Below are 462,060 nucleotides of genomic sequence, written 5' to 3'. Positions count from 1 at the left end.
CCCCCCTATCCACAAGGCTTGTTACCCTGTCAGAGGATATTAGGTTGCTTTGATATTTGTTCTTGACAAATCCATGATGATTGTTACTTATGTCCTTATTATCTTCTAGCTGCTTACAAAATGATTGTTTGATTATTTGTTCCATTATCTTTCCAGTTACAAAAGTTAATTTGATTGGTCTGTAATTCCCTAAGTTGTCCGTATTCGCCTTTTTAAAGACAGGCACTATATTTGCCCTTTTCCAGTCCTCTGAGATCACTCCTGTCCTCCACTAGTTCTCAAAGATAATTGCTAATAGCACAGAGATCTCTTCAGATAGTTCCTACTAGGATGTATTTTGTCAGGCCCTGTTGAGTTGAAGATATCAAACTTGTCTAAGTAATTCTTAACTTGTTCTTTCCCTATTTTAGCTTCAGATCTTACCCCATTTACACTGATGTTCACTATGTTAGTTGTCCAATTGCTGCCTGCTAGCCTTTTGGGTGAAAACTGAAACAAAAAAGGCATTCAACACTTCGGCCATTGCTGTGTTTTCTGTTACTGTCTTTTCCTCTTCCATTGAGTAATGGGCCTACCTTATCCTTGGTCTTTCTCTTGCTTTTAATGTATTTGTAAAATGTTTTCTTGTTACCCTTTATGTCCCTAGCTTGTTTAATCTCATTTTGTGCCTTGGTCTTTCCAATTTTGTCCCTACATACTTGTGTTATTTCTTTATATTCATCCTTTGTAATTTGACCTAGTTTCCACTTTTTGTAGGACTCTTTTTGAGTTTCAGATCATTGAAGACGATCTCTGGTCTCTTGCCATACTTCCTATCTTTCCTATGTATTGGGATAGTTTGCTCTTGTGCCCTTAATAATGTCTCTTTGAAAAACACCAACTGTCTTGAACAATTTTTTTTCACTTAGACTTGCTTCCCACAGGATCTTACCTACCAATTCTCTGAGTTTGCTAACGTCTGCCTTGTTGAAGTCCATTGTCTTTATTCTGCTGTTTTACCAACAAATCTGAATAACTCTTTCCTTTACCTGGATGTATTTGTTTCTTAAAGGTGTTTAACAGGATAGCCCCAGATATTAAGCCCAACAGCTTGCTTAAGTGGGATCCTTCCCAATGGTGTCTTACAGACATTGCAGTAAGATATTAAAATTATGGTGTAAAATATGAGTACATGGTAAGCTATGACAATGCAAATGTGGGTAACTCTTTAAAGGGATGAATCTGATGTTGCAAAATCTTTCAAGATCTTTGACTTAAGTCTTAGGCAGAGGGACTGCAGACTGAATATCCAGTGGAAGTGAGTTACATTATGTTTTGTGGTGACTAGTGAGATAGATGACCCGGAAAATGGGACTTGGCACTGCTGCCTGAGATTGTTTAGTGAGTTGCCTACATGCACAGGTAATGGGATTCCTTGCAGCTACAAAGTGTCTGTTTGGGTCCAGGTTTGTTTTTTCCTCTCCCTTAAAAATTGAAAGTGAACTCCTCATTCAAACCTGACCTAGATCGAAGGATTGTCCTATTGCAATTAAATTAGTAATACCGTGTTTACTATACAAAATAATATTTCATGCTTTGCAAGGGAAGATAATCCTAAACTAAATAGCAACCAAAAGCTTGAATGAAAAATATTGTGTTATGATGGTTTGAGGAGGCTTTTGTATTTTAGAGTCAGGTTTTAGGGTGGAAAAAAATTCAAACCAACTGAAGATCTGGCTCTGAGTCCTTCTTCTTCTGACAGAGTCTGATCCTTCCCTTTTATCTCCTTCTGAACTCCTCCCTCCCATTCAACCCCCTTTTTGGAGGATTTAGCTAAAACAAACCTGAGTTGTATACTAGCTCAAGACTCTCCAAATGCATATATGATTATGGGCCTGAGCCTAATCTTTCTTAGGGGACATTGGTTTTACACCATTGTAACTCTGCTGATTTCAGTGGTGTCACTCCTGATCTATACTGCTGTTAAGTGAGAACAGAATCAAACCTTTAATATATGATCTTAACATGTGCTGGAAGAATCAGAGTAACTCCAGCAAAAAGCTGCTTAGATAAAATCAGTAATTGTATATATTATGCATCATTTCACATCAAGGCACTCAGGATGCTGTGCAATGTTTCATTATAAAAGCACAATACAAATATCAATTCTTAAAAACCAGAGAAACAAGATGGGCTGCAAGGAAAAAGCAGAGTTCTGTAAAAGATCTAACTTTTCTTTTCCCCTCAGGCACTAAGAAACTATTTCTATGACTTTTCCCAGTTATTTCTCCACAGAACAGAGACCTGGACCATTATACAACGCACATCCAAAATACTCAAAATGTACAATTTTTGAAGAATTGAAAACTCTTTGTGGAGGGCAGTTTGGCAGGTTCCAATAATCCTTCATGCTTGTCGAGAGCTCATCCTTGGCGGCATGGGGCTTTAGAGAAGGCCAATTTTTACATTACAGGAAAACAGTTTTTAAAAAACACTAATAAAAGTGATTTTTTCATCTAAAAACAGCCATAATTGGCCAAAAAGTAAATGACAATCAGAAGGATAAAACCTAAAGATGGGAAACATAATTCTGACGTACAGAGAGAGCCACCTCCTGAAGAAAGCCATTGTCAGAGTATTACTGAAACCTGGTGAAAGAAGTGATTTAAACAAGCCATAGGAGTCATTCATAAAGCCCAACCTAAGTTGTCTTCTGAAAGAGAAACCAGGGGCTCTAGAAGTTAGCTCATTGTGGCAGATAACACTAAAGGGAAAACCACAAAGGAGGGGCATGGGATGGCAGTAGTTTTGATTAAGAAATGGAGAGAGAACTTTTGAAGTTAAAAGGTGAGGATGACCTAGGCCATGATCCTGTATAATGCATCTACATTTATTCGCATGACTAGTTCAACTGACTTTGGTGGGGCTACTCATGTAAGCAAAGCTATGTGCATACGTAAATGTTTGCAGGATCAGGGCCCCTGTCTTGATTTCTGGAGTGCACTGGTAAAGTAGATTTCTGCAGAATGCTCTGGCAGTGACAATCTGTGTCATCTAATGTTCAACAAATAGGTTTTTCTGGGAAATCATAAAGAGAAATTAAAATGATGAAGACAGGAAGTGATTAAAGCATGAATAAGGCAGCTGCTTCAAGGTCTATGTAAAGATGAATTATAAGTATTTTCCAAAGGCAGACTCACAGTTAAAAGATGTTGAAACATTTAATTTATGGTAAAATGTAACGCCATCTTCTCCACTTTAAATAGATTATAAAGCCAGAAGGGACCATTGTGATCATCTAACCTGACTTTCTATATAACACAGGCCACATGACTTCCCTAAATTAATTCCTGTTTGAACTAGAGCATATATTTTAAAAAATCCGACCTTAATGAAAACATTTCCAGAGGTGGAGAATCCACTACAATGCTTCATAAATTGTTCCCGTGTTAATTACTCTCACCTTATTTCTAGTCTAAATTTGTCTAGCTTCAACTTCCAGCCACTAGATCCAATTATACCTTTCTCTGCTAGACTGAAGAGTCCTCTATTATCAGATTTTCTCTTCCCCGCGTAGGAACTTATAGACGGTGATGAAGTCACTGGTTAGCCTTCTCTTTGACAAGATAAGTAGATTGACTCAAGGAGCTCAATCACTGTAATACAGGTTTTCCAAACCTTTAATCAATCTCAGGGCTCTTTTCTGAATCCTCTCCAATTTATCAACATCCTTCTTGAATTGTGGCCACCAGAACTGGACACAATATTCTATTAGTGGTCACTGCAGTGCCAAATGTAGAGGTAACAGGAACTCTGTTCTCCTCCTTGATATTCTTCTGTTTATACACCCAAGGACTGCATGAGCCCTTTTGGCCACAGCATCACACTGGAGCTCATGTTCAGCTGATTATCCACCAGGACTCCCACATCTCTTTGGATGCAAGTTGTCCAGCCCTGGTGTCATAGAATCATAGAATATCAGGATTGGAAGGGACCTCAAGAGGTCATCTAGTCCAACCCCCTGCTCAAAGCAGGACCAATCCCCAATTTTTGCCCCACATCCCTAAATGGCCCCCTCAAGGACTGAACTCACAACCCTGAGTTTAGCAAACCAGTGCTCCAACCACTGAGCTATCCCTCCCCCGCCAATTAAAAATTGGTGATTAAATTTAAAATTTGGTGATTTTAAAATGTTTAACTTTAGTAGCTGCTGTTTAACATCTTCCTGAGTTACTGTTGGAATGGCAAGTGTTTCATCATCACCATGTGATATGACTACATTATCTGGCTTTTTCCCAAATACAGAACAAAAATATTTATTGAGAACTTCTGCCTTTTCTGTCTCTCTATTGACAATTCTACCATTCCCATCTCGTACTGGACTGATACCATTGTTATGATTCCTTTTGTCCCTGATTGGCAAACAGCCAATCAGCGCAAGGTAGAGAAAATCCAATAAAAACTATAGAAAAGTGTCTGAATGTCCAAAGGTCCCTGCTTTGACTGCTTCTGCCTCTGATGCCTGGAGTCTCTGGCTGGCTCCTCTCTGCAGTTTTCTCCCAAGCCCACATGGTGGCCTAACCAGCCTGTCCCTGGGAGATTGGTTCCACTTCTTGTGAAATGGAGGTTATCCAAACTGTATAGCCCACCTTTCCTGTAAAAGTTGTGGACCAATGTTCCACCAACCCACAGCCTGTACACAGGTGAGTATTTCTCAGTGTTCTCCATGTGCTACACTGATATCTGAATGCAGTAAACAGTTCTTCTCAGTGCTGTGGGGTTTTGTTTGATTGGGGTTTTCGATTTGTTTGTGTCGCAGAACTACCAAACTTGAACATTATCACCCTATATCTGTGTGGGTTACAAGGGATTAAGTCTCATCCGCTCAGACTTGGGTTGAAATAGCTAGCAGCACCCATGGATAGGGAAATGCTGGCAGATGGAATGGTGTCTCCAGTCTGTCACTGTTACTCATGCCAAGTATGAGCATGATGTAGGTTAGATCTGATGATATAAACAAAAATAGCTAGATAGCAATTGTACTGGCATTCTCCACACTTGCATTAAAATGTTCTTTATTGTGTCTGTGTTTTAGTCTGGTATAATTCTTGCATGTACTGTGGTGAGTTACCATGCAGTGTTTGCATTTTGCTCTGTTGTGTTGCTCACACATTTCTCTGAATTATGTAATGTTTGGTGTCACAGTTTCCAAGTGCACAGATAAGGTTTGGGGTCAGATGCTGATTTCCGTCACCCCATTGTAAATCTGGAGTGACTCCACTGGGCACAGTTCACCATTGCCCTGCAGCTGGGTAGTCACTTACACCAGTGTGGGTATAAAACATTACCATTGCGCAATGGTAGCATTCCACATCTACTTTGCATGGGTCTACACAAGATGCAGGGCAACAGTGAATTAGGCTCATTGACTTCAGTGGACCTATTCTAGATTTACACTGGTGTAACTGAGAGCATAACTGGCTCAGTTTGACTCCAGGAATAGGTTGCTTCATTGTTGGGATAGAAATCAGTTGACACAGAAAACTGTATTCTCAATCTAATTTATTGACAAGAATCTAATTCTTTAGCAGCTATATTAGATAGCAAAAACAAATTCAGGGTGTAACCCAGGCAAATTCCAGCAAGCAGTTGTGTTAAACAGAGGATTAAGCATCAGTGTCTCTCACACACAACTCATTCTGGGCTAAATCTTCAGAAGTATGCCGGCAAAATACATGCACGTTTTTGAGCACTTCAATCCCTAGAGGTGTGCAAGTAAATCAGGACTTATCCTTGCACAAACATCAATGTGCTTGAACATGCTGGGGTACATGCACACCTAAGTTGTCATGTGCTCTTCTGAAGCTTCATCCTTCTATATCTTAACTTGTCCCCAAATTAGGGATGCAAAAGGTTAACTGGTTAACCAACAAGCATTAGGTTTACTGTTAACCTGCCTTAACCATTAACCCCCTGCACGCTGGCCAAAGAAGCCCCAGTGCTGGTTTGCTCCCGCGCTGGCCAGAGGGACCCCAACCCCGGCAGCCTCAGTTAACTGGTTAAACGATATCATTTTAATCATTTAACCAGTTAACTTTTTAGAATTTTTAAACGATATTTACACCCCTACCGCAAATGCCTGAAAATCCTTTGAGAATCTGCATGAGCTGTCACTCACAGTCCAGCCACTCTTGGAGGCAAAGCAGCTGGGTATGTCCAGAATTTGGGAAGATCCAGAGATTTTAAAGCCAAAGGGATCTTTGTGTCCATCTATTAACATAGCACATGGAGGCCATTCAGCTGTGTAAGGCAGAGGGTTTGGGTTTTGCAGAATACTGGTCTACCATCTGTGGGGAGAGTGGGCTGTACAGTTTGGATGGTCTACATTTCAAGAGGAGAGGAACAAGTCTTCTAGGGGACGTTCTGCATAACACAGTCCATAGAATTTCAGCCAGTAATTCCTGCATCAATAGTTCAATATCTTATGGTTGAAGTAAAGCATATCTTGTAGAAAAACTTCTAGTCTTGATTTCAAGTGGTGGCGAATCCACCACCTATCTCTGTCGGTTGTTCCAGTGGTCAGCTGCCCTCTGTTAAACTGTGCACTTTATTTCACGTCTGAATTTGTCAAGCTTTAACTTACAGACATTGGATCTTGTTATGCATTTTGTCTGCTAGATTCAAAAGGATTCTAGTATCTACTAGCTTCTCCCCTTGTGAATACTTATAGGCCATAAGCAAGTCAACTCTTAACCTTCTCTTCAATAAACTACACAGATTGGGCTCCTTAAGTGTGTCGTAAGATATGTTTTCCAGGCCTTGAATCATTCCTGTAGCTCTTCTGAACCCTTTCCGATTTTAAATCTTTTTGAAGCAGGTGTTCTTTCTCTCTGTCTCCACTGTTGTGTAGCAAGAGGAAAAGTATTTGAACTTGGTGATCTTCCTTCTTAAATATAAAGGTTGAATTTAAAAAACACTTGGCTCAAAGTTTGTTTTTATTTTTTTAAATTATTCTACTCAGTATTGAAATACAAAAAGTCTATCCACAGTGGCTCTTAACCCATTCTGTGGGTTCCCTACCCTACCACTAGGGCCCTACTAAATTCACGGACCATGAAATCTGGTCTCCCCCCATGAAATCTAGTCTTTTGTGTGCTTTTACCCTATACTATACAGATTTCATGGGGGAAATCAGTGTTTCTCAAATTGGGGGTCCTGCTCAAAAGGGAGTTGCAGGGGTGTTGCAAGGTTATTTTAGGGAGGGCCACGGTATTGCCACCCTTACTTCTGCACTGCCTTCAGAGTTGGGTGGCCAGAGAGTGGCAGCTGTTGGCTGGACGCCCAGCATTGAAGGCAATGCCCCAAAGCAGCAGCGCAGAAGTAAAGGTGGCAATCCCATGCCATGCCACCCTTATTTCTGTGCTGCTTCCTTCAGAGCGGGGTGGCTGGAGAGTGGCGGCTGCTGATTGAGGGACCAGCACTGCAGGCAGCAGCGCAGAAGTAAGCGTGGCCATACCGTACGACGCCATCCTTCCTTCTGTGCTTCTGCGGGCAGCGGCTCTGCCTTCAGAGCTGGGATCCTGAAGCCAGTGCCGCTGCCAGCAGCAGCACAGAAGTAAGGGTAGCAGTACTGCAACCCGCCCTACAATAACCTGGCGACACCCCCCCACACACACACACACACAGACACAACTCCTTTTTGGGTCAGGACCCCTACAATTACAACATCGTGAAATTTCAGATTTAAATAGCTGAAATCATGAAATTTATTTTTAAAATCCTATATCCATGACATTGACCAAAATGGACCGTGAATTTGATAGGGCCCTACCTAGCACAGACATAGATTTCACATTCTGCAGCGTATTGTGAGTTTGGATTTTCCAGTACTGTAACAATCACAAGTTCTGTTGTGGGTTGTATTTGTCTAAAAAACCTAATAAAATTGTAAGAATTCATTTGAGAGGAAGAAGTTGCTCATTTTATTTTCACTCTTTATGGATACATGTCATGTGGTTGTATTTAGAAATGGCACGAGATTCCTTGTTTCCTCTGTTTCAGTAGTTTTCAACCAGGGGTACATGTACCCTTTGGGGTATGCAGAGGTTTTCCAGAAGGTACATCAATTAATCTAGATATTTCCCTGGTTTTAGCACAGGCCACAAAAAAAGCACTAGTGACATCAGTACAAACTAAAATTTCAGACAAACAAAATGAGAAAGTACGCAATTGTTTAATAATGTGCTGACACTTTTTTTGTATTTTGATGTCTGATTTTGCAAGTAGTTTTTAAATGATGTGAAACTTGGGGTACACAAAACAAATCACACTCCTGAAAGGGGTACAGTAGTCTGGAAAGGTTGGGAACCACTGCTCTATTTATATTGCCTGTGTATATCCCACAGAGAAGATGAAATTTAGCGATTTCTTTTTACTTCTCCTTTTTCTTCACTAGTCTTTTGGGAAATCACTGCAGAAAACACAGGCACGCATAGAATAAGTCTTGCAATGCAGAGGAAGCCAGCACTAGCCGTAGGCATATAGGGAGCATGAACATACAGAATCATAATGCTTAGGAGACCCCTGTGATTCAGGAACCAATTCTCTGAGTACATGCCTAGGACCACCCTTCCCCCCCATAGACAAAGTTCACATACAGAGGGATTCTTAGAGTCTTTGGATCATTTTATTATGGAGGATGGGTTCAGCTATAACATTCAAAGCTACATTCTGATTCTGAACCGTCCCAGATTTGAGGGGTCTCCTGATCAAGGGTTTTGGTTCCAGTCCATTGCAATAAAAGATCCGCATATTAAAGAAGGATGAAGAGGGGATGATTTTAAACCACACAGGAAGGAAAATATAGAAACAAGGCTAGGGCTCTGTTTTGTCCAGGCACTTCTGACGCCAAATCCTGCAGGAGGAGCCAAACAGCAAGTTCCCATAGGTACAATGTAAGATATGCTGTGTATTTAGGCCCAGCAGGCATGTTAAGGATTATTGTAACCTTACCCTTATTAGTGGGGTTACTCTGTACCCCAAACCTAGGGTGCCAGTAGCATGCTTGGTGTACTGCATCTTGAAGGTAAGCTCGACAGGTGCTTCAGCAGCTAGGCCTTGTAGGCGCTAGTCCTGGTGAGACCCAATAATCACTCAGACATGGCTCACAAAAGGGTTTTTACTAGGCTGGCAGGAAAGGGGAAACATGGCAAACGCCTTAGGTGCAGAGGCTTACACGGTTACTGTCTAAAGTGAGCCATAGCAGTTCCTAATTGCGTCCCTGGGGCAGTCCACTCAAGAGTCGGGGCTCTTCTGGCCTAGCACCTGCGGCGCCCTCTCCTCTCCGGTCTCTATGCAAGCAAATAAGCATTTGCAGGTTTCCAAGCTAGGCTCAATTAATGTCTCTCTTTGGGGCCCCCTTCACTGGCTCCCTGCCCTGTCACTGCTGCTCCCACAAGTCCCACTCAGACCTGCACCCAGCTGTAACGTCCACCATTAAAAGTCCAGTCCGTGGCGCAGCAGGGCTAAGGCAGGTTCTCTGCCTGCCCTGGCTCCATGCAGTTCCTGGAAGCAGCCAGCATGTACGACACCTAGGCGCAGGGATGGCCAGGGAAACTCAACGCCCTGCCCCTGTGCCGCCTCTGCAGCACCTGTTGGCCAGGAACCATGGCCAATGTGAGCTGCGGGGGCAGCACCTGCGGGTGCCAGCAGTGCACACCGCCCACAGCCGTCTGGCTGCGCCTCCGCCTAAGGGCCTGACATGCCGGCCACTTCTGGGAGCAGCGTGGAGCCATGGCAGATAGGGAGCCTGCCTTAGCCCCACTGCACCGCTGACAGGGTGCCATCTGAGGTAAGCACCCCCAGGCCAGAACCCACACCCCGAACCCCCTCCTGCCCCCAAACTCCATCCTGTATCCCATACCCTGAACCCTCTCCTGCACTCCAAACCCCTTGGCCCCAGCCTGGAGCCCCCTCCTGCATCCCAAACCCCTCATCTCCAGCCCTACCCCAGAGCCCACACCCCCTTTCCCAGCCCTGAGCCCGCTCCTGCACCCCAACCCCCTGAAGGCAGGGGCAGGACAAGAGTGTTCGGTTTTGTGCAATTAGAAACTTGACAACTTTAGTCACAGCCTGTTTCACACACAGCCCGGCCCACCCTCCTGGGGCTTCTCTCCAACTCCCTGGTGTCGCCTACCTCCCACTCCCCAAACAGGATCTTGCCAGGCCACTTCCTCCTGGTGCAATGGGGAGGAGGCTGATGAGAAATGTAGTCCCTGTTTAGCCAGGTGGAAAGGGATATACAGAGGGGAGGGGGATGATGGGAGTTGTAGTCCATTACTTTGCAGATCCATCACAGCCTTCCGAGTCCCGCCTTTTAATTTACATGTAGTTGTAGATTGCTGGTTGATTTCTGTGGCCAGATGTGCTTTTTCCCCAGACCACGCTGCATCTCTTGCTTTCAGTCATGTGCCCTCTAACCCAATTCCTCCTTCATGGGAGAAGAGAGGAGACAAAGAGATTCTTCTACCTTTACTCAATTTACACTTGGAGAGATCAATTTTGGTCTTTCCTGCCACTCAGTGCTGTCTTATTCTAGAAGCAAGTAAATTTCTTGTGCTGTGCAGCGTCTAAGAGGGTATCGGAGACAGCTAAACACTATTGAAACTTTCATCAGCTCCTGAGAGAAAGTTGACTGCCACACAGGGCACTCTGACTTTCAGACAATAAGATAACTTACGTCATCAGCTATTCAGTCTCCTTAGTAACAGATCTCCTAAATTTCCCAGCTGTATTTGCATGTTCATAAGCATGGGGAAATAAGGAGGGGGGTAATGGGGGAAAGGCTTTGCAGGGTACACAGTCTGATCGTAGCTGGAAGTCACCTGTAATATTGTTTACGAGTCAGTCTGTGCTTTATTTACTCATCTCTGTTATTTCTGTAGCCCCCTCACTGACGTAGCAGCATTCGTTGTAAGCACAATCTGTGGAGGTAAGTCTGGAAAATTACTAACATCCTCTTTGGCTGATGTGCTGACACACAGTATAATTGATTATGGACTAATCTTTGTATTTGGAACATGCCTCACTACATTAACCTTGACTGAGATTAGATATTGCCAATTGACCAGGGTGAGGTAAAGCAGAGGAGAGCACCAAAACCTTCATGTAGAAGATTTGTTATGCACTGTTTTTAGAATTTCTCTTAAGACACAGACATGGTTATCTTACAACAGACTGTGGGGATTCTGCATCTATGCAGGTCTGAATAAACAGCTACAAACTCCTCCTAAACTATTGAGAATTGAAAGGAAATTGTCATATATCAAAGGAAAGGTCATTTCCCTGAGATTTGTAATGAAGTCTCCAAATTGACCTATGACTCCTTTAATCCATAACGGCAAAAGGTCACACTTGAACTGATCGATTAGGAGTTGAAGATCATGCCATGTGTCATTCTAAAGACATTGTTTCTGAAAGATAATTTGCAGCAAAGTCCCAGCTTTTCCCAACAACCTCAAGAACTTTAACTATGAACCTGCATGGGCAAACTTGAACTTTTACTAGAAAATGAAAATTGTGCTGTTTGTAATTGGGAAGGCCGCCTTCCTTCGATTTGCAGCTAAGTCCTGTATTTAGCCTATGGCCTCAATGGCAGAGTAATTTGTTGATCTAGCCTGCCCTAGGATAGGTACTTGTGTGGTTTAGAAATATTTTGAGACATTGACAATGGGACAAAACCAAGGTGGGTGAGTGTGGTTCCTGGACTGAGGGCCAGATTGTGGCATTTTGCCATTTGCCTGCATTGAGAGCAATGTGGGGTCATGTTGCTTCAGTAGGATGGTGCCTGAGTAGGCACAGACCTCCTGGAGCTGCAAGGAGCACAGAGGGAGGGTTTACCCTGCCTCATCAGCATGATGCTTCTCTGTCTACAGCCAGCCAGCTCTGCAGGCCAGGGCAAAGGGAGAGCAGGGCCATGGCTGTCCCTACTCCTGATGGAGAGTACAGTCCCTGCAATTCCCCCAAACACAATGACTGCATTGGTCCCTAGTACTTGCATGAGGATGGAGGAAGAATCCTTGTGTCCTCCCTTCTGTGCACTCATTCAAGGGTCAGGGATAACTTGTCTCTAAACAAGTAAACAGCTAGTAGCACTGTCTAGAGCCAAATATAACACAATATTGTGCCTTGCAAGTTCCCCTACTTTGACAAGCATTGCCAATTGACAAGCATTGCCTACAGCAACAGTCAATCAACCAGTTCTGAGTCTGACTGAGAGCAGAGAACTTGTAACAAACAGTGAAGTATTTTTGTCAGGTAGACGCGTTTGCAAAGGACTAGGCTAAGACCACTAAATTCGTTTAATAGGTGAGCAGGTCCAGAACTCTAGAAAAGAAATAACAGTGCACTGCTAACCATACATTGTTTCCCATGTACTATAAGGAGCAAAATCATATATAATATGTGCAGGAAAAATGAGGAGGAGGAGAAATAATGTTAATGTGTTATGATTTTTGTCTTATGATTTTTTAAATCTCTGTATATAGTCTTACTTATAGAATCGACTAATGTAAATGTCAGACTAAAGCATCTCTTGCTAAAATGGGTATATTAAGTATCAGCATTAAGAAAGTATAGGCTATTTTGAGGGCAGTACAATTATATCATCAGGGAATATCATGAATATTAATTAAATGTTGTGAATTGTGATATTGCAAGTAAATGATAAGAGATTAAAATGTTCTTGGTCCTCACTGGTAAGATAGAGTTTAAGGTTATACATGTGAAAATTAAGATGGAAGCATTTTATTTCAAGGCTGAGTCACAGAAAGACCCACTGAATCAGAAAGGAGGGCCCTATTGGTAGAGCTGTGCACCAAGCGCATGAACTAGAGATCTGTCACTCTTTCTCCAGGACTTTAGGAGATAGAAATATTGCAGAAGTGGTTAACTTGTTTTTCTGGGATATAAGCTCCATGTATCTAGTTGATCGATATCCTACCACTCACTCATACAGTGGCAAAAATGGCAAGTGCTAGCAGATTCTCCATGCAGCCCTTCTGGTACGAAAGTTGCCATGATCCAGAGTAGGAAGGGATGGGGAGAATATGGGGTAAATGTTAATATGATTGATATTTTTCATGTACCAACAGTTTTTTGTGCCCTTGCTTTTGAAAAAGTTCTGTAGAATTTAGAGATGAAACCAACCGTTCTTTGAAATCTCTTGAATTTAATAGAAAATACTATATAGTGCACTCCTTTTATAAGATTCACATCTGTCCCAGATTTATTGGATTCTTATAAGTGGTTGATTCTTACAAGTGGGGTCTTGTTTGGTTATAGGAATGATTTTGTCCCAGTGGTTTTGATCACTATGTGCGGTTGATTCTTATAGCAGTGATTCTTAAGAGTGCACTGTATAAGAATTAACCTTATATAGTGATCAAAACCACTGGACAAAATCATTCCTATACTAATTAAAAGACTCAGCTTATAAGAATCAGTGGCTTATAAGAATCAAATCATCTGGGACAGGTGTGATTCTCATAAAAGGAGTGAACTATATTTCTATAGAATTGTTAAACCATTCTAAACAATACAATAGAGAATTATATCTGTGCAGTTATACCTAATCCCTCTCTCCCCTGAACCGCCAGCTTGCTGAGGCACAACCACAGACCTATGATCGGCAGGGGCTCTTGTGCCTAAATCCTCCCACTCTCTCATGCTTTTAGAAGCAGAAACATTCCAGCCCTCCTGGGTATGGGCCTCCCCAGGCATAGAGAAGGGAGCAGGCTTTAGGTCTTAGGGATGAAAAAGTTATTCGAAACAAGTCTCTTTGTCTTTTCTTGCTATGTGCCTAGCACCAATTTCCTGACTGGGGTCTCTAAGCTCTCCGGTGTTAATTTTGATGGAACAAATGGCCCCAGAAAGTCAAAGGTCACTTTATTAAACTAAAGGCCAGTTGTTAAACAAAGCTTGAGGTTTTTCACACAGAGACCTCAGCCTGCTTAGTCCCATGGCAAACACATTGGAAAATTCACGCCAAAGTGTGAAAATTTATTGGTCGGGATACACAGGAGAAAAAGAATATGAATAAGCAATACAGCGCTTTGGAATTGAATCGTTATACAGAGCAGATGTAATCAAAACTTGTCAAAGTTCCATTTTCAGAGAAAGGATATTGGTTAGAATCCCTTATTTTGTCAGATGCCTTTTCCTGGTGGGGGAGAAAGATTAGTTTGGTTGTTCAATTCAGAGTTATGAATGATGCTCACTTTCTCTTCTTTTGACAAAACCGACAGACACAATGAGGAAAAGGAGATAGGACAGTAAAGGTGGAGGAAATATGGCTTTTATTGATGTTTTCAGGGTACCAGGCGGCTGGTCAGACACAAAGGATGCTCCGGGTTGGCAGGTCAGCCACAACAGCTGTTTCTCTGAGTTCTGTCTCATTTCCCTGATCTGGGAAATCTATCTAGCTGATCTGCTCAGGTCCCTCTCCTTTACTGATCTGCTCAGGTCCTCTCCTTTACTGGTCTGTCACAGGCTCACTGGCCCTCTAAGACAAGCTTGGCTCAGCCCGGCCCATGACTTAGCAGTTATCCCTCAGCCTTGCTCCAGAGCTAGCCATGAAGGGGAATTAATGATCCCAGCTAGATGTAGTGGAGTTAGAGTGTCTGTCCCCAGCTGCAGAGGACTACTTAAACAGAGCTGAGCTCAACTGAGGGGAGAAGACCCAGGAGAGAAGAGGTAAGGAGTGTCTTCTCTCTCTGGGAAGGGCCAGTGGTGGGTAGACTGAAGAAGGCCACAGGGACAGGATTGATCCCTGTGATGGGCCCTGGAAAAGGGGCAAGATTCAAGGAGAGACTGCAGAGGAGGCAGGACTCTTCTATGGAGACAAACCCCCAGGGAGCACAGGAGGTCCCTGTGGGAGCGAGCACTGAGATAGGGTTTGTAAGTGGAAACAGAAGACTTGAGTGGCCCAAAGGGGGCAGATGAATTATTTGGGTTTGTTTGGAATTTCATTTGGATCATTCAGTTACCCAGGAAGGGTTTTAAACTTTGTGACATGCTCAAAGGGCTGAGCCACAGAAGAACTGGTGAGAGGCAGACATCCTGCAGGAGGTGCTGGAGCCAAGGATACCGGTGACATTACACATGGACACAAAGAGATGCATCAGAGATGAGTGTGCCCACCACATGGTCTTTCTCAGGATGGGCAGAGCTGGATGGGGCATCTCATCTCATTATGTTGGTGCCCTGCAGTACCATTGGTCCCTGGATCAGATGAAAAGCCAAGAAAGGGGGGCAGAGATAGGACAGGAGGAGGAAGGTAGTTGGGGACAGAAAAGACCAGATGAGGGAACAGGGAAGGGGAGACAGAGCAGTGTCTTGTGTGTATCAGGCTGGAGTCTCCACTGGCACTGTGGCATTGGCTGGATGTTGTCTGCTGGTGCACTGATGTCTGGGACTCATGATGACGCAATGACTCTTGAGGCTCATGATGGGAGGACAGAGCCCCTGGAACAAAGCAGATGCTGGACAGTCTTTCCCCTTCCTCTGAGAATACCTCAGCCATCCTTCCCCCCACCCCTCAAAGTATTATTATAGGACCCCGGAAAGGGGTGATGTGTGGAATAGCCCCATCTCCCATTATTTTGTCCATCAGTTTGGCCTAACTTCTGACATGCCAGTTTTGGTCTAGTAATTTCTGGCCCCTTGTTTCTCTTGTTTATTAGACATGATCTCAACACCGTCCTTGTGTTATATCAGCAGGCCTTTTTGTTTGGACTAATTCAGACTGTTTTTAACTTTTTTTGCTGACTTTTATAAGCAACTTGCTGTAACAGGCTGAGTGGGACTTCTTCCTTTTCCCATCAACATTTATTGTTAAAGGTGATTGGATCATTTTATAAACTTTTATCCACTTTCTCACAGTTAAGATTGCAATTGGGGTAGGCCCACTAAGCCCTAATTATTACAAAGAACCATCACAATACAAATAAATAAATAGCAACAATAACTGTATGCCTAAATGCACAGACCTACAGTAGTTGGGCTAAATGGTGTCCTTTCATTCTGGATTAACATCAGTTTAAAAACGTTGACTAGTTAATCTGTACAAACTCCCTGTGCGTGTGGGAAGCAGCTTGACAAATCTGCTAATTCCCATTTTACAGACAGTGACTTCCCAAAGCCATACAGCAAGTCAGTGCCAGAGCTAGGATTAAAAATCAGGAGTTCCTGGCTCCCAGTTCCATGATCAATCCACTTGACCATTCTACCTCTGTTAAGGTAACTGTTGCTGGAGTGTGCAGACCTGTGTCTCAAAGCAAAGTGATGCTAATTCATGTCTGAGTATATTTTTAATGCTGCTCAAAACAAATAGTAGTTTTCCTCAGATGCATGTGAGGATATCCCTTTAAGAAGAGAGTTGTCATGTCTGAGTTGTTGCTTAGGTTACTGAGCACATCTGCTGGAAAGCCTGTAATATGAAAGGGCTACAGGAGGGAAAGAGCAATTGAGGTTTTATGGTGTTGACAAGGTAACCTGAATTTACTTATCTCTGCCCTCCCTAGTAATTGGGAGTTAAGGTTCATTGCAATGATCCACACATAAATTTACCCTCTAAAAATCAAAATACATGTACAAAAATAAACCCCCAGAAGGCTGAGACTTGATGTGTAGTACAGGATTATCCTATACATTAAGCTAACAGAGGGAGTTTTTTTGCTTTTAGGTTCCTGATGAATTCCTGATTCAAGACCAGAAATACATGTGACTGTACACCAGGGTGCTATTAGTAACACTGAGAGAACTAGGGTTGCCACCTCTGAGATGCAGAAAAACTGGCCACTGTCCCCTTCCCTCCACACCCCCCCCCGCCCTCACTAGCGTAACCCTCCCCTTCTCCTCTCAGGTGCCCCCCCCCACACACACACACCAGCCTGCCTCCCTCTGCCCCCCTCACACAAGCAGCAGTGCAGGTAGGGAGCTGTTCAAGGGTGGGGGTCCAGCCAGTGGGGGAGGCTGGTCCAGGCCCCTTGTCAAATCCACAAGCAGCCAGCAGGAAATGTGGCCCCACAACAAACCCACTTGCCCCCTTCATTCTATCAAGGTGTCAGCTAGAGAGTCCAGCCAACTCCAGAGCATGCCAGGAAGGAGTGGAAAGCAGGGAGTCCTCAAAGGGAGACCTGGCTCTTAAAGGAACAGGCCCATGGAAAGTCTCTGCTGAGGGTGGGGCAGCGGGAGAGGGCAAAAAAAGCCCCAGCACATCTTCACCGGCAACAAGCAAGGCAATACAAAAAGTGGCCAGGCCAGTTAAAAACCCTAGAGAGAACTCCATAAGATTTCATTTGCATCTGAATTTTCATAACTTCTTTCATAATTATGGAGTAAAATTCAGCTTTATACTCTGTTCATATTGTCCCTATTGTAATGTGACAATGGGAAAAAAGAGATTGGGTGGGTATTTTGCAGATGTACATTACCTGCTACAGAGTTATTAAGGGTTAGCCAATCCATCAGGTCCAGGAACACAGCACTACTAATAATGTGGCAGGGTGCCAGTTCAGTAACCTGCTGGTAAAAATACCAAAATGTGGAGTCATAGAAGAGAAGTTGGCTCCTCCTCTATCCTCATGCCTGGATGGTGGTGCGCAGCCCTGGTGATGGTGGAACAATGCTGGGGACGGGATGGTGAGGAGAGCAAGATACCAAGGGGGCCCTATCTACAAAGGTTACCTAAATCCATATTTATGCACCTAAATAAAAATGATCTGATTCTCAGAGGTGCTGAGCACCCACAACTCCCCTGTGTTTTCATGGGGCCTCTTAAAATCAGGCCACTTATTTAGTGGCCTAAATATGGAGTTAGATGCTTAAGGTGAGACACCCAAGTGTGAAAATATTTGCCCAAGTGACTTGCTCAAGATTGCAGAGTATTTCAATGACAACTGGAAATAGAACACAGGACTCCCTCTCCTATGCTAAGGCCAAATGCAAAGCCCATGGAAGTCAGTGGAAAGATTCCCATTGACTTCAAAAAGCTTTGATCAGGCTCCACATCACTGGACAAGCTGCTTCTCTAAACAACTTTCAGCAGGATCATCCATAGACCTAAATCCGGTTTCTGAAGAGTCATCAGCTCCACCTGAGGTGAGAGAAGAAAGGCAGTGCGTCCAAAATCTTTGTACCTTCAATGGATGGTGTAAATTTACACACCAAAAAGGGTATCTAGAGTTCTCTGAAGTCAATATCCTAGGAGTATACTGTATGAGAATCAGCTTCAAGGTCTATCATCTCCCCACAACAGTCTTTGAGCCTGCATCTGTGGTGTCCCGTATTGTTAGCATGAGTGACAGAGTCTTTGAGTCTGTGAAGCGACTAACTTACAATATGCTTACAACTGTAAGTGATGTATCCATCCTAATTGGTTACAGAATTCCGGCAGCATGGATATCAGAGGTTGCTTGAATTCTGAAGTGGCCCAGAGGGAATCCTCAAACATGGTCTCCTAAAACACACCCAAGAAATATTGTGCCTAACTAGCAAAGCCCCCAGGATACCCCCTAGCTCTGCATCTTCCTCTCCGAATCGGAAAGCACTGAAAAAGCAGAGGAGATTTACTTACTCCACTTCTACAAACAAAATAGTGCCTAAACCTGATGGAACACAGCTGACGGCTGTACCAGAACGGGTGGCCATAGATTCTGTTGAAATTAAATCTACAATTTCTACCCTACAGACCACCATGACTGAGATTCAGAGTGCACTACAAGCTGTGCAGGCAGATGGGTGAAGCAGAACACGGAATTTCTGAAGTGGCAGAGGATATCAAAGAGAACAAATTTATTAACTGTAATGATATCAAGAGTATCAAGACCAACCTAATTAATCTAAAAAGCCACTCATAATGATGGAACATCAGGATTGTGGGTGGTCCTGGAGGAAGAGAGAAAGGTAAACCCCTCTGAACTTATCCCTAAACTGCTATCTAAGTTGTTGGATCTGCTGGTAGATTTTTGTTTTGATATAGAACAGGCACACCGTGCCCTGGACTCCAAGCCAGTTCCAGGAGATTGCCCTAGAGCACTGATTTTGAAGTTCCTGAAAGTTTACAACTTAGTGGCTTATACTGCAGAAATCCAGAGGGGAAAAAAGGTGCTGTTATGGGGCAAAACAGCAATTAAAATACTCCTCTTTCACGATTATGCCTGAGATGTGACTGCAGCGAGGGCATCTTTTAACGAAGCAAAAACAATTGGCTAGGAAGATAGACTTGAAATATTGTATTAAATACCCGACAACACTCCGTATTAAGAATGTCAGGAAGATAGTATCATTCAGTTCCCCTCAGGAGGCAGAAAAATACCTCAAAAATCTCCAAATTCCTCCCTCACAAGAGGAGACATCTATGGAATGATCTGACCATATAGAATTCATGTACTGCACTTTGAGATCTGGCATGACTGCTCTAAACAAGTTGATGTGTGCTAGCTTATATGTTAGTTTCTTTTCTTTTCTTTTTTTCTCTCTCTGTCTCATTGGGGTTCAAAAGATAAAAGGATGTCAATTTACTTCCCTATTGCCTTCACTCATGAGAAAGGAACATCAACCAAATCCATCATTTGATTAGCAATTATATATTTTTATCTTTGCTTTATTAATCCACAAGGAAGCACTCTCTAATGTATCAAGGTTCTATTGGTAATAGGTGATTACTATAGTAATCATGTTTGGGGTCCCAGGGGCTGTGAGGATCTCCAAGTTTTACCTGATCCACCTGCCCTCTTTGGCTATCATGTATATTTTTGGGCTGTATAATCAGATTTTTTAATTTTTTTTGGTTGTATGGTACTAATGTGTATTTCTCTTTCCACTATGTTTTCTGTTTTGTTTTTCACTTATTTAATTCCTTTTTCTGTCCCTTTCTGTTACCCTCCCATGCTGGGAATTTCCTTTTTACTCCTGTAGAATGTCCTGGGAAGTGATGCCCTATCCCTGGATTAAATAACTTTGGCTGCTTAGATATGCAAGAGCTGTCTGCTGCTCAGGAAAATTTGGAATTTCTCATTTATTCTCAGAGCGACTATACAATTTAGCTGGTACATTTTAATAATGATGCCTCTGATAATTAAATGTGTCTCCTGGAATAGAAAGGGTTTTAATAACCCTATTAAAGGAAAATATATACTCAAGGCTTAAAAAAAGAGAATGTTGACATTGCCATGCTCCAGGAGACACATCTGACAGAACTTGAAGCTTGTAAACTGCATTGGGTGGGCCTCCTAGTTTCTAAGTGCTTTCATTCTGAAATGAGGGGTGTTGCTATACTAATACATAACAAGTTGAATGTTAATATTCTAAGCACAAGGTCTCACAATGAGGGCAGATTTACTGTCCTCAAGGCTGAAATTAGCAATTCTATAATCATTTTTGCCAGTCTCGACAGGCCAAACCAGAATGATCCCTATTTTTTTTTTCATAATTTTTTTTAGTATAAATGACATGGGCCACCATCTATTATTATCGATGAAAACTTTAACAAAACTCTCTAGATGCAGTCCTCGATAAGTCTTCTCCATCTTCATATAAAAACTAATATTCACCAGGTACTTCATACATACACAGCTGATTTAGGTTTACAAGGTGTGTGGAGAGTGGGTAATCCTACAGTCAGAAAGTGTAGGTGTTTTTTGCTGCAGCTCATTCAACATATTCAAGATGGGACAATTTCTTCATGTCACAAGATTTGATCAATTCTGTCACTGATTGTGGCATTGGTACTATTAGTTATATGGTTATATCTGACCATGCTCCTATACATGTCTTTTAGGCCCCGAGGGCATGCACCTCCAACTAAAATGTGGAGACTAAATACTCTCTGCTGTTTGATACATCATTTGTTAACTCTATCCATCTGGAGTTAGAACTTTTTTTTTTTTAAACAAATGTCCCCACTCCTTCATCCGCTGCCATGCTTTGGAAAGCCTTTAAAAGCCCCTTTCATCAGAAGCCATATAATCTTTTTTGCTATGTTAAAAAGAAATGGAGAGAACACAGAACTGATACCCTTGTGAAGGAAATTAAGGCCTTGGAGGTGGAATATGTTTCTGTCCCCTTCCCAGAGAAACTCAGAACCCTCATCAATCTAAGATATGAAATCAACAAAATTCTGTCCCAAAAGGCTGAGTTTGCTTTATTGTATTTGAAGCAAAATTACTGGGAATCTGGCAAGAGAGCTGGCAATAGCTGTTGGCATATAGACTTAAGCAAAAGGCTAACAGAAATCAGAGTGCTGTTTGCAAAAGCGAAAATTATAAACAACACTGTCAGATATTAATAAACAATTTCAACAGTTTTATTCATCTAGCTGAAAGGGGAATCAGTAAAGATGCCCTAAGTAACTTTTTATTGGATTGTCTCTGCCACAGATCTCTGATTCTCAGAAGGAACTTTTAGGTGCCCCTTTAGAAATCACAGAACTGACTCATGCTATAAAAGCAATACGGGTCAGAAAGACTCTTGGTGCAGACATGTTCCCAACTGAATTTTACAAAGTTTTCTGAAGCTTTAATGCCTAGATTATTGAATAAGTTCAGTAAAACCAAGAACGAGCAAACTCTCCCACTTACTCCAAGAGAAGCTGTAGTTTCAGTTGTTCCTAAGTCTGGGAAAGACCTTAGATTATGTAGTAATTACAAGTCAGTTTTTTTAATTGAGATGCTAAGATTTTAGCTAAAGCTCTTGCTATGCAATTAGATAAAGTCATTTCACACATTATCCACATAAATCAGGTGGGATTCCTTCATAATAGATCTGGCTCAGATAACTTGCGTCAGCTGATTGATATTGTTGCTGCTTTGAGAGATTCTATAGAACCCTTAGTTGTATTTCTTTAGATGCTGAAAAAGCATTTAACACCATAGCCTGGGACTGTCTTTTTCATGTTTTGGCAAAATTTGAATATGGTAAACAATTTATTGCTTGGACTAAGCTTTTATACTCTAACCCAACTTCCAGAATAGTTAGCAATTGTATTATTTCTGCCCCATTTCCATTACAAAGAGCTACAAAGCAGGGCTGCCCCCTTTCTCCGATTCCGTTTGATTTCGCTCTGGAACCTTTAGTCATTGCCATCCGAGCAACTCAGTATATTCATGGTTCAGAGTGGGCCAAACAGAGCACAGGATTATGCTCTGCATGAGGATGATGATCTTGTAATTGTATCTAAACCTAAAGTTACCATTCCTAATTGTCTATCCCACTATTCATAAGTTTGGACTCTTCTCAGGATATAAAATTAATTGAGATAAATCAGAAATCTTAGGCAATATGCCCACAAAAGCTTTTTCTCACATTTGGACTTTCAGTGGCAATCCTTGTATATGAAATATTTAGGAATACTGCTTCCCAAAAATATTCAAGACATCCCTAAGATAAATATAGATCCAATTATTGTCCAAGTAGCTGACAATTTGAAGAGTTAACCTAAGTTTTGGGGATAAAATTAGTATACTGAAAATGCTTGTCCTTACCAGAACTTTTTATGTCCAAATGTGTCTCCGTATTTCTATTCCTTAAACTTATTTTAAGAAATTCAATAATATTTTCAGAACATTACTCTAAAGTGCTAGTGAGAAACCTAGACTGGCTCTGAACAAATTGCAGCACCCCTTGTAGCTGGAAAGATTTCATTTCTCCAACTTGGAAAATTGTCATAACTTCTTTTTGTTAAGATAAGCATCTTTCTTGCTGTTTTATATGACCATGCAGACCCCATCTTGGGTTCAGATTGAATGAAAATTGTTATACCTTCTCCCCTTTTAGGCATTGTAGGATCAAATTTTTGTAGATTTGGTGGCTCCGGAGCTCCTGCAATAATGGCTATGAGGCAAACTTGGCTAGAAAGTTCTGCTTCCATCCATTCTTCCATGTAAAGGTGGTCCTATGGGGAAATTCTGTCCTTAGAATCGGTTGCAAAACCTTGATGTGGAGAGTTTGGATAGACAGAGGAGTTATGACTGTCACAACTAACAGATAATGATAAATGTAAACCCTCTGTAGATCTTCAGCAACAATTTGCTTGCCCATCTCCAGAGCATGGAAATATCTCCAGCCGAAGCATTTATGTATGAATGTTTTTGGACTGGATGCACTGGGAGCTCCAGAACCTCCAGAACTTTTATTCTGGATGGAACTTTCTGGATTTAGTCAGCCAGAAGTATCCTTTTACAATATTCTGGCCCAAACCATAGACCTGAGAGAGACTATGACATATTCACCAAAAGACACTATTTTGAATATTTGTGTTTGATAAAATATTTGTAAAATAGGCAACATGTATCATGATCTGTGGAACTAGAGTCAGAGTTCCCATGTTTCCTGGAGGGTCTATTATTGATAGGACACCAGGAAAACAGGGCATAGCAGGGAGTTCGGCTGGAAGTAACTCAGCCACAAGGACAGAGCAGTGCACAGGATTTAATAAAGTTCTACCAGCCCGAGCCCTGCCCCTTCCAGGTGAGGGACTGGGAGGTGGGGGCAGGGAGGAGAGCCTGAGCCCAGGTGGTGAGGCTCCAGCTGTCAGCCCTGGGGCAGCGGAGCTCTGGCTAGCCCCTTTATCCTCACCTCCCGGGTGCACATGGTCCTTCTGCATGTGCCCCAGCTACCTGACAGTCAGAGCTCTTCAAAAAACAAAAATCACACCACTCGCTCCTCCCTTGACACATTCCCTTGCCTCCCTTGGGAGGCCTGCTCATAGGGTGAGAACCTCTGTACTAGAGGATAAGAGCCTGCTACTCCCAGAGGTGAAAGTAAGCCGGTGTAAGAGCCGGTGCGCTGTACCAGGACCGGCTTTCCGAGAGGGCAATTTAAAGCCCTGGGGTAGCAGCGGCGGGGCTCTGGCGGGGATTTAAAGGGTTCCGGAGCTCCAGCCGCTGCTACTGCCGCTGGGCCCTTTAAATCCTGGCCTGAGCCCTGCTGCCGAAGCCCTGGGGTAGTGGCAGCGGGGCTCCGGAGGGGATTTAAAGGGTCGGGGCAGTAGCGGCGGCTGAAGCCCCAAGCCCTTTAAATCCCCGCCTGAGCCCTGCTGCCCGAGCCCTGGGGTAGGGGTGGCGGGGCTCTGGCGGGGATTTAAAGAGCCCCGGAGCTCCAGCCACCGCTACTGCCCCGGCCCTTTAAATCCCTGCTGGAGCCCTGCTGCCGAAGCCCTGGGGTAGCGGCGGTGGGGCTCCAGTGGGCATTTAAAGGGCCAGGGTGGTAGCAGCGGCTGGGCCCCGGGGCCCTTTAAATCCCCAATGGAGCCAGGCCACTGCTACCCCAGGGCTTGGGCAGCAGGGCTCAGGCGGGGATTTAAAGCTCTGCCAGAGCCCAGAGCCCCCGGGTAGCGGTGGCAGCCAGGAGCCCCCAGGTCTCCTCAGTGATTTAAAGGGCCCGAGGCTCCGCTGCGGTAGTGGCAGCTGGAGCCCTGGGCCCTTTAAATCGTCCCCGAGCCCCGGGGCTCCCAGCCGCCTCTGCAGCTGGTAGCTCGGGGGTGATTTAAATGGCGCCGGGCTCCCAGCCGCCACCACCGCAGCTGAAGCCCTGGCCCTTTAAATCAAGATCGAAAGGGCCCGGGGATTTAAGGCCCTGCCTCTTCCGGTTGAGGCCACGCCTCTTCCAGTTGAGGCCACGCCCCCTGCTCAGGACTCTGGCATACCGGTAAGTCCTCTAACTTATTTTCACCCCTGGCTACTCCACTCTCAGCCATGAGGGGGCATGCTAGTGTGAGTCCACGCTTGCATAAGTTTTGCCCTTTACTTCACCTTAGAGTTCTTGTTTCTAAACCCTAATTATGTAACGGTTTTCTGTAACTTTCTCATCAGTCTCTGCTTTTAAAAAAAAATATTCCAGCCCGGTCAGCACCGTTTGAGTGAAACCTGAATGGTGATATAGTGAACAACACTGTCCTTTCGTTAGTTCTCATGTATAACTGTCTCCCTGGCCTATCTAAGGGCTAGTCTACACTGGCAATGCTAAAGTGCTGACGTGGCAGCGCTTTAACGTAGTTTGTGTGGTCGCGGCAGAGTGCTGGGAGAGAGCTCTCCCAGCGCTCTAAAAAACCCACCCCCATGAGGGGCGTAGCTCCCAGCACTGGGAGCATGCTACTTGGACTGGGGCACTGTTTACCCTGGCGCTTCACAGCACTGAAACTTGCTGTGCTCAGGGGGGTGTTTTTTCACACTCCTGAGCAAGGAAGGTTCAGTGCTGTAAATTGCCAGTGTAGACAAGCCCTGAGACTTAACCATATCACTGTATAATTCTTTATTATACCAATGCTGGCCAGTGATGTTTCTGATTTAAAAAAATATCCTATTAAACCATAATCCTACAAAATACATCAAAATGGCAAAATATTTGTCATTCGTATTATTAAATGATTAAGAGAAAATCTCTCCTGGTATACAAAGGAATTAATGGCTGCTAAATTAAACCCTAACATAAAGCAAAGGCATTTTATTACTAAAGCCATTTATTGCTACATATAAAACAGAGAGACTGCAAAATGAGTGCTAATGACTGAGGGGAAAAAAGAGTGTCATTTTATCCTTATTTGCATCTTGTGAGAAATAAAAGGAATGAGTGGCCAGTTCTGAGTCTTCTCCAACACTTATATACACACACACACACTCATTCTTTCCCTCGCTCACTGTTAGGAATCATATCGCCTGCCCCTGAAATGTAACCACTTCAGGAGTGGAGTAGCAATGCTGTTTAACATCACAGTGCTACTGCAGTGTTCCTAGTTACAGACAGGCCCTTCTGTACATGTGCAGCGGAAAATTTGGGGACATCTTGAGTGTTTTCCCATGAAATAAAAATGACTCTTTGAAAGAGACAAAGGGTGGATACAGCATCCCTTGAGCCATGTAAATGTCAATAGTTTTATGCACTTGAACATAATACAGTGGGCCTGTGACGGAGCGGACTGGCCCCACACTGGGAATGAGAGGGTCAAACCTTCCCTGCTGGCAGAGGAAGCCACGCCCCTGAGGCTCTGCTGGGCATGCTCCAACAGAGACTCAAGTATAAAAGCCTGAAGAGCTGCTCAGTCAGGGCTGGTGGCTGAGGAAGGAGGACACTCAGTGGAGGTTCCAGCCCAGGAGCAGTGGCAACTTGCACAGAAGGGAGCCAAGGGGCCAGGAAGTGGGACCAGACACTGGCAGCTGTGGGAACCCCAGGGGCTGAGGAACCTGAAGATCCTGATGCCACAGTGTTATAAATATAAAGGGAAGGGTAACCACTTTTCTGTATACAGAACTATAAAATCCCTCCTGGCCAGAGAAAAAACCCTTTAACCTGTAAAGGGTTAAGAAGCTAAGATAACCTCGCTGACACCTGACTAAAATGACCAATGAGGAGACAAGTTACTTTCAAAGCTGGGGGGGGAACAAAGGGTCTGTCTGTCTGGGTGATGCTTTTGCCAGGAACAGAACAGGAATGGAGTATTAGAACTTGTTAGTAAGCAATCTAGCTAGAAATGCATTAGATTTCCTTTTGTTTAAATGGCTGGTAAATAAGCTGTGCTGAATGGAATGTATATACCTGTTTTTGTGTCTTTTTGTAACTTAAGGTTTTGCCTAGAGGGATTCTCTGTTTTGGATCTGATTACTCTGTAAGGTATTTACCATCCTGATTTTACAGAGGTGATTCTTTCAATTTTTCTTTAATTAAATTTCTTCTTTTAAGAACCTGATTGCTTTTTCATTGTTCTTAAGATCCAAGGGTTTGGGTCTGTGCTCACCTATGCAAATTGGTGAGGATTTTTATCAAGCCTTCCCCAGGAAAGGGGCTGTAGGGCTTGGGGGGGGATATTTTGGGGGGAAGATGTCTCCAAGTGGGCTCTTTCCCTGTTCTTTGTGTAACAGGCTTGGTGGTGGCAGCATAGGGTTCAAGGACAAGGCAAAGTTTGTACCTTGAGGAAGTTTTTAACCTAAGCTGGTAAAAATAAGCTTAGGGGGTCTCTCATGCAGGTCCCCACATCTGTACCCTAAAGTTCAGAGTGGGGAAGGAACCTTGACACACATGGACTGTTACGTTTGGAGAACTGGTAGGAAGAGACCACTCCCTTCCCTTTTCTTGGTATCTCCCACCACTCTGAGGGCAGCATGTTGCGGTAGGATTCCCTGCTGACTGGAGGTGGATCATGCCGTCAATGACAGGGCCCTGGATTGGAGTCCGGTGAAGGCGGGTGGGCCCGGGCTCCCCTGCTGGAGGTCTGTAACCCCCCCCCCCCCCATTTTTGTGATGACATAGTTCACCGATCCCTCTCTTACCTCAAAGGAGAGAGATGAACTCCGGCCACTGAGCTGCACTATCCTACAAGGGGAAGAGGACTTAGAGGGACTCTGGCCCTCAAGCCACACTGCTTTAGGAGTGCACTATAGAGACTCTGGCTGCTAGGCCACGCTATCCCACCAGAGGAAGAGTTTCATGAGACTCTGGCCATTGGGCAACGCTGCTTTAGGAGCACACTAGAAGGACTCCGGCCACTGGGCCATTCTATCCCACCCGGGGAAGAAGATTTAGAGGGACTCTGGCCATTGGGCCATAGAGCCCTGACTACCAGGGAAGTTGTTGAACAGGCGTAGAAGCCAGGAGTCAGGGTTAACTGTTACGGGGCTTATTCCTTCACCCGCTTGCTTCCCTGGTCCTTCTCATAGGAACAGAGAGCAACAATACCTGAAGTCCAAAGGTGCAAACAATTCGATGTTTATTGGGGGTGAACGTCCAGCAAGCATGATTCCAGTTTCCTTCCTTAGTGTCCCCCTTCCCAGTTTTAACACCCCAGAGCCTTACCTGTGTCCCTGTTCCCATTCCTGCCCTTAGCCAAACATGATTCCAATTTCCCCACCCCCATTCCCTGTTCCCATTCTCCTCCCCCCTTACTTCCTGATTGACTACAGACTATATAGTAAAACTTGAGTTCTGCTTACCTATACCTTAACCAATCATTTTCCTGAAATTTAACCAACCAATCCTAACATATTGTAACATGATTATTTAACCAATTTATCCCACCACCTTAATTAGTTTACACCCAGCAAAATTAATTATACAGCAGACTGAAACAATGACAGGACCAGACAGATTATACAGACAAACAATAGGGAAATGGGGACTACAATGATAGAACAACACAGAAATGAAGATTTCACATCCCAGCTATTCATAAGTGAGTTCTTGACAGACAGGATGCTATCAAACGAAGTTTCCTTTTACATTTTCTAGGCACTTCCCTTTCTCTGGAGGTGATCGGCATTATCAGGACAGGATTGTATTCCTTACAGCCCAATAGCTCCTTATTTCAATGTGACTAGTATGGAATGTGAGGACGTGACCGGTCGCTTCCCAGCTTATGGCTGCCTCTGCTGCTTAGCCAAAGATCTTAGTTCAAGAATGGCGCCTCAGACTGTCACAGTGAGAGAAGGCCCTTACACCAGCAGACAATGATTTTGATTCTTTCTTTTATACCTCTATAACTAGCTAAGTGATAAGAATACACCTAAATTCTTGGAGTATAGGTCTTTACAGACAGGCCTGAATATCTATATCCTAACATTAACCTTCCCCTCTCCCCCCCCGCCCCGGAATCAAAGGGGTTGACGAGGTACAAAACCCACCACAAGGCCAAATGCATCCTTGATGTAACTGCATTGGGCCAAATTCTTCTTGTCAACTATACCAGTGCAATTTCAATTGATTCCTGTGACCAAGAGGAAATCTGGCCCATTGGTTTGAATGGAGCCAACAGCAAATATATTTATTATTAGGGCAGTGATCTGGTCATAGCCTTGACTTCCATGCCAAGAATCATAACTTACGTATTTTTTCCTGAAAAGTAAGGTTTCCTGAAAATTTAGCTGTGGCTACTATGCTAAAGCAGAGGACTGCTATGCATGGGACAGCTGAGGATTCTGCTGGGTAGAGAGGAGTCTTCAGAAAGCATAGATCCAGCATAGTCACTTCTACCCATCCTCCCACACTCCACTGAGGAGGTGTGTAGGGGAGAAGGGAAAGGACTCAACTCTCTGCTTGATCCTCACCTGGTACAGCCAACCCTTTGGTGCTGCTACTGGTATAATTTAGAGCATCCCTTGGGTTAATAGCTATAAATTATGCTGGGGGCAGTTTTGGCCCCTTAGCAAGCACAACTGGGGGAGTGGAAAAGTCGCTTAAGCCCCCTTTCTCTCTCTCTAGCTCCACAGAATGTAAACTTGGCACAGCAGAGGACTGAACCCTAAGTCTGAGCTGTGGAGCAAGGTGAAACCCATGCAAGTTGCCTGACAGAGGTCAGGCTGCTGAAGAACTTGTGATCTGATTTCCCATCTCATGCTGCCCAGATTCAGACTAGCCAGCTTTGGAGTGGGGGGATTCTGCAGAGCATGTGGCACTTCCCTGACTTTACAAATTTGGCAGTGTTTTATCCATGGTTTTACCACTCAAAATAAAATCCTCCTGAAAAAATGATGGCCCTATGTCTTATGTATGGTGCTCCTATGTTGCTATAGCTCCTGCCGTATGTCTGTTAAATCCAGAGTAGACGTCTTGTACATAATACCCATGTCAGGCTTTTCAGTTGGGCTGATGCTTCCCCCCCCTTGCCCCTTTGGAGGTAAGTGACATAAGTAATTTGCTCTACTCAGCAGCAGGAGCCCAAGGCTTCATATCAGAAATAAACATAGGTTTTAGCCAAGGGTGAATTTTTGATTTCTATTCTTATGAAGAAATCGAAAAAGAAGCCTTTTGTTCACAGACAACCAAATCATGTGGTCACAGCTGAAACTTAGTCACTGAAGTACTTAGAACGTTTTTTTGTAATGGTCAGGCTAATACAAGCAGAGGAAAAAGTGATCCATGTGATGTTCTGCTCACATAGTTCAGCAGCTTGCCATTGGCTTAGCCTTCCTTGGCTTCCCTGAGATATAGCTCTTCACCACTTTTTTGTCAAAGAAGTGTACTTCATTTTTGGTAAGCTCAAACAGGCATGAAAATTAGAGGCATTGGATGTGAAAGTGAAGCTTAGGTTTTGAAGATGATGTTGAGTCACCTTGTTTGAAGAAAGAAAACATGAAACTGAAAAGAGAGAGGCTCTTAAATTGGCTGCCAATCTCAGGTAGATTCTGTGGGACTATGTCCTTTGTACCTGTAGAAATGCAGGAAACATGTGAGAGAAAGACATAAGAAGAAAGGAGATGCTGCTGAAGGAAATGAAATATATCTTAGTTTCTCCTGATTATTAGGCTTATAAAAAGGAAGAGTTAGCAGTTGAATTGAGGGCTGATATACCAACAGACTTCAAAGTTTTCAGGGTCTGGGAAAGTTTTATGTAATGGCGCCAATTCTGTAAAGATTTTATGCACGTTTAACTTTATGGAGTATGAGTATTCCCAGTGGGTAAAGTTAAGCATGTGTGTATATTTTTTGTAGGATTGCCTATTTTTGTGTCCCCAAAAGCTATCTCTGCTACAAAGGTGGACAATGAGGGATCAAATAGACATCTTTGTCCCTTTGGATTTGCAGACTTCTAAAGTATCCTTTCAGTGCCTGTGTGCAAAACTGCCGTCACTCCACATGCCTGCATTAAGGGGGAAATTCCAAAAGGCTCTTCAGATCTACCTTAATGTGAGAGGAGGAGTAACTACACTGAAATCAATAGTTACATCAGTAAGTGAGATCCAAATCATGCCCAAAGCAGTTCTTATCAGATGTTAAAGTGCAGAATCACTTGTATATTTGGAGTTAGCTCTTTTGAGTGAAAAGTTGCTAAGGGTTAAGAAACAAACACCATGCAGGTAGTATATAGACATTGGCGAAGCTGAAAATAAAACATGGGAATCAATCATCATTCCTTACAATTTTATTCTATATTAAAAAAAAAATGCAGAAAATGAAACCAAAACAAGCGTTTTCACCTCAGCCAATGATATTAAATTTAAAAAAGTATTGAGTGAGAAACAATAAAGTCAGATACAGACAAGCTGATTTACAGGGAATAAAAAATGCAAAATGTATCTTCGAAAAGATAAGGAGGACTTGTGGCACCTTAGAGACTAACAAATTTATTTGAGCATAAGCTTTCGTGAGCTACAGCTCACTTCATCAGATGCTTTCAGTAGAAAATACAGTGGGGAGATTTATATACATAGAGAATATGAAACAATGGGTGTTACCATACAGACTGTAACCAGAGTGATCACTTAAGGTGAGCTATTACCAGCAGGAGAGCGGGGTGGGGGTGGGGAACCTTTTGTAGTGATAATCACGGTGGGCCATTTCCAGCAGTTGACAAGAACGTCTGAGGAAAAGATGTATATCAAACAATAACATTTGGCATTTACATAGTGCCTTTTTTCCAGGGATGTCAATATGCTTTATAAAGCTGAATAGGTATCACAGTTTTTACAGATAGGAAACTGAGGCTCAGCTCTGGACCTGATTTTCTTCTCAGTTAAATAGGTATAAATCTGGACTGATTTCTATATAAGTTAATGACGTCACCAGTGGTTTACAAACCAGTGTAGGTGAAGGCAGAATCAAGTCCAGATTTAGTGATTTGCCCAAGATCACCCAGCAAATCTCTGGCACAGACAGGAATAAAATCCAGCTCTCGTGATTCCCAGTCCTCTGATCCTTCTGTTAGAACATACGACCTCTAAAATAAGCCTTAGATCTAAGAAGAAAAGGAGTAAAATCTATAGGTATGTGAGATACTCAAATTGCTCAGGAAGCTCTTGTAGAAAAAGCCCTGAGGCATTCAGGCAGTAAGAAGCTAGAATTTGGAATAATTCTCCAAAGATTTGGGTTATCACAGACTCCCGTGCACAGCAAGCAGTTCAAATTCACATGCTTATTGTTTTTCCTATACCACTTTAAAAGTTCTGTTCTGCTTCTCGGTCCCCTCACAAGAGGAAGTGGTGGGCTTGTAAGACAGTACTCTTGTAATTAAGAGCTCAGCTGTGCAATTTGCATAACACCTGAATACGGCACTGTACTGTACCGCACTGCACTGCCCTGCTTCATGCTCTGGGAATGATTCCTTACTGGGAATAATTGTGCCTCAAGAATGCATGGACTCTGCACCATCTATGAGGATGCCACAGCTTGTCTGACACATGATGAACTGGGGATTGGAGTGGCTCATGGTTCTGCCTCCTCCTTACCCCTCACTGCACCACCTTTCATTAGTGTCCTCATTATTTTTTAATTATACCAGCCCCTAGACGCCCCAGTTTGAGATCAGCACCCTCATTGTGCTTTTTGCAGAAGTAAAAAAAAGAAAGTCCCCACTGAGACAGGTTGCGCTCCTTTAAGAGGCCACCTGATGTACTGAGATACCACTGAGCCTGCCTGTTCTGCCAGCCTGGGCACCCTTTTTACCTGTCTTGCTGAGCCAGGCTATTAAGGCTCCTCCAGCATGCACACAGGCAGGGCAGAGTGGATCTGCAGCTGGGGCCGAAGCCAGGCCAGGGGCAAAGGGCGCTAGGTGGCACTCCCTCCTCAGCCCCATGAGGGTTGGCCTGGGACCCGCAGAGCCTCCTTCCCCTGAATGTTCCTCTGCGCCCCCCTAGGGAAGCATGCCCCACAGTTATATCTTGCCTATTAGATCTACTCTTCCATCATATACAAATCACTCTGTGCTTTTCTGACAATGAGCTTTGGACCAATTACATTAATTAAACTAACCAAAGCCTTAATCAAGACTGGAGACAAATGAACGTACTGTCATTCCTCTTGATACTAATTCTGCCTTATTTACTGGCCAAAATTTTCAAGCTTTGGTGCCTAATATTAGGCATCTAAATCCATAGGAAACTAAATAAGTGGCTTGACTTTTCAGTGGTGCTAATCCCCCACAATTCCCATTGAAGTTGCTTTCCCTGTATGTCTGAGCTATATTAAGATAGAGGGTGCATTCCTCTATGGAATTAACCTACATATTTCATATGAGCAAACGACCATCTGCTTGCATCTGAGATACGTACGCTACCGCATGCCTGACTGAGCTCCAGGGCCACACACAGCAGAATTCTGGACAGCTATACACTGAGGAGGGAGGAATCTATTAATCTGTCAATATGCACACAGAACTTCTATTATGGTCACTAAATGTTATGGGAATGTTAAGGGGACAATAGTCTGGTACATGGGAATTGTGCAGGAAAAGAGGTTACGTCCAAGTAAATACGTTATTGACTGCGGGTATGGCTTCACTGCAGAGGTAGCACAGGTGATTGGCATCTGGGTCTGAGCGCCTGGGTTCACCTAACCTTGGTCTGAGCAGCCATACTGCAACATCCTAGCCTAATTATTGCATCCTTATTGGTTCTGCATTCCCCAGTGTGTGTCTCTAGGACTGCTGGGGTTGGGGCGGGGCTAAGCCTCTGATTCTTTGTGCTTCAGGAAGCTTAGTCACTGGAGGATTTTTTCCCTGTGAATGGTGGGTGAATTTGCCTGTCAGGGGGCATGGATCAGGGTTCATGTTGCACTCCTCATCAGTACTTGGCCCGGGCCAGGGAAGCTAACGATCCAACCAGCGGACCAAATTTGGTGGTGAACCCTGGTCACGTGCCACCTATATGTTGTGCATACACTAAGAAGACTTGTCTGCCCTTCTGGGCATGGGGGAGAATGGTGGGATGGCATTAGAGGGTTAGTAGCACTTGAGTGGTGTAGCCTGTGTTCTTCAGCCTGAATTCAGTACCCCCACTCTGGCGGCGGCTGTCAGTGATTTCAAAGGAAGGGGCATGAAACTCTGCAAGAGGCAATTGTGGAATAACCTCCGTGCTGGGAAAGTTTCTTCCTACTGCACAATTACAAGTTGCTTTCTGCCCTGAACACTGAAGGTGAAGATTTTTCCAAAACTCTTGTGGTGATGGCGATTGTTTTGTTTTTGTTTTTTAATCCTTTCTAATGAAACTGGATGTTCTCATTATCCACAAAAATGTCCAGTCCTATTTTCTGAATCCTGCTAAGCTCTTGGTTTCAGTGAAGGCTTGTGGCAATTAGCTCCACAGGCTAATGCAGCACAAAGGCTGAAATTCACTTGCGATGAACATTAGTGCCAGGAAGTTGGATCGCTCAACTGTTTACAAAAAGGAAATACAAAATAATAATACCTAGCTCTTATCTTCTCATCTGGAGCTCTCTAAACATTTTAAAAGAAGGTCACTAGCATTATTTCCATCTGCCTAGCACTTAGCCAGTGACAGAGCTGGGAACTGAACCCAAGTCTTGGAGGTTTCACAGAAAAGAAAAACCCAAGGCACCAAGTCTCAGAGCCCAAGTCAGTTGACTTGGGATAACACCACTTGGGCTGCAGGGCTAAAAATAGCAGTGTGGACGTTTCCACTTGGCTGGAGCCCGGGCTCCTAGACCCTCCACTCTCATCATGTTTCAGAGCTGGGGCTCCAACCTTCTTGGAAATGTCTACACTGTTATTTTTAACCCTGCAGCACAAGCTCTGCAAGCCCAAATCACTTGACCTGGGCTCTAAGACTCGGTGCTGCATGTTTTTTATTGCAGTGTAGACATACCCTGAGTCCCAGTGCAGTGCCCTGTCTAGTAGGCCACACCACTTCCCACAAAATGGATGTGAACGTGAGCAAAGCGAATGAATTTAAAAATTCTAACGAACTGTTGCTGATCATTTTGTGCTCTACTCCTCCAGCTCTGACATAATGAACTTCTACCCTAAATTGATGTATAGCCTTGCTGTGTACCGTTGAACAGTTGCCATGGTTCACCCTACAGATGGCTATATTTCACTAGGTGAAATGATCCCTGGGTACACTTTGTTTGTCAGTTAGTAAAGTACATTGGGCCCCTTTGGGATGAAAGGCACAATATAAATGTAAGATTGTTTCCAAGAGAGATCATCCTGGGCTCTAACTTCAGAGATATTTGCAATAATTTTGGTAAAAAATAATAACTTTCACACAAACCCAAAAAGCACTCACAGTATTTCACATAAAAGACAATGTATCTGATGCCAGATGCCATAAATCTGTTTTAAATAGGACTCTAAAAAAATCCATTTTTTATGTAAACCACTTCACTAAATCTTAACTCTGGTAGGTGGTGTAAAGGTACTAACATCAGCTGATATGAAGTGAAAATGTGAGTAATAACTGAATGTTTGAGAAAACGTATTTTTTCCCATAGTTAGCAATGCATGACTCACTCAAACTCTCTAGCTACTATGCTGCATGAATGACTCAAAGTTCCACAAAGAATGGAGACACAATCAGTTTTTTCTTTGTCAATGGTTGTTTTTTTTTTTTTTAAATCATCACGGTTGTAACTGACTTACTTCAAAAGGGAGCATCTGGGCCTATCTTTCTGCCCCCACGCCGTGATTAAAACCTAGTGATTTATCAACATTAATAGCTACCAAAGAGATGTGGATTTTGATGCCAAAAAGTGAACTGTGGTGACAATTAAAAAAAACAGATTTAAACTGACAAGCTGTGCTAAGCCTCCAGAAATGGCCCATACAGGGTATAGGCAACACTCTTTTAAACACATGGGACCAAATTATCCTTCGTGGAATCTTCCTGGGTGAGAACTAGAAGCTCAAAGTTTGGTCTATTAGAGTTTCCATCTGATCATTTCTTGGGGAGTAGGTTTTGAACCCATCCCATGGTGTGGGAAGGACGTTTGGCCCTTTAAATCATCAGTCTCAGGAGATCTGCCTGAGAGAGACCAGGTCCATTGGCAACGAGGTCCTGTGCTTTTGCAGACGTGGCCAATGGGAGCTTCGGGGGAGGTACCTGGAGGAGCGGCCAGGGCAACACACCGACCCCTGTGCTCCCCCCCCCCAGGTCCCGGCTGCTTCCCCGGAGCGGTGAGGTGGCAGGGCAGGCAGGCAGGGAGCCTGCCCTGCCCCTGGTGCGCACAGGGTCGGAGTCACTCTAGGTAAATACTGGGGAGGCGGGGGTGCCATGGGGAACTGGTGGGCCACAGAAAATAACCCCGCGGGCTGTGTGTTTGAGACCCCTGATCTAATGGCATGGTCTGAAGTCAGTAGACTGGGACTGAGGAGATCTGGGTTCAGTTTCTTCCTCTACCCTAGACTTCCTGTGTCCTCAGGCAAGTCATTTAATCTCTCTGGGACTCCATTCCCCATTTGCAAAATGAGGATAATAATACTTCCTTTCTCCCATGCTTTGCCTGTCTCCCTGTAGGGAGCCAGGGTGGCTCCCCTCCGAACCCGAGAGTAAAGAGCCACCCTCTGAGCCAGAGTGGGCGGGGCCAGGCCAAGCTTCCGCCAATCCCCAGAAGGGGAAGGGTGGGACAGGAAGTACAAAGGGCGGGGCCCTCTGCCCAGTGAGGAGAGCACCAGGGGGGGAGACAGACACAGGCTGCTCCCTCACGATCCTGCGGCTGACCCAGGCGAAGCCCTGGGCAAGGAGGAGCCTGACCGGGGGGAAGGCCTGTGGCAACCAGGGCTGCCAGCCGCTGAATACCCAGAGGACCTGGAGGGGCCTGACTGCAGCCCAGGCCAGCGTGAGTCCGATACCGAGGGGGAGCGGGAGTGGCCCGCAGCGGAATACCCGGAGGAACCGGAGCTGCCCACAGCGGATTACCCGGAGGAGATGGAGGATCCGGAGCTGCCCGCAGCGGAATACCCGGAGGAACCGGAGCTGCCCGCAGCGGATTACCCGGAGGAGATGGAGGATCCGGAGCTGCCCGCAGCGGAATACCCGGAGGAACCGGAGCTGCCCACAGCGGATTACCCGGAGGAGATGGAGGATCCGGAGCTGCCCGCAGCGGAATACCCGGAGGATCCGGAGCTGCCCGCAGCGGAATACCCGGAGGAACCGGAGCTGCCCGCAGCGGATTACCCGGAGGAGATGGAGGATCCGGAGCTGCCCGCAGCGGAATACCCGGAGGAGATGGAGGGACCGGAGCAACCCGCCTGAGAGAGACCGGGTAGGAAGTAGCCCAGGGGCCCATCTACACCGTGGGGTGGGTGTGTTTGGTCAGTGGGCGCTGTCGGCCCCGCTGACCCAGCGGCGGGACTTTCGCCTCCCGCCACTGCCAGGGCCCTGGGCTGGAACGCAGTGGAGTTGGGTGGGCCTGCGTTCCCCTACCCCGGCGCTCCCCTTCCTGAGCACACCTTCCCGCTAATTCCCCAACGCCCGGGAGGTGGGGCCGAGGCCTGCCACGGAGACCATTGCTCTCCATCGCCCCTAGGGGCTCGGAGGACCGACCGACGCCTGTCACACTCCCCTACTTGGACTCTGCACTTTTTGGGGACTGTTTTTTATTATAAGGCCATACAGCCCCTTGTGCAATGAAGCTCTGATCTCAGGTGGGGCCTTTATGCATTGGTGTACAACAGTTAATTAATACTAATATTTAAGTGCTATGAAGTTGAGGTACTTTGTATTGTTCCCAGCCTGCAGCCAGTGACTGCCAAGCTTGTATGCTCTAATCAAAAAGATCGACATTCCTCTTGCCACAAGACGATACTCTCGAACCTGATTACATTCGTTCAAGTTTTTCATTTTCTGTTTAGATTGAGAAAAAGATACATTAGCCAAATCCAGCAGAATATAAATTGGTGTAATTTACACCATCTTTCAGCCCCCCTATATGTAAATTATGCTAATTTAGACACGCAGATCCTTACACCTCCTCTCCAAGTAAGGCCAGGAGAAGAGATGTTACTTTTACTTGCCAAGCCCTTACTTCAAGACAGGCACTAGAATGTGGGAGTTCCTAATTCCACTGTGTGCTCATTTCTCCAGAAGTGGTGATATCGAGGCTGGAACCTCAGCATGGGGAGTTCTGACTACACTGATAAAGATTTATTCCATGTGGTTGGTACTCTCAAGATTCAAGCTTCTGTTTCGGTGCTTTCTTGAGAAACATGAAGCTTTACAGCTCATCTAGTCATGACCACCGCACTAATCTAATCTGATGCATCTATGGAACTTGAGAGGTGCAACTGAAAATTCATCTAGAAGTAAAGCAGAAGGCTCAGTCCTTGACAATGTAGACTGAACAGTTTGATTAAACTGTTCAAAAATAATTCTGAAACAAAGTAGAAGAAATCCTAAGTACATAACTGTGAGTTTATTTTTCCAGCTGGATATTGTCCTTCTGCATTTGTATTGCTATTTTAAACAAGAACTAATGATCAAAGGCTCTGCATACTATAAATAAATACAATTACTAAGCATAGTTTCCATTGTACAAAGGCAACATTTCACACAGTTTCAGCCTCAGAAGAGCATCCAGGTCTCAAAGGGCCTAGAATGAGATCTCATGGGACACGCCACTGAAAGAAATTGGAGACTTGCAGGAGAAATTTGCTCCATCCCTGCAAAGCCTGGCTGCTTTTCAGCAATTGACACAGCTCTGGTGCATCTCAGGTAACCTAGTTTAAACTGAATACACTGAACTCGTCATTCTATTAATAGTGGTTTGAAAACTTGTCACTCTTTATATTGAGTGAAGCCCTTTCTACAGGGAAAATTGTGGTACAAGCTTGCCCTTACTAAGGTTAATTTGAAACACTGCACGCAGGAAAAAGGATGCCACTTGTCTGACAGATAAGTACTATATGTCTTTGCCTGCTTTTTCTTTAAGAAGCCTTTTGTCTGCCTGATTCTCCACACAATTCACTTCATCAATAAAAAATGGAAAAAATTACCTAATTTATCCTGGGGTCACAGTCAACCATAATAAAATCCTACTATTTACAGTAGTTGATTTTAATTCTAGACCCAGAGTGAGTTATGGCAGTGATAAAAATTAATTTTCAAACATTATTGGTCTCTGGATTTACTGTGGCCACATTCTGTCCTTTCTCTGGGCCTGAGCCAAGGTTCATTGGAGTGCATGGAGTGACTTCCATTGACTTCAAAGGGGTTTGGATCAGATCCTCCATGAGCAAAACGTTACAGAAAATCTGCTTCTTTTGTTCACCCATATAGTCTCCTCTTCAGCTTAGTGCCAGCTACAGTACATAACAATGTTACTTAACACTTACATAGTGCTTTCCATCCACAGATGCTTCTATCTTTCTAGGTTTTTATAACACAATTCATCACCAAGCTATCTGAGTGCATATTTACATCTATGTTAGAGTATTCCTACCCCACACTGACAGGAAGGGGTTAACCCCCATAATGTGGGCTAAGGAAGCCATGTCCCCACACCTCTGCTGGGCATGCTCAACTGGAACCACATTATAAAAGGGAGCAGCCCAGCTCAGTCTGGGCTGACCAGTGAGGAGAGAGCACATGTGTTGCAGGTTCTTGCCTGGGAGCTGTTGGAGCCCTGGACTGAAGAGGCCAGGCACGCCCAGACCCAGGCGAATACCCAGCTGGCCGTGCATGCTCATGGGGAGAAGGAGTTGTCGGGAGCTTCGCCTGCTGACTACCCAGGAGAACCAGAGGGCCTGCGGACTACAGAGCAGGTAGACAAGGTAGGAAGAGGCCCAGGGAACTAGACATTAATCCGGTTGTGGTGCTGGGAACTGAGTCAGCGTGTTTCAGATGGATCCCTGCTGACCCAGTGGTGGATACACTTGCTGCTGACAAGGCCCTGGGCTGGGACCCGGTGGAGTAGGGAGGGTCCAGGTCCCCCTACCCTGGCTGTCAAACGCCCCCACCTCCCCCCGCGTGGCAGCCCATCCCCTGCTGGCCACTAGGCCACACTACCTGAAGCAGAAGGACAGCCCTGTTGACTCTGGCCACTATGCCCCACTGCCCCGCACCAAAGGGCGGTCCCATTGACCCTGGCCACTGAATCTAAGGACAGTTCCTCTGATCTTGACCATTAGGCTTTACTGCCCTGACAGGAGGAGCTGTCTGTAGTTTGCAGCCACAGAGTCATTATGCCCCTAGCAGGTGACGGGGCATACCTGCCTCACGACAACATTAAAAAGATCTCAAAGCGAGTAAGAATTACAATCTCCCATTTTTACAGATGGGAAACTGATGCACAGAGAGGTTAATTGACTTGCCCAAGGTTGTTACAAAGTATGTCACCAGCACAGCAAATAGTACTTTGATCTCTTGACTCCAGATCTAGTACCCTATGCATTAGACTACCTAGTGTTCCTAAACGGGGAGGCAGACATAACCTGTCAAATACACAGGCAAAAGTTTTGACAGTGGGTACACATGCGTGTGTAGCTGTAATGCCACAGATTTTCTGTCCACATGCACATACCCTGATTCCCTCTGCATGGCTCTGATGTTTCTTTCCATATCACAAGCAAAGCTCTCTCCTGTGTCATGCTGCGACTGACATCCCTGGTGGCCTTCACGTGACGGGGCCAAAGGACTCTAAAGGAGAAACAATGCTGCTCTGTACAGCATTAAGTCATGCAGCATTTTCAGTGAAAATGTTTGGGTCCCCCCCCTGTCCCCCCCCCGAGGGAAGTATGCTGCATAGTTTAGCTAGTGCCTGATTCCTTTGTCCCTTCCTTGGGCTGATCACAATCTCTGTCTTCTATGGATCTCAAGTCTGTTGCCGGGAGTGCAGATGCTTGTGGTCCTTATTTCGCAATCCACCCCACTTTGAGTAAGACTCATGTGCCCTGCTTGCACACATGAAAGCTCATTCAAATGAACAGAGCTCAGAGAGGCAAGTCAGTTTGTTTCAATTCTTGAAATTCCAAAATTTGTCTCCCATTTGTGTGAATGTAGTCACGCTGAGAAGGGAATTATTGTGCATTATTTTATTATGCTACTCTTTACATTTCGTCTTTCTGTCCAGGTGAGTCAGGTGCAAATGACTTTTGATGCTATATTAGGGTTACAGTTGAACAGATAGATGGTGGTACATTCCATCAGAACCTTCTTGGTAGTTTCATCAATTTCTGCAGAATGTCTGCTTTCAAAAAAAAAAAGTTTCACATTCTTTCCCATCCTCTTGGTTGTAGAGACACCCTTCTGAATATGAATTGGATATAGTGCTATTTTGCTTAATCTTTATCCAGATGGAAATAATAGCTGTAAGATTGGTGTGAAACTCTTAAGATATTATATTTGAAGTCTGATTATGCCAGTTTATATCACAAATTAACTATTTCACTACTGATCATTTTATATGAACCACTGAGATAATCTGGGATTGTGGGTGGAATTTGGGTAGAGGTTGATATGGTTAATTAGCTTTTGGAAAGAACTTTGAGGTCCTTGAAAGAAAAAATGTTAAGGTGATGATTAGTAACAGTGTTTTTCTTTTCTTTTTGGCTTGTTTGTTTTATAAAAATTGGCATGCAGGCAAATGTCAGGGCCTGTATTAGAAAGTTAGTTCTAACTGACTATACTGTCAGATTTGAAGAAGAGAATACCAACAGGATTTTTTTCTTACCCATACAATATTGTAGCTCTGTTTTTACTTTCCCCCTCTTCAAGTGATGTTGCTGATGCATAGGTTGCTAGCCACCACCTTCTACCTTTCATAGTTATGACAGAGTTGTAAGACTTCCACTCTCCTTTGGATACCAGTCCATCTGGTGATATTTCTGGTAGAACTGGGTCTTTCTTTTTCTTCCTGGTTTGCCTGTGATAGTCTGAGCACCAGAATCAAGTAGCTCTGCAATCAGTGAGCTATGTGTCTGCAGAAAGATGTTATTCTTTGACCTATGGTCTCAAGTAGTTGTGCTCTTTTTAGATTCATTCTCCTTATGACCTCATTGTTCATTGTTTTGGTTATCCAGCTAATTTTTAACATTCTTCTATGACACCAAAACTCAGACATTCTGAGTGATCTCTCGGTATCCTTTTTAAGTGTCCATCCCTACAGGAGGGTTGTAGCAGGGAATCTATTCATTTGTTCCACTGCTTGACCACTGAGGTGTAGGTGTTGCCTACCTTGTGTGTTACTGTGTTTACTCATTATCATATTTTTTATCTTCCTAATGTTGATCATCATTCCATAGTTCTTGCTGCCATTGTTCACAGCAGCAATCATGTTTTGAAGTTCTTCCCTAGTCTAAGCGATGCAAACTAGGTCATCAGTGTTAGGATATAGATATTCAGGCCTGTCTGTAAAGGCCTATACTCTAAGAATTTAGGTGTATTCTTATCACTTGGCTAGTGATAGAGGTATAAAAGAAAAAACCAAAATCACTGTCTGCTGGTGTAAGGGCCTTCTCTTACTGTGACAGTCTGAGGCCCTGTTCTTAGGCTAAGGCCTTTGGCTAAGCAGCAGAGGCAGCCATAAGCTGGGAAGCGAACGGTCACATCCTCACATTCCAAACTAGTCACATTGAAATAAGGTGCTATTGGGCTGTTAGGCAGTATCAGGACAGGATTGTATTCCTATCACCTCCAGAGAAAGGGAAGTGCCTAGAAAATGTAAAAGGAAACTTAGTTTGATAGCATCCTGTCTGGCAAGAACTCACTTATCAATAGCTGGGATGTGAAATCCTCACTTCTGTATTGTCTTGTCATTATAGTTCCCACTTTGCTGTTGTTTGTCTGTATAATCTCTGTCTGGTTCTGTGATTGTTCCTGTCTGCTGTATAATTAATTTTGCTGGGTGTAAACTAATTAAGGTGGTGGGATATAATTGGGTACATAATCATGTTACAATATGTTAGGATTGGTTAGTTAAATTTCAGGAAAATGATTGGTTAAGGTATAGCTAAGCAGAACTCAAGTTTTACTATATAATCTGTAGTCAATGAGGAAGTGAGTGGGTGTGGGTGGGGGTGCGCATGGGCATGTGGGTAAGGGAGATGGGAACAGGGAATGGGGGTAAGAAAATTGGAATCATGTTTTGCTAAAGAGGGAAATGGGAACAGGGAATGGGAGTAAGGAAGTTAGAATCATGTTTGGCTAAGGGTAGGAATGGGAACAGGGACACAGGCGTAAGGCTCTGTGGTGTCAGAGCTGGGAAGGAGGATACTAAGGAAGGAAACTGGAATCATGCTTGCTGGAAGTTCACCCCAATAAACATCGAATTGTTTGCACCTTTGGACTTCAGGTATTGTTGCTCTCTGTTCATGCGAGAAGGACCAGGGAAGTAAGTGAGTGAAGGAATAAGCCCCCTAACAATCAGTATATCTTATATTGTTGATGTATACACCATTGACCTGTATGCCTTGGTTGGTCTTGGTCTTCTAAACTTTCCCGCATTTTATCTTCTACATATATGTTAAATAGTGTCAGAGATAGAATGTAACCTTGATGTACATCTTTCTTGATGCTGCAATATTCAGATAATTCATAGTTTGTTCAGATTGATGCTTTCTGTCCCCAATACAAGCTTTATATTAACTGGTTTCAGAGTAGCAGCCGTGTTAGTCTGTATTCGCAAAAAGAAAAGCAGTACTTGTGGCACCTTAGAGACTAACCAATTTATTTGAGCATAAGCTTTCATGAGCTACAGCTCACTTCATCGGATGCATAAAGTGGAAAGTACAGTGAGGAGATTTTATACACACACAGACCATGAAAAAATATACATTGTATGGAGAGTGATCACTTAAGATGAGCTATTACCAGCAGGAGAGTGGGGTGGGGGGAGAGAACCTTTTGAAGTGATAATCAAGGTGGGCCATTTCCAGGAGTTAACAAGAATGTCTGAGGAACAGTGGAAGAGGGGGGTTGGGGGGAGGAATAAACAAGGGGAAATAGTTTCACTTAGTATAATGACTCAACCACTCCCAGTCTCTATTCAAGCTTAAGTTAATTGTATCCAATTTGCAAATTAATTCCAATTCAGCAGTCTCTCGTTGGAGTCTGTTTTCGAAGTTTTTTTGTTGAGGATGGTCACTTTGAGGTCAGAAATCGAGTGACCAGAGAGATTGAAGTGTTCTCCGACTGGTTTATGAATGTTATAATTCTTGACATTTGATTAGTGTCCATTTATTCTTTTACATAGAGACTGTCCAGTTTGCCCAATGTACATGGCAGAGGGGCATTGCTGGCACATGATGGCATATATCACATTGGTAGATGTGCAGGTGAACGAGCCTCTGATAGTCTGGCTGATGTTATTAGGCCCTGTGATGATGTTCCCTGAATAGATATGTGGGAACAATTGGCAACGGGCTTTGTTGCAAGGATAGGTTCCTGGGTTAGTGGTTCTGTTGTGTGGTGTGTGGTTGCTGGTGAGTAAGGTTGGGGGGCTGTCTGTAGGCAAGGACTGGCCTGTCTCCCAAGATTTGTGAGAGTGATGGATTGTCCTTCAGGATAGGTTGTAGATCCTTGATAATGCGTTGGAGAGGTTTTAGTTGGGGGCTGAAGGCGTTAGCTAGTGGAGTTCTGTTATTTTCTTTGTTGGGCCTGTCCTGTAGTAGGTGACTTCTGGGAACTCTTCTGGCTCTATCAATCTGTTTCTTCACTTCAGCAGGTGGGTATTGTAGTTGTAAGAATGCTGGATAGAGATCTTGTAGGTGTTTGTCTCTGTCTGAGGGGTTGGAGCAAATGCAGTTGTATCGTAGAGCTTGGCTGTAGACAATGGATCGTGTGGTGTGGTCAGGGTGAAAGCTGGAGGCATGTAGGTAGGAATAGCGGTCGGTAGGTTTCCGGTATAGGGTGGTGTTTATGTGACCATTGTTTATTAGCACTGTAGTGTCCAGGAAGTGGATCTCTTGTGTGGACTGGACCAGGCTGAGGTTGATGGTGGGATGGTAATTGTTGAAATCATGGTGGAATTTCTCAAGGGCTTCTTTTCCATGGGTCCAGACAATGAAGATGTCATCTATATAGCGCAAGTAGAGTAGGGGCATTAGGGGATGAGAGCTGAGGAAGCGTTGTTCTAAGTCAGCCATAAAAATGTTGGCATACTGTGGGGCCATGCAGGTACCCATAGCAGTGCCGCTGATTTGAAGGTATACATTGTCCCCAAATGTGAAATAGTTATGGGTGAGGACAAAGTCACGAAGTTCAGCCACCAGGTTTGCCGTGACATTATTGGGGATAGTGTTCCTGATGGTTTGTAGTCCATCTTTGTTTGGAATGTTGGTGTAGAGGGCTTCTACATCCATAGTGGCCAGGATGCTGTTATGAGTAAGATCACCGATGGATTGTAGTTTCCTCAGGAAGTCAGTGGTGTCTCGAAGATAGCTGGGAAGTGCCACAAGTACTCCTTTTCTTTTATATTAACTGTAAATCTTGGGAGTCAATGTTCCATTCTTCAAGAATATGTATAACGTTGTATTGAATTTTATCAAAAGCCTTCTAAAATCCACAAAGCACATTTAAATTTCTCTTTAAATTTCTCTTTGCACTTCTATCGCATACTCGTATAAAGATCCTCAGGGCAAAGATTGCCTCTGTTTTACCTACTCCTGGGCAGAAATCAAACTGAGTTTTGCTAATTCTTGTCTCAAGACGTTGATGTATTTGTGCTGATGATTTTCAACAATACTTTGTGTATGGCCTATTGGGCTTATAGTTTGATGTTTTTCACATTCTCTAGCATTAACCTGTGGTAGAGGATTGAAGACTGGCCTTTTGAAGTCCTCTAGAAATTCTCCTTGTGTGTATAACTGATTGGAAAGTTTTAGGAGTTATGTTTTTGAATCTTCATTCAGAGATTGCAGCATTTCAACCATAATACCTTCCTCCCCAGCTGCTTTTCCTTGCTTTATGCCTTTTTTTAGCACTCTTTCTAGTTCCCGTATTGTAATATGCAGTGCCTTTTCTTCTCCTTTTTCAAAGGCTGTATCTTGCAGATGATCAGAAAGTTACTTCACCTATTCCATCCATCTTCCCAGTCTGCTCTCGGTTTCGTAGAACACTGGTATCTTAAACAGTATTTAATGCAGCTAATTCCTTTTTTTGACTTCTGTATTTCTCTCATCGTTCTGTTTTTATGGTGTAATGAATCTCTTTCTTTGTGTAACTTTCAGTATTCCTCACTTCTCCTATCTTTGCATTCTCTTCTTGCATTTATTAGATTTACAATTTCATCAATCATCCATTGTTGCTCAGCATTACATCTTTTCTCTCCTGGTACCAATATAGTGGCTGCATATACTGCTTTCTTAAAAATTTTCAAATTTTCCTCCATGAAGGAACTGCTATGGTCTGGCTGTCTGGAGTAGTTCATGACCATGAGTGCCAACCTCAGTGAAGACTGTCAAAAAGCACAGCAGACACCCCAAACTGGCTATATGTTCTGTAATTACATTTCCCCAACACAGTAACAAATGTGAACTCCTGAAGCACTAAAACAGGCTTACCATGAAGTCACATACAGTCCCCTTGAGCTCTGCAGTCTATCATGCTACCCAGGCAAGCTGGACTAGTGATAGTTGGTTGCCATACACCAAAGATCACAAAAGATTCAGATTGCTTCCAGTCCCAAGAGACAAGTCACTTACGCCAGGTCAATTTGTACCTCAGATCTCACACCAAAGACAATGCTAGTAGCCAATCCTATAGTAAACTAATTAAGGATTTAATAACTAGGGAAAAAAAGAAAAGATTTATTTACAAGTTAAATCAGGTAATATATATACACAAATGAGTTACAGCCTGTTGTTCCAAAAGGTGACAGAGTTGTAGTAAGCTGCAGCACTGAATGTCTTTTAGGGCTAAGACAGGTTGACCCTGGGGATCTTTGCTTTTTTTTCCCTAGATCCATCCCTGAGAGTCCAAACAGTAAAGAGGTGAAGCATTTTCACGTCAGCTATCTTAATTTCTGTCTTCCAGAATTCAGTCTGATGGGGTGAGCTTCCTTGCACATAGCACCTTCATGAGTGTTAGAGGGCTATTAACCCAGTGTTTGTATCATAATGTTTCACAATAGCTCATTTAGTTTTGATAATCCTCCTTGAGGGGCAGAGGAACCAATTCTCATGCCTGGGTACACAAGTTCAGAGCAGACATTTTTACAAAGCAAAGTCTTCATATTACCTTATAGCATGGGATACAGACATTACAAGTAAGATTAATGCATGCAGCAACTTACAAGCATTTTATAGAGTCTAAACACTAAATACATATTTACAAGTCTAATACCTATCTTGAACAATACTAACATACAGTGAGCTGGTTTGGTTTCCAGCTATGAATTTGTCAGTACTCGGCTGATGCCTACAGCCTTGGCAAGAACTGGCACCTGGTCTACCAGCATCACAGTGTCTTCATTGTTGTATTTGTGGGAGACATTAAGACTTTGGTTGATTTTTTTAAGTGTATTCCATGCATTTTTGTTGTTTGAGTCTGTACACATCAATCTGTAACAGTTTGTATCTTTTAGGGAATGTATTTTAACGTTAGTCTCGGCTAGACAGCAAGCAGATTGGGATCACTATTGCAATCTGCCAACAGAAACCTTCTGGCATTTAAAAATGTACTATGAAATCTTTTTGGTATTAAAATTTAATCTGTTGACTCCGTGTAGTGTGTCCTGGTTCATCTCCAGAGCTTCGTCATGTATATAATCTTCTGAAGTGATGCTGAAATCATGTATTGCAGATGGCTGGATCATTCCTGCTTGCAAATTCAATCCGTCTATCTCCTCTTTCATTCCGAAATCTTAATTCATGGTCTCCAACTATGTCAGCCACTCAATCTTTTCCTATCTTAGTGTTAAAGTCACCCATTAGTATCAACACATCTCCCCCTTTTTTTAAATTACTGTTTTCCAATTGGTCATAAAAATTGTCCAGCACAGCTTTTTTGCAGTTTTCTGTGGGGGCATAAACTTTTAGCATGCAAATTCTGATCAATGAGGTGTTAAATCTCAACAGCAGTAATCTGTGTGATACTAACCAAATTCCTGATATACTATTGGCTATGTTTTTCTCTTTTTTCCCCTATTAACTTTTTAATAATTTTATAAAATTATATATATATATAAACAAACATAACAAAATATACATAAACTTCTCATAATGTATTAACCATTTGCTACCTAACTTTAGCTGTACTTTAAATATTATATATAATATGAATGCTTAAAATACAAATTATTTATATTACATAATTTACCAACAATTTTTTCTTATAAAAATCCAACAAGTTAAAGAAAAATTACTAAAAAAGATAAAAAATAGAAGCAAAATTAAAAGGACGGGGATAGAGATGGAAAAGGAAGGAATTGGGTAGAGAAAAGGAGGAAGTAAAGGTGAGTCTATGATTTTAATAGGATCATTCAGATACTGCCAGGAAAGCATCCCATATCTCTGAGAATTTTTCTTGGGCATTTCAGTTGTGGTATACACTTCTTTCTATGGAGGCCAAGATTATGATGTCTATGCTCCAGTCTTCAATTTTTGGTCACATTCTGGATTTCCATTTTTGCAGTACTATTCTTTTAGCAATAAGTAGTACTCTGCTCAGACAAAGTTTTTCAGATTTATTCAGCTTCCAGTTAATATCCATTAGGTTTAAAATTACATGTTAACTTGTCACATAATTTTATTTGCTAGGAAAAAATTTACTCTCCAATTCAGTTCTTCCCAAAATCTATGGGTGCAGGAGCATTCCCAGAGCCTAAGGGTTAAGTTAGCATCTGCTGCAGCATGATGCCAACATGTCTGATTTAGCGGCACCTGTTTTGAATAGTCAGAGGGGGTTCAGTGCATCCTCTTTATGATTTCTGCTGGATTAATTTTAAATGGAGATCCAAGGAGAACTCTGGCTAAAATTGGCTTCCATTGGTTAGCAGAAAATAATTGGCCTAGTTCCTCCTCCCATTTCTTTTTTAGGGCGTTTACTTCAAATTTGCTGGCCAAGTGTGCCTATAGTGTTGCCATCGGTCTTGGCAATCTGGGTTATACTTGGAGAAATGAAAGCAGTTCAGATAGATCGGGGTAGCAAAGGCAGAGGGGCTGAACAGATAGGAGAAGGCATGTTTAAATTGGATATATTGCCACTCCTTCTTAGTTTCTTCATTGAACCTTTCTTTTAATACTGTAAAAGGGAGGAAAGTATAATTTTCAATAAATTGTCTGATGGTCAAAATTCATTTCCTAATTCAATCTGGCTGAAGATGGGGTTGCCTGCTATGCAGAGTTTCGAGTTACCCCAGACAGGAGCCTTGGTATGCAGAAGGGGTGATTTTTAAATTTAGTAGATATCATATGCCAAATATTTCTCACTGCCACAATAGTTGGTAATTGTTCTTTAGGGAATTGATAGTAATCCGAGTGCAGTGAATTGGAAAGGGGTAAGGGAGCAACCAATTCTGCTTCCAGCTGGAGCCAATCCAGGGCTCTACAGCACGAGGGAATAAGCCACTGAGCTATTTGGCTAAGAACTACTGCCTGATGGTAAAGTTGAACGTTCAAAAATCTAAAACTGCCTGTTTTGATAGGGAGCTCTAGTCTTTGTAAGGAGATTCTGCGTTTGTTAACAGCACCCCACAAGAACATGTTGTTGATTTTTGGTAAAATAAAAGGGAGGAATATGGATAAGAAGGGAATTCAGAATAAAAAGGATCCTGGGAATAATTAGGGCTTCCCTCATATTAGGTGGTAAGGTATCTTTCTTTAAGGCATCTTTGTAAATTGATAACAGTTTAAGGACCGAATTTCTTTGAAACATTGATAGAATTCTATTGGTAGACCATCAAGGCTGGGAATCTTGCCTGGATTAATTTCCTCCATGGCCTGGATTATTTTCTCTGATTGCAAGGAAGAGGCTAACCTGGCCTCCTGCTCTTCTGAGATTTGTGGAAGGTTAAGCGTTTTAACAAAATTATTCAGTTCTTCTGGGTTAGGTGGGGATCATTATTGTAAAGAGCCTGGTAGAAATTCAAAAATTGATCATTGCACTCTTTTTGATAAGTAATAACCTGCCTTTGTTCTGATTTGAGTGCTACTATTTGGGACTTTTGACCTCTCACTGTTAATCTGTATCTGAAAATTTTCCCTGCTTTCTCCCTCAACACTCAGTGTGTTTGATTCTAAAAAGAGCAACTTCAGCTCATGCTGAAGTCAGTCTACCTATTTCATACCAAAGATTGATTAATTTTTTAAGGTTCTTCTTGGGAGGAGTAGTTTGAATATTCTAAATCCATAGCTTTAAATTGTTCGGTTAATTTCAGGAGTTGATCCTGGCTAGCCCTCTTTCTACCTGCTGAGTAGGAAATGATCCAGCCTGAATAAAAGCTTTTAGTGTATTCCATAGTGTGGAATGGGCATCTCCAGTGTGTCATTCATTTTCAAGAAAAAACGAATTTGTATGACATTGTTCTGAATGAGTATCGTTCAAAAGAGAGAAATTCAGTCTCCATCCTTTACAAATCCAATTTGTCTCGGGAGGGGAAAATTCTAGTATTGCTGGTGCATGATCAGAGAGCATGACAGACTTGATTTCATTATTAAGTACTGAATCCACCAGATTCATAGAAATCAGGAAAAAATCTATTCACAAACATGTGGACCGTGGGCAGGGAAAAAAAAAAATTCTTCATTGTAGGGTTCTGAAACCGCCACACATCTTTTAACCCCCATTCTTCCATATAGTCCTTTATAATCTTTCTAAAAAGTGATTGTACATACTGGGGAGGCCTGACTTGACTAAAAAAAGGGTCCAACACCTCATTAAAATTCCCTGCTATGATGATTGATTATAGTGGGATAGTAATTAATTTGGAAAAATAATAAAAAACCTGGATCATCCTTATTGGTCCATATATATTTATTAGGATATATAGAGCATCAGAGATCTTAGGTAGACTTTTGCTGGTGAAGGTTTTCTCATAGAATCATAGCAGTGTAGGACTGGAAGGGACCTCAAGAGGTCAACTAGACCATTCCTGACAAGTGTTTGTCTAACCTCCAGTGAGAGGGATTCCATAACCTCCTGTGATACAGGAGGGCCAGGAAGCAGTGGTAGAGCGTTAGAGGGGAAATATATAAGCCCAAGACTAATTAAGGCATGGTTCCCTGTAGACTAGGGAGGGTGGCTACAGGTTAATTGGAGCACCTGCAGTCAATTAAGGCCCTGACAGAAACCTAATAAAACCCCTCTGCTTCAGGCAGACAGGGAGAAGGGGGAAGGAGAGAGGACTGGAGCTTGGAGGTGTGCTGTGGGACTCAAGATCAAGAGAACCGAAGTAAGGGAGACCCTGCCCCAGCGTCTAAGGACTGAAGGTCCCTCACCCAAGGGGGAAGAGGGCAAGAACCCGCAGGGGTTGAGAGGGGGCTGGGGCTCAGCGTAAGGATCAAACCCAGACCCCTCCCCTGTTTCCCTCCTTTACCACCTTCCTGGGCCATGAGTGGGGCCCTTGGCACCCCAGGGGCAAGGGGTGGCATCTTAGCCCCCCTCCAAGGAAAGTTCAGGACCAACCATACTAACACGGTCCATTTTGTCACACCTCCCTAGGCAATTTGTTCCAGTGCTTAACCACCCTGACAGCTAGGAAGTTTTTCCTACTGTCTAACCTAAAGCTCCCTTGCTGCAGTTTAAGCCCATTGCTTCTTGTCCTATCCTCAGAGATTAACAAGAACCATTTTTCACCCTCCTCCTTGTAGCAACCTTTTATGTACCTGAAAACTGTTATCTTGTTCCCTCTCAGTCCTCTCTTCTCCAACCTAAACAAAACCATTTTTTTCAGTCTTCCCTCAGAGGTCATGTTTTCTAGACCTTTAATAATGTTTGTTGCACTTTCTTGAATTTGTTCACATCTTTCCTGAAATGTGGTGCCCAGAACTGGACACAACTCCAGCTGAGGCTTTATCAGTGTGAAGTAGAGTGGAAGAATTACATCTCATGTCTTGCTCAAATATTCTTGCTTATACATCCCAGAATGACGTTCACTTTTTTTTTTTGGCAACAGCGTTACACTGTTGATTCATATTTAGCTTGTAATCCACTATAGCCCCCAGTTCCCTTTCCACAGTACTCCTTGCTAGGCAGTCATTTCCCATTTTGTCTGTAAGCAACTGATTGTTCCTTCCTAAGTGGAGTACTTTGCATTTGTCCTTATTGAATTTCATCCTATTTGCTTCAGACCATTTCTCCAGCAGGGGTCAGCACCACCATGTTGCACGACAGACACTTGACAAAATTACCAGACTTAGTGACAGACGTTGGCCGGGGGTTATGTCATTCAGTCATTCAACCCATAAAATAGCGCACATAATTTTCCACACTGAAAAAAAACCCCAGTAACCTAGCTTGCTAGCTAATAATAATAATTAATAATAAATTCAACTCACTTCAGTGTTCCCTCTAATTTTTCCCACACATGTGCAGAATTAATTTTGTTATGTGCACCAATATGGAGGGGATGTGTGACACGTCTCTTTCATATTGGTGCACATAACAAAATTCATGTGGTGGGGGTGGGGCCGAGGGGCTTGGAGTGTGGGAGGGGGCTCAGCCCTGGGGCAGAGGGTTGGGGTGGGGGGGTAAGGGTTCCAGCTGGGGGTGCAGGCTCTCAGTTGAGGCCTGGGATGAGGGGCTCAGGGCTGGGGTAGAGGATTGGGGTGTGGCTCTGGGGTGGGGCTGAGGATGAGGGGCTCAGAGCTGGGGTAGAGGGTTGGAGTGTGAGGGCTCTGGCTGGGGGTGCGGGCTCTGGGGAGGGTAAGGGATGAGGGGTTTGGGGTGCAGGAGGGTGCTCTGGGGTTACAGTGGGGAGAGAGAACTCCTCCCCCCCAAGCTCTCTCTCCCCGGGGGGCTGAGTTCAGGCTGGGGGAGGGGCGCCCTGGTCACAGCTGTTGCTGGCAGAGGGACGGCCCGGCAGCTCTGCAGCATGCTGCCTCCATCTGCTGGTACCACCACCCCCCCAGCTCCCATTGCCTGTGGTTCCCGGCCAGTGGCCTGGAAGCCATAGAGTCAGCGCTGGGGAGGGGAGGGGCAGCATGAAGAGCAGCCTGGCTATGCCTCCACCAGCAACCACAGGGACAGGACGCTGCTTGCGGGGAGCCGCCCAAGGTGAGTGCCCCCATGGTAAAAATTTTGAGGTCTGTGAGTCACGGACCTCAAAATTTTTACAATGGATACTTGTGTCCATGTATGGCCACGTTGCCAACTCCTGTTCTCCAGTTTGTCCAGATCATTTTGAATGTTAATTCTATCCTCCAAAGCACTTGCAACCCCTCCCAGCTTGGTATCATCTGCAAGCTTTATAAGTGTACTCTCTATGCCATTACCTAAATCACTGATGAAGATATTGAACAGAATATTTCTGTACATCTAGAATTTTTAAATTGTGTCTTTTGTGAAACAAATTGCTACACCTTCGGCTGCAGAGATCTTGTTAAACACCCCTTCCTCCATCCAGCCCCTCCTAAATTTCTCTGCTTTCCAGTCACTAAGTCATAGTACTCACTGTCTCCTAGTGAGGAGGTTCTGTTTCTAGCTTCCTTTAGCCTTGATGCCAAACCTTGCAAATTATCTTGAAGTGTGCTAGTAATATTTTTCATCTTGGTGATTATATCTTCAGATATTTTTCTCAAGGTAGTCTGTTCATTTGAGGTTTGTTTCAGATCGTCCATAATTTCATCCAGTCTCAAAGGGCAGCCTCTCCCTGGTCAGCCATCCCAGCTGCAAGAGGGCTGTCAGCCAGCTTCTGACTTTTAGGATTTTGTAGAACGTCTGGCGATGGAGCAACATCCCTAATGGTATTACATTGAAAGAAAAGAGTTGTCCAATAATATCTGACAAAAATCAGATGGGGGAAAAAGGTGATTTGATTGCTGATGGTTGTGGATTTTAGGAGCTGGGAAAGGGAACTATAAAGCTATGTAGCCACCGTCCTTCTAATGGCTCTTGGAAGTCCCGACTAGGTTTTTCTTTAACATTATTGCAACTCCTCCTCTCTACCTGAATAAATCATATCATATCTGTTCTGTAGTTGTGTATGTCTACTACCTGTCTATCTCACTTCGCTAATTCCAAGGATACAACATTTAGCTTCTGCTAACACATTTTGAAGTTTGCCTGCTTGCTATAGTGTTCTTACATTCCACGCTGCAATTTCCATCACTCCAAGATGCTGCTTTTATGGTTTTCCAGTGTTCGATTTTATACAAGATGCCCAATTACCCACCTCGCTACACCCAGCAGTATATTTTACTCTGTCCTGTATGGGTACAAGGCAGTGCGGATTGCCGGTCAGATTGTGAGGCTTCTCTTCAGATTTGATTATGCAACTTTCCATGTCTGGTGGTGATTTACTAAGTGATAGAGTCTCACAGTGAGGCCCCTGACTTCTTTCTGTCAATGAATGCTGTTGACCCTTTGGGGTTCATCCGCTTTTCCAGAATCCCTTCTGGTAGGGCAATCGTATCCCATTGTGGTAAAAACTGATTGCAGGCTTACTGAATGAGGGCCTACATTTGCTATGTCCAGTACCATCTTTGGGCTTTTGTGGTATTTTATAGGTGCAACTGTACCACCTGCGGTTCCACCATGCTCTGTTAGTGCTCCCATCAGATAGCCCATGACTGTTTATTTGACAGGTCTCCTTGCTGACCTTCATATCTGAAGGCTGTTCCACTGTCTGCAACTTGTGGACATGCTCAGTGACAGATGGCGCTGTCTCTGAGAAGATTAACCAGACCCAAGTGTTTTGCTTTACACAACACCTTTGCAGACAATTCAGTTCTCTATGTCTGCCTGTATTTTGTTAGTCACACATTACTTGAAAGTGTTGCCTAGGAATCTTACCAAATTATGGCTGTCTATCTCCTGTAGCTTTAAAAACAAAAACTCATGAAATCTTGTTTGACAAGTTATATCATAACTGCCTAATCCCGAGCGCTATCAACAGGATTGAAAATCAGCAGGACCATAAACAGAGAGTAATAATAAAAAGCAATGTGTCTGGGTCAGGAGAAGTAGCTGTAGGAGTGCTACACAGATCATTGTCAGGGCTGATCTGCCTTTATTAATGATCTGAAAGGGGAATAATTAGCATGCTAACAAAATTTGTGGATAAAACTCAACTGGTTGGTGGTGTGAATGTCAGTGAGAATTGTTCAAATCCAGATTCCCCATAGTGTCTTAAGACATCCATCCTAAAAACAGTTATTTATTTTTGTTTTTAATATCAGTTTCCCAGATCTCTCATTTCACCCCAAACAAGTATAACCCTTCTGCCAGTCAGTGTTGGCAGCAACAAGGGCTGGGTTCAGTATCTCGGGGTTCCTTTTCAACAATTCAACACAAAACCATTTTGAGCCTCCACCCAGTGACCTCGGATAATTATACACCACCCCCTGGGTGGCACAGAGTCTGAGTGTAGCAAAGAAACTTTTAATAAAAAGTTGGGAAGTAACTCGGCATTAATTTGGGAAAACACTGCAAACAGGGTTCATAAACACAAACCATGAGCAAAAGACACACTCTCAAGTAAGTTGGGCAGTGTCCTTTTCCCTCAGGTTCTTAAGTCCAGCAACCAAAAGTCCCTTTCATGTGCCTGTCCCTTCTCTGCACCTCACTCTCTGTCCTTGGTCAGTGCAAACCCAGAGGTCAGAGGTGCATTTGCAGAGTTCACCTCCCACCCTGGGTGGAGTGGGGGGGGGGTAAAAAGACACCTTACCCACTCCACTGCCTAGACACTCTCTTGCTGCTCCCCTTTGCCAGCCGCCCTGTTGGCCAATTGCCACGCCTCTCCCCAGCCACCCTGCTGGCTGATCACCATGCCTCTCTGTGGGGCTCCACACCGGTCTTCTCCACTGGCTACCCTGCCAGCCAATCATCGGGATGTCTTCAGGTCCCACCACTTAACACAGCTCTCAGTGATTTCAACTGTTAGTGGGAGAGCCTCACTACTGGTGCACACTGGTGTCTCTTGCATCAGAGACACTGTCCCAAAGCAGTTCTAACACTGAACCTAGGTATCAGTGATTTCAGCTCTGCGGAGTATAACAAGACTCTCAAGTGAGTCTAAATTTGCTCTGTTATTACACACATGGGGGTGGGGGGTCAGATAGTGTCTATGGCCCTTAACCAGGGCCCAAATCACTCACTACAAGAAGCTGGCCCCCATCCTCTCTCAACTCACTGGCCTTTGGAACCCATGTCCCCTGCCTATCAAGTGCCATTTAGTTACCCTCAATTAGGGTATACCAAGCACAGTTCTGCTGCCCTGGATTTACAGAACAAGGATAACAACGCTTTATTACTTCTGCCCCAATAACAAGGAGACTGGCGATCCAACACCAGCCAAAAGTGATCATTTGGGCAAGCAATTCCATCATACTGAGACCCTAGGCAGGGTGGGTGTGCCCATGGAAACAAGATCACCTCCTGAAGTCCTCTTCCATAGCTCATCACTGGATGTCAGGAAAGATCTCGTTCAGACACTGCTTACACAAGTTTGAAGTTTATTGTAAAAGCTGCTTGAGGGCTATACTGCAATTGTCCTGGTTGTTCCGAGGCTCAGAAACAGATTCTTTTGCAGGGAAAAATTGAAGTACAATGTTTTTAATTCCTTGCTTTCTAGTGTACAACCTAATATATCCTTACCAGTTCTTCTAGGCATCCTAGAACACAAAATGGGATGATGTTTCTGCATTTCCTTTTGACACTTTCAGGATTAGTTAATTGATAATTAAGTTAGGGGTGGTACTAATATGTACTTATTCCTCCCATTTCACAGCTTCTTAGGACTTCTCACCATGAAAGAGAGAACAGGAAAAATACTAGAACCATGGCATGAAAATGCATACAGTTACTGTCCTACCTACAGGATGCTAGAAAACCTTTACCAATGATCTGGAAGTAAATATAAAATCAATGCTAATAAAATCTGTGGATGACAGAATGTCTACCACCCTGCCAGTCTATGTTGAGGACAGAACAGTCCTACAGAGCAAGCTGGACCACTTGGTAAGCTGGGCCCATTCAAACAAAATGTATTTTAATACAGCCAATGCAAGATCATACATCTGGAACAAAGAATGCAGGCCATACCTACTGAATGGGGACCTGTATCCTGGAAAGGGGCAACTCTGAAAAAGATTTAGGGGGTTGTAGTGGACAAATTCAGCATGAGCCCTGTCATAAATATAAAGGAAAAGGTAAACACCTTTAAATACCTCCTGGCCAGAAGAAAAACCCTTTCACCTGTAAAGGGTTAAAAAGCTCAGATAACCTCACTGGCACCTGACCAAAATGACCAATGAGGAGACAAGATACTTTCAAAGCTGGGGCGGGGCGGGGAGGGGAGAAACAAAGGTTCTCTCTGTTTGTGTGATGCTTTTGCCAGGACCAGAGCAGGAATGCAGGTCAGAACTCCTGTAAAGAGTTAGTAAGCAATCTAGTTAGATTTGCGTTAGATTCTGTTTTGTTTAAATGGCTGATAAAATAAGCTGTGCTGAATGGAATGTATATTCCTGTTTTTGTGTCTTTTTGTAACTTAAGGTTTTGCCTAGAGGGATTCTCTATGTTTTTAATCTGATTACCCTGTAAGATATTTACCATCCTGATTTTACAGAGGTGATTCTTTTACTTTAATTAAAACTCTCTTGTAAGAACCTGATTACTTTTTCATTGTTCTTAAGATCCAAGGGTTTGGGTCTGTGTTCACCTATGCAAATTGGTGAGGATTTTTATCAAGCCTTCCCCAGGAAAGGGGCTGTAGTGCTTGGGGGGGGGGATATTTTGGGGGGGAGACATTTCCAAGTAGGCACTTCCCCTGTTCTTTGTGTAACACTTTGGTGGTGGTAGCGTTTAACCTAAGCTGGTAAGAATAAGCTTAGGGGGTCTTTCATGTATGTCCCCACATCTGTATCCTAGAGTTTAGAGTGGGGAAGGAACCTTGACAGAGGCTGTGACAATGTAGTACCAGAAGAGGGGTGGCAGCTAACCATTCCTGCAGAAAAGAGAAAAAGAAGGGAAAAAAAAAGAGAGAAAAACTTCCCTCCTTTTTCTATATATACATACTGCTACCGGCTACTACCCCCTCAGAGCTCCATCCCGAAGGATGCAGGTCCCCACATCTGTACCCTAGAGTTCAGAGTGGGGAAGGAACCTTGACAAGCTCCCAGTATGATATTGTGGCAAAAAGGGCTAATGCAAGTCTTGAATGTATAAACTGGCAAGCAGCGAGTAGAGAAGGGAGGTAATCTTTACCTCTGTATACAACATTGAGAGAGATAGTGGAATAGTGTGCTCAGTTCTGGTGTCCACATTTTAAAAAGGATGTTGAAAAATTAGAGTGCAGAGAAGACAAAAAAATTATTTGTGGGCTGGACAATATATCTTCCAGTGATTTAAGTAGCGCAATCTGTTTCGTTTATCCAAAAAAAAGATTGGGATTTGGGAAGTCACTTGATTACAGTGTATAAATAACTTCAGAGGGAGAAACTACAAGGTACTAAAAAGCTCTTTAATCTAGGTGAGAAAGGCATAACAAGAACTAATGGCTAGCAGCTGAGGACAGACAAATTTAAATTAGAAATAAGGTACTAATTTTTAACAGTGAGGTTGATTAACCACTGGAATAAACTACCAAAGGAAGTGGTGCATTCTCCATTTCTTGATGTCTTCAGATCAAGACTGGATGCCTTTCCGGCAGATATGCTTTAGTCAAACACAAGTTAATGGGCTCAATACAAGAGTAACTTGGTGAAATTTTAATGGCCAATGATATACTAAATGATCTAATGGTCCCTTCTGGACTTAAGATCTGTGACTTTATGAAACGTCCAACTTGTCTAGAGCTTTAAACCATGCCCACCATTAAAACCACTTCCACATTATTCTTCTTTGTTGTCTATACCACCACCATCTTGTTTCCACTAAAAAATGCAACTATCTTTGTAAACTCAAAGTTAAGGTTGCCAACTGCCACCTTGTGTCCATTGAGAATGTGGGGAATAGTTAAACTGAAATCTCTGAAAACCAGTCAATACAAAGTTAAGGTACACGCACAGCCTTAAGAAATTGGCAATAACCAAAGCGAATGCTTCAGTAAGAGTGGTGCCATAATAAGTAGACATGAGGAAGGAATGTGCCCTTGTTTCTGTTGTGTTCCATACATTTGAATTCTAGCATTTATCTGCATGTGCTTTAACTGCCTTCACTGTGTTAGATGTAGCTGCGTTGAATGGTGGAGGGATCAGTTGGAACAGGTTGGCAGAGCTGTCTCTGTGATATTAGGAGAGGTGCACATGTACCTTGAGATATCAGGTATGCCTCATTTCATCACTAAGTTCTGTAGGTTGTGTCAGTAGACATCATAGACACTGACTACATGGGTGCTCCAGGGATGGAGCACCCACAGTAGAAAAATAGTGGGTGCTCAGCACCCACCGGCAGGCCCCAACAATCAGCTCCTTCCCCATCCCTCCCAGAACCTCCCACCCACCACGGATCAGCTGTTCAACAGCATGTAAGAGGTCCTGGGGGGGGAGGGGCAGAGTGAGAGTGGGGCACGCTCAGGGGAGGGGGAGGAATGTGGCAGGAAGAGGCGGGGCGGAGTGGGACGGGAAGGGCAGGAAGAGGCAGGGCGAAGTTGGGGCCTTGGGGGAAGGGGTGGAGTGGGGGCAGGGCCAGGGTTGGAGCAGGTCTCAAACACACCCAGGGAAATTAGAAAGTCAGCACCTGTGGTAGATGTGTACAATGGTGTCTTCTTGCTATGAAGATTCAAGAGACAAGGTGGGTGAGGTAGTATCTTTTATTGGACCAACTTCTGTTTGGTAATCAGCTTTCAAGCTACATAGAGCTCTTCCTGAGGTCTGGAAAAGGTGTCACAGCTAAATACAAGATCAAACAGATAGTCTGCCATAAGTAGTTAGAACATGGGTCTTTACACAAAGTAAAACTATTTCCCCATGCTTATTTTCCCCCCCAAACTGTTACTCACACCTTCTTGCCAACTGTTAGAAATGGGCCATCCTGATTATCACTACAAAAGGTTTTTTTCTCCTGCTGATAATAGCTCACCTTAATTGATCACTCTCGTTATAGTGTGTATGGCAACACCCATTTTTCATGTTCTCTGTGTGTGTGTGTATGTGTGTGTGTATATATATATATAATCTTCCTACTGTATTTTCCACTACATGCATCTGATGAAGTGGGTTTTAGCCCACGAAAGCTTATGCTCAAATAAATGTGTAAGTCTCTAAGGTGCCACAAGTACTCCTCATTCTTTTCACATATTCTAAGGGACCATTCAAGGACAAAAAGGGAGGTTAGTGGGTTACTGATAGTTGTAATGAGCCATAAATCCAGTGTCTTTATTAAGACCATGAGTTTTAGGGTTTATCAGAGTTATGAATTTAAGCTCCCAGGCTCATCTTTTGGAAGTGTTGTGGAGGTTTCCTTTGAGGATGAGGCCTGATAGGTCAGATATAGAGTGATGACTTTGTGAAAAGTGTTCACCCACAGGTGATAGGGTGTTTTTGTCTTTTATCATTTTCCCATGTTATTTCATTTGAGAGCATAGTCATTGTCTGGTTTCACCCACATAGATTTTATTGGGGCACTTAGGGCATGTCTATACTTACCTCCAGAGTGATCAATCCAGCGGGGGTGATGCGATCAATCGACTGCTGAGCACTCTCCCGTCAACTCCAGTACTCCAGCGGAGCAAGAAGCATAGGCAGAGTCGACAGGGGAGTGGCAGCAGTCGACCTACTGCAATGAAGACACCGTGGTAAGTAGCTTTAAGTACATCGACTTCAGCTATGCTATTTTCATAGCTGAAGTTGCGTAACTTAGACCAACTTAGCTCTCCCTCGCCCGCCCCCTCAGTGTAGACCAGGCCTTAGTGTACTGGATGAGGTACACCACATGTGATAGGCATGTTTAAGAGCCCTGGATCTTGAAAGGTGTGTTGTGGGGGGGTGTTGATCATTGTAGCATTGGAGATATGTCTGCAGGTTTTTCATCTGTTCTGGCAGCATCTGGTGCCACTTTGAGTTGATGATGGGTCCCGGTCTGTGAGGAGCTTGTTTCTGATAATAAGTTTGGAGAGATTGTTTGAAGGCCAGAAGAAGGAGTTCAGGAAAGATTTCTTTTGGGATGGGATCCCCATTGGGTATGGGTTGTAGTTGTTTGATGATATCCTGCAGGCATTTGATACCCTGTAGGGGTTCCTACACATGCCTATCACAACACGTGGGGTACCTCATCCAGGGCACGAAATGCCCCAGAAACCAGACAATCACTACGCTCTCGAATAAACTCACACAGGGAAATGCTAAAAGACAAAAATACCTTGTCACCTGTGGGTGAATGCTTCTCATAAAGCGATCACTCTATCTCTGACCTATCAGGCCTCATCCTCAAAGGAAACCTGCACAACACTTTGGTTATGTCTACACTGGCACTTTTGTCACTCTGGGGTGTGAAAAAACACCCTCCTGAACGACAAAAGTTTTAGTGACAAAAAGCGCCAGTATGGACAGTGCTTTGTAGGCAGGAGCCACACCCCTCATTGGGGGTGGTTTTATTTTGTCGCCAGGAGAGCTCTCGCCCAGTGATAAAGAGCAGCCACACAGCGCACCTTACAACAGCGCAGCTGCAACAGTGCAGCCGCACCATTGTAAAGTGCACTGTGTCGAACTCTGCTAGACATTAAAGACATGGTCTTAATAAAGACTTTGGATTTATGGCTTATAACAACAATCAGTAACCCACTAGCTTCCCCCCCGCCACCCCCTTTTTGTCCTATAACTACAGAAGTGTAAATGGGCCACTTCACCTTGAATGGTCCCTTAGGATATGTGCTAACTACTTATGCTTAACTATCTGTTTGATCTTGTATTTAGCTGTGACACTCTGAGAACCTTTCCCAGACCCGAGGAAGAGCTCTGTGTAGCTTGAAAGCTTGTCTCTCTCCAACAGAAACTAGTACAATAAAATATATTAACTCACCCACCTTGTCTTTTTAATATCCTGGGACTGACACAGCTACAACCTTTTATGCCACCAGCTGTCTGGTGGTATTACATGACTCTCATCTCCAGGGCATAGTGAGGGGCAGGGCTGGATTACCCAATAGGCAGACTAAGCACGTGCTTAGGGCACCAGCAAAGCAGAGGGTACCAAAAAAATTAGGTTTTTTGAAAAAATTTGTTATTTCAAAAAAAGCATTGAAGTAGTCATCATGGGAAAAATCAGAATTTTGTTAGACTTCCTTATATTCCACTACACACTCTTCCCCCCATTTTTCTGTTCTCTTTTTATTATTTATCCCCACCTAAACCAGGGGGGGCGTCCTACTAACGTAGATCGAAATAATGCCAGGAAATCAGATCCTGTCATGTATTGCAATAAATTTTTGTTTTATTATTGATATATTCTTCTGAGTTACACGTACTTGATTTGGTTTTTTTTCTTTCATATATATATATATATACACATACACACACATAAAAATAGTGTACGTTGTGTAATTTGTTTTTTTTAAGTTCAGATAACTGAGATAAGGGGCAGGATGAAACGTAATCAACTGAGTGGAGCACTGAAATGGAAACTGGCGGAAGAAAAAAACAAAAACACTAGTGAAATTTTCCAAAATCTTCCAAAGCTGACATAATTTTTCAAAGCAAATCCATCAGAAGCAACATCTTCTCTCAGTAGCACAGACATCATTCCAAAACCTGTAGGTGTTTCAGAGACTGACCCTTCTTCTATTGGTGAAACAAACACCATTCCAGAACATGTGGATGTGTCAGAGACTATAACTGATCATCCTACTCCTGGTGGCAAAACAGACATTGTTCTAGAAGGTGGATGTGTCAGAGACTGAACCTGCTCATGCTGTAAATAATAGGAGAAAGGATCCTGGTGTGTGGATTGATTTCAGCACCGATGACGTAGCTTACTGGATAGATCGTGGACCAAATGACTGTCAGCACCACACTGGGCCATTTGAGAAATCACGTCAGACTTTTACCAATGGCAAACAAATGAGATATTGTCCACAAAAAATATTTTTTGGCATGAAAGCGAATGGTGAGAAATACACTCGAGAATGGCTACTGTATTCACCATCAACAGGGTCTGTGTACTGTTTTGTTTGCAAACTTTTTGCATATAAACCTTCAACATCCCTGTTTGCTGCAGATGGATTTAGTGATTGGCGGAATACTGTTTTAATTGAACAACATGAAAATAGCACTACTCACAGAGATTCAGTGTTGATATATTTAAATTGAAGACAGGGCTTTGGATTGACACAAAAATTGGAAGAACAAATTAAAGGGGAGCGTGAATACTGGCAACATGTCTTGCAGGGTGCTATAGCTGTTGTTCAAACATTAGCCGAATGTGGTCTGCCTTTCCGGGGATCAAATGACACATTTGGATCATTGCAAAATGGAAATGTCTTGGGATTGTTGGAGCTTGTGGCTCAGTTTGACCCATTTTTAGCATGCCATATCTCAAAATATGGGAATACTGCAAAGCTAACCCATCATACTTATCCAAGACAATATGTGATGAACTCATTGGTCTAACGAGTGACAAAGTTCATTCAGCTATTGTGGATGAAATAAGTACTGCTGGGTACTTCAGTTTATCTGTCGACTCTACATCTGATCTTTCACCTATTGATCAATTGAGTATTGTATTAAGATATGTGTCTCCCACAGATGCAAAACCAGTTGAACAATTTATAACATTCCTCAATTTGAAAAGCCACACTGGTGAAGAAATGACAAATCAAGTACTGCATTATCTGTGCCAAGTTTGCAAAATAGATTTCTCAAAGTGCAGAGGTCAATCTTATGACAACGCTGCCAACATGTCAGGGCGTTATCAAGGAATGCAGAAGAAGCTTTTAGAACAGAACAAATATGCCATATTCATACCATGTGCTGCACACTCTCTCAAACTTGTTGGCTACAGTGCTGTTGATTGTTGTCCCACGGCAGTAAGTTTTTTCTCAACAGTCCAGTTACTTTATACATTCTTCTCTGCCTCAACACACTGATGGACAGTTCTTAAAACATATTTGAGCAATGACCGTGTGTTGAAATCTTTCTAATACTCGCTGGGAGGCACATGGAGCGGCAACAAGTGCAATTCTGGAGTCCTACTCAAAGATTGTGGATGCATTAGAAAGTATAGCTGAAGACCAATCACAAAAGGGAAAAACTATGAGAGGCAGAAAACATTGCAAACAAGATGCAAGAACTAGAGTTTGTATTCATGTTGACCATGTGGAATGAAATTTTACAACACTTTTACCACACAAGTCAAGCTCTCCAAGAAAAAGAATTGAATTTGAAAACATGTGCAGACCTCTGTCAATCATTAGCAGACCACTTACACACTCTGAGGAATAATTTCAAAAGATTTGAAGACATATCAAAAGATATCTTGCCTGATACTAACTAAAAAGAAGCCCAGTCCCGCAAGTGAATCAGGAAAAAACAAGCAAATGATAGCAGTGCAACAGAAACAGCACTGAATCCTAGAGACAAATTTCACGTATCTACTTACTACGCTATAACTGATACACTTGAAGCTCATATGAAGAGGAGAGGTGAAGTGTACAAAGAAATATCAAGTAGATTTTCTTTTTTAAACGATATGGACTTATCTGAAGAACAATATTCACAAGGTTCCCAAAAGCTAGTTGACTCATATCCTGTTGACTTGAACATGAATCTCTGTGGAGAAGTATGGCAGTTCCACTGTTATATGTGCACAAAGTTTAATGAAACAGGAAAAATGAAATTCAGTCACATTGATCTTCATGACACAATATTGAAAGACGGAATACAATGTGTATTTCCAAAAGTAGAGATCACACTACGTACTTTTTTAACATTGATGATTACTAACTGCTCCACAGAACGCTCTTTTTCTCAGCTGAAAAGAATAAAAAACCTTCAGAGAACAACAATGTGTCAGGACAGACTTGATTCACTTTCCCTATTGTGTATGGAAGCGGACATGCTTCATCAAGTCAGCTTCAATGAACTTATCCAGAATTTAACAATCAGACAATCTAGAAAGAAGCTATTTTAATTTTAGCATACATGTAAATTTTGTGTCATTCTGAAAAATACAATTTTATTTTACGGTATAGTATTGTTTTTATTATGAATTACATATTGGAGGGGCACCATAGCATTTTCAATGCTTAGGGCCTCTAAAGGTCTTAATCCGACCCTGGTGAGGGGTCAGTGAAAGAAATATCTCAAAAGGAATCCTCGGGGCATGGGTGAAGGGGTGGTAGCATTTTGCAAGTATAGGTGATTTGTGTGAAGTAGGCTCAGTGTTTGAGTATAGAACAGGTAGAAGTAGCTCTATTCACAACGTCACCTAAATCAGGGTTTTGCCTTAGCAAAGAGAAGGTGTTAACCTAACATTCTACCCTTACAGATGCTACAGACCACTTTGGGAACAGAGCACATGAGCATGGAGGACAAAGTCTATGTCTATACTAGCACTTTCGTTGGTATAACTTATGTCACTCAGGGGAGTGAAAAAAACACCGCTTTGAGTGACAAAAGTGACAGTGACAGAAGACACTGACAGAAGCTACCACCACTCATTTTAAATGCAGTAACTTGATCTTAGAATTTCAAAATTTTCTAGAAAAAAGAAAAGGAGTACTTGTGGCACCTTAGAGACTAACCAATTTATTTGAGCATGAGCTTTTGTGAGCTACAGCTCACTTCATCGGAATTGGTTAGTTTCTAAAGTGCCACAAGTACTCCTTTTCTTTTTGCGAATACAGACTAACACGGCTGTTACTCTGAAACCTGTCAAAATTTTCTAGATAAAGAAGTCCTTGAATCTTGATTGATATTTACTTTGATTCCCAGGGATCCCTAAAGCATCCTTACTTTTGGTTTGTTTGCCTCTGGGCGTGCCAAAAACACACTTTTTCCTGGCTCAAATCCTATATGCTCCCTCATCTACTCAGCTTTCGGGGCCCCAGGATTCCATCACTGGCCTAATGATCATCTAATTGATACAGGAACTTCAACTTTGGTTATTGCTTGTATGGAGAAGAAACCCAGCTCTGCATCTGCTTCCTGTGGTAGGGAGCACAAGGGAGCCCCACACTGGTAAACTAAGGATTATCAAGCAGCTCTGGGCCCAGAAGGCCCTGCCACGCTGCACCTGCTGGGCATGCTCACAGTGATGGCTGAGCTGAAAAGGGAGCAACTCAGCTCAGTCAGGGTGGACAGAGCAGGGCAGCAGTTGTGCACTGCAAGCTCCCTCCAAGAAGACACTGAGGCTTCACACGGCCGGGACCAGGCCCCATTGCAAAGCCACCACAGGCCCTTCATCTGCAGGGATCGGGAACAACAGACCATGACTGACAGAGGAAAACCCTCCAGAACACAATCAGAGAGGATTCCAGGGGAATCCAGATGCAGACCATTGGCAGCACTGGAGGAACTGAAACCAGGGTTGGAAGTGGCCCAGGGAGCAGGCATAGGGGCTCCTGCCCCCTGGCCATACAACTGAATCATAGAATATCAGAGTTGGAAGGGACCTCAGGAGGTCACCTAGTCCAACCCCCTGCTCAAAGCAGGGCCAAGCCTCAATTTTTGCCCCAGATCCCTAAATGGCCCTCTCAAGGACTGAACTCATAACCCTGGGTTTAGCAGGCCAATGCTCAAACCACTGAACTATCCCTCCCCTACGTAATGAACTATTAGTCGTAGTGCCCTCGGTCAGAACCCAGTGAAACAGGGAGGGCCTGGGTTCCCTATCCATGGCCATTGACTTTTGCTACTAGGCGACATAGCCACTGACTCTCGTCACAGGGAGGTGTTGCCTGGTTTGGACTTCAACCTCCTGACACTTCCTCAGGTGCATCTTTGTGTGATGCAGGTTGGCAAAAGTTTATGGGGATATTTTTCATTTCTCCAGTGATAATGTCAGCAGAAAGTTGAGATTTACTCCAGCAAGCTGTCTCCTCATTTAAGAAAAGAGTTTGTAACTTTGGCAATTAGTCTGTCCAGGTGCAAAGAGGTATTTTGGAGGCCTTATCGAGAGGCAGTCTTCTTACAACAGATGTTGTTTAAAAAAAATAAATGCATGCAGAACAATTGTGCCCACAGCTGCATACTTTCAGCCCCCACTGAAGTCAAGGGGAGTATCGTGCATTTACCTCATGTAACATTTGGCCAATAGTACATAAAAGTGAGAAGAATGAATTGAAAATATAATCAGGGTTATAAATATCAGCATCGTCAGCTGACCAATTGCTTTAGGAAGCAACAGAGCTGAATCTGAAAGCCTTTCGAATCAGGGCAATCACAGGAATTCTGCCAGAACATTAGCTCTAGTGGTAATAGCAGGTGCGGATGTCGTGACTTGCCAACTTAGAGGAACAGAAACTGCTTTATATTCTTGCCCCAGTTATATTAGTCAAGTACTTAAGCTCTTTAATTTTACAGGCCAAGTGTGTACTTAAAAATTTTATTTCTGTGCAGAAATCTCCAACATATTCATCACTTTTTGTACCTCCTTCTTGGCCACAGTTTGCCAAGCACTGAATCATAGTCCCATATTCTAGTCTTTCCATTGCTGCACAGCAATTACACAATCCATGAGGAAATTATTTGTTGTTTAATCAGCAGGAGAACCAGCCGTTCATGAGACACTGAAGCAGCAGCCTGGGCAAAAAGAGGATGATGTAGGTGAGGGATGAGAGAATCTGATCCAGTTAAATGTTGATGTATACTTTGTGACAAAGTTCCTCTTCTACCTTGGGTCTTGTGCTTACTGGCGGATTTCCTCGCCTCGGAGATTCACGGCAGCCCTCAGTTTGGCCGTTTTCATGAACCCACAGTCCAGGTCAACTTCTCCTGTGTCTGACCAGGAGTTGGGAGGTTTGGGGGGAAACCGGACCCACCCTCTACTCCGGGTTCCAGCCCAGGGCCCTGTGGAATGCAGCTGTCTAGAGTTCTTCCTAGAACAGCTGTGCGACAGCTACTTCCCCATGGCCTCCTCCCAACACCTCCTTTATCCTCACCACAGGACCTTCCTCCTGGTGTCTAATAATGCTTGTACTCCTCAGTCCTCCAACAGTATGCATTCTCACTCTCAGCTCCTAGTGCCTCTTGCTCCCAGCTCCTCTCACATGCACCACAAACTGAAGTGAGCTCCTTTTTAAACTCAGGTGCCCTGATTAGCCTGCCTTAATTGATTCTAGAAGCTTCTTGATTGGCTGCAGGTGTTCTAATCAGCCTGTCTGTCTTAATTGTTTCCAGAAGTTTCCTGATTGTTCTGGAACCTTCCCTGTTACCTTACCCAGGGAAAAGGGACCTACTTAACCTGTGGCTAACATATTTGCTTTCTATCACTCTCCTGTAGCCATCTGGCCAGACCCTGTCATAACTTACACGACTGAAACTTTGGAAATCATCATGGAAAGCCATTCATTTTTTATTTTATTTTTTTGCACTTCGTTATTACAATTTTTACTTTTTAAAAAGGGTTTCTCTCCCTTTCCTATTAGAGATGGACCAAACCCTTACACTTTTATCTGACAGGTTTCAGAGTAGCAGCCGTGTTAGTCTGTATTCGCAAAAAGAAAAGGAGTACCAGTGGCACCTTAGAGACTAACAAATTTATCTGAACATAAGCTTTCATGAGCTACAGCTCACTTCATCAGATGCATTCAGTGGAAAATACAGTGAGGAGATTTATATACACACACACAACATGAAAAAATGGGTGTTAGCATACACATTGTAAGGAGAGTGATCACTTAAGATGAGCTATTACCAGCAGGAAAGCGGGGTGGGGGGAAACCTTTTGTAGTGATAATCAAGGTGGGCCATTGCCAGCAGTTAACAGGAACGTCTGAGGAGCAGTGGGGGGGTGGGGGAGGAAATAAACATGGGGAAATAGTTTTACTTTGTGTAATGACACATCCACTCCCAGTCTCTATTCAAGCCTAAGTTAATTGTATCCAGTTTGCAAATTAATTCCAATTCAGCGGTCTCTCGTTGGAATCTGTTTTTGAAGTCTTTTTGTTGTAATATTGCCACTTTTAGGTCTGTAATCGAATGACCAAAGGGATTGAAGTGTTCTCCAACTGGTTTTTGAATGCTATAATTCTTGACGTCTGATTTGTGTCCATTTATTCTTTTACATAGAGACTGTCCGGTTTGACCAATGTACATGGCAGAGGGGCATTGCTGGCACATGGTGGCATATATCACATTGGTAGATGTGCAGGTGAACGAGCCTCTGATAGCGTGGCTGATGTGATTAGGCCCTATGATGGTGTCCCCTGAATAGATATGTGGACACAGCTGGCAACGGCTTTGTTGCAAGGATAGGTTCCTGGGTTAGTGGTTCTGTTGTGTGGTGTGTGGTTGCTGGTGAGTATTTGCTTCAGGTTGCAGGGCTGTCTGTAAGTAAGGACTGGCCTGTCTCCCAAGATCTGTGAGAGTGATGGGTCGTCCTTCAGGATAGGTTGTAGATCCTTGATGATGCGTTGGAGAGGTTTTAGTTGGGGGCTGAAGGTGATGGCTAGTGGCTTTCTGTTATTATCTTTGTTGGGCCTGTCCTGTAGTAGGTGACTTCTGGGTACTCTTCTGGCTCTGTCAATTTGCTTCTTCACTTCAGCAGGTGGGTATTGTAGTTGTAAGAATGCTGGATAGAGATCTTGTAGGTGTTTGTCTCTGTCTGAGGGGTTGGAGCAAATGCGGTTGTATCGCAGAGCTTGGCTGTAGATGATGGATTGTGTGGTGTGTTCTGGGTGAAAGCTGGAGGAATAGCGGTCAGTAGGTTTCCGGTATAGGGTGGTGTTTATGTGACCATCGCTTATTAGCACTGTAGTGTCCAGGACGTGGACTTTTATCTGAGACTCCAGAATTTTGCAGATTTGGAATAAATAGAACCTGGATCTAAAAACCAACCCCAGCTGAGGTTTTGCATAATGAAAAAGTCCTAATTTGTCCATTACAGAGATAGAATGCTACCAAAAATGTTTTTCCCCTGAACTCTCTGATAGTTCTGGTCAAATGGATTCTGGACCCATCCCACTCCAACGTTGGTTTTAGCAAAGCTAAAGCTGACCAACAAGTTTCTATAAAACATGGCTACCTTGGAACCATCTCTACCCAGCACGGCAAGACAGTCTTTCCTGTCAAAATATTACAACTTGAATGAAAAAAGGGCCATACTAAAAGATGGCCCCATAATCTTCCCAAAAGTTACCTATATAAAATCAGATTTTAAAAGTTCAAAGAGTGAAAGGAACAAAAATACAATAATCCATGTCTGCTTCTAGAGAACTGTAAAATGCTTTAAAGAAAACAGCTATTAATGCAGTCCAGAAAAGCATAAATGTAAAGAGCAATTCATCCAGCAAGCAGTCTTGAGATGAGGGGACAAGTGTCATGAAATTAAATTCCAAGAGATTTCAGTAGATGCAGATCCCTAAAGTTTGTGGAAAAACTAAAGCATCATAACACATCCTAACACATCCTTAAACTTATTCTACAGAGTTGGCACTAAAACGAGCTCACTGGAATATCACTCTCAGAGCTCTCTGCTAAAATATCAGCCTTAATTGTATCTAAAAGCAGCTGTCACTGAAAATATGATTTGTCCACATCATCCACCTTAACTTGCACTGAATCTATCACTGAAGTTACAAGATTTTCATTAGTAAAGATCTGCTTAGTGGCTGCTCATCCCTTGTTCTTGGCTGTAGTGAAATGACGAGGCCACAGCAGATCAATATGTTATGCTATCATCAGATGCTGCTTTTTTTTTCCTTCTAGCCAAGGCAACAATTTGTTCCATGTTCCACAAATATAGTCCCCACTCCCATTATTCTTCCCATTGGTGCCAGCAGCTATAGTTTGGAAGTAGAGAATCATCTTCTCCAGATTGTAAGGTTGAAATGGAGATCATTTTCTCTGCAAAGTCCTCAACAAGATCTTTATCAATGGGAAAATTCAGTATCTTGCTACAGCATGATTTGCTTTTGTTTGGTTAACGTATGATTAAAGTTAGTAACATCTCATTGGTGGCTCCTAGGAATTTGAATTCCACATGCATCCAGACTGTATTCTGCTTGAAATAGAAAGTCCTTTTATTATATCTACTATTACTTTTTATATTATGGTAGTACCTAGGATCTCCAAATGAGATCATGGCCCCATTGTGCTAGGCACTGTACAGACATGTAGTGAGGGACACTTTCTGACCAAAAAAGTTTACTATCTAAATAGACAAGACTGACAAAGGAGATAAAAAGAGGTACAGAGAGGCAAGGGGTCACATTTTTAAAGGTATTTAGGGTCTGAAGATGTAGGTAGGTGCCCAGTGGGATTTTCAAATGTGCATAAGTGCCTAACTCTCTTAGGCATCTAGGTGCTTCTGAAAATCCCACTAGGTAGCTACATCTTCAGACACCTATGTACCTTTAAAAACATGACCTGGAGTGACTGGCTCAAGGTAACTCAGCAGGTCAGTGGAAGCAGGTAGCATTTGTCACAATGAATGAGGGTACAAGGAGTCACTGGACTGAGTGTTCAAATGACACTAGTAAAACTGCATGGGGGCCATTATGAAATTTGCAGGAAGGCTACAAGTGGAAAATAAATTGACACAGATCCGGAAATTTTCCTGTAGCCACAATAAGACAGCAGCAGCGTCATCTGGGATGTGACCATTTCCTTTCATCCTGCAGTTTGGAGGCTAATCTTCTAAAAGTTCTGTTTCCCTACTGGTTGCAATTGCATTGGGATTGTTGGGGCTGTAGTTTATTTTATTTTGGGGGATTGTTTGTTTTAAAAAGGCCGCTTGTTTATTCAGATGCTCAGTCTGTACGGTATCTGCTGAGGTGATGATTATTGTTTGTTTCTGAAAGAGTACACAATGTGTTTGATGCTTTCCAAACTAAAAAGAAGGAACAGTATCAAGGGGATAGGCTAAAGTGCTGGAAGTCAGTACAAATCCCAGCCAAGTTACTGACTCACACTGACTGTATGACCATGAGTAATTCACTTGGCTTCCTTTTGCCTCGCTTGGTTTAGCTGGAAAACTGAGTCATGGCTGGACTTCACTGAATCCAGGTGTAATATCTGAGGTGAACTTTCTGGAATAAATTAATTAGTTTGTAGCCCTTAAACTCCCCTTCAACATGATACAGTGCTGACTGCTCCAAGGGAATGGGTGGGATGAGACCTCAAGAGTGACACAAGTCACCCCCTACTGTGGAGCCTGTGCAATTCCCCATTGAATAAATGGGACAGACGTGGGAGTGCTTTGTTTGTTTTGGTGGCTGGCCCTCCGCTTGTATTTGTCCATAATACAGAACACATGATTGGTGCCCGGACAAGTAAAAGTGCGTTATAAGAGTAAAAAACATCCTGAGACTTTGGTGCACCACAGTCATTAATTGTTCATTTGTGGCCAAAGAGTTCAAAAAGGAAATAAAAAGCATGACCACCTCCAGACTATATAGTGAGAACATAGCCAATCCTAAGGGGAGTCCTCAGACAGGAGTTGTGATTCTCCTAGAACAAATGAAGCCTGATTATTCTCTCACTGATGCTGCTGTAAATCACAAGTAACTCCAGTGTAATCCAAGCAGTTATGCTGGTGTCAAACTGGTATAAGTGAGAGGAGAATCAGGCCCATAGTTTTCGGTTAAGCACCTAAACGCTTTCTGCACAATGTGGTCTTGAGTAAAAGATAGTCAATGTAATTACTATCATTACAAGCTAATACAGTGAATATACATGGGCTCAGTGGTCAAAATTTTTGCAGGTGGCACCCCTCACCCCAAGATAGCTTCCAAATCCATATTTAGGTACTTAAATATAAGCTGTCTGATTTTCAGAAATGCTGTGTACCGTAAATCCAACTGCAGTCAATGATACTTGCAGATTCTCAGCTATCTAGCTCAAAGTACATTGTGATATTATGCATCTAACTATATATAAAGCAGAAGTCTTGCTCAGTAGAAATGTGATTGACTAGAAGGGGAAATGGTAACATTGTACTACATACAGGAGTTTCTGAATGAAACAATAATGGACCAAGTGCTGTCTGTGGAGGAAACCTCACATACCACAGGGTCTGTGTATGCAGAGATTCCACCAAACTGTTCCACTGGGTGGAAATTTGCCCTCCTTCAGCAGAAGTGGGAAGAAGTTTGACACCTGCCCTATACCCCCAACCTGTGGATTTTCTGAGAGCCCTGCAGACCTCAGGCTATAATATCTGCACAGGCCAGGAGCAATCATTCAGAGCCTCAAGGCCTCCACAGTTTTTCCTGATAACTGAAAGCCTCTCCAACCACCATGATGACTTTCGAGATACAGAAAGAAAGTTACTCTTGGTTCATCTAGGGTTATATGGATGGATTCCTATTCCAAAATCTGCCTGGATCCAAGGGACCCCTGTCACTGAGACCACCAGCCCAAAGATACCATGCAGAAAGGATTCTGCACTGCCTGAAGAGGTGAAGGAAATATGCAGCTAGTAGCATGTGATCTAATGCTCCTGCACAGTAAGCCCACATATGAACACAATCCTGAAACCAGTTGTTTAAAATATCATTATATTTCATTGACTGACTTAACTACCCTCTCCGTTATGTCCAGTCATTTCTTTGCTCCTTTCTCATACCCTTAACTCTGCCCCATTGGTCACCCTGTTCCTGAGTTTTGAAAAACTTCTCTTCCCATCCCCTAATGATCTCTCACCTCCAATACTTTTTTTTCTTCCTTGCTTCCTATCACTGATAAATGATAACCCTATCATGGGTGCCACATTCTTTAAGTGTTTTTGTGTGTAAATTCAATTTATATCATAAGTTGTTTGAAGCAGGGGCCAAATTAATCTTCAGGTAGTATATATGGGAACAGCGTGAGCATGTAGGGACAACATCAGGAAAGCCAAGACAAAGAATGAGTTACAGCTGGCAAAAAATGTGAGAGACCACATTAAGACGTTCTTCAAATATGTCAGGCAAAAAAAAAAAAAAAGATGAAGGACAGTGTTGGTCCACTGCCTAATGGAGAAAGTGAGCTGGTAACGGAAGATGACAGGAAGGCAGAGCTGCTCAATGCCTACTTTGCTTCAGTCTTCTCAGAAAAAATAACATATGACCAGCCAACTAGCAAATTTACCATACACAATAAAGGGGAAGGGATACAGATCAGGATAAGTAATAACAACGCTTCCTCAGCTCTTGTCCCCTAAAGCCCCTACTCTACTTGCGCTATATTGATGACATCTTCATCATCTGGACCCATGGAAAAGAAGCCCTTGAGGAATTCCACCATGATTTCAACAATTTCCATCCCACCATCAACCTCAGCCTGGTCCAGTCCACACAAGAGATCCACTTCCTGGACACTACAGTGCTAATAAACAATGGTCACATAAACACCACCCTATACCGGAAACCTACTGACCGCTATTCCTACCTACATGCCTCCAGCTTTCACCCTGACCACACCATCGTCTACAGCCAAGCTCTGCGATACAACCGCATTTGCTCCACCCCCTCAGACAGAGACAAACACCTACAAGATCTCTATCAAGCGTTCTTACAACTACAATACCCACCTGCGGAAGTGAAGAAACAGATTGATAGAGCCAGAAGAGTTCCCAGAAGTCACCTACTACAGGACAGGCCTAACAAAGAAAATAACAGAACGCCACTAGTCGTCACCTTCAGCCCCCAACTAAAACCCCTCCAACGCATTATTAAGGATCTACAACCTATCCTGAAGGATGACCCAACACTCTCACAAATCTTGGGAGACAGGCCAGTCCTTGCCTACAGACAGCCCCGCAACCTGAAGCAAATACTCACCAACAACCACATACCACACAACAGAACCACTAGCCCAGGAACCTATACTTGCAACAAAGCCCGTTGCCAACTGTGCCCACATATCTATTCAGGGGACACCATCACAGGGCCTAATAACATCAGCCACACTATCAGAGGCTCGTTCACCTGCACATCCACCAATGTGATATATGCCATCATGTGCCAGCGATGCCCCTCTGCCATTTACATTGGTCAAACTGGACAGTCTCTACGTAAAAGAATAAATGGACACAAATCAGATGTCAAGAATTATAACATTCATAAACCAGTCGGAGAACACTTCAATCTCTCTGGTCACGCAATCACCGACATGAAGGTCACTATTTTACAACAAAAAAACTTCAAATCCAGACTCCAGCGAGAAACTGCTGAATTGGAATTCATTTGCAAATTGGATACTATTAATTTAGGCTTAAATAGAGACTGGGAGTGGCTAAGTCATTATGCAAGGTAGCCTATTTCCCCTTGCTTTTTCCTACCCTCCCCCCCAGACGTTCTGGTTAAACTTGGATTTAAACTTGGAGAGTGGTCAGTTTGGATGAGCTATTGCCAGCAGGAGAGTGAGTTTGTGTGTGCGTGTGTGTGTTCCTCGGCGGGCGGTGGGGGGAGGTGAGAAAGCCTGGATCTGTGCTGGAAATGACCCACCTTGATTACCATGCACATTGTAGGGAGAGTGGTCACTTTGGATGAGCTATTACCAGCAGGAGAGTGAGTTTGTGTGTGTATGGGGGGGGGGGTGAGAAAACCTGGATCTATGCTGGAAATGGCCCACCTTGATTATCATGCACATTGTAGGGAGAGTGGTCACTTTGGATAAGCTATTACCAGCAGGAGAGTGAGTTTGTGTGTGTGGTTTTTTGGAGGGGGGTGAGGGGGTGAGAGAACCTGGATTTGTGCAGGAAATGGCCCACCTTGATTATCATACACATTGTGAAGAGAGTGGTCACTTTGGATGGGCTATTACCAGCAGTGGGGGGAGGGGGGGCGGAGGGTGAGAAAACCTGGATTTGTGCTGGAAATGGCCCAACTTGATGATCACTTTAGATAAGCGATTACCAGCAGGACAGTGGGGTGGGAGGGGATATTGTTTCATGGTCTCTGTGTGTATATAATGTCTACTGCAGTTTCCATGGTATGCATCCGATGAAGTGAGCTGTAGCTCACGAAAGCTCATGCTCAAATAAATTGGTTAGTCTCTAAGGTGCCACAAGTACTCCTATTCTTTTTGCAAACATATCAGAGATCTTCTGACTAATTTGAATGAATTCAGATCAGCTGGGCCAGATGTTATTCACCCAAGGGTACTGAAGAAATTAGGTAAAGAAATCTCAGAGCCATTGGCAATAATATTTACAAAGTCCTGGATGACAGGAGAGGTCCTGCAAGACTGGAGAAGGGCTAACGTAGTACCCATCTTTAAAAGCGAGGAAAAGGAGGAACCAGGAAACTGCAGCCTCGTGAGCCTGACTTCGATACCTGGGAAGATATGAGAGCAATAGATAAAACATTCAATTTGCAAATACCTGGAGGATGAAGGGGTGATCACTAGAAGCCAGCATGGATTTACTAAGAACCAATCATGCCAAACCAGCTTGATTTCCTTCTTTGACAGAGTAACTGGTTTGGTGGATGGGGGAATGTTGTAGACATAATATACTTGGACTTTAGCAAAGCTTCTGACACAGTCCCACATAACATTCTCATATGTAAGCTGGAGAAATGTGGGTTCAGTAGAACTACCATTAAGTCGATACATAATTGGTTAAACAACTGCAAACAAAGGGTAGCTAGTACTGGAATGACGTCAGATTGAAGGAGGTCTGGAGGTCAAGTGGGGTTCCACAAGAATCCGTTCTGGGTCCAGAGTTATTTAACATCTTTATTAATGACCTGGATGTAGGTATAGACACCATGCTGCTCAAATTTCCAGATGACACAAAGCTGGAACACTTTGGAGGATAGAGCTAAAATTCAAAGGGATCTCGATAAGTTGGAGAACTGGGCTGTAGACAACAAAATGAAATTCAACAAAGACAACTGTAAAATGCAACATTTAGGGAAGGAAAACCAAATGCACAAAATACAAGAACTCAAGGTCATACTCTGCAAACAATTAGTGCTCTATGCCCAGACTTCGACAAGTAATTCATTCTACAAACGGATGCATCAGAGGCAGGACTAGGGGCGGTCCTTTCCCAAGGGGTATATGGAAAAGAATACCCAGAGTCCAGTTAACTTCTCTGGGTTCAGCTGTAGTGGAGGGTGTTGTGTTTGGGCCCAAAGATGGCCCTTCTTTGGAGTCCTCTGTCCCACCAGCATCAGTTCCAGTGTCGATGACCTCTGTTATGCCTACAGAGGGCATTCCCCCTCTCACCTCCCTTCACTCCTTCCTTTCTATCCATTTTTCTTTTGGGGATTTTCTCCTCTTAGGCCAGGAGGTAAAAAGATCAGGGTCCTTAAAAGAGAACAAGAACCCTAACATCTCTTCTGGGGTGCCTTCCTCTGGCTTCTGTGTTAAGAGAAGCCTCTGCAAGAGCTCAGGAAAATATGGCAGGTCTTGGCCTAATATCACTGGATAGAAGGGGTCCAGAGATATGCATATTCTCACCCAATCTTCGTTCCCATCAACTGTCAGTCTTATTGTCATTATGGGATATCGTAAATATCTCCATGGATGACACTTGATAGGGGGTTCCCCTTTTTCAGGTTTCCCAGCCACTTCAGCTATCCATTTCTGGACAAAAGTCTGATCACATCCTGAGTCCACAAGGGCTACTGTCTTTTGGACCTCCACTTTGATTGGGATGGTGAGTTTCTCTGGGCTTTTTTTCCATGCCCTGTTGTATCCGGTCCAGACCTGTCCCAAGTCACACTTTGGGTAGGGGCAATCACAAAATCTATGCCCCTATTGCCCACAGGAGCAACAGGCTATTGCATCTGTCCCTTCTCTTCTGGTGGCTGGGTCACCCTCCTTCTGTGTCCCACTGGGCCCTTGTTCCTGCATAGGCATGGGATGAGGAGCTTCTTAAAGGTGCAGGCCTACCATTGCAGGGAAATCTTACACACAGACCTTGAGGAGTTCACCTGCCCCTCACCCTGTCCAATATGGCTGCCTTTACTTGGTTGTAGTCCTGGGCTACTGCATCATCAAGCCCCCAGTATGTTGCCAGGCCCTCCCCAATGAGGAGTGGTGCACGTCGAATCACTCTCTGGCTAGGATCAGAATCAGAGGCCAGTGGGAAGCTGTGGCTACCCTCTCAAAGGCTACCAGGAATGATTCTGGATCATCACCTGTTGTCATCTTGGAGTGTCAGGATCGGCGTGGTCCCCTGAATTACAGGGGATGCACTCCCCTTCGGGATGGAACTCTGAGGGGGTAGCAGCCAGTAGAAGTGCTGCCACCCATTGTAACAACTGTTGCTGGTGGGATGTCATCTGTTCAAACAGCTGTTGTTGCCTCTGTTGTTGTTGAGCCTGTGAGTTCACCAGCCATTGCAGAACCTGATTCACCTCCATATTTCCCTTACATATGTATATATAGAAAAAGGAGGGAAGTTTTTCTCTTTTTTTTTTTCCCCTTTTTCTCTTTTCTGTAGGGATGGTTAGCTGCCACCCCTCTTCTGGTACCACATTGTCACAGCCTCTGTCAAGGTTCCTTCCCCACTCTGAACTCTAGGGTACAGATGTGGGGACCTGCATGAAAGACCCCCTAAGCTTATTCTTACCAGCTTAGGTTAAACTCTGCAACCACCAAAGTGTTACACAAAGAACAGGGGAAGTGCCCAATTAGAAACGTCTCCCCCCAAAAATATCCCCCGCAAGCACTACAGCCCCTTTCCTGGGGAAGGCTTGATAAAAATCCTCACCAATTTGTAAAGGTGAACACAGACCCAAACCCTTGGATCTTAAGAACAATGAAAAAGAAATCAGGTTCTTAAAATAGAGTTTTAATTAAAGAAAAAGTAAAAGAATCACCTCTGTAAAATCAGGATGGTAAATACCTTACAGGGTAATCAGATTCAAAACATAGAGAATCCCTCTAGGCAAAACCTTAAGTTACAAAAAGACACAAAACCAGGAATATACATTCCATTCAGCACAACTTATTTTATCAGCCATTTAAACAAAACAGAATCTAACACATATCTAACTAGATTGCTTACTGACTCTTTACAGGAGTTCTGACTGCATTCCTGCTCTGGTCCCAGCAAAAGCATCACACAGACAGAGAGAGCCTTTGTTTCTCCCCCCTCACCCCAAGCTTTGAAAATATCTTGTCTCCTCATTGGTCATTTTGGTCAGGTGCCAGCAAGGTTATCATAGCTTCTTAACCCTTTACAGGTGAAAGGATTTTCCTCTGGCCAGGAGGGACTGAAAGGTGTTTACCCTTCCCTTTATATTTATGACAGCCTCTTAGGGTGGCCTCTTGAGGGGCCTCTTCTCCACCAGACCAGCCCCCCTTAGTTTGCTGCCAGTGAGGTTGGTGTTTGGACCCTCACCCTCCTTAAAGCCTGTCACTTACTAGACTTGTCATCTCTGCCAGTCTCCTGGCTACTTTCTTGGAGGCAGCCTGGTGCAGCGCTGTCACCACCTTGCTACCCCAGGCCTTTCTGCCTCCCCTTCTTTCTCTGCCCTCCTCCCATTCGAGCAGGCCCTATTGGTTGCAGCTGTGGGTGCCTGCCTCCATGATTGGCAGCTCTGGCATGTGTGAGGGGCTGTGATCAAGCTGCCTGCATGTAAACATGAGGGACTCTCCTCCCCACTTTATGTTCAATAGGGGGATTGTAGACCCCATTACACAGCTACAGCCCCCTCCGCAGCCACCAAAGAAGTCATGGAGGTTTGTTAAAGTCACAGAATCTGTGACCTCCATGACTAAATTATATTCTTAATCATGAATATCTATTGTGCTCTTTATGAAGTATAACTACTAAACAGTCATTTATCATTTCCGAAGTCTCTGAAGCAGAGACCAGCCTGAATTGGAAAATTCAGACATTTGTTCCTGGCTGGATTTCAAACTCCTACAGTTTGTGAGTGCACAAATTCAGGTTCCCATTCAGCCCATTAAAGGGTGAGGTCCTTCTCAAAGATGGGCTCAGTTACAGATTCTAGAACAGCCATCTCCTCCCCACTGTCTCCCTTAGAAAACATGTTGGAAAGGAGTTTGATCTGAGTTTTCAGTTTGGCGGCATCTCTACTTTTGAAGTGCAGGATAGGTTCAAGGTGGGATCTGCCAAACCAGTAATATAAAGCAGGAGGCCCACATACCTGGGATCTGAAGTAACTAGCCCAGATTCTGATTTTTAAACTAATGTGTTCACCTTGAGCCAATTTTATGATTTGTCAGGATCACAGTGGAGACCAAAATGAACACCAAAAAATGTTTCCCTGGCCTATATATAATGGTGCCACTTGCATAGCCAAGAAACTGTTACAGTTTTTAAAAAATCAATAGCATTGCTTTTGTTACAAAACAAATAAGTAAAATAACAGGCCAACAACTGAACCTTGGGGATTCCAGCAGAGAGAAGTTTCAGTTTACTGCTCTTTACAAAGGGTTTATTTGACAGCAATTTGATAAATAATCTCTCAGCAACAGTCCTGTACTTATTATTTTCTCACTAAAATATTATGCTCAAATGCACTGAGAGCTTTGCTTAGGTCAATAAAATAGCTACAAGTAAGCCTCTATTATCCAAAGATAACAAAATGTCGTTAGTGACCTTAACAATGCAGTAGCTGACATTGTACTAGCTCCTAAAAGCAGACTTGTTTGACACTGAAGTGCTATTAACTTCCAAAAGATTTACAGCATTCTACAGTATTGAAATTAGATGATGATTTTTCAGTTCCAAACAGATCTGATTTTAATTGTCAAATTCGGCCCTGAAATATACACAAGGCTCTCAGTGATTTCCCAGGGAGCATTAGAACTTTGTCCTAACAGTGGATGTGCTCAGTTTTCTCGCTCAAATCCCCATTTTTTCAGAAATGATTGAAGAAATAAACAGATTTAGACATATTTAAAGGCTTTCAATTAGAGGCTGCACAGTAAAATTTATTCTTCCCCCAGCCCCTGCAAAAAGGAAAGGCCAAAATAAAAATTGGTTTCTATGAATGAGTAGAAAAATCAGTCAGTGAATCTTGGCTGTAACCAATGAATTATAATTCATTATAATTATGATCCAAAAGGAACTCGAGAGAAACAAAATGTTCGTTCAAAGACAGGGGATTGAAAAAATACCAGTTGGAGCACCATTATGTTTAAGAATCTCATTCTGCCTTGACTGATGTGCACTATCCATAGACAGCTCTGCTGTCTACTACTTGTATTGCTGACCTGTACACAGTCCTGATTCTGCTGCCTTTACTCCTGGGAGCATCTTGGAGCACAAAAGAGAAAATGTATAAAGTAATTAGTATGAGGCTATCTATCTATCTGTCCGGAAAGATGTGTATGGGAAAAAAAGAGGAGGGGTTGCACTGTACGTCAAGAATGCATACGCTTGCTCAGAGGTCCAAGAGGAAGTGAGCAACAGACATACTGAGAGTCTCTGGGTGGGGATGAAAAGGGGAAAGAATAAAATTGATGTTATGGTGGGAGTCTATTATAGACCACCAAGAGGAAGTGAATGAGGCATTCTACAAGCAGGTAACAATATTAGCTACCATACATGAGCTAGTATTAATGGGAGATTTTAACTTCCCTGATATCTGTTGGAAGACTATTACAGCAAAACATAATCTGTCCTGCAAATTCTTAGGATATGTAGGGGACAACTTTCTCATTCATGAAGTTGAGGAAACAAGTAGGGGGACCATTCACTTTGGATCTGGTGTTGACCAACAGGGACGAATTAGTTGTGAACATGGAGGTGGCCAGGAACTTGGGAGGAAGTGGTTATGATGTGATAGAATTCAAAATCCTAAGGAGAGGAAGACACAAAAACAGCAAAACAAGAACACTGCACTTCAGAAAGGCAGATTTCAGCCAAGTTGGGGAAATAGTAGGTAAGGACCCATGAAAAGACCAATTAGGAAGAAAAGAAGTTGAAGGGGGCTGGCAGTTCCTAAAAGATGTAATACTAGAGGCTCATTATCAAGCTATTCCGACACAGAGGGAAGATAAGAAGAGCCACAGGAGGCCAATGTGGCTGCTATCTAAAAGCCAAAGGGGATACATATGGGGAATGGAAGGAGGGGCATGTCACCAAGGAAGTATAAATGGGAATAGCATGAATTTGTAGGATAAAATCAGGAAAGCCAAGGCACAGAATGAATTACAGCTGGCAAGGAAGGTTAGCCACAACAAGAAGGGGTTCTACAACTATGTCAAACAAAAAAGAAAGATGAGGAATGGCATGGGTCCGCTGCTCAGTGGAGAAGGTGAGCTGGTAATGGAAGATGACAGGAAGGCAGAGCTGCTCAATGTCTACTTTTCTTCAGTTTTCTTACAAAAAAATAACATGCGACCGGATGACTAGCGAAGTTACTACACACAATAAAGGGGAAGGGAAGCAGATCAGGATAAGTAACAAACACATCAGATATTCTGACTAATTTGAATGAATTCAAGTCAGTGGGGTCTGATGCTGTTCAGCCCAGGGTGCCGAAGGAATTAGCTGAAGACATCTCGGCACCACTGGCAATAATATTTACAAAGTCATGGATGACAGGAGCGGTCCCGGAAGACTGGAGAAGGGCTAACATAGTGCCCATCTTTAAAAAGGGGGGAAAGGAGGAACCAGGAAACTGCGGACTTGTGAGCCTGACTTCGATACCTGGGAAGATATGAGAGCAATAGATAAAACATTCAGTTTGCAAATACCTGGAGGATGAAGGGGTGATCACTAGCAGCCAGCATGGATTTACGAAGAACAAATCATGCCAAACCAGCTTGATTTCCTTGTTTGACAGAGTAACTGGTTTGGTGGATGGGGGAATGTTGTAGACATAATATACTTGGACTTTAGCAAGGCTTTTGACACAGTCCCACATAACATTCTGATATGTAAGCTGGAGAAATGTGGGCTCAGTAGAACTACCATTAAGTGGATACCTAATTGGTTAAACAACTGCAAACAAAGAGTAGTTATTAATGGAATGATGTCAGATTGGAAGGAGGTCTCAAGCGGGGTTCCACAGGAATCCATTCTGGGTCTGGTGTTATTTAACATCTTTATTAATGACCTGGGTGTAGGTATAGACACCATGCTGCTCAAATTTCCACATGACACAAAACTGGGGGGGGGGGGTTTGCAAACACTTTGGAAGACAGAGTTAAAATGCAAAAGGATCTTGATAAATAGGAGAACTGGGCTATAGACAACAAAATGAAATTCAACAAAGCCAAAGGTAAGGTTCTCACTTAGGAAAGAAAGACCAAATGCACAAATACAGATTGGGGGATAAGTGGCTTGGCAGCAGCACTTCTGAGAAGGATCTGGGAGTTGTGGTAGATCACAACCTCAACATGAGTCAACAATGCAATGCTGTTGCAAAAAAAGCAAATGCAATTTTGGGTTGCATTAACAGAAGCATAGCATTCAAGTCAAGGGTGGCGATAGTACTTCTCTGCTCAGCACTAGTTAGGCCTCAGCTGGAGTATTGTGTTCAATTTTAGTCACCAGCATCTAGAAAGGGTGTAGAGAAAGTGGAAAGGATCCAGAAGCAAGCAACAAAGATGATCAAAGGGATGGAATGCAAGCCATATGAGCAATGGCTGAAGGCACTGGGTATATTTAGTTTGGAAATAAAGAGATTAAGGGGGGACATAATAGCAGTCTTCAAATATTTGAAAGGCTGCCATAAAAAAGACATAAAAAAGTTGTTGTCTCTTGCCACAGAGGGCAGGACAAGAGGCAATGGGTTCAAACTACAGCATAGCAGATTTTGATTAAATCTCAGGAAAAACTTTCTAACTCTAAGAACAGTAGGACGATGGAACAGACTGCCTAGGGAGGTCATGGAAGCTTCTTCACTGGAGGTTTTCAAAAAGAGTCTGGATAGCCATCTGTTTTGGATGGTTTAGACACAACAAATCCTGCATTTTAGGAGGGTTAGACCCTTGTGGTCCCTTTTAACCCTGTGGTTCTATGATTTATGTCTTAGGTTTTATACTACTGCCTGTCACTGTAGAATTTGAGTGCATTCCATGCAGCTGTAAGCAGAGTCAGGATGAGCTCTACCCTGACATCTGGTGGTGAATTGTGGCGAGTTGTGAAAAAGAACTTCAGGGGTGATCTTGTTTGCATAGGCACATCCCCTCCGCCGAGCATGAGTCCACAGCAGCCCAAATGGTCACTTTGGCTGCTGTGGGATCCCCAATTTCTCTGTTACTGGGGCAGGAAGAATAAAGTGTTGTTACCGTGATTATATGAATCAAGGACAGTGGAACTGTTTTATAACAGAAGGATTTGCCATCAACTAAATAGCACTTGCTAGACAAGGGACATGGGTTCCACAACCCAGTGAATTGAGAGAGGTTGGGTGGGTATTTGTACTTGGTGGTGTGGGTGACCGCAAAAGGGCCTGAAACACCAATTACACCTCCTTCTATCTCCACTGTAGAATAGCAGAGCTAATTTTGATTCTACTAGGAGTCTAGTTATAGGCTGCTGAGCTGAATTCACTTTGGGCCAATGGTGCACCAGCAGTGAGGCTCCCCTACTACAAGCTGAAATCACTGAGTACTGTGTTAAATAGTGGGGGGATGGGGGTGCTGAAGATATATTGTGGAGTGGTGAGCAAAGCAATTTGTGGGCTGGCTGGTGGAGTGGTTTGTGGTGAAGGCTGTAGCAGAACTCTGTGGAGAGGCGGGGCAGTTGGTCTTGGACCATGTAAGTTGCCCCTTAACACACACACTCCCCCATTTCCACCCAGGCTGGGAGGTAAAACTCTGCAGATAAACTTTTGAACTCTGGGGCTGCACTGACCAGGGGCAGAGACTTTTGGGTTGTTGGACTTTTGGGACTTTGGGTTATTTTTGGGTTGCTGGACTCAAGAACCAAAGGGAAAGGACATGGCCCAATTTGCTGGGGTGGGTCTTTACTCATGGTTTGGTTTATGAACCCTAGCTGTGGTGTTTTCCCAATTTAACCCTGATGATGTTTACCTCATGTTATTAAAGATTTTTGGCTACACCGAGACTCCGTGCTTGTGAGAGGAGAAGAATTGCCTCTTTGAGGCACCCAGGGGTGTGTGTAAGATTTTCCCAGGTCACTGGCTGAGGGCTTGAGTCGGTTTTGCATTGTGTTGTTGAAAGGGAACCCCTAGCCCAGCCCTTGCTGCTATCAACTCGGCCTGGCAGAAAGGTTACATAGGTTTGATAGTGGACTTCATTGACACTCAGGCTCTTCTCCCTTTTGGGGGTAAAGGAAACCCTTTGCCTTGGATATGGTTTTGTTGGGTTGTTTGCTCAAATTAGTAAGTACTGATTGTATTGAATATTTTGTTCATTTGATATCTTTCTCTCCCTTCCACAGGTATACATTATGGGTAAAAAGTCATCCCTACTGCACAAAGCTCACAAGGGAATAGGCGTTTGGGAGCAAGATGAGATACAAGTTGGAATAGCAGCTGCTGCTAATCTTGCACCCTCTATGGGGTGTGTGTGTGTGTTAGGAGCAGAGTAATTACTTCAGTGTAAAACTGTGTTGTAGCAGAGAGGACAATCAGTCAATCTGCATCTCCACCTGCCCTCAAACTTCCTTGATGTGCTGGGATACATGCAGCACTGTGATGGGGAATACCTCCCAACCCAATCAGGAAAAGGCTGACAAGCTCCTCTGGGCTCAATCAATACTACATAAGCACACTTGCAGAGCCTGTGCCACTTTAAGGAAATGACCATAAAAGGAAGAGTTTGCCCCAGGAAGGGGTGGTGACCAGGAGTAAAGCTGCAGTGTGCCAGAGTTAGCAGACTCTTCCAGCGAAGCTACTGAGATGAAGACCGCTTATAAATCTCTGCTGCCCACAAGGACTCAGCCCAGGTGCCTGTTGATTGCAGCCAGGTAGGGTTGAAGATAAGTCCTGACCTGGGGTCTCAGCATGCCCTGCACTCTGAAACAAGCCAGACCTCTATAGATTCTCTTGAAACATTCAGACAGAGCGCCCCCATAATTGGAAGGACTTTGAGGGGGAAAGGTCTCTGAAAATGCCCAAATGTGACCTAAAAAGAGCCTACCTTATCATAGGCAAGCACAGAGCAAGCCCTTCCATGTTGCGCAGCAGATGCAGAAACTCCTGTATTGCTGGCACGTCCTTAGAGAGCCTGACCCCTATGCCACCCTCTCTCCCCACCCTCACACAAACATAGGTATGGTGCCCAGTGCTTGGCGTGGGGTCTCTGCATCACGAGTGAATTCCACCCTGTGTTTTCTTTTCCTTTGATAGCATGAAAATAAAATTGAGCTTTTTCTGAATAACTACACAATCAGCGGCTTTCTTTGCATGCAAAGTATATATAAGGAGATAAATAGCCTAATTTGATCCACCCTTGAGTCAAACCTCATTTAAAGAAAGAGGCCAGGAGGGAAATTCAAGAATTCTTTTCAGCCCGGAAAGTTATGAGGGTGGTAGTGTATAAATAGATTAGACCATCTGAAAGTTAATGGTCATAGACAGTCAATACTTGCAGGCGGTGTCCGTGACAAATGGGTATAGCAAATAATGAAATGTTTAATAAAGATTTCAGTCTCCCATAGGATAGAACTAAGTCTACTAATGCTGAACAGATTATTCTGCTAAATAAAGACAAGCTCCAAAGTTACTTAGCAAAATACATTTCTCTGTATGCTTAGTCACCTGAACGACTGTTGCCATAAATACTGAAAAAACCCTGTTTTTAATTGCTATGTATTTCTGATAGAAGGAATAAAAACAGTCCTTAAATACTGCCTCAAACATCAAGCTTTACTGTTTAAACATTAACATTTTGTTTAAATATTAAAAAATGGTAACCATTGAATTGGCAGGATGTAAACCGGCTTACCACCTCTGTCATCTGGCTGTTCACGTCTAATTCACCTTCTGGCAATGCATAACACTTAGAAATGGTTTTTTTTCCTTCCTCTCTTTTGCATAAATGTTATACTTATGAAAGGTACTGGATTGACAGTCCCAGATACTCATATCTCTTTATGCACAGAACAAGTCTGGCAATTAAAATGGTGATGAAAGCTCCCTCACGATGCCCTGCCAGAGTGCCTCTCAGCTCTCAGGATCACTTCTAGAGGCGAGAGGGTGGGTCAGTCTCCTCCATTGCAATTCAGTCTCCTGGTGCCAGTTGTGGCCTTGATTTTTGCCATTAGGATCACTTGCATTTGAATGGAAGCCTCCAAACCCATTTTACATAGACCACTGAACAGCCATTTCTTTCAATTACAACAGACACGAGCTTGATTTGAATTAGTGATATACAGTGGAAAGGCACTGTCAGTCAATCATGCTTAGAAATGGTATTTTAATCAAAAATTTCAATTTCAAATGCAATTGACTTCTTATATATAATGATGTTTCTTATGTGGAATTTTACTTTATGTGAAAGTGGATGCACTTAATTTCTTCTTTTAAAGAGGTTAGTACTTAAATGCAGAGCAATAAACCTGCTTCTTTCAAAAGGCTCATTCCATAGCACATTCAGGGGTTTTTTTTTTGCATGGATTCACTGGTTTTGCACTGATTCTAATTGTTGTAATTCCGTATGTTTAGTTACCTAATCTGTGTCGCTATAATTGCAAAGCTCTTGAAATACTTTGGTACTGGAGTAAGCTCTGCAGCATAAACTGTGAGGAAGCCCAGAGGATGTGTCTACATTGCAATATAAGCCTGGGCTTACACTTGTTAAGGAAAAGTTAGCACATGTGACTCCATTTTGGTTTGGGGCCCACCATTGTTTAAATGCCAGCACATCATACACCAGGAGGAGTAATCCTTAGATATTGAATCCCTGTGAAAATCCTCCTCGTCTCCAGCCTGCCTTGTCTCCCAGTATCTGGTTTCTGTCAGTCTTTAACTCCCGGTTTCTTGGCCTTGATGTGAGGCCTCCCATCCTGCTAATAAAAGTTACTGATGCATGGCTTTAGGACCATGCTGTGTAATTAACATACTGGTATAGCACAAGGAATGCACCAAGCAGGGATAGGTGGTAGATAAAACAAGGGTTTGTTTATTGGCTAAGGTTTCCGATGCACGAGGGCAACATGCTTTGCTAAAAGGTATATAATCTTTGTATAATCTGCATTCAGGGTCCCCTCCTGGCTAGCAGGGGGGCACCACGCTCGAGCGTAATAAACTTAGTGTCTTTTGGGAACTCTGCAGTTGTGGACTTTGTTTCTGTGCCTCAGCCTAGATTCGAACTGTGCGTGTCCTATCAGGTATAATTCGCAGCAGTTGTGTGCGTGTCCTACAAGGTGTAATTCGTAACACACTGCAGCTCAAGCCTAACCCCCCTTCCACCCACAAACAAATCCTGCTAACACAGAGTCCCATGACCCTGCGGGGCTGCAGAGTCTGAGCCCAGGTCAAACTTTGACCCAGGGTTTGAGTCCTATTGCTTTGCAATGTAAATGCAGCCCTGCTTGACTTAAGTCCTCCGAGTCCTCCAAAAAGTATGCCACAACCCATGGGCCAACTGCCTCTGTTCTTTCTATCCAAGAATCTTGAATCTACTCTATTGAAAATGGAAGCAACCACCCTAAGTGTAAGCCGGGGAATAGTCCTGCTCTTGTGGGGAACTTTCCTGGCTTCTGCACTACCCCGGTGAAGTGGGCTAGCGAAAGGATCTGAGTACTCGCTCCCACTTCCTTTACCCAGTGGCCTCTCTGCCCTTGGGGACTCCCCTTCCACTCTCCTGTCTGGCAGAGTCCTCGTAACCCCAACAAGGCTGGGCCCAGGATTCCTGGGGGGCTCAACCCCCAACCCTGCTGTGGTCACCTAGGACAGGGGCTAGGGTCTCCCCACTCTGGGGTACTCTCTCTGCACTGGGCACTTCTCTGACCCACTGACCATTACATGTTTCAGAGTAACAGCCGTGTTAGTCTGTATTTGCAAAAAGGAGTACTTGTGGCACCTAAGAGACTAACCAATATATTTGAGCATAAGCTTTCGTGAGCTACAGCTCACTTCATCGAGCTCAAATAAATTGGTTAGTCTCTAAGGTGCCACAAGTACTCCTTTTCTTTTGACCATTACATACAATTTAAAGCAAATGCAAGTTATTTAATCAACAATTAATTTTAAAAAGAATAAGAAAAAATGGGAAAGGTTAAAGGAAACACATCAACCCGCTCTGTGGTAGGGAACATCACAAACAGTGTCTCTGGAATGTCAGGGCAGTTCACAGGCTGTTCCTTGTTCTCAGGCCCTGGCTGTGCTGCAGGGATGCTGCGGGTTGGACACTTGCTCTGGTGGTGGCCACACGCTCTCAGGCTCTAAGTGCTAGGACCCTTCTTCCCAGTGTCGCCCCCGCCCTGTCGGGGTTACGATCCAAGCCTGGCCTGCAGAGCCCCTTGGCTGAGGCGTCTCCCTGTGCTGGGCCCGCTGCCCAGGGTCCCCCTCGCTCTCCTCAGCTGCTCACCGCACCCAGCTCCAGACTGCTCCAGCCCCAGCCCCACCACTCTGTCTCTGCACTGCTGCTCTGCCTCCAGCTCCCTGGGCTGTGTCTTTGGCCCCTCTGGCTCTAGTTGCTGCAGCTCTGCTCCCAGGGCAAGTCTGCTCTCTCCAGGCTGTGCCCCGGCTTCGGGGCTGCAGCTCTGCTCCCAGGACAGGGTCTGCTCTCTCTGGGCTGCTTTTCTGGTCCCTCTGGATCTGGCACAGCTCTGCCCCCAGCTCAGCTTGGACCCGTGTTTTCTCCTCAGCTCAGCCCCACTCTGTCTGGCCCAGGCGATTCCAGCTCTCACAGAGGACGGGACCTCCCTGGCCTCCTGACTCCCTGATTAGCCTGCTCACCCTGTCATTCAGGCTGACCTGGAGCATTGGCCTCTCCCCATTGTTCCTGGGGGCTGTCAGTCTCAGGGTCCTGATTCCCCATAGACCCTTCCCCCTTTTTAGTACTGGAAGCTAGAAACTAAAACACACCCACAAATGTTAGTAAGGGGGCAACAGTCCCCTTACATAAGTGTACTGCCGCAGCTCAGGGAGTCCATGTTAACCCTTCCATTGTCTTTTGACCACTGAGCTGCAAACACACCAACAGAGAGTCTTCTGTGTTTGCAATAGAACAAGTTTTTTGCAAAGTGCGTTGCTTCATAGTCATGGGAGCACAGCCTGATTTTGGTAAATTTCTGGTGCAAGGCCAGCAAAACTGTGGACTTTAGTGAGACTACCAAAAATGACCACGCATACGAGCAAATAGCAAAGAAGCTGACAGCTTTGCAAATTTACTGGTCTGGTGACTAGTACAGAGAGCAGATTAAGCAGCTCAAGTGTGAGTACCAGGAACCAAAACCACATCTCGGGCCCATTTTATGAGGAGTTTGATTGGGTGCTCAGTGTGGAGCCAACTGTGGTGCATGAGGACCTGGGCAGCTGGGAGGATACCCTGCTGGCCCCAGAATCCAGCATGGGGACTGATTGGCACCAGCTGCAGGCACTGAGTGAGGACAATGAAGTCACTCTGTTGCTGAAACTGGCTCCAGAGCAGGGTTTGGAGCAGCAGGTTCTGGTCCATATTCAGGGGAACTGATGCACCCCTTGAAGAACAGCCCACTGTGGAGCCTGCAGCAGACATGGATAGGACAGAAGCTTCTACTAAGCCTGGTAAGTTTCTGCCTCCATTTTAATGTTTAATAATACAGTAATGGGAGGGATTTTCACTCTGTGAACCAAGGCAAACGTTATAAGAAGCTTCGGCTAGCAGAGTATATCCACTAACACTAACAACATGGCTCCGCTCCCACTCCCCCCATGGAGTTCAAAAAGGCAAACAGGACACCTTTAAAGTGTATTTTTACTGGAAAGGCACAGACTTTTGCTGGGGCCATTCCTGTTTCTTAAAAATAATAATCTTACGTAAGTACGCTGCTCTGTAACCATTCTACAGTCTATTGAGCTGCCTGGAAACAGCGAATTGTGTGTGTTTGGGGAAATGTATTCCATTTATAAATCTAGTTCATAACCATTAGAGGTAGTCCACAGGTGAGCACTTGTCCCAAATATGACTGTGGTTGAAATTTTGTCCAGAAATGTGAGGGGGAGGAAGGCTGGATTTCTGCATGTTTGTATGCAGTGTGATACAGCACGACCAGAGGGCAGCAGGAGAGTGTTAGAAGGGAGCCTTGTTAGTGGGCTTATTCCTTCACCCACTTACTTCCGTGGGCTTTCTCGCATGAACAAAGAGCAACAATACCCGAAGTCCAAAGGTGCAAACAATTCAATGTTTATTGGGGTGAACTTCCAGCAAGCATGATTCTAGTTTCCTTTCTTAGTGTCCCCCTTCCCAGCTCTGACACCACAGAGCCTTACACCTGTGTCCCTGTTCCCATTCCTGCCCTTAGCCAAACATGATTCTAATTTCCTTACCCCCATTCCCATTTCCCCCTCCCACACACCCACCACTTCCTGATTGACTGCAGACTATATAGTAAAACTTGAGTTCTGCTTAGCTATACCTTAACCAATCATTTTCCTGAAATTTAACTAACCAATCCTAATGTATTGTAACGTGACTATGTAACCAATTATATCCCACCACCTTAATTAGTTTACACCCAGCAAAATTAATTATACAGCAGACAGGAACAATCACAGGACCAGACAGAGATTATACAGAGAAACAATAGCAAAGTGGGAACTATAATGACAAAACAATACAGAAGTGAGGATTTCACATCCCAGCTATTGATAAGTGAGTTCTTGCCAGACAGGATGCTATCAAACTAAGTTTCCTTTTACATCTTCTAGGCAATTCCCTTTCCAGTAGAAGGCAATAGAAACTGTCAGGACAGGATTGTATTCCTAACAGCCCAATAGCACGTTCTTTCAATATGACTAGTTTGGAATGTGAGGATGTGACTGTTGGCTTCCCAGCTTATGGCTGCCTCTGTTGCTTAGCCAAAGACCTTAGCCTAAGAACAGGGCCTCAGACTGTCACAGTAAGAGAAGGCTCTTACACCAGCAGACACTGATTTTGATTCTTTCTTTTATACCTCTATAACTAGCCAAGTGATAAGAATACACCTAAATTCTTAGAGTATAGGCCTTTACAGACAGGCCTGAATATCTATATCTTAACAAGCCTTATTCCCTGTAGAGGGAAGAAAGGTTGCTATAGATTAAAGTACCTGAAGCCAATTAGAGCACCTGAAGCCAGTCACATGATAAAACCTCCCTGCTTCAATCAGACAAGAGGAGGCGTTGAAGCAGCGTGGATTGGTGTTGGAGCAGAGAGTAGTTTGGAGGGAAGCAGAGGAGAGTTTGGAGAAGTGCTGCGGTGGGCTAAGAAGACCAAGACCCCTAGGTAAAGGGACACCTGGTTTGTGCAGAGGGAGGGCAGGAAGCCCCACAGGCTGAAGGGCAGGAGAGGGAAGTAGCCCAGGGAGAGGAACCGCTAGTTCTAGTGGTTTACCGCTATCCCTAGGGCCCCTGGGCTGGGACCCAGAGTAGAGGGAGAGCCCAGGTCCCTCCCTCTCTACTTCTGTCCTCTAGGACACTAGGGAGGCAATTAATACCCCAGTTCAGGGGCAAGAAATGGTGCCCTGAACCCCCTCCCCCCCGCAGAAGAGACTGCACAAGACCCATCATAGTAGTGCCGGTAATTTGCCACAGCAGTCATAACAGGTTAAGCCATAGGGAAGCTGACACAGCATCCTATTGATTCCCTTATGAATACTGACCCAATCCTAGGTACTGATAGTTGCAAATATTTCCTGAAGCAGGAACTCCAGATAGTCACATTTCAGAGAAGGGCATATTTTCTAGGGCCACCTCAGTAGCTGACTAGCCAACACCGCTCAGAGATGTGCTGTTAGTCACTAAACATCTGAATACTTCTGTGGCATAAACTGCAGGTTTCCCACCAGCAGGCTGGAGTAACATCTCCCTTTGCCAGTCAGGCATCACAAGAACGGTTATGCCCTCCAAAATGTGGAAGGCCTGAAAACATAGAAAAAGCTTTTGTAGCACAGCCACTGATGGCAGCCCTGCGCCCCACCCACATCCCGTGCAACCCAAGTAGAATTGCAATTTTCTAAAATCAAAAAAGCAGCTTTGCATTTTTTAACTTACCATTATGCCCTCATTTCTTCTGCTGTGATTAACCAAGCTGTGTCCAGGAAGCTTCTGTGGTTTGAAGCATCCTCCTCGCAATAGATGGAAGTTCAGTTTATAAAAGTGTCACTTTATGTCAGGGGTGGGCAAACTATGGCCTGGGGGCCACATCCAGCCCTTCAGAGGCTTTAATCCGGCCCTCAAGCTCCCGCTGGGGAGCGGGGTCAGGGGCTTGTCCTGCTCCCCAGCGGGAGTGGGACAAGACAAATATTTGTCTTATGCATAGAAGAGAATAACTGCTCCTCGTGTGACTCTCAGGCTTAATGAGGTAAGTCAATCTAAGTTATGTTAGTTAAGTTACATAACTTATGTAACTTAAGTTGACATAGCTTAGATCGATTTACAATAGTGTCTACCCCATGGTATGTCAACAGGAAATGCTCTCCCATCGACATAGCTTCCACCTCTCAGGGATGTGGAGTATTGAAGTCAATGGGAGAGCATTCTCCCATTGACTTATCGCATCTTCACCAGACCCACTAAATCAACGTCACTGCATTGACTGCAGCAGCACTGATTTAGCCGATAGTGAAGACAAGCCCTCAGATTCCAATGCCCATCCAAGTGGAACAATAGAATCAGGAACTATATAGTATAACACCAAGCTGGCCCCGATGGTGGCCAATCTGAGTTAAGTGCAGCCTGGAGGGATGAGAAGAACAAAGACGGTGTCTGTCACCTTTGTGCCTCCCAGATTCTGGAGAGAGCCAGGGGACCAGAATAGTCTTAATTTAAACAAGTGTAACCCCAGGGCATGCTCTAACTTATGCTGCCTGCAGTGGCTCTTAGTAAATCCATCCAGTACCACAAAGTAGCTTGAGTGCAGTGTGCTCAAGCCATGCGACCTTCATTCCTTGGCCACACCCTCAACGTGCCCCTGTGCCAGAGGCTGTGAGGGAAGGCAACATATGGCTGTTCCACTGGCCATGCACCCCTGGGCAATCCCCCATACAGCAGGCGGTTTTCGCTGGTGAGAAGATCCATAGGCTTGGTGGCCACTATACATCCACAGAGCCAATGTACAAGGGTCACAGTGTGGGGCAGAATCTACTCTGCTACTTTATAAGCCAAGTTTTTGTTCTTTCTGTAACACAGAAATGAATGATATATAGGTTCTCTTTGTTGGAGGTGTTCTTTTATGTTTGAGAAATGAAGCTCCAGTATCACTGCTTCAGAATCTCCTGCCTTACCTGTGACTGTGATCCTAACTCATGTTTCTAAGGGAAGCAAGGTAACGGTTTCCACACAGTCCCCTGTTGAACTCCACATTGTCAATCATTACACAGAATGTGAGGTAATTTTGGTATGATCAGCAACTTGCCCTAGAGATGCCTAGGGCTGAGCTATCAAGTAGAATGTAACAATATCTCCCTCCATAAGAAAATAATTGGATGACTTTTCTAGGTCATTGCTGCTGGCTGGACACTGCGGAGAATTTGCAGAATGAATATCTGTACCAGACCTTGCCGATGGACATCTTTAAAACAAAGCGCCTGGCTCTCTGGTGGTGCTAAACCTTTCATGTTCAGTGGTATGAATGTCCAACAAAAATATTGTCAATATAAAATGTTAATCTGCTTTTGTTCCACAATGAAATGTGCATTGAGGAAAATCTCTGTTGAGAAGACGCATCCTATTGAGCAGATACTATATAGTGCAACAATATGGGACAGACGGAAAGATCATACACTAGGTATGAGGTCCAATTCTCCCTCAAATACCCATGTACAACTCCCATTAAAGTAAATAGGACTTATAAGCACATTTCTGAGGGCAGAATATGGTCCACAGAAATAATGCACAATGTTCTGGGTGAACCTCAAAAATTTGGAGCTCTGCTTTCCTTAAGTACCCAAAAGCTTAGTTGTTTTTCCAAATGACAGTACAGGGATCTCTTGCATGTATAAATCCCAGGTCTGAAATCTCACAATAATAAGACTCTCACAAGATTGCCTATGTAAGCAGAAAGAAAAGGAGTACTTGTGGCACCTAACCAATTTATTTGAGCATAAGCTTTCATGAGCTACAGCTCACTCCATCGGATGCTGTAGATGTTAAAGAGCTTATTCCTTCACTCTCCCACTTCCCTGGTCCTTCTCGCATGAACAGAGAGCAACAATACCCAAAGTCCGAAGGTGAAAACAATTCGATGTTTATTGGGGTGAACTTCCAGCAAGCTTAAATACAAGTTCCTTTTTCCTTATTTTCAAATCCCAACTTACTTCCTGTTTGCCCCTAATTTATATAGTAATATTCTTAGCTATACCTTAACCAATCATTTTACTGAAATTTAACTAACCAATCCTAACATATTGTAACATGATTAGCTAACCAATTATATCCCACCACCTTAATTAGTTTACACCCAGCAAAATTAATTATACAGCAGACAGAAACAATCACAGAACCAGACAGGGACCATGCCGATAAACAATAGCAAAGTGGGAACTATAATGACAAAACAATACAGAAGTGAGGATTTCACATCCCAGCTATTGATAAGTGAGTTCTTGCCAGACAGGATGATATCAAACTAAGTTTCCTTTTACATTTTCTAGGCACTTCCCTTTCTCTGGAGGTGATAGGAATACAATCCTGTCCTGATAGTGCTTGACAGCCCAATAGCACCTTATTTCAATGTGACTAGTTTGGAATGTGAGGATGTGACTGTTCGCTTCCCAGCTTATGGCTGCCTCTGCTGCTTAGCCAAAGGCCTTAGCCTAAGAACAGGGCCTCAAACTGTCACAGTAAGAGAAAGCCCTTACACCAGCAGACAGTGATTTTGATTCTTTCTTTTATATCTCTAGAACTAGCCAAGTGATAAGAATACCCCTAAATTCTTAAAGTACAGGCCTTTGCAGACAGGCCTGAATATCTATATCCTAACACTCCACCCCCTTTTTTTTTTTTTTTCTTTTGGGATCCTCCTGCCTAGGTATCCCTGGAAAAGCATAGGACATATGGCGACACATTTCCTGATAGGGCCAGGCATCGAGGTGGAAGGTGTCGATATTCCATTTGTCCCACTGCCCCTTGTGTAGTCTAGTGCCCTGCACCTTCTCTCATACGGTCATACTACACCTATTCCAATTAGCGTTCCAGACTTCCCAGTATAGTGGGCCCGAGAAGGTTGGGTCCGGGTTGTCTAGTACACTTGGGGGGGGGGGGGGGGGCTTACTACATTACTTATAGGTTATAATTAGTGGCTGTCTTCTAGGGGGTTGTGCCCCCCTTGATCATTTCCATATGCAATGTAACACACATAGTTAACAATACACCAGCTGCTATGATAATCCACAGCAACACCAAGAGTCCTGACCACTGCAGTATGGTCCAACATCCTGGCCACCACCAAAAACACTGCTTCTCCTCCTTTGATAAGGTTAAAATTTTGTCAGCGCCATCCTGTAGTGTGTATTGTAAGTGTGTCCAACTGTTGGCGCTTGCAGCAAGTTGCTCTTGTAATCTTTGTGTACTTTTGTCCATATTGTGTGTCCATTGAATATCCACAGTGAAATTTGGTATTGTCCAAACCAATTCAACTACTTGGTACGGTATGGGGTAGTAGGTGCTGGTTCGATTGTTTACAACGATTAAGTCCACTGATCCATTGGTGCACCATAGTCCAGGTGGCAGTGTATAGAAGTTCATAATTTTGTCATACACTGGAAGGATTTTGCCTCCTAGTGTTATATTGCAGGATTGCATACATTCCCAACAGAATACACCGTACCCCATATACATTACCCCTAAATGCCCCCCCTTTGCAATAGGCCATTGATCCTGCTCCTCCATAGTCATAGGAGAGGGGCACATCCATATTCTTCCTCTGGATATACAACTGCTTAATGTGATGACAGTCCAATTTACGCCATTCCATCCCCCGCACCTATTCCCTAGTGGCTCCCAACGTGCTCCCCCTTCCCTACTTACTCCCAGAGGTTTCAAGGGAACCATCTTATTTGCATTTCCTTCCCATGGTATCATAGTAACAATTACACAAGAACTGTCCCCACAGGTTGGAGATGTTATTTTTCAGGTAGATGGGTATGTTTTTGCAATTGTGGATAAATATGGGCTAGCCTCCTGATTTAATACTGAAGGCCATTGTTCTGACCAAGCATCTCTCATAATATCCATTAACATTGTTAACTGAGCATTTTGAATACCTACGCACACTTCTTCCCATGTTAGTCTTCTGAAGCCCTCCTCTACCCATGTCACCAGGTCCCCTGCCCAATGAGTTAACTGCAGGTTTACCTCTAATGCTGTCTTCCACCCTGTGGCAACTGCTGATAGATGCTGTGCCATTAATTTGTTGTTGAAATTTCACATTTTGGCTTACTAATTGTTTAGTTACCCACTCATCCCCCAGATTCCATGTACCCAGCATAGTGTTCCCAGATGCCCACAATCCCCTTTTCCGACGACGATTCCAGGTGTGTCCCCTCACCCATGCATTGAATTGTTGTTTCAATCCTTTTATGTACATACTACAATTAGGATGGATTTGGTCCACTCACCATTCCTTGGGGCGTACCACCCATGTAATAGAGTGAAAGGACACGTTAAAAAGTGCTGGCTGCATCTGCTCCCACAATGGCTCCCAGACATTTGCTCGTCGGGGAATATTCTTGGCTCCAGGCTGTGGCCACTTTAAATTTGGATTCTTCAACTTGGCATCCATATCACCTGTGGGGTTACATTCTGTAAAATGGTTAACTCATCGTACACCCAGCGTCCCAAAGGGGATTTTACGCCTAATGTAATATGTACATAACAATCACACCTTCGGGGATTATCTTCCATGGAAGTACCATTGTGGTTACATATGGTAACATCACACCCTAAATGTGGGGCCCTATTTTCCCAAGAGGGTTCATTTGCTCCAGGAGACCAAAGGGTTATATTCTTTGGACCCTCTGTAACAAACCACATAGCTGGGTAACTGTGTTTTCCACTATCGTTAATCATGGCAGCACCCAGGGAGTACCATGCGATATTTCCTGATAAATTTGATATTCTCCACCTGGTTGGGATTCCCCCAACTAATCCATAAACCGTATACCGACACTGCCAAATTCCTGTTGGAGTATTAGTGGTACATCTTTCTATGGGGAGATTCTCATAGTCTTCATTAGCTTTATTACCACAGGTTGCATGTGTAGCCGTCCATGTGTTTCCTCCTTTTGACACTTCACATCGTGGGATCTGAATAGAATTTGTAAATGTGACAATTGTGATTAGCACTAGTAATCGTTCCATCCAGGGCCAGGGAATTTTCATCCTTTTCTCCTTTTTGAATTAACCTGTAATACACACATAACAAAATTTACACGTCCCCTTTCCCAATCCCCCATTTGTACCTTTTTATTTGCGTGCAGTGAACCCACTCCCGTCCTCCATTCTCTGTACCCAGTAATAGCAGACTGGGCCCTAATTGGTCAAGGACAAGATGGGGCCCTTCCATTTAGGAGCTGGGAATGGATGGTGTTGACCTGGAATCTTGTACATCACTAGATCTCCCACCATGGGTAGATTACGCTCCCCAGGCAGGTCATACCATGATTTGACTCTTGCTGCTCTTTGCTCGTCTCGCCAGGCCACCGCCTGCTGTACTTGTTTTACATGTTCGATTAAAGTTAAAATCCATTCTTGTGTTAAGCCGTGTGTAGTGACTTCCCCAGGTACTGGGGTACGTAGATTTTCCACCGTTCCATAGGCCTTCCCATGAGAGCTTCAAATGGAGAAAATCCTGTGCCCTTTGTTTCTCGGGCCCTTATTCTCATTAAGACAAAGGGCAGTAACTGTGACCAGTTTTTTCCTCCGATTTCCACTCCCTTTCTTAGCTCACTTTTAATGGTGCGGTTCATGCGTTCCACCTGCCCCGCAGCCTGGGGGTGATGAGCAATATGGAACAACTGTGTGATTCCAGTGAGGGCTGATAGCTCCCCTAACAGATCTGACTGAAAAGCAGCTCCTTGGTCTGAGTCAATCACCTTTGGAACCCCCCAGCGAGTGAATACCTCATTTACCAGTATTGCAGCAGTTACCAGGACAGTTTGATACTTTGTGGGGAAAGCTTCCACCCACCGTCTGAAAGCATCCACTACCACCAACATGAATCATTTTTTCCTGTGATCTGGTGGTAGGGGTCCTGTGTAATCAATCTGTATTCTTTCCCATGGACCCCTTGGGGCTTGTCTCATTAATTCTCCCCTTAGCACCTTGTGAGGTGGGCTGTGCCTGGCACAATCCAAACAACATTCCAGATGTGATTTTAAATCAGCTGCCATTCTTGGCCACCAGCACAACCTTTTTAAAGTTCCCAGTGCCTCCTCAAACCCGGGGTGTCCCCCTGCCAAGCTTCCATGCACCCAGCTTAAGAAAGCCGTCCGACTTCCCTGAGGGCACAACATTACCGGTCCCTCAACTGTTAAGACTCACCAAATCCCTTCCATTAGTTCCACTTTTGGCACACTGTAGCTCACGAAAGCTTATGCTCAAATAAATTGGTTAGTCTCTAAGGTGCCACAAGTACTCCTTTTCTTTTTGCGAATACAGACTAACATGGCTGTTACTCTGAAACCTGTCATTATGTAAGCAGAGTCAGAATGAACTCTACCCTGACATCTGGTGGTGAACTGTGGAAAAGGACTTCAGGAGCTGATCTCGTTTGCATGGGCACACCCACCCTCCCTAACATGATGGACTGCCTGCCCAAATGGTCACTTTGGCTGCTGTGGGATCCCCAGTCTCATTGTTATTGGGGCAGGAGTAATAAAGGATTGTTATCCTGGTTATGTGAATCAAGGACAGTAGAACTGTCCTTGGCATTTTATGACGGAGGGATTCGCCCTCACCAGGCAAGGGACATGGGTTCCAACTCCCAGTGAATTGAGAGGCTGGGAACAGGTATGTGTACCTAGCAGTGTGAGTCTATTCTGAGGGTCTGAAACACTACTTTGATCACTTCTCTTTCCACTGTGTAATAACAGAGCTAGTTTTGGCTCCATTAGCAGTCTTGTTACATGCTGAAGAGCTGAAATTACTGATATCTAGGTATAAGTATTAGACCTACTGTGGGCTGGTGGTGCACCAGTACTGAGGCTCCCCTGCTACCAGCTAAAATTACTGAGAGCTGTGTTAAGTTGCGGGGGGGGAGTTAATTGCAGTATGGACATGCCCAGTTTATAGCTGTGAAGGGACATAAGGGTTAAGACACACACCACCATCCACTTCTTCTGCCTGGCCTTCTCAGATCACCACTCAAGTCATGGTGGGGATGAGGAGGTTCTCCATGGCTCCTTGTATTCCCTTCTTCTTGGAGGAAGTGATCACTGTGAGCAGAGCCTTAAGTCTAGCCCTTGAGTCTAATGTACCAGCTGGTAGGGTTAAGCCAGCCTGGGCAGGAAGTGAGCTGCACCTTGTAAGGGGCTCTAGCAGGTTGCTTCCTAGAGTGGAAACTGTGATTCTGAGTTATTAGGATTTTTTTTTTACCTCTATTCAATATTTCAGAGTTGTAGTGAAAAGTAAACAGAAATCCATACTATATTTTAATTCTGTGATTGCATAACCAATTTGTTGCTTCCGCAATATCTCTTTCATACAAGTGTTGGTAATTTACATTATTGAGAGATAATAGTAACCCATACCAATCAACCTGCGAATTTCCAAATGGGATTTGGTGTGTGACAAAGACCCAGTCTAAGGGACATCAAAAATATTTATTCAGGTAACAAACTGCTGTGAGATTCTTTCTTTGCATTCTTTCTATGAGCTCTATTTCAAGATTCTTTACTTCTGAGGTAAATAATTTTCAACCATATAAGTGAGGGGCACCAAATTTGTGTAGACTGTTGGTAAACTTTAAGCCTAAACTGAGGGACATCCCTTGAGATGAGGGACATCTGAGAAGTAATTATTAATGGAAAATTTGAACAGCACACAATATTATTATCTAAGGGGACAGCAGGAAGACCTTATATGGTCCTGGGACGATGATGACTACCACCACCAGGGAATGTCAAAAAGGAATAGCTGACCTTTCAGATGCCAACACAGTTGGGCTAAGAGAAATGTCCTTTTACAGTGAGAAGCCAGTCAAATGTCATTGTGAATCATGCATTCCAGAATCAGTCAGAACACAATGTAGAGCTGCAACATTTTGTCACATCAGGGCTTTGAAATAAGCTATTATCCTTTTCCCTACCTGACTCAAAGTAGTAGATCTAGCATGATAAGTAGCAAATACTGCTGTAGCTGTTTTATTCAGCTTCCTAGATTTCACATATTGGTATGTTTAAGGTTTCCATAATGTAGAACATGTCTGTAGAAAGCATCTCTCAGCAACCTAGACAGCTGTCCATGCCATATCACGTTATTTCACATGATGATGAACACTGTAATCTAAATTCAGTGTCCTACAGCGGAAATTAACTCTTTCCTTGCAGTGGAGAAATAGTCATTTGTTATGCATACTTCTGTGTTTGACTCTTGCCTATTTTAACTTGGGGGTATCCAGCTGAAGTGTGTCCTCTGATAATTCAGACAATGAAGCCAGCTGAATAGCTAGTCACAATGCACTCTCCTGCACCAGTGCAACTAATGTCCACTCCTAGACATTCAATATCCCAGGGCACTTTTAACAAATGTGGGGGTGTTAACGTGGGACCTGACCAAATTCCAGTTTGGGTAAGAGAATTTGTATGGACCTGATTCATAAAAGAATTTGCGTATGTGCCACAGTGTACAAGAGCCATAAAATCCCCTTAACTAGATGAGGGAGAATTCCCTGGGTTCAGGCAATGAGGCCTGCCCCTCAGCTCCTGCAAACCTGGGCATAGGGGGCAGGGGTGGGAAAGAATTTGTTGGGAGCAGGAGAGGGCAGGGCTGTCATCACAGCACTGTGGCAATTATGGGCAGCTCCAGGTTGAAATGCTGCTCAGAAGCAGCCCATGCAGGACTTAAAGCAGTATTTCCCAAAGTGTGGGATTTGCCTCTTGGGGCTGGGGACAGGGATGCAGACAGATATCCCAATTGTTCTCCAAAGTCCCAGCTCTCCTCTTTTGAAAGAAAGAATAAGGCCTTGTCTACGCTACAGAGTTTTGTCGACAAAAGTTATGTCGACACTCAAAAAGCACTATAATAAAAATCGGTATTGCATGTTCACACTCGCTCTCTCTGTCGACAGCGCGCATCCACAGTTGGGGCACTATCATCAACAGTGTGAGCAATGCACGGGGGGTACCTATCCCACAGTCCAGCTCAACACCTTCGGTCGCTAGGTCTTGTGGGAAGGCGGAGTGGATTGCGGCGCATCTTGAAACAAGGTTCAATGTCCCATGATGCATTGTTTTCTGTCCAGCTTCTTATAGAACTGGCTGGTCTTAGGTGCAGCAGTGGAGCGATGGTTCGCCTCCCACACCCTATGGTATGCCTGCCTCAGCTCCTTTATCTTCGCTCTGCACTGCTGCATGTCCGGATCATAGCCCTTTTTGCACAAGCCGCGAGAAATCCACCTATAGATATCCAAATTCCTACAGTTCAAGCGCAGCTGGGATTGCACAGCTTCCTCTCCCCAAATATGGAGCAGCTCCAGCAGCTCCACAGTGGTCCAAGCAGAAGAGTGTTTGCTGCGATAACCCTCCATGGTCACCTGGGAAGATGCAATGAGACCTCTCCACACCAAGCCAACAGGAAATGGAATTTCAAAAATTCCCGGGGCTTCTAAGCAGGAGGGGTGAATGTTTGTTTACCTGGCTGCAGGGCAGTGGAATTCAAACTGCTGACCAGAGTGGTCAGGATGGGCATTTTGGGACACCTCCTGGAGGCCAATTAAAGCAATAAAATCAATTGTGGTGTCTATGCTGGCACTCTGTCGACACAAATTTTGCACTAAAAGCCTTATGTCTCTCAGCGGGCTGGTTTTATTTTGTCACCAAACCAGGGCCTTTTTGCCACCAAAAGTTGCAGCGCGGTGTTTATGCATTCACTGTTTTGTCAACAAAAGCTGCCTTTGGTCAACAAAACTCTGTAGTGTAGACAAGGCCTAAGTCTCTAGCAGTTATGGTGGTTGCAGAGAAAACCTTCAAAATATGAAGACAGTGTAACCAATTCAGATACATCCATCAGAGTTTGCAGAGAGCCTGAAAAAACAGTGCTTAGGTGTGAACTTACCCATTAATTTCAATGGGTGCTAACTTGGATACCAGTGATGATGCTTTAGATGTCAACATTGTTAACAATTTCACCACATATAGCATATAAGAAAGGAGACATAATATTGTGAAGACCAACACCAGCATCCCCAAAATGTGTTTGTATGGGGCAGAGGTAGGAGGCGAGAGACATGAAGAACTAACTTAGTCGTCCCCAACCTCTGGGGTGTGCCCCTTCAAGGGGGCTCAGAGGAATGTTCGGGGGGCGCAGCAGGGCACAGGCCAGCCCCGGGGGGGCAGGGAGGAAGTGCCACTCAGCTCCGCTTTGCTCCTAACCCTGCCCCCAGCCATGGCCCCAGCTCCTGGTCTGGCCCCAGCCCCGCTTTCAGCCTCAGCCCCCAGCCACGGCTCTGCTCCCAGCCCCAACCCCAGCCGCAGCCCCCCACTCCAATTCTGCTTCTGACCCTGACCCCAGCTTCGGGCCTTAGCTGCAGCTTCTCTCCCAGCCCCGCCTCCAGCTGATGCCCCAACCTCAACCCCTGTACCTCTATCCGCAATCCTCCACCCCCGAGCTGTGGCCCTACTTATGGCCCTGGCTCTGGGGTGGGGGAGGGCTGTGGACAGAGGTGGGGGGGGGGGCGTGACGTGAAAAGTTTACAGACCACTGGACTAGCTAGAGAAGATGTAGGAATTAAGCTATATAGGCTTTTAATACAGCATTGTGTATTGAGGGGTGGGGTATGTGATTGATTTAATTTTCTACAAGTGAGGGGCTCAACTTTCAAAATTTATGCTTCAAACTACCTTTACTTGCCACAAAATCTCACCTTGAGTCTAAAAGTCTCAGAAAAAATTTTGAACCAACAATGTTAAAAGTGGAATTTGCAATTAGGCAAAATAAGTCTTCCTATCCTTTGAGCAGACACATTGTGCAGGTGCAAGTGAGTACTGTAGGTACACCACAAGGGAACACAAATAGCCTAACAATTCTCTTTCCAAGAAATAATGACATAATATCCAGTTGTTAACACTGACATGCTGCTCACATTGTCTGTAAACATCATGGTCTAACTGATCCTTTATAAAGCCCTTTAAGAATGAATGAAAAAAGTATATGACTAAAAATAACATCCTTTTTGTTTTTTCACTTACATTTCCTATGGTGTAGATCTGGTTTATCAAGGATGCAGTTCTAAAGTCGGTGTTACTGAAATAGCCAGACCAACTAAATGTTGTCAGAAAATACAGACACCTCCAATTATTTTGCCACAGACTTACCAGCTGAAAATACCTCAGTCTTAAAATTTCTTGAGAGAGGCCCTGAGGCTGTTCGCTTTTCATTTCTGTGGTGCTACTTGTTCCCTCAGTGTATGAGCAACAAATGCACAGAGATTTCTCATCAGAAAATAATTACTGTGACCTCGGTAGAATCATACACATACTAAATAAGAATGTTACTGTGAAAATGACCGTGCTAATACATGCATCTGACGAAGTGGGTATTCACCCACGAAAGCTTATGCTCCAATACATCTGTTAGTCTATAAGGTGCCATAGGACTCTTTGCTGCTTTTACAGATCCAGACTAACACAGCTACCCCTCTGATACTTGACACCATGCTAATACAGATTCAGATGACAGTAATTATTGTATCCTGTATTTCAGTATTAGAAGACATAACACTGATGAAATGTAAACTCACTTATTTCTGTAACATGGATGTTATGAGATACTATCTTATATACAGGTTTCAGCATAAGCTTTCGTGAGCTACAGCTCACTTCATCGGATGCATTCAGTGGAAAATACAGTGGGGAGATTTATATACATAGAGAACATGAAACAATGGGTGTTACCATACAGACTGTAACCAGAGTGATCACTTAAGGTGAGCTATTACCAGCAGGAAAGCGGGGGTGTGGGGTGGGGGTGGGGAACCTTTTGTAGTAATAATCAAGGTGGGCCATTTCCAGCAGTTGACAAGAACGTCTGAGGAACAGTGGGGGGTGGGAGGGGAGAAATAAACGTGGGGAAATAGTTTTACTTTGTGTAATGACCCATCCACTCCCAGTCTCTATTCAAGCCTAAGTTAATTGTATCCAGTTTGCAAATTAATTCCAATTCAGCAGTCTCTCATTGGAGTCTGTTTTTGAAGTTTTTTTGTTGAAGAATTGCCACTTTTAGGTCTGTAATCGAGTGACCAAAGGGATTGAAGTGTTCTCCAACTGGTTTTTGAATGCTATAATTCTTGACGTCTGATTTGTGTCCATTTATTCTTTTACATAGAGACTGTCCGGTTTGACCAATGTACATGGCAGAGGGGCATTGCTGGCACATGATGGCATATATCACATTGGTAGATGTGCAGGTGAACGAGCCTCTGATAGTGTGGCTGATGTGATTAGGCCCTATGATGGTGTCCCCTGAATAGATATGTGGACACAGCTGGCAATGGCTTTGTTGCAAGGATAGGTTCCTGGGTTAGTGGTTCTGTTGTGTGGTGTGTGGTTGCTGGTGAGTATTTGCTTCAGGTTGCGGGGCTGTCTGTAAGTAAGGACTGGCCTGTCTCCCAAGATCTGTGAGAGTGATGGGTCGTCCTTCAGGATAGGTTGTAGATCCTTGATGATGCGTTGGAGAGGTTTTAGTTGGGGCTGACGGTGATGGCTAGTGGTGTTCTGTTATTTTCTTTGTTGGGCCTGTCCTGTAGTAGGTGACTTCTGGGTACATTTCCGGCTCTGTCAATCTGTTTCTTCACTTCAGCAGGTGGGTATTGTAGTTGTAAGAACGCTTGATAGAGATCTTGTAAGTGTTCGTCTCTGTCTGAGGGGTTGGAGCAAATGCGGTTTTATCATAGAGCTTGGCTGTAGACAATGGATCGTGTGGTGTGGTCTGGATGAAAGCTGGAGGCATGTAGGTAGGCATAGCGGTCAGTAGGTTTCCGGTATAGGGTGGTGTATATGTGACCATCGCTTATTAGCACCGTAGTGTCCAGGAAGTGGATCTCTTGTGTGGACTGGTCCAGGCTGAGGTTGATGGTGGGATGGAAATTATTGAAATCATTGTGGAATTCCTCAAGGGCTTCTTTTCCAGGGTCCAGATGATGAAGATGTCATCAATGTAGCGCAAGTAGAGTAGGGGCATTAGGGAACGAGAGCTGAGGAAGCGTTGTTCTAAGTCAGCCATAAAAATGTTGGCATACTGTGGGGCTATGCGGGTACCCATAGCAGTGCTGCTGATTTGAAGGTATATATTGTCCCCAAATGTGAAATAGTTATGGGTGAGGACAAAGTCACAAAGTTCAGCCACCAGGTTTGCCGTGACATTATTGGGGATACTGTTCCTGATGACTTGTAGTCCATCTTTGTGTGGAATGTTGGTGTAGAGGGTTTCTACATCAATAGTGGCTAGAATGGTGTTTTCAGAAAGATCACCGATGGATTTTGGTTTCCTCAGGAAGTCAGTGGTGTCTCAAAGATAGCTGGGAGAGCTGGTAGCATAGGGCCTGAGGAGGGAGTCTACATAGCCAGACAATCCTGCTGTCAGAGTGCCAATGCCTGAGATGATGGGGTGTCCAGGATTTCCAGGTTTATGGATCTTGGGTGGCAGATAGAATACCCCAGGTCGGGGTTCCAGGGGTGTGTCTGTACGGATTTGTTCTTGTGCTTTTTCAGGGAGTTTCTTGAGCAAATGGTGTAGTTTCTTTTGGTAACCCTCCGTGGGATCAGTATTCCTTTTCTTTTTGCGAATACAGACTAACACAGCTGCTACTCTGAAACCTGACTCAAGTTATTGGGTTCAGTACAGGGATAACTGGGTGAAACTGGCCTGTGTTATACAGGGGGCCATACTAGATGATGTAATGGTCCCTTCTGGCCTTAAACTCTGTGAATCTAGCCTCCCTCACCTTAGCGTCTAAGCACCTCACAAGGATTTATGAATTTATCTTCACAAAACCCACCCAGGTAGGGAGGTACTGTTACCAAAGTGGAACAGCATCAACAGGAGTGATTGAGACAAAGGCCCACATCAGACTATCTCATAGCCAAGTGGTGAAGCCACTCTCCTGAGAGGTGTGGGAGACCCCTGTCAAACCTTTCTGCTCCTGAGGCAGAAGAGGAAATTGAATCTGAGTAGCCCACATGCCAGGCGAGTGTCCTAATCATTGGGCTGAAAGTTATAAGGGGATAGGCAGTATCTCCTCCTCCGCCTGTTTTGCATGGAATAAGGCAGGTGACTAAACCATTCTGACAAGCAACAGCTAAGGTGCCTAAGCCACCTGACTTGAGAGGGATTTCTGATTGTGGATCACTAGCAGAGATAAATGCCTATCTCCATGAAAGGCTTAGCACACACCCCTCTTGTCAGCATCTCCCGCTGGCTACTTTAGGCAGCTCCCCATCTAGCAGGCCGGCTTTCATAAATCCCATTCTTAGCATGGCAATGCCTAAATCCCTGTGCGAATCCACGCCAGAGAGACAAATTGCTCAAGGTCACACAGGAAGCTTGTGACCAAGCAGGGCACTAAGCCCTGATCACTCAGTTTCAGTTCAGAGCCTTAATCACAAGGCACAGTCATTGCCCAAGGGGTTACATTGTAAATGTAAGATGTGGTAAAACAAATGTGGGTGACAAACAGTAAGCAGGCAATGGAGTACTGTGATACAGTGACTTTAGCTATGCCCACATATTGGCTAGTTTGATTAAGTGTATTTATATTCTTTAGCACCATTATATTATTTTTCTTTTGTGTGCACTCCTCTGTCAATTGATAGACTGCATCCATCACAGTGGTATCTGAACCCTCTACAACTCTTATGTAAAACAAATATCAGTCAATGTTGCACTTCCTCCCCAATAGCAGTAATTGTTTTGATTTGATCTTTTAAAAATAATGATACTGTGAGTATTGTAGAAAAGATGAGTCATTCATTAAATGAGTTCTGTAGTTTGTTCTGGAAGTTGTAAGGTTAGTTGTCCTCTGACCTCTCTCTTTAAAAATTTGGCCTCCCGAGGCTTGATGGAAGCCTCTGGACCAAATTTTTTCTCCAATGTATCATACACTGGAAAAGGGCTAATCTTCTGAGCCATATGTTGACTGTGTTTGTTGTGTTTAATAGAGCTGTCCCCCCTCTCCAAAAAAGAGGGATTAGTCTGATCGAAAGGGAGTGGAATCATTAATGTACATTAAACCATATTAAATCATATGGAAAAATTAGATGAGAAAAAATGTATGTGTAAACTAACGCTGATCTTAGCTGGCATACTCTGCAATTTTCAGTATCTGCAACATTGTTCATATTACTTAAAGCGGTGCTCATATGCTTCAGAACAGCACTCTGAAATTTCAAAGGAAGGGAGCCATTATACATTGGCTGAGAGAATTTACAATTAAATTGGCATTATTTTTAACTCCATACTTTTAGAATATTAGAAAATGTCTTGAATTGTGTTACAACACTGTAAGTGAATATGGATACAGAATGGAAATGGATATATTTAGTAGCCTAATAATAGTTTATTTATTGCAATCTTCATACACCTGTACAAACAATTTAGCCTTTACTGTTGGTCTTATGTCTTTTCAAAAGCTAGTGAGAACCACCTGCAAAGGTTGCCAGTTAATGAGCCCTGATCCCTTCCTCCCACCCTAAGGCTCCATCTGGCACCACCATCTTCTCAGTCTTGGCTAATCAATTTCCCCTGCCCCCTACTACTATGCTGGCATGTACCCTGTCACTGCCTGATAGATACCATCACATACTTCAACATAGTTTATTTACAAATAAATCGGCATCAAGCTTTTGATAGAATAGAGTCCATGTCTCCCTTAATTTTGTTTTCTCTTTTCCCATTTCTTTCTCTCTATACTTTTTATTCCGGTGTATCCTTTCCTTCTCCAACTTCTTTTTCAGTGTCTCTTTTCTGTTTAATATTTTACAAAATGTTCAGTTTATTTGATCTCCAAGAACGTTCTTCTTTAATCCTCTTTTTCTCTTCTGATTCTGCCTCTGTCTTTTTTGCCTCTGTCATTTTCTCCCTACAATCCTTTCTGTATGTGACCTTTACTCTGACTTTCTTCTCTTTTCCCTTAGTCAAAATTCTTCCCTTTCTCTCACAACCCTTTATCTCCTGTCTACATCCCCAATTTTCTAACCTGTGTCCTCTACCTCCCTCTCAATACTTTTTTAGTCTTTCGCTGTGTTCTCCACCTCTACCTCTAGCTCAATTTCGTTTGTCTCACTCTCCTCCCTCTGCTTTCCCCATTACTTCAAATGTCTCCCTCTATTTCCCCCCAACCACCACTTTCCCCATTGTCTAAATCTCTCCTTTCCCCTTTAACTCATTCTCCCTGATGTGCTCCGCACCGTGAAATCACTAGTCAGAAGTTTGGAGTGGGTAGCTCTTTCTTCTTTTCTCCACAGTGTAAGGGAGATAGTACAGGTCTTCTCTTTAGCTCTACCCTCTAGAAAGAGTATTGGAGGTCTGACATTATTATTCACCCCACAAAAGATGTCCAGAATGTGTGTACATTGCTACCTTCCCAGGTAGCAATGCTGTCTCCCCCCTGCAACCCTTCCGTCCCTTGAATAAGGCCCACCATATTTTGATCTCGTGACATGACCTCAGAAGGTGGTGTCCCAGTGAGTCTCCATCTCCAGGGGCCGTGTGATTCACACGCTACAAGCAGCAGGAACTGGTTGCTGCTGCCAATGACTACCCTTAATTAATTCCACCCGTCAGACCCAAGGACCTGCAGTTGAGCCTTGGACAATCTAGCTCCAGCTACAGACAGACTAATGAAGACAGACGAGCAACAGCAGAACTGCCTGATTGGCTGGCCCACCTCGTCGGCTGATGGGAACCAGCAGGCACGCTCTTAAGCCAGCAGCAACAGCAGGTTGCTGGCTGCTCACCACTTACATCCACAGCTGTGATCATTTCCGTGCCTGCCTTATTCCCAGCTGTGCTCCTTTGCCTGGCTTCTGACCCTTGACTCTGATTCCTGGCTCCGGCTCTAATCACTAGGACAGATTGCCCACATCCCCTGCCTACATCACAGGAAGAACTTAGTGGGTGTCCTGTATAATCACTGACTCTGATTTTTGCTCATTGGCCAGTATGGGCCCACAGATGTTCCCAAACAGCCTTCAGTAAATCATGCAGACCAAATCATGCAGTCCAAGCAATGTGGTAATGGTATTCTGAGTTAGGCTTTTCCCAGTGAGAAAGTGGGGAGTATTCACTCATTTTCCCCTCTGGAATGAGGTCAAACAGCATATATTCCTTTGTGTGCTTTCCTCTAGAAGATGGTCCTTCTTTTATAAAACTTATGTCAGATACTTCTTATAGTCTGTTAAATAAATCTATTTAAAGAAAGATGCTTAAGAACAAGAATTAATATATACAACGGGGGGAAAAGGTACAAGAACGCCAAACAGCCATTAACAGTTGTTTTTCGTTTCCTTTTCATAGTTAATTTCTTGCCGTCTGAAAACACAGATGCATGACAGAAAAGACAAAATATTTAGAGAGTTTAATAATTTTACTTAAACCTCACTCACCCACGCAGTCCCTTTCTGCTGGCTCTCCCTGAGTCACACAATGCAACTTCCTGGAAGGAATTACTCTCACAAGTACACAGCAACCAACTGCCTTCACTTGTAAGAAGTATACATCCTCCTCTGATTTTACCCTTCTACACAACCTGAGGGAACAGGTCAAGATACAGACTTAGTATTGGATAAAGAGGTGTTCATCCAACAGCTAAGCACTCTAACTCAGGGCTTTTCGACGTGGCAAGTGACTGCATGGCAGAGCAGGCTGTGAAGCGATAGTGCACCAACTTGCAGTGCAGGAACATCCCACGTAGATACTGCTACAGTTCAGTGAAAGTCCCAAAGTGAGGCTTTCGTGTACTACTACTTCAACTCTGTTTGATGACATGTTATATATTATACCCTCCTGACTTTCTTCTGTGTAACTTATTGTGCCAGCTATCTTCTCTTTCTTGCTCTGTGATGACAGGAGTTCTAAGTGAGTGCCATCCCATCAACTGCAAATAGCTTAAGTGGTCAGCTAAATATGTTAAATATCTTGCCTTTTAGTTTCAGCAAAGTATCATATTGACTCAATACCACTGTCTATTGGATCTAATACTTTTTTTTACCCTAACTACTTAACTAGAAGATTTCAGCACAATCAAACCTCTTTGAGCCAAACTGCAAGTTTTCCTCATCCCAATTTTAAATTTCCAGTGAATGTTTTTATATGATCTCTGATTTAATAGATACAAATACAAAAGATTTCCAGGCACTGGTTAATTATATTTATTAAATTATATAGATAATTGTTTAATTATGCTATCTCAAATTCAATGTGAAATAGCATCTACAGAGATGGACTATAATATGAATCAAAGAGCCTTCATACACTAATTTCTCTTTCTGGTAAGTGCACTGAAGTTTCCTGGATTTCATTAAGAGTCAGATAATTGCTTTCTCCCCTTCTTTCCCTTTTAAAATAAAGTGTAGGTTTCAAGTAAGAGCTGATCGTACTGACAGATACTTTTGTCATTTTCATGTCCAGATTGTTTACGATGTTTACTTCCCAATTATTTCTAGTAACTTGTGAGGCCAGACCATCCCTACCTTCTGCCCCCCTTTATGCTCCCCACCCAAGTTCTAGGGACAATAGCATTTAGGGTGACCAGATGTCCCGATTTTATAGGGACAATCCCGATCTTTGGATCTTTTCCTTATATAGGCTCATATTACACCCCACCCCACCCCGATTTTTCACACTTGCTGTCTGATCACCCTAATAGCATTATCTGTGCTTGGGTTGGGGGTTAAGGTGGAACTGTGGACTGGAACCCTTCCCTCCTACTGGCTAAGAGCATTGTACGGAAAAGACTACAGCAGCCCAAGGGAAGATTATATGATGAGGTTGCCTATGACAGCAGGGAACTGAATTCAGAGACCCAGGAAGTCTCTTCCAGTTCCGTGCTCCTATGGAAAGGTAAATTTCATGCACTCCCTTCTCCATGGATGAAATGCTGACTCCACTGAATTCAATGGAAGCATTGTCATGGACTTCAGTGAGGCCAGGATTTCATCCCAAAGCTCCCGCTGAAGCAGTATGGCTCTGGATCACCCCAGTGCTGGTGAGTAGCTGAATGCCACAATCTGGCCTGTAAATATTAAGCACAGTTGCACTATGACAAATATGTCAACTTGTTATTGTTCATCTTTTGTCAATCTGTTTCCCATTTATCAATATAACAAATCTTACACAGCCAAATGCACCAATACCCTGGAAAGTACCCAGCAACTTAAGTTTATTTCACTGCTCCAAGCCTGCAGGACTGTAAAATAATTTTTAGAAGACAACAATCACAATGGTTTATTTGACATAGTAGTTGGGATTTTATTTTCTTACTTAGAACAGGAAATGCTATAGATACCATGTTAAATTTAATTTCCAACCCAATAATAAATGTTGATTTTTTTAAAAAATAGGGCCACACGTACAGCATACGAACATTTTACACACACATTAACACACGCTTTAAAAAAAAAAACATTCCAGCTCACAAATCTTTAAAAACTGTTTTTTATGTCTTTGCTGCATCCCTCCTCGGCTTCCTGCAGCATTAGCATGACATCCTTGGTTCGAGCCACAAATTAAAATATCTCCCTTTCTTGTTGATAGTGCCAACTGCAGAAAACTGAAGCGCATTAGCAGAATAGAAGCAGGCAGTCTGTGACTTTGATCGTCCCATTCTGTAGGGGCATTCAAATTTATCCCTCCTGGCTAACTATACAAGTAACAAAGCTGGAAGGGTTTCTGATACAAAAGCATGCCTTATATGGTTCAAAGTTATTTTAAACCAAAAATCACCTACATGAAGAAGAAAGTTGTCCAGTAGATACTGACATGAGTAGCTGATCTAAATCAGCCTAATTCCTAGTGAGCAGATGTCCACATCACAACATTAATCATGGCAACACATGTCCTTGGTGCTAGTCCTAACAGGCAGTCCAGGGACTGAATGGACACAGATGGAACTACTCTCTCAGCCTTATAGGCCCCTCCCAAACAGGATTGAAGTATCTTTGTGCTGAGGTGTGGAGAAGCCTGTATGGCTGCTGTCTGCATCGTATTGCTTTTGGGGAGTGAGGATTTGTCCACACTGCAGTTGGGACGTGTGATTGCAGCACATATAGACATACCGGAGCCAGCTTTAATCTAGCTAGCTCTTGTACTGATAGGAGCAAAGCACAGCAATGTGCATGTCAGCGAGGACTCTACAGGCCCACCTGAGACCCTGGGTAATTATATGAGTGACTAACCACCCTGCATTAAAGTCCATGTGAATATACTAGTTTTCCAAAACTAAGATGTCCACACATAGACCCTGCAATGCCTTACAAGCTTCCTTAAATTTATGAACGGTGGGTAGTCTCAGTCACTTCAAAGGCACTGCTCAGCCTGTAGAATTAAGTCTTATAGGCGTGGGGCTGTAGTCTGGAAATTTCTTAAAGCCCATAGAAAAAAATCCTCAATCTAAAAAGGAAGAGAAAACACAATTTTCATGAACAAGTGGGAACATGAGCATTTGTTTACAATAGTTACAGACAAGTGGGTGTACCTCATGTCACATTACCAGTGAATTAATTCATTGAATAATTCAGATGAAACGACGAGTTACAGGCCTTCCTAACAATGAAATAGCTTTGAATGGAGAGCTTTGAAGAAGAGAAGAATAAGAATAAGTAATGAACGCCTCAGTATAACAAAGGCAGAGGTTTTCAATGCAGACATGTATGTGCTGGTCACTTAAATACACAGCAGAATGAATCTGACAGAAAATTAGTTTGCTGTTGTGCATTATAGAAATTACTCTCAAAACATCTAGACTGTAATAGATGATCCTTAAAGTCTATAAAGAATTATATAATTTCTACAGGATTTTTGAACTATCTTATAGAATTCAACAGGAGGGATACGCAGAAATTCTCTATTAAACTCTATAGTATAGTCCAAGACACGTGTAAACATTTTTTTTCTGTTACATTCTATGAGACTTTTCTATGATGGTGAGAAATTAGAATCATAGACAGTATTTGTTTCCAACCCTTTTGTGGCAGTTGACATCAATGAGGGGGCTACCATCAATGAGCTGAGTGAATGAAATGTTACATTTGAATGGTTATACAGTATGAATGGATATCAGTTTGCATGGTGACAGTTTCTAGTTGAAAGCCAGAAGCTAGGATGCTGAATTTTGGGCTTTTTTAGACAACACAAAATACCTAATCTATTAACATGGAAGCCTTCTTCTGGCCCACAAAAATATTTGTGCTACAAATATTATCAAATCTAAGCACTGTGCATCTCTGATAGACCAACATCTCAGCACCAAATTTTGAGAAACAAGCAGACAGCATGCGGTATCAAATACCACCCTAATATTTGGCTGTCAACCAAAATACATTAATTATATCTAAGTTCTCTCATAACTAATGTTGCATAGTAGATCTCAAGTGTTATGCTGGTCCAAAGTAGCGTGACAAAGTTCCTGCTCTACGTTGGTGGGTCTTGCGCTTATTGGTGGATTTGCTCACCTTGGACCTTCACAGCAGCCCTCAGTTTGGACATTTTTCTGAACCCACAGTCCAGGTCAACTCCTCCTGTGTCTAAACAGGAGTTGGGAGGATTTGGGGGGAACCCAGACCCACCCTCTACTCCATGTTCCAGACCAGGGCCCTGTGGAATGCAGCTGTCTAGAGTGCCTCCTGGAACAGCTGTGCGACAGCTACAACTCCCTGGGCCACTTCCCCATGGCCTCCTCCCAACACCTTCTTTATCCTCACCACAGGACCTTCCTCCTGGTGTCTGATAATGCTTATACACCTCAGTCCTCTAACAGTCCACGTTCTCACTCTCAGCTCCTCTTACTCCCAGCTCCTCACACACACCACAAACTGAAGTGAGCTTTTTAAACCCAGGTGCCCTGATTGAACTTTGCCTTTCAGACCGGACATAACAGCCGACCAACCGAGACTCTTTGGACAAACGTGCTTGGGTCTGCACCTCCCCCCCCCCCGGATTGCTTATCCCACAGCTTGCCCCTATTACCGGACCCCGATTTTGTTTTCCCCCCCCGCTCCCAGTCCAACCCCTTCGGCATTCCCCTCCCCCTGCCTGCAGCCCAGCAGGGAGGAACGGTTACTCTGCTTCCCCCTCCCTCCTCCCCCTTCTGGTGTCTCCCCGTCTCTCCCTGCTCACAATGGCAGGGAATAAGAGGGGCGAGGCCCCTCTAACAAAATCAGCTGTTTCACCCCCACCTCCCCCCCTGCCTGACCCCCAAGGTCCCCCCCCACCACTATTGTCAAAATACTTGCCACCCCCCCCCCCGCTGGGGCACCGGCAGCAGGAGGCACCAGGGTGATTACTGCTGCTGCTGCGCCCACCGCCCCCCCAGTTTCTAGGAACCTCCCCCCCAGCTGGCCGGAAAGGCCAGGGCTGGAAGAAAGGAAAGGGCCCCGCTAAAACCACTAGGCCCTCCATGGCAGGGGCTGCCCCCACCGCTGTGGCCTCGTCATCTTCCGTGGAGCCCCTCCCTGCGTTTCCCTCCACCAGCTCTGTGAATGTCCCTCCCCCGGCCCCCAGGACGTATGCCCGGGCGGTGACGGGCTCCCCCCTGCCTGCCACTTCGTCATCTCGCCCCCCCCCCCCCCGCCTCCGCTACCATCACCAGCGGCTGGGGCCCTTTCCCCACCTTGACCAGGAGGCATGGTGTCCGTTGCCTCCTGGTGCCCGCCTCGCCCCACGTGGAGACATACATGCAGGCGTTGGTGAAGGTGGTAGGACCCACGGCTATTGTAGCGGCCTCCAAGATATATGGGAAGGTCGTTTTTTTCTTAGCTTCGGAGGCTGCCGCCCAGGAGGCGGTGGAGAGGGGCCTGTCGGTGGGGGAGGGGGGTGTTTGTCCCCCTAGAGCTGCTAGAAGACCTGGGCGTTCGCCTTGTCCTCACCTCCGTTCCTCCCTTTTTACGCAATGTTGCCCTGTTACCCGCTCTCTCCACCCTGGGGAAACTTCTCTCTGCCATCAGCCCTCTCCCGTTGGGCTGCAAGGACCCCACCCTCCGTCACTTCCTTTCGTTCCGCCGGCAAGTGCAGCTTCTACCGCCGGCGGGGGCGCGTGACGGAGAGGCGCTCGAGGGGTCTTTCCTAGTCCCCTACCAGGGAGCCCGCTATTGGGTCTTTTACCCCACCGGAGAGGCCCGGTGCTACCTCTGCCGCTCAGCGGGGCATGTCTGCAGAGACTGCCCTTTGGCCCGGGGGGGAGAGGCACCCGAGACCCGGCAGGACATTGGCCCCGTCGTTGCCGACGCCCCTGGCTGCCCGGCACCTGAAACCAACCCTCCTCCTACTCGACCCATCGCTGCTCCCGTCCGGGCCCAAGAGATACCTTCCCTACACTGCCCGGGCGAGCAAGGAAGTTCCACCCTTGCTATTACCAATCCGGCAGAGCCTATGGAGGAGGGTGTGGCAAGGATATTACCGGGTACAGGAGAGGGCCCGCCCCAAGGAGAACCCCCCACCCCTCATGCTGCCTCACCGCTACCCCCCCGAACCCCTGAACCATCGCCTCCGCCCCCCGACATGACCCCTGCTAACCAATCCCCAGATGACGCTATGGAGGGCTGGACCCTAGTCCAGGGGAAACGAGGCAGGCAGAAGGCTCGAGCTCCGCTGCATCCAGCTGACGCGGAAGCCCCCCAGAAGACCAGGAAAGGAGGCACTGATATTGAGCCTCCCGCTACGGCCACGAGTGAGATCCATCCGCTGGTGTGGGGAGGGGAAGACAGACTGGCATTGGAGGGCAGAATCCCCCCTCCACGGGAGACCCTCCCCTCCGAGACTCCTGAGGACGCCCCTTCTGCCCGGGTACCACCCGAAGCCCCCGCGGACCCCGAGGCGACCGTTGAGGCGGGCCCTAGAGGAGAGGCCCCCGGGGTAGCAGGAGCTGGCCTCTCCTCCATGTATGCAGAGATTGAGGCCCTAGATTTGACCCTGGTCACCCAGGGAGAGGATGACCTACTGCCGGCTGGCCTCGAGCTGGGCAACCTTACCCAAGCCCCCCTTTCCCCATGCTCCCTCCCCCTAATTGCCTTCCCGGACGAGCACCCTGCAGAAGGTGGTCCACCACCTGATGCCATGGCCGCCAAGACCACCACGGAGCCAGCGCCTAGCATTATTGGGAGCCCCCTCCCTTACCCCTTAACCCTTGACTCTGCTCAGGAGGCACTTTCCTTTAGCTGCTTGCCTCCTGAACCCCAGAGCCTTACCCCTGCCCCTGCCCCCACCCCTGTCCCTGCCCAATTCCCCTCCTCCTGCAATGCTAATGCCGCCCCTGGGGTTATTTCCTTCCCGCCTTTCGCAGATTCCCTCCAGGGAGCAGTCTTTGCACTTTCTAGTCGCGACCCATTAGGAGTTGCAATTTTTTCCCTGCCATCCCCCTCCACCCGAAGGCGTGAAATGAATTTAATAACCCCAGCCTGTCAGACGCCCTGTCGGCGGTCCGCACCTTGTCTACCTGCCTTAGCGGACCACGAGGCTGTATTAAGAGCCCCACCAGGGAATACCCCGGAAATTGTAACCCCACCCCCCCATGAGCTGCGGCAGGCACTACGGAAGTTCCTAGAACACACCCGTGGCGCCCGCAATAGGGTACAGCTGGCTCTTCAGCTATGGGGGGACTTTGATCAAATCCTCCAGGCCACAAGGGCCCTTATACAGGAGGGCAGAGGGCAAGGAAGGCGCGGTGCTGCGGCCTACGAGCGAGCCCACGGCTTCCGAAACGATCTACTCATCCATGGGATGGGTCACGGGTTGCTGCGCAACCCGCCGGGGGCCCTGAACACCCCCACCAACAAGAAACCCCCACCCCCGCCCAGCCCTCCTCATGACGCCTCTTACTATTGCAACCCTGAATACCAGGGGCTGTAGGATGGCTCTCCGCAGGTCCCAGGTGCTCTCTTACCTTCAGGAAGGGGGGTACTCTGTAGTTTTCCTGCAGGAGATCCATACGGACCCGACCGCTGAGGACAGGTGGTGGCTGGAGTGGGGGGACGGGGTATACTTTAGCCACTCCACGACTTGGCGAGCTGGAGTGGCGACCCTGTTCTCCCCCAACCTACGGCCCAAGGTGCTAGGGGTCACTGAGGCCGTGCCGGGCCACCTGCTGCACCTTCGAGTCCGTATGGAGGGGCTCGTGGTCAATCTTGTTAACATATATGCCCCGCAAATGAGCTCAAAGCGGCCACAATTCTATCAGCGGGTGTCCGACTTTCTCGGCACCCTAGATTCACACGAGTGCCTGGTCCTGGGAGGGGACTTTAACACCACCCTTGAGGAACGGGACCGTTCAGGGGCCGAGCCGAGCCCGGCCGCCGCGAATATTCTCCGAGGAATAGTTGAGCATCACTCCCTAGTGGACATCTGGCGTGACCATCACCCAGATGACACTTCCACGTTCACTTTTGTCCGGGTGGAGGCCCATCAGTCACACCACTCTCGGTTGGACTGTATTTACTCATCCCGTTTCCATCTTTCACAGGCTCCCTCCTCCGCCATTTGGCCGGCCCCATTCTCCGACCATCATTTAGTCACCATAACGGTCTCCCTCCGTGCAGAGAGACCGGGGCCGGCCTATTGGCACTTTAACAACAGCCTGTTGGAGGACGAGAGCTTCGTGACGTCCTTCCGGGAGTTTTGGCTGGCCTGGCGAGAGCAGTAGCGTGCCTTTCCCTCGGTGTGGTGATGGTGGGATCTCGGGAAGGTGCGCGCCAAGCTCTTCTGCCGTGACTACACTCGGTGCACCAGCCGACGGAGAAATGCGGCGATAGAGCAGTTGGAACGGGAGGTCTTAGAGATGGAGAGGCGCCTGGCCGCCAACCCCGAGGACCCGTCCCTCTGCGGAGCGTGCCAGGAGAAGCAGGAGGAGCTCCGGGCCCTCAAGGACCACCGGGCCCGAGGTGCCTTCGTTCGGTCCCGCATCCGCCTCCTTCGGGAGATGGACTGCGGCTCCCGCTTCTTCTATGCCCTGGAGAAAACGAGGGGGGCCAAGAAACACGTCACCTGCCTTCTAGCGGAAGACGGCACCCCCCTCACAGATCCAAAGGAGATGTGTGGGAGGGCCCGTGACTTCTACACAAGCCTTTTCTCCCTGGATCCGACTGATCCTGGTGCTTGTGGGGTGCTCTGGGAGGAACTCCCCACGGTCAGCGTGGGCGACCGAGACCGGCTAGAGCTGCCTCTCACCCTGGCCGAGTTCTCAGAAGCCCTCCGTCGCATGCCCACCAATAAATCTCCGGGCCTGGACGGGCTGACCGTGGAGTTTTACCGCGCGTTCTGGGACATCCTCGGCCCAGACCTAGTCACTATCTGGGCTGAGTCCTTGCAGAGCGGGGTCCTCCCTCTGTCGTGCAGGCGAGCGGTGCTCGCCTTGCTGCCGAAGAAGGAGGACCTCCGCGATTTACGAAACTGGCGTTCCGTCTCACTCCTTAGCATGGATTACAAAATCGTAGCGAAAGCAATCTCGCTGCGGCTAGGGTCCGTGATGGCGGATGTGATCCACCCAGACCAGACCTATACTGTCCCAGGTCGCAGCATTTTTGACAACCTATTTCTAGTCCGACACCTTTTGGAACTCGGGCGGAGAGATGGTCTGTCGTTCGCTCTCCTGTCTCTTGATCAGGAGAAGGCGTTCAATAGAGTAGACCATGGGTACCTCCTGAGCACTGTATGCCTCCGCGGAGTGCTTGGTTAGGCTCAACTGGACCCTGACCGAACCGGTCAGCTTCGGGCGAGGAGTGCGGCAGGGGTGCCCCCTCTTGGGCCAGCTGTACGCTCTGGCGATCGAGCCTTTCCTCTGTCTCCTCCGCAGGAGGTTGACAGGGTTGGTGCTGCGGGAGCCGGAGCTGCGGCTGGTCCTGTCGGCGTACGCCGATGACGTACTCCTCGTGGTCCAGGAACCGAGCGACTTAGCAAGAGTGGAGGCATGCCAGGCCATCTATTCGGCAGCCTCCTCCGCCCGAGTCAACTGGGTCAAGAGCTCTGGCTTGGCAGTGGGGGATTGGCAGCAGGTAAGCTCCCTCCCACCTGCGCTTCAGACCATCTGGTGGAGCGCGGGTCCACTGCTCTATCTCGGCGTTTACCTTTCCGCCACGCACCCTTCCCCGCCGGAGAACTGGCAAAATTTAGAGGGCGGGGTGATAGAGCGGATACGGAAATGGACGAGGCTACTCTGATGTCTCTCCCTCTGAGGGAGAGCACTGGTGCTTAACCAACTAGTCCTGTCCACGCTCTGGTACCGGCTCAACACCCTGGCCCCGGCCCCGGCCCCGGGTTTCCTGACCCACCTCCGGAGATTGATTCTAGAGTTCTTTTGGTCAGGAATGCACTGGGCCCCTGTTGGAGTTCTTCATTTACCCCTGAAGGAAGGAGGGCAGGGCCTGAAGTGTCTGTACACTCAGGTCCGCGTTTTCCGCCTCCAGACCCTGTAGAGGCTCCTTTATAGTGCAGGTAGTTCGGCGTGGAGCATATTGGCGCACGCCTTCCTGCGCCGCTTCCAAGGGCTCCGATACGACCGGCAGCTCTTTTATCTTCGCCCGAGAGGTTTTCCGCAAGACCTCTCTGGACTGCCGGTCTTCTACCAGGACCTCCTCCGGACCTGGAAACCGTTTCTAATGACCAGGTCCGTGGCGGCCACCGTGGGAGCAGATCTCCTCACGGAGCCCCTGCTGCACAATTTCCAACTCCGTGTGCAGGTGGCGGAGTCCCGCTCGGTGTGCCAGAGGTTGGTCCTGGCGGAAGTCACAAGGGTCAGAGACCTCCTGGACTACGACCGGAGAGACTGGCTGGATCCCCTGACGCTCGCTCGGCGCATGGGGCTCTCCAGCCCTCGTACCCCCCGGCGCATACTTCAGGAGGTGAAGGCCGCCTTGACCCCCGCTGCTTGGGCTTATGTCAACCGAGCCTTGCACGAGGGCGCACCCCGCCCATCCTCTACCCTGGCCCGCCGGACCTTTCCATTGGGCCCCCACCCTGCCGATCCCAACAAACCCGTCACCCTTTCACTGCAAGCCGGCTGCATGAACTGCAGCCGGTCAGTTTTCAAATTGCACCACGGAAATATTGATACACACTCACGCTTCACACCCTTCATGCCCACACCCTGGTGTCCCGCCCTGATACAAAGTGGCGGGACCTCCTGCCACCTTTGGAGGGTGAGCAACCTCGATGGGCCAGCCTGTATTCCACCTTGGTCCCAAGGCCCGTCGGGGACATCAGTTGGCGGCTCCTTCACGGAGCTGTGAGCACGGGCATGTTTCTGACACGGTTTACCGCCATCCCGGATACTTGCCCTTTTTGTAATGTGAGGGAAACCCTGGCGCACGTATATTTAGAGTGTGCCAGATTGCAGCCCCTTTTCCAGCTCCTCACAAATATTTTATTGCGCTTCTGGCTTCATTTTTTCCCCTCACCTTTTTATCTATACACTTCCCATCCATGGCCCCACAAAATCGTGGGATTTCCTGGTCAACCTCCTCCTAGCCTTGGCTAAAACAGCCATTTATAAAACCAGAGAGAGGAGGTTGGCCCATGAAACGTTCTGCGATTGTAGGGCCTTTTTCCAATCCTCAGTATATTCACGTATCCAGGCAGAGTTCCTGTGGGCGGCGTCCACCGACTCCCTTGACGCTTTCAAGGAGCGGTGGGCGCTGTCCGGGGTTCTCTGCTCGATGACCCCGTCCGGTTCGCTCTGTCTGACCCTTTGATTGAGGGGAAGAGCGAGAGACTCCAGCCCCAGCCGTTGCCGCTGTGGATACCATCATTACTATCATCTAGGAGGGGTCCTATAATACATGGGTGTCTACCCCCCAACCCGCAAACCGCCCACCCCACAGCTGTGCCCATCTTGCCGGGCACTCTCAGGAGAGGGAAAATCGGTGACACTGGCGCGGCACTAGGTAACTCGAGGGGGTGGAAGACTACGAGTGTCGAGGAAGCCCCCCAGCTCTGGGCCCAGGCTAGCCTGAACACTTCTCCCTCCTGAAAGCTGCTGTGTTATACCTTCTGTTTGCATTGTTTTGTTGCATAGTTTGTTTTGGGGTTTTTTGGTAACTCTTTGCAAGTGTTACACAATAAAATTCTTTTCTGTTTCAAAAAACAAACAAACAAAAAAAAACCTTCCCTGTTACCTTACCCAGGGAAAAGGGACCTACTTAGCCTGCTCTCCTGCTGCTGCCCTCTGGCCTGGGCTTTCCTTGCTTTTTCCCCTGCTTTTGGCTTTCCCCCTTTTCTTTTCCTTTTGTTGGTTTATTTTTTTCTTTCTCTGCTGTTGCTAGAGTGCTGGCCGGCTGCCCCCCCCCCCGCCCTCGGAAGCTACTGCCGCTCCAGCTGAACCCCCCCCCCCCCGAGAGAGGGGGGGCCTGCCAGCCCGCTTCCCCGAATTGGGGGCGTGGAAGAACCCAGCCCCCAGACCCAGCCGCTTGCTGTTTGTCTGCGGACCTGTCTCCGGTCGAGAGAAATCTTATCACTTGCTCCAGCATTTCTGGAATGAAAAAAGAAAGCCCGGAACAGAGAAAAAGCCGTCCACCGGAGGAACACCGCCCGGGGAATCTACAAATCACCGTGGAGGGGGCCTAAGACTGAGTAACTTTCGAACTGTGCTCTCGTGTGGGGGAAGGCCTTGACTGTGTCTTAACTGTGTTTGTAGGGACACAGGGGATGTGGCACGGAGCTGCCCCCCGATCCATCTGTGTCCTCCCAACCCCCACACTACAGTCTTCAGCCCCCCACTCCACCATATTTGCTGGCTGTCCAACATCTGCCTCTGGACTCAGCTGCTTGCCCTGATTCCGCCGTGTGGGCCAGAAGCACCAGCCAACCAAACAGGACTTTCTGGACAAGCGTACGGTGGTTCATGTGCCCCCAAATTGTCCACCCCACAGCTTGTCCCTTTCTACCTGACCCCGACTCCTGTTAATCACCTGCCACCGCCCCCGCTGGGGCATCGGCAATGGAGGGCACCGGGGTGACCTCCGCCACTGCCATGCCCATCGCCTCCCCAGACTCTAGGGAAGCCCTCCCAGCTGGCGGGAAAGGCCAGGGCAAGAAGAAGGGGAAGGGCCCCGCTAAAACCTCCGGGTCCTCCATGGCGGGGGCCACCCCCACTGCTGCAGCCCCACCACCGACCACGGCATCCTCCCCCGCTCCCCCATTCACCAGCTCTGCGGATGTCCCTCCCTCAGTGCCCAGGATGTATGCCCGGGCGGCGGCAGCCCCCCTGCCTGCCGCCTCGTCATCTCTCCCGCCCACCGCCTCCTCCACCATCAATAGCAGCCGGGGCTCCTTTCCCACCATGACAAGGAAGCACGGTGTCCCATGCCTCCTGGTGCCCGCCTCGCTCCACATGGAGACCTACATGCAGGTGTTGGCTTGGGTGGTGGGGCCCTCGGCCATTGTAGCAGCCTCCAAAATGTACTGGAAGGTCGTTTTCTTCTTAGCATCGGCGGCTGCCACCCAGTAAGCGGTGGAGAGGGACCTAGCGGTGGGGGGGGTGTTTGTTCCCCTTGAACCGCTAGAGGACCTAGGCGTCCGCCTGGTCCTGACCTCTGTTCCTCCTTTTCTCCCCAGTGCTGCCCTGCTACCCACCCTTTCCACCCTGGGGAAACCTGTTTCTATTATCAGCCCTCTCCTGTTGGGCTGCAAGGACCCCAGCCTCCGTCACATTTTTTCCTTCCGCCAGCAAGTGCAACTTTTACTGCCATCGGCGGCGCGTGACGGAGTGGCACTCGAAGGGTCCTTCCTACTCCCCCACCAGGGGGCCCGTTACTGGGTGTACTTTTCCATGGGGGAAGCCCGGTGCTACCTCTGTCGGGCATCGGGGCATGTCCAGAGGGACTGCCCCTTAGCCCGGCAAGGAGGGGCACCTGGGATCCCCGAGACCCAGCAGGACATCGGCCCCGTCATTGCCGACGCCCCTGGCCACCTGGTACCCGAACCCGCCCACCCCCCCCGCTCTTCGGACCACTGCTACTTCCGCTCAGGCCCAAGGGGCACCTCCCCTACAACGCCCAGATGAGCGGGAGAGTCCCGCCCTCGCTGCTGACAATCTAGCGGGGCCTATGGAGGAGGGTGTGGCAGAGATACCACCAGGCATGGGAGAGAGCCTGCCCCAGGGAGAATCCTCCCTCCCTTATGCTGCCCCACAATTCCCACCCCCAAGTCCCTGAGCCATCGCCTCTTCCTCCTGACACGACCCCTGCTAACCAGCCCCCAGATGATGCCATGGAGGGCTGGGCCCTAGTCCAGTGGAAGCGAGGCAAGCGGAAGGCTCGAGCTCCGCCTCATCAACCCGAGGCGGAGGCCCCCCGGAAGACCAGGAAGGGGGGCACCGATGCCGAACCTTCCGCTTTGCCCACGAGTGCGTTCCATTCACCGGTGTCAGCCGGGAAAGACGTGGCAGCACCAGAGGGTAGTGTCTCCCCTCCACGGGAGACCCTGCCCTCCGAGACCCTCAAGGAAGCCCCTTCTGTCCTGACGCTACCTGAAGCCCCCGTGAGCCCCGAGGCAACCGTCATGACGGGTGCCAGCGGGGAGAACCCCGGGGCGGCGGAAAGTGTCCTCTCCTCCATGTTCGAGGAGATCGAGGCCTTAGATCTGATCCCGGTCGCTCAGGGGGAGGACGGCCTTTTGCCAGCAAATCTCAATCTGGGCGACCTCACTTCACCCCTCTTTTCCCCATGCTCCCTCCCCTTAACTGCTGCTTCCGTTCCCACCTCCGAGGAGCCCCTGGACTCCTCCACCGACCCAGCCGCTGATGGCACCCCACTGACGACCACCGAGCCTGCTCAGGTGACAGCTGGCTCCACGCGGCCGGGGCACGAGTCCCAGGGGCAACCCCCGTTGGTGCGGAGCAATTGACTTCCTTCCTGAGCAGGGGCCCTACAGAAGATAATCCACCACCTGATGCTGTGGCCACTAAATCCACCACAGAGCGTGTGCCCAGTGTCACTAAGAGCTCCCTCCCCAACCCCTCAACCCTTGAGCCTGATCGGGAGGCACCACCATCCAGCTGCTTGCCTCCCAAAACCCAGAACCTCGCCCCTGCCCCTACCCCTATCCAATTTATTTCCTGCAATGTCATTGCCGCCCCCGGGGCTGTCTCCTTCCCTTTCCCAACTGATGACCCCCAGGAAACGGCCTTTGTGTTCTCCTGCCCCAACCCATTAGGAGCTGCTATTTTCCCTCCACCGCCCCCTATCGCCCCAGAGCTTGAGGCGGGCCTAGAAGTTCCAGCCCATCAGGCACCCCGTTGGGGGTCCGCACCCTGCTTTTCCATTTTAGTGGACCACAGGGCTGCACCAAGGGCCCCGCCGGGGAACAACCGAGAAACCGTAACCCCACCCCTCCATGAGCTGCGAGGAGACCTGCGGAAGTTTTTAGAGGATGTCCGTGGCTCCCGCAACAAGGTACAACTTGCTCTCCAGCGATGGGGGGACTTTTCTCAAATCCTCCGGGCCACAAGGGCCCTCATGGGGGAAGGTAAAGGGATGGGGAAGCAGAATGCCGCGGCCTAGTGGCGGGTCCGTGTCTTCCGTGAACAATTACTCACCTACGGGATGGGTCACGGACTGCTGCGCGGCCCGCTGGGAGATGCGAGCATCTCTGCCAGTGAGGACCTCCCTGACCCTCCCCATGGCACCTCTCACCATCGCAACATTGAACACCCGGGGTTGTATGATGCCTCTCCGCAGGTCCCAGGTGTTCTCCTTCCTTCGGGAGGAAGGGTACTCTGTGGTTTTCCTGCAGGAGACCCATACGGACCCGACCACCGAAGACAGTTGATGGCTGGAATGGGGGGGACAGGGTCTACTTTAGCCATGCCACGGTTCGACAGGCTGGAATGGCGACCCTGTTCTCCCCCGACCTACAGCCCGAGGTGCTAGGGGTCACCGAGGCCGTGCTGGTCGCCTGCTGCATCTCCAGGTCCGTATGGAGGGGCTCATGGCTAACCTCGTTAACGTTTATGCCCCATCAGGCCCGGAGTGGCTGCAATTTTACCAGCAGGCGTCCGCCTTCCTCGGCGCCTTAGATTCTCACGAGTGCCTGGTCCTGGGAGGGGACTTTAATACCACCCTTGAGGAACAGGACCGCTTGGGGACCGAGCAGAGCCTGGCCACTGCGGACATCCTCCGGGAGATAGTTGAACATCACTCCCTAGTGGACATCTGGTGTGACCACCACCCGGATGACACTGCCACGTTCACCTTTGTCCGGGTGGAAGCCCATCAGTCGAGCCACTCCCGGTTGGACTGCATTAATTTATCACGCTTCCATGTCTCACGAGCCCACTCCTCCAGCATTCGGCTGGCCCCATTTTCTGACCATCATCTAGCCTCCATGACAGCCTCCCTCTGTGCGGAGAAGCTGGGGCCAACCTACTGGCATTTTAACAACAGCCTGTTGGAGGATGAGGGCTTCATGACGTCCTTCTGGGAATTCTGGCTGGCCTGGCAAGGGCAGCGGCGTGCCTTTTCCTTGGCGCAGCGATGGTGGGACCTGGGGAAGGAGCGCGCCAGGCTTTTCTGCCGCGAATACACCCGGGGCACCAGCCGACGGAGAAATGCGGTGATAGAGCAGTTGGAAAGGGAGGTCTTAGAGCTGGAGAGGTGTCTGGCCGCCAGCCCCAAGAACCCGCCCCTCTGCGGAGCATGCCGGGAGAAGCGGGAGGAGCTCCGGGCCCTTGAGGTATATCGGGCCCGGGGCGCCTTTGTTCGATCCCGCATCTGCCTTCTTCGGGAGATGAATCGCGGCCCCTGCTTCTTCTATGCCCTGGAGAAAACGAGGGGGGCCAAGAAACACGTCACCTGCCTCCTGGCAGAAAACGGCACCCCCCTCACGGAACCGGTGGAGATGTGCGGGAGGGCCCGAGCCTTCTACACAAGTCTTTTGTCCCCAGATCCGACTGACCCTGGTGCTTGCAGAGTGCTCTGGGAGGAGCTCCCTATGGTCAGCGTGAGCAACCGAGACCGGCTAGAGTTGCCTCTCACTCTGACTGAGTTCTCGGAAGCCCTCCGTCCTATGTCCACTAATAAGTCTCCAGGCATGGATGGGCTGACCGTGGAGTTCTACCGCGTGTTTTGGGACGTCCTTGGCCCAGAGCTAGTCACCGTCTGGGCCGAGTCTCTGCAGAGCGGGGTCCTCCCTCTTTCGTGCAGGCGAGCTGTGCTCGCCTTACTGCCGAAGAAGGGGGACTTCCGCGATTTACGAAATTGGCGTCCCGTCTCGTTCCTCAGCACGGACTACAAAATAGTAGCGAAAGCAATCTCACTGCGGCTAGGGTCTGTGCTGGCGGACGTGATCCACCAAGACCAGACCTACACCGTCCCGGACCGCAGTATCTTTGATAACCTATTTCTGGTTCGGGACCTTCTGGAGCTCAGGCGTAGAAACGGTCTGTTGTTCGCCCACCTGTCCCTAGATCAGGAGAAGGCTTTCGATAGGGTGGACCATGGGTACCTCCTGAGCACTCTGCGGGCGTTTGGCTTCGGACCCCAGTTTGTGGGTTTTCTCCGATGCTGTACGCTTCTGCAGTGTCTGGTTAAGCTCAACTGGACCCTGACCGAACCGGTCAACTTTGGGCGAGGAGTACAGCAGGGGTCCCTCCTCTCGGGCCAGCTGTATACTCTGGTGATCGAGCCCTTCCTCTGTCTCCTCCGCAGGAGGTTGACAGGGTTGGTGCTGGGGGAGCCGGAGCTGCGGCTGGTCCTGTCGACGTATGCCGATGACGTGCTCCTCGTGGTCCAGGACCCGGGTGACTTGGCATGGGTGGAGGCTTGCCAGGCCATCTATTCGGCAGCCTCCGCCCGGGTCAACTGGGACAACAGGTCTGGCTTGGCAGTAGAGACTGGCGGCAGGCGAGCTTCCTCCCACCCGCGCTTCAGACCGTCCGGTGGAGCACGGGTCCACTGCTCTACCTCGGCGTTTACCTTTCTGCCACGCATCCCTCTCTGCCGGAGAACTGGGAAAACTTAGAGGGCGGGGTGATAGAGCGGCTCCGGAAATGGACCGGACTACTCTGATGTCTTTCCCTCCGAGGGAGAGCGCTGGTGCTTAATCAACTAGTCTTGTCCACGCTCTGGTACTGGCTCAACACCCTGGTCCTGGCCCCGGATTTCCTGACCAACCTCCGGATATCGATTGTGGGGTTCTTTTGGTCAGGAATGCACTGGGCCCCTGTAGGGGTTCTTCATCTACCCCTGAAGGAAGGAGGACAGGGCCTGAAGTGTCTGCACACTCAGGTCCGTGTCTTCCGCCTCCAGGCCCTACAGAGGCTCCTTTATGGTGCAGGCAGTTCGGCGTGGAGCGTACTGGCACACGCCATCCAGCGCCACATCCGAGGGCTCCGATATGACCGGCAGCTCTTTTATCTCTGTCCAGAAGGTCTTCCGCAAGACCTCTCTGGGCTGCCGGTTTTCTACCAGGACCTTCTCCGGACTTGGAAACTGTTTTTAATGACCAGGTCCGTGGCGGCCACTGAGGGGGCAGATCTCCTCGCGGAGCCCCTGCTACACAACTCCCAGCTCCGTGTGCAGGTGGCGGAGTCCCGCTCGGTGCACCAGAGCTTGATCTGGCAGAAGTCACGAGAGTCGGAGACCTCCTGGACTACGACCCGGGAGACTGGCTGGATCCCCTGACGCTTGCTCGGCGCATGGGGCTCCCCAGACCTCGTACCCTCCGGCACGTACTTCAGGAGGTGAAGGCCGCTTTGCCGCCTGCTGCTAGAGCTTACCTCGATCAGGTCCTGCTCAAGGGCACGCCCCGTCCACCCTCTACACCAGGCCCGCCAGACCTTTTAATCAACCCCTCTCACCCCTTTACGGCAAGCCGGCTGCATGAACTGCAGCCGGTATGCCTCCAAACTCCGCCAAGGAAACATCTATACACGCTCATGCTCCACACCCTTCACGCGCTCACCCTAGTGTCCCGCCCCGATACAAAGTGGCGAGACCTTCTGCCACCTTTGGAGGGTGAGCAGCCCCGGTGGGCCAGCCTATATTCCACCTTGGTTACGAGGCCCGTCGGGAACATCAGTTGGCAGCTCCTTCACGGAGCTGTGAGCACGGGCACATACTTGGCCCGGTTCAACCCCATCCCAGATACTTGTCTCTTTTGCAGTGTGAGGGAAACCCTGGCGCATGTATATTTGGAGTGCGCCAGGCTGCAGCCCCTGTTCCAGCTCCTCACAAATCTTTTATTACGTTTTTGGTTGCATTTTTCCCCTCACCTTTTTATTTATGCACTCCCCATCACAAAGTCGCGGGATCTCCTAGTTAACCTCCTCCTGGCCCTGGCTAAAACGGCCATCTATAAAACCAGAGAGAGGAGGTTGGCCGATGGAGTTTCCTGTGACTGTGGGGCTGTTTTCTGATCCTCGGTCCATTCACGTATCCGGGCGGAGTTCCTCAAGGCGGCGTCCACCGACTCCCTTGATGCTTTTGAGGAGTGGTGGGCACTGTCCAAAGCTCTCTGCTTGGTGTCCCCATCCGGCTCCCTTTGTTTTGACCCTTTGATTGGGGGAGAGAGTAAGGGACCCCAGCCCCAGCCATTGCTGCTGCTGCGGACACCACCACCTTAGAGGGGTCCTTTCACACGTGGGTGCACGTGCGCCCCCCCGCGTTGTCCACCCCACAGCCTGCCCCTTTTGTTGGGTGGTTTCAGAGGAGAGAATTGTTGGTGACACGCGGGCGTGGCGCCAGGTAACTCGAGGGGGTGGCAGACCTTGAGAGTCAATGAAGTCCCCTTGCTCTGGACCACCAGGTAACTCGGAGGGGTGGAAGACCACGAGAATCGAGGAAGTCCCCCGCTCTGGGACCAGGCAAGCTTGAACACTTCCCTCCCCTGAAGCTAATGAGAAAACAGTTGTGATTGGTTGCTATGTGACACGTTGCATATGCTGTTGTTTTGTTTTGTAAGTGTGTTATGCAAATAAAAAAATACGTTTTTTGCTTCAAAAAAGAAAAATTACTCTCCTATAGCCATCTGGCCTGTCCCTGTCACAGTAGATATCCATGATGAAAAGGATGGAAACCCCTGGCCTAGAGGCTTGAAAGAAAGAGAGAACATAGCCCCAGACAGAGAAAGTCAAGCCACAGATAACCATGGAGCTTAAGTTTTCTTAAGACCAGTGGTTAACAAAGAAAAGAAAAGAATATGCCCAGTGAGAAGTGAAGGAGAGAGAGGAGAGAAAAGAAATGTGAAATGGATAAAAGATGCTAAGCTCCAAGGCTTTAGTGATGCATATTGATAAAAGGTGTTGCAGTTCAAGAACCCACCACACTTTCACTCTATTACTTGGTCACAAAGAGCTAGATTTGGACTATACAATCTGCTCTGAATAAGGGGCAGCATCTTCTTGTGCTCCACAGCATCAGCCCCAATTTTCTCCACGGTTCTGGGTCAGGAATACACTACGTCGGCTCAACATACACTGCCTGATACGCAAGCACAGCTGTGCTTCCAGGTGCATTAGTAGGGTGGAACCAAGTCTCTGTCCATTCCTTATGCCTATTTACCCTAATGGATAGGTGGTACTAGATCATGATCTGGCCCTAAATCACGTCTGGATTAGGGTGGGGAATTACACTGAGGCAGCAGATAAAAGAGGCATTAACTTTGAAAATGAATGAGACATTGAGAACAAAAAACTGGAGGAAGTAATTCCATGTCTGGATGAGGAACAGTGAGACTTTATCCAGCAATTAAGGTGATGGTGTAACATGTACAGGTAACCACAACAGACTTAGTCAGACAGACACTGTACGAAAGTACCTTGATGATGGAAGAGTCCATCAGCCAGTAGCAGGCAGGTGAAAGAGTGTTCTCAACATTAAGAGATTCATGGACATGTGGTAAATGTTCATATCTATTGCTGTGAACACTCAGAGCGTTTATAATTAGGGTTAAGATTTTGTCACAGTTATTGTTAATAAAAGTCACGGGCAGGTCACAGGCTTCCGTGAATTTTTGTTTATTGCCTGTGATCTGTCCCTGACTTTTACTCCCACAACTGACAAAATGGGAGGGGGGGATCCAGCACTCACCACAGGGTCCCCCAGGTGCCCACAGCAGCTCAGAGATTCAGTGTCCCCCATGACGCCCTCAGTGGCTCAGATCTGCAGGTGCCCACCATCACCTGTGGCAACGGGGAGCTCCAGGGCCTGTGGCTGGGAGCTGCAGGGTCCCCCTACACGCCCTCCTCTATTTCCGACAGATGAATGGCCACCTGTACTATCTGGTTGACTGGGAAGGCTATGGCCCCAAAGAGCACACTTAGGAGCCTTCCTCCCATGTCCTTGCTTCTGACTTGGTGGGGGAATTTCACAAGGCTCACCTGCACAAGCCTGGATTGGCACCACCCCAAAGGAGGACCTTAGGGGAGGGAGAAGTGCTGTAAGAACCTGCAGGAATAGAATCTGGGACCACGGGGGTTCTGGGCTGCTGTTGCTTCTGCACCACTGGAAGTTTAGGCTGTGTTTCCACTGGAGGGCCTTGTGGAGCTAGGTGCTGCAGGAAATACTGCCTAGCAGGGCCTGAGTGGTGTTGGCCCCTTCACAGCCCACTGCTTAATGATGCTAGTGTTTAAACCAGGAAGCCATCATGGGGAGCTGTGTGAGCAACAATACAGACTGCCTGCCTGCCTGCCTCCACTCCAGATCTTGTTTTCAGCAGATGCTATACTCTGACTCCTGACTCTGATTTGTCCTCAACTTTGTTATTTGCTTGCTGTCTATAACCTGGTGCCTGACCCAGACTTCCTGATCTCCTGATCTGGCTCAACCCCAACTCTGCTATTTGCTTGCAACCTGCAACTTGCTGCCTGACCCGGACCACCTTGTATCCTGACCCAGCTTGCTCCCAATCCTGCTATTCGTCTCCTGACTGCAATTTAGCAGCTGACCAGTGCACACAGGCTGCCCATGGCCTGGCTCTGACACAAAGTCCCAGATAAATGTGAAGCTGTAACAGTAAGCTATTTTTTAGGTATTTGATTACATAAAAAACCATGGGGATATTTTTAAATGAATTTTACTTCTTCCAGTGCCATAATGGTTCAGCAGATATCATTTTAATGTTCCACACGAAAAATAAATTCACCATTACAGTGAGATGTAAGCATGGACAGGTTCAGCTCAGGATGATTTTTTTAAAATAAGTTTACTGTGTAAGGGAGTGTGATATATAGCTCCTGCAACTTAACAGTGGAATCATTGCTACAACCCAATAATTAATCTATCTAATGGAGAGCTAAGATCCCATATTCTTTTATCACTAACAGGTATGGCTATTCTGATCTATCAACAGCTTTTTCTGCATATAAAGCTACCATTATTTTCACAACTTAAACCTCATGATACAGCATAATACAACGTGTATGCCACTGGTAACACTTTGACTGCTAATAAAGACCATCTGGTATGGAAGGATCAAAATAAGGAGGATACTTTCACTCTGAGCAAGAGTCTTGTTAAGTGACTTAAGGAGTGTGCATAATGCAGCCAACATATCTTTGTCCTTTTCACTAAATCAGAAATGAATGTCTGTTAAAATATATGGACATGTTTCACATTCTATAAAATTAACAAACGCAATTCTGAATAATACAGTAACACTCCAATGGATTTTCTCATAGTTAGACAATTAATTGCATTTTTCAGTTTTGTTCACAGATCTCTGTTTGAGACTCTAATACATAGTTATCAGAGATATTTGCATATTTACCACCGCTTGTTGTGCCAATATTATATTCCTATCTTCTCTAGTCAAAGACTACAGTAATTAGTGACTCCCTGAGGAGTGACTGAGTTAAGTATAAAAACAAATGCATATTTTCAAGGAGCTAAAGTTAAATCGCTTAAAGCATTGCTGATAAAGAAGGAGGGAATGACACTTCAACAACAACTAGATCAACTTCTGCTGGTTGAAGTACCAAACTCTTGCCATGATCACCTGCAGCAGGAACCAAATGGCAGTTGCCCGACACCCTTAACATTTCTGAGATTTACATCTTTCCCTGTGCATAACTTTGGAAAACAAGGCCATTCTCTTTGCTCATCCTGGTTTGATGATTTTCAGTTGTTTCATTATTCTGAAGTAATGACAGCATGCTTTGTTTCTACTGTCATACACTGCTTTTAGCACGAACTACTTTTGACAAAATACAAGATGCCTGACTTTTTGTATCCAGGTTTGAAAATTTTTGGTCTAAATTCATTATTTTTTGTTGTAGAATTTGGAATATTTAAGGTCAGCTCTGTTAGAAGCACAGTCTGCCACCCTTGCTCCTGTTGAGTAATATCTTATCACATGAGTATTCCTATTGAAATCATGGTACTCCTTGGAAAGTAACATAAGTAAGAGGTTTCAGAGTAGCAGCCGTGTTAGTCTGTATCCGCAAAAAGAACAAGAGGGACTCAAATCAAATGCCTATTGCCAACCTGTATGTTTAACAAGTTGCATTGTCCTATAAATAGGGCCCTACCAATTTCATAGCCATGAAAAACATGTAATGAACCCTAAAATCAGCCCTTCCCCATGAAATCTGATTTCCCCTGCTCCTGGGAGCCTGGGGCTCCTAGCTGCTAGTCCCCCCATGCTGAGGAGGGACAGTTGTTGTCCTTCCCCTGCATGGCAGTTCTTGGTGGGGAGATCAGACCCACCTCTATAGGCAACACAGAAATGGGGGTGGTATACCCTCACTTCAGTGCTGCAGCAGCCTGGGAAGTGGGCTCTGGACTTCTGCCTGTCCCCGCCCCCGCAGCTCCTGCCATGGCTCCTGGCGCTGAGCTTGGGGCTTCCTCCCCAGCAGCTCCTGTCAGGGTTGGGGTCTTCTGTTCGTGCCAGCTGCAGCCAGGGTAGCCCGGGCTCGGGGGCTTCTGCTCCTCCTTCCCCTCCCCCGCAGCTGAGGCAACCCAGGCTGTGGGCTTCTGCCCACTGCTGCTCCAGCCATTGCTCAGGGCACCCCACCACCCTCCAGCTGGGTCAGCCTGGGAATAGGGCTTCTCTCTCTCCCACCCCGAAAAAAGGCCCTAATGAAGCTCTGGGCTTCCTCCCCTAGTGGCTCCTGCTGTGGCTGCGGGCTTTCGCTCCTGCTGATTGCAGCCAAGGCAGCCTGGGCTCGGGGGTTCTATTTCCCCCCCTTCCTCACCAATCCAGCTGGAAATAGGGGCAGCCTGGGCTCAGGGCTTCCGCACCCTCCTCCCAGCTAGCGCAGCCTGGGCTTGGGGCTTGCACCCCTACAGTCAGGGCTGGGGGCAGTCTGGGCTTGAGGCTGCCCGGGCTCAGGCTTCAGCCCCGAGGTTTCAGCCGGGGCTTGGGGCACCCGGGCTCGGAACTTCTTCCTCCAGGGCTCCTGTTGGGGCTTGGGTGACCTGGTTGGGGCTTCCATCCTGGGGCTAGGGCACCCAGTTTTCCAGGGGCCCGCAGCAGCATGGGGGAGATCCTATCTACCTCCACCTCCGTGAACCTCCTCTAACTGCCGAAAGCTTGGCAGCACAGAAGTGAGGGTGGCAATCTTGGGACCAGCCCTCACAACAAATTTGCATCTCCACCACCCATCCCATTTTGCATCAGGACCTCCACAGTTGCAACACTGTGAAATTTCAGATGTAAACAACTGAAATCGTGAAATTGACCAACATGGACTGTGAACTTGGTAGGGCTCTACCTATAAATTGTTGATACTGTATGAGACTATCTCTATCATCCAAATGTTGAACACTTGAAATTTGTTGTCTCTGAGTGGATTAGTGTCTTTTCCATTTAATCCTTCTATTCACCTTGGCACAATAGTTTTACACTTTCAGCTAGTATAAACTTCTCTGTCAGAGGATGGTTTACTTCATCATCCATGTTATGAATAGCCGGGGAAGAAGCCAGACTTGTGACTTGTTAAGGCCTCTGTTAACATTTTAATAAAAGTATGTAAATTAAATCTTATACAGCATTTACTCCTTTGCAATTCTTGTAAAGCAATTTTAGCACGTTTCACATTGCTTTTTAAGACTTCTGAAAGCATGCTCCACACCTCATCCCTCTCAGATTTTGGAAGGCACTTCAGATTCTTAAACCTTGGATCAAGTGCTGTAGCTATCTTTAGGACTGTTATAGCATGTCTTCTGAAATGGTGGTTGAAGCACAAAGGGACATATGACTCTCTAACGCATCTGACACACAAATATCTTGCGATGCTAGCTACAACAATGCCATGTGAACGAATGCCTGTTCTCACTTTCAGGTGACATTGTAAACAAGACGTGGACAGCAAATTGTAACCAAACTTGTTTGTCTGAGCGATTAGCTGAAGTAGGACTGAATAGACTTGTAGGTTCTAAAGTTTTACATTGTTTTATTTTTGAATGCAGGTTTTTTTGTACATAATTCTACATTTGTAAGTTCAACTTTCATGATAAAGATATTTCACTACAGTACTTGTATTAGGTGAATTGAAAAATACTATGGCAGAATGCAGGTAAAACACAGTCACAAATTTAATTAATGCATTTTTTTTTAACGAGCGTCATCTGCATGAAATCATGTCCTCTGGAATGGTGGACGACGCATGAAGGGATATATGAATGTTTAGCATATCTGGCATGTAAATATCTTGCAATGCTGGCTACAAAAGTGCCATGCAAATGCCTGTTCTCACTTTCTGGTGACATTGTAAGTGAGAAGAGGGCAGCATTATCTCCTGTAAATGTAAACAAACTTGTTTGTCTTAGTGATTTGAGTGCAGATATGTAACAAAAATAAATCTACATTTGTAAATTGCACTTTCACGACAAAGAGATTGCACTACAGTACTTGTATGAGGTGAACTGAAAAATAGTATTTCTTTTATCATTTTTACAGTGCAAATATTTATAATAAAAATAATATACACTTGGATTTCAATTACAACACAGAATACAAAATATATGAAAATGTAGAAAAACATCCAAAATATTTAATAAATTTTAATTGGTATTGTATTGTTTAACAGTGAGATTAAAACAGCGATTAATCATCTTAATTTTTTTAATCCCGATTAATTTTTTTGAGTTAATCACGTGAGTTAACTGCGATTAATCAACAGCCCTAATTATTTCCTATTTTTAAAGTAAATGCTTAGTGGGTATTATACATGAGTGATAAAGAGCATTACATTTGAAACTTACCAGGAGGAAATAATAGATGGGACTTTGAGTAATGAGTTACTGTTATAAGCATGGTATTTCCATTCAAATAGGTTTCAGTGGTACTAACACATAATTCCTTACATGTGCAGGGAATCCCTTGTGACAGCAGAAGAGCTGCTACTACCATGACTGGCATCTTTCCCTGCTTATATGCACATGCACTACAGGCATCCTACCTAGCTATGTAAGGTCTGCAGAAGGGCAAGGCTCCTGCTATCAGCTGTTCTGCTGAGCATAGGAATGCCTGCAGAACCCTAAAACTCAAACCCTCTGCTGGGTTATATATTTTTTATTTTACCTTTCGAATTGGAGGTTGTCCCCATTCCCCATGAAGATGAAGAGAACAGGAGGGTAGGACTTGTTCCAGTATTCTATATTTTAAAGTTACCACAGGGAGCCCCAGTCCTGACTGGTGCTACAATAATACACATGTGAAATAACAATAATATTTTTGCATAGCTAAGGTTTCAGAATTCTCTGGAGAAAGTACCCTTTTGTTTACTAAAGGGAGCAGAGCCACAGAAGGGAGGCTTTACTGTAGCGATCAAGAATGCATCTGATGGGGAAAAACAATGAGTCATACCCTATTAATAGTTGATTAAGGTCCTTGTCCTTTTCTGGGCTCACCTATAATATTCAGTTCCCAACTGTTCACCATTAACGCTTAGGTGCTCACTGAGAGCCTCCTAGAAACTAAAAACAGATTTCTTCCTCTGAGTTATTGGCTATGATATATAAGAGATTCTGCCTCTCAGGCCCCTTTTGGCAAGTCCCCTAATGGATGAAGGGAAGAACTCTTGGCCAGCCCTCTGACACCTGCTGAGACCTGGATAGGCTGGTTGTCTGGATAAATGATCTCAACCTTACCTCATCTTTGTCTAATCTGCTGTTTTTGGAAAAATAAATCTATTAGTGTGTGCACAAAAAATAGATGACCATGGCCTTTGCATTGGTCCCTCAGGTTTTCCAGTCACTTAATATTGTCAGTTTGAGTGACTGTTCAGCTGAGTCTCTACTGTACTTTGCCTTGTGGGAGAGGACAGAATTGTATATAATCCCAAAACACTATGCAAACTGCTTCACTTTACCCACAACTGGGGGACGAGGGGGCGGGGAAGTCAGCAGTTGTTTAATAGCACATAACATTATGCAAGGTAGGACAGTAGGTGAAGAATATATAGTATTCTTATAAAAATATACAATATTCTTCACCTACTGTCAGGGTTCCCTCCCCACTCTGAACTCTTGGGTACAGATGTGGGGACCCGCATGAAAGACCCCCTAAGATTATTTCTACCAGCTTAGGTTAAAAATTTCCCCAAGGCACAAATCCTTCCTTGTCCTTGGATGGGTACTGCTGCCACCACCAAGTGAGTTAGACAAAGATTCAGGAAAAGGACCACTTGGAGTTCCTGTTTCCCTAAAATATCCCCCCAAGTCCCTTCATCCCCTTCCTTGGGGAGGCTTGAGAATAATCTACCAACCAAATAGGTAAACCAGATACTTAAAAAACAGAACTTTATTGTAAAGAAAAAAAAAGTAAAAGAAGCACCTCTGTAAAATCAGGATGGAAAGTAACTTTACAGGGTAATCAGATTCAAAACACAGAGGATTCCCCTCTTAGCAAAACTTTAAAGTTACAAAAAAAACAGGGATAAACCTCCCCTCTTAGCACAGGGAAAATTCACAAACTAAAAACAAAAGATAATCTAACGCGCCTTGCCTTATTTACTTACTCTTTTTGCAATATTGAGACTCATTTTAGGATTATTTTAGGAGAAGGAGTTTTCTGACCTGATGCTTCTCTGCTTCCCCAGAGAACACACAAAACAAAGAGCACAAACAAAGCCCCCCCCCCACTTCATTTGAAAGTATCTTCTTTCCCCATTCGTCCTTTTGGTCAGGTGCCAACCAGGTTATTTGTGCTTCTTAACCCCTTACAGGTAAGGAGGAATTCTAGGCTACCCTTAGCTTTATGATTATGACACCTACTATCTTGACTTGAATGGTGTTCTGTTCTGTTAAACAACTGATGTCCATTGAAACTGCATGGGGAATTTAGGGTGATCCAGGCTCCAAATGGGCTAGGACATGCTCTTAGGGATCTCTCAATAATATTGAGTGCGTGAAGACCTGATTTTTTTTGCCTCATCAAAAGACAGCACTTCCAGCAGTATAGTGTCACTAATATCATGCAAAAACATTTGTTCAGTACTGACTCAGAGGGATGAATACTGTCTAATGAGTCACCAGCCGCACTTCCTGCAGTACCTGGGGAGGTGTCTCATCCAAGTACTGATTGGGCGCGACTTTGTTCAGTTTTGAGATCTGACAGATCACAGCCTGAGATACTTTGTCTGCAGGCAGAACATCAGCTAAATCATGAGTTTTAGGTGGCGTGTCCACAGGAAACAATCAGGAATTTACACGTAATATGGAAAAATGCATTCTCTTTCAGTATGCTCTTGTCTTTTGTACCCATACTACAAAGGGAGATATGAACTATGGGGTAATGCAAGCAAAGGGTCACTTTTTTAATTAATTAGATAGATATTGTTAAGACAGCTATCCTAGGCAATTCACTGCTGCAGGAAGTCATTAAGGCCTGGTCTACACTACAGAGTTAGGTTTACGCAAGGCAGCTTACCTCAACCTAACTCGGTAAGTGTCTACACTAAAATGTTACTCCCGCCAGTGTAACTTGCCCTCTATGCTGACTTAATAAATCCACCTGTGTGTCAGGTGTATTGCTTAGGTCAATGTAGTTAGGTTGACGCAGTGTCAGTGTAGACACTGAATTACTTTAGTGGCCTCCAGGAGGTGTCATACAATGCCCCACCGTGACCGCTCTGGTCACTGTTTTGAACTCCACTGCCCAGCAACCAGCTACACAGGTATACTCCCCTCTAAAGCCCTGCAAATTTTTGAAATTCCATTTCCTGTTTGCTCGGCATGGAGAGCTCACCTAGGACCATGCTGGCTCCACGCTGCAGATGCGCTCGTGCGTGGAGTACACCGGAGGTGGTGGATCTCCAGGGTCTGTAGGGAGAAGAGGCTGTGCAGGCACAGCTCTGATCCAGCCATAGAAATGTTGACATCTACAAGCAGATCGCACGGGGCATGAGGGAGAAGGGCTACAAGAAGGACCCGCAGCAGGGCCATATGGAGGCTAAGCAGCTGTGGCAGGTGTACCAGATGGCAAGGGAGGCTAACAGTTGCTCTGGTGCAGAGCCACAGACATGCTGCTTTTACAAAGAGCTGCATGCCATCCTGGGCGGAGACCCCACCCACACCTCCACCCCCAGAAGCCCAGTGGGTACTTTGGAGGAGCCAGAGTCACAGGTCCCCGGAGTGAACAGTGAGGAAGAGGTGTTGGACAAGAGGAGGAGTATGGGGGACAGGCGACCAGGAGATCTAGTGGCTCGGCGAGCCAGGACCTGTTTTTGACTCCAGAGCGGTTGAGCTAGTCCCTACAATCCAGCATGGGTGAGCCTGATGCAGGGAAAGGAACCTCTGATAAGTATGTAGTTTCTTTTGGTATTGTGGGGACACATCTGCTCATTTACTCTTTTTTAATCATGCTAGAAGAGGTAGTGAAATAATCAGTAGAGGTACAGTTGCTATCTGCTTCTCATTCCCCTGTACAGTTAGGCAGGGGGGGCACTGCAGAACAATTTGTTTAGGTGCAATGGGATGTCCCGTTAATCCTCCATAGAGATCTCAAGGAAACTTTCCTGGAGGTAGTCTGCAATCCTTTGCCAACGGTTTCTGGGGAGAGCTGCCTTATATCTTCTGCCGCAGAAGGAAACTTTCACGTGCCACTCGGCAGTTACTTCAGCAGGCACCGTTGCAGCACACAGGCTAGCAGCAGATGGCCCCAGCCTGTGGCTGGAAACGTACAGGAGTTGTTCCCTTTCAGCCTCTGTTACCCTAAGGAGTAAAGTAACAGCTAAAATCACCACTGTGGAAAACGGTGCCTGTGGAAAACGGTGCCAGTATTCAGTTCAATTGCTCTATCCGCATATACTCATACCAGTGAGCTATTCCCCGCTCTATCCGCATATACTCATACCAGTGAGCTATTTGTTACCTGCACAAAATTCTCTGTTACTTGCACACTCTAGGGCACCCACCTCTACCTAGTTCCTAGGAATCAAGTCTTCCACCTCCACCTAGTTCCTAGGGCTGAAGGCATAACCTGGTTAATTTAGGCACACCCCCCCACACACACACATACACACTTTCCCAATTCCTAGGCTCCAGATGAAAGACACCTAACTCTAACCCTCCGTGGGCTCTGGCTCTATTCCTTCAGGCTCAGGGCTCTACTCCTCCAGGCTCCGGGCAAACACCATTCTCTGTGGCCTCAGGGCTTAATCTTTTGCGGGTTTATGGGGTTTTTTACCAGTGAAAGAGTCTTACACAGTAATATCCTACTTAACCTCTATTTATTAACAAGCACCAAAAGAGAATGCACATGCTACACATACAATGCTCACCACTCCCAATAAAACAGATGAACTTTTTTTGATGGCCAGTCAGGATTGGGGGACTCCAGTTTCTGCACAGTGTTATTGGCAGAGTGTTGAGGTTTGGCAGCTCTGATCTTGGGGTGTGTCCTGGAGTTGGTTCCCAAAGAACTTCATTTTGGACCCCAGTTTATGTAGTGAAACTTGAGTCCTGCTTAGCTGTAACCTTAACCAATCATTATACTAAAATTTTACTAACCAATCCTAACATATTATAAAAAAATTCTCTAACCTAATCATCTCACCACCTTAATTAATTTACACCTAGCAAAATTAAAAATGTAACAGACAGAAACAATCAAAGAACCAGACAGAGATCATACAGACAAACAATAGAGAAGTGGGGAACATAAAGATAAAACAATAAAGAAATGAGGATTTCACAAACACAACTATTGATAAGTGATTTCTTGCCAGACAGAACGCTATCAAATGAAGTTTTCTTTGACCATCTTAAGATGTTTATTTATCTGGTGATAGTGGGTGCTATTAGGACAGAATCTCCTTCTTAGCAGCCTGATATTACATTGTTTTAATGTCATTTAGATGGAATGTGAGGATGTGACTTCCAGCTTCTTAGCTAATGGCTGCTGCTCTCTTAATATGGCTTCACACAAAGGCTTTAGGCCTTACAATATGGCTACAGGAAAAGGCCTTATCCTTACTGCCTCTTTATTGTCCCAACTCATCCCCTCGCACTCCCCTGACCAAACTTACCACAGCTAGGACTGCTGCCGTGCTCTATGAATCCCATGGACAAGTGAGAATGTAGTGCTTGCAACTTGTGAGGATCAAGGGGAGTGAGTTCCGTATACCAAATTTCCATTTATCTTGTGAATACAGTCACAGTAGTACCTCTAAAAAGAAAAGGAGGACTTGTGGCACCTTAGAGACTAACAAATTTATTTTTTGCTTACTTTTTGCAGCTGGAAATGTGCCTTGAGGGTCTTTCCATTCACACCAGTGGAGCAGCTCAGTCAGCTAAGGAGGAGAAGGAAGAGGACACAGAATGACATGTTCCAAGAGATCCTGCAAGCCTCTGGTGCTTCGGATACTGAGCAGAGGGCTTGAAGGATCACCCTTGTGGACAGAATGGACAGCAATAGAGTGGAGAGGAGAAAAGCACAGGAAAAGAAGAGAGATGTGCAGCAGGAGATTCTAGCACTTCTCAAGTGGCAGACATGCTACAGACTCATTGACCTTCAGGTTCAACAGACCCATGATTGCCTCCTTCTGCAGCTCATAGTGAGGAGAACTGCATTCAGGACCTCCTTACAACCCTCTTTCCCCATTCCATGTGGGGACCCGGTCCAGGGCCATTGCACTACCCTACCACTTCACCACGGCAGAGAGTACAGACCATCACAGCTGCACATACGCTGGCCTGTGAGAGACAGAATTGGTGTATGTGTTTGTGAAATGGCAGTTACTGTTATTTCCCCTTCAAAGGTTCTTTCCCGCATACTTATAAAGTTTCATTCAATTATAAATATGTCTGTTTGCAGGGGTTTGAAATAAAAGTCTATTTATGGAAACTTAATACATCTTTATTATTTCACAACATATGCTGGCTGGGGCTGACTCATTCAGAGATAATAGCAATAGGTGCATTTGCAATGTTATATTACTACACACACAGATGTCATTACAAGGTTCATACTGGGTGCAAATAAACCAATGCCAGGCAGAGCACCCTACTGCACCCTACCACACATTATTGTGTCTCACTATTAAAATGGTCTTTCAAAGTCTCCCTGAGCTATTTAGCTGCCCGTTGAGCTCTTCTTATAGTCCTAGGATCTGGCTGCTCAAAATCAGCAGCCAGCTATTGTACCTCCACCCTCCACCCTGGAAGAAACTTTTCCCCCTTTGCTTCACAAGTATTATGAAGCACACAGCAGGCAGCTATAACCATTGGGATATTTTTTTCATGAGATCTAATCTCATGAGTAGACAGTGCCAGCAGCCTTTCAAATGGCCAAAGGCACATTCAACTGTCATTCTGCACCTGCAGAACCTGTAGCTGAAGTGCTCCCTGCTGCTGCTGAGGTGGCCAGCGTACAGCTTCATAAGTCCTGGGAGTAGGCTAGGTCTCGCATGATCACTATTGGCCTTTCAACATCCCCAATGGTCTGGAAAGAAAGTCCCTGCTTGCAGCTTTCTGAATGGGCTTGTGTTCTTAAAGATGCACACATCATGCACCTTCCCTGACCATCCCACACTGATGTCGGTAAAACATCCCCAGTGATCCACCAGCGCTTGCAATACCATGGAAAAGTAGCCCTTTCTGTTGATGTACTCTGTGAAAGGTGGTCTGATGCCAAAATAGGGATATGTGTGCCATCTATCACCCCACCGCAGTTTGGGAACCCCATTGCTGCAGAACTATCCACAATGTCCTGTACATTGCCCAGTGTCACAGTCCTTCATAGCAGGATGCGATTAATGGCCCTGCACACTTGCATCACAGCAACCCCCACAGTAGATTTTCCAACTCCAAATTGATTCCTGACTGATCAGTAGCAATCTGGCATTGCAAGCTCCCACACAGTGATCGTCACTCGCTTCTCCACCGTCAGTCCAGCTCTCATTTTGGTGTCACTGCACTGGAGGGCTGGGATGAGCTCTGCACACACATCCAGGAATGTAGCCTTGCCCATCCAAAATTTCTGCAGCCACTGCTTGTCATCCCATACCTGCATAACAATATGATCCTTCCAGTCAGTGCTTTTTTCTCGGGCCCAGAACCGGTGCTCCACCATCTATAGCTGCTCTGTGAATACCAACAACAACCTTGAATTGTTTCTTTCTATGTCCCACAGTAAGCTAGCCTCCAAGGAATCATCATGCTCCCTGAGGCTCCTCTGGAGGCTCCGCAGATACTGAAAGATCAGGCGCCCCGTGCTCTCAATGCTCATAACAATAGTGCAGAGCTGTGCAGGATCCCTGCTTTTCATGGATGGCGGACGCGCTGGTTTGCAGGGCTTTTGAAAAGAGGCGTGAAAAATTATGGGATGGAGATAAAACTATGGAATGGAGAAAACTGCATCATGGGATGTTGAAATCATGTTCCCAGTCACCCCTTCATGACTCATTTGCCCCCATGAAGCATTGCAAACCTTTTCTCCTTATTTACTCCTTCTCATAACACAAGAACTAGGGGTCACCAAATGAAATTCACAGCAGCAGGTTTAAAACAAACAAAAGGAAGTATTTCTTCACACAATGCACAATCAACCTGTGGAACTCTTTACCAGAGGATGTTGTGAAGGCCAAGACAATAACAGGGTTCAAAAAAGAACGAGATAAGTTCATGGAGGATAGGTCCATCAATGGCTATTAGACATGATGGACACAGATTGTTTCCCTAGCCTCTGTTTGCCAGAAGCTGGGAATGGGTGACAGGAGATGGATCACTTGATGATTACCTGTTCTATTCATTCCTTCTGGGGCACCTGGCATTGGCCACTGATGGAAGACAGGATACTGGGCTAGATGGACCATTGGTTTGACCCAGTATGGCCGTTCTTATGTTCTCAAACCACCCTGCCCTAGATGGTGGCAAGTTGCACAGTGGGATAGCTACCCATGGTGCACTGCTCTCTGCATCAGGGCAAGTGCTGGTAGTGAGGACATGCACCATCCACACAAGGAGCGTAGTTTGGACATGCAAAAGTGATTTAATTACTGTGGTGGCTGTATGTTGACGTAATTTAGGTCGACTTTATTTTGTACTGTAGACTTGCCCTAAGTCAAATACTGTAGCTGGTTAAGTCTGACCCATAATAATGTCTAAAATGATAAACATTAAGCAAGGGACAATCATAGCTCATGATTCAGGCTGCCACTTAAAAACTGTGGGTATTAAGAAAGGATAGCACCTCCTTTCCTCGTGTACGCTACCGAATAACTAGAGATGCATAACTTTTACTCCTTTCCCTGAAGTGTCAGCTGTTAGTTACTGTGGCCAGGGAAAAGGAAGGGTAGCAGTGCTATAGTACTGGTGCCTATAATAAGCATGTGCCTGCTGCTTGCTTCTGAGTGCCACAGAGAGCCATCAGTGTGCTCAAAGTAACATGAGCCCCGGCCCTCTCCTGATGTTCCAGGGAGACAGTAAGTGGCGTGAGAAGGCTGAACTAGGCCTCCCAGGACTTTGGCCCTACACCTGGTACCTTTTCCCATGACTACTAAAGAGGCCAGTGAAAGACACGCACCCGGCTATTTGTCCTCCCCTTCCACAGAGGAGCTGAGAGAGGGGCCGCTCGTGCATCCAGCCCTGCCTGGACACCCTGCCGCCCCCACCCCCTGAGCACCAGGGCCAACGAGAAGGGGGCGGGGCTTTCTATGCCCTGCCCAGCCCCCTTTCCCACCCTGTGCTTCTCCGCTGGCAACCCCCCCCCCTTCCCGCAGCGCAAGCGCACTGCGTGCTGGAACCGAGTCTCGCCTGGGTGAGCGTCTCCCCCTCCCCTGACCGAGGGCGGCCGCGGGAGGCGGCGATGCGCTGCTGGGGCAGGCCGGGGCGCCGCGCAGGTAGCTGAGGGGGCGGGGGCAGCCTGCCGGGCGCGGGGCGGGGAGAGGTGGGGAAAGCCGCTGGAACCGCCCCGCCCCTGCCTCCCGCTGCGCCATTGGGAGCTCCCTGCCCGCGGCGGCTGCTGCCGGTGCGGGGCGCCGAACCGTTAGCTGCGGAGCCCTGGCGGTGAGTCGGTCCGCTCCGCTCTCCCCCAGCAACGGGGTGGGGGCGGCCGGGCAACACCCTCCCGGCTGGGCGGCTCTGGGGAGCGGGATTTCGGCTGCCTGGGCTCGTTCCCCGCCCAAACCCCTGGGCGTAAGCCTTGTCCCCCTTGCTCCGCGGCGCCGCCTGAGCCTGGGCTTCTCCGGCCGGGATGCCCGTGTGCAGGGGCGCTGGGCCGGGCAGAGCGCGGGGCGGCGGCTGCGGCGCGTGCCGCTCGCGCGGTGTAAAGTCCGTTGTCAGGGGACAAGTCTCTTGGTGAAAGTTAGGCAGTGAACGGGGTGCATCGTGTGATGGGAGTGCGGCGGGGAGCATGGCTGAAGCGTTACCAGTACAGGTGGTGGGCTCGGCAGTCAAGGGGCAGGGACGTGGCTGGCTGCAGTACCTGTTCCGGAAGATGCTGTCTTCCCCTGCAAACTAGAAAACGTGCTCTCGTAACTCGTCTTCCCCAACCATAAGAATTGATCAGGGTCGCTTGGTTTTCTATTGGAAATCGTATGAAACCTGCCAGTGTAGTTAGGATTTAAAGAGACGTTTCCAGCTAGACTGACCCTCCGCATTCTTAAAATAGATAAATTAAACCGGTAATATGAATGGAATTATTTTCATGGTTCTTTAACTTTTAAAAATCCAAAACCAACAACAACAACAACAACAAAAACCCACGTAGGCATAGGGTGTGGAATGCAAACAAAAATATCTTGTTGCTTCCTGGCAATCAGAAAGTGAAACCAACTTGCAGTAAAAGTGAAACTGATGAGCCTATTTTTATTGTAGGAAATAGGTAACAAGTAAACAGAGTGAACAATAAGTTGTTTTCATAACCTAAAAAAACCCCAACACTTTGTGGACAATTTTTGATGCACATGTTAGTGACTTAATTTTAAATCTTGTTTTTTCAAGGTGGTTTCTGACCACATTGGAAAATTTCATTGTAGACTACCGCTTGGCATACAGTGTCTTAATTCACAAGTTCTTTTGCAAGTTTCAAAAATACCAGCTTTTTTTATTTTTAGAGCTTGCGGGTACTCGGTAGTTGTTTCTTTAATTTAGTACAGTGTCTTAAAATGGCTTCTTAAAAATACATAATCTCAAATACTGTCAACTGCTATAATACAAGTCACAGCCCAGCAAAGACCATAGAAGTGCACTCATTGGAGCCAGTGACTTCTCCAAGGTCACCTGCTTATATGAAGTTAATTATCTGCACAAATATTTGCAAGATTTGGTCATTGTGTGTGTGTATATATATGTATATTCATATTAAGGGTGTCTGTTGGGAAAAAAAGGTGGTCCCTGATTGAAGGTAGAGGCTGTCATAGCTCTGTGTTGAGGTTGGCTGTACATGGTAGGCAGCTGAGCAGGCAGTGTCCAAACTGTTACTCTGAAACTCTGCACTAGGTAATCAGATTGTTCACTGCTTAAGGTGCAAGAGCCAGCTTTTTAAAAGTATTTAGATGCCTAAATACCGAAGGATTCAGTTGGGGAAAGGCTAAAGGGTCTGGTCTGGAGATCTAAGTGGCTAATGTGCTCCTAGTAGTGGAGTAGTAATACCTAGCTCTTCTGCTTCACTTTTCATCAATAGATCCAAAATGATTTACAAAGGAGGTCAGTTTCAGTATCCCTATCTTGCAGGTGGGGAAACTGAGGCACAGAAAAGTGAAGTGACTGACACAAGTTCACCCAGCAGAGCTGGGAATAAAACCCAGGTCCCATGAGTCCCAGAATAGGGGCCAAGTTGTGATGGTTGGGTAGTGGGGTGTTATATACAAATTTGAACAGGATCATGGAACCCCAGAAGCTAATTGGCTACAAATATGCTTGTTGAGAAGACCCAGAAGATCAGGTTCAGTTCAGCAGTCAATTCTGGTCTGATCTTTCACTAAAGCACTCTCTAGAGCAGAATAGGTGAAGGAAGATGCTGAGGGCACCAGGTAAGGGACTAGCTCCTCTGTTTTCCCCAGTAGATGAAAAATGCATCTGCTTCCTAGAAGAGGATTGGATTCAGTGCTTCAGTCCTCCTGTAGTTGGATGTTTGCAGTCATGAATTTTGTTGTCTGATGTGGTGTTCTGGCGTCTGATCTAAATCCCTGTTTAGTGCTTCTTTATGCTCTGTCTCATAGGTCAGTATGGAGCAGCCAGCTTCCCCCTTTCTTGCTCTGCATTTAGCCAAGACTAGAAACAATATATATATGAAACTAAATTTTAAAAAATATATACCCAGACTAGTGTCTGACAACAAAAAGTTTAACGGTCTTTACTGATTCGAATTAATTTTTGGTAATACATTTTTACATGATTGTATAAAATCCTGATTAATGAATTTTTTTGGCAAACACTCTATTTGTCCCAACATGCATTTTTCAGTCAAATAACACTATTCAAGATTTTGGGATAAATTTGGCATATATTTTTGTCTGAATAAAAAAAAATAATCAAAAGTGTGACTTTCTTATTCTGATATTTTTTGAAAGTGTTCTGACTCTTCATTTTGAATTTTAGCTAGATTTGTTAAAAATTAGGGCTGTCAAGTGATTAAAAAATTGTGATTAATTGCGTGATTAAAAAGATTAATAGAATACCATTTATTTAACTTTTTGGATGTTTTCTACATTTTTGAATATATTGATTTCAATTACAACGCAGAACACAAAGTGTACAGGGCTCACTTTATATTTTCGATTACAAAATATTTGCACTGTAAAAAACAAAAGAAATAATATTTTTCAGTTCACCTAATACAAGTACTGTAGTGCAATCTCTTTATAATGAAAGTTGAACTTACAAATGTAGAATTATGTACAGAAAAAAACTGCATTGAAAAATAAAACAATGTGAAACTTTAGAACCTACAAGTCTATTCAGTCCTACTTCAGCCAATCGCTCAGACAAACAAGTTTGGTTACAATTTGCTGTCCGTGCCTTGTTTACAGTGTCACCTGAAAGTGAGAACAGGCATTCGTTCACATGGCACTGTTGTAGCTAGCATTGCAAGATATTTGTGTGTCAGTTGTGTTAAAGATTCATATGTCCCTTCATGCTTCAACCACCATTCCAGTAGACATGTGTCCATGCTGATGATGGGTTCAGCCTGATAATGAGTGCAGAGCGGACTGACACATGTTCATTTTCATCGTCTGAGTCAGATGCCACCAGCAGAAGGTTGATTTTCTTTTTTGGTGGTTCGGGTTCTGTAGTTTCCACATTGGGGTGTTGCTCTTTTAAGACTTCTGAAAGTGGAAGGCACTTCAGATTCTTAAAACTTGGGTTGACTGCTATATCTATCCTTAGAAATCTCACATTGGTACTTCCTTTGCGTTTTGTCAAATCTGCCGTGAAAGTGTTCTTAAAACGAACATGTGCTGAGTCATCATCAGAGACTGCCATAATATGAAATATATGGCAGAATCCAGGTAAAACAGAACAGGAGATATACAGTTCTCCCCCAAGGAGTTCAGTCACAAATTTAATTAACACATTATTTTTTTAACAAGCATCATCAGCATGGAAGCATGTCCTCTGGAATGGTGGCTGAAGCGTGAAGGGACATACGAATGTTTAGCATATCTGGCACGTAAATACCCTGCAACGCGGGCTACAAACGTGCCATGCAAACGCCTGTTCTCGCTTTCAGGTGACCTTGTAAATAAGAAGCAGGCAGCAGTATCTCCCGTAAATGTAAACAAACTTGTTTGTCTCAGCAATAGGCTGAACAAGGAGGACAACTGAGTTGACTTGTAGGCTCTAAAATTTTACATTGTTTTGTTTTTGAGTGCATTAATGTAACAAAAATCTACATTTTAAAATTGCACTTTCCCTATAGAGATTGCTCTACTGTACTTGTTTGAGGAGAATTGAAAAATACTATTTCTTATGTTTATCATTTTACAATGCAAATATTGGTAATCAAAAATATAAAGTGAACACTGTACACTTTGTATTTTGTGTTGTAATAGAAATCAATATATTTGAAAATGTAGAAAAACATCCAAAAATATTTAATAAATTTCAATTAGTATTCTATTGTTTAACAGTGCGATTAACTAATTTTTTTCATCACAGTTAATTTTTTTTAAAGATTCCCTGAAATGGTTCCGGATACGCATTACATTGAAGTGCACAATGTGCAAGGTGGCAGTAGCCTATTTGTCGACATCTCCCTCCAGAAACCACAAGAAGTGACACAGCAGTAGCATTGTGTTTCTGAACTCTCTTCACCAACTTCATGGTGGGAATAAGGTTTCCAGAGCCATGTTAGCCAGAGACTTCCTCTGGGAATATCCCAGTACCTTCATGAGATGAGGATGGTCTTTACTGGAGCGTCAGTGCTTTTAAACAGGTATTGCAGCCTTGAAGGAGGTTGACTGGCCATGCGAGTGTTTAATGTTTGCACAATATAAGTCCCTCGCAGAAGGTGGAATCAGGTCTCTGAAGGTATAATTTTAGTCCACTAGGCATACTTCTGAGCCATATTTATATAGAGTTTTAAAAAAAAACACCCTCATTCCATCATATCTGAGGCTCTTGTTGCAAAATAGAAGTATTTGGCTTTTTTTTTTTTAAAGTGGTTAGTTTGTTTGAACAACTTTTTTCTTCGTTGGAGCTGCTTGATGCAGGAAATTAGTTAGGATTATTGGAAGAAAGATTAAAAGTTTTACCAAAAAACATTTAGTCTACACTGTGTTTTGATTTATGATTTAAAGGCTTTTTTCTGACATTAGAAATCAAAATACTGTATGTTTAGAAAACTGTCTCTGGAAACTGTGAAGAGGACCCCTGGAATCTTAAATAGATGTAGTCAGTATAATGAACTAAAACAACTTAGTTAGACCTAATGGAGCTCTGCTGATCTGTGTATGTGGTGATGGTGTGTGTTTTTTTCTGTGGAGTAGGCGGCAAGAGGGTAGCTTTTAGTGCTCTAGAGTCTAGATAATCTTTCTCTTTGAAAGTTTTCACTTGTTCTGAAGTGGTCTAATTTTAGGTAGTGTCTAAAATACTTATATATCTGCTGCTAAATGCTATTTTGCAACTGCCTACAACAATAATCCTTAATATACTGCAACAGACTTTTCTGTTCCCTTCTGTAGCAGCAGTATACTATGAGCAAAAGCACATCTGCATTACCTAAGGCTGTGCAGCTCCAATACTCTTAGGCCATGATTCAGCAAGGTAAACGTGTATCTAACAAAAAGAGGAGTACTTGTGGCACCTTAGAGACTAACACATTTATTTGAGCAATAAGCTTTCATGAGCTACAGCTCACTTCATCGGATGCACAGTAAGTATGTGAGTAGTCCTCTTGAAGTTAAAAGCTTCTCATGTGCTGAAAGTTAGGCACATAAGTACATTATTGAATGAGGACCTTAGATGGTGTGTGCACTATGAAAATCTGCTTTGTTGCAGATTCTGGTTACAACACATCAGTGTCCAGTATTATTAAAACTAGAGCTAGCTGAAATCTTTACAGCAAAGTTCTTTTGGCAAGAAATGTCCCTTTAAAAAATAAATTTTTATTAAAAGTTGTGGACGCTGTTAAAACTTGAATGTTCATGAAATTATACCAATTTTCAATATTTTCTCAATTTTTATAAAATATTAAACATTGCTGAAACAACTACATTTTTTGTTCACTGAAAATTTTAAGTCTTCAGTGTTTTTTGATTAAAATTTTGAAAATGAATAATGGGTCCATTCTGAATGCTTCAGAAAGAAAACCAAACAGTCTCAAAGGCTTGTGTGAAATGTCACTTTTTCTGACTAGCTGTGGCTGAAGTACAGTTTAGCCTGACTTTATGCTGGGATCAAACATAGTGTTACAACCTTGCAAAGTCCAAAGCTTTAGTTTGATTTGGGACCATGATGGATGCATTTTGGCCCTGTGTACATGAGGTACTACAGTTATTGGTTCACAAAACACTAAACTGTAATAGTGTAGATGGAGGATTGATCTGTGTCCTTCTGACAATATTTGTTTGTCCACTGGTCCCTAGAGCAGCAGAGACTAGGTGTGTTACAGGAGCAGTGTACTTGGCGTCCTTCAGGACTGGAGTACTTTTGTACCTTTCTCAAATTACTCCTTTCTGACCCTGCATCGCCCAGTTAACTGCAGGAGCATTGGCCTCAGATCAGAGGGATACATGTCCAGCTCTCCTTGGCTGGAGTAGTTGCTGGCTTGTGCGGGCTGGAGCTGGGGGTGGGAATGGAAAATCTTGAAAAACTACATACCCTTGAAGAAAAAGAGCATCTTGGAGAAGAAGGGGGAAGAGGCTCATGAAATCGCTGTCAACATCAAACCAGAAGGAGACCGTTTTTAAAGAAAATGTCAAATGCATATATTGCAGTTGTAAATGCCTGGTACATTACTCCATTCCTGGAAGGAGAGGGAATGTTACAATAGAACTTCAGAGTTACAAACACCTCAGGAATGGAGGTTGTTCATAACTCTGTAATGTTCGTAAGTCCGAACAAAACGTTGTGGCTGTTCTTTCAAAAGTTTACAACTGAACGTTGACTTAATACAGCTTTGAAACTTCACTGTGCAGAAGAAAAGTTTTGCTTTTCCTTAATTTTTTTAGTCGTTTAACAGAGGACTGTATTTTCCTTTTTACCCCTCTGCTGCTGCCTGAATGTGTATTTCTGGTTCCAAATAAGGTGTGTGGTTGACTGGTCAGTTCGTAATTCTGAGGATCTACTGTAGTTTGACCTGATATGGCTTCAAAAAGGAAGTACCCTGTCAGAGTTATCTAACTCCATAGATTAGGAAGCCCAAACTACATAATGAGCAGGTGCTGGATGTCTAGTATGCAGCCTGATGGATGTTTAAATCCAGCCTTTGTCTATGCTGATTTAATATATAATCTGCCGTGGCACTCTTACTGGGATAATTGCCCCTAAGAACTGTTTCCGCTGGATGAAGTGAACCTAATGGGGAGGTGAGGAACCTGGGGAAAGGGCTTGAGACCAAAGATGCTGGGATGAAGAAGGGAAACTGTGGCTGAGAGTGAAATGCAAGGGAAGTATGAATTGGGTAACACACAAGCTCGAGACCAAATTTAGTTCTCTACCTCCATATCAGCAGGGACTAAAGATGCTGTGGAGACTGCAGACTCATCCTCCTAAGGGAAGAATATACCTGTAAATTGCTTAGCCACTTCTCCAGGAATGTTGCTAAAACACCAATGGGACCTTGGAAGAAGCATACCTCAGGCAGAAGTAGTGTTGCCATGATTTTTGTCCTCTTGGGGAGGGGAAAAATAAAAATGGGGGAAGAAAAATCCTGAACAATAGTTAATGCCTCTTAACTAAAGGTCAGCCCGTTCTCACAGCAGCATGACTATGACGTTCTTGTTGTAATCATTGTAGTAATACAAAATACTAAATATGTAAAAGGAGGCAGTTTAAGATGTGGTAAGCAGACCAAACTGTTGTAAACTGAGTGTGAGATCGCAGGCATAGTGTACTCTTCAGCTTGACCTTGCAGTTCTTGTGAGTGCTTGAGAGAAACTCTGTACAGTTGAGTTCTTGCTGAGCTGAGGCAGAGTTGTGCCCTGCTCAGATCTTTGCCAGTCAACTGCTTGGAGAAGGGAAGGGTCTTGAGACTCAACTTCCCTGTATTCCTCTCCATGGGGAAAGTGTGCAGCATGGTTGGCAGAGGATCCCTAGCTTTCTCTGCTCAGATGAGAGGATAGTCTGCTTTCATCTTCTCTACCTTCCCGCGGGCCCCCCCCCCCCCCCGCCGCTCCAAAGCCTGCTTTTGCCTAATGCTAGGGGGACTCCTGGCTTTGTGAGGAATAAGGTTCCTCTACTCCTTGAAAGGCAACTGGAGCTTCTCTGAATATGGTTGCCAGGGAGAAGGCAGAGAGCTCCTTTTACTTCTGAGGGCATTCTGCACCAAAAAAATTGAAAATTCTGTGCAAAATATTTTAAAATTCTGCAAGTTTTCTTTTTCAATAAATAAATGCAGAGGCTCCAGCATGGCAGTGGGGAGCACAGGCCACTGGCCGCACAAAGGCGGGAGCTCACCCTGCAGCTCCCCGTCGCCCACCCCGGGACATGGACTCAGTGGTGAGGGCTGCACAAGGCCTGGACCTTCCCCAGAAACAGCCTGGGCCCTTGCCCCTCTGCACCAGGCACACCAGGGGTCAGTGGCATGTGAGGACTCAGGGTGGTGCAGGAGGTGGGGCTTGTCAGGATGGGGTTTGAGTGCAGGGAGCTCAGTGGGGGGTGGTCTGGGTGCAGGAGTGGGGGTCCAGAGGCAGGAGATCTGGGTGCAGGGGGACTCCAGATGCAGGGATTGAGGTTCAGTGGGGTGGGGTTCAGGTATGGAGTGCTAGGGGGGTTCTTGGTGTATGGGGTGAGGCTTGGCAGGGGTGTCTGGGTATGGGAGGTCCAGATGCATGGGTCTTAGGTGGATGGGGTGTGCTCCATACAGTGACCCCTCCCCCCAGCTGAGGAGTGATGGGTGCAGGAAGCAGGGGAGGATGCTGAGCTTCCTGCAGCTGGGGGAGGTTTCTGGGGGTGGGTCTGACATAGCCCCAGCCACTCTTTGTAGGGGAAGAGGAAGTCCTGTCCCCTTCTGCCTCCAGCTCAGCCGGGACTAGCAGCTGATCCTGGCTCAGGGTAGGATTCACTGACTGGGGTGTCTCCAACCCCATGGTGATTTACCTCTCTGCCAGCTGCTCCGGGTGCCTGAAACAATGTCCCTGCGCTGCTAGGGAGTGGTGCGAGACTGCTCTTGCAGCTTCCTTTTGCTTCCCAGTCAGAAAGTCATTTTTCTGCGGGGAAGCAAAGAAATCTGTGGGGGACATTAATTCTGCACATGCACAGTGATGCAGAATTCCACTAGGAGTATCCTTTTCTGGAAACGGAAGAGGCTTATTTGTAGAACTGAATAGCAGCCCCCAACCTGTAACAGAGAACAAATGAGGAAGGGAAACAGACTTATTGCAGGGAGAGAAGTATTGTGAGTTTGAGAAGTGAGGAAGATATGAAATGTAGCAAGGAGGAAACAGGGTGGTTGTACTAAAAACACTGGCACATTGGGGCTGAATAAAACCAGATCTTGGGAATCTTATTTGTGCATTTAACTTCAATTAAGATGTTTCATTAAGTGCCAATTCAAAGATTCACTTCTGTTCTGTTGGCTTCCTGAATTGTCATAGCTGAAAACTGGTGCGATCCACAATGTACAAAAAACTGTACCAAAATCTGAGGAAGTGTTGTCCATGAAGATTCCTTGTTTCGAAAGGACTCCTGCCAGGGCACTCTAGAGGCTTCCTTTCACTAGCTCTGCTGAAAAGAAATTTGTGGCCCAAAAACCTGTTTGCCTCTCAAGCTTTTCTCCTTATAAACTTGTTTTGTCTCCATAATATTTTCTGTTATCAATATTACTGCATTCTGTGTTTGGATAAATACTTCTAAATGTATTTAGCTTGATTAAATTCATATTTAGTCCTGCCACTTTCTGTTAATGATTCTCATTCCGTATTGTTATTGAGTATTTTGCAATGAACATTGATTTTTTTATAGTTTAACAGTAAAGTTCTGGTTCTGTTAGTAGCACACGGTTGAAAATAGTTATGTCAGTCGTCTTGTTGCTTGCACACCAACTTTAATCGATTTAAAGAAAAGGTTCATATTCAAAATCATCCAGCTTTTCTTTTATAAAGAGCTTAAATCCTGCTCAAAGTACACTATTCACTGTTGCCAGTAAGCAAAACCAGGAGTCCTGTGTAGCACAGTCTTGTGTGTTAAGCAGGGCTGTTGCCAGGCCTTGTCTCATGTCCCCTCCCTAATCTAGTATACTAACTACTGTATCACTAGTTTGATATTAGATTGATATTAAAGTAAATCTTATGAGTCCCAACTTCAGTTTTTCAATGTGCTTTAAATTTTTGTACTGAAGTTAGCTATTCTCTACAGTTTATCAGGAGGTAGCTTCATCTTTTCACAGCAAAGTAGGGAATAACTAGATTAGGTTTGTTTTTTGCTGCCTCGGAGGCAGATGTGGATTAAGTACTGGGGGAGAGAGAGATCTCTTTCAGATTAAGGAGATAAATACAAGTAGGCACATTGACAAAAACGGTAAATGTCTGTATACCACTGTAAGAAGATAATAAATACACTAGAATACCTACTGATGGAAAGAGGACTTTGGCAATAACTCTCCTTCCTCTATCTTTCCATAATGTCTGTCAATAATGCACTGTAATATCTGGCTGTAACTATGTAGACTCAGACTTTAAGGTCAGAAGGGGCCATCGTGATTATTTAGTCTGACCTCCTGCACATTGAAAGCCACGGAACCTCACATATCCCGTCCTAAAATAGACCCCTAACCTCTGCCTCAGTTACCAATGTCCTCAAATCATGGTTTAAAGACTTCGTTACAGCGAATATACCATTTACACTACTTTAAACCTAAAAGTGACCTGTGCCCCATGCTGCAGAGGAAGGCAAAAGATGCAAGAGTAATACTGAACCTAAAAGATTCCATAAAATCTAATGAGAATTTCAGTGGTGAGGACTATGCCATGGAATACTATATTTCCATCTTATCCTCATCTTACTCAAGTCTAACACAATGAATAAAAAATGTACCTACAATACTGGCAGGATACCTTCTATTATTCTGAGCTCTTAGAGAGAAAACTTTCTCTTAGTTGCTTGTGAGAGGGATTCCTGAAAAGAAATGGTGAAAGAGGGCCAGGAGAGACAGAATTGAATAGTGTAATCTTTCGTCACTATTTATAGCTAGCAATTTCACTGTGCTACAAAATGAGGTGATCCCATACTTAGTCCTGCAATGAGTGCAGGGGGCTGGACTAGATAACCTCTCAAGGTTCCTCCCAGTCCTGTGATTCTATGACAGTGTGTGGGTGATGAAATCTGTTTCTTTAACTCACAAAACAATTCGCACCTGGGTAGGTGTAATTTAAAAGCTGTCCAGTCTTCTTGATCAGCCCTCTCCCTCCTCCCAATCCCAGAGACTAAGGCATGGTCTATGCTACAGATCTGGGTTGATGTAAGTCGCCTTGCATTGACCTATTAGTGTGTGTCTACGCTCAAATCTCTCCCATTGATGTAAGTGCCTCATTATGGCAGTACAGTAAAACTACTTCATTGAATGGTGTAGAGTCATGTTTGGCTTACTGGAGTTGATGCAGTGCAAGTGGGGATGCTGTGTGATCTGTGTTGAGCCTAACGGTCCTCCAACAGCTGTCCCACAATGCCACATTCCCCGATTCAATGATTGTTCTGGTCACAATTGTAGACTCCACTTCCCAGAGTTCAGAGACCAAAAGCTGCTCTTCCTCTGTCTTAACCCCTTCCCCCCATGTGTTTTTGAAATCTCTTCCTAACAAGCACACTTTGCACACAGCAAGAGAGAGTTGCTATTGCCCAAGTGACAATGCCAGCTCCATGCACTAGATGCATTCCTGCCTAGAGTAGACAGGAGGTGTTGGATCTCCTGGGCTTGTGAGAGGAAGAGGCTGTGCAATGCAGATAGCCATAGAAATTTGGACATCTACAAAAAGATTGCATGGGGGAGGCAGGCAAAGGGGTATGATAGAACAGGAGCAGTGCCATGTGAAAGCAAAGGAAATTCAGCAGGTGTATTGCAAGGCCAGGGAGCCAACAGTTGATCTAGTCTGAGCTGCACAACTGCCGCTTTTACTATAACCTGCGTGCCATACTTGGCAGAGACCCCACGCACCCCATAAACCAGCATGGATACTTTGGAGGAGCCTGAGACAGAGATCTCTGCTGGGAACAGCAATGAGAAGGAGATGCCTGGGGGAGAGGCGGAATCCAGCCATGCTGAGAGTCAGAACTTGTTCAGGGCTCCCACACACAGTCCAGCCAGTCCTGCCATCTGAGCACAGATGAGCCAGATGAAGGGGAAAGGACTTCAGGTAAGTGTGTGTATACATTTTTCCTTACAATGGTGAAATTCAAAGATTCCCCCGCACCATCCTCAAGGTATCCTGACACAAGTATTGAATTTTCATCGTTTCTCTTATATGAGAAGATGTAGGTTCAACAAACAAAGGTAGAGTTGGTACCTGCTTTTCATTCCCCTGTTGGATTAGGTGGGGGGAGGGCATGCAAGCAGGGGCCTGGGTCCCCCCAATAATCCTCAGGGACACAGAACTCCAGCCCCGTGACGCAATGGCGGGGAGAGTGAGCTCCTCCTGGCCCTCAGGCTGTGGGTAAAAGAGTGAGCACCTGCTGGAGCTGGGACTAGGGACGGAGGGAAAAGTGAGCTTGAGCCAGCCAGGGAGGGAGGAAGGGAAAGGCGAGTTTGAGCCGGGATGGGGGGAGGACGAGAAGAGCGAGTTGCTGCCAGAGCCTAGGGGAGCACAGAATGTAAATTTCTGTGCCAATATACAATATCAATAAAACTATTCAATCAGTATTTAATAATTACATAGTAGTTCCATAAAAACAACGTGGAGTCCTTGTGGCACCTTAGAGACTAACAAATTTATTTGGGCATAAGCTTTCGTGGGCTAGAACCTACTTCGTCAGATGCATGGAGTGAAAAATACAATAGCAGGTATATTTATACATAGTACCTGAAACGATGGGTGTTGCCTTATCAGGTGTGGGGTCAGTCTAATGAGACAATTCAATTAACAGTGGACTACCAAGGGAGGAAAAATCACTTTTGTAGTGATAATGAGGGTGGCCCATTTCAAAGAGTTAACAAGAAGGTGTGAGTAACAATAGGGGGAAATTAGTATGGTAAAATTAGGTTTTGTAATGACTCAGACTGTCCGGTTTGGCCAGTGTACATGGCAAAGGGGCATTGGTAGCACATGATGGCATATATCACATTGGTAGATGTGCCAAATCGGACAGTCTCTACGCAAAAGAATAAATGGACACGCATCTGACATCAGGGATTACAACATTCAAAAACCAGTAGGAGAACACTTCAACCTCCCTGGTTACTCAGTAACAGACTTAAAAGCGGCAATTCTTCAACAAAAAAACTTCAAAAACAGACTCCAACGAGAAACTGCAGAACTGGAATTAATTTGCAAACTGGACACCATCAAATTAGGCCTGAATAAAGACTGGGATTGGATGAGTCATTACAAAAATAACTGCATTCAAAAATAAAACTGTAAAACTTTAGAACCTACAAGTCCACTTGGTCCTACTTCAGCCACTTGCTTAGACAAACAACTTTGGTTGCAATTTGCAGGAGATAATGCTGCCCACTTCTCGTTCAGTGTCACCTGAAAGTGAGAACAGGCATTTGCATGGCACAGTTGTAGCCGGTGTCGCAAGATATTTATGTGCCAGACGCCTTAAAGATTCATATGTCCCTTCATACTTCAACCACCCTGATGACGGATTCTACTTGATAACTATCCAAAGCAGAGCAGACCGACACATGTTCATTTTCATCATCTGAGTCAGATGCCACCAGCAGAAGGTTGATTTTCATTTTTGATAGTTCGGGTTCTGTATTTTCCACATCTGAGTGTTGCTCTTTTAAGACTTCTGAAAGCATGCTCCACACCTCGTCCCTCTCAGATTTTGGAAGGCAATTTACAGTGCAAATATTTGTAATAAAAAATAAATGTAAAGTGAGCACTGTAGACTTTGTATTCTGTGTTGTAATAGAAATCAATATATTTGAAAATGTTAAAATCCAATAATATTTAAATAAATGGTAGTCTGTTATTGTTTAACAGTATGATTAATCCTTGCAACAAAGCCCGTTGCCAACTGTGTCCACATATCTATTCAGGGGACACCATCATAGGGCCTAATCACAGCCACACTATCAAAGACTCGTTCGCCTGCACATCTACCAATGTGATATGTGCCAACAATGCCCTTCTGCCATGTACATTGGTCAAACCATGTACATTGGTCTACTTAAAAGAATAAATGGACACATCAGATGTCAAGAATTATAACATTCAAAAACCAGTCGGAGAACTCTTTGGTCACTCGATTACAGACCTAAAAGTGGCAATTCTTCAACAAAAAAACTTCAGAAACAGACTCCAACGAGAGACTGCTGAATTGGAACTAATTTGCAAACTGGATACAATTAATTTAGGCTTGAATAAAGACTGGGAGTGGATGGGTCATTACACAAAGTAAAACTATTTCCCCATGTTTATTTCTCTTCCCCCCCCCCCCTTCCCCCCACTGTTCCTCAGACATTCTTGTCAACTGCTGGAAATGGCCCACCTTGAGTATCCCTACAAAAGGTTTCCCTCCCCGCCCCCCGCCACGCTCTCCTGCTGGTAATAGCTCACCTTACCTGATCACTCTTGTTACAGTGTGTATGGTAACACCCATTGTTTCATGTTCTCTGTGTATATAAATCTCCCCACTGTATTTTCCACTGCATGCATCCGATGAAGTGAGCTGTAGCTCACGAAAGCTTATGCTCAGATAAATTTGTTAGTCTCTAAGGTGCCACAAGTCCTCCTTTTCTTTTTAATCGTGCGATTAATCACAATTCTTTTAATCACTTGACAGCCCTAGTGTAAACATGTAAAAAGAATCTCTTTAGCATGCTTAATGATTCTGGTGGCCCATATACAGATCTTGTGGGTCAATGCCTAATTCTATATATTCTGATATCATCCTCATCACTGTAATGTGTGAGCTCCTTCCAATAGTGCTTGAAGCAGTGAGAGTAACATCTGTCACATGTGATTCATTCTCTGTGAAGGAGGAAAATTATGTGTGGTCATTTTGTTTTGGTAGGATTCTGTTTTAGGGTTTTTGTTGTTGTTGTTTTTTTTTTTAAATGTGCATGCTGTTTTCTGTGTGTTAGAGAAGGCACGATTGAAGAAGTATGCCTCACACTTGAAGTGGAAGATGGCGAGGTTTGTGGTGGTGTATCAGCTCATTCTGCAGTCTTGGACCAGCCCCTGAGAAACCTTCTTGTCCTCCTGCACAGATGAGCTTTTATCTTTATGGTAGAAATTTCCATTGTGCCTGAGGAGTGGCGTTGCCTTTAGCTCCTGTGGGAGCCTAACCACAAAAGAACCCTACTGAAGAAAGTATGCGCACCAGCACAGCTCTCTGCTGAAGCCCACTGGAAGAACAGGCCTTCTGAGAATTTCTGATTCATGAGAGCTGGTAGCTGTAAGAGGATGCATGTACTGACTGCTCTACTGACCCAAGAAAAATTGGGAGATTCCCCTATCTTCAACATTTCCAATACATCACCATGCTATCTAGGCACAAAATAAAACATTATTTAGCATTGACTTCATTTTGAAGGTTCCTGTTGTTCCTTTTATGCCCTTTTATTTGTTTTTCCCCTCTTTCTAGTTTTATTATTTATCATAGTGGTAGAGCCCCAAGACTCCAATCAAAATCAGGGCCGCATTGTATTGGGAGTTGTGCGCAAACAGCTGTAATTTTTAACGCCTTTTTTAAGAGTGTGTCCGGAAAATGGTTAGGTGATAGCTTTGTCTGATCTTCAGTTCTGAAGTTTGAGGGGGGCAGACAGGGGAGGGGGGCCTATCATGAACAGTGTTGTGGTTCCTGTTCTCAAGTCCTTGAATCTAGGCTCTGTCAATGTGAGTTTTGGTTCCCATTCAGTACTGTTATCTTGAATTGTTGTGGAATTCGAAAGGGTCTGTAAGATAGGTCCTAATTTGTGGAGGGCCTTAAAGGCAAAGGCTAGAAGCAGTTTAGTTGTACAAATAACACTACACACATTGTGAAGCTCGGTTAAGTGCTATGTTAAGAGTGACCAATGTGTCTTCTGCTTCTGTGATCCAGCTGATTTTATTGTTGGCATATCTCATAGAAGACTGTCATATGGATGTGTTGCTAGCGAGCCAGATGTGGAAGTGTAGATTCTGGTATCCATCTATACAAAGGAGATCCAGAACCCGTGTGTTTGACCTTTAATATTTCATGAGGTGGCTGAGTAACTGACAGAGATGTGCATCCCCAGGAGTGCAAGCAGTGCCACAAGAATATGAAGTGACCAAAAAAACTCAGTATTATAAGACCTGAGAAGACAATTGGTCCATTTAACTGGATTAAATCCTTCGGACTTGCTCCTCCACACAACCTGATGGCTTGATAGCATGCAAATTACTTCTGAGCTGGGTGGAGAAAGAGGAAAACAGAAACTCCATGAACCATAGGAACAAAGAATCAGACTGAGAGAAGTCCTACCCATTGCTAGCATTTCATGATCTCTTGGGGAAGACCTGTGCTGCTGACATGACAGCAAAAATAGTAGGTAAGCTGCTTCAGTGGGAAGAGAAGGTGTTAGACCATCTAGGTATAGCAGGGCCCTACCATATTCATGGTCTACTTTGGTCAGTTTCATGGTCATAGGATTTTAAAAATTGTAAATGTCACGATTTCAACTATTTAAATCTGAAATTTCCTGGTGTTGTAATTGGGGCGAGGGGGATTGCAGTACTGCTACCCTTACTTCTGCACTGCTGCTGCTGGCGGTGGCGTTGCCTTCAGCGCTGGGCAGTTGGAGAGCGGTGGCTGCTGGCAGGGAGCGCAGCTCTGAAGGCAGATCCACCACCACCACCAGCACAGAAGGATGGCATGGTATGGTATTGCCACCTTTACTTCTGTGCTGCTGCTGGTGGGGCGCTGCCTTGAGAGCTGGGCACCTGGCCAATAGCCACCTCTCTCCAGCTGCCCAGCTCTGAAGGCAGCACAGAAGTAAGGGTGGCAACCCCCCAAAATAACCCCCTGCAACTCTCTTTTGGGTCAGGACCCCCAATTTGAGAAACGCTGGTCTCCTCTGTGAAATCTGTATAGTATAGGGTAAAAGCACACAAGACCAGATTTCACGGTCCGTGACATGTTTTTCATGGCCACGAATTTAGTAGGGCCCTAGGTATAGGGCTTGTCTACTTGGGGAGTTTAGTGCGGTGTAAGCTAGGATGTGAATTTAAAATGTACTAGCCACTCTGCACTAACTACTTACAGACCCCCCTAAACTTTAATTTGCACTGAATGTCATCGTGCACTAGCTACTCCACAGTTGCTGCTCTCAGCTTTTTTTCCCCATAAGGGTTCTGTATGCTTACAGCTCTGTATTCCAACTTAAACCCAGAGCAAATTTATAACAGAGTTTCAGCCCGGGAGGAGTAAATAAATTAAAATGGTCAGTTGTATTGGTTTTTTGGACAACAAATCTGTTTTTGTATTGTAGGTTGCATAACGTCTTTTCAGTTGGTCAAATAAGTATCTCCATTATTTAGCTGTAGAGGGTTGAGAGCCATTAAGCTGTCTTTGTCAATTCTCATGTTAAAGTAAGAGCTTTTCCCTCGTTTGATACTAACAAAGACAAACTTGAAGTGAACTGAAAGGAAATTGTATTAAATATGCTGTTAATAATGAAGATCAGTACTGTTGTACCTCACGATACAGAAGACATAGCCTGTGTTGGAAGAAGTTTAAACTAACATTGATAAAACGGGAAGGCTAAGTTAGCTGGATAACCTAGAAGCAGGAAAAAAAACCCAAATGAAACCATTCCTCGTTATGTTTCTCCTCAGATTATTAGAATCTACTGTCAGCACAATGGTAAGGATGATGGTGCTGAAGGAATTGGCGGCTGTGATTGCAGAGCCATTGGCCATTATCTTTGAAAACTCGTGGCGAACCGGGGAAGTCCCGGATGACTGGAAAAAGGCTTATGTAGTGCCAATCTTTAAAAAAGGGAAGAAGGAGGATCCTGGGAACTACAGGCCAGTCAGCCTCACCTCAGTCCCTGGAAAAATCATGGAGCAGGTCCTCAAAGAATCAATCTTGAAGTACTTGCATGAGAGGAAAGTGATCAGGAACAGCCAGCATGGATTCACCAAGGGAAGGTCATGCCTGACTAATCTAATCGCCTTTTATCATGAGATTACTGGTTCTGTGGATGAAGGGAAAGCAGTGGATGTATTGTTTCTTGACTTTAGCAAAGCTTTTGACACGGTCTCCCACAGTATTCTTGTCAGCAAGTTAAGGAAGTATGGGCTGGATGAATGCACTATAGGGTGGGTAGAAAGCTGGCTAGATTGTCGGGCTCAACGGGTAGTGATCAATGGCTCCATGTCTAGTTGGCAGCCGGTGTGAAGTGGAGTGCCCCAGGGGTCTGTCCTGGGGCCGGTTTTGTTCAATATCTTCATAAATGATCTGGAGGATGGTGTGGATTGCACTCTCAGCAAATTTGCGGATGATACTAAACTGGGAGGAGTGGTAGATACGCTGGAGGGGAGGGATAGGATACAGAAGGACCTAGACAAATTGGAGGATTGGGCCAAAAGAAATCTGATGAGGTTCAATAAGGATAAGTGCAGGGTCCTGCACTTAGGACGGAAGAATCCAATGCACCGCTACAGACTAGGGACCGAATGGCTAGGCAGCAGTTCTGCAGAAAAGGACCTAGGGGTGACAGTGGACGAGAAGCTGGATATGAGTCAGCAGTGTGCCCTTGTTGCCAAGAAGGCCAATGGCATTTTGGGATGTATAAGTAGGGGCATAGCGAGCAGATCGAGGGACGTGATCGTCCCCCTCTATTCGACATTGGTAAGGCCTCATCTGGAGTACTGTGTCCAGTTTTGGGCCCCACACTACAAGAAGGATGTGGATAAATTGGAGAGAGTCCAGCGAAGGGCAACAAAAATGATTAGGGGTCTAGAACACATGACTTATGAGGAGAGGCTGAGGGAGCTGGGATTGTTTAGCCTGCAGAAGAGAAGAATGAGGGGGGATTTGATAGCTGCTTTCAACTACCTGAAAGGGGGTTCCAAAGAGGATGGCTCTAGACTGTTCTCAATGGTAGCAGATGACAGAACGAGGAGTAATGGCCTCAAGTTGCAGTGGGGGAGGTTTAGATTGGATATTAGGAAAAACTTTTTCACTAAGAGGGTGGTGAAACACTGGAATGCGTTGCCTAGGGAGGTGGTGGAATCTCCTTCCTTGGAAGTTTTTAAAGTCAGGCTTGACAAAGCCTTGGCTGGGATGATTTAACTGGGAATTGGTCCTGCTTCGAGCAGGGGGTTGGACTAGATGACCTTCAGGGGTCCCTTCCAACCCTGATATTCTATGATTCTATGATTCTATGGTTGCTTGCTTCTGAAAGTCTTTTGAGTCTATCTGAGGTGCTCTTTGAGTAGATAGATATTGGAGAATAAGCATTGTTTGTCTACTTCCTATATAGCAGAAAGTATGAGTTAGTTGTGATGACCTCAAATATTGACACACTCTAATCAAGGCTTATTAGGAGGGAGGTGTGTGTTTTATTTTTATAAAATAAATCTTGAATAATTTTGTGCATTTCCTGCTCATTTAAAAATATGCTAACGTAGTGTGGGTTTTTTAATTCAATTTAATTTTTGTATTGTGATGTTACATTCCATATTCTTTATGGAAATATGCTTATGATATGGATATGGCATAACCGAGAAATACTTTATGCAAGATGGCTCATGTGAGATATCATTGGAAAGGTTATAATTTACCAAATGTGATTATCCAATTTGTATGCCTGTATCATTTCTGTATCTGAAGTTAGAAATATTGACCATGTATTTGTATTTCAAATGTGCTACTTTGGGTGACTCCCGCAACTAGCCCTTCAGGTACAACAATGCAAAACCCGACAGGGCTGATGGCCCATCAGCAAAAGACAATGGGCTGTGAAAGAGCTTAGTCTTCCTGTGGATGCTCCAGACAGGCTACGAGTAATGGCTGCTATGACCCTGCTGAGACGTGTGACTGAGTCACCTGGCACTGGACCTCTCCCATCCCCCATTGGAATGCCAGTGTTTTTCCATAGGAAGACAAAGGGTTTTCGCCATACACAAATGCTACATAAGGTAGGGGAGTGATATCATCATGGTTCTCCTCTGCCTCCCCACCCAAAGAGACACTGAAAAACATCTAGAAGCAAGAACTGAAACTTGGGGGGATCAGAGTTGAGCCCAGGCTGGAAGGACATCTAGCTTTTGAGTAATAATACCCGAAGTTTCAAGCTGCAGACCAGTGCAGCTGACTTTCAAGACACTTTGTAATCTGCCTGTGACGATACTTAGGGTGAGAAATTGCTACTTGTAGCCAATTTCTTTAGTTAATCAAGCTTAGTTTGCGTGGTTTTTTTTGCTTAGTAATCTGCTTTGTTCTGTTTGCTATCCCTTTAACCACTTAAAATCTGCTTTTTATAGTTCATAAATTAGTTTTGTGTTTTATTAAATCCAGTTTATGCAATTTCTAACTGGGGCGGGGAGGGCAAGAAAGTGTGCATATCTCTCCTCACAATGAGGAAGAGGGTGAATTTTTATGAGCTTGTGCTATGCAGATTTTTCTATACAGCACAAGACAATATCCCTTTGGGCTTATCTCCCAAAAGGGGTGTGCACGTGAGTGCTGGGTGAGTCCTCTGACACAGAGCTGACTTCAGTCTTTGTCTGCAGCTGGGTGTGGCCCTACCTGTGTGTGGTACAAGAGGCCGGAGAGCCTAATTCAGCAAAACAGGGAAAGGGAATCCAGGCTGGTGGAGCAGGAGAGGGTCAGTGAAACCCCAGTACAGTAGATGGCATCCCGGATTGGGGGGGAGGTCCAACCCATCACATGTATATATTTGATTCCAAAGCTAGGTTAGTGTTGTTCAAAATTTTAAATAATTTTTGAAATACAGCGATACAATCTTAACGACAAGCTACATTAGTTTTAAAAATCAGGCCTAATAACACACAGTTCCAAGATGCAGTAGTCTTAAATTTCTAACTTTTCATTGCTGTAACACCTCTACTGTATAAATGTCAGAGTTTTCATGAAACATCAGATTATTATATACACACCAACATTACATTAATAAAATAAGTCACATATACAGGACTGCCCTGCATTGACATTATTCAGTATAAAACAAACATACAACTGAAGAAGAATTCTACACTCTACTCCACTGGTACTTGACACTCATAAGTTCTAGTTAAAATAATGGACCAAGGACTTTGGTGATAGCATTTTTTCCCCTTAATTAAGCATTCATCATGACTGTCACCTTTTATTTTTTGCCCTATCGTCAGACTTTTTGTGTATCGTTACCATAGCAAGCCACTAGCCTTAATGATATGGTTGATAATGGGTTGTAGGTTTCCTTTGTTGTGCCGGTGTACTCTATCAGTTGTCGTGGGATTTACCTGCTGTAAAGGAGCCATTAAAGGGTCACGACACCAGGGCTGACCATCTCCAAATTGAAAAGGAGTAGTTGTGGCACCTTAGAGACTAACCAATTTATTTGAGCATAAGCTTTCGTGAGCTACAGCTCACTTCATCAGATGCATACTGTGGAAAGTTTAGAAGATCTTATTATATACACACAAAGCATGAAAAAATACCTCCTCCCACCCCACTCTCCTGCTGGTAATAGCTTATCTAAAGTGATCACTCTCCTTACAATGTGTATGATAATCAAGGTGGGCCATTTCCAGCACAAATCCAGGTTTTCTCACCCCCCCCCCCCACACACACAAACTCACTCTCCTGCTGGTAATAGCTTATCCAAAGTGACCACTCTCCTTACATTGTGTATGATAATCAAGGTGGGCCATTTCCAGCACAAATCCAGGGTTTAACAAGAATGTCTGAGGGGGGTGGGGGGGGGGTAGGAAAAAACAAGGGGAAATAGGCTACCTTGCAATTAAGCCTACTCTGCAAATTACTTCCTTGCTTTAAGTATTTGAGACTCTATTTAGAAAATTTACACACTCATCAATTTCAAGGTTGAAACAAAGAAAAAATGTTTTTTTTTCTAGCAAAGAGAACCACCCACAACAATGTTTGGGTGCTTATTTATATTTGTGGGGATGTATGTGATATCCCTCTTGCCTGCCTGCCCTCATTGCAAATGGGTAGTGACTTAAATGTATAAGACTATTACAAGAAAAATATCCTTGTGGTATTTCTGACCTAATTGAAACCACAGAGAAATCTTGTTCGAATTCTGCAGAATATAAATTAAGACCCAGCCCAATTTCTGAATAGGAACAGTGGTTTCAAAATTTAAAATAATCATCAATTACATAGAGGGGTGTGTCTCCAACAGAAGGGAAGGGGAGTGTCTTCTGTTCTCCCTGGTAATTAGTAGGTGGTCAACACAAAAACATCTGCTCAGACCTGATTCTATCTGTATTATTACATGCATGAGTGATTGTTAGTGTTTAAACAAATACTTGATTCTTGCCCCTGTCCTTTTTGTATTATTGTGTTCTTCTGTGAGGTGTTTCTTGTTAGGGGAGTTTATTTTGGGGGTTTTGAGAAGAGAAGGACTACCCTGACAAACTGCAGAAGGACGCTCTGATGTTTAGTGAGCTCTAAGGATTTGGTCAGGCAAGATCGCATGACACCTAAATAGACCATTAGCAGTTGAGCTGTAGGACTGTACTGAGCACCTGTTCTACTCTGTGCAGCTATCCCATCTACAGTACTAGGGAAGAGGCACAGTGTATTTTATCATTGTGCTTGTTGTATGGTCACATTTCTAACAAACATCATGGAAAGGGGCACCATTTTGTGGAAGTTTTTAAAATTTGCACTTAATTGAGGTTTAATTTTAAACATCTTAATTTAATTATTCTCTCTCAATCGTCCAAAAAATGTATTAAACTTTTAAACTTTTGCTTTGTTTCTGTGCCAGCTTGTTTTAAAGAATTGTTCTAATTGATTGCAAAAATTTTTACACATTAACTTACAAGTATGTTCAATATGCTCTGCTAATATTAAGAAAAATAAACTCTATAGTTTAAAGGATTACATTAATAATGCAGATTGGTGATCAAAGCTACCAGAGTCACTTTTCAAAGATCTCAAATTCCTTGCCTAACAGCATTTCTTCAGTTCCCCTTTTTTAAAAATTATATTAATCTGCCACTCACTCATGGTTCTCACCACTCCCGTCTTCATTACAGCATCCATTTTCCTTCTCCTTCATTCCCCCCCCCCCCAGTGCCTGCATTTCCCTATCCTTGTTACTCACCCTTGCACAATTCCCACCAGCTGGTCCTTTTCCCTTCTCCAGCCCAGTTTCCCCCCTCCTCCCACCAGCATAAACCCAGTGCCTACATCCACACTCTTTTGTGCCACTATCTCTGCTGACATTTGCCCTAATCCTTGCCCTCCTTCTATCGTCTGCCTCCCACACACGTCCCTGCCATGACTTTCACCCCCTCATGCCACCATTTCTAACCTCAGGCCCATTCCCTTCCTTGCCCACTCTTTTCTCCTTCTCCTCCTCCTCCTATCTCTGGAATGCCCACGTCTTCTCTAAAAAGAAGACCACTATCCACAACCTCTTCATATCTTAGTTCCTTCAGCTCCTAGTTCTGTGACTTGGATCCCATCATCTGACTGCCCCTGCAGCTGCCCTCTCTTACAGAGGACTCTCCTTCTACCACACTCCCAGCCCTTGATCAGACCATGGTTGGGGTGTTGGGCTTCTCCTGTCCCATTCCTGAAGCTTCCAACCCCTCATTTCTCCTTTTTCCACTCTTTTTTTCCTTTTTTAAATAAAAGTGACTCTGACTCTTCATCCCTCTCCCCCTCAATGTTGCTGTCATCAACCATCCACCCAGTTCATCCCATCCCTATCAGCCTTTCTCTTTGATTTTGACCTCTCTCTCTCTCTTTTTCCTCTTCCTCATCCTTGCTGACTTCATTTTCCATGTTCATGATCCAGCTGACCCCTTAGCTGCATGTTTCCTTGTCCTCATCTCTCCATTCAACTTACAGCCTTGGTTCAACTGTCCCACTCGCCACCAAAAGGGCCATTCACTTGACATGGTCTTCACAAAGCACTGCACTCTCTCTTGTCTCTCAGTTGTTGAGTTCCCCCACTCCAACCATCACCAGGTCGCTTTCAGCATCTCCCCCCGCATCCTCCTTTACATCCTGTTACTCAGCCTTCCTGTGACTTCCAATCCACCAACATAGATAACTTCTCCTTTGCTCTTTTTTCCTTTCTTAAATTGTTATGGCTGTTGATTCACTCCAAGCTTTGCTCTTCTCCACTCTGATTTTTACCCCTCTCTCCCATCGCAAGGTCTGTCCTGCCAACCCCCAGCCTTGCTCCTGCTTTCACTCTGTAAAGAGTTTCTGGCAAAAATCCCATGACCAGGCTGATTTCCTCCACTACAGATTTGTTCTCTCCTGCTTCTCTTCTGCCATCTTCCTAGATAAACAACTCTACCTCTCCAACTTAACTGAATCATATGCCCTCCTTCCCAGCCACCTTTGAATACCTTCGCAAACCTTTTCCTCCATTTGCTTCTCTCCACATAGGATCTCACTGATTTCAAAAAGAAAACTGACAAAATACGATGCAACTTTCCCCCTCCTTTTCAGCCTGCCTTCCATTCCCCTTCCTACCATTCTTCCCTTCTCCTTGTCACAGACGCAGAAGTTATCTGTTCTCCTCTGGTCCCTCAACTTATCCCAGTGACCACAACCCATCCCATCTCTTGATCTCCCTTGCACCCAGTCTCCTTCCTACCTTCCTCTTCTCATTAACCTCTCATTCTCTGCTGTCTTTCTCCTCACAATACAAACACACTTTATTTTCTCCCACTTTAAAAAAGCCCACCCTTGACCCCACTTGCCTCTTTAACTACTGCCTCATCTCCGTTTATCTCTAAGCTCATTGAACATTCTATCAGAAGTTGCTTTCCTTCAGTTTTATAAAGGACCCTCTCTAATCTGGTTTTTGCCCCTTGCTCTCCACTGAAACTGCTCTCATCAGTGACTTCTAATTAATTCTTCCTAGCCAAAGTTCAGAACCAATACTCCGTCTTTATTCTCCTTGACCTGTCAGCCACCTTCGAAGGCACTGAAAATGTTCCTTTTTCAAAAAAATTTCTCCTTTGGCTTCTGTGATTCTGTCCCTCTCTTGGTTCTTATCCTGCTTTTCAAATCATTCCTTCATCGTGTCCTTCAGAGGGTACTCCTCATCCCACCTCCAACTTTCTGTGGGTGTTCCATAGGGCGCTGTCCTTGGTCCTCTTTTCTTCTCCCTCTAAACTTTATCTCTGGGTAATCTCATCTCCAGACTCGAATTTAACTATCATCAACTGTGTGGACCTTCACTTCAGATAACTCCTGTTATCTTCTGTACAAATTAAAATCTTGGTCCAGCTCTCTGACATCTCCTCATGGATGTCTACCTGTCAACTCAAGATTAAACATGGATAAAATAGAGCTCTTAATGTGCCCCCTAGAACGCTTCCTGCTACCTTCTTTCTTGATTACTGTGGATACCACCACCATGCTGTCTGTCATTCTCTTTGACGTCCTCTCATCCAGGCTACATCTAAATCTTATAGATTCCTTTCTGGATAACACCTCTAATATATGGCCTTTCCTGTCTATCCACTCATCTAAACCTCTTGTCTAGGCTCTTATCTTGTGTCTCAATTATTGCAACATCCTTTTTTCTGGCCTTGATAAGTGCACTGTTTCCCTACTCCTATATGTTCAGAATGCTGGTATAAAGATGATCTTTCTAGCCCACCACTTTGACCATGCCACCTCTCTGCATCCCTCCAGTGGCCCCCACTATCCTGACACATCAAATATAAGCTGTTCGTCTTCACTTTCAAACCCCTGGCCTGTCCCCCACCCTACCTATAATATCTCATTGGCGATCAAGATGTCAACTCTTGCATCCATGATGCCATCCTTTATTGCCCACTTGTTAAATTTTCAAACAAGCACCTTCGAATTTTCTCCTGTGCTGCCCCTCAGGCCTGAAAGGAGTTCCCTGTAAATATCTGCAAAGCTACCTCATTCAAACCCCTCCTTTTCTGTGATACCTAAAAAATATTGGCAACATTTAGGTGATGGGTATGCTGAGACCACTAAACAATGGAATCATGTTGACCAATATTGTCTTATTTCCCTGCACTCCCCCAACTGACTGTATCCAGCTGTTGTCTTTTATTTTATATTTCGATTGTAAACTTGACCGTGGGCAGGAACCATCTTTTTGTTCTGTATTTATACAGCACCTAGGACAGCAGGGCCATGGTCCATAACTAGGGCACCTAGGTGCGACAGTAATAAAATAAATAATAATAATAATGAATTGACATTAGATCAAATTGTACCAGTGCATTTGTTCATAACAATGCTAGACATTTGTGCACTTTCAAGCCTTTCTAATGTAACACAGTTCCCTTAGATGAGTTGTGAACAGTGAGGATTAAATCTTGGACCTCTGGGTCTAAAACCATTAGTCTCTACTGACTGACTTAAAAGGCTGACCATCTGTTGGCTCAGAGGCTGCAGTGAACTCATAAACCCTTGTGATTCAGCCACCAGAGGGGGCCAGAGACCTAAAGAGCAGAGACGGGCAAACTATGGCCTGCAGGCCCCATCCAGCCCGCGGGACTGTCCTGCCCGGCCCCTGAGGTCCCAGCCGGGGAGGCTAGCCGCAGCCCCTCCCCTGGAGTTATGCCGCCACGCGGGCAGCGGTCTGGGCGGCGGGGATGCACGCTCCTGCAGGGCAGCGTGGCGGTGTGTCTAGCTCTGGCTGGGCGGCATGGCTGTCAGACATGCTGCTCTGAGTAGCATAGTAAGGGGGTTGGGGCTGGGGGGGGGGTTGGATAAGGGGCAGGAGGTCCTGGGGGGTAGTCAGGGAGCAGGGGGCGGTTGGGTGGGGCGGAGGTGCGGGGGTGGTCAGGGGATGGGGAACAGGGGGCAGTTGGATAGGGTAGAGGTTTGGGGGGGAACGGAGGAGGGTTAGATGGGGGGGAGTCTCATAGACTTTAAGGTCAGAAGGTTTCAGAGTAACAGCCGTGTTAGTCTGTATTCGCAAAAAGAAAAGGAGTACTTGTGGCACCTTAGAGACTAACCAATTTATTTGAGCATAAGCTTTCGTGAGCTACAGCTCACTTCATCGGATGCATACTGTGGAAACTGCAGAAGACATTATATACACACAGAGACCATGAAACAATACCTCCTCCCACCCCACTGTCCTGCTGGTAATAGAAGGGACCATTATGATCATCTAGTCTGACCTCCTGCACAACGCAGGCCACAGAATCTCACCCATCCACTCCTTTAACAAACCCATGACCTATGTCTCAGCTATTGAAGTCCTCAACTCGTGGTTTAAAGACTTCAAGGTGCAGAGAATCCTTCTGCAGGTGACCCGTGCCCCACACTGCAGAGGAAGGCGAAAAACCCCAGGGGGCGGTTAGGGGTGGGGGTCCCGGGATGTGGCGGTCAGGGGACAAGGAGCAGGCAGGGTGGGTTGGATTGAGGGTGGGGTTCTGAGGGGGGCAGTCGGGTGGGAAGTGGGAGGGGTTGAATAGGGGGCGGGGGCCAGGCTGTTTGGGGACATGTGCACAGCCTTCCCTACCGGCTCTCCATACAGTTTCGCATCCCGATGTGGCCCTCGGGCCAAAAAGTTTGCCCACCCCTACTATAGAGTATAATTGTGGGTTACACTAGCACAACGGTTTTCAACCTTTCCAGACTACTGTATCCCTTTCAGGAGTCTGATTTGTCTTGCCTACCCCAAGTTTCACCTCACATAAAACCAGCTTACAAAATCAAACATAGAAACACAAAAGTGTCACAGCACACTATTACTGAAAAATTGCTTACTTCCTCATTTTTATCATATAATTATAAAATAAATGTATTGGAATATAAATGTTGTACTTACGTTTCAGTGTGATCCTTGAGACTGTTTTTTCACTTGTGGGACTTGTCTAAAGCTGAAGCCCTGCTACACGGGGCTGAAGCATGTAACTTAGCTTTGTGTGCTCCCGGTGGTGTGGGACTCTGTGCAATTGCCCTGCTTGCCACCCCCTAATGCCAACACTGCACTTGCAAGCCCCCCAAACCCATCCCATAATCCCCTCCTCCCCATGGGCTGCAAGCCCTAGGTTGAGAAACTATTATCTAGATGAGTTGCATACCCCTTGGAAGGCCTTTGAGTGCCCCCAGTGGTACATGTACCCCTGCTTGAGAGCCACTGTGCTAGCATTTCAAAATAACCTTAAAGTCATATTTATGGAAAGGTCCTTTGAGATGTGTTATGAAAAATATTTATACTGGTGCATTTAATTGTTAACTTTACTTTTTAACACTGAAGACTATTTTAAAGGATACTTACTATGAAATCCGTCTTCATGTATTAAAATATATAATATGTACATTATGTAATTTTGGTAGTTTTTCTTTACAGGTGATCCTGTGAATTAATGTACCATCAATGATGGCAGAACACCCGCCACTACTGGATACTACTCAGATTATAAGTAGTGAAATTCCTCTTCTACCTGCCCCTATTGTTAGTGGCGATGGAGCACAACAGGTAAAGAAACTTCAATACCTTTGCTTTCTTTTATGCCATATATACAAAAGAAATGTCATTATGTACCAGCTGAAGAGGTGGGATATTTGAAAAGCTCCAAATCCTGAAAAACGCCAAAATGCTCATTAGCAAAAGTCGTGAAAATAATAGTCACACCATTCTGATATCTCTTGAGAAGTCAGTGTAGATCTAGGCTCATTGTGTTTTGTTCACTTATTAGGCTGTGGAATAGAGAAACTACAGTCTGGGTGCTGCAGGTGCCAGATTTTGATCCTTTTCTTAAGACATTTACATTGCCTATAGAGATGGTAAATATTTCCAAAAACTTTTTGGTATTTAAGATGAGAGCCTGTTAGCTATTATCATAGAGTTTAAGGCCAAAGTGGACAACCAGATCATCTAGTTTGATCTCCTGAATATCACAGGTCACAAACACCACCCAGCACCCACACACTAAACCCAACAACTGAAATTAGACTGAAGTATTACAGCCCAGAAGAGACTAAACTGTTGTGTGCCACAGGTAGAGACTAGGCAGTACCGAGATGCACCAATGCCAGAGTCTCCTGAAATGGCAGGGAATTGATTAAGGGAGAAATACCCAGATAATTCCTGCAAATAACCCACATCCCATGCTGCAGAGGAAGGCAAAAACCCTAGGTCACTGCAGGTCTGACCTGGGGGAAAATTCCTTTCCAACCCCACATATGATGATCAGTTATACCCTAAGCATGTGAGCAAGAACCAGCTAGCTAAGCCCATGAGAGAAAGAATCCTCAGTGCTACCTCAGAGTACTGGCCCACCCTGTCTTGTCCCCCATCTCCAGCCATGGCCATCTCTGATCTTTTAGAGGAAGGAGACAAAAAACAAAAAAAAAGAGAATACATTGATGGGTGAGGAGTGTGTGGAAATCCCTTCCTGATCCTTGCAATTGGCAGGTTGAAGCCCTGAAGCTTGAGATTTGAGGGGCATAAGACATAAATCAGAAGGGACCCCCAGAGCTGCCAAGCCCTGCCCCCACCATCACATGCAACCCTATCATATAATCCCATTCATAAATTTATCCATCTCTCTCTCTCTCAAAACTAAGGTGTTTGCACCCACAACTCCTATTGGGAGGCTGTTCCAGAATCTCACTCCTCTGAAGGTTTCTAACCTTCTTCTAGTTTCCAGCCTGAATTTGGTCACAAGCAGTTTATACCCATTTTGTTCTTGTGCCAACATTGTCCTTTAGCTTAAATAGCTCTTAATCCTCTGTGGTTCCCTTTTCAGCCTTCTTTTCATTAGGCTAAAACAAGCCAAGCTCTTCCAGTCCCCTCTCATAACACAGGCCCTACATTCCCCGAATCATCCTTTAGCTCTTCTCTGCACCTGTTCTAGAAAGATGAATTCAAACTGGAACATGGGCAACCAGAATTCTATGCCATATTCCAAATTAGTTCTTACCAGTGCCTTGTACAATGGTATTAATATGTCTGTATCTGTACTGAAGATGCCATGATCCATCTTAGGATCACATTTGCCTTTTTTTGCAGCTGCATCACATTGGTGACTCAGTCATTCTGTGATTGACCAACACACTCAGGTCACTTTTCTTATCTGTCACAACTGATGAGCCAACAGCTTTTTATAGAAATTCTTCCTATTAAAGCTTAAATGCATAACCTTGCACTTTGTACTATTGAGTTTCATTCCATTTCTGTGCACAGTCTTCCTCACTGAAACCATTTCAGTTGCCATCTTCCTGGCTTTATACTAGCCCAGGCAACACCTACTGAGCTAAGCTTCATCTTCCAGTCATGGGTTGCTTCTCCAGCCTCATCCTTGCATGTGCAGCATTTCACATTAATTGGCCCTTCTTTCTCAGCTTCCTTATCCCTTTCAGAACTGATGTGTGATAAACATCCCATCACACTGGCACAGTCTATACCCTGGTAAACCCATCTTGCATTACATCTCCTTTTCTGTTTACCTCCATACATTTAATTATTCTTTCCTTTGCAATTTGTTCTAAAATCTTGCATACTACCGAGATCAGACTAACAGAGCTGTAAATGCCCATAAGCATAGGTACGACATTAGCTATTCTCCAGTCATGCAGTACTACCCCAAATAGATTTATTTAAAATCCTTGCTACTAGAGAATTTGCAATCTCATGTGCCATTTTTTTCAGTATTTTGGGGTGGAAATTGTCTGGTCCCCCCGATTTGAGAGCATTAAACTCTTCAAGTTTTTCTTCCACCTCTGTTGTGGTCATACCTATTTGTATGCACTCATTTCTATCAGCCATCCTGCCTTCGTACTCATGTTCCATATTATCATCCTTATTGAAAACAGAGACATTGTATTAATTTAGTTTTGGGGCATACTTAGATTACCTTTAATCTTCTCCCTATCCACACTGCACACAGACCTCATCCTTCTTCATTCTATTTTTATGTATATAACGAAAAAACCTCTTACTACTTATATTCATTTCTTTGGCAAGAACTAATTCAGCCTGGCTTTTAGCAATTCTCACTTTATACAATTTCTAACCTCCAAGATATAGCTTTCTTCACTGATCAATCTTTTTCCATTTGCTATGGGCTTTCAGCTTACTCCTAGTAACCTTTTTGAGATAATTATTCATCCAGACAGCTCTGGAGTCTTTTCCTACAAGATTTTTCCCCCTTGCTTGGGATGCAAATTTAAAGATAATTAGTGTATAGTTGATTTAAAAGAAATTGTAAGCCTCCTCCACATTGAAGCCCTTGACCTCTTTAGTCCAGGTGACTTCTTTAATTCCCTTAGTTTCCCAAAATCTGCCCTTTTGAAATAAAAAAATGTTCTTGATGACCTGGTTTTGATTATCTTTCCATTTAATTTAAACTGAATCATCTTGTGATCAGTCAATCCAAGGTTATTTCCTATGACCAGCTGTGCTATGATGCCCTCACTACTTAACAAAACCAAATCTAAAATTGCATCCCTTCTTGTTGGTTCAGTGATGATTTGATGAAGGAAACTGACTTATATCACATCCAGGAGTAAGTGGGCCCTACCAGTATTAGTAGTACTTGTTCTCCAATCTATGTCTGGGAAGTTAAAGTCTCACACACACAATGACACAATTCCTGATAGTATTTATCTCAGAATTCACAGATCCACTACTCCCAAAGAAATAGTACGCACCAGTTTGCCAGTTTCACCTCAGGATCTTGGTTCCACTCAAATAGCACCATTTAGATTTGTTTGTATTGAAAACAAGTACAAGTTTATTTAATAAAGAACAAAGATTTGAGAAGAACCAAGTAGAGTTAATTGTATCAAATGGTTACATGTACAATAAAAGTTAACATGCTTTCTGGAGCCTAAACTTAACAAGACATTTCTTCTGTCTTACAAAGCATAGCCCATCCAAAAGTGTGTCTCCCATTGTTTAAAAGCCAGATGGTCTGTGATCCTGTGTTCATAAGACAAGCCAGCTGGCTGCTTGCCCCTTAGCTGAAAGATACCTGGGTGTAATCTGCACCCCCAGATACCGTTCTAACCATCCACTGTCTTCACTTGTAAACAGGGTAACCCCTGCTGTTTGTTTTTTTTTTTTTTTTTTTGCTATATAGAATCTCCCCGGTGACTTTGCAATTACTGGATTTGCATTTTGTTCAGGCTGTCAATAGACATTCATTGTGAAGTATGCAATGCTCAATTTACATATAGCCAGACAGGTAGATAAGCAAGTTTCTTTGAGGCAGGAGATGCTTATCGCTTTCTGGTGACCAGCCCCCCAGCTCACAGACCTTAAGACGGGGTGGGCAAACTTTCTGGCCCGAGGTCCACATCAGAGCTGCAAAACTATATAGAGGGCCGGGTAGGGAAGGCTGTGTCTCCCCAAACAGCCTGGTACCCACCTCCATCCGCCCTCTCCCACTTCCCGCTCAGAATCCCTGACCCATCCAACCCCCCCTGCTCCTTGTCCCCTGATCGCCCCCCTCCCAGGACCCCTGCCCCTAACCACTCCCCCGGGACCCCACCCCCATCCAACCGCCCCTTCCCCCTAACAGGCACCCCGGGACTCCGACGCCTATCCAGCCTCCCCGTTCCCTGACCGCCCCCCCACCCAACCTCCACCCCATCCAACCACTCCCTGTCCCCTGACTGGCCCCCAGAACCTCCCGCTCCCCCTCCCTTATCATGCCAGAGCCAGCCACGCTGTCCGGCAGGACTGGCGGGCCAGAGCACTGGCAGTGCAGCACATTGAGGCTGTGGGAGAGGGGGAACAGCGGGGGGGGGGGGGGGGGGGCTGGGGACTAGCCTCCCCGGCCAGGAGCTCAGGCAGGACGGTCCCACAGGCCAGATGTGGCCAGCAAGCTGTAGTTTGCCCACCTCTACCTTAAGAGCATAATTTTCAGTGTGTGTGTGTGTGTATATATATATATATATATATATATAAAACTCCTTGCATATTATCTATCTATTTTGCAATGATTATGATGATCGGTGTGACTCAGGCTTTCAGTAGAGACTTTACATGACACTCTTTGACAAACTATAGAGACCAGACCCAGGGAATCCTTGTGACCTTATGCACCCCCATGCCCTCTGCCAGTAGATCCCAAGAGGTCCCTGGGTCACATCAAGTAATATTTAAAAAAAACCTGGTATCGATATAGAAGCCAATTTTGTTGCTTCAGGAAAGTACAGTATAAAACCTATTAATGGTTCCTCAAAACTAATAAAGAACATAATATAATTCTTATCAGACCAGCAGAAAATGCGCACTATAGGGAGCAATATTCTGCCACAAGGGAGAGGAACTGCATGACCTATTGACAGTAGATCTTTGCTACAATAGACACTTTATATTCTGTTTTTTCTTCATTCTACATATGTATGTTTTTGCATTAATGAAAAACAAGATCCCTATATGTGTCCAAAACAGGGCCGTTTGGGGAATGCTTGTGAATGCTACATCTAGGGGATCATGACAAGGACACAAAGGGATGCTGTCATGAGTGACCTGCATATGTTCCAAGAGTAACAAGGGAAATGGGAGTGGAAAGAAATTTTAGAAGAGAAGCCTGGTTGCTTGGTTTTAAGAGGAAATGGAGTGAACTAGCCAAAGTAAGATCCAATATGAGGTCAAACTGGGATGAGAGCTGAATGAGGCTTAAATGAACAGGAGGAGGAAGAACTGTTAAGTGTTACGTGGTGGGTGTATGGGGAAGAAAATATGGTATTCCAGTTTGCTTTTTCTGAGAATGTCTTCTTCCTGGTATTAAATACATTTCAGAATTTTTACCTACATTGTTTTAAAGAGATGGCATTTATTATTATATAATACAGATAGAAATTATTCTGAAATTTTAAACAGAGCTTTCTTTTAATAAAAATACAGTTTTAACTACTTTTAACCAAAAGCAGAAGTAACCATCTCTGACTAAACTAAACAGCAACCCATTAAGCAAAAACTTGAATAAAAGATATGGACATATTAAAGCTTACATTCTTACCTTTCTCTCTAGACATTCAATACTTCTGCTTAACTACTTTCCTCTTCTCATACCCTTTCTTCACATATTTCTATCTCTCTTTTCTTCCCATTTCTATTCTTACTTTACCTTTAGGTACCCATGAAAATAACTTCTCTTTATCCCCTCCAAAAAATGAGGCTAGTCAATCTGCCCTTTCATACAGCTTGTTCAGTAATGACCTCCGGGGTTTGGAAGAGTTTTTTATTTTTGAATGTCCTTTGGGGGAAGTTTTATTAAAAAGAAATATATTCTGTTATCTTTCTACTAAGCAAGATTCAGACTAAAAGAAAATAATTTGAAGCAAGAATCATGCTAAATTATGCCTCTCATTAATTTTTTTAGGAGTAAAAAGTTTGTAGTTTATACAGTATCTATCCTTAGAGAGCAGCCATGCATACAAACTGGATATAACCCTCAGAGAACAGTTAACAGATTTATTTAAAATAATTCTACAAAATGTTAGCTAGGTTTTCAGATAACAGTTAAGGACAGCTAATACCACTTTTTTCATTTTATTATAGTTCCAAATTATATAACAGATCTGGCTACAATTTAGAATCTCACAAAAATTAGTAAAACTTTTATTATCAATTGATTTGACTTTGTTTTTCTTTTGTGTGTGTAATACATGATCCTTAAATAATTTGAAAATGTATTTATTCAGTGTCAGGAACCTTTACTGGAAACATTTATTACTTTTCTTGTAGTGTTTAAGAAACCAGCATTAACTAAATACTTTTATGTTTGGAGCTTACAAAAGCCAGGACATTCAGAATTGTAGTTACAACTCTGTCATTAGCTCAGCCAATTAAGACCCATGGTACAAGAGATTCAGAGCAATGGGTGATTCTGCACATTTTGGAATACATCCTCATATTAGGTCATAAGAATTTATAAGCATCTCTTCTTTACATCAGTATAAGAATATACCTCTATATACAGTGTAGTCTTTTGCTGAGTTATGTATGAAGCATCACAGATTTAACTCTGAACTCTATTGCTGTTATGTGAAGGTATCTGTTTCAACCTAAATGTTGTTTCACTGTACTTTTAATCAGTTTCAGTGTTTGTTTTTTGAAGTTGTGGTATAACTTGCATTAATATTGGGTTTTGGTATTGTGAAAGATTTTCCTAGCTTTACCCTTGTAATGTGTTCTAGAGACTGCAGTGAGAATTTTTGCCATCATTATGCTGATAAACATGGAGCTATATACAATATCCTGAAAACTAGCTATTTCACATGCTTAGCTACTATTCAAACATTTTTCCCATTTCAAAAACACTTTCACTAAAATACTACAGAACTGCTCACCCACTCTACAACACAGTTATAACAGAATCAGGGGATCAAGTGATAACAATTGTAATTTCTAATTGGAACAGAATTTTACTGTGTCACTGCAACCAAGCTAAAACCTTGGATTGCCCATATCATAACTGGGTCCCCAGGCTCCATTATAGTGTGTGTGTGTGTGTGTGTGTGTGTATATATATATATATATATGTATATGTATATATATAAAAAACTTTTTATGTTAGAAATTGACTATACAATGTTTACCAGTTCTTCATAGCAAATTGCCATGATTTGAAACATCTGAGATCCTAAACCCAGAAAACTAACATTACACAGGATGCAATCTGAAAATGTATTAACAAAATCCATTTATTTAGTTATTGTTTTAATGAAATACTTTTTTTGTGATTTCAAGTTATATGTAGTTTATGCTCTTTCTAGTGAAATACAAAGTTGAGGTGCTGGATGGATCGAAATCATACAGTCATTTCCTGAAACTTTACAAATATTCCTTTCAAATCAATTAATTTCAAATATTTCAACAGAATATAAAATATTTTTCTCTAACTCTTAACTTTAGCTACACAAATATTCACAAGTAAATCTCAAAAGATGAAGGGAAAGGTGATTCAGACATTGAATGGCCTGAGCAAGCTAAGGTTGTGAGATCTTCTGCTGGGTAGCATGGTGGTTATTTTTTATTTATTTATTTATTTTTAAAGCAAAAATCCTGGGAAGGATACACAACTTGAACGATTCAAGTTTTTTACAGTCTTGTATTTACACTTAAAGATTTACATTCTGGCCCACCGAAACTAAATTAGTAGTGTTTGCTACACATTGGGAGTCTTGTGTCCATTCATATGTTACTCTGATAGATAGAAACTTGCATTTGACTGCTTTACCTGAATTTGTCCATAATACCCCTGTCCTCTCTTCAAATCCCTCTTCAGGACCCACTTTGACTGTGATGTCTATAGTCATTGCCAGCAAATAAAAATTGGAGAGGACCAGCTGGGTATAATTGACATTGTTTATAGGGGAAAAAAAAATCAAGTATAATATGTTTTTATCCCTTTCCTTCACCTGTAATACATTGCTTGTTTTCTTATTCTTAGACTGTGAACTCTTTAGAGCAAAGACTGTGTGACCAGCATATACTTTGATAGCAAATACAGAGTCTCTCATAGTTTGTACGTGAGAGAGGAGATTTAGACCTCTATTGGGCACGTGAGTCAGAATTTTCTTCTGACCACTGACTCAAAGCTTGAGCCTATGCTCATCGAAGTCAGTGGTAAAGCTCCCATTGACTTTAATGGTGCAGGATCAGAGCCTCATTCTTTTGAGGCTTATTTACTTAGAATGCAAGACAATAATGAACCGTGAACCGGGATGAGGATCTGGACAGAACAACCCCATAATTGAAATTCATTTATTTTATCTTCTAGGAGGAATTTTTTTTCTGTTTCTTATTAATAGTGAAGATTAATTTTCTAAAAAGATTAATAGCTTACCATTTTTATGTATTTTATTCCTGTGTTTACTAATCTGTGGAATAAGACATGCATTTTTCCTAAGGATAGAATTAATACTTTGAGAGAGAGTCTTTCAAAATGTAAGATTTTTCACGTGGAAGTCAAGATTAAGATGCCTTTGTTTACTGAAAACGAAGAGTCTAAAGAACTTTGAAGAGTATCCGAAAAGTGAATAAACTTTCAAATGTAAAATGAAATCCAAGATGTTTAAGACTATTTGTTGAATTAACATGAAGCAGCTTTAATGCATTATAAATATGAAAATATAACTTTGTGGTCTAGCAAATTAATAAAAAATTACTCACATAGCATATTCAAATGAACAGTAGTAGTGTACTTACTTCAGTGTGGAATCATTTGATTGTCAAACCATACAGTGAAATGAGACCACTCATTAAAAATAGCCAAATAATTTAAATTTCCTAATTTCCGGCATTATATTAGGAGCCAGATTGTGATGCCTTGACACATGCTGAATTGTGACGTATATGACAGATAGACCAATGAAAGTCAGTGGGACTACTTGTGCAGGAATATATTATTCAAAAGTGAGTAAGGGTATTACTGTCTGGCCATAAGTGATTTGTTTTTAAACAGGGCTTTACAGAACCTAACAGGAACAGAAATGCTATTATGAAATTATTTTATATTTAAAATAAAATTGTTTTAAAAATGGAATAAAAAAGGCCTTGCAGAACAGCTGTATAATTTACCAGCTCAGCCACAAAATCTGTTTGCCTGTACTGTACAAATATGATTATAAAAAAACTGATATTTTACTTGGCCTGAGTTAGTGGGATAGTAGATATTTGTGATGCTGTTTATAAATATTCCTCTGCCGCCTCTTTGAACACAACAACCAAAAGGTAAACATTCATTTCCCATGTTAAACTGCACAAAATAGTAAACTAGGGTTAAGATTTTTGAAAATACAGTTTCTGGGAGGAGCTCTGGAAATTAGGCAGTAGCTGATTACATTGTTGCCGGTATGTGCATTGTGATCGCCTGCTCTTTCTCTCTGTTATCTGTTACCTCACGGTCAGACATGACAGGATTTTTGTCATGCATAAGGTGCTGAAGTCATCAAAGGGTCAGCCAGTCCATTCTTCAGTGAGCCGCTCCTGCCTCGGTTGCTCTGTGGGATAGTCACACTTTCCCAAGAGGGATAGGAGCAGGGGTTAAAAAGTAACTTAATGGACTTACCGGTATGCAGGGTGGCCGGGGTCCTGGGCAAGGCGGGGGTGGCTCTGGGCCCCCGGAAGGGGCAGGGCCTCGGGCAGAAGGGGCAGGGCTGGGGCCAGATTCCCCCAGCCAGCCCTTCAGCGCTGCCTGGCCCGCACTGTCTGGGCCCCGTCGGCAATTTAAAGGGCCTGGGGCTCCGCCTGCTGATGCGGCAGCAGCGACTGGGAGCCTCAGGCCCTTTAAATCGGTGCCGGAGCCCTGTGGTAGTGGCAGCGGCCAGCAGCCCTGGAGCCGTGGTGGTGATTTAATGGGCTTGGGGCTCCGGCTGCTGCTGGGAGCCCCGGACCCTTTTAAATCATCGTGCCCCAGGGCAGCTGCCCCTTTTGGCTCCTCCCCCTTCAGCAGCCCTGCTGGTGCAGTCGCCATACCTTCTTACCGGTACGCCATACGTTACCGTACTGGCTTACTTACGCCTCTGGATATGAGACCCCCAAAAGATGTAATCTCAGCATAAATAGACATTGGGTAGGCTATCCCGTTCCTCCTGCGATGTGCAAAGGCACACACCGGGAACAGAATAGTTAGATGGTAGAGACACAGTGCTCCCACTTTTTTCCCAACTAATCCCAGCTCTGATGGAATTCCTTAATGCTGTGTGTGAGGAATCTACATTGGTGAGGTTACCAGGCCTTCTCATCACCCAATTCCAAGCTCTATCCAGATTCAACTCAGACTAGTGGAGCAGGGCTGGCAGCCTCTGGCTTTTCGTTGCCACACAGTTCTAGAAAGTTCTGAGAAGGATGAGTGCTGTTCAGAGGGTGGTGTTCTTCCCTTGCCTCAAGAGGAAGCAGAGGTCTTGACTAAAAAGAACTTTAACACACTTGAAGCAATGCCCAAAGTAATGGATTTTATCCTTTGCACAACAGTATTGCAGTGCACTCTTCATGGGTGCAAAGGTTCACCTTTACAGAGCTCAGTGAAGGAGTAGGATGTAAATTGTTAATTCTTTGTCTCCAAACTCTGGATATGGATTTTTTAGCAAAGACCCAGATGCTCCAGTGGTAGATCTTCCACTGATCAGTTGTGCTTCACAGGGCCAGCCCACAACATTTTGGCACCTGAGTCGGGGAGCTCAAATGATGCCCCTTTCCCCCCTCGCTTGGCCCAAAACTTTGAAAGGTCTCAATTCTGCCTTCTTCTTGTTCTACTCCTCTCATGGTACTGCTCTGCTACCTACCCCAATAAAGAAGAACTAACAACTTAAAATGCCTTGTTCAAACATTTTAAGTAACACTTAACTTTCAAACACCTGAACAGCAAATGTAACTTTTCTTGTCTGCCTAGTAAGCACTGGCATTTTTATCTGTTTGAAAATCAAAGTGGTGCTTTCTGTGCCTTCTTGGTTGCAAAGATTTGAACTGCTTCCTGAAGGTCCACAGTCTGGGCCAGCTCATGCTCTATTGAGATGGTTGCAATGCCGACCACCCTCTCCTGTGTCATTGTGGAGCATAGATGTGATTTTATTAACTTCAGCTTGGAGAAGCTGCGTTCTCCACTGGCAGCTGTTACAGGAAGTGTTAGAAGTATGTGCAAAGCAACAAAAGCATTTGGAAAGAGGGTGGTCATCTTATCTGTGCACATATATTCCAGAACAACCTTTGGAGTTGATCCTGCTGAAATGTATCTTGAAAGGGATTTCAGTTCATCACCTAATTCACTCGCATCTATATCGCACAGTCATCACGTGTCAACACTGTCTCTAGTCCCTGCATTGCTGGTGCAGGTCGTCTTCAGGTATAGTGAGGAGTCTTGGAATATCATACAAGATCCCAAATATACTGCTGTGTTCCTTGAGCTGCATGAAACGTTCTTCAACTGATTGTATTGTACAATCTAGCACCTGGTTAAAGAATTCAACTTTGAATTGTTGTTTGGGGTCTCTTGTGGGATTATCCTGTGCCTCGTAATCAAAATGTCGTCTTCTTTGGTGACTCTTTTTTATTCTTGAATGGGTGGGAAAATAGCTTCAGTGTGAAATTCCTCTGCCAACTTCTGTGCACACTTCAGAATGTTTTGAAATCCCTCATCTGACCTGTAAGACTGTAGGTATGACTTTGCTTTGTCCAATTGTTCCATTGCTCCAGATATATCAAGGTCAACACCTTGGAGTCTCTTGCTTACAACATTTATTTCAAACAGTATGTCACGCCACAACACTAAGCCACATAGAAATTTGAAGTTATGTATGTTTCTGGTGATTTCATTTCCCTCTGCCACTGTTCTCCCACAAACAGTTTCCGTCATAGCATTATCCTCCATAATGGCAACTACGGCATCATCTATCTTCCCAATTTGGTGTTTGATAGGCTTTATCGCCTCCATTCGACTTTCCCATTGTGTTTCAGTGTCAGAGGGGATGTTCCTAGATGTTGCTTCAAAATTTGCCATCGATGAGTTAATGCAGAGAAGAATATATAGATGCTTTGAATTGCATTAAAAAATTCAGCAGCCTCACTAGAAGCTGATGCTGCATCACTGACCACTAAGTTCAATGAATGAGAACTGCATGGGACAAAAAAAGCTCGAGGGTTTAACTCTTGGATCCGTGTCTGCACTCCTCTGTTCTTTCCTCTCATGTTGGCACCATTATCGTAGCCCTGACTTCTCATGTCAGATATCATGACTCCCTCAGGGAACCGATGAGCAAGATCCCCTGGGAGAATAACATGAGGGGGAAAGGAGTCCAGGAGAGCTGGCTGTATTTTAAAGAATCCTTATTGAGGTTACAGGGACAAACCATCCCGATGTGTAGAAAGAATAGTAAATATGGCAGGCGACAAGCTTGGCTTAACAGTGAAATCCTTGCTGATCTTAAATACAAAAAAGAAGCTTACAAGAAGTGGAAGATTGGACAAATGACCAGGGATGAGTATAAAAATATTGCTCGGGCATGCAGGAGTGAAATCAGGAAGGCCAAATCACACCTGGAGTTGCAGCTAGCAAGAGATGTTAAGAGTAACAAGAAAGGTTTCTTCAGGTATGTTAGCAACAAGAAGAAAGTCAAGGAAAGTGTGGGCCCCTTATTGAATGAGGGAGGCAACCTAGTGACAGAGGATGTGGAAAAAGCTAATGTACTCAATGCTTTTTTTGTCTCTGTCTTCATGAACAAGGTCAGCTCCCAGACTACTGCACTGGGCAGCACAGCATGAGGAGGAGATGACCAGCCCTCTGTGGAGAAAGAAGTGGTTAGGGACTATTTAGAAAAGCTGGACGTGCACAAGTCCATGGGGCCGGATACGTTGCATCTGAGAGTGTTAAAGGAGTTGGCGGATGTGATTGCAGAGCATTGGCCATTATCTTTGAAAACTCATGGTGATCAGGGGAAGTCCCGGACGACTGGAAAAAGGCTAATGTAGTGCCCATCTTTTAAAAAGGGAAGGAGGAGGATCCTGGGAACTACAGGCCAGTCAGCCTCACCTCAGGCCCTGGAAAAATAATGGAGCAGGTCCTCAAGGAATCAATTCTGAAGCACTTAGAGGAGAGGAAAGTGATCAGGAACAGTCAGCATGGATTCACCAAGGGCAAGTCATGCCTGACTAATCTAATTGCCTTCTATGACGAGATAACTGGTTCTGTGGATGAAGGGGAAGTGGTGGACGTGTTGTTCCTTGACTTTAGCAAAGCTTTTGACACTGTCTCCCACAGTATTCTTGCCAGCAAGTTAAAGAAGTATGGGCTGAATGAACGGACTATAAGGTGGATAGAAAGCTGGCTAGATTGTCAGGCTCATCGGGTAGTGATCAATGGCTCCATGTCTAGTTGGCAGCCGGTATCAAGTGGAGTGCCCCAAGGGTCGGTCCTGGGGCCGGTTTTGTTCAATATCTTCATAAATGATCTGGAGGATGGTGTGGATTGCACCCTCAGCAAGTTTGCAGATGACTCTAAACTGGGAGGAGTGGTAGATACGATGGAGGGTAGGGATAGGATACAGAGGGACCTAGACAAATTGGAGGATTGGGCCAAAAGAAATTTGATGAGTTTCAACAAGGACAAGTGCAGAGCCCTGCACTTAGGACGGAAGAATCCCATGCACCGCTACAGACCAGGGACCGAGTGGCTCGGCAGCAGTTCTGCAGAAAAGGACCTAGGGGTTACAGTGTACGAGAAGCTGGATATGAATCAACAGTGTGCCCTTGTTGCCAAGAAGGCCAATGGCATTTTGGGATGTATAAGTAGGGGCATAGTGAGCAGATCGAGGGTCGTGATCGTTCCCCTCTATTTGACATTGGTGAGGCCTCATCTGGAGTACTGTGTCCAGTTTTGGGCCCCACACTACAAGAAGGATGTGGAAAAATTGAAAAGAGTCCAGCGGAGGGCAACAAAAATGATTAGGGGACTGGAACACGTGACTTATGAGGAGAGGCTGAAGGAACTGGGGATGTTTAGTCTACGGAAGAGAAGAATGAGCTGATAGCTGCTTTCAACTACCTGAAAGGAGGTTCCAAAGAGGATGTCTCTAGACTGTTCTCAGTGGTAGCAGATGACAGAACAAGGAGCAATGGTCTCAAGTTGCAGTGGGGGAGATTTAGGTTGGATATTAGGAAAAACTTTTTCACTAGGAGGGTGGTGAAACACTGGAATGCGTTACCTAGGGAGGTGGTGGAATCTCCTTCCTTAGAAGTTTTTAAGGTCAGGCTTGACAAAGCCCTGGCTGGGATGATTTAGTTGGGGATCGGTCCTGCTTTGAGCAGGGGGTTGGACTAGATGACCTTCTGAGGTCCCTTCCAACCCTGATATTCTATGATTCTATGATCACAATTCCCATATCTTCCAGCTTTTTAAGAAGCACATTTGTCATACCAGCTCCTGTAGTATCATCAATGTCAATAAATTCTAGAAAATGCTCTCTGACAGTCACCATTGCGGGGACATTTTCACGAGGTTCTGTGTCGTTACAAAACGGACCATGAAAGTAATTTGTTCCGTATGGCTGATGTCAGGTGTGCAGTCCAGAATAGCATAGTAATATCTTGCTGACTTCAGATCTGCCACAATCTTCTGTTTGACTTTTGTTGCCAGTAACTGTGTGATCTCATTTTGAATTGTTATTCCAAGGTAGTGGTGTGGGTACATTTCTTGGGTGATGAGTCTTCTTAGATGTTCCTGGAGTACAGCATCAAACTCAGCCATCAGCTCCACAATTTTAAGGAAGTTTCTATTGTTTGGCACATACAGCTGATCTGAAGTGCCACGCAATGCTAGGTTTTGGGTAGCAAGCATTCTCACAATGGCAATGAGCCTTTTCAGAACATTTTACCAGTAAAGAGACTCTGATGCAATCTTCTCTTGATGCTGATCATCTATGATGGCCTTTAACCTTAGTCTCATCTCAAGCTCTTTCCACCGATGGAATGCTCTCTGGTGATTTGCTACCTTCTCTTGGCATGACAGATTTTCCCAGTCCTTTGTTCCTGTAGAACCCAGTGTGGCTGGAACATTAGACTGGAAGAGTTTGCAACAAAAACAGTATGCAGCATTCCGAGTTTTTGAGTACATAAGCCATGGCCTCTCCACTTTGTCACCATTGGGGATTTCACATCAGTAATGTGTTGGATGGAAACTTCTATTTTCATTGTCTTTGGGGAACATGGAGTTTTTCACTTTCTGCAGCCCATGCAGTACAAGGAAGTCCTTCAGGCTACTGCTCAAGTGGGTCCACAGTCCTGGATCATCTAGACTTAAGGAACTAAACTCGGCAGCAGCTGTTTCTTGTGCCTCCATCACACTCTTCTCTGATCTATGCTTTTCTTCAGTAATGTGCGTGGTTAAATCCATTTGAGATGGAGATATGGATGCTGCAGTAGCTGCCACGTCACCTGCACTCTACCTGGAATATCAGGCAACTCCTCACCACTCACGTCCTCACCGGGGCCAGAAGGCTCACCATGAACATTTGTGTCTATGTATCTCAGGAGAGCTCCTTCCTGCTTAGATAGAAAAGCTTCCTTTTGCTTTCTTTCTTTTTCTGAATGCTGCCCCAGAGGGGCGTTTCCTTCTTTCACTCATGACTGCTGTTCTGTGCCAGCTATAGTGGCTCTCAACACTGAATTGAAGGGGACAAATAAGCAGGCTGGTAGCAGGGCCTTAGTGAGGGAAGATATCAGTGTCTTAAGGGACTAACTGGCTCCTACTACTTCAGTTGACTGCCTATTCTCCAAGTGGGTTCAGGGAAGCAGCAGGAAACAGGAAGCTCCCTGAGAAGCTGGTGTTAATCAGTCCAGGCTAGAGAGGTACATAAAAGGAGGGCTTTGGAGCGGAGCCCGGAGCTGGAGCGCGGAGCAGTGGAGCTGCAGGTTTTTGCCTGGCAGCCGGAGCACAGAATATCTTGACTGCTCTACTGCTCCAGTTTTTTTTTTTCCATTTTGAATCCAAAACGAATGATATCTAGCAAGAAAGTCCTAAAGGTGCCAAAAAGTTTCAGATTATATAACAATTGATATTAATATCTACTTTACCACTTTACGTAATATGTCAGTTATTCTCACTTTGGCCGAAATCAAGATTTAATGTACAGATACAAAATTACAAAGTTTTTTTGAGATATGTTTTATTAAAGAATCAGATAATTATCAGACATCTGGCAACACTGCAGACTGCTCCCACCCTTGTGCCAAGGTTAGGCGAGTATGTATTCGCATAGATTAGTATATGTTGATACTTCTTTTGTAAGGGTTGATCAACGAGACGCGCGGAGTGCTGCGATTATGGAAAAGTGTGCCGCAAGACACAAGATTTAAGATATCACAAACAGGTATATTGCAAAAAAAAGTTTTTGTTTATTGATATATTAAGATATCGCAAGAGATATTAACCACTTAAGCTCATTTCTCACACGGGCTCCCGTTACCGGTTCATTTGTACGTGCTCCCGTATCACTCTGGCGGACTTATTTTATAGGTCATCTGTTCAATGGTCTTTTGGTAGCATTGTTTGCAATTTTAAATTTAGTGAAAAAGTCACATGCAGCAGGCATATAAATATACAGTAAACATTTTTGCATAAATTAGGAGTGATTTTTGTGATATATCCAGAGTGATTGCAAAATGTCCAACACAACTTTGGGGTGAATCCTTCGATCATTTTAGGAAAAAACGTTTCTGTGAACACGTGTCCTAAAATTCTCCTAAGGGAGCTACAGTCCCTTCAAGGAGGTGATGAAAATTTAATTTCTGATTAATATCTCAAAAATGCTTTAATATAAAGTAATGAAATTTATGTCTCTGTCTTAGCGTTAGTATGTGATACAGTATTACATTTTCCAAAATTATTTAAATCATAGGGGTCCCGAACTGGCGGTTGGTCATTTTTATTTCATATTTCAAGTAAGGCTTGTCGTCGACTGTCCCTGGCTACAGTGGTAATATTATGTTCCATAATAAGTTAATAATTTTTGGTTATTATTTATTATTGCATTTAAAATTTATGGTTCCAAAGTTGAAAAATAGGTAATAAGTAATAAGTAAAATTGTGTCATTCTAAGCATCTAAGCAGATTAAAATTTTTAAACCGTTTTCTCAGAAATGATTAATTATACAAAATAAATTAAGAGTACCATTTTAATGCATGTTTTAGCATTAAATCATATTCCAGGGTCGTATCTGTTAAATAGTCAAAGATTTTAAAAATATTAAATAAAATTGGCCTAGTCCCCCCAGTTCACGACATCTGTAGTTTTAAATAATTTTATTTGAATGATGTTGTATGATAGAACATTGGAAATAAACTTTAACGGGAAAGCGGATTCAAATTGCAAGCACAGTTCTTTTAGTAAAGAGAGCAAATTTTCAGAAATATGTTTTTCCTTTGTCAGGCTGGAAACATTATACAAAAGAGAACCTGTTATTTGCTCTATCTTATATAATCTATTCAGGCTGGTGAAGCAAAAACATATTTCCGAAAATTTGCTCTCTTTACTAAAAGGACTGTGCTTGCAATTTGAATCGGCTTTCCTGTTAAAGTTTATTTTCAACCTTGTAACATGTAGCCTCGTTACTTCCCAACAATTAATGTTGTAGAACAGCGATAGCACGTACTAACGCTATGACACATACCAAATTTCACTGATATATCTATATTAAATTGTTTTTGAGATATTAATTAAAAACTTGGAAAATATTTCAAATATTTTTACCGCAAAATTTCATAAGAAAAACTAACTTGCAATTTATAAACAAAAGTTGATATTAATTATGTATATTAAAATACTTCATTAAAACTGCAAGAAACATGTTAAAATGTTAAAATATTAAAATATACTTTAATAATTTTGTGTAAAAAGAAAATGCTATCATTTTTGTCCAGAAAATCCAAAATAAATTCGAAGTACATTAAGTGGTTAAGATATCCCAAGCAGGTACATTATAAAAAAATGTAATGCTTTTGTTCATTGCTTTTCGACAAGAAACATTTGGATGCGATATCAGCACAAGAAGATTTGGCCATGGCTTCAACAAAAAAATCAGATCTGCCCCCCATGATTGATAGCCAATTTACGGAAAAGGATCTCAATGACGCCTTTACTTTTGAATTTGAAAAGCCCAAATTTGGGCTTTTGGGAAAAGCAAAGAAGAAATCGGCAACGTGCAAGGTGGAAAAGGAAGTGAATGGTGAGCTCAAACCATGTAGCTTCAAGACAAGTGAAGCAAGTGCTGTGAAAAGTTTCAACCTTTGGCGGCATGTAAAACGTAACCATCCTGAAAACTATGCAGTTCTGGTTACAAAAAAGGACCAGGAAGATGAGGCAAAACAGAAAGGTGACGTGGCTAAGCGACATTCATCTGGCTCTTTGAAAACTCCTGGAGAAAAGATTTTTTTGTAGAGCTTCATCTGAAAAGAAACCCAAAATTGAGCAAACAAAACTTGACTCATATTTGAAGTCCACAAAGGTTACAGTCCCCATGGATGCCAATACTTTCCATGAAGGGCTGATGGAAATGGTTTGCTTGAGTTCAACACCCCTCACTCCCTTCAGGCTAAAGAACAAAGGATTCCAAAAAATTGCAGGTGAAATGGATTGGCAGCTTGGCGTTTCAATGGGTCACAATGCGGTTCGTCATTTAGTTGTCAGCACAGCTGAGTCTGGTCACGAAGAGCTCAAGGAAGCTTTGGAGCAAAAATTGTGCTACCTGAAAATGGATGCGGCAACCCGTGGAAACAGAAATTTCCTTGCAATCAATGCTCAGTACTACGAAGAAGGAAAAAAGAAAGCTTTGGTAAAAACCTTGGACATAATCGACACTGAAGAGTGTCACAATTCTTCATATGTGAAAAGTCAAGTAAAAGCTATTTTAGAAAAATTTGGGATCAGTGAAATGCAAGTGCTGAGCATCTGCATTGACAATGCAGCAAACGTGACGTGTGCCATCAAAAATTTCAGCGAGGACAATGAAACCATTTCTACCTCTGAGAACAGGAATGTGGACAGAACTGAAGCTATTTTGCCTGATGAAGGAACTACAGGAATGGATGAAATCCAACTCAATGTGGGTGCTGCTGCGCAATGGGTTAATGACCCTAGCCTCATACTTCCAACATGGCTTCATGAGGACGACTCAAAAGTCCAACTGATGAGGTGTGGTATTCACACTTTTCAGTTGGCAATCTGGGATGAACTGAACAAAGAACATGCGAAGAAATTTCTGGCAAAAATTTGACAAGTCGTTGTCAAACTATGAACCCCAAGTATTCAAAGTGCTCTGTTTGATCTACATGGGGTAACTCAGTCATTGGATACTGTGACTTGCTGGGGTTCAACATTTGCGATGATTGATTGGCTTCTCATTTTTCAATCTTACTGTGAACAAATGGCTGCTGCTGGAACAAGAGAACTCAAGTTGTTAAAAGCTGAATGGGACGAAGTGAAGAACCTGCGGCAGGCTATGAAAGACTACTTGATTGCTGCAATAATTTTTTACAGAATGAATTATGAATGATTCTAGTTAGTATCATCATTGATATTTAAATTGTTTTAAAAGTCTGAATAAAAATGTTTTTTCAAAATTACAGTATGCACTTTTTTATTTAGTTAAAAAATTAATTTGAGGCAGAGCGGAGTCAGAGCGGAGCTGGAGCAGTCACTATTGGTGCCGGAGCGGAGCTGGAGCGAAGCAATTCAAAAATTTGATTGCTCCAAATCCCTGAGTAAGAGGCTCCTCCTCTTCCTCTCTCTCCCTGCAGCTCGTGCTGCTTTCAGTTATTCCCTCTCACCTTTTCTCCTGCCTGCCTGTTATGTCTCTTGTGCCCTCCTTCCTCCAGCACAGCACTCCACCACCTCTGTGCATCTAGAGCAGAGAGAATACATATGCACCATCAGAAGACACAATTTTCTACACTCTGGGTCCTAGTGCTGCCCCCCCACAGTCTGGCACTTGAGGCGGCCACCTCAGTTCACCTCATGGTAATGCCAGCCCTGATGCATCATTAATATATCTTACACTGAATACACTATTGCTATTTAATATGGTTAAATATTTAGCATCTGGAAACATTCATGTTTGTTTGTTTATATAAATCATGCATCTGTCCAATTAGAAATACAGGGCCAGATTTTCAGCTGGTGTAAATCAACATACATTTATTGGCTTCAACAGCTAAGGATCTGGCTCATAGTGTATTAATAACTTTCAAATCCGTACCAAACAAGGATAAATTATGTACGCCAATTTGTAACTGAAATTACTTGTACATTAAATTAAAAACAGTTTAACAATGTTATTAAAAATGCATCCAGTACTTAAAGAAAATGGTAATTATTTTGCCTAATTAAGGATGTCACATGAAAATCACAAATAGCTACATTTAAACCTAAAAGACATAACAAGATTAATACTGTTAATACAAACCTTCAATGAAGAAACAGCTTGTGAGATATTATAATAATAAATTACTATTCCAGGATTATTTGCCTAATTAAATATGTTGTACATTAATGCTTCCAAAATGTTAAAATTCATATCTGACAACTTGATTAAAAGATCTGTTGATTAAAATGTAATTATTCCATTGTCATAATCAGTAGATAGAATTGTGTAATTGTTTTCATTCCTGTTTATTTCTACCCATGGATCTAAGATTGTAGCAGAAAAAATGCACAGTATGCTGCTACTTAAATAATACAATGTACTGGGTTTTTTTCCTCCTCTGATCCTGCAACTGTCTCCATGTAAGGAAACCACTGAAGTCAGTGGTGTGCCACAAGGGCATAGGGCCTTTTCTCTGTGCAGGATCCAGTCTTTATTTTGCAAGTGGTCTCAGCTAATTTTAATATAGCATCAGTCATGTTATCAGTGTAATACAGAAACTTATTAATGCTAGAAAAATCATGTATTCAAGTGAAGAATGATCCTGTTAAATGATTCTGCTGTGGTTGAGATTTGCTTTTAAATCCATGTTGACTGGAAAACTTTTTTTCTCTCTCTCTCTTTCAAGTATGAGTTGAGGTGAAAACATTTGAATTGAAAGGGAGCCGTTAGTATTTCTGCAAGCAAATTGCTCTTTTAAGATTCATAAGTTTTAATATTAAAAGCTGTACCTGGGTGGTATTGGCCTGCACAAGTAGAAAAAATAATCTTTCTAATCAACAGAGCAACACAAGATAGATATAAAAATGACTGTAGTACTTCAAAGGATATCCACTTTATTACTCAGGCCTTTTGATTATTAAATGTAGTATTTTTAGTTATAAAGTATGAAATTCTTTGTTTCAACATGTAGAGTTAAGCAGAGATGCTAGTAAATATTTAAACTAGTTTACATCTCATTTGTGATGTAAATTCTAATTTTGACATTTTTCTTGCTGAAAAACATATGATAGATGAATGATACTCAGACCTTAGTGATCAGCATTACCCAAAAGAACCACAGTAGTCTGAATTCATTGTTTCATTTTCTGTTTTTATATATAATTCCCCCAGCGAAATGACTGACCAAGTATTCTACAATTGGTTAATAACATAATAAAAGCATCCTGATTAGTTAATAATAACTTTTAGTTTTGGTTAATAATTAAATCACACAGTGTCTTAATATCATGTGCTGCAAAGAGCCACTTGCAGCTCCCAAGCCTCAATCTGAGTATCACTGTGATAGATCATCACGCCGTAGTTTTCTTTGTCCTTTTCTTGCTGCTTAAAATCAAACGCAGTACTACATATGTTATTAGTTTCTCTTTTTTTCTTTTTTTTTCTTTAAGAGAACAAAATCTGTATTTTTAAAAGTCAAATCTAGCAACCGGGGAAAATATATAATTTTAGCACAATAGAGACAGCATCTCCCCCGGTGGTGTTCTCCTCTCCACGTTTTGTGTTCTGCCTTCATGAAGGACAACTGCAGCTGTTTCCTTGTCTTTTATTTCATCACTGCTTCTATTATACATGGTACTTTGTGTTTACCTTTATTTTCTGGGATTTGCTGGGGTAGATTTTAGTTGACAGAGGGGAAGGAGAAACTGTCTTCGTAATGTGGAAAAGATCTGGAATTATGGTGAATGGGACCTTTCACCATAATACCTTCCTAATACTGCCAATCATGTACTATAAAGAATACCCTGTTAGGGTACTGTGTATGGTGGGGAAATGCTCTCCTGGTAGAGGAGATTGTTATAGATGATATTTACACCACTGCTTTCCAATTGAACTCATATTCTGGAGAAACTCTTGAAATATATTAGACTAAAAAAATCTAAGTGCGTGTACTTCACAGATTTTTTTCTGTATTTTAAGACCTTTTTCAAATCCACAAATGACTTGTTTCTTTACATGAGGATTTTTCTCTTTCAGCCAATTCTGTCCTCCTATATCAGTGGTCCACAAACTTTTCACATCACACCCCCGCAACCCCTGTCTGCGTCCCTCTCCCACTGGGAGCTGCGACTGGGAGCGAGGCCATGGATCCTGGGGAAGGGGACAGAGGTAAAGGGGCTGGGGCCAGGGGAGGGGCTGGAGCCAGGAGTGGAGCCTCAGCCAGGCCGGGAGACGGGCTGATGCTGTGGCCACAGTCGGAGCAGTGCTGGGTGGCTGGTGCTCCCTCCCTGCCCCTGCAGTGCCTGGCTCCGGCCCTGTCTTTCCCCCCGAAACGTTCTTCCTGTCGGGGGAGGGAGGGCACAGTTTGGGGACACTATCCTATATGATCCTGAGCAGATATAGTGAGCTCATATTGTCACAGTCAAGTCCATGACCACAACAGTGTCACGAATCCACAATTTTGGCTTCCTTGCAGGATGTAAAAGCTGGACTGAGAAGGGAAAGATTTTCCATATACCTGTGTTTGTGAATCCACATGTATAACCTTTTAGGCTTCCTTTTCCCATACAGTCAAATGTGCCGTTAGAAGGAGGGGTAGAGAATACAGGTCCCTCTGAATGGATCTTGCATGACTAATTCTGATACTGCGATGGTGTATACTGAACATGGTATAGGCAGCACAGGTAGCAATGCTTACACTTAATGGTGTCCACCATTTCCCATTGTAAGATCCTGGTTTCAGTTGCTTATAACTTTGCCAAATTTAAACTATTTGGGCTGAAATTTTCCAAGCTGGATGTTTGCCTCATGCTTATTATTTAAAAGCTTTAGCTAAAATGATTCAGCCATTTCCAGAAATACATTAGGAAAAATATGTTGTTTTCCCCCATTAAAAAAAAAAATCTTAACTCTTTTATTAAGAAGTCTAGTGCTACTTCCTTTGGAGCAGGAGCTTGAAATTTGGCAAGAACTGAGGAGCTTGGGGACGGGGCAGAAGGGTCTGTAACCACTAGATAACACTCCCCTGTAGAACCTGGCATTGAGCCCATTATTCCTGAGTCTCAGCATTCCTTTGCTGTCAGCAAATAGCTGTGAAGCCCACAGACAGAGTGTCTCCATTCTCCTACCATGGCAGGTTCACATAGAAGATAACAGCTTCTACTGTCATCATTTCCTCTGTTAGCTCTAGTAGAAGACTGCGATGGAAATAAAGATTCCAGCCCTCCTGGTGACACAAGAGGGGAGGTCAATATAATTCTACATAATGGAAGTTTTGTTTTCTAAATTTTTCAAAGAAAGAAAAGGAGGACTTGTGGCACCTTAGAGACTAACAAATTTATTTGAGCATAAGCTTTTGTGAGCTACAGCTCACTTCATCGGATGCATGAAGTGGAAAATACAGTGGGGGGTGGGTTATATACACAGAGAACATGAAACAATGGGTGTTACCATACACACTGTAACGAGAGTGATCAGTTAAGGTGAGCTATTACCAGCAGGAGAGGAAAAAAAACCTTTTGTAGTGATAATCAAGGTGGGCCATTTCCAGCAGTTGACAAGAACGTGTGAGGAACAGTAGGGGGAAAAAATAAACATGGGGAAATAGTTTTACTTTGTCTGATGACACATCCACTCCCAGTCTTTATTCAAGCCTAATGTAATGGTGTCCAGTTTGCAAATTAATTCCAATTCAGCAATATCTCGTTGAAGTCTGTTTTTGAAGTTTTTTTGTTGTAATATTGCCACTTTTAGGTCTGTAAAGGAGTGACCAGAGAGATTGAAGTGTTCTTCGACTGGTTTATGAATATTATAATTCTTGATGTCTGATTTGTGTCCATTTATTCTTTTACATAGAGACTGTCCAGTTTGACCAATGTACATGGCAGAGGGGCATTGCTGGCACATGATGGCATATATCACATTGGTAGATGTGCAGGTGAACGAGCCTCTGATAGTCTGGTTGATGTGATTAGGCCCTATGATGGTGTCTCCTGAATAGATACGTGGACACAGTTGACAACAGGCTTTTTTGCAAGGATAGGTTCCTGGGTTTGTGTTTTTGTTGTGTGGTTGCTGGTGAGTATTTGCTTCAGGTTGGGGGGCTGTCTGTAAAGCGAGGAAAAAACTTAGGAAATTACATCCAAAATAACTATGTTAAGACTGTTAAGTTGCAAAGTCAAGCATTCCAAAATTAGAAAATGTCAGAATTAAGGTTGCCTGTGCAGCCTCAATTACATGATCGCATACTATTTTTTCCACAAGACAGCTGCCAGCTGACTCAGGCTATGGGGCTGTATAATTGTGGTATAGACATTCTGGCTCAGGCTGCAGCATCATCTTTGGGACTCTTCCACCTCACAGGGTCCTAGATGACATGAAAAACATCTTTATTCACATAAAATCACATTAAAAACTATTAATGTTATAAAATTACAATATGTGCACAAAAAGGTCAATAAAATGAAGCAAAACATGTCTTAAGTGAACATTAAAAATGAATCCCTAAAACATCATCAAGTTCACTCAAAATACTGGAGGGGGGGAGGGATAGCTCAGTGATTTGAGCATTGGCCTGCTAAACCCACAGTTGTGAGTTCAATCCTTGAGGGGGCCATTTAGGGATCTGGGGCAAAAATTGGGGATTGGTCCTGCTTTGAGCAGGGGGTTGCACTGGATGACCTCCTGAGGTCCCTTCCGACCCTGATATTCTATTGTTAACACACCAAGTCAACCAAAAAGTGTCTAGGTTGCAAGTCAATTTATAAAAAAGTGTTATCAGTCAACAGCCAGGCCACAATCAGTGTGCAGAATCTATCTCAGCCATTCTGTTCTGTTGAGATTTCAAAATGGCTAGTTTTGCCTGACCAAGCAAAAAGTTAGCAGGTAGGAAAGCAGCTGAATGTGAGCGCTGTATCTCACTCAGAGAAAAAATTAGGGGCTTGGGGAAAGTCAGTCCCAAACTGCTTGAAAAAAACCCCGAAAGAGGGATTGGTTGGTATAAAAAAGGCCATTATAGAATGGAGGCAAATCTAGACTTGATAATCAGTCAGATGCCAACAAAAATAGGTGAGAGTCATGCCCATCCTGCGAGCACAACAGAGAGAAAGAAGGCCAGGGACTTCCAGGCCAGTGGGAAGTCAGAGTATAGCAACTGCTGAACAGACCAGAGGCGAAAGGCTGCCACCCTGCTGACTAAATCAGTGAACTGCTGGCCCCTTTCCTCTAATGTCAGGAACAGTTAACCAGGTTCAACAAGTGGTGACCATTTTAAAAAATGGTTAATGTGCCTCTGAATCCAGTTCAAAAGGGAAGGATCCAGACCAGGGGTCTCAAACTCAGTTTACCTTAGGGCCAGTGCCAGTCCTCAAATCCTCCCAGTGGGCCAATAATGTCATTCATGCCACCCAGAACCCACCCCCCAAAACTCCACCCTCCACCTGCCTAAGGCTCTGGGAGGGAGTTTGGGTGCAGAAGGGGTGAGAGGTTGGGTTCTGGGAGGGAGTTTGGGTGGGGGAGGGGGTCTGGGTTGCAGCCTCTGGAATGGAGTTTGGGTGCTGGGTGCAGACTCTGGGCTGGGGCAGGGGGTGGGAGTGCAGGCTCTGGGTGGGAGGAGGGGGAGGGGTGCAGGCTCTGGGAGGCAGTTTGGGGGCAGGAGGGGTTGTGTGGGAAAGGGGTGGGGTGCTGGCTCTGGGAGGGAGTTTGGGGGCAGGAGGAGGGGTGTGGGAACGGGAAGGGTGCAGGCTTGGGGAGGGAGTTTGCGGGCTGGAGTGTGTGAGGAGGGGGTGCAGGCTCTGGGAGGGGGTCGGAGGGTGCGGTGCTTACCTGGGACTCCAAGGTGGGGCGGGCCATGGGGCACTGCCCCCGCAGCTTCCCATTGGCCGCAGGGACACTTGGGGAGGGGGCAGTGTGTGGAGGCACAGCCCCACCCCGGGGTCATAGGGAGGGGCCAGCAGACACGTGGAGCAAGCAGGCAGACACCGCTCAGCTCCGCTGCACTGCCGGAGCCCCAGGCCATTGTAAATCGCCTGTGGTGGGAGCTCCTGGGGGCGGAAGGTGGGGTCAAGGGAGAGACCAGGCTCCAAAACTGCTGGAGCCCCGCAGCCCACATTGGGGAGGTTTGTTGGCTGCACATGGCACCATGGGCCACAAGTGTGAGACCCACTGATCTAGACACACTAGCTGGTGCCACAACATTGAGGCCACAAGATAGTTAGCAATCAAAACCTGTCCATGAAAAGAAAGTCCAGGAAGGAGCCAGGGTCATTTCTGCAGGTGGTCTTGCACCTTCTTCTCAGCCCCTTCCCATTTCCTTAATGTATATTATACATCTGAAAAAGATTCCCAACACTTTAATCCCAGAGGTGCCCCATTACTGTTGTTGAGTCAATGAAGGGGAACCACTACACTGCCAAGAGCCCAGTAAGATCAAATTGTTCTTAGCCCGGTTAACGTTCAGACCCTTGTAAAAAAGCACAAAATGCTTAAATGTCACTGTCAGACGTGATAAAAACTGAGGTATCATCAGCATAGGCCAACAGATGAACCGGGAAAGCATCTGGCAACCTTGGCACAGAAAAGCCAGTCAGATGGCTTTGAGGGAAGTGCAGGAATGGCTCCAAACTAAGAGCATACAGAATCCCAGACAGACCCTGTTGCTTTCGACAAAAATGTTGGATGTGGCCCTAGGGCGACTTTGTCCTTGAAGAACTTCATATATGAGGGCTCTGTATTACAGCCTGCAGGAGACAGCAGGCACATACCGAACCCCATGCTTGTGGGTCATACAGCTAAATCCAGAGGAAGTTGACCTCATGGAGGAAAACAAAATACCCAAACCACCCACTGGGAAGGGGAGAGGAACCAACAACACCCCTAAAAAAAAGAAAGAGCAAGTAACAAAATGAAAACAAAGACAGACTAACAGAAACCCAGCTAGTGCACACAGCACATAACAAACAGAGCCTCAGTCTCAGAAGCTCTCACAATTGAGGTGGTGGTGGGGGGATAGAATTGCAGGGCTTATAACAGTGCACTTTTAAAATACCATGTTGAAAGGAGGAGGAAGCCACTCCCAGCCCTCTGTACCTACATTTGTTGGATATTTCTGTTTTACTGAACAGTGACAAAATAGTTAATATTGCCATGTAAACTGTAATGTAGCTTCAGCGTTAGTAGCCCTTTGGGATGAATGGGTAGCTCACACTATTTTGGTGGTGGTGTTTCAAGCTATCTGCGAGGTAGCCGGTACTGCTTTCTTCTTCAAGTGGTTGCAGATGTGTAGCCAGCACACTGAAACTGGAGAATTTTGCCTTCCAGTACCCATAAGCTCTGGCCTCTCCTCTGGCTATTTAAGGGCAGTGCTGCCTCAGTTCCTTCTCACCACCCATGGATAGATTTGGAGCATTCTCTGTGGTGATTTACCTCGTACCTTTTCTCAGTTTCTCTGGGAATTTAGTGTATATAGTTCATTGTTAGTTAATTAATGTAGCCTAGGAGTACCCTTAACTTTAGTTATAGTAGGATAGTTAGTTGCCCTGAAGTTTAAACATTGTCCATTGTGTGGGGTAGCTATCCCCATTAGAAATCCCCACACATGGTGTTTGTTGTTCCTGGAAGAGGAGCACATTAAGGAAAGGTGCTCTGTATTAATGTTAGTTAAGAAGAGGACCCAGGTGGCGAGAGATTTGCCTCTGAAACGGCACCACTTTGAGCAAGCAATAGGCCATTTTGGCACCGGGGACCTCTTCTCATCATCCCACCCCATGTTCTCTTTGGAGGTGGTTTGAGATCCAGTGCTTCTGCTACCAGGAAGAGAGAGAGTTCTTTTTCCTTGGGTCTTCCAATGAAGAGGTTCTGTAAGACCATTTGAGAACGTTCAAGGACTTGGAGGGGCTTCTCTCTTTTCCAAGAACGGTGCTGACTGGCACCATGAATCCTCCAGAATGTATGATGAAGTTGGCCCCTCTAACTGCTCCCCAGTACTGCTCCAAGATCATTTAGACTCTGTACAGTCAACTCTGGCACTCGCCATGGGACATCTGTTTAATCCGGTACTAATGATTGCAGCATCAGCACCGACTGCACACCATTGTGTTGGAGACACCATGTATTGAACACATTTTTTTATTTCAGAAGGTGGAGAAAGCTACTGGGGAGAGGCTGTTCTAGATTTGATTTTGACAGATAGGGAGGAAGAGGTTGAGAGTGGAAGCCACAGCTTGGGTGAAAGTGATCATGAAATGGTAGAGTTCATGATTTTAAGGAATGGTAGGAGGGAGAACAGCAAAATAAAGACAATGGATTTCAAGAAGGCAGACTTTAGAAAACTCAGGGAGTTGGTAGGTAAGATCCCATGGGAAGCAAGTCTAAGGAGAAAAACAGTTGAAGACATTTGTCAGTTTTTCAGAGACATTTGTAGGGGAACAAGAGAGAACTCTCCCACTGCATAGGAAAGATAGGAAGTATGGCAAGAAACAACCCTGGCTTAACCAGGAGATCTTCAATGATCTGAAACTCAAAAAAGAGTTCCACAAAAAGTGGAAACTAAGTCAAATTACAAAGGCTGAATATAAACAAATAACACAAGTATGTAGGGACAAAATTAGAAAGGCCAAGGCACAACGCCAGGATTAAACTAGCTAGAGACATTAAAGGGTAACAAGAAAACATTCTACAAATACGTTAGAAGCAAGAGGAAGACCAAGGACAGGGTAGGCCTGTTACTCAATGAGGGGGGAAAAACAATAACAGAAAATGTGGAAATGGCAAAGGTGCTTAATGACTTCTTTGTTTTGGTTTTCACCAAGAAGGTTGGTGGTGATTAAACATCTAACATAGTGAATGCCAGTGAATATGAGGTAGGATCAGAGGCTAAAATAGGGAAAGAACAAGTTTAAAAATTACTTAGACAAGTTAGATGCCTTCAAGTCCCCAGAGCCTGATGAAATGCATCCTAGAATACTCAAGGAGCCGACTGAGGAGATATCTGAACCATTAGCAATTATCTTTGAAAAGTCGTGGAAGACAGGAGGGATTCCAGAAGACTGGAAAAGGGCAAATATAGTGCCAATCTATAGAAAGGAAAATAAGAACAACCCGGGGAATTACAGACCACTCAGCTTAACTTCTGTACCTGGAAAGATAATGGAACAAATAATAAAGCAATCAATTTGCAAACATCTAGAACAGGGGTCGGCAACCTTTGGCACCCGGCCCATCAGGGTTAAGCCGCTGACAGGCTGGGCCAGTTTGTTTATCTGGAGCGTCCACAGGCACGGAGCCCCACAGCTTCCACTGGCCGCGGTTCACCATTCCCAGCCAATGGGAGCTGCAGGAAACGGTGCAGGTCGAGGGACGTGCTAGCCACTGCTTCCCGCAGCTCCCATTGCTTGGGAATGGCGAACTGCCACCAGTGGGAGCTACAGGGCTCCGTGCCTGCAGACACTCCAGATAAACAAACTGTCTCGGCCTCCCAGCGGCTTTACCTTGATGGGCCAGGTGCCAAAGATTGCCAACCCCTGATCTAGAAGATTATAAGGTAAAAAGGTAACAGGCAGCATGGATTTGTCAAGAACAAATCACGTCAAACCAACCTGATAGCTTTCTTTGACAAGGTAACAAGCTTTGTGGATGGGGGGTGGGAAGCAGTAGACATGGTATATCTTAACTTTACTAAAGTTTTTGATACTATCTTGTATGACCTTCTTATAAACAAACTAGGGAAATACAACCTAGATGGAGCTACTATAAGGTGGGTGCACAAATGGTTGGAAAAACATTCCCAGAGAGTAGTTATCAGTGGTTTACAGTCATGCTATAAGGGCATAATGAGTGGGGGATCAGGGATGAGGTCTGGGTCTGGGTCTGTTCAGTATCTTCATCAGTGATTTAGATAATGGCATAGAGAGTGCATTTACAAAATGTGTGTATGAGACCAAGATGGGAGGGGTTGCAAGTGCTTTGGAGGATAGGATTATAATTCAAAATGATCTGGACAAACTGGAGAAATAGTCTGAAGTAAATAGGATGAAATTCAATAAGGACAAATGCAAAGTACTCCACTTAGGAAGGAACAATCAGTTACACACATACAAAATGGGAATGACTGCTTAGGAAGGAAGAAAAGGAGTACTTGTGGCACCTTAGAGACTAACCAATTTATTTGAGCATGAGCTTTCGTGAGCTACAGCTCACTTCATCGGATGCATACCGTGGAAACTGCAGCAGACTTTATATATACACAGAGAATATGAAACAATACCTCCTCCCACCCCACTGTCCTGCTGGTAATAGCTTATCTAAAGTGATCATCAGGTTAGGCCATTTCCAGCACAAATCCAGGTTTTCTCACCCTCCACCCCCCCACACAAATTCACTCTCCTGCTGGTGATAGCCCATCCAAAGTGACAACTCTTTACACAATGTGCATGATAATCAAGTTGGGCCATTTCCTGCACAAATCCAGGTTCTCTCACTCCCTCACCCCCCTCCAAAAACCCACCCCCATACACACACAAACTCACTCTCCTGCTGGTAATAGCTCATCCAAACTGACCACTCTCCAAGTTTAAATCCAAGTTAAACCAGAACATCTGGGGGGGGGGGGTAGGAAAAAACAAGAGGAAATAGGCTACCTTGCATAATGACTTAGCCACTCCCAGTCTCTATTTAAGCCTAAATTAATAGTATCCAATTTGCAAATGAATTCCAATTCAGCAGTTTCTCGCTGGTGTCTGGATTTGAAGTTTTTTTGTTTTAAGATAGCGACCTTCATGTCTGTGATTGCGTGACCAGAGAGATTGAAGTGTTCTCCGACTGGTTTATGAATGTTATAATTCTTGACATTTGATTTGTGTCCATTTATTCTTTTACGTAGAGACTGTCCAGTTTGACCAATGTACATGGCAGAGGGGCATTGCTGGCACATGATGGCATAAATCACATTGGTGGCTGTGCAGGTGAACGAGCCTCTGATAGTGTGGCTGATGTTATTAGGCCCTGTGATGGTGTCCCCTGAATAGATATGTGGGCACAACTGGCAACGGGCTTTGTTGCAAGGATAAGTTCCTGGGTTAGTGGTTCTGTTGTGTGGTATGTGGTTGTTGGTGAGTATTTGCTTCAGGTTGCGGGGCTGTCTGTAGGCAAGGACTGGCCTGTCTCCCAAGATTTGTGAGAGTGTTGGGTCATCCTTTAGGATAGGTTGTAGATCCTTAATAATGCGTTGGAGGGGTTTTAGTTGGGGGCTGAAGGTGACGGCTAGTGGCGTTCTGTTATTTTCTTTGTTAGGCCTGTCCTGTAGTAGGTAACTTCTGGGAACTCTTCTGGCTCTATCAATCTGTTTCTTTACTTCTGCAGGTGGGTATTGTAGTTGTAAGAAAGCTTGACAGAGATCTTGTAGGTGTTTGTCTCTGTCTGAGGGGTTGGAGCAAATGCGGTTGCATCGCAGAGCTTGGCTGTAGACGATGGATCGTGTGGTGTGGTCAGGGTGAAAGCTGGAGGCATGCAGGTAGGAATAGCGGTCAGTAGGTTTCCGGTATAGGGTGGTGTTTATGTGACCATTGTTTATTAGCACTGTAGTGTCCAGGAAGTGGATCTCTTGTGTGGACTGGACCAGGCTGAGGTTGGTGGTGGGATGGAAATTGTTGAAATCATGGTGGAATTCCTCAAGGGCTTCTTTTCCATGGGTCCAGATGATGAAGATGTCATCAATATAGCGCAAGTAGAGTAGGGGCTTTAGGGGACGAGAGCTGAGGAAGCGTTGTTCTAAATCAGCCATAAAAATGTTGGCATACTGTGGGGCCATGCGGGTACCCATAGCAGTGCCGCTGATCTGAAGGTATACATTGTCCCCAAATGTGAAATAGTTATGGGTAAGGACAAAGTCACAAAGTTCAGCCACCAGGTTAGCCGTGACATTATCGGGGATAGTGTTCCTGACGGCTTGTAGTCCATCTTTGTGTGGAATGTTGGTGTAGAGGGCTTCTACATCCATAGTGGCCAGGATGGTGTTATCAGGAAGATCACCGATGGATTGAAGTTTCCTCAGGAAGTCAGTGGTGTCTCGAAGGTAGCTGGGAGTGCTGGTAGCGTAGGGCCTGAGGAGGGAGTCTACATAGCCAGACAATCCTGCTGTCAGGGTGCCAATGCCTGAAATGATGGGGCGCCCAGGATTTCCAGGTTTATGGATCTTGGGTAGTAGATAGAATATCCCAGGTCGGGGTTCCAGGGGTGTGTCTGTGCGGATTTGATCTTGTGCTTTTTCAGGAAGTTTCTTGAGCAAATGCTGTAGTTGCTTTTGGTAACTCTCAGTGGGATCATAGGGTAATGGCTTGTAGAAACTCGTGTTGGAGAGCTGCCGAGCAGCCTCTTGTTCATATTCCGACCTATTCATGATGACAACAGCACCTCCTTTGTCAGCCTTTTTGATTATGATGTCAGAGTTGTTTCTGAGGCTGTGGATGGCATTGCGTTCCGCATGGCTGAGGTTATGGGGCAAGTGATGCTGCTTTTCCGCAATTTCAGCCCGTGCACGTCGGCGGAAGCACTCTATGTAGAAGTCCAGTCTGCTGTTTCGACCTTCAGGAGGAGTCCACCTAGAATCCTTCTTTCTGTGGTGTTGGTAGGGAGACCTCTGTGGATTAGTATGTTGTTCAGAGGTATTTTGGAAATATTCCTTGAGTCGGAGACGTCGAAAATAGGATTCTAGGTCACCACAGAACTGTATCATGTTCGTGGGGGTGGAGGGGCAGAAGGAGAGGCCCCGAGATAGAACAGCTGCTTCTGCTGGGCTGAGAGTATAGTTGGATAGGTTAACAATATTGCTAGGTGGGTTGAGGGAACCATTGCTGTGGCCCCTTGTAGCATGTAGTAGTTTAGAAAGTTTAGTGTCCTTTTTCTTTTGTAGAGAAGCAAAGTGTGTGTTGTAAATGGCTTGTATAGTTTTAGTAAAATCCAGCCACGAGGAAGTTTGTGTGGAAGGTTGGTTTTTTATGAGAGTATCCATTTTGGAGAGCTCATTCTTAATCTTTCCCTGTTTGCTGTAGAGGATGTTGATCAGGTGATTCCGCAGTTTCTTTGAGAGCGTGTGGCACAAGCTGTCAGCATAGTCTGTGTGGTATGTAGATTGTAATGGATTTTTTACCTTCAGTCCTTTTGGTACGATGTCCATCTGTTTGCATTTGGAAAGGAAGATGATGTCTGTCTGTATCTGTGCAAGTTTTTTCATGCAGTTGATAGATTTCCACTCCATACGGCTAAATGCAGTGCCTTGCATAATGACAGGTTTCAGAGTAACAGCCGTGTTAGTCAGCCTTAGAGTTGCTCATGCCAAGCCACTTCCCAGGTGGCCTGGACATGAGGAGGGAGCAGGGCCTTGTCAGATGCTCATCTGATGCTCCTGGAAGTTGGTTTTCAGAATCAGACCCCCTTGCGCTATATTGATGACATCTTCATCATCTGGACCCATGGAAAAGAAGCCCTTGAGGAATTCCACCATGATTTCAACAATTTCCATCCCACCACCAACCTCAGCCTGGTCCAGTCCACACAAGAGATCCACTTCCTGGACACTACAGTGCTAATAAACAATGGTCACATAAACACCACCCTATACCGGAAACCTACTGACCGCTATTCCTACCTGCATGCCTCCAGCTTTCACCCTGACCACACCACACGATCCATCGTCTACAGCCAAGCTCTGCGATGCAACCGCATTTGCTCCAACCCCTCAGACAGAGACAAACACCTACAAGATCTCTGTCAAGCTTTCTTACAACTACAATACCCACCTGCAGAAGTAAAGAAACAGATTGATAGAGCCAGAAGAGTTCCCAGAAGTTACCTACTACAGGACAGGCCTAACAAAGAAAATAACAGAACGCCACTAGCCGTCACCTTCAGCCCCCAACTAAAACCCCTCCAACGCATTATTAAGGATCTACAACCTATCCTAAAGGATGACCCAACACACTCACAAATCTTGGGAGACAGGCCAGTCCTTGCCTACAGACAGCCCCGCAACCTGAAGCAAATACTCACCAACAACCACATACCACACAACAGAACCACTAACCCAGGAACTTATCCTTGCAACAAAGCCCGTTGCCAGTTGTGCCCACATATCTATTCAGGGGACACCATCACAGGGCCTAATAACATCAGCCACACTATCAGAGGCTCGTTCACCTGCACAGCCACCAATGTGATTTATGCCATCATGTGCCAGCAATGCCCCTCTGCCATGTACATTGGTCAAACTGGACAGTCTCTACGTAAAAGAATAAATGGACACAAATCAAATGTCAAGAATTATAACATTCATAAACCAGTCGGAGAACACTTCAATCTCTCTGGTCACGCAATCACAGACATGAAGGTCGCTATCTTAAAACAAAAAAACTTCAAATCCAGACACCAGCGAGAAACTGCTGAATTGGAATTCATTTGCAAATTGGATACTATTAATTTAGGCTTAAATAGAGACTGGGAGTGGCTAAGTCATTATGCAAGGTAGCCTATTTCCTCTTGTTTTTTCCTACCCCCCCCCCCAGATGTTCTGGTTTAATTTGGATTTAAACTTGGAGAGTGGTCAGTTTGGATGAGCTATTACCAGCAGGAGAGTGAGTTTGTGTGTGTATGGGGGTGGGTTTTTGGAGGGGGGTGAGGGAGTGAGAGAACCTGGATTTGTGCAGGAAATGGCCCAACTTGATTATCATGCACATTGTGTAAAGAGTTGTCACTTTGGATGGGCTATCACCAGCAGGAGAGTGAATTTGTGTGGGGGGGTGGAGGGTGAGAAAACCTGGATTTGTGCTGGAAATGGCCTAACCTGATGATCACTTTAGATAAGCTATTACCAGCAGGACAGTGGGGTGGGAGGAGGTATTGTTTCATATTCTCTGTGTATATATAAAGTCTGCTGCAGTTTCCACGGTATGCATCCGATGAAGTGAGCTGTAGCTCACGAAAGCTCATGCTCAAATAAATTGGTTAGTCTCTAAGGTGCCACAAGTACTCCTTTTCTTTTTGCGAATACAGACTAACACGGCTGTTACTCTGAAACCTGCTTAGGAAGGAGTACTGCGGAAAGGGATCTGAGGGTCATAGTGGACCACAAGCTAAATATGAGTCAACAGTATAACGCTCTTGCAAAAAAGGTGAACATCATTCTGGGATGTATTAGCAGGAGTGTTGTAAGCAAGACATGAGAAGTAATTCTTCCATTCTACTTTGCACTGGTTAGGCTTCAATTGGAGTATCGTATCCAGTTCTGGGCGCCACATTTTGGGAAAGATGTGGACAAATTGGAGAAAGTCCAGAGAAGAGCAACAAAAATTATTAAGGGTCTAGAAAACATGACTTATGAGGGAAGATTGAAAAAATGGGTTTGTTTAGTCTGGAAAAGAGAAGACTGAGAGGGGACGTGATAACAGTTTTCAAGTACATAAAAGGTCGTTACAAGGAGAAGGGAGAAAAATTGTTCTTCTTAACCTCTGAGGATAGGACAAGAAGCAATGGGCTTAAATTGCAGCCAGGGAGGTTTAGGTTGGACATTAGGAAAAAATTCCTGTCAGGGTGGTTAAGCACTCGAATAAATTGCCTAGGGCGGTTGTGGAATCTCCATCATTGAAGATTTTTAAGGGCAGGTTAGCCAAACACCTGTCCGGATGGTCTAGATAATACTTAGTCTTGCCATGAGTGCAGGGGACTGGACTAGATGACCTCTCGAGGTCCCTTCCAGTTTTATGATTAGCAGATTTGATTGCATCAGACCTGCCAAGACAGGCCTTTCTGTTCCTGATTCCCCTATAGTTCAGAGGTTGGCAGCTGCTATGGCTTCTATATCATTGTCTTGTGTTGTGCCATTGGCACTGTCTGGTTGGGTTGCCGATATGTGTCATTTGTCAGCACCACATCATTCATGGTTCAGACTGCAGAGTCACAGCCAGTGTCCTTTGCTGTACTGAGGGTTTCATTGGTGCAGAGGCTGAATGAATATCCTTACTACAAACCCCTTCATCACAGTCGATAAGGACCATCATTTGCTCCAGTGTCAATTACAAGGGCAATGCCTCTTCCGGTACCCATGACATTGATTACTCATTTCTCCTCAGCACTGGTGCCTTCTTTGTATTGGATTTGCATGAGGCTGACTGTTCGATTCCTAGAGGTGGCTCCTTTGTTCCCACCGGATGACTTCCAAGGCTCCTTGAGATCTGGTTTGGGATCTTCTTCCTCTTCCCCCTCACCTTTGACGCACTGTTCTTGATCCTCAGATCACCATCGGTATTGGGATAAGAACCATTCCCGCAATAGGAATAGGGGTCCCTGATCTAATACCTACTGGCCACCAATGCCTTACCTCTGTTCCCAGTGGCTTCCTGGGAATCTTTGTGTTGTGTTTCGGTCTGGTTTGGACGCAGTCCAGGGAAAGATTGCTGATTCCAGGTGCAGTCTCTGTTCCTGAGCTTCCTCTATTACAGATGCTGTCTGAGGTCATTCTTCCTGAGCTGGTACAGAATGACCCTTTTCTGCAGGAACCTGCCCCCTGCAACAATCTCCATTCGCTCCACACACTTCTTCCTCTCTGCATGGCTGCAATACAGACTCTTTCTCACCAGTGCCTGAGGACTTTAAGTCATACCAGGAATTTCTCAAGCTTATGGCTTCCACCTTGGGGAACCAAGCTGAGTTAATGCAGGAAAACATACATAAGTTGTTGGATATCCACCACTCCTAAGCTCCAGGAAGAGAGACTCTGTTGATAAATGGGGTGCTTAAATGAAGGCTTTTCCAAGAGCCTGTGGACTACCCCAGCTTCATAACCACCTGCAGCAAAGTGTTCTGAAAAGTGGTATTATGTCCATATGCAGGGGTTTAAATGTTTTTAATCCCATCCAGCTCCTAACTCTCTTGTGGTGACAGCAGTAAATGACAGGTCATGAAAGGGGAGATATAAGTACACTCCTAAGAATAAATACTCCAAGAGACTGGACTTGATGGGGAGAAAAATTTATATGACTTCATCATTGCAGATGCACATTGCTAATCTGCAGGCACTATTATCTAAATATGACTTTGTTAATTGGGATGCTATGTCCAAGTTCACAGAGAAGTTGCCAGAAGCCTCCAGGGAGGAGTCTTAAGGCTTTCCTTGCAAGAGTGTTGTCTGGTGGTCAGTACTTCATTGCAGTTGGCTCTGGATGTGGTGGACACTTTGTCCAGAATTATGGCATCAGCAATGACTATGGGGAGGGCCTCACTGTTGCAGGAATTCCAGCATAGCTCTTGATGTTTAGTGGAACATAAAGGACTATTTTGTGCTCCTTGCATGTTTATACCTCAGCCACAAAGAGGTATCACTATGGGGAATCGACAGCAATACCGCTCATGGTGGTTTTTCCATCAGTCATCCTTTACTTTGAGATAGCAAGATTTTTAGATGAAGAGTCATAAATCACAGAAGAGGAGGTCTGATGGGTCCAATTTCAACCAGCCAGCTCACCTTCCTCCCAGTGTCCAGCTACCAGCCATTTGGACTTGAATGTCCAGGGCAGCATTCCAGTTGCGACCACCCCATCTGTGGGTCCTCAGTTCAGGGACAGGCTGTCTCACTTTTGCAGTGCTTGGTATACAGTCACTACAGACAAATGAGTCCTAAGCACCATGAGGTTTGATTATACCATACAATTTTTGTGCAGCCCCCTTCCAATCCCCCTACCCTGTCCCTCTTCCAAGACCCCTCTCACAGAGACACTCCTCCTTCAGCAGGTCCAGACTCTGCTTTCACAGAGAGCTATAGAAGAGGTTCCCTTGCAATATCAGGGAAAGGGGTTCTGTTCTCAGTATTTCCTGGTCCACAAATCCAAAGGAGGGGTGGGACCTATCCTCAATCTCTGTGACCTCAACAGATACATCAGATATGTGAGGTTCTGTATGGTCATCCTAGCAACTATCCTTCCTGCGTTGAACCAGAATGACTGACTTGCTGCTCTGGACCTTCAAGATGCTTATTTCTACATGGTGATCCTCCCAAACCACAGGAAGCTTCTGAGATTTGTTGTGGTGGGTCCACATTATCAGTACAGTGTGCTTCCTTTCAGTCTGACCTCAGCCTCTTTGTACAACATGCATGGTTGTTGTTGCAGATTACCTCAGAAAAAGAGCTAGTAATGTTTTCCTCTACCTAGACAATTCGTTAGCAAGAGTCAAGTCATCTCCCATGTTCAATTCACACTATGTCTCTTTGATCATCTTGGTCTCATATTGAACAGAGAAAAGTTGACGTTAACTCCAGCTCCAAAAACCCAAGTTCATTGGGGCCTCGCTAGATTCTACATGCTCAAGAGTGTTTCTTCCACCAGATGAATAATTTCAAGCACTTCAGAACCTATATTGGGCACTACAGTCTCAACCTTCAACTACACTCCATGCATGCCTAAAGTTCCTAGGCCACATCGTGTCATGTGGTTACGTTGTCCAGCATGCAAGACTATACCTTTGTCCTCTTCAAGCCTGGCTGAAGTTGGTCTATTGCCTCAGTTGTCATTTGTTGTCTAAGTGCCTCTGGAGATCATGGATTTCTTACAGTGGTGGGCAGTTCAGAGCAACATATGCCAGGGTGTTTCTTTTGTGCATCCTCACCAGCCAGGACTGTAGTCACTTACACCATAGGCTGGGTACCATATCTAAGGGCATTGAAAATTCAGAGCTTGTGGTCAAAACAGGAAACTTCCCTCCATCTCAACCTCTTGGAGTATGAGCCATTTACTATTGCTGATGAACTTTTTAGGATCACACTGGGGTACAGCAGTTCATATACTCACTGACAATACCACCTTAGTGTATTACGTGAACAAGCAGGGAGGAGCCCATTCTAACCAGCTGCATCAGGAGGCAATAAAGTTATGGCAGTTCTGCATCAAGGAAAGAGCATCATTCCCACAGCTGCTCACTTACCTAGGCCAGAATCACTTGGCAGATCATCTCAGCAGGAATTTCTCCCAAAATTTATCTGTTTACAATGAGACAAACAAGAAGTGCCATCAATTTTTCTCTTAAGCGGGTGTCAGTGCAGGCTCATTAACTGATACCTTCCACCTCAATTGGGAATTGGTTCTAATGTGTGCCCAATCACCTCACAGGTCATCCTCAAGATGAAGTTGGATCATGCCAAACTGATTCTCATTACTCCAGCTTGGCTGAGGAATTACTCCAGCCTACTCAGTCTCTCCATTAGGTCTTATCTGTCTCTTCCTCTTCAGTATAACCTACTGACTCAGTACCACAATCAAGGTTTGCATCCAGCACTCAGCACAATGCATTTCATGGTGTGGATACTGTATGGCTATCTGAGGAGGAGGAACACTGTTTGGAAGCTGTTTGACAGGTGTTGTTTAAAAGCAGGAAGCCCTCCACTAAGGTGACTTATTTGGCCAAGTGGAAGCAATTTTCAGTTTGGTCACTTTCTCAGGGAATTCAGCCAATGCTAGCCTGTATTCAGGACATTATGGAGTACCTATTGCACTTTCAGTCTTCTGGTCTTGTGCTGAGCTCGTTGACGGATCACTTGGCAGTGATCTGGGCATTTCATCTGTCCATCCAAGGGAAGTCAAAGTTTTCTCAAACACCATGGTGATGAGGATTCTAAGGGAAATCATTCTTCTCCACCCGCATGTGAAAGTCCCGGTTCCCTTGAAGGACCTTAATACCATCCTGGCTGCTCTTATGGCTCCTCCATTTGAGTCCCTGTCAACTTGTTTTCTTTCCTTCCCGTGCCGGAAGACAGCCTTCCTTGTAAGTGTAAAATCAGAAAGGAGAGTATGCAAGCTGCAGGTGACAGAGCCCTCATACATGAAGTTCTTCAAGGACAAAGTTGCCCTATGGCCACATCCAAAAGTTGTGTCGAAAACGGTTTAAGAGTTTCACTTTAACCAAATAAATTATTTACTATACTACTACTATTTATTTACTTTCCTTAACCACACTTCAGTGCAGATAAACAGCAACACGTTGGATAAGAGATGATGCTTGGTCTTCTACCTGGACAGAACTAAGCCTTTTCAAGCATCACCTTGTCTCCTGTGCGGCTTGGATGAGGGGTCAGGTGATCTCTGTGCAAACAATTTCCAGGTGGTAATCTTCTTGCATTACATCAGCATATGAAAGTAACTCAGACCATGCCTACACAGAGATTGCAGGCTCATTTGACAAGGGCTCAAGTGACATCAGTAACATTCCTCAGTGATGTTTCGGAATTAGACATTTGCAGGTCTGCTACATGGTCTTCTACGCATACTTTTACCAGGCACAATGCGATTACTGTGGCATCTAGGTCAGACAGAAACTTTGGGAAGGCAGTCCTGCCATCATTCTTTAAGTAGACTACAAGCCCCACCTGATACACAAGTACTACTTGTGAGTTACTCAAGTGGAATGGATGTCTGCAACCACTCAAAGAAGGAAAGAACTGTTATTTACCTGTACTGTAACTGTTGTTCTTTGAGATGTGGGTGCAGATGTATTCCAAGACCCACTTCCTATTCCCTCTGCAAAAGTCTCTACTATGAACATTCGGTGTGAAGGAACTTAGGGGGCTCAGGGTGGCACTGCTCTTAAATAGCCAGGTGAGGGGCTAAAGTCACAGAATGTGAGCACTGCCCTTACAGGTACCGCTAGGCAAAACTCTCTGGGTTCAGTGTGCTGGGTGCACACAAACCTGGAGAGGAGTACATGTCTGCCCCCACATCTTAAAGAACAATGGTTATAATACAGGTAAGTAACTGTCTTTTGGTTCACATTTGGAAAAATTCCTTCATAACAATAGAATTAGATATACGCATTTTGCTGATATTCTAAATTAAGGTGTATATTCTGCATAATATCACAAAGATCACCTGCTCAGCATCCATATAGTAAAGTTGGATTAATTAGGAAACAGACAAAATACAAAACCTTAGACTCTTGAGCCTTATATATTCTACAGCAGGGGTGGGCAAACTATGCTCGGGGGCCGCATTTGGCCCGCCAGACATTTTAATTCGTCCCTCAGGCTCCCATCGGGGATCGGGGTCCAGGGCTTGCCCCACTCCTGCCAGGGATCAGGGAGTGGGGTCAGGGGCTTCCCCCACTCCGTGCGGCTCCCAGAAGCAGCAGCATGTCTCCCCTCCTGCTCCTATGCAAAGGGTCAGCCAGGGGGCTCCGCATGCTTCCTAACCTCAAGCGCTGCCCCCACAGCTCCCATTGGCCAGGAACCACAGCCAATGGGAGCTGCAGGGGTGGCGCCTGTGGATGCATCAGAGTGCAGAGCCACCTGGCTGTGCCTCCACGTAGGAGCCGGAGGGGGGACATGCCGCTGCTTCTGGGAGCTGCTTGAGATAAGTGCCCCCCAGAGCCTGCACCCGTGACCCCCTCCCATGCCCTGACCCCCTGCATCATCCCTGATCCCCCTCCCACCCTCTGAACCCCTCGGTCCCAGCCTGGAGCACCCTCCTGCACCCCGAACCTCTCATCCTCAGCCCCACCCCAGAGCCTGCACCCCAGCTGGAGCCCTCTCCCCCCCCCCCCCGCACCCAAGCCCAGAGCCCCCTCCCACATCCTGAACTCCTAATTTCTGGCCCCGCCCCAGAGCCCTCACCCCCTCGCACACCCCAACTCCCAATTTCGTGAGCATTCATGGCCCACCATACAATTTCCATACCCAGATGTGGCCCTCAGGCCAAAAAGTTTGCCCACCCCTGCTCTACAGGTACAGCCATGTCAAAGGGTCTAGTTACAGCACTGATGAAGCAGTCAAATTGTCCTAAGTCTTAGCATATTTCAGGAATACACTTCCATCTACACTACAAAACAGAACAATGCTTCAGTGTAAGCACATCCCCCAGTGTGGTTGTGCTTGCAGTACAGATGGGGCCTTAGGTGTCCAAAGAATAAAAGCTGGTGATGTGGTTCTTTTTTGTGTGTTACATGTTGATTAATAAAACTCGGATGCTTACCTAAATGAAGACTGCTTTGCCTAAATTGTGTCTGGCATCTCCTCTTAAAAAATATTTCATATATTTGGGAGGCATATTTGTTCACTGTGAGATATTTCTGGATAAGAATTAAGAGTTGCAAGGAAGAAGGGAATTTTGGAGCTAAAAGGATATGAAGTTCACAGAAAGGTACTTTGCTTTACAGCAGGAGAGTTTAATTTTAGCTAAGCAAAAGTTTGACAGCTGAGGTAGGAATTTTCTATTGTATATTGAATAAGGTGCAAATATATTGTTGATCTGTTTAAACTGATTGATAAAGGATTTGCCATTATTTCCAGTAAAGAGGGAGACTTGCTACTGTTTGGCTTCAGGAAAATTGAGAGGAGACTGAAGTTGTCTCCTAGCTACTGCAGTGATGGGGGCATATTAAACATGTATGGGTAGACAGAAATTATTGCAACTTTTTTTTTAAAGATTTTGATTTAGTGCATTTAAACTCTATTTTAATTCTGATGTAAAATGTGTGTGTCTTTACTGCATATCATCTGCAATACTTTTTTTAAAATTAATTAGAGTTACTTGTGCACTCTCAGTTTTGGAAAGTAACAAGTTCTGTAAAACTAGCTTTACATATTGAAGTTTTGGTGATGGTAGTTCATATACAAGGGAAAGCGGGAACTATATTACCTTGGTCATAAAGTAATGAATTAATTGGTGGTAGTGAAGGCAAAGTAAAATACATAATTGGACATTAGGACCCTCTTTCTTTTCCCTTTAATCTGTCTGAAAGATACTGTATAGCAAATCTAAACAACCTCTAGTATATTATGAAACTTTTGTGTAGATGGAGGAAACATTTTGTGTATGCTCATAAATATATCCATAACTTACCTTGCTTTCATATTCATCTTTATTCTACATTAGGCTTCATATTCTCCTTCTTATTTGTAGAAACAAAGACCAAAGCGTTCAGATCTTCTGGGGCTTAGCACTGTCCCTGGAAACCCTATACCCCTAATTCTCTGTCTCCAAAGGGCCTCTCTCAAGCAAAATGAAGCATCCTTTAGTCCAAACCTTAATATTCCTCTTTCTGACTCAGTTTGGAACAAAAAGTCTTAAAACTTAGATCCTAAATTTTAGTGTTTTTACAGTATGTGTAAATTACTGGAATACTTGGCTGTACTTATTCTGTGTACAACACTAAATTTGCTGAGCAAATGCTGGCCCTGCCTGCAAATAGGAAGTACTGGGCTTGCATAATAAGTACAATTCAGGTAAAATTTTAAAAATGTGGTTTAGCCAATGGCCAGTTTAAATAATTTTAGGGGCTATTGGATTTTATGAGTGTTGCGGGAAAGGAAGATAGGGTAAAAACACTATATTGATAGTTTAGAGAGAACAGTTTAAATCAAGGTGATAGTTGATTTAAATCACTTGATTATTTTTAAGATTTAAATGAGGTTAAAACTTTGTCAAACTAATTTTAAAGTTTGTTTTAATTTTAGATTAAAATGTATAATGAACTCAGTTATAAATTATGACTTTTTAAGATGTCACTATTGGTAGGTAGGGTGTTTTACTTAAATTTTGCAAAACTGCTAGAGGAACAAATCAAAATATTGAAAATTAAGCCTTTGATCCTGAAAACATTTAAACACATGAACTGCTCATATGCTTAAATTCAAGCATGTGAATAAATGGTTGCCGCATATGGGACTAAAATTGTATTTTTATTAAAAACTCCACTATTATCTAATATTTGTGACTTCAACGCAAACTGTTTCAATATTAATAATGAGAGATAATTCTACAGTGGTCCCTGTATGTATCTCACTCTGTGTGTGCGTGTGCTCCATGCACTCAGAGTCGGCGAATTCTTGCATCCTTGCTCTCCTCATGCCTCAAACTGAGGGTATAAAGGATAGAGCAAACAGGCTATCTCTCAAGTTCCTTCTTCCCACCGTATGGCCTGGGTCAGAACCTCCAGTGTCCAGAGCTGCTGCTTCATTGTTGTTCTTCGATCTGTAAATATTTCAGTTCTCTGTTAGTGCATTTTGTATATAGCTCTTAATAGTTTTAACAATTTTGGTAGGCTTGTAGTTTAACAAAGTTTTTGTAATTAAGTAGATTGCCCGCATTGGGGGCCACCCCTCCTCCCCCATGTTCTGTTATGGGTATCGGACTAAGCCCAGAATGCTGAGCTTCAAAAACTGTTTCCTGCCCTCCTGCCTTTACTGTTTCGGGGAGGCACACATTTTGGGTAGGTGCAATATCTGCTTCTCTTTCCCTCGCTGTACCACTGGGGCATGGGAACTGTGGCTTAGAAACTCCTCATAAAGAAGGCCACAAGGCTGTGGTTGGACCCAGACTGAGGGACTCTCCCTTCCCTCCCTCCCCCATACATCTGTCTGAATCAATATGGAGGACACCTTCTGTCGCGAGGTCTGACTTTGATGTGAGGGAATCCATACCCACAGACCCTCAATCAGGGTCTCATCAGGAGAGCAGGGAATGCTCTTACAAGCTTAAGAGCAGGTCTCCCTCTAAGTCTGCCTTGAAGGTGACTGAGGAGACCCTGCCTAAACCAAGCAAGCCTGTTTCCTCAGTCCCTAAGTACTTAGAATGTCCTAAGTCCCAGGGCCATGACACAGAAGCCCATGAAACCAGGAGTCTATTGGATCCCATATCGACTGCATCCCATATCGACAACATCAATTCCACTGATATGGTCCAAGCTGAAACACTCGGATCCTTTGGTTCCAACAAGGAACACCCAACAATCGTCTCAATCGCCGATGGTACTGTTGCTGTCTCAACTTAACATCAACACGGAACTTCCTTCCTCTGACCCCGTCAGCACAGGTGGATCAGACCTTTAATACTCTAGGGAGGACAGAGACACATACAGCACCAGAGGACCTTTTTGCTGTTCCTGAGCCTCAATTTCCCCCATCATCAGGACCTTCTCTCACTAGAAAGATCTTAGCTCCACTGGGAGATGTTGGCCATGACACAACTCTATCCCATCTTCCATTTAACAGCCTAGCTTTTCCTCCATCTGCACCATCAGTACCAACAATGGATCCAGGCCCAATTTTTTTCTTCCTTGGGAGAATCCCACCACCAGAGGAACCATCATCTCTCCTCCAAGAAATTCTAGCCCAAACAAGTGATTCAGAGTCTCCCAGTACCAACCTGCACCTTGGCATTTACCTTGGGATCAAGAATGATTTACACACACACCCTCATGGTCCCTGCCTTGGGGACCTCCACAGCGCTCTCCTGACCCAGCTTACTGACCATGCTGGGGATCTTGGGACCCATATGCAAGAGAAGCAGATCATATACATTCTGCTAGGGAATCACTCCACTTTTCTCCTCTGAGGATACAGCCAGAGCTGGTTCTCAAACTTCTTTGATGGCACCCCCCTTATTTGTCGGTAGTAGTTTACGCCCCCCTCCCTCCTACCACACTAGTACATATACCAATATAAGCAGTGGCGGTGGAGCTTCACTTGAATTAGTTTCGGCTTCTTTGTTTTTCACTTGAGTAGGGTTTTTTTCTGTTTCATGAATGAGCCAACAATCTGTTGTAATAAGAGGAAATGCAAAACTGTGATTGTGTTCCATGCTTACAATTAAATGTGCATACTGCATCATAGAAAATGGATTAACATATAGATGGCAACATAAGAATGGCCATACTGGGTCAGACCAATGGTCCATCTAGCCCGGTATGCTGTCTTCCAACAGCGTCCAATGCCAGGTGCTTCAGAGGGAATGAACAGAAAGGTAGGGTGACTAGACAGGAAATGTGAAAAATCGGGACGGGGTGGGGGGTAATAAGAGCCTATATAAGAAAAAGACCCAAAAATCAGGACTGTCCCTATAAAATCGGGACATATGGTCACCCTACAGAAAGGTAATCATCAAGTGATCCATTCTTTTTCGCGCATTCCCAGGTTCTAGCAAACAGAGGTTAGGGACACTTCAGAGCATAGTTTGCATCCCTACCCATCCTGGCTTATAGCCACTGATGGACCTATCCTCCCTGAACTGATCTAGTTCTTTTCTGAAACCTGTTATAGTCTTGGGCTTCACAACATTCTCTGGCAAAGAGTTCCAGAAGTTGTCTGTTCGTTGTGTGAAGAAACACTTCCTTTTATTTGTTTTAAACTTCCTGCCTACTAATTTCATTTGGTGACCCCTAGTTCTTGTGTTATGAGAAGAAGTAAATAACACTTCATTATTTACTTTCTCCACACCAGTCAGGATTTTATAGACCTCTATCATATCCCCCCTTAGTCATCTCTTTTCCATGCTGAACGTCCAGTAGACTTCAATTCAGAATAGCAAACTATCAAGTGCTTTTGACTAAGTATGACTATCTGAACTATTCCAAGTTCACAGACTTTGTAGACAAGGTGCCACAGCAAGACAGAACTTAATTCCAAGCTTTATTCAAGAAGGTAAGCTGGTGGCCAGAACCTCACTTGAATCAGCTGTTGATGCAGCAGACACATCATCAAGGTCAGTGGTGACCACCACTGTAACGTACCATGAGTCAGTGGCTACATGCTTTGGGATTTCCCAGGGAGGTCCAAAACACCATAGAGAACTTGCCGTTTGATGAAGCCCACCTTTTCAGTGAGAAGACAGATGAGTCCTTACATACTGTGAAGGACTTCAGGGCCATCCTCTGCTCCCTGGGGATATCACAGGCAGTCCTACAGACCATGATCAGTGACTCAACAGTTTTGTCATCTTATGATCCTCCTCCTAAGACACAAAGGGTGCAGGAGTCTCATTTTCCTGCGCTCCCATGTCTTCAGCACCATCTCAAGTCCATCTCCTGGCTGAAAGATATTTTTTGATGGGAGTTTGAGAGCTACAAACCATAAACGATGCCACCACTACCCAATCCCCATATATCCTTCAGGAATTGTTTAGGACTCTCTTTCCACAACTGGAGTGCTCTAACAACAGACAAATGGATATTAAACATCCCATCTATCTATGTGATAGTTTACTTCCCTGTCTCCTCCAAACGTCTCTCCTCGTCCCTCTTCAGGAACAATTCTCATGGTGGGATTCTCAGGCAAGAAGTGGATTCCCTCCTCTAGTGAGGAGCAATAGAATGGGTACCTCACCAATACTAGGGGGAAAAGGTTTTTACTTGACATACATCCTAATACCCAAAAATAAGGGCAGTTGTAGACCCATTCTTGATCTCCACAATCTCAACTACTTTATTCACAAGTTGAAATTTCACATGGTCGCATTGTTATCCATAATCCCATTTCTGCAAAAGGACATTCAGTTTACAGTTCTCAATATGAAGGACACATACTTCCATGTGGACATTCACCAGTCCCAAAGGTGTTTCTTAGATTCATGGTGGGACTCGACCACTTCCAGTACAGGGTGCTCCAGTTGGCCTTGCCACCCTCCTATCCCCCTGGGTCTTTACCAATGTTTTTCTGGTAGTAGCAGCTCATTTCAGACAAAACAGCCTCTCTGTCTTCCCTCATCTTAATGACTGTCTTCTCATTGCCAGGACATGTCAGAGGCATGCAAATAGTAACTTTATTAATGCTCCAGCTACTATCCTCTCTAGAGTCAGTGTAAACTTGGAAAAGTCTACCATCATTTTGACACAGACCATAGACTTCATAGGTCTGACCATGGACTCAGTCACAGCAAGAGCTTATATACTAAGGGACATGTTTCAAGCCATGGACAACCTGATAAGCCAGGTTATGTGCAACCCTCGAGCACCAGTCAGAGCTTGTTTTTCCCTTCTGTGACACATGGTTTCATGCACTTATGTTACCCCATCTGTCAGACTCCACTTACATTGCCTACAGGCATGACTCCAAATAGTGTATTCATCAACAAACAGAGCATGAATATCCTAGTGACAATTTGGTTCCAAAGTGACATCCACTTTAATATAGTGGAAGGATCCCCATCAAATATGCATGGACATTCCGATCCTATTCCCCTCACTGGAAAGAATGATCATTACAGATGCATCCCTCTTGGGCTGGGGGCCCATATGGGCAGCCATATGGGATGGCACTTGGACCCACCCAAGAAGCCTGAATGCACATCAATCTTCTGGAACTTCAAGAAATCTGAGAATCTTGCAAGACCTTTCTGCATTTGTCTGGTTCCACTATATCCTCATAATGTCAGATAATATGACAACCATCTTTTACACTGACAGCCAAGAAGGACCAAGATCCATTCCCCTGTGCGTAGAAGCAGTCAGGCTATGAAATTGTTGTATCAGGAATAGAATCACCCTTTTGGCAGCTTACCTTCCAGGAACTTAGAAAGCATTGGCAGATACCGTCAGCAGGCATTTCACCATCAACCACCGGTGGCAGTTGCACAGTTCAGTAGTATCTTCACTCTGTGGGGATCTGGGATCTGTTTGCCTCCCAAATGAACAGGAAATGTAACATCTGCAGTTCAAGGGGAGCTCTAGCTCTGCACTCTCAGAGCAATGTTCTCCTTCTCTCCTGGACAGGACATCTGAGTTATGCCTTTCTTCCCTTATTGCTCCTACCTCAAGTCCTACAGAAAAATTGACAGGATAGGGCAAGGCAAGAGTCATCCTCATCATCCCCACTTGGCCCAAGCAGTTTTGGTTCCCAAATCTCCTTCTAGTGTCATATCTTGCTCACATCAGTATCTAATCCTTTCCCAATTCCTTGACCCTGGAGAAAGCCAAGATCAAGCATCCCAACCACAAAGCACTTCAACTCATTGCTTGGTTTTGGATGGACATCAACCCTAGAATGTTCCTGCTCTGAAGCTATACAAACCATCCAGCATAAAAGAGCCCACTGTTCAGCCAATGGGAAGGGTTTTTCATCTGGACGCAGCTGAAACATATCTCCTGAGTCAGCAAATATTCCCCATATTTTGGACTATCTTGTTTCCCTCAGAATAACTGTGCTGTCCCTCAGTTCTTGAGTCCACCTGGCAGCAGTCAGTGCCTGCCATCCACCAGCACACAGTTACTGAGTTTTCACTCACTCATTGACATACAAATTCTTGAAAGATCTAATAAGAACCTTCCTGCCAGTAAAGAAGCCTACCCTTCACTGGGGTGAACCTTGTATTTTGCCACTCACTAAAGCCTCCCTTTGAACTACAAACCATTAACCTAGTTTCTCAGACAGGCACATACAGCTACTCCTCGGGCCACTTCTATTTTTAGCATGCTAACTCAATGAGAGCTAATGTAAGTCTCTCTGCCCAGCTTGAAGTGTAGATGTACCCCAAAACAATTTCTCATTCATTATTAAAAAAAAAACACCTCACCCTCAACAAATTTACAAACATAGTGGGTAAACGATAACAATAAAACAATTGAACCACTGCAACATTGGTAGTAATTTAAAAACACCTCCAAAACTGGGAAGAGGTGAAATGAGCCAAATTTCAGGAAGTAACAAATTCCACACTTTCAGAGCTGGCACAGCAAAGGCTCAGTCATTTACTGACTCCAGATCTGATGGTGGAATCCATAAACACTGGGTGGTGTGCAAGCACAAAAACCATGAGGTGGAGCCTGATGGGGGAGGTCCACAATGAGGCTATGAACTTGACTTTTCAAGCATAGATGAGCATTATAAGTGTGAAACTTCTTTGGAAAAAATCCTCCATGTAAAATCTGGGACTCTACTAACAATTAGGAAACTAATTAAAGAAACTAATGCAAAACATCCTCTCTAGCGATTTAAGACTGTAAAATGGGAAGAAAGTAAAGAGCTTGTAACATGGAAAGAAAGTAAAATGCTAGCTAGGGAAATATAACCTAGATGGACCTACTATAAGGTGGGTGCATAACTGGTTGGAAAACTGTTCCCAGAGAGTCGTTAATAGTGGTTCACAGTCAAGCTGGAAGGAGGACATATCAGTTGGGTCTCGCATGGATCAGTTCTGGGTCTGGTTCTGTTCAATATCTTCATCAATGATTTAGATCATTGGTTCCCAGACTTGTTCCGCCGCTTGTACAGGGAAAGCCCCTGGCGGGCCACGCCGGTTTGTTTACCTGCTGCGTCCGCAGGTTTGGCCGATCACGGCTCCCAGTGGCCGCAGTTCACTGCTCCAGGCCAATGGGAGCCGCTGGAAGCGGCGTGGGCTGAGGGACACACTGGCCGCCACTTCCAGCAGATCCATTTGGCCTGGAGCAGCGAACCGTGGCCACTGGGAGCCGTGATCAGCCGAACCTGTGGACGCAGCAGGTAAACAAACCGGCACAGCCCACCAGGGGCTTTCCCTGCACAAGCAGCAGAACAAGTTAGGGAACCACTGATTTAGATAATGGCATAGAAAGTACACTTATAAAGTTCACGGACGATACCAAGCTGGGAGGGGTTACAAATGCTTTGGAGGATAGGATTAAAATTCAAAATGATCTGGACAAACTGGAGAAATGGTCTGAAATAAATAGGATGAAATTCAATAAGGACAAATGCAAAATACTCCACTTAGGAAGGAACAATTAGTTGCACATATATAAAAAGGGAAATGACTGCCTAGGAAGGAGTACTGCAAAAAAAGGGATCTGAGGGTTATAGTGGATCACAAGCTAAATATGAGTCAACAGTGAAACACTGTTGCGAAAAAAAGCAAACATCATTCTGGGATGTATTAGCGGGAGTGTTGTAAGCAAGACACGAGAAGAAATTCTTCCGCTCTACTCTGTGTTGATAAGGCCTCAGCTGGAGTAGTGTGTCCAGTTCTGCATGCTACGTTTCAGGAAAGATGTGGAACGTCCAGAGAACAGCAACAAAAATTATTAAAGGTCTAGAAAACATGACCTATCAAGGAAGATTGAAAAAATTGGGTTTGTTTAGTCTGGAGAAGAGCAGACTGAGAGGGGACATAACAGTTTTAAAGTACATAAAAGGTTGTTACAAGAAGGAGGGTGAAAAAATGTCTGAGGATAGAACGAGAAGCAATGGGCTTAAATTGCAGCCAGGGAGGTTTAGGTTAGACATTAGAAAAAACTTCCTAACTGTCAGGATAGTTAAGCATTGGAATAAATTGCCTAATAAATTGTGGAATCTGTGTCACTGGAGGTTTTTAAGAACGGTTTAGACAAACACCTGTCAGGAATGGTCTAGTTATTATGATTTCCTGCCTTGAGTACAGGGGACTGGGCTAGGTGACCTCTCAAGGTCCATTCCAGACCTACACTTCCATGATTCTATGTAAATACAAAAAAATCTGGTTTAAATTTTAAAAACTGCACCTTTTAAAAATATTGCTTCCACCACATTGATGATTTTTGTATGTATAAAAATAATGAGTAAATTGTGTTGGTAAAGTTTCATTTCAGCAATATGAAATAGAGCTCTTGAATTACCAGCAGTTTTAAAAATAACATTGCTTGGGTATTTTTCTTCCCCTAACTTGTCTTTCAAAGAAGTTAGAAATGGAAAAAAATCTACTAGGTCTCCTAAACCATTCTCCTGTCAGTGTAGGATTATGCCATAGTCTCCAGCTGGTAGGGGTGCAAGCATCCAAAGCAGGGACTGTTGCACTGGGGTGGAGGGGAAATTGGGCCCAGCTGGCGCACATTTCTTCCCAGCACCCACTGGACTCAGAACTGTGCAAGGAGGCACCCACACACACATGCACACATTCTGGGGGCCCTTGGACTCAAGCAGCGTCTCCCCGCAACCATGTGCATTAAAAAGAGGCAGGCAGAGTTTGCAGCCAATATGGGCAGGAACAGCCACAAGCATACCATTGGTTTGGAGAACATTCTGTCGTTTTGACTGGACTTTCTCTACGCTGTGCTAATTGGCTGTTTGATCCAACCCTACCTCACCATCCTTTTATCTCATCTTCCACACCTGCCCACCTTACCCTCTTCTCACCTGCCCTGTCCCCCTCACCTTTTTCCCTTCCATTTTCTTTCCATTTAGCTGATCCCCTCCTAACTAAACTTTCTCCTTTAAAAAAAAAAAAAAAAAAAAGCCAGGGAACTAACATGACATTTGCCACCATCCCATTGTTCACTTTGTGTGTTCTAAACATTTCCCCACCCTGTGTCTGCCTTGTCTGTTTAGATTGCAAGCTCTCTGGGGCAGGGAGTGTTTTTTTGTTCTGTTAGTACAGCACATAGCACAATGGGGTTCTGGTCCATGATGAGGGCTCCTAGGCACTACAATAATACAAATAATTTGGCAAGGAAGGATGAGATTTTTATCAGCAAATGTCAGTTACCATTGATTTTGCCATACATAGACAAACCAATAAAAATATTTCCATTGATGATAATTGAAATTCACAATTGCATAATTTCACTGTAGCAACTACAAGTAAGGCTGCGAGTCTGTCATGGATGTCATGGAAGTCAAGGATTCCGTGACTTTCCGGGACCTCCAGGACTTCTGTGCTGGGGCGGTCATGGGCCACAATGCCCCTCCTGCCCCCCCGCCCAGCAGCAGCAGGAGTTTGGGTGTCGGAGAGGGCTCAAGGCTGAAGCAAAGGGTTGGGCTTGGGGGTGAGGGCTCTGGGCAGCGCTTACCTCGGGGGGGCTCCCTGGAAGCAGCAACATGCCCCTCCCTCGGCTTCTAGATGGAGGCGTGGCCAGGTAGCTCTGCGCACTGCCTCCGCCTGCAGGCACCGTCTCCCGCAGCTCCCATTGGCTGCAGTTCCTGGCCAATGGGCAGCTCCCGTTGGCTGCAGTTCCTGGCCAATGGGAGCTATGGCACAGGTGCTCGGTGAAGGGGCAGAGTGCAGAGCCCCTCTGGCCGCACCTCCGAGTCTGCGTAGGGGACGTACCAGCCACTTCCGGGAGCCGCACGGAGCCGGGTAGGGAGCCTGCTTACCTGCCAGCCTCCCTCTCCCCCTCACCAGCAGCAGCAAGGGTCCCAGGCTGCGCGTCCCCGCCCCAGCACCCACAGTGCCCCTGCCCCAGAGCACCCAAGTTTTAGTCAGGGTATATAATACAAGTCATGGACAGGTCACGGGTCGTGAATTTTTGTTTACTGCCCGTGACCTGTCCATAACTTTTACTAAAAATACCCCTGACTAAAGTGTAACCTAATACATCGAAAAGTAATGTTAGGAAAGTTTTTAGTTCATTTTAGCTTCTTAAAGTCTTATCGTTTTATGTAGTTTAACCTCCGATTGAAGTAATAGGCTGGCTCACCCTCATTTTCAGCTCCTTTTACAGATATTCCGGTTCCTATTTATTTATTTGTTTGTTTGTTTTTCTGGAGTCTGTCCACAACTCTTAGATTTTTGAATTTTTAATATATTTATAATTTATCTGTATGAATTTTTCATTTAAATTTCTCTTTACACAAATTCCAAGTAGAGAATTTTTTTCACAAAAGTAAAATCCAAGACCCTCTATCCAACCATATCACAGGACCCCACAGAATCATCCTTTAGTCTCAACCCCTCCATCTGTGGAGCTTGTAACCTCAGAAAATGCTTGCAAGAAAAGATGGGCTGGGCAGTATACCCAGAAGGTTAACAAATCTGGGCTTTGGAGGGCCAAGATGGAATGTGTATTCTAGAGTCAAGGAACCGTCATGTGGAAAGCTCTGCTAGTCGCTCCTCTTGTTCAAATAGAGGGAACTCCAACTTGAGGACCTCAGCTGATTTAGACTGTGACATTATAGCCCTCAGAGAGATGACCCTTCCAGTGATCAGGTCCTGAACGGGGGACGAAGTTGAACTGTGTGGTATCCTGCAGGAGAGAGCTACTGAGGTGGCAGAACAATTGCTCAGAACCACTCTTCTGGAAAAGAATGAAGGGAACCTCCCAAGCGACCCCATACATTCCCACTAGTGACTGCAAGTATCCCAGTAATTTCCTTGCCATTGGTATCAAGGGCAGCTGACAGATCTAATAAAGTCAGTAAATGTTTTCTCTTCAACCACTGCGAGATCATCAGTCAGCACAAATGAATACAGTGAAAGGGATTGACACGTGTAGAAGCAGCTGGAAACAAGAGGTTGCAAATACAGTATGACTAGTCAGTTCAGTGGTTCCATTTGGGAACTGCTGCCGTATAATAAATTTTCAACTGCTTTTGTGTTAAGATTCGCTGTAAAGGTCTGAAGGATCTACCACTTCCTGGAAGAGATTATTCCACGATGTGATAAATCTTATTCCCTAATTTTTTACTAATATTGTTACTACGTTTTCCTTTTCCCTTTACCATACATCCTGAGTTTTAAAATACAGGATAATGCTTTTGGGGGAGAAAGATGGAGGAAAAGTTGAGGGCAAATGGAAGGAATAGAAGGTTTGAAGAATAGAAACTTAATTTTCTAAAAATAGAAAACGTTTTAAAGAGAACCTGACGCAGATAAGAATGTCAAAGTCATTAATTAAAATCATTATTAGGATTTCTTAAGGGTTCTGTTCTACTATCAGTGTCCACGTGCAACTCCTACATACATTAAAAGACAAGTTAAATGCATTTTTAATAAATCCATTCCTTCATTTCTTACAAACCTTAAATGATCAAAAGTGAACATTTAAAAAATTAATTTACTTTTCATTATTTTTGCTTTTTCTTTTTGCATTAATGTCTCAGTGCTTTGACTGTAGATACTGCAAAGGGAGAGTTACTTATTTAAAATATTTCTATTAGAATATTTTTTTAGATCATGGAAACACTTCTATTGGTCTTATGTTTATATTTTTTTCTGTTTTAAAAAACCTATGTTTTGGAACAGAAATAAGCCTCATGCTTCAAGGTGTAAGTCAGTCCCCTAACCATTTGGGGTTCATACACAGCTTTATTTAGGGGAGATTATCCTGTAACTGTGTTCTGCAGGATTTTTTGGAACTTCCTTTGAAATGTCCTGGCCTCTGGTCTTGCTGGATAATATGGACCACTAACATGATCTAGTATGGCAATTCCTGTGTTCCAAATAGATAATACTTAGGTTATATGTTGTGAGTTTATCAGTAGACTTCAGAAGACCAGAAATGCAAATATAATTATTTCAGTTTTATAGATAGGAAAATTGTGGCACAGACAGGTGAAGTGATATGCACAAAATCACACAGCATGTCAGTGGTAGAGATGGCAATAGAATTTTGGTCTCTTGACTCTCAGTCCAGGTTTGTATTCATTGGACCACACAATAGTCCTTGTGTTTTTATTTTTTAAACCAAGATCTTTGGGCCAAATTTGACCTGATAATTTCCTTTTAAATAGAGGTCTGTGCACATGGATGGAAGGCCAGACCCTTTAAATCCTAAAACTGAACATTTTAAAAAAAAAAAAAAAGTAGTCATAATGTACTGAAGCTTTTGGCTTGGACTTTTGCTTAAAAATAAATTGTGTGTGGTTCATACCATATTTCTAACTCTTGACATTATACAACTGCTAAGCTGTTTGTTTTGTTTTAGTTGATTGTAGGCTTGGTCTTCTCATACATAAATATGCATTACGTATTTATCAGCTTTGAGGGTATTCATGATTAAAATAGTGCCTGAAATATAGAAAACTTAGAAATTATCAGAATGTCTGAATCTAATATTATCATGTCCCGGATATCTGGTGGTTATGACATCTTGTTGAAGACATTTTGTCCCCCGCAGTACTTACAGTCCTGGAGTTAAAAATCTTAAATCCAGCTTCATGTATATGTGCTATTAGGGTCAGTTTGTTCAAATATACTGCATCAGGATATCATCACAACCAAATGTCCATAAATAGATCAGAGAGACAGTGGACCCAAATTACCATAGAGATCAAAGGTGACAGAGACAGGATCTTGTTAGCAACCAGTAGTGGCCAATTTGAATTTAGCAGATCAAGACTTGAGTGGGAAGAAATACAGGGAGAGCTGCAGGAGGAAGAGGGACACAATCTTTTTCCTCCTGATTATATTTCTTAAATATGCAACTCTGTTTCTGTACATGATAGCATTTAAAATAAACATCTATAAATAGTAAACATTTTCAAGCAAAATTAGGAGATGGAGGAATAAAAAATGACAAAATATTTTATATGCATAATGTTAGGTATTTAATATTTTATAGAGTATATGAGAATAATGTGAGGAGCTCAGCAGCTGGATAGTGATTTATTTTCTGCTATGAAGCTCATCCTCTAATAAACTGCTTTATTTCTGTTCATTTGTTTGCAAACTGAAGCCACCCACTGAATCATATATCCAGATACAGAGCCAGAAGTTGGTGCATTCCCAGCTAGCAGAGTCTATCTTGGAATCAGAAGGCTAAATTAAAAATATGACTCTAAAATGGAATATATTTGGAAGGTTTGCTCCTTAAATCCTAACCTTCTGTTGACTGACGTTATATGATCCAGAAGCAGATGCTGCAGCAGCTATTTGTTGATTTAGTTGCTATGGTAACATGATACATTCGTGTACAGCAGGAAGCTCACTGTACATTGGCTAATTTGATAGGAAGCAAGGCTTGAGGTAGGTATTGCTGACTATACTGATAATTGGTCATACCTTTAACATCCTGCCTCTACATGTGTTATGGATGCACAGCTATAGAGAAAGATAAAGAGAGATACTGTAAGGAATGGAGTTTAGGCTAGGTTGCTCTGTTAAATAGAGGGAGGCCAGTGTCTGGCACGTCAATGAAGATAACCTCAGTTTTTAGTGAATGGAACAGATTGGAACATCCGGAGTGGTGACTGTTGAATCTTCCTTCACCCTTTGTCAGTGTGGTAGCACCAGTTGAATGAGAGAAATAAAAGGATGCGAGCCACAGTAAGTGAAAGTGCTAAGGCTTTTGAATGGTTTACTAGATTAAGCATGTCAGTAACTAACATCTTGATTGGAGCTGTTAGCTGGTTTTCACAGTGGGAAAAAATTATTTGTTATGTGTACGTGCCCTGATAACAATGAGTGTAAACCATGGCTCTGCAAGGAGGTATGTTTGTATTATGTTTTTTTCCCAAGATCAAACAAAGAAGCCAAATCTGAATGTATTTCATCTTATCACGGACAAGACTGCTAGAGATGCACTATGTGCATTTTATAGAGGACTTGGCTGTATCACCCGTTAAGCAAGATAAGTGGAGCATTTTAAAAATCTTTACAGTTGGAATCACTAAGCACATTAGCTGTAGCTTTGTTCTAATTTGTAAACTGTTTTAAAATTAATTTACATTTTCACTGTCTGCCTGAAATACTTCTGATTAATATTGCTGGGCTAATTACATTTGCAGCATTTTTAGACAAAGCTCTATAGAGTACCATTTTTATATTGCTGCAGTTTTACTAGTGTATTTAAAGATGATGCAATTTGAATACAAAATGTTTTCCATCATCTGTTCATTTCTGTTGACAACTGTTTGCCAGTTACTCAGCAGCTGTATTTATGAAATACTTAATGTAGAGGCTTTCATGTTAAAAAAATAATGTAGCCCTTATCTCTACTTTTGCAGTAAAACACCTAGGAGAGGAATGTTATTTCTGCTTTTGCAGACCTTGGTCATGACTGGTCTTTTTAAATTGTGGTTTCAGAGTGCTAGAGAAATATACTTTATCCATATTACCTTTAGCAGTTACAGCTAGTTAGCCTGTTTAAAAAAAAAAACGAGAGAGCGAGCTCTGCTTTTCAACAGCACGATGATTTTTTCCCATTTGTAATCAGTCCTATTAACAGTAGCTGTACCTCTTACCTTACTGTATCTTTCATTTGAATATCTCATACCACAGAGCTGGGTTACATCAGAATATATTTCTTCACAATATTGTCTGTGACTTCAGTCATAAGCAAAGTTAATGTAATAAAACGGAATATTTTCTGGTTTCTTCCCTTTAGTAAGAAATATTATAATTTGTTATTGCCCTATACCTATTCCACCACATATTCCAATAATTTTAATAGTGATGCCAAAATTTGAGTTTACACATTCCTATTAAAGACCACATTGTTTTGTCTGTGCCATTTATGTTTCTAGTGATAGATGTATCAACTTTTCCATTACAGATTGATAACTTGCCTGTAAAAATTCATCCCAGGGTGTAACTTGATCCTAAAAACAAAAATTTAAAAATTTCTAAGAACGAATTTAGCCAGTTTTATAAGGGTATGTCATGTCTGAACATCCCAAAACTGGCTCATTCCCTCCCTCTCCCATATATAAATAATTTCTACTTCGAAAATACCTCTTCCACCAAAACTAAAGTACAACTCTTCATGATTTGCTGTTCTCGTGATGACATAGGGTGCTAGTTTGTGGAGAGAACGGAAATTGCGCCAGCTATTCACATGTACAATTGTGTCATGAGCAAGACTGTAGGACATGAAATAAGGAGTAGTGATGTGTTTAATTTGCTCAGGCTTAGAGCCTGTATCCACAAACTATTAGTTTTCTCTTCAAAGGACTGATGATCCTTTGATTTTGGAGAGCTGTGTTAGATCAGGAATCTGACAAGCATGGTGATGTCCCCTTTCATTGATACAAGTTCAAAAATATTTCCTGTCTTTTGGGTTTTCATTTTGTCTTGTGCCTCAGTAAATATAAAGACATCATTTTTGAAAGTGAAATGTTGCTGGTTGGAAGTCAACAGTATAGACTAGCTTCAGAAGCCCAAGCTACTTTTAAAAATTGTTACTCTGTTCCACACTAACTACTTTATTACAGTTTTAACTGCAGATACTTGTGTCTATATATTCTTATCGTATAATCACTTTCCATCTGAGAGTTGTTGTATTTTAAATACATAGCCCATTGTACATTGTAAAAGATTTTGAAGATGTTGCTACGAGTACCAAACCTGTAAACAAAATTTGGCTAAATCGTAATTGGGTACCTTGATATTTAAGTTTATGTTGGCTTAAGTTATTAGCCCTTAGTATAATCATCATATTTCAACTCTGCCCGTTTTAAAATAAACCTCTCACAAAATAAGAGTTACCTAATAAAAACAAAATTCAAATAATATTAAGACTCCAATTTAACCTCCCACTGTGCAAGGAACTCTCTCTTCAGTGCACCTTGTTGAGCCCATGAATTGCAGAGATCTCCTTAAATCAGGTGGATCTTCATACCACATGTGCTGTTCTGCTTTTGCACAATAGAAAGGGAGAAGGTTAGAGGTGTAGCCTTAACTGTGGGTCTGATTGCTTTTGACCATTTGAACATATATGAGTTTGTTGTGATACTTTTCCTGAGATAGTTGAATTCAAACTGCTCAGAGCTAAACTCTCAGCAGGAAAGAGATCTGTTAATACACCACATTATGGCAGTAGTATTTCACTTTATGTAGATTCTTTTTCAAATATCTCTGCAGCTGCAAAGGTGGTGGATATATATCTTCCTGCATGCTGATGGAGGGAAAAAATTGAGACATCACTTCCCCTTTAAAAAAAAAAAAAAAAAGTGGGTGGCTTAATTGTTTTTCCAGAGTCCATCAGTTGTCTTCAGTTCCTTTGGCTGGCTAGACTCTTGTTTTGACCCTTTGGGCCTGATTCAGAGAACTCCCTCTGCACAGGATACTCTGGGGAGCAAAAGAGAGAAAATGTATATATTTTACTATGAAGTGTCCTATGCTAAATAGTTAATCCTGACAAAGGATTGGGGAGATATTTTACTGAAGTAAAAAGGATTGATTCACTATTGTCACTTTGGTTTTATCTCACTGGTAGATAAGGTCAGCATTTTTTAAAATAACCCCAGAAAGAGGTTTAATCCCTGCTTTCAGTGCAGTCTGAACTATGGAATGATGCTGCCATAAAACTGGAGTGACATGGTGAATCAATCTGTTTTCCTCTTCTTCCCCTTCTCCTTCTCACTCACCAAAGCCTGGATTAGCAACTTTGGGTATTGCATGCTTCATAGTAAAGTCTATACATGTTATTCTTTTTTGCTCACTGAAGTGCCCTGTGAGTAGCAGGGGTTTTCACCTCTTTAACTGACAGACAGTACTTTGTACAAAGAAGACCTGTGATTGTGGTTTATCCTATTTTTTCCTTAAATGGCCAGGAGGCAAAGAGCATCTGAGAAAAAGTTGCCCCAGCTACTGAAGTGTACGTACTCCTCCTGTGGTTTCACCAATCTTATGTTGCTTTTAGGGCTGTTGAGCTATTAAAAAAATTAATCATGATTAAGCACATGATTAAAAAATTAATTGTAATTAATCACACAATAAAAAAATTAATTGTGATTAATCGCACTGTTAAACAATAATAGAATACCATTTATTTAAATTTTTTAGGATTTCTACATTTTCAAATATATTGATTTCAATTACAACACAGAATACAAAGTGTATAGTGCTCACTTTATATTTATTTTTCATTACAAGTATTTGCACTGTAGAAAGCAACAGAAATAATATTTTTCAATTCACCTAATACAAGTACTGTAGTGCAAACTCTTTATCATGAAAGTTGAACTTACAAAATGTAGAAGTATGTACAAAAATACTGCATTCAAAAATAAGACAATATATAATTTTAGAGCCTGCAAGTCCACTCAGTCCTACTTCTTGTGAAACCAATAGCTTAGACAAACAAGTTTGTTTACATTTTCAGGAGATAATACTGCCCAGTTCTTGTTTATAATGTCACCTGACAGTGAGAACAGGCATTCGCATGACACTGGTGTAGGAATCGCAAGATATTTATGTGCCAGATGCACTAAAGATTCATATGACCCTTCATGCTTCAACCACCATTCCAGCGGACATACATCCATGCTGATGATGGGTTCTGCTCAGTAACAATCCAAAGCAGTGCGGACTGACACATGTAGATCCAAATACACACAACTTAAAATGAATTTCCATTAGCTTCCAGTAGCAGTACAGCTTACATCTTTTCAGACTTCGAGCCACTAGTGACTGAAGTTCTCATAACAGCCATAAATCACACAGAAGGATGACTACATTTTGAAGTGTCTTTTAGTCTTTTAGTGCTCTACAAAAATAACTATGCTTAAACAGGGTTGTGAGGCAAAAAAAATTCTATGTCCTCATGGGAAAGGGAAAAAATTGTATTACACTGTTGAGCCCTAACAGCAGCTAAACATATTGTTAATCCTTAACAGTGTGCTCATTCAGGCCCTTCCAATCTCTCTCCATTACCTTTTTTGGGGATGATTTAAAGGTGTATCTATATCAGTGGTGGCTGAAATTCTGTGACCTGCGTTGTGCAGGAGGTCAGACTAGATGATCATAATGGTCCCTTCTGACCTAAATATCTATGAATCTATGAATCTATGTTCATTTTCATCATCTGAGTCAGATGCCACCAGCACAAGGGTGATTTTCTTTTTTGGTGGTTTGGGCTCTGTAGTTTCTGCATTGAAGTGTTGCTCTTTTAAGACTTCTGAAAGCATGCTCCACACCTCGTCCCACTCAGATTTTGGAAGGCACTTCAGATTCTTAAACCTTGGTTCGAGTGCTGTAGCTATCTTTAGAAATCTCACAATGGTACCTTCATTGCATTTTGTCAACTCTGCAGTGAAAGTGTTCTTAAAATGAATAACATGTGCTGGATCACCATCCAAGATTGCTATAACATGAAATATATGGCAGAATGTGGGTAAAACAGAGCTGGGGACATACAATTTTCCCCCGAGGAGTTCAGTCACAAATTTAATTAACGCATTATTTTTTTAACGAACATCATCAGCATGGAAGCATGTCCTCTGGAATGATGGCTGAAGCATGAAGGGGCATACGAATGTTTAGCATATCTGGCACGTAAATACCTTGCAATGCTGGCTACAAAAGTGCCTTGCAAATGCCTGTTCTCCATTTCTGGAGACATTGTAAATAAGAAGAGGGCAGCATTGTCTCCTGTAAATGTAAACAAACTTGTTTGTCTTAACGATTTGCTGAACAAGAAGGAGGACTGAGTGGACTTGTAGGCTCTGAAGTTTTACATTGTTTTATTTTTGAGTGCAGTTATGTAACAAAAAAAACCTACATCTGTAAGTTGCACTTTCATGACAAAGAGCTTGCACTACAGTACTTGTATGAGGTGAATTGAAAAATACTATTTCTTTTGTTTATCATTTTTACAATGCAAATATTTGTAATAAAAATAATATACACTTTAATTTCAATTACAATACAGAATACAATATATATGAAAATGTAGAAAAACATCCAAAATATTTAATAAGTTTCAGTTGGTATTCTATTGTTTAACAGTGCAATTAAAACTGCGATTAATTGCGATTCATTTTTTTAATCATGATTAATTTCTTTGAGTTAATCGCATGAGTTAACTGTGATTAATCAACAGCCCTAGTTGCTTTCTTTCCTTTTTAGTAACTGATGGTGTTCTGAGCCTAGCAGCCTGTTAATGCGTGTGTCCTGTTGTAGGTATGGTGGATACTGAGGTAAAATTAAAAAACAACAGCAAAAAGAATAGAGTGAGTATGTTCTATGATTCCTTATTTGGACAGAACCTTTGTCTTGATCAATCTAGTTCAGACATTTGGGTCTGTCCAGATCCTGCTTTAAAACCCAAACAAAAGAACTCCGGGGGAACACAACAAAAAACACGACAGCACCACCACAGATCAAGGACATCCCAAAAGTCCCCATAGCATCCAATTCCTCCTTGTCCTGGTTGACTTTTTCTCCCAGGTGCCTTTTTTGTAATGGAGACCCTGTACTTAAACTCACTAAGCAATGTAGGAGAATTTTTAATGCTCTCTTAATCTGAAACGTGTCTTCCTGTGTATCTCCAATTGTCTGACTCATCCAAAATTTATCTGCCTTGTTTTGAATCAACCCTGGCTATTCAAGTCCCTTTCTGTATTTTAACTAAGTAAAACTCCCCAAATGGATGGAGTCTCTCTCCATTTGAACTATGATGGTAGGTTGATGTCAGTAAAATCAGAACTGAAAGTGAACTTGGCAGCATATTCTTGGAAATCTCATGGCTGAGAGATAAATTGAATCAAACTCTTTCCACATCTTAGGCATTAATCCATATTTGGGCTAGTTTGATACACAGTATGAGTTAGTGATACTGTACATATCTTCTATCTAAGTATGCAATATGAATTGAGTAGCAAAGTGTCACTTTGTTCGTTTGACATACAGAGCTAAGCAGAGAATCTACTGAGGGGTGAGAGGAGGGAGTTGAGAAATGGGGCCAAACTGAGGGTATATTTACACCACAAATTAAGGAGTAATTGTAGCATGGTAGGCATATCTGGTATAGGCTACCAACCCGAGTATATTCCCTGGATCCCCAGTGGGCTTGTCCTGGAGGCAGATAGTCAGTGAAAGAAATCTTTCCTTCCACATCTTCACAGCTTTTGTTACCCACACTAGCTAAATTAAAAGTAGTGCAGTCATGCCTACACATGCTGCAAATACACCTTAATTTGAAGTGTAGAGGCACCCTTAGGAAGAGAAGACCAAGTTAAGAGGTTGCAAAGAATTCCTGACTAAAAGCATAGTCAGCTAAGATTGCATGTTATCAAATTACTAGATAAGTAATTTGCCATTATTTTGACTTCAAAATTATAGCTGAGGCACATTAACACAGTAGAGGGACAGACTTGTTGCATTGCTCTTCAACCTATGATCAGAGGTCTGACACAGAAGATCCAACTAAACCATGCATTTACACATACATTATAATTACTATGTAATTTACTGTGGTGAATGGTGATAGATAAAGAATTTGAATATTTGAATTTATAATTTTTAAAATCCATGTATTATGTGTGGGACACTGCTTAATATCAGATGGAGAGCAGTGAACCCCTGGTCATAGAACCTTGACATGGACGCTATTAAAGGGGCTGAGAGAGCCCTTCCCAACCAGGAGAGCACATGTATGTCCACTATCATCAATTTATTTGTGACAATATTGTGGTGAAATGTTGGTAGAAGACAAAAAATTAAAGACTAGTAAATTCAATAAATGCACTTTGTAGGCCTGAAATACTGCTTTATCTAGGATGGAACCCAGTATTTAACTTCAATACAGCATTCAGCTCACTGTTAGTTTAAAACTTCCTTTCACTTCAGGTCTCAATGTTCAATCCCATGTGTGTGGCTGGATCCCACTCTGATTAGATATCCTAACATGTGAGTCACCACAACCATGCAGCCCCTGTTGGAGCATAGAACTGATCTACTGAGGGTCAGGCAAGGAAGAAAGAGATGATCTTGAAGTTTAGATACATCAGGAGTCAGGAGGCCTGAGTTTCTATTCTAAATTCTGCTGTAAACTTCCTGTGTTACGTTGAGCACTGTGTTCTCTTTGAGCACAAGTACAGTACTACCTTAATTTCCTTGTATGCGAAATAATACTTACCTATCTCATAGGAGTGTCATGAGTCTAAGTTGAGATCTTTTGTGGGAAGAGTAGGGGAGGGGGCGAGAATCTTAGATATCTATGTTGTCCTTGGGTCTTAATGTTAAGTACTATTTTACTTGCTTTGAACAGCTGCATGAGTCTGAACAGTGATTCTTCTTTGAGTGCTTGCTCATATCCATTCCCATGTAGTTGCACGTGCTGCGTGCATAGTCACCGTATGGTTTTTCCCTCAGCGGCATCTGTCAGGTCAGCTCTGGTGCTCCCTGGAGTCGCATCCTCGTGCCGCGGTATATAAGGGCCTGCTGCCCCGCTGCCCCCTGATTTCCTTCTTTCCACCTCTAATGGTCGCTGGAACTGCTCGTCCTTGCTTTGCAAGTACTCTCACCAGAGGACTTTGGACTTTTGTCTTTTTCTCCTGTAAATAGTTAAAATTTTAGCTGTTAGTTGTTACAGACTAGTTAGTAGTAGTAGAGTAGGACCCCGCTTAATGGGGTTCTTCCCTGACACCAGGACATGCCTCGGACTTTGGGGTATAAGCCGTGTGAGGCTTGTCACAAGCCTATGCCCATTAGCAACCCCCACTCGGCTTGCCTCAAGTGCTTGGGTGAATCCCATCTGCATGACTCTGCAGGATTTGTAAAAGTTTCAAACCCCAGACCCAGAAAGAAGGGGACCAGAGACTTAAGTTCTTTCTGATGGTGGCTCTTTGCCCTCCCTTGGAGCCAAGTCATGCCGACTCAGCATCAAGCACCTATGCCTCTGTAAAAAGCGCACCAGCTTCTTTAAGAGAGAGCCACCACAGCCTGGCCTCTCCGGCACCAAGGAGGGACTCCTCATCTGCGTCCTGGGATTCCCGGCTCCACCAAAGTTCGCCCATGCAGAGGAGGTCTGCTCACATGGCACTGATCCCATTCACTGATGCCGCAAAAGAAACAACGCAAAACAGACAGGGTAAGCTCCCCTACTCCAAAGCCCGCCAGTCACAAGGAAACTGGCAAAGTGACATCCATGCAGGGCCACTCGGGTTCAACAGCTGCCAAATTTGGTACCGTCGACAACGGCCCCAGTGAGGGGGCCGTTGAATACAGTGCCATTGAACTCTCCTCCGAGGGAGAGCCACAGGAGTGCAGGACTGGAGCTTCCATCGATGCCATGAGGCGTTCTAGGCAGTGTTCTAGTTCAGGACTTAATATCCCTATCAGTACTGCCATCACCAACCAGGTGCTATCCAGCACTGGAGGCGAGAGCGGCTATCGCACCAAGACCACAGATGCCGTTGAAAGGTAAGCCAGCAATGATGCAACAATTACAAACTACATGACAACAATGTTCTGTATAAACAGACAGGGTGGAGCATGTTCCTCTCACCTATGTCAGGAAGCTTTCCACCTTTGGGAGTTCTGCATAACCCACTCGATCCATCTTAAGGCCTCTTACCATCCCGAGGCCCAGAACATGTTAGCAGATCATCTCAGCAGTTCCTTCTCCATTCACAAGTGGTCCATTTGACCGGAGGATCAATATTCTAGAGATGGAGAACTCCCCAGATAGACCTGTTTGCGACAAAGTACAACAGGACATGTCTGCAGTACTGCTCCTTTCAGAGTCACATTCCAGGCTCGCTCACAGACACGTTCCTCCTCCCCTGGAAGGACCATCTTTTCTACGCATTCCTACCCATTCCGCTCATACACAAGGTCCTGCTGAAGGTCAAAGGCACATAGTGAGCCCGATGCTGATATCGCTGGCCTGGCCATGTCAGCACTGGTTCACCACTCTCCTGGACCTCTTGGTGGAAATAGCAATCACGCTACCTGTGTTTCCAGATCTAATCTCTCAGGATTATGGATTTCTACATCATCCAAACCTCAGATCTCTCTATCTCACAGCCTGGAAGCTCCATGGCTGAATCTCTTTGGAGTTAATGTGGTTGGGGACGGTTCAAGAGGTTCTGTTAGGGAGCAGAAAGCCATCCACAAGGGCCACTTACATGGTAAAATGGAAAAGGGTCTCGATTTGGTCAGTACAGAAAGGGGTCTCACCCATCTGAGCACCAATACCATGTATTCTGGAATATTTACTACATCTGAAACAGTAAGGGATGTCTGCGATTAAAGTACACCTGATGGCTATCTTGCCTTTTCACCCAGGGTGAGCAGCAGGTCCATTTTCATTAATGCGCTCTGTAGCCATTTTCTTAAGGAACTGGACAGGCTGAGGCAGCTGATCCCACCTTGGTACCTTAACTTAGTACTATCAAGACTCATGGGAGCCCTGGTCAAGTACTTGGCAACATGCTCTTTGCTTTACTTGTCATGGAAGGTGGCCTTCCTCGTGGCCATCACCTTCGCCAGGAGTGTCTCGGCAATCAGGTCCCTTACTTTGGAACCACAATACATAGTTTCAGAGTGGTAGCAGTGTTAGTCTGTATCACCAAAAATAATGAGGAGTAATTGTGGCACCTTAGAGACTAACAAATTTATTTGGGACTTCATCAGATGCATGAAGTGGAAAATACAGTAGGCAGGTATATATACACAGTACATGAAAAGATGGGAGTTGCCTTACCAAGTTGGGGGTCAGTGCTAACGAGACAATTCAATTAAAGTGGAAGTGGGCTATTCTCAACAGTAGAATACCAAGGGAGGAAAAATCACTTTTGTAGCGGTAATCAGGCCAAAGTGATCAGGGTGGCCATTTCAAACAGTTGACAAGAAGGTGTGAGTAACAGTAGGGGGAAATTAGTTTTTGTAGTGACCAATCCACTCCCAGTCTTTATTCAGGCCTAATTTGATGGTGTCCCATTTGCAAATTAATTCCAGTTCTGCAGTTTCTTGTTGGAGTCTGGTTTTGAAGTTTTTTTGTTGAAGAATTGCCACTTTTACATCTGTTATTGATGACCAGGGAGATTGAAGTGTTCTTCGACTGGTTTTTGAATGTTATAATTCTTGACGTTTGATTTGTGTCCATTTATTCTTTTGCGTAGAGACTGTCCGGTTTGGCCAATGTACATGGCAGAGGTGCATTGCTGGCACATGATGGCATATATCACATTGGTAGATGTGCAGGTGCCTATCCCTGCAACAAACCCCGTTGGCAACTCTGTCCGCATATCTATTCAAGGGACACCATCATAGGACCTAACCACATCAGCCACACCATCTGGGGCTCGTTCACCTCCCTCACTCAGAGCATATGGACACACAAAGGGGCAGAATTAAGGTTGCAGAGTCAACTGTAAATATGGCTTTTCCAAGCTTTTGAGTTCTTGACTTTGCAACCTCAATAACTTTCTTTTAACTTAGTTTTTGGTTTGTGCTTTTTATTGTAATCTGTATAGAGATGTAGTTAAATCCAAATGAGCAGATATTGTTATCTAATGATAAAGTGTAGAAGGAAAAAAGTATCCCAAGAACATAGTGCTTTGGTAATCCCTGTACACTGGAAGAGTGAGACAGAAAAGCAGTCATTGAAAGAGTGGTCACAGGGTTAGCAGGAGACTGGAGAACGAGGCAAAGATAGTATTATCACAAAAGCTAAGGGTGAATGGACTATACAAAGAATGAAAAGTAGGGTCAGAGGCAGCTGGAAAGGTTAAGGGGTGGGGGTGAGAATGGAGTAGAGACACTAAGACTTCACTAGGATGAAATAAAATAAACCGTGGAATTCAAATGCTTTATAAACATATGTCTAGGTAGTTTTTTAAAAAATCCCTGAAATTACAGTTTTAAAATCTATAAACTAACAATGCAAAAAACTTAGTGGAGAGTATAATTATTTACCCTGATTGTGTACGTCAGCGGTTTGTAGATAACCATGAGCCCTTTAGTGGATTTCCTTCTACTTGTCACTTTTTTTTTTCTTACAAGCATAGCAACATACACAAGGTGTTCTATGCAATTGGCACTTAAATGCCTGACCTGTACACTCCAGGCCAAATTCCGCTCTGTTGAATATATATAAATTTGGAATAATTCCATAAACTTAACTGAGAGCAGAATTTGGCCCTCCATCTCAAATATAAAATATGTCAGAGACATTCATGAAAAAAGTTCTAGAATATGGTGTGCTGTTTTCATTTGTATATTTTGTATAAAACATTCATAGATTTAATGTATCATACATTGATAAAATGGCATTCACTTTTAAAAGCAAACAAACATGTAGCCATTTAGTTCCAGCAGTCTTGGAGTTTTTCAAAGGCAAGTAACACCGGTAACAAATGGAGAGTTGTAGAGTGTGTGAAAATATGAACTTGAATTTTTTTAAAAACAGATGTTTAAAGTTAAGCCAAATCTGTATTTAGGCACTGAAATAAGTGGCTGGATGTTGAGTCCTGAGTATCTAGTAACTCCCATTAAGTCACTATTAAATCAAGATTAAAAACTGTGATTTATATTTTTATTTTACTTTTATTTTGTTTAATTTGTAAAGGTAATCAGCAAAACGGGGGAAAGGAAATGCTTTTGTCCCTCCCCACCCTCTTTCTTCTCAATGAGGTATTAAAAAGGTGGCCTGAATGGTTGTGTTTTCTTTTGGAGTTTTTGGGGAGAGGAGGATTATTAATTGTTTTTAAATACTTTTTTCTTATTTTAAGTTAGAAAGTCAGACTTTGTTTATTTTATTTGGAATACTCTGCACTGCTTCAGAACTGGCAGGATTATGACATTGTAAGTACCAAGAATGTGAGCATTTAGCAATTGTGCAGGGAAGGGTTTCAGTTTAATCACCTCTTAATTTAAATGCCCAGAAAACAGTGGTGAGGTAAGATCTTTGTGCAAGTTTCAGTACCATTGCCTCTTCAATGGAAAGCTGATAAAGTTCTTTCTTCAGTTTCTAGTCCTCCAAGGTGTCCTCCAGCAAAACAGGAAATTGTGGTTTATTATTCCTAAGGTGAATAAACAGGCAGGGGGGAAAAAAACACTTTAAATTTTTGTCCAGCCTTTATTTAGTACACTATAAAAAATAAATAAAAAAGCACAAACCCAATTTATTTTCCTTAGCATGTTAATTTTTAATGTCCAGGACACTGGTCGATAGTATGTATTAAAATATATTGCATTGTGGTTTATGTGAGACAAAGGACAAATGCCATGTTTGGACAGACCCAAATGTTTGACTAGACTGAACAAGACAAAGATTCTGTCCAAATAGGGAATCATGAAGTACACTCACTCTGTTCTTTTTTTGTTTGTTTTTAATTTTAATTAGGTTCTTTTAGTAATTATAAAGCCTTTCCCAAAGAGAAAAGGCATTCTAATAATTAAGACGCAAAAGGCTGAAGAGGTTGCCGATTTCTGGTTTTGGTACAGATCAGTCTTCCTCTGTTTATTTCAGTTATCAAGTAATGTACAATTGATAGAAAAGCAAGATGGTTCTGCAACATTCGAATGGGTAAACAGATTTCCATGATTAAAAATATACATACAATGTTTGATGCTGCACATCTGAAGCTCTTACTCTGTCATTATTTATGTAATGCTTTATCTATTAACGAAAGTACAAACATACTAGCACTGTGAACGGAAAGAAATTGCACAATACTTCCCTCATGCTGAAAGCTGTTTGCCAAGCAGTTCATAGAATCATAGAATATCAGGGTTGGAAGGGACCTCAGGAGGTCATCTAGTCCAACCCCCTGTTCAAAGCAGGACAAATCCCCAGTTTTTGCCCCAGAACCCTAAATGGCCCCCTCAAGGATTGAACTCACAACTGTGGGTTTAGCAGGCCAATGCTCAAACCATTGAGCTATAAGCCTTCTTTATGAAGCTATCAATAATGTTTTGATTAATGTCCAAGTTAATAGGTCATATTTATAGTTGGAATAATATAATATGAAATACCTCTTTAAATTTCACCAGCAATCCAGAAAGTAAATTATGTAAAGTTACTGCATCAACCATTTGTTGGTTTAATCTTTGAACTTTCAAAATGTTTTACATAAAGATTTATATTTAAGTCATGTGTGTACCTTTATGTTAACTTAATTCATTTCTTTCTGGGAAGAAGGTAGCAAGCAAGCAGCGTGCTATGGAAAGGAATGTATACATTAAATGGAAGAAAGATGGCCTGTTGGGTGCACTGGTTATGTGATGCATTCCTATGTAACAGTTTCAAACACCTTTTTATTTTTAAGGTTATTCTGGTGCAAGTTAATCCAGGGGAGGCTTTTACAATAAGAAGAGAAGATGGACAGTTTCAGTGCATTACAGGTAAAGATAATAATGTATTTCCTTGATATTCTCATTTTATTTTAGTATAAACAGAAGGTATTGCAAGAAATTCTTTCATTGTGTAAATGTGTGGTTTTTGAAGTTGTAGGAAGGGGGTTGATGAGGATATGATTTAAAAATAGTTTTAAGGAAGATTCCAGTTAATGCTAGTGTATAGCTTTTTTTTCTTTTTCACTATCATAACCATAACCAGTGCATTTTTACATGTATCATGAAATAAAATTCTGCAAAGGAAATTACTGTAAAGTCTACAGTGCAGATGAAGACGTACCATAGCAACAATTATGGTTTTGCTTATTTATTACATGCAAATCTCAGTTTTAGAATTTAAAGCTGTAATTTGGTTTTTGAAAGTTACTTACTGACTCTGGAAACCGTTTGTTTGGCAGTCATTTGAAGGTAACTGTAAAATTAATCCTGGGGATTTTTAAGGTAGAGAAGAAAATGTAGCAATGAACTGTTTTAAAAAAATGAAATCTTCATTCCGCTTGTGGAGAGTATTAAACGGTTCCTACTATAATGACAGCAGGACCAGGAAGCAGTGACTATCACAGCAGTCCATGAATGTACAGGGACCAGTTGTGAGAGTAGCAGTGCTTCTGGCATTAGACTGGCCTCTGTGCACCTGGTCTCCCTGTGCTCACCAATGCAGGTGTGGTATGGTATCGTACTACTTAAAAAGTTGGCACTAACAGGACATTAATCTGTAAACTTCATGCATTCTTAGAGGCACTTACTCTTTACTTTCAGAGAACAATTGCTATCATGGTAGAAACATAGGCCTGGATGAACAAAAGTATTTAGGTGCCTAAGTCCCTGTTTTAGGCACACAAGTCCCAGTTTCAGGACCACTGTGAAGCACAAAACTCCCACTAAACCTTGTAGGCGCCTACGTTTTTGCAGTAAAAATTTCCCAGGCACCTATGTTTCTGCCTCTGTGCATGCACACTGCTGCCTCCCTTAAGTCTCCTCCAGATGCCTATCTCCTGCCTAATCCCCAGAGTGATTTGCAACCCAGAGGAAGATAGGCATTCGGTTGCCTAAGAGCTTGTCTTCACTTAAAGCACTACAGTGGCATTGCTGTAGCGCATCAGTGAAGACACTACCTACGCTGAAGGGAAGGGATCTCCCATCAATTTAGGTACTCCACCTCCCTGAGAAGCGGTAGCTAGGTTGATGGGAGAATTCTCCCATTGACCTTCTGCTGTCTCCGGGAGGGGGGGGCAGATAGGTCGGTTTAACTGCGTCACTCAAGGATATGGACTTTTCACGGCCCCTGAGCGACACAAGTATACCAACCTAGTTTCCTAGTGTAGACCAGGCCAGAGTTGCATGCAAATTCTGATCCAGTAGACAACCTCTGCCATGCCTACCAGATCACGTCCCACAGGTGAGTTCACACAAAATAGTTTGGGGGATGGCAGAGGAGGACTACCCTCAGAACTTTTACCCCAATGGTTAGGGTATACAAATGCCCCTCCTCCTGCAGGTGAGAAGAGATATGAGCAGGGATTTCTACCGTTGAGCTATGGGATACTCTAATGTGGGGCTCCCTCCGTCTCTCCTGTTGAAGCTTTTGCACTTCAGATAAATAATTAAAGAATAATTTGGGACAGAAAGAGAGCAAGCACAAGCATGAGAATGATTCTGTAGCTTTGTGGTTAGAGCACTCATCCAAGGTGTGGAAGACTCCAGATCCAGTGTTGCTACGCAGTGACTATCCAGAGTGCAACAGCTTCATCACCATAGGCACATAACTCCAGAAACGTAGTCACAGTTGAGAATCGCAAGCAGAGATCGGCACTGTCCTTCACTAGATTTAGGCACCTATCTCCATGAGAGAGTAGAGTTCAGCAAACACCCCTCTCATCAGCATCTTCCATTGGCTAGAGTAGGTGGCTCCCTGTCCAGCATGCTGGTTTTTGTGAATCACGGTCTAAGACTACATCTACGCACAATTAGACACCCACGCCTGGCCCATGCCAATTGATTCAGAATCGTGGGCCACAGGCTGAGGAGCTGTTTAATTGAAGTAGACTTCTGGGCTTATGCTGGAGCCTGGGCTTTGGGATCCCGAGGTGGGAGGGTCCCAGAGCTTGGGTTCTAGCAATTAAACTGCCTGAGCCCCAGGAGCCTGAGTCAGCTGGCATGGGACAGCCCTAGGTTTTTATTTGCAGTGTAGACATACATTTAGGAATCTCTGTGTCCCTATTTATTATATTGGGAGCCTAAGTGCCTAACTCAGGCTTTGTGAATTGCAGTAATTTTTCTAGGTGCTTGAAAGTTGTGATGCTGAACGTCACAACCCCTAACCCTTTTTGTGCATACAGGCCCATATTCTTTTTCTTTACAAAAAAAAAATGTAGTCTCAAGCCCTACTATTAGCATGCTCTAACTTGTAGAATGTCACATTAGAGAAATGAAATCTTACTCACATTATAAAAACATAAGAATGGCCATAATGGGTCAGGCGACTGGTCCATCTAGCCAAGTATTCTGTCTTGCAACAGTGGCCAGTCCCAGATGCTTCAGAGGGAGTGAACAGAAAAGGGCAATTATTAAGCAATCCATACCCTGTTGGCCAGTCCCAGCATCTGGCACTCAGAGGTTTAGGAGCACCCAGAGCATAGGGTTGCATCCTTGATCATCTTGGCTAATAGCCATTGCTGGATCTATCCTCTATGAACTTATCTAATCCTTTTTGAACGCAGTTATACTTTTGGCGTTCACCACATCTCCAGACAATGAGTTTGACAGATTGACTGTGCATTGTGTACTTCCTTATGTTTGTTGTAAACCTGCTACCTATTAATTTGATTTGGTGACTCCTAGATTTTGTGTTATGAAATGGGTAAATAACACTTCCTTATTCACTTTTTCTTCACACCATTCACAATTTTTAGACCTCTATCATATCCCCCCTTAGTTTTTTCTTTTCTAAGCTGAACAGTCCCCTCTGAAATCTCTCCTCCTATGGAAAATGTTCCATACTGCTAATCATTTTTGTTCCTCTTCTCTGCACCTTTTCCATTTCTAATCTATCTTCTTTGAGATGGAGTAACCAGCACTGTACATAGTATTCAAGGTGTGGACATACCATGGATTTGTTGGTATCATAGCATGATGATACTTTCTGTCTTATTATCAATCCCTTTTCTACTGGTTCCTAACATTCTGTTAGCTTTTTTGACTGATAACCACATTGAGCAGATGTTTTCAGATAACTATCCATGATGACGCCAAGATTTCTTTCTTTAGTGGTAACAGCTAATTTAGAACCCATCATTTTGTATATATAATTGGGATTATTTTTTTCAATGTGCATTACTTTGCATTTATCAACATTGAATTTCAGCTGCCATTTTGTTGTCGTCACCTAGTTTTATGAGATCCCTTTGTGACTTTTTGCAGCCTCAACTATCTTGAGAATTTTTGTATCACCTGCAAACTTTGCATCTCGCTGTTTACCACCTTTCCCAGATAGTTTATGAATATGTTGAAAAGCAAAGGTCCCAGTACCAATCCCTGGGGGACCCTGCTATTTACCTCTGACCATTTAAATAAACTGACCGTTTATTTCTCTCCTTAATTTCTCATCTTTTAGCCAGTTACTGATCCATGAAAGAACCTTCCCTCTTATCCCATGACTATTTATTTTGCTTGAAAGTGTTTGGTGTGGGACGTTGCCAAAGGCTTTCTGAAAGTCCAAGTACACTATATCAACTGGATCACCCTTGTCCATATGCTTGTTGACCCCCCTCAAACAATTCTAATAGATTGGTGATGCATGATTTCCCTTTACAAAAGCCATGTTGACTCTTCCCCAACATATCATGTTAATCTATATGTCTGATCATTTTGTTCTTTACTATAATTTTGACTTGTTTACCTGGTACTGAAGTCAGGCTTACCAGCCTATAATTGCCTGAATTCCCTCTGGAGCCTTTTTTAAAAATTGGTGTTACATTCGCTATCCTCCACTCATCTGGTACCGAGGTTGATTTATGCGATAGATTACATACCACACTTAGTAGTTCTGCAATTTCATATCTTAGTTCCTTCAGAATTTTTGGGTGAATGCCATCTAGTCCTGATGATTTATTACTGTTAATTTATTAATTTGTTCCAAAACCTCCTCTATTGACACCACAATCTGGGGCAGTTCCTCAGATTTGTCATCTAAAAAGAATGGCTGAGGTGTGGGAATCTCCCTGATATCCTCTGCAGTGAAGATGGATGCAAAGAACTCATTTAGTTTTTCTGAAATGGCCTTGTCTTCTTTGAGTGCTCCTTTAGCATCTTGATTGTTCAGTGGCCCCACTGATTGTTTGGCAGGCTTTCTACTTCTGATGTACTTTAAAAAAAATTGATGTTAATTTTTGTGTCTTTTTCTAGTTGCTCTTCTGATTCCTTTTTGGCCTGACTAATTTTACTTTTACACTTGACTTCCAGAGTTTATGCTCCCTTCTATTTGCCTCAGAAGTATTTGACTTCCCGTTTTTAAAGGATGTCTTTTTTTCTCTAACTGCCTCTTTTACTCTGCTATTTAGCCATAATGGCACTTTTTGGTCCTCTTGCTGTTTTGTTTTGTTTTTAACTTGGGGTATAGATTTAGTTTGAGCCTCTATTATAGTTTCCATAGTATGGTTTAAATTAGGGGTGAACAAACTTTTTGGCCCAAGGGCCACATCTGGGAATAGAAATTGTATGGTGGGCCATGAATGCTCACAAAATTTGGGTTGGGGGAGAAGGGGGGATGAGCTCTGGTTGGGGGGGTGGGCTCCAAGGTGGGGCCAGAAATGAGGAGTTCAGGGTGGACCGAGGGGTTTGGAGGGCTGGAGGGGGATCAGGGCTGGGGTAGGGGGTTGGGGTACAGGAAGGGGTTCAGGCACCAGCAGAGGGTGCGGGCTCTGGGGTGGGGCTAGGGATGAGGCGTTTGGGGTGCAGGAGGGTGCTCCAGGCTGGGATCGCGGGGTTCGGAGGGTGAGAGGGTGATCAGGGCTGGGGCAGGGGGTTGGGACATGGTGGGAGGCTCAGGGGTGGAGGCTCCAGGCGACGCTTACCTTAAGCGACTCCCGAAAGCAGTGGCATGTCCCTTCTCTGGCTCCTATGTGGAGGCACAGCCAGGTGGCTCTGCACGCTGCCCCGTCCTCAGGCGCCGCCCCTGAAGCTCCCGTTAACTGTGGTTCCCAGCCAATGTGAGTTACAAGGGCGACACTTGGGGTGGGGGCAGAGTGCAGAGTGGAGCCCCCTGGCTGCCCCTACGAATAGGAGCCATAGAGGGGACATGTCACTGCTTCCGGGAGCCACGTGGAGCAGCCCCCGACCCCGCTCTGCAGCTGGAGCAGGACCATGCCGCTGCTTCCGGGAGCTGCGTGGAGCGACCCCCTGACCCTGCTCCCTGGCTGGAGCGCCGGAGCTGCTGCTTCCGGGAGCCGCGTGCAGCGTCCCCTGACCCTGCTTCTCAGCTGGAGCGCTGGAGCGGGGCAAGCCTCAGATCCTGCTCCCCAGTGGGTGCTCGATGGCCCGATTAAAATGGCTGGCAGGCCGGATGCGGCCCAGGCCATAGTTTGGCCACCCCTCGTTTAAATTGGTTCCACGCAGCTTACAGGTATTTCACTCTTGTGGTTGTTCCTTTTAATTTCCATTTAACTAGCTTCCTTATATTTGTGTAGTTCCTCCTCTTGAGATTAAATGCTATTGTGGTGGGTTTCCTTGCTATTTTCCCCTCTATAAGGATGTTAAAAAATTAATTTCATTATGGTTACTATTACCAAGAGGTTCAGCTTCATTCAGCCCTTGGACCAGATCCTGTACTTCACTTAGGACTAAATCTCCCCTTGAAGGTTTCAGGACTAGTACGCCAAGAAGCAGTCATTAATAGTGCCTAGAAATTTTATCTCTGCGTCCTGTCCTGAAGTGACATATAAATCCTCCATTATTATTGGGGTTTTTTATTTTTGTAGCTTCTTTGATCTTCTGGAACATTTCACAGTCACCATCAGCCACCTGGTCAGCTAGTCGGTATTATATTCCTACTGCTATACTATTATTGTTCAAGCATGGAATTTCTATCCATAGACATTCAATGGTACACTTTGATTCATTTATGATTTTTACTATATTTAACTATGCTTTCTTTCATATATAGTGCAGCTCCCCCATGAGCACAAACTGCTCTGTCATTCCTAATATCCTGTTATTACTGTGTCTCATTGCTTATCGTCGTTTCACCATGTTTCTCTGATCCCTATATCAATATCCTCATTTAATACCAGGCAGTCATTTCCACCCATCTTAATGTTTAGCCTTCTAGTATTTTGATGCAAACACTTAAAGAATTTGTCAATATTTAGTTATATAATTGAGTGGGACTCTTTTTCGTTTGACTGTTTCTCTTCAGCTCCAACCTGTACTTTATCAATTTCTGTCCTCTTCCCTTTACTAGAATACAGGGACTAAGGGATGTCTCTGTCCGAACTGTGTGGTCCTTGCACCTGTCAGCTTTCCGCCAGCCCTTAATTTAAAAACTCCTTACTGCCTTTTTAATTTTACATACCAGCAGTCGGGTTCCATTTTGGTTTAAGTGGAGCCCATTCTTCCCATATAGGCTCCGCTGTGGCTTCACAGTGATTGAAATATATTTCTGTCAGTTTCTGACTTCATATATCAAACATGATGTCCTCTCCATATCCCCTTTATTCCAGTTCTTCCTCTTACATAACAAGACCATGTTATGTTGTTATGGGGTCATAAGATGTACACCGTTCTGTAGGCAAATATTTGCCATAATTCTTTTTAATTACATGAAAACTTTTTTCTTATTTTTATTTATTTTACACGCATAAATAAGTCTACAAATATTTGAAGTGTTTATACATGAAGAAGGGAGAAAATATTTGTCATAATAAATGGGAATGTAATTAGGAGAGGAGTAGGAGTAATAGAATAACTAGAGTAAAAGTAATGGGATGAAATTTAAAAGGGAACATTTAGGCTCAGTGTCAGGGGGGAAACTTTCAGACAGTGTGATTTATGAGCCTATGGAATGATTTCCTAAGGGAAGTGGTGAAAACACCTTCACGTGACATGTTTAAAACGAGACTGGAGTAACACTACTAGATGTTCTATTGGGAACAATGTTGTGTTATTGGGGAATTCGACAAAATTACCTCACAGATCTTTTTTCTTTCTGACGTCTTGTAATGCCCCACATGCTTTGGGCCTGGGTTTTCCCAACCAACAAATGAATACAGAACAACTAAGTATTTTAAAGACATCTTCCTTTGTATAAGGAAATTGCTGGCTCCCAGAATTTGGAGGTTTCTTTCTCCAGCAGGTAAGGGTACCCTTGCCAATTGAGAGAAGCCTGAAGAAAAGAGAATAGAGTAGGCTATGGGCTCTCAGCCTCAGTGAGCCACCTCTCATCAGAGTACAGCATGATTAAATCCTAGAAGAGCTCCAAGGCTGGGAAGTGCCCATGTTGCCAGGCTCTCTCAACCATATATGGCAAGTGCCTTCTGGATGAACAGAGGAAGAGCAGATTCTGAAGAAAGGAAGTGTTATGGGAATGCAGGAAGGATTACTATTCCCAGACCTCTTCCATCCTCAAGAAGGGAGACTGCCTCTGAGAAAAGCTCTTTTCTCTCCAAGGGTTTTTACATTTTCATTAATAGACCCATCAGGCACACAGCCCAAATCCAACCTGCTCCAGCCAAATGGTAACAGCACTCACAACATGGCATGCAGATATAAGCACAGCTCCATCCATGCCATCTCCCAAGTAAGACCCATCCTGTTCAGACCACAGCAGAAGCAAAAAGCTACCAGTACTCCTCCAGCTATCTCCCTGCTCCCCAGTAAAGCACCACAGGAAGCTCACCATACAGCACCATTGTGGCAGTCACATGCATGGTTCTCAGGTCACTCTAGCCTTCTCAGCAATACAGGGCAGTGTAGGTTGTCAAAAGGATTATTTTCTTCAGCATTTTCATTTGTTAGTCCACTTTAGTCACCACAAGAGATACTTGTTATAGAACAGGTTTCAGAGTAGCAGCCGTGTTAGTCTGTACTCGCAAAAAGAAAAGGAGTACTTGTGGCACCTTAGAGACTAACAAATTTATTTGAGCATAAGCTTTTGTGAGCTACAGCTCACTTCATCAGATGCATTCAGTGGAAAATATAGTGGGGAGATTTATATACATAGAGAACATGAAACAATGGGTGTTACCATACACACTGTAACGAGAGTGATCACTTAAGATGAGCTATTACCAGCAGGAGAGCTGGGGGAACGCCTTTTGTAGTGATAATCAAGGTGGGCCATTTCCAGCACTTGACAAGAACGTCTGAGGAACAGAGGGGGGTGGTGGTGGGAAATAAACATGGGGAAATAGTTTTACTTTGTGTAATGACCCATCCACTCCCAGTCTCTATTCAAGCCTAAGTTAATTGTATCCAGTTTGCAAATTAATTCCAATTCAGCAGTCTCTCATTGGAATCTGTTTTTGAATTTTTTTTGCTGAAGAATTGCCACTTTTAGGTCTGTAATCGAGTGACCAAAGAGATTGAAGTGTTCTCTGACTGGTTTTTGAATGTTATAATTCTTGATGTCTGATTTGTGTCCATTTATTCTTTTACGTAGAGACTGTCCAGTTTGCCCAATGTACATGGCAGAGGGGCATTGCTGGCCCATGATGGTATATATCACCTTGGTAGATGCGCAGGTGAACGAGCCTCTGATAGTGTGGCTGATGTGATTAGGCCCTATGATGGTGTCCCCTGAATAGATATGTGGACACAGTTGGCAACGGGCTTTGTTGCAAGGATAGGTTCCTGGGTTAGTGGTTCTGTTGTGTGGTGTGTGGTTGCTGGTGAGTATTTGCTTCAGGTTGCGGGGCTGTCTGTAAGCAAGGACTGGCCTATCTCCCAAGATCTGTGAGAGTGATGGGTCGTCCTTCAGGATAGGTTGTAGATCCTTGATAATGCGTTGGAGAGGTTTTAGTTGGGGGCTGAAGGTGTTGGCTAGTGGCGTTCTGTTATTTTCTTTGTTAGGCCTGTCCTGTAGTAGGTGACTTCTGGGTACTCTTCTGGCTCTGTCAATCTGTTTCTTCACTTCAGCAGGTGGGTATTGTAGTTGTAAGAATGCTTGATAGAGATCTTGTAGGTGTTTGTCTCTGTCTGAGGGGTTGGAGCAAATGAGGTTGTATCGTAGAGCTTGGCTGTAGACAATGGATCGTGTGGTGTGGTCTGGATGAAAGCTGGAGGCATGTAGGTAGGCATAGCGGTCAGTAGGTTTCCGGTATAGGGTGGTGTGTATGTGACCATCGCTTATTAGCACCGTAGTGTCCAGGAAATGGATCTCTTGTGTGGACTGGTCCAGGCTGAGGTTGATGGTGGGATGGAAATTGTTGAAATCATGGTGGAATTCCTCAAGGGCTTCTTTTCCATGGATCCAGATGATGAAGATGTCATCAATGTAGCGCAAGTAGAGTAGGGGCATTAGGGAACGAGAGCTGAGGAAGCGTTGTTCTAAGTCAGCCATAAAAATGTTGACATAATGTGGGGCCATGCGGGAACCCATAGCAGTGCCGCTGATTTGAAGGTATACATTGTCACCAAATGTGAAATAGTTATGGGTGAGGACAAGTCACAAAGTTCAGCCACCAGGTATGCCGTGACATTATCGGGGATACTGTTCCTGACGGCTTGTAGTCCACCTTTGTGTGGAATGTTGGTGTAGAGGGCTTCTACATTCATAGTGGCCAGGATGGTGTTTTCAGGAAGATCACCGATGGATTGCAGTTTCCTCAGGAAGTCAGTGGTGTCTCAAAGATAGCTGGGAGTGCTTGTAGCATAGGGCCTGAGGAGGGAGTCTACATAGCAAGACAATCCTGCTGTCAGGGTGCCAATGCCTGAGATGATGGGGCGTCCAGGATTTCCAGGTTTATGGATCTTGGGTAGCAGATAGAATACCCCAGGTCAGGGTTCCAGGGGTGTGTCTGTGCGGATTTGTTCTTGTGCTTTTTCAGGGAGTTTCTTGAGCAAATGGTGTAGTTTCTTTTGGTAACCCTCAGTGCGATCAGAGGGTAATGGCTTGTAGAAAGTGGTGTTGGAGAGCTGCCTAGCAGCCTCTTGTTCATATTCCGACTTATTCACTAGTGTCCTGGAGAAGGGGAGTGGAGAGGGAGGGACCTGGGCCCTCCCTCTACTCCAGGTCCCAGCCCAGGGGCCCTAGGGATAGCGGTAAACCACTTGAACTAGCGGTTCCTTCCCCTGGGCTACTTCCCTCTCCTGCCCTTCAGCTTCTGGGGCTTCCTGCCCTACCTCTGCACAAACCAGGTGTCCCTTTACCTAGGGTCTTGGTCTTCTTAGCCCACCACAGCACTTCTCCAAACTCTCCTCTGCTTCCCTCCAAACTGCTGTCTGCTCTAACACCAATCCACTCTGCTTCAACTCCTCATGTCTGATTGAAGCAGGGGGGTCTTATCATGTGACTGTCTTCGGGTGCTTTAATTGGCTTCAGGTGCTTTAATTAATCTCTAGCGAACTTTCTTCCCTCTACAGGGAATAAGGCTCCCTTCTAACACTCTCGTGCTGCCCTCTGGCCATGCTGTATCACATATTTCCACCTCCCACCCTCCCCCCGCTCAACACCATGGGGTTGGGCTACTTGGGAAGAGAGGCAGTGCTGTCGTGATAGGCCATCAGTGTTGCAGTGTTGGCTTCCGGCTCTACCCGGAAATGGAAGGGTGCAGGGATAGGAACCACCTAGTCACTCTTGCGTTCTTCTCCTTGTTTCTGTGCATCCACTAGAGTGGGGCATGGTCTGTCATGAGGGTAAACTGCCACCCCAGTAGGTAGTAGCAGACAGTGTCCATAGCCCATTTTACCACCAGACATTCCTTTTCAATGGTGGCGTACTTTTGTTCCCTGGGGAGGAGTTTCCAGCTGAGGTACAAGATCGGGTGTTTCTCCTCCCCTACCATCTGCGAAAGGATGGCTCCTAGCCCTACCTATGAGGCATCTGTTTGTAGGATGAATTTCTTGAAGTCTGGGGCTATGAGTACTGGATGGCAGCAAAGGGCTGTCCTTAAATCTGCAAATGCTCCTTCTGCCGCATCAGTCCACTTTACTATCTCAGTCTTTATCAAATCCATCAGTACCCGTGCTCTTGTGGCAAAATGAGGGATGAATCTCCGATAGTATCCTCCTATCCCTAGGAATGCTCTTATCTGCTTTTTGCGGACTGGTCGAGGCCAACCTTGTATTGCCTCCACTTCGTTCCATTGGGGTTTCACCAAACCTCTCCCTACTACATACCTGAGGTATCTGGCCTCAGCTATTCCTATCAAGCACTTGAGAGGGTTGGCAGTGAGGCCGGCCTTCTGCAGGGCGTCTAGCACCGCTTCTACTTTTCCTAGATGTGTTTCCCAGTCAGGGCTATGGATGACTATATCGTCTAGTTTCAGAGTAACAGCCGTGTTAGTCTGTATTCGCAAAAAGAAAAGGAGTACTTGTGGCACCTTAGAGACTAACCAATTTATTTGAGCATGAGCTTTCGTGAGCTACAGCTCACTTCATCGTCTAGATAGGCGTCATACTTGGCATGGGGTCGCAGCAATTTGTCCATAAGTCGTTGGAATGTTGCAGGGGCCCTATGGAGTCCGAAAGGGAGGACAGTGTATTGGAACAGGCCATCGGGTGTAGAGAAGGCAGTCTTTTCCTTGGCATTCTCGGCCAAGGGAATTTACCAATATCCTTTGGGCAGGTCCAGAATGGTTAGGTATCGGGCCTTGCCTAACTGATCAACTAGCTCGTCAATGCGTGGTATTGATAGGCATCGAATTGGGATACTTCATTCAACTTCCGGAAGTCGTTGCAAAACCTCAGGGTGCCATCAGGCTTGGGGACTAGGATGATAGGGCTGGACCACTAGCTGTGAGATTCTTCAATAACCCCGAGTTCCAGCATCTTCTTCACTTCTGTCCTAATTTCTTCCCTTTTAGCTTCCGGTACTCGGTACGGTCTTATCGTCACTCTTACTCCGGGACGGGTGACAATATGATGTTGGACCAGTGTCGTATGGCCCGGCTGTCTACAGAACACGTCCTGGTTCTGTTGGATCATATCAATGACCCCTGTTCGTTGTTCTGGAGTTAACTCGGGAGATATCTTCACCTGCCTCTGTGGGTCGTCTGTCTGGGGTGGAGCTCCCCGAATGACCAGGCACGTCTCTCTGTCACGCCAGGGCTTCAGTAAGTTGATGTGATAGATTTGCGCTGGCCTTCGGCGGTCTGGTTGTCTGACCTTCTAGTCCACCTCCCCAATGGCTTCCACTATCTCATATGGTCCATGCCATCTGGCTAGGAGTTTGCTTTCTGCTGTCGGCACTAGCACCATCACCCATTCCCTTGGCTGAAACCTCTGTACTTTCACCCGACGGTTGTAATATGTCCGCTGAGCCTCTTGTGCTTTTTCCAAATGTTCTCGTACTATAGGGGTTACTTGAGTTATTCGCTCTCTCATCTGTGTCACGTGCTCATTGACATTCTTTCCTGGGTTGGGTTGTTCTTCCCAATCTTCCATGGCAATATCTAATATTCCGCGTGGGTGGCGTCCGTATAGTAGTTCAAAGGGAGAAACCAGTGGACGCCTAAGGGACTTCCCGTATAGCAAATTTTAGATATGGTAGAAGGGTATCCCAGTCTTTTCCGTCCTTTGCTACCACCTTCTGGATCATACTTTTAAGGGTACTGTTAAACCGCTCGACCAGTCCATCTGTTTGTGGTTGGTAGACTAAGGTCCATATGGCCTGGATGCGGAGTATGGTACATAAGTCTTTCATTAATTTTGACATGAAAGGGGTTCCTTGGTCTGTCAGGATCTCCTTAGGGATGCCCACTCTGTCAGAAACCTGGAGTAGTTCTTTTTCTATTGCCTTGGATGTGGGGTTTCTTAAAGGAATGGCTTCCGGATACCGTGTGGTGTAGTCAAGGATGACTAGTACATTTCGGTGGCCCCGTGCCGATCTTTCCAGTGGGCCCACTATGTCCATGGCTATCCTCTCGAAAGGGACTTCAATAATAGGCAAAGGTACTAATGGGGCCCACAAGTGAGGTCGGGGGCTATGCAACTGGCATTCAGGGCAGGAGGCACAATAGCACTGGACCTCTGCACATATTCCTGGCCAATAAAACCTTCTTAGGACTCCATCCAGTGTCTTGTCTACTCCTAGATGTCCCCCAAATAGGTGTGTGAGCTAACTCTAGTACTGTCCTTGTGTGTTTCCATGGGACTAAGAGTTGCTCTACTTCTTCCCCTCACATTTGCGCTATCCTGTACAACAGATCGTGTTTGAGCACATAGTATGGCCTTGGGCCTTTGGTCTTTCCTTCCACGGGTACACCATTTACTTCCATTACCTCCTCCTTCACATTCGCGTATAGTGGGTCATTGGCTTGATCCTGCCCGAAATTCTCATGTGTGGTACCAATCTGATCTAATTCCAGGGGGCCTGTTTCTACTCCGCCCCCTGGGTTGCCTCTACTTGGGCTAGGAACCGCCTCCAAGTGCTCACTGGCCTGAATTATCTCCTGACCTCCTGAACGAGTTCGCCTACCAACAAGGGAGGTTTTCTGGTTCTCTGCTAGAATTCTGGTTTGCCGTGTCTCACCCCCTGGGGTCTGGAACAGTTTGCGGGCTGCCAGCTGTCTTTCCATGAGGGAGATCAACTCATCATAGGTGGAGGGGTCATTCTGGCCAACCTAAGTTCAGAGGCCTGGTGGTAGCCCCTTCATATACCGGTCCAGTACCAGGACCTCTATCATCTGCTCAGAGCTGAGGGCCTCAGGGCGCAGCCATTTCCGGATCAGGTGGATCAGGTCAAACAATTGTGACTGGGGTGTCTTGTCCTCTGAATACTGCCACTCATGGAACCTCTGGGCTAACAACACCGTCGTTACTCCATATCTGGCCAGGATCTCTGCCTTCAGCTGGGGGTAATCTGCTGCAGTCTCCACGGCCATATTGTAGTAGACCTTCTGGGCCTCCCCACACAGGAACTGGGCGAGGATACCAGACCACTGATCTCGGGGCCAGGCTTCCCACAGGGCTGCTCTTTCAAAAGCCAGGAGATATGCCTCCACATCATCCTCCCATGTCATTTTCTGTAGGCAGTGGCTGGCCCATATGGTCCGGGTCCCGTCGCAGTTGCGGTTCAGCTCCATAAGGGCCTTTATCTGGTTCACCAGCTCTTGCAGCAGGGCTCGGTCCTGGGCAGCCTGACTCATCAACAGAGGATTAGTCTCCTGCTGCATCCGAGTCGCCTCCTGTTGGGCAGTTGCTTGGACCCAGGTAGCCTCCTGCTTGGCTGCAGTGGCTTGTATTAGGGCCTTGACCACGTCATCCATGTTAGGGACGGGAGGGATTTGGCTAACCCTGGTTTAAGTCCCCAGCTTGTAGATCCCACTGCTGACACCACGTATGGCAAATTGCCGGCACTACTATGATGGGTCTTACGCTTTCTCTTCTTGGGGGGGGGTTTCAGGGCACTGTTTCTTGCCCCTGAACTAGGGTATTAACTGCCCCACTAGTGTCCTAGAGGAGAGGGGGGAGGGAGGGACCCGGGCCCTCCCTCTACTCCGGGTCCCAGCCCAGAGGCCCTAGGGATAGCAGTAAACCACTTGAACTAACAGTTCCTTCCCTTGGGCTACTTCCCTCTCCTGCCCTTCAGCTTGTGGGGCTTCCTGCCCTCCCTCTGCACAAACCAGGTGTCTCTTTACCTAGGGTCTTGGTCGCCTTAGCCCACCACAGCACTTCTCCAAACTGCTCTCTGCTCCAACACCAATGCACTCTGCTTCAACTCCTCCTAACTGCTCTCTGCTCCAACATCAATCCACTCTGCTTCAACTCCTCCTCCTGTCTGATTGAAGCAGGGGGGTTTTATCATGCTGTATCACAATAGGCAATTGTGTGTCTCACAGTGGATGCCTGTTTGTATACTGAGCCAAATGCTAATGAAGAGAAGACATTTACAGGAAGAAATAAACAGCAGGAAAGGATCCTGTTTACGAGTTAAGACAAATTATTGGGCTGCATCCAGGGGTGCAGAGGCACACCTTGATCCTTCACAGAGGATGCAAGTTGCCAGCATTTGTCTTATGAACAGAGGCTCACAGCCAAGCCTGATGTAAAAGGCTGGAAGGACTTTGGGTGAGCATTGCTCTGTAAGACATGAGAGTATCTCGTGAACTAAGTCTAGGTTCTAGAATGCGTAATGATTTTATTCTATATGTATCCATTTGTTTCCAGTATTTCTAATTGCTATCACTTGCATCTCTATACTTTGTTCAATGAACTTTTACTTGTTTTCATTATAAACATATCTATGTGCTGTGTGTTAAGTGGGATGATGATCTGATGAGTAACTGGTAAACTGGGGTGTACTGCTTCTTTGGAAGCAGCAAATTTGTGAGTACTGAGAGTGTTCATTGGACGGTCTAGGGAGATGTTTGTGGGTTGCTATGTGCCTGTTGCTAACCTGGAGAGAGAAAGTGGGGCTTGCATAGGTCTAGTGGGGATTGTTTGTCTTACCTGTGGGGGCAGATAAGACTTCCACACGCTAAGGGCAGATGTCAGCAAGGTGCCTCACAACCCTAGGTACCTCTGGGAAGCGTCACAGAGGCAATCCAGGGAATGGGCAGGATTTCAGATCCTCAATTGCATAAAAAGGATGGAGAAGGTTTTTCTGCTTTCCATATACTAAGAGTGGAGGGGTTAAAACCAGCAGAACTAGTTTTCTGAGATCTGTTACTTTCTATTTCTTACAAGGCTCTCTAAGCTCTTTCCATGCACCTATTACTCCTGAGGACATTCTGTGCCAACAAAAAAAAAAATTCTGTGCACAATATTTTAACATTCTGCAAAATTCTGCAGATTTTATTTGTCAAATAAATGGAGGCTCTAGCATGGCAGTGGGGAGCACAGGTCACTGGCTGCACAGAGGTAAAAGATCAATGTACAGCTCCCCCCACCCCGGGGACACAGACTCAGTGGTGAGGCCGCACCCAACCCTTGCACAGCGCAAGGACTGGGCCTGCCCCAAAAACACCCCAAGGCCCTTCCCCTCTGTGCCAGGTGCACCAGGTATCGGCAGGCAGGCTCAGCAAAGCAGGATGTAAGTGTGGAGGGGCTTAGTGTAGGGGGATCCAGATGTGGGTTGAGAGGGTTTTGTGTGGGGCAGTCTGGGTGCATGCGGCTCAGTGGGGAATCTGGATGCACAGTGGCTTGTTGGGGGGTTCTGGGTGCAATGGTAATGGGATTCTGCAGGGGAGTCCAGGTGAAGGTGGTTGGGGCTCAGTGGGAGCAGGTCTGGATGTTGGAGGGATAGATCTCAACAGGTGAGTCTGGGTTTGGCGTGCTCAGTGGGGGGTCCAGGTGCTGGGGGAGTGGGGCTTATCAAGGGGGGGTTCTGAGTGCGGGGGGATGAGGTTTGGCGGGAGGGTCTGGGTATGAAGGGGTCTGGATGCATGGGTGTTGGGTGGATGCAGCTCCCTGTATATGGATAACTCCCCCTGCAGCTGAGAAGCGATGGGTGCAGGAAGCAGGGAGGGAGGGAGTTTGCAGAGCTTCCTGCAGTTGGGGGAGAAATCTGGGGGTGGGTCTGACCTGACCCCGGATGCCATGCAGGGGAAGAGGAAATCCCATCCTCCCCAGCCCACCTGGGACTAGTAGCTGGAAGCCACCAGCTGGGTCTTCCCCAGTCCTGCCCACTGCCCCATAGTGATTTACCTCTCGGCCAGCTGCCCTGGGCTCCCAAAACATACTGCTGGGGAGGGTTGCCTGACTGCTTTGTTGGCTTCCCCATCAGAAAATCATTTTTCTGCAGAGAAGCAAAGAAATCTGCGGGAGACATAAATTCTGCACATGCGCAGTGGCACAGAATTCCCCCAGAAGTAACCAACCTGTGACGGATATAGTTTTTGGACAGTAATCTCTCTCTGAAAGAAAATTAGCACTACACATATTGCTAAAGTTGTTATATCTGCACCAGGGAGAAAATGCAGACATTTTCATGGAGAATCCAAGAGGGGATACATCTTTCTGCAAAGTGGATAAGGGAACTAGCAGCTCCTTGAAACTTGAAGCAGTATTCAAGGTCCTCTTACACAGGAAAATGCAAGCTTCTCTAAAGAGGATGTTCAGGTCTTCTCCACAGGCCATGAAGTCTAAGATCTATTAGATGACTGCAAGAATTGAGCAAATCTCTGGCTGCCAGAAATAAGGAGTCATATGTTGCCAAGACCTCATCCTATCTTAGTCTCTTTCTTTAGTGATGGCACATTCTATATTATCAGGATGTCTTTTTGCTCTATTGTCTCTTCTGTCTGAGCTCTAAAGCTTTGGGGGTATTACTTAGGTACCCCCTATTTAGATACTGCTGTTCATCACTATATAAATTCTTGGATAGCTAGAAAGTTCTTTGGGCTTGAATCACCTTCTCTAAAAAAGGTTACTCTAAAGTCAGACTGGCAGCTGTCTCCCTTCAATGAAAATTCTTGTCTTGAAGGAATTAAAAAAGTTTGAGCAGTCACTAACTAATAAAAAAGACTCAGGGGAGGAGAGTAGATGCCTCTTGCTTTCCCCCTCCTTTCCAAATGCCATTCGTACAGTATATCTCTCAAACCTTCAGGAAGAGCCTGCAATACCTGAGCTTATTGCCCAGATGAGAGACCACTACTATTTGTTCATGTACACCTTGGCCAAGAACTAGATTTCTTGCTATCTGCAAACATAATTGGATGTAGCTTTTGTGGGTCATGCAGGCAACTGTAAAATATTAATCCATCCTGAATGTTGGATTTCTTGTCCTACTATGGGAGGTCAAAAACATACAGACCAGTATAGAAGATTTAAGAGAGAAACGGAAAATTATCCTTAGCCGTTATTTTCCTTTCTTCAAGATGTATACAAGTCTAGAACTTGTCCCTGAAATAATTTGTTTAATGCTATTGGTTTGTTTTGTAATTATTCCTAGATTTATGTTTTGCTAGTATGGCTTTTAAAGTTTCAACTGAGTTCTGTGGGCTGACAAATCCCTTACATAAGGGGAGGATGGTGTTGTCAAAAGTTAGTTATTATGTCTCCATCTGCTGGCTGGGAAAATTGTATCTTAGCTGTCTGGAGTGTTAAAAAATCTCAAAGGAAGTAAATTAACAGGCAGTGAAAACTATTTTCCCTTTCATTATTAGTTTCCCTGTTTCTGCAGAATGTTTGGAAATTAAACTATTTCAGAATAGTGTTATAATCAGATTTGTACTGAAGATTCTAACATGACCCTAAAGAGGATTCGAACATTTTCAGAAACGTGTTTGTTACAGTGTATTCATTTCCTCTTTTTGAACCGCAAATCAGTCAATCTTGCAACTAATGGTTTTGTGAGATCTATTTGAAACATGTCAGTGTAGTAATTACTTCATAATTTCTATGGGGAACATAGTACTTTTATACCTTGACATTCAGGCAAAAGTGAATAAAACATAGTGAACATAAGACTAAATGTTCATTCTTTTTATTCAAGGTATTGAACTCATCAGTATAACAACTCAGTCTTTTTATTGTAATCGTAAATTAACAACAGACTAGATAGGAGATTGAATCAAAGATGAACAGATATTTCATTTTCATGCACAATAACCTTAAAAGTGTTACAGTTGTATGGTAAATTGTCATCTATCAAGCTGACATGCAAAAATATTACTATTGTCTCTGTATAAATACTACGGCAATCTGTGACAACAGTAGTTGTCAAATGAATTATTTAATCCTTGCCAATTTTCACAAGCTCCCCATCCCAATCTCTGGATGGCTGCCAGTCTATTGTGATTGGATCCAACTGCTGATTCCCATGTGCTTCTAAACCCCCAAGTCTGGATAGTGACTGATCACTGTTCCTAGCTCTAGGCCTCATAGGTGCACTCCCAGATAAAGTTTTAAACCTATACTTTCAACAGTTAGGTGACATTAAAGTTAAAGGTATGACAGTACCACGCATGTTTGATTTGGGGAAACGTGGATTCGCAGTGTAGATTATTGAAACAAGAATTTGGAATAAAGAAAGAAAAGAAAATCTAAACAACTGATCTGAACTTTTAATGCTGAGATGTCAGTAACACATACCAATTTATTCTATCCATCATTCAAACTTTGAAAGAGTTGGCAGAAAGTTTCAAAAGTCAGATCTGGAATTTTTTCTTTGTCCCTCACTCAGGGCTTGTCTACATGGGGGAAAAGCCCACAGTAGCTAGTGCACACTAGCCACTCTGCACTAATTCCATGTGTGAACGCTCTTACTTAAGAATCTTTGTGCTTATTAGCTTAATGCACTTCGGAAGTACATTCAGCTAAACCACCCAAGCACCCTCTTCATGCATGATAACATCCATATGGAGAGTGACTGCAGAGTCATTAATGTGCTTGCTACACGCTGACTTCCCCATGTAGACAAGCCCTTAAGAGCTACTGAGTCACTTCCTTTCTTTAGTCAATGGTTTATAGTAAACTCCACTCACCTTCCCTTTTCCTCATTAGCGCACCTTTTCTATCCTCTCCTCACTATCTAGTTCACCAGAATGCCTGCTATAACCTTTTCTGTTTACTAGTGTCAGTTTTCTTTTGTATTCTACTTCATTTTATGTACTTTTCTTTTTCTGCCTGCAATGAAAGCTGCTGAGTCAGCTCTGTAAAGTTTTCAGTTATCCTTTTGCTGTGAAGTTCTTTGTATAAAGGATGGAATGCTATCTATATTAATAAAAAGTGTGCATGCATGCAAGCACGCACACGCATGCACATACAAACACACACATCATATATTTGGAAGTAATAGCCACATGATAAATTGTGCGAGCATGTAATAAATATATTATATGCCCACGTAGTTTATCAAATGCTTATAACAGCAGCATCTGCACCAAATCTATCTCCTTGAGATTTATTCAGACATTCTAAATCCAACTGGAGGGAATTATGTGCTGACTGAGTACTTTCTTCCCTGCACTCAAGATGACCTTCCTAACAATATGCAGCAAGCACTCCCCTTGTCCTTGTTAAAATTCCCCTCAAAACATGCTTTTGTGCAGCCTGTGTCTTCATTCATCACCCTATTTACTTAATTATGATAAATTCATCTGCCGATCACCCAGAGCTCTGTGTCTGTGTTGTCCTCTATCGTTTGTCTTAGATCAGAAGCTCATGAGTCAAGGAGATTTGTTGCTTCATCTTTTGTAGTGCTTTCAGCACACTACAAATAATATACCTAATTGCAAGGCCTGAGAAATAAAAGTAAATTTAAACATACAAAGGGGTTGCTTTAAGAAAAGGTTTGAGAACGCTTGAGCACTTTTAGTATTCCAAGCATACGCACCAGATTTATACTTATCAGTGTGGTGGTTTGCTAGTATTTGTCATCACTGCTACCTGTCTTCCAGTAGTAAAGTCCTGTAAATGGAAAGGGTCGCCTAACATAAAGGAGAAAATTGTTGAGAGCTAAACAAAAAATTGCAAATCTTTGACAATGCATATGCAAGGGTAGAAAGATTCAATTGGACTTTGGTGCCAGCCAGGCTATTTTCATAAGACGTATAATTAAATTGAAATTGGGTAAAGCCAATTAAAAACGTAACTGTGAAAATTTATGGCTGCTGAACTACTGTTAGTCTAATAATTTGTAAAATATACACAATCAAACTTTAAACTTTTACTTATCGCAGTTCATAATTCTTTCTCATCAACAGTGTGGTCCAGCTAGACTAAGGGCCAGTCCACACTAGAAATGATACAGCAGTGCAGCTGCACCATTGTAGCACATCTGGTGAAGACACTCCCGTTGGCATAATAAAACCACCTCAAGCTCCATTTAAATACAAAGTCTTTAAGGAAAAAAGGGGACAAGTTCCATTCCAGTACACCACTTGGAGTTACGACTCAGTTCAGTGAGACTTTATTAGCATGACAAGCTATATAGTTGTTGCCAAAGTGTGTGCTAAGAAAAAAAAGACAAACCCCTCATCTTGTAGAGGAGGGTGTGACCATCCAGGAGAGTTGTTACATAGTATTTGGCCATTTATCATTACAAACCATTCCTGATCCAGTGGCAGGTTTCTACATAGCATGGTGCCAGTTTTCTCCTTTCTGTGTGTTAGGCAGAAGTTTTTTGTTGTCATGTTTTATGGAACATATTTTATGATTTCTGAGTTTGCGGAAATAGTCATAATATCAGGGTAACTGTCCCTTCAGTTCCCCTCTGTGGTCTGCTCAAGAAATGCGGTCTCAGGTCTCTCCGCTTCACCTGCCTGAGCAGAGACCTGCAGCCCTTTCCCTTCTGACTGAGGTTTTAGGCTGCAGCCTCCTTTTTTTTAGTGTGCTTATCCCAAGCAGGTCTGCAGTTCGTGCTCCTTAGTTTCTCTCCAAGGCAATGATACTGTCTTTACCAGTGGCCAGACAGCCTTCTTAAGCAGAATACATTTATTTAAGGACATAAGAATACAGAAAATAATACAAGAAAACAATGAACAGATCTACACACATATTAAACATATCAACTGTCGCCCGTCAGTGCTGTGGGGCCTTGGCAAATCAAAGTCCTTCCAACTGTTCAGCAAGGGTGGGGGCCCAGCCCTCCCTTGGACAAAAGTCCATGTACATTTGCTGGATCAGAAGGAATGTCATGAGTCTGTTTAAACTCAGCTTTTTATACCAAAAGCTCTTTCTCTGTTTCCTTGGGCCTCTGATACCTGCTTGAAACAGTATACGCTAACCACTGTAAGGGTGATATTTTCTGAATCTATTTACAATCTTAGACTGCTATAATGAGCCGCCATCTTTTTTCTAGTTCCTGGAGGAGCTGAGCTTATGGAGTAGAAATAGAGATATTGTAGTATTGCATGGGGGATTTAGCAAATCACCACGTGTCAGTTGCTTGGGTTTCTTAATGCCTTGTCGATATTCCAGAGGCCAGACTCTGGACTTCAAGGCACAAGTTGATCATCTGTACCATCCAGTTAAGTCACCATATGTTATATGTATATGTAATAATACTTTCATGAGTGCTTTCATGACTTGGGATGCTGTACTAGATGAGGGTAAAAAAAAAATGTTAAACACTAATTAAATTTGAAAACAAATTTGAGTGAATCTCCTACCAGACGAAAGGGTGCGTCAAGGGAGATGTTTTTAGGAATATTCTTGAATTTACCCTGAAGCACTAGCTGATGAAAAATGTGCTGCCCATTTTCTGTGAGGGTAAGCTATTGCAAGTACATTTGTACTCAAATCTCTGTACTGACTTCCAGGTTATTTCCAAATGTAATTTAGGATGGTGATCTGGAAAGCCCTGAAAGATTGGATGAAAGGTCCTTGTGATCATTTCCTGGGTTTGAAATCTCCAGGGATGGCAGCAGAACAGTCTTAATTGAAGGGCCCTACCTTGGCAATTCAATCCCTTTGATGGTCCATCAGAGTACTAATGAGCTTCAAGACAAAATAAAATATATTTATGTTAGATTTTCTGAAGGGTTTTTTATCTTCGTCTTTTTATTCCTAAAAAAGACAGCATGGCTGCTAACATTTCTGCAGATAACAGCCATGGGTTCTTAGTTGCAACCCATTTTAGATAGTTTTATTTAAGAACACATATTTTAAAATGAGCACGTAGATACATTAGTGATCAGCTCTCTATACATTTATTTAAAAAAATTATTCACTTTGGCTACCAAACAGTCATCAGATAGTAATGGTCTCTGGTCACCACTGATCTGAGCTCAGTTTAAACCAGCAAACTATTGGGGAAACACCAGCAATACCATCCCCTGAACATCTGCTTTCCAGAGACAACTTATTTTTTGTTTGTTAGTTAGGTAACAGTACTTCTATCTTAGTCTGTCAGTTTGCTATACTGAAATGTATATTTTTTTTTAAAGGAAAGAGTTCTTTTAAATCTATATAGCCATTGTTGATAGTAGTAGTGTTTATGGGCTTATGTGAAACCTTCCTTAAGCCAAAATTTTCTTATTCTAAAGTGCAATTATCAGCTACATTAGATTGATTCATAAAACTGGGTTTAAAATGTATGAATGGGTTCTCTTTGTAGAAGTGAATTAAAGCAGATCGTCCATTCATGAATTCTTTCCACTACAGAATATTTGAATGAAGATGACTCATCCTGAGCACATTTTGTAACAGTCACAAGTTGCAGCTAAGGGCTATTAAATGTTACTTGACATAATAATAGAGACCATGTTATATATGGCTCTGCAAAAGGAAAATTGCCGTATTCATAAAATGAGAATGTGTACAAATTAGAACGGATCATAAATACTTCATGTTTTGAAATGAATAAAATATCAGTGTAAGGCAAGTCTCTGGAAAGAAAAATAATAAGCAACCTTGCTTTGGTTTAATTTAGTTTAAGGAATAAAATATGCATTAAAATGAGTTTTTAAGAGTTGAAAGGGAGAGGAAGTTTACATCCATTATGAAGCAGGGGTAATGTGATGCTATAGTTAGCAGTGTAACTTTCTTTCCATTGTTAGCTTAATTTTGAGTCCCCAGCCACAGCCCTGTCCAGTATCCAAAGAGTTAAATCAATAAAACAAACCTCTTTTCTGACTCCCATTTCACGAGTAGGCTCCTGCCAGTGGAGAATTTTGTAAAAAAAAGTTGTAAATTAATTAAACAAGGTATTTCTGAATTCTGAATGGTTTCAGAGTAGCAGCCGTGTTAGTCTGTATTCGCAAAAAGAAAAGGAGTACTAGTGGCACCTTAAAGACTAACCAATTTATTTGAGCATAAGCTTTCGTGAGCTACAGCTCACTTCAACCAGTTTATTTGAGCATAAGCTTTCGTGAGCTACAGCTCACTTCATCGGATGTGATGAAGTGACCTGTAGCTCACGAAAGCTTATGCTCAAATAAATTGGTTAGTCTCTAAGGTGCCACTAGTACTCCTTTTCTTTTTGTGAATTCTGAATGTAACTGGTCAGAACTTCTGCATTTTTTTTGGAAAATCTTATGTCTTTTTCGAGTAGCGTCCCTATGGGTGCTCCGCTTCAGGTGCACATGTGCCTCTAAAGCCCTTGATCAGCAATTTCTAGATAGTCGAGTTTGTTTGGCCCATGCATGCATCCTATGCCTCCTCATGGCAGACACCAAGGCTATATAGGGGTCCTTGGGCAAACTGCCCTCAGTTCCTTCTCTACTGCCTTGCCCCGAGATGGAACATTAGCATATCTATCTAGAGCATACTCAACCTTTTCTCTTTTCTTTAATGTTAGTTTATGGTAGTAGGTTGTTGTGTGGTGTTTAGTATGGTTGATTAGTTTTGGGTGAGAGGACTGTTTTTCCACTCTCTTTTCCCCTAGGAGACTTGTCTTTTCCTGGCAAGGTATGCTTGGTTCGCCAGGCTTTAAATGCTGCCTCTCTTGCCAGGATGCTACACCAATAAGCAACAGGCATCCACATGTGTGTATATATAGCCTCGATGTCTGCCAAGAGGAGGCATAGGGTGCATGCATGGACTGAAGGGACATTGCTAGCTAGAAATTGCTGATCAAGAGGAGCATATGCATCTGAAGTGGAGCACCCATAGAGACTCATATCTTGAAAAACTACAGTTACTGCCAGAGGCAGATTATGGGTTTGTGGGGCTATGGGGCCCTGGGCCAGAGCATGTGGGGGGCCCTCCCCACCCCTTCTGCCTGAAGTTTCCCCTCTCCCCCCCCCCCAATGTTCCTACGGATGAAATGGGGTCAGGGTGTGGGACCTCCTGCCAGGGAGCTGGGTTGGGGCCCTGGGACTTCCCCTGCCCGCCTTGTGCTCCTGCCGGGGATCTGGGTTGGGGCACGGGGTCTTGCCCCACTTCGCCCGGCACTCCTGCTGAGGAGCAGGGTTGGGGCGTGTGGGCTTCCCCCACTCCCCAGCAGGAGGGCCAGGCAAAGCAGGGCAAGCGCCCACACCCTGACCCCACTTCGCAGCAGGAGCACCGGGCAGAGTGGGCAGGGACACAGGGGTGCCCATTTTTATGGGGGCCCCCAATTGGCTGGGGCCCCTGGCACTAATCCGCCACTGCTACTGCACAGGGTAAACAATTCCTCCTTATGCCATTCCAGCGCCTTAAGAGTGAGAGTGTGTGCGTGTGTATATACAGACACACTGTAAGTTTCCCTGTTGCATTCTAAATAGAAACTAAACAATTAAACTTTGGATAAAGGTTTTATAAAATACCTGTTTTATCCTTCTTTCCAGTAACAGCTTAAAATCAGATGGCTAAAAGAGGAAATGAAATATGTATTCCATCAAACCACTTTCTCACTAAAGGAATAATAAGTTGGCTATAGATTAATGTTGGTAGGAGAGATGAATGATTTTCCAATCACAGATTTCTGTTTAAAGCATGTGCTTAATTAACAGTATTACAGCATAAATGGACAGATCTAAAAGCTAAGAAATTAAACAGAATTCAGATTTCTTCATCTGAGCTGTAAAAATATTGTGGTGATTGGTGTTTTAGGAATCTGTGAAATAAAATAAAAATTAACATGAGATTATGATTCTCTGCATTTACTCAGTATAATATGAAGCAATCACCTCATGTTTTCTTTTTAGGTGTCTACAATGTACTCAGTTTTCATTAGCGTCTGTGGGTATGTCTACATAGCAAAGAAAAACCCGTGGCAGGCCCGTGCCAGCCACCTTGGGCTGCAGAGCTGTTTCATTGCTGGGTAGAATTCTGGGCACACCACAGTGTCCTATAGACCGGTTCCAGCCCAAGCCCAGAAGTCTATACATACCCTGTGTGTCTAGCTTTCCTCCCTCTACCTTCATCCAATCCTTTTCTGCCTTACTGTCCCATCCCATCCCCCCACTATACCATGAACTTTAGGGGCATTTGACTGAAATACCAGCATTGGGTCACATACATTTCATTAGTGTGTGCGTACTGTGCACGTGCACACTTTCGTGATCATGTCCATGACACGTGTCTTACAGTACTGATGCTTCTGATTGTGTGTCCAGCCATTTCATTCCTTGTTATGACCCCATTGCTGGAAAGGAAGTAGCCCAACACATTTCTCATTGCGGAGCTAAAGAGGCAAAAGTGAAACAGAAATTAAGAAATGAAATTGATACAAATAGGAGTGTGATTGGGATTTTTTATTAAATACCACACCAGTGGACTTGCACTTAACTGATTTAAATGTGCACACATGAAAAAAAAGTTGCAAGCAGATTTTTTTTAAATTCTTATTTGGTGTTTTCACTTAAGGTATGTTACACTGAGAACACTTTACTCTCATAGTATTTCCTATGGCATCCTATAATGAAATCTCATTGATACAAGATTCTTTTTAAACAAAGATAACATATTTTCCTGTTTACTGAACAGAAAAATACTTTTTTCCTCAGTTTAATCATCTGATGAGAATCCCTCCTGAGGGATTGTCTGAATAGGAGCTTTAGTCTGTATTAATTTGAGTTGGTCCAGTCTGAAAATCCTTGCATACACATGATGCAATTCCTTAAAATTTATTGCAAACTCTGTAGTCCTTTTTCAAAATGTACTAATTTCAGTATGAATTGACTTAGTGCAGTCTATTATTCATTCACACACAATGCTGCTATGCACTACTTTGTACTCCAACTGCCATGCCACACTGCTTTGTGGATGTCTATTACTGACCTGTCTGTTTATTTGGGTGCCCGCCACTGCTCTGGGGTCAAGTTCACTGCATGTCCCCTTGTCTATTTGAAGACTGGCACGGTGCCAGGATCGGCACACTTGGTCCTGGGTTCCAATATATTGGCATTACAGCAATATGCCTTGAGCAGCCGCTTGGAGCCATGCTGAAACCCTGGATTTCATTCCCATCTGGGGAGAAGCATGAGTGCAGCATGCCCACAGGCCCAGCCACTGCTATAAAGATAAGGAGTACTTGTGGCACTTTAGAGACTAACCAATTTATTTGAGCATGAGCTTTCGTGAGCTACAGCTCACTTCATCGGATGCATACTGTGGAAACTGCAGCAGATATTATATAAACACAGAGATCATGAAACAATACCTCCTCCCACCCCACTGTCCTGCTGGTAATAGCTTATCTAAAGTGATCATCAAGTTGGGCCATTTCCAGCACAAATCCAGGTTTTCTCACCCTCCACCCCCCTATACACAAACTCACTCTCCTGCTGGTAATAGCCCATCCAAAGTGACAACTCTCTTCACAATGTGCATGATAATCAAGGTGGGCTATTTCCTGCACAAATCCAGGTTCTCTCACCCCCCTCCAAAAACCACACACACAAACTCACTCTCCTGCTGGTAATGCACATTGTGAAGAGAGTTGTCACTTTGGATGGGCTATTACCAGCAGGAGAGTGAGTTTGTGTGTAGGGGGGTGGAGGATGAGAAAACCTGGATTTGTGCTGGAAATGGCCCAACTTGATGATCACTTTAGATAAGCTATTACCAGCAGGACAGTAGGGTGGGAGGAGGTATTGTTTCATGATCTCTGTGTGTATATAATATCTGCTGCAGTTTCCACGGTATGCATCCGATGAAATGAGCTGTAGCTCACGAAAGCTCATGCTGAAATAAATTGGTTAGTCTCTAAGGTGCCACAAGTACTCCTTTTCTTTTTGCGAATACAGACTAACACGGCTGTTACTCTGAAACCTGCTATAAAGATGTGGTTTTGGATACTGCTAGTCAGATATCCACGAGGGTCATAACTGGGATGCTGACAAGTGCCAGATAAAGCGCAAACAGCTCAGGAGAACTTACATTAAAACCAGGGAGTCAGGAAACAGTCCAGCCATGGAAATGTAATCTGTCCAATTCTTGAGGAGCTGGGTCAAAATTTGAGCAATTACACCACTGCCAAATCCAAGGACATTGTGGACTCTGTGCCCCTCTTCCCAACCCCGGAGGACATGCAGCAAGGGTCAATGAAGGAGGAACATGAGGAGGGCAGTGAAGAGCTCTTCCCAGAAAGCCAAAATTTCCCCTGGACTCAGAACCTTGAGGGTGATCGTGTAGGAAGCAAGTCCTATTTCCACCCAGAAACCCAGCCCCAGATTCTGGAGGTATATCCTCCTTGACATGTAAGTATCTGTCTTTACAATTTATTGTTATACAGTAACTCCTCACTTAACGTTGTAGTTATGTTCCTGAAAAATGCTACTTTAAGCAAAACAACGTTAAGTGAAACCAATTTCCCCATAGGAATTAATTTAAATAGGGGGGTCAGGTTCCAGGGAAATTTTTTTCACCCGAAAAAAGATATATACATATACAGTATAAGTTTTAAATAATTTTAAATAAACAATTTAATACTGTACTCACCAATGATGATTGTGAAGCCTGTTGAGGCAGGGGCATAGTGGGCTCGGGACATGGCGGGCTTGCACCGCTCCGCCTGCCTAGCACTCATGCCGGGGAGTAGGATTGGGGCGCAGGGGCTTGCCCCATTCCACCCGCCTGGTACTCCTGATGGGGAGTGGGGTCAGGGAGCACTGCAGGGAGTCGGGAAGCACTGCAGGGGTTGGGGAGCATGGCAGGAACACTGGTGGAGCAGGGCGAGTCAAACAACCTTATAACGGAACATTTCACGACTTTAAACGAGTATGTTCTCTAATAGGTCAGCGACTTAATAACAAAACAATATTAACCAGGACAACTTTAAGTGAAGAGTTACTGTATTCACTTCCACTGTTTCTAATAAGCAGACAGACATACGGTGGAGGAGAGATAAGATAGAAAAGGTGGAGCAAATACAACATTTGTTGATATCTTTGGAACACTGGGTGGCTGGTCAATCACAATGGATGCTTTGGCTGGCAGATCAACTATGGCACCTGCTGCTTGGATGCTGGTTTATATTCCAGTCAGGGACATCATCTGGTTGGGTTTGTTTTCCTTAGACAGAGCAGGTTTGGGTGGATGCAGTTTAGTTGATTTCAGAGTTCAACGGAAACCTGAGATAGAAGATAGTAGGAAAGAATTAGTGGGGAAGAAAGTAACAACAAGAAAGAGAGGCCAAACAGGATTTTACATGACTGCGATGCTGGCAATTGGGTATTCCCACTAATGACTGGGTATCATCATGATTTTCAGTACTCTCACATGAAAATAAAAGTTCCTTAAACAAGGTTAAGGCCGGTTGGCCTTCTTCCTAGAAAAAAATATTTTAGTCTGGTCTGCTTCTTTTATCTTGGGGTCAGAGAAGATGAGATGAGACTAAACAAGACAAGCTGGCATGCAAAGTGGGGTGGAGCAATGAATTTTTTATTTGGTTTCTTTTTAAGAAACTCAAAATGGGGAGATAGGGTGGTGGTATAGTTCATCCCCCTCATTATTTTGTCTACCAATTAGGCCTAATATCCATCACACCAATTTTGGTCCATTAACTTCTGGTTTCACATCTTCTGTTTTTACCAAGCATGATTTCAACAGTTCTTGAATCTTCTCAGCAGGTCCTTTTTGTTGTTTCGACTAATTTAGTCTCTCTTTCTGGTTTTCTTACACTTGTTGTCAAGATTCCTTCCCCACTCTGAACTCTGGGGTACAGATGTGGGGACCTGCATGAAAACCCCCCTAAGCTTATTTTTACCAGCTTAGGTTAAAACTTCCCCAAGGTACAAACTATTTTACCTTTTGTCCTTGGACTTTATTGCTGCCACCACCAAGCGTCTAACAAATATATAACAGGGAAACAGCCCACTTAGAAACGTCTTTCCCCCCAAAATCCCACCAAGCACTAAAGCCCCTTTCCTGGGGAAGGCTTGATAAAAATCCTCACCAGTTTGCATAGGTGAACACAGACCCAAACCCTTGGATCTTAAGAACAATGAAAAACCAATCAGGTTCTTAAAAGAAGAATTTTAATTGAAGAAAAAGTAAAAGAATCACCTCTGTAAAATCAGGATGGTAAATACCTTACAGGGTAGTCAGATTCAAAACATAGAGAATCCCTCTAGGCAAAACCTTAAGTTACAAAAAGACACAAAAACAGGAATATACATTCCATTCAGCAAAACTTATTTTATCAGCCATTGAAACAAAACGGAATTTAACGCATATCTAACTAGATTGCTTACTGACTATTTACAGGAGTTCTGACCTGCATTCCTGCTCTGGTCCCAGCAAAAACAACACACACACACAGAGAACCTTTGTTTCTCCCCCCCTTGACATGATGGTAGCGGTGGGATTTAAAGGTGTTTACCCTTCCCTTTATATTTATGACATTTGTTTATAGCATTTATTATTATAAACAACTTTACCTACTTTCATTAACATTTGTTATAATGTGTTGTAACAGTTTATGAACTATCATACTTTTTATAGTCAATCTTACAATTACAGTAAATTCGTAGACCTTATTATTACTACAACAGTCTCCTCCCTTCCCCTCCCATGGTGTATTTGAATAGTGAAGACATTCAGCTGTGCTAAATTCAACAGTTTGAGACAATCATTACAGGAAAAAAAGTTTGGTCAGTATTCTCAGTTTACATGAAGTAGACATGGGCATTGCATGCCCATAAAGGTACTAAGACTACTGCTTCCTGCTGAGTTCTGTATGCCCTGTAACAGTTATTTGTACAAGGAAAGAAGTTTACCTTAGCGATAGCATAGTTGTACAGCTCCAAATGACTTTTCACAGGCTTATACAGAAAAGGACTAGGAGCAGTTAAGGCTTCAAACAATCAGTGCAGAACCCAGTCTGTTTTTTTCTGCACTTTCAGCATGGCTGCAGGGGAGATAAAGCAGAAATTAAATTGAGACATTGCTCACTTTTGGTTTGGACATTATGGGGAATCACTCTATGGTTATTGCTCCCAGCATATCGCACAACTCCCTTCCACTCCTTCACTACTTCTGGAGGGACCATCTTGGTGAATAACTTCACAGTGTATCTTGCTGATCTGCCCTTTGCTTTTCTGAATAAGGCTGTTCTCTGCCTTCTACTCACCCACTTCAGTGTAACATCACTGAGCGTCAGGACAGCCTAAAAGGGATGTAGAGGGGTTTACTATCTAGCTTGCCCCCTGCTAATCCCTCCAACACCTGATAAGCAATTCCAAGGCACAACCTAAACTGCAAAGCCAAACCCCAAACATCATTCCCAACAGCCGCAGAGGCACAACTGCAAACTAAAACAGCATCTACGGCACACCCAAAAATCCTAATCTAGCCCCATGCACCCACCGTTTACCATCTGGAGTTCCCCCAGAGTGGGAAGAATCTCAGGAAGGGGAAATAAGAAATACATATTAGAAAAATACTATCATAGCCTCTCTGGAATATGAACCAGCACCACTTGGGTGTTTTCCCCTACTCCCACAGCCAGAGCACCTGCACTGGCCAGACTCTCAAGGACAGGGCCTTTATCAATGAATGAGCAGTTGGATAACTCTACGGGGAAGACACAGAGAACTTGGGATGAACTGTTTGTAGACCTCATTTCAGACTCCCCTACCCCCACTTCCCAAAAATGAAAATAATGGAGAGCCTGAGATTGTATTTGAGGGGGGGGAACAGGGAACTATCCAAAGAGCTTAGGGAGAGAGCATTGAAGTGGCCAGAGACAGCATTGCCATGGCAGAAGACACTGAGTGTGGCCTGCTGTAGCTTGCCTCAGTTTCCACCCTCAATGAGGTCAGAAACAGCCCAGTCGAGAAGAAGCCACTCTGCTTTACAGTAGTTTATCTCCCTTTATCTCCCTTCTGAAATGAGCACTTATACAGTGATTTAAAGGCTCTTATCTAAGAGTCTAGATAAAACTTAAGTTCCAAAACAAAAGTCTCTAGGTGCCAGCAGCAGCTACTTCAGCTATAAGGCATCAGGCATCTCCACTGCCTAGAGAGCGCTGAAGTCTTTCCCCTGCTTGTTCAGGAACTCTCCCAGGCCTTGCTGCCTAATTTGGGCTCCCTGGCAGTTCCTCTCCTCAAGAGCTTCCTTCCTTTTCTCCTTGTCTAACTGAAATCCTTAACCATGTTCAGATGCTTCCCTGTCTAATTAACTGTCTCCCAGTTACTCAGTGAATTAATTACTCCCATTCCCTTTAGGATTGCCACCTGTCTAATCACACAAACCCAAACACCCTTGTCCCGCCCCTTCCCCAAGCTTCTCTTATCTTGCTTCTTCCCCTACTGCCTCTTTTCTCCCAGAGACTCTAGCAGCTTTCCTTAGGAATCATAGAATCATAGAATATCAGGGTTGGAAGGGACCTCAGGAGGTCATCTAGTCCAACCCCCTGCTCAAAGCAGGACCAATCCCCAATTAAATCATCCCAGCCAGGGCTTTGTCATGCCTGACCTTAAAAGCTTCTAAGGAAGGAGATTTTACCACCTCCCTAGGTAACGCATTCCAGTGTTTCACCACCCTCCTAGTGAAAAAGTTTTTCCTAATATCCAACCTAAACCTCCCCCACTGCAACTTGAGACCATTACTCCTTGTCCTGTCCCCTTCTACCACTGAGAATAGTCTAGAACCATCCTCTCTGGAACCACCTCTCAGGTAGTTGAAACCAGCTATCAAATCCCCCCTCATTCTTCTCTTCTGCAGACTAAACAATCCCAGTTCCCTCAGCCCCTCCTCATAAGTCATGTGTTCCAGACCCCTAATCATTTTTGTTGCCCTTCGCTGGACTCTCTCCAATTTATCCACATCCTTCTTGTAGCGTGGGGCCCAAAACTGGACACAGTACTCCAGATGAGGCCTCACCAATGTCGAATAGAGGGGGACGATCACGTCCCTCGATCTGCTCGCTATGCCCCTACTTATACATCCCAAAATGCCATTGGCCTTCTTGGCAACAAGGGCACACTGCTGACTCATATCCAGCTTCTCGTCCACTGTCACCCCTAGGTCCTTTTCCGCAGAACTGCTGCCTAGCCATTCGGTCCCTAGTCTGTAGCTGTGCATTGGGTTCTTCCGTCCTAAGTGCAGGACCCTGCACTTATCCTTATTGAACCTCATCAGATTTCTTTTGGCCCAATCCTCCAATTTGTCTAGGTCCCTCTGTATCCTATCCCTGCCCTCCAGCGTATCTACCACTCCTCCCAGTTTAGTATCATCCGCAAATTTGCTGAGAGTGCAATCCACACCATCCTCCAGATCATTTATGAAGATATTGAAAAAACCGGCCCCAGGACCGATCCCTGGGGCACTCCACTTGACACCGGCTGCCAACTAGACATGGAGCCATTGATCACTACCTGTTGAGCCCGACAATCTAGCCAACTTTCTACCCACCTTATAGTGCATTCATCCAGCCCATACTTCTTTAACTTGCTGACAAGAATACTGTGGGAGACCATGTCAAAAGCTTTGCTAAAGTCAAGAAACAATACATCCACTGCTTTCCCTTCAGCCACAGAACCAGTATTTTCATCGATAATCTAATCGATAGAAGACGATTAGATTAGTCAGGCATGACCTTCCCTTGGTGAATCCATGCTGACTGTTCCTGATCACTTTCCTCTCATGTAAGTGCTTCAGGATTGATTCTTTGAGGACCTGCTCCATGATTTTTCCGGGGACTGAGGTGAGGCTGACTGGCCTGTAGTTCCCAGGATCCTCCTCCTTCCCTTTTTTAAAAATTGGCACTACATTAGCATTTTTCCAGTCATCCGGGACTTCCCCCGTTCGCCACGAGTTTTCAAAGATAATGGCCAATGGCTCTGCAATCACAGCCGCCAATTCCTTTAGCACTCTCGGATGCAACTCGTCCGGCCCCATGGACTTGTGCACGTCCAGCTTTTCTAAATAGTCCCTAACCACCTCTTTCTCCACAGAGGGCTGGCCATCTATTCCCCATGTTGTGATGCCCAGCGCAGCAGTCTGGAAGCTGACCTTGTTCGTGAAGACAGAGGCAAAAAAAGCATTGAGTACATTAGCTTTTTCCACATCCTCTGTCACTATGTTGCCTCCCTCATTCATTAAGGGGCCCACACTTCCCTTGGCTTTCTTCTTGTTGCCAACATACCTGAAGAAACCCTTCTTGTTACTCTTGACATCTCTCGCTAGCTGCAGCTCCAGGTGCGATTTGGCCCTCCTGATTTCATTCCTACATGCCTGAGCAATATTTTTATACTCTTCCCTGGTCATATGTCCAACCTTCCACTTCTTGTAAGCTTCTTTTTTATGTTTAAGATCCGCTAGGGTTTCACTGTTAAGCCAAGCTGGTCGCCTGCCATATTTACTATTCTTTCGACACATCGGGATGGTTTGTCCCTGTAACCTCAACAGGGATTCCTTGAAATATAGCCAGCTCTCCTGGACTCCTTTCCCCTTCATGTTAGTCCCCCAGGGGATCCTACCCATCCGTTCCCTGAGGGAGTCAAAGTCTGCTTTCCTGAAGTCCAGGGTCCGTATCCTGCTGCTTACCTTTCTTCCATGTGTCAGGATCCTGAACTCAACCAACTCATGGTCACTGCCTCCCAGATTCCCATCCACTTTTGCTTCCCCCACTAATTCTTCCCGGTTTGTGAGCAGCAGGTCAAGAAAAGCTCCCCCCCAGTTGGCTCCTCTAGCACTTGCACCAGGAAATTGTCCCCTACGCTTTCCAAAAACTTCCTGGATTGTCTTTGCACCGCTGTATTGCTCTCCCAGCAGATATCAGGAAAATTAAAGTCACCCATGAGAACCAGGGTGTGCGAACTAGTAGCTTCTGCGAATCTCCCTGATCTTTGTAGGCCCTGTCTTGGGGCTCCTCCTCAGGACCCTACTCTGCCTTATGTGGGTTCTCCTACTTGACTTCCAACCTGTACAGGTACGTTTATGCTGAATAAAAGGTCGGCAGTAAAGCCGTAGCTGGCCCAGGTCAGCTGAGTCAGGCTTGTGGGTCTAAATATCGCTGTGTAGACATTCCGGCTCTGGGATCCTCACCCCTTGTGGGACCCCAATGCTCAGGCTCCAGCCTGAGCTCAAATGTCTACACTGCAGTTGTACAGCCCCACAGCCCAAGCCCGAGTCAGCGACCCAGGGCAGCCATGGGTGTTTAATTTCTGTGTAGACACACCCTATGAGCCCTGTCTCGGTGCTTTCCCCACCTTCATCCCCCAGGAGCCTATCCTGTGGGTTCTTCCTGCAGGAGAGTCCTATCTTCTCTAGAATCTTTTCCCCATAGACTGTTCCCAGCTCTATTTAAGTAGTCCTCTGAACCTGGAGTCAGTCACTACACCATTATGCCCAGCTGGCATCACTAATTGCCCCGAGTAGCTATCACGGGCAAGTCTGAGCCCACCTGCCTTAAAGGGCCAGCCTTTGGCAGCATCCCTGACAGTATTGTTCTGTCTGTTTCCATTTTCTCATGGGTTCCTTGCTGGCTGCTTAAACTGCTGAGGAAGTCTCTGCACCTCAGCCTCCCGGTCCTTGTTAAGACTTTCTCCCTTACTTTCACAAATATTATGCAAAATACAACATGCAGCTATAATTTTAAGCAAAAAACTCTGCAGCCTCCAACCTAGCCCATAAATAGTGCCACCTTCCTTTCAGGTAGCCAGCGCACACGCCACTGTCATTCTGCAGCTACTATAGTTATAGTTAAACAGCTCCTACGTTCTCTCCAAGTAGCCTGTGAATGGCTTCCTTAGCCAGGGAAGCAGAGGATAAGCCAGGTCTTTCAGGATAACTGGAGCAATTTCTCTACCATTAATGTCCATGGTGATCCTGGGGGTAAAGTCTCCTTTATTCATTAGGGCAAATAGAGGTGAGTTCCAAAAGATTGTGGACCTTTCCAGATCACTCTGCATTTATGTTTGTGAACCAGCTCTGGTGGTCAGCCAGCTCTTGGAGAACCATGGAAAATATCCCTTTCTGTTGATATACTTAGAGGCCTGATATGGGAGATAAATGATAGGCACGTGGTCCCATCTACTACCCCAGTACAGTTTGGGAACCTCATGCGTGCAAAGCCATCAAAAATCTGAACATTAACAAGTTTTGTAACCTGATGCAACAGTACCTTATGCATGGTATCACATACCTGCATGACAGTGGTTCCAACGGTTGATCTTACGGCAAATTGGTTGTTTACAGACTGGCAACGTTCAGGGATGGCCAGATTCCAGAGAACAATGGTGACCCACTTCTCAGTGAGTATGGGGCACCACACATTGGTATGCTTTGCTGCAGCTCCACGGCCACTTCAGCACAGATCTCAAAAAAGGTTGCCTTTACCATATTGAAATCCTTTTGTCACTGATAATTATCCCAGGTCTGCAGAACAATCCTTTCCCACAAATTAACACTAGTTTCCCAAGCCCAGAAAGAGTGCTGCATTGTTTGAAGTGGCTCCAGGAAGAGCTCATGTAGTAGCAATTTCTCAGTGGGCTTCTGAGCTTCCTCATCCTTTCTCCGCTGCTGCAGGATTCACTGCTGAAAATTGAAAATGGTGGTAGCCTGCCCAGAAAGAGAAGACTCATTGGACAAAGGGAGCAGAATCATGGGATTCTTTTGATTTGACCCCAAGTCCAGAATTCGCCACGGGCTTCGGCTTACATTATGCATCTCTCAGTGCGCAGTGAGAAAAATCCCAGTATGCGCACAGCTCACCAGCAAAGCTAAGGACCATGGGATATCCTTCCACAATGCCACCTGCTTAGTTCACACAAAGTCCCTGCTGTATATTCACAATGATGCAAATTGAAAGAGGGCACAGCCATCCTGTGTGCACGTTATCACTATGGCTTATGTATTACGCACCAACTAGTGTGAGTCAACTCAGTGAGAACTAAACTCCCTGTGTAAACATGGTAAGAGTTACACTGCTTACATCTGCTAATTAAAAAGAATCTGTTGTAGAAAGGAAGAAAAGGAAATGTAATTGAGGGGAAAATTACTTAGTAATACTTTTGGTGGTAGTAATTAGGGCTGCAAAGTGTTTAAAAAAATTAATCAGAACTAAAAAAATTAATCGCACTGTTAAACAATAATAGAATACCACGTATTTAAATATTTTTGGATGTTTTCTACATTTTCAAATAAATTAATTTCAATTACAACACAGAATACAAAGTGTACAGTGCTCACTTTGTATTTATTTTTGATTACAAGCATTTGCACTGTAAAAAAACAGAAATAGTATTTTTCAATTCACCTAATACAAGTACTGTAGTGCAAACTCTTTATCATGAAAGTTGAACTTACAAAATGTAGAATTATGTACAAAAAAACAGCATTCAAAAATAAAACAGTGTAAAATTTTAGAGCCTGCAAGTCCACTCAGTCCTACTTCTTGTTCAGCCAATTGCTAAGACAAACAAGTTTATTTACATTTCCGCCTGGTTCTTGTTTACAGTGTCACCTGACAGTGAAAACAGACGTTCTCATGGCACTGTTATAGCCAGAATTGCAAGATATTTATGTGCCAGATGCACTAAAGATTCATATGTCCCTTCATGCTTCAATCACCATTCCAGGGGACATGCATCCATGCTGATGACGGATGATGTTATCTGCTCGATAACAATCCAAAGCAGTGCGGACCTACGCATGTTCATTTTCATTATCTGAGTCAGGTGCCACCAGCACAAGGTTGATTTTCTTTTTTGGTGGCTCGGGTTCTGTAGTTTTTGCATTGGAGTGTTGCTCTTTTAAAGGTTTCTGAAAACATGCTGTACACCTCATCCCTCTCAGATTTTGGACAGCACTTCAGATTCTTAAACCTTGGTTCAAGTGCTGTAGCTATCTTTAGAAATCTCACATTGGTACCTTCATTGCGTTTTGTCAAATCTTCAGTGAAAGTGTTCTTAAAATGAACAACATGTGCTGGGTTATCATCCAAGACTGCTATAACTATGAAATATATGGCAGAATGCAGGTAAAACACAGAGCAGGGCATATATAATTCTCCCCCAAGGAGTTCAGTCACAAATTTAATTAATGCATTATTTTTTTAACGAGCATCAGCATGAAAGCATGTCCTCTGGAATGGTGACCAAAGCATGAAGGGGTATACTAATGTTTAGCATATCTGGCACCTAAATACCTTGCAACACTGGCTACAACTGTGCCATGTGAATGCTTGTTCTCACTTTCAGGTGACATTGTGAACAAGAAGCAGGCAGCATTATCTCCTGCAATTGTAAACAAACTTCTTTGTCTTAGCGATTGGCTGAACAAGAAGTAGGACTGATTGAACTTGTAGGCTCTGAAGTTTTACATTGTTTTGGTTTTGAGTGCAGTTATGTTACAAAAAAATCTACATTTGTAAATTGCACTTTCACGACAAAGAGATTGCACTTCAGTACTTGTATCAGGTGAATTGAAAAATACTATTTCTTTAAAAAAAAAAAAAAAGGAGTACTTGTGGCACCTTGGAGACTAACAAATTTATTTGAGCGTGTGAGCTACAGCTCACTTCATTGGATGCATTCAGTGGAAAATACAGTGGGGAGATTTATATACACAGAGAACATGAAACAATGTGTGTTACCATACACACTGTAACGAGAGTAATCAGGTAAGGTGAGCTATTACCAGCGGGGGGCGGAGAAAAACCTTTTGTAGTGATAATCAAGGTGGGCCATTTCCAGCAGTTGACATGAACGTCTGAGGAACGGGGAGGGGAGGGGAATAAACATGGGGAAATAGTTTTACTTTGTGTAATGACCCATCCAATCCCAGTCTTTATTCAAGCCTAAGTTAATTGTATCCAGTTTGCAAATTAATTCCAATTCAGCAGTCTCTCGTTGGAGTCTGTTTCTGAAGTTTTTTTGTTGAAGAATTGCCACTTTTAGGTCTGTAATCGAGTGACCAAAGAGATTGAAGTGTTCTCTGACTGGTTTTTGAACGTTATAATTCTTGACGTCTGATTTGTGTCCGTTTATTCTTTTACGTAGAGACTGTCCGGTTTGGCCAATGTACATGGCAGAGGGGCATTGCTGGCACATATCACATTGGTAGATGTGCACGTGAACGAGCCTCTGATAGTATGGCTGATGTGATTAGGCCCTATGATGGTGTCCCCTGAATAGATATGTGGACACAGTTGGCAACGGGCTTTGTTGCAAGGATAGGTTCCTGGGTTAGTGGTTCTGTTGTGTGGTGTGTGGTTGCTGGTGAGTATTTGCTTCAGGTTGGGGGGCTGTCTGTAAGCAAGGACTGGCCTGTCTCCCAAGATCTGTGAGAGTGATGGGTCGTCCTTCAGGATAGGCTGTAGATCCTTGATGATGCGTTGGAGAGGTTTTAGTTGGGGGCTGAAGGTGATGGCTTGTGGTGTTCTGTTATTTTCTTTGTTGGGCCTGTCCTGTAGTAGGTGACTTCTGGGTACTCTTCTGGCTCTGTCAATCTGTTTATTCACTTCAGCAGGTGGGTATTGTAGTTGTAATAACACTTGATAGAGATCTTGTAGGTGTTTGTCTGTCTGAGGGGTTGGAGCAAATGTGGTTGTATCGTAGAGCTTGGCTGTAGACAATGGATCGTGTGGTGTGGTCTGGATGAAAGCTAGAGGCATGTAGGTAGGAATAGCAGACAGTAGGTTTCCGGTATAGGGTGGTGTTTATGTGGCCATCGCTTATTAGCACCGTAGTGTCCAGGAAGTGGATCTCTTGTGTGGACTGGTCCAGGCTGAGGTTGATGGTGGGATGGAAATTGTTGAAATCATGGTGGAATTCCTCAAGGACTTCTTTTCCATGGGTCCAGATGATGAAGATGTCATCAATGTAGCGCAAGTAGAGTAGGGGCATTAGGGGACGAGAGCTGAGGAAGCGTTGTTCTAAGTCAGCCATAAAAATGTTGGCATACTGTGGGGCCAGATCAGCAGCACTGCTATGGGTACCTGCATGGCCCCACAGTATGCCTACAGTGAATGATGTCTATACATTCAATGAAATAGATTTTACAGGGACGTTGAGCTATTTGTTTAAAAAAATAGGGACAGCTGTCATTAAACCTTTTAGTTTTTAATGGGAACTACATAGTAGCCACTTTTTGCACCAGCTATCCTGGTCTCGGATCTTCATCAGTGGAGGTCACCTTAATCTTCAAGACTCATGATATCAGTTACCTAGTTGTCACTGTTTTTCTCATCGATCACTTAGTAAACCAGCTACTCTGTCCTACAAATTTTTCTCCACTCTGTCTTGATGAATAACAGATCCTTAGCCTGTCACCTCCTGCTATTTAAGTTTTGTTTCTGTTCCAACTTACCTAAGAAAATGGTCTTCCCAGTTTCTGCCATAGTCTGTTTACTAGGAAGGGGAAGTACTGGTGGTACTTTATTGTCATTAAAATGGAGATAGGACAAAAAAATCTATCATTAGATTGTCTTGTATGTCTCTGAAACCTACACAATTCAACAGATCCCAATTCAAAGTGATTTCAGTTAAATGTATAGCATTTTTATGAACAGAAAGAGAAGAGAACATCTCCTTTGAAGAAAAGAAAATTTGGCTTTTCCTGCAGTTATTCACCAAAGTATCATAAGTTGGATACCTTCTACTTTCTGGACATACCCTATGGGTGTTGCTTTCTTGGAGCAGTGGTGACTTCCTGACTTTCTCCTATCCTCCTAGCCAGATATGTGGTTTAATATTCAGTCATTAAAATACAGAAAATAGAAGTTCATTACCTTCCCTTTAATTTCAGTCAAAACTCTGGAATGCCCTACCCTGAAAATAAGTATTTTGGATAAAAGCAATAATGTGTATAGTTGATTTGCTTAGTCATGACCTACCTGTATGCAGATTTTATTCCATTTTTTTGAGTATTAAGAAAATCACAACTGGAGAAAGAAGATTCCTTCTATCAGGGTTTGTTAATTGTGGACTGCAGGCCAAATCTGGCCTACCAGATGCTTTTGAACAGACCCCGAAATCTTTTTATGTTGTTGTTGTTGTTATTTTTCTGTTATTTTTTCTGGAGTTTGGGCCTTGATAAAAAATAATTGATTACCCTTGCCTTAGATCCTTATTTCCTGAGAAAGCAGGAGATGCAAAAAAATTCTGCACTCTAGTTAGGTATTAGTGCAGCCTGCTAAGCTGTGACAGAAGGAAATAACCCTTTAGTGCAGAGAGTTGGATATAAAGATACAGAAAATACCTTTTCAGGTAATAAAACTTTTTTCTTTTGAAGGACTGAAAGGGGCAGCATGGAAAAAAATGCTGAACTGTGTCGGTAAAATCTTTTAGATGGTGTATATATATTCCCTAGCAAGAGCTGTTTTAAGTCCCGTCAGGTGGCCAGGTTGGTTGCTTAATTAATTCTGAATCACCTCAGTCTTATTGTACATGCACTAAGTGAGTATTATGTTCAAATAGTGAAAGTCCTATTATGTAAGCACTACACAAAGTCACTCTTGGGAAACTGAGAGTCTCGCTTTTCCCTCAGTTTTTTGTGTGAGAACAAACTGAAAGACAAACACTGCTGTTTAATCACATTAAAGAGCCAGTGGAGATAGTTGGATTTTTACAACTGAGGATAAGAACATTAAAATGGAAAAATTCCTTGTGTTCAGTCTAATATGCTGTATTTGTTTCCTTGTGATACATGGTGACTTATGGATAGTCAGGGATTTGGATCAGGACAAGATATAAGAGGACTGGAAACATTTAACATTAATTTATTGGTACTATTGCTATAGACACATGATAATTACTCGAGACAATCTGATACTATCCATAAAAGAAAGGACCCAAACTTAATATTTTGAGAGTCTGGAACAGAGACTGTATAATAATTCCATTTAATTGAATACCTCCTCATTCAGTTGTACTGTTTGATGGGGTAGGGTGGTAGTCTCTGATGTGCAACAGATCTGTCTAAGCACTTCTGTAGCCCTTGCCACTATGGGGTTGGAGCACCTTGGATGGCATAGATGTCCCCAGTTAGTAGAGGCTGATCATCTGCTGCAGAGTCCAAGATTTTATTTTATATTTTGAAGACTACATTGATTAAAGAGTAGGCCTGTAACTGGCAAAAAAAGATTGCATTATGGTTACAGAAATAATTGAAATAAACGTATATTTGATATTTTGGGCAAGGAAGCCTGTATCTTCTGTTTTCTCAAAGGTTTGGGCCAATATAGGACAGAGTTTATTGGTTTATTGACTGTAAAACCCTACCGGGAATCTGTCCTCTCCAGGCAATTTGCCTCTGTGAGGGGATTTGATGGCCTCCTTTTATTTTCTCAGTTTGAATGGGTGTGCACTCCCCCATGGAAAAGCCTGGGATGTTTTTGGAAGGGACTCTTCAGGAGTGGTTGGAGATGATCACGCTTCACAGCTCTCTGTCCTTTGATCCATTAATCCTCAGTCTTTTTGGATGAAGCTGATGGGGTTTTTCCAATTCTGAAGGTATCTGCTTTGTTTGAGCGTTTTCCCCTTTCATTCTTTCTACTATCCTTTTATAAGGTAAGCTTCCCTGTTCACTGCAATCTACTCATGGGTAGATATAACAGTCAATTTAACAGTATATATTTAAATTGGCCATCCCAGTTTGTGAGCAGCTACTACATAGCCTTGATGCCAAAGCTAGACAGTTGGGAGGTGGGCAGTGGTTCGTCAGTGTGAATTTAGGGCTAATGAAAAGTGTTAGATTGACAGCACTGTTTATCCACATCCTTGTAGTGCTCACAGCTCCGACTGGTGCCTCTTTCTCAGCTCAAGTCCCAAACTTAGATTATATTATCTGCTTATTATAAGTAAAATTCTCAGTTCTTTCTTTGTAGCACTTTCTAGTGTCTGTCACTTAGAGTTGATACTTCATGGTATCTTACAGAGAGAATTTAAAGAGATATAGACTTCTTGGTTTTTGTTGCTGCTGCTGCTGCTGTCTCTTGTAATTACTGTAGCTGCTGGAAGCCTAAAATAAAACTTCCAAGTCTTAGCTATTATATAAAGAAAGAGTGGTGCAACTATTCCTGGCATCGGGGACTATTGATTTACTGCAGTTTGTCAATGTTATATGGGCATGCTGCTACGTCAGTGGTGCACTCTATTGTTTCAACTGCTGTGGCCTTTTATTTGATCCTGGCAGTGCTTGCGTCAGTGATGCATATCATTGCCTGTGTGATGTCAAAGTGTGGGTGTTCAGTTACAGAGACATAGTTAAACTAATGTGCTGCAGTAAATCCTGAACACTATTTCCTCCTGGGAATAACAAAGAGAGAGTGATTCATCCTTGTTCACATTAGACTAATGCTAAGTATAGCAGTGTCCATGACCTGCAGCATCCACACAGATTAGTATCACAACTACCACAGCTTGCTAAACATGGTGTCAAAATAGTGTTTGTTTAAAAAGAGGTATTTATATGTACCTGCTTCCCCAAGGGTTCACTGATTATCAGCTAAAGGTAAACCCTCCTAATCAGAAAATATATGGTTAAAGTAATTCCTTAAAACTTAATTCTGTTAATTAAAATGTAAAAAGCTTTCAATTATAAGAACTTCTGTAAATAATCACATCAGATTATGTAGAATTTAATAGATTGAAAAAAAAATCAGAGTATACATCATGTAAAACAGTAAATGAAGTGTTTCTCTGTGGGGTATTCCACTGAGAACAGTTGTCATTTTCTCCTTTAAAATGAGCTACTTCTACCACTTGTTTTGACAAGCTTTTGAATCCACTTGTAGTACATATTTTAAAAGACAAAAATCTTATCACAGAAAAAGAAGTTCAGTGTTTACAAGAACAAGTCACTGTGCTGCATACCTGAAGCTTCCCTTTTTTCCTTTCTCAGTAAGTCATGTGGTGATGATCATGTGACTCGGTCAAAGGAGCTTTTCCTCAACCAGCAAAAAACGAAAGCATTCTCCCAATTAAAGCTGCTAACGTGTCCAACCTTGGATCACTGGATCTTGTTTACTCTTCTGCTATTGCAGTAAAAACAAAATGAGTGGTAAGATTTGCTGACTGTATTTTGAAAGAAAGTTCTGCTTTTATGTTAAAACATGAAAAGCATTACATAAATCTAAACTCAGCCTGTGTTTTCAGCAGATGCCAGATATATAATAGCTAAAAAAGGTAGAAAAGGGTTGGTTCATTTAAACATAGATCTGGTGGTATGTAAAATTGTGAATTGTCTTTATGGGTTCAGTAGATTAATGTGGGTTCAGTAGATTAATGTGTACCACTGCATATCCTGTTTTAAGGATCTCCCTGTCTGTCAGAACATAAAATTAGAAGCAGTTATTGTATTTGGAGGACTTTATGAATACTAGTTTTATAAGAGCACTATTATATACAGTTACTTCCCAGAAAGAATCTTTGTTTATAGACTGGATAAAATGTTTGTTTTTTATGTTGAAAACTCAGTCCATATAAGCTTACAATCTCTTTACTGAATTCAAAATTGAATGAGAAAGTGAGACTTAAAAGCTAAGAGAACTAATTGCATATCTGATTAAATAAGGGTTTTTTTTCCAATATTTTGAAGTTTACAGGTTTGAAATGTATTTTCATAAGATTAAATTATGTCTGGGACAGTAGAAAGCATACATCACATTGATTTTGTTTCTCTCTTTATAGTGTTTATAAGAGGCATGGTACATTTTGTTTTACATTCTGTTCAAATAGACAAGCTCAAGATTTTAAGCAGCCTGCTACAGTTGATGTGACCTGAGCTGTTATGTTTAGGTTTCACTGCTTCTTAAAAGTGTTCTGAATTTTCATGAACTCTGTTAGAAATGTCTCAGGAGACTTGCTTCCTATCACCGTCTCTTTATTTTCCCTTAGGACAAAATGCTTATCACTGCCAAAAAAAAAAAAAAAATTACAAGCTAGGTCAGCCGTAATAATTTAAGGGAAATGTAGACATTCTGATACAATGGCACTATTGAAAGTATGGGAAAACATTGTCTTCTGTTCTAATGTGATATTTTTAGTGTGTGATGAGGCATTTTTTAGGCAATTATATTTTAAACCAGGGGTATACAACCTACGGCCTGCAGCTGTACACAGCTCACCAGAGCATTTCATAAGGCCTGCAGCCTGCTTCCACACAATATACTAACATGCAATTCATTAGCACTTCGTCGTCATGTTTACATAATTTTAGTTTACACGAGTGTGTAAATAGACAATACTCTACATAGGTTGTTTCTATCTAAATACATTCAAAACAAGCTGAATTTAAAACATAAATCAATACAGGTGACTTTAAATCATATTAAAATATGTAGAATCTGTTTGGGCCACACAAGGTTGTGCGTAGGTTTCTGTGGCCCTCCTATGTAATAAGGTTGGGCACCACTGTTTTAAACTATAAAATATTTCTATCAGATTTTTTTCTGAGTCCTTCAGTTTTACTTTCATAATGAGATTCAGCATGACTCAATATATAGAACATTCCAGACTATCAATTTAGAGCATGGAAACCTTTGACATTAATAATCAAATATCATATAAAGGAAACACTTTCTAAAGCAGAATTTCATTTGTGTACACTATAAAAAATTAGAGTGTTAACACGTCGTAATAATGTCATTATTGGCTGATAATGTGACACCATTACTGTATTTCATGGCTAGGTACAGTAAATTTGTCATGTATACTTATCAACAGTCAACAAGTAACTTGAAGCAATAGCAAATAGAAATATAAGAGTTCCTTTTACAATGTATTATGCGTAAATAAAACCAGGATCTTCATATTAGTTGTAAAAACAAAAAAACAAACCCAATTTTATATTTTTAAAAATCTGGCATTCGCATTTTATCCTACGCTTTCACAAAAAACCTTTTTTTTCCAAGTCATGCCAGCAGTACCATGATTTCTGGCAAAATCATCACAGCATGGAACTCTGCCCAGCTTTTTTTTAAGTTTAAACTTTTTTTTAAGTTTATCTACCATTTATTACATTTTACAATGATTTAAAAACCTAATCAGAAGTATAATGGAGTTCACCGTTACAGCCTGAGTGAGAAGAAACCATCTTCTCTCTATTTTTAAAACTTCAGAATTTTAAAGTCAGGATATAAATATTTCGAAGTTAGCACCTTGACTTAATGCTAACACCACAAGCGGGACTCATTCAAGTTCATAAATTGCCTTGAGTCTCTTATTTTCTGACTGCCGGGGGAGTAGGTGGTTTGTGAACGTGGCTGTGTTGGGAGCAGTGTGTTAATGCCACCATATGGCAACTTTTGTATTGGCTTTGGAGAAAACTGCTGCTTATATTAGTCAAGACAGAAAGACACTAAATACACGAAATTGGTGGTCTTCAGAAGGAAGGTATAGTTTGCTGTTCAGAACACTCTACTTAATTTGGCCAGATGCAGAAAAAGTAAACATCCATTGATGTGCTAACCATCTATATGCATACTATCTATCTTTCTTCACAGATGTGCATCATCAGAGTTTCTGGAGCAACTAGGATGAAGGGTTTTAATTAGATGTGAGCAGCATGAAGAACTGTGGGCTCGATTCTCAACTGACTTGTAACTTGTGTAGTCATTTATACTTGTTTAAAGTGAGTGGTTTAAAGTAGAGTGGTATCATTTTGTATCTACTTTGAAAATATTCTTCTTGGGTATAAATGGCTACAAGATACAAGCCTCAGAGAACAGAGCCTTTATTTTTATTTTAAAATGTAAAGTATTTTCTGTTTTAGCCGGTGATACATTTAATATGTCTGCAGCTAGTGCTGTTGACTTTATTTTTTTAAGTAGTTCCAACCTTGTTTTTCTTCTTAAATATTCTGTTTAAGAGAGACTGTTTTAGGGTTAGGGATAGTAGCAACCTATTGTAGGCTTATATATTTGTTATATTATGTACGATCCTCTTCAATGCTCCTTACTCCAGCAGAACTCCCACTGCTTCAGTTGCTGAAGAAGATTTGTAATTGCAAGTTAAACAAAATATTGAAAAGGTTATATTAAAGTTTACTTTTAACCCATCTTTTCCCATCTGGAACTAAAGACCTTGCTCTTAAAATTAGATAGAGAATTTTTCTTTGTTGTCAAAGTCATGGACTACCAATTGCACAGAAAATAAAACTTAGCATCTTTGCAGATTAAAACATTTATAGAATTGCATGTTTTATGTTGAGGATCTTGTATAAAGTTTTCGAATTTGATCAGATACTACGTTCAGAAATATTTTTGTTGCTCTAGCCCAGTTTTTCGCATTCAGACAGAATTACCTTTATTTTTCTTCACACATCTTTGCTTATCAAGCATAGGATAGATTAATCTGCTTATACAACTAATACTTGGCGTTTACTTAGCACCTTGCATTTGCTGATCTGAACACAGTTTGCAAGCATTAATGTCTTAAGTCTAAGAATAAGAACACTCTTTTGGGGTGGAAAAGTATTATCCTGGTTTTACAGATAAAGAATCAAATTCATCCCTTTTGTAACTCCATTGAAATAGTTGGGAACTCTGGGTGCTCAGCACCTCTGAAAATCAGCCTACACATTTTACTTTCCCTAAAATTACCCAGGAAGTCTGTTGCAAAGCTGAGAATAGAACACAGTCCTCCACACTCCCATTCCTGTGCTTCTGCCACAAAACCATCCTTCTCAAATATTTTCCTAGGAAGAATACACATGGATTTCTTTTCCTTTTAATAATTACCTTTGGTGATTATAGCTTTGTGTGTTTAAAAAAAGAAGCCTTATTTCCAGAAAGAGGGAAATATTTGCAGGGAAATAATTTTTCTATGCGCCGTATCTGTTGTTCACATGAACTGAGTACCCTTCACTATCATTTTATCTTTATAGCTCATGTGCTCTGTTTATCCATGTTATCTTGTATTTCCTTGCAGAGATATTGCAATTCAGAATGGACTTAGAACTTTTAAAGCTTGTTAAACCATGTTATACTGAAATACTTCTGTAACCCATTTAGGTCCTGCTCAGGTTCCAATGATGTCCCCAAATGGTTCAGTGCCTCCTATTTATGTGCCTCCTGGATATGCCCCACAGGTATGTCCAAACATCTGATTCATATGACTTTATATGTTCACATTACATTTGCAGTTAAATAAAACATACATAAAATCCTGGGACTAACATAGCAATAAGCTGACATGTCTAACCTGGTAACATGACATGGTAAGTTTCAGAATTACAGTGATTTGCACAAGTAATATGGTGGTGTACCATAAAGTCTCTTCAGTAGGAGTCTCCTTGTTTGCTTTTATGAGCCTCCTTTTTGATGTATGTGTATAATATTGGTCTTTAGGCACTACTGCAAAACAAATCTTTGATAATTGTCAGTGTATTGTCTTAATTAAAATTTGCCACAAACCATACAATTTTTTCACTTGCCTCTGTACTGGTTCTGCAGCCAACTTACCCTACCTTTGCTGACCCAATGTTCACAGCCTGTGGTATAGAAAAAGAAACAAACAAACAACACAAAATGCCACCCAAAACACCAAAGCCAGTCAGATGATGCATACGTTAATGAAAGAGTATAAAATTCTGTCCGTCATCAGAGTGCTTGCATACAGGGCAGGAGGCCCACCTACTTTCTCTTACTCTCTGCTGGGGAAAGTTTGTGTATAAAGTCTTGTCTGCATGGTCATTTAATGTGCAGCAAGCCAGGGTTGAATGTACAATGCTCTAGGTTGTCACACACTAATTGGCCGTGTGGATTCTGCTACTGCACACTAAATATACCATAGTTAGAACTTTTAATGTGCAGTAGCATGATCCGCATTGCAGGCTCGCATGCTGTATATTCATACCCTGTCTTGCCACGTGCTAACTGACAGTGAAGACAAGCGCTTGGTTGGTTCTTAAATCTTTAATATTAGAATACCGAATCTGGCAGCAAAATGGATTGTGTGGTTTTTAATTGTTTCATTTTGTTTTAGGTCATAACAGAAAGGCATGTTTCCTGTCAAAATTCATGTTTTATCATTAGGAAAAATAAAAATCCTTACATCTTTGCTATGAGCTAGTTTCTTCTGTATTTTTTTTATTTCAAGTGGGTTACTTAATGCTAAAATGTTATAAAAGACATGAAAGGCTAAATAATTTTAGTGAAATTAATATGTACTGTTTGCTTCCATTGAGGGCACAGAGCCTCTCCCAGCTGCCACCCAGAGCTATCAAAGCTTGGTAAAACCTTTATGTTGTAGGAGTTCTGAAATGCTTATTGCTAACAAAACATACCAATGTGTAGTGATTTATACAAAAAGACTGTAACAAATAAAAAAAATTAACAACAAATAGATAACTTGCTACCAGGTGAAGCAACCAGTACCAAGCTCATAGTTCTCCCAAAACAAATACAGTCCCAACAAGAGATTTTAATTTAGAATTATAGAAGTGTAGGACTGGAAGGGACCTCAGTGGTTAATCTAGTCCAGTTCCCAGCACTCAGGGCAGGTCTGTTAAATAATTAGATCATTCCTGACAGGTGTTTGTCTAACCTGTTCTTAAAAACCTCCAGTGACACAGATTCCACACCCTCCCTAGGCAGTTTGTTCCAGTGCTTAACCACCCTGACAGAAAGTGTTTTCCAGTGTCCAACCTGAACCGCCCTTGCTGCAATTTAAGCACATTGTTTCTTGTCCTATCCTCAGAGGTTAAAGAGAACAATTTTTCACTCTCCTCCTTTTAATAATCTTTTATGTACTTGAAAATTGTTATCATGTCCCCCTCAGTCTTCTCTTCTCCAGACTAAAAAAAAACCCAGTTTTTTCAATCTTTCCTCATAGGTCATGTTTTCTAGACCTTTAATCATTGTTGTTGATCTTCTCTGGACTTTCTCCAATTTGTCCACATCTTTCCTGAAATGTGGCACCCAGAACTGGACACAGTACTCCAGTTTTCAGAGTAACAGCCGTGTTAGTCTGTATTCGCAAAAAGAAAAGGAGTACTTGTGGCACCTTAGAGACTAACCAATTTATTTGAGCATGAGCTTTCGTGAGCTACAGCTCACTTCATCAGATGCCAGTTGAGGCCGAATCAGCACAAAGTAAAGCAGAAGAATTATTTCTCGTGTCTTGCTTACAACAGTCCTGCTAATACATCCCAGGATGATGTTTTCTTTTTGTGCAACAATGTTACACTGTTGACTCATATATAGCTTGTGATCCACTATGACTCCCAGATCCCCTTCTGCAGTACTCCTTCCTAGGCAGTCATTTCCCATTTTGTATGTATGTAATTGTCTCCTTATACTTAACATTAAAAAGAAGAAAAAAACCTGAAGGTGCCCTGCAAATGTGTATATATATATTAAGAGAAGTTGAACACCTGCAGAAATATATGCTAAATGATCAAAACCACCAAAAACTAGGAAGGCTATTCAACATATCTATCATTTATGTATCATTTTAGTTTAGGTCTCTATTGCCTGGATTTGCCCCAGCTCCTGAATCTGGTGATTTCACACCATACTTTCCACTGCTGGGGATTAGAGCCAACATATAGGATAAGACATGTCGTGGTTTTCACACATTGTATAAAACTAATCAGTGTTTCAGAAAACATGATATATTGTTTAAAAAAAACAGGGCTTGCTCTACCCCCAATATCGTGGGAGTGAAATTCATTCTGTGAAGAGAGTGAAATTATATTTTAGTTACTGTGTGTGGGCCAGCCTGTTCTACAGAGTTAAGTCTATCTACATCCATTGATCTATAGTGGGTCTCCTGATGATGATGCTGATAGCTTTGCACAAAGATACAGAGTATGGGCCTCATGCCAGAGTTAAATGTTTAGCTTATAAGGTTATTGTTGCATTCAGCATCCCTCAGTGCTGGGGGGGAAATCATACTTGGGTGTTTTTTCTGTGTGTGTGTGTGTGTGTGTGTACGTGTGCAGTTATCCGATTTGCACACTCAATTGCAGTTAATGTTTAAATGAGACACACAGTTGTGCATGTAAATTATGTGAAACTCTAATGTTTAATTATTGGACTTTCAGAACCTAATGATCATGAATGGGGCAGTTACCCAGGAGGACAGCATTATATTGGTTTGCACTTTGTTTACCTTCAGATCACATTTGGCGTTTTTTAAAGCCATAAGGGCAAGAAACATTATTTTAATGAAATCTTGCTTGCTACAGAATTTGAATCTGTTATGGGGCTGGATAAATACCTTAAACGGGCTAGATCCAACACTTCCATCTAGGTTGTCTCCATTTTCCAGCAGATTATATGTTAAGTATGATTTGCTGCAGAAACTGTGCTGGGGCATCATGGAGAATAGGAGCTGGCACAGGTCCAGGTGTGGCAGAGCCTGAAAAGCGAGATTTTAATAAATTATGTTGTGCTGAATACCTTTCATAGCCTTGTGATTTGCTGCATTTTGCAGTTTAGCTTTTAAATATATGTGAGTGTGTGTGTGTGTGTATTCACACTTGAAGTTCAACATTCTTCACTTACTCTGACATGCTGAGATACCACAGGAGTCTGTGAACTAGGCATAATCTTACACACTGTATGTGCCTCAATAGCTAAGCGCAGCAGGGAAGAATAAGGACGAAGTGATATCTTTAATTCTTTTCTTTTCAGTGTGTCAGACTCCAAATGTTAGTGTAATATGTAGGATAACGTTTGTATGTTAGAAAGCATAATTCGTATGACTATCCTTGCTACAAACATAAGGAACTTTAAAAAATAATTAAAATTACATCTTTATGTTTGGGGAATTAAACTGGCCAAATCTAATTATAGTTGCCTATAGTGTTGTTGTTATATCCAAATTCCAAGGACAGGACGACTTCAGTTTTGGTAGCTTTGAGGAATGTTGTTTTAGTTTAAAATATTCTTCTTTTCCAGCAAGGGACAGTTTTAAAGTACCAAATCCTTTGGAAAGTCACGTGGTATTTATTTTAAAGCTATATTCATGGCTAAAAAATTAATCTTAAATTTAAGATAAGTATTTCTGTAATTGATCAATCTGACATTAAATAGATTTTTAACATCTTCTTTATCTTGATTGATGTGTGTTCCTCTTCCCACACCTACATCACAGTAGAAGGTCATCTCACCAAACATCATTGCAACTAACAATATATTCCAAGTGGTCTGTCCCCTATTTTAGGAAGCTATTTAGGATATTACAGTGGACACATAGGTTTTCCTTTTTTCTGAATGGCTATTTCCCCCCCACTATTTTATATCTATCACGTCCTATTATATATCAACTACAACTTCGTCAGCATGCAAACCTGCCAGCTGAGAGGCCTGACAATTTCCTCTGAGGTATTCTGTAACACTTGTTATTGGGATCTTGAGGTCAAAGTGTAATTTTTTTTTTCTTTTTGGCACTCCGGAGGCTGAGGTTACTGCCCCCCCAATACTTCCAGCTATGGTAACTCCAAGCCAGATACCCTTTTAGGTAGCATGTTGTACTACCAATGGAGTCATATTTAGTTTTCCACTTTTTTTAAAAATGGATTAACTACACTGGTGAAGCTCAAAATGGCCTATAAGGATTAAAATCTGTTTATAAAATTTTGTTACCCGCAGTTTTCATTCTAAGTAGTAGAAGTAGAAGGGGGTAGAAGTAGTTTCTCCCGATTATTTTCCCATCCAGAAACCAATTGCACTTTCCTACAAAAACCCACTGAAACACACTACTAACTATCCCTCATTTTCCTCTCCCACATTCTTTTTTTTTCTTATCGTCTCCATTTTGTTCTATTTATACCACTGAGGATTCTTTTGCTCTTATATTCAACATGAAAAATTCTCTTTTTAAAAGATTTATTGATTTGTTATCTTTCAGACTGCATAGTTCCAGACTCCATTTTCTCTTTGTGGCATATATTTGAAATGAGCTGTTTGCTATCTAAGAAGCAGTCCTTTACCTGATCAATGTTTTGTTCTCTTGGCTTACAGGTTATTGAAGACAATGGTGTTCGAAGGGTTGTGGTGGTTCCCCAGGCTCCAGAATTTCACCCTGGCAGTCATGCAGTAATACATCGGCCTCCACATCATCCATTGCCTGGTTTCATTCCTCTTCAAGCCATGATGCCCCCTCCACCACGACATATATACTCAACAGTGACTGGAGCAGGTGATATGGCTGCGCAGTATATACCACAGTATCACACATCACAGGTATATGGAGATCTGGGTAAGTAAATTACCGAAGAGTTACAGATCCTATCAAAGCAACGTATTCATGTTCTACTGGCGTCTCCAGTCCATTCAGTATTCCTCTGTTGTATAACTGTTGCTTTAAGCAGTACTATAGCCTAAATTAAAGCTATTAGCTAGGCATCCTGCAGTACAAATAAAGACAGTATCAGGGAACCATATACGTTTTTTATTCAAGTACATTAAGTATATTGTTTCAGAAAATTGTCTGGTATCACAATCTAAGCAGACTTAGGCCTGGTCAGTTATAGAAGGGAGCCCTTACCACACTGTAAAAGGCAAGGCAATATATGATGTGATTTTAGTGATTCAGTGAGTGTCACTCTTTCCTCTGACTCAATATTTAAATCATTGCCTCAGCATTATAGCTAGGCCCTTTGTTCTCTTTGGGACACTGGATCCAAATTCCGTGAATTTCTACCAAGTAAGCAGTGTAGAAATCTGTGACATGTTGAAATTTCCACAGTTACTTCAAGTAAATTCAAAACCAGAGCATCTTTATTGAATTAAATATGTGAAAAATAAAACAGTACATTATTCATTATTTATTTTTTATACCAATTTCAATATATACCTGAGTTTTTGAATGTTTTTAAATTTTGCACTGTTCTTAGCAAAGTTGCACATTTTTGTATTAACAGCAGCAAACTGAATTGGAGATGTCAGGAGTGGTATTTACAGGTTTCGACTGCTGGGTGTGGGGTGGTTGGAGTTTTGCTACCTGGGCTCCGGTGTGGAATGTGGCTTGTGTTTTTGGCAGCCAGGAGCTAGCAGAGGCTTAGGCACTGAGAAGATGGGGGTAGGAAATGGGAAAGGAAGAGTATTCATCTTCTCTTTCCTTCCCCTTCTGTGTAAAAACAAAGGTGACTTGGAATTTGGGGGAGAGCTTGAACTCCTAGGTTGCCACCTGATCACCGAATTGGTCACTTCTAAAATATCCACCAATACATGAACAACCATAAATAAGCACATTAGCAGGATTTTTCTACTAAAATGATTGGTAATAAACTGGTTAATAAAGTTGAGATTCAAAATGTCATCAGTACACTTCAAAGTCAACTCTCAGTTGCAATGAATGAGTTTGCACCCTTCGGGTCTGCTCTTTCAAGCTGTTTTCAGGCTCTGGAGGATAGTATTTCATTGCCCAATAATGGCTCAAAATGTATTTTTTAAAACAAAATATTAAGCCTTGACTAAACTAAAAAGTTGTACTGATTAAACTAAATCAGTTTCTAAAACAGTTTAATTAAATTAGTACAACTCGCCCCCCAACCCTCCGTGGACACAATCTTATTTCGATTTAAAAGTGTCTTATGTTGGATTTATCTTCAGTTGATTCCCTACCAACTTATACTAAATCCAATATAAGACTCTTTTTAAAATAAGACAAGTTTCAGAGTATCAGCCATGTTAGTCTGTATTCGCAAAAATAAAAGGAGTACTTGTGGCACCTTAGAGACTAACAAATTTATTTGAGCATAAGCTTTCGTGAGCTACAGCTCACTTCATCGGATGCATTCAGTGGAAAATACAGTGGGGAGATTTATATACACAGAGAACATGAAACAATGGGTGTTACCATACACACTGTAAGGAGAGTGATTACTTAAGATGAGCTAATACCAGCAGGGGGTTGGGGGGGGGGGAGAGAAAACCTTTTGTAATGATAATCAAGGTGGACCATTTCAAGAACGTCTAAGGAACGGGGAGGGGGGAAATAAGCATGAGGAAATAGTTTTACTTTGTGTAATGACCCATCCACTCCCAGTCTCTATTCAAGCCTAAATTAATTGTATCCAGTTTGCAAATTAATTCCAATTCAGCAGTCTCTCGTTGGATTCTGTTTTTGAAGTATTTTTGTTGAAGAATTGTCACTTTTAGGTCTCTAATCGAGTGACCAGAGAGATTGAAGTGTTCTCCGACTGGTTTTTGAATGTTATAATTCTTGATGTCTGATTTGTGTCCATTTTATTCTTTTACGTAGAGATTGTCCAGTTTGACCAATGTACATGGCAGAGGGGCATTGCTGGCACACGATGGCATATATCACATTGGTAGATGTGCAGGTGAACGAGCCTCTGATAGTGTGGCTGATGTGATTAGGCCCTATGATGGTGTTCCCTGAATAGATATGTGGACATAGTTGGCAACGAGAGACTGCTGAATTGGAATTAATTTGCAAACTGGATTTGCAAAACTATTTCCCCATGTTTATTCCCCCCCCCCACCCCCCACTGTTCCTCAGACGTTCTTGTCAACTGCTGGAAATGGCCCACCTTGATTATCACTACAAAAGATTTTCTTCCACCCCACTCTCCTGCTGGTATTAGCTCATCTTAAGTGAACACTCTCCTTACGGTGTGTATAACACCCATTGTTTCATGTTCTCTGTGTATATAAATCTCCCCCCTGTATTTTCCACTGAATGCATCCGATGAAGTGAGCCGTAGCTCACAAAAGCTTATGCTCAAATAAATTTTAGTCTCTAAGGTGCCACAAGTCCTCCTTTTTTTTTTTTAAATAAGAGTGTCTACACAAGTGGTTTGTACCCATTTAGCTAAGACTATTTAGAAACCAATTTAAACAACTAAAACTTTCTGATATATTTAAGGCCTTTAATTCTGCTGCACAGTTCTATGGTAAGGAATTGATTCTGCAGCCAGTTCCATGACTGCAGAATTGTAGAACATATGTGACTCTGATCATAATTGGTTTACTTATTATATGTAGATTATTTCACAGAGTAGAAAGATATGGTTAATGGCAATCATTTTTATATTTTTAACTAAGCTAGCATTCCACCCACAGATTGTTCTGAATAAAGTGATAAATATTTTTTTAAAAACCTCTCAATTTTAACATTTGCAGACTAGAACAGGAGCTAGCTCTTCTTTTTTCTTCATATTTCAGAATTGAATTAATATTTATATTTGTAAATCCACTTCACAGTTATCTTTTCAGATTATGTGCAACGATATGGTACATCTACACAAGCTAAGATGGTGTGTTACTTCTGCCCATTTAAAACGTTAGTGATAAATCAAAATATCCAGAAGGTTTATTCCCTCATAGTTAGATTGTTTATATATATTGTAATGAGTATTGTTATAAGTATTATTATAAGTATTGTGTATGTGTGTATATATATATATGTCATGTATATAATGCAAAGAATACATTTTAAAAAACTTTTTCATTTTAAGTAATCTGTCTTAATAAAATGTCTTTGTTACCAAAAGTTGATAAGTCAACCATCTCGTCCACCTGATACCTGTTTTCCCATTGCTAAACTTTTCTTCTAAATGCAACCAGTGCATAAATTGAGGAAGTAAAGTGACAGGTTGTTCACCCTGAGAGGAATCTCATTTTCCCATAAGTATAACAAACACCAGCTGTTTCCTTTACTAATGACAGATAGGATTACACTGAGAAAACAGAGCTGGTGCTGTGGTGTGTACCTTGTAAAAGGCTTCACTGTGTAATTAAAGCACTCCTGTATGTGATGTTAAAATGAATGAAAATGTTAGTGCTGGGAAAGGAAGTAGAATCTTTAGTACAAAATTTGACAAAAATGAATAGTTCTTTCTTGTTATTAATCATTATTTGTCCAAAGACATGTTCTGTTTGGGTGATTGGGCTTTTTTGGTGAAGTCACAGCTGTACACCAGATCACTGCTGTTCGCTGTTTTGACTGCCTCATCAAACAGATTAGGAGAATAGCTTTGCCCATGATACTATAAATATATAGAAATCTACTATTAATTTTTAAACAGAAATGAATAGTGTGCTGAGCATGCCTGGCTGGACTAGCTTCATTCCATTAGTATCCTTCAGTGCTGGGATTTTTTTCTACTGGTCTCTGTTGGTTTCTGCTGAAAGACCATTCATTATTCTGTTCCAAAACTTAGCTGCCAGTTGCAGCCAGTAGGACATAGGAGAAATTTTTTGACTGGAACCTCCATTAGGATACAGTATCCATTACCTGTTGTGGCTTATTACTGTAGTAAAATGCTCTCTAGTCCCAATTCAACAAAGCCTATTCTTCAGTTTGCTTTGCTGAATGAGTGCGGTCTGCTTAATCAGGGCTTAAGTGCTGATTCATTTTGTTTGCTCAATATGTGGTGTTTCAGCCTTGCTGAAATGAGATCTTCAAACACTGTGGTAAGTGAATTTATAAGAGTTATATGGTTTCACTGTGGTTTCTCCATTTTCTGTTTTAATATTTCTTTACAGCACTCTATTAATAAATCAGAATAGGTATTACTATGTCTATTGCACCAACAGGACCTTATAGAGACTACTTAGCCTCTAATTCATTGGTAGAGGGAGACCGATGTCATATTGGCAAGCACTAATTTTTCCACACAGGTGCAGGATTTAATAGTATTAAACAGTGCAAAGCAGAATTTGGAATATTTAAGATCTATTGTTTTAACTAAAACAGGAAAAAGGGTTACATTTTTCTCCTTAAAAAAATTATATGCAACAATTAACGTTTGATTGAAATGCCAAGTAGGTAAACTTTTCATTAGGTTCACAATGAGAAAAGAACAGATGTAATTTCAAGATATATATGGAGTCTCTTCAAATGAATTTGTAAATATATTTTATACATTATGACATTTTCTGAGCATTTCATGTTTTTGCTTTAATTTAGATGCTCTCTCTAACCATGGAAGGTCCAACTTTAGAGATGAAAGGTCTAGTAAAACATATGAACGTTTACAGAAAAAATTAAAAGATCGGCATGGAACACAGAAAGAAAAATTGAACAGTCCGCCACCATCCCCTCAGAAATGTCCTTCTCCCACAAACGAACATAATGGACTTGTGAAAGGACAGGACGCAAGTAGTGTCAGCATAGGATCTACAAAGAGCAAGTCTTTGGGGAAAGGAAAAAGTAATTCTCAAGTGGATGCAGAAATAGAAGGTAAGTGTTAGCAAAATGCTACCTCTTGTTCTGTATATTATCTGCAGAGGTGGAGCAATCACACTGTGACCAGACTGAAGCTGGACAGCAGCCTGTTGATTTCACCACCCTTGTTATTAAAGCAGGAACAGCTCTAAGAGACTGCAGCTGCTAGTGTGCAAGGCTGCATCTTGATCTGAGCAAGTTTTGTGGGTCACATCATATAATTCCATTTAGATAAAGGTCTGCACTTTGTCCACCATTTGGTTTCTCTCTTTGATATTCATGGTACTGCTTGTTGATGTGTCTGTAGAATGCAAACAGTCTGCTTGACACTGTAAAGGACATAGAGGGAAACAGTCCCTGACAGAGGTTACTCGTAACTCTTGTTGGTTGGGGGGCACAATTTAAAGGTTGGGGGGGGCATGTGACTGATCCACACATTACCTCTGACCCCTTTTCCACTCCCCCTGCACCTCCTATACCCTCTCCAATCCGGCACCACCTTGCTCCCACCCTCCTCACAGCTCCTTCCCCACTTACTTCTCCTATCGTCTCCCTGCTGCAGGCACAGCACAGGCCAGAGTGGGCTCCAGACACCTCCTGCCGAGCAGATAACTGTGGCTGTGGGCAAGGAAGGGACGGGACTCAGAGGGCTTCCCCACACCACCTCTGGTGGAGCTGCACTGCCAGCCCCATCTCTCTTCCCTGCTCTGGGCACGTCCTAGCGGGGTTCTGTTATACTTATAAGAAGCACACAGGGATCTTTATGGGGAGAAGGCAGCATGCCGCATTTATTGAGAATACAGCAGTTAGCGTATGCTTTTCAATCAGACACACAGTCCTGCCAGTTGATGTTTATAGTTACCAGTTCAGAGTCTGGATCAATCTAGTGGCCAGCCAGATTGGTCGCAGAGGGGAGCAGGGCTCTGTCGGTTGCGATCTGATGCTCCTGGAGTGTGGCAAGACGAACCCAAAGTCCCATGGCCAAGCACCCTGTTCTTATAGTCTTTTTTCTCTGTTGAAGTCTATGGATTTTGCTGTGTCAGTTTGGGACCGGTTACTTCTTAATTGGTGTATCTTTTGATGTTAACATTCCAGTACTCCTCCAAGAGGGTCATCCTGTCCTGGTTTCAATTTAATCAATTGTCCTGTCTTTAGGGGTGCCAGCCTTCACCTCAGGGTCATCAGTCTGCCCTTCCTTAATTATGGATGTGCATTGATAGTTCTTTGGAGTAGTTAAGTCTCTTCACTCCATGTTCCTTGACCATCTGGCTATAAAAATGGCCTTCACACCTTATCTTTTCCTGATGTATGCATTCCTCATTCACACAAACAGTCTTTTACAGAGATCTTTGAGAATACAAACAGTGTCACTTTATATTGAGCAAAAGACATCGTAAATTAAGCCTTCCTAAATCTTATAATCAAAACAATTCACACTGGGGCCCAGGCCTTCAACGTTCCTCTAATCTCCTTAACATAGACACAATACAAGATCCTGTCTCTTACTTACTAGACCTTAAAACAAAGAAATGTATATTTAACTAGAGTGCCTAATTTGTAATACATATAGGAAACCACAGTAGACATTCTAACTTATCCTAAAACAAAAGGGTGACCACAATCTGTCATAAGGATTGTTCTGGTCTGTCCCTGCCTTAACATCAGTACAGACACTGCCAGTCTGTCAGATGCGTTTCTACCAGTGTCCCAGAGGATCATTCCTTTCTGCTATTCAAAAAGGGTGGTTGGCAGGATGATCAAATCATACATTAATTCTTATAGTACAAATATAAAATCCTGCTCCTACAGTTCAGTGGGAGCACTAGTTGCCAATGCCTTTCCCAGACACATCCCCCTCAGCTGCGCTCAGCCCAGCTCCCTCCGTGACAAATTGAGGGGGGGTGGCGCGCAGGCACATGGCACCACATGACCCACCTCTCCCTCCCAATGCATTGTCTCTGGACCCTGCTCCATGATGTTTACATACCAGTTACTAAGCAGGTGGAATGTCCTATCTTTGTTCTGTGGGCTTTTGTTTTTAGATTTAATTTGTAAATTCTTTCCACACCAAATCATTGCAGAAAGACCTTTATAGAAAAAATAAGTTCTAAGAAGGGCTCAGAATGTGCAAATAAGGATGGAGAAGAGATCCTGGAATATGAGCACCATGGCAGAAGTCATGAAGTTAAGAGTGGTAAAGGAATCAAAAGGGACATTCATGAAGTGCATGCACCTGATGAGAAAGGAATAGGAGATGAAGAAATATAGGGTGCCCAAGCTTTGAGCATGGGAATAGGAAGCACGAATATGATGTCTGCAAACACTGATGGCTAGAAGACACCAGATTCTTCATTGTTAAAGCAATTTATTAGGTGGGACACTTAGTGTGAATTGTTGAAGTTTGTTCCTTTACTGTATGGGAGGAGGGAGTCCGTACATGTGATGTTATAGGCTCAGCTGTTCAAACACAGAGCACCATCTATACACAGAAGTCCTATCCTTGATGCTTGCTAAAGCTCTGAAGTAGAGTGAGTTAATTTCCTATTTCTGCTCTTGCTCTGGAAAAGGTTTGGGACTAGGCTGTCCACAAAAGTTTTGCATAGCAGCAGGAGTAAATTGGAACCAACAGGTCATCTCAGAAGCGAGGAATGAATATCGCTACGTCAGGGGAGGCCTTCAGAAAGTCTGCATCCCTGCTGCTTTACATTTCCTCCACAACCGCTAACCATTCATCAAAATCCTTCTAGAACACTCCCACACCAGCATCAAATGCCTGGACATCACAATCAGCTTCAACAATGGAACCCTACAAACACCTATATAAAAAATCCCTGCAGATCCCCACACTTACTTCTACAGATCCAGCAACCACCCCAGACATATCAAAAAATCTATTACCTGCACCGAGGCACAGTATTTGCTCTAAAGAGAAAGTCCGGGATACACATCTAAACACTTAAAACTGCCATCACTAAACATGGACAATCTACTAGAGAAATAGATGACATCATGGAATGGGCCAATCAAATATGCTAGAAGAACCTGCTTCAGTATAGGGGAAAAACAACCATTGATCACACAGCCCTACTTGTCACCTACCACCCCACACTAATATCTCTAAGGGGTATCAAACAGATACAACCCATACTTAATAGGGACCACATCCTGAATGAAATCTTTCCCAAGCCCCCACTTCTGGCCTTCAAACAACCGTCACCCCCCAACCTCATCATCAGAAGCAAGCTCCCCATAAACCAGGACACACCAACTCAAAGCAGCACCATACCATGCCAGAACAGATGCAAAACCTGCAGACATATCACCACTGCTACAATGATCAATACCCACACAGCACACCTTTCAAGATCCGTGGGATCTATGCATGCCTGTCACAACATGTTAGAGAGACAAGGTGGGTGTGGTAATATCTTTTATTGGACTAACTTCTGTTGGTGAGCGAGACAAGCTTTTCAGAAGTTGGTCGAAGAAAACATATTACTTCACCCACCTTGTCTCTCTAATGTCCTGGGACTGACACAGCTACAACTACACTGCATTTCACATGTGATATATCTCATCCAATGTATCAAATGCCCCAACAACAACTATGAGGGTGAAACCAGACAATCACTGCTCTTTCAAATGAACTCACACAGAAAAATGATAAAAGGCAAAAACACCCTGTCACCCATAAGCAAACAGTTTTGACAAAATTTTCACTGCACATCTGATCACTCAGTCCTCTTCCTCAAAGAAAACCTGCACAACACCTTCAAAAGACAAGCCTGGGAACTTAAATTCATACCTCTGCGGGACCCTAAAAACTGTGGGTTTAATAGAGACTCTGGTTTTATGGCTCATTACAATGTTGCACCCATATCTAGTTAGGATGTCCTCAATATTTGCTAGTGCAGCACTGAGCCAGTGAAGAAGGAAAGCGGTCATGCTGCTGCACAGAAGAGGGCATCCCCTCATCATCACTTGTCAGGGGCCAGACCAGTTGCTAACCTGCTCCTTGACTAACTTTGCTGTCGCCAATGAGCCTAGCTACACTGCCTTGGAACTGACAGAGTAGCCACAGCACCTGACTGGCTGATGGTTTAGCAGCCATCTTTTAAGCTTAGCACCCACAACAGATCAGAAGCTGCTCAACACATACCACGCTGACAGCTGCGCTTGCCCTGCTCCTGTTTCCAGTCCTTGCTCCAGCCATTCATTCCAGTCCCTGCTCCTGCCTGGTTCCCATCCTGCTCAGCCTTGTTTTCGAACCTGCTCCTGATCCACTGAACCTGCTCCTGATCCCCTGTCGAACCAGTCCCTGTTCTGCTCCAGCCTTCAGCTTCAGGCCTCAGCTCACGATTCTGGTTTACCCTCTGGCTCTGGCATTCTGCTTCTGTCCCTCTAGTAGTTACCCTCGGCTAGTTCCTGAACTCTGTCCCTCCCCCAAACCAGCTCTAATCAGTAGGCTGAACTGTTGTCTTAACCTCTAGGGCTGACAACCCACGGCTTGGCTGGCTACATCACTTCTGTGTTCTCCCTACTGGAAGTTGTTGCTGGGGTTGTTCTGTGGCTGGGGTTGTTGCTGGGGTTATGATGTGGCTACATGACTGTTGCTCGATTGCCTATGTTCACTGTGTATGAATAGTATTGTCCTTTATGTACACTATGTTGCAGCTTTTTAGTAAACTTAAAAACAAAATAGCATATCAGTAAGGATAGACTTCTTAGCTATCATTATTCTATGTGGAATACTAAGAAAAATGAAATTCTCACCCTTTCACTGAGAGATGTCGAGCAGTTTTATTTGGAAGGTTACAAAATAAATCAGTGCATTTTACAGTACAGTTATAAATCTTAAATGTGTGCTGTATATTTAAAGTAGCCAAACATTTTAGAGTAAGAAAACAGAGACTGTTCACATTTTGGCTTGATTTTACCTTTGTTGTTTTAATTTGCACATAATCTCATTTCATCATACACACTTTTAAAAGACATCATACCTCTGTGGTACATGTATATAAAATAAATGTTTCTCTTTGAGGCGGCATCCAAAATTTTATTGTCTAACAATTGAGAATCTTAACAGTAAAGGTATTTCTGTGTAATCACTTATAAACTGTAATTGCTGTTTTTCTCTTAACAGCATTGCAGCTCTGTGTACCAAAATTTTTTCTTTTTACTTTCATCTTCCCATCTTTCCTTCTCTTTTTGGTTTTAGTTTTCGCAGTTGCACTCGTTTGTGATTGATTCAAATGCAATTATTATAAAGTTCAGTGTTACTCTGTTATGACTAAAAATCGTAAATAAATAAATACACACACACAGTAGGCCTTCTTTGCAAGTCTGCTTTATTTCAATGGATTTTATGTCAAATTTAAAGTTGATTTAAAAAGAGAAAACACTTTATGATGTCACGTAGAATTGCAGTAACAAAGGCATAACAGGTCACAGATATTTTTTAATCAACTTTAACCAGAAAAATCTTATTAACATAAAACAGTGAATTGACTTGATCTCACTTTCTGGTGGGAGATTTAGCAAGTGGGGGGAGTGGGTCACTTGAAATTTGCTCATTTTTTAAAAAAAGAAATGAAGGAAAAATACCCTACAACTCCCATCTAACCAATAATCTACCTAAGCCAGGTTAGATCCGTTCACTTGCTAATTTTATCATTTTATTATCTCAGTAGTACATGTGAGAAAACGTATGAAGCATCTTAAATAAATGTTCAGTTAGTGTAAACACTTTTTTTTAAAATATATTAATAAAAAAATAGGGTAGGTAACTGAGATATCTAAGATATCTCCTAAGCCCTCCAAAGCAGTGAGTTATTTAAATTCAAATAAATATATTTTTAGGAGATGGTCATGCCTCTGTAATCTATTAAATGTGTACAGCCCCCTTGTTTAGGTACTCTTATTTCAGTTTTAGAGTAGCTTAAGTTAATAAGGAAGTTCCACTTGCACACATCTAAATGTGTGTGTATTGTCTGGATTTAAGAAGATGCTTTATTGTAAAAATGTTAAACAGTTATTCATGGACTTTTGTTTGTTTTGTTTTTTAAGAAAAGGATGAAGAAACAAAAGCACTCGAAGCACTTATTTCTAGTATTACCAAGCCAGTGGTAAGTAAATGCAACTTTCCACAGAATCAGAATTGAGGTATTCATCTTTTACCCTGTAGTGACACTTGGTTTTCTATTGTCCAGGTGTGGACGACCTTTAGGTAGCAACAATAATGAAAAATCACCAGACTGAGGGATCTTTGATCACTGAAGTTCAAATTACTTAAAGTGGCCATTTCATAAATTTTAGAGAAACTAACTTTTTAAGACTTATTAAGCTGAATTCTTTTCTGGCTTGCCCTGATACAGTCCCAGTGTAATTAAGAAAAGAATTTCGCCCACTGTATACTTGTCAAGGTTAAAATAATTCAGACACACACATATAGAATCCCATTATTTTGTTGTTTCTGTTCTGTGTATGTGGCATTAATGCAGCTGGCATAATAACTGTACTGGTAAAACTCTCTCTTATAATAGGCAGTTTATCATTAAAGAAAGCAGGGAAATGTTTGTTAACATTCAAAATTAGTTTCAGAAGTAAAAATTTTCAGTAACTTTTCAAATAATTATTCAATATATTACAAGCAGAAATTTGCTAATTCAGTACTTATGTAGGTGTATGTGGATCGCTGAGAGAAATAGTCTTCGTAGCTTGAAGTGCTATCAGTATGCTGGTTGAGCTGCAGCTTTACTATATCTTCTTTTAATTGAAGTTGAATGGCATGATGTCCATTTTCCCAATTCCTGGGTGAAAATAGGGCCTTGGACGGAGAAAATCGACTAATTTACTATGCATTGAAAAAAGTGAGACTCACCCTGAATAACGTACTGTCAAATGCACAAAGTAAACAAATGGGGAAAATATTTTTTTTTAGTCTGTAACTGTATGTTCACCTCCAGACCTGTATTTGCTGAGTTCCATAAGGATCAGTTCTCTCTCAGTTCCTATTCAACATCAATGTGAAGCCATTAGCAGAACTACTGAGACCTAATGAGCTCATATGCCAACAATATGCAGATGAGAGATCTTTGTATCCTTCAAAACGTATGGCAAAACTACTTCCATCATCCTAGTGCAATGCTTGATGAAGATCAGCTCAAACATGAAGAAAAGCTGTGTTAAGTTAAACCTGTTTGACACAGAGATGCTGCTGGTTGGCAGAGTGTAATGGTCCTCACTCAAGGATTGGTCAGGAAGCAAGGCCTAGTAGTTAGGGACACGACCCATGAACAGCAGGGGCGTTGTTGTTAGGGGAGCCCAGACCCTCCCACTCCACCAGGCTCCGACCGAGAGTCCTTTGGGGCTACCAGTGGTCTGGCAACTGAGGCTGCTTAAGGCTGCACTCCCTGGGCCACTTCCTATCTCCCCCACCCAGGCCAGCTCAGTTCAAGACTTTCCCCTGCTGGGATAGTCCAAACTAGGGATGTAAATAATGTGTAAAAACAGTAACCGTGTAACCGATTAAAATTCTATTGGTTACATGGTTAAACATTTACCCAGGGAACTAGGGTTGCAGGGGGTGCTGCAGGACCCCCACGTTTTACGTGGGGCTCTGCTGCCTCCCCACGCCCAGGAATCCCCGTGCTGCCCCCGCGCCCAGGGCTCTGCTGCTGCCCATGCCCAGCATCCGGGGTCCCGGCCCCACACCTGGGGTACCGGCTGCCAGCCCTGCTCCTGCGGTATCCCTGCTGCCGCTGCATCGGTGGCTCTGCTGCTGCCCCGTGCCTGGCATCTCAGCTGCTGCCATGCCTGGGGCTCGGTTGCCACCCAGCACGCCCACGCTCTGCACCCAGAGTCTCGCTGCCAGAAGGCTTTTCCCTTAGCAGCACCCATCAGGTCAGCTGTGGGGCCCCATGAGTCGCACCTTCATGGATCCACATATAGGGCCCCGCCAACCTGCCGCCTCTCCAGTTCTTTGTTGCCGGATCACTCAGACAGAGGGGAAGGTGGGTGGGTTTGGAATGGATATGAGCAACACATCTGGGAGAACAACAGTTACGAGAAGGTAGGTAACCGTTTTTTGTTCTTTGAGTGCTTGCTCATATCAATTCCAATTAGGTGACTCCCAAGCCTCACCTAGAAGGTGGGGTCAGAGTTCATGAAATCGCTGACTGAAGCGCTTCTCTGCCGAACACTGGATCGTCCCTGGTGTGCTGGGTGATAGCATAATGGGAAGCGAAGGTGTGTACCGGGGACCACGTTGCCCCCCTGCATATTTCCTGGGTCAGGATCTGGGCCAGGAAGGCTGCCGTGGACGCCTGAGCTCTGGTGGAGTGCGCCGTCAGAGCAGGGGCAGGGACCTTTGCCAGGTTGTAACATTCACAGATACAGGATGTCATCCACGATGATATCCTTGGTGTGGACACCAGGAGGCCCTTCATCCTGTCCACCACCACAATAAACAGCAGGTTCGACTTGCGAAATAGCTTAATTTGTTCAATATAAAAGGCCAGTGCACGCCATATGTCCAGGGAGTGGAGCCGCTGCCCACAGGGATGCCAGGCAGCAGCAGAGCCTCAGGGTGGGGCCGGCAGCTGAGACCCTGGGCACGGAGCACAGACTTGGCAGCAAGGCTACACCCAACCCTGACATAGCACAAAGGCTGGGCCTGCCCCAGAAACACCTCAGGGACCTGTTCATCTTCACTGTGTGCCCAATGCAAGGGACAGAGTCTCGCACGCACGTACAGCCCTGTCCCCCCAAGGTGGTGATTTAAGTCTCCCCCAAACTGACATGCCCGCTTGGGACCGCTGCCCGGGACAGCAAGCAAGGAGGGGTGCAGGTCCCCTTTTGCAGCTTCCCTTCACCTCACCATCAGAATCACAGATTCTATGGGGAAAAGTATAATTCTGCGGGAAACATTCTGCACAAATTCTGCATTGCGCAGTGTTGCAGAATTCCCCCATGAGTACATAGTACAAATACAGTAGCATGCCTCTTGCACAACAAGGATTATCATGAGCTCATCAGAGATGTCTTTTACTTGCTACTCTGGTTCCCCCTAGAATGTCACATCAAATTCAAACTCTTGGTCTCTATCTCGGAGGCTTTTAATGGTCTGGGACTGGGATACCTAAAAGACCACCTAGAGCTCTGCGACAAGAATTGGATTGCAGTCAACAACTCTGTTCCTGTGGCACAACATAGCTGTGTACTGCAAGGGTGAAGCTTGTTTATACAGAAGACCGAACTTTCTCAGAGGACTGATCCAAGGTTGCAGAAGAAATTCCTGTAGGATCAAAGAACAACTGCAAACCTCACCACTTTCCATTCTAAAGTTCAAATGCACTTTAAACTTAACCTTAATTAATAATAACACAGCCGTACATATGTTTAAAAAATAAAATGAAAATAAATCCATGCACAAATTTCCCCTTAGGGAGAGGAAGGAAGAAAGAGCACCACACTCGATAAATGTTAGTCATGTCACTTAATGTGCTTTTGGAAGGCACTCAGGTACTATGTTGATAGACATAATATAAGATCTTGAATATAATAGAAGCTTTTTCAGTTTTAGTAATCTTAAATGTTACATGTAACAACAGGTAATAAATGTTCAGACAGAGGTGTGACTTTTTTATTGTTGATGGTGTCCCTTTAACTTCATGTTTTGACAAGTGTAATAAAAAACTTTAGAGCCTTGTTAAATAAATAAAAAATTATTCCCAGAATTTATATACAAGAATGACAAACAAATATACTGTTCACTTGTATTTTGCCACTAGATGGCTCTCGTTACTTATTTATGTTCTTTGGTTGCAAACAGCTTTGTGTCTGAGTATGGAAGCGATCATGCCATTTCTTGTATTTCCAAATACATAGTTTGGTCCCACTTGTAGCCTAACCAGCGAGTTATTGTAATTGAACAAATATTCTGAAAAAGTCCCATTTTCTGTTCTGTTTTATTCATACTATTTAGTTATCGGTATTTGCACACAATTGAAGTTATATAACAGAGTTCTTAAATGTTATGTTTCTGTAGATATCAGACATTCAGGCACGGACAGTAGTACTTGCATGGTCCCCTCCATCCAGTGCCATCAATGGGGACACTGACAAGAATAATGTGCCAGAGGTGTATGTTTATGAAGTTCTCATTTCAAACACCGGAAAAGATGGAAAATACAAAACTGTATATACGTAGGTATTTGTTATCTTGATTAGATTATTGATGCCTTGAACTTTGTACATAAAAGCCTATTTTAAAAACTGCCTTTTATCTACAGAGTGAGATAATGAGACGTCTCACACAACTTCACTTTTGAGGCAAATTGTTTTAATCAGTAAGATGAAACTGCTTTATTTCCCAAATCTTTACCAATAATTTACTATGTAAAGGCTTGACCCTTTAAGGAACAGAATACCTTCATCTTCTACTGACTGTCCTTCAGTTGACTACAATGGAAGTTGAGGTTTCTGAAATGATACAGGATCAGATCTATATCTTTTTTATTTACTTACTTCAATTTGTACTACAACCACCACCAAAACAAAGCTACCTTTCCAAGGTTCTGGAACCCCATGACAGTCTGTTATTAAGTTTTATTACTTCCAGAACACAATACCCTGGCAACAGCAAAATGTAAGCAAAACTTAAGTCTCACCAGCAGAATCCTAGACCCTTGCCACTCTTTCCCTAAAACAAAGGGAGAAGAGATGAGCCTTCACAACATAATCTGAAAGCTAGCCAAACCGGGCTAATGGACACCTTCCTGAGGGCTGCACTTCTTGCTTGCCTCTTGCAAGTAGGAATATGCAGAGGATAAAGAATAAAAAAATTATTTACCATAGTAATTGTGGTTATTCAAGTGTGTTGCCTGTGCGTATGCATACTACCTGCTACCGTCCCCTCTTCCTCCAAGTTCTGTGCTCATAGGACTTTTCGGTTTAATGGAAGGAATGTGGCTAGGGCTACACAGCCCTTTTAAAGCCTCAGTTCTGAATGTACGGTGGTGTGAGAACTAGTTATATAAATTGAAATAATTGGCACTCCATAATAAGAACTACTCCAGGTGTGGTGGTGTTCCCACAAATGTGAATATGCAGCAGCAGCTCTCTTGAAGAATCAGTTACTGTTTTGAGTAATGATTTTATTTACGTCAGAGAGGTGTGAAAATCAGTGTTTATAACAGGTTTGTGTATTAGTATTTTACGGTATTATTTTCATATAGTGTCCACCTAGGGATGGGACTCAAACGATATCTCACACACTGGGTGACCGAGTAAAGTGGAGGACAATCTTTATATAAAAGAACTGGAACCCAAAAAATAGAGACACCTTTAATAAAGCACCACTATATATATTAGAACAACAAAGCCCTGGGCAATAGTGGGGAGCACTGCAAGGTGGATTGATTAGATTATTTCCATCTTTAATTTCTATTATTCTGAGACAATATTTTAAACAAAATTGTACTTCTTTCCAGTGGAGAAAAAACTAGTGTTACCATAAATGATCTCAGGCCAGCAACTGATTACCATGCAAGGTAAGTCCCCTTCTTTTTGTCTGTTAAATGCAATGGAAATTTTTAAAATAACTTTCCAAATTTGAAACTATTCATTATAATTAGAATGTATAACAATATGAATACAGTAACTAACTTTGATATCTCCAGTATTTCCCACCAGACATGCTGCTCTTCCCCTGATGATCACTGTAGTTTATGAACTAGCCACAGCTGAAATGTTGATACTCTCAAATGAAGAGTAGTGAACTCTTTCTCCCTGAGGTCCAAGACTGGCAGACTCTAGAAGCCTGTTGTGGCTCCCCTACACCATGCTCCCTCCTTCTCACTTAATGCTACCAGAACACCCCTGACACTCTCCCATCCTTCCTCTTGTGGCAGGGTTGGCACAGGAGGTGATGGAGCCGTTTCTGCCAGGCTTCCACCAATAGAAAGCTCACCTACAAAAAGAGAATTCTCCACTAGCTATCTCTGGACATTTTAAGGCCACTTTGTGCAATTTACACAGTGTGGTAGTAGACAAGAGAATCTGATCGATTATGCACTGTTGTGAGGGTCCCTAGTTCACTATAATTCTGCAGCTCCAGCAAGAACTGCTGCACAATTCATGGCCCATGGAAGAAATGGCAGAGGGTGGGGAGAAGATGCCATGCTTGGTTCCTTTTCCTCTCTCTCTATCTCTCTCTCTTGTTTCTAATTTAGATGCTAGTTAATGAGACTTCAGACTAACAAAAGAAGGTGGAGAATACACATTTAACTGGATAAATATGTATTTAAGTGCCTAACATTAGGTATCCAGGCATGAACATTTTGGCCTAAGTATGAAACATGAAGTCCTTAAACCACAATGGTTTTTAGGTTTTTCTCTAATTAATGCAGGTAGGTGGTCAATAATAAAGACCAAACTTGAAGTTATGATGATATGTTTTTCTTTCTGGTGTTGCACAAATTATGAAAATTGTTGGAAGTTCCTTATTCATTCATGTATCTGATATTCTGAGCATCAATACATCTCATAACGTCTCCTTTTAAAATAATTGGCTTTTAGTGTTCTTGTAGTTTACTGCATATTTATGGAATGTGCATAATATTAGTCTGCTAGTATCTAAAAACAAAACATGGAGGTTGACTGATAAATTTCAGTGTTTTCGTACACTTTTACCTTTGGATAATTTATTATTTTTGTATACATTGGTCACCGTTAAAAGTCTACCTTTACCTGTGGTTATCACATAGTGGTATCCAGTATACTGCAAGAGGGTAACTCTGGTTTCTCATATATAACTATAGGGAGGGTAATTGTTGACTGATGGGAGCCACTGTGTATGTATATCCAAAGCAGCATATTGCACTTCTCCTTTGCATAAATTGTATTGAGCAGGAATTTTCCACCTTTTTTTATTGTTTACTTTTAACTATAACATTTGGAGGAGATGGGAATATGCTGTTTTTGAACGTTGTAAACTCAAAATATTATTCCGGTTCTACAGAAATTGTGTATTTACATTCTGAAACAAAATGTTAATGATCTCTTTTACTACTCTAGAGTCCAAGCAGAATGCAACTGCATAAAGGGAAGCCCTTCAGAAGCTGAGAGTTTTACAACAATGAGCTGTGAACCTGATACTCCAAATCCTCCAAGGATAACTAACCGGACCAAAAATTCTCTTACTCTACAATGGAAGGTAAGATTTGTTTTAAATGACCCCAGGATGAGATTTAATACCTGCTTTAAGTGCAAATCTCAGTATAACCTTAAGTGTGGAATTACAGTATTCAGGAGTAATGCAGTATTGAATCAACCCTAAAGGATGTTTTCAAACTTTATTACTGCGTTCATTTTTTGTGTGTTTTTTTTCTGTCTGTTTCACAGTGACCATCAGCAACTATTTACATTGTAAAATATTTGTTATTGAATAAATGCTTCAGTATCTAAGCTTTTGTGTTTAAAAAAGAAATTTGTAAATTTTAGTGTTGTTAAGAGAATCCTAAAAACATGAACCCAAGTATAAACTAAGTGTTATCTTTGTGAGACTGCAGACATTCCGAACCAATAGCCTAAAGAAACAAACTGCTCTGTTAATCTCAGTTGAACTGTTCACACTCTGAAACTTAAAAATGGGCAATTTAAGTGTCAACATAGCTAACTAAATCACCATTGATCATTTTAGTGGTAACATCCAGCTAAAGTAAAAAGTGGAGTTGAGGACAAATAGATATGTCACATAAAGTTTCAGCTTTTAAAATTTAAATAAGAACTTGTCTCGTCATTTGCAGAGTATTTCAAAATCTAAAACAGGGACTGCTTTTAAAATGACTTATTTATGTGCAGTATTTTTGTTTGTTAAAATTTAGTCATAACCATTTCTGTTTGCATTTCAGTGTCTGTACAGTATATTTTTGTCAAATTAATTTGTTACAACATGTATTTTACAAAGACTGTTGTGCATTTAACTGAGTTTATGTTGATTCTCTGTTTTCAGCAGAAAATGGGTTGTATAACTAATTTTTGTAGGCAGTAAGTCACTTATGGAAAAGAGTTCCTATCCTATGGACTTTCGTAGGCCTGGAGGAGTATTTTGGCCATTTTTCAGAATTCAAAGATAAATGCACAAAAATCAGAAAAAGAACAAGTTAAGACTGTCATAATCAGTAGGGCTTTTTTTTAATGTAGTGAAGAAAATGTAATAGGCAAGATCATCAGCCATCACACTAAGAAAATCTCTGTGGCTGTAGTTTGGCTCTTGCTGGAATTATTTTATTAATACATAGTATTGCCACATCACCAATTCAACCATAAATTCCTTTATTAAATCTAAAGGCCAAATGGTATTTGTACTGTTGCTCTGAACATGTCTAAAATGCCTACATAATAAGCAATTACCACATCCACACAGTAACAAACATTCATAAGCATTTGATGAGAATATTCACAAAAGGATCAGTCCCAGGAATAATGACAGGTTTCAGAGTAGCAGCCATGTTAGTCTGTATCTGCAAAAAGAAAAGGAGGACTTGTGGCACCTTAGAGACTAACAAATTTATTTGAGCATAAGCTTTCGTGAGCTATAGCTCACTTCATCGGATGCACTCACGAAAGCTTATGCTCAAATAAATTTGTTAGTCTCTCAGGTGCCACAAGTCCTCCTTTTCTTTTTCCCAGCAATAATGCTCTCATCCTGATTTACTTCAGCATCATTAGGTAGGATCTGATAAATACTCCTAGGAAGCCTGATTCTTTTATACAATGTGAGAAACTAGTGATGTCATGTTGACTATTATCTTAAAAAACAGTTTTTTGGCTAGTTTGGGATTGACCCTTTTCTTAACCCTGTAGACAAGAGTTTATGGGTGGGCCTCTTTCTTCAAGATAACATTGCTGTATTAGGCATCACTATAAGTTAATCATATCACGAAACAACTTTTCTTTGTCTGTTATGACCAGTTCTGATAATTAGATGCTTCTCTTCTCTTATTAACCACATTCTGAGCTCAGCATTTTTACAGCTTACCTTTCAGAGTAACAGCCGTGTTAGTCTGTATTCGCAAAAAGAAAAGGAGTACTTGTGGCACCTTAGAGACTAACCAATTTATTTGAGCATGAGCTTTCGTGAGCTACAGCTCACTTCATCAGATGCATACCGTGGAAACTGCAGCAGACTTTATTTATACACAGAGAATATGAAACAATACCTCCTCCCACCCCACTGTCCTGCTGGTAATAGCTTATCTAAAGTGAGCATCAGGTTAGGCCATTTCCAGCACAAATCCAGGTTTTCTCACCCTCCACCCCCCCACACAAATTCACTCTCCTGCTGGTGATAGCCCATCCAAAGTGACAACTCTTTACACAATGTGCATGATAATGAAGTTAGGCCATTTCCTGCACAAATCCAGGTTCTCTTACCTTGTAACTTGCCAGTTATATTTTTTTCCTCAAGACCTTCCCATAGCTGCTAAAAACCCATGGCTTAAACTACAAAATACATATATTTTCCTTCATTAAGATAAGCTAATGTAACCCTTTATATACCTATCTAACCCTACAGCTCCTCAGAAAATTGCTGTAGGATGATATTTGACACTGTTGCCAGAATATTTTTCAGAGGTGTGTGTTGCCAAAAAAAGGAGAGTTGAGAGAAACCTCAAACAGCCAGCATCAGGGAACAGTTGGTCACCTCTGATCTTAACTTGATTGGAACAGGTGACCTACAAATGAATGTCTCTAGTCCATTACCATTTTCCTAAAGTGATCTTGTCCTCCTGCTATTGTGTCCTAATTTTATTCTTTTCTTGTTGCAGACATCTTGTGACAATGGTTCTAAAATCCACAATTATCTTTTAGAATGGGATGAGGTAAGCAGGTTTGCTATATGATTTTTATTAAAATGTATGGGCAGGGTGCAGGCAATAAACCATAAATCAGGGAATCTAGAGCCCAGCAGCATGGGGCTGAACACGAAGCCCTGCACAGGGGGCAGGGAGACGCTGACAACTGGAGCCGTGTCAGCCACAGGGGGGGCTGACAGCTGGAGCCCCATTGGCTGCTGCGGGGTGGAAGCAGAAGTCACAGGTGGAGGTCTGTTAAAGTCACAGAATCCATGACCTCCGTGATCAAATTGTTAACCTTAATTGTGACCTATATCTTTGAGGCAAGTGTTGGTAATATACAATTCATTCCTAGGGAGGTATATAAAAATACAACTATATTTCCTCAAATTTTGCTTGCTGAATAGAAAATGCCAGTATTATCAGGAGGCTCTTAAAACTTACGTTATTGGGTCACTGTTTAGGGTGGCTTTTTCCTTTCTGGTGGCACAATTCTTCCTCCCAAGATCTGTGAGCTGAGAGTTATTTTCGTGTGAAGATCTCTTTCTTTGTGTAAGGATGGCTCAGCTGTCTCCCAACCCATTCCCTAGACACTTAAGGGCTTATCAGGAAAGGAGTTAGGTGGACTGTGGGGCAGAACATGCACAGCCTCCTTCATCAGCCCTGTGGAGCGAAGGACTGTAAGAACAGCATTTTGAGTTCAGTATTCAGAAAAATGTGATATAACACTTACCTTCTTATGGCATCCTTGGCTTGTTTTGAGTTTAATTGGATGAACATTCTTCAAGATTTAGCAAACTGTTTTAATCAGTAGATGTGCTTGTTTAATGAACAGTGTAAATAATATGAGTTTTAATTATTCCTTTTAGGGAAAAGGAAATGGAGAGTTTTGTCAGTGTTACTATGGCCAACAGAAGCAGTATAGAATTACTAAACTATCACCAGCAATGGGGTACACCTTTAGACTGGCAGCCAAAAATGACATGGGCATGAGGTGAGTATTCCCATGTTATATACATAAACAATGCAATGTCTCTACGTCCACATTCATGTGTATGTAGGAACAATATATAACAGAATGCTGCTGTAATTAAATAACATTATATGCCCACCTGATATACATAAGGCACAAGACATATCATTGAATGCTCTTAAACGTCTTAGAGCTTCTTACCACTACATACGATATATTGCTCCTGTTATTAAACCATTTTGATTTTAAAAGATTTAAAACAGAGAAGTCTTTATTTTGAAGCAATTTTAATAGGTAACATTACACCTAAACAGTTACGATAAAATCTTGAAGATTAAAATAAAAACAGGCAAAACACCTCTTAGTCCATCTGTGAATATCTGGACATATAGTTCACATTTCCTGTTTTGTAAGCTAGTGGAGGGCATTACGCTGTATGGACATATATCCTTTTAAAACTAATCACTGTCTAAATATTTTTAAACACATGTTTTACAGACATAAAAATACACTACTGGCTTTATAGTTCTGTTTAAGTAATAAACAATGTTTAAGGAGAGCTCTTACAAGAGGAGGGGCCAAATTTTGCCCTAGGTATGATTGAGGATGTCTTTTATTAATATTGTTGGGAACTTTAGGCATCTGAGAGCAGAATTTCATCTAGATGATGTTACTGACCAAAGATAAATGTTCTGTTTTTATAAGTCCTATATGTGTTTAAGTTATTAACCATTCTTAATTTCAGCTGCATATAAAACACAGCACAAAACCGTTTGCTAAATAGGAAAAGTACAAAAATGAAGCAGAGAGAAATAACTAAAAGAAAGTTTCTGAGCGAATTGTCTGGGGCCTGATCCATTGCCCACTGGAGTCAGTGGGACTCTTTCCATTGATTTCAGTGTGCTTTGGTTTGCGCACACAGAGAGTAAAAATAATAAATGAAGAACATTTTTTTAAAATTAACACTTTATTTTGTTTTAACATACCCATTCGTTAGATCTACTCATTGGGTGACTGCTTAGGTATTTTGGCATTAGTGGTGGGTAGACAGGTCTGTTATCTACCCTTTTGTTGGGGCCGGAATGTAGCTGGCTGGGTAATCTGTGTGGAGCAGGAGTTGAGGTTGGGGGTCAAGCAAAGGGTCAGAGTCACAGAGAGTCAAGCCAAGGATCGGAGCCAGAGTTGGAGACAAGAGGCAAGAATCAGTAGCAAGGCAGGAACCTGGAGTCCAGGCAGAGAAGCAGGAACCAGGAATCAAGCAAGAAGCCAGGGTCTGATGTAGCAGCCAGGTAGAGCACAGTTATGTGGACAACTTCTTGTGCCTCTCTTTAGATTTAAATAGGAAGCCCATACCAATCAGAGATCCTGGTGTTCCTCCAATCAAGACCCATGGAGGCCTCCCTGTTGTAGCTTTTGTTTTCATGGTTTCTCTGCTTGGTTGGTTAGTAGCAATATGCTGGGTGGGAGTAGGGAGTCGACTGTCAACGGGCAATCCTGTGGACCCCAGCCTCAAGATCTGCGGGGTCATGACGCCTTTCCATTCACTCCATGCATTTAGCATATCTAGATGTAGATTTGGGTTTGTTTGTTTGTTCTGAAGTAACTAACATAATTATCTACACATCTCAGTTCCTGGGACTTTCTTACTAGTGATTTAGTGCAAGTACAAAAATTAATACTGTCCCCAAAATTAGAAAAGTTCCATCTTGTTTTGTGTTCATTATATAGTAATTCTCAAGATCTGGTTTGCATGCTGCCTTTGTAGAAGCTTTTATGACATGTTGTCTTTTAGTTTTTAATTGTTAAAAAAAAACCTTAGTGAAATTATGGCCCATCTGTTATACCAAAAGATCACAACTTTTTGTTTTGTAGTAGTCACATCATTATAATGTGTCTGAGAACATAAAAAACAAAAGTAAATAGACATGTGCAGGGAAATTGAATGGTATCATGATGGATTCCACTTTAAAAAGACCCAGATAGTCCAGGCAATGTAGAAGAAATCCAAGTTTTGAAATCAAAGTTGTTAGGTTGCTACCTCTGTTGCATAAGCCACACAGAGAACTATATTTTCTGGGCTTCCTAATATTCACTCTTGCATCCCTCCCTAATGATTCTGTTTCCTAATGTCTCTTGTTCTTTCCTGTACCCTTTACTTGCTTTTTGTCTCCAAATAAGGCTACCCAAAGATATATCAGGTAAGGCTGACAAATCAGGCTTTGCCAGATTAGTAGGTGGTCTACAGTGTATTTTCATTTATTACAAAATACAAATTTTATATTGCCAATTCCACAGGAAACTTAGCTTTCAGAGAGACTTTGCTGGTCCCATTTTTCTGGACTCCTGGAAAACTAATGCTTGATAAGTGGTAGGCTCACTTAGAAGTGTACAAATGTTTGCACAGGTAGCTGGTTAGGGAGCAAAATGAATTTGTTTGCTTTTTTTTTTATTAAATCTTGGACAAAGGAAAACAGTGCAGGCCAGAGGTGGAAAGAACAAGCTTTGGCATTAGTTGGATAAAATACATAAATGTACAAGTGTTTTAGAGACTTAACTGCTGTGCAAATAATGACTGTTCAAAGTGGATTTTAAAAAACAAATTGTATTCTTGGTCTGTTTTGTTAACAAATATGTATATTAATTCCAGGCCAAACATTCAAATATGGGCATGTATAACCTGTATTAACATGAGTTACACACACAGGCACAATTTGTTCGTACAGGATGGTCAACTGCATGTTCCAACATGCAATTACCAGTGATGTGCATGTCTGACAAATTGGCCTGAAACTGTTGTATAGCAATTCCGTATTATTCTTGTTCCTACTTCATCCTATTTAGTTTACATACTGTTTGTTTCAAAACAGTGGTTTTAGTGAAGAAGTCCAGTATCATACCTCAGGCACTGCCCCGTCAATGCCAGCCAGTCCTATGCTGATTAAAGCTGGAGTTACCTGGTTATCCTTACAGTGGACTAAACCCTCAGGAACACCAACAGATGAAGGAATCTCTTATATTTTAGAGATGGAGGATGAGACCTCAGTAAGTGTGAAATAAATATTCTAAATAAGAGAAAAGACCATAAATGAATGTTTCAGCACAATAGTATCTCAGTGTGGGCATTAACAACACTTGCCATTGACAGGATTTTCTGTTGGGGATGTGATGTTGTTCTAATGAGACTTATGGGTGCTTTTATTATATTTATAGTACATGCAGAGGGAGAAGGTAAATTTCATATAATAAAATCGAAATTGGGGAAATATCTGCAAAAAACATTCACTACAGAAATTAGTGTGCAGTTGTGATTTTTATAGTCAGCAAGGCTTTTTAGTAATGGTTAGGTGATATCAGTAAATAAAATTGAAATGTTTAATAATGTCCTTCCATTTTAATGAAATTATATTCTAATGTTAAACATTCATGTATCTCTTGCCTTATGGACGCTGCAAATTAGGCTTTGGCCTTGGCAAGAATATACCTCATCCTCAATGCTGCAAAGGGATGAGTCTTGCTAACAAGTAAGAGGGCATTGTTGGAAGGATGTTCTCACTTTCTTTGTGTCCCTGCTTGTTAAAGGGATGTATTTGTAAGTAATGAGCAAGTAATTGGTGTCAGTTTGGAGCACATCCTTTCTGTGGAAAACCATGTCAGAGATGGTATGAAAGTGTCTTAGTTTGTGCAACTTATACAGGCTGTATCTTATTTGTACCATGATGACTGCAACAGCTAATCATACAGTCTTGACCATGAGGCGATTGGTTATTTTCTTTTGGCATGCCTCTCAGCAGTGCTTTTCATGAACAAATTCAGCACATTTGATCACTGTCTTACACTTCAGCATCCCTTGCATTGGCTATAGATAAAAGTAGCAGATTAAGTTGACCCTTCTGGTTTTAAGTCCCTTAATGGTTGTTGTTCCTGGCTAAGGCCCAAGCCCTGGAAAGAGAACCACACAGGCACAGAGATCTGCCCATGCAGTACTCTTTGTCTGTGGTTGCAGTCTTCAGTTTTAGCCTCATCTATATGACTTCCATGATAATTGTTATACAAATCATGAACCTGATTTTCATTTACAGTAAGGCCATTCTGGCAGCGTAAAGTGGCCATAAAGGAAATTGCATTAATGCCCACTACAAGGCCCCTTTACACAGCCAAAGCAGTGGTAAGGAACCTTACATAAAAGAATCTTGGGCTTGTGGTCTTTCAAGAGACTATTATATAAAAAAGTTATGGCATTTGCCACTCCCATCAGTCCCCTTCTGAATAAGCCACCTCCATTAATTTTTACAAATTTGGCTCTATGCAGTAGAGTATAGGCTTTTAAATAATTTTAAACAATCATTTTAAAATTAAACCATTTTTATTGTAAATTAAGGTTATTTACTTGATTTTGCATAATTTCCAAGGAAAAACTGTTAATACTGAAACATCATTTGTCATGACTTTTCCTTCCTCTTAAATGAAAATTATGACTTGCTTTTACTGTGACAAAACCATTTTGTTTTCCTTTCTTTTGTTATGTCAAACAACCATCCTTATCAAGTATGCTTTTGCTGTTAAGCCCTGATCCTGTAAAGACATACACATTTTTTAGCTTTGTACACATGAGCAGTATCATTGAATAGAAAGTCAAGTACATGCGTAAATCCTTGAAGGATCCTGGCAAAAGTCCCTATGGTGTGGAACTTGTTCCCCTTGACAATCATTTCAGCTTATCTGCCTTCATTTTTCAATGAATCCTGCTATGATTTCCCCTCCTCCCCTCAAAAGATATGTTAGTATGACCAATATTGGCTACATATTATTTTCTCCTTTTCCCTTTGTTGCATTAGAACTTCTGTTTTATAGTCAGAAGATGATGGGGTTTATTTTGATTTTATTATAATGTTTTGATCATAATTCTCTTATTTCCATTGTACACCTGCATCCCAAGTGGTGAAGGGTGACTCAAAAATATTTCTTTACAGAATAAAAACTTTACTCCAAGCAGCCTAACAAATTACTATGTTTCAGATTATACAAGTTTTGCTATATATAGTCTGGTTTATAAATATATTTCAAGTATTAATATTTTATTCCTTCTATAGGGATATGGTTTCAAACCAAAATACGATGGAGATGATCTCACCTGCACAGTGAAGAATCTTAGACGTAGCACAAAGTATAAATTTAGGGTAAGATTCTTCGGATTATTTTGGTTTTATTCATTGCAAAATTGCTCAATGTTAGCAGCTGTTTTTTACAGTTGGTTTCTGTGATGAAACAAACTGGTAACACACTTACTGATACTTTTCTAAAGTACTGTTTGGATAAATTTAAAATATCACTTCATACATTTATTGGTAATAAACGAGTGCTGCCCAAGGAGAGCATCCCTTCTCTGTAATATGAGGGGGAAAGCTATTTGATCTTTTGGCAGAAGTAATACTTTTTCAATACATTTTGAAATCTCCAGTTTTTAATTTACATAGGGTATTCTCTTGATTACAATAAGAGCTGCTTGTTGCTTGAGACTGCTGAAAATCAGGCCCCTTATTTAGGAACCTGAAAAGATTTTAGGACGCAAACTTCAGGGTACTCACTGTAGAATATGTTGGCCTAATCATTTTAACAAGTGATTCTACAACAGTTAAAAAAAAATTATGAAGGGCCAGGTGTGGGAATGCATTAGTCATGCATTGTTTTGAGCAGGATATCCCCAAAATAGTATAAAGTTGGTTCCCCAGCAGTTGCATATCTATTTAAGATGGCAACACTTAAAACACTTCATGGAGATAGATCTCTGGGAATTTGATAGCACAATATTGCTCCAAGAACATACTATATGACACAAATTTCATACCCTATTTTGTTTAACTGAACCATTTTTAAATAGAAGAGGCTCTTGTTCCCCCACACAGTACAAATGATAAATGCTGTGTTAATCAAGTCTCTCGTTTTCATTATAGATGGGAGAGGTTTAGGAGGAGTAGTAATAGCATTCCTTAAGCTCGTGGAAAGATGGTGTGACAGATTTATTTAATAACTTCCTTGCTTTTGTTGGCACCAGTTATTAGTGCAGTCACTTTTTAAATTTCCTACTTTTTATTCCTGTAGCTACTTTTTTAAAAGAAAAAAGTGTAAAAAGACAAGGACTATGTTGTCTCAAGTACTCTATTTTATAATGTTTTGCTTTTATTAAAATGTCACATTTTTTCAATATTTTATTAAACTAATCATACAAAATTATTTTTTACTACAGTGGGGAACATATTGTGATCCAAATTTTAGTACTTCAGTTTCCTTCAGTAGAATAAGTAAAATTTTGTATAATGTCCAAACTTCTGTATCGGTTGCTATTGTATGGATGCTTCCAAAGTAGTTTTATTTTTGAGGCTATATAATATATATGCAAGTGTTTGTGGTGACCTGAAAGTCATGGGGGAAGAATGAGAAGGGTGGGCTTGAAGGCTATTTTCAAACTAATGGGTTGAAAAAGGTGAAGTTAGTAGTTTAATATAGTTTTCTGTAGCTCTAATTTTTATTTTTTTTTTCAGATATAAAATTTGACCAGCAACCATAATGTGATCTAACTGCCTTTTACGTTTACTGTAGTTGAATATTAACTGCCTGATGTATCTGCAGTTTAAGAAATTACCTCTGTACATATGCAGTTTATATTTATATTTAAGGATCATTTATTTAAAAAATACTGCTAAGTATCTAAGACTACCGAAAATACTATGGCCAAATTTTCAACCCTTTGTACCTATAATTAGATTCCTAAATTCATACTTGGGCACATAAATAAAAGTAGCGAGCCTTTCAAAAGTACTAAGTACCCACGAATTCCATTAAAATCACTGGAAGCTGCAGCTTCCTGAGTGCCTCTTATCATCAGGCTACTTTTAGATGCCTTGAATATAGATTTAGGAGCCTAACTTTAGTCATGTGCATTTGAAAATGTTGGGGTTTTTGTTCATTTGTTTTTTGTTTTCTTTACAACTGTTGTAAAATGCTAATTTTTTAATTTTTATTTTTTAAAATATTAAAATTTCCCTGCTGTCAATTCTTGTCATTTTTCATTTCAGTAAAGTGATTGACTACTAAAATCCCTCAAGAATGTGAGAATGGTATAATATACAAAAATGTGTGATAGTATTCTTTCCTTTGCTGATTTATAACCTATAAATTAAACATATATATAAATGATTTAGACACACTTAGCATTAGCAGCTTGTAGAGTACCAAAAATGTACATATGCTGTTTATAGAATACTTTTATAGAGATATATTTATATTTTTTACAGGTCATTGCCTATAACTTGGAAGGCAAAAGCAGTCCAAGTGAGGTAGTCGACTTTACTACTTGCCCAGACAAGCCTGGAGTACCTTCAAAACCATCAGTTAAAGGAAAAATTCATGCACAAAGTTTTAAAATAATTTGGGGTAAAGTTTTTGTTCAGTTCTACTTTGATACTTTCTTCTGTATTTATGTACATTGGTATGTGGAGAATGACAAATTCTGCTCTCAGTACTGCTGCAGTCAGCAGTTTTTCTGGATTAACACTAATGTAACCGAGAGCAGAATATTGACCCAGTGACTTCAGCGTACTTAGGAGGATGCCACAGTAGTCTAACTATCACTAGGTGTGAAACAGAGCTATGGGAAATTTAGCCTTTTTGGTTCACAAGGGTTCATGGGAAATTTTTTTTGGTTTCAGTTTGCCTGGGCTCACTCTACTACTGTCCCTGGGTATAACTTGGAGTTCCTATATTTGAGCTGACTTAAAGGGAAACTTTACCAAAACTACAGTTTTACCTGGTTTCTGTTGAAAATGTATGAGTGAATGTGTTTCATTGCAGAACTATAAATTGGCCTAGATTTCATTGCAGAACTATAAATTGGCTTAAAACTGGACCTAGGTTCACAAACCTTCAGATGAACCTGGGCTGAGCTTTGAGTTTATAATAAAACCAGCACAGTGAAGAATACTTTCAGGTTTTCTAATGAGAGCTTCACACAGCTCTAGGTTGAAATATATTTGCTTCCTGAAGTGAAGGTACAAATTCCCACGCAATCTGTCAACCTATGAGTAAGGTTAAGATTTTGTCTTGGATATTTTTAATAAAAGTCATGGGCAATAAAGAAAAATTTACGGCAGCCATGACCTGTCTATGACTTTTACTAAAAGTATCTCTGACTAAATGGGGATCTGCAAGTACCTACACTGCCTGCAGCGGGGCAGCTGCCTGGGGGCTAGGAGCTCTGGGGACCCCCACTATGGGTTGGGTGTCAGAGCTCCAGGGGCCCACGCTGTCTGCAGCTCCAGGGGCCCATAGCAGCCAGGAGCTCGGGGTTTCCGCGGTGGCCGGGAGCTGTGGGGTACCCCGACCGCTTGCAGCAGCTTGGAGCTCTGGGGGCCACCAGAGGCAGTGGGGGTACCCCACAGCTCCCTGCCCCCACAGGCAACAGGGGACCCTGCAGCTCCCAACTGCTGCAGGCTGAAGTCACGAAGGTTGCAGAAGTCACACGGATTCTGTGACCTCCATGACTAAATCATAGCCTTACCTTTGAGGCATATAAATTGAGGTTCATGTAGCTTAGTAAGGGGATGTTTTCCAAATGAGACCTTCAAATAAAAGTATTTTAAAAACGGACACTTCTGCTCTATGTGGTTCTTACAAAAAGCACTATGGAATCTGTCAGATTTGCTCTGGTGCCCTGCCAAAGTTTCCTCTTCCCTGCCTATTGCACAATGTGCTGAATGCTGGTTGTCTGCTTGACCCCTGTCCTCCACCTTAGCGGTAGCTGCATTTTAGTGGTAGGCCACTATAGTCCTATATTTGATCATAAGAATCTATTGGATCATTCAGGATGAAAGGCATTATGTTGTATTAAATGCAAGATGCTAAATACTATTTTGAACACATCCTCTTTTTTTTTTTACTGCAGTGACTTTATTGTATTGTCTCTTACATTCTCAGGACACTTATTAAAATTAAATAGCATATTCACGCAGTGAAACAGGATAGGATATGGTGGTATTATCATACAGTATTTTAACAAACAGCTGTTAAATTATCACATTTAAGTAGGGCTGTCAAACTATTAAAAAATTAGTCGTGATTAATCACATGATTAAAAAAATTATTTGTGATTAATCGTGTGATTAATTACGCTGTTACTTAAATAAATGGTATTCTATTATTGTTTATCTTGGATGTTTTCTACATTTTCAACTATATTGATTTCAATTACAACACAGAATACAAAGTGTACAGTGCTCACTTTATATTTATTTTTATTACAAATATTTGCACTGTAAAAAACAAAAGAAATAGTATTTTTCAGTTCACCCAATACAAGTACTGTAGTGCAGTCTCTCTTTCTCATCAAAGTTGAACTTACAAATGTAAAATTACGTACAAATAAAGCCTGCATTCAAAAACAAAACAATGTAAAACTTTACAGCCTACAAGTCCACTCAGTCCTACTTCCTGTTCAGCCAATGATTCAGACAAACAAGTTTGTTTACATTTGCAGGAGATAATGCTGCCCTCTTCTTGTTTACAAATGTCACCTGAAAGTCAGAACAGGCGTTCGCATGGCACTGTTGTAGCCGGCGTTGCAAGATATTTATGTGCCAGATGTGCTAAAGATTTGTATGTCCTTTCATGCTTTAGCTCCCATTCCAGAGGACATCATGCATGTGTGCATGATGGGTTCTGCTTGATAAAGATCCAAATCAGTGCGGACTGACACGTGTTCATTTTCATCATCTGAGTCAGATGCCATCTGCAGAATGTTGATTTTCTTTTTTGGTGGTTCAGGTTCTGTAGTTTCTGCATCAGAGTGTTGCGCTCTTAAGACTTTTGTAAGCATGCTCCATACTTCAACCCTCTCAGATTTTGGAAGGCACTTAAGATTCTTAAACCTTGGGTCCAGTGCTGTAGCTATCTTTAGAAATCTCACATTATTACCTTCTTTGCTTTTTGTCAAATCTGCAGTGAAAGTGTACTTAAAACGAACAACATGTGCTGGCTCATCATCCGAGACTGCTATAACATGAAGTATATGGCAGAATGCGGGTAAAACAGAACAGGAGACATACAATTCTCCAAGGAGTTGAGTCACTAGTTTAATTAACGCATTTTTTTTAACAAGCATCATCAGCATGGAAGCATGTCCTCTGGAATGGTGCCAAAGCATGAAGGGGCATACGCATGTTTAGCATATCTGGCACGTAAATACCTTGCAATGCCAGCTACAAAAGTTCCAAGCGAATGCCTGTTCTCACTTTCAGGTGACATTGTAAATAAGAAGCGGCCAGCATTATCTCCTATAAATGTAAACAAACTTGTTTCTCTTCGCGTGGCTGAACAAGAAGTAGGACTGAGTGGACTTGTAGGCTCTAAAGTATTACATTGTTTTATTTTTGAGTGCAACAAAAAAAATTAACATTTGTGAGTTGCACTTTCACGATAAAGAGATCACACTACAGTACTTGTCTGAGGTGAATTGAAAAATACTATTTCTTTTGTTTGTAATTTTTACAATAAAAATATTTATAATAAAAAATAATAATATAAATTGAGCACTGTACACTTTGTATTCTGTGTTGTAATTTAAATCAATATATTTTACAATGTAGAAAATCAACTAAAATATTTAATAAATTTCAGTTGGTATTCTACTATTTAACAGTGCGATTAAAACTGCGATTAATTGCAATTAATTTTTTAAATCACGATTAATTTTTTTGAATTAATCGCATGAATTAACTGTGATTAATTTACAGCCCTACAGTTAAGTAATTAAATCTCTGACCTAGTCATTAAAATAAATCTGCTTAACATCTGTTTTTTCCATTTTAAAAAAAAGCAACGTCTTCTGGAACCCGACAAGGCCCCAATTCAGCAAAGTACTTAAGTATGTGCTTAAGTCCCTCCCTATGCAGAAAAGCACTTAGGCCCAGACTTTTAAAAGTATTGCTTCACTCAGCATTGTAAAACCAAGTGATTTAGGAGCCCAAATCTTATTTTTAAAAGTGACATAGGTGCTTAAGAGCCTATGTCCTGCTTCTAAGTCATTTAGGCCTTGCAATGCCAACCAGAGCAATGCCTAAATACCTTTAAAAATCTGGGCCTTAGGCACTAGCTTAACTTCCTTAAATATTCCACAGAAAGTTTATCTATGTTATGTAAATACAATAGTGTCCAGAACAGTGTGTTTTGCCTGACTTTTTGTTCATATTTGGTAGATCCACCAAAAGACAATGGAGGGACAGCAATAACTAAATATGTCGTGGAGATTTCTGAAGGCTTAAATGGTAAGAGTTAATGTAGGAATTTTTCAAATGCAGCACGATGTTCACTGATTTTGGCATTTCGTTATATCTCTGATAGTCCTTTTAAATGCCGTAGATTGTAAATTCTATGGGGCAGGAACTGTTTTTGTATGCTTAGATGATTGGCACCTCTGGGAACTGCTATAATAGAAAAATGAAAGGCACTAAAAGGCACTCTGTTTTTCTGAATGTATGTACTCTTTTCTGAATGTATGAACTCTTGCAAGTTGTAATTACTAGGCTGTATGTTGTATCGTATTCTGTCTAAAGAGATGGCCCAAATTTAATCCTCGTATTACAGGCATTCTATGTGGATGGCCAAATTACAGATAAAACCACATAGTACCCTTGGTTCATGGCAGAGATCAACCAGAGTTGACACTTTTCTTTTTACTGAGCTTTTTGTTAATAATATTACTGTTGCGTTTACCATCATTAAATGGGGAAAATGATGCAGAGCACTTTTGGAATAACAACTGTTTTTGCCCTTAGTTTATAGCTAGGTGTGTGTAGTGTGGTTCAGGCTAAGACAGCATTATGATCCCAGTTCAGGAAAGCATCCCTGTTCTGGAAGGGCGCTGAAGCATGGCTTTTAAGTTCCATTGTAGACAACTGGAGTAGACTTAAACACATGTTCTTCTTTGAGTGCTTGCTCATGTCCATTCCACATTAGGTGTGTGTGTGGCTTGCCACATGCACCAGTGCTGGAAGTTTTTCCCTCAGTGATATCTGTAGAGGACCAGCTCTGGTGCCCCCTGGAGTAGCATGCACATACCGCGGTATAAGGGGTGCTGCCGGCTCCCCCCCACCCTCAGTTTCTTCTTGCTGCCAGTGATGGTTCTGGAACATCTGCTGCTTCAGCTAGCATTGCATTTCGTTCAGTGTTTCTTCTGAACATTTCCTATAAAATAGTTGTATAAAAGTTAATAGTTCCCTTAGGCTTAGTTCTAGTTTAGTCGGTCTCGGACGGGACTCAGCCTAGGGACAGGGCATCAAAAATTATTAATGTCCTGTGACAAACTCCCTCCTCTCTGCCCCCCATTGCAAAAAGGGCTGAACGTAAATACTTTGTGCCAGCTAAAGACCACGAGTATCTGTACACCCACTCGGCCCCAAACTCTCTCGTAGTTGAGGCTGTTAATCAAAGGGAGAGGCAGGGGCAACCCAGGCTCAAGCCCAAAAATAAAGACTCAAAGAGATTGGATCTGTTCGGGCGAAAAATGAATTAGTCTTCCAGCCTTCAATTGAGAGTGACCAACCACTAAGCCCTCCTTGGCTGTGACAATTACAACATTTGGCAGGCCATGGCCAAGTTTGACGTTTCCCTTCCCGAAGGGTCCAGGAAGGAATTGTGGGCGATCCTCGAGGTCATGGCTGCGGCCAGAGCGGCCCTCCAAGCAGCCTCAGATGCAGCGGACTCGACGGCTTGCACCATGGCCTCAGCCATCTCCATGTGGCGGGCGTCCTGGCTGCTCCTCTCTGGCCTGTTGACTGAGGCTCAGCAGTCGATGCGGGACCTCCCCTTCGATGGCCAGGCCCTGTTTGCAGAGCACACGGACAGCAAGCTGCCTGGATTAAAAGACTCCTGCACTACCTTGAAGACTCTAGGACTGTATGTCCCTGGTCCAGTCCGTAAGCGGTTCAAACTGCAGCCATCTCAGGGCCAAGGGAGCCAACCCCGGCAGGAGCCATCCCACAAAAAGAGCAGGGGCTAAAAACGCCACCCGCCTCTGCCCAAGCGGGCTCGACAAGTACTAAGCATGGGAGCAAGCGGGCATATTGAGGGTGCACCCAAGGGCTACCTACCAGACTATACCCTTGATCTATCTTTCCCACCTTTCTCCAACCGCCTTTCTTTTTTCCTCCCGGCATGGACCACCAGAACTTTGGACTGCTGGGTCCTCAATACAGTGGCACAGGATTATACCCTCCTTTCTACCCTCTTTCTACCACTCTCTCACCCTCCTTCCCCATCCCTCTTCAGGGACCACTCTCACAAAAGTCTCCTCATGCAGGAGGTAAAAGGGTTGCTACAGCTGGGTGGGGTGGAAGAGGTTCCTCACGCATACAGGAACAAGGAGTTCTGTTCCCGGTACTTCTTAATCCCAAAGGCCAAGAGCAGTCTATGGCCCCTCCTGGACCTGTGAGACCTCAACAAATACCTAAAGAAATTGAAGTTCCCCATGGTCTCCCTGGCCTCCATCATCCCCTCCCTGGATCCAGGAGACTAGTATGCCATCCTCGACTTGAAGGACGCGTACTTTCATATAGCGATCTTCCAAGGACACAGGCACTTCCTACACTTCACGGTGGGATGGGACCGCTACCAGTTTGCGGTCCTCCCTTTCAGACTAGCGACAGCACTGAGGGTGTTTACCAAGTGCATGTTGGTAGTAGCGGCTTACCTCAGATGTCAGGGTATACAGATCTACCAGTACCTTGATGACTGGCTGGTCAAAGGTGGATCCAGGTCCCAAGTCCAAAGAGATGTCATGGTGTTGCAGGCCACGTGACGATCCCTGGGCCTGCTGGTAAACAGGCCTTAACTATTTTTTCTTTCAAAATTTGTTCCAAGACATTGCATACAATTGAGGTTAAACTAACAGGCCTGTAGTTTCCCAGATCACATTTTTTCCCTTTCTTAAAAATAGGAACTATCTTAGCAATTTTCCAGTCATAGAGTATGATCCCCGAGTTTACAGATTCATAAAACATTTCAAAGAACTCCAGTTACAAAGGGTAGGTAACTTCTTTTTATCTCAGGTGCTGCAAGCCCTTTCCTACTGCTCAGGCATCAGGCTGGCTTTATCAGGCTTTAATTTTAGGAAGTATAGACTTGCTGTGTAAAATGAATACATATGATTTAATTAAAGTATCTTTTCCATGGGCTCGTCTATTATTTTTCTTCCATCTATTTAGTTATAATGTTATTACTAGACCAGTAAGCACATTTAAACTGCTTTATTAAATACAAATTGTACATCTTAGTTAATGGGTATGCCAGATAAAGGAGATATTTCACTTCAGCAAATGTACACAAATTTGTCTAGGAAACTATCGTCATGAGATAATTAGATCATTTCCAGGAAATTCAAAGCAAGCTTTGAATTTGTCTGACAAACGACACACACGTTTGCTTAGTGAAGTTAGGATACCTGTTATGTCTGATACTGAAATGCTGAAAATTGCACCTTGGTTCATTGCAAACTAATTCTTAACTTTTCAGGAAACAACTGGGACATAATATACAGTGGAGCTGCTAGGGAACATTTGTGTGATCGACTACATCCAGGCTGCTCTTATCGCTTACGTGTATACTGTACTGGGGAAGGAGGGCAGAGTGCGGTAATATTATCTGATATTTTATATATAAATGTGACACTTGTGGAAAATCTCTTTAGCTTTAAGGAAGTCTGATGGTCAAGCTAGGAACATTGAATGTTGTAGAATAATCAATCAACCCAATATGTAATAAAGTATCTATAACTGGGGACTCAAGAAATTTTCAGAAAATTTTGCCCAAAGTTTAGAGTTTCTGCTCCCATTTCTTAGAGAAATGAAATATGAATATTTCTCTGTCAACAAATGTTTTACTTATTCCAGCTGCTATTCAACTTTACAGAAAACATGACAATATAATTGCCCTGCTTTTCTGATGTGATATATTGGAAACAATAAAACTTTCTTAAAGAAATATCTGTTTAACTCAGCACAGCAATGTGAATATTCATTTCTCCAAGAGCCAGATCATCATTCTAGCACCCAGTCTAAATAGCAGGGCTACATACATGTGATGGTGGGGCAGGGAATGAATGTTCCCTCAGGCCTCAGAATAGTGTGCTGCAGTCACCTCTGATCCCTGTGCAATAGTGTGCATTGGCAGATCGGCACAACCGCTGATCCTCTAGCCTGCCCTTGCCTGAGCATATGCAGGGAACTCGTGTGGAATGGGACTCCGTGCTGCACAAGGGGTATGCTGTGCATTCCTGTACACACCCCCAAATTGGAGGTGGATGTTTACTGCATATTTAATTATACAAAGCAGTGCAAAAGTGGACAATTCAACTTTGCTATCAAAAAAAGCGTTGCTACTTTTTGGTAACAATTTTTAATTACTTCTCTCTCAGGCCTTGTTCACAGCAAAACCTATACTGGGATAGTTAAAGTGGTACAACCTCTAGTATGGACACAGTTATACCCATATAAAAATGTTCATACTGATACAGCTTATTCCTCTATGGGATGGGGCATAAACTATACTTGTGCAAGGCACCTTTATACTGGCATACCTGTATTTACACTAGGTTTGTACCAGTATAACTATATCAATAATAAAAAAGTCACATCCCTAATTGACATAGTTACAGCAGTGCAAAAATTGTATGTATTTCCTACTGTCCCCTGGTTTTTTATCTCTTTTTATAGATCTCCTAAACCTGGATCTGCATGGAAATATTTATCAATATTTTACCTCACTGATTTTTATGACATTTATGATATTTATTTGTAGTTTAAAGTATTCTCATTTTCTTTGAGGTAAGGTCAAAATGCCCCCAATTATATTAAGACTTTTGTCAATTTTTCCTTTACAGGTATCTGATTCTTTACTGGTGCAGACACCAGCAGTGCTTCCTGGTCCAGGCCAACCTCCCAGACTACAGGGTAGACCAAGAGCAAAAGAAATTCAGCTGAGATGGGGTAATTGTTATTGTGACTATAAAGCCAAGTCTATGCTAGGTGTGCTTTACCAGTGTTGGTATATCAGTATAGTATGCCAGCAAAGTTCTCCAAGTGTGGATGCAGCTATATCAACAAAGCTGTGCTTTGTACTAGTATAGTAACACCCCTGCCCAAATAAAACAAGCTGTAGAGGTAAAAGTACAGCTTTGCCAGTATAGCTGCATCTACGTTAAGGACTTCTGTCAGCACAGCTATGTCAGTCAGAGATCACACCTCTTCACACCCCTAACTGACATAGCAAAGCTGGCAGAAGTCTATAGTGTAGATATAGCCTGAGAAATCAAAATGTGCTGATATATTTTTAAAACCATATAAACCTTTTCCCTATTTTTTAGGACCGCCTCAAGCAGATGGTGGATCACCTATTACCTGTTATGGTATGGAAATGTCTTCTGTGGAAACGGATGAACACAGAGAGGTTTACCAAGGTTCTGATGTTGAATGCACCATAAGCAACCTTCTTCCTGGAAAGACGTACAGCTTTAGGCTGCGAGCAGCTAACAAAGCTGGGGTAAGGAGGCAGTCTGAAATCAAACGAGTTACACAGAGTGCAATCATTTTTATGCATGTTGCTGTTTTCAAAATTTTTATATGTTAAGAAGTTTTGTCATGCAAATTCTTAATGTAGATTTAATTGGTTCAGATGATTTACTGGAGCACTGTAGTACCCAACAGTTAAAGACCAATTTGAATAAGCCTGGGTTGTTTGGATGACGGAAAGAGAAAACATCTAATTACTACTTAAATCTAAATGATAATGTTGATAATGTAACCTTTATTCAAAGCACTGTACAAACTTTAATAAATTATCATAACACCCTTGTGAAGTAAGTAGGTAAATGATTTTATATACTGTAGTTTTGCACATTCTGGAGCATAGCAACTAGCATTTTATTACGTTTTTTTCCTGTGTTTTTTATCTATTAGTGTGTACTTTACGAAGTGTAAGAAAATGTTCTCTGGTTCCTTATATTTTGAACATTAACCTTGCATTAACTGTTTTAAAATCAACCACTGCTTTAAAATATTTTATTTTATTAAATAGCCAATGCCTTAATTTAAAAGTAAAATGAGTGGGCATCTCAGTTCAGTTAATGTACAGGAGTCCACCTCACAGAAACCTTTATCCCAATTGTCACTAGTTGTCAATGTTGGCAGAGAAGCAAAGGGTTTGACAGGTCATGAACACTTAACTACTTTTTAACATCCAGAGGAAGAATTATAGTTATAGCCTATTTGGAGTCTTCTGTTTCATTTCAATTTAAATAAATACACAATTGTACAATATTCTCTGTTATAGGTTAGCTGTCATATAAAACCTGGCAACTGTGACTTACAGAGTAATGTGCTCTTCTAAGTTACAGAGTGTAAATTGTGATGTTTATTCTCACTACATCTCCAGTAGAGGAAGAATAGTATAGTGGTTCTGAAGAATGCTTAAACTTTGAAATGAACCCCGAAGTCATGACAAGTCATCTTACAAATTACAGTCACACAATATTTGATGCTGAATGTTAAACGCTAATAGTATATACCGTTACTGTGGACAAAACTTCAATTTAAAAACATGGTAGTAATTATGTCAACCTATTTTTAATAGTTTGGACCCTATTCAGAAAAATGTGAAATTACTACAGCCCCTGGACCACCGGATCAGTGCAAACCCCCTCAAGTAACGTGTAGATCCGCAACATGTGCACAGGTGTATTGGGAGGTAGGAATATTTTGTTGTGCTGTGTATTTTAGGCTTATTTTATGTTTTACGATTGTTACCTTTTACGTTCTTCTTTCCATTTTAAAAAGCCTAAACTGTAGCTAAGACAAGGTTTAAAAAAAACAGAACAGAAACAAGCTGCCTGATTATGGGTTATCTTTACATTGAAACTTAAACATAGCATATAAACGTCCTCGAAGCATAATTTGCCATTTCCTTCATGCACTATTTGTAGCTAAATGACCTACGCATATTCAAACTTCGAAACACAATGTCCTCTTGTTCCTTTGTTTTTATTATGGGTTTTTCTATTAGTGCTACACTGTGAGTATGAATTTGATGCAGATTCTTTTTAATTTTTTTAAGACCATTTGTTTATCTTCCTTTGCAGAAAACCCGGATAGCCACACAATACAAATGATTGTTTTATACGCACCACTTTTCTAAGCTGATTTGTACTTTATATAGTGTAGCAAAGGGTCTATCTGTTAACCTCCCAGTTTTCAGGTGTGTGATTTTTAGCAAGCAAAATAAATCTCATCAAGACTAAATTTGAAAAAGATTGTCACTGCAGGGTGGGGGAGGACTCTTAACTTTTAAAAAAATTGCTTACTATTGGATGGGGAGTAGAGGAATGCAAAAAGGCCGAAGGTTTTTCAGATGCATTTTTGCATCTATAAAATGTTCACTTGAAAAAGCAAAAAAAAAAAAAAATTACAATACTTTTGCACAAGCTCACATGGAAAGTTCATATTATATAACTTGGTCTCAGTGAGAATAAATAACAAACAAATTAAGTGTTGGATGGAATCCCACATTACAGGAGAAAGCTGGTAGAAACCTTTATATTTAGGCTGCCTAACACTTTTCATGAAAGTCTTGAAACTTTTTTTTAAAAGAATCTCTAACATTTTCATTGTTTACAACAGGACTTTAAAATTCAGCAGGGCAAAAGTCTTGGGGCCAGAGAAGTATCTTTTATTTGTCTCATGAAATTTGGTTCAGGTTTGGCTGAGATTGGTGATTTTCAAAAATTTATCTTTCTCTTCTGTCATTTGCATTGTCAGCAAAATTTTGGCAGCAAATCAAAATAATAACTGCATAAGAACATTGTACTCTAAGATGCCCACACTGCACTGGTAACAATGCAGCAGCAGCAGCACGTTGCCCTCAGGAGAGGGTACCCCCCCACCCCGTCTCCGACAACCTTTGGTGGACCTAGGACATAGCCCCAGTGGCTCATGTCCCCTCTGGGGGTACCACACAGGGAATGAGCTTCTCACACGTCGTGGGAGAGAAGGGGAGGAAAGAGCCAGACTAGCCCTCCCGGAACCCAGCACGTGGCCTCTTTCCTACTTCCACGCCTCCGTGGACAATGGCCTTCTACTAACAGCTAATGTCATTAATTCTTCTTCAGGTGCTTGCTCATGTCAATTCCATTCTAGGTGTGCATGCCCCTGGGTGCGGTTGTCGGAGATTTTTGCCTTCGCGGTATCCGTAGGGTAGGCAGTGGTGCCCCCTTGGGTGCTGCACTCCTGCGCTGGTATATCAGGCGCCGCTGGCCTACGCCCTCTCAGTTCCTTCTTACCCCTGTGAATGCCTTACAGGAGAACTCTGTTCTATCCCTGCTTCTGCCACAGTCTTCATATATGATGTCAAACAAGCCATTTAAACCAAAATTTTAATTGTGTGTTCCTCATTTACTGGGTGCCCAGCTTAAGATACCTGCAAACTGAGATGCAGAAGTGCTGAGCATTCACAAATGCAACCGATGATATTGGGAGCTGTGGATGCTCAGCCCCTCTGGCAGTAAGGCAGTTTGGTCTGCAGGAATGTGCATAGCACTGGGACTCAGGAGGTCCTGAGTTTTAATCCTGACCCTTCCACTGAATCAGTGTATGGTCTCAGTCAAGCCTCTTTGCCTCAATTTCCCCATCCATAAAATGGGAAAAGTAATTCTGTCATCTTGTAATTGAGATAAATTAATGTATGTCTGTGCAACACAGATACAATTATAAGTACCATGATCAAAAATACCATGAGAAAAATAATTCTGTGTTGTTCATAGGCTTTGAACACTGGACAGTAAGTAAGGCATGGAGCCACTAATTGAAAAATGAGAATAAAAATATTTGCACGGCTGCCTCATTCTTGGATTGTCCATTCTGTGTCCTGAATGAGGCAGGGGTCCTCTGGAAACAGTAGTATATAATCATATATTTGAATACTGTATCATGATGCATACACACAAAGGAGCAGAATTAAAGTTTACATGGCCAACCTAGCTTCTGGTGCATCCCAACTTTCTAGTGTTTGACTTTGCAACCTAAGTGTGTTTTAACAATTTTAATGTACTCTATAAATAGTCCAGAATATGCCACAATTTATTGTAAATTATAGAAGAGAAGGATTTCTGCCAATCATAGCTATTGGACATCAAACACTATTCTCAAAAAAGTTATTTGTGTTCAATCACATTCGTTTTGCATATAGTCCACTTCTTAAACTAATGATTCTTTTAAAAAAAAAAAACTGCCCTGGAGCAATGATTCATTATAGCATATACTCAGTGAGAAGCAATATCTTAGATTGGTAAATCCTCCATAAAAGAAGAGAATAACTTTTATTTCATTATTTGTAATCTAGTCCTTCAAGAGAAATCATGTTGAAGTATATCCGCATTTAATAGATTTTATGATTATCACTTAGTGTCACTTCAGTATTTAAGCAACTGAAAAAGCAATTACTGCTCCACATATAATACTCTGCCACCATGAACATTATCCATTAGTATTTTAATGTGCTCAAGATCAATAAAATAATGCAGTGTTTTGCTTGAACTGGAGATTGCTGAAGCTACCGTAGGGTAACTTTCCTCTGGAAATGCTGTTTCTACAGCTTTCTGGCCTACTTCTTACTGTTTTATAGAGAAAGTAGTCAAGATTTGGTGAGTTTGGTCTGATTTTTAGACAATGAATTCAAGTATTAATTATTTCTGTTAACTTTAAAGGTCCCAGTAAATAATGGAGCCGATGTCACAGAATACCATTTGGAGTGGGGCAGTGTGGAAGGATGCATGCAGATCTGTTACTGTGGGACTGGACTCAGTTATGAAATGAAAGGACTTTTGCCTGCAACTATATATTACTGCAGGGTTCAGGTAAAGAGGAAGACTTACTGTTGGTATCCTGCTATTCACAGATCTCAGTGGTACAATGAATATTTATTTTACTTTCTCAGGGAAGGAGAACATCAAAGTGGAGCGGAGAGAAACGGTCCCATAATTGAGACGCTCTCTCCAGATGATGTCACTCTCTCACACTGAGGATACCTCTCTGGGGAAGGGAATCCCAGTTATTAGGAAGAGACAAGTAATTGTAATGGGGGATTCGATCATGAGAAATATATATATGGGTTTGTGATGGTGAATTGCCTGCCGGGTGTGAATGTTGCAGATCTCTCAAGACATCTAGACAGGCTTATGTGCAGTGCTGAGAAAAGCCAGTGGTTGTGGTACATGCAGGTACCAATGACATAGGGAAAGGTAGCAAAGAGGTCCTGGAGGCCAAATGAGGCTGCTAGGTAAGAGATTGAAGTCCAGGACCTCCATGGTGGCATTCGCGGAAATGCTTCCAGTTCCACACAAAGAGTCAGTGAGACAGGCAGACCTGCAGATGCTTCTTTGATTCCAGTTAGGTGAGTGCCTGCCGTGTGCACAGTCATCGGAAGGTTTTTCCACTAGCAGCACCCGTCAGGTTGGCTGTGGAGCCCCCTGGAGTGGCGCCTCCATGGCAGTGAGTATAGGACCCTGCCACCCTGGCGCCTCCTCAGTTCCCTCCTACTGCCAGTGACAGTTGTTGGAACTGTGGTTGCTTGCTCTCGCAAGCGCTCCCCTCTTTCTAGTCTCAGCTAGTTTAGTGTGTAAATAGTTTTTTTAAAGTTCTTAGACAGTTAGTGTTAGTTGTTGTAGGAGTGGGGGTCTCCCCCACCCCAATTTTCCTGTTCCCCTTTGGGGTTGGGGCATGCCTCAATCCCAAGGATTTAAGGCTTGTGGAACTTGCCATAAACCCATGCCAATGGGCGACCCCCATGGCTCTTGCCTCAAGTATCTAGGGGAGACACCCCAAACAGACTGGTGCAAAATCTGCAAAGGTTTCCATCCCAGGATGAAGGAAGAGTGGGACTTCAGGCTCAAACAACTCCTGATAGAGACAGCCCTTCATCCGCAACCGGCACAGGACTGGCAGGATCTGGCACCGAGCTCCTGCATGTGGAGTGCCCCGGCCTCCGTGCATGAGACAGTGCCGAGGAAGGACTCCGGTCATAGAGACCCTCGGCACCTGGCGCTCCCCGGCACCAAAGCCAGTGGAGGCAGCGCAGCACCACTCTCGTTCCTCGGTGCCACATAAACAGCACAGGAAAATGGACAGGGGATGTCCGTCCGCGCCAGAAACCACTGCATTGGATAGTGGTGCCGGAGTGCATCTGACGGAGGAGCACCCGGTGCCGACAACACAGGAGATGACACCATCGACTTTGGCCCCACAGGGGAGGGGCGTTAAGTCCAGTACTGCTGGGTTCTCCTGATCGATAGTGCCGGGTGGAGGACATAGAACTCCCATCCAACCCGGACACCTTTGAGGCTGCTTGGAACTTAATTGCCATGATGGCTCCTTGGTCCCCAGCCAGTCAAGTTAAGGCCCCCGGTGCCACAATGCGGGGCATCTTCTAGAGCAGGGGTAGGCAACCTATGGCACGTGTACCAAAGGCAGCACACGAGTTGATTTTCAGTGGAACTCACACTGCCCGGGTCCTGGCCACCGGTCCGGGGGGCTCTGCATTTTAATTTAATTTTAAATGAAGCTTCTTAAACATTTTAAAAACCTTATTTACTTTACATACAACAATAGTGTAGTCATATTTTATAGACTTATAGAAAGAGACCTTCTAAAAACATTAAAATGTATTACTGGCACGCGAAACCGTAAATTAGAGTGAATAAATGAAGACTCGGCACACCACTTCTGAAAGGTTGCCAACCCCTGTTCTAGAGGCAAGCCGGTGATGATGAGGAGGAGATCACCATCCCCCAGGCTTCGCTCTCTGAGCCACTGCTCCCCACAACGGTCCCTGACTCAGTCTTCAAGGCACCGGTCATTGCAGACAACGCAGCACCTGTCCCCTGCACTGGACAGACGGCACCATTCTCAGGCGCAGTGCTGCTCTACATCCCGGCACCACTTTCCATCCTGGCACCGCTCAGTGCGGCACCGTTCCCCATCATGGCACAGCTCCCCGGCACTGTACTCACCGCACCAATCCCTGGCACCGCTCTGCTCAGCACCACCGTGGCCTTAACGCTCCATGTCCATATCGTCGGAGGCAGAGTCCCACCATTCACAGCACAGCTGGCGCCCGTCAGGCTGCCACAAGTAGGACATGGGTGCAGTGCCATAGCAGGTGCAGTGGCAGGAGCCAGCTCGGTGGCCCTTTCGGACTCTGTGGGCCTACCACCAGACCCAGGGCACTCACTCCAGAGGCCCCCACTCAATGGTATCGGAACCACAAATGCCCCTGGCAGCTGCGAGTTGTCCCACCCCTCAAGGCTCCGAGACTACATCGGTACGGGCCACACAGCGGCCTCCCCATCCCGTGCCCACCACCAGCACAGAACCTGCAGTCGTCGCAGAGGAGCCTGGCACCAAGCAGGACATCTCTAGGGCTCCAGGTGGCCAGGAGGGCCCTGTGTCCCCCCCGGCATCGTCTTCGTCCTCCCTGGACAAAGCAGTAGCGGGGTCTTCCTCCTCCGGGCCACCCCCTATCAACAGTTGGGTACACCAAGACCTGCTATGCAGGGTGGCTCACAACATGGGGCTGCAGGCCAAGGAGGTTGTCGAGCCAGAGGACCCGATGGTGGACATCCTGGCTCCAGGAGCCATCGAGGGTGGCTTTGCCCCTCATTAAAACGATTCAGGCTAACACCAAAAACCCTGCCTCCATTCCCCCGACTGCAAAGAAAGTACTTCATCCCCTCTAAGGGGTACAAGTACTTGTATATGCACCCGCAGCTCTGCTCATTGATGGTGGCCACGGTAAACAAGCATGAAAGGCGGGGGCAGCAGGGTCCAAACCCAAAGTCTAAGGACTCTAAAAAGCTGGACCTATTCGGCTGGAAGGTCTACTGGACCAGGGGGCTCCAGCTCAGGCTTGCCAACCAGCAGGCAATCCTGAGTAGGTACAACTTTAACTCCTGGTGCTCCATGTTAAAGTTCAAGGAGTTACTACCCAGGGAGTCCAGGGAAGAGTTTGGGGCCATAATGGACAAGGGCACAGACCTCTTTGCAGGCCTCATGGGACAGTGCAGACATGAGGAGAAGCTCATGCTGTCTGGGCTTCCCCTGGAAGTGCAGCAAACTTTTCAGGACCTGCCGTTCGATGGCATGGGCCTGTTTGCGGACCAAACAGATTCCAGGCTTCACAGCCTAAAAAATTCTCAGGCAATGATGAAATCGCTGGGCATACATACACTGACCACCCAGTGCAAACATTTTAAGCCACAACCCCAGCAGCATTTCTACCATCCCTAGCCTAGGCAGGACTTCTTGAGGAAGCGTGGCAAGAAAGGCAGGCACAGGCCTTCCCAGTTCCTGCCTAGCCTAGGCCAATGCATGGATGAGACAATAGCATAGGGAGAGGGGTTTAGATTTATTAAGAACTGGGGAACCTTTTGGGAAGGGAGGAGCCTATACAGGAAGGATGGGCTCCACCTAAACCAAAACAGAATCAGATTCCTAGCATGCAAAATTTAAGGTTGTAGAAGAGTTTTTAAACTAAGGTCTGGGGAGAAGGCTGTCAGGTGTGGAGGAGCACATGGTTTGGACAGAGACATCCCTTAGGGGAAGATCTATTAATGGGGATTCTCTATATCCTAGTGTGGAAGAGAGGATAGAAGTTGATAAAGTACAGGTAGGAGCTGACGAGAAACAGTCAAATGAAAGTCCCATTCAATTACATCACATAATGGCAGACAGCTAAAAAGTGACAAATTTTGTAAGTGCTTGTATACAGATGTTAGAAGTCTAAATACTAAGATGGGTGAACTTTGTGCCTCATATTAAATGAGGATATTCATATAATAGGCATCACAGAAACTTGGTAGAACGATGATAAGCAATGGGACACGGTAATATCAGGGGACAAAACATATAGGAATGACAGAGTAGGTCATGCTAGTGGGAGAGTGGCACTGTAGGTGAAAGAAAGAATAGAGTCAAATATAGTAAAAACCTTAAATGACTCAAACTACCATAGAATCTCTATGGATAGAAATTCCATGCTTGAATAATAAGAATATAGCTGTAGGGATCTACCACCAACCACCCAACTAGGAAATGCTCCAGGAGTTAGGGAAGCAATACAAATAGAAAACTAAATAATAATGGGGGATTTTAGCTATCCCTATATTGACTGGGTACATGTCATCTCAGGATGGGATGCACAGAAAAAGTTTCTTGATACCATAAATGACTGCTAGTAGTCCTGGAACCCACAAGAGGAGAGGCAATTCTTGATTTAGTCCTAAATGGAGCACAGGATCTGGTCCAACAGAAAAATATATAGCTGAACTGCTTGATAATAGCGACCATAATATAATTAATATAATTAAATTTAACGTCCTTGGACACCAAAGCAGCCCACCACAGTAGCATTTAACTTCACAAAAATGAAGAAGCTAGTTAAATGGAAATTAAAAGGTGCAGTCACAAAACTGAAATGCCTGCAAGCTGCATGGAAACTTTTTAAAAACACCATAATAGAGGCTCAGATTAAATGTATACCCCAAATTAAAAAACACAGTAAGAGGACCAAAAAGTGCCACAACAAACAATAAAGAAAAAGAAAGCGGTTAAAGACTAAAAGGCATCCTTTAAAAATTGAAAGTTAAATCCTACTGAGGAAAATAGAAAGGAGCATGAACTCTGGCAACTCAAGTGTAAAAGTATAATTAGGCCTAAAAGAATTTGAAGAGCAACTAGCCAACAACTCAGAAACTAACAGCAAAGAGTTTTTTAAGTACATCAGAAGCAGGAAGCCTGCCAAACAAGCAGTGGGGCCACTGGACAATTGATGTGCTAAAGGAGCACTCAAGGAAGAAAAGGTCATTGCGGAGAAGTGAAATGAATTTTTGCATTGGTCTTCGCTGCAGAGGATGTGAGGGAGATTCCCACACTTGAGCCATTATTTTTAGGTGAAAGATCTGAGGAACTATTCCAGATTGAGTGTCAATAGAGGAGATGTTGGAACAAATTGATAAATTAAACAGAAATATGCCACCAGGACCAGATGAGATTCCCCCAAAAGTTCTGAAAGAACTCGGATGTGAAATTTCAGAACTACTGACTGTGGTATGAAACCTATCATTTAAATAATCCTCTAGAAGATAGCTAATATGACACCAATTTTTCAAAAAGACTCGAGAGGCAATCCTGGCAATTATAGACTGGTAAGCCTAACTTGGGTACCAGGCATATTGGTTGAAACTATAGTGAAGAACGGAGTTATCACATGCATAGATGAACACCATTTGTTGGAGAAAAGTCAACATGGCTTTTGTAAAGGGAAATCATGCCTCACCAATCTAGTAGAATTCTTTGAGGGGATCAACAAACATCTGGACAAGGGTAATCTGGTGGATATAGTGTACTTGGACTTTCAGAAAGCCTTTGACAAGATCCCTCACAGAGGGCTCTTAAGCAAAGTAAGCAGGAATGGGATAAAAGAGACCTCCACTCATGGATAAGTTTCAGAGTAACAGCCGTGATAGTCTGTATCCGCAAAAAGAAAAGGAGTACTTGTGGCACCTTAGAGACTAACAAATTTATTTGAGCATAAGCTTTCGTGAGCTACAGCTCACTTCATCGGATGCATTCAGTGGAAAATACAGTGGAAAATTCAGTGAGGAGATTTATATACACAGAGAACATGAAACAATGGGTGTTACCATACACACTGTAATGAGAGTGATCAGGTAAGGTGAGCTATTACCAGCAGGAGAGCGGGGGGAGAAAACTTTTTGTAGTGATAATCAAGGTGGGCCATTTCCAGCAGTTGACAAGAACGTCTGAGGAACAGTGGGGGGGGGAGATAAACATGGGTCATTACACAAAGTAAAACTATTTCCCCATGTTTATTCCCCCCCGCCCCCACTGTTCCTCAGACGTTCTTGTTTATTCCCTCTAAAGCACCTGTGGGAAGACGGGATACTGAGTTGATGTACCGTTGGTCTGACCCAGTATCGCCATCCTTATGTTATTTTGCATTTTCAGGCAGTGAATGTTGCAGGCGCAGGACCTTTCAGTGAAGTAGTTGTATGCATGACGCCAGCCTCTGTACCTGCAGTTGTGACTTGTCTTCAGGGAAGAAGTGAAGATGAAGTGGAGAGTCCACACTATTCACCTTCCACATGCCTTGCCATAAGCTGGGAAAAGCCCTGTGACCATGGTTCTGAAATCCTTGGCTACAGCATAGACTATGGAGAAAAACAGCCTGTAACTGTTGGGAAGGTTTCAAGCTATTTCATAGACAATTTGCAGCCAGACACAACATACAGGTATGCTGTGCAAAGTGGTGTGGCTTCCTTAGCATTTTACATAGAAGGAAAATAATCTATTGTCTTTGTTCCCACATTGCTTCTAATCACTACCGCCCTATCAAAGTATTAGTATGTAGCTATGGTCAGAAAAGAGAGTATGTAATGAACTCAACAGATTTGGTCACTATGGGCATTCAGTTGTGTCTACCAAATTTTTGCTCCTGTTAGGATGGCAGAACCAATGTAGTTCTGGAAAAAGACAACCTAATTCCATTCATGCATCAACTTCATATTGGTTAACAAAGTTCTGGTTGCAAATTCAAATTCAGTGAGACTTTGTTGTCATGGAACAAGCTATACAAGTATAGTTTGCCAAAGTATTGAAAAAAGACAGACCTCTAAGGTATCTGTCAAATTAAGTAAGATCTGTCCATGGTAAGACTGTATGTCATTTGATCTGCTGCGTCCATTTGTCATTATTTTCCATTTCTGATCCAGTGCCGGGTTGTTACGAGTGTGATGCAATTTCTGCAAAACCTTTATTGCTGGGGGTGATACATTTAGGCACAGAGAGCATAACTTTGAGATCCCAGGTGGCGTCTGCAAAAGTGATGGTTACAGAAAACATCCTTTTCCTTGTAAATCGGTTACATTTAATATGGCAGTTACTAATAGATGATGAACACAGAATTCCACTGTGCCACGTTAGTCACTTTTACAGTAGAATAGCATTCTATGCTCATGTTACAATCACAGATCCTCTTCATTAAAATATATTTGGTGAAATCTTGACACCATTGAAGTCAATGGCAAAGTTCACATTGACTTCATTGGGGCCAGGGTTTCATCCCATGTGTATGATGTTCATTATAGACTGTCGGGGTAACCCTTAATATTTTTTTAAAATAAAATACTTTCGTGTTGTTATTACTTTTAAAACTGTTATATTAGTAATTGAAAAAACTACTGCCTGGCACATTATGAGAAATTGTAAAAAAAAATTTACCAAAGAACTAAAAATTTATACTGCAAAGATATTTTTGCACTTAGACACACAAGTACTTTTATATCACAGATTTGATAAACTCTGCCAGCTTCTTGTGAAAATAAACAAAACTCAAATATGTGGTCGCCAGTGCTACAGTATGCTAATAAATTAACATACTCAAAATTAAACAGTTCTATAGTGATAGATATATAAGGAATTAAATATGTGCACACAAAGGGACCCCAGCATTTTGCAATTGTGACCCTTGAATGCTCAGAGCTTGGATTTTTTTTTTGTTGCAGTTGCTCAAACATTGATTTTTTTCAAAACACACAGACATGAATGTATGATATTTTAATGGAAAATGAGGTGGCTTAGAGTCATGGAGTGTTGATCTAATCAAGGTTACCTTTGAAATCCGTAAAGCCTGCAGCTCTGTCCCCCTGATTTCTATGCTCTTTAAATCTCTGGGCTATTTTCTATTTTTGTTTTGTAAAAATAAGTTTCTAATCTTCTTCGTTGAGTCACAGACGTTCAAGCTGTAAACCTGTTCCTGAGATTGAAAGTTTGCAACATTGACTTCCTGAAAAATCACAGATTATTCCTCGTCCGTACCACAATCACGATGGTCTGCAAAGTTCACAGCTGTTAGTCCGCTGACTTATTGTTTTCTTTCCCTCTTTTCTTGTGGCCCCCTTGATAATTCATTGTTGGGAGTGACCAGCTGTGCCACTACCAGTGATACCAGCACCACTGCAAGCTCCCTGCAAGAAAAAAATCTGGTGGCAGCCCAAATATTCCCTGCCGTTTTTAATGAATTTGTTCAGTTCTAGGAGGCTCTCAGAATTTCTCTCTGGCCACCCCAACTCTCTTAAGGCTGGTCCTAATGTGGATGTTTATTATCAGAGAAAGCTGAATGTTTATCTGTTGCTTATTACTTCATTTATCAGGTATAATGAAAATATGCAGTAATTGGAAGGGACTCAGAAGATCATGGCTTTCTATAAATATAAGTTCTTGTGCTGAACTAGGATCACTTGATGTCCCAGGACCGAAACATTAGAACTTTTATTGCCTGTCATTATATGATGGCCCTTACGTTAATATTCTTTATTTTTTAATAGAATACATTGTTTATAAAGTACTGCAAGACGAATGCACATTCACTAATATTTATGACTAAATCCAACCACCCTTCGTGGTAAGGGACATGTATATCATAAAAAGTAGTATCTATTCAATGACGTTATTATTCTCTACTGTAAGACTCTTGAAGATGAGTCCTGGAATTAATCAATTACCCTTTTAAATCTGTTTACATGGATAATTTTTTTCTTTTTAATTATTAGAATACGAATTCAAGCCCTAAATAGTCTTGGAGCAGGTCCTTTCAGCCACACAATAAAACTGAAAACAAAACCACTCCCTCCTGATCCACCTCGCCTGGAGTGTGCTGTATACAGTTCTCAGACTCTCAAGCTAAAATGGGGAGAGGGAACTTCAAAAGCATTAACTGACTCCATTCAGTACCACCTTCAAATGGAAGATAAGAATGGAAGGTTAGCACTAATATCACTTCCTTTTGTACGTGCTCTGCGTTATACATGGTGTTGTTTAATGGATAAGGAAGTACCAGAAAGGCATCATGGAAGAAGACACCATACCTTTGGTTTAATTTAAAATGAATTTAAGAAGTTGTCTACCTTGGGAAGAAAAGGGGAGACTCTGATGTACAGCATTAGAAGGTGCAAGACATTAAAACTGAAAGGTTTTCATAGTGAAGGTTCAACATGAAGAGCTTGATGTGGAGATGAGATGGCTTGTGCCACCAGGCTCTTCTGTTTTCTATGGTTTTGTTAAGTATTTATGTTGACTAAGTCTGAGCTAATTCTTTTAACTTGATGTGCCTCTTGGGTGATGGGGGGTGAGTTCTCACCTTGTTGCTGCTTTCTTTACAGGGTGAGGAGTTTAAGGATTTAAATTCATTAATTTTTTGCTTGCACCACCTTTCCCTAGATAGCAAAACACACAATACCACCGCACCACATACACTACCATAGTATGAGCATACGATAGCTTGAGAACTGGAGAAAAGTAGGGATCTACCAAGTGGAACGTGCCCTGACATAGGAATAAACAGAAATGGAGATCCACATAGCAGGGAATTCACCATCGTTACCAAAAAGTAATTCATGCTTGCACCCCAACTCAGAAATGAACAGGAGTAGAACATGGTAACAAAACCTCTCCACTCCCTCTGAGACAAAACCAGTATGAGAACCCCCAAGACTGAAAATCAAACAGACGGGCCAGTGAAACTGACCTGCTCCAGCATCACTACACAAGAGAGTGTGACCAATCTAGAAAAACCCATCAGACTGGGACAACAACGTATGTTGCAACTGTGACAGATCTCTCCCACACAGATGTGAGATTTGGGCCATAGCACACCTTCCCCACAAAAATGTGGAAGAGCAATGGGAATCGCAGAGACTTGACCCATTCTTAGAGCTAGTGAGGAATACTGCTGAGGTGCAGGTAGCTAAAATCCAGACCAACTCACTTTTGAAAAGCGGGAATATGGGGATAGGGGAGCAGTGAAAATAGAAAGCACCATATACTAAACTAATCCAGAGCTCTCCCCCTTTCCCACTCCGAGAAGAAATAAGACCAGCAATAGTCACAGCTTATTGAAAAGTGAGCTCATTGTTCTGTATTACTGAAAGACCATACATTAACTTGGAAATCAGTATTTATGAGCTGGTCATTCAATTCCAGGCATTTAAAAAAAGATAAAAGAGTGAATTTAAAACAAAAATAGAAATCATGCAGACTACTTTGGAATCTATTTAATCTGTTTACATAATCACTATTTCTACTTTCAGGTTTATATCCTTATATAGAGGACCATGTCATACATACAAAGTACAAAGACTCATTGAGTCAACATCCTACAAATTTTGTATTCAGGCTTGTAATGAAGCTGGCGAAGGTCCACTTTCTCAAGAGTACATTTTCACGACTACCAAATCTGTTCCAGCTGCCTTGAAAGGTAAGCATTGTATTTTCACTTGTCATTTAACTGTAATGTCATTTTTCTCACTACTTAATAAATCAGTACTACTAGTCCTATTCAGTATAAACAAGCTTGCAGTTAAGGGGCAGTGCTGAGTAGTTTACGTCCCAAATCCAAGTTAAGGGCTTTTTTAAAAGAAAATTAAAACTCAGCTGAATAGAAAGGACTTTGTGATCATATTTATTCAGTTAATTATTTTTGATGAGGTTTAAACTATTCCTCTTTAATGTGCACTAAACAAACACGATTCATTGTGGCATCCAGAGACTCCATAATGGGTGCGTTAAAATACATAGATTATGAAGGTATCAGCAGCAGCTCCATACTTAATGGGACATATAATTTTTCAGTTAAAGCAGGGTTGACAGCCTTTTGTCAGACTTGAACACAAATCACCAAAACTACACATCTCCTTCCATACACTTAGGGTACAGATTTAACTTTCTGTGACGTCAGAAGTTTGGCTAGGCATTTGTAGTAGTATTCATTCCTTCTGGACACATTTCTTGGAATCTAGCATTTTTGGTGTCCTGGTAGCAGGGCTGGGTCAGATCCATCCAGAACACCTATAGACCAACTCATTTGAGGCCCCTTTGTATGTCATCACTTGCTCCTTCCTTCCCTTGTATTGTTGAGGAATTTCTAAAATGACTACTACACACAACCCAGCACCCAGTCTCTTCCATAGTCTCTCACATAGTCTCAGACTCACCCAGCCTCCCAGCTCTCACTCACTGTTCAGATTCTTCTTTCTGTATTTGGTGGGGGGAGGTATCAGATTATCCTGTCTCTGCCTGCTGAGGGTTCTTATGCTATCCTCTGAAGCATCTGGTTCTTGCCACTGTCTGATGGTTGAGTACGGCAGTTCCTGTGTTCAGACTGGGTCAGTTGATCTTAAACTGCAATTCTATATCTACATCTATTACTTATCACTTCTCTGCAATAAAAGTTCTTTCAGACTACTTTCTTCATAGCAACTATGATGATTGCTCTTATGATATTCATTCATGAGAATCATAATTGTCCTTGCTTCCTTGTGGAGGAAACAAAACATGTAAGCAGTGTGCTAGCATCCTTATTTATGTAGTGTTAGTCAACATGAGAAGTGGATAAGAAAAATATTTTTGCACTTAAAACTTTTGTTTCTGTTTCAGAAACAAAATACCATAGAGGCTACAGTTTACAAATTAGTGGAAACCACTAACTTGAGACAATACACAGTTAACTAATGTATTTGCTTTTTTCCAACAGCGCCAAGAATAGAGAGAGTAAATGATCACACTTGTGAAATCACATGGGAGGTTTTGCAACCAATGAAAGGTGATCCAATTATTTACAGTCTTCAGGTCATGGCAGGAAAAGACTCAGAATTCAAACAGGTATAGTTCATTAAAAAAGTATAATATGTTTATGTGAAGAGTATTGGTAAAGGTTAATTGCAATTAAAGAATGTTCAGGTCAAATGTTATACGGTAACTCCTCACTTAATGTTGTACTTATGTTCCTGAAAAATGGAACTTTAAGTGAAACAATGTTAAACAAATCCAATTTTCCCATTAAATGCAGGAGGTTAGGTTCCAAGGAAATTTTTTGGGGGCAGACAAAAGGCATTACATACTGTAAAGTACTGTATTGTACTGTGGCTGGGAAGTGCCCCTGGCTTACCCCACACAGGCACAGCCTGCTGGAAGCAAGGACACTAGGGAGCACCTTTGCAGCAGCAGTGGCAGCTTACCCAGAGAAGAACAGGCGCCAACTTTGCTGGGGGATGCTCCAGGCCTGCCTCTTCCCATCCCATCCCCGCTCCACTCCCACCTTTTCCCACCCCCACTCCACCTCCTCTCCAGAGCACGCCACATCCCTGCTCCTTTCCCGCCCCCAGAAAGTCCTAAGCGCCACCAAACAGCTGTTTGGCGGGCTTGGGACTTTCTGGGAGGGAGGGGGAGGATTGGAGACGCAGCGCTTCCCCGCTCCTCCCCCTCCCTCCCAGAAAGTCCTAAGCACCGCCAAACAGCTGTTTGGCGGTGGGGGAAGCGCTGGGAGGAGGCAGAGAAGAGGAACTTGTGCAATGCTCCCTTGTAAAGTCACTGCTCTTCACAAAATCTTACATGCAGTGTACAGAGCAGGCAGCCAGACAACGTTATAAGGGAGCATTGCACAACTTTAAATGAGCATGTTCCCTAATTGAGCAGCGACATAACTTTGAAACAACATTAAGCGGGAGGACATTAAGTGAGGAGTTACTGTAGTTATCACCCATGCTGGTTTTGTGTTAAAAGCTAATTACTCCAGGTTTCTTCTTTTGAAATGTTTACAGAGGGAAAAGACTTCAGTAAAAGGATGTTATAGTTTCAGACTGGAAATGGGGTGTACATTTTTAACAGTGAGGGTAATTAACCATTGGAACAGTTTACCAACAGTCGTCGTAGATTCTCCATCATTGACCATTTTTAAACTAAGATTGGATGTTTTTCTAAAAAATATGCTCTGGGAATTATTTTGGGGAAGTTCTATGGTCTCTGTTATACAGGAGGTCAGACTAGATGATCATCATGGTCCCTTCGGGCCTTTGAATCTATGAATCTACATTGTATTGATGAGTCATCTTGAATACTTTGTACAGTTCTTTGCATCCGAGGGTCAGGAAAATGTCCACGAATGGGAGGAACTGAGAAAAGGGAAACAAACTAATTAAAGGAATGGAAGCAAGATTTATGAAGAAAGAGTAAACAAACTAGATGATCACTGCACATCATGGACTGTTCAAGGAAAGCTATTAATATTCTAGACAGTTTCACTGTAGTGTCTGTGGTGTATGGAAAGCACAGTAGAGCAGACAGGCCCTACCCAACAAGAAGAATTCCATAGGCAGTGTAGACACGATGGAATGTTGGCTTGCAGGAAGCTGCTGTAACCCATTCCAGTCATTAGTTTCTTGCCGTTCATTCCCTTCCTAGTGATAGGGGATGCTGCAACCACCAGTGCCAAGCTGTTAAGATTTTTTTTTTCAGTTAATTTCAGGTTTTTACCATGTAGATATGCAGTTTGAGATGCCAAATAACAAAATAGGCTCCTTTTAACAGAGGATGTACAATACCACCTTAGTTTCTGATGTCTTTCTGTATAAACTTTCAGAAAATTGACATATAATTAGACTTGTGAGCTGTTTCACACTATTAAGCAAGCAGATTTCCTTCCAAAGAGGAAGCACAATTAATTTTGAGATACTGTAATTTTATTATGGGCACAAATTAAATAAGTGTAGCCCTGTGTTTTGATAGGTTATGCACATTACTAGTCTCATAAATCAGTACCTACTGTCGAGTGTTACGTATTTTACTTCCATTTATTATACTTTCAGTACAAGTGGCACTGTAGTTAGTCCAAGGCATTTATCTTGCAGTGTAAATATTCTGTTTATTGATTTTGTAACTTTAAAGTTGCAAATGCAGCATTCAGTATGTCAGTAGAGTTCATTAAATGCTGTGTAATTGCCTCTAGAGACAGAGTTGGACTGTTTTTTGATAAGTGATGCACGTTGGCAAAATACTGTAAAAGAAAATGAAGATTACTCTTAAAGCCTGACACTGACACTGGAAAAAACAATCTGTGTGACCACATGTGCCTCACTGTAATTATTCAGCACAGTAAATTGAGGTAGATTTAAAAAGATAACATTAAGTTTGTAAAAACTATCACTGGAAATTAAAGCAGGGTACTGGATGGAAACAGGATATTAAAGATGTGTGGATACTATGGTGAGAAGCCCTTTTGAAATAGCCAAGATAGAAACTGTGCTTAACTGCTCATTACAAAATGTATAGTGCTAGATCATCAGGTGGTGCACATTAGCAGAGCTTCAGTGGAGCTACGCCGATTTACATCAGCTGGGGAACTTGCCTGTAACATGTAAATGAGCACATGCATTAGGTTAAACCACTAAGGGCTGGTCTACACTACCGCAGTAAATCAATCTAAGTTACGCTACTTCAGTTATGTGAATAACGTAACTGAAATCGACGTAGCTATATCCACTTACCATGGTGTCTACGCTGTGCTAGGTCGATGGGAAACACGCTCCTGCCAACTTTCTGGGGAGGTGGAGCATACAATCGTTGTGAGAGCGCTCTCCCATCGATTTAGTGTGTCTTCACCAGACCCGCTAAATCGACACCCGTTGCATCGATTGCAGCAGTGCTGATCTACGGGTAAGTGTAGACATGGCCTTAGAACCAGATTCTCTTGTCCATTAAGGCTTCTTTTTGCTACTCCAGCAATACAAAAAAGCAATCTGGTCTACCCTTAAATTTTAAGTCAATACAGCTGAGTGCAAAAATCCACACCCCTGACACCATAATTATGCAGACCTAATCTGCAGCATAGATGCAACTAGGTTGGCAGTCGACTGCTTCCATCGACCTAGCTACTAACACTCAGGGAGGTGACAGTGACAGGAAAACCTCTTCCGTTTCCATCGGCCGTGCGTACACTCAGGGGTTATGCCAGCAGAGCTACAACACTGTAGCTCTGCTACTATAGCCCCTGTAGTCTAGATATGGCCAGCCTTAAGACCTACTAGTGGAGGGTGCCCCCTGTGTAGGGGAATCCTCTTGTGGCATAGGTCTGCTGTAGGGTTTCCTATACTACCTGTCCCCCATCCCTTCGTGTGGGAACTGTGTCTAGGAAGAAGGGGAGTCTCCCGGGTGTCTATATATTCTAGAAGTCCCTGGCTGTCAGAATGGTCCCTTGGGTCCATGGGCAGCCAGGTGTAAAATAGGGCAGCTGTCAGTATAGCTGGACCAGACCAGAAGATCTGCCCTTAATGTGATGTGAAATTTTGGTTATTGTAAAACTTTATGTAGCAAGTAGTAGAAAGAGCTCTCATGTACGATTTCTACAATCTTCAAGCAAATTCAGTTTGAGAAGTACTGTATTTCCTCTGAAAATATATTATAGCTATATGAAATCTGACTGTGCATCTGATTAATTATATTAGTTCATAAAACATCTTTAAATCAAATTTTGGATCAAGACAAGCAAAACAGGGTCACACAGAGTTATTTAGATTTATTAACCTCTGAAAGAAAGCATTTATTTATGTAAGTAAATTAACCCTGTAAGTACAAATGAGCAACAGCATCCAGACCTAAATCTAGAAAACAATTTTTGATTATTTCTTCCACCACTAAACACAGTAGTAGTTGCATGCATTTATTTGCTAGACGATGTTCAATACTATGAAATCAACTATAGGAAAAGGTTTTGGATAATTTGATGTTTGTTTACTGCTACCAGTACTCCACTTAAATAAGAGATTGAATAATGGGAGAGAAAAAGATAAAAGCATTTAAAGAGAGAAATTAACCAATGCTGCACTAGTGATGGGCATCCACACAGCATATGAATCCACCCACCCAGACCATTATGCCTACATGGAGTCTCACTGGCTTCAATGAGACTTCCACAGACATAAATGGATCTACAAACATGGATTCTTAGGAGACCAGGAGGCATTCAGAATGTTGACGAAGCAGTGAGTTCAGTGAAAGATAGGGCTTCGTCACCCAATAGATAGATTGAGGAACAATGTGAATGAACACTAACAGAGTGCTGGGACCACTGAATTGGTGAGGTAAGAAGAATCACAAAGAGGCCTTTTCAAGGCAGGGCCAGCCCTTGACCAAATGGAGCCCTGGGGTAGGAGCATCTTTGGTGCCCCCCCTTCTCCATTTGTTAAACTTCTGAATACCTTATTTTTTTATTGCATTTGGAGCCCATTTTACGACTTTGATGAATGATTTATCCCTGTCATATAAGATGATAAATATGCATGCTATGATCCATAAACCTGTATTCATTCATGATAACAGCAAAAATGGCACCCCGGGCGGTTGCCTGCCCTTAAATCCGGCCCTATGCAAGGCTCTTTACTGGATCCAAAGTTTGCTGGGAGAATTTATGGTGACCTTTTTAAGAGAGTGTAGCTTAAGTTTAGCAAAATGCGTGGGGATTTGGTTAGAACTGATGAATATGGTGATCTGACATCTAGAGACAAGGCAGGTGAGGTAATGTCTTTTATTGGACCAACTTCTCTTGGTGGCTATTGGAGAGACAAGCTTTTGAGCTACTCGGAGCTCTTCCCCAGGGCTCAGGGAGGAAGAGCTCTGAGTAGCTCAAAAGCTTGTCTCTCTAATAGCCACCAGCAGAAGTTGGTCCAATAAGAGATATTACCTCACCCACCTCTTCTCTCTAATATTCTGGGACTGACGCAGCTACAAGAACACTGCATACAAACTGGCATCTAATTAATCCACTTAGAAACCCACGGTGAGACAAGGAGGGTTACATCATATTTGACACTTAAAATGTTTACTGAAAGCGAAGGCTTCTTACAGGAGCTACATTTGGTGCTTTGCGAGTTATAATCTAGTGGAGTTCGTAATGCTACATATTTTACCAAAAGACTGAAAATAAATTTAATTGGGCATTAAAGTTTTTTTCCATTAATCTTTGTTAATTTCTTCTGCCTATATGGCTAGAAAAATGTCATTGAAAACACAGGTGATTAAGAAGCACTTGCTATTTTCACAGTCACTTCAACAGTAAACAGAGACCTATTAAACTATAGGTATGGCATTTTTAGTTTAAATTTTCACAGTAAACACAATATGCCTGTTTGTTAGAAATGTTTTTGTTTATTTTTTTTTCTTGACAGATTTATAAGGGGCCTGACTGGTCATTCCGGCATTCAGGCCTCCAGCTGAACTGTGAATATCGTTTTCGTGTGTGTGCCATTCGACAGTGCCAAGAAACAGGAGGTCATCAGGACCTGATAGGCCCCTACAGTACCACAGTACAATTCATCTCTCAGAGAACTGAACCACCAACCAGCACCAACAAAGACACTGTGGAAATCTCAAGGACACAACAGACACTAACTGATGAACAGTGTGCTGCTGTCATCCTTCTGCTCTTTGCTGTCTTTTCCATTCTGATTGCCTTTATCATTCAGTACTTTGTAATAAAGTGAGAAAAACAATTTTCCTTTAGAATGCTGCCCATTACATTTTAAATTCTCATATTCTAAAAATATTTCTGTTCTCTTGCTTTTACAGAAACAGGCATTTAGCATCAGCATTGGGACTGTAGCACATCTTTTCAGCCATTTAAAATGCTTATTAAGTAGACGTTGGCACAGATTATAGAATGCAAGCCACAGAAATATTTCCTTTAACATGCCTTCTTGCAGTACAAACTTTATATAAGGCAAGCAATGTATCATTATAAGGTTCTGACCAATAAGCAGGAGTGTAATAATGGTAACCTGGTCCACATTTTTAAGGATTAGTACCATAAGAGAGGGAGGAAATGAGTAAAATGCATTTAAAAGTTACACTAACAAACTTGTGCTGTATAAAATGTTAGTCTGATGCTGTGAAAGCAATCTAGCGCTGTATTTCTACCTCCTCATTTCTCTTAATTATTTGGGAAGCAGGATTATGATGAAAACTAGAAGGGGCTCTTCTCAGGCAGTAAACTGGATGGAAGTGAATGCATGAAAGAAGATTCTTATCTGATAAATGTAGTTTTCCACTGCAAGTATACATTTTGTAAGACTAAAAAGATATGGCACAAGTGGTTTATCTTGGCCCCGATATGATGTTTACGCATAAAAATGCCTCTTTAGCTTCCTACAAACATGGAAGAGAGAGAGCTTTTTTGATCTAACACTAAAGAAGTAAGTTAAAAATCATTTTTGAAATCAGACCTTTATTTGATTGGGTGCTGTTTATATAGATATATGTACCCTCTATTGATAATGTGTATAAATTTTCTCAGATAACCATAATTTTTGCTGTTACCCCTACATTCACTTGCCATGACCACGGGAATGAAGCACGGCCTTTTTTCTTTGGGGCACCAAATCGGGAAGGGGGGAGTGTAATAATTTGCACCAGAAAACTTCAACCTTCTTTTTCCTGAGAACCGAATGTTTAATGTAATGTCTCTTTGGATACTGTACCAAATTGTTGATTGCATGTAGTTAATGTTGCATTAGAGCACTTTGCAATTGCATAATTCATCAATGTTTTGTGAGCTTGCATTTGTGAGTTCTTGAATGACCAGACTTAACTTTATTAAGTAGCCCGGTGAACATCTTGCCAGATGTCAATGACTGCCAATTACATAAAGCTTGTAGTGAAACTATCTTAAAAATTCTTGTCTCATCACACTTACATTATCTCTTATCCATTTTGTCATTAGCTTTAATTTATTTCAGTTACAAGATAGTGGATCACTAATGACTTCTACTTGTGTTGGATTTAGCATTTTTAATGGTATTAAGCACTTCTGTCAGTCTTAAAATAATAATAAAAAGAACCTCTGTCTTGTGTTTTGAAGATCTCTGAAGAATTTCTCTTATATTAGAACGGGCATGTATTGTAATTGTTTCTACGTCCAATGATCTGTGCTGTAGAATAATGTTGTTGAGTTTTGTTTTAAAAAAGAAAGAGATAAGAACTTGGCCCTCCAGCGGTAAGAATGATCTGTCTTTAAAATGTACTGTATGTTTACATTTTATTTTAAATTTGTCACTTTTATGTAGAGGCTGATATCTTCCCACAAAATACAGTGACAGCAGATGTTTTCTAGAACCTTCTTAAAAGTGCCATGTTCGGCAGTACAAATGAGATTGAGTGTATTAGCCCAGAGATTTCTATACGGTTGAATGTCTAAAATGGTAAGATTTGTCACTACAGTTAAACTGCAGTGGCTTATGTTTTTCATAGTAAAATTCAAATGAACTCCTATTTTTGATAGTAAATGTCATTTAATAGTGTATTTGCCATTTGAACCTCAGTGCAGATTACTGCAGTGAAGACGGTTTTTAATGTAATCTTAATTTTACCTCATATACTGTACATTCCAAAAAAACTCTAAACTTTTTAAAACCTTATAGATACAGTACCAAACATATCACTTTAAACTTGTATAATGTTGGACTTCATACAGACGAAAAATGTATAATCTCATAGAAATATACACAAACTATGTAGCAAAAGTATCTTTACAATGTGTGGAAAATAAAAGTATCATTCTTTTTCCATGTTTGTTAATTGATCTTTGGATATAACTGAACTTTTCCTGGACTTCTCCACTTTTCTGGCAGACTGACATAGTTTTTAATAAGACAACAATTCATGTAAAATAGTATTCTCCCCTTTTAAGCATTCTGTCCATTTTATGACAAAATGAGTGTGACCAGACACTGTCTTGAACATCAGTCTGATAGTGTAGCAATTTTCCTAATCTCCCTAAGTGTCTTTCTTAAAACGTCATAGAATCATAGAATAGCAGGGTTGGAAGGGACCTCGGGAGGTCATCTACTCCAACCCCCTGCTCAAGGCAGGACCAATCCCCAATTTTTGCCCCAGATCCCTAAATGGCCCCCTCAAGAACTTAGCTTTGCTCTCCTGTAAATTATTTTTCCTTATTGCTTTCATAACCATATTGTTTTGTTAGTGAAGAAAGGAATGGGTATTAAATGTAAATGCTGATTTAAAAGTCACAGTTTCATTGAACAAAGTGGATCACAATATTCTATAGTTCCTAAATGCTGCATATAACCTACTTTATGCAGTACAAGTTAGTGCAAGAAGACTAAGAAGCAGTGATTTAAAATAGCAGTTACAGTACAAAAAGCTAATTCTTGCCCAGAAGAAAATTATCTATTTTTCCACATGATCCATTCATACAAGTTCTTTTAAATCTATTTTTGTCATAGGTACCTGCAGCCCCTGTTTAGGGAAAACTTCCGCAAGGAATTGTGAGTAAGATCAAAGCAGGGACTGCAACTTTTAACCAGCTATTTCAGATTCTAAAATGAAGTTGTGTGTACCAGCACAACATTGTCTTGTAAATTGCACGTTTTCTACTGGACAAACTATATTTTAACTAAAAGAAAAGGAGGACTAGTGGCACCTTAGAGACTAACCAATTTATTTGAGCATAAATAAATTGGTTAGTCTCTAAGGTGCCACTAGTCCTCCTTTTCTTTTTGCAAATACAGACTAACAGGGCTGCTACTCTGAAACCTATATTTTCACTGTAGCATGGCTGGGAAAATAGCTCTGTGTGAAGTAGTCCCAACAGAACCAGAAGCTGCATGGTAACTCTCAAGCTATAGTTTTGAGTTTCATTCCAGATTGGAAGGGTGAGCTCGGTGGTGAGAACTTTCAGGCAAATAGGAACGCATTTTACGGTTGTTCGGTGAGTGACAGCATCGCAAATTCAAGGGTTCGGCTGAAAGCGGGAGAAAAATCAATGGTTTCCGCTTGGTTTGTTTGGAGATTTGTTGGAAGGCGGTGTTCAATTCATGCGGAGTTGAACAGACCGAACGAAAAACTCTACCTTAAAAGCCCCGGTTCAGTTCGGTTTTTAAAGCCCAGCTGCCCCGTTCTGACTCGCGCTTTTCCTTTGAAGCCTAGGAGGGGCGCTGATTCCTGACTGGGAACATCGACGGAGCTCTCTTAAGCAAAAACTGCCGGCGGCAGGTGCACGCTTGGGGCCGGCCCTGGCTTTCGTTGTCACTTACCCAGCAGTGAAAAATGGGCTTCCGATGCGCTGGGGCCAGTCATTAGATTAGAAGCCGGAGCGATATAAGCTCCACGGGGAGAGGAGGGGACAGTGGAGCCCAGCTCGGCCCGGCCCCTCGCGCGGCAGCTCCTCGCTCTGCCCCCGGCCGCCGAAGAACAGTCCGAGCGGCGGCTCCTGCTGCCCCCGCCTAGCCGGAGCGGGGCCCCGGCCCTGGCAGCGCGGCGCTCGCCCCCCGCCATGGGCTGCGGCCCGGGCGCCTCTCTCCCAGCTCCTGCGGGCGGCGCCCCCGAGCCCCATCCCCTGGCCTAGCCGCAGCCGCCGGCGCCATGGGGGGCGGCTGCGGGAACAGCAGCGCCCCGAGAGCGGAGGGCGAGGCGTGGGCGGGGTCCCCGTGCGACGAGCGGCTCTGCAGCTCCCTGCCGCTGCCCGCGCTCATCCCGGTCACCGCCCTGTGCCTCGGGCTCTTCCTGGTGGGGGTGGCGGGGAACGTGCTGACTCTGCTGGTGCTGCGGCGCTGCCGGGAGCTGAAGACCACCACCAACCTGTACCTGGGCAGCATGGCCCTGTCCGACCTGCTCATCCTGCTGGGGCTGCCCTTCGACCTCTACCGCCTCTGGCGCTCCCGGCCCTGGATCTTCGGCCAGCTGCTCTGCCGCCTCTCCTACTACCTGGGCGAGGCCTGCACCTACTGCACCATCCTGCACATCACCGCGCTCACCGTGGAGCGCTACCTGGCCATCTGCTTCCCGCTCAAGGCCAAGGTGGTGATCACCAAGCGCCGGGTCAAGGCGGTGATCGGGGCCCTGTGGGCCTTCGCCCTGCTCTCGGCCGGGCCCTTCTTCTTCCTGGTGGGCGTGGAGCAGCGGGACAACCAGACCGACTTCAGCCGCGAGTGCCGGCTCACGCCGCTGGCCACCGAGTCCGGCCTGCTGGGCATCATGTTGTGGGTCACCACCAGCTACTTCATCCTGCCCGTCCTCTGCCTCAACGTGCTCTACGGCCTCATCGGCAGGGCGCTGTGGAGGAGCAAAGTCCGGCCCCAGGGCCCCAGCGCGGCCCTCAGGGAGAAGGGGCACAGACAGACCATCAGGATCCTGGGTGAGTCCCAGGGAATCGGCCCCTTCCCTCACTCCCTACCCAGGTACCGCCCAGCTCCCCCCAGGCTGGGCTCGATCAGCCGTGTACAGACCATGGCAACCCTGCACCCTCCCTGCAGCCCACCTCTGCGGGGTGGCTCCAGGGTGAACTGCAGGGTGAAAAGGCCTGAGAACTTCATAGGGCACGATTCGGCCAGTGTCTGCACCCTACCGATTTCAGCAGGGATGTGTCTGAGAGCGGGGACATCAGAGGTGGAAAAATCCCTTAGGTCAAACTGCTCAGTGGGGCCTGGTGACCTCTGACCGCAGCAAGCCACCACTGGTCCCTATAGATGTACTCGGCCAATTTCTAGCTGTAGGTGAGGTTCATGCTCTCTCCAAACCCTTGCCCAGTTTAAAATTACTCTAATAATGAGGCTTCTGCCTCTTCCCTGGGGAGATTTTTTTCCCCTTGCCTAATAGGTTTCCCTGTTAGCAGATTTTCTGGGGTACTTGCTAAATCTTGCTTTCATACATTTGCATGCACCATAGACATCAGCACCCCCAAATGCACTTGGTTATAATATTTTATTTTAAATAACATTTGGGATATCTACTACCTAAAATACTTCCTGACAGCTAACTAACTTCACTAACTTTATCTGTATAGCACAACTGAAATTCAGCCGTCTCAGAGGTGGATAACCAGGCTGGCAGCAAGGGAATGGAGAATTTGGGGTCAGGTACATGTTTACGAAAAGGGCTAACAAATCATTATGGGCCCATGCAGCAAAGAAGACTTGTGATGAAACCCTGGCTCCATCGAAGTCAATGGTGATACTCCCATTGACTTCAATGGCACTGATTTTCATTCCTTTATTTCTAAGGCTTCATCTGACACACCTATTTTCTATCAGACAGCTACAGGAGAAATGCAAAGGGTTGAACAGACCCTGCCGGTATTTGAACATGTGGCTCCCAGCCGTCTATGTATTTAGAAAATATTGATTAGACCACAAAGCCATGCTTGCAGGAATGCATAACATTCATCTGCAAGCAGAGGAGATACTAAATTACTCTGTAAAAAGAACAGGAGGACTTGTGGCACCTCAGAGACTAACCAATTTATTTGAGCATGAGCTTTCGTGAGCTACAGCTCACTTCGTCGGATGCATCCGATGAAGTGAGCTGTAGCCAGTGGTGAAAGTAAAATGCAGATCTTACCGGTATGGGGCTGCTCTGTCCCTCCCGGAAGGGGCATGGCCTTGGGTGGAAGGGGCTGAGCTAGGGGTCAGCGTCCCACAGCCAGTCCAGCTGCGCTCTCTGGCCCGCGCCACCCAGGGCTCCAGTGGCAATTTAAAGGGCCCGGGGCTCTGGGTGCTGAGGCTGCAGCAGCAGCAGCCGGAGCCCCGGGCCCTTTTAAATCGCAGCCCCGGGGAAGCTACCTCTTTTGCCCGCCCCCGCCCGCCCCCTGGTCGGCGGCCGGGGGGGGCAAAAGGGGCAGCGATATTAAAGCTGATGCCCTCCATCAGTGACCCCACCAGGTCGTCGCTGCCCCGTTTGCGCCCCGCCATTGGCGGCCCTGATGGTCGGGACCCAGCAGGGCCGCCGGTCGGGGGCGCAAAGGGGCAGCGACGTTCAAGCAGAGTTCTTAAAGCGCTGCCACAGCAGCTCTGTAATGTCAGCCGTGCCGGCCGGTCCTGGCAGCCGCCTTTTACCGGTGCGCCGTACTGGCCCGGGGCCCCTTCCTTTCAGCCCTGGCTGAAGCTCACGAAAGCTCCTGCTCAAATAAATGGGTTAGTCTCTAAGGTGCCACAAGTCCTCCTGTTCTTTTTGCGGCTACAGACTAGCACGGCTGCTACTCTGAAACCACTCATTGAAATACTCTGTGATAACTGTGATATAAGTGCTTAGAGAAAAACGTATACAATCGATTTTAGACCTTTGGTTGTTGTTCAACAATTCAGTTATTTATGTGCACTGACACAGTTAGTTTTAGGTTCTTAACACTTACAGAGTTGAATTAACATTGCCAGCGTTCATTTTTGTAATATATTGGCTAATTTTGAAAGATTCCAGTTGTTGATTGAGCATCATTTCTACATTATGGCCCGATGTGTCAGAAGGTTTTTCTGCCTCTGTTGCCATACGTAAAGCTCTTTTAACAAGAGAGAAACTGACTGCATACAGAGCACTGTCAGTTGCACAAAGCAAAGAAACTAAAACCACTAGAGAAAAATACGTGTTTGCGAACTTCTTTCAGATGTAGTAAACTTAGATACTTCTTTTAACTAGAGTAGGACCAAGTTTTCTGACAGAAATGTGAATTTCAAGGTGACAGTGTCTTTTGACATATGGGTCAAACAGATCCTTGGTTATTCCTTTGAAGCTAGTGGAATTACACAAGGGATGAATTTGGACCATTAAATTTTTTCTATAATTGACTGGCCCTACGTTATCTTTTGAAAAGTCACAAGTAATACAAAGGAATTGTATGTGTTTCGTGAACTTGTAAATAGAAATAATTAAAAATAATGCACACGGTAGATTATAGTAAGAGCCCAGTAGAGAGAACACATTAACTGTGCAGCGTGTTAGAACAGGCATAACGGTACAGACCTTTTCAACGTATCCGTGTTTAAAAATAAATTGATGACAAGAATACATTTGCTGTGCACTTTTACAAAAACACTCCTCATTCTGGTTTTCCTCTTAATTTTCATATTACATAAATGAAGTTGAAAATGTTACATAAATTCATTTTTACTGTGTTTGCTATTATAGAGAAGATACAATAGTTTACAATTTTATATTCACTAAAGTATGTACTCTTTCCCATTTAAATAATCTCTAGGAATGTTGCTGGAGAGATTCCCAATTACCTTAGTATGTTCTGAAAAGTAGTTAATGGATGTGATGCTGTTCCCATTTTCTTACACCAATATAACTTCATTACTTCACTGGTGTTACTCCTGATCTACTCTAGTGTAAGAAGAGGAAGTCATGAGAACAGAATCAGATTTACAATATATTATATGTTTTGGTACCTACACATTCAGAATGTTAGTGGTTTAATGAGTCTAAATCCTGACCATTAACTATTTCGTGTGTGTTGTTTTGTCTTACAGCTGTGGTGGTTCTGGCATTTATAATTTGCTGGTTGCCATTCCATGTGGGCAGGATCATATTTATAAACACTCAGGATACCAGCACGATGCTTTTCTCCCAGTATTTTAATATATTCGCTTTGCAGCTTTTCTATCTGAGCGCATGCATCAACCCAATCCTCTACAACCTCATTTCAAAGAAATACAGGGCAGCCGTCTACAAACTACTGCTCCCATGCAGATCTGGAAAAAGGGCTTTCAGTGCTACCCGGGATACTGGAGGCTACACTGAGACCAGCGCTAGCATAAAAAAAGAGTACATAACCCCCTTCTGAGACTGCTTCACAGATGGACTTTTAGAGAGATAATCTATAAAGGAAGGGCAGTTAATTCTAGCATTATAGTCATAAAAGACTAGATTTTTGTTTTGCTATTTGTGGAGTTTTATAATTCTTTGTATTTTTTCTTAATACTTGTATTGAATAGGCAACTTAGAATCGTGAGACTGGCATACAACTAGTGAAAGGCAACAAAATAGCAAAGGGCGAGGTGGCGTCAATTCCCCAGAAACCCCATTGTTAACTTATTACATGTCAATCAGTAAAAATTGCTTTGTACAATTTTTAGGACTGTCTGTGAGAAACGGTGCCAAATATTGAGGTTGTTCTGTTTGGGTTTGATAGCCACGGAACCTCCAAGAGCGCCTTTGCCCTTTTGAAATTGATTTCTCATTAACAAGATCTTACAAACTATAAGGCCCAACTGCAAGGAGGTCCGTGCAGGTGCAGGGGTCCATCCATATGAGTGTCCTGCAAGACTGGAGTTTAAGATTTTAGGATCTAATTGTGCAAACATGAGTAACTTTACTCACATGAATAGCGTCACCAAACTCCCCCAAGTAAAGTTGCTCATGTGCATGCTTGTTTCCAGGATCAATCCCTTAGGTATGACCTGTACAATTTAAGGGGTCTCTAATGTATATAATATGGACCAATCCTCTGTAATAATTTTAATAGTAGTGTTGTTCCTTATTAAATATATGCAATAATTAGCTCACATTAGGTTAACTTTCTAGTTGTGACTGAGACCACAAATTTTAAACCCAGAATATAAAACTAGATGATCTAGTGAGGAATGTGGTGGTGTCAGGCAGAGCTATAGGAAGACAAGGTATGGTTATCTATGGAGAGTCAAAGCATATTGCTTATACATGAAGAGCCAAATTCTTCTTTCAGCTACATTGATGTAACTCTGGAACAACTCCACTGAAACCAATGGAGTTAAGCTGCATTCACATCAGCATAATTGATCATATGGCTATACTTTAATTTTAGTTGCGTTTTAACACATTAGTTAACCCGTGTTAACTACTGTGGTTGTGTATCCTTAGTGTAGTAACCCAGGTGTCCTGTCTACACTAATGTTTACAATGGTATGACTGGACATGTTAAAACATGACTAAAAATTCCAGCATAGACTCCCCAAGAAAGCAGCGTTTGACCCAAACCTTTTCCAGGCGTTAAAATTCTCAGACAAAACCCTTAGTTTAACGAAAGGGAGCACTGGCTGGCTAGAGTAAAGGCCCTGGGGCAGAGGAGCCAGTTAGCTCATGGCATGCCATACACATACAGCCTTTGCTTTGCAGCAAGGTCTCACCACTGCAAGCCTGGTTTTTTTTTCCCCTTTCAAAATGTTAAATTAACAAAAGAACAAAGAATATTTGCTAGTTTGTGGATTTGGTAGAACACGTCATTTTCTCCTGTGAACTTTGTAAATAAATAGATGTGTTTAAAACAAAGCCTGGTGGCATTGATTTGTGAGCTTCACTAGCCTGATACTAATCTGTCTAATCTAGATCAGATAATCCCACAGTGTGGTCTGCTGAGAGCTGGTGGGTTACATGGTGCTGGCCCCTCCTCTTCATTTCCACTTGCTAAATGTTATTGAAAGACCTGCTAAAAGCACTTTAAATACTTCCTCCGTGTTACTTTTCATTGTGAGCAATTCCTGTAGCTTCCATGGGGATGTTATGTGATCCTACGTAGGAGGGGGAGTGGCCCCCCTGAACACAAACAAGAGGGGAGGTGCCCCCTGTGATTGTGACTAGAATGGAAAACCATCCACCAGACACACCCTATATAAAATGTGCTCCTTACTTTGAAGAAGTGTCAGCAGCTCTGTTCTGTCTGATCTGTAGCATTTATGGCACACCAGCCACTGTAATGTCAGTTTTCAGAGTAACAGCCGTGTTAGTCTGTATTCGGAAAAAGAAAAGGAGTACTTGTGGCACCTTAGAGACTAACCCATTTATTTGAGCATAAGCTTTCGTGAGCTACAGCTCACGAAATAAATGGGTTAGTCTCTAAGGTGCCACAAGTACTCCTCTTCTTTTTGTAATGTCAGTATAACCCTTTAATGTTGGAGCCCTGCATTCCTGCTCCATATCAGCTTCCGGCAAGCTATTTAGAAGTTGCCTTGTTTCTTACTCGTGGTACGCCTGGGGCTGGATATTATGATTGGGAGATAATGCATTGCTGCTGATCAGCGCAAAATGCCAGAAGCAAACTGGTTTCCGGTTACCGTGATGGCATGAAATCTGCCCTGTTTGGTAGGAAGATCATTTGTGTCCCCATTGTAAATACCCCCTTTCCAAGCATCGCAGAATACAGTAACTCCTCACTTAAAGTCGTCCCGGTTAACGTTGTTTCATTGTTACGTTGTGATCAATTAGGGAACATGCTCGTTTAAAGTTGCGCAATGCTCCCTTATAACGTCGTTTGGCAGCCACCTGCTCTGTCCACTGATTGCAGGAAGAGCAGCCCGGTGGAGCTAGCTGGTGGGGGCTTGGAACCAGGGTGGACCGGCAGCCCTCTATCAGCTCCCCACTCCACTAAATTCCCTGTGCAGCAGCTGCCCAGCATGCTATCAACTGCCAGCAGTTCAGCTGTCCCTCCCACCACTGCCATGTGCTGCTCCTGCCCTCTGCCTTGGAGCTGCTCCCCCGAGCCTCCTGCTTGCTGGGGGGTGGAGGTGGGGGGGGAGAAAAGGGGGGCTAATGTCAGGGTGTCCCCCTCCCCCCTGCTCCTGCACCCCACTTACCTCATCTCCATAGAGCAAGGGGGACACATGTTAGGGCTCAGGACTGAGGGAGCTTCCTGGCAGAGCTGTGGTCTCAGCTTGCTGATTAACTTAACAGGGCAGTGTACTTAAGAGTGGGGCAGCGTACTTAAAGGGGAAATACGCCTCTCTCTCTCAATCACTCACTCACTCACACACACACACACACACACACACACACACACGGTATGTGTCTCTGTCTCTGTCTGCCATGATGTCTTCCCTCCCTCTATTCCTGCTGCCTTGTAGCGTGTGAGGCAACATTAACAACAAGTTAACCCCTTGAGGTCTCCGCCAATTGCTAGTTCATCGTTTAGCAGTAAGGCATTCCCTGGGAAATATCCCACCCTCTGACTTCGCCACCTCAACCAAGCTTCACAATCATCATTGCTGTGTATAGTATTAAATTGTTTGTTTAAAACTTATACTGTGTGTATGTGTGTACATATATATATATATATAGTCTTTTGTCTGGCAAAAAAAAATTTCCCTGGAACCTAACCCCCCCATTTACATTAATTCTTATGGGGTAATTGGATTTGCTTAACATCGTTTCGCTTAAAGTCGCATTTTTCAGGAACATAACTACAACATTAAGTGAGGAGTTACTGTAAATATATTCAGAAAACCACAACTGCAAGCTTGTGATGCGCTTTACTTGAAAACAAATACATATGCACATAAACTAACCAGAGCTTACAGTGGTTCAGAAATGCTGGATCTGCATTGCCTTGGCAGTCAAATAGTACAATGTTAAGGACTGGGATGGAGAATAATATTAGAAATATTGTAATGCTGAGCTATAAATCACTGCTTCATCCTCACCGTTGTCAGCTCTGGCCATCCCACTGTAAAAACAAGATAGAGCAGAAATAGATTTCAACTACATTCCAAGATGGGGAACGAAACTAATCAGCAGCATGGAAAGCCTTCCATATGAAACAACTGGGATTTTTTAAAGAGGAGACAGATAAGGAGGGACATAGCAGGGGGTGCACAAATGATGAATAGTATGTCAGGGCACTCCAATTTACCCTCTTGAAATACAGGAATAAGGGGACATTTGATTAAAAACTGAAAGGCACCAAATCAAAAACGTGACAGAGGGAAACTATTTTGCACAACTTATGATTAGTCTGTGAAATTCATTGTCACAAGAGATCAGTGTGATGATTTGCTTAGCTAGAGTTATAAACTGGCTATTTCTCTGTCTAACAAAGCAGCCCACAGTCACATACCCTGTTGTTTTTCGGTTGATTGTTTGGTTTTTTAAAGCACCTAACATTTGAAAAGGCTAAAAACACTTCATGCTCCTAGGTATAAACCAGTGTAATCAAGGGGACTGGGAAGAAACTCCCCCACTGGAAGTAAGTTATTCCAAAACTGTCCACTCTGGTGTTTCCCACCTTATTCAGGCATTGGGTAGAGGCCTCTGCCAGAGACAGAAAGTGGACCTGGGGCCTGCTCCCACTGCCATTGAAGTTAATGGCAAAACTCCCATTGGCTTCAATGATGCAGGATTGAGCCCTAGATGAACTACTGCTCTTACCTAATATGGCAGTTCCCATGTTCCTTTTAGGTTTCAACAAAATATTAGGCTTTAGGCATTTCTTTAAATAAATGTATTTTGTGCCTCTCCCCCAACAGACCTGCCTGAGGTATGGCTTGGCAGGTTATTGTGGCCCCGTGCAACCTGATCTGCACATTCTGCAAAACACAGAGGCTCTGGCCACTGATTTTTACTGACTACTCACCAGTTTAGATATGCACCAGTAAGGTGAATAATGGGGAAAGTATCAGGGCTTGAGCCAAAGGCCACTGAAGGCAGCCAAAAGACAGGTGGTTTTGGGTAAGGCTCATATTCCCACAGAAAAAGGTGGGTTAGTCAATGGTACAGAAGGGTGAACAGTTACCCTCCAAAATTCCATGCAGCCCTTCTTTTTTCCGGAGCAAGGTAACATCTGTGAGCTCGCTGTGGCAGTTGGGTCCAGAGAGCTGTTTGGTTTTTGTATTATTTATATTACGGTAGTATCGATGCCCCAGCTGACATCCAGGACCCCATTGTGCTAGGTACATAGTAAGAGACAATCCCTGCCAGAAGGGCTTACAGGCTAAGTACAGATAAGACAGATAAACAGTGCACAGTCAACCTGTGGAAATCTTTGCCAGAGGATGTTGTGAAGGCCAAGATACTAACAGGGTTTAAAAAAGATTTAGATAAATTCATGGAGGATAGGTCCACCAATGGCTCTTAGCCAGAATGGACAGGGATGGTGTCCCAAGCCTCTGTTTGCCAGAAGCTGGGAATGGGCGACAGAGGATGGATCACCTGGTGATTACCTGTTCTATTCTTTCCATCTAGGGCACCTGGCATTAGCTACTGTTAGCAGACAGGATGTCTAGGTGGACCATTGGTCTGACCCAGTATGGCCATTCTTATGACAAAAGAAGAACAATGGCCCCATTTTACAGCTGCTCTTACACAGACAGCGCTTTTCATTAGTAGATCTCAGCATGCTTCAATGGCGGTGAATATCATTCACCCCATTTTACAGATGGGGAAACTGAGGTACTGATAAGTGACATGACGTGCCCAAGATTACACAGGATGTCTATGGCAGAGACGGGAACTGAGCCCAAATCTGTGTGCCCATGCAGTGCCTTATCCACAAAGCCATCTTTCTTCCAGGCTGGGAAGCAACTGTGTTTTTCTCTGGTCCTTATGGAATTCCCACTTGGTTTTGGTTTTGTTATAATACACTAAACCTAACTCCTGCTTGCCTTCTTCATGTGAGTAGCCCTTTGGAAGTCAGATGAGAAAGGCAAGTGGGATTTGTTCTTAAGGCATTTTCTGTGAGGACTGGAACTTTTAAAATATCCTTTCAGAAACATTACAATTATGATAACTCTAGTAAATGTGAAAATCCAGGCTGAGCAGCATTTAATGGATTGTTCTGATCAGAAAAAAATAGTGTTTGTAATGGTCTGTAAAGGGGTTCATTGGAGAAGTGATTAGATTGGCTGGCTGGCTAACCTTTACTTTCTATGGAGACCTGTGAATGTTCCATTATTTCTCCACCAATCTCTATGGGGACACAGCTATGAGCAAAAGAATTATGCTGAAAAGTAAATTAGCCCAGGTACATTCACTCTTTTGAGAGCAAAAATTCTCCTCCAGAGTTGCATAGTCTAGTATGGTGGATGGGGTTTACATCTTTTTTAAAAGCCTTCACTAACGTAAGCTCTGGTGATACTTGTTCGCTTCTCCTGGAGCCCAGTCCTGGCTGATATTCGCCATCTGCTTTTTCTGGATATTGTACGCGTGTCTCAGGGCAGCAGGCGATTGTGTCTTTGTTGTAGTGGAGCCTAGCAAGAGGAACTCATTCCCCATTGACATCTGTCTCAGCCAATCCCTGTTCACTTATCAAAGGCATCTTCAAACCATTTTCTGAAGGTATTTTGGCCCTGCTGGCAGCCCCTCATTGATACATGTTTTATATGCTGTTTTTCTGCAGTTGGGGAAAGACACTTTTGAAACTAAGTTCCCAGCTCAGGACTGCACTTCAACTTCAAGTTAAACACATGGTTCAAGTGTTGTGTGAATAGGGGCCTAAATTATTATAATTCTATCTAGTCATAGCAGATAGAATCTCTTCATAGCTACCAATCCTAGGCACTTATATGGCCCCTGCCATAGGTGGCTGGCCCCAGTAAATGAAGTAGCTCCAGAGCCCCAGTGTGAGAGCAGATGCTCCCATTTGGCCAATTAAGAGGGCAGGGCAGCATCTTTGGGCTATAAAGAATCAGGGAGGCCCAGTGAGCTAAAGTAGCCTGTTTCAGTCTGGAAGGGTAGGTATGAGCTGCTGGAGACTAGGGGATTGTGGTAGGGCCAAGAAGGAAGCTGAAGGTAAAGGAGCACTAAAAGAGGTTTGCTGATATCCCTGAGCCAGGGCCAGAGGGCTGAAGGTAAGAGGAAAAGCAGTGGAGGGAGCTGCCTGCTGACTCTAAGCTGTAAAGCCTTCAGCCCTTGGCTTTGGAAATGGGACAGTAGGGCTATTTACCTGCTGACATCTCTAGGGTGGGAGAGCTAGACCAAGAGGAACTGAGGGTGGGGCGTAAGGGATACTCCCTCGGCAAGGATGCACCTAGCAGAAAGATTATAGGATGACTGGCTGGAGGGGCTAGCATGGCTGCCCTAGTACAGGGAGAAGAGAGGGCTAATGGGGAACGTGTGTGTGGTCAAAGGTGCTGGTGAGTGGTACATGGGTACTGAGGAATGAGAAGACTTGAGGGATGAGAGGACTACCTGTACTGGGGTGACAACTGGCCTATGTGTTTGAATTTGTATTATGGATCATTGGCACACTGTTTGGGTAATAAACTGCCCCCAAGAAAGACTGAAGTGAAGTTTTTTGGGTCACCTGAAGGGGGAAACTGAGGCAGTATGTCTCTCGTGCCGTGGCCTGCTGCAGGATGGCACTTCAGGCAGGACCAGCCCCCATTCCTGTAATATCTGAGCAGCTCTCACTCTTTAATGTATTTACCCCCACAACAACAGTGTGAGGTCAGAAAATGTTCTTATCTCTAATCTTACAGAAGGGGAATGAGGCCCAGAGGGACAAATGGCTTCCCCTAAGTAGCCCACAAAGTCTTTGGCAGATCAGGGAATTTTTAATAGCCTGACCACTAGACTAGACCATTCTGGAGGAAGATTTACAGTTCTGAGATCAGTTGCCGGGGGTTGGGGGGGGAGTTAGAGAGTAGGTTGTGCTGGTGGGTGAGTGGCACAAAATGTGAAAGAGTCAAATATAGTAAAAATCTCATGAATCAAACTATACCATAGAATCTCTATGGCTAGAAATTCCATGCTTGAATAATAAGAATATAGCGGTAGGAATATACTACCCACAACCTGACCAGGATGGTGATTGTGAAATGCTCTTGGAGATTATTATTGCATTTTCCATTTTTATAGCATCTCTAATGGGGGATTTCAACTACCCGCATATTGACTGGGTACTTGTCTCCTCAGGACAGGATTCAAAGAACGTTTTTAGACACCATTAATGACTGCTTCTTGGAGCATAGTCCCAGAACCCCCGAGGGGGAGAGGCAATTCTTGACTTAGTCCTAAGTGGAGCACAGGTTCTGGTCCAAGAGGTGACTATAGCTGAACTGCTTGGTAACCGTGACCATAATGTAATTGAATTTAACATCTCTGGGGTGTGGGAAGATCCATCACATTTAACGTAAGGAAGGGGAACCTCACAAAAATGAGGAAGCTAGTTAATGGAAATTAAAAGATGCAGTCACACAAGTGAAATGCCTGCAAGCTCCATGGAAACTTTTAAAAAGACCATAACACCGGCTCAAACTCATAAGCCAAATTAGAACACAGCAGAGGACCAAAAACTGCCACTGTGGCTAAATAAGAAAGTAAAAGAAGCAGAGACAAAAAGACACACTTTAAAAATTGGCAGTCCAATCCCACTGAGGTTAACAAAAAGGAGCATAAACTCTGGCAAGTGCGAAAGTATAATTAGACAGGCTAAAAAATAATTTGAAGAGCAACTAGCCAAAGACTAACAGAAAATAGTTTTAAGTACATCAGAATCAGGAAGTCTGCCAAACAATCAGTGGGGCCACTGGACAATTGAGGTGCTAAAGGAGCACTCAAGGAACATAAGACTATAGCAGAGAAGCTAAATTAGGGTTACTATATGTCTGGGGTTTTCCCAGACATTGCCTCTTTTTTGATCCTCTGCCTTCTGTCTGGGTGGATTTTTTCAAATAACAGGCAATGTCTGGAATTTTTGCAGAGCAGTCATTGCAGCTCAGAAAGATCCCCAATTGGTCTGCTTCCTGATTGGTCCATTCCCCTGCAGCCCCAGCAGCCAGACCCTGGCTTCCAGCCCTCAGGAGGGAGATCCCACAGGGAGATGCTGGTGCTGCATCCTGGGCTTTCTCCAGCCTCCCTGCCAGGGAGTGACACTAACCCCCTCCAGGACCCCCCAGGTATCCCTTCCAGTGTACCCACCCCTCCAACACGAACTGAACTCCCTCTCCAGCTTCTCCATCCCCATCCCCACTGGAAGTGTCCTCTTTTGGGGAACCTAAAATATGAGAACCCTAAGCTAAATGAATTCTTCACATCAGTCTTCACTGCAGAGGATGTGAGGGAGATTCGAGCCATTCTTTTTAGGTGATAAATCTGAGGAACTGTCCTAGATTGAGATGTCAGTAGAGGAGGTTTTGGAACAAATTGATAAATTAAACAGTAATATGCCACCAGGACCAGATGCAATTCACTCAAGAGTTCTGAAGGAACTCAAATATGAAATTGCAGAACTATTAACTGTGGTATGTATCTATCGCTTAAATCAACTTCCATACCAGATGACTAGAGGATAGCTAATGTGACACCAATTTTAAATGTCTCCAGAGGTGATTCTGGCAATTACAGGCTGGTAAGCCTAACCTGAGTATGAGGCAAATTGGTTGAAACTATAGTAAAGAACAGAATTATTAAACACACAGATGAATGCCATTTGTTGGGGAAGAGTCAACATGGTTTTTGTAAAGGGAAATCATGCCTCACCAATCTATTAGAATTCTCTGAGAGGGTCAACTAGTGTGGACAAGGGTGATCGATTGGATATAGTGTACTTGGACTTTCAGAAAGCCTTTGACAAGGACTCTCACAAAAGAGTGAGTAAAGTAAGTAGTCATGGGATAAGAGAGAAGGTCCTCTCATGGACCAGTAGCTGGTTAAAAGACAGGAAACAAAGGGTAGGAATAAACTGTCAGCTCTCAGAATGAGAGTGAAATAGCAGCATCCTCCAGGGGTCTGTACTGGGACTAGTGGTGTTCAATGTATTCATAAATTATCTTGGAAAAGGGGGTAAATAGGTAGCAGAACTTGCTGCTGAGTAATTTTGTATCAAAATAGTTAAGCACAAATCTGATTGCAAAGAATTACAAAAGGATCTCCCAACATGGGAACTAGATGACAAAATGACAGATGAAGTTAATTGTTAAATGCAAAGTAATGCACATTGGAAAACCTAATCCCAACTATACATTCAAAAAGATAAGGTCTAAATTAGCTGTTACCACTCAAAGATCTTGCGGTCATGTTGGATAGTTCTCCAAAAACATTCATCCCATGTGCAACAGCAGTCCAAAAATACCCAAACAGAATAATATGAAAGGAATAAATACTAAGAAAATATCAAATGCCACTGTATAATCATGGTACACCCACATCTTGAATATTGTTTGCTGTTCTGGTCTCCCCATCTCAAAAAAGATCTACTAGAATTGGAAAAGGTACAGAAAAGGCAACAAACATTATTTAGGGTAGGGAACAGCTTCAGTGGAGAGATTAAAAGAGGCTGGGACTGTTCATCTTGGAAAAGAGATTAAGGGGAGATATGATAGAGCACTGGAAGATCATGACTGCTGTGGAGAAAGTGAATAAGGAAGTGTTTACTCCATAACACAAGAACTGGGGATCACCCCATGAAACCTGGGCAGCAGGTTCAAAACAAACATAAGGAAGTATTTCTGTATACAATACAGTCAACCTGCGGAACTCATTGTCAGGGGATGTTGTCAAGGCCGAAAGTATAACTGTATTCAAAAAAGAAGTAAAGTTCATGGAGGATAGGTCCATCAACGGCTATAAGCTAAGATGGCTGGGGATGCAGACCCATGTTCCAGGTGTCCCTAGCCTCTGACTGGCAAAGGCTGGGAGTGGATGACGGGATGGATCACTGGTGATTGCCTGTTCCATTCATTCCTTCTGGGACACCTGGCATTGGCCACTGTCAGAAGACAGGATACTGGACTAAGCGGACCATTGGTCTGACCCAGTATGGCCATTCTTGTGCAGTGGAAAGTATTTTTAAAATTTATAAATTAGTGTAAGGGGAGACTTGTATAAACATAATATCACTTTGTACAAATGTTTGATGTACACTTCTATGGAAATAGTGCGTTTAAATATAAGCAAAAGTCTAATCCTCCGAACTCAAACATGCTACTCACATGAATAAGTGCTTCTCACATAAGGCTGGTTGTTCTTCTTGCTGTTGATATGTCTTATTTCTAAATGGCCATTTCTCAAGTCATTTTGCCGTTGGTGCTAAGAAAGTTGAGATGTAGAGGGACATCTAGTTCTCCCCGCCCCCCCATTCATGGCTCCTCTTACTAAAAATGGGAGTGCACATTGCCTAGACTAGTTACAAAGGAAATAAGTTAAGATTGAAGAATTTACCTCCCTCTCAAAATAAGGAGTTGTGAAACTAAACTTCTATAAACTGTGTTTAATCTGATGTGCCCACATGCAACATTGCACATATTTAACTAAACTAATTTAATATTACACCTGTAGGGGGGTGTGTTTAAACAAGCCCCTAGAGCATTGCTTTATGTGGAACAAAAGGTGATTGAATGAGGTGGAGAAGTGTGAAAACTACAAGAGAGCCTTATCACCAGAGAGGAGTAGAGGGGACTGAGATAGAGGTATGATCTACACAATCAAATTAAGATACGAATTAAGAAGTGAATTTAAACCAATATAGATAAACTGGTGCAAAGTCCTGTGTGGACATTTACTGTTAAACCAAAAAATGGCTTATTTTAGAGTAACAGGTTTCACTAAAACAAAAAGTCCTCTCAGCCTTTTGCACCAATTTAACTCTGTCAGTGAGTGCGGGGTTAGACCCAGAGTCTGTCATTGCATGACCCAGGGACCTCTTTTTGCCAACTGTCAGAGGGATCAGAGGTATGTAAGAGCTGCAGGGATCCCTGGGTCTAGGATCTACATACTAGTTCGCCAAAGAATGTCATGTAAGGTTGCCAGTGAAAGCCTATGCCCTGTGGATAAGGGTCTGGGAGCTGGAGGGGACGCTCAGAGGCCTTGGATGTTGGAGAAGGCTTCTTGCTACCCAGCTTGAGAAACAGCGAAGCCCACAGGGGCTGAGCGGGGAGTACTTTGATGTCTGCCTGCTGGGAGCCAGTTCCCTGACTCTCCCAACGACAGGCAAGGTTCCCTCCACTAAGGGCAGGTTGTAGCAAGGTGCCCCACAACCCTGGGTGCCCCTGGGAAGCATGTCCCTGTGCTAGCTGAGAAAAGACACCCAATTGTTGCTGAGAGGCCTGTATTTCAGTCCAGGAGTGCACAGGTCTGAGCTGGGCTGCCTGCTCTTTCATGGCTCTGTTCAAAGCCATATTCCAAAGAAATTGCACATGTTGTAAATAAAGTAGATTAGGATAATCTGTCTTGTTACTATCCATTCTTCTCTCTCCAAAAGCAAATAGCCTGTTCTTTCTTGGAAACCAGACTTCCCTGATCACTGACTCATACCTACCATGCGGAAATGAACATAGGCAGTCTCAATAGGCTAGAAAATGGAGGCTTTTGTTTCATATGCCTCTTCTATCAAACCCATGTGCTCGGTGCCTACTGAGGCTGCAATAAGAAAACATGATTTGGTAAATATTAAATTTGATAGCTTTATGGCCAGGCATGTGTTTCCAGCTGTGAAATCCTGTATACAAATATTCCCTGTCGACAATATCATGTAGCATGGCTTTAATATCCAGCTGGTGATGTGAAAAGCACCTAAAATAAGGTTAACTGTTGCAATGGAGTTAGCACTATTTTTAAAGTCTATGGGCCAGACATTGCCTTTAGCTACACTCCTGTAACTCTATTGACATGAATGGGATTTCCTGTGTCAAACTGAGGGTGGAACTTGGTCCTTGACATCTTCCTTCCCTCATGTCAAGCCTTTCATTAATGGTCTGATCCTGTGTGACCAGTGCAGTCAATGGGAACTGTTGGTGCTGAGCAACTTGCACCACTGGTCCTTGGCTGCCTTAAAACAAACTGGCTAGAGACCTCACAAGGACTAAATATGGTCGCCTTAGTGCTCTCTCTAATTGATGGACTGTCATTCTCCCACAGACCTCTGCAAGTCACCATTAGTTTATCCCAAAAGCACTTCAGGTCATCTTTAACTGCATGTCTTAAAGATGATTCACTTAGCTAAGACAGTGGTTCTCAGTCGGGGTACAAGTACCCCTAGAAGTATGTAGAAGTCTTCCAGGGGGTATATCAACTTATCTAGATATTTGCCTTGTTTTACAACAGGCTACATAAAAAGCACTAGCGAAGTCAGTACCAACTAAAATTTCATACAGACAAAGACTTGTTTATTTTGCGCTATATACTATACACTGAAATGTAAGTACAATATTCCAGTTGATTTATAATTCTATGGTAAAAGAGAAAGTAAACAATTTTTCAGTAATAGTGTGCTGGGACCCTTTTTTTGTATTTTTATGTCTGATTTTGTAAGCAAGTAACTTTTAAGTTAGGTGAAACTTGGCTTACACAAGACAAATTGGATTCCTGAAAGGGGTACAGTAGTCTGGAAAGGTTGAGAGCCACTGAGCTAAGCCATTCACTGCTATAATGTACTGTTTATCATAGAAATGTAGGGTTGGAAGAGACCTCAAGGCTAAAATGAATAGCAAAGCACAGATTCCATGGAACTATTTAAGGACCCAAGGCCAGAGAAATACCCGGACTAATACTTCCAGGAGACTAACAAAGAATCTTATGAGGCTGCTGAAAAAGATACAGGTGGGATCAAATACAGAGGCCTGAAAATAAAATAGCAGGAAATGAAGACAAGTATGTCACAGGCCCGTATTGCTGTTAGTTACACAGTGCAATTAGCCTCCATTGCACTTAACAAACATGTAAGAAACCAAGCTTTTCCTGTGTCGTGGTTATAGCCCCAGGACCTTGAGTAAATCAGTCTTTGTGCCTCAGCTCCCCATCTGTAAAATGGGGATACACCATGGAGTAAATAGCCCTTCAATGGGAATAAGGGCTTGCCTTGCCCTTGACTCTCTGAATTTCACCTACGCAATTGCTCCAAGGCAGTGGCTTATTGGCCAGTTAAGGACAGATCACCTGATCCATATAAGAAAGTTATCTGAGCAATCTAAAGAGTTCCTCAGTCAGGATGGGCATCTAAAGCAAGAAGAGACCTGTAATGAAATAATAGGAGTGAGCAGGAAATTAGAAAGATACTGTGAGTGAGAGTATGTTCCCAGGGCAGGGATAGCCAGTTGGGAGATTGGCAGCCCCATCGCTGTGAGGAGGGGAGAAGAACAGCTGGGCCCAGAAGGGAAGGGACCTGTGACGACTCCTGAATTCTTGCCCATTTCTCCTTGAAAGAACTGACTAGAGTCTAAGTCTGGTTCTCAAAACAAGATTTACTGGTGTTTGTTTCCATTAGTAATGAAGGCCTTGGGTTGATGCCCTTTGTAAAGGGCAAAGTGTTGGGACAGCATCACGAGCAAGGTAATATTTCCTTTCTCTCCTCTACTTAGACTGCAGGCTCTTCAGGGCAGGGACTGTCTCTCACCATGTACGTACAGAACCTAGTACAATATGAATGTGGCCTTGTTGGGGCCTCTAGGCACTAATATAAATACTGGTGCTATGAATAGTAATAAGCTTCCTGCCCAGAAGAGCTACAGTATAAATAGGGTCCCATGACAGCCAGGTGCTTAGTTCCTAGATGCACTGTGTCGCTCCTTGTTTTAACAGATTTCCCATCTTCCTCCTTTCTGCTTTCTTAGATTGACAGCTAAATTGGGCCCAAATGTCACAGAAGGATTTTGTCTTGCTGACGGATCCTACGATCACACATTGGATACAGCACCACAACTTCATGGATTTGTCACACTGTGAATGATGCTCTAACAGTGTTGCTGTCAGTACTGTATATGCTGCTCCTCACATCATCACACAACTGCTTGGTGTAATGGTAGCTTTCTTGACTTTGCTGGAATGGATTCTTATACATGTCCCCTCTTCCACACGTGATTGCCCAAGGCATTGCTGAATTCTGCCCAAATTTCTCTAATGGGGAATGAGGCCAAGAAAACTGGCTGGAATTCAAGAACACCTGGGAAATCCACAGTGGAACACTAGGATGTGTCTAAGCTACAGCTAGGGAAGATACATTCAGACAGAAGGAGAGAAACTTGGAAAGGTGCATAAACCAACAGAGAAATAAGAGCAGTGAAGGAATAAAAACAAAGCACAAACTTTAAAAATCTCCAGTAACAATTAAGACTCTTCAATTAAATGCACAGTGGCCAAAAGATAAAAAACCAATAGTGAATAACAGAGTTAGGAAATAAGTTAGGACCAGAACTTCAGCTCGTGTAAACTGGTCTGACTCCACTGAAGTCAAGGCAGGGCATAAAATAGATTCAGAAAAGTTGGTTTTACAGTTTCTCAAATGTGGCCACCAGGGGCTTTTCTTGTAGCCACTGCCTCCTGGGCTGTGATTGGAAGGGGTGGGGAGGGCAAAGTAGGGCCTTCTGCTCCACCACCACCCCGTTGCTCCTGGATGCACTGCCTTGATGTTGGCTGCTGGGGCCATCGTCAAGGCTTGGGCCCTGTCACACTCTGGAGTCACCTGGGGCACAAGGCTGTAGGAGCAGGCAGCCAGTGAGTTTCCCCACCTTCTCAGGGCAGTGGGGCTCAGGCTTTGGGCTTTAGCTCTGGGGTGGCAGGGCAGCAGGATCTTGTGATACTTGTATGTTTCTTAATATCACTTTTCACAACAGACTTACTAGCTAGCAATACATAAATTACAATGATTTGGACGTGTGTATATGCATATTTATTTGATTTTCCTAAAGCTAATTAAGTGTTTTAGGAAAAAGTGAGAGGAGCCACCAGCCAGAGTTGGTGGCCACACTCTGAGGCCACCAAAAAATTTGTCCTGAGAACCCCTGGCTTAGAACCTGAAGATCTGGCTGCATATTCACCACACCTGACAGAGATGGAACCAGGTATCGTGCAGTAAAAATAAACAGAAGCCCCAACACCAATGTAACAAATTGACACGTTTTCTAGATGGTTTATTCATGTACTAGAATCCCAAGGGCAGTGAAATGGCAAACAAGCTCCACTACTGAAAATAAAATCAAGACAAACCGAAAACTCTAGAGCTGTAGTTTTAACACTTGTACAGGAACTATTGGAAAGCATCCGAACGCATGTGGTGGGAGAAGCCCTGTTTGGCAGTGGATAGCAGTATGCATTAAGTCAGGGGAGGTCGTCCTTAACCATCCTGCTAGAGTACTCTGGAGCTTACTACTAAAATAGATGAGTGATACTTAACGACCGCTTGGATTTTCTAAAAGCATTTGATGAAGTTCCCCATTGAATATGGAGCCAAATCCAGCTCTCCTCGCTCATCAAGTCATTGGAGAAGGATTTGGCCCATCATGGTTAACGCAAAGGACCATAGAAAAGGTTAGTCATGGGTATCTTACAAATTGGAGAGAAGTTAGGAGTTAGTTCAGGACCTCCTACACAGAGTGCTAAGCACTGTGCATTAGGTAGTCAGTAAATGATGTGTGTGGATGTACTGCAAAGAGATCTCCAGACTTGCAGATGATACTAAAATTGTAGGTAGAACAAATAGTGAGAAACTGTACAACCAGATACAAATGCTTGTGCATTGATTAGGAGATCAGATGGCAAATGCAGGTATGGGGCTTTTTTGCAGGGAGGGCGGGGTGCCACAAGTGCTCAGGGATGCTGAATGTATGAATAGTCAGACCAGAATTCTTTGCAGACTGCAGGGATTTAAAGGTTGTATATATTTGAAAAGGTGACTTTGTAGATGCGCAGTACATTCTTGAAGTGCACTAGGACCTTAAGATCACAGTAACTTTGGTTGTTAATATAGCATTTCTTCAGCAAGATAATTCCTGTCTGTTGTGTAAAACAGTTTGAGAGAAAGGAACAAATCTAGAGAACACCACTCTGAACAATCAACCAGAAAACTGATCAGAAGAAGTTATTGGGTATTTATCGTATTAAAACTTGTATGCATGGGAGATCTGAAGATATCAATGCAATTTTTAATGAATTAAGCCTCACCCCTAGTGCATGTGCAAAGCAGGTAGACTGTATTATCCCCATTTTACAGATGAGGAACCTGAGATATACAAACTAAAGACTCAGTGCTAAAATTTTCAAAACAGACTTGGATTTTTGAGTGTTCTGTTTCAGACCCCAGCTGTCTGAACACCTACCACTCCAGTTAAGTCAATGCTCAACCCTTTTGAATTCACCGCAGACCTTTTTGTGTCTAAAATAGAGGCCACTTCTTAAAATTTGGCCTAATCACTCAAGAAGTAAGGCCAAGAATAGAGCCTAGATCTCCTGGATCCCAGACTCAGGTCTCCACCAGAACATCTTGTAGTTGACAATGAAGACCTTGAATTTGACGTAGTAAAAGAGGCCAGGGAGTCATTGAAACCATCAGCCTAGTACAGAGCAGCACAAAAAGACAAACAAGATAACAGGTGTGCTTATCGGGAGATAGAATGAAAAACAAAACATTGTTCTTACATATGCTTACAGCCAACTTAGCACTTAGAGCCAACCGGCGTACTGTGCAGTCACCGTATCACAGACTATCGTTGCCTTGGTGAGGGGGCAATGTAAAGCAACAAAGATGTAAAGAATGATTATTTTTAATTTAGAAGGTTCTACAAGATAGGAAACAATGTGCCAAAATACAAGGAGTATGGCTGGATTCGAGCTCACTATATAGCCAAAGTTTGTCATCCAGGCTTTCTATTTCCTCTGCTTCCATGAGCCTCAGACAAGCTCCTTCACGGAGATCCCTGTGTTGGAGGTGGAAGGAGGTACAAAAGGAAAGCACGATGTTCTCTGCCAGATACTTTCCCAAAAGGGAAACTGAATCTGCAGTATGGCGTTCCCTGTCTCACTCTGGAAGCTCTTCTGCACCATTAAGGACAGTTTCAGGTGCAGCCACCATTAGAGGCGTCCCTGGCATCATAGCTCCTGCAGGCACCTTGTTTGGTAAAGCCAAAGCAGTGCTGAAAGAGGCTGTCCTTCTGGTGTAGATGTGGTCAGCTAAGTACAAACACCCAGTGTAGGTAAGCACACTAGATCATCAGGTCTGATACTTGCTTATATTATGTCCTCTTTGAGCCATTCTGTCAGTGTGATGGGACCTTAAAATAGGTACCTGCATGTATGCCCATAAACACAGATCTCTGGAATCCCAGACCAGTGCCTTAACCACAAGACCACTGCTGGTCATCCGAGAGGGAACTACTTTAGCCTCAGTATGTCATGGCACTATAAAAGTCAGTTTCTTCTAAGTTAGTCTCATGATGTCTAGCATAATTTCACAAGACTTCCCTGCAAGTTGTGGTACTCAAATGCTTAACATCTGTGAAAAGCTTCTACAAACAGCTTTACAAAGTCAAACAATTCCAGGGGAAAAATAGGCCCAGTTCTCTGGGGTGAATCAGGAATAACTCCATTGAGAAGTGGAATTAAGTGGTTTAAAACCTCTGAGTGGAAGAATTAGGCCCAGTATATGCAGACTCCCTGGGTCAAATTCTGCCCAAGCTTGCTTACAGCTAACCCTATTGGTTCCCTCATTTCAAATGAGGGCAGAACAGGCCTTTTGTCTGAGCTGCATGTAGTACATTCATAACAGAATACATGTGTAAACCTAGAGTGTGTCTGAGACTGAGAAATCAAAATGGCTGATGAGAATTCCAAACACCATCAAGAAACAAAGGAATTCTAAGTGAGGCTGAAACCTGCCATCAACCCTCCATTACTTAAGCATACTGTAGGGAACACTTTCAAAATCTAAGAGTCCTGATGGCCTCTTTGTTTGATTACACCTGTTCTCAGTGTCCATCGGATTTAGCCAATGTAATAATCAACACTTAATTACCCAGGTACTGTCATCTGAGTGGGTCACGTGAGATCCTGAACAGCAGAAAACTTTTCCTTTCATTTAAGCTGGGATAATTGCTTCAGTTTCCACTTGTGTAATTGTCTAATGAATAGGAGAAGAAATAAATTGGAGTGACTCAATATATTTCAGAAAGCCTTTTCAAGGAACTAAAAGTTGATCTGTGTGTACAGCATCAATTTTGTCATATTTCTTCAAGGTAACCAAATCCCCAAGCAGTTGGACATTTAAAAAAAAAACTAGAGCAAAAAGATTCAGAATCATGTAAAACTGGTATGCTGTCAGGTATTGTAGTATATAGGAGGAACTGGATAGTATCCCCTTAAATAGCTTGAGCTCTCCCCGCCAGCAGAACCTAACAGTGTACATGTGTAGCTAGGCCTTGTATGTTTCTATATCATAAGTAAACATAGTTATCTGAAACATATGTCCCTGTGGTTTCCTCATTCTTAATGTTGTATGGGGAGCACAGGCACAATGGGTATTGACAACCTCCATGCTATTTGGCCCCGTATTGTGTTTGTATAACAGACGTTACACAAAACGTTCTACTGTACAAAGAAAAGCTCCGTGGATACTCTGTGGCGGTTCAATACAAGACAGGACACGGCTTTAGGCAAGCAAGCAGGCTGGTCTGCTGATGGGATTACCCCTGTCAGCTTTTCCACCTCTTTTATTTCTCTCCCCCCTGCGCATCACATACCCCAACCGACCGCAAAAGGCATCAACAAAGGAAATAATATGACTTTGATTAATATTCCTATTTACTAGCCTCTATCTACTACAATCTTTATTCTCAGGCCTTGAGCTTCGGCTGAGGAAGCTTCCCACGGCTGATGTCCTTATTTTGACTTCCCAGATGGTCCATGTTTTCATGGTCCATGTCCTTGGATAGAACAGAGCAATGTGTGCATTGCTCCTACACAACAGTCAGGGTGTGCCCTGACTGTTTCCAGGTGCATGAACGCTACATGAACCCTTCATCCCCCCTTTTGTTATTATTATGCTCGGCCATCTCATGGTAGCCATCAATTTGCTTTTGTAAGTGATTCAACTCCCGGACAGACAAGGACATAACTCGGGGAGCCTACCAGGGCGGATCTCTGCAAAGCCTTAGCAAGGAGGGAATACATTGTATACAGCAGCAGCAAAATATAAGCCCAACAATTACAAACACAGCATAACCGAAAAGTTGTCGCAGCCATCCTAGAGAGGGCAGCCATCCTGTAAGCCAATTCCAAAAGCCCTCAAACCCCAGATCTTGGCGTATGTGTGCTGTAAGATTGGCCAATTCGGCCAGTCTAGTTTCTATGGAGCGACTATAATCAGTTAAATTAAAGCAACACATGTGCTGAAACGTGGAGCAGCCTAGATGGTGTTTCAGGAGCAGAAAATCAATGGCTGCTCTGTTATCCAAAATTGCATCCCTTAATTCATGTTGCTCTGTGTTAAGTAGGGCAATTGCCTGGGATGTTGTATTAATTGCCTTTGCTGCAAAGCATGCCAGGTTATTTAAAGTTCTGGCTGTATAAACGGCAAGCGCGGGGACCCCAACAATAGAAGCCGCTAAGGCGGTATACTCAGTGCGGCTAAGAAGATCAACATCTGCAACACAGTCTTCTGAAAGGGGTACACCTCTTTTACTGCGCTTTTGGCCGCTAAAAGGCAGAATGAGTGTCATTCTGCTGAGGCAGCAAAGGGTGCCATCGCTTAAATTTGCGGGAATATAACTAAAGGTGCGTGAGCCGCAGGTAAAAAACCATCCTGATGGTAGGATGATATGGCCATAATTGTATGAAACATTTACGGCGTGGGAACAATTTAAAAAGGGTTGAGAAACTTGCCGACAGCCCAAGGGCACCCTTGCACTAGTGCAGTTAACCACACGTGCACAGGTGACATTGTTGGCCCCGGCCGGGTACGGTGTGTGGAGGGATATGGCCGTGTGAGACAAAGTATAATTGGCCGGGCCCCAATTAGCCATACCAGAGTATTGGGAAGAGAGATTCGCGTAAGCAGTGAGCATCGTCTCATTCCCTATTTCTTCAGGGTGATGACATACTGGGATAAGGCATGTACCCAACAATTCTCCAGCTGCTACAGAATTAGATAAACAAAAGTGGGTAACATTTGCTATTGAAGCCAATCTTTCCCATAGGTTATATGTCATTCGGGCTTGTAACGGAGAAAGCGCTCCCGAGCCAACCCCTACAGGAAATAGCAGGCACAAAAGGCATACAATCAATACAGAATTAGCAGTAATTTGGGCAAGAATTGCCACAAACAAAGTCTCAGGAGTCTCTGGCTGTTGGTTTGCTGCCATCCGTCGTTGAGCCGCGGCGACCAATGCTTTTACTGCTCCCCATGTCATGGGCTGGCTTGGGACACTACGCCTCTTCCGTTTCCGTCCCTTCGTTGTCGACCCAGGAGGCACCGCGCCCTCCTCCAGGGTCAGCTGAAACTCCGGTATGGGGTTCGATAGTCCCTGGTGCCATGCCATGCTGCTTCAGTGCCGGTCGCACACACCGGGCCGGAACTCACAACGGTCCTGTAGGGAGAGACACAGCAGCATATCCCCGACCCCAAGTGATTAGAGGTACTGGGCCCAGCCATTGCGGATCAGGCAGCTGACGGTAATAGACACGTGGTCTTTCCAGCACCTCAGATTTATGAAAATGCCGATCCACGGGGGTCTGTTGATCTGCGTTTAGCGTTAAGTTATTTAAAGTGAACAAAAGGATATGCAATTGTTGCTGAATGTCTCCCAAGGTTCGGAGACGCAGCTCCCCTTGTTTTAATTGTTTGTCAAGCAAGGTTTTTAGTGTGCGATTTGCACGTTCAACAATGGCTTGGCCCATGGAGTTATAAGGGATCCCGTGTGTGAGACGGACGTCCCATTGGACACAAAAGGCGGAAAGGGCTGTGGAGCAGTAGGCTGGGGCATTATCGGTTTTTATTTGGCTCGGGCGACCCATAACAGCAAAACAGGCTAGCAGATGGTGAATAACTTTAGGAGTGGCTTCCCCACGTTGTGGGGTTGCCCAAAGGAAGCCTGAATAAGTATCAACGGAAACATGTAAAAATGAATAGGGGCGGAATTGTGGCACATGAGTAACATCCATTTGCCACAGCTGATTTGCTGCGGTACCTCGGGGGTTAACGGCATAAGAGAAAGTAGGAGCAGCAGCAGCACAGTGGGGGCAGGAACGAACAATGGAACGTGCATGATCAGCAGGAATGTGAAACTGCTGGGCCAAAACAGAGGCAGACTGATGAAAAAAGGCATGGCTTTCAATGGGGTCAGAAAAAAGGGAATTTACCTCACCACGTAACGCGCGATCGGCGCGCGCATTGCCCTCAGTAAGTAGCCCAGGCAGAGGGGTATGACTGCGAATATGAGCAACAAAGTACGGGAAATTACGAGTGGTGATGAGATACTGTAAAGACAAAAACAGGCGAAGGAGGTCTGCATCGACCTGAGGGGTAATGAGGGCTAGGGGTAAATGATCAATTACTTGATAAACATAATGGGTGTCCACAATCAAATTAAAGGGACAATCAACAAAAAGTTGAAAGGCCAAAACAACAGCAGCCAATTCTGAGCGCTGCGCAGAACGCTGAGGCAGCGTAAAGCGAGAATGCCAACGAGGGGGGTCACCTAATTGATAGGTGACAACACCGCGACGTGGAGAGCCATCAGTAAAAAGAGTGACGGCTGAAACAATGGGTTGAGAGCGACTAAGATGATGGACAACCAGGGGCACCTGTTGGGTAATTACCAAGCGGAAATCTTTAGGGGGATTATAAGAGATCTCTCCCACATAATCACAAAGAGCAACCTGCCAGGCCAAGGAGGTGTGGCACAAAGAGTCAAATTCAGTACGGGACAAGGGGAGCACAATGGCAACTAAATCAGTGCCAGTGAGTTGCACTGCACAGTGGCGGGCTTTACGAACAAGATCAGATAGGGCATCTAAATAAGGGTAAATATTTCGAGGGGGGTGGATGAAAGGTATAGCCATTCTATAATAGAGACGGCTGTGTCTGTACGGGGTACAAACAGAGCTGCAGTTGGCGTATGAGGGATGGCAAGAAGAACCAACCGTAAGGGACGGACCTCTGGGAGTCTGTCCACAAACTGCTGACTCAAAGCTGCATTGATTTGTCGAATGCAGGCAGTATGCTTTTCAGTGATGGCAATAACCGCACCCGGTGCCCGGGCTCCACGCAGGAGCTCGAACAACGGCTGCAGCATTGAAGTGGGGAGATGAAAGTAGGGCCGAATCCAATTTAAATGACCCAAAACTTGTTGTAATTTAACAAGGGTTAGGGGTTGAGGTAGAATTAGTTCCGGACGAACCGGAGCAGCATAGGTTTGTAAAACCTTATGTCCGAGGTAGTGGTAGGGATAAGAGCGTTGGATTTTTTCTGGTGCCACTAATAGGCCATTTTGGCCGAGAATTTCGGACAGAGATTCAAGTTGTTCTGCCGTAACCTGGTGACCACTAAGCAAAATGTCATCCATATAATGGTAGACCTTTAGTGTGGGGTACCGGGCACGAAAAGGGGTAAGGGCCCGATCCACAAAGAGCTGACACAAGGTCGGACTATTTTGCATTCCCTGGGGCAAGACTTTCCATTGATACCTATGAGAGGGTTGCTGATTATTATATTGTGGCACCATAAATGCAAATTTTCGCGATCTTGAGGGCAAAGGGGGATGGTGAAAAAACAATCTTTTAAATCTAACACACAAAGTTGATCGGTTTGAGGAATTAAATTTGGATTTGGTAAGCCAAATTGCAAGGGGCCCATAGGTTGGATGCGTTTATTTATTTCCCTTAAATCATGTAACAGCCGCCAAGCACCCGATTTTTTCTTAATAACGAACACCGGGGTGTTCCAGGGACTAGTGGAGCTCTCCAGTCGCTGTGCTTGCAAATGCTGCTGCACAAGCGAATGAAGCGCTTTTAGCTTTTCTAGAGGGAGGGGCCACTGGTCAATCCATACGGGCTCTAAGGATTGCCACACCAAGGGTAATGCTGAAGGCATGGTGGGTGCGGGAGGGTTTTGGGCCATTAGATATTAATATCGAGGGTGGTGTCCAGCTTTGTAAGCAAGTCACGGCCCCAAATATTGAGGTGGACAGGGAGCACAAAAGGACGGATTGTAGCAAGGGCACGGCCTCCCGGTTTAGAGACCGTGACCCAGGACAAACTTTGGCGCCCGGGTTTACTACCCCCAATCCCCCACAACTCCTTAGAAGGAATTGTTGGCCAACTGACCGGCCACTCCAGATCACGAATCACCGTAACGTCAGCTCCAGTGTCCACCAGCCCTGTAAAGGGAACATCATTTAAGAGAAGCGTTAACTGAGGTTTCGAGGGGCGGACCGACATTGTTAGAGCAACAAGTGGAGAGGACGTGTTGTGAGATGGTGACTGAGCCAGCGTCGATCCAAAGCCGCCTCCGCCCCGGTCTCGATCCTCTGCAGCTGGCACCTGATAGGGGACTAAAATCAATTGTGCAATTGACCGTCCACACGGGAGCGACTATGGAAGATGAGTCCACACCTGAACCTTAATAATGCCTGTGTAGTCAGCATCAATGACCCCTGGAATGACAAAAAAGCCCTGTTTCCCAGCATGTAAGCGAGGAAGAACGAGACCTACAAAGCCGGCAGGGAGAGGTCCCGTTACCTGTGTAGGTATGGCGCAAACCTCCCCTGGCAGCCGAAAGTCAGTGACCTCCTGCATGATCAAATCAAGCCCTGCACTTCCAGCAGTCGCCGCCCTCATAGAGTCTATGGATTTTAAGGCAGAGGAGCGGTTGTCTGAGTGGGAAACACCCCCGTTTGGCCCTGGGTTCGGGGGGGACCCGTCGCGCGGTTTCCCGACCCGCTACGACACTGGTTAGCCCAGTGATAACCTTTCCCACACTTGGGGCACTTCTTGGAGGGTCGGGCTGGTGCCTTAGATGAGCGGCACTCCCGCTGAAAATGACCCTCCTTACCACAGCGGTAACAACGCTTCCCCTCCTTCCCGGTTTTTCTCAGGGCGGCAGCCAGAACTCCAGCCTTATGGGCTTGTGTGCCGATGTTCTGGCACGCCTGCAGCATGTCTGAGAGCTCTAAAATACCAGAGGCTTGCGCTGCCTGGAGAGCACGGCGGCAATCCTCGTTTGCATTTTCAACTGCCAATTTTAACAGGAGCTCGTGAGCTGCCTCAGTGTTATCCACCTGTCGGAGGATAGCCTCATGCAATCTGTTGGTAAAATCCAAAAAGGACTCTGAGGCACCCTGACGGATACTGACAAAGCTTTTGGTAGGCTTGCCTGAATCCGGGACCTTCTTGAAAGCATGCTGGGCACAGGTGGAAATAATGGGGAAGACGGCCTGAGGGAGTTGAGACTGCATCTCAATAGTAGCAAACGGGCCCTCCCCTGCCAAATGCTCGTAAATGATACCGTGCTCTCTATGTACCTGAGCTTGGCGTTCTGCCATCTGCCGATACTCACTAATCCAAATAACATACTGACTGGGTGATAACATCATGCGCAGCAGCGTTTTCCAATCCTCAGGGATTAGGGAGTACCCAGTACCTATCCCCTCAATGAGACCACGCACAAAGGTGCTAGTCAGGCCAAACTCACGAATTGCTTTCTTTACCTCTCTAACCACCGAGTATGGCAAAGTGGTCCAGGTGCCCACGGGGTTGCCCTGGTCATCATTCTGCCAGGTCACCGGGCAAACTGAGACCAGATCAGCCAGCTCCTCCGCTGTAAGATCTGAGCGAGTCTTCGCTGCATGGACCTTTCGTTGCACCAGCGAAAGCCCCTGAGCAGATGCAGATGACCCTCCGGGGGACCCCACGGGGGGAGGGTGATCAAACACCGGCTCCGGTGGGGAAGGCCAGGGAGGCGGTGGTAATAGAGGCCCTGGGGGCGAAGCAGGGGGAGGGATGGTTGCAGGAGCAGACGGGGGTGGTGAGATCACCAGCCTCGCGAGGGAGGGTCTGTCCGAGGCGACACGCTGTATCGCGTTGCGGCAGAGGTGCCAGGCATGTAAAGCCTGCACGGGCGCCCGAGGCTCCTCATGCAATGTCTGGCCCAACCGCTCCCAGTCCGCTAAGTTAAGGGTTCCAGCTTCAGGGTACCATGGGCACTGGGCACTCACCTCCTGTAGCAGGAGAGTGAGCTCTCTAGTGGGACAGTCATGCTGAGCCTTACGCAACAAATACTGTAGCTCACAGCGGTGTTGCACTTGCAAAGCAGAGAGGGAACTTCCCATACTTACTGTCAAGGTTCCTCCCCCACTCTGAACTCTAGGGTACAGATGTGGGGACCTGCATGAAAAACCTCCTAAGCTTATCTTTACCAGCTTAGGTCAAAACTTCCCCAAGGTACAAAATATTCCCCCCGTTGTCCTTGGACTAGCCGCTACCACCACCAAACTAATACTGGTTACTGGGGAAGAGCTGTTTGGATGCGTCCGCCCCCCAGAATACTTCCCAAAACCCTGCACCCCACTTCCTGGACAAGGTTTGGTAAAAAGCCTCACCAATTTGCCTAGGTGACTACAGACCCAGACCCTTGGATCTTAAGAACAATCCTCCCAACACTTGCACCCCCCCTTTCCTGGGAAATGTTGGATAAAAAGCCTCACCAATTTGCATAGGTGACCACAGACCCAAACCCTTGGATCTGAGAACAATGAAAAAGCATTCAGTTTTTTACAAGAAGACTTTTAATAGAAAATAGAAGTAAATAGAAATAAAGAAATCCCCCCTGTAAAATCAGGATGGTAGATATCTTACAGGGTAGTTAGATTAAAAAAACATAGAGAATCCCTCTAGGCAAAACCTTAAGTTACAAAAAAGATACACAGACAGAAATAGTTATTCTATTCAGCACAATTCTTTTCTCAGCCATTTAAAGAAATCATAATCTAACACATACGTAGCTAGATTACTTACTAAAAGTTCTAAGACTCCATTCCTGGTCTATCCCTGGCCAAGACCAGCATACAGACAGACACAGACCCTTTGTTTCTCTCCCTCCTCCCAGCTTTTGAAAGTATCTTGTCTCCTCATTGGTCATTTTGGTCAGGTGCCAGCGAGGTTACCTTTAGCTTCTTAACCCTTTACAGGTGAGAGGAGCTTTCCCCTGGCCAGGAGGGATTTCAAAGGGGTTTACCCTTCCCTTTATATTTATGACACTTACCACAATGAAAAATACTCACCGGGATCCGCGAAGCGGATGAGTGACGCGTCTGAAACCCTTGCCGGGCGAGGTGAGTGCTGAGGGCCCCACGTTTGGGCGCCAGTTGTGGCGGTTCACTACAAGACAGGACACGGCTTTAGGCAAGCAAGCAGGCTGGTCTGCTGATGGGATTACCCCTGTCAGCTTTTCCACCTCTTTTATTTCTCTCCCCCCTGCGCATCACATACCCCAACCGACCGCAAAAGGCATCAACAAAGGAAATAATATGACTTTAATTAATATTCCTATTTACTAGCCTCTATCTACTACAATCTTTATTCTCAGGCCTTGAGCTTCGGCCGAGGAAGCTTCCCACGGCTGATGTCCTTATTTTGACTTCCCAGATGGTCCATGTTTTCATGGTCCATGTCCTTGGATAGAACAGAGCAATGTGTGCATTGCTCCTACACAACAGTCAGGGTGTGCCCTGACTGTTTCCAGGTGCATGAACGCTACATGAACCCTTCAATACTCCTTGCTGAAAAAAGCAGGTAAGGAATTAGTGCATAGAAGAGATGTCAGGAACTGACATGCTAATTCCAGGATCCAGTTCAAAATCACTTTTCTTGGGTGTTTTCTTTCAGGTGGTGTTTAAGACTCACCTTGGTCCAGGAAGAGTTTTTATCATGCAGATCTCCTCTCTGGGTGAAATTCACTCCCATGCAGAGGCAGCATGAGGTCTAAATACCTTGCTTAAGTCCCAGGTAAGCAGTACTCTGTGGAGCTTGCATAGCCCTTGCACTAGCCCTCTGCCCGGGGGTGAATTTCACCCTCTATTCTTTATTTACTAGGCTAACGCTAACTTTCCCTCTCTCCTTCCACAGAGTTTATTTTGCCATGGCTGGTGTGAAAGCCATCTCTCTGCAGCACATACCTTAGGAATATAAGAATGGCCATACTGGATCAGACCAATGGTCCAGCCAGCCCAGTATCCTGTCTTCTGACAGTGGCCAATGCTGGATGCTTCAAAGGGAATGAACAGAACAGGGCAATCAAGTGATCCATCCCCTGTAGTCCAGTCCTAGCATCTGGCAGTCAGAGGCTTAGGGACACCTAGAGCAAGGGTAGTCAATAGGAAAACCACATGCTAAATCCAGACCAACATCCACTTTTGAATGGACCACACATTCTTTTTATCATTATTGCTGTGGCAGCATGAAAAATGTTTCTCTGGAGTCAGGACCTGGGCTATACCTTAACGAAGAAATTTTGGACCTTGACAAAAAATAATTGACTATCCCTGACCTAGAAAATGGGGTTGCATCCGTGATCATCTTGGCTAATAGCCACTGATGGACCTATCTGAAGTTAAATCATTCCTCTCTCTTCTACATTATCACTCTACCTTGTTTCTCTCTCCCTCTGCCATTATTTTTTAGTAATTATTATATAAACCTGATTTCTCCATGAAGTATTTGGGGGCAAATTGTTTGTTTGAACAGGTATGGCCTTGCATGAAAGTAGCTGGGGTAGTCCCAAAATAGGCAGCTGCCCAACAGTTATGCAATTACCAGGTACTCTCATCTGAGTGGGTCACATGAGATCCGGAATAGCAGAAAACTTTTCCTTTCATTTAGACTTTGAAAATTGCTTTGGTTTCCACTTGTGTAATTGTCTCATGAATATGAGAAGAAATAAGATGAAAGGTGTCATAAATATAAAGGGAAGGGCAAACCCCTTTAAAATCCCTCCTAGCCAGAGGAAAAATCCTCTCACCTGTAAAGGGTTAAGAAGCTAAAGGTAACCTCGCTGGCACCTGACCAAAATGACCAATGAGGAGACAAGATACTTTCAAAAGCTGGGAGGAGGGAGAGAAACAAAGGGTCTGTGTCTGTCTGTATGCTGCTTTTGCCGCGGATAGACCAGGAATGGAGTCTTAGAACTTTTAGTAAGTAATCTAGCTAGGTATGTGTTAGATTATGATTTCTTTAAATGGCTGAGAAAAGAACTGTGCTGAATAGAATGACTATTTCTGTCTGTGTGTCTTTTTTGTAACTTAAGGTTCTCCCTAGAGGGATTCTCTATGTTTTGAATCTAATTAGCCTGTAAGGTATCTACCATCCTGATTTTACAGAGGTGATTCCTTTACTTCTATTTACTTCTATTTCTATTAAAAGTCTTCTTGTAAGAAAACTGAATGCTTTTTCATTGTTCTCAGATCCAAGGGTTTGGGTCTGTGGTCACCTATGCAAATTGGTGAGGATTTTTACCAAACCTTTCCCAGAAAGTGGGGTGCAAGGGTTGGGAGGATTTTGGGGGGAAAGATGTGTCCAAACTATGTTTCCCAGTAAACCCAGTTAGAGTTTGGAATATCCACTGCCACCACCAAGGACAAAGGATAAAATTAATTTGTACCTTGGGGAAGTTTTAACCTAAGCTGGTAAAAGTAATCTTAGGAGATTTTCATGCAGGTCCCCACATCTGTACCCCAGAGTTCAGAGTGGGGGAGGAACCTTGACATGGTGGCAGAGTGGTGGGATTAACCTGAAATCTTTTTGAGATCAATTTGAGATTTTTTGAACTAGAAATACAGATTTTAAAAAGGAAGTTTCTTTTCCTTTGGAGCTGCTGGAAAGCAGCTTGTTTTTTCTCTGCTTTGGGGCCAGAGGAGAGACAAAAGGGGATTCTCTTTGTGAATTGCAGGTTTTCTTTTTCTGGAGGCAGGGTACTTAACCTCCTGCAGGGAAATTCACAGTCTTGGTAAACCAGAAGTTTTTTTTCCCTAAAAGTAAATGGGGGGGGGGGTGTTCTACCCATTTGCCTGGAGACAAAAGTGGCAGGGGCTTTTCTTTTTTTTTTTTAGGATTTTGATTTTTTTACAAGGAGCACCGGTTTGAAAAAGAATTTTCTTTCCTTTAGGCTGCTGGTAAGCAGGTTTCCAAGTAGTTGGACGTTTTTTGCTTTGATTTGGGGCCAGAGCAGAGACAAAGGGAATTGTCTTTTTCTGTAGGCTGACAATCACTATCAGAGAATAGGTATCCTATTCCAGCACAGCAAAATTTTACAGCCAAGTTTGTTTGTTTATTTCTAAACCTCAGGTGTAAAGTTAGTTAAAAACAGAGAGGTTAGGATGATAAAATCCACGGCTCAACAAAAGCTGGAATTAGCCAGATTTCAGGCTGAGGAAAAACAAAAGGAACATGAAAGAAAGATAGAACTCATGCGGCTGGAGAAGGAGGAGAAGAAAAAAGAGAGGAAGCATGTGGAGGAGGAGAGGGAAAAAGAGAGGAAACGTGCACTGGAGATGGAGAAGGTAAAGGCTCAGCAGAATATACCAACAAACCCTAGCAATCCTTCTCCAGATACCACTCCCCATCCCAGAAAGTTCCCCACCTACAAGGCAGGCGATGATACTGAGGCCTTCCTAGAAAACTTCGAAAGGGCCTGCCTTGGGTACAACATCTCTACTGACCAATACATGGTAGAGCTGAGGCCGCAGCTCAGTGGATCCTTAGCTGAGGTGGCAGCTGAAATGCCTAAAGAACACATGAACAAGTATGAACTGTTTAAATCCAAGGCAAGGGTCAGAATGGGGATAACACCCGAGCAGTCTCGTCGGAGGTTCAGAGCCCTAAGGTGGAAACCAGACGTGTCATTTACCCGACATGCCTACCACGTTGTGAAACATTGGGATGCCTGGATATCAGGAGCAAGTGTTGAATCTCCAGAAATATGCCCTTTCTAATGCAAATGGAACAATTCTTAGAGGGGGTTCCTGAGGAAATAGAAAAATGCATCCTAGATGGGAAGCCCAAAACTGTAATCGAGGCAGGAGAGATTGGAGCCAGATGGGTGGAGGTGGCAGAGAAGAAGAAGAAAACTGGTCGCAGTTGGAGCGGAGACCAGAAGGGACAACCCCAGACCACACCCTATTACTGGGGGCCACCCAAGGCCCCACCTACCTCCCAAAGAACCCTCCAGACACCTTATCGTCCCACCACCCCATTCTCCAGCAACCCACCTCGCCCCAGTGACCCGTCAGCTGGACGATGTTTTAAATGTAACGAGCTGGGGCATGTAAAGGCCAACTGCCCCAAGAACCCCAACAGATTACAGTTCATTGCATTGGGATCACACCAGAGGTCCGCAGGCCCAGATACCTACCAGATACCCTTGGAGCGGAGGGAAACTGTGAGTGTGGGCGGGGAGAAGGTCACCGCGTGGAGGGACACCGGAGCACAAGTGTCATGCTTCCTTAGTGGACCCCAATTTAATCAACCCAGAGATCCAAGTGACGATTCAACCCTTCAAGTCCAACTCTTTCGATTTGCCTACAGCCAAGTTGCCTGTCCAGTACCAGGGCTGGTCAGGAATATGGACTTTTGCAGTCTATGATGATTATCCCATCCCCATGCTGTTGAGGGAAAACTTGGCCAATCATGTGAATTCCCAAGAGGGTGGGAATGGTCACCCGTAGCCAGGCTAAACAAGCCGTGAGGCCTAGCTCTGTTCCGGAAACTTCTATCAGGACCCAGTCAGAGGTGGTGGACCCGGACCCCAGGCCAATGTCTGCAACAGCAGTAGTGAATCCAGTCCCAGAGACCCAGAACCGGAACCAGCGGAACAACCAACACCAGACCATTTGCCAGCACTGAATCCAGTACTTGCAACTTCAACACCAGAGGGCCCCACCAAACCTGAACCGGCAGCGGCCGATAACCCTACACAAGAGGCTCAGCCGGAGCCTGAATCCCAACATAGTGCACCAGCGGAAAGCAGTTCACAGTCAACAGAAACAGCCCCATCCCCTACATCGCTTCCAGAGGGACCAAGCATAGGTCCACAATCCAATGAAGAACTGATGTCTCCAGCCTCAAGGGAACAGTTCCAGACCGAACAGGAAGCAGATGAAAGCCTCCAGAGAGCTTGGACGGAAGCACAGAGCAACCCACCGCCTCTCAGCTCTTCTAATCAATCCAGGTTTGTTGTAGAAAGAGGACTTTTATACAAGGAAACTTTCGGATGGACACCAGGAAGACTGGCATCCTCAGAAACAGTTGGTAGTTCCAACTAAATACCGGGCCAAGCTCTTGAGCTTAGCCCATGATCACCCTAGTGGCCATGCTGGGGTGAACAGGACCAAAGACCGTTTGCGGGGGGGTCATTCCACTAGGAGGGAATGGGCAAGGATGTTTCTACCTATGTCCGGTCTTGTGAAGTATGCCAAAGAGTGGGAAAACCCCAAGACCAGGTCAAAGCCCCTCTCCAGCCACTCCCCATCATTGAAGTTCCATTTCAGCGAGTAGCTGTGGATATTCTGGGTCCTTTTCTGAAAAAGACACCCAGAGGAAAGCAGCACATACTGACTTTCATGGATTTTGCCACCTGATGGCTGGAAGCTGTAGCTCTAAGCAACACCAGGGCTAAAAGTGTGTGCCAGGCACTAGCAGACATTTTTGCCAGGGTAGGTTGGCCCTCCGACATCCTCACAGATGCAGGAACTAATTTCCTGGCAGGAACTCTAGAAAACCTTTGGGAAGCTCATGGGGTAAATCACTTGGCTGCCACTCCTTACCACCATCAAACAAATGGCATGGTGGAGAAATTTAATGGAACTTTGGGGGCCATGATACATAAATTTGTAAATGAGCACTCCAATGATTGGGACTTAGTGTTGCAGCAGTTGCTCTTTGCCTACAGAGCTGTACTACACCCCAGTTTAGGATTTTCCCCATCTGAACTTGTATATGGCCGTGAGGTTAAGGGGCCATTGCAGTTGGTGAAGCAGCAATGGGAAGGATTTACACCTTCTCCAGGAACTAACATTCTGGACTTTGTAACCAACCTACAAAACACCCTCCGAACCTCTTTAGCCCTTGCTAAAGAAAACTTACAGGATGCTCAAAGAGAGCAAAAAAACCTGGTATGATAAACATGCCAGAGAGCGTTCCTTCAAAGTAGGGGACCAGGTCATGGTCTTAAAGGCGCTCCAGGCCCATAAAATGGAAGCATCATGGGAAGGGCCATTCACGGTCCAGGAGAGCCTGGGAGCTGTTAATTATCTCATAGCATTCCCCACCTCCAACCGAAAGCCTAAGGTGTACCATATTAATTCTCTAAAGCCCTTTTATTCCAGAGAATTAAAGGTTTTGTCAGTTTACAGTCCAGGGAGGAGACGACGCTGAGTGGCCTGAAGGTGTCTACTACAAAGGGAAATGTGCTGGTGGTGTGGAAGAGGTGAACCTCTCCATGACCCTTGGGCATATGCAGCGACAGCAGATCAAGGAGCTGTGCACTAGCTACGTGCCAACGTTCTCAGTCACCCCAGGACTGACTGAATGGGCATACCACTCCATTGCCACAGGTAATGCTCGTCCAATTAAAGTCCAACCTTACCGGGTGTCTCCTCAAGCTAAAACTGCTATAGAACGGGAGATCCAGGATATGTTACAGATGGGTGTAATCCACCCCTCTGGAAGTGCATGGGCATCTCCAGTGGTTCTAGTTCCCAAACCAGATGGGGAAATACATTTTTGCGTGGACTACCGTAAGCTACATGCTGTAACTCGCCCAGACAAATATCCAATGCCCCGCACAGATGAACTATTAGAGAAACTGGGCCCAGTTCATCTCTACCTTGGACTTAACCAAGGGGTACTGGCAGGTACCGCTAGATGAATCTGCCAAGGAAAGGTCAGCCTTCACCACACATCTCGGGCTGTATGAATTTAATGTACTCCCTTTCGGGCTGCGAAATGCACCCGCCACCTTCCAAAGACTTGTAGATGGTCTCCTAGCGGGATTAGGAGAATATGCAGTCGCCTACCTTGACGATGTGGCCATATTTTCGGATTCCTGGGCAGACCACCTGGAACATCTACAAAAAGTCCTTGAGCGCATAAGGGAGGCAGGACTAACTGTTAAGGCTAAGAAGTGTCAAATAGGCCTAAACAGAGTGACTTACCTTGGACACCAGGTGGGTCAAGGAACTATCAGCCCCCTACAGGCCAAAGTGGATGCTAGCCAAAAGTGGCCTGTCCCAAAGTCAAAGAAACAGGTTCAATTCTTCTTAGGCTTGGCCGGTTATTACAGACAATTTGTACCGCAATACAGCCAAATCGCCGCCCCACTGACAGACCTAACCAAAAAGAAACAGCCAAATGCCGTTCAGTGGACTGAAAAGTGTCAGAAGACCTTTAACAAGCTTAAAGCAACATTCATGTCTGACCCTGTACTAAGGGCCCCAGACTTTGACAAACTGTTCCTAGTAACCACAGATGCGTCCGAGTGTGGTGTGGGAGCAGTTTTAATGCAGAAAGGACCTGATCAAGAATTCCACCCTGTAGTGTTTCTCAGCAAAAAATTGTCTGAGAGGGAAATCAACTGGTCAGTCAGTGAAAAAGAATGCTACGCCATTGTCTACGCTCTGGAAAAGCTACGCCCATATGTTTGGGGACGGCATTTCCACCTGCAAACCGACCATGCTGCACTGAAGTGGCTTCACACCGTCAAGGAAACTAACAAAAAACTTCTTCGGTGGAGTTTAGCTCTCCAAGATTTTGATTTCAACATCCAACACATCTCAGGAGCTTCTAACAAAGTGGCTGATGCACTCTCCCGTGAAAGTTTCCCAGAATCAACTGGTTAAAATCGTCCTTGAGATGTGGAAAATATTGTTAGTCTTTATGTACTTGGTAGTATATTTAGAGATGCATGTGTCTTATTAACTCTAGGAAAAACAGAGCTCCAGGAAGAAATCCCAGCCAGTGTTTCACCCTAGCTGAGATTTGGGGGACGTGTCATAAATATAAAGGGAAGGGTAAACCCCTTTAAAATCCCTCCTAGCCAGAGGAAACATCCTCTCACCTGTAAAGGGTTAAGAAGCTAAAGGTAACCTCGCTGGCACCTGACCAAAATGACCAATGAGGAGACAAGATACTTTCAAAAGCTGGGAGGAGGGAGAGAAACAAAGGGTCTGTGTCTGTCTGTATGCTGCTTTTGCCGTGGATAGAACAGGAATGGAGTCTTAGAACTTTTAGTAAGTAATCTAGCTAGGTATGTGTTAGATTATGATTTCTTTAAATGGCTGAGAAAAGAACTGTGCTGAATAGAATGACTATTTCTGTCTGTGTGTCTTTTTTGTAACTTAAGATTCTCCCTAGAGGGATTCTCTATGTTTTGAATCTAATTAGCCTGTAAGGTATCTACCATCCTGATTTTAGAGGTGATTCCTTTACTTCTATTTACTTCTATTTCTATTAAAAGTCTTCTTGTAAGAAAACTGAATGCTTTTTCATTGTTCTCAGATCCAAGGGTTTGGGTCTGTGGTCACCTATGCGAATTGGTGAGGATTTTTACCAAACCTTTCCCAGGAAGTGGGGTGCAAGGGTTGGGTGGATTTTGGGGGGAAAGACGTGTCCAAACTATGTTTCCCAGTAAACCCAGTTAGAGTTTGGTGGTGGCAGTGGATATTCCAAGGACAAAGGATAAAATTAATTTGTACCTTGGGGAAGTTTTAACCTAAGCTGGTAAAAGTAAGCTTAGGAGGTTTTCATGCAGGTCCCCACATCTGTACCCTAGAGTTCAGAGTGGGGGAGGAACCTTGACAAAAGGCATAACATGTATTGTGTGCTTTGTGCAGGACTCTGGATGTACTTTCTGCATTACTTTCAACAAACTGAGACTAAACTAAATTATCCCCTCCTAGCCACTAGAAATTCAGGCTAGAAAAATGAAGGAATTAAACGTCAGACATGACTGTGTTTTGGTTTGGTTTTTAAAAGTTACAGATCTTTGTGAAAAGGGAAAAAAGCCAAGTGATAATACTTCACGGCACGTTAGTAAAACTACTGTTATTAGAACTGATGTGGTCTAAAAATCACAAGACCTACCCTTGGAACAAATTTCCTTCTATTGACTTCTAGACGTTAAAGGCAAACATAGGTATTAATTGGAATGTACAATCTTTGAATGATCTCTGCTGCCCAATTATGCATTTCAACCCATTCCTTACTGAGTTCAGCAGAGTTGGACTGGGGCTGAACTGAGCCCACTAACATTTCAAACACTCAGAGTAGGGCACGCATGATGCTGAGTACCTTCAACTCAAAGTGATGTCAGTGGGCAAGTGCTGACAATAGTGAGCACCAGTGACTCCCATTATGGAAACCATTCACTTGCAGCTGCTCAGCATCTTTCAAAAGATGCCCTAACAGGACTAGTGAGTGTTCAGCACCGTGCACAATGTAATCCAAATCAAAGGGAGTCCGGCAGGGATTACCAAATGTAATCTGCTAATGAGTGTAATCAGGCAGAAAGGTGGAGATCAGCAGTTAATTATGGAATCTGTCACCCCTAAGTCAATGGTATGAATCTGACCAGTGTCAGTAGGAATGAAAGGTCATCGCCATCAATATTTGGTGGCCAGTGTGAAAAAAATCTTCATCCAATTCCCAGGGAGTGGTGTCCATGTCACAAGTGATTTTCCATGGGACACTTGCATACCTGTTGGGCAGCTGCCTGTTTTGTGACCACAACAGCTGCTCCAGCTCTAGGGCGTCAGACTGACTTGTTTCCAGCACTAATCTCACTTTTTCTTTTTTTCATGGCCCTGAAAAAGTAAAATAAGTGCTGATGACAAATAGAGCTCCTGATTTAAAAGGGCTCTAAAGTTTAACCCAAAGGTTTGGTGAGAAATAAGTTTTCTGTTGCTCAGCTCTGCAGCTTTAAATCTCCTACTCAAGTACCTGCCTAGAGTTAAACAGACCAAACAGCAGCAGCGTCTCACCTTTTTCTGGTATTTAATAAACTCCAGGGGCCAGGTGGTGCCCTCAAGTTTCATGCACAGAGGGGACCCCCAATACTTGGTTCTCCCATATTGGAAAGGGGTGGGTGTCAGCCAGCTCAGCTTCACCAGCCCCTTCCTCCCCTCCCCCAACAAGTCCACAGGCTCTGGAGGTCTCTCCGCGGAGTTAGACTATACCTTGGGAGAGGAGCCCCAGACTGGGTGACCTGTGCTACGTGGGGATGAGGCAGACAATGAGGTTGACAGAGGATGCACACCCTCCCTGCTTTGTCCCAGTGGAGATTCCCCAGAAAAGATAATGCCATCTAACCTACGTTACCTTTCCCACGGGGCCTTCTCCAAACGGTCTTGGGCTAACTGCTTTCCTGCAATCAGACTTTCTAAATATTTTCATTTCCACGGTGTGTATTTTGACATGCTGCTTAATAAAACAAATAGTCTACTGTATATTCAAAGTTTGGTTACGTCATTCTTATTGGCTTGACATCCTGCCCATGATCTCTATAAATGCTATGTAAATAATTTCTTAAAATACTTTAAACACATTGTGACAGAAGTATGGGCTAGATGACAAACGTTTCTCTGGCCATATTGTATGTGACCTGTATTCTGGTGGTCTCCTTCTGAGCATTGCTATATTTGAGTGTATAGGATCCCGCTTCTTAAGACTTGTCCACACTTGAAAGTTAACTTGGATTCAGAAAGTGAGAGAATTGAAAGCCCAGTAGCTATTCTGGAATAACTCAATGTGTAGACAATGTGTAGCTTATTACGAAGAAGCCCTAAAGTAGTTCATTTCCAACGAAAACAGAAGTGCATACTCACGTTGGGCCAGAGGCTCAGCTGGTGTAAATCAGCATTGTTTCTTTAAACCAAAAGAGCTATGCTGCCCTATGCCTCTGGCCCATAGTAGCTTCTCTACTGAATGTCCTTTATTTAGTAATAGTCTCATTATGTGCTTAATAACCTTGTGAGTAATGTGTATATCTGAGGGAAATGTATGTATGGCACAATAGCTCAAATGCATAATTTGGGAATGAAAAATGTATTTGGTTAGTTGGCATGTCATTGCTAAATAGAGGATTATTACTCTACTGCTGGGAAATGCTAAGAATGTAGCCTAGGCACTGCTGTTCTAGTTGGCCTCCTTGTACCTTCCTGTCCTGCACAGTCACTTGAGGCCCAAGCAGACTCTTCCCTCAAAATGTTTAAAATTCAGTTAGAGGGACAAGATGGGTGAGGTAACATCTGTTATTGGACCAACTTCTGTTGGTGGAGGGGACAAACTTTTGAGCAAGAGAGAGCTCTTCCTCAGGTCTGGTGAAGGTAACCAGAGTGTCAAAGCTGAAAACAATCTGTCCCACCTTGTAAGGCATAAGGGTTTCACAGTGCTGACGTGTGCAGGTGGTATCAGGTGGTAAGCTGTGTTACAAATTGTGGGTTTTATGGCTCATTACAAATGTCTTTTAATGTATTTCCTCTGCTCAGAGTTAAATAATGTTGTTTTTCTGTTTATAAATGCAAGTATAATTATTTATCCCCAAGTGCCTTAAATAGATAAGCAAACTATACATAAGTCGATTGCTGCAGCCACCTCTGAGGCAAAACACAGCAGTTGCATTTTCAACACCACACAGTTTAAGGTAGGAAGTGAAGAAAAATGTAATAATGCATTTAGTCCTTTAAGTTTGGAGTGTGTGAGTTCATGTTAATGTAATGTGCTGTAGCTGACCTGATTTGTACCAGCTGCCTCTCTCCATGAGCAAATTCTGTCCTCTGATATGTGCGTGCAACTTCCATTTAAGTAGATGCACATTCAAAGCAGAAGGAAGAAGTTGCCTCCATGTTAATAAAGTAATTTACAGTATCCTCAATTATCCTATTTGGTTATTTGATGTTTTACTTATTACAATGTATGTATTTGTCTCTAATGAAGACAAATGATAAAAGGGCAGCGGGGTTTCTATTTGTTTTTCTTAGCTGGTGATGCAAAAGCTTTCTTTCCATAAGCTGCCAGTGATGCATCATCAGGGAAGGATTCAGACAGAATTCTTAAGGACAACTATTTACACAATTAAAAGGGAGACTTGGCACTTTTGCACTACAGAAGGAAACAGCCTGCCTATGTATCTCCTGCATCAATGGATAAGCTCACTCTCATCAGTACTACTCATTCACTTTGATAACTTTCCCAGCACAATCAAATGCAGGAGGCCAACAAATGCTAAGGATGAGGCTACTCGAAATTAACAATGCACATCACACAAGGAAATGAAAACCAAGGGCTTATTTATGAGAGATTCCCTTCATCTAAGGCAGTTTTTAAACATTCTGTCCTTGGAGGCGTGAGATACCTTAATAAATGATAATATTGCTGCCAAGACACTGCAGCAGGAGATACGTCGTGTGGCAAGTATGGAAATCCTGAGAGGTCATGCGAAAGTATTTGTATGTAGGTACGTTTCAGAGTCTGAAAACTGTAGTGCATAAGGAGGGACAGGAAGAGATTGTAAAGCAAGTGTGAAATGCAGGTGTAACCCATGTTCCTAACAGGGAGATATGTCTTTAAGAGACCCATTGTGGGGAGACAGGAGTGAGTTGTGTCCGGGTCATTGTTGCTAGGCAGATTTAGCACTCCACATCCAGAAGCTTCTGGAATTGGGTGTGGTAGTTTTGGGAATACTCCAGTAGGTTCCCTGGTGTTGGGGTCAGGGCAGCTGCTTTGTGGGGGGCCATGTGTTCTGTGTGAGTTGGGAGAAGCTGAGCCCAGGAGCTTAAAGCAGGCTGTTGTCCCTAACTCTGAAGCATTTTGTAGCAGGGTTTTCTTTAAATCTGTACACTTAACTGACTGACTGGTTAATCAGTTAGCTGACTGGCTAGCAGTGATTTCAGCAGAGGAAGAGTCTGCATGGATTCCAACTTAAGATCCCTACAAGCAAGCGTAGGGAAGATGTTTTAGAATCAGCAGACAGTATAGATTTGGTGATCAAAAACTCTAACTGAGACTTAGGTGAACTAAACCTAAGCTTTTGGGAACTCTGAGTTTCTGTGGGGACTGAACTGTTCAGATTTTGTTTGTTTTATTTATGTTTATATATAATTGTGAAGGTAATGTCTGTGGATTATAAAGTAGCCATGTTATGCTGTAAAAATTTGATTATTTGTTCATCATAAGATTTTATAAAGTTATTTAATTAAATGAATTTCTTTAGTTCCTTTTGGGACTTGAATGTGGGGAGGCTGACTCTGTGCAATCCTTGCTGAAAATCCTTAGAGACTGAACTCTGGGTCTCTAGCTACTTTCTATGGGAGTTGGGTGTTTTGTTTTTTGGGGTTTTTTTTAGGGCACTGGAGACGGGAAATGAAGTGAACTGTAGCCCACCCAAAGGTTACAAATTGATGCCCAAACAGACAGGGACTTGAGGATTGCTCAGAGCTCACCTCTGAATTCCTTTGAGGAATATTGCAGCTAGTTATAAAAGAACGTGATGTTATTGAATATTTGTGCACTGTATTGAATGATAATGGAAACTTGTACACAGTTAGGGTTAGATCCCTACAGGACCATTTTGGTCAGTGATGTGTCCCCTGTTGATACTACAGCAGAAATTAAGATGGTTATTAGAATCTTTGGTCATGTGTCTAATATGAGGACGGTGAAGGGAGAACAAAAATATGATTCTCTGTGAATTTGAAGACCCTGTTTCTGTGATACACCTAGGAAGGAAATGTGTGTTACAGAAGCTAGGGCAGAAATGGGATGTGACTCCAATTCATTTTGCAGTTTTGCCATTTATATCCACTGGTTCTGTGCCCAGAATACTTCAGTGCAGGGATCAGGGATATTCTGTGTATTCTGACAGAGGATTCAAGACTGAGACATGAGCTGTGGTTACACCTGGGGGTGACAGACAGACTAGGTGGTTAACACATGCTACACCTGTTATACACCGAGGTCCAAGAGAAGCCTCTACTCCTGCTGTGAGTCTCCCTCCTGACATGCAACATCTTTTGTTAGAGAGAGTGCTGAAATCTGCCAGTGAAACTGTGACTGATGTGAAATTTAAACTGAAATGTTTTTCAGGTAATTCACCCAGGCCCAATGGAGGAGTAGATTATCCTACTTGGTGAGCGCAAGCCAAAGAGATGATGGAAGACAGTGAGATTTCTGACAAAGTCAAAAGAAGAAAGATTATTGAAAGTTTATTACCCCAGCATTGAAGGTGGCCTTAGGAGCTGGTAACAAGGCATCCACTGGAGAATACTTTGATATTTTACAGATGGCATATGGAAGTGTCATAAATGCATCTGAGGTTAAGGCTCAATTTTCTGATACACACCAACACACTAGAGAACCACCTTCTGTGTACCTGACTAGACTACATGCATTAGCCCAAGAAATTTTGGAGGCTGGTGGGGTAAAAGATACTGAATTGGACTCTTTTATATAAAAGATCAAATTTTCCATGGTTGTTGGCATGAATCCTTATTAAATACACTCTTAATAAAAGAGATTAATTGTAGTGGTAGAAAAAAGAGCGTCTCTTACGCCACACTCCTTTTTGAGGTGAGATACATTGAAAGGGAGCACTCTGATAAACAAAAGAGAACTTTGACAAGAACTAGAAGAAAAAGGAAGGCCAGTGAGTAGGAGTTGTTTGGAGTTGATAAAGGCATCTGAAAGTACTTCCAGCACCCATGAAGAAGTCACTGAAATAGATTGGAAGGAGAAATATCTGCAGGCTGAGCAGCAGTTGGTAGGACTGTGGTTGACCCAGCCAAGTTCCGAAATGTCCATTTCAGATAAACAGTTCACTCCTCAAAGACGCAAAGAATTTAATAAACAAGCAATACCAAGTTTTAACAGAAGAAATCCTTTATGTTTTAACTGTGGGCAAATAGGACATTTTCAAAATGAATGTGAGAATTCTCCTAACCCCAACCTAGTACATCAAATCAGAACAAGTTTGAGTCAGGAAGAAAAAAAACTAACTCTCAGAGCAAGGCAGCTAGTCAATGGATTCAGGAGACAGATGATACCCAAGTGGGTGTCAGTGAGGCCATCTGACAGATAGTGGGACCTGTTTCTCATGGCTATGTTGACCTAGATGAGGTACAGTGTACCTGTCTAATAGATACTGGTTCTCAAGTGACCTGCATATGCGAAACTTTCTATTATGAGCATTTATTTTATCGAAAGTTACAGTCAGTTGGCAGTGTGCTTCAGATAGAAGAGGCTGGAGGGCAAATGGTTCCATACCTGGGATACATAACCTTGAAGATACGATTCCCAAATTTCATCTGTGGGACTAGCAAACAACATGAGGTACTAGTATTGGTTTATCCAGACCAACGTATGAATCAACAAGTGTCAACACTCATAGGCACCAGTGTGCTGAAACATCATGTAGAAGACTGTAAGAAGAAATGGGGTCCTGAATTCTTAAGTAGAATTTCATTACCACATGAGTGGACTGAAATTTATAGTCAATTTTTACTCAGTCAGAGGTTACAGCAAGAAGCTGACGAGGGAGGGAGAGGAAGAAAATCAGTGACAATTCCACCTGGCACATCCAAAACAGTGCCAGGAATTCTGAAATTTGCTGTGAATGAATTGGAGACTGCTGTAATGCTGGAAGATCCAGGTGTCACAATTGGACCTGGTGGGCTAGCGGTTCTGCCTCAATTTTGTTAAAGTCACTGGCTCCAGTATGAGAATAGAAGTACATGTCAAAAACTTAACAAGTAAGGATGTCATATTGAAACCTCACACTGTCATTGCAAAAGGGCAAGCAGTTGAGTGTATAAAACCAGTGCCAGCCCAGGTTTCAGCAGCTTCAGCTAAAGAGAGAGATGGCATCATACTGTCACTTGACTTTGAAGGATCCCCTCTCAATGCTGTTGAGAGGAAAAGGATTGCTGAGACTATCAGTAAGGAAGCTTGTTAAGGTTTTTGCTGTTCATGATCTAGACTTCAGAAGAGTTTCAGTAGTGACACATCACACTGAATTCACAAATGTGTAACCCACACACCCTCTGGGTGTGGTGTTCTGTCCCATCTAGTGGCACCAAAACCACTTAAAAAGAGATAAAATGAGTCTGCTCTACAGCCTTAGATAACTGCCAGTTGGCTTTTAACTCATGCTGTAGAGGCTCATACACTAAGCTCCAGAGGCCCCAAGATCAATCCTGCCCGCTGGCGACCAGGGTTTGTCGGCGTTACAATGTGCCTTTTAAAGAAAGAACTAGAAGGGTTTCACCCTCAGATTTTTGAAGATCTACATCAGCATCAATGTGAGTTAGTGGGCTTTGGAGTGATAGAGGAAACATGTAGTCCATATGCATCACCTGTGGTGCTGGTGCATAAGAAGACAGATGCTCTTAGGATGGTGGTGGATTATAGAAAACTGAACGGCATTACCAGAAAGGATGCCTATCCATTACCCAGGATAGAAGAAACTTTTGCCTTACTGGCAGGATCTAAATGGTTTTCTGTATTGGATCTAAAGAGTGGATACTATCAAGTTCCAGTAGAGTTGACTGACTGTTCAAAGATGGCCTCACTACACCAGTTGGTAATTGGCAATTCAAAATGGTGCCTCGAGGTCTGACTAATGCTCCAGCTACCTTCCAATGAATGATGGAATGTATTATGTCTGGTATGAATCTCACAGAAGTTGTAGCACTCTTGGATGATTTAATCATATTTTCAGCCACTTTGGAAGAAAATGAACATCTCCTAAAAGTTTTGAAAAGACTTCAGGAATATGGTTTAAAACTTGCACCATCAAAGTGTAAATTATTTCAAACTTCAGTGAAATATCTTGGGCATATCATTTCACAAGATGGGATCTGTCCAGATAAACAGAAATCATGCTATCATCACTTGGCCAGTTCCAACTACTTCTGAGAACTTCGTAGATTCTTAGGATTTGCTGATTATTACCGAAGATTTGTAGAGGTACTCTATTATTGCAAAACCTTTGAATTCTCTTCTTGCTGGTGCTCCTAAAGGAAGTAGATGGAACAGAAAACAGCCACTTGAGAGTAGATGGGATGCGGCTTGCCAAGAGGCCTTTGAAACCTTGAAACAAAAGCTGGCTACTGCACCAGTTCTTGGGTTTGCTAATTGGAGGCTACCATATATTCTTCATACTGATGCCAGTACTACTGCATTAGGTGCAGCTTTGTATCAAATACAGGATGGGAAGTCATAAGTTATTGCCTATGCTGGTAGAAGATTGAGCAATAGTGAACATAATTATCCGGTTCACGAGTTAGAATTTCTAGCCTTGAAGTGGGCAGTTTGTGATAAGTTCCATGATTTCTTGTATGGAGCCAAATTTAAGGTAATGACTGATAACAGCCCTCTTACTTGCATCCGGAAGACTGCAAAGTTGGATGTGGCTGGCCACAGATGAGTGGCAGCCTTGTCATTATATAACTTTGATATCCTTTATAAGTCTGGCAAAGCCAATTCTGATGCTCTTCCTCAGTGACCGCATGGGATTCCAGGGATAGATTAAGATGACATGGAGTGGACGGAAACAATTGTTAAAATGTTTTCTCAAATTCATTCCAGTTCAGATGAGTGGGATAAGGAAGTCTGCAAAGCAGTTATGAAAGTTCACACAATACTCTGTAAATCTCATAAGGAAGATTTGGATACTGAAGAAGAAAGATTAATACTTGTCACTACAGGTTTCGTAGAGACCTTGCCTAGTAATGAAGAAAGCAAACCACGAGAGTTTCAGGATCCAAATCCTTGGCCAGGAAGACCCAGTGCTCCAGACTCAGTTCCTATTGACTGGAAAGTCTTACAATGATGTGACAAATATATAGCCCATGTGATTCACTTCCTGGAAGCCGGTTATAGACCAAAGCCGGAAGAGGAAAAGAAGGAAGAATATGAGACTCGGCTATATTTACGGGAGTGGCCCAAGCTTTTCCTTTCAAATGGGGTCTTGTACCGAAAAGCACAATGGAGAGGATATAGGCCAACTGGTAATCCCGTATACACATCGGGATAGAGTACTAGAAGGCATCCATGATGAAATGGGTCATCTTAGGACTGAGAGAACTTTGGAATTAGCTAGAGACTGATTTTATTGGCCTAGAATGACTAAAGCAGTAGAAAGAAAATGCCAAAACTGTGAGCGCTGTAGTGAAAGAAAAGCTCAAGTGGAAAAATCTGCTGAGCTTGTGAACATTAAAGTATATGCTCCCATGTGTTAGGATATAGATATTCAGGCCTGCCTGTAAAGGCCTGTACTTTAAGAATTTAGGTGTATTCTTATCACTTGGCTAGTTAGAGGTATAAAAGAAAGAATCAAAATCACTGTCTGCCAATGTAAGGTCCTTCTCTTACTGTGACAGTCTGGGGCCCTGTTCTTAGGCTAAGGCCTTTGGCTAAGCAGCAGAGGCAGCCATAAGCTGGGAAGCGAACGGTCACATCCTCACATTCCAAACTAGTCACATTGAAATAATTGGGCTGTTAGGCACTATCAGGACAGGATTGTATGCCTATCAGCTCCAGAGAAAGGGAAGTGCCTAGAAAATGTAAAAGAAAACTTAGTTTGATAGCATCCTGTCTGGCAAGAACTCACTTATCAATAGCTGGGATGTGAAATCCTCACTTCTGTATTGTCTTGCCATTATAGTTCCCACTTTGCTATTGTTTGTCTGTATAATCTCTGTCTGGTTCTGTGATTGTTCCTGTCTGCTGTATAATTAATTTTGCTGGGTGTAAACTAATTAAGGTGGTGGGATATAATTGGTTACATAATCATGTTACAATATGTTAGGATTGGTTAGTTAAATTTTAGTAGAATGATTGGTTAAGGTATAGCTAAGAATATTACTATATAAATTAGGGGCAAACAGGAAGTAAGTTGGGATTTGGAAATAAGGAAAAGGAACTTGTATTTAAGCTTGCTGGAAGTTTACCCCAATAAACATCGAATTGTTTGCACCTTCAGACTTCGGGTATTGTTGCTCTCTGTTCATGTGAGAAGGACCAGGGAAGTGGGAGAGTGAAGGAATAAGCTCTCTAACACCATGGAACTGGTTTGCATAGATTTTTTTTTTTATAAGCGTAGAGCCAGATGCTTCCAGGACTAAGAATATTCTTGTGGTGACTGATCATTTCACTAAGTATGCTCAGGCTTATCCAACTAAGGATGAGACAGCCAGAACTGTAGCAAGTGTGCTACGGGAAAATTTTATCCTTCACTATGGTTTTCCCTGATGGATCCATAGTGATCAAGGTGCCAACTTTGAATCAGAATTGATTATTGAGTTTTAAGTAAGATTGCTGGAGTAAAATCATGCACAACCCCTTATCCTCCCAGAGGAAATCCAGTGGAGAGGTTTAATCGTACTCTACTGAATATATTAGGCACTCTGGAAGAGCACAAGAAACTTCCTCCAGTTGGTTATGTTAAGCCATTAGTTCATGCCTAAACTGTACCAGAAATGATACTTTTTGATGTTTGGGAGGCAACCTATATTACCTATTGATTTGTGTTTTGGGGATTAAAGCTAGAGGATGACAAGAAGTGAGTCATCGGAAATATGTAAGAGATTTACAACACAGACTTTTTGTTACACATATGACCTACCTGCTAAAGAAAGTGATGAAAGATGGGGGTTTTAGGCATTGAAGAAGGGCAATTGAACTCTAGCCCACCTAAAGATTACACAGGTACAGGTGTTCTAAGCAAACCAGCCTGAAAAGAGGGCTCAGGGTGATGACTAAGTGTGAGAACATAACATAAGAACGGCCACACTGTGTCAGACCAAAGGTCCATCTAGCCCAATATTCTGTCTTCCGACAGTGGCCAATGCCCGGTGCTTCAGAGGGAATGAACAGACAGTAGCATAGCTAGGGGGGAGCAGGGCAGTGGCCGCTCCCGCACCGAGCAGAAGTGGCGCCTTTTTAATTCTTAGGCAACTTTTAAATTTTTAGTCACCCGGCGGTGCTCCGGGTCTTGGGCGGCAGGTCAGGCGGCACGCCGGGTCTTCAGCAGCACTTTGGCATCGGGTCCTTCAGTCACTCTGATCTTCAGCGGCATTGCGGTGGCGGGGGGGGGGGGGTCCTTCAGTGCCACCGAAGACCGGAGCGAGTGAAGGACCCAACACCGAAACACTGCTGAAGACCCGGAGCACCGCCTGACCCACCACCCAAGACCTGGAGCGCCGCCGGGTAAGTACTAGCGGGTGGTGCCTTTTTTTTAATCTCCGCTCCCCCTGTTTTCTCCACCTGGCTACGCAGGTGAACAGAAGGGTAATCATCAAGTGATCCATCCCCTGTCGCTCATTCCCAGCCCCTGGCAAACAGAGGCTCAGGACACCATTCCTGTCCATCCTGGCTAATAGCCATTGATGGACCTATTCTCCATGAATTTATCTAGTTCTTTTTTGAACTCTGTTATCGTCTTAGCCTTCACAACATCCTCTGGCAAGGAGTTCCACAGTTGTGTGAAGAAATACTTCCTTTTGTTTGTTTTAAACTTGTTGCCTATTCATTTCATTTGGTGACCCCTAGTTCTTGTATTATAAGAAGGAATAAATAACACTTCCTTATTTACTTTCTCCACGCCAGTCATGAGTTTATAGACCTCTATCATATCCCACCTTTAGTCTTCTCTTTTCCACGCTGAAAAGTCCCAGCCATATGAATCTCTCCTCATATGGAAGCTGTTCCAAACTCCTAATAATCTTGTTGCCCTTTTCTGTACCTTTTCCAATTCCAACATATATTTTTTGAGATGGGGCAACCACATCTGCATGCAGTATTCAAGATGTGGGCGTACCATGGATTTATATAGAGGCAATATGATATTTTCTGTCTTATCTATCCCTTTCTTCATGATTCTCAACATTCTGTTAGCTTTTTTGACTGCCACTGCACATTGAGTGAATGTTTTCAGAGAACTATCCACCATGACTCCAAATCTCTTTCTTGAATGGTAACAGCTAATTTAGACCTCATCATTTTTTACGTATAGTTGGGATTTTGTTTTACAATGTGCATTACTTTGAATTTATGAACATTGAGTTTGAGTTTGATCTGCCATTTTGAGCCCTCAGTAACGATCAGTCCATGGATATCTTCAGGAAGTACAGTAGAAAGGGGAACTGCAAAAAATAGACTGTCAGGAAAACTAGATGGTGCTGATTCATATAGCCAGCTACCATCAAAATGGTCCAGCAGAATAACCTAAGTAAATAATTACTGTATCAAAAGGTTAATATGATGTCAACCTATAACATACTCCTGCATTTTGTATCAGAGAGATTTGAGAGCCAGGTAAACTGCACGGTTTTGGAAGAAACTAAGTCATAGATGGCTACTTTGCAACCAAAAACATCAATGGGGAGATCTAAGTAAATGCTAAGAGAAATGCAGCTCACCTGATGAATTAGGCTGAATTCAAAATGGGTTTTCCTAGTACATTTCAACACAGGAAGTTTTAGAAACACACTTTCTGTAATCCATCAGATCAAAAACTGGAGACAATCACCTTGCTTCAGCTGGGTTGAGTGTACCAGTGGTTGTTTTTAAAAGGGGGAAAAGTGCAAGATATGGGACTGACATCTGGGATCTTTGGTTATCTGTTCTGCTCGGCACTCACAGCTGCTGCAAAAGAGATGGAGTGGAATCTGGACTACTTCACAAGCAAGAGAAGTTCCAGCTTTCCAAGACTCTCTGAAACAGAATTCACTGTAGGGGTTCTACTAAGTAAAACAGGTTCCAGTGGAGAATGTAGGGTTTGGTGATCCATCTGTTAGAGTGGTCACCCAGGGACAAACTGCAGCCCTGAATAGAGTAGTAAGCTTTCTCTAGGACTCCGTCACTGAAGCACATCTGGGGTCAAGATCTGGGAATGGACTTAGCTTGCCTTTAAGCTGCTGTTTCAGCTGTTTGACAACTAGAAGCTTTGTTGGTCAAATGTAGAAGCAGTGTGCTGTAAGTAAAAGGAATAATAGCTAAGGTATGAGTCTATGTATTTCCACAGTGCCAATCAAAGTAGAATTTACATAAGACTCAGATACATTCTGCCAAAAGAACAATGCCCTCCTCTGCTCCCTTGACTTGGTTGTTCTCTGCAAGCTTATTTTTGATAGCCATCTTCCAGAAAGATGTTGCCATACCATTCTGCAGCTCCATTACAGGGACAGACCTTGTTCAAATGAGTGTTTAGCTTTATATATTAGAGATGACAATATTCAGGCGTATCCTGATCCCTGGTGTTCAAGAATTCCACCGCTCTCTTCCAAGAATACCTATTCATGCCTCTAAAAGGTTCAGCCAGGGAACCAGCAGCTGGAATGCACCTTTTAAATCACAGTTTTTGCTGTGGGGCACAATGGAGAAGCAGCTAGTGAGTCATCTTGGTTCAAGTCACGTACGCACTTTTGACAATCCAATCCTGTGCCTAATGATGAATTTAGGACCATAACTGTGAGGACCCAGGTTGGAATATTTTGATTTGGATCAACAAACAACTAGTAATAGGTATCCGTTCCTCAGCATAGCTGAAACACTGGATGAACTTAATAGAGCAACATTTTTCATGAGTGTTGATGTGGTTACAAGATATCACCAGAAGATGGACAAGGCATATTTGGTTTACCCTATGCCTGTTTTTAATATATAGTATCTCCCATTTGGTCTTAACACTACACCTTTCAGAGAGTAAACAACCCAGGGGGATGCTGAAGCTGTATTTGTTAACCTGAATGATTTTATTTGCATCCATAAAGAGTAGCCAGAGCTTTCAGAAATGTTTAGAAAGTAATTTTTACGTATGCAGAGGAGTTCATCTTAAAAGATTTGATAGTAAGTGCTGCTTTGCATGGTAGAGAAAGAGGTTTTCGGTAATACTGTTAGCGAAGAAGGATTAGAGCTCTAAAGAGAAGAAATATAAGTGCAATGCAGAACTGCAGGAACGCAGCAAGTTCCTACACTGAAATAGATTTTTATCTGAAATTCCTAAAAGGTTTTACAGAAATAACTACTTTGATCATATCACCAGAGAGATCTTTGCTTATTCTGCAGCAAATTCTAGTCTTTCAAGGGGTTCAGATGTGATGCCTTAAATATACAACTTTAAAGCCATAGAGCCAAATAATCCAGTTCTTTCCATATATGACAGTGGTCTTTGTATTTAGACACCGAAAGGGCTTGACAACCCCTGGCAGGTGGAAGTAGGAAATTTAATCCAAGAGTCCCAGATCCTTGCTCCACACAGTGTTACAATGCCTAGCCCCTAGGAGGTGGACTCCTAAGCACTAGAGTTTTCAACCCCAGGGTAGGTGTCCAGGCTCCCCATACAATGCAGGGGAAGAGGGGAATGGGAAGAGGAGAGGGGTTTAGGACCCTAAGTGACTGACTTGGTGCGCCTCTCTTATCAGCATCCCACCATTCAGGAACCTCAGTTGTGAATCCTCTCCTGGAGTTAGGCCCCTAACAGAGATCAGCTGCTTAGGTAGCGCATGTCCTAGCAATCAAAAATGTCTCTTTCTTTCTGTCTCCTATTCCAGCATGATACCTCTCATGCTTTCTCTGCATCTCCCTGTGCGAGGCTGTCTCTTGCACAAGCCCTCTGCTGCCACCTACTGCACGGTGGCCTGTGGGTGCTGGCAGGTAACAGGTATTGGTTGTACTCAGAGCACACCTATGGAATGAGGCATCACTGGTAAAATAAGTATTCCCCTGCCTAATCTGAGAATCCTGATTCTGGGCCTCCAGCATGTCACCTTGAGCTAGGATTCTAAGCAGTTTATTAGCTGTGGGGAGATGTCAGTGCTCACTTATGGAACATAGCACATTTAAAGTGCTCTGAAAGAACCTAACAGTGTAACATTCCAATAAGCCACATATAATACATAAGAGTTTAGAACCACGTCTGTAGCATTCATCATCAGGTGGCAAGCGCTTCTTTTAAGAAGAGACAATTAAAAAGTTTAAGATCTATTTAATTGGTGTGATAAATAGTGGATAGTTTAATTTGACACGTTATACTTCACTTTCTACACTCAACTGCTTACTAGCTCTGAGTTGCCTGGAGGGATCAAAACAGTTTCTATTATTAATATAGGGGTGCAGATTTTCAGTAATACTCTGGGGATTAAATTGAATTTTCTTTTTCAAGGTAGAGAGTGAAATAATAGTTTCACTGACTGCTCCCCTGGACTTCAATAGGAGCAGGCGCAGATCTTGTCTCACTTTGAATTGGATCAATTATTGATAAAGAACAGATGCAGCAATAATGTCAGATGGTTTGTTAGCACTAACCATCATTTTTTGCTGCACATTTCCCAAGTGCTGTCACATTTGTCTTAGGAAATTAACTTACATTTATTTCTCTGATTTGGCCTCTGTCCGTTACTCATGATATTACTTCAGTAGTTTACTGTGAAGTGTGAAAGTTCGGTTTATTTTAAGACCATATTCTCAGCTCAGTATTGTTTTCCATCTTCTCAACTAAGTACTGTTGTACTTTTATTAAGTAGGTCACATAATGGCAGCTGATAGGTTTGTACAGAGAAGACTGAATTTAAAATTATCTGCCCGGAGAGACAACATCTATAAACAAAACCCCCGACCTAGACTCTCCTGCCCTAAACCAGCAGGCTTGGCCATTTGGCATAGCTAGTCCTCACCTGGAGAGTCCTAAATCATCCATACTACTGAAGTCAATCAGAGTGCAGTATGGGAGGGAGAGGACTGCATGATCAGCCCTTTATTCATTATTAACTCTCAAAACAATAGCCAATTGTTTCTTATAATTTAGTACTTAACTTATAGTTCTTCCTGGAGGTCCTTCCCATCACTACAGAAAACACTTTAAAAGGGACTGGGAGGAGGTTTTTTGTGCCAGCATGAAGTAAGCTGCAGAAATGTGAGAACCATAAGCAAAGAAATAAGAAAACTCAGCATGTACTGTTGTTCCCCAAAATTAAAGTGGATTACTAGGCACATATAGTAAAAATATTTCTTTTTTTAGACCGTCCATTTAATGTTCTATAGGCCATACTCGTTAAAAAAAATCTGGTTTCAGGTGGAAGTAAAGGTAACTATAACAAATTTTTAAAAATATAACAAATGAAAGAAAGGGGAAGTTGATAGCACTGAATATAAATCAGAAGCTAGGACTTGCATAAATGTGCTAAGGAAAACAAAGGGACACAAGGTGAAAACTTTGGCCAGTAGAGTTAAGGACAGTAAGGAGGAGTTTTTTTAAGTATATTAGCAACAAAAAGACCCCTAACAATGGTATTAGTTGATTACTAGATGGAGATGGTAGAATTACCAGTACTGATGCACAAAAAGCAAAAGTGTTCAATGGATATTTTTGTTTTGTATTTGGGGAAAAAAACAGATGATGCAGTCATACCATATGAGAACACACTTTCCATTCCACTAGTACCTCAGGAGGATATTTAATAGCAGCTACTAAAGTTAAACATTTTAAATCAGCAGGTCCAAATAATTGACATCCAATGGTTTTTAAAGAGCTGGCCGATGAGCTTACTGGACCATTAACTCTCATTTTCAATAAGTCTTTGAACAATGGGGAAGTTCGATAACCCAGGTAATTATAGGCCTGTCAGTCTGATGCTGATTCTGGCTGGGTGAGATAATGGAGCTGCTGATACAGTATTTGATTAATAAAGAATTAAAAGGAGGGTAATATAAATAATGCCAATGAACATGGAAAATAGACCCCGTCAAACTAACTTAATATCTCTTTTTGATTCAATTACAAGTTTGGTTGATAAAGGTAATAGTGTTGATGTAATATGCATAGGTTTCTATAAGGTATTTGACTGGGTACCACATAACATTTTAAGTAAACTAGAAAGATATAAAATTAACAGGGCACACATTAAATGGATTAAAAGCTGGTTAACTGATATGTCTCAAAATATAACTGTAAATGGGGGGAATCATCATTGAATGGATGTGTTTCTAGTGGGAACCTGTAGGGTGAGTTCTTGGCTCTATGTTATTTAACATTTTTATCAATGACCTGGGAGAAAACATAAAATCATTGTATGCACCTGACAAAAATTAGGGGAGTGCTAAATAAGGAAGAGGACAGGTCACTGATTCAGAGCAATCGGGATTGCTTGGTGAACTGAGCTCAAGAAAACAATATGTATTTTAATATGGCTAAACATACACGTAGGAAAAAGGAACATAGGCCACCCTTACACAAGGGAGGACTCCTGTCTAGGAAGAAGAGACTCTGAAAAAGATTTTGGTGTCATGGTGGGAATCAGCTGAACATGACCGCTCACAGTGAGATGTTGTGGCCAAAAGGGCTAATAGAAATGTATTCTTTGGATTATGTGATGCGGTGTCCACCCCACAGAGGACTGGAAGGGGTTAATGTGGGCAGGCATGCCTATTAACTCCACAGACTGCACCTGGAGGGAAAGCCAGGGAACAAGGATTCATTACAAGCAGGTTCAGCTGTGCAGGAATAGATGAGGCTCCTATTAAGCCAGGAAGCTGGTAACAAATGGGGGTTGCTGCTGGGAAAGGGCACTCACTTTTTGGAAGAAGGGAAGTGTGTTTGGGGCCTATAAAGAGATTTGGCCCATGGTTACTCCCTGGGATGAGGGAGCAGAGAGGCTGGCAAACCCCAGAGAGTGAGTGAGTGCTGGGATAGGAAGCAGCTCAGAGAGTAAGTAGCAAGGTTGGGGACTGAGCAGCCTTTGGCTGTTGCGTTGACTCCCTGGACTGGAACCCAGAGTAGAGAGCAGGCCCGAGTTCCCCTACCCACCACTGGGGAAGTGGCACCAGCAGGGCAGTGAACGGGAGAGACTGTCTAAGTCACCATGGGAGTGACAGAGGATTTGAGGGACTGAACTCCAGAAGGGGGAAACACATAACAGGCTAAATGACTGAGTCACGAAGAGGACACTGCGGTTCCTGGAGTGAGAGAGGGGCTGTAGACCATAAGAACAGTCATACTGGGTCAGACCAAAGCTCCATCTATCCCAGTATCTTGTCTTCCAACAGTGGCCAATGCCAGGTGCTCCAGAGGGAATGAACAGAACAGGTAATCATCAAGTGATCCATCCCCTGCCACCCATTCCCAGCTTCTGGCAAACAGAGGCTTAGGCCACCATCCCTGCTCATCCTGGTTAATAGCCATTGATGGACCTATCCTCCATGAAATTATCTAGTTCTTTTTTGAACCCTGTTATAGTCTTGGCCTCCACAACATCCTCTGGCAAAGAGTTCCACAAGTTGACTGTGAGTTGTGTGAAAAATTTCTTCCTTTTGTTTTAAACCCGCTGCCTATTAATTTCATTTGGTGGCCCCTAGTTCCTGTGTTATGGAAGGAGTAAATAACACGTCCCTATTTACTTTCTCCACCCCAGTCATGATTTTATAGACCGCTATCATATCCCCTCCTTAGTCATCTCTTTTCCAAGCTGAAAAGGCCCAGTCTTATTAATCTCTCCTCATGCGGAAGCCTTGCCATACCCCAGAAGGCTGGGTGTTGTGTGCAATGGCTGAACTGTGACAGGGCAGCACTGGAGTGCCCCGGGTACAGCCTAGAGCCAGGCGGTGGGGAAGAGCCTGTTGGTGGTGTCTGGGAGCTGCACAGGAGAGAGTTTTGTGACAGCAGCTGCACGGAAGGGCGGGCACAGAGCTGCGCCGTTTGCAGGGCTAGTATATCCCGCAGCAAGCCAGCCCGGGGCCACGCGCGGCTGAGGGGAACCGTCAGAAACCATCAACCACCCGATACCCACAGCGGCCCGCTCAGCTCCCCGCCGCCCCCAGCCCGCCCTGCTCCGCCAGGCCCCGCCCACGCCGAGCCCAGCAAAGGAGGCTCAGTGGAGTGACTTCACCCCCCACCCCGAACCAGCCGGCCCCGCCCCTTCGCGGAGAAGGCCCAGGCTGCGTGACGGCGTCACGCGGGGCGCCCGCTGGAGGTGCTGACGCAAGAGCTCGCGCCGCGCTAGCTCGTTGGCGGGGGTTTGCGGCCACAGCAGCTATGTGGGGCGGAGCTGAGTCGCCGGAGCCGGGCGAGCCGCTAGTGGGTGGGTGAGGCCAGCGAGACCGATGCAAAGTGCGGGGGGTCCCGGCGATGGACGACAAGTGGCGGCCGGGCGGAGATCGCGCTCCGCGGGCACCCAGACCGACAGCGTCTCAGGTGGGAGCCCCTTCTCCTTCCCCTCCCCACCCCGGCACCTAGACCGACAGCGTCTCAGGTGGGCGCCCCTTCTCCTCCCCCCCCCGCCCCGGCACCCAGACCGACAGCGTCTCAGGTGGGCGCCCCTTCTCCTCCCCCCCCCGCCCCGGCACCCAGACCGACAGCGTCTCAGGTGGGCGCCCCTTCTCCCCCCCCCCCCGCCCCGGCACCCAGACCGACAGCGTCTCAGGTGGGCGCCCCTTCTCCCCCCCCCCCGCCCCGGCACCCAGACCGACAGCGTCACAGGTGGGCGCCCCTTCTCCCCCCCCCGCCCCGGCACCCAGACCGACAGCGTCACAGGTGGGCGCCCCTTCTCCTTCCCCTCCCCACCCCGGCACCCAGACCGACAGCGTCTCAGGTGGGCGCCCCTTCTCCTCGCGCCCCTTCTCCTCCCCCCCCCCCGGCACCCAGACCGACAGCGTCTCAGGTGGGCGCCCCTTCTCCTCCCCCCCCCGCCCCGGCACCCAGACCGACAGCGTCTCAGGTGGGCGCCCCTTCTCCTTCCCCTCCCCACCCCGGCACCCAGACCGACAGCGTCTCAGGTGGGCGCCCCTTCTCCTTCCCCTCCCCACCCCGGCACCCAGACCGACAGCGTCACAGGTGGGCGCCCCTTCTCCTTCCCCTCCCCACCCCGGCACCCAGACCGACAGCGTCTCAGGTGTGCGCCCTTTCTCCTTCCCCTCCCCACCCCGGCACCCAGACCGACAGCGTCACAGGTGGGCGCCCCTTCTCCTTCCCCTCCCCGCCCCGGCACCCAGACCGACAGCGTCTCAGGTGGGCGCCCCTTCTCCCCCCGCCCCGGCACCCAGACCGACAGCGTCTCAGGTGGGCGCCCCTTCTCCTTCCCCCCCCCGCCCCGGCACCCAGACCGACAGCGTCACAGGTGGGCGCCCCTTCTCCTTCTCCCCCCCCCCCCGGCACCCAGACCGACAGCGTCTCAGGTGGGCGCCCCTTCTCCCCCCGCCCCGGCACCCAGACCGACAGCGTCTCAGGTGGGCGCCCCTTCTCCTTCCCCCCCCCGCCCCGGCACCCAGACCGACAGCGTCACAGGTGGGCGCCCCTTCTCCTTCCCCCCCCCCCGCCCCGGCACCCAGACCGACAGCGTCTCAGGTGGGCGCCCCTTCTCCTCCCCCCCCCCGCCCCGGCACCCAGACCGACAGCGTCTCAGGTGGGCGCCCCTTCTCCTCCCCCCCCCGCCCCGGCACCCAGACCGACAGCGTCTCAGGTGGGCGCCCCTTCTCCTCGCGCCCCTTCTCCCCCCCCCCCCCCCGGCACCCAGACCGACAGCGTCTCAGGTGGGCGCCCCTTCTCCCCCCCCCGCCCCGGCACCCAGACCGACAGCGTCTCAGGTGGGCGCCCCTTCTCCCCCCCCCGCCCCGGCACCCAGACCGACAGCGTCTCAGGTGGGCGCCCCTTCTCCCCCCCCCCCGCCCCGGCACCCAGACCGACAGCGTCTCAGGTGGGCGCCCCTTCTCCCCCCCCCCGCCCCGGCACCCAGACCGACAGCGTCTCAGGTGGGCGCCCCTTCTCCCCCCCCCCGCCCCCGGCACCCAGACCGACAGCGTCTCAGGTGGGCGCCCCTTCTCCCCCCCCCCGCCCCCGGCACCCAGACCGACAGCGTCTCAGGTGGGCGCCCCTTCTCCCCCCCCCGCCCCCGGCACCCAGACCGACAGCGTCTCAGGTGGGCGCCCCTTCTCCTTCCCCCCCCCCGCCCCCGGCACCCAGACCGACAGCGTCTCAGGTGGGCGCCCCTTCTCCCCCCCCCGCCCCCGGCACCCAGACCGACAGCGTCTCAGGTGGGCGCCCCTTCTCCCCCCCCCCGCCCCCGGCACCCAGACCGACAGCGTCTCAGGTGGGCGCCCCTTCTCCCCCCCCCCGCCCCCGGCACCCAGACCGACAGCGTCTCAGGTGGGCGCCCCTTCTCCCCCCCCCGCCCCCGGCACCCAGACCGACAGCGTCTCAGGTGGGCGCCCCTTCTCCCCCCCCCCGCCCCCGGCACCCAGACCGACAGCGTCTCAGGTGGGCGCCCCTTCTCCCCCCCCCCGCCCCCGGCACCCAGACCGACAGCGTCTCAGGTGGGCGCCCCTTCTCCCTCCCCCCCCCCGCCCCCGGCACCCAGACCGACAGCGTCTCAGGTGGGCGCCCCTTCTCCTTCCCCCCCCCCGCCCCCGGCACCCAGACCGACAGCGTCTCAGGTGGGCGCCCCTTCTCCTTCCCCCCCCCCGCCCCCGGCACCCAGACCGACAGCGTCTCAGGTGGGCGCCCCTTCTCCTTCCCCCCCCCCGCCCCGGCACCCAGACCGACAGCGTCTCAGGTGGGCGCCCCTTCTCCTTCCCCCCCGCCCCCGGCACCCAGACCGACAGCGTCTCAGGTGGGCGCCCCTTCTCCTTCCCCGCCCCCGGCACCCAGACCGACAGCGTCTCAGGTGGGCGCCCCTTCTCCTTCCCCCCCCCCCCCCCCGGCACCCAGACCGACAGCGTCTCAGGTGGGCGCCCCTTCTCCTTCTCCCCCCCCCCCGGCACCCAGACCGACAGCGTCTCAGGTGGGCGCCCCTTCTCCTCCCCCCGCCCCGGCACCCAGACCGACAGCGTCTCAGGTGGGCGCCCCTTCTCCTTCTCCCCCCCCCCCCGCCACCCAGACCGACAGCGTCTCAGGTGGGCGCCCCTTCTCCTTCTCCCCCCCCCCCGCCCCGGCACCCAGACCGACAGCGTCTCAGGTGGGCGCCCCTTCTCCTTCTCCCCCCCCTCCGGCACCCAGACCGACAGCGTCTCAGGTGGGCGCCCTTTCTCCTCCCCCCCCCTCCCCCGGCACCCAGACCAACAGCGTCTCGGGTGAGCTCTCCTTAGTGCCCCTCTTACCTGGACCGCCCCACCCCAGCCCCGGACCGACATGTCAGGTGAGAGTTGCTCTGATACTTCTCTAGTCTGTGTCCCTGCCCCTCCCCTCGATATCCAGGTTGACGGCTAAGAGGGAGCCCATCTCCCCCACAGTGTGATCTTTCCACGCCTCCAGGACTGAGCCTGGCAGCATATCCAGCAAGAGCCTCCTTCTATCCCACTTGTGTCCACTCCCCAAACTGGAACCTACTCCCCAGCTCCTCGGTGTCCTCCATATCTAGAAGTTGATCAGCTAGGGCTGTGTGTCTTTCTAACAGATGTGCTGTAGTTCAAACGGCAGTTATAGGCTTGATGAAGAAATCATTGGGTGAGGTGCTTGGCTTGAGGTCAAGTGTGGCTTGAGGTCCTTAAAATCTGTGACTACAGTGGAGGAGGCTCCTCCTGTTGGGACATCAACAGCATGTCAACAGAGTCCTGTTTCAAAGAGCTTACAGTTAGATATATAAATACATAGAAGAAGGAAGAATACACTGGAAAACAAGATGTGTGGATGACTGTGTTCTTCTCTCTTTCCGTCCGCTCCCTTATCTCTTCGCACATCTTTTCAAATTATAATCTCATCTCAGTTTACGCTATGGTAAAATCTTTTCTAGGTAACTGGTCCTAATTTGCTATTGCAAGAGCTGTAAATGTAGGAGTATATATTCTCACGTATGTTAGCTGATCTTCCTTTTATAGTTCTTTGTTTACATGTTGCATATACTTTAAAATTATTTAATGATTAGAAATGTCACTTAGCTATCTATTAACTTTTGAGACACTTGTTAGGGAGTTTGTAGTCTATTTCTGCCTGGTAACTGCTCCTCTGGCAGGATGGCTTAGAGATTTTCCCATCATTCTTCTTGAAGTTTTCCTAGCATTACTAACAATGAGTGTCTCCCACAAAATTTTATTTATATGGTTTCCTGGTAAACCAATACTACTTACTTGAGTTTGGAATCTAGTTTTATTTTTTCCTTGTATTGTATATCTTAGCTGGGTTTTATGTCCCATGTACTTAATTATGAAGCATTCCTTTTCTTAAAAGTAACACTGTTGGAATTATTATTAATACAGGATATTACCGTGACACCAATTCAATCATAAATTCCTTTATTAAATCCGAGGGCCAAATGATACCTGAACAATTACTCTAGCCATGTCTAAAAATCTAAATATGCCTTCATATGCCTACAGGCATGATTCACCTATAACAGGGCCCAAACAGAGGTTTTGCAAAATAATCTTGCAAGAGTGTTATGAAATTGTAACTGAAACTAACTTTGATTGGCTTCAAATTTTCCCTCTCAGTGTTTGTGACCCAAATGTAGCAGGGGGAATAAGGTGTATGTGCAGACTGCCCACGAATACCACACTTATGTTGCCTGAGCACCATGGGAAATAAAGATGGTGCTGCTAAAGCTCTGCTTGAGAAGAGAACCATTCTCCCTTCTGCTTGAATTCCTCCCAGAAACCCAGTCCTTATGGTGGGTACAGATGGGAAGAAAACCCTCTATCCAGCCTTGGTTCTTTCTGCTGGTGTAAACTCTGGGAGTTTAATAACAAGGTTCTGTTTTCCTTGCTGTTGAGTAATACTGAAATGGAGGATAGTGTTACTTCCTGGATGACATTTTATGATGACTCAAAGCTTGGCTCCTATCTATTCCCAAGACTAATACTCTAGCCAAGAACTGCCCTTTGACACTGCTTTTGCCGAGTCTTGTAGTGGGGATGAGATCAACATCCCCAGGATTATTTGGGAGGACGATGGTGCTTTGATACACCTGCAAAGTTCTTTCAATAAATATACACTGGCAGCAGTTAAAAAAGAAAAGTGGCTTGATTTTTCAAAGGTTCTGAACTCTTGCAACTGACATTAACTTCAGTGGGTTGCATGTGTTCAGCACCTCTGAAAATCAGGTCACAATATGTTTGTTTAAGGTCCACCTTAACAGATATTTGGGGTTGCCTTTCAAACATATAATACAAGCTATCCATTGTGATACATGTTTTTGTTTACCATCTATAAGGAATATGTACTGGCTACAGGAGGGCTCTGAAATTCATAAATTCAATAGAAATATAGATTAATGGGATAAACTGTACAAGCCAAAATTACATGAAGAGTAGACCTATTTTACTGTTTTTCTTTAGAGAATGTGAGAACAGGAATTTCCTCACACTTGTTATATATTGCATAACTAGTGGGGGCCCGCAGGGATCAGTTCTAGGTCGGATTCTGTTCAGTATCTTCATCCATGATTTAGATAATGGTATAGAGAGTACACTTATAAAGTTTGCGGACGATACCAAGCTGTGAGGGGTTGCAAGTACTTTGGAAGATAGGATTAAAATTCAAAATGATCTGCAGAAATGGTCTGAAGTACATAGGATAAAATTCAATAAGGACAAATGCAAAGTACTCCACTTAGGAAGGAACAATCAGTTGCACACATACAAAATGGGAAATGACTACCTAGGATGGAGTACTGTGGAAAGGGATCGGGGGTTTATAGTGGAGCACAGGCTAAATATGAGTCAATAGTGTAACGCTGTTGCAAAAAAAGCAAACATCATTCTGGGATGTAGTAGCAGGAGTGTCGTAAGCAAGACGCGAGAAGTAATTCTTCCGCTCTACTCTGTGCTGATTAGGCCTCAACTGAAGTATTGTGTCCAGCTCTGGGTGCCACATTTCAGGAAAGATGTGGACAAATTGGAGAGAGTCCAGAGAAGAGCAACAAAAATGGTTAAAGGTCTACAAAACATGACTTATGAGATTGAAAAAATGGGGTTTGTTTAGTCTGGAAAAGAGAAGACTGAGAGGGGACATAACAGTTTTCAAGTACATAAAAGGTTATTACAAGGAGGAGGAAAAATTGTTCTTCTTAACCTCTGAGGATAGAACAAGAAGCAATGGGCTTAAATTGCAGCACAGGAGGTTTAGGTTGGACATTAGGAAAAACTTCCTAACTGTCAGGGTGGTTAAGCACTGGAATAAATTGCCTAGGGAGGTTGTGGAATCTCGATCATTAGGAGATTTTTAAGATGCTGTTAGACAAACACCTGTCAGGGATGGTCTAGATAATACTTAGTCCTGCCATGAGTGCAGGGGACTGGATTAGATGACCTCTTGAGATCCCTTCCAGTCCTATGATTCTATGATTGTTGCTGTAATGTGCACATATTACTTGTATTTGCATTGACTCTAATTAGCTCTGATGCTATTTATGATTCTTCTGTGGAGAGAACTCTAAAAACAAACTGTTGCTTTAAAAGGTCATTTTTATTGTGTTGTATGCAAACGCATTTCTTTACCTAATTTACTAATTGTCTCTCTATCTTGGTTCACATAACAGCACCTATTGCTACAGTATGCAAATAACTCCTCCCTCCCTCCTCCTCCCCCCCCCCGCCCCGGAGATAACATGAAAATAGGCCACTGGTCTAATTGTTCTTCCTACTTTCCCTGAGATAGTTAGGGCCGTTTTAAAAATAAATAAATAAAAATTCTCTCTTCTGTCCCTTCTTGCTTTCACTTTTTTCACCTTCCTTCCTTCCTGTAGGTGTTAAAAACGATGGGGGAAAGGATTGAGCCTTGTGGGACGTCACAGGTGACTGCTCTGAAGTGTAGAGGAGCATTTACTCATCACAGCTCTCCAAGCATCCCTAAAGGCGGGAATGGAGGCATATCAGAGCTGTTGTCTGAGGCAAAATAGTAGTGTGCTGTGCCAACTGTGTAAATGCTACAGACAGTCCCAAGACATCCTCCTATCTACGTATAGGGGGAGGTCATCCATCAGCACTACCAATACTGTATGTTCCAAGACCAGGCCTGGATATTGAATAGAAGGAGTCCCAGGTATTGGTGGTGGATAGGTGTGTTTGGAGGTGGCTCTTTCCTAATTTCATGGTTATCTTGATCAGAAATTGAATATTTCACACCAGGCTGTAGTTTGTAAGATCTGCTGGATCCAAAAATGGTTTCTTGAGAATTGACCAAACTGCGCGGTACATTTGACTAGTTTCAGTGGTGGTAACGGTCTGTTACCCAGGAGCACCTAGCAACTCTGCGATCTTTCACCACTTGTTAAAGGCATGTGTCCGACTCTCAGGAAATTATTTCTTTCAGCGTGTTTAATGTGCCTTTCTCCATGAATGTGCCGAATTCAGTGGGACTCAGTGTATGGTTGCTGCTCTCCACCCACAAGTGGGATGACTTCTGTGAAAAGTATGTTACCAGTTCCTCATGTTATACAGAGCTGGGTAGACAAAGCAATTTATGTTCCAGAAAAGTTCTGTGTAGTGGAATTTAGCCACAGCAATAGTAGAAGGAAAAGATCCACTAGGCTCTACACTGGCTAGTGTAGAATTTCTAGGAAATCTTTTTAGTTTATTTGCATCTAATCGTCTTTTCTGCCAAAATTTGTTTAATTTCCTTCTTGCTTCATTTGATGGAAATATCAGAAAAGCATGGTGATCTGTGGGGCTGGTGTTGGGGAGAGGTGAATTTAGGCACTAGTATTGCTATTGGCTACCGTGTGGTTATAATGCCTCACCAGCTCTCCCATTGCTTGGTCTATAGGACTAGGGAAAGTTTTTATGGTAATGTTTAGGTCATTAAAAGTCTGAAGGAATTCTTTTTTTTAAAAAAAAAGTCAGTTTTTACTTGTTTTTTGCTTTTCAGTTTTGGCAATATTAGGTGAAATTGCTCACTTTGTTGTTTTTCACTTTCAAGATCATACTGTTGCAATGTTTGAATTTTAAATTCTGCATATTTTACTGTTTTTGCTTGTATATTAATGGAACCATTTCTTAGTATTTATTACACTTTATATAAATACCCACTATGGTATTTCAATTTACACGTGTGTAAATTTAGAAACATATATTAAGTACATGCCAGTGTAAAACAGCTTACTACATTTTCTATAGAGGAAACATCAATATTAGTCATTGGCTTTATAAATGCTTGTTTTTACAAAATTTAATTTGGGGGCCAAATTTAAGTTGAAGATGACATTCAAGCTAAACTACCCTCCGGTGTGTATTAAGCAAAGTATTCCAACTTTTCTACCTATGCTATAGAACACCAGTTATGAGTCTTAGTCATTAAAACAATAAAAGATTTTTATCCGTTAATATTTATCTTTCATCTTTTTTCTGATGACAGGTCAAACACCAAGGCTTTCCAAAGTCAACCTTTTTACTTTGTTCAGTCTCTGGATGGAACTATTTCCCCCAATTGAGCAGCAAAAGAAATCACAGGTAAAAAATATTGCTTGTAGTTTTGTTGTTCTTCCTGAACAGATGCTAACATTTAGGCTGTGAATACACTTAACCAGACTGTTGTGTGTTATCATTTACACATATAATAAATACTTTCCAGGTACTTTTTAAAAGTACAAAAATTTCATTGATCATATTTCTGACCATTTTTTCTTCTGTAGTAAATGGCAGGAGGAATAAAAGCAGAACCTGAAAGCAAAAATTTAAAACTATCTATTCACCATCTAAACTTAAATGTAATTATATATTTTTGTTTTGTTTCTATCCGAACTTTGTTCAAACAATAGGATTATTGTAAAGGCTCTTCTGTCTAAGGTACTAATGATGCTATAGCAGAAAACAGTTGAAATGTCATATGTTCTACAATAGATAAGTAAATCCAATCAGCAATATTAACTTTGGTCATATGATGTCCAGAATAAAAAATGGGGCCGAAACGCTAATGAACCTCTTGAGACTGGTGGCCCCCTGTATTTTTCAGCGAATGTTACGATGTGTTGCCATGTGATGATTTCTTGAACTGTCTATACCTTACTCAGATGGTAAGATGGTATGGGGTGTATGCTGATGTAGTGTTATGGCAAACATTAGAAAAACATTATGATGTTGTTTGGAGTCTACATCCATGGATTTTCCTGTAGTCCTCCAAGCTGGCCTTAAAAACATGGATCCCATGGACAGAGCAGACTCTCTTTTTAAAACACATACCTTCTTGTATAGTTATAGGAAACTCATTTTAAAACCAAACTCTTGATTGAATGGAGCCATTTGAAATGTCCGTTTTTAAGGCTAGAATATCTGGGTGTTAGTGAAAAGGGTCAACTGGTCTCCTGGATAACTAAAAGACAGTGATGCTTCAATTCGAGGTGTCTTTTGTAAGCACCTTGTTACAGGGTTCTCTCTAAGCAATCCCTTTGGGATCAAGGATTTTGTTGCTCTTCTTTAAAAATAATTAACTTTTTATACGATGCATACCTATATGCCAACTGATGGAGTCTAAGATAAATCTTAATGTACTCCTCTAGTCTAGTGCCAATACTTTAAATGAAGAAACAACATTTACACTTATGTAAAACTGCTTCAAGGGGAAACGGCATTTTGCACAATCTGAAAATAGAAAAGAATACAGTAAAATACAGCTCATGTATAAACTAGAACAGGAAAAGGAGGGTAAAATAAAAATTGGTAATAATTAGAAATCTGACCCAAGCCTCCCAGTTTAACTAACTTGCTGTTCTAGGGTATTCAAACCTACTCTCTGATTCTGCTTTTGATAGAGATATGGGCTTCTTATGAAGTTTGAACCCAAATTCAAACTTAGACAAAGTTACTAGAAGAGGGCAGGTGGTAGACAGCTACATGGGGCTGTACAAAAATCCCAGATACATAACTATCACTAACAATGGAATTTCTTCATAAATCTTAAGCAAATGTAGTCTTTCAGTTCTCACTCTTAGTAGCTGTAACACCATGATGGCCATTATTAGAAAAATCTAGGCTGTCTCCTATTTTTCCACAAACACAGATGATCCAGATGTAGCAAATGTTGCCTGCAATGTACAAAGGGCAGATTTGTCTTCCTGATTCCCCATGCAACCTCTATGGAGATTAGCCTCTGCAGATGAGGAGAGGCAGAACTAGTGTTGGAAGCTCAGATGTTCTCCAGCATAACTTCATCCTCAGTCCTGGGAGAATGGATAAGAGTGCTGAACTCATCAGCATTCTTACATGGAGGGTTCACTGTGCAACAGAGAGGATTCAAGAATGTAGGGAGTGACTAGGATTGGAGGCTGTACCCTGGCCTTTCCACACAGGTCCCTTGAGCCGTGGTTTTAGCTTCTGTGGCTAGAAGGGAGGGAGATGACCCTCACTCAGATGGAATCATTCAAAAGATACTGGCTGGAAATTTGTAGGATGTCTCATCCTCCATGTGGATTTTCAGGGGATAGTCTGCCCCAGAAAAAAAGACAGTAAAATTCAACATGTTTTGACTGGAAGTTTGATCTGTTAAATGAGTAGAATGACTAAAAAAGAATTAACATTTACTTCCAAGACCTATCATGAATGGCACTGCCTAAAGGAAATGTAACCAAGAGATGTATCTGCCTATTAATCTCAGAGAGATAAGGTGGGTGAGGTAATACCTTTTATTGGACCAACTTCTGTTGGTGAAAGAGACAAGCTTTCAAGCTACACAGCGTCGCAGCTAAATACAAGGTGGAACAGATTGTTTAGCATAAGTAATCCTCCTTGTATTTAGCTGTGACACTCTGCATACCTTTCCTAGACCTGAAGAAGAGCTCTGTGCAGCTCGAAAGCTTGTCTCTTTCACCAGTGGAATTTTGGTCCGATAAATCCACCTTCTCTCTCTAATATCCTGGGATCATGAAACATGTTATGACCATCACTGCATTACCATAGCCCAAAATGCAAAGAAGTCCAATGCTGCATGTAGATAAGTCCTTGCTTTGTGGAACAAAGAGTGAGCTATGGCATCATTATGAATTTTTAATTTGTAACAAAAATTAATAATGTACCTTTTTTACATAGGTAAAGAAGACTGGCCTGGTCGTAGTGAAAAATATAAAAATGGTTGGTCTGCATTGCTCCAGTGCAGACTTACATGCTGGTCAAATTGCTCTGATTAAGCATGGATCAAGGCTTAAAAACTGTGATCTTTATTTTTCCAGAAAACCATGTTCAACTTGTTTAAAAATGATTGTAAATGGTAAGTTACAGACTGTAGTATGGAAAAGGTAAACATGTTAATTTAGATGTTTTGCTACTTAGACTGATTGTATACAGAAAGCTCATACTCCCTGGGGATTGCCCCAGCACTGTATGTAAATGTTTACCTCATTGGTTTGCATAGTAAACCTTGATATTTTCATTAGGGAAAACCAGTATTAAATGTGTCTATTCTGCAGTTGGTGATTCAGGAAGTGGGACTCTTTCCACTGAGCCAGTAGCCACTCAGTGTCTCAGGTACTGTTAAGTGGCACTGTGGTGTTCATTACTTCGTCAGGTGGTACAAGACATAGAAGTAGAGAGCTGCCTGAGGAGCTGCCCTGCCCTGCCCTGCCCTGAGGAGCTTACAGTCTAGAAAACAATCAGCTTCAATCTATTGGAGATGGTGCATCTTGGCCTTTTGGCTGCCAGAACTGTAAAAGCATAATAGAAGCAAAATTAGCTAATCTCAGACACAATAACCCTTTGATGCTGATGTTTGCCAGCACATATGATGCTCAAATACAGTTTGAAGAATGCCCACTCCTTGTTGTTAAAGGGGTCAAAATGCAGCATTCTATGGTAATATTTTAGAGTTAAGGTTATGAAAAATATTTTTAACACCAGTGTTTGCACACTTCCTGTTAACCATGTGTATCTTCTGTTCCAGCTGGAGTGAACAGAATTTCTTATTGGCCTGCAGATCCTGAAATAAGTTTGCAGAATGAAGCCTCCAACCCTGCCAGTACTGAAGATGCAAAGCTAGATGCCAAAGCAGTAGAAAGATTGAAGTCAAATAGTCGAGCTCGTGTGTGTCTCTTGCTTCAGCCTTTAGTGTGTGATATGGTGCAGTTTGTAGAGGAAACCTCCTACAAGTGTGATTTCATTCAAAAAATTGCAAAAACTCTCTCTGGGTGTAACACTGACTTTTATACTGAGTGTAGACAAGAAAGAATAAAGGAGTATGAAAGTTTATTCCTAATTTCAAATGAAGAAATGCACAAGCAAATATTGATGACTATGGGTCTGGAGAACCTCTGTGAAAATCCGTATTTTAGCAATCTTAGGCAAAATATGAAAGATCTTATCCTGCTTTTGGCCACAGTAGCTGCCAGTGTCCCTACTTTTGGCCATTTTGGATTTTATTGTAATGGATTACAGCAGACAAATGAAATGCACCATCAAAGCTTTCCCCAAGAAATTGCAAGGCACTGTATGGTACAAGCCAGGTTACTGGCGTACCGAACTGGTGAGTTTCTATTTGAATGGGAGAAAAACCAGTTGTGGTGATCATGGGACTAGAAGTCAGGATCCTTGGTTAAATTCCTGGCTGTGCCAAACACTTCCCATCTGACCTTGGGCAAGGTGCTTACCTGCTCTGTGCCTCAGTTCCTACATCTGTAAAGTGGAGATACCACTTAGAGTGCCTCACAAGGGGCCTTCATTAATGTTTGTAAGGGGCTTTGAGCTCTTCAGATGGAAGGAGCTCTCTCAGTGCAACTATTATCCAACACTGGCAAAGCCTCAGCCAGCTTGTGCACCCCTATCTCAAAGATTATGACGTTATTTAATTTATTGGAGCCCCTGCAAGATCTTTTATATACAAACACTAGGTGTCACCTGTTGACAAAAAGGTGATCGGTTGGCATTTTGGTAAGCATGGTATATACACTTAAATAGAAAATAATAGTAAACAGAAATAGTGATGCTCTTCCATATCTGTTCATTACCCACCAGCAGAATACTAGTTAGTCACAGCATTTTCCTGTTCCCATTGTTTAGTAGTGATAGTCATTACATGCTTGACACCTGACTGTTTCCTACTTGCAAAGATTCTGGTGTTTTGAAGAACAGAATACTTTTTTTTTTGTAGAGGACAGGCTATGAATTGACTTCGGCCTACTTTTGATACCAATGATTTCTAATCCACTTATTCTCTAGTTAATTAAATAATGGCAGACTTGTGCAAATTCCCCTATTAGAAACTAAAATTCTTTGAACTATTATGCAGGACTCTGAGAAAAGATATATACTCTACATGATACCCCTTAGGAAGCTTAAAATTGACAATACTTTCCTTACTCATTTTTTTTGCTTCCTTCATGTTGGTTAGTTACTATGTTTGCCAGTGTTGTTTTTATTTTTCCATTAATAAATAGTGAAGCATTTGTTTGAAAAATCCATCCAAAATTGGTTAGATTTTTTTTCAAATACTTTAAAATAGGTCAAATATAACAGATTGCTTGTTCTATTGAAAAGGGATGTAAGTATATCCCTTATATTAATATATCCTTTTCCTTGGTCTGCACATTTAAAGTTTTGAAGTATTGTATGCATCACATTCCCTAGGACATACCTAGCAATAAGAAACTTTTACATCCTGTATTTTATTAAGAGAGCTCATCACATTTAGAATCCTTTCTCTTCCCCCCTGTGACATCTATCACATCATTAGTCCCCATGAGTCACTGATGTGATTAAGGTGAAAATGGGTACTGACTCAGATGTTTGGTTTTCTGGAGCAAAGTATGTTTTTTGTTTTGTGTTTTTCCAGCTTTTGTCCTATAGGACAAGGGGAAAAAATAACAGATGGCAGTAGCTTATAGAGAGAGCCAAGTACCAAGAGACCTGCACACTTTAGGGTTATTTCACAGTGTGTATGCATTGGTACTAGACAGCCTAAATGTCTCCTAGGACTGAGGACAAAGGGTGGAGGAAATCTTAAGTCATACCACCTTTAACCTGTGGATCTTTCATCCAGCCTCCTGTTCCTTGCTATTTCTAGGTTTCCTTAGCATGCAAGAGACCTCAGCATAAGTCTTGGGTTTTGTACATAGGATTGGCTTCAAGAAGCACAAGCTATTCATTCTTCCTGGCATCATACACCATAAGCCCCTAAATCCTCTACAGTCTGTCACCTGCACAGTTGAGAGCCACAAAATATACAGTGTATGCATTAATGTATTTGTGAAAGTCCTGGAAAATTGGGCAACCGTCAGAGGTCTTGATAATGTGGTCATAATTAAAGTGTTATGTTAAATGACATGCAAACCACAGGAAGATCAGTGGAGGAGGACATAGATGCCCTGGCTGGCACTATATAATTTTTATATGAACGGTATTTCCCATACTTCCTTCTGCAGGTAAACCACTGCTCCCCAAGACCAAATGCAGCACTGACATAAGCAAGTGTAACTTCCATCTAAGTTAATGGGCACTCCAACCATGTACAGCTGGGCAAAATTTAGTTAATTATTCCAGCCTTTCTTCTAGGGAATCTGAGGCAGATTTCTGGTATTTGCATGTAATTGGGCCCAGAAAGGTTTAGAAAGTTCCTCTTTTGTCTAGTTCCTGATTATCCTCAAAGAGGCTTTTGTGCCTCCAGAACAGCAGGAGGAATTCCTTCCAGAAATCTGTCCTTTCTTACAAGTGACTGGTGGCACTTCTGCAAAAGCAAAGGAATTTCATTCAACTCAGATCGATAAACAGAAATTGTCAGCTGGTGATCAACTCTTCCTACACTTCCAGCACCAATTTTTGAATTGATGAGTGATGTGCATATAGCGGTGTGGGCTTGGGATGCTGTTCGGGGTCTGGCCATCTGTCTGCATGTTCCTCAATAACCATAAAATTGGGAAATCTCTGAGCATGATAGGAACTAGCTAACAGGAACTCTTCATCCCTATACCCACAGCAAACGTGGCATCCATGCGTCTTATATCCTTTCAACCTGCTCTGGAGCCGTAATGAAGAATTTTCTTTAAATTACATATTTTTAAAGCTCCCACTCTAGCTCTCTTGCCTCCCTCTGAAAAATTGTATTTCCTTAAAGTTCCAATTCTGCCCTCAGTTACAGTTGCAACTTTAAGTCAAGGGGATTTGCTGGGTGCTAAGCACTTTGAAAACCGGACCATTTCTTTAGATGTCTTAACAAAGGTTTTGAAGTCTGGCTTTATGCTTTTTGCTTATCGTGCCCTTTGAAGGAATGCTCATTTTGGAAAGTTAGGAGGCAGGGTTGGCACAGAATAGAGAGAGAAAAGGATCAAAGTAGAGAGCGCATGCCAGGATAAGTTGAGGCAACTCCCTGTTAACCTGGTGATGACTCAAGCCTGGGCTGCCTAACCCTTTAGACTCCGTTTTAGACCACAGTATGATGACCACCTTCTAAAACAGAGAGAATCATCCAAGTTGTCTAAACAAAGAGCACTGATTGGTTCAGGTAAGGGGGGGATAAAACTTGAGGAAGAAGGTTTACAGCCACAAATTGTTCTTCTGTTTTACCTTTATTAACTGAAGATATTTGTCTGGATAAGTGTTTATTATGTCCAGTCCAGCTTGTCCTGTTTAGGCCTGCAGTGACATCCTAATCCTATGTTAACTGATATTGAAATAAAGCTGAAGCATGAGTTATACCATGTGGTAAAGAAGGGATACAAGGAAGGAGAACAATTCATGCTGGCTAATATATAGAAATAACTAAGAAAAACATGTAAATAATTTGTAAGACCTGGTAAAAACATTTCCTTGGCAGGAAAGTCCCCCTGTAAATGATTTCTGAATTCTGCATGGCACAAAGAATACTGGGAGATGGTTAATTGGAACAGCACTGGTTGAAGTGTTCTGTACTGAAAGCAATAATATTCTTTACCACCATAGAACACCCCATTTTTAACCAGTTAAAATAACTTAAATGAATGTTCTGTTCATACTCCTGCATAGTGTGCAAGAGAGAGCCCACAAAATTCTATTGTACTAGAGCTTGATTCTGTATGTGGCTATTAAAAAGTTTGTCTTTAAATAAATTTTTGATTAATTTATTTAGGTTTTTTTTCTTTTTTAAGTTTCCAAGTGATCTTCTGCCATCCATTAAACTCCTTGGTGCTATGGGCTAGATTCCCAACACAAAGTCCTTTGCTTTGCGTAGGGTGGCCAAAGCCAATCACAAAGCCACTAGTATTTCTAGGTAGCTATCTTCTTAGAACACATTGCCTTAGTAGTATCTAATAGCTGTCAAAAGAGACCCAATGCTTATATTTCTCCACATTGTAAAGTAATTAAATTATTTAGTCAGCTAAGGTGTCGGGGAAAAGACACAGGCCTGAATCAGGAGGACTGCATTCTGTTCCAGTCTTTGTCATAGACTTGCAAACCTTTGGTAAGTTTCTTAATCTTTCTGTGCCTCATTTTCCCTATCAGCAAAGTGGAGCTAATACCTCTCACATGTGCCATGAGGTGTCATTCCTTAATTGTTAGGTAATGCTTTCAGATTTCCAAATGGAAGTTTTCTACAAAGTTTTCTATTACTTATTACTACTTATACATTCTATATTTTAGAGGATCACAAAACGGGTGTTGGAGCTGTTATTTGGGCAGAAGGAAAATCTGTGAGTATGGAAAAATTGTCACTTTGTCTCGCCCTGCAGTTTGTACATTTTAATTTTGCTCAACATTGGCTATATTACTTTGTAAAAGAAAGGTGTTTGTGCATTTTGTTATTAAAAATTGCATTTTTTTATTCTCGGTAACCCTAAATTAACTTTTGGTTGATAATTAGGCTGTCAAGATGGATTAGTATGATTGAGTTGGTAAATACCACAATGTTTGTGCCTAGCTTCTCATCTGTTAGACTCCATAGTAACAGAATTACGGTCATTCCAGGTGTCCTAGCTACAAAACTTTGCCAGTACTACTAATCCAGCAACATGTGCTGTTCAACAGTGTCACTATTCAGTTCTTCGCCCCTAGAGAAGTCAAAGGGCAACAGTTTACCTGACAAATCCTTGTTTGATGTAACTGTAGTTGATTGAACATTTTGCAGCAAATGTTTGGTGACCATACCTTCTTTGGCTCAGAGTGGGCTTTGAGGGAATAGAAAAATGCTAAAACAAGGCATATCCTAATGTGCAGCATTGACTTATAAATGGTAAACCTAAACAAAATGCATTCATGTACTGAACTATACTGTTGTGATGTAACAACTGGATGCAGTGCTGGATGTAGCAGAATGACAGGTTATTTTACTTCTATGGAAAAGGACAAGGATCTTAACTAATTGTAGACCTGTCTCTCCGCTATTTCTCCTGCTTCAACTTGCTTTCTTGGTTCTAGCTGCTCTTTAGGGGAGCAGTACTTTTTGAGAACCACATCTATTTTAGTGACTAATTAATTAATTAATCTGCTGAGCAAAATAAGGACTGGAACCTGAATTTGAGCCACAGAACTTTAGCCTCAGATTTTATGCCTTGGTTCCTCACATGGCACTAGAAAGATAAATGTAAAGTGTTATTACTCTCCTTTTCTTTTCATGCCCAGGCATAAACTTCTTTATGCTAGAGTTCATTTCATAGGTCTTTTCCATTTTTGATTATTCTTACTCTATTAAGAGAGGTAGTGAGTCCTCCTGCAAGTACAAGATTATTCTATGATGTATTGTCTAGCACTTGGTTTGGATTATTTCATTCTGGTCATCAGATACTTACAGTTGTACCACAAACTTTTCTAGCTTCAGCCACTAACTTCTTTAATATATCAGCATGTCTGCCATCTGATAGATCTCCATGCAATGGCAAAATACAGGCTTTTGCATCTCGAGCTCATCCTGTAGCTGCTCTTTCCTGCTCTCACACATTGCAATGTGGCTTAATGACTTAGTCATTCATACTTTTTGTTGCCCCATCAGTACTGCTTACAAGGAGAAGTAGCCAATGAGAACAACTTACATTATTTATTTCGTTCGTGTTATAATATGACCGTCCAGTGCCATGGATGGAGGAAGAGAGATGGCACTGGATGGTACATTATAACACGAACAAAATAAATATATATAGAACCCCCACCGTCACACACACACAATATACTGCTAGTGAAAGCCCAGCTTTAATTCTTAAAAAGAAAAGGAGGACTTGTGGCACCTTAGAGACTAACCAATTTATTTGAGCATGAGCTTTCGTGAGCGAAGTGAGCTGTAGCTCACGAAAGCTCATGCTCAAATAAATTGGTTAGTCTCTAAGGTGCCACAAGTACTCCTTTTCTTTTTGCGAATACAGACTAACATGGCTGTTACTCTGAAACCTTTAATTCATAGTTTCTACAATTCAGAACTTGAACACTGAATTAAATATAGGTATATTGGGCAGCGCCCTGCAGATGTTTAAATAGACTGAATATTAAATCAAACTTGATGGTTCACTTTTGCAGAGCTGTGATGGAACAGGAGCCATGTATTTTGTAGGCTGTGGTTATAATGCCTTTCCTGTTGGATCCGAATATGCTGATTTTCCACACATGGATGATAAACAAAAAGACAGAGAAATCAGAAAGTTCAGATACATCATACATGCTGAGCAGAACGCCTTGACATTCAGGTATATGAATCTATTATTTTAATATCAGAAAAGAAAAAGGCAGTTCAGAAATGAACAACTGATAAATGCAGAGCATGACATGATTATGAAAGGTGCTATGTACAATCAAACTACTCATTTAAACGTGATGTAAAATTTGAACATTCACAGGTAAAGTAGGTACTGCGAATTCTTGAAAACTGTGAATGACTTGACTTACATTATTCATTCTTGTGTGTGTGATGGGTAGCAATAAAACTCAACAGTCGCCATCTCTGGTACCTGTAATAACCACATTATTGTCCTGAAATGAAACACTGCAGAATGGCAAATACTGAGTCTTTAACAATGGGGTGTGTGTCATTCAGATAGCAAATCCTAACCAAATGTGTCCTCTTGTTCCCATGTGCTTTAGTAGGAATAACAATCCTGCTCCAAAGAGCAGATTATAATATGATTAACATAATTTCTTTGCTCACTCACATGAGCCTAAATTACCACCATTCAGAATTGTCGAGGTTTTTAATTTCAGAATCTTTTTCTGACAACTTGTAGGTGTCAAGAAATAAAACCAGAAGAAAGAAGCATGATTTTTGTGACAAAATGTCCTTGTGATGAATGTGTGCCTTTAATCAAAGGTGCTGGCATCAAACAAATCTATGCAGGAGATGGAGATGTTGGAAAGAAGAAAGCAGACATATCATACATGAAGTTTCGTGAACTTGAAGGCGTAAGCAAATTTACAGTAAGTGATAGAACTTACAGAATTTTTTAAAAAAATCGTTTAAGTGTACTGCAATGGTAGGAGAGTTGTGGAGGTGGGATGTAGAAGTTCTACCATCATGTTGCCTAATCCTGCTTGGAGCAAGGTTCAAAGAGATGGTAGGAAAAATTCCTGCACTCTGTCTACACTGGTCTACATTGCTGTGCTAGTGTGAGACCCATGATGGGAAAAGTGCTAGTGTAGACAAAGCTTCCGCTACAGTTTTTGCAATTGGAGCATTTTGCAGTTAATAGCCCATTTTTAAAAACCCTCTTGCCGCTTGACCAGATTCCACAAGCTCCGACAGAATCCTCTCCTGCCTTCGGTAGCTTGGAAGATCAGTTTGCAATGTAAATGCTTTTAGGTGTGTCTGGGAGATTAAAATGGGACATTCCTAAGTATATAAGGTCCCTTCTTCAACCCTCCCCACAAAATCTGGGTTTTCTGTAACAGGCTGGGAGCTGAGGAAAATATCCTATATGACACACTCTGCTCAAGATTCTAATCTTCAGTATTTCGTTACGAGTGCAGTTGTCCCCTCTGCTACCATGTGGGGAGGCCAGGGCATGTGCACATGGAGTAGATGTACAGAAGAAAGAGAAGGGCTCTGTGGCATGCTCCCATGATCCTTTGAAAGCCTGTCTAAAGGGACGATATATGGCATATACTCTGCAAAGTGAAAAGGGGCAGGCCAAACACAGAGCTGGGGGTATCTCCCGACAAAGTTTTCCCTGAAATAAGATTTGCTAACTCAGTTGGTATTTTTGTATGAAGTGATCTCCTCCAAACCCTCCCCTTCATATACTGGGGTGGGGTTGGAGGTATGCACTGGAAGGGCCCATTCAAGAACATAGCTCTTGGAGAAGTCACTGTGCATAGGGTAGAAGATGGATCTAAGGGCCTGTTCTGAGGCACTGAGCCTTGTAGGTGTTCAAGATCATGGATGTTGGTGCAACTCTTCCATGCAGGCAATTCTGCCTCACAAGTGGAAGTTGTGGCCACACAGCTTTAACAGAGCAATAGTTTTTTCCTTCAAAAGGTGACGTGTGAAAAGAAAGCAAACCTTGTTAGTAGTTTTATAGTGTCAGAGGAGCTCACACCCTTAAAATGAAGTGATGTCCCAAACGTCCTCTTCCTCCCCATTGTTTGTTTTTGTCCTCTAGAATAAATGAAACTTTTTTTCTTTTTCACAGTGGCAATTAAGCCCATCCCACACTGGTGTTCATGAGCCCACAGCCAGAGAAAGTAAGTATTTGCAGTTACAGGTTGTAGGTAATTACATGCAATAAATACAACAGACTTCGAAAACAAACCCTGAATTCTTGCAAGGTTATAGCTCACTTTTCAAATTCTGACAGAGACAACATGCTTATTTAAACTTTCAACTAGATACTAGTGGTGAGTATAAAACTTCAGTATTCATTAAAAAAAATACCAAACCTGGCACCCTCCACACCACATAAATATCCAGTAGTGCTTTATACAGGTACGTAAGTTATCCATAGTATCCTAGTTGTAGCACTGAAGAATCCATCCTATTGGAAGGGTTTTTGAAAAGCCTTCAAGTGACTTGGAGCACAAGTGCCAGTGACTTTCAATGAGGTGTGGGCTCTGAAGTCACTTAATGCTTTCAAAAATTCAAACCACTGTCCACGTTTTATAAATAAAAAAATACATCAATACTTTTAATCACTTTTTCTCCAGCAACTCTCATTTTCATAGAAAGAAAAGGAGTACTTGTGGCACCTTAGAGACTAACCAATTTATTTGAGCATAAGCTTTCGTGAGCTACAGCTCACTTCACCGGATGCATCCGATGAAGTGAGCTGTAGCTCACGAAAGCTTATGCTCAAATAAATTGGTTAGTCTCTAAGGTGCCGCATCCGGTGAAATGAGCTGTAGCTCACGAAAGCTTATGCTCAAATAAATTGGTTAGTCTCTAAGGTGCCGCATCCGATGAAGTGAGCTGTAGCTCACGAAAGCTTATGCTCAAATAAATTGGTTAGTTTCTAAGGTGCCACAAGTACTCCTTTTCTTTTTGCGAATACAGACTAACACGGCTGTTAACTCTGAAACCTCTCATTTTCATTTCATTTAATGGCATTTGGTCCCCAGATCACTGAATATGAGCTGTTTCCCACTGCTTCAACCCCAAGCAAGTGTATCTGTCAAGCGAGCAGCCACTTTCCGAAGACAGGAATTAAGTCAGTGTCATGCTAAGCCCTTTCTGCACTAGGGGAAATGATCCGCTGCAACAAACTAGCATCAGCTGTTAGGCCTTGGAATGCCTCTGAATCAGATTTGGAAATGGTGTAAACAGAGCCAAAATATTTGTAACACCCAATGCAGAAGGCATGCTAGATACCTTATTCCACCCAATTACTGTTATCATTGTGGGAACCACGCTGCTATCATGGAACTAGATGACACTTTAAAATATTCCTTCCTTCAATTTGACCCTGCACCTCGTCGTGGAGGGCCTCACATTACCCGTCGTACTCCAGACTACTTTCTATAAACATCTCCTCACACCGCCCTTTGTAGGAGGAAGTACACTTGGCATTTTAAAAAAGCAACAATAATTTACACATTTCTCTAACAAACTGGGATCTGTCTTGGCCTAAAACCCCCCATCATGGACCAAAATGTGCCATACTGAGGATGAGCATTTAGCACAATTTGAGACTGAATTCAGTACAACACTATATATTTTATAACAATCAGTCCAACAGTCAGTTTGCCTGCTGTATTTGTAGTAATTGTTCCAGTGGGTAACTGGGAACACCTTGACTCAAAGTACTGAGTCTGCATACGAAATACACAGCAAGGAGTTTCACTGATTGTTTCTGGTCTGTGAGAGGCCACAGAGCACTGGCTAAACTTCAGCATGCAGTGAGGTCCGTGTGAAATTTGGGATCAATTGTCAGGGCACTCTCTCCTTTGGTTGTTTGGTCAGGAATTCTGAGGGTATTTCATCAGATATTACATGGGTGTTCACTAATCACTGCAGAATACTAATAACTAAACTATTTTCAACCCTAGCTGAGGAGAGGTGCATAAGGTCCCAGTGCTTGATCGCTGTTGTCAACAGGTCATTTTCCAAATGTTTATTCCTTTAATGTGGTGCCCTTGAGTTTTTAACCGTCTCCATTCTGGGCCACTCAGTATACTTACCTCACAATGGCTGTGCTTAAGTGGAGTATGCTCCTCCATCTGGGAAAGGTGCTCCCTTATCCTTGCTGAAACTGAATGCACTGCCTCTGTTTTCAGCCCAAGGTACGAGAATCCTAACCTGCTGTGTGCACACACAACGCTGTCTGTCCTAAAGTAGAATAAATATTTTAATTAATTGATTGTAGTTTTAAACTCCCTGTAATCTCCGAACAAGTATTCACAGCTGGGAATGTGGCAAGGGGATTGACCTGTGCCTTCCCTGGGAAGTTGGAGTACATATAAAAGAGGAAGACCTGGGTAGGCCCTGGATCCAGACTCAGACCCATGTGTTACAGCAAATAAAAAAGGATAGACTTTGATTTAGAGCTCTCAACTCCCATCACTGGGTGCTAATGCCTATCCTGAAAAATGCAACTTTAAGCGAAACAATGTTAAGTGAATCCAATTTCCCCATAAGAATTAATGTAAATAGGAGGGGTTAGGTTCCAGGGAAATTTTTTTTTTTTTTGGCCAGACAAAAGACTCGACCCCCCCACACACACTATAAGTTTTAAACAGACAATTTAATACTGTACACAGCAATGATGATTGTGAAGCTTGGTTGAGGTGGAGGAGTCAGAGGGTGGGATATTTCCCAGGGAATGCCTTACTGCTAAACGATGAACTAGCAGTTAGCTGAGCCCTCAAGGGTTAACTCGTTAATGTAGCCTCACACGCTATAAGGCAGCATGAATGGAGGGACGGGAAACACTATGGCAGACAGAGACATACACCGTGTGTGTGTGAGTTTCCACTTTAGGTACGCTGACCCCATTCTTAAGTACACTGCCTTGTTAAGTCAATCAGCAAGCTGAGACCGCTGCTACTGCCGGGAAGCTCCCTCCATTCTGAGCCCTGTCGTATGTCTCCCCTGCTCTATGGAGATGGGGTAAGCAGGATGCAGGAGCAGGGGAGAGAGGGACACCCTGACATTAGCCCCTGTCTTCTCCCCCTCCCCCTCCGCCACAGCAAGCAGGAGGCTCGGGGAGTAGCTCCAAGGCAGAGGGTAGGAGCAACACATGGCAGTGGGGGAAGGGACAGCTGAACTGCTGGCAGTCAATAGCCTGCTGGGCGGCTGCTGCACAGGGAACTTAGGAGAGTGGGGAGCTGATAGGGGGGACTGCCGGTCCACCCCGGTTCCAAGCCCCCACTAGCTAGCTCCACAGGGCTGCTCTTCCTGCAAGCAGTGGACAAAGCAGGCGGCTGCCAAACGACGTTATAAAGGGAGCATTGCGCAACTTTAAATGAGCATGTTCCCTAATTGATCACAACGTAACAATGAAACAACGTTAACTGGGATGACTTTACGTGAGGAGTTACTGTACAAACAGCATGTGCTGGCATGTCACCAGCATTCTTTCAGTGGACTAATAGCTGTGTAATTCTCAGTTGCCTGATACTTTATATAGGTATCTCTTAGGGTTTGAGTCTGCTTAACTATCCCCAGAGACAAGGGGGTGAACTAATATCTCTTGTTGGACCCACTTCACCATCTTGTCTCTCTGATATACTGGGACCAGCATGGCTACAACAGCACTGATATGGTCACATGATACATTTGAGTGTTTAATGTATATTTAACATTCTCTTATAACATCTTGTTTTAGATGGCGTACAGAAAACAAAATCACTAAATGAACAGCAGCACCAGAGCAAGAAGCTCTGCCTTGGAAACCATTGAGTAACTAAGCACAAAACAAGCGAGATCTCTGCAGATTCTCCATAGCACTTTTATGTTTGTACTAACAAATAAGGATGGGGTTTATTTATTAATTGCTTAAAAAGAGATTTTTAGAATAAGTTTATTTATGATGTCTTAAATGTTTTATAGAAGTTTTAATTTAGATGTTTATGAAAAGAATTCCTAGAAAAATGCTGCTTATTATCATATACAAACGAATTTGTTGGCCACCACTAAGATTGCTTTGCTGGCTGATCATTGTTAATAAAAATTCAGATCAGTGGACTGGAAACTAGCTCATTGCTCATAGGACAGAAGAATTTTGGGGAAAAATACCAAAATGACATCCACTTGGCTTGCAGGAATGGATTGCCGTTCTTCAGGCAATCGGAACACAGCTTTTCAGAAACTGATTGTCCACATGTTCTGCTTGTGGAAATACCACAGCAGGATTTGTAGACAGTAACTGTAATTCTGTTGCACTAAAGTAGGTTTCATTTTGATTTTCTATCCTCTGGTATAAGGGCTATAAAGTCATTGAATGTCCTCATTAGATAAATGACTCCCAGATAAACCTTAAAGTGTTTTTGATAAACTTCTCTCTACAATAGCAGCAGGAGTTGCTATTCTGTGGCAGCATTCTCTTGCATTGACTTTTTTTGTTATGGATGCTTTTAAAAATGGACTTCAGTTGAATACTCCTGTACGGAGATCAGTTTGTCACCGTTTAAAAACTGGAGCTAGTTGATCTCATATGTGACACTCTGTACCTTGTGTACAATACATAGGGATGCTTGGCTCTTAGGCCACACAGGAAGAATTTTTTAAGATGTCATTAACAATATCTTAGAACAGTCATTGTCCTATAGGAAACTCACTGGCTAAATTACCAGGTTTCCTTCTGTCCCTTGTTAGACAGGAATGATTTCTTGTAGAGACCAATACTATATTGATGATTAAAACTGGAGAATGGAAAGTGTATTAGAAACCAGACTGAACTTACAAGCTCATCTCACTAATGGCTCTGAGGTGGCACTGTGTACAGTTACCAAGGGATAGGTGTTTGCACTCTGTCAGAATACAAGGGCATCCTCAATTTTTTGGTCAGAGGTTAACCCCACACCCCTTCCAAGCTACATTTGCTGGTTTTGAACATGACTTGACTGACAGTTGGTCCAGGAATCCCTCCCCCTTCACTCCCTCCTGACAGGCTCCCAAGTGTAAACTCCTAAAACCTCTCCCTCCTATTGCTAGCAGGGTACACAAGTGGCTTCCACCAAAATGTAACCGCAGTTCACTAAGTAGTGGCTCCTCATTTCCCTGCAAACCCAGCAGGAGGGCAGGTTCCCAGGCTGGAAATGCAAACTCAAGTGTCTCTCTGCTGATCGTGACTAGACCCTGGGGGCAGCCAAGGCTTTTAGAACAAGTGCAGTACTGGAAACCTATGTCTTTGTTCAGAGACAACTTTCTTGTCCAGCAGTAGCACTATGATCTCCACTATAACTACGCACATGACGCCGGATAAAAACCTTGGTATGCTCTCAAATAGCAGTGAAACGGCAAAGCAAAGCCATGCACGCCAGTGATTTCAATACTGTCTGCATCTGCTCTTCTCTGTTACTGCTTTCCAGCTTCCCTGGTGAAGTGTAAAATACCCAGGACCCTTCAGCTATCATTTTGCCTACAGTGGCAGCCGTATATAGAGTCTCGTAAATTCTTGGTCTTTCTAAAAAGTTAGCATGCTGGTAGACAGGGCTGACCAGACAGTAGGTGGTTTAGCAGACGTCTGTCATGTAACGCATCTTTTATTGAGAGGCTTTTGTGTCATTGTTACACAGTTTGGCAGAGGGTCCCAAGTCTTAATCTTCATGGCTGATGGTTAAAGTCTCTAGGATCTGATTCTAGATGCTCAGAGTTGCTGCCTGTGAATCCCGAGGTGCAACATGTTGCTGTGATTCCTTATGGGCTTGCGGTGCCTGCTTACTGCTAAATGCCTGGGACCTATGGTCTGGGGAGCTGGTGCAGAGCCTTCAGGGGAGCTTTCCTTCCCTTACATGGATATATAGTTTGAGTCACAGTCTAGCCCTCAGTGGAATAGCAGGAGCTGCTGTTTCCCTTCAGCCTGTTTAAATTTCTTTTAAAAAAAATACTCTGGAAGCTGTCTGATCCCAGATGACGTCAGTGTGTTTTGGGTGGAGAACATTCTGCCCCGAACGTCTGTGTGTTGAGTAACGTCCGTGTGCTGCTGCAAGCGTTAGTGCATTTCAGGTTTAAGATGTTTACAGCTTCGTTGCCAGACTCTTGGCGAGTGATCCCATTGAAGCCAACTTCATTGTAAATAATGGTGGCAGAATCTAGGTCTTAATGAGAACTTTGAAACCATGCTAACGAGCGAGTGCGACAGTTACGCAGAAGGAAGTCCATGACCTGAAATAACTTGCCTGTCATTGTGCCACTCACTGTGTGCACTTCCATGCACTAGGATAAACCAGAGGCCTTGCTCTTGTGCCTGGATCTGCACAGATGGATCTCTGTGCCTGCATCTAGCCCCTGTGGCTTCAGGGGGCCTGCACAGATCCAGTTGCAGCACTGGAGCTAAATTAGGTGAGCAAAATTTGACCCAAACTCTTAACCCATCTCTTCAGCATACGATGTTGTACTAAAATATTCTGAGAGCAGTAGCAGGCCAGTATTCCAATGAAAACAGATTCTCTTTTAAACCATGGGTAGTCCATTTTAAATTAGTCTGGGGACATTCTTTACCCTTTTGACATGTTTAAATTAATCTGAAGTATTCCTTTGTATTAAAGGGACACTCTCCAGGTTAGTACAGTAAACAAAGAAATTTGAACTTCCCTTTTCCCTAATCTATTTGCAAACTTCCTGTAATTCTTTACATGCATTTTTTTCTGTAGCTAATGGTCTGATGTTCCTTCAGGTTTTATACAGACTTCACAAGTAGCTGAGGATTTGTTAGTAACCCTACAATAATAAACTAGTATGTTCATGGGATGACTCATATATTTTTGTAAGTAAATAGATTTTGTGTCTACCATTGAAGCGGCTGTTATAAACTGTAAGGAACAAGGGTCTGATGGTTATCACAATATAGGCAAAGAGAAAACGCATCAAAAGATGCATTCTTTGACAGTTCTTTTAAAATAAAACTTCAAACGAAGACTTGTCTGAATCATGGTGGAGGTTTATACTTCATCAGTTCTTTTAAATTTTAAACCTTTATTTTTGTAAAAATTGCTTTTAAAAAGGGGAATTATTCTGGATTATTTGTACAGATTTTGTTGCGAAAAGGTTGATGGTGACATTTTATAATTGCTTTCAACACAGTGTGTGGGGGGCCTGAATTTCTACAGTGTTCTATCCGATTATTGCTACAGCCCAGACTCACCTGAAGCTCTCAATATTTTGAAGAGTCTGGTCTTGCACATGTAACTCCATTAAAGTTCTGCACATAGGACTGGACCCTTAGCTTGGCTTTTAGCTACAGTGTGTCCCCAACTCACTTTGCCTCTCAAATCATGGCCCATTTAGATGCTACTGTGTGCTTTATCTGTTGAAAGATGCAAGGAACACTGTGATGTTTCCTACAGCATTTACTTGAGCATGTATGCAAAGAATTTTCTCTGTTGTCCTATGTAAAGATATAACTTTAGCACATCCGCTCTTTAAATTAAAAAGTGTTGTTTTACATTTTATATTAAAGTGTGAAACTTCTACATATGTGGGGTTTGTTTGGTCCTTTCAGTTCATGTGAGAACAACTATATTGAAAATGTTAAATATCAGTAACTTGTCTCTACGATGTGATGAGAATTACAGAAATTATCATTCTTGGTGTCTGTCTTATAGCAATACATGTTTTTTTTGCTAATAAATTACTCTAAAGATAAGGATTGAAGTGTTTTCAGGTGGCTTTGGCTTATTAAGAACAGTATTAATGCTTTGAAATACATGCACTTCTTTATTTGCTAAATATAAAGCTACATTTGGTGAAATATTCATCCACAAAACCTGGTTCTATGGCCATTTTGGGTTTGAGTGAGGCATTTATCGCATCATAATGACATCGGATGCTGGCACAACTTAGTGGTTCAGCTCTGCGCACGTGTATCTGTGTGCGTGCTTCCACCTCCCGAGATGTTAAAATTCTCCATTTCATTCTAGACATCACACCAGAGAGCTCAAAATTCTTTCCTCTGTTCTGCATCTGTTCCCTCCTTCCTGACCAAGTTGGGTGACCTCCCTCGTTCAGCATGTGAAGTCCACAGCTGTGATGAGGAAGAGTAAAATAATAGAAGCAGCACTGGCTTGATTGCAAAAGTGTGATTTAATCCCAGTCTAATGAAATTTTAATTTTAAAAAATACACTTGTATAACAAAAGCCAGAAAGAACAAACCAAGAGACAAATACCCTAGACTTATATCTTTCAAAGTTAAATCTTCTTTCAGAGTTTGAGAATTTTATTTTTAAATGAACATATTGATATAGTCAGGGAGACTGTTAGTAAAAGGTTTCAGAGTAGCAGCCGTGTTAGTCTGTATTCGCAAAAAGAAAAGGAGGACTTGTGGTACCTTAGACACTAACAAATTTATTTGAGCATAAGCTTTCGTGAGCTACAGCTCACTTGATTGATTCTCACACTAAGGTTCATTTGCACCATTTTGGCAACATAAAGAGGCCTCGAGGTCCATGTAAATACCAGAGTGGTGTGAAGGGGACTTAGAGTCAGAGTCTCGTTTACACTAACTTTTTTTAAAATACAGGTTCTGATGCTGCTCTTACTTACCTGGGTGTAACTCAAAAGTCTAAAAGCAGTGAAATCAGTGGAGACGCACAGGTGCGCAAAAAGAATTTGGTCACCGAGGAAGTCTATATTCTGCCCTTTTCACATATAAGCTGAGGAAAACCAAATGTGTGAGATCTCACAGGGGGATACAAATGTGGGGGGAGCACAGGCTCTGCAATCTGTTCCATCCCTGTCCCTCAGAATTCCACAGAAATCCCTTCCGTGTCGTTTGGAAGGAAGGGGTAAAGGTGGTGCACCTAGGAAGCAGCTGCCCTCTTTTCCTTCAAGCAAGAGTTCTGCTGCATCTCTTCAGCTGCTGTTGTGCATAGGGTTGCCAGGCATCCATTTTTTTTTACCAGAATGCCTGGTTGAAAAAGGGACCCTGGCGGTTCCGGACAGCACCGCTGACCGGGCTGCTAAAAGTCCAGTCGGGTGCAGCAGGGCTAAGGCAGGCTCCCGTTGGCTGGGAACTGTGGTAGCATGTCCCCTCTCTGGCTCCTAGGCATAGGGGCCAGGGGCCTCCTCATGCTGCCCCTGCCCAAGTGCCGGCTCCGCAGCTCCCATTGGCTGGGAACTGTGGCCAGTGGGAGCTGTGGGGGGGGGGTGCCTGCCAGGGAGGGTAGTGTGCTGAGCTAGGAGCCAGCCATGTTGGCCGCTTCTGGGAGCTGCATGATGTAAGCGCCACCCAGAGCCCAAACCCCCTAATGTGCCCGAACCCCCTGCCCCAGGTTGGAATCCCCTCCCACACCCTAACTCCCTTGCAGAGTCCGCACCCCGTCCTGCACACAGCCCAGATCCCCGTCCTGCAGCCTAAACGCCACATTTCTTGCCCTACCTCAGAGCTCTCTCCCTCAGCCAGTGCCCTCATTCCCTCCCAAGCCCCAGCCCAGTGAAAGTGAATGAGGGTGGGGGAGTGTGAGCGATGGAGGGAGGGGTGATGGAGTCACTGGTGGGCAGGAGCAGGGCCGGATGTTTGATTTTGTGCAATTAGAAAGTTGGCAACCCTAATTGTGCACCACGCAGGAGGCAGCCAATGGCAGTCTAGATTCTTTCAGAACAGTGGGGACTTGGCAGTACTGGCTTCTGTGGGTATTGAAATGGCTTATGGGATATGAACTCTTCTCTATGCAAGAACCTAACCAGGAAGATGAAGAAGTGGATGAGGCTTTTATAAACAACTAACAAAATCATCCGAAGCACAAGACTCAGTGGTGATGGGGCACTGCAACTACCCAGACATCTGTTGGGAAAATAATACAGCAGCACACATTGTCCAAAAAATGCTGGGAATATATTGGAGACAATTTTTTATTTCAGAAGGTGGAAAAAGCCACGGGGGAGAGGTTGTTCTAGATTTGATTTTGACAACTAGGGGAAACTGGTTGAGATTTGAAAGTGGAAGGCAGCTTGGGTGAAAGTGATCATGAAATGGAAGAGTTCATGATTCTAAGGAATGGTAGGAGGTAAAACAGCACAACAAAGAAAATTGATTTTAAGAAGGCAGACTTTAGCAAACTCTCAGGGAGTTGGTAGGTAAGAGCTCTTGGGAAGCAAGTCTAAGGGGGAAAATAGTTCAAGCGAGTTGACAGTTTTTCAGAGTCACTATTAATGGCACGAGCAAACTATCCCCCTGTGTAGGAAAGATAGGAATTATGGCAAGAGACCATTAGGGCTTAACCAGGAGATCTTCAATGATCTGAAACTCAAAAAAGAGTTCTACAAAAAGTGGAAACTTGGTCCAATTACTAAGGATGAATATAAACAAATAACACGAGTATGTAGAAAGGCCAAGGCACGAGGCCAGGATTAAACCAGCTGTCGACATTAAAGGGTAACAAGAAAGCATTCTACAAATATATTAGAAGCAAGAGGAAGATCAAGGACAGGGTAGACCTGTTACTCAATGGGGAGGGGGGTACAATAACCGAAAATGTGGAAATGGCAGAAGTGCTAAATGACGTTTTTGTTTCAGTTTTCACCAAAAAGTTTAGTAGCAATTGAACAGCTATCTTAATGAATGCCAGTGAAAATGAGGTAGGATCAGAGGCTAAAATGGGAAAAGAACAAGTTAAAAAGTACTTAGACAAGTTAGATGTCTTCAAGTGACCAGGACCTGATGTAATACATCCTAGAATACTGAAGGAGCTGACTGAGGAGATATCTGAGGCTTTAGTGATTATCCTTGAAAAGTCATGAATGATGAGTGAGCTTCCAGAAGACTGGAGAAGGGCAAATATATTGCCCATCTATAAAAAGGGAAATAAGGATAACCCAGGGAATTACAGATGAGTCAGCTTAATTTCAGTACCTGCAAAGAAAATTTAGCAAATAATTAAGCAATCAATTTTCAAACGTTTAGAAGATAATAAGGAAATAAGTAACCATCAGCATGGATTTGTCAAGAACAAATTATGTCAAACCAACTTGATAGCTTTCTTTGACAAGGTAACAAGCTTTGTGGATGGGGGGGGAAGCTGTAGATGTGGTATAGCTTGACTTGAGTAAGGCTTTTGATACTGTGTTGCATGACCTTCTCATAAACAAAGTAGGGAAATGCAACCTAGATGGAGCTACGATAAGATGAGTGCATAACTGATTGACTGTGAACCACTGATAACTACTCTCTGGGAATGGTTTCCCAATCAGTTGCACACATAGAAAATGGGAAATGACTGCCTAGGAAGGAGTACTGTGAAAAGGGATCTGGGGGTCATAGTGGATCACAAGCTAAATATGAGTCAAGAATGTAACATTGTTGCGAAAAAAGCAAACATTCTGGGATGTATTAGCAGGAGTGTTGTAGGCAAGATGCATGAAGTAATTTTTCCACTCTACTCCGCACTGATTAGGCCTCAGCTGGAGTTTTGTATCCAGTTCTAGGTGCCACGTTTCAGGAAAGATGTGGACAAATTGGAGAAAGTCCAGAGAAGAGCAACAAAAATGATTAACGGTCTAGAAAACCTGACCTATGAGGGAAGATTGAAAAGATTAGGTTTGTTTAGTCTGGAGAAGGGAAGACTGAGAGGGCACATGACAATAGTGTTCAAGTACATAACAGGTTATTACAAGGAGGAGGGAAAAAAGCGTTCTCTTTAGCTTCTGATGATAGGACAAGAAGCAATGGGCTTAAGTTGCAGCAAGAGCTGTTTAGGTTGGACATTTGGAAAAAAACTTCCTGTCAGGGTGGTTACGCACTAGAATAAATTGCCTAGGGAGGTTGTGGAATCTCCATCACTGGGGATTTTTAAGATCAAACACCTGTCAGGGATCGTCTAGATAATGCTTAGTCCTGCCTTGAGTGAGGGGGATTGGCCTAGAAGACCTTTTGCGGTTCCTTCCAGTCCTATGATGCATATGACTGAGGACACACCTCACTGACAGAACACATAAACAGAAGACTGCCTTAAGACACTCCATCTTGTCCCCGAAACAGATTGTTTTTAACCCATGTAAGGGAGATGCTGGTTCTTATAACATTGGAATGGATGTTGAGTTCCAAAAAGAGAGAGAGCGACTCCCTGAAATTATAAGAGGTTAATAACCTGGATGATGTTTTTTGGCCTATTGAAAATACTGCTATACTCCTTTCGTGATGTCTGTGTAGTCACATAACCACATAGCTGGGGTAGAACTTACTTGGCTGCACATACTTTGCTCTGTTGGCTGACAGACTTAACTGAGCTTCTTGGGATTCCTCTGTTTCCCCAAACCTGCTTAATTCCAGATGTGCATGTATCATGCATTCCAGATGGTGGCCATAACAGCCAGCGTGTCAACAAATTCTGTTCACTGAAAATTGTTTAACTGTCTTCTGGTTTAACCGGGGGTGGGGTGGGGGTGGGGGGGGGGGGATGTTAGTAGTTGGGAACACAAAACCTAGGTGTACTAAGGAAGACAATCCTGAAAAGTAAAATGCCGCAGTTTGATAACGGGGTTGCAAGTGTGATTTTTTTTTTCTTTTTTTTGTACAGGACTAGCCTCAAGTTGGCAAAAGCCTAAAATCTTCCAGTAATCTTGTCTGGCTCGCTGCCATGTGATGGGGAACTAGATCCCTGCTGCTTTAATACAGATGTAGGCAGCAGTAATAACATAGGCAATGCTATGCCTGAGTCAGGCCTGACTGAGAGGCCCACAAGCAAGTAGCCACGTGACTGAAGTGCAAAAGTCTGACCCTAGCTTGCCCAGTCGTGGCTGGGTTTAGCTTGCAGGCAGTCAGTGTATCATCCGGGGGGGGGGGGGGGGGGGGGGGCCGCAGGAGTATTAGGTATGTAAATGCACAGATTTGATGCTGTACAAGGGGGCAGAGAGAGAGGTGCTTATTGCTGTACTCGCTACATGGCTGGTTAATCAACTTTAGGGATCTTTACTGTGAACTGACGCCTTCGTGTCATAGCAGGCACAAAAGGACGCACTGAGCCGACTTACCAAAAGGTGCAATGCAAAGCTGCAGGCTGATATTTCGCAAAGCCACTAGAGGGCAGTGTTCCCAGCTCATGAAGTTGCTGGTTGCTAAACTTCACTCACTCGATGGCCACACAGCAAGCCAGTCTGGTGAAGCATTTTCCCCAACCCCTGTGGCTGTGGGGTTCCCTGTGTGGTTTCTGTGCACACCCGGCCAAGGTCTGTGTTGCAGCAGCAGGACTCTCGTAATATGGCAGCGAGTCAGACAATTCCCCTGCGGCAGACTGCAAAGGCCGAGGCGTTAGCTGATAAATGGCAGAACAGTTGAGCCAGCACAAACCTAATAAACGTGGAGGGTAATGAATGACCCCAGCCTGAATGTAATGTAGGGGCCAGGCACTGCTTGAATCCCAAAGCACAGCCAGCGTTGTGTCTGGGTGCTGAGTGGCAGGCTTCTGAGTGCGAGTTACTTTTTAGTATAAAATTGTGTTTGCTTTACTCTGCCCCTCTTAAAATCCATTTAACTTGGGCAAACCCTGGCCTTCCTGCCCTGGCCCCTTTTACAGCTGATGCATTGGCGGGCTCACCTTTGCTGGCGTCTGGTTCTACTACAAAGCCCTTGCTACTGAAAAGGCCGCATTTTCCAGCAGTTACCCCTGAAGCCGGCAGAATCGTCTAAAAACCATGGATTATGATTAACCCAGTGAGGCTGTCACAGAGGTCACGGATGTCATGACTTTCCAGGGCCTCCATGACTTCTGCAGCCAGCAGGTGTGACAGACTCCAGGGCCACCGGAGCAGCTAGGGTGGCCCGGGGCCAGCCGTACCACCCCCATCTGCCAGCTGCAGGAGTGGTGGTCCTGGGTCACCCCCTGCAGCCCCCCAGCAGCGGCAGCAGCAGTCCTGGGCAGCCCTCCCTCCCCCTCCAGCAGCAACAACAGCGGTCCTGGGGCTGCACCCCCGCGCCCCCCCCCTCCCCCAGCAGCAGTGGCAGGCAGCAGACCCACACCCGCCAGCAGCAGTCCCAGGCCCCTCCTCCCCCAGCAGCAGCAGCGGTGGTCCCACCCCAGTCCCAGCAGCGGGGGCGGGGGCCCAGGCTGCCCCTTTCCAGCAGCGGCAGCCCTGGGCCACCCCTCCACATCCTGAGCACCAGTGGGCACCCAGGAGCCCTCCCCCACCCACCAGCAGGTGCCCCGGAGTCCCTGCCCCCCCCCCCCCCAGCAAGAGCAGCAGCTGTGCCACCCAGAACCCAGCAGAACCCCCATCATTTAGTCAGGAGTATATAGTACAAGTCATGGACAGGTCACAGGGCCGTGAATTTTTGTTTATTGCCTGTGACCTGTCCATGACTTTTACTAAAAATACCCATGACTAAACCGTAGCCTTAATTATGATGCTTAACTAACAATTTCTGAACTGAATTTGGTGAATTGTCAGCGGAGTTGGGTGACTAACTTGAAAGGAATTTTTTTAAAGGGTGGAAGGAATTATGCCCCGCTTTTCTTGCTGAAGTTTAAAGGTGCCCTGAGACAGGTGACAGCCCCCCCCCGAAACCTTCCCTAATGAGAACAACAGAAAGAGGACTCACTGCCTTTCTTTTTGGCCTCAGATAGCAGGACTGTACATTTGCCATTTTAATTTTAAAAGCGCGGGGAGAGTGGGGGGCGGGGGCTCATTTGTCTACAGTGTGTTTTTGAACCATGTGCCACTTTTTTCCAGCCAGCTCAGTCAGGAGCCTAACGTCTAGTTTTGCTGGCAGGGTGTGGCCCGCTACTTTGGGCTGAGTATTGAAAACTCTTCCATCGTCACTGAAGGGGCAGGGGCTGGTGAAGCCAGGCTGGCTGCAGACTGTCAGGCATCGACGTTAAACAGCTTGTAACAAACGAAAACTTTATGCTGGCTGACTACACCTCCTTCTACCTCAGTGGCTTAGCTCGTTCCTGCCTCTTGGGACAGGGCATGGCCAGTTGGGTCACTAGGTGCTTTGGGATGGGGCAGGCTGGCCTACAGAAGGGAGCACTGCCTATAGCTTTGGCAGAGTAGACAGATGTGGTGCTGGATCTTGTCAGAGAAGCAGCCAGTTCCTCGGGTGGGGGAGGGAGAGGCACTGAAAAAGAAGGGGAGACACTAAGGGCTTGGAGTTAAAACTTGGCATCGCTGTGGCTCTGTGTGTGGCGTTTGGCCAGACCTAGTGACCCTGCTCTGGGCCCGAGTGGTTGGAGCGCAGCTGCCGGGGGCTAGACAAACCCTCCCTTTGGCTCACTGATGAGTGTAATCACAGTGCTGCAGCAGTTCCTTTTCCAGCCAGCACAACCCCAGCAAAGTCTCAGAGAAAAAATCCCCCAGTTGGTGACTCAGGACTCAGCCACCTCCTCCTCCCTGAACTGAGCTGAACTGTAGGCCAGGCCTGAGGCTTTAAAGAAGCTCATCAGGCACCACGGCTAAGTCGCCAGCTTCAATGCTGCATTGATTTTCAACATGCTGTCAAGAGCGATAGGCAGACACCCTTGCCCATGCGTGTTTGTGGAGCCTGTACTTGGCACCACAGCCCATACCCAAATGGGCAACGTAGATCCTTCTGGCAATGTGTGAGCCCATGGGAACGTACAGCAGGACAAGAGAGAAGGGGCATTATAATGTGGAGTCCTGAGTCTCAGACAGGCTGGTCGGGTCACTCCAGTAGCTCTGAGCTACTCCTAGGCTGCTTACCTGATTAATTATTTACATTATGCCTAGAAAAAGCTCTGTTGCTTTCATTTTTGCCTTTAATGAATGTGCCAGGATTTGTACTGGTCCCTTTCTCAGCAGGGATTTTTCTTGTTCTTGGCTCTCCCTGTGCAATGTTGCATTACTGTGCTCGACCCACAAACCTCTTATTATTTCAACTGTGTGAGACAAAAAGAACAGGAGGACTTGTGGCACCTTAGAGACTAACAAATTTATTTGAGCATAAGCTTTCGTGAGCTACAACTCACTTCATCAGATGCATTCAGTGAGCATCAGTGGGGTCACCCCAAGGCTCTGCTACACGCAGTCCTATTCTAATTCTAGCTCTGCCAGGGGCCTTAGGCAAATCACCCATCTTCTCTCTGTAAGTTTCCCTGTGCTCAACTTTAAAATGGGAAGACAGTTGATTCCACGACTTTACCTATCTTTGTGAAGGAAGTGCGAGAACATACACACAGCATTTTGCCTTTGCCATGCACGCTGGCTGGCATATGCTTATGTGTATATGTGGCCAGTTCGCCCTTCTGCCATGTGCACCAGCAAATGGCTGGTGTGTGTTGGTCCACTGGATATTTGCATATGGCAACCAGGTGCATGCAGCAATGCAGCGAAGCGTGTCTCATGGTAAAAGACTGGCACCAATTAGTTCCTGTTTGCCCAAAGCTTTGAACAACTTCAAAGTGCTAGGGTCTGATAAGTATTTTTTTATGCAAGTTCAAAGCCTTCTCAAGGCAGCTGTTCTCAAAGTGAGTTCAAGGACACTGTTATAGTTGTCAGAACTATATGAACATAGATAAGGTCCCGCCTAGTTTAGAAAGAACAGGCCTTCGTCATAAATGGTGTAAAGGTCAGTTCCGTGTAAATGTCACAGTCTCCAGCATGCAACTGTGCCGATCTGTCTTCTTTCCTAGAAGGAAGAGCATATTCATTAATTGATTAGCCTCTTTCCTCACCAGAATGAGTTTTTTTAATTACACAAAGCAGAGATTGCATAAAGTCCATGACTGTGGCACTGAACAGACAATGATGCATATGGGAGAATATCTAGCTGAAGGGTTTCTATAGTGCCCACCACCTTAGGATTCAAGGGCTTGGCACTGGCCAGTTATTTATGTATTAAATGTGCAAGTGTCCACTGAAGTGTCATCTCGGTGTGATTAAAATAAGTGGCAGCATGGTCCCCTGGAGGAGATGGGCTGGTACGTCTTTGCTCTCTACTCTCTTGGCTGCTGAGACTGCTCCGGTTCTACTCTTGGTTGTTTGGTTCTGCTTTGTTTAAATCAACCCTGACTCATGACCACAGGAAATTCTTCCCATTCGCATCCCTGGAAGAAGCCCAGCAGGAAGGAGGGGGATGGCAGTTAAGGCACAGGACTGCTGGTCAGGAAATCTGTGTGATCTTGGGCAAGTCATTTCCCTGGGAGCTGTGTAGCATAATGATGAGCATGACAGACTCCTGCCAATGACTCTTGAACGTTTAGTAATACATTGTCTTTTGGGTAATATAGTGTATATCTACACAGCATCTGGGAGCAAGGCTCCCAGCCTGGGGCCACAGGGTCACACACCAACCCTGCTCCCTAGGACTGACAGCCCAAGCTCCAAGGCATACCATAAAAGCACTGTCTACACAACTGTTTAGAGCGCACTATGATCCCTGCTAGCGTGAGTCTGGGGACCTGGGCTAAGAGACTCATTCCCCGATGCTTTGTAGACATTTCCACAGAGAAAATGTAGACCGCATTCTTCCTGAAGGTGCGGGCACATGCCATTCATTGCTTTCAAGGGGAGCTGTGGTAATGTGAGAAAGGGAGACAGGAAAGTGCCCAGCTTTCCCGATCATGGATGAATCTAAAGGAGAAATCCTTAGAATACGCAGGATGTGTCTTGTCATTTTGTGCACTGTAGCCTGTTCACATGAAAATATTTGACGTGTCTCCCTTTCTTAAGTTGATCTCACATTTGCTACTCAGAAAATTTCATCCCTTACCTATATATATGGCATCACAGAGGCATGCCTTCCCTGGGACAGCGCTTCAGAACTACAGTAGAACCTGAGAGTCAAGAACACCTCAGGAACGCAGGTTGTTCGTAACTCTGAAATGATAGTAACGAAACGCTATGGTTGTTCTTTCAAAAGTTTACAACTGAACATAGACTTAATACAGCTTTGAAACTTCACTGTGCAGAAGAAAAATGCTGCTCTCCCTTTATTTTTTAGTAGTTTACATTAAACACAGGACTGTGCTGTATTTGCTTTATTTTGTCTCTGCTGCTGCCTATTCATATACTTCTGGTTCCAAATGAGGCATATGGTTGGCTGGTCAGTTCATAACTCTGGTGTCTGGAATCTGAGGGTCTACTATAACCACATCTGGGCACTAGAGGTCTGGTCACGCTCCCAGTGACCTCAGTTGCAAACCCCTCACTGACTCTAATAGAAACAGCTTCAGAGCCGCTGTGCTGATGGAGACTGCCTTGTTCTTGACAAAGCAGAGTTCAGGATACCGGAGATTCAGGAACCAGCACGCTATCCTTTAAGTCCATGCTGAACCATTCCTCCCTACATGATCTGAGAAGTGGGAAGGGTTAGTCTGGGGTGACTCACCCACACCCCCTTTCAACTCCAAAAGGAAGGCAGAGATTTGAAATCCTGACTCACTGAAGCGTATTCAGATGTGTATGACAAGTAATGGGCCAGTAACATTCCCTTGTATATAAAAAACAGATACACAAGCTTGTCTGTCTTCACTACTCGCCGGATCGGCGGGCAGTGATCGATCCAATGGGGATCAATTTATTGTGTCTAGTCTAGATGCGATAAATAGACTCCCAAGCGCTCTCCTGTCGACTCTTGTACTCCAGCGCCGCGAGAAGCGCAGGCGGAGTCGACGGGGGAGCGGCAGCAGTCGACTCACCGGGGTGAAGACACCACGGTAAGTTGATCTAACTATGTCGACTTCAGCTACGTTATTCACGTAGCTGAAGTTGCGTAACTTAGATCGATCCCTCTCCCCCCCAGTGTAGACCAGGGCTAAGTCATCAGCTCTTTGAAAATACACCCCTACTAGCTACTCATCACTGACTCCAAGGCAGAGTGGCTAAGTCAGTGGTGCACACAGCAGCCTTCCAAACAGTTTGGCTTGCGTTCAATTGCCAGCCTGAATATTTTGGAGGCAGTACAGACAGGGCCCTTGACTGCAAATCAGGGGCTCTGGGTTCTAGATCCTAGGTTCTACTGGTCTGCTGTGTGACTGTGAACAAGTCACTTCACCTTTCTCTACCAGTGTCCTCTCCTGCTTTGTCCATCTTGTGAGCCTATGGGGGAAGGGCTGTCATCATGTGTTTGTACAGAGTATGTGGCCTGGAGCTCAACTGGTGTCAGTAGGTGCTACTGTAATATAAATGTTCAGTAATAAATATTCATCTATCATGTAAGTGCCATCAACAATAGATTAGAGGTGAAATCCTGGCCCCACTAATTCTATGTGAGTTTTGCCATTTACTTCAATGGAGCCAGGATGTCACCCTAGACGAATGTTATTCTGAGGGGTAGTGAAGACTTGTGGCTTACTGTTGAAATTACTTAAAGCATGTGGAATCATGGTGCCAGTCTCTCTCTCATATAGTTAGTTTTAATTACTGTATGAGGCATCTAGATGCTATAGAGATGAGTGCTTTCCAAATATACTACATGGGTGTAGGGCAAAAACAACTAAAATGAACTATTTACTGTAACACTCAGATGGAAACAGAGTGCAAATTCCATAATGAGTGAAGGCCCAAGTTCCCCATCAGACAACTCTTTCCTCATCTGTTGAAATGGATTGAGGATGGATAACTTATCATTTTTCATTACAGAGGAAGGACTGTGATGACTGTTTTAGTCAAATTCCTCCTATTTTAATTAACTGTCTAAAAACTCAGTTAAATGGGTTAGTTTGTATATTCTGGACACTCTTCTGTATCAGAGTAGGTTTCTATGTACAGATCTAACAGAATTCTGCAAGTTGCCACAAACCAAATCTGCAGATCCAAACATCCCTTGGGTGGGGTTTGGAATCTGGATTCTGCAGCTCAAGCCTCTCTCTGGTTTATTTTTTCCTCCTGCCTACAAGTGTTCTTTTTCACCTTTCTCATTGATAAATCATGGTCTTGGAATCACACAGTTCCCACTCATATTAATTTTAATCCCTGGGAGAAACTGTGATATTCCTGTCAGGAGCTGGTTCTGAGACAAAACAGGAGCCCTGATTGAAACACAAAAGGAAATTGAAAAGTCTATCTTTACTCCAAGATGAATCAGAGAAGACCTCATCTTTCAACTAATTAGAAATGTGTGTCCCAGCCTGCTGTGAAATATTATTATGGAGCCTAATGGGCTCCTCAAGCTTAATGTAATCACCATCATTTCTAGTGCTTTCCCCTTTTACAAATGTTAAACAAGTTGAGTTTGGGAATGATTTTGAATTGCCCTCAGTATGCTGGAAATAACTTCATACTAGACTGAAAACACTGAGCCAGCCCTATGTGCAATAAACTGGAAGGAAGTGGATAGGTATGGCTCTGTACAGGGCCACGTAAAGAATCTGGAATTCTTGGCACACCAGTTCATGGGCCCCCTCAGCCCCTATCCCATGGGACGCTGTGGTCCCACTTCTACTTGTGGTGGTAGTGGCCCAGCGCTGGCTTCTGGAGTGCCCAACATCACTTTCTGGGGCAGACTGGGGCCTCTCCACTCTTTGGATCACTGTGGGCAGGCTGGGGTTTGTTCAGGAGGACTGATGACTCAGCTCCACTTACCCCGCTGTAGGCATGGGACTCTCTGTAGGGGCTCCTCTTCCCCTAATGGAGCCACAATGGGGGAGAAGAGCTAGACCATCTGCCCACATAGAGTCCTCTGCTGGGGCCTCTCAAAGCAGTGGGTTTCAGAGTTAACAACCCACTAATATGGATGAGGCTGTTCACACATTTCAGAGCTACTGATTCAGGCTGCCTGCAGCCTGAGGCAGGCATCACTGAATCGGTTACACCTGGCTCGCTTCACAAACATGAAAGCTAGAACATTTTTTGTAGATGAAAGCTGAGATTCTGATGTTATCACGTAACTCTAGGGGCTGAGGTCCAATGTGTTCATGCAGTCCCTGAAATG

At 43.6% G+C, this 462,060-nt stretch overlaps 3 protein-coding genes across 8 annotated transcripts; all 3 read left to right on the top strand.

The window, feature by feature from the left end:
• Positions 1-145,541: 145,541 nt before the first annotated feature.
• On the top strand, positions 145,542-360,213 carry FNDC3A (fibronectin type III domain containing 3A). 4 transcript variants are annotated; one of them, XM_077811422.1, is made up of 27 exons: positions 145,542-145,637; positions 173,884-174,012; positions 196,381-196,512; positions 244,742-244,817; positions 292,696-292,772; positions 297,655-297,892; positions 302,573-302,845; positions 308,897-308,955; positions 312,879-313,036; positions 314,323-314,382; positions 315,908-316,046; positions 318,664-318,717; positions 319,560-319,684; positions 322,531-322,705; positions 324,754-324,840; positions 326,956-327,094; positions 330,910-330,978; positions 334,223-334,341; positions 335,589-335,694; positions 336,072-336,247; positions 337,337-337,450; positions 340,461-340,610; positions 346,777-347,060; positions 349,380-349,589; positions 350,916-351,082; positions 352,358-352,485; positions 357,822-360,213. In XM_077811422.1, exons 2-27 carry the CDS (start codon positions 173,911-173,913, stop codon positions 358,134-358,136), a joined length of 3,732 nt encoding a protein of 1,243 aa, XP_077667548.1. In that variant the 5' UTR covers positions 145,542-145,637; positions 173,884-173,910; the 3' UTR covers positions 358,137-360,213. The 4 variants fall into 4 exon arrangements, with proteins under 4 accessions (XP_077667548.1, XP_077667549.1, XP_077667550.1 ...); XM_077811423.1 differs by lacking the exon at positions 196,381-196,512; XM_077811424.1 differs by lacking the exons at positions 145,542-145,637; positions 173,884-174,012; positions 196,381-196,512 and adding exons at positions 287,033-287,194; positions 288,585-288,743 and having other exon boundaries at positions 243,770-244,817.
• Positions 360,214-362,031: 1,818 nt separating this feature from the next.
• On the top strand, positions 362,032-366,223 carry MLNR (motilin receptor). Its single transcript, XM_077806831.1, has 2 exons — positions 362,032-362,803; positions 365,910-366,223. Exons 1-2 carry the CDS (start codon positions 362,032-362,034, stop codon positions 366,221-366,223), a joined length of 1,086 nt encoding a protein of 361 aa, XP_077662957.1.
• Positions 366,224-420,812: 54,589 nt separating this feature from the next.
• On the top strand, positions 420,813-448,883 carry CDADC1 (cytidine and dCMP deaminase domain containing 1). 3 transcript variants are annotated; one of them, XM_077811399.1, is made up of 10 exons: positions 420,940-421,048; positions 428,093-428,191; positions 429,134-429,228; positions 431,800-431,977; positions 432,647-433,225; positions 437,311-437,360; positions 439,174-439,340; positions 439,875-440,064; positions 441,276-441,327; positions 444,903-448,883. In XM_077811399.1, exons 2-10 carry the CDS (start codon positions 428,119-428,121, stop codon positions 444,974-444,976), a joined length of 1,458 nt encoding a protein of 485 aa, XP_077667525.1. In that variant the 5' UTR covers positions 420,940-421,048; positions 428,093-428,118; the 3' UTR covers positions 444,977-448,883. The 3 variants fall into 3 exon arrangements, with proteins under 3 accessions (XP_077667517.1, XP_077667525.1, XP_077667535.1); XM_077811391.1 differs by lacking the exon at positions 428,093-428,191 and having other exon boundaries at positions 420,813-421,048; XM_077811409.1 differs by lacking the exons at positions 420,940-421,048; positions 428,093-428,191 and adding an exon at positions 423,912-423,983.
• The last annotated feature ends 13,177 nt before the right edge of the window (positions 448,884-462,060 follow it).

The sequence above is a fragment of the Eretmochelys imbricata genome, chromosome 1 (genome assembly GCF_965152235.1).
Source record: "Eretmochelys imbricata isolate rEreImb1 chromosome 1, rEreImb1.hap1, whole genome shotgun sequence".
Lineage (NCBI taxonomy): Eukaryota > Metazoa > Chordata > Testudines > Cheloniidae > Eretmochelys > Eretmochelys imbricata.
The sequence above is the reverse complement of the archived record's forward strand: the minus strand, read 5'-3'. Positions and strand labels throughout refer to the sequence as shown.

Coding starts and splice junctions, on each gene's coding strand:
- CDADC1 (XM_077811391.1), top strand. CDS start 420,958: ATGCAAAGTGCGGGGGGTCCCGGCGATGGACGACAAGTGGCGGCCGGG. Junction 421,049..429,133: donor CCAGACCGACAGCGTCTCAG/GTGGGAGCCCCT, acceptor TTCTGATGACAG/GTCAAACACCAAGGCTTTCC. Junction 439,341..439,874: donor CAGAACGCCTTGACATTCAG/GTATATGAATCT, acceptor GACAACTTGTAG/GTGTCAAGAAATAAAACCAG.
- MLNR (XM_077806831.1), top strand. CDS start 362,032: ATGGGGGGCGGCTGCGGGAACAGCAGCGCCCCGAGAGCGGAGGGCGAG. Junction 362,804..365,909: donor ACAGACCATCAGGATCCTGG/GTGAGTCCCAGG, acceptor TTTGTCTTACAG/CTGTGGTGGTTCTGGCATTT.
- FNDC3A (XM_077811422.1), top strand. CDS start 173,911: ATGATGGCAGAACACCCGCCACTACTGGATACTACTCAGATTATAAGT. Junction 324,841..326,955: donor GCACAAAGTATAAATTTAGG/GTAAGATTCTTC, acceptor TATTTTTTACAG/GTCATTGCCTATAACTTGGA. Junction 330,979..334,222: donor GATTTCTGAAGGCTTAAATG/GTAAGAGTTAAT, acceptor TTAACTTTTCAG/GAAACAACTGGGACATAATA.